The following is a 573,170-nucleotide window of genomic DNA, read 5'->3' on the forward strand; positions in this document are numbered from 1 at the left end:
GTATTAGCTATGGGGAAGTGTCTAGCAGGGGGAAGGATAAACTCCAGTCTTACTTGACCCCACCCTTAATGATCTGGATGTGGGGATTAAACACTACATTCATGCAATTGGCAGATGGAGCTGGAAATTGATACTGGAGAACACACGGACAGGTAACTGCTCAGAGTCAGCATGGGAAAGTCTAACCTAATAAAATCTGGGAATAATGGGAACCAAGAAGGATTCACCAGGAGCCTGTGATATCTTATGGCTGCCCAAAAAGGCCAGTGCCCTTCTAGGCTGCGTGGGCAGAGCTGTCACGTCACAGATCAGGGAGGGGAGAGCTCCGCCCTCCACGGCTCAGATCAGTAACACTCAGTGTAGGGTTCTGGCCTGGCTCACAGGAAGATATGGGAAGATTGGAGGCCGTGCAAAGAGCTGTCTCCATGTGCAGATACATGGAGCTGGAGCTGGAGCTGTCACGGCTCTGGAGGTGCATCGTAACATGCTCCAGCTCTGTGATGGGTGTAATCCCCAAGGCAGGGCAGCGGTTGTTGAGGGTGTGTGGGTAGCACAGGAATCAAACCAACTTCCCACCAGTGGGCTCTGGGAGGCTGTGGAATGGTCTTCTAGGGAGGGGTTTCGGCCCCGTGCTTGGGACATGGAAACGAGAGGGAAAGTGCCCTCGTAGGTGGCCCATAGGGGACAGCAGCCCAATCTCTGGATGAACTAACAGGAATTCTCAATCATTACAGGCCCAATCCTAAGAGGTGCTGAGCCCCCGTGTCTCCCATTGTTTGAGGCTCTGTCCCCTCAGGACTGGGCGGCTACAACAGAGCTGTAAGCGTTTGCTCAGCGAGGATCTCAGTGCAATGGGAGTGAGCAGGAGAGGAGGGGCTGTGGAGTTTTACTCAGACACTGAGGTTAGCAGCACAAAGGGCTCGTTCAGAGAGGGCTGGCAGGAGCAGGCATTTCCTCGGGCCCCATGGCTGTCACTCATGTTAGATAGGGGCCGACTGTACCGCCCGCCGTGGGAGGTAGCGGAGCTCCGCTTGTCTCGGTGCTAGAGCTGCTGTGTGTGGGGAGGAAGGCCTGACACACCGTTAGCCCAAACGACCCACCCCCTGTGCTGGGAGCCTCCTGAAGACACAAACAGCTGTCTGCTCCCCTAGATCAGATCAATAGCAAGAGTGGAAATACAACCTTAATCCATTGATCTCCCCTCCGCGCCCCTAGCGTCCCCCACCACCTGTTCCAGCCTGTGCCCATCGCAGCAAAGGAAGGGGTCAGGCTGGCTCCATGCCCTGAAGGGTGACAGACAACGTGGCTTAGGCCTGGGGTCACAGTGCATTGGGAAGGAGGCCCTGCCAGCCACCATCTCTATTATAGCAACAGGGCTTCAGCTCGAATACCTCTGCTGATGGAGCTGTGTAGTGGATCATAGGGAGAGGGGTCTCTTGGATAGGCAGGTCACAGGCCCCTTAGGACATTGGAGGTCAAAACCAACAGGCAGCCTGGAAACCCGCAGGCAGCTAGTGCTGATTGTAGGGCACAGAGCACAGATTAATGCATTCCTGGAAAGAGACCACTGGGCAAGCAGCCCCCCAAATTCTTCACCAGTTGCAGGTTCTGCTGAGATTCACTGCATAGCCCTGCGGACAGTCTAATCTGAAGGTGATAAAGGCATCAAGGACGGCTGCAAAGTCTGCATTTGAAAGGAGCAGAAACAGCCCCGGTCATCCACAATTGGCTGTGGCTGTTCCCTGATCTCCTAGCACTAATACGGCTTCTGCGAAAGGGCTGGCGAACAACTGGGACAGTGATTGCACTGTATGCATCGCAGAGGAAGGCTGCCTGAGCTTGTTTCAAGACTAATGCTAACCCCCACCCCGAGGGGGGGTCAGTGTTAAACCAGACACTGGGCCTCCTGCACCCTTGCAAAACCTGTTTCAGAGTAGCAGCCGTGTTAGTCTGTATCCGCAAAAAGAACAGGAGTCCTTGTGGCACCTTCGAGACTAACACATTTATTTGAGCATAAGCTTTCGTGGGCTAGAGCCCACTTCATCGGATGCATAGAATGGAACATATAGTGAGGAGATATATATACATAGAGAACATGAAAAGGTGGGAGGTGCCCAACCAACTCTGAGGGCTTGTCTACATCAGAAAGTTGCAGCGCTGGTGAGGGAGTTACAGCGCTGCAACTTAGGAGGTGTACACATCTGCAGGGCACCACCAGCTCTGCAACTCCCTGTTTGCAGCGCTGGCCGTGCTCCCGTTTTGTCTCGGGTGTAGAGGATCCAGCGCTGGTGATCCAGCGCTGGTAATCAAGTATAGACACTTACCAGTGCTTTTCTTGACCTCCGTGGAATAAGCAGGTATCCCAGCATACCTGAGGAAGCCTCTGGTAATCAAGCTGGTCTCCTTCCCCGGCTTGCTCTCGCGTTCCCCGAACCCCGAGCAAGCAGGTCTCCTTCCCTGAGGTTTGCTGGGTGGTTCCGGGAATGCGAGAGCAAACCGCGGTGAAGCTGGTCTCCTTCCCCGGTTTGCTCTCTCGTTCCCCGAACCCCCGAGCAAGCAGGTCTCCTTCCCTGCGGTTTGCAGGGTGGTTCGGGGAACGCGAGAGCAAACCGCAGCGAAGCTGGTCTCCTTCCCCGGTTTGCTCTCGCGTTCCCCAACCCCCCCTTGAAGCCGCCCAACAGCGCTGCAGTGTGGCCACATCTAACACCACTTGCAGCGCTGGTTGCTGTAAGTGTGGCCACTCTGCAGCGCTGGCCCTATACAGCTGTACTAATACAGCTGTAACAACCAGCGCTGCAAAATTTTAGATGTAGACATGGCCTAAGATAAACTGTTGTCAGCAGGAGAAAAAAAACTTTTGTAGTGATAATCAAGATAGCCCATTTAAGACAGTTTGACAAGAAGCTGTGAGGATACTTAACATGGGGAAACAGAGTCAATGTGTGTAATGGCTCAGCCATTTCCAGTCTCTATTTAAGCCTAAATTGATTGTATCTAGTTCACATATCAAGTCAAGTTCAGCAGTTTCTCCTTGGAGTCTGTTTTTGAAGCTTTTCTGTTACAAAATTGCCACCTTTAAATCTGTTACTGAATGGCCAGAGAGGTTGAAATGTTCTCCCACTGGTTTTTGAATGTTATGATTCCTGATGTCAGATTTGTGTCCATTTATTCTTTTGCATAGAGACTGTCCGGTTTGGCCAATGTACATGGCAGAGGGGCATTGCTAACACATGATGGCACATATCACATTGGTAGATGTGCAGGTGAATGAGCCCCTGATGGTGTGACTGATGTGGTTAGGTCCTATGATGGTGTCACTTGAATAGATACGTGGACAGAGTTGGCATCGGGCTTTGTTGCAAGGATAGGTTCCTGGGTTAGTGTTTTTGTTCAGTGATGTGTGGTTGCTGGTGAGTATTTGCTTCAGGCTGGGGGTGCTGTCTGTAAACAAGGGCAGGTCTGTCTCCCAAGATCTGTGAGAGTGAGGGATCATCTTTCAGGATAGGTTGTAGATCTTTGATGATGCGCTGGAGAGGTTTTAGTTGGGGGCTGAAGGTGACGGCTAGTGGCGTTCTGTTATTTTCTTTGCTGGGCCTGTCTTGTAGTAGGTGACTTCTGGGTACTTTTCTGACTCTGTCAATCTGTTTTTTCACTTCATCAGGTGGGTATTGTTTTAAGAATGCTTGATAGAGATCTTGTAGGTGTTTGTCTCTGTCTGGGGGGATTGGAGCAAATGTGGTTGTATCTTAGAACTTGGCTGTAGACCATGGATTGTGTGGTGTTTCCTGGATGAAAGCTGGAGGCATGTAGGTAAGTATAGCGTCAGTAGGTTTCCGGTATAGGGTGGTGTTTATGTGACCATCGCTTATTAGCACAGTAGTGTCAAGGAAATGGACCGCTTGTGTGGATTGGTCTAGGCTGAGGTTGATGGTGGGATGGAAATTGTTGAAATCATGGTGGAATTCCTCAAGGCCTTCTTTTCCATAGGTCCAGATGATGAAGCTGTCATCAGTGTAGCGCAAGTAGAGTAGGGGCGTTAGGGGACGAGAGCTGAGGAAGTGTTGTTCTAAGTCAGCCATAAAAATGTTGGCATACTGTGGGGTCATGTGAGTACCCATAGGAGTGCCGCTGACTTGAAAGTTACATTGTCCTCAAACGTGAAATAGTTGTGGGTGAGGACAAAGTCACAAAGTTCAGCCACCTGGTTTGCCGTGACAGTATCGGAGATACTGTTCCTGACGGCTTGTAATCCATCTTTGTGTGGAATGTTGGTGTACAGGGCTTCTACAGCCATAGTGGCCAAAAAGGTGTTTTCTGGAAGATCACCGATGGATTGTAGTTTCCTCCGGAAGTCAGTGGCATCTCGAAGATAGCTGGGAGTGCTGATAGCGTAGGGCCTGAGGAGAGAGTCCACATAGCCAGACAGTCCTGCCGTTAGGGTGCCAATGCCTGAGATGATGGGGCATCCAGGATTTCCAGGTTTATGGATCTTGGGTAGCAAATAGAAAACCTGTGTCCTCAGAGGTTACCAGCAAAGGGTAACAGTAGGGATCAGGCCAGTCTGGGTGGGTGTTAACTGCTTGCACTCTTTACAGTAGAAATTCAGGCCTTTTCGGCCCTGCATCCCCAGTCTCTCCTGGCTCCAGCTCCATTTGGGGCCTGCCTAACTGATGAGCAAGGTTGCCTCTTTGAGGCTGCTCTTGGTTGGGCATAGCAAGAGGGAGCTCACTCCAACTCTGCCGGTGGCTCAGACCGTTTGCACCTGTGATCCCCAGGGCAGCACTCCTGGTTGTGCTCTGATCTCTCTAGCGGACAGCTGCAGGAGGAGGGGGCCTGAGCCCTCTCCCATCCTCCCTGCTCCTTCCTCTCTCAATGTGGGTGTGAGGAGAAAGCCTCTGTTACTGGAAAGCTCCTCCAGGACGTGTACTGATTTAGATTTACGGACACACCCATTGAAAAAGAGTGACTGGCCCTTGACCTAGGTACTGCTGGATCATTCTTTAATACACACCCATGTAACAGACCACTCCTGTATCCTCACAAGGCTGTGACAGAAATGTCACATTGCTTAGTGTCCTGTGGCCTGGAGAATTTTATCCAGCACTTTTGCGCACACGGCGCATTCAGGCTCCAAACACTAGGGAGCACAAGAATTGCAGCCAGCCTGGGAATGGTGGGGCGAATAGTTAGACTTGTGCAGACGAAATGCATGAGCAGTCGCAGCAGCTGGTACATGCAGATGACATTTCTGCCCATAGGCACAATGGCTGTGAATATGTGTGGGCAAATCACTCATGCTAAATTCTAAAACTCTGGTCCTACATTATCCCAATGGCAATTTTGAACTATCCAGCTTTTAGTGGGTAGACTGAGTGTTCTGGGCTAATGCTTTTAGCCCTGGCAAGCCCATGGTAGGGAAGGAAGCCCGAAGGGGAAATGGCTTGCCCTTTCCAGAGAGCTCACTGGTGAAACTTCACCCTTCTGTGCACTGTCTGGGAGTGAAATTCCCTGGTGATGTTCTCACATTGGTGCTCCTCTCCCAGTTGCATGGATTGGTTAATCTGAGCAGGAGCAGCAGGAAGAGAGGCAGCCATACCGCCTAACTCCATGCAGAGCCTGGGCTGAGGGATTTGCTGCTGTGAGAGCTGCAGATCGGACAGAGGTCACCTCTCCAGTCCATTAGCTCTCTGGGCAGCTCCTGTCACTGAGTGGGATGGGCTGGTAATACCGCATCGCTAGTGCCTGGGCTGGGTGTGCTGAGGTGGCCCTCAGTGGAATACGTTGTTCATGTGTCATTCATGCTTATTAATGTTTCCGAGTCCAGGCCCCACTGCTGGGCAGGTAACTCTCTGCAGATGCCATAATGGCTGTGAATGCCAGTGGGCTCCTGTCCTCATTTGTGGTGGTTTGCCCCAAAGAACAACCATTGGTGGGGAGTGGCGCTCTGGGGGCTGGGAGCAGGATTTTGTGTCTCTGGCTGGCATTAGCTGGGTTCTAGGGCTGGGAGAGGTGTTCCATGTGGCTTTGGGGCCAGCCAGGCTAGCGATGGATGGGCAGCGGTGAACATACAGCGGCAGTAAGAGGCACCGCAGGCACTAGTGACTCTGCTCAGTAACCACTGGTGCTGCTGTCAGTGACACATGCCAGCCCAGAACCCAGCAACCACACCCCAGCTTGGGACCCGCCCCTGGCCCAGTGCCAGCTGCCCTTGCACAAGGCTTACTGGAAACCCTGCAAGAATTGCTGACGTCCTCAGCCAATGGGGACTGAGGAATCGCCGGCTCCTGGCTGCTGGCCTCACTCTCCCATCAGAGGAAGGGTCAGGGCACTCAAGTACATGGATGGCCAGGTTGTTGCCCGGGTGATGAGAACAGCATCCAGCTCATCCTGGGCAGAGCAGGTGATCTGATTATTCCCAAACTTGTGGCTCCCGGCTGGTACGCTGATACTGAGTGTCCCGCACGTCGCCCCCAGCGCTGGCTGCCTGGCAGGGTGATGCTAGAGTCAGTGACCACAATCTGCTTGGCCATCAGTGTGCTGGGTCAAGCTGACCACTGCCTGGGCTTGTTGCCCCAGACTGTGGGTTTGGAACTGGCCTTTCACATGCTGGCGGAGTCCGCACCTTGGCATAGTGAGCACAAACGTGCAGCTGGCAGAGAGAAGTGGCTGCCGACAGCAATGCGGTGCTGTCAACAGCACAGGTAACCGGTACAGATATGTGTAAAGCTAATCACATGCACCTCTGCAGGCTCAGCACCTTACACGTTCCCCCTCCAAGCCTGAACAGATCCCGTTTCCTTTCCTCTCATCCGTGTGACCCCAAATATTCCCATTTCTGGGGATGTTTTGCAAATGCAACAGAAACTGGGTTCTGTCTAGAGATGTTGCCCTGTGAGGTGCAGAGCAGAAACCAGAGAGACACCAGCAGCGCCAGACAATTTGAAACTCCTCTGTCTTGTAATTGACTGCTAGTCTCCTGGCTGCTTGAAAGTGACCAAGGCTGGTGTGGGAGTAACAGACTCTTAAAAAATACAATTCACTGGGTTATTGTGCAGCTGAATTCACGAGTGCCAAGCTCCGACCCTTGAACCCCAATCAAAATTGCTTTGTCTTTTTGATCCAGTTGATGTCACTTTTTAACTTGCTTTAAAAACTGCATTTAAACACACATTAATTAATCTCATTAGCAGATAATGGTGCAAAGCAGGCAGTATGAATGGGACTCTGGAGACCTGGGGTCTGGTCCTGGCTCTGCCGCTGACCTCTGGGTGACCTTGGCCAAGTCCCTTCGCCTCTCCTGGGTATCGTTCTGTAAGAGCTGCTCTAGTTCAACCACACTGTATTGCTCTGTGAGGGACTCTGGGACAGGGGCAGCTTTACGTTTTTTGTCACCCCCAAGCACGGCAGGTGAGTGGCTTTCAGCAGCGCGCCTGCGGAAGGTCCATCGGTGCCGCACCATGTGTCCCCGTCGCTGAATTGCTGCCGAAGCTGCAGGACCGGCAGACCTCCCACAGGCGCGCTGCCGAAAACCGCCTGCCTGCCGCCCTCACAGCGACCGGCAGGCCACCCCCCACGGCTTGCCGCCCCAGGCACATGCTTGCAGCACTGATGCCTGGAGCTTCCCTTGCTCAGGAAGAATTCTCTGGCCTCTCTGGGCAGGCAGACTAGATGCCCAGGTGCTCCAGGAATCCCTGGTCTCCTCCTGGCTCTGGCTGGATGATGTGGGCTGGGTCAATCCACTAGAACCTGGTGCAAGAAATGTGGCCTAGCCCAAGCCTAGCATAGTTGTTTTAACCTTTTATGACCCAGTTCAGCCCCTTCTGCACAGGCCAGATAAACTCTACCACTGAGCTGACACCAGGGGTCCTTAGACAAGGATGACATCCCTGGCCACAGGTCTTGTGAGCATGTTCACTAGAGTTGGGGGTTATGAGGTAACCAGCCCCCTAGGGGGCGGGGGCGATTTTCCTCCCAATCCCAGTGCTTGGCTCATGCCCTGAGTCAGAGAGTCCAGGTCCCTTCCTAGCTCTTCTCTGGGTTTGAGTATTTACTGTTGTAAGTGGATAGGCTTGTTCTCCGTAGAACTCTCCAATCTCTTCTCGAACCCTGCTGTGCTCTTGGCCTCAGTGAGATCTTGTGGCAGTGAGTTCCTCAGGTCAACTGTATCTGAAAAGGGTATTTCCCTGTATCTGTTCTGAATTTGCCACCTTTCAGTGTCAGTGACCGTCCCCTGCCTGTTTTAGGGGGTGCTGTCCCAGCAGCTCTCTGAGGGATGCACACAGCCAGAGTTCTGTATCCTTGCATTGCTGGAGCAAGAGGCAAAGTTCAGGGCAGAGGGTCAGCCCCTAGCAGGATGTGAGGGAAGGAGGCAGGTAGATCTGTTAAGGAGAGTGTATAGACTGGAACAGAGTCCAAGAGCTGGAGCGATTCCTCAGAGCCCAGCCCTGTCCCAGCCAGCCATATGCCAGAGGGATGTGCTCGAGGTCTCTCCAGCTGCCAGATCTAGGGGTTGGAGAGAGGCAACAAGGTATAGGGAGTGCAAGCACTGCAGGGACTGGGGAGTTTGGTCTCTGTGGTGGTCTGCACAGTGGGAATCTGCTTCTCTCTGGGGGACTAGAGTTAAACTGAGCCCTGTGGGGAGGCTTTGGGTTGCTCTGAAAGTGGAGCCTGGTCGGGTGTGATCCTGCATTCATTTCAGTGGAGCTCCGTCCATCCATCCACGCTGCTCCCTGGGGGCCAGGCTAAGCAGCTGCTGCCAGCTGGTGTGCAGCCAAGACCACGGGGAGGGGGAGCCCAGGGAGCACGGCAGTCAGGGAGAACAATCCTGCCCTAGGATCTTAGTCAGCTTTGCCCTCCCCACTGCCTGTGACTTTCTGGGACAGCTCCTTGGTGTGCGGTCGGGGTCCTGGCGGTGAGGGCTGGGCCGAGCTCTGTTCCAAATCCAGCCCCGGTCCAGCTTCACCAGCAATGCTCCAAGAAACATCCTGCACTAAACTGCAGGTGTCCCTTCCCCCAAGCCCCACTACTTCCACTGCATGCAGGCACGAGGCAGGCAAACCCAGGGTGTCCAGGACAGGTGCCCCCAAAAGATCCAGGCTGGGCCAGGCAGGCTGTGTACCTGGGGGGGAGAGGGGGTGGAAGAACCCACAATGCCAGGGAAGGCGAGGTGTGCTGCACCCCTGGAGGTGCCAGCACACCCTGCCAGGCAGGCAGATCACCTGCAAGTGTGGGGCGCACTAGGGTGATGGGGGCTGAGAGCTGGGGCTGGGGTCTACCACAGGCAGTGTCTGCTCCTGGCTGGGTGGGAAGCTGGCATCACAGGCAGCAGGTTAATAGGGAACGGCATTAACAGGAGTGTCGCTCCAGGGGGTTCCTGCCTACGTGAGACGATCCAGCCCTGCAGCCTGCATGCACGTCCAGCCACGCATGGCCAGCTCTGGGAAGCTTATAGATTTTGGCCAGGCACCTCCAGGGGTCAGGAGAAGGCTCAGCCAGGAGCTGCGTGGACTTGGGGTCCTCATAGGGCCCAGCATGCGGGATCCAGGGCAGTAGGGGGCATTCTCTGATGACAAAGCTGCCATGGGGTTGGGCTGCTAGGAACAGGTGTGGATGGGAATGCCCTTTGGCAGAGAGTTGAGAGAAGGGACAGGGCGAGCCTGGCACAGCAGGCTGGGGGCAAAGGAGTGCTAGCTGGACCCTCCTCAGCTCGAGGGATTAGCTGCCCCACCGTGACCCCCCCCATGTGCTCCCTGGCCCCTGTACAGAGCAGCCCTTTCTGAGGCACTGCTATGCTTCCCCATCAGTGCCCTGTGCCCTTGGGGCAGAGCCCCACCCTCCCCCTGGTCTCTTCGCATGGCTGCCCCGGCCCGCCGTGGTCAGAAGCAGCCCCCGCTGCAGCATGGGCTCAGCATCAGATGCACATGTGGGGCGGGGGGCAGGGCAAGATCCCCCTCTTGAGCATTGAATGAAGGGCTGTACTTCTTGGAGCTACGCCGACTAACCGGCATAGTGTGGGCACCAGGCAGCGAAGGTGCTTACTCTAGACCCACCCAGTCCTGCCACACTGGGCCCTCCATTGACCCTAGCACTGCCCCCAGCAACACCCCCTGCCCACATGCAGAAAGTGGACCAGGGTCAAGGCTGGATCTCCAGATGGGCCTACTGGGCCTGGGGCTCCTCACTGGGGAGCGTACGTATTTCATCAGCCATTGGCTAGTTGGCGGGGCCCTCCAAAGGTGCTGTGCTCTGGCCATCACTGCTAGAGCAGGCCACACTGGTCCCAGGTTAGCCCGTGATGGAACACTCCTTGGCCCCTCCCTTAAGTGCGGTTTGACCTGTGTTTAATCAGAGCAGGAAAGCGTACGTACAGGGCCATCCCAAGCCATTTTGGTGCCCTATGCAGCCCCCCTATGGGGGGATGGGGAGGGGCTGTGTGGGGCTAGCCCCAGGCCTCCACCAGGGGGGCAGGAGTAGACTTGGGGAGGCAGGGGGGAACGATCCTCCAGCATGACCCGGTGGAATGGAGTGGGTTGGGGCAGGTCGCTCCACTTCCTGCCACCCAGTGATTGCAGGTGTCACAGAGTCCCCAGGCCATGCTCTGGAACTGCTCCCCACAAAGCCAGTCAGGACTTTGGGGAGCCTCCTCTCCCTTGGAGCAGACTGTCTTTAGGGCAAGAAGCTCACACGGCTTCACCTCCTGGGTCTGACTTTGGAGCATTCAGCATGTGCCCCTCCGTGCGCTTCTCACAGCGAGACCGCCCAGGCGGGGTCCTGGGGAAGCCAGAGGGTCCTGCACCCCACACTTTGCAGTCAGACGTGACTCTCAGCCAGCCAGTAAGACAGAGGTTTATTCAGATGACAGGAACACAGTCCAAAACAGGTCTTGCCAGTACAGATAACAGGACCCCCCCCTTTAGTTAGGTCCATCTGGGGCCCCAGGGAGGCCACCACCCTGCTGGGAGGCCAGAGCCTCCTCGGGGCTCCCCTCCATTTCCCAGCCAGCTTGAAAAAACTCCCAAACCCCCTCCATCCCCTCCTCCTCCGGCTGTGTCTTTTTCCCAGGCCAGGAGGTCTGATCTCTCTGTCTCCAACACCTTTAGCATCCCCTTGCGGGGGGGAAGGGCCTGGCCATTAGTTGCCAGCAGACAGAGGGTCGGCCAGGAACTGAGGCCCCCACGCAGTATTCAGAGGGAACATTAAAACCAGTCCCACTTCCTCACAGCAGGGCAGACCCGACTCACGTGACAGGTCGCGCCCGACCCCTGCGGCAGTCCTGGGGCCAGGGGGAAGAGGCGGAGCAGGGGCTGGAGCAGCCCCCCGCCTGTGGATGATTTTACCAGGGTGGGGGCACTTGGGAGGTTCTGTGGCCAGAGGCCCAAGAGCTCGGAGTCCAGCCCTTCCTGGAGTTACTAGCCCTGACTGGGCCGGGCTCTCTGTGGGCACTAGGATCTGCCACCCTTCCCTCCTCGGCCCTCCTGCCTGCTGCCCCAGCTTAGTGACCCCATCTCCAGGACTTAGGTGCCCGTCCAGCCCGGTTTGGCTGGGGGACGCCCCTTTTTAAGCCCCTCCAGGACATCCCAACTGTTTTGGCAAAACTGACAAATGCAAAGAACATTTTGGGGTAGGAGGGAGCAGCAACAGGCACTGGGTGCCAGGGTTGGCTGGGGGTGTCAACCCCAACCCCAGGCAGCAGGGCTTGGCAGTGACAATCCCAGGCAGCTCAGGCCAGCCAGGCCTGGGGAGAGGGGGAGCCCCACAGATACAATGTCCCCTTTTCACTTTGGGAAATATAGTCACACTACCAGGAGTGCTGCTGCCCTGGGCTGTGTCTGTTGCTGAGATGGGGCTGTTTGGAACCCAGCACACAGGTGCAGTGCCCTGCCTGCTGCAAAGTGTGTGTGTGGGGGGGGGGGCGTTCCCAGGGACTCCTTGCAGTATCGATAAGCCAGCATGCTGCAGCTCCTGTCCCCTGCAGACCCAGTATAGGAGGGGGAGGACATGGAAACTCCCTTCCTCATTCCTCTGGGGTCACAGCAAGGTCACCACATGAGGAACAGTAGCTGTCAGCATAAAGCAAACCCACACTCTACTCCTACCCTGACTGCCCACTCCGTGAAGGGCTGAGCTAGGGGAAATGTGTTGGAACCAGAACAGCCCTTTGCTCTCCAAGTCATCCCATAATAATCCTCTGCCCCTCTACCACATCCTCTGGGAGCTCAAAGCCCCTTCCCAGGAACAACCCTTGGGACACAGGCAGCTAGTGCTAGCTGCATGTTACAGATGGGGAAACTGAGGCACAGAGCCTAAGGCACCCAGCTGTCACACTGTCAGACCCTGAGCTGGGGTCCTGCACTCACCGGCAGCGGTAAGTTGAGCGACCTGGCCCCAGCCTGTTCTGCTCCCCTGGTGAGTGCTGGGGAGTGGATCCCCCTTCCCCCCCAAGCCCCAAGGCTGCGAGCTGGGGGAGTAGACTGGAGCAGGCTGGATCACTCCAATTCCCGCTGGCACATGAGTAGGGCTGGGATTTTCAGAGCTGCGGACCCACCAGCTTGCGCTGATACCAGTGGGGAGGTGTCTCTGCTAAGCACTTCCAGGAGGTGCTGCTGAGTTGGGAAGTGGCCAGGACAGACAGCTGGTGGAGCACAAGCTGGCGCTGCAGTAAGAAACTTGCGGAGTGGCTGGCCCCAGTTCCTCCAGGAGTTCAGCCCCCCCTTGGCTTTCAGCAGGATTCCTGCCAGTGGCAGCATGACAACTGCCACAGTCAAGCCCAGAACTGCCAGCTGGAGAGGCAGAGGGTGGGACACCCCCTTGCTGGATTAGCTCTGGGGCTTTGGGGCTTTGTGGCCATTTTCTCTCCCTCTCCCTCTTCCAATCCCTTCCCAGCGCCTTGTAGCAACAGATGTGTAAGAAGCCCAACTGCCCATGATACGGCCAAGTGCTGGCTGGGTGCCCCAGCCCCACCTCTCAACCTTGCAGCATAACACACGCTCCCCTGAAGTGAGGGGCCATGGGGAACACGGCTCCCCCACAGAGCACTCAAGAGAAAGGAGCACAGCAAGGAAGCCTGCTGCATGACTGAGTAGGACTGAATCCAGGTCTAACGGGTCTTCCCCCCATGCCAGGGTTGCTTGCCCCCTGAACCAGCAGCTAACAGCTCAGCTGCTGGAAGGAACCGAAGCAGGCATCTCCACCTGTTTTACACACAGCAGGCTCCAGCAGGAGGGATAAGGGCTCCGTCTGCAGGACAACTGAGGAACAGCAGTTCTACTCCGAAACCATTTGTGGTTATACCGGATCCGGCGTTGGATCAGCCCGTGCTGTACATAAGGTTGGTATCCCACCTTCTGCAGACTGGACCAGACTTGCACTATGGAACAGGCCTGCCTCGTGCAGTCCCCTGCCTCCTGGCAGAACAATGATGCACATAATCCTACACCTCACTCTTGCCACACTGGATTAGATGATTGGGGCATGTGTGGAAAGAGGTGTCCCGGTTACAGATATAGCTGCGGCCCTGCTCTCGTTGCTGAGAGCATCCCTTCAGGTGACAGGCCCTGCTCCTCCACCTCTTTCAGGTGAGAATCCCGTGATTCTCCCACTCTCAGACAAGGGCCTCAGGGCACAGCTCCCTGTGTGCCAACCTTGATCGCTGGGTTTGCATCCTGCCCGTCTTTCCTTCAAGGAGCTGCAAGCAGTGATGAATGCAAAGCTCCACACCGCTCCTTCTGAACAACATAGTATTTAATCTGAACACCAAAACAAAGCAGAACAAGGGCTGAAAGTTTCAACACACTAACAGTTCTGCACCCATATCTGTGTTACCTACAGGCTTAGACAGGCCTAAGCTTATCCCAGAAATCTCTGCTTCAGAGGGCTGGGGTTCCATCTGCTCCCCGGCAATCCCTGCCTCCCGCTTTCTGTTTTTCAGGGCTGTCCTTTTATTCACCCCAATGTTCTTGGTTCCGGTTTTCCCCACCCGGATACCCCCTGCTGCAATCATGGGCCAGACAAACTCAGCGCAGCTGGAGATGCACCCGCACTGTCCTTCAAATATTGGTGAATGGGGCTGGCTGCGCTATTCTCCACTCTCCTGTGTACGTGCAGTCAGCTCCTGCTGGAATCAACCCCTTGGAATCACAGTGCAAACAAAACACTCAGAGAGAGAGAGAGAGAGAGAGAGAGCGAATTCTCTTCTATCCAGGTTCTTATCCTGCGCTCAGCACCGTCGCACCTCAGCGCCTTCCAGTCTTGCATTAAGTAATGTGACTAACATCTGGCACGTGCTGGTCTCTCATCGCCTCCCCACGTGGAGACGTGAAGTGTCGTGTTTGGTGGGGGGGGGTTAACATACATGTTGCTATATGTTCATGTTAGAGAAAACAAGACAAAGACATGCACCTTGCACTTAGAGTAGAAGGTAGGGGGTCCATAGTTCCTGAGGGAGTTCATGCCATAGAACATGTAGTATCCACAAATTATTACAAGCACCTCCTATGTCCATCAGAGGAAGGCCTTGCAGTTAAAGCCAAAATACAGGACTCAGGAAATCTACATTCTATTCCTGGCTCCATAAGATCTCTGTGTTAGTCCTATCACTTTGCTATGCCTCAGTTTCCCCATATGTATAATGAAGATATTTACCCACCAGTGGTAAGATGTCACAGTAGCATTTTATTTGTCTGGAGACGAGGAGCTGGGCAGGCTGTGGCCATCAAGTAGAAGACGACCCAGAGGAATTCCACACACCTAGATGTTTCCAGTCAATACCAGGTTCTCAGCATGAAAACTGTGGAAGATACCTCTCAAGACCTAGCTGGTCCAAGAGAGTTGTCAAGGTTCCTTCCCCACTCTGAACTTTACGGTACCGACGTGGCGACCTGCATGGACACTTCTACGCTTAATTACTAGCTTAGATCTGGTACACTGCCACCATCCAGAATTCCAGTGTCTGGAGCACTCTCTGTCCCCCCAAAACTTTCCCCTCCCTGGATTGCCTTGAGGGACTTCACCAATTCCCTGGTGAACACAGATCCAAATCCCTTGGATCTTAAAACAAGGAAAAAAATCATCAGGTTCTTAAAAAGAAAGGTTTTAATTAAAGAAAGAAAAGTAAAAATCTCTGTAAAATCAGGATGGAAAATACTTTACAGGGTAATCAGATTCATATAGCCCAGAGGAACTCCCTCTAGCCTTAGGTTCAAAGTTTCAGCAAACAGAGGTAAAATCCTCTCAGCAAAAAAGGAACATTTACAAGTTGAGCAAACAAAAATAAGACTAACACGCCTTGCCTGGCTATTACTTACAAGTCTGAAACATGAGAGACTGATTCAGAAAGATTTGGAGAGCTTGGATTGACATCTGGTCCCTCTTAGTCCCAAGAGTGAACAACCCCCAAAACAAAGAGCACAAACAAAGACTTCCTTCCACCAAGATTTGAAAGTATCTTGTCCTCTTATCGGTCCTCTGGTCAGGTGTCAGCCAGGTTTACTAAGCTTCTTAACCCTTTACAGGTAAGAGAGGCATTAACCCTTAACTATCTGTTTATGACAGGAGTGGAGAGATCCATCGGGTACACCTGAGGATGGCAGCTTTGCCACCCTGTAGGAAAAAGCAAGCTTGCCCACACAGAGTTTTCAAACCATCCAGGAAAGAGAAGACAAAGGTTTCTTGTTGGAGATTCAGTACTCAGAAGAATTAAAAGAAGATTCTGCAAGGAACAGGCAGACAACAGGTGGCGTGCTATCTTTCTGAAGCCAAGATCTGAGACATCACTCTAAGGGTATGTCTACACTAGGAAATTAGGTCAAATTTATAGAAGTTGTTCTTTCAGAAATCGTTTTTGTACAGTCAATTGCGTGTGTCCCCACAAAAAATGCTCTAAGTGCATTAATTCAGCGGACTGCGTGCACAGTACCGAGGCTAGCGTCGACTTCTGGAGCATTGCACTGTGAGTAGCTGTGGATAGCTATCCCACAGTTCCCGCAGTCCCCGCTGCCCATTAGAATTCTGAGTTGAGATCCCACTGCCTGATGGGGCAAAAACAGTGTTGCAGGTGGTTCTGGGTAAATGTCGTCAGGCCCCTGTCTCGCTCACTCCCTCTGTGAAAGCAATGGCAGACAATCATTCCGTGCCTTTTTTCCTGGGTTACCTGTGCAGACGCCGTACCAGGGCAAGCACGGAGCCTGCACAGCTGACCATCACCGTACGTCTCCTAGGTGCTCGCAGACATGGGACTGCATTGCTATACAGCAGCAACTCATTGCCTTTGGATAGCAGATAGTGTGTTACAATGGGTAACCATCATCATTGTACTTTTATAGGTGTTCTTTTAGCTGACCTCAGTGAGGTCAGTCAGGGGCACCTGGGCAGACATGGGAGTGACTCAGCCAGGTCATTCCCCTCTCTGCTAAGCATGCAGGAGATGACAATAGCTAGCAGTCCTACTATGCTGTCTTCTGGTAAACAGCCAGGAAATGATGACAGCTAGCAGTGGTAATGCACCATCTGCTGCTAGCCTAAAGATGTAAAAGTTAGATGAGTGGATCAAAACAAGAAATAGACCTGATTGTTTTGTATTCATTTGCTTCCTTCCTCTGTGAAATCAACAGCTTGCTAAATCCAGGGTTTTGAGTTCAATCCTTGAGGGGGCCATTCTGTGTGACAGTTGTTTGTGTTTCTCCTTGATGCAAAGCCACCCCCTTTGTGGATTTTAATTCCCTGTAAGCCATGTCGTCAGTCGCCCCTTCCTCCATCAGAGCAGATAATCGTTTCGCGCCTTTTTTCAGCCCAGACGACACAGCACTGAGATCATGGAGCCTGCTCAGATCACCGCGGCAAATTATGAGCACTGTGAATACCACGCGCAGTATTCTGGAGTATATGCAGAACCAGAATCTGCCAAAGGAAAACCAGGTGAGGAGGCAATGTCAGCGCAGTGATGAGAACTTTTAAACACGGACAGAGACTTCTCGCAAAGTACGGGCCCCGGCAATGTGCACATCATGGTGTTAATGGGGCAGGTTCATGCTGTGAAACGCTTATTCTGGGCCAAGGAAACAAGCACATGGTGGGACTGCATAGTATTGCAAGTCTGGGACGATTCCCAGTGGCTGCGAAACTGTTGCATGCCTAAGGGCACTTTCATGGAACTTTGTGACTGGCTTTCCCTTGCCCTGAAGCGCAAGAATACCAAGATTCAATACCAAGAATACCAAGAGAAGAGGGAGAAAACACCTAATTTTTCTGTGTTGTGATTCAAGGAGTTTGAATCATGGGGTTCTCCTAGTGTACCCAGGGCGGGAAAGATCTGGGAGAAAGAAAGGAGGGGGAAGGGAAATGGTTTATTCCCCTTTGCTGTAAGACTCAAGGAATTTGGGTTTTGGGGTCCCCAGGGAAAGTTTTGGAGGGGACCAGAGTGCCCCAAAACACTATATTTTTGGGTGGTGGCAGCTTATCAGATCTAAGCTGGTAATTAAGCTTAGAGGAATTCATGCTAGTACCCCATCTTTTGGACTCTAAGGTTCAGATTGGGGAATTATACTATGACAGAGGGGCAAAGATTCCTACACATAAGCAAAAGATCCCCATGGTCAGCCCTAAAAAGCACAGAGATGATTACTACAGAAGCTCATATTACCTTTTTTAATCTACGACTGTAACTCATGTGTGTTTCCTGTTTTAACCTGGTAAATAACGCCATTTCTTTTCTTAGTTAATAAATCTTAATTAATTACAGGATTGGCCACAGGCATGGTCTTTGGTTTGAGACTGGAGTACAGCTGAGCTGGGGTAAGTGACTGATTCTTTGGGACTGGGAGTAACATGAATATTGTTGATATTATTAGTGTAAAATGACCCTCTATCACCTAATCCAGCCTGCCTGGGTGACAAGACAGACTGGAATGCCCATGGGGACAGTCTCTGGCTCCATGGTAAGACTGTAATAGTGCTTTAGGAGTTCAGACTTGTTACTGGGTTGCTGAAATCTAAATATAGAATGTATCACCAGTTCAGGTGTCTGCCCTGCTTTCTGACCGTCTGCCCTGAGTGAGGTTGGCACTCGGTGAGCCACTCTACATGGCATGACAGGGATATCCGATAGATAACAAGGAACTTGGAACCATATTGAAAAAGACTGTTCAAAGAGACCTTCCCTAAGATCATTCCTTCCTACAAGTGGACAAGGATAGAAGGCAGAAAACTTTGGAAGTGAACTGCTGGCTAGGTTAGTGATGTAGGGTGGAAGGCTTTGATTTTGTGGAACACTGGTCCACCTTCTAAGAGGAGAGGAGGCCTTCATTGCTGTAGAAGCTGAACCAGCCTTCTTAGGGACAAGCTGGTTAGCTAGGAGGGCATTAAACTAGGAGCAAAAAGAGGTAAGAAATGGGCAATCATTTAGCACAAAGTTGAGATGTAGAGAAAAAAAACTTAATTAAGGAACCAAAGAACACGCAGAGAAAAAATGAATTGCCTATATGACAATGCTAACAAACAAAGGGAATTCAAAGTGCTCTTTAAAAAGCAACAAAGAGTCCAGTGCACCTTATAGACTAATAGATGTATTGGAGCATGAGCTTTCGTGGGTGAATACCCACTTCGTCAGACACACGTCACGAAAGCTTATGCTCCAATATGTCTGTCAGGCCTGGTCTACACTACGATTTTAGGTCAAATTTAGCAGCGTTACCTCGATTTAAGCTTGGACCCGTCAACATGAGGAAGCCCTTTTTTTCCGACCTAAAGGGCTCTTTAAATCGATTTCTTTACTCCACCTCTCACGAGGGGATTAGTGCTGAAATCGGCCTTTCTGGGTTAAATTTGGGGTAGCGTGGACACAATTTGATGGTATTGGCATCTGGGGGGCTATCCCACAGTGCTCCATTGTGACCGCTCTGGACAGCGCTCTCAACTCAGATGCACTGGCCAGGTAGATAGGAAAAGCCCTGCGAACTTTAGAATTTCATTTCCTGTTTGGCCAGCGTGGTGAGCTGATCAGCACGGGTGACCATGCAGAGCTCATCCGCATGATGTGCACATTGCCAGGGCACATTGCCTGGCCTGTATTTTGTAAGAAGTCTGAGTCCATGTCTATATGTCCTCATCACTCATTACCATGCTGCCGTCGCCTCCTAATCTGGTTTTGCTTTTGCAGCTTCTGGTTCTGCGCTGAAAAAAAGTGTGAAATGATTGTCTGCTGTTGCTCTGACGGAGAGAGGGGCGACTGACGACATGGCTTACAGGGAATTAAAATCAACGAAAGGGATGGCTTTGCATCAAGGAGAAACGCAAACAACGATCACACAGAATGGCCCCCTGAAGGATCAAACTCAAAATCCTGGGTTTAGCAGGCCATTGATTTCCCAGAACAAATCAGGTCAATTTCTTGTTTTTATCCACTCCATCTACCTTTTACATCTTAGACTGGCAGCAGACGGTGTAATAGGACTGCTAGCCATCGTCATCTCCTGGGTGCTCGGCAGAAAATGGGAATGACCTGGCTGAGTCACTCCCATCTCTGCCCAGGCACCCCTGACCGACCTCACCGAAGTCGGCTAAAAGAGCACCCGAGTACCAATTTTAATGCACCACCTTCTGCCAAAAGGCAATGAGCTGCTGCTGTGTAGCAACGCAGTCCCACGTCTGCCAGCACCCAGGGGACGTACTGTGACGGTGAGCTGCGTGGGCTCCATGCTTGCCGGGGTATGGTGTCTGCTCAAGTAACCCAGGAAAAGAGGCGCAAAACCATTGTCTGCCGTTGCTTTAACAGAGGGAGTGAGGGAGAGGAGGGTCTGACTACACGTACCCAGAACCACCCGTGACACTGTTTTCGCCCCATCAGGTATTAGGATCTCAACCCAGAATTCCAATGGGCAGCAGAGACTGCAGGAACTGTGGGATAGCTACCCACAATTCAATGCTCCAGAAGTCAACGCTAGCCTCGGTACTGTGGACGCAATCCACCGACTTAATGCAACTTAAGAGCATTTTGTGTGGGGACACACACAATTGACTGTATAGAAACAATGTCTAAAAAACGACTTCTATAAATTCAACCTAATTTCATGGTATAGACATACCCTTAGTGTATAAAGGGCCACAGATCTCTCTGCTGCTTTTTAGAGATCCAGGCTAACACGGCCACCCCTCTGATACTTGACACAGTGCTCTTTAAGAGCATAAACTCAATCCAATTGGTATTACTAAAGTCTGGTGGGATGGCCTGACTGGAATGTTAAAATCAATTATTATAACCTATGTAGGAAGGATTGAGTGGGCAAAAAGAGTGAGTGGGTGGGGAAGAGGCACTCTGTCCAAAATGGCGTTATCTGTTTAAGAGCCACTGGTAACTCAGAAGGAAGTGATCTTGAATGCTTATGTGTTAGGATTCAAGATTTGTAAAGTACATGAAGAGGTACTAGCTCAGAGGTGGGCAAACTATGGCCCATGGGCCACATCCGGCCCGTGGGACCATCCTGCCCGGAGCCTGAACTCCCAGCCAGAAAGGCTAGCCCCTGGGCCCTCCCCCCCACTGTCCCCCCTCCCCTGCAGCCACGCCACCGTGGCTCTGGGCAGCGCTCTGCATAATGGGGTTGCACATTCCTGCCGAGCTGAGCAGCAGCATGTCTGGCTCCTGCCAGGCAGTGCAGCTGCCGGACACGCTGTTCTGAGCAGCATGGTAAGGGGGCCAGAGGGCAGTCAGGGGACAGAGAGTAGGGGGTAGTTGGATGGGGCAGAGGTTCTGGGGGGTGGTTGGGGGGGTTGGATATGTGTGGCAGTCACAGGGGGGCCTGTCGGGGCGGGGGTGTGGATTGGGTTTAGGGGACGGGGAACAGGCGGGGGTTGGATAGGCATGGGGTCCTGGGGGGCCTGTCAAGAGGTGGGGGTGTGGCTAGAGGTCAGAGCAGTCAGGGGACTAGGAGCAGGGGGGTTGGATAGAGGGTGGGGTCCCAGGGGCGAGGGTTCCCAGGAGGGGGAAGTCGGGGGACAAGGAGCGTGGGGGGGGATGGGTCAGAGTTCTGAGTGGGGCGGTCAGGTGGCAGGAAGTGGAAGGGGGATGGATAGGGACAGGGGGCCAGGCTGTTTGGGGAGGCATGGCCTTCCCCTACCTGGCCCTCCATAGAGTTTTGCAATGTGGCCATCGGACCAAAAAGTTTGTCTGCTACAGACACTAAATCACACGAGAACGGGATTTACACACCTATCTGTAATAGGTAGGGGGAAAAAAGCCATTTGATCCTGAGGGATTTCAAACTGAGTGCTATATACTGGAGGGCTCATGCTGCTAATACTTGGAACACATCCTTGGCATTTCTAAACATTAGAGATGACAATTTCCTAACAAACTGTCGCATCCAACACAAAGGAATTCTATATTAGATCTCGTCCTTCCAGATGCAGAACTGATCACAGCACTAAAAATTAATGGTAGCTTAAGTACAAGTGATCATGACTTGATCACATTTGTAATGTGCAAACAAAAAGAGTCCAGATATGTAATATATATACTTGGTGCTTTAAAACAGGGCTTTGGAGCTGTGCTCCGGCTCCGCTCCAGCTAAAAACCTGCAGCCCCACTGCTCCGGAGCTGCTCTGCTCCAAAGCCCTACTTTAAAAGGGCTGATTTCACAAAGCCAAATCAGCTGGGAGGAGGAAGGTTTTAAAGTATATTAAGAACAAAAAAATCCCAACAATGGTATTGATCCATTACTACATGGAAATAGAATTATCAGCAATGATGCAGAAAAAGCAGAAGCGTTAACTAAATATTTCCATTCAGCATTTGAGAAAGACACAGATGTAGTCTCATTATACGATAAAACTCGACCTTCCACTAGTATCGCAGGAGGATGTTCAACAGCAACTACTAAAGTTAGACATTTCTACATCAGCAGGTCCATCCAAGAGTTTTAAAAGAGCTGATTGAGCAGCGTGCTGTGCTGCTGCTGTTGATTTTCACGTCTTAGAACACTGGGGAAGTTCCAGAAGACTGGAAAAGAGCTAATGTTGTGCCAATATTTCAAAAGGGTAAATTGGAAAACTCAGGTAATTATAAGCCTGTCAGACTCTAATTGATCCCAGGCAAGATAATGGAGCAGCTGATATGGGACTCAATAAAAATTAAAGGAGGGTAATATAATTAATGTCAATCAACATGGGTTATGGAAAATAGATCCTGTCACACAAACTTGATTTTTTTTAATGAGATTACAAGTTTAGCTGAAATGTAATAGTGTTGACGACGTAAGTTTAGACTTCTGTAAGGTATCGGACTCGTAACTGCACATTCTGACTAAGAAACTACAACAGCAAATTAACACCACACACATCAAGCGGATAAAAAGCTGGCTAATGGATAGGTTTCAAAATGGTAAAACGGGCAGTCATCAAACAGGTGTTTTTCTAGTGGGATCCCACAATGGTTAGTTCTTGGGCTGTGCTATTTAACATTTTTATCAATGACCCAGAGGAAAACGAACTTACCACTGAAACTCATCAGATGACACAAACTGGGGGCATGGTAAATAATGACCAGTACAGGTCACCGATTCAGAGCCATCTGGATCATTTGGTAAGCCGGATGCAAGCAAACTACGCATTTTAATACAGCTAAATGTAAACACACATACCTAGGAACAAAGAATATAGGCCAGATTGACATGATGGGGGGCTCTATCCTGGGAAAGAATGACTCTGACCCAAAGGAGTCGTAGGGAGGTTATTTTACCTCTGTATTTGGCACAGGTGCGACCCCCTGCTGGAAAACTGTGTCCAGTTCTGGTAGCCAAAAATCAAAGATGTTGGTAAACTGGAGAAGGTTCAGAGAAGAGCCCAAGACTGATTAAAGGATTAGAAAACCTGCTTGATAGTGATATCCAATGGCTGGACGTGGAAGCATGGCTAATTCAGACTGGATACAAGGTGTACATTTTTAACACGGAGGGTAATTAACTATGGAACAATTTACCCAGGGTCATGGCAGATTCTCCCTCATTGGTGATTTTTAAATCGTGACTGGATGTTTTTCTAAAAGCTCTGATCTAGGAATGATTTGGGGGAAGTTCTCTGGCACAGGAGGTAAGACTAGCACAATGGTCTTTTGGGGCCTCCGAATCTACGAACTGCAAACAGGATGCATCTTTCCCTGGGGACAGTGACGTGAAGCAATGGAGACAAAGCTGCTAGGCCCAGTTTAGTTAGCACAGCCCATGCTGGGGCTCAGATTGACAGCACTGCTACCAGTTCCACCAGCTGGTGACAGCACCAGGACACATACTAGTGGAAGCTTTTAATGGCAGCGAGAACCCAGTGAAGCCCCAAATCTGAGCAGGGGAAATCTCTGTCCCTCTTTCCCCATAACAGAGCATGCTCACTGCAGGCTTTGCTAGGTCCTCTCCTTATAGCATTTACCCTTGTCTTCAAGTCTCTCCACAACTCTGCACTGTCCAACTTGCCATCTCCTATTACACCCCCCTTCCACCAACACCAGCTTGCCAGCTTCTCCCACAATCATCTCCATGCTGCCTTTCTCCATCTTACCCTTACTCAGGAATCTAATCCATGAAAACAATTCTTCAAACCCCTCCTGCAGACCTCTCTCTGCTGGGATACCTATAAGCAATCAGCCAGTTAATGATGGCCAGCTGGGCTAAAAGACTCTTACGTTGTCTGTTCATAACAAATCTGCTTTGCCTGTCCCCACAATTTCCCTTTTCTTGAACTGGGACTCCTCAGGGCAGGGGCTGTCTCACTGTGCCAAAGGAAGAGACACAGGCTTTCATCTGCACACGATATGTCCAACTTTTAATATTCTTGGCAACAGCTGCATTTTCCTTTTACAGGTCCACATTCTAAGGCATATTCTTAGAGCACATGGGTTAATACAGTGATTTGTCTCAGTATATTCCACCTCTGAATCAGACCCAGCCATCAACCAAGAGTATATGCAATTCACAGAGGTGCCTACTTCGGTGGAATAACCTGGCCCCTCTTCCACCCTAAGTGTGCCAGGAGCAGTGCACATGTCTGGCAAAGTTGTGCAGGTTTACTCCTACTCCCAATTGAAGATGGCAACATTAAATGAATCAGGAACAAAAATGTTCTTTGCAGGATCCTCCCAGGCACCAGTGTGGAAGATCCTCACTGCACCGTACCAAGCCATGGCACAGCCCAGCAGCAGAGCTCGCAATAGTGCATGGAGTCTGCGTGCAGGGGAAGACCCAAGATCCCCAGATACTGGGCATTCCGCAGACATAAAAGAAGTGCCAACTCAAAGGGCCCTGAGCAGGACTGCATGAGGAGCCCATAAACCTTTGCACTGGGGATCAGAGGGAGAAGCAGTTTCTCCAACCTACTTCTCCATCACATTTCCAGGTGACTTGGCCTCTTCTAGATACTATGACTGGGAGAGTTGTCAAATTTGAAGACCAAATTCTAATCAGACTTGGCCTGAAATACAACAGTGTCAAGTCCACACTGCAGACCAAATGCAGCTAGAGAACCCTCAGTTGAGAAGGAGCATTAATAGAAGTAGGACTGGAAGTCTCAGCACTCCAAACCTCCCTCACTCCATGGAATCTAATCCAGGCCTCTCTCCCAGACTCCTAGCACCTCCTTATAAGATGGCAATGCTGGGAGTTAGAACTCCCGCCCCCGCAGGCCGGCCAGGGGGATTAGACTCAGTGCCTAATATCAAATGAGAGAGGGACAAGCAAAGTAGTCCTTTCACCTCACAACACTCCTTGTGGCAGAACCCTCACCCACAGGGCAAGTGTTCCTCTGATCAGACAAAGGTCATCTCTGGATTCTGTGGTTGTTTCATGGATCTGTTTTATGCATGTCCCTATTTACAGGGAAAATTTCCTGCAGTGAGAGGCAGAGTGCTGGGATTCAGTGCTCAAGGCTATGAGCCAAGCACAGTGGATCCAATGCAAATGAGAAAGTAGGAAAGTGAAATCCTTGGCACTCCAACAGCTACCTTGTGATGTCCACTTTCAGCTATGGGTTTTGTTCACTCCATACTTCGTGGCAAAGTCCAAGTGAAACACAAGTAAAACCCTCACCTGCAGAGGAAAGAAGGTAGATTCCACTGCAATATTATCTGTCTTAAACCACCTCAACATTTCATTACATATAAATATAATATCCCTATTTGTCTGAACACCTCTTACACACAGGACACAGAGATCAGGACACAATGAAGTTCAGTACTCAGAATGCTTCGCTTCCAAGTTATGAAGCCCTCTGGGAAGATAGGTTGGAGTCATGTACATCAGCCCTAGACAGGGCAGGTTCCCCACAGCTTAAACATTGAGCAGTGTTTATGGAAGACCCTAAAAAGTGGGGAGACAAGAACCCTTCTCTACCTGTAGACCCAGGCAGGTGGCCTCACACTGCAAGACAGAATATTTGCTACCGCCATCCTGAGCTGTTCTAATGAACCCAAAAACCTTTGGTACCAAGTGTACTAGAAGTCAGGCAGGTCTCCAAGAGGTGCAGGGGAGCCAATAACAAAGGCAGCAAGTCCAGCTGAGTGACAGACACTGGTAGCCCTGAAATACAGTACATCAGAGAGGCGGTAAGAGCACCCAGCTATCTATACATTGTGGAGACAGCATCTGTCAGTTCTTGATAACTCAAGACCCACAGCAAACTACTCTTCAGTACCAGTGAGAATACAATCCTCTCATTTATAACGTGCAAAAAATAGGGAGGACCCAGTCTTTGCCTAGTTAGGCTCACCCTACAGTCTGATTTTAGGCCTGCTCTCCACTAAGAATTTACATCAGTAGAGCTACCTCTCAGGGCTGTGAAAACTCCGCAGTCCTGAGACACAGTTCTATCAATTTAACCCCAGCGTAGGCAGCGCTAGGTTGACAAGAATTATTTCATCGGCCTAGCTAACGCCTCTCAGGGAAGCAGATTACCTACACCGATGGGAGAATCCCTCCTGTCGGTGTATATAGTATCCACAATGAAGCGCTAAAATGGCACAGCTCTGTCACTTTAGCATTTTAAGTGTAGACATACCCAAAGTGGGCAGGTCCAGAGGACTCTGTTTGGATGAGACTGCAGGATCTGAGCCTCAAAAGGTGAGCTGAAATGCATTTTATACCCACTAGACCTACAGTTCAGGGAAGAGAATTCTATTAACAGTAAAACCCAGCACACTCTTTCCCCCGCAGTGAGTGGCAGAAACATCTCCAACGCTGGCAGGTGCAGGGCAGCTCCCTGAACTCTGCTCGTAGCAGGCAAGTGTCAGAGGAGCCTTCCGATGTGGAAGGGTGATTGCGTTTGTCCCTAGGCGCAGCGAAGGAATTGGGATCTCAAACCGATCTGTGAAGATATTTTAATGGCATCCCAGCTCCCCTAAGGGGTCCCTGCAAAGCCCAAGGCCCGGTGCGGCCCCGTCCGTAGATCTCTCCGCAGCGACCCTTCCCCACGCGGGCCTGTCCGTCGGCACAGCCAAAGCTCGGGCCGAGTCCGGGGGCGCGGGGCGGGGCGGCCCGTCACTTCGTGCCGACCAGCAGCGCCATGGCGGAGAGCAGGAGCACGGCGACCGAGAGCTCCGCCAGCCTGTCCGGCTGCCACCGCCGGGCCGCCTCCTCGCGCTGCCGCTGCAGCCGCTGGCGCCGCTGGCGGAGGAGCTGCTGCCGCTCCAGCTGCTCGCCGTAGTGGGCGCGGTAGAAGGCGTCGAAGTCGAAGGCGGGCGGGCGGCGGGCGGGCGCCGGGCCCGGGACGGGCGCGCGGGGCGGGGGCCGGGCGGCCGCGCGCAGCTCCTGGCGGCTCAGCAGGCCCCGGTCGTAGCGGCGGCGCAGGGCGGCGCTGCCCAGCACGGCGTAGGCCTGGTGCAGCGCCGTGAAGCGCGCGGCCGCCTCCGGGCTGCCCGCGTTGCGGTCCGGGTGGCAGCGGAAGCTCTGCTCGTAATAGGCCGCCTTGATCTGCGCCTGCGTGGCGCTGGCCGGCACGCCCAGCAGCTCGTACAGCCCCGCGGGGCGCGCGTCGGCGGCGCTGCGGCCGTAGGGCCGGGCGGGCAGCACGCGGCCCAGGAGCGCGCGGGGCCAGCCCCGAGCGGAGCGAGCCGGCGCCATGGGAGCGGGAGCGGGAGCAGGAGCAGGGCCGCCCGACTTCCGGGGCCGCCGGCTCGGCCTGGCCAATGGGAGCGCTCCCCCTGAGGGCCGGGCAGCAAGAGGCCCTGGCCAATGGACTGAACGAAGTCGCGCGGACGGACGGCCGCCTCGACCAATGGGAGCTGCCGGCGCGCCAGCCTCACACAGTGCGCCGCGGCGCGGGGAGATGACGTCAGCGGGTCAGCATGGCGGGGAGCGGCCGGAGGCCTGAGCATCGCGGCCCCCCGGAGCTGGTGAGTCCGGGCCCTGGGCGGGGGGGTCCCGGCCTGTGGAGAGGCTGCCCCGGGGGGGGCGGGGCTCTGTGGGGTTCAGGGGCGCGGCGTGACCCGACCCGCGGGAAGTAGCGGAGGTCTCTGGGCCCGGGCGGGGGGGTCTCGGCCTGTGGAGGGGCTGCCCCGGGGAGTGGGGGCGGGGCGGTCCCGGGGGGGACGGGGCGGGGCGTGACACGCGGGCGGGACGTGACCCGCGGGAAGTAGCGGAGGTCTCTGGGCCCGGGCGGGGGGGGAGCATCAGCCTGTCGTTCTCCGAGCTTCACGCTGTTTGTTTTTCTTGCAGTTCTACGATGAGGCCGAGGCCCGGAAATACTCCCAGAAGTAAGGGCGCTTCCCCGGCTTGCTTGCCCCCTTGCTGCGGTGCACATGGCCAGTCCCCAGTGCAGGTGCTGAGGATGGGTCTTGGCCCATCTCTGCGTTGGTGTCCAGAGCACCTGGAGTGCCGTCTGCTGCTATGCTCTTAGCTCTAAACTCCTGAGGAATGGCAGAGCAGGCAGAGCTGGGTGCCTGACTTCAGTCTTAGTAATTATGTGGAGAGCTGTATTGACTAAAGAGCAGGTGGTTGAAAAACGCCTAAGTCAGTTTATGCAGGGCCCATGGGCCCCCAACGGAATGTGGAAATTTCCACCACAAGGCCAGTTCCCATCTTAGGCCTTACCTTGTGCTTCCAAGTACTCCATTGTCTTCATGAATAAATAGGGTCTGAGCCGGAGGTTACCTTGGCTGTGACTTTGTTTTGGGTAGCAGCAGATGCCACTTAGATCTTTCCTTAGTGCTTTCATGTGAATAAAAGTAATGATCTCAAGTTGCAGTGGGGGAGGTCTAGGTTGGATATTAGGAAAAAACTTTTTCGCTTGGAGGGTGGTGAAGCACTGGAATGGGTTACCTAGGGAGGTGGTGGAATCTCCTTCCTTAGAGGTTTTTAAGGTCAGGCTTGACAAAGCTCTGGCTGGGATGATTTATTTGGGGATTGGTCCTGCTTTGAGCAGGGGGTTGGACTAGATGCCTCCTGAGGTCCCTTCCAACCCTGAGATTCTGTGATTCTAAGGAGGATTCTTTCTTCTCAGCTCTCGAATGATTGCGATCCAGTCGCAGATGTCAGAGCGGGCCGTGGAGCTTTTGGGCTTGCCAGACGATCGGTCATGTTTCCTTCTGGATGTTGGGTAAGACCATGCATATAAGCCGTGTAGAACTGTAAGGATGCTGCTTTTCTCCTCCTACCTAACCTCACTGGCCTTCATGTTGCAGTTAGAGAAGGACAGAACTGAATTGTCAGTGTAAGGGTTTTAAGTTTGTACTACAAGTTATAGTGGATACTATGATGATGACGACCATGGCTCAAATATCTAGAAAGAACGTGTTTGTCTCAGTACTTAATTTCCACAGTTGCTGCTTAGAGAGAGGAGAACGGTTTGCAGACATGTCAGTTTGATGACGTATCCCATAATGTTTTATAGGAGTATGACATAACTGGAGTATGTTTTATGCTACATGTGCCATGTGACTTCTCTGTAAAGGTTATGGTCTATTGAATCTATTCATCCCATTTGTACACATATACCATTTTTGTACTTGAAGTTATGAATATTGGCTGTATACTTGCTTGATTTCTAAGTAAGCTTTGTAAGGCATTTGGTCAGCTTCTTTAGAAAGGAATTTGCAAAGTTAAGTGCCCAATCAAGAAGAACTTAAGGAAAAATGGATCTTGGAATGCTCCAATCCACATAAGAAGTCTATTTGAGGATGTTCAAGGTAGCATGTGAACCATGGCTGTTACCTGTAGTTCTGAGTCATGCATGGACATGTGATCTGCCCATGTGACTCCAAAACTCCATCTTGGAGCTAGACTTTGCATAGAAGTGAGGAGGGGGTCTTCACCCACAAGAGAGAGTCTATTTAAACCCCCGGGAGGTCCCTCCATTTGGTCTTCAGCTGGCTAAAGAGAGAGCCTCTCCACCCCCCCAAGGATACCTGAAAGGAACTGGAACAAAGGACAGTAACTACAGGGGGTGTGAGTGATCGCTGGACCCAGACTAGAAGGAGACTAGTCTGTAAAAGGAAGCTTACTGGGTGAGGTTTTTATCTGTATTCAGTTTCTTAAACATAGACTTGTGTGTTCTATTTTATTTTGCTTGGCGATTCACTTTGTTCTGTCTGTTACTACTTGGAACCACTTAAATCCTACTTTCTGTATTTAATAAAATCACTTTTTACTTATTAATTAACCCAGAGTGTGTATTAATACCTGGGAGTGCAAACAGCTGTGCATCTCACTATCAGTGTTATAGAGGGCAAACAATTTATAAGTTTACCCTGTATAAAATGGATTTATTTGGGGTTTGGACCCCATTGGGAGTTGGGCATCTGAGTGTTAAAGACAGGAACACATCTGTAAGCTGCTTCCAGGTAAGTCTGCAGCTGTTAGGGGATGTGGTTCAGACCCTAGATCTGAGTTTGCAGCAGGCTAGCAGGTCTGGCTCAAACCAGGCAGGGCACTGAAGTCCTAAGCTGCCAGGGCAGGAAAGCAGGGGCAGAAGTAGTCTTGACACATCAGGTGGCAGCTCCCGGGGGGTTTCTGTGATCCAACCTGTCATAGTCAGTAAAAGGGCTGGATATTGGGATAGATCTGCATTTCTAAGACCTGTTCTTTTGCTTTTAGCTGTGGCTCTGGTTTGAGTGGAGATTTTATCTCTGAAGAGGGACATCACTGGGTTGGGATGGACATCAGTTCTGCCATGCTGGGTAAGCAGATTCTCTTCCACTGCATGTCCTAGTGGGCAGACAATACATATGTGCAGTGGGAGAGTTAGAAAGGTATAAAATGCAGCCCTGGATAATGATCTGAAGACTTGTGGCCATCTGCCTGACTTGTCTTTTGTGCTGTGCAGATGTTGCTATGGAGAGAGAGGTGGAAGGAGACCTCATCCTCGCAGACATGGGGCAGGGGATTCCCTTCAGGCCAGGCATGTTTGATGGCTGTGTCAGGTAAGACATTGCTCTTTGCTTTCTTCTCTTAGTTCTCAGAGCTCTGCCTAGCAGGAAGACACAACACAAGCCTGGCCCTGTTAGCTGGCACTCCATAGCAGGTCGTTGAAATTGGGACAGGCTTTGAATTAGGGATGCTTCTTCCCGTATTTGGGAGCAGCTGCTGGAAAATTACCTTTGACTCTCATAATATTGGACTGTGAAAACAGGGAACGACTTATCCCGAAATCGAGGACTTTCTGAGAGTCACTGATAACTAAGGCTAGAAGAAGGTGCTGACTACCTGTGCTGAACATGCCATAAGAAACTAGATCATGGTCATGCTGCTCACTTGAGGAGGGATGGGAAGGGTCAGAACCCTGACACTAACGGGTGGTTTGCCCAAGCATATAACCTGCTCGCTGGTTAATGCTGCTGTTATATTCAGCGTGTCACAGATCCATAGGATCTGTGCTGTGCCCCAGCTTTTAAACAGTCTGTTGGAGGAACCGCTTTGTGTGCCAGATCCCCAAATGGCCCCAATCTTCCTTCAGTGTAGGCCCACAGCCTCACTGCCTCTGATGTGCTCCTGGGTCTAGCATTTGTGATTCACACCATAGGCTCTGTCCTGTGAGTCTGACTGCGCTGGACTCCTGGTCACACTTTCACACTGTTCAGGGGCTACTGCACCTCAGCAGGTATTTGCAGGGACACCAGGCAGCCTTTTCAAAGCAGAATAGGGTGTGTTAGTCATCTGGAAGGCAGCATTGGGAGTCCTTAGGTTAGCACAGAGAAATCAAGGGTAAGATATAGTGCATCTGGCCAGGCCAGAGCAATCCGCCAGCCAAGCTGCTCCAGGTTCCATTTCAGGCTCTTGGTCCCTTTGCCCCTCCGCAGGGAGAGCAGCCCAGCCTCTCTCAAAAGCTACTGTTTGTTCCCTGCCTGGTGCCTCTTAGTCCCTTGTTCTGGAGCTGGCCTCTGCTCAGCTTCCCTGCTGAGAGGTGGGGGGAAATCTTCCTCTTGATGGTTGTTTGCTAGGTGTGAATTGTCTGGTCACTGGGGCTTCCCATCGCCTCTTAGGGGTCAGCTCCCAGACTGCTGCACTGGGCAGCACAGCATGGGGAGGAGGCCAGTCCTCTGTGGAGACCAGTCCTCTGTGAAGAAAGAAATGGTTGGGGACTATTTAGAAAAGCTGGACAAACACAAGTCCATGGGGCCGGATGCGCTGCCTCCGAGGGTGCTAAAGGAGTTGGCGGATGTGATTGCAGAGCCATTGGCCATTATCTTTGAAAACTCATGGCGATCGGGGGAGGTCCCAGATGACTGGAAAAAGGCTAATGTAGTGCCCATCTTTAGAAAAGGGAAGGAGGAGGATCTGGGGAACTACAGGCCGGTCAGCCTCACCTCAGTCCTTGGAAAAATCATGGAGCAGGTCCTCAAGGAATCAATTTTGAAGCACTTACAGGAGAGGAAGGTGATCAGGAACAGTCAGCATGGATTCACCAAGGGCAAGTCATGCCTGACTACCCTAATTGCCTTCTGTGAGAAGATAACTGGCTCTGTGGATGAGGGGAAAGCAGTGGATGTGTTATTCCTTGACTTCAGCAAAGCTTTTGGTATGGTCTCCCACAGTATTCTTGCCAGCAAGTTAAAGAAGTATGGGCTGGATAAATGGACTATACGGTGGATAGAAAGCTGGCTAGATCCTCAGGCTCAACGGATAGTGATCAATGGCTCCATGTCTAGTTGGCAGCCAGTATCAAGGGTCAGTCCTGGGTCTGGTTTTGTTCAATATTTTCATTAATGATCTGGAGGATGGTATGGATTGCACCCTCAGCAAGTTTGCAGCTGACACTAAACTGGGAGGAGTGGTAGATATGCTGGAGGGTAGGGATAGGATACAGAGGGACTTAGACAAATTAGAGGATTAGGCCAAAAGAAATCTTATGAAGTTCAACAAGGACAAGTGCAGAGTCCTGCACTTAAGATGAAAAAATCCCATGCACTGCTACAGACTAGGGGCCGAGTGGCTGGGCAGCAGTTCTGCAGACAAGGACCTAGGGGTTACAGTGGATGAGAAGCTGGATATGAGTCAGCAGTGTGCCCTTGTTGCCAAGAAGGCCAACGGCATATTGGACTGCATTAATAGGAGCATTGCCAGCAGATCGAGGGATGTGATCATTCCTCTCTATTCGACATTGGTGAGGCCTCATCTGAAGTACTGTGTCCAGTTTTGGGCACCACACTACAAGAAGGATGTGAAAAAACTGGAAAGAGTCCAGCAGAGGGCAACAAAAATGATCAGGGGGCTGGAGCACATGACTTGAGGGAGGATTTGATAGCTGCTTTCAGCTACCTGAAAGGGGGTTCCAAAGAGGATAGATCTATTCTAGACTGTTCTCAGTGGTAGCAGATAACAGAACAAGCAGTAATGGTCTCAAGTTGCAATGGGGGAGGTTTAGGTTGGATATTAGGACAAACTTTTTCACAAAGAGAGTGGTGAAGCATTGGAATGGGTTACCTAGGGAAGTGGTGGAATCTCCTTCCTTAGAGGTTTTAAGGTCAGGCTTGACAAAGCCCTGGCTGGGATGATTTAGCTGGGGACTGGTCCTGCTTTGAGCAGGGGGTGGGACTAGATACCTCCTGAGGTCCCTTCCAACCCTGATATTCTATGATTCTTGATTGGTTTGGGTTGGTTCCAGCCAGGTCCTTAAAATTCATTGTGCCCAGGCAGCGAGATAACCCCCCACCCACCCTCCCATCCCATGTCTCCTGCTGCTCCAAGAGCAGACTTAGCCTTTTAGCCCTCGTTGGATAGCAGTGGAGGATATGGGAGGAAACTGAGGCATATATAGGATCCATAATACTACAGGAAATTCCAACTTCCTCTCACAGCATCACTCACAATTATGGACTCTGGTTATTGTCGAATGCCCTTGAGGTGTCATTGCTGGGCTCCAGAGTGACCCCCACCATTTCTATAAATCTCTTTCTCAGCACTTCTGGTCTACGGTTGCACTACATCCACTCAAATCTGGAAGGTTTTGTATCCATAAGGACTAGAAATTCTGTTGTAATGAAAGCTTGTGTTCTGCAGAATCTAGATCTGACAGATAAGTACACCAAATGGGTCAGGCATGACTTGCGAATCAAATACGTGACCTCCTGTGCTAGACAGCATCTCTTTAGAATGGGCTTATACAACACCTTTGCTCCTAAAAAGTAAGAGGCAATGCACTGATGAAGCAAATGCAGTAGTTGTCTTGGGCCCAACAGTATGTCACATGCTATCTTGGACTACAGAATAGGTGTGAGGGACACTGGTAAGAGGACGATGTTAGGGGGACTCGAGTCTTTGTTAAAGAATGTGGCTTTGGTTGCCCACGTGGGAGGCTTGGTGGCCCAGTGTCACTTAGGTCATGCATTCTCTTTCAGTATTTCTGCAGTGCAGTGGCTCTGTAACGCTGATAAGAAGACGCACAGTCCCCCAAAACGCCTGTATCGATTCTTCTCAACCCTTTATTCTGCCTTGGTAAGTGGTGAGTGACAGATATGACCATTTCCTGCAATGTCCTTGAAAAACCTTATTGTATTAAGCGTATTGTGAGTGGGATTGTATGTAACCTCCCTGGGGGGAGATGTGATGTGGGGCCTGGTTGCTCAAGGATTGTAATGAAAATGTGCCAGACACGAGTGGATGTTTGGAACTATAAGGGTGAAGTGGATTTCCTGGGGAATCCCCTGGAAAAGGTTCATGCAAGTTTCCCACCGTCAGCTACACAAGCCCCCAGACTTCTGAAGCTATGCCCTGAGGAGTGGGTCATGGTCTGCTGATTACCCAGGAAGTCCCGGGTTGAGTGAAGAAGCAGCTGAACTGCCCAGTTTCAGTTCTGGTTCTGAATGTGAGACAGTTCTGAACTTGTAACCACAGCGAAACCCCCACTAATGTCTAACTCCTACCAGAGCCCAAGGCTGGAGTTGGGGTCATGTCTGGTAACTTTTTAGCATGTGTGTAGGTTCTTTGATTGTTTTAATATGTTTCCTCTGCAATGTCAGAATAAGTGTGCTTGCTTAGAAAGAGCTGCGTGGTAACTTTTAACTCCTGGTAAATACGCTGTTCAGAGCCTTTGGAGTGAAAGTAAAGCGCAGAGGCTGGCCTGTTTAGGCATCTGACTTGCTGGGAATGTCAGTGTAGGCCAGGGGTCAGCAGCCTTTCAGAAGTGCTGTGCCGAGTCTTCATTTATTCACTCAGCTTTAAGGTTTCCCATGCCAGTAATACATTTTAATGTTTTTAGAAGCTCTCTTTCTATAAGTCTGTAATATATAGCTAAACTATTGTTGTATATAAAGTAAATAAGGTTTTTAAAATGTTTAAGAAGCTTCATTTAAAATTAAATTAAAATGCAGAGCCCTCCGGACTGGTGGCCAGGACCCGGGCAATGTGAGTGCAACTGAAAATCAGCTTGCGTGCTGTCTTTGGTACATGTGCCATAGGTTGCCTACCCCTGGTGTAGGCAGTGAACTGTGCAGCCTGGAAAAACCCTGCTGAGGGAGAGAAATGGGGGTCTCTGCCCAAGAGAGCTAGAAACTTTTGAGTGCCCTTGATGGATCTCAGAGGGGGAAACAGGTGCAGTTACTCTGGAACTTTGAGTTTTCTTAATCCTTTATTCTGTTTTGGTAAGTGGTGCCTTCTCAGCCAGCCAGCTGCCCCTTCCTTCTCCCAGAATGTCAAAGGAAAAGATGTCCTCTTTCAGGTGATGTTCCCCAGCAGGCTGTAGTGGGTAATAATGTCCATGCACCGTTAACAAGAACTCCCAGTTCTGATCATGCCATGTTGGGCTGGGAGACTGTGTGCTGGGGGGAAAGCCTGGTCTGGAACTAGGGGTTTATAACCACCTTTGTTTCCTGTAGGCCCGAGGGTCCCGAGCCATCCTGCAGTTGTACCCTGAAAACTCAGAACAGGTGACTTTGGCTGATGGGGAGAGGGGATGCAGGGAGGGAGGAGGCAGAGAAGCCCTGTTCAAAGTTTGGCTGTTTTTCCAGGGCGCATTGGGAGCTGAGGTGAGTGTGTGAAGATGGGCTGCTTTAAGGACCCAGCAGAACAGCATTGAGCATTTGGTTTGCAAGATTTCCCAGAGGTCTGTTCACTGGCACTGGGAAAAGCTGGGGCCTCGAGGAGCCATGGGCAGGCCGCTGGGCTGAAGGCTATTCAGTGTTATGTAGCACCAGAGCTTTGCAGTGTCAACCCACAGGCCTTTTCCTGAAGACGTACTGTCAGTTAGACTGAGCTAGAGCGTGAAGACAACAGACGAGCGGGGGTGGGGAAAGGAGAGAGGAGTTAAAAAGAATACAACCAAAGAGTGGTTTCTGGAGGGATTGCTGCCTGGGGGGTGGATTTAGGGGTTGCTATGAAAGCGGGGGTGATCTCACCATTGGGGAGCCGTAGCCCGGCTAGACCCTGCAGCGAGCTGCACTCAGGTGCTGTGCTGTACATTGCTGGCCTGGTGATGGCTGAACAGTTCCTGAAAGCATGTTCTCTCTCTCTCTGTCAGCTGGAGCTCATCACTGGGCAGGCCATGAAGGCAGGGTTCACGGGAGGAATGGTGGTGGATTATCCCAACAGCGCCAAAGCCAAGAAGTGAGTTCTGTCTCCCGCTGGGCTGGGGCCATTGACTGATCTGAGCTGGGGTGAGCCCATCCTTGTAGTGTGTTACTTTACTGGAGACTCTGACATGGCTGTCTCCCCCGTATAGAAATACTGCCCCATGACAGAGGCAGGAGTTCCTGTTACAGACCCTACTACTGATCTGTGAGGTAGATGGCCTGTGAAGGACATCTAGCCTCAAGTCAGCTTCTGGAAGCTGTGTGGGAAGCTCTTGACTAGGCCTCTGGATGTTCAGAGTCCCAAACTCTCAATCTGAGGCCCAGGAATTTCATCTCTCTCTCTCTCTCTCTCTTTCAGGTTCTTCCTCTGTCTCTTTGTTGGGACGGCTGGCGCGTTACCAAAGGTAATGAGCTGCGGCTCAGAGACGATGGTGCAGCTGGCAAAGAGGGAGGGAGCAGGGGGGTAGTGCTCAGGATCTCCTGCTGAGGGATGCTCTTTTGGTAGGTGTGGTTGCTAGGTAACCTGAACACAGGGAGCCTTGCCAGAGGCTCCAGTGGGCTATGTGACATCGTCCCACCAGGGGGCCAACCTGGGCTTCAGAATCAAACCTTTGGAAAAGGGATCTGCACAGGGGGGCTGATTGCCATCCCTGATGTGCAGCTCCAGTGGCCTTTGTGCCTGAAGTCTGCTGTGGCCACCTGTTGTGCACTGGTCCCTTCCCAGCAGCACTATGGGAGAGGGGACCTAACCCTGTGTCCTTAGTACCAGGATTGCCTTGCCAGCCTTGGCTCATCCTGTTCCAGACCTTCCATTGAGCCAGCTCGGGGCTGGCCTGGTTTTGCCTCAAACACTGGGAGATCAGTTTGCTCCTTCCCTACGGCACAGCCTGTCCCTGAGGCTTGCTGAGTCGGGCCTCATACCAGTCCTCACTCCTGCAGAGGCCCCCTTCCCCTTCTGTCCAAGGCTGGGGCTGCGCTTTGTGGCACTGAGGCCCATCGCTTTGTGCTTCCAGGCCCTTGGTGCTGAGTGCGCTGATGGAGAGGAGTCCCAGCACGCCAAGTTCACCAACAAAAGGTACCATGTTCACCAAGGTTCTCCCTGGGGGAGAGAGCGCCTCTGGGGGCCTGGCTAGTGGGGAGGGGAGTGTCACTGATGCTGGACTGCGGAGTCAGGGAGCTGGAGGGCCAGGACCCTGTGGTGGGAGGACTCTAGCTCTGGGTGCTCAGTTTCAGGATGGCCTTGGCCTTGGCCTTTCCTGACCCAGACGTTTCCAGTTGTGGTTTAGGCCACTGTGGAGTAGCAGAAGATGTAGCTGCTTCATGGCATATAAGATGGCCCGAAGGGGTCTGTTCTGCTTGTTTATACCTTAGATCATCCAGTCTGATCTTGGCTGGGAGAATTCTGGGGTGGGGCTGAGTTGTGAGTGTTTGGGCATGACGTGCAGTGGGGCTGTTGGATTTTTAAGATGTCCTTTCTCCCCAGTTCAGTGGAGTTCAGTGCGTGGTAGTTGTTCAGGCAGGCTGGCCCAGGGCTTGTCTGCATGGGAACATTCACTGGCATAAGAATGTCCACATGGGCAGTCATACTGGTATAATTGTGCCAGTAAGTTACCTTGTGTAGCCCTAAATTCCCTTCCTTCTCAGCTGTTTGGCCGTGTCTCTTGTGATGCCAGGCTTTCTGGGTACCTGCTGCATTTCTCTGCTGTTGGCATGTCTCCTCCCTAGGTGGTGGTGCAGGGCAAAGCTCCCCTTGCAGCCAGTAGGAGAGACTGAGAGCACCAGCCAGAGGATAGTTGTCGTGGTTGCCAGGAGCTGTTGGCTGCCATGTTTTCCTGCCTCTGACACTGTTCCACTCCTTAACAGTACCCAGCTTATGGCCCCTAATTACCAGGGCAGCATTCTGGCAACTTGCTTACAAAAAACCAGATTGCAGCTGCCTTCCTCTGTAATCTGGGGTTATGTCCCATGGAGACCCATGGTTCCCGCCTGCAATTGGCTGTCAGGCTAGAGTCTGCTCCAGTAAAGTTGGTGCCCTGCATGCTGGGATGTGCAGTCCCCACCCAGGTGCATTCCTCTCTGAGCTGAGATGACAGCTGACTGCTTTTTTTTGTGGAGTATTCTACCCGCCTGTGGTGCTGATGGCCTGCCGGTCTGTGCTCTCGCAGAGCACATGGGGAAAGCACTCGGCCCTGCCCCACTGCTGGAGGCAGGGGTTGCCTTGACTGAGGACTTGTCACCATTTTCCTTGCCTGCATCTTTGTCCTGCTCTGGCCAGTGCTGCTTGCCCATGCCGCTGCTCGCTGCCTTAGCTTCCAGCCTCCCCCACACCTGGGCTGTCATAGTCCTGGCTGGCCTGAGAGGGGCTGGGGAATACTGGCCAGTGCTCACTGCCCTGACACATGGGAACAAGAGCTGTCCTGTGCTAGGAACTGAATCCCAGAGCCCTCGAGAGGCAGCCCACAGCCCTCCAGACTGATCCTCCTTGCGTGGACCCCCATCAGCGCCATCATTTCTGTTTCTCTGTAGAACACGGTTCAGAAATGTCAAGGGCAAGTCTGTAAAGAAAAGCCGGGACTGGGTCTTGGAGAAGAAGGAACGCAGACGGCGGCAGGGCAAGTACGTACCGTGGTGCCTCCCTTTGCCCAGGTTCCCGTGGGTGGGAGGGAGCAAGTAGTGGGCATTGTATGGGTTGTAACCCGGCAGCCTCTGTCTCCCACGCAGACAGTGGCTACCACCATTGTTTCAGGGCACGGTAACAAGGACGTCAGCAATTCACTTTCACTGTAGCCTTACCTGCCTTTGGGCGGCATGGCCACAACCCTTTTGTCCTTAATGCTTCTGCTGACCCCTCTCCTGGCTATCAGTGAAGGCTCCAGCCCTTCTGGCTCTGTGGCCTGATTCGCTTCTAGCCCACCCCTCCCTACAGCGTGATCTGTTCTGTGCCTTGCTCTGCAGGGAAGTGAGGGCAGATACGAGATACACTGGCCGAAAGCGGCGGCCTCGCTTCTGACTGCCCCGCATATTCCAGCTCGATGGTCGCCATGCAACAGCCCCTGTGGAACTTCCCTGCAGCTCTTGTGCCTCCCTGGAAGGACCCACCTGGTCTGAAAGCTGCTTGTATGGAGCGGGTCTGTCTGTGGCCCTTGCAGTGGAAGGCTGGGCCATCTCTGCTGCTGTCCATTTGATGCTTCTGGTCATATTTCATGGGATGATGCCAGTTGGGAACAGACTCTGCATCTATTTTTATGTGCTGGGTGCTGACACTTGCAGACCCCCTTTCTTTGGCCATCTGTTATGAGAGCCAACTGGAGGGGAGTCAGAAACACTGGTGGGCAGCCTGCCCCAGTACTGGGTGCAAAGTGCCCTGGGTGATGGGACCTTTCCTGCTGAGCTTCCAGCCTACTCAGTAAATAGGCCCTTGGTTATGAGTACTGCAGAGCTGTCGTCTTTCCGGGGGTGGTTCTGTGCACAGCAAGGGCTGATGGACCTAGCGCTGGTCTCCACTGCTCCTCCCTGGTTCACTGGAGTATTTGCACAGTGCTGTGCCCTCTGCTTGGCTGCTGCAGGGTTACAGACTCCAGTCGTGTGGCGTGTGCTCAGTGAGCACTGAGAAAACCCAGCAGTCGACCAGACTAAGCACTTCCGCAGCGCTCTTGGGCTGGCAGCTGGAGGTGAGGGGCTGCTGTATGCTACCCACTCTGCAGAGGCCCATTCCTCTTTTAGTTGAGGGCTTCAACGGGCCCTTGGAGGAACACTTCTGTTCCTGGCTGCAGCACGGCCCTGCCCAGCCAGCCAACGGAGGTGCCCTCTCTTCGTCCCTCCCCTCAGCCGCAACAGAGCGAGGAGCCCACTGCTGGGTTTACGGCTACAAATGTTTATTCTGCATAAAAATTCCACCCCGTGGGAAGCTGTTTTGCACCCAAAGCTGGGGCGGCGAGCGAACTGAGGGTGGGACCGGGAGCTGGGTGTAGACAGGAGACAACGTACAATGTTGTTCTAGCCATGGGGGCATAGCAAGTCAGGTTCAAGGTCCACATAGAAAACAAGGACACTTAGCTCACGGTACAGCGATGTTACAACCAAGGGCTTGCTCTGAACTCTTTCAAGTACATTAATTAAAAAACAAATCCCAGTATGAGTGAAAGCTGCATGTGCCCCCCTCCCCTGCAATACTGTGTCAAGCCCCTGGCACTGGGAGGCCTGGGGGCACATAGCACAGGTGCTTCTTGAAAAAAGACATGTTTCCAAAGGAAAAGTAAAACATCTTCCCCACGCCCAGCACAGCCTGGCTAATTGCATCCCCTTGTGCAGTAGGTGGGAGAAGGACAGGCCAGGGCTTCCCGAGGTGCAGAGATTGCACTATTGCACCAACCACCCTTCCCTCCCCTAAGCCTGGCCTGCTGCAGGCTTCTCAGCCCCACTGCTTGGTGCTTATGGCAGCGGTGGGAGCAGCTGCTGGGAGGTGAGCCCTAGCTGGGCAGGATCCTACTTGCTGTATTGCTGTGTCCCCAATTGTACCTGCCCACTTTGTATTGCTGGTTTCCTCACTGCCCCCCTCCCCAGGCCCCTGCATGCTCAGCTGTTCGGCCGCAGGGTTCTGTGCTGAGCGCAGGGGGTCCCTGCAGCGGGGTCTAATGCAGCTCCTGCACCTGAGGATGGGGGCAGGGCTGTCTGGCTCACCCCGGCCGGTGGTCTAGCCCTGCTGCTAAAGGCTGCAACGGTGCTGTGGTGCCTCGCCCCTGCAAGGGGGGGTTAGGAAGAAATAGCTGGTCAGCCTCCACCCCAGCTGCATTTTGAAGGGGTGACCACCAGTCCTGGCTCACCAGGAGCTGTCCAGCCCTCGCCTACGAGCCCTCCCCTGGCGGTCGCGTGGGCCAGGCTTTGCATGAGGCAGAGCAGAGCAGCATAGGATTAAATCTCTGCTGGCGCTGGGCTCTAGAATCCGGGCCCCAGCCTCGCCCAGGAGCTGAATGCACCCAAAGGCAGCGTGTGACCATACGCAGCCCTTCTCCCCTAGCAGGGCTGCCAGCACCAGGGGGAAGTTGCCCCTGCCCGTTACTCAAGCTTGCTGTGAAGTAGCTGCTCGCAGCTCAGGACTACAGCAGGGTTAGGCCCTGAACCCCTGTGGGACTCAAGCTGCGCAGGGCCAGAGGCTGGTTACTTGGAGGGAGCCCAGCCCAGCCCAGTTCTAGCACCATCTTCGGCCTGCCCTGCCACACCTGGAGGCACCAGCAGCAGCCTGGCCAAGCACCAGCCCAGACCGAAGACATGCTGCCTTTCTCTCCCAGTGGCCCCCAGGCTGGGGGGGGCGGGGCTGGAGTTTACGCCTCATGTGGCAGCAGCCAGATGTACCCTGATACCCAGGCTGTGCCTGGCACCTGGGGGGGGGGGGCAGGTGCTTTGCAGGGCCTTCAGTACTGGTGGTGCAAGGTGGGGACGCTCATTTAGGCCCACTCAGCAGGTTGGGGCCGCTGGGGACTAAATAGTGCAGCACAGGTGCTATCACACCAAGGCGGAGGCTGGGTGGCCAGTGTCCCACTGCACCCCAGCAGATGGGGCCCAGCAGGCCTGGGTCAGCCCAGTCTCCATTCAGCCTGCTGGGATGCAGCTCAGCCGGCCACCTCCTGAAAGCCACCTGCTGACCTCAAATCTTGGCATCCTGTGAGCCCTGCTTGCTAGGGCTGGTCACCCTCCAGGTACTGCCCCTCAGCTCCCCTCCCCAGGGTGCTAAGGGCCAGCCCCAGCCAGCAGTGCTGGGGGTGGGGGTATGGGCACAGCCCCTGGCCCCACAGTCCCAGCTGCACAGCTGGGCACGACAGACACTGGCATGGCAGAACCCACCTGGGCAGCCTTCCCCCTGCCACTAGTCGCAGCGCAGCCTCAGGCAGTCACTGGGGATTTGGCTTTCAAGGGGTGTTCTGCTAGTTCACTGGGGTGCTGCCCTCGGGGCCAGGAGGTGCCAGCATAGCCCCTGCCTGGCTGTCTCCCAGGGAGCAGGTGCTCTGGTGACGGCACTGCAGAACTGATGCCAAAGGTGGGGCAGGGAGGGATGGCCCCTCGGAGCCCCACCACTGTGGTGGTGACTCCGTTGCAGGTCAGGCTTTGATGCTGGATGCTGACGGGGGTCTGTGGGGCCTGGCTCCCAGGGCTAGCCCTGGCTGTTCTCCCAGCCCAGGGACAAACCCTCTGGCACTGGCATAGGCACGTGGACTTGCATGACCAACTCCAGTGAAAGCCCTCGCCTGCCATGCACAGGGCAAGCCCCTCCCCACTCGCTGCAGGGATCCAGGCAGAGCAGGCAGGGCCTTGGTGCAGCCCCACTCCAGGCAGGCGAGCCCAGCTGGGCTCTTGCTCCCAGGTGTCTCCAGGCATATAGAGCTGCAGGGCCGTGGGCTGGGAAGGGTCAGGGGGCCAGGCTCTTGCTGTGGGCTCCCTCCAGCAGGTGTGCAGGCTGCCCCCACTCACACATTCACTGCAGCCCTTGGGGGGAGGGAATGCGGTGCCCGAAGTCAGGGGTGGCTTGGTAAAATGGTCCCTTGAGTGAGGGCGCGGCACCCCCAGAGGAAGGCCAGGGGGCTGGCATGGCTCTTGCATTATTGCCAAGGTGAGGGGGGTGCCCCAGCTAGGGGAGGGCCACAGCCAGCCCTGCAACCAGGAGCGGCGCCAGGATTTTTGACGACCTAGGCAGAGGTCCTTCCGCACTCCCAGTTGGTGGCAATTCTGCAGCGTGGGGGTCCTTCCATGCTCCCGGTCTTCGGGGCACTTCAGCAGCAGGTCCCGGAGTGAGTGAAGGACCCGCCGCAGAATTGCTGCCGAAGACCTGGAGCGCAGAAGGACCTGCCGCTGCCGAATTGCTGCTGAAGACATGAAGCGTGGAAGGACCCCCCTGTTACGGAATTGCCGCCGAGGGCCGCAAAATGTCGCCCTCCCAAATCCCGGCGCCCTATGCGACTGCCTAGGTAGCCTAAATGGAAGCGCCGGCCCTGCTTGCAACACTGTCCCGTACGGAGCTGGAAGAGCCGGAGCTTACAACACCCAACGGCAGCTGCCCACGGGCAGCGCAGGAGCCTGGCTGCTCTGTGGGGGCCTCAGGCTGTTGGGGGGGGGCAGCTTCAGGGCTCCCATGTGCAGCCTGTGCCCTTCCCCAACTGGCCAGACACAGCAGGGTTGGGAGACCTAAGAGCCCAAGTCTGTCACAAGGGAGGGTGATGGGGGGCTGGGAAATCCCACCTAGCTCCACCCCAGGTGCACAGTGCCACGCCCAGCGGGGAGGGGGACAGGAAAGAGCAGCCAGTGGGATCCCTCCCCGGGGCAGTGCCAAGCAGTCGGTCACCTCTCCACCCCCATGTGCCAGCCTCAGAGGGCTGAATGCAGCCACAAGGCAGTGCAGGGCCCTGGTGCCCCTTACCACCATGGGTGAGGGGGCTAGGGGCCTGCAGGAGCCCCAGCACTGGAAGGGCTCCCCAGTGACCCACACCCAGGACAGCCTGAGCCTCTGCTCTAGCCTCATCCCTAGATGCTTCCTGCCCAGCCTCAGGTGGCGCCAGGCCCATGCAGTGGCCACCAAGCTCCTTGCCTGATTGGTGCTGTCCATCTCCCCTAGGACAAGCGGGCATGGAGCAGCCCAGGGAGCGCTGATGCCGTGGGCCGATTCTAAAGGGGTGCAGCCCCCCAGGGAACCTGCACCAGCACTTGGGAAGCATCAGCACAGGAGGGTCCTAGTGCTCGCTGGGGGCAGGGGGGGGCAGTGCAGCAGAGCACATGCCATCCTACCCCAACCCCTGCTCCCCTCTCCCCGGAACCGGGCCCAGCCAACCACACCGGAACTCTAGCCTTGCGGAAAACACACTCCAGCCACAGCAGGGCAGCAGCAAAGGGAAATGAGCCCCCTGCAGCCAGCCAGAGGGGAGGGGAAGGGGCAGCACCAGGGACTGGGCCTTGCACCAAACAGCCAGAGAGGGGAGGTCAGAGCCAGCCAGCGGAGGTGGGCACTGCAGCAAGCAGGCAGAGGTGGGTGCAGTGGCAGGTATGGTCAGGGGAGGGAGCACTGTGGGGAACAGGCAGGGTGTGCATGATGCTTTGTTAGCAGTGCCCTGGGGAGGGGGGCACTGTGGAAAGCAACAGAGGGACAGGTGCAGTGCCAGGCATGCCCTGGGGAGGGGTGCACTGCAGGAAGCAGTGGGGTGGATGCAGTGCCAGGTATGGCCGGGGAAGGCATGCACTGTGGGGAGCAGGTAGAGGTGTGTATGGCGCCTTGTCTGCAGGAAGCAGGGTGAGTGCAGTGCCACATATGGCTGGGGGAGGGAAACACTGCAGGGAGCAGCAGAGGGGCAGGTGCAGTGCCAGAGTTGCCCTGGGGACGGGGGCACTGCAGGAAGCAGCAGAGGGGCAGGAGCAATGCCAGGCATGCCCTGCGAAGAGGGGCACTGCGGTAAGCCGCAGAGGGGTAGATGTAGGCCAGGTGTACCCTAGGGCAAAGGGCACCACAGGAAGCAGCAGAGGGGTAGATGTAGGCCAGGTGTACCCTAGGGATGGGGCACTGTGGGAAGCAGCAGAGGGGCAGATGCAGGCCAGCTGTACCGTAGGGAGAGGGGCACTGCGGGAAGCAGCAGAGGGGTAGATGCAGGCCAGCTGTACCCTAGGGAGAGGGGCACTGCGGGAAGCAGCACAGGGGTAGATGCAGGCCAGCTGTACCCTAGGGAGAGGGGCACTGCGGGAAGCAGCACAGGGGCAGATGCAGGCCAGGTGTACCCTAGGGAGAGGGGCACTGCGGGAAGCAGCAGAGGGGTAGATGCAGGCCAGGTGTACCCTAGGGATGGGGCACTGTGGGAAGCAGCAGAGGGGCAGATGCAGGCCAGGTGTACCCTAGGGATGGGGCACTGCGGGAAGTAGCAGAGGGGTAGATGCAGGCCAGCTGTACCATAGGGAGAGGGGCACTGCAGGAAGCAGCAGAGGGGTAGATGCAGGCCAGGTGTACCCTAGGGAGAGGGGCACTGCGGGAAGCAGCAGAGGGGCAGATGCAGGCCAGGTGTACCCTAGGATGGGGCACTGCAGGGAGCAGGCAGAGGGATGTGGCACTTTGTCAGTAATGCCCTCGCATAGCAGATGCAGAAGGCGCTATGATTGCCAGTGAATGCCCACTGGCAGTGCCAGGCTACAAAGCTGGGTGGGGACTGGCTGGCTAGCTCTGCTCAGTGGGGGACACAGCACTGCCCCTTGCTCTCTCTCGCCCAGTGCCGTTGGCACGTCCTGCTGTCCTGCGCCTGGCACCGTGCTAGGAGACTCACTACATGATGGCAGCTTGCCTCCCTCCTCCCCCCACTGCACCAGCTGGCTGCCTTGCTTTAGGCTCAGTATGGCATGCGTGCTCTGCCCTTCATCGGGCCCAGCTCCCCCCATGGCCCAGCCCCCCCCTCGCCACACAGACGCACCGCACCGTACACACAGTGTTACAAAACGATCATGCATTAGAAACTGAAATTCTGCTGGGAAGGCCCCTCCCTGGCAGCTGCAGGGCTTGGCCCCCCCTCAGGCACAGCTGGGCCCTGGCAGCTCGGCAGCTCCATCGCATTGTCTACAGAGAACGTTTCGCCTTGGCAAGGTCTAGCCGAAAATGCCGCCGAAGGTGGAGGCGATGACGATGCCCAGGACCACGCAGCAGATAATGATCATTATCTTCTTCTGCTCAGCCGCCCCACAGCACCGACAGGGGAGAGAGGGGGAGAGGTTACAGTCCAAACCCCGGCACCCAGGATGAGCCCCTTAGCTGCCCAGCGCCCCCTGCAGGGCTGTGCCCGCCTGGAACCCAGGCTCAGCCAGATACAGGATCCTCCAGCACCTCTGTCTCACCAGCTGGGCTGAGCCTGTTCTGCAGCCCGGGGGCAGGGCTCAGACCCCCCTCCGCCCATGCAGCCACCAGGGCAGAACCACTGCGCGTTCTCTCCTGCTTGGAGAGCATGTCACTGCCAGGCCAGCTGGGATGCCTGGGCCAGGGGCTCCCTCCGTGTGAAGCCGGGCACACGGGGCGGCAGAGAGAGGCTCTGTTTGCACCTACATTGTCCTGAGCAAATGCCTGCAGGGCAGCGCTGAGCTGGGCTCAGCCCATGTTTGCTTGGTAGCTCTCAGGGGGGCCTTGCTCGCCCCACGGCCTCGAAGCCAGAGGGCTGGGGGAGAAGGGGAATGCACCCTGTGGCCCCGAGGCTTGGCCAGGCCTAGCCCCAGCCAGCCCATTCTGTCACCGTGGGCATCGTTCCCTGCTCACTAGGCTGCTGCAGACCTGGCCCATCTGTGGCTGCTCGTGCCTGAGGGCTCGGGGCCAGGCGTGGTCACAGAGAGCCCAGGGCCATGAGGCCTGGACCGAGCTGCCCCGAGAGAGATGGACACATTGTCCCAGGGGCTAGAAACGCCCCCACAGCACCTCACCAGAGCATCTCCGGGGTGTTCCTTGTGCTCATGCTTCCGGGCAGGAGGGGTCCTTGTGAGTCACCAAAGACCACCCGCCACTCAGCACTAGGGAACCAGCCAGGCTCTGGAGCAGCAGCCTGTGGCCACCACCGGGGTGGGGACCCTGGCCTAGTCACTGCATGCTCTGACGCCGTGTGACAGATCCCAGCTGGTCTGGGGCGAAGCCCACAGCCCTGGCGGCAGTGGTACCGGAGGGCTGGGGTGTAACTGGGGCAGGGCAATCGCAGACGGCGCAGGCCTGCCTGTACGGGCTGCGAGTCCCGACTCCCTGTCGGCATAGACGACTCGTGCCTCTGGGGGGGCACAATCTAGAGGGTGGGGGCACATAACCACCCCACGTATCTCCTCTGCCCGGTGACCCGTTCTCCATCCCAGGGTACCTGCAGGGGCGAGGGTCTGTCCTCTCCCTGCACCTCCCCCGCACATTTGGCCCTGGTAGCTGAGCGGGGAGCAGGACGGAACCGCTTCTGCCTAAGAGAGCCTCCCCACCCAGCTGCCACGTCCGCCCCTCCCCGCCCAGCTGCCACGTCCGCCCTTCCACGTCTGGGTGGCTGCGCCCTGTGAGCTGCCACATCCCCCTCATCGCCATGCTCACTTGCCACGTCCGCCCCTCCACGCCTGGCCGGCTGCGCCCTGTGAGCTGCCACGTTCCCCCCATCTCCACGCCCAGCTGCCATGTCCGCCCCTCCACGCCTCGCTGGCTGCACCCTGTGAGCTGCCACGTCCCCCCCATCTCCACGCCCAGCTGCCACGTCCGCCCCTCCACGCCTGGCCGGCTGCACCCTGTGAGCTGCCACATTCCCCCCATCTCCACGCCCAGCTGCCACATCGGCCCCTCCACCCCTGGCTGGCTGAACCCTGTGAGCTGCCACGTCCCCCCATCTCCACCCCTGGCCGGCTGTGCCCTGTGAGCTGCCACGTCCCCATCTCCACGCCCAGCTGGCTGCGCTGTGGGTGGGAGCTGCCATGGCCCTCCACTCTCTGACCAGTTGGACAAGCTAGACCCAGGTCTGCTCCGGCCCATTCTGAAGGGAAGAAAATTGTCCCACCCCAGGAGCTGGCATGGCACGGCCAGGCCTTCTCCAGAGCTGAGCCCTGGAGCCCAGTTCCTGGGCCCAGCCTAGTGTGCAGGCACGGCCCTAATGCCTTCTCCCTCGGAGCCCTTCTCCGCTCTCAGCACTGCCTGTGATTTGGGTGACGACCTGCTGGGGTCTGCTCTCCAGCCCACACCATCTGCTCCCCGTGCCTGCCCGCTCCCCAGCCCACATGGCGGCTGGAGCACCCTGTGCCAGACAATGGGGAGCAGGGCCCTGGGGCTGATGGGTCGCTCCCCACAGCAGGAGCCCTGCTGTGTGCTATCCAGCAGTGGGTGGCACATCCCTAGCCCCTGGGGCAGAGCAGAGAGGGACTTTCGCCGCACACGCTACTCACCCGCCTGGCTTTGCTCTGGTACTTAACAGCTTTTTTGGTGTCAGACACAGCCCGCTCCACGTAGTCCACAGAGTGCTCAACGTTGTACTCAATGCGGTCAATCATCTCGCCCTGCGCAGACAGCCAAGCCAGAGAGCACACAGAGGCAGAGACACACGTGAATTCCAGGCACCCGTCCCCCACCTGCTCCCCTTACTTGCCTGCTCTCATGCTGCACTTTCTGCAGTGCACGCCAGGGTCCTTCCTGGCACTTCACACTCCACAGTGTGAACGCAGGGGCTCCCCACTGCATCATGGTCACTGCTCCCCCTGCACAGGAAAGAGACAGCGAGTGTGTGTGAGTCTCTCAGCCTGCCTCCTGCTGAGCCCTGCCCTGCACTCGGGGGCCTGCAGCCGGGCTGGGGGATGAAGAACTTCAGTGCCCAGGCCGTTTGGGAGTCCCCAGACCCAGCTGTCGCATGGAGATGTCTGCACTGCATCTGCCAGCTTGCTTGGACCCCCAGCTCCTTGCCCCACTGGACACTCCAGCTCTCCCCAGTGGCCAGGCAGCTGCAGAACCCTACAGTGGCAAGTGATGTGCTCTGAGGCAGTCCCTTGGCAGACAAGTGGCCAAGCTGTGCCAGGTGCCAGTGCAAAGACTGATCAATTCCTGGCTGCGTGGCTCAGTGGGACAGGCAGATACGCCTGCTTTGGTCTAAGCGACCCAGATGGGTGGGCTGGCAGGGCTGTTTTCCCCGTCCAGGACTGACCCGTCAGCATAGGACTTTGGGACGTCAGGGTATGCTACTAGAGAAACTTTTGGCATTTGTCACCAAGGACTCACAACAAGAAAGCAGGCCCCAGCAGCCACAGCCACCAGCCTGCATACAGCGGACATTGCACAGAGACAGACACAAAAGCCCAGCCATGCATGCACAATCCGCCCCCCCTCCCCGCAGCACTACTCTGCACACCCCCCATGGCCACAAGGAGCCAACCCCTCTGCTGGCGGTGCTCTGCACCATCAGCTGGGACTGTGCAAACCCACAGCCTGGTCCCTGGGATTGGCTCTGGGCACCATTCAATCATGAAATTAGACAAAGGTTTCTAACCATCAGAGGAGTGAAGTTCTGGAATAGCCTTCCAAGGGGAGTAGTGGGGGCAAAAGACATATCTGGCTTTAAGACTAAGCTTGGTAAGTTTATGGAAGGGATGGTATGATGGGATAGCCTAATTTTGGCTATTAATTGATCTTTGATTATTAGCAGGTAAATATGCCCAGTGGTCTGTGATAGGATGTTGGATGGGATGGGATCTGAGTTACTGTAGAGAATTCTTTCCTGGGTGCTGGCTGGTGAGTCTTGCCGATATGCTCAGGGTTTAGCTGATCGCCATATTTGGGGACGAGAAGGAATTATCCTCCAGGGCAGATTGGCAGAGGCCCTGGGGTTTTTTTTGCCTTCCTCTGCAGCATGGGGCACGGGTCACTTGCTGGAGGATTCTCTGCACCTTGAAGTCTTTAAATCACAAGTTGAGGACGTCAACAGCTCAGACATAGGTCAGGGGTTTGTTACAGGAGTGGATGGGTGAGATTCTGTGGCCTGCATTGTGCAGGAGGTCAGACTAGATGATCATAATGTCCCTTCTGACCTTAAAGTCTATGAGGCTGCCAAGTTGCCAAGAGCAGAGCGAGGCCTGCCCTGACGGTGAGAGGTTCTGCCGGCTGCAAAGGCCAGATCTGGGGGGTTGTGGGACGGGGCAGGAGAGAGACATGGCTGAGGTCCATTCCTGTCTGTAACAACAGGGAACCAGCCTGGGGCAGGCTGGTCCCGGCTGGGAATCCTGTGCCCTCCGTCAGAGCGTCAGCAGTTACAGCAGGAGGTGCAGGATGGGGGACGGCAATGGGTGTGCAATGTGGGTCTAGGGGAAGGATTGGCCGTGTACAGTGGGGTGGTACTGCAGTGTCCTGTGTTAGCCCAGGCTGTCTGGTCTCCTGTTCCTTGCCTCTGAACCAGCTGGTCCAGGATTCATTTGGGTCTATGGCGTTTTATATGGGAGAGGGAGCCCCCCCTACACCCGCAGAGCCCCATCACCCTGTCCATGGGCCTTGGCATATGGCTTGCAGTGCCAGCCTCAGCGAACTGATAGGGAGGATGGCTCCTACCCTGCTTTTGGTGCAGGTCCTATTAGAAGTTACCCGTGCACAAGGGAGGAAGGAGCCAGAGACTCGCTCAGGACAGGGCACCTTTGCTGTCCCTGCTGTGCCAGGGGCAGGAGCAGGGTGTCCCAGCCAGCAGGCAGCCCACAGTGCTCCCTGCCCCCGCCCGGAGCCAAGACAGCGAGCGCCTGCCCAAGCTACTCCCTCAGGGCACGGAGGGGCCTTGCTATTGCTCAGCCTGCCCTGCAGCCAGGGCCCTGCCCGTGGGCCCGGAGGATGGCCTGGCCCCGACGCAGCCCCAAGGCAGGGCTAGCAGAAAAGTCCCTGCTCCACGCCCGCGGGAAGGCTCTTGGCAGCCATTTAACGGCTCAGGCTGAAAGGACCAGGGAGAATGACGGCAGCAGGGTCGGCGCCTGTCTGCAGGGCGCGGGTTCAGTACGCTCCTGAGCCACTTCCTCTGAACCGCTCACTCTCCAGATACCCCCCTCCCTGCCCCCCCAGCTCTTCAACCCCCCCAGCACTGGATACCCCCCTCCCTGCCCCCCCAGCTCTTCAACCCCCCCCAGCACTGGATACCCCCCTCCCTGCTCCTCACCACCCCCAGCACTGGATACCCCTCTCCCTGCCCCCCCAGCTCTTCAACCCCCCCCAGCACTGGATACCCCCCTCCCTGCCCCCCCAGCTCTTCAACCCCCCTCCCTGCTCCTCACCACCACCAGCACTGGATACCCCCCTCCCTGCCCCCCCCAGCTCAACCCCCTCCAGCACTGGATACGCCCCTCCCTGCTCCTCACCACCCCCAGCACTGGATACCCCCCTCCCTGCCCCCCCCAGCTCTTCAACCCCCCTCCCTGCTCCTCACCACCCCCAGCACTGGATACTGCCCTCCCTGCCTCCCCAGCTCAACCCCCTCCAGCACTGGATACACCCCTCCCTGCTCCTCACCACTCCCAGCACTGGATACCCCCCTCCCTGCCCCCCCAGCTCTTCAACCCCCCTCCCTGCTCCTCACCACCCCCAGCACTGGATAACACCCTCCCTGCCTCCCCAGCTCAACCCCCTCCAGCACTGGATACGCCCCTCCCTGCTCCTCACCACCCCCAGCACTGGATACCCCCCTCTCTGCCCCCCCCAGCTCTTCAACCCCCCTCCCTGCTCCTCACCACCCCCAGCACTGGATACCCCCCTCCCTGCCCCCCCAGCTCTTCAACCCCCCTCCCTGCTCCTCACCACCCCCAGCACTGGATACCGCCCTCCCTGCCTCCCCAGCTCAACCCCCTCCAGCACTGGATACGCCCCTCCCTGCTCCTCACCACCCCCAGCACTGGATACCCCCCTCCCTGCTCCTCACCACCACCAGCACTGGATACTGCCCTCCCTGCCCCCCCAGCTCAACCCCCTCCAGCACTGGATACGCCCCTCCCTGCTCCTCACCACCCCCGGCACTGGATACCCCCCTCCCTGCCCCCCCAGCTCTTCAACCCCCCTCCCTGCTCCTCACCACCACCAGCACTGGATACTCCCCTCCCTGCCCCCCCAGCTCTTCAACCCCCCCAGCACTGGATACCCCCCTCCCTGCTCCTCACCACCCCCAGCAGTGGATACCCCCCTCCCTGCCCCCCCAGCTCTTCAACCTCCCCCAGCACTGGATACCCCCCTCCCTGCTTCTCACCTCCCCCAGCACTGGATACCCCCTCCCTGCCCCCCAGCTCTTCAACCCCCCCCCAGCACTGGATACCCTCCTCCCTGCTCCTCACCACCCCCAGCACTGCATATCTCCCTCCCTGCCCCCCCAGGTCTTCAACCCCCCCCAGCACTGGATACCCCTCTCCCTGCCCCCTCCAGCTCCTCATGCCCCCCCCAGCACTGGCTACCCCCCTCCCTGCTCCTCACCGCCCCCAGCACTGGATATCCCCCTCCCTTCCCCCCCAGCTCCTCACTCCCCCCAGCCCTGGATACCCCCCTCCCTGCCCCCCCAGCTCTTCAACCCCCCCCCAGAACTGGATACCCCCTCCCTGCTCCTCACCCCCCCAGCACTGGATACCCCCTCCCTGCCCCCCCAGCTCTTCAACCTTCCCCAGCACTGGATACCCCCGTCCCTGCTCCTCACCCCCCCAGCACTGAATACTCCCCTTCCTGCCCCCCCAGCTCCTCACCCCCCCCCGCCCTGGATACCCCCTCCCTGCTCCCCTTCCTTCCCCCCCCAGCCCCTCAACCCCTCCCTCAGCACTGGCTACGCCCTCCCTGCCTCCCCCAAGCCCACCCCATCCCAGCCCCTCAACCCCCCCAGCACTGGATACCCCACTCCCTGCCCCCCCAGCTCCTGATCACCCCAAGCCCTGGATACCCCCTCCCTGCCCCCTCACGCCCTCCCCATCCCCTCAACCCCCCCAGCACTGGATACCCCCCTCTCTGCCCCCCCAGCTCCTCACCCTCCCAGCCTTGGATACCCCCCTCGTTACTCCCTCACGCCCTCCCCATCCCCTCACCCCCCCAGCACTGGATACCCTCCTCCCTTCCCCCCAGCCCCTCAACCCCCCCCAGCACTGGATACCCCCTCCCTGCCCCCCAGCTCCTCACCCCTCCCAGCACTGGTTACCCCCCTCCCTTCCCCCAGCCCCTCAACCCCCCACAGCACTGGATACTCCCCTCCCTGCCCTCCCAGCCCCTCAACTCCCCCCCAGCACTGGATACCTCCCAGTGCCCCCCCATGCCCACCCCATCCCCTCAACCTCCCCCAGCACTGGATACCCCCTCCCTGCCCCCCCAGCTCCTCAACCCCCCCAGCACTGGAAACCCCCTCCCTGCCCCCCAGCCCCTCAACCCCCCCCAGCACTGGATATCCCCTCCCTGCCCCCCCATGGCTGCCTCATCCCAGCCCCTCACCCCCCCCAGCATTGGATACCTCCCTCCTTTCCCCCCCAGCCCCTCCCCCACCCAGCACTTGATACCCCCTCCCTGCCTCCTACGCCTGCCCCATTCCACCCCTCTCAACCCCACCAGCACTTGATAACCCCTCCCTGCCCACGCCCGCCCCATCCCAACCGTTCAGCCCCCCATCACACACTGGAACACCCCATCCCAATGGGCTAACAGCTACCCCTCTGCCTGAGGTCAGGTATCGAGGGGATGGGGGCATCCCACAATGGGACGTGGGGCAGGACTGGTCCCAGTCAAGTGCCTGACATGTCCCATATCCCAAGAGCTGGGAACGCTCCCTGCTCCTCATCCCAGCACAGCCCCGTGCCCCAGCTGCCCTCCCGGTGACCCATGGGGCGATCAGAGAGCAAAGGCAGGCAGCATGGCTAGTGGTCCCAGCAGGACCAGGGAGCCAAGAGCCCGGCATTCCACTCATGACACCTTGGGCAAGCCACTCAGCTCCTCCTTGCCTCAGTTTCCCCAGATGGGAAGAGGGGTAGTAACAGTAGGCATTACCCCAGGGCAGTAACAGTGTATGGAGCATGCTGCAGGTAGCCTCAGCAATGGGCTTGTGTGGCAATGCAGCACCCTCCTGTGCTGGCACCACCATGCTGTGCGGACGACTGGTGTCACAGGGCCAGCAGGCCCCCAGCGTGTGGGAGATCCAGGACAGTTCCACAATGGGGGGTGGGGGGGCTGGAACCTCCCACTGAGACCCCCCCAGCCTTGCTTTGGTGTAAGGGCATGGTGTCACTTGAAGTGCCTGGCTGTGGGCGGCAGTGGTGCTGGGTTAGCAGCAGGCAGCTGGAGTCCTGGCTGCTCTCCCGGACATGTGAAACACTCCCAAGGCAGTGCCAGCTGCGCGGGGTCCTCCTGGGTAGGGGACATGGCTTAGGGCAGCTCTGCCCTCAGATCTGACACCCAATCAAAGCAGTGAGAGCTCAGCACCAGGTGAGGAGTTGGGTCAGCCTGGATCCTGCAAGGCCTGCCAATGCCCGTGGGGGGGCGCAAGGCTGTTGCTCTCCAGGCCCAGTCCTCTGCATGGAGCAGTGTCCCCTCACATGCCATCCCAGGCTGAGCACAGCTAGAGTGACCAGATAGCAAGTGTGAAATATCAGGACGAGGGTGGGGGGTAATAGGAACCTATGTGAAAAAAAGCCCCAAGTATTGGGACTTTCCCTATAAAATCGGGACATCTGGTCACCCTAGGCACAGCCCACACTCTGCAAGGGGCTCCTTGGGGGCCAGCAGGAGACAAACGGAACTACCCTCCCGCGCTGTCAGAGCCCTGAGCCAGCCAGGTGATGAGTGGAGAAGGGAATTGCTGGAACATCTCCAGAGGCAGAGGCAGGCTCCTGGTGCACTGGGGGACTGGCTTGAAGCCTGCGCGGCCATGGGTTGCTAGTTCTGAGATGTCCCGCACAGCTAGGGAGGGCTGAGCAGGCTGCCAAGGGGCCAGTGTCCTGCAGCTTCATGGCCCTGGAGCCAGGCTCCTTCTCTGGGGGGGATTCTTTCTCTGGGAGCTGCCTGGCTGCAATGGCACCTGTCCCCCATGCTGAGGTGCATGGTTCCACCCCCCTAGAGCCCAGCTGCAAAAGCCCAGGAAGGTGGACCGGCCTCATTCTCCACCACCTCAAGGTACCCATGCGATGCAGTCCCAGGGGAGCTGGAGTGAGTGGTGCCCAGCATTCCCGAGATCCTGCCCCTCCTGACTGCTGGTTCCTGGGCTGGGGAGGCATCGCACACACATGCAGAAAGCACAGGCCATGCAGACGAGAGCATGCAGATGTCTGGCCCACACCAGGGTATGCACGTTACCTGCTGGTTGAGACACGCTCATCCAAGGGGTTGGCGGCAGCATGTCAGGCAAGAAGAGGGGTCAGGAAGGGGCCTACGAGAGCAGGCCAGGTTCACAGGCTCTGCCAGGAAGCCCAGGCCTAGTGCTACATGCTCACTGCCCGAGGAAGCTGGCTGGGCTTGTTTGCCTGCTGCTGCAGAGAGCGCAGTGTGAGCCCCTGCAGGAGGACATGCTCTGGGGCCTATCCCCACGGGCACCTCCATCTGGGTTCCCAGGGCCCAGCCTGGGGTCCACAGCCACAGGGTCGGAAACCCATTTACAGAAGCTTCCTGCAGAGGGACTCCAGGAGCAGATAGGCCTCTCTGCGAGGTCACCACCTCCCTGCCCATGTACAGCACCTAGTGCCCCAAGGTCCTTCCGTTCCTCTGTTCTACACCCTCTCCCCTAGGGCCCTGCCTCGCCGCCCCCAGCGCCCCGTCTGCCACAGGGCCCTGCTGGGACCTGCTAGCACATGGCAGGCTCTGAAGCCATGGTGGAACACAGGGATCATTCGGATAATAGGGGAGTGGGTGCCAACATCATCTCCCTTGCCCCCAGAAAATGACCACATGGCCACCTGGAAAAGAAGGGATCAATTTCAGCCGTGGGGCAGCAGCTGAGATTCTGCTGAAGTCAGTGGCAGGTGCCTGCCTGCAGCGAGGCAGGACGTGGGGCACATATTCCCTGCCAGGGTGCATGGGTCAGATCAAAGCCCTCCACCCCCACCCCATGGCCAGCATCTCCTCAGCAGTAGGCAGGGCACGAGAGGAGAGGAGAGTCATGCACATGGCCCAAGTGCCCTCCCTTGGAGCAGACAGGATCTGTCTCTGCTGCTGCACCTGGCAGGGATCCTAAGGCCCAGCAGAAGAAGCAGCGTGGAGCGGGCGTGGCCCCTGCCCCCACCGACCTGGCTCTCCACCAACATGGCCATGTCCATGAACATGTCATGCAGCTCCCGGATGCTGTTCTCCAGCTTGATGATCTCGCTGTGCCGTGTCTCGATCTCATTCAGTGCCTGCTTGGTGATGCTGGAATCCATGATGATCTGCCAGGAGAAGGAGAGACAGGGACCATTCCTGGGGGGTGGCTCCGCCAGCAGGGAGTGCCCTCCTGAGCACGGGCACCATGCACCATTCCCAGGGCACTAGCCCGGGCAGGTTCCTTAGCCATGTTTTCTATAGGCCTGTGCAGAGACACTAGGGTCGGGTACCTAGCCGCATGCAGGTGTCACTGTACTGACTGTGCCCACAGGCTGCCCAGACATCACACGCAGCCTAGGGCACATGGGCAGACAGGGCTGGAGTTGGCTCCCACAACCAGGTGTCGTTCTGGGAGCGGGACCACGTGTGATGCCAGGACTTGGTGACGCTGTCCCACAGCACAAAGCTGGATGTGCTCCCCAGAAGGCTCTCGAGCTGCTCCCACGAGGGACGCTGAAACCCTCTGCATTGAGCTGGGCTTCTGCCTCCTTTCCCTGCGGGGAGCTGAAGGCTTGGAGCCTCCTCTCAGCGGTGCTAGCGGATGGGATGTGGGGCGTGGAACCCTGCCAGCCTGTCTGTGTGAACGCACCTGTCTGAGACTAGCTAGCAGAGCGCTGGGGCCAGCAGGCCTCCCTTGGGCTGGGCAGATCCACTTGTATCCCTGCCTGCCTCATGGGCTGAGTGAGAGGTCTGGGCGTTTCTGCACGCCACACGGAGCAGAGGGCATCCAGGGAAGTGCCCTGCTGAAGGGCAGGGACCTGCCCACTCTAGGGGTGCAGCTCAGCTGGGAAATGGGGGTGTTCTTCCATGCAGCCGTCCTGGCTCTGGTTAGCCAGGGGTCTGCCTGGCTCTGGGATCCAGCGCTGGAGCCTTTCCCCTCCAGGCCAAAGAGAGCCCAGACTAGCCATGGCTGGAAGCGGTCCCCGTCTAACACTGCTCAGTGCCTGTGTGAAATGATGGGGGGTCTCAGGGCAATAGCTCGTGCCCTACAGCCCTGGCTCCAGCCCGGCTTGGAACGGGGGCCCAGGAGAGTGCTGGTCTCTCCAGGGCAGGACCGAGGGAGGGAAGAGTATTGCCACTGCCTGTGCTTCAATCTGATCTGTGGCCAATGGAGGCCAATCCAGTCCCCTTACAGTGCAGACACACTCGGTGCAGCCCATGGTTCATGCCTGTGCCAGGGCAGGGTGTTGGCCCTGATTCCAGCAGGCTGGAGCAGGGTGAACCTCACCTTGGGTGGCACTGCATGTGCAAGGGGCTCTGCTCCCAGGGTGCCCTGTCCTGCCTCTCTCACTGCCATCGCTTTCCTGGACGGGGTCTGGGCTGCTGGCTCACCCTAGGCAGCACTGGCAGGTAAACTGGATTTCGCAGGCTCAGCCTGGGATTAGCCTTCAAAAGGGTGGCTGGGCCATAGAAACAGTGAGAGTTTAAGGTCTCATGAAGCCCTGCCTGACCCAGCCGGGGAGCGTCTGGTGGTGAATTGCCCGTCTCTAGTCTGAGCAGGGAGTGAGACGGTGAACCCTGAAAGCACGTCCTTCCGACCCAACACTTGCCTTTTCCCTCACTGCACTTGTGGCCTGGCAAGAGGCTGGTTCGATTTCCTACCCCCTGAATCCCGCCTTCCAGACCATGCAGAGCAAGGAGCTGCAGCTCTAGCAGCTCAGGGGATGCAGGCTACTCGAGGGACTGAAGTGGGGCAGCAGTAACAATGATGGGACTGTAAGTTGCTATCTAGTGACCCAGCAGGACTGGACAGACTGTGGAGGGAGCAGCTTCCTGGTGCTGATCCTATGCCAGTGACCAGAACAGTCAGTGCTGGCATCAGTCGCTTGCATGTGGAGAGCGTAAATCCAGAGCTCTCGCCAGTGACACTCGCATCCCCGGGCTCCATGTGGGAGCTGCAGAGAAAATCAACAACAGCGTCTTAAACCCTGACTTCTTGGTAGGCATCAAGTGACTCCCAGGGGACTGGCAGCAGAGGCTCGTTGGCACAGATCAAGGGGCGGCTCATGCTATTTACTGGGAGCGTTGGTCAGTCATTGCTTCCAGGATCCCAGCTGCCTGCAGGTCGGCTTTGCTAGCTGCCTTCGCCCAGGCCCTGTGGTGCCAGAGAAATACCCAGCAGCAGGGAGGGACAAAGGAAAAATCAGACTTCCTCCTCATCTCACCTCTGCTGCGCCCAGAGGGGCTGGTCTGTGAAGGGCGCACAAGCCAGGCGGCGCTGGAGCGTATGCCTAAGGAAAGCTTGGCCAGCTGGGGCGGCACTGGCCTGCCGTAACAAGCAGAGCAGCACGTAGGGCCTGCATGGACGCGTCCATGAGTTCAGGCCTGGGGAGATGCTGCTGCAACGAGGCTTGGAGCGGTGTCTGAGCGTGGAGGGGCAGATGGCAGGCATGACGTGCTCTGCACACCTGCTGCAAGCAGGTTAATACTTGGCGGCCATTTGATCACGGCTAGAAGCCTGGGCTAACAGAGGGCTGTCTCCCTGGTTGTAACACTGGTGCTACAGGGCAGAGACGACCTGCCAGCCATGCCTGAGCTAGCCGGTGCCCCTTCCTCCCAGTCTGGAGTAGGTGCGTTGCCCCCATGCTGCTGGGGCCGCTGTGTGGGCGTTCTCTGGCGCCTTGTCCCTGCTGCAGTACTATGGAAGAGATGCCCGGACTTTCCCAGCATGCTCTGACAACACCCAGAGAGTTCGGCAGTGCATTTGGTGCAGACTCAGCAGCTCCCCTGCAACGTGCTCTGAAGAAAGCTGCTGTGGACACAATCCGCCCAGCAACCTGGGTCAGTGAATGGGTCCAGACGGCTGCACAGCACAGGCAGGGCCTGCAGCACACACCCAAGTCAGGCTGGGACTGGGCGTCACTGCACACAGGTGCTGTTGTCAGAACCATCCTCTTGGCGAAGCTGAGGGCTGAGGTTTAAGCGTGGGCTTGAGAGGGCGAAATCACCGGGCACTTACCCCGGAGGAGAAGATGGCCGGATTCCCGCTCTCCAGCATGTCTTCCAGCTCCTCACTGGTTGTGGTCCTGCCAGCTGCAATGCACACAGAGATGGCAATAATCAGGGGGAGGGCAGAAAGTAGCGAGGGATCTCCCAGAAGCCCCTGTCCAGCTCCACATAGCTGTGGGGTATAGATACAAACACCCAGGCCGGATCTGCCTTGCGTTGGCAGAGCAGACAGGACACGCTCCAGCCAGCGAAGCACAGAGCCTGCTGGAAGGCAAAGCAAGCCAAGGCCTCCAATGAGCTCTTGAGAACAGTTCCTCGACCGCTGGCTGGCCTGGCGGCCAAGACCCCTTACCTATGACGGAGCAGGAGCTCCGCCCATTGCATGAGTCACCCCCTTGGCCAGTGGCTAACGCTCTCCCAGTGGCCGTGGGAGCTGGGATCTGCCACTCCGTGCTAGCCAGCTGGTGTTCACGCTCGTGTGGATATAGCAGAGCACAGCAGCTCCCCCTCCCCCTGGGCAACATCAGCCAGAGGAAGGGAAAGTCCTGACCCAGCCATGCCCACTGGCACAGTCCAGAGGCTGAGCCTAGCCAGGGTTTGCTGGATGCTGTGTGTCTCTATGATGCCCCAATCACTATGATATTATGGCACAGGTGGGAGCCAGTCACACATCCAGATAAAAAGAGCAAATCCACCTCCTCCCCTCAGCTTAAAGGTCATCTCTGAGGCACAGTGGTTCCACGCGTCTGGTCCTCACTGGGGTCTCCTGCCCCCATGGTCACCCCACTGTAACTGCTCCCTCTTCTGGCTCCTGGGAGGGCTCTGGTGACACTGCCCAAAGGGGGATTATGCTCATGGACTGTCAGGGCCAGCTCCTGGCCCGGCAAGTGTCCTGAGCAGTGGGTTCATAGGCCCAGGGCTGCTGCTTTGAGCTACACCATGGGGGGACCACCCGATTCCCAGTGTCAGAGGAAAGCGGGATCCTCCTGGCTGCTGCGGGGCGGGGCTGTCGTTGTCCTCTGCCCTGGCAATCGACTAGGGCCGCTGGCAGCTGACACAGGCTCACAGACTTCTCTGGTTTGCAGAGAACTAGGGGCCAGGACACAGGGCAAGCAGCACACGTTGCCCACAGCTTGCTCAATGCACCCCACAGCTCGGGGGAAATACCTGCATGGCCCTCACCTTTTCAAGGAACACAAGGGACAGGCACACATGCTCAGTCTCTTTCTGTCCAGCACATTGGACCAGGCATGGAGTGGTTTCCCTGCAGTGCCTTCATCCCTTTTCCACCTCCCCTCTTCCCACCCTTCTCTTTCTCACCCTGTGCCTCCTCCATCGCCCCTTTTCCTTTCCCAACGTCTCCCATCTCTCCTCCTGGTCCCCCTCACTGGGTCCCCTGCTCACTTCCTCCCTGCACACAGGCCTAGCAGCTGGAGCGCTCACCCTGCTAGCCAAAGCCCAGGAGCAAAGGCTGGGATGGGGTGTCCAAAAGGGCAGGGCTGGGATATCACAGCCCCTCGCCCTGCTCAGGTGTCTGATACACATGGAGCCCTCTGACTGCCTCTGACTGCCGGAAGGGAGATGGACCAGACTCCCCCTCCCTCTCCTTCCCCCTGTGCTTGTCTGGCCAGACAGGGCCCTTCCCACACCTAGGGGTGCTGGCTGCAGTGACAGGCCTTTCCATCAGCCTCTAGGCTGGACCACTGCACCTAGCTACACAAAGCCTGCCACTGGTGCTCAGCTCATACACAATGTGGGTTGGGTGGGCACATCAGACTGAGTGTGCCACAAACTCCACTGGCTTCCCATTCATGTCAGGACTAAATCTGAAGTCCTGGCCCCCATCCCCTGAGCTCTTAGCAGACAGGGAGCTGGTGATGTCACTGACCTCCTCCACCTCAGGGACCCACAGAGACAGCTCACCCCACAGGGAGGATGCCCCTGGAGAGAGTTGCTGAGGATAGAGGATTCTCAGCAACAGTGTAGCACCACCCTGCTCAGAGCCCAAGCCAAGGGGCACTCAGGCAGGCATGGGACAAGCAGGCTTTCCACACTGTGCAGTAACCTTCCATAACGTATCAGCATATCACCCTGTGACAAACTGCTCCATCAGCGTTTTATCAGCATCTTGGGCTTAGTTTCCCTAGTGCCAGTTCCCACTTCCCCCTAGACATTCCTTCCTTCCTGGGGCTCAGCAGTGCCTGGTGCCACAGAGCTGATCACTGGTAGCAATCCACTCCCACATACTCAGGCACTCGGCAGGGGCCGGTTCTCATGCCTTGGGGCAGTCTCAGAATCCTTGCACTTTGCGAGCAGCCCAGTAGTGTAACACAGGGGTCGGCAACCTATGGCACACGTGCCAAAGGTGGCACGCGAGCTGATCTTTCATGGCACGCAGGGTGGGCTGAGCTGCTCAGTCCACCGCCGCTCTGGGGTTCCCGCTGCTGGCCCTTTGCCAGCCGGGGTCCCACTCAGCATCTGCTGCTGGTCTGGGGGAAGGAACTCCAGGCTGGCAGCGGGATGAGACCCCAGCTGGCAGGAGCCGGTGGTGGAAACCCCAGAGCGGCGGTGGGCTGAGCTGCTCAGCCCGCCCCGGCTCTGGGGTTCTCGCTGCTGGCTCCTGCCAGCCGGGGTCCTGCCACCAGTCCCACTCAGCCCAGCTGCTGGCCTGCGGGATGGAACCCCAGGCTGCCAGTGGGCTGAGACCCCAGCTGGCAGGAGCTGGTGGTGGAAACCCCAGTGCGGTGGCAGTCAGCCCCCGGCTGCTCTGGAGTTCTGGCTGCTGGCTCCTTTGCCAGCCGGGGTCCCCTCAGCCCCATTCACCTTGCTTCCAGGTGGAGTTTCAGCGCAGGCCTCCTGCCAGACAGGGTCCAGGCTTCTGGCCCTGCTCAGCCCTACCAGCCGCCAGCTCCACTCACCTCAGTTGCAGATCAGGGGTTCCAGCCACTGACCTTCTGCCAGCTGGTTATCAACTTATAACTCAGAAGCCTGTTTGCAGCTTAAAGTATCTAAATAGGTGCCACCAGACACTGGAAAACTCAGCAAGGAAAAGCAAGGGCAAGGATCACACTAAACTAATAAGATCTGAATTTTAATTTAATTTTAAATAAAACTTCTGAAGCATTTTGATAACCTTGTTTACTTTACATATAACAGTAGTTTGGTTATATATTATAGACTTATAGAGAGACCTTCTAAAAACTGTTCAAATGTATTACCGGCACTCGAAACCTTAAATTAGAGTGTATACATGAAGACTCGGCACACCACTGGTGAAAGGTTGTTGACCCCTGGTGTAACATTTCTCTCGGGCACCCCGGCCTAGGAAAGTGTGGCTGGCACTCTGGGCACTTTGTCATTAGGCGTTAGGAATGTACCTGCCTGTGGGTTTCAGCTTCACTCCGTGTATTGCCATCTCCTGACTCCTTGCAGAGATCAGAGCCTGGGATGGCTGGGCAGTGTCGTGGAGCCACCTAGTGCCAGCACTTTGGCTGGACCCGGGGCCGGAGGCAGGCGGGGGCAGAGGCAAGGCCTGCATTCCCAGCAGCAGGATTGACAAATCTTCTCTCCCAACACGGGAAACTTCCTGAGCCGCTCTGAAAGAGTTTTGCTTAGTTCAGGCCTTGATGCCAGACCCTCATCTAGAGTAAATTCACCAGCCTCTGCTGAAGGCAATGGAGCTTGGTTGATTTACCCCAGCTGAGGACTTGGCTCCTGGAACAAACTGAAAATCTGCTGTCATCAGCTGTTTTTATGCTCCGGCCCTGCCTGGTATTTCTGAGCACTCCGAGCTGGGAGGCACTGACTGCTGGGCCGTGTTAGCTCTCGGGACTGGTTCTGCAGCACAAGAAAGAACAGGAATCTCAGTATCTAAAACATAGTCACCAGCACAACCTTCTCCTCGGAGCTGGTCCACCTGGCAGGGCCAGCTCCAGGCACCGGCTAAAGAAGCAGGTGCTCGGACAGCCAATTCCAAGAGGCGGCACGTTTGGGTCTTCGGCGGCAATTCGGTGGCGGGTCCGTCAGTCCATCTTGGAGCAAAGGATCTGCCACCGAATTGCCGCCGAAGAGTGGAGCGGCATGATCACGCGGCCGCGGCTTTTTTGTTTTTTTGCCGCTTGGGACGGCAGAAAACCTTGAGCCGGCCCTGCCACCTGGGCAGAGCTGCTGTGTCCACTGGGGCTAGCAGAAGCAGGCAGCTCCCAGAGGCCCCACTGTGTTAGGATGTGTACAAACATGGAGCAAAACCAGCTCCTGGCACAAAGAGCTGACAGCATGAACCTGATACTTTCTCTGCTACTATTTTCAGAATTATTGTGGCTCTTTTAACCATAAAGTACTCAGATTCACAGTCAGTGAAATGCAGCTGCTTCTGGGGTGGCGGGCAGCAGCCAGCTCAGACACAGAACATGGTACACCGAGGTGCTCTTCTATTTTGTTAGCAGACCTAGGACTGGTGGCGGGAGGGCGCAGAGTCATCTGTAGCCTGGCACAGATGAATATCCCACAGACAGGAGGTGGACAGAGTCGGATCGACTGTGACAGCAGCACAGGAAGGCTGTGAAATCTGCCCCGCTCAATCAGTGGGGCATGTCAGGGCTGAGACCACAGGAGGCGAAGCAGAGGTCAGAGGACATATCTGCTTTACCGTTAGCATAACCTTGCTGAGCAGGGTGTGGGGAAAGGCAGAAAGGTTCCTCTGCCACACTTGATACCGCCCAGGGCCACCTGCCCCAGTGCAGAGCAGGGAGAACTGGGGCAGGTCCCACCTCAAAGGGTCACATTAAGGTCTGAGAAACATGTAAAGGGCAGTTTAGACCCTGAGCTAGCTCATCACATGCTGCATCCCGGCAATGTGTGGGCAGCTGGGCACATTCTCTCCAAGCTGGGCCCTGCCAGCTCCAGGTGATGCCCAGGCCACCCGGCAGTGGTCCAGGCCTTCAGGGGTGCAGGTGGGGCTGAGCCACGAGCACTGCTGTGAATGTTAGTGGGAGTCCCATGGCAAAATCCCTGCCCATACAGGAAAGCTCTGTTTCCGAATGCCCCTCCTCAGGTCCCTGGTAGCCAGTGCTCGAACAGCCCTGGGGCGGCGCTATTCTGCTGCTACCCAGCCGGGCTCAGAGAGGAGCCAGGTCTAGTGGGGAGGTGCACGCCCCCTACTGGCCTTTCCCAGCTGAGACGACTCTGGGGAGTTCCCCACACTGGGTCTGATGCCCCAAAGGGCCCACTAACCCTGCACAGCTCTGGGCTCAGATGGGAAGGGAAGGGAAGGGAAGGTCAACTGTAACTGGCAGTGCATGCAGCTGGCTGGTGCCCTGGGAGCTGAACAAGCTGGTCAAGGCCACAGCATAGCTCTCTCCAGCCGGCGTGCCGCAACCTGCCTGGAGATGCCCCTGTAGAGCACGTTGGGTTCTTCTAGCAGCTCACGGGTGGCACGTTGTACCTCAAGCCAGGCTGGGACACCTGCGCGCGGGGGGGGCTGTGTCAGCAGCTCAAACTGGCAGCAGGCGTTTGATGGTCCCTGTCTGTGACATCAGGAGTGGGCTTAGGGTAAAGGCAGAGGAGTTCCTCCACACACACACTGATGCCCCAGAGCCTTGCAGGATGGCTCTCCCTATGGGGCAGGATGGCCTGTGTGTCATGTGATCAGAGGAAGGTGTGAAGACCAGAGACTCCCCTACTTCCAGCAGGCTAAGTGGGAACCTGACCCAAGGAAAAAGGGGCTGGTCCCAAACCAACCTGCCCTCCAGCTGGAAAGGGACCCTGGTCCCAACTGATCCTCGGGGGTCCTGGTCCTGAACCATCTACTAACCTCATCCCTCCGCAGGACAGCAGTCGCCTGTCCCACTATGATTCCCCTGCCCCAGCTGGTCAGAGGGGCCTTGTCCCCTCTACTGAGGTTGCCAATTTCTAATCACACAAAACCAAACACCCCTGCCCTGCCCTTTCCCTGAGGCCCCACCCCTGCTCGCTCCATTCCCTCTCCCTCCAACGCTCTCTCTCCCCCACCCTCACTCACTTTCACCGGGACGGGGAAGAGGGTTGAGGTGCAGGAGGGGGATCAGGGTTACTGCGGTTTCCAGGAAGCAGCCGCCAGGTCCTTGCAGACCCATGGCATATTTGCGGCCAGGAAGGCTCCGCGCGCTGCCCTTGTGCCCACCGGCGCCGCCCCTGCAGCTCCCATTGGTTCCTGGCCAACGCGAGCTGTGGAACTGGCACTGGGGCGGGGGCAGTGTGTGGAGCTTCCCTGGCCGCCCTAGCGCGTAGGGCGGGGGGGCCAACGTGTGGCTCCGGAGCCACACACGGCTCTTCAGAAGTTAATATGCGGCTCCTTGTACAGGCACCAACTCCGGGGCTGGAGCTACAGGTGCCAACTTTCCAATGTGCTGGGAGTGCTCACTGCTCAGCCCCTGGCTCTGCCACAGGCCCTGCACCCACTCCACCCCTTTCCGCCCCCTCCCCTGAGCCTGCAATGCCCTCACTCCTCCCCCTCCTCTCCAGAGCCTCCTGCATGCCATGGAACAGCTGATCAGGAGCTGTGGGGAGGGAGCGTGAGGCGTTGATTGGCAGGGGCTGCAAGGAACTGGAGGCCGCTTCCAGGAGCCGTGCAGAGCTAGAGCGCCCACTGCACCGCCAACTGGACTATTAACATCTGGATGTTAAAAGAGCTTGAAAACGTGGCAACCCTACCCTCTACCACCCTCACGCTGGCAGGAGAGCGAGCTCAGCTCCTTCGGCCCTTCCCATGCCCATTTTCCACAGCTAGTCAGTCCTCCTGAGGGAACACAGGCCAGGCCACCAGAAGCACGATGCCTGGCCCACACCTTGCAGCTTCAGTGAGGCCCCGAGTCTCCCGCCCTGGGGGGAGGAAGGGAGGTGCAGTCACAAATATGGGGGAGGTGGAAAGCAGCAGCATGCGCTGGCTTTCAGCTGACTCCTCTCTCCTGTCTGGCTCATTCAAGGTGGCAAGCCGAGCGCCAGCACGGCTGCCTGCAGCCCTACAGAAACTGGGGAGGGAGGGACACACATCAATCACACGCTTCTACTGCTAGATGTCATCCCAGCAGGATGGTCTCCCAGAGCCCAGGGGGCAATGCTGCCAGAAGAGGGCCTAGCACATGCCGGAAAAGTGCCATTTATAGTTAGCTGAGTATCAACCCCACAGCCACCGCCTTGCTAGCCAAGTGCCTATGCCGGCTGGTGTCAGACAGACCCAATTCACACTCTGCCCTAGGGGACTGGGCTGCCGCACCGCTGCACCATACGTACTTCGGAGGCCCACCTTTGGCTAATCAGTTTCCTTCTGACCTGTTGGAGGAATCTCCACGGCTCTGAGGAAGGAGGGAGGCAGCAGCAGCAGCTTGGCATGTAATCAAGGGAGGGCTGCAGTTTCCTGCTGCCATCTGAGCCAAGGGTTTGCGTGCTGATGTCCCTGTTCGGCCGGGCACTGGCAAAGGGCACCCTCTGTGCTCCCGATGGAGATACTGTCCAATATGGCTCCCTGGCGCGTGAGCTTTAACGTTGGAAGCAGCACCAGGAGGATGGGGAGGTCTAGTCTGCAGTTAGCTCTGCTCACTACCCCGCCCCTCCCCGTGAAGAAGCCAGGCTGGATATTGCTGCATCTCCTCAGCTACTGCCCTTGCTGTCGGGAAGTCCTGTGCTGAGCATGCTCGGAAGTGCTGTGCACGTCTAGGCCAAAGCATTCTGCCCACTCAGCTGCACAGTGCTGTGAAATTAACAGATATGCTCCCGCGCCCCACGCGCATCCCTCTGGCTCAGTGTGTACCCTGGCCCCAGGGTTTCTTTGGGGGTAAGTGGTTTGTTTAATTGTGTCCTCCCTGTCCTGCAGGGCAGCCACCATCAGATCCCTTTCATGCAGCTGCAGGAGGGAGATGCAGTAATGGCTCTGCAACTTACTCATAGACACGCCACATCTAATTACACTGGATTCTTCCAGGCCAATGGCTGGACAGGCCCCGCGAAGAGGCTCATGTACAAGCCAGGGTTGCTAGTGCTGGTTAGTGACTCCTGGGAGTCTCCTGATTAATGGACAGGTTCAGGGAAGGTCAGCAGAGAGGGCCCAGGTATCAGGCTGTGTTAACAATGGGGAAAAGAGCACCCAGGGGAGACTCAAGAAGCGACAGCTAAGGAAGTGAGAGAACAGAGCTGAACTAATAGAGTGCTCAAATGAGGTTTGTTTAATGAACGAGAAGTGACAGGAAAGGCCAGTGGCTGCCTGTGGCCATGTCTACACTACAGAGACTGTAGCCATAGCTGTGCCAGCATAACCGTGTAATGTAGACGCAGCCTACAGCGACTAGGGGGTTTCTGTCCTGTAGGAACGCCACCTCCCCAAGCGAGGGTAGCTAGGCTGACAGCAGCATTCTGCCGTTAAACTGGCTGTGTCTAGACAGGGGTTGGGGCGGCACAGGACAGATTTTGCACATCCCTGAGTGCTGTAGCTATGTCATGTTATGTTGAACTTGGCCAGAGTCAGGCTACACAGATGGGATGGGGACACAGAGGAAGAAACTGACCAAAAGGAGCCCACAAGTGCTGGGTTTATGAGGCGGCCTTATTAATGGGGCTTAGGGGTCTGACTGTCAAACCCCCTGGACATCATGAGCTGTAAAACGCCCACCCAAGCCAACGGCCACCTCCCAGGCTTGTTCTATACTTCCAAGTTAGGCCTACAGAACTAGGTTGGTCGGATGTGGAAAATCCACACCTGAGTGCAACAGCTATGCTGACTTACCTGCCCCCTGCAGACACAGCTATGCCAACAGACGAATTCTTTGACTCCATAGTTCCTCATTGGGGGTGGGGGTTTCCTACACCAATGAAAAACCCCTTCCCTCAGGGTAGGCTGTGCCTGCATTACAGGGTCATACCAGCACAGCACTCCGTAGCGTGGACATACACTCTGTGAGCACTGCTGCAGGTCCTTCGAGCATTCCACAGAGGATGGAACTGGAAAGTGGCTGAAGGCCAGCAAAGGATGGGGACAGTGTACCCCATGGGAAATAGGGTGGTGTCTAGCAGGTGCTGCTGCAGTGGGTGTTCCAGTCCCAGTTATTTAGCACCTTTATTAATCACCTGGAAAAAGCCAGATAACATGGTCTCTGCATTTGCAAACTGCACTGAATCAGGAGGCGCTGCAAACGCCAGTCAATGTGGCGAGCTATTTCAATGTACTTTGCACTAAAAGGTATTTCATCAGGGATCCATTTCCTAAACAACTGAGAAACATTAGCTGAGGCTCACAGCGCCCCCTGCGAGTGACTGTAGTATGATCCTAATTTTCCTGATGGGTAAACCGAGGCACAGAGGGGTTCAACAGTTTTCCCCAGGTCACCCAGCCTGTCAGTGCACCATGGAGAGTCAAGGTGCGTTGTACTATACACAACGCTCTTACAGTCCATACCTCTGCTTCCTACCAGTGCTAGGCAGCTTCTAAAATAGCCATGAGTTTGCTCCCAGGTAGGACCCTGCAGAGATTTCTACCATGGATCTGCTCCACTTTTGTGTGCTGGCGCTGGACGTAGGGAGGAGCTTTCCTTGCTGGGCAGGCCACACCTGGACACTGACAATGTAATGGCTGCTCACACACAAGCAAAAGCCCATGTTCCGCTGGGGTTTTTTTCAGTGGCAATTTGAACTAGAACAATGGGGTTGCATAGCAGGCCAGAGCAATTATCCATGCAGAGAAGTATCCCGAGTCCAGCATTGGCCTGCACATCATGCTTAGGTAGGGGCCAGTTTTGTTCAATATCTTTATTAATGATCTGAAGGATGGCCTGGACTGCACCCTCAGCAAGTTTGCAGATGACACGAAACTGGGAGGAGTGGTAGATACGCTGGAGGGTAGGGATAGGATACAGAGGGACCTAGACAAATTAGAGGATTGGGTCAAAAGAAATCTGATGAGGTTCAACAAGGACAAGTGCAGAGTCCTGCACTTAGGACAGAAAGATCCCATTCACTGTTACAGACTAGGGACCGAGTGGTTAGGCAGCAGTTCTGCAGAAAAGGACCTAGGGGTTACAGTGGACGAGAAGCTGGATATGAGTCGACAGCGTGCCCTTGTTGCCAAGAAGGCCAAGGGCATTTTGGACTGTATAAGTAGGGGCATTGCCAGCAGATCAAGGGACGTGATCATTCCCCTCTATTCAGCATTGGTGAGGCCTCATCTGGAGCACTGTGTCCAGTTTTGGGCCCCACATTACAAGAAGGTTGTGGAAAAATTGGAAAGAGTCCAGCAGAGGGCAACAAAAATGATTAGGGGGCTACAGCACATGATTTATGAGGAGAGGCTGAGGGAACTGGGATTGTTAAGTCTGCAGAAGAGAAGAACGAGGCGCGATTTGATAGCTGCTTTCAACTACTTGAAAGGGGGTTCCAAAGAGGATGGATCTAGACTGCTTTCAGTGGTACCAGATGACAGAACAAGGAGTAACGGTCTCAAGTTGCAATGGGGGAGGTTTAGATTGGATATTAGGAAAAACAATTTCATTATGAGGGTGGTGAAGCACTGGACTGGGTTACTTAGGGAGGTGGTGGAATCTCCTCCCTTAGAGGTTTTTAAGGTCAGGCTTGATAATGCCGACTGGGATGATTTAGTTGGGGTTTGGTCCTGCTTTGAGCAGGGGGTTGGACTAGATACCTCCTGAGGTCCCTTCTAACCCTGATATTCTATGATTCTAGGCATCTACTGCAATCTGCTAGCAAGCACGAAGAACCCCAAAAATCCAAATTGTTCCTGAAAGAGCTTTTGTGAAATGGGTCAACAATCAACAAACTGAACTTGCAGCTGAGAAGTAACAGGGTCCAGAAATGGATTGAATGGGAGTGACACTGCATTAACCTTTGGGAGGGTGACATTGAGCTTCCTGGAGTGTCCATGCACAATACCAGCTTTGCTGAGCACAGCGCCACAGTGTCATGCAGGGCTGAACAGACACTCCTGCAGTGCAACAGGCTGCTCTGGCATGGAGCCAGGATCCCAAGCCTACACAAGGATGGACGAGGCAAGGGGAGGGCTAAGGGCAGAATGCCTTTTGCGTATAAGCAGTCACAGTTTTGGATGGAAGCAGAAGTTTAGCTGCACCAGTCCTGAACGTTGCTGTTCTTCTCCAGGCCTTCTCATGTGATATTTGGCCTTGATATCTGTATTGGGTTCTGTCTGGCTCCACCAGCTGGGGCTTCCTGCTAGAAGAATAAACCAGGTCTGTCTGCAGCTCCACAGCAAATCCCCTTGTGAGAGTCATGAATCCCTGACAGGCGGCTGAGTTCGCACTGAAGACTGTCTCCGAAAAGTTCATTTTTCATTGCCTCCTTTATTTCTCTGTAGCCCTAGAGACACTGTAATGAAAAGAGCAGCCCCAGTGCTTTGGAGTGCCTCTCTTCCTGCTCCTTATTCCCCATTTCAAGCCATAATCCCGTGTTTGTGATATCTTAACTTATTGCTCTGGAGAGGATCATGATGTCACAGACACTTTTATGACTTCATCCGGGGACTCAGAAGCAGATTAACCCCAGGCTAACAAAGATTTTATTGTAATGCTGGGACAGTCTTGGAATCTGCCAGTGGGAATTTACGAATTCCAGTTAGATGTTATGCACTCTGCGTTTGCTCATCCCCTTATGGAGATCTCCTATCTGGTGTTAAGGGTAGGGTGATTGGCACCTCGGTGTCTGCCCCTGAATGCCCCATCAGCAACTGAACAGCCTTGCTCTAGCAGGACAATGGAGACTCCCTGGAAGAACTATTGATTTGCTAATGCCTCTTATGGTCCAACCCCTACTCTGAGACAAAAAGGGCTGGGCACGTGAATTCTGCTTGGCTGGGCACGTGAATTCTGCTTGGCTGGGCACGTGAATTCTGCTTGGCTGGGCACGTGAATTCTGCGTGGCTGGGCACGTGAATTCTGCTTGGCTGGGCATGCGCTCTTCTCTCACTCACATGGGATTCAAAGCTATGCTGGTAAGCAGGAGGGACCTGTGCATGCCTGAGCAGAGACCATCACGACTGGGCAGGACGAGACAGGGTGCAGAAGAATCCAGGACTCCCTGGAAGACACTTAGACTCAAAGGACTCTCAGGAGAGGTGAGGAAACTGAGGCAGGAGCTTATTTTTCTGGAAATCTGTCTCTCTCTTGGGCTTTCTCTCTGAGTGAAGTGTGCATGGGTTCAGGAATTCCTTTGCAAAGTGGGTGTTACACTGTCATGTACTCGTGAAGAGAGAAACAGAAAGCCAGAGGGTCCCCACTTGTGGTAGAACTCTTGGAGCATGCAGAAGCTACTGGGGAGGAGGGGAGCAGCCTCTGGAAAGCCTGCACTAATTTCAGGGTCTAGGCAATTGGACTGTGGGGTCGCAGACACAGAATCTGCTCCTGGAGTGTGTGCCTAGGGGCCCAGAACCAGAGAGCTAGTGCCCATCTCTGCCCTGCCCCAGCCAGCCAAGTGCATGTGGGACCCAAGGTTTGGATCAGTACAGCAGCCTGGTAAGTGTCCAGGAGGAGCAGCTCATCAAGGTCAGAACTAATCCAAATGGCTAACATTTTCACAAGTACCTACGTCCCATTCACTGAGGGCCAGATTTGTAAAGGCATGGACGTGCCTAAAGATGCAGATGGGCACTTGGTAAGATTTACAAAACCACATAAGGCACCCACAGGCTTTCAAAAATCCCACGACACATCTGTCTGCACCTTTATTTACGAAGCCGAGCACAAGTGACCAGGGAGCTTTGCGAACAGGGGCTGCCAACAGGGAGTTTCGCAAGGGAGTTCTCCAGGTGAAGGAGGAGCAAATACAGCATCTGTGGGGTAAGTGACTGTCTGTGTTTGGGGGTTACTTGCTGTGTGCTGAGCTCGTGTTTGTCAGTCTGTTTGGTTGGTTGGTTGTTTGAATGACCGTGTGCTGTGGCTGGCAGTTGGAGGCCCTGAGCTTCAAAGGAAGGTTTGAAAGCTAGAAGCCTCTGGTAATTGGCTGAGCCTTAATGAGTGGGCAGGGCATTCACTCAGGCCAGGGCTTTATAAAGCCGCGCACAAGCGAGCAGGGGTTGCTAACAGGGAGTTTTGCAAGGGAGTTTAGAAGGGGAGTGGGAAGGGAGCGGGGGTTCCTTGTCGGTTCTATTTGTGCCCCTTTAGTCCCCTTAAAACCTATAAACCAAGCTACATTCAAAACCTCTTTCTTTAAACCACCCTTTCATTAACTAGGAGACAACACAGGCAGAAGCCCAGCGGCAGAGTGGGGGCTATCCAATTTATTGCGCTGAGTGCAGCATGTACGATTACCTGCCTTGTGGGCGGGTGGCGTATGTGTGCAGTCGGTGTAAGGAGCTCCTGGCCCTCAGAGACCACGTACGGGCTTTGGAGGCCAGGGTGGCGGAACTGGAGGAGCTAAAGGAGGCAGAGAGGTATGTTGATGAGGCTTTCCAGGACACTGGAATTGTCCCACCTCCGGTCAGACAGCCCCTGTGCTGCTGAGGAGGATGAAAGGCCCAGGGAAGCAGAGCAGTCAATGGGAGCAGAGAGAAACCTTCCCATAGTTGGGACCCCCCTTCCAGATGATGCTGGGGTTGCCTCTTGCTAGGAAAGGCAGGTGTTAGTAATGGGAGATTCGATCATTAGAAACGTAGATAGCTGGGTTTGTGATGACCGGGAGAACCGTATGGTGACTTGCCTGCCTGGTGCGAAGGTTGCGGTTCTCTCAAGGCATCTAGACAGACTTATGTGTAGTGCTGGGGAGAAGCTGGTGGTTGTGGTACATGTAGGTACCAATGACATAGGGAAGGGTAGAAGAGACGTCCTGGAAGCCAAATTTAGGCTGCTAAGGAAGAGACTGAAATCCAGGATCTCTATGGTGGCATTCTGAGAAATGCTCCCAGTTCCACACGCAGGGCCAGGTAGGCAGGCAGAGCTTCAGAGTCTCAATGCGTGGATGAGACGATGGTGTAGAGAGGAGGGGTTTACGTTCATTAGGAACTGGGGAAACTTTTGGGATGGGGGGAGCCTGTACAGGAGAGATGGGCTTCACCTAAACCAAAGGGGAACCAGACTGCTGGCACTTAACATTAAAAAGGTTGTAGAGCAGTTTTTAAACTAGGAGATGGGGGAAAGCCGACTGCTGCAGAGGAGCATGTGGATTAGGCACAGACTTCTCTTAGGGGAGAGTCTGATGATAGAGAATCTCCAGGGTATAGTCAGGAGCAGAGGATGGAAGAGGATAATGTAAGGGCACAATCAGATGATAAACAGTCACATAAAAAAGAATCTGGCACATCAGAAAAGGGCAGACAAATAAACAGAGACAAGTTTTTAAAGTGCTTGTACACAAATGCTAGAAGTCTAAGTAATAAGATGGGTGAACTAGAGTGCCTTGTGATAAAGGAGGATATTGATATAATAGGCATCACAGAAACCTGGTAGACTGAGAGCAATCAATGGGACACAATCATTCCGGGGTACAAAATATATCGGAAGGACAGAACAGGTCGTGCAGGGGGAGGGGTTGCACTATATGTGAAAGAAAATGCAGATACAGATGAAGTAAAAATCTAAATCCACATGCTCCATAGAATCTCTATGGATAGAAATTTCATGCTCTAATAAAAATATAATATTAGGGATCTATTATCGACCACCTGACAGGACAGTAATAGTGATGATGAAATGCTAAGGGAAATTAGAGAGGCTATCAAAATTAAGAACCCAATAATAATGGGGGATTTCAATTATCCCCATATTGACTTGGAACATTTCACTTCAGGACAAAATGCAGAGATAAAATTTGTCGATACTTTAAATGACTGCTTCATGGAGCAGCTGGTACGGGAACCCACAAGGGGAGAGGCAACTCTAGATTTAATCCTGAGCGGAGCGCAGGAGCTGGTTCAAGAGGTGACTATAGCAGGACCGCTTGCAAATAGTGACCATAATATAACAACATTTAACATCCCTGTGGTGGGAAGAACATCTCAACAGCCCAACACTGAGGCATTTAATTTCAAAAGGGGGAACTATACAAAAATGAGGGGGTTAGTTAAACAAAAGTTAAAAGGTACAGTGACTAAAGTGAAATCCCTGCAAGCTGCATGGGCGCTTTTTAAAGACACCATAATAGAGGCCCAACTTCAATGTATACCCCAAATTAAGAAACACAGTAAAAGAACTAAAAAAGAGCCACCATGGCTTAACAACCATGTAAAAGAAGCAGTGAGAGATAAAAAGACTTCCTTTAAAAAGTGGAAGTCAAATCCTAGTGAGGCAAATAGAAAGGAGCACAAACACTGCCAGCTTAAGTGCAAGAGTGTAATAAGAAAAGCCAAAGAGGAATTTGAAGAACGGCTAGCCAAAAACTCTAAAGGTAATAACAAAATGTTTTTTAAATACATGAGAAGCAGGAAGCCTGCTAAACAACCAGTGGGGCCTCTTGACGATTGAAAAACAAAAGGAGCGTTTAAAGACAATAAAGTCATTGCGGAGAAACTAAATGGATTCTTTGCTTCAGTCTTCACGGCTGAGGATGTTAGGGAGATTCCCAAACCTGAGCTGGCTTTTGTTGGTGACAAATCTGAGGAACTGTCACAGACTGAAGTGTCACTAGAGGAGGTTTTGGAATTAATTTATAAACTCAATATTAACAAGTCACCGGGACCAGATGGCATTCACCCAAGAGTTCTGAAAGAACTCAAATGTGAAGTTGCGGAACTATTAACTATGGTTTGTAACCTGTCCTTTAAATCGGCTTCGGTACCCAATGACTGGAAGTTACCTAATGTAATGCCAATACTTAAAAAGGGCTCTAGAGGTGATCCTGGCAATTACAGACTGGTAAGTCTAATGTCGGTACCGGGCAAATTAGTCAAAACAATAGTTAAGAATAAAATTGTCAGACACGTAGGAAAACATAAACTGTTGAGCAATAGTCAACATGGTTTCTGTAAAGGGAAATCATGTCTTACTAATCTATTAGAGTTCTTTGAAGGGGTCAACAAACATGTGGACAAGGGGGATCCAGTGGACATAGTGTACTTAGATTTCCAGAAACCCTTTGACAAGATCCCTCACCAAAGGCTCTTATATAAATTAAGCTGTCATGGGATAAAAGGGAAGGTCCTTTCATGGATTGAGAACTGGTTAAAAGACAGGGAACAAAGGGTAGGCATTAATGGTAAATTCTCAGAATGGAGAGGGGTAACTAGTGGTGTTCCCCAAAGGTCAGTCCTAGGACCAATCCTATTCAATTTATTCATAAATGATCTGGAGAAAGGGGTAAACAGTGAGGTGGCAAAGTTCGCAGATGATACTAAACTACTCAAGATAGTTAAGACCAAAGCAGATTGTGAAGAACTTCAAAAAGATCTCACAAAACTAAGTGATTGGGCAACAAAATGACAAATGAAATTTAATGTGGATAAATCTAAAGTAATGCACATTGGAAAAAATAACCCTAACTATACATACAATATGATAGGGGCTAATTTAGCTACAACGAGTCAGGAAAAAGATCTTGGAGTCATCGTGGATAGTTCTCTGAAGATGTCCATGCAGTGTGCAGAGGCGGTCAAAAAAACAAACAGGATGTTAGGAATCATTAAAAAGGGGATAGAGAATAAGACTGAGAATATATTATTGTCCTTATATAAATCCATGGTACGCCCACATCTTGAATACTGTGTATGGATGTGGTCTCCTCACCTCAGAAAAGATATTCTAGCACTAGAAAAGGTTCAGAAAAGGGCAACTAAAATGATTAGGGGGTTGGAGAGGGTCCCATATGAGGAAATATTAAAGAAGCTAGGCCTCTTCAGCTTGGAAAAGAGGAGACGAAGGGGGAATATGATAGAGGTCTATAAAATCATGAGTGATGTGGAGAAAGTGGATAGGGAAAAGTTATTTACTTATTCTCATATTACAAGAACTAGGGGCCACCAAATGAAATTAATGGGCAGCAGGTTTAAAACAAATAAAAGGAAGTTCTTCTTCACACAGCGCACAGTCAACTTGTGGAACTCCTTACCTGAGGAGGTTGTGAAGGCTAGGATTATAACAGTGTTTAAAAGAGAATTGGATAAATTCATAGTGGTGAAGTCCATAAATGGCTATTAGCCAGGAAGGGTAAAGAATGGTGTCCCTAGCCTCTGTTCATCAGAGGATGGAGATGGATGGCAGGAGAAAGATCACTTGATCATTGCCTGTTAGGTTCACTCCCTCTGGGGCACCTGGCATTGGCCACTGTCGGTAGACAAATACTGGGCTAGATGGACCTTTGGTCTGACCCGGTACGGCCGTTCTTATGTTCTTATGTTTAAGAGACTAGGGTACTGGACACAAAGTCAGCTTGATTCCCTTGATGTTTTGGTTTTGCTGGAGTTGGAGGAGCCTATGACTTTTGGACCTTCAATCTAACACACAAGACAATAATTTATAAATACAAGAAACAGAGGAAAACATGGAGAGATCAAAATCCCCCATCACCAAGAATCCCTGATCTGGATACAGGCTGATTCAGTACTCATCCATGCAAGACAGCATGAAGCTAGTCACGATCTTTTAGGGACAGTATCCTCAGTTTAGAAAAACACAAATCTCTCCTATGCTCCCAGGCCTGTGCGCCACACATCGCCTAGTCTGTCCGTTAGTGAGAGCACCAGGGAGATTTGGGCCCTGCATTTAGGTTGTGTATAATCCATGTTTTACAAAGCCTGTGAGCAATACAAATCTTTCCATGGTGTATTTATAATTCAAATGCAGATAGCTTTTGGTTCAGATGTCAACATCCCCTCAATGTTTGCAACCCAAACATACAGCCAGTGTTAGTGCAGCAGAACTGGAAAGGGGAGATCTCCCACCTGGGGAGCTCCACTGGTGGTGGAGCCAATCAGGGCTCAGGCGTTTGTACACTGTTATCATCGATGCAGGGCAAACACAGTGTTAAAAATGCGGGTGGCTTGTCTACACTTGTGCTGCCGCTGGGTTCCCCAAACCTGCCAGTGAAGCTGGGAAGGTCTGTGAGAGTGACGTCTCAGGCATGATTGCCCTCTGCTCTGCAGTTCCAGAGCTCCCCAAGGCCACCGGTGGCTAATGGGCTTGTTTAAATGTATTGTATAGTGGTGGGGGAGACAGAGTTTTACCCCTGCAGAGGAGAACCCCCTCCCTGCTGCCAGAAGTTTACACTGTTGTGAGTGCCCAGTCGTTAAGGGAGCCTTCGTTTGCACCGTCTGTTCTCCACGCCAGACACAGACTTGGGTCACTGAATACCTCTTCAGACCTTCCTGGCAGGGCAGGGCATTGACCACTCAAGGCTTCGTTTTCAGCATACTGCCTCTTTACATGTCTAAGGCGTCTGTCTGCAGCTGCCATTTTGTGAGGCAGAATTAATGCAGGATGTTACTGAGATGTCAGGGGGTGAGTGGCCCAGTCAGAGGCACTGTGACTCAGTCAGCTCTCCTCCCAAGGTGTGGAAAGTCAGTCACCACATGACAGGAGGGTCCCAGCTAAATCAGTGCAGGCTTGGAGTCAAAAGAGAGACCTCCTATGAAGCAAAGGGGAGAGGGCAGAGAGCCTGTAAGGAGAATGCCAGCCAGCCCCCCCAGGGAAAATGCTTGCAGGGCTCTTCAGCGAAGAGATTTGTGATGGAGGGGCCAAGGAGTCTGCACTCTGCAAAGACTTAATAAGACCCCTCCAGCGGGAGGTTACTCTAAGTATTCTGCCCTGGGAGCACGTTATTGCAAGAACCACCAGGGAGCTCTGTGTGTGTGTGTATGTGCGCGTGCGCACGTGCGTGCCTGCAGGGCCATGCCATGCCACAAGGGGGTGCTCTGGGACGCCCCCCTGCTACATGGGTACACGTGCACTGGGCATGCTCTCTGTCGCAGCCAGAGCCCTGTTCCCTCTTACTCTTTTCCTTTTATCCAAACGCTGGTCACTGAAGTCCGAGAGGGCAGGGCTCCAAGGGCCCCTCAGTGCAAGCCATCGTGAAGTGCTAATGAAACACAGAAGTCGAGGCCTTTATCCAGCCCTCATTTAACGTTCTCAGAGAGCAGAAATCAAATTAGATTTCAAACCTCATTGCTCCTACCCGGCAAAGCTGAAGAGGAAATAAGAGCACATCATCCCCTGTCACAAGTAGCATGTAACGCTCAGACTTCACAACACATTAACTTAGGGAAAGCTCCTAACCAAGGCTGACTTAGATTCTCCCAGTGCAATTTCAATAGAACCCAGCTGAGGCAGGAGAATGGCTCTGGAGGAATTTGTCTGGCTGTCATGAATTCCAGCATGTCCATGTATCTAAAACATCTCCATGACATCTGGTGTCTTGGCGATTTTGGAGGCAGAGTGAGTGGGTGGATTGGCGTGTGGAGAAAGAGCAGGTGAAGTTGTTTAAACTGCGTCTAATGCGAATGGCCCAGAAAACTGCTCTGGAAGTGATTAGAGAGTGGGGGACCAGTCTCCACGCTGCAGGGGCTCAAGGATCAGATTGAAGGAGTCTGAAATGACCAAGCACTAGACTAGACCGCCACAATATACAGGACACAGGAGAGCAACAAGAAAAAGGTGCCCACTAAAGTCATTAAGTCAGTGTTTGTGGGACATAAAAATACCAGGAAGACTATATAAGGAGGCAGGAGTTCAGTGGTTCTGATGTGCTTCTCTTTAGAAGCGTGGCTCTGCAAAAGGTAGTTTGATCCTTATAAAACACTCCTTACTGAAAACAGTACCACACTATGAGCCATAATCTCCCAATTTACAAGGGGAATGCTGCAGGGCTACACTTTCATAATTAGGGTAGTCTGTGATTTTCAGGTATTTGCCAGGATTTTCCTGGCTTGTGATGTCACCACCAGCGCCCCACCCTGCGTTTCCCTGCCATTTACCACGACAGATCTACATTGCCAGAAGGGAAAATCTGCCTCTGGGACTGAAGTCCTCCATTCTCATTGTGGCTGAGAGCTATTTCTGTATCTGTCCACCAGCCATCTTCCCTGAGAAGAGTGAAGGGTGGTGTGAGAAACAGGCTGGCGCTGACAGAAAAGGCATCTGTCCCAAAAAACAAAAGCAGAGAGGAGAAGCTTTAACTAAGTGCCCCAGTTTCCAGTGCAGGAAGAAGCTGCAGTCACTATGAAACTCACTCGCTTTGCTGGAAGGAAGCTCAACCAGTGTTTTTGGAAAGGCCAAGAAGTAATTCCCCTTATGTTCTAAAACATGAGCTATTTACAAACTCACCCTCGGTGCTTCCTACCTGGGGATCTGGCAGCTGAAAAATGGAAGGTCAGGAATTGACTCAGCTTTCTGCTTCCTCCACAGCCCAGCAGAAAGGATCAGGTTTAAAGGAGCCTTTTCAAGACCCTCCATACAAGTGGCACATGCTGTAGCTCCTGTTTACAGCCCAGATGAAACTGGAGCCTACCCTTCAGCTCAGCTGTTCCAAGCAGCGCTTCTCACACTGAACTGAATGGGACTGGTGCTTTGTTAAGTTTCTGTTTCTGGAGGGTTTCCACCCCTGCCCTCGAGTGGAGGAGCAGGCCCGCTAACAGCAATGTCGGGCCTTAGGGCCATCCCTAACGGGGTGCGGGGCCCGGGGCGGAAGTGATGAATCCGGGACCGACTGCGCTGGCCAATCACGCCAGCCCGCAGGGCCCTGTACCTATTGGGTTCCGGGAAGTGGGCAGGTTTAAGGATCCCCCCCTCCCGCCTAAGGGAAGGATCCACAGGACCTCAAAACCCAACTGAGTTTGGGGGACAACTACTAAAAGAACAGGGACAGGAGTGTGGTCAGAGGGTAGCAGGGCCCTGTCGTGGGGCAGTCACCCTGCTCCGGCCCTGAAAGGGTTAAAAGCCAGCCCTTAGAGAGGGCTGGGCCTGAGAGCCAATAAGAATAGGCTGATTGGGAAGGCAGCCACAGCTGGGGCCACGCCCAAGTAGGAGACAGCTGGTCCTATAAGGGGTTGTGAGCCAGGAGCTGGGGCAGTCTCTCTCTAGCTCTTGGGAAAGAAGGGCCTGGCTGCCTGGGAGTTCAGAGTACAGGGAACAGAGCAGGCTTGGGGAAAGGCAGGAGGAGCTGGGGAGCTCCAGCTTGATAAATCCCCAGGCTGAAGGCCTTGTGCAAGACCTAAAACAGGTACTGGGGTTGCAGGGGTGCAGCCAGGGTTAGGCAGAGGCAGCTGGTCCAACCTCCTTGCCAATGATGAGTGGCTGCTAGTTCCTGGCTACAGAGGCTTTTCAGAATTCAAACTGTATTTGTCTCGATTCGATTCGAGTTTATCTTTCAACTTTTCTTAGATTTTTTGCTATTTAAATGTTCACTGTTGTGGGATATTATTGGGGGAGGGGCTGTCAGACACTAATTTTTTAATGACAGCAACGTTGATGGGAAAGTACCAGCTTTGTGAGCGCTGGACAGCTCCCTGCAGCTCCAGCTGCGCTAATGCCCCAGTTGGCTGTTTTAGCAGAACTGTCAAGCCGTGGGTCATGCAGCATTCATTGCATCACACTTAAACACGCTGAGGGGGGATGTTAGTCAATTCTCAAGCAGCATTTTTCTTGCGTTGTCTGTCTGTACATTTTTATTATTATTGCTGAAACTATTTCTTGGCGGCTTTGTGTGTGAGTGGAGAAATCGTCATTTACTGACATTTCTCAATAAAAATCTAATCCTTCCAAGCGTAAAGGGAGGAGATGTGAGGAACGGTATAGGAAGTTTTGGTGAGGATGCCAGCTCAATAAGGACATTGGCTAGACACAACTGAGAAGCCTCATCAAGACCCAACAACTTGGCTTTCTAAAAACAGGGCACTAATTAAACAATAACCCAGTCTCTGTGCTGAAAAGGGCTCCCTCCTTGCTAATTTAGCAGCTATTAATTGAAACCTTTGCACACTTCTCTCAAACACTCTTGACTGCCAACATGGAAGCAATTAGAGGGTGTGCCAGGCAGCACACCCCTACACTTGAAAAGGAGAGTAACACTCGGGCAGCTTTTCCAGCTAGCATCACAAAATAAAGGCATATCCCAGTGTTCACCGTGTGCAGGAAAAGTGCTGCCAAAGGGGTGGAGGAAAGTTGAGGGGCTGAGCCAGGAAACAGCTTTATTCCCCCTCCGTGTGCTTCACCATCTCCCTGACCACACTGAAGTGACATTTCCTTATTTCCTGTAATTCCAGCTGCTAGGGGCCGCCACACAGGGACTCCCCAGACTGAGTCTGCTGACTGGACAGTAAACTCCTGTGTGGCGGGGCAGGGAAGAGTGTGGTGAACGCATAGCTGAACACGGGGTCCCCCCACCACACACAACAGGCCTAGATTTCACAGGCTGTTTTATCCCTTAGCCTGCTCCATCTGAAAGCAATTGGCAGCTCTCCTTCATTGACAAAACACAGAAAACAGCCCAAACACTCTGTATCCAAATCCAGGGGTGAAAATATTGCTCAGGCATTCAGGAGTGAAATCAGGAAGGCCAAATAACTCTTGGAGTTGCAGCTGGCAAGGGATGTTAAGAGTAACAAGAAGGGTTTCTTCAGGTATGTTAGCAACAAGAAAGTGTGGGCCCCTTACTGAATGAGGGAGGCAACCTAGTGACAGAGGGTGTGGAAAAAGCTAATGTATTCAATGATTTTTTTGCCTCTGTCTTCACGAACAAGGTCAGCTCCCAGACTGCTGCCCTGGGCAGCACAGCATGGGGAGGAGGTGACCAGCCCTCTGTGGAGAAAGAAGTGGTTCAGGGCTATTTAGAAAAGCTGGACGAGCACAAGTCCATGGGGCCGGATGCGCTGCATCTGAGAGTGCTAAAGGAGTTGGCGGATGTGATTGCAGAGCCATTGGCCATTATCTTTGAAAACTCATGGCAAATGGGGGAGCTCCCAGATGACTGGAAAAGGGTACTGTAGAGCCCATCTTTAAAAAAGGGAAGAAGGAGGATCTGGGGAACTACAGGCCAGTCAGCCTCACCTCAGTCCCTGGAAAAATCATGGAGCAGGTCCTCAAGGAATCAATTCTGAAGCACTTAGAGGAGAGGAAAATGATCAGAAACAGTCAACATGGATTCACCAAGGGCAAGTCATGTCTGATCAACCTAATTGCCTTCTACGAGGAGATAACTGGCTCTGTGGATGAGGGGAAAGCAATGGATGTGTTATTCCTTGACTTTTGCAAAGCTTTTGATATGGTCTCCCACAGTATTCTTGCCAGCAAGTTAAAGAAGTATGGGCTGGATGAATGGACTATAAGGTGGCTAGAAAGCTGGCTAGATCATCGGGCTCAATGGATAGTGATCAATGGCTCCGTGTCTAGTTGGCAGCCGGTTTCAAGAGGAGTGCGCCAAGGATCGATCCTGGGGCCGGTTTTGTTCAATATCTTCATTAATGATCTGGAGGATGGCGTGGACTGCACCCTCAGCAAGTTTGCAGCTGACACTAAACTGGGAGGGGTGGTAGATATGCTGGAGGGTAGGGATAGGATACAGAGGGACCTAGACAAATTAAAGGATTGGGCCAAAAGAAACCTGATGAGGTTCAACAAGGACAAGTGCAGAGTCCTGCACTTAGGACGAAGCATTCCATGAACTGCTACAGACTAGGGACTGAGTGGCTAGGCAGCAGTTCTGCAAAAAGGAACTAGGGGTTACAGTGGATGAGAAGCTGGATGAGTCAGCAGTGTGCCCTTGTTGCCAAGAAAGCTAATGGCATTTTGGGCTGGAAAAGTAGGAGCATTGCCAGCAGATCGAGGGACATGATCGTTACCTTCTATTCAGCATTGGTGAGGCCTCATCTATAGTACTGTGTCCAGTTTGGGGCCCCACACTACAAGAAGGTTGTGGAAAAATTGGAAAGAGTCCAGCGGAGGGCAACAAAAATTATTAGGGGGCTAATGACTTATGAGGAGAGGCTGAGGGAACTGGCATTATTTAGTCTGCAGAAGAGAAGAATGAGGGGAGATTTGATAGCATTTTCAACTACCTGAAAGGGGGTTCCAAAGAGGATGGAGCTAGACTGTTCTCAGTGGTACCAGATGACAGAACAAGGAGTAATGGTCTCAAGTTGCAGTGTTGGAGGTTTAGGTTGGATATTAGGAAAAACTTTTTCACTCAGAGAATGGTGAAGCATTGGAATGGGTTACCTAGGGAGGTGGTGGAATCTCCTTCCTTAGAGGTTTTAAGGTCAGGCTTGACAAAGCCCTGGCTGGGATGATTTAGTTGGGGATTGGTCCTGCATTGAGCAGGGGGTTGGACTAGATGACCTCCTGAGGTCCCTTCCAACCCTGATAGTCTATGATGCTATGACCTGCAGTTGAGAGCAAGGTAACATTGACAGGAAATGAAAATGTGGGTGCACCAGAGTTGGAGGCCCCTGGGATGCCAGTCCATAGAATCTCAGGGTTGGAAGGGACCTCAGGAGGTTTCTAGTCCAACCCCCTGACAGATTTTTACCCCAGTTCCCTAATGGCCCCTTCAAGGACTGAGCTCACAATGCTGGGATTAGCAGGCCAATGCTCAAACCACTGAGGTATCCCTCTCCCCTCATTGGATATGTGACCTCTCACAAAACTACCATCACAGCTGGCACCAGTTGGCCCCTTTGCCATCAGACTCAGCAGAAAAGCCAAGGATGAATTAGGCCTTGGAGACAGGATTCCTTCAAACCCTTGACAGTAAATATCTCCTGGAGCCAGGGCTCAGGCCCACAGGCTCCCTGTACAGGACCCATTTGGTTCAGACATTTCCAGTCTTCTGCGCTGGCAACCCAGCACCTTTCAGCAGTGTGGAGCTGCCTTCAAAAACAGCTTTTCCCTCTACCAGGACTGTCAGCATCTGAATACCCAGGGAGCACACTAGCCCTGAACTCCCCTGCAGCACAAGGTGGCAGGCCCAGTGAGCCTTGCCAGAGCCTGCCACACTGAGAGCTGTGCACTTGGAAGAGGAGGTACTCCTGAAGTGATGCTGTACTAGTGACACACATGCACAGGGGCCTCAGCCAGGATCCCAGCATGCCTCTGCTTCGCAAATCTATGGGACCCTCTTACTCTGAAGGCGAGAAAGAAGGGAAGAAGAGAAAGAAGAGGGCAGAGTGAGGCCATGTCTGCCAAAAACAGCCATTTACTATATCAATCACAAACATATCTGCAGAACTTAGCCCTTCAGCTGAAGAAACACAGACCTTTACCATATGTGTCAAGTCCTTTAGCTGCCAGTATTTTTAGCTGTGACACTCTGAGTTAGTTTTCCAGACCTGAAGTAGAACTTTGTGTCGTCTCTGTCACCAACAGAATTGGTCCAACAGAAGCAATTACCTCACCCTCCTTGTTTCTCTAGTAGCAAATATGTCCCTTACCTTCTCTGTAGGCCAAGCTGCTGGAGGGCAACGTCATCCTCACACACAAGTGGCTGCAGCCGCGGCCCACTCCTGCAGCACACACAGCCAGCAGACACAGGATTTACAGTGAGGGAGCTTTGCATGAAGCACTGAAACCCTGAAGCAGCTTTGATTGCCTGTTAATCAGCCCAGGAATCGACCCGCACTCTGGACACACCAGGCACCGAGCTGCCCAGGGTTGCTGCTGCGGGTGGTTATACTCACTGATTTCCAGCTGTCTTTGAATCCTCCCTTTGCAGCGCTCCCTGTAGTCAGACTGGGTGGCATTGTACTCAGACATCACCTCCACAAACTTGCGCGACAATGTGGAATGCTGGAGAGGGAAGAGTAACAAAGAAAGTCACATTTTACTTAGTCTCATAGGGAGAGGGGCCCTTCTCCATCAAGGCTTTTGTCAGGATGAGAAATTCACAGCTCTGAACCCCACATTACTAAAACTCCCCCACCACACCTGGAATTTCCATTCCAGACACAGTAACTCAGGTGATGACTGCACAGACATTTCACAGCTTCTGCAGAAATATCATCCGATGACATCAGCCAGGTTGGGTTAAGACAGCTTGTCATGAATATTTATCACCCTAAGCACAAACTTGATGATACTTTACCTGCCTGTCAAAGGAAAATATTTGCCTGGGAGCAGAGTTTGGCAAGGCTGACTGAAAGAGAAAACATCGCTGTTCTAATTTAAATCTGAGAGCTACACTCAGACGTTACTCCTGCCTTACTCAGGAAGATGCCCAGAGAAGTCATTCAGATTTGCTGAGCAGAAAGTTAAGCAAGTTTCTCGTGATCAGTGGCACTGGAGTCAGAGGGCCCTGTTCCCTAGAAGGACTGTTATTGAGGGGACACCAAGGCATCAGGGCTGGAAGCAAGGCAGCCACATAGACAGAGAGCCCTGCAGAAGTTCCACTTATTCAATGTAACCTGCATGCAGCCTTGCTCTTTGCTAACACAGCATCTGCAGTGCAGCAGCTGGCTGCGTGAGCCCTGAGACTGGGTCCGGAGCCCCGGGTTTTGCAGACACAAACCTAACCCAGCAACAGACCTGGTGGGAGGAGGAGTTCGAGCTGTGCACAGACCTGGCTATGCAGGATGATGACATCAGCAGGAAAATAAAACAGTTATTTTACCTTATTGGGGAACAAGGGAGAGAGGGCTGCACCCCTGGGGAGCTCAGCACTGCCTCAAGCCTCACAGCAGGCCTACAGCTTCTCAGCGCTGAATTAAACGGTAGAGCGACACAGGTTCTTTACTGGAGAGGGATGCGAGGGGAGAGGATAGAGCCCAGTGTCACTGCCGTATGCACACAGGCTGCTCCATGCAATTTTGGGGACTTGACAGAGTAGCTAATTCAGATCAGCCTGCAGCACTTGGGGTCACCACCTGCAGGAGCAGCTGCTAAGTACATCTCACATTAGACAGATGCTTAGTCCTGGGGCATGCAGCGGCAGCCTCAAGACAAAGGATGGAAGCCTCCCAAGGCCTGACACACCGGAAGTACAGCAGCAAAGGAGGGCAGGCAGCCAGGGTTCCATATCCATAGTGAGATGCATTCCCATCCTGTGGGAGAGCATGAGCGAGTGGAGAAGTACCCCGCCCTAGGACAGCACTGCAAGGAACAGGGCAAATTGGACCTTGGCAGCAGTGTCTGCAAGAGAAGAGGAGGTTGTACAAGTGGGGGAGGGGACATGAGACACCGGTGATGACATTATGACTCTCTCCTTGAGTCCAAGAGCGTATCAGGTTCAGGCCGTCAGGCCAGGAAAGCAACAAGGGACAATACCAACCTCTGTGCATGCAACAATGGTACCAGGAAAACGGGCTTTGCTCTGAACCCTGCAGCGGGGCCTCCTGCGGTGGGATTCCTTGAGGTGAATTGGTCTCAGACACACCCATTACAGACAGCAGGCACAATCTAATAACGTACCAGGAGAGCACAATGCAGCCCGTAGGAAAACATGACCTCGTCGCAACTCACCTGAAAAATAACAGAGGGCAGAGCGGAGGTTTGTGGTAGTGGATGGTGAGCACTGCTGGCCCGTCGGGGGGATCACAGCGAGAAGTAAGGTTAAAGATTTTGTCACGGGTATTTTTAATAAAAGTCACAGACAGGTCACGGGCAATCAACAAAAATTCACAAAAGCTGTGACCTGTCTGTGACTTTTACTAAAAATAATGGGGGGAGCTGACAAAGGGGGAATAACTGCTCTGGTCCCGGTGACTCACAGTTCTGGGCTCCCACCACATGGCTCACAGCTCTGGGGTCCCCGCTGCATGGTTCAGAGCTCCAAGGCCCCCATTGCCAGCGATGGCTTAGAGCTCTGGGGCTGGTGGCTCACAGTTGCAGAGCCCCTGCCACCCACGGTGGCTGACAGCTCCCAGCCTCCAACCCAGCAGCTGACAGCTCCAGCAGAAGCTGAAGAAAATGTTGTGGAGATCTCTGAAAGTCACGGAATCTGTGACCAAATCTTATCCTTAGTGATAAGCCCCGGATCTGTTCAGGGGGCAGTGTCACACGGACATTCCAGTATGATGCGTCAGACAAAGGATGCTGGTCGCTTACGCCAGCAGAGCCCTGTCAGAGACTGGACCCAAACAGGAAAAGAGCTTCTGGCTGTCGTATTTGGAGCAGAGCGATTCCATCAGTGCCCCTGTGGCCACCCAGTAATAGTGCAATCAGCCCACAAACCCCTAGAGACAATCCTGGCAAAGTCCTTTCTTAGGGCTCCAAAGAGATAGCACTGCATGTTGAAGCACTTCCAGTGCTACAGGTAGAGATCAGACATTGTCCAGGACAATTACTGGTGTTAGCTGACACCCTGAGCAGGGGGATACACACCCAGCACCCACAAGACAGGGGAAGGGGATTAGGACATGAATCTGGAATGCCTGGTTGAAAAGGGACCCTAGTGGAGCTATTAAAAGTCTGCTTGGCAGCGCAGCAGGGCTAAGGCAGGCTCCCCGCCTGCCCTGGCTCCACACAGCTCCCAGAAGCGGCTGGCATGTCCCTGCAGGCCCTAAGGCCCAGGGGAGATCAGGGAAGTTCCATGCACTGTCCCTGCCCCAGGCACCAGCTCTGCAGCTCCCACTGGCCGGGAATTGCAGCCAATGGGAGCTGTAGGGGCAGCACACAGAGCCCTCTGGCCCCTGTGCCTAGGAGCTGGACATGCCAGTCACTTCTGGGAGCCACATGGAGCCAGGGCAGGCAGGGGGCCTGCCTTAGGCCCCCTGCACCACTGAGTAGGAGCCGTCTGAGGTAAGCGCCGCTCGGCTGGAGCCTGCACCCTGACCCCCCTGCCTCAGGGCAGAACCTCCTTCTGCACCCTAACTCCCTCCCGGAGCCCACACCCCACCCTGTACCCCAACACCCTGCCCCAAACCTGAGCCCCCTCCTGTACCCCAAACCCCTTGGCTTCAGCCTGGAGCTTCTCCTACACCACAAACCCCTCATCCCTGGTCCCAGAGCCTGCACCGCCATCTGGAGCCCTCACCCCCTCTTACGCCCCAATCCCCTACCCTAGCCTGGAGCCTCCTTCCGCACCCTGAGCCTCTCATTTCTGGCCCCACCCCACAGCTCACACTCCCTTCTGCACCCCAACCCCCTGCTCCAGCCCAGTGAAAATGAATAAGGGTGGGGGAGAGCAAGCAAGAGAGGGAAGGGGGATGGAGTGAGTGGGGGCCGGGCCTCAGAGAAGGGGAGGGACAGGGCAAGGGGGTTCAGTTTTGTGCAATTAGAAAAATGGCAACCCTACGCTGACGGAAATCAACGAGGCTACTGCAGAGGATGTCCAACTACAAACAGTCCAACGAGTGATCCTAGCAGAGAGGCTAGATGACAAAAGCCAAGTACCTGCCGGAACAGAATCATAGAGGTTTTTACAGCCTGGCTTGACAAAGCCAGGGATGGTTTAGTTTGGAACTGGCCCTGCTTTGAGCAGGGGGTTGGACTAGATACCTCCTGAGGTCCCTTCCAACCCTGAGATTCTATGAATCTGATTCTATTCTGTCAAATTAAAGATGAGCTGAGTGTGCAGGGTAGAATTATACAAAGGGACGTGTGACGGGGTATACCTGGCTCTTTGGTGCCCCCTGCTGGAGGCCGTGCAGTCCTACTATGCCCCACCTCAGGAAGGAGCAGCAGAGGTGGGCAATAGAACCATAGACTATCAGGGTTGGAAGAGACCTCAGCAGGTCATCCAGTCCCACCCCCTGCTCAAAGCAGGACGAGCCCCAACTAAATCATCCCAGCCAGGGCTTTGTCAAGCCAGGCCTTAAAAACATCTAAGGATCAAGATTCCACCACCTCCCTAGGGAACCCAGTCCAGTGCTTCACCACCCTCCTAGTGAAACAGTGTGTCCTAATATCCAACCCAAACCTCCCCTGCTGCAACTTGAGACCATTGCTCCTTGTTCTGTCATCCGTCACCACTGAGAACAGCCGAGCTCCATCCTCTTTGGACCCCCCTTCAGGTAGTTTAAGGCTGCTATCAAATCCCCCCTCACTCTGCTCTTCTGCAGACTAAACAAGCCCAGTTCCCTCAGCCTCTCCTTGTAAGTCATGTGCCCCAGCCCCCAATCATTTTTGTTGCCCTCCGCTGGACTCTCTCCAATTTATCCACCTCCTTTCTGTAGTGGGGGCCCCAAAACTGGATGCAGTACTCCAGGTGTGGCCTTACCAGTGCCAAATAGAGGGGAATAATCACTTCCTTCAATCTGCTGGCAAAGCTCCTACTAATGCAGCCCAATATGCCGCTAGCCTCGGCAACAAGGGCACACTGCTGACTCATATCCAGCTTCTCGTCCACTGTAATCCCCAGGTCCCTCTCTGCAGAACTGCTGCTTAGCCAGTCGGTTCCCAGCCTGTAGCATGGGATTCTTCCGTTCTAAGTGCAGGACTCTGCACTTGTCCTTGTTGAATCTCATCAGATTTCTTTTGGCCCAATCCTCCAATTTGTCTAGGTCACTCTGGACCCTATCCCTACCCTCCAGCATATCTACCTCTTCCCTCAGCTTAGTTTAAAAGGTCCTCCAAGCCTGCCTAAACAGACCGCATAAAAGCAGCCAATCAGAGCCCTGCAGGCTCAGATAAAAGGAGCTGCATGGATTGAGCAGGTCAGAGCCTGTCTGGGACCCGAGGCGAGGACGCTGGCTCTGCTCTTGCCAGAGGAAGGAGAGGACCTGACAACTGTAAAGGAACAGGTGAAAGGAGAGGGGCTATGTGGGAAAAGGCTTGGGGAAAGCAGCAGCAAACTGGAGGCAGCGGTACATGGCTGCTGTGTCTAGAGTCTCTGGGCTGGGGCCCAGAGTAATGGGCCGGCCCAGGCCCCCGACCAGCCAGTGCTGGAGTGGCCTAAGCCCTGGAAAGGGCACGAGGCTAGTTTAAAATGCCAGGGAAAGGGGCTAGACTCAAAGGGTCCAGACACCCTGGTGAGGGCAGAGAGTTTTGCTGGACTTTTGCTAACCCAGAAGGGGCTTATATATTTTGACTGTGTGACTTGGCCGGAGGGCTGAGCCGCTGAAGCCCACCTAGCGAGGTTGGCAACTTACAGGCAACACCAGGCGCAGCACTGCACTCAGCCGACAGGGAGCACTCACAAGAGCTGACACTTGCTCGTCATGGGGTGTCACTGCAAAAGATACATGCCTCATCCCTGGGCACTGACAGCTGTCTGAGGCACACTTGTGTGTGCACCTACCGGCCAGGAATGAATACACAACTCCACTCCTTGACAGAAGAGTGTGACACCTGTCCGTCACGTGAGAACCGCCAGCACAAAGTGACTGTTACTAGATGAGCTGCCCACCCAACAATGGAAGAAAGTGGGAGAGGACTGATTTACCTTCAAGGGAAAGCAATACTTGAGGTCAGTGGATTACTACTCACATCTTTGGAAAGTCAATGCCCTGTCTGATACAAGCAAGTCAAGATTGGGAAACTGAGGGCCCACTTTGCGGGGTATGGCACTCCAGACTCTGTATTCACTGACAATGGGCCTCATTTTGCCTCAGAAGTAGTCAAGGAATTTGCAGGCATATGGGAGTTTGACCACACATTTCCTGCCCAGCATGTCCACAGAGCAATGGTGAGGTGGGATCAGCTGTGAAAACGGCTACGAGACTGTTACCCAAGGCTGTTTCTTCTGGTTTGGATCCCTTGTTAACATTGGCACACAGAAATACCCCAGCACAGGGGTGCCAAACAATCCAACCCAGACATTTATGGGACAAAGGACCCTGCTACCAATGCGGGGAGACCTGTGACAGCCAGAAGGGTGGAGATATCACCGAGAGGAGATGGCCAGAGAAACCAAGCAATAGGGTACAACTGATCAGCCCAGGACCTGTGAGTCCTGGATACAGGCACCTCTGTGAGGAGCCAGCCATTAGAGAAACACCAGAAGGAGAGGACTAAAGGAGTAGTGAGGGGTGCAGCGGCACCCAGGTCATATGAGGTGACTAATAAAGAGGGACAAGTGATACAAGGAGACACTTCCAAGTGAGCAGACACAACACTCAGAGAAAACTCATTACAGAGCGGAGAGACAAAGAACCACTGGAGACAAACCCACAGGGAGGGAGGAGACTCCACAGAGAGACAGTATGCAAAACTCGGAGACAGAGATACGTCATCTGTTGAAGAAACCAAAGCCTATGTAACCAGCTGAGTCTGTGGGAAAGACAAGATTCCAACTCGGCTGTGTGCTGCCAGCCGCTGGCTGAAAGGGCACAGGGTGGGGTCTGGGTGTCAGTTATTTGTTTTTAATGTTTAAAATGTTTGTAAAATAGGGAAGATGTAGAGCAGAACAGTAGAACTGGAGTCAGAGGGTCCATCTGCCCTGGAGGGACTGCTATTGAGGGGACACCAAGAAACAAGCACCCTGGGAATGAGGCTGGAAGTAACGAGGCTGGAAGTGCGAGCAGAGCAGTGCACACAGGCTAACAAAGCCGCAGTTGTTCACCTTAACCTGCATTCAGCTTCACTCATTGTTAAGGCTGCGAGTCTGCCACAGAGGTCACGGATTCCGTGACGTTCCGTGACTTCTGCAGCCGCCGGTGCTGGGTCAGGGGCTGCCCGAGCCAGGTAGCTCCTGGGTCAGCAGCAGCAGTTTGGGTGTGTGGGAAGGGGCTAGGGGAAGCGGGTTGGGGTGGACACTTACCTTGGGGTGGGGGGGCTCCCCAGCTCCCATGGCTCTGCAGCTCCTAGACGGCAAAGGGGGGCTCCGCGCCGCAGGGCACCAAGCCCTCTGAGCCCTCCGCAACCTAGGAGCTGCAGGGATGCAGCGCTGTGTAGGGAGCCCCTGCCAGCCCTCCCCTGCTCCCCAGCAACAGCGGGGGTCCTGGGCCGTGCTGTCCACCCCCTCCCCCCAGCAACAGCGGGGTCCCCCAAGCCACCTCCCCCAGCACCTGCAGCACCCCCAGACACACACCCCCGGGAGCACCTGCGTTCCCACCCCCCCAAGTTTTAGTCATGGATATTTTTAGTAAAAGTCATGGATAGGTTGTTTACTGCCCGTGACCCGTCCATGACTTTTACCAAAAAACACCTGTGACTAAAACGCAGCCTTACTTGTGAAACAAGGATCTCCAGAACTGGCCACAACAATGTACACGGAACAATGAATGTTCAAAGTTCATTGCAGCGCTTTGCCAACAGGTGGCACTGCTGGCCCTAGATCTAGACTGGACTCACAAGAACAGTGGTTTTCAAACTTTTTTTCTGGCCACCTAGCTGAAGAAAATTGTTGATGCCCGCTGGGGATGAAGGGTTTGGGGTATGGGAGGGCCTCAGAGCTGGGACAGCGGGTTGGAGTGAGGGCTGTGGCTGGAAAGGAGTGGTTCAGGGTGTGGGAGGGGGTCAGAACTGGGGCAGGAGTGTGGGAGAGGGTCAGGGCTGGGGGTGCAGGCTCTGGGGCAGGGCTGGAGATGAGAGGTTTGGGGTGCAGGAGGGGACTCCGGGTTTGGGGGTGGTTCAGGGCTGGGGCAGGGGATTGGGATGCAGGGGGTGGGTTAAGGGCTCTGGGATGGAGCTGGGGATGAGGGGCTTGGGGTGGAGGAAAGGGTTCTGGGTTGGAGGGGCTCAGGGCTGGGGCAGGGGATTGGGATGCAGGGGGTGGGTTAAGGGCTCTAGGATGGAGCTGGGGATGAGGGGCTTGAGGTGGAGGAAAGGGTTCTGGGTTGGAGGGGCTCAGGGCTGGGGCAGGGGATTGGGATGCAGGGGGTGGGTTAAGGGCTCTGGGATGGAGCTGGGGATGAGGGGCTTGGGGTGGAGGAAAGGATTCTGGGTTGGAAGGGCATAGGGCTGGGGGCAGGGATTGGGGCACAGGGTTGGGGTGTGGGCTTACCTGGGGTGCCTCCCGGTCAGTGGTGCAGTGGGGGTAACAGAGGCAGGCTTCCTGCCTGTCCTGGCACTGTGGATCGCGCTGCACCCCAGAAGCAGCCAGCAGCAGATCCAGCTCCCAGGCGGAAGGGTGCAAGCGGCTCTGCGTGGCTCTCGCCCGCAGGCACCGCCCCCCCAGCTTTCATTGGCCAGAAACCAGCCAATGGGAGTGCAGAGCCAGAGCTTGGGGTGGGGGCAGCGCGTGAGGCCTGTGGCCCCCCCACCTGGTAGCTGGACCTGCTGCTGGCTGCTTCTGGGGCACAATGCAGTGTCAGAACAGATAGGGACTAGCTTGCCTTAGCTGGGCAGCACCACTGACGGGACTTTTAACGGCCCAGTCAGCAGTGCTGACCAGAGCCACCATCACCCAATGCCTTATGTTCTGCGACCCAGTTCTAGGCTGCGACCTGCAGTTTGAAAACCACTGCTCAAGAGGAATGCCTGTGGTCCCCCTGGGCCGCTGTGTTAAGAGGAATGTGCGTATTTGAACAGCCAGTGAAAATGTGTCTTCTGAAGGGCTCCCTGCTTTTTTCAGAGGGGAGTCCTTGAGTCAGCCCTTTGCTGTGGGGAGGTGCTAGGGGGCATTATCTCCTCAAGCCTACAAGTTAATTGTTGGAGCTCCAGATTCCTAGTTCATTTCCTAATGCTGATCACAACGTCATGAGCACCCGTAAGACAGCTGGGCATTACCGGCCCCATGCTCGCTTAGCCTGAGATGCTTGTGATGAAATCAGCTCATCACAGGACCTGGGACTGTGCTGAGGAGAACCCCAGAAAGGCAAGGCAAGGTTTGAAGCAGGGGGACCTGCCCCATCTCACACCCTGAGGGGCTGTTCAGTCAGTGCTCCCTATTAGGAGGAGCAGTCCCAACTTTTCTCTTATGAAATCTCTAATTTTTGCACACCGTCCCTCTCAACTGCACTGTCAGGCCATCTGGCAGGGAGTTCAAGAGCTGCAAAGTCTATGTGTGTAGCTCTCCACTGCGGGTGGATATGGAGTTACAATTGATGCAGAATGTTTGGTTTATGCTGAATCTTTGCGGCTCCCCTGTAACACCAGCTCTAGTTCACAGCACAGCCTGGGGAAAGAACGACTGAACCAATGTTTCCTTTCTAATAGACCCGCCAGCTCTGTTTATCATTGAGGCCTGGGGGACGCTTTGCTGGAGCACACCACAATGACTATGGCCTTAAACATTTTAACTGTTCTCCATTCAGCTGGTGAACAGGGACTGTTCTCCAAGAACTCAGCTGCCTGTCAGATTCACAGGCCCTCAGCAGACAGAACACTATGATCTTGCTGTCTTTCTTTCCATTACCCAGGGAAGTGCTCCAGAAAATCTGTGAATAACAGTTAACAAGACCCAAGTGGAATACAGACACTAACCACAGCTGGGTGTTCACTGCAGAGCTCCCTGACTGTGATTTGTGGTGTGTGCTAAGGGGGGAGCTTGGTCAGGTAGGAATGCAGTCTCCGGGATCCTGCTCAGTACCTGATTTAGATACCTAGCTAATACCAGAGCTGGGAAAATAGCCCCAAATGTATGCTAGGAAGATCAAGTCAAATTGCTAAATGAATCCACATCCAGCATGTTTGTGATCGCCTTCCGCCAACATGTCAGTGACTGAGCTTTCACTGGAAGCAGATTTCAAAGTCTTGTGCACAAGCATCTGTGGAAACCACATTTTACATTGACGTGTTGTGCAGGAACTGCTTGCACACTCATTCAGTCAGGTAACACAAAATACCAGGGGACTTATTTGACCAATCACAATGAACACACCCAGCTTGAGCAGTGACTGGTGACTACTTGCAGAGAACGATTTGCACCCAATCAGAGATTTAAAGTCAATAGTAAACAAACTGGAGGAAACTGTTTGGCTCATGGACATTCCATAAGCACAAAGGGAGGTTCCAGGAGCGCAATACGTCACCTCCTGCAAATGATTCTCTCATCTCTACATGGAGAGAGACTGAAGGAGAAGAGTCAGGGAGCAATGAAGAGGACATGAAGAGAGAGAAACAGGGAAAGGAGAGGGGAGAGAAAGGGGTGCAGAGAAGAGGAGAAGGGAGAAAAAGAGAGAGCACTGAATGTAACTGATTAATGAGATAAATATGACAAACTTGGGTCTCCCACCTGGAGTTCCCCCTGTAATTTACAGGGGTCACCAATGTTACTAGAGCATTAGAAATGGGTCAGAACCAGAACGCCAGGTCTGAACACCCCAAAACTTTTGGGAAGGAGGTTTCAAACTCTGCATTCGGGGAAGCAGTAAATGGCATTACTGAACGAATGACAGGATTAGCACTGTTATTTCCCAGTATTAGCCATTCAGAAAGGTGCTGGATTCACACGTGTCTCACGTGACTGGAGCTGCGGGAGACAGTTGGGAGATGCTCACGTAATCTCCAGTCCCGATTTTAACATTGAGAGGGAAGAAAATCAAATAAGAAAGGATGCAGCAATGCAGAAAGGAACAGCAATGGATAGGAGAATGGGCATTATGAGGAAGGATAGTACTGACACCAGTCAGATAGGTGGTAGTGGCCTCAGAATGACTATACGCAATGGGGTGAAGAATGTTGGCAAAGCCAAGCAGCAACAGGTAGGATGTTTGTAGACCAATGCAAGGAGCCTGGGTAACAAAATGGAGGACCTAGAGCTCCTGGTGCAGGAAATGAAACCAGATATTAGAGGGATAGCAGAAACATGGTGGAACAGTAGTTATTACTGGAGTACAGGTATGGAAGGGTCTGTGCTGTTCAGGAAAGACAGAAATAAAGGCAAAGGTGGTGGAATAGCATTGTATATCAATGATGAGATAGACTGCAAAGGAATTAGAAGTGTTGGAATGGATAAGACAGAGTCTGTGTGAGTCTAAATCACTTTGGGGAAGGAAGCTACTGGATGCCCCCTGAGATAGTGCTTGAGGTGTGCTACAGACCCCCAGGATCCAATTTGGATATAGACAGAGACCTCTTTAATGCTTTTAATGAAATAAATACTACTTGGAATTGGGTGATTATGGGAGACTTTAACTTCCCAGCTATAGACTGGAGGACAAGTGCTACTAATACCAGCAGGGCCAAGATTTTCCTGGAGCTGATAGCTGACAGATTTTGTCACCAAATACTTGTTGAACCAACAAGAAATGATGCCATTTTAGATTTGGTATTGGTGAGTAGTGAGGACCTCACTGAAGAGCTGGCTGTAGGGGACAAGCTTGGTTTGAGGGCTGGTCCACACTACGGGGGGGAAATCGATCTTAGATACGCAACTTCAGCTACGTGAATAACGTAGCTGAAGTCGAATATCTAAGATCGGATTACTCACCCGTCCTCACCGCGCAGGATCGATGTTCGCGGCTCTCCCTGTCGATTCCGGAACTCTGTTGGGGTTGATGGAGTTCCGGAATCGATATAAGCGCGCTCGGGGATCGATATATCACGTCTAGATGAGACACGATATATTGATCCCCGAGCAATTGATTTTAACCCTCCGATACGGCGGGTAGTCTGGACGTAGCCTAAGTGATCACAAGCTAATTCAATTTAAAGTAAATGGAAGGATAAACAAAAACAGATCTGTAACTAGGGGCCTTGATTTCGAAAGGGCAAACTTAAAAAAACTTAAGGGAATTAGTGGGGGAAATGGACTGGACTGAAGAACTCCAGGGTCTGAATGTGGAGGAATCTTGGGATCACTTTAAATCAAAGTTGCAGAAGCTCTCTGAAGCCTGCATTCCAAGCAAGGGGAAAAATTCTCCAGAAGGGTTGCAGAGCAGGTTGGATGAGCAAGTATCTCAAAGAGGTGATTAAGAGAAACCAGAAATCTACAAGGAATGGAAGAAGGGATGGATCAACAAGGAAAGCTACCTTTTGGAGGTCAGAAAGTGTAGGGATAAAGTGAGAACTGCCAAAAGCCAAGCAGAGTTGGACCCTGCAAAGAGAATTCAAACCAATAGTAAAAGGTTCCATAGCCATATAAATAAAAAGAAAACAAGGAAAGAAGATGTGGGACCGCTAAGCACTGAGGATGACCCTCACAGCACCCTGGGAGGTGGGGAAACATCTCCGCTCCCCATGTTACATATGGGAACTGAGGCTGAGCAGATGAATGACCACGCAGCATTTGGGGCTGAGCCAGGAACTGCACCCAGATCTCCTGAGTCCCAGTCCAGTGCCCGAGCCACTGGCCCAGCCCGCCACACAACACATGGCTGTTATGGTAGAGCTCAGCCTCAGGCAGAGCAAGTGGAGCACCGATCACAGGAGTGCTCCCCACGTTGCCTGATACAGAGAAGGGAGCAGAGGGAGTGCTGAGCTCATCGATTTAGGCAGCCAAAATTCCACTCCACCCTTTCAAGCAGACAGGAGCAGGGTGAGAAGCAAAAGTGAGAAACACCTTTCAGCACATCCACCTCTCTGCCTGCTGGGAGTCAGAGAATGTTGTGAGGAAGATAACACAATAATCTTGGCCTGACGGCTGGTTGATCCATTGCCATGTTTGCATCAGGACATTGCCATGTTTGATGTCAGCATGCAAATGCTGCAGTCGAATTTCCACAACTCCCTGCTCTATTGCATTATTGCTCTAGCTCTGCAAGGCCAAGAATCACTGATGCACAAGGCAGTTCAAATGTTTCTTCTTCTGTAGCCCCAACAGTCCAGCTTCTGATTAGTACATCATAAATGAGGCTCTAGGGACCAGCTTAAAGATACATTTCCACTTGCTATGCAGAGTGGCAGAAGTTAAGTGCTTAAGGTGGTGTCTCATTTTCCACTATAAACCCAATTTTGCCCCCTGGCCATTCCCTGACAACTCCTCCCCACCAAAGCCCTTTCAGCTTCAGGGCTGGCACCCATGCTCTGTGGTCAGTAGACAAGTTTTTGAAAGTTACAAATCACAAAACCTGGAAGGTCAGAATGGCCACCAGAATCTGGCAGGCTTCCTAGCTATCACCAGGAGCATAACAGCTTAGCACATTTGATGGGATATTGATTGAATTTCCCCCAACTGCTGGCTAAGCTACAGTGACCCGGTGCCCCCAGTCCCAGAGTAGCCCACAGGAGCAGGGCTTGCCCCTGATTGTCCACAGCACACATTTGCACCAGTTTGCACTAGTTTATTCATAGCTCTCAAGGCCAGAAGGGACCATTGTGACCATCTAATCTGACCTCTGCCAGAGAATGTCTCTGAATGAATTCCTGTTTGAAGCTCTAGAAAAACTTGATTTAAAAATGGTCAGTGATGGAGAATCCCTTTGTGAGCTGTTCCAATAGCTAATCACCCTCACTGTTAAACATTTGCCTGTTATTTCTAGTCTGAATTTGTCTAGCATCAGCTTCCAGCTATTGGATCTTATTATACCTTTGTCTGCTAGGGCCCATTATCAAAGTTCTGTTTGCCATGTGGGTACTTATGGACTTAAGACACTTTTAATTCAAATGGTTTACAAACTGTGTGGACAGATGTTTTTTGGTTTAAGGGTTAGTGAAAGACAACTGAGAACAGAATAAGAGTGTCCACATACGTTTGTACCAGTTTAACTATTGGGTTTTAAAACCCATTGAAGTTAAACCAGTGAAAACATCCCATGTAGACAAGATTTGAAATCAGTTTAAATCTGGCTTCTATCCGATTGGTTTCCTCCTATAAATATAAGCCAGGTTTAAATTCATTTCAGAGCGTCCACACACAAAGTTGCACTTGTTTAACACCGCACCTTTAGTTAAACTGGTGCAACATCTGTGTGTAGCCAAACCCTTAGGCTCAAATGGGAGAGCACTCATTGCTCATCAGTCACCTAAGTGAAGCAGACTGATCCTGCAAGCAGTAGATTTCATGCTTCCCTGGTCTCACGTTGGTGAGCCCAAAATGGTGGGTAGGCACCTATAAGTTTTACTAAGTTCAAGTAATTACTGTACCACTATTTTCATGCTGACAATGCGATGCAGGAATGGAAAGGGCACACATATAGCAATTACAGTCCTCTCTGCAGCAATCCCAGAATTTAGGGCTGCCTTCAAACATGACATCTTCAGAACCATCACACTGTTAAGAGTTTGGTCAGGACCAGTTCTTTCCTTTGCTAATCACTTCTCCCACTCTTCCCCCCCTGCCTGCCCCACTATAAAATGCCGAGTGATTATAATGTTTTATGCTTCGCTCAGGGCTGTGCCAGCAAAGAGGGCTATGAAACGAACAAGCCCTGTTCCTGCAGTTGTACTGAGGGCAGTGGCTATGCTGTACACTGAACACTGCTGTAAGTGGGAATAATGTACACCCGCTGAGGAGCTGTTCCACGGCATTCATTTCAGGCTTCATGGGACACATGCTGAAGGGGGGGAGGGGGAAACGACCCTTTGCCACATGGTGTCACACCCAAGTAACTGAGGATTTTTACACTTCTAACAGGGTATTCCGTCCAAAGAGCTACACATCAAAATAAATGCTACAGCCGTCCCCCTAGGAGAACAGCGGCACCTGGTGCTCAGGGCAGACACAGCAGGCTCTCAGTGTCCTCTGCCTGACACAAGGCCACCATGCTCTTTCCCTGGTTACAGCCTCAGATCACGCTGTCGGAGCTTGCAGCCTGAGAGAGTGCAGCTCTGTCTACCTGTAATGTTCAGTACAGACACAGCAGAGTCTGCAGCCCTGCGGCATCACCTGATGTACAGGACTTTGTTTCTCAGATTCCCCTTCAGACTGATACAGAAGGGGACAACATTGCACCTGCCTCCTCTGAGAAGTTCCAGAGACCTCTCTCAGGAAGAGCCCGCACAAGGTGTATAAATGCTAGCGTACTGGGAGGGCAGAACCAGGAAATGCTCCCAGCTAGCGGCTAGGACAACACCTGGGAGCAACTGACAAAGTGCTGGAGTTCCGGGAAGACTACAATAATTCTAAGCAAGGGTCCTCATGGGAGGAAGGGAATGACCATGTGTGACGAACTGGGAAAGTTCTTAATGTTTTCTCTGAGTACTGTGTTGGTGCCTCAGTGTCCCCATGTCAGTTCTTAAGTCTCTGGCAGAGCCAAGGGCCAGTGCACCTAAATGCCTGACCCTCTGTCTCCTAGCAACTGATGGCCTGGGCCCCTCCCCTGCAAAGGTGCCAGCTGAAGGAGTTGGAGACAAAGGGATCAGGTGACCTCCTGGCCCGGGAAAGGAGCTGAGCAGAGAGGAGGGGCTGGGAGGGGTGGGGAGTCTGAAGCTGGCTGGGGTCGAGGGTGGAGGGCAGACCTGGGGGTCTGGCTCACTGGCCCCAGAATGGACCCAGCCGAGGGGTCCGGTTCGCTGTATCTACAAGCTCTGTTTTAGACCCTGTTCCTGTCATCGAATAAACCTCTGTTTTACTGGCTGGCTGAGAGTCACGTCTGACTGCAAAGTGGGGGTGCAGGACCCGGTGGCTTCCCCAGGACCCCGCTGAGGTGGATTCGCTGTGGGAAGCACACGGAGGGGCAGAGGATGCTGAATGCTCCAAGGAAAGACCCAGGAGGTGAAGCTGTGTGAGCTTCTTGCCCTGAACAAGTCTGCTCCAAGGGAGAGGAGGTTCCCCAAAGTCCTGACTGGCTTGGTGGGGTGCAGTTCCAGAGCATCGCCCGGTGACTCCGTGACACCATGAGGATCCAAAGCAGGAGTTTCTTGAGAGTGAACGTAAAGGGGATTGTCTAGGATCAGACATGGCGCCCTGGAGGATTTCCGTGTACACATATTTTCCTCTGATCTCACTTTGCTCCGCTAGTAAAGGCTGCCTCAGGAACTCTGTGTACTTTGCTCGAAATGTGCGAGACTGACATTGTCTTGGGCCTGGTCTACAAAGTTGCACTGATGTAACGAAATTGCTTTAGAAACTGATTCAGTTAAGTTTCAGAGTAGCAGCCGTGTTAGTCTGTATCCACAAAAAGAACAGGAGTACTTGTGGCACCTTAGAGACTAACAAATTTATTTCAGCATGAGCTTTTGTGAGCTACAGCTCACTTCTTCGGATGCATAGGATGGAACACACAGACAGGAGATATTTATACATACAGAGAACATGAAATATGCATACTTCCACCTTTTCATGTTCTCTGTATGTATAAATATCTCCTGTCTGTGCGTTCCAGTCTATGCATCCGAAGAAGTGAGCTGTAGCTCACAAAATCTCATGCTGAAATAAATTTGTTAGTCTCTAAGATGCCACAAGTACTCCTGTTCTTTTTTATTTAGTTAAGTAGCTGCAGCTCAAATTTCAGATTATGAGTAGAGCTGGGTGGATCTAGCTGGCCAAAGTTAGATTTGGGTTTGGAATCATTTCACTGATTCTTGTAAAATTCACCAAACTGTTTCAGCCAAAACAAAACAATACCCAAATCGATACAAGATGGTTTAAACTGAGACAAGAGCATCTGCACATGGGGTTTGTCCCATTTTAACTAAATTGGTTTATAAAGCTGTACAGTCTAGGAAAGGAGCACAATTTTCTCACATCAACAAGCCTGGATTACCCTTGGCAGCGGCACCACACTGGTTTGTGAAACTTTGGTACTAAAATCACAACCAAATGGCAGGGACAAGCAAACAGGCCCTTGCTGGTTCTGCATGAGACCTGAACTCCCGACCAGACCTCCAGTACTTATACAGACCCCATTATCAGAGCATCTTACCCCCCAGGAGCAGGGCAGTGCCATTATCCCCATTGTACAGATGGAAATTGAGGCCAAGAGAGACTAAGTGACTGGCCCAAGGTCACACAGCTCTGTGGTGGAAGAAGGAATTGATCCCAGGTCTCCCAAGTCTGGTGAGTGCCCTACCCACTGGGCCGTCTTTCATCTCATTAAAAGCAGCAAAGAATCCTGTGGCACCTTATAGACTAACAGACGTTTTGGAGCATGAGCTTTCGTGGGTGAATACTCACTTCTTCAGATGCATCTGAAGAAGTGAGTATTCACCCACGAAAGCTCATGCTCCAAAACGTCTGTTAGTCTATAAGGTGCCACAGGATTCTTTGCTGCTTTTACAGATCCAGACTAACACGGCTACCCCTCTGATACTTTTCATCTCATTAGATGAGTTAAGTTCTGGGGTTACAAATCTGAATCCTCCCAGAATTCAGGAAGGTTGGACCAGGACATTCCCATTTGGAGACATCTCTAGTTTTGTCAGAAGCATTTCATGCCACAAATGGGAACATATATGCTCACAAAACCAGAGCTAGAAAATACTCCATGGGTACAACATGGCCAAGATCACTTGGTGCCTGGAACTGTCACTCCTGCATTTCCCAACTGCATTCATGGGCAGGTCTTTATTAAAGAGAGGATAAAAGAAAGTGCCCGTGCTTCACGTACGGTCCCTGCTAAGATGTGAAGGGGTCGGAGAGCAGAGTGCTCCAGGTAGGCTGATAATTGCTTGCACTTCCCACAAGACTGCTCTAAGGGTATGTCTACACTACCCGCTGGATTGGGAGGTAGTGATCAATCCCCGAACACGCTCCCCGTTGACTCCGGAACTCCACCAGGGCAAGAGGCGGAAGCAGAGTTGATGGGGGAGCGGCGGCCATCGATCCTGCGCCATGAGGACGTGAAGTAAGTCAATCTAAGTCACATCAACGTCAGCTATGCTATTCTTGTAGCTGAAGTTGCGTATCTTAGATCAATCCTCCCCCCCATGTAGACCAGGCCTAACAGGCAGCTCACAGAGTGTGATCTAGTGGGTAGGGCACTAGACTGGAAGTGAGAGATCTTGCTTCTATTCTTGTCCCTATGAACTGCTTTTTGACGAGTCATTGCCCCTCTCTGGGCCTCACAGAATCTCAGGGTTGGAAGGGACCTCAGGAGATCATCTAGTCCAACCCTCTGCTCAAAGCAGGGCCAATCCCCAAATGGCCCCCTCAAAGATTGAGCTTACAATCCTGGGTTTAGCAAGCCAATGCGCAAACCACTGAGCTATCCCTCCTTCGGTTCCCTTCCCTGCCCTTGTCTATGTATTCAAACTCTTCAGGGTAGGGATTGCCTCTCAGGATGTGTGCACACAGTGCCTAGCACAGTGGGGCTCTACCCTAGGCTGGGGTTTGTGGGCGCTATTGCACTCAGATAGTAGCAGCTGTATCTTTTGTGATGGGGCAAGGCCAGATGACTACAGTAAAGTAGTGAGGAACAGGTATGTTAGCCCCAGTCTACACAAATCCCTGGTACCATGGTAACCAAATGGCAGTTGCTCCAGGTTAATCAAGACACCTGGGGCCAATTAAGATCTTTCTAGAAGGCAGTGGAGATAGCTACATTAATTGGGACACCTGAAGCCAATCAAGGGCTGGCTGGAACTAGTTAAAAACCTCCCAGTTAGTCAATGAGATTTGCGTGTGAGGAGCTGGGAGCAAGAGGTGCAAGGAGCCAAGAGTGAGAGGCTGTGCTGCTGGAGGACTGAGGAGTACAAGCATTATCAGACACCAGGAGGAAGGTCCTGTCGTGAGGATAAAGAAGGTGTTTGGAGGAGGCCATGGGGAAGTAGCCCAGGGAGTTGCAGCTGTCATGCAGCTGTTACAGGAGGCACTATAGACAGCAGCAAACCACAGGACCCTGGGCTGGAACCCGGAACAGAGGGCAGACCGGGTTCCCCCCAAACCTCCCAACTCCTGATCAGACACAGGAGGAGTTGACCCAGACTGTGGGTTCCACCAGAGGGGAAGATCACTGAGGTGAGCAAATCTGCCAATAAGCGCAGGACCCACCAAGGTAGAGAAGGAACTTTGTCACACTTTGCAATGGGAAAGGACAGAAACCAATTTTTAAAAAGCAAGCTTAGAATTAGCAGCATGTTGTAGAATGCAGCAAAAATGATGGAGCCCCCTTAAAATCATGGGTTCGGTGTTTTTTTTTTTTTTCCTGCCCTCTGTATTTTCCTCTCCCTGATTTTCAGGCAGTTATTTGTATAATGGGAAGATTTTGCTACAAGATGCTCACTACTGCCCACATGCACACTGTCCCAGGAAGAGCTAGTGAGTAGCTGCTTTTGCCGTCTGCCCAAGACCCCTGGCTGGGTCAGGCAGGAAGTGCTGTGATGTGGCAAAAGTTGGGAGCTTTGTTATGTCCTGCTCCAACGAACATCCCAGTAGGTGGGAGCTGCAGCATGGTCTGGAGGGATTCCTTTCAATCATTTGCTTTAAATCAGTTTTGTGTAGCACTTTTCCCAGACTGAATCAGGGTGGAGCTGACAAGAGCCTACCACAGCTGCGCAGGGCATGGCAGAATCTATTATGTCGAGTGCTGAAGGCCGCTCTACTGACTAGACACCAGCTGCAGAACGGACTATCAGACCTAATGCAGCAGTTTCAAGCAGGAAAATGAGATTAAACCCCAAACGCTGAAACCACTCTCACCTCCCCTGAAAGGGGTTTTCAGACAGGCTGAGCCTGAAGCGAAGTTATCGGCTACACTGATGCACGACATTAAAATATCAATTTGTCCACGCACAGATAAGGCTGCTGTTGCCTACCCTGGGCAAAGCCATGCAGCTACTGAGTTCCTGAACTGGTTGGGGTGACGAAGCTAGGAAGAAGTGACCTAAGCCAATGGTGGTGACAGTGTCGGCATCAGAAAAAGGGTGCACAGCCCAAAATCAGAGCTACTGACTTCACTGCTGAAGGTTTTTTCTAGGTTTTACTCTCATGAAACCGACCTAGCGACAGAAGAAGGAGCTGGATTCTATCCCATTAACCCTGCCTGACCAGCCCAGCAAAGGGAGAGGGAGCTGGTTTCTATCCCATTAACCCTGCCTGACCAGCCCAGCAAAGGGAGAGGGAGCTGGTTTCTATCCCATTAGCCCTGCCTGACCATCCAGCGACAGGAGAGGGAGCTGGTTTCTATCCCATTAGCCCTGCCTGGCCAACCCAGCAAAGGGAGAGGGAGCTGGTTTCTATCCCATTAGCCCTGCCTGACCATCCAGCGACAGGAGAGGGAGCTGGTTTCTATCCCATTAGCCCTGCCTGACCAGCCCTGCAATGGCAGAGGGAGCTGGTTTCTATCCCATTAGCCCTGCCTGACCATCCAGCGACAGGGGAGGGAGCTGGTTTCTATCCCATTAGCCCTGCCTGGCTGACCCAGCCAGAGAGGGAGCTGGATTCGACCCCCATTAGCCCTGCCTGGCCGGCCCAGTGATAGCAGAGGGAGCTGGTTTCTAGCCCATTAGCCCTGCCTGGCTGGCCCAGCGATGGCAGAGGGAGCTGGATTCTACCCCCATGAGCCCTGCCCGGCCAGCCCATCGATGGGAGAGGGAGCTGGATTCTACCCCCATGAGCCCTGCCCGGCCAGCCCAGCGATGGGAGGGGGAGCTGGATTCTACCCCCATGAGCCCTGCCCGGCCAGCCCAGCGATGGGAGAGGGAGCTGGATTCTACCCCATTAGCTGTACCCAGCTGGCTAAGCAAGGAGAGAGGGAGCTGGATTCTATCCCATTAGCACTGACCGGCCAGCCCAGCAATGGGAGAGGGAACTGGATTCTACCCCCATGAGCCCTGCCCGGCCGGCCCAGCAATGGGAGAGGGAGCTGGATTCTACTCCCATGAGCCCTGCCCAGCCAGCCCAGCAATGGGAGAGGGAGCTGGATTCTACTCCCATGAGCCCTGCCCAGCCAGCCCAGCGATGGGAGAGGGAGCTGGATTCTACCCCATTAGCTGTACCCAGCTGGCTAAGCAAGGAGAGAGGGAGCTGGATTCTATCCCATTAGCACTGACCGGCCAGCCCAGCAATGGGAGAGGGAACTGGATTCTACCCCCATGAGCCCTGCCCGGCTGGCCCAGCAATGGGAGAGGGAGCTGGATTCTACTCCCATGAGCCCTGCCCAGCCAGCCCAGCAATGGGAGAGGGAGCTGGATTCTACTCCCATGAGCCCTGCCCAGCCAGCCCAGCGATGGGAGAGGGAGCTGGGGTCATTTCCATGTTGTTTACTCAGGGATTCTCAAAACAAATTTTTTGGTGGCCTCAGAGTGCAGCCACCAACTCTTGCTGGTGGCCACTCTGATAATTTTTCCTAAAATATTTAAATTTAGGAAAAGCAAACAACATACACAGGTCCAAATCATTGTAATTTATTTGTGTAGGGTTTTTTTTGCAGATTCAATAATACAAATAATGTACAGTTGTGACTATTCTTTACTGGACCTAAACAAAAGAGAAACACAAATAAGGTGCTTTACACGTTCTTGTCTTTCGTTGTTGTTTCTTTTGCCTTTTTTTTTTTTTAAGACTTGCTAGCTACTAAGTCTGCTGCTGTGAAAAGTGATGTTTGTATATTCATTAATATCACTCTGCACAACAGCAGACTTGTTAGCTGGCTGGGAGGCAGTGAAAAGTGATATTAACAAATACACAAATATCATTTATCACAGCAGACTTACTCAGGCCTGGCAAGCCAGGGAACAAATTAAACCTTGGATGGGGAGGTGGGTAGGGAGGCAGCAGAGGTCAGGGGTGATAGGGTTGAGGGACTGGGGGATGGAGCCTGCCGAGCCCTGTGCTTGGGGGATGGAGCTCATGGCTGGAATCTGCTGCCATGCGGCCGGAGCCCATGGCCAGAGCCTGCTGCTGTGCGGGCGGAGCCTGCCTCCTGCCACCCCAGTGCTGAAGCTGAAAGCCTGAGCTCCACTGTTGGCTGTCTGCTTCTCCGGCATTTGTGCTTCCAGATGGAGGCAGAACCCAACCCCTCTGGGCGGCCCCAGGGGAGGGGCTGCTGCTTTCCCGCCCACCCCACACACAATCACTGCCCAGAAGGTTGTGGCCACAAGAAAAGCCCCTGGTGGCCACATGCGGCCACAGTAGCCGCATTTGAGGAACGCTGCCATCATCAATACAATCGTTTACTAAGGCTTCACTACAAAAAAGCTGTTTTTTCTAGAGGGAGAGCTAATGCATGTTCGCGATCCAGCGATAAACCTTAGTGGAGAGAGAGCCTGTAGTTTTTACTATGACATAGCAAGGTGAGGTCTACCACAGGTGGGAGTACAGCACTGACCTGCCTAGCTATCTTACGGTAAAAATCAGGTGCCTTGTGTCTGCTGGAACTGCTAACCTGCATTAGTTATCCTGCGATAAACACAGCCCTTCTCTTGGCAGTGAAGACAAAGCCTTAGTGCCAGTCAGTTGCCACTGTACAAACTCTTTGGGGGTGCACAGGTGCCACTGAAGCCTGATATCCTGGGCTGAAAAGGAGGGAGTTTGTGGTGCTGGCTGCTAGGCACAGTGTCTTGTAACGAGAACACATGTGAGCTGGAAATCAGTGAAAGAGAATGCACCTGGGATCCCGCCATGCTGCTCCTCCACTTTCCAAAGCTGTTCCTGGCATACCTGTGGTTTCTGTGGAGCAAGCCCTCTCTGCAAAATCTCTAGGGATTACATAATCAGTTACTAGCCCAGTGAAGACCACAGTCTCTGTGAAATACTCCCTCCTGGATAAGACTAGGGTGCATGAGAACCAGCAGCCCCTTACATGCTACTAAGCTCCAGACCCAAGGATGGGGGACCCTTCACAGTCATTCATCTGGATCCCAGTGCATCAAAATATCCTTATCCCTGAAGAAACAAGTTTGAGCTAACTGGTGCGTGCTGAGGCTCCTCAGGAGGAGACAGGGAGTGAATGCTGCTGAATGTAAAGGACTAAAACATGCTGCTGCTCTTTCCCAAGGCATACCCCCAAACAAGCATGCACCCACCAGAAAAAGGCACCTCGAGTACTGAACAAATGAAGGCCCTTGGGAGCAATGTGACGACCAAGAACTGCACATGGAAATCTGAGCCCTTGGAACCAGCAGGCTTAACAGGCGTGAAGTGATGGGTTCCTAGGACACAGCAGCACAAGGGGATGTGACCCCTCCCATAGCAGTCACATCCAGTGCTGCAATTAGATTTCAAGAAAGCACATTTCGGGGGACTTGGACTGAGCAACGACTTCTTACAAGTCCAAACGAGAGGAAGGCCACTTGTGGAATCTTAGCAGCGATTACGGCTACAGCTGCTCATGAGAGAGAGAATATAAAGAACAAGAAGCAGCTGAAGTGGCTTCATGGGGAGCTGCTCCAAAACTAAAATCTGTGCTGGGAATGGAGAGGCGAGAGCCCAGCAAGAATCAACCAGTCATTTAGGACTTGCAGGGAAAGATAAACCAGCAGAGGTGCCCTCACTTACAACAGCAGTGCTGTTTCCATGGCTTGAACAGAGCTGCACAGCTGTGGCCAAGGTGCCAGGCCAGTCCTGCAAGGTGCCTTGATCTGAGGGTGCTCTGCACAAGAGCTGGGCAAAACGCATGTTTCAGGGCACCAAAACTATTCACGCATTCAAGTCAAATCAGCAAACAGTTTTGGCCAGAAAAAGAAAATGGAAATGCCAAAATGTTACACTTTGGCCAATTCAAAATGAAACGTTTCAATTTGCTTGTTTGTTCTGAATCAACATTTTATTTTGAAAATTAACTGATTTTTTAAGAAGCAAAAACAAAACCAAAAACCCCCAAAACCAAAAACCCCACCAAAAAAAAAAATTGAAAAAAAATTTCTAGTTCAACAAATTTAGTTTAATTTGACCCCTGCCCCTCAAATGATTTATTTTTTCTTTTTTCCTTTTGATGAGAAAAACTGAAAACATTCAGGTCTGGTTTGAACTGAACCAAAGGGGTTTTTGGGATTTTTCAGTTCAGCTCCGAAACCTACAAGTCAATTACTGCTCAGCTGTCCTCTGCATCACAGGCTCAGATCAGCAGGGGTTGGTCCAGAACAGTGTAATGCCGCCAAAGGGACTACAGGTGACCTGCACAGGGGAACGCTGAGGTTGTCTCCCCCACTCAATTTCTTCATAATGCAGAGAGAGGGGCTGGAACAGTTTGTTTTTTAGTGGGAGGAGGGCACTGTTTGCTTTTTTCATTAGAAATTCAATTCTTGCCTATCCTGTTTTAACTCAGAAGACTCTGTATGAGTCTGGAGAACTAGTAGGGTGGTGATACCAAGGAAGATAAAACAGGATTAACTGAGAGGGGAAGGGGTTTTTACTGAGTGAAAAGATTTAAAAAAAATAGTCAACACTGTTTAACACAAACTCTTGAACAGATGGAAGAAAAGTTCTCTCTCCCCCTCAAAGCTCCAGCACCTAAGCTCTCCAGTTAAAAGCTATGAAATCCATCCATAGAAACAGAGAAGACAAGATTTGATATTCCTGCTATTTCTCAGGTAAAATAACAAGCAGGAGAAAAAAAGATTTAGGTCCCTTTAGGATCTCAAAGCAGCAGCAAAGGGCATATAACCAACAAGTTTTCCTTAAAGGTGCCCTTAAAGAACTTTTACAACTTTTTCAGGGAAAAAGTGTCCGGGTATGTCTACATTAGCAGAGTTACATTGCTGGCAGTTACTGTGCCGCTCAGAGAGCGCTGAAGGGAAACCGCTGTTGTGTGTTCACACTGTCGGCTGCCTGCATAATAGCATGTTCACACTTGCGGCACTTGCAGTGGTATTCAGAGTGGTGCACTCTGGGCAGCTATCCCACAAAGCATCTCTTCCTCTTCTGCTGCTAAGAGTTGTGGGAAGGCGGAGGGGGGCATCCTGGGTCCTGTCCCAATGCCGTGTGATGCCCTGCTTTGCATCCCAGCAATCACTGTGCTTCTGTCTGCATCTGGCACCATCTTTCAATGGTTTGTGTACTGCGGGTTATGCTTCTTCCCTCTACAGGAATGGATCCTGCACTGTTGACCAATATGCTGCTCACTCTCACTAACACGTCACGAGTGGCAGTGGAATTATTTCTTAAACTACAAAGGCAAGAGGAGTTCGACATTGATCTCGACACATGCAGTAGCTATGACACGAGATGGCTTGTGGCATTCATGGAGGTGATGACCACAGTGGAACACCACTTTTGGGCTCAGGAAACAAGCACTGAGTGTTGGGATCATATCGTCATGCATGTCTGCGATGATGGGCAGTGGCTGCACAACTTTTGGATGAGGAAAGCCACCTTCATGGGAGTGTGAAGAGCTCGCCTCAGCCCTGCGGCACAAGGACATGAGAATGGGAGCTGCCCTGTCATGGAGAAGCGTGTGGCGATTGCACTGTGGAAGCTGGCTACTCCAGACTGCTACCGATCAGTCACTAACCAGTTCAGAGTGGGAAAGTCAACTGTTGGACTTGAGTTGATGGAAGTGTGCAGGGCCATTAATCACATCCTGTTCCAAAAGACTGTGACTGCTTTCAACTACCTGTAGGGGGGTTCCAAAGACGACGGATCTAGACCGTTCTCAGTGGTACCAGATGACAGAACAAGGAGTAATGGTTTCAAGTTGCAGTGGGGGAGGTTTAGGTTGGATATTAGGAAAAACTTTTTCACTGCGAGGGTGATGAAGCACTGGAATGGGTTACCTAGAGAGGTGGTGGAATCTCCTTCCTTAGAGGTTTTAAGGTCAGGCTTGACAAAGCCCTGGCTGGGATGATTTAGTTGGGGTTGGTCCTGCTTTGAGCAGGGGGTGGGACTAGATGACCTCCTAAGGTCCCTTTCCTAACCTCTGGCTGTGTTACTGAAGTCCTCAAATCACAATTTAAAGCCTTCAAGTTACAGAGAACTCACCAGTTACACTAGTTTAAACCTGCAAGTGACCCATGCCCCATGCTGTAGAGGAAAGTGAAAAACTCCAGGGTCTCTGCCAATCTGACCCAGGAGAAAATTCCTTCCTGACCCCAAATATGGAGATCAGTTAGCCTCTGAGAATGTGGGCGATACCTGGAAAAGAATTCTCTAGTAACGCAGAGATCTCCCCATCTAGTGTCCAGTCCGCAGCCATTTGGGGATTTTTGCTAGTGGCAGTCTTGTCATACCATCCCCTCCATAAACTTACCAAGCTCAGTCTTGAAGCCAGTTAGGTTTTTGCCCCACTGCTCCCCTTGGAAGACTGTTCCAGAACTTCACTCCTCTGATGGTTAGAAACCTTCACCTAATTTTGAGCCTAAACCTGTTGATAGTCAGTTTATATCCACCTCCAATTTGCTCTTCACTGGTACAGGAGATATGCTGACAGATGCCTCGCCCAGGGGCAGTGCCCTCTAGTGCTACGCCTTCCTCTGAACAGCTTATTATGGATCTGTAAAAGACTTGGCTATGGTGCCCACTACTGGAGTATCTAAGCATCGCCTGGATGTCCCTGTAGACCAGCACTGTGTCCACCCTCTGTCTGGCTTTCTTCTGTGACAAACATCCCACATCTCCTCTTCTGTTCTCACAACTCTTAAGTTATCATTACTGTTGCTCACCTCTGGAATCTCTCTGTCCATGTGCCTAAAACTGAACATATAACATGAGCCTTGGGTCTCCCTGGTGCTGAGTAGGGGGAAGTAATCACCCCCTTGTTTCACCTGGTGCTCCCATTAATAGAACCCAGGGCAGCATTAGACTTGCTTTTACAACGATTCTAATATACTTACAGCAATTTCCTCTTATTCCTTTGAAAACCCTTTGCTAATAAAGTAGGACTTACTGCCACATCGCTGTGACAATACAGTAAGAAACCTGCTAACTGAGATGATGCCACTTACCAAAGAACTCCTTTGCAATGGGAGATAGAATTGTTTTAACTATTCAAACGCTGCTATTTCCCTGTCTGCCAGCCAGGGCGGTGCCCCATTAAGGTAGTGAATTTCCAGGAGCAGATTATGGGCCTGCAGAGTGCAATCCAGAAGTTTATACTCTAATCACTTTTAGGGCGTAAACTTCCCGACAGTGTCATTCAGCTTTGACATCACTTATGATCCCGCACATGCTCTTTAAAGCACACTGAAGAGCCAGGTTTAGCACACACTGCAAAAGGGACCTTTCTGTCCCCAAAGTGCGTGTACTATAGTTTATTTCTTGGTTCAATAAAATCCCACTGGGCCAGATATTTCAAAACATGTGCAACACCCCCTCCAAACCCAAGTTACTCACACAGAAGCCCTGATGTGCACACCTATGTGAGGAATTGGATGCACACACCCCTTTCTTACATTACAGACACAGATCACGGGAGTCACATTGGGTCTTCAGGCATACAGGCTGGGGGTGCACAAAGCATGCACACTCTTTTGCAGACACACCTAGCAATCTGCCCCATTACTGCCAAGTGCTTTTCAGGGCTCTGGGCAGAATACCTGTAGCCTTTGTCCTCCATCACCTTCTGGGACATGTTAGTGTGCAAAGCTTGTCTCAACCTCCACCCTCCCAAACCAAGATTCACCAGGACAGAGACTCACCTGTGTTTTCCTTATCCTCAGGTCAGCAGATGATCTATTCAATCCTTCCTCTTGTTCAATACTCTGTTCAATACCTGGTTGTGGACAGAAGAATGCAGCTTATTTTAGACTGTTTAGAAGGGAATAAAGGTTGCTTTGCAAACCAATTCTAAAAGCCAGAATACATGTGGATTAGAGATGCATCTGGATCCCACTGCAATCCTCATGTCCTGAGATACTGGCCCATTTTATCCCAGGCTGAAAGCAGTTTTCCTGAGCACAACCACTAGCTCCAGCTGTCTCTTACCTTTCCAGACAAATACAGACAAGTGCAGTACTGGTTACTAATTTAAACAGCTGAAGACTACATCTAAAAAAAAAAAATGGAGATATACCTATGTCATAGAACTGGAAGGGACCCTGAAAGGTCACTGAGTCCAGCCCCCTGCCTGCACTAACAGCACCAAGTACTGATTTTGCCCCAGATCCCTAAATTGCCCCCTCAAGGACTGAATTCACCACGCTGGGCTAAGCAGGCCAATGCTCAAACCACTGAGCTATCCCTCCTCCCTTTACAAAATATATGGAGATATATCTATCCCATAGAGCTGCAAGGGACCCTGACAGGTCACTGAGTCCAGCCCCCTGCCTTTACTTGCAGGACCAAGTACTGATTTTGCCCCAGATTCCTAAGTGCCCCCCCTCAAAGATTGAGCTCACAACCCTGGGTTTAGCAGGCCAATGCTCAAACCACCTGATTCGGACTATGACCCTTGGTATTGACTCTGGCCTGGACCTGACTACAAACTCCTCTGCAACTCCCCACCTCAGGATTGCCCTTGCTCTGATCCTTGGCCATGACTGTCCTTGTTGGAATCCTCGCAATTATTCTCTTAGTGGTTACAAATTGATTATTTATTCCAGAATCTTTCTGTGGATTGAAGTTAGGCTGACTAGTCTGTAACTCCCCAGGTCCAATTTGTTCCCCTTTTTAAAGACAGGTACTATGTCAGCTCTTCTCCAGCCCTCTGGGACCTCACCCATCCTCCATGAGTTCTCAGAGATTCTAATGGTTCTGAGATTGCTTCTGCTAGTTCCTTAAATACCCTACGGTGAACTTTGTCAGGCTCTGCCAACTTGACTACATCTACTTTATCTACATGTTTTTTAAACTGTTCATTCCCTATTCTGGCTGGGGTTCCTTTAGTCTTTTGTTAATATTAATTGTATTGAACAGCTAGTTACAATTAACCTTCTTAGTGAAGACTGAAGCAAAACAGGCATTAAACACCTGTCTACTTGAGATCTTCAATTATTAGCTCTCCTTCCCTACTAAGTAGCGGGCCTATACTTTGTGTTTCTCTCACTCATAATGTATTTAAAGAACTCGATCTTATTGCCTTTTATGTCCCTTGCTAGTTAGTTGTTTTGTCCCTTAGCCTTTCTGATTTTGTCCCTACATGCTTGTGCTATTCTTTCTGTGATTTGTCGTACGTCCACTTGTTGTGGGATTCCTTTTTGATTTTCAGGTCATTAAGGAGTTCCTAATGGAGCCATATTGGCCTCTTACTATTCTTCCAATCTTTCCTTTGTACTGGTATCGTTTGGTGTTATGCTTTCATATTGTCTCTTCAAGAAACTGCCAACTCTCCAGAACTACATTTTCCCTTTGATTTTCTTCCCATGGGATCCTGTGACAATCAGGGTCCAGACACCCCAATGGGAGAACAGGGAGTTTGAACCCAAAAGAAAAAGTAGTTGAACAAACTGATTGTACACAATGTTAATATACTAGAACCACATGCAAACTAAGGTCTTTTATGAAAACTTCTCATGCTCTAAACTTAATAATCATTATGAGGTATATACGCAGGCCATGCTTGTGATGCTTTCATTTGTGTCTATAGAGAACTGTGCTCATAAAACTTCAGCTCCAGCTTACAGCAAGAATCATAGAATAGCAGAGTTAGAAGGGACCTCAGGAGGTCATTTAGTCCAATCCCCTGCTCAAAGCAGGACCAATCCCCAGACAGATTTTTGGCCTCCTCAAGGATTGAACTCACAACCCAGGGTTTAAGCAGGCTAATGCTCAAACCACTGAGTTATCCCTCCCCGCACTCACACTACAGTGAGTGCTCAGAAAGAAAGAGGCACCTCCCAAGTCATTTGTCTACATAAAACCAACTTCGGGTACCCACCCAGCCCAGCGAAGGACAAAGGAGGATCATTACATTTAATGGAAAGACACAGACATCCTGGCTCTTAAATCAAGAGGGGTTTTCCACATTCTGAATAAACATGAGTCACCATGGACTAAGAGACAAAGAAAAGTGAGGCAGGTGGGGGAAGCCTTTTCAAAACAGGCTTGTGTCTGAGGCTTTTCATCCAGAATTTGGGGGACTGTCTGGAAGGTGGGAGGCTGTCTGTGAATGCTGGATCCAGCCTGTGGCTAGTGGGTAGGTTGGGAAACTGTTCAAAGGAAATTGCGAACTTGTGTTAGAAAGGGGATTTTATCTAATATTATAATGTGAAGCCAGAAGTGTGGTGCCATTTATTTACTGTGTAACTGTGTGCTCTCCCTTCCTCTGTCATCTCCAAGTTTGTGGTTTTTCTGTTAAATACACCTCTTGTTTATTTTTACTCCTCACAGTCCTCTGGTGTGCAGACTGTGCGGAGTGTGAGTGCCAAAGTGAGTTTGCACCTTCAGCAAAGCTGAAGGGAGAGGTAGATATGCTGGAGGGTAGAGATAGGATATAGAACAGGCCTGCACAACTCATAAAGCGGCAAGGGCCACATTACTCCAAAGAAAACAGCTGAGGGCCGAAATCCCCCGGCCCCGCGGAAACCCCCCCCCCACCACGGCTCAGCGGAAACACTCTGCCCCAGCACCGCCCAGCCCTGCAGAAACAAACCCTCCTTTCCCAATGCCGCCCCACCAAAACAGCTGTGGGCCAAAAAGGAAGGTTGGGGGTGGGGAGGTGATCCTTGATTTTAAAGCAACCAGGGGCTCCCAGCTGAAGAGCTGGCTGGGAGCCCTCAGGGTCAAATTAAAGGGCCCCGGGCTCTGGCGGCTGCAGGAACCCGGAGCTTTGTGGGGCTGGGGCAGGGATTTAAAGGGCCCAGGGCTCCTGCTGCTGAGGGGAGCCTGAGCCCTTTAAATCCCAGCCCCAGCGCATCTGCTGGAGCCACCGCTGGGATTCAAAGGCCTCTGGGCTGCTCGTGGCGGCGGGGAGCCCTGAGCCCTTTAAATCTCAGCGGCGGCCGAGAATCTCTGCGGGCAGCTCAGAGCCCTTTGAATCCCGGCCGCAGCTGGGATTCAAAGGGCTCTGAGCAACCCATGGCTGCGGGGAGCCCTGAGCCCTTTGAATCCTGGCCGCGGCTGAGATTTAAAGGGCTCTGGGCTCCCACGGCTGTGGGGAGCCAAGAGCCTTTGAATCCCGTCCGCAGCTGGCAGGGCCGGCTTTAGAAAGTATGGGGCCCAATTCAAACATTTTTGGTGGGGCCCCGGCAGGGATGACTGAAAAAAAAAAACACATGTAAAAAAAAAGCCTTTCATTTCTTAGCAACTGGTTCCCTATAAAAAGTTCTGCCACAGTATGTATTTTTTGTACCAGTAGGGTTACCATACGTCCGTATTTTCCTCCTGGATGGCGATTTAAGATCCAAAAAGCCTGACATGTCTGGGAAAGTACAGATGTATGTTAACCCTACCTAAAGTTCTTTTTTAAAAAGATGGGTCTGAACTAGAAATGAGCTCCGCCACTCCCTGAGGGTGTGCTAGGGTGCACATGTGGGTCCCAGCTCCATCCTGCCCACCTCATTGAAGCAGATGTGCAGGGTTACTTCCCTGGGAACTACAGGGCACCAGTGGACATGGAGCTGGCTGGAGGCAGGCTCTGGCTGCAGGCTGGGCAAGGGGTGTGGGGCAGGCTGGAGACAGCGTGTGGGATGGGCTGGCTGGCTTCAGGCAGGGCCACGGGGGGGGTGCGGCATGGGTTGGCAGGGCTGGAGATAAAGGAGTGCAGGACTGGCTGGCTTCAGGCAGGAGGGTGCGGCAGGGGTTGGCTGGAGACAGGGAAGGGGGTGCAGGGCTGGCTGGAGACAGGCTGGCTGTGGGCAGCAGGTGCAGGGCTGGCTGCAGACAAGAACTGGTGCAGGCAGGACAGGAGGTGCGGCAGGGGTTGGCTGCGGGCAACTGGTGCAGGTACAGGGGGTACAGCCCATCCTGTATGGTGAGTGCCCCCTCCTCCTGCCTCCCCCACCAGGGTAGCAGTAGAAGCCCGTGGCTCAAAAGCTATTTAAAGGGCCTGGGGATCCCCTGCTTCCACTGCCCCAGCCCTGTAAATAGCTGCAGGAGCCCTGGGGAAGTGGTGGGGCTCCGGGGGCTATTTAAAGGACCAGGGCAGGAAAGGCATCTGGAGACGCCCCCCCCCCCCCGCTACCCCAGGGCTCTGGGGACTATTTAAAGAGCCTGCGGCTCCCCTGCTTCTACCTCCCCAGCCCTTTAAATAGCTGAGGGAGCCCTGGGGAAGCGGTGTGGCTTCAACGGCTATTTAAGGACCGGGGCAGCAGAGGCAGCTGGAGCCCCGGCCCTTTAAATAGCCCCCAGAGCCCCCCGCTACCCCAGGGCTCTGGGGTTATTTAAAGGGCCCGGGGCTCCCCTTCTTCTACTGCCCCAGCCCTTTAAATAGCCACGGGAACCCTGGGGAAGTGGTCGGGCTCTGGTGGCTATTTAAAGGGCCGGGGCGGTAGAAGCGACGGGAACCCTGGACTTTTTAAATAGCCCCCAGAGTCCCACAGCCCTACCCCAGGGCTCCAGCAGTGGTGCTCTGGTGGCAATTTAAAGGGCCTGGGAGCCACATGCCTTTTAAATAGCCCCCTGGGGAAGCTTTTGCCGGTACACCGTACTGGGGCTTGGGCATGTGGCCCTCTTAGGGGCGGGCTGATTCAGGGGAATTGGATGAATTGGCCTAAAGTCGGCCCTGGCGGCTGAGATTTAAAGGGCTCTGGGCTCTCTGTGGCTGCGGGCAGCCCAGAGCCCTTTGAATCTGGGCCAGGGCTGAGATTTAAAGAGGTCTGAGCTCCCCACCGCTGGGGGCAGCCCAGAGCGTTTTGAATCCCGGCCACGGCTGGGATTTAAAGAGCTCTGAGCTTCTTACCACTGCGAGCAGCCCAGAGCCCTTTGAATCGCGGCCGGGGTTGGGATTTAAAGGACTCTGGGCTCCCCGCGGCTGTGGGCAGCTCAGCGCCTTTTGAATCCTGGCCGCGGCTGAGATTTAAAGAGGTCTGAGCTCCCCGCCACTGCAGGCAGCTCAGAACCTTTTGAATCCCTGCCGCGGCTGAGATTTAAAGAGGTCTGAGCTCCCCGCCACTGCGAGCAGCCCAGAGCCCTTTGAATTGCAGCTGCGGATGGGATTTAGAGAACTCTGGGCTCCCCGCAGTTTTGGGCAGCTCAGAGCCTTTTGAATCCTGGCCGCGGCTGAGATTTAAATGGCTCTGGGCCCCCCACCGCTGCGGGCAGCCCAGAGCCTTTTGAATCCCGCAGCAGGCTGCACAGTGAGCCTCTGTGGGCCGCATGCGGCCTGCGGGCCGTATGTTGTGCAGGCCTGATATAGAGGGACCTAGACAAATTAGAGGACTGGGCCAAAAGAAACCTGATGAGGTTCAACAAGGACAAGTGCAGAGTCCTGCACTTGGGACAGAAGAATCACATGCACTGCTACCGACTAGGGACCGACTGGCTAAGCAGCAATTCTGCAGCCTAGTTACTCCTTGCAGCGTGACCTCAGCAGCCTTTCTAGTCCTTAGTCTTCCCAAATCCATCCTTCCTCAGTTCTTAACCACCAGACACTCAGACCCTTCCTCTCTGGTTCGTCATCCCCAAAGGTGTGAAACCAGTCCCCACTTATCATAGAATCATAAAAGATTAGGGTTGGAAGAGACCTCAGGAGGTCATCTAGTCCAAACCCCTGCTCAAAGCAGGACCAAAACCAACTAAAACATCCCAGCCAGGGCTTTGTCAAGCCGGGCCTTTAAAACCTCTAAGGATGGAGATTCCACCACCTCCATAGGTAACGCATTCCAGTGCTTCACCACCCTCCTAGTGAAATAGTGTTTCCTAATATCCAACCTAAACCTCCCCCACTGCAACTTGAGACCATTACTCCTTGTTCTGTCACTGCTACCACTGACAACAGCTGAGTTCCATCCTCTTTGGAACCCCCCTTCAGGTAGTTGAAGGCTGATATCAAATCCCACCTCACTCTTCTCTTCTGCAGACTAAATAAGCCCAGTTCCCTCAGCCTCTCCTCATAAGTCATGTGCCCCAGCCCCTTACTCATTTTCGTTGCCCTCTGCTGGACTCTCTCTAATTTGTCCACATCCCCCTTTTGTAGTGGGGGAACCAAAACTGGACAGAATACTCCAGGTGTGGCCTCACCACTGTCAAACAGATGGGAATAATCACTTCCCTCAATCTGCTGGCAATGCTCCTACTAATGCAGCCCAATATGCTGTTAGCCTTCTTGGCAACAAGGGCACACTGCTGACTCATATCCAGCTTCTCATCCACTGTAATCCCCAGATCCTGGACACTGAGTTTTTGCTGTGCTGTTTTTCCAACAGATCTCTGGGTAGTAAAATTACTCTGGGTCCCATCTTTTGGATGTTTTTGTCTGTTCTAGAAATGCCTCATCTAGCTGCTCCTCCTCCTGATTTGGTAGTCTGTACAGAACCCTCATCTGCTTTCTTATTTAGCTCTTCCCCACTTATGCCCCCAACCTCTCACCCTGGTAAGAGATCACGCTGCTCCTCTGAAGCTGGAATGATACCCAGCCATTCTCAAAGTGACTTTGTCTGTATGGGCCAAGGTATAAGCAAGTTGTTAATGGACACTTGGTGGAGTCACTGTGTGCACCTCCCTCTCTGATAGACAATCTCTATAACCGTGCCAGCCATTTTCAGCTTGGGAAGTGAGTTCACTGATATGGCTTCCCCTTCAGAGCTCACCTAGAGTCATCACTGCATTTCTAAAGCATTCACATGGACTCCCCAATGGAACACAACATCATTTTCACATCACTAGATGCAGTGAGAAATTCCAGAGCTGAAAGGCCCCAGCAAATGAGCCACGCTCAAAGTGACATAGACACACTTACAAAATAAAACATGCTAGTGGCTAGTCCCAGTCCACAGGAGGCTATGTATTAGGAAGTGACCCAGTAACACTAAAGGATGGACTTTGGGGCTGTGCTATTCATTTCTGGGGAATGACTCAGACTCCAAGGCCAGAAAGGACCACTGGGACCATCATCTGACCTGTGTAACACAGGCCATGGAACTTCCCCAAAATGATTCCTAGAGGTGTTCTCTCAGACAAACAGCCAATCTAGATTAAAAATGGCCAGTGATGGAGAATCCACCATGACCACTGGTGAGTTGTTCCAGTGGTTAATTACTCTGTTTAAAATTTACACCTTATTTCCACTCTGAATTTGTCTGGCTTCAACTGCCAGCCACTGAATTGTGTTATATCTTGCTCAGCTAGATTGAAGAGCCCATGATCAACTGTCTCTTCCCCCTGTGGTCAAGTCACCCTTTAACCTGCTCTGTGTTAAGATAAATAGATTGAGCTCCTGGAGTTTCTCAATATAAGGCAGGTTTTCTAATCCTTTAATCATTCTTGTGGCTCTTCTCTCAAACCTCTGTAATTTATCAACACCCTTCTTGAACTGTGGACACTAGAACTGGACACAGTATCCGAGCAGTGGTCACGCCAGTGCCGACTACAGAGGTAAAATCACCTTTCTGCTCCTACTTGAGATTCCCCCGTTTATGCATCCCAGGATCGCATTAGCTCTTTTGGCCACATTGTAGCACTGAGAGCTCACGTTCAGCTGATTATCCAGCATGACTCCCAAGTCCTTTTCAGAGTCCCTGCTTCCCAGGATAGAGCTTGGCACCCTGTAAGTGTGGCCCACATTCTTTGTTCCTAGAGGTATACATTACATTTAGCCATATTAAAAGGCACATTGTTTGCTTGTGCACAGTCTACCAAGTGATCCAGGTTGCCTGGCACCTTATAGACTAACAGACGTATTGGAGCATGAGCTTTCGTGGGTGAATACCCACTTCGTCTATAAGGTGCCACAGGATTCTTTTCTGCTTTTACAGATCCAGACTAACACTGCTACCCCTCTGATACCAGATTGCTGTGTATCCAGTCCTGTACTGGCCTGTCCTCTTTGTTATTTACCAACCCCCAATATTTGTGTTATTCAGCAGCAGCAAAAATGAGATTTGCCTTTTTAACTATGCCTGGTACTGCAGCCAAGTGAAATTAATGCTTCACCTGCCCCAAAGGACATGCATTACTGTACAGAGAGGAGCAACTGTATCAGTCCCCATCAAGCAGAGAGCCAGGGAGGGTCTAGCACTGCTTAGCCATGTGGGGGAATGGCTGCTCTGCTTGCTGCACAGGGAAAGAATGAAAAATGTGACTGCGCTCAGATGAAAAACAGGGATGCCCTTTTTTCACTGCCAGATCAAAACATGCTAGTTCCAGATGTTACCGGGCCACAGAGCTGGAGAAGGGCATTCTACAGGCCAGCCATGTTTAATTCCTTCTCTTGAAATCCACAGAATACAGATACAATGGAACTGCCTTCTTAATCCTACAGGACGCAGCCAATTCTTCCATTAAGAACAGCAAGAGGGTTGTGTTCACCCCCAAAGGACAAGCAGTCTGCAACTTTGAGCTGCGCTCACTGACCAAAGCAAGCCCAATCTCATATAAGGCCCTATATCCACTGCAGTTAAACTGTGGCTGGGCTCCAGCCACTGTGGTTGCCCAAATCCTGGCTGGAGAGGCAGTGTAGCCCTAGCTGAACACATCTCATGGGCTCCTGGGGGTTCCATGCTCTTTGGTTCAAATGTTTTCTCTCCTAGTCAGAGCACCCCAGCATGCGGTAATGTAACCCTCAGGTCGATGCTTTCATTGTCCTCACTTCCTAGTTGTTACAAAGACTGATTCTTCTGGTAATGGAAGCTGTCAATCAAGCTCACTCCATTCCCCTTCTGTGTTTCCCTGAGGCAGGAAGATGCTAACAAAACGGAGCACACTGATGAAATAAGTTTACCTTCCTTGACTCTATGTCTGCTCTCTCCCCGCACTCCTGTCCTCCCCTCCAGAGCCCCATGCTTTCTCAACAGGCACCTTATCTCAGTCTGAGAGACACAGGAAGGGAGAAATCTATGTCTGGAAGATTCTGATTATTGCACTGGACACTGGAGACGCAGCCTGTGCAGCTGATGGGGAACCTAGTGAAGATGAGTCCATTTCCATCCGGGTGATGTGAACCCAGGACAAGGTAGAAGAGAAAGTTACTCACCTTGCAGTAACTGAGGTTCTTCGAGATGTGTGTCCCTGTGGGTGCTCTACTCCAGGTGATGGTGCATCCTGGCGCCGTTGATCGGAGATCTTCAGTAGCAGTGTCTGGTCAGGATGTACACGCTCAGCTGCTGTCTTGTGGCATCGTTAGGGTCTGCCTGAGCGCGTGCATCCCACAGCCCTCTCAGTTCCTTCTCTACTGTAGAGTTGTCTGAGAGGGGAGGAGGGTGGGTAGGAGAGCACTCTCAGTTACTGCAAGGTGAGTAACTTTCTCTTCTGCTTTGAGTGCTATCCCTGTGGGTGCTCTGCTCCAGGTGAATGTGAAGCAGTACCCCTATGGTTGGTGGGATTTTGGAGTTGCGTGAGGGACAGTGGTAGACAGTACCATATGGCCGACTATGGCGTCTGCCGTGGTATCCTGTGTGATAGCATAATGTTTGGCAAATGTGTGATTAGATGTCCACGTGGCCGCCCTGCATATGTCTGTAATAGGTATGTTGTGGAGGAAGGCAACAGATGTTGACATCACCCGAGTAGAGTGAGTTCTAACACTCTCTGGTGGTTGAACATTCTGGGTCTGATAGCAGGATCTTATGCAGTCTGAGATCCACTTGGAGATTTTTTGCTTAGAAATAGCATCACTTTTTGATCTCTCGGTAGTAGAAACAAATAGCTTAGGGGAGTTACAAAATAGTTTAGTTCCAGCAAGACAAAATGCAAGGGCCCATCGGACATCAAGGGTATGTAACATCGCATCTTGTGGAGCCGTGTGAGGCTTGGGATGGAATACAGGTAAGTGTATTGGCTGGTTAAGGTGGAAGGGAGACACCACCTTGGGGAGGAATTTGGGGTGGGGTAGCATTGTAACCTTGCCTTTAGAGAAAAAGGTGTAGGAAGGGTAGGCCATCAGGGTGCTTATTTCACCAACCCTTCTTGTTGACGTTATGGCAACTAAGAAAGCCACTTTCATGGACATGTGGAGCAGGGATGAGGTAGCCAGGAGGTTTCGTGAGATCACAGAGAACTAGGTTGAGATTCCAGGAAGCTACTGGTGAATGAATCTCAGGGTAGAGATTTTGCAGGCCCATGAGGAAGCATTTCATGGTAGGGTGGGCAAAAAGTGAATAGCTGTCCAGAGTGTAATGGAAGGTGGTAAGAGCCGTGAGGTCTACTCTGGTAGAACTGAGCAAAAGCCCGTCCTGTTTTAGTTCATAAAGATGGTCTAAGATGTGAGGGAAGGTTGCAGTCTGGGGTGTCAGGCGTCTGGAAGCACCGAGGGAGAAGCGTTTCCACTTTTGCAGGTAAGTCTTATGAGTGGAGTCCCTTCAACTGCACAGGAGGACGTATTGAACCTGTTCCGAGCAGGCTAATTCGTGGGATTGAAACCATGAATGAACCACGCCATCAGATGGAGTTTCCGGAGCTGCAGATGAAGAGGCCAACTGCAGTTCTGGGAGAGGAGATCTGGTCTGTTGGGGAGAGTCCTTGGAGGACGGATGGACATACGTAACAGGTAAGGATACCATGTTTGTCTGGGCCAAGCTGGGGCAGTAAGTATGACCCAGGCCTTGTCCTCTGTGATCTTGCGTAGAACCCTGTGTATCGTGGAATTGGTGGAAAAGCATACCTGAGAGAATCGGTGGAAAAGCATACCTGAGAGAGCTGTTCCAAGGAATGAGGAACACATCCCCTAGAGATGCATTCCTAAGTCCCACTTTGGAGCAAAATAGATGGCATTTGCGGTTCTGAGGAGTGGCAAACATGTCTATCGACGGAGAGCCCCAGTCGCAGTATTGTGAGATGTAATTCCCATTTGTGTTCCTCAGAGAAGTGTCTGCTGAGTGTGTCGGTGTCACGGAGTCCCCTGGCAATGCCCTGGAACTGCTCCCCACCAAGCCAGTCAGGACTTTGGAAAGTCTCCTTTTCCTTGGAGCAGATTCTCTCCAGGGCAAGAAGCACAAACAGCTTCACCTTCTGGGTCTGACCTTGGAGCATTCAGCATCCTCTGCTCCTCCGTGCACTTCCCACAGCGAGCCCGCCCAGGCAGGGTCCCGGGGAAACCAGAGGGTCCTGCACCCCCACTTTGCAGTCAGACGTGACTCTCAGCCAGCCAGTAAAACAGAGGTTTATTCGATGACAGGAACAGGGTCTAAAACAGAGCTTGTAGGTACAGAGAACCGGACCCCTCGGCTGGGTCCATTCTGGGGCCCAGCGAGGCAGACCCTCACATCTGCCCTCACTCCTCGTCCCCAGCCAGCCCCAAACTGACACCCCCTCCAGCCCCTTCTTCTCTGCTGAGTTCCTTTCCCGGGCCAGGAGGTCACCTGATCTCTCTGTCTCCAACACCTTTAGCATCACCTTGCAGGGGGGAAGGGCCTGGCCATTAGTTGCTAGGCGACAGAGGGCCAGCCAGAAACTGAGGCACCAACACAGTATTCAGGAGAAACATTAAGAACAGTCTCACTTCGTCACATCTCTCCCCCCTTCGAGGCCAAACTGAGTGAGGTCACTTTAGCCAGTGACCTGGGGAAGTTCGAACCCACCAATATTCCCATGAATGCCCCATCATCATTACCATTCCTTAGTTTGAGTTACACAAGGACACTCCAGTTTCAGGCCCTCCCATGGGTCTGTTGTGCTTGATGGCGCTTGCAGGCTAAATGTGGGAAGGTTTATGTGGCCTGTGCCCTTTTGCCACCCCAATACCCCTGGGGTTTAAACTGGGATTGGGTTTTTTCCCAGCGCTCCACGCCCCTGAGACTGCTTGCTGCAGTCCTCACGGGGACCCCATTACTCCAATAGTCCTTCTCGCTGGTCACACACTCCCAGAGGTTAATCACCCCCTGAAACTGTCCCTCTCTGAGCCTTCAGAACTCATGGTCGTCATTATCCCCCCTTCGTTTTACTGCTCCCCAGTCACTTACTGCAGGAAGCGCCATTCACGGGGTGCAGTACATCCCGCCACTGCCGCCAGTTGTCACGGAGTCGCCGGGTGATGCTCTGGAACTGCTCCCCACATCTTCCTCGGAGCAGACTGTCTCCAGGGGAAGAAGCTCACACGGCTTCACCTCCTGGGTCTCTCCTTGGAGCATTCAGCATCCTCTGCCCCTCCGTGCACTTCCCACAGCGAGTCCGTCCCGGCAAGGTCTTGGGGAAGCCAGAGGGCCCTGCACCCCCACTTAGCCAGCCAGTAAAACAGAGGTTTATTTGATGACAGGAACAAGGTCTAAAACAGAGCTTGTAGGTACAGAGAACCGGACCCCTCGGCCGGGACCATTCTGGGCAGCAGTGAGGCAGACCCCCACAATTGCCCTCACTCCTCGTCCCCAGCCAGCCCCAAACTGACACCCCCTCCAGCCCCTCCTTCTCTGCTGAGTTCCTTTCCCGAGCCAGGAGGTCACCTGACCTCTTTGTTTTCCCACACCTTTAGCATCACCTTGCAGGGGGAGGGGCCTGGCCATTAGTTGCTAGATAACAGAGGGTCGGCCAGAAACTGAGGCACCCACACAGTATTCAGGGGAAATATTAAGAACAATCTCACTTTGTCACAGTCAGCAATAGTGTTGTGACACCCAGGCAGGTAGAAAGCGGTGATTTCTGTCATGTTGTAGGCACCAATTCCATAGTCAGATGACTTCTGTGCATAGGGGATGAGATTGTGCTCCTCTCTATCTGTTGATGTAAAACATACATGCTATATTGTCCGTCAGAACTTGGATGGACTTGTTCTTTATTGTGAGAAGAAAGTGAAGGCAAGCGTACCTGACGGCTGTGAGCTCTAGAAGATTGATGTGCAGATAGGGATCAGCAGCCCTGTATCTTGTGGTCGCCTACGTGCGCTCCCCAACCTATCAGGGAAGCGTCCGTGGTGAGCATGAGTACTGGGGAGTGTGGATGGAAGGGAACACCCATGCATAGGTTCTCTGGTTTTGTCCACAAACGTAGGGAGGCCAATACATTTGGGGGTGGAGTCAGTGTTATGCAGAAACTCTGTCTGCTGGGTTTGTAGTTGGAGTTGAGCCAACCCTGAAGGCATCTCATGTGCAGCCTGGAATATGTGACCACGAAGGTGGTGGCTGCCACGTGACCAAGAAGTTGTAGGCAGGTCCGTGCCTGTATTCTGGGGCGAACAGAGATCATGCATATGAGATGAGTAATAGTGAGGAATCTGTTGTGTGGAAGCAAGACTCTGGTTCGAATTGAGTCCAAGTGAGCTCCAATGAACTCTATCTGCTGTGTAGGTATCAGGGTGGATTTTTGGAAATTTATTTGCAAGCCTAGACTGTGGAAGAGGGAGATGGTAGAGTTTGTAGCTTTTAACGTCTCGTCATAGGAGCTGGCTTTGATAAGGCAGTCGTCTAAGTAGAGGAGAGGACAGTTATCTGTTCTATAACTGCCGTTCTTTGAGATGTGTTGCTCATGTCTATTCCACAGTAGGTATGCATGCTCGCCACGTGCACTGGTGCCGGAAGCTTTTTCCCTCAGCAGTACCCGTAGGAGGAGCACTGCTGCGTTATAAGGGGAGCTGCACGCTCCCCCTACCCTCAGTTCCTTCTTGCAGGACCAACTCTAACAGTGGGAAAGGAGGGCGGGATGTGGAATAGACATGAGCAACACATCTCGAAGAACACCAGTTACGGAACAGGTAACTGTCCTTTCTTCTTCAAGTGCTTGCTCATGTGTATTCCACAGCAGGTGATTACAAGCTGTGTGTGATGGAGGTGGGTAGGAGTTCACAGATTCCCTGGCTGGAGCACAGCCCTACCAAAGACAGCGTCATCCCTGGTGTGGGAGATGATCACATAGTGCGACGTAAACTTGTGCACAGATGTCCTGGATAGAGACATGGGCCACAAAGGCAGCTGATGAGGCCTGAGCCCTTGTCGAGTGAGCCCTTACGATAGGTGGTGCGGGAATCCCTGCTAGGTTGTAGCATGTCTAGATGCACAACATGATCCACCGAGACAATCTCTGGGTGGATATCGGTTGGCCCCTCATGCACTCGGCCGAAGAAACAAAGAGTTGCGAAGACTTATGGAACGGCTTAGTCAGATCCAGATAAAAGGCCAGAGCCCTGCACATGTCGAGCATATGGAGGTGGAATTCCTCGTTAGAGGTATGTGGCTTAAGACAGAGGACAGGTAAGAAGATGTCCCGGCTCATATGAAAGACGGAGACCATCTTGGGGAGGAATGCAGGGTGTGGGCGGAGCTGAACCTTGTCTTTGTGAAAGACAGTGTACAGGGGGGTCGCAGGTCAGGGCCCTGAGCTCCGAGACCCACCGGGCTGACATGATGGCCATGAGGAAGGTGAGACCACGAGCATGTAGCTAGGGGTTTGAACTGAGGCCCCGTAAGGCGGGATAGCACCAAATTTAGATCCCACTGAGGAACTGGGGTCCTAACATAAGGGAAAGACCGATCTGGCCCCTTGAGGAAATGCCCGGTCATGGCATGGGAGAAAACCGAGCAGCCTTGGACTGGCAGATGGAACTTCAGAATAGCCGCCAGGTGCACCCTGGCAGAGGAAGAGGCCAGGCCTTGAGTTCTAAGGTGAAGCAGGAACTCAAGGATAAGTTGGAGTGGGGCAAATATTGAGGAAACACCCCGCACGCCTTCCCACCTGGAGAATAGGGACCACTTTGCCAGGTAGCTTGGTGTGTGGATGGCCTGCTACTTTCGAGGAGGACATGCCTGACCCTCTCCGAACAAGTTCTCTCCTCCGCATCTAGCCACTGATTAGCCACGCTGTCAGATGGAAGCTGGCCAGATTGGGGTGGAGGAGGCAGCCCTAGTGCTGAGAGAGAGGAGAAGCAGGAGAAGCAGCAATGGCCGGGGAGGGGCCACGAGTAAGTCTAGGAGGGTCCTGTACCAATGCCGTCAGGACCATGCTGGGGCGATCAAAAGGACGCATCTGATTTTACTTTCTCCAGGACCTTGGCAATGAGGGGAAACAGGGGAAAAGCGTAAAGAAGTTGACCTGACCATGACAGGAGGAAGGTGTCCGAGATCACGTTCCTCCCCACACACCCCCTGGAGCAGAACCCCTGGCAGCAGTGGTTCTGTCAGGTCGCAAACAGGTCTACTTGGGGAGTGCCCCACTCTCGGAAGAGAGCTGATGAGTGACCTCCGGGTGAAGCAATCACTCGTGTTGGGAGGAGAAAACCCTGATCCAGCGATCGGCCTGCGTGTTGTTGGTGTCTGGCAGGTGGAAAGCTTTCAGGGAGATGTTGTGGGCTATACAAAACTCTCAGAAGATGAGAGCTTCCTGGCCGAGGGCCCAGGACCTCGCCCTACCTTGCCTGTTGATGTAAAACATAGCGGTAGTGTTGTCCCTGAGTACTCTGACCACCTTGCCGTGTAGCTGCGAGCTGAACGTCACGCAGGCTAAATGTATCACCCTGCATTCCCTGATATTTATGTGAAGGGACAGCTCTCCGGTGGACCAGAAACCTTGGGTCAGTGAGATCCCTATGTGTGTCCCCCAGCCCAAGTCCGAAGCGTCGGACACCAGGTTCAGCAACAGGATAGGGTCCCAGAAGGGAATTCCCTAGAGCATATTGGCTGGGCAGGACCATCATTGTAGCATGGAGATCACCTGCGCCGGTACCGAGAGGACTTTATCCAGTTTGTCCTGGGCATGGGAGAACTCTGAGGCCAATCGGAGCTGGAGGGGCCTCATACGAAGCCTGGCATGGCAGACCACGTACGTGCACACTGCCATGCGGCCCAGGAGCTGTAGGCACGCACTGGCCATGGTAATGGGAAACACCGTGACCGAGGCTATAAGGCCCTTTAAGGTCCGGAACCTGTCCATGAGAAGGGAGTCTGTGGCACTGGAGGCATCCAGGAAAGCGCCTATGAATTCTATGCGCTGCACCGGGACCAGTGTCAACTTGGCCTTGTTTACTAGGAGGCCTAGTTTGGCACATGTGGCCAAGAGCAGGTCCACGTGGTTGCGTACCTGGGATCATGAGCTGCCTTTGAGTAGCCAGTCATCGAGATTGGGGAATATCTGTACCCCTCGGCGTCTGAGGTAGGCCACCACTACTGCCATACATTTCGTGAACACCCAGGCCAAAGAGGAGGACCATAAATTGGTAGTGGTCCTGTCCTACTAAGAAGCAGAGGAAGCCTCTGTGCCCCTCGAATATGTGGATATGGAAGTAAGCGTCCTGAAGGTCCAGGGCCGCATGCCAATCGCCAGAGTCCGGAGAGGGTACGATACATGCCAGAGAGACCATGCGGAACCAGCATTTTGCCATGAATCAATGAGGCCTCGCAGATCCAGGATGGCTCTGAGCCCCCCTTTCGTCTAGGGGATCAGGAAGTAATGAGAGTAGAATCCTTTCCCCCGGAATTCGCATGGAATCTTCTCCACAGCTCCCAGGCTGAGGAGCCAACCCACTTCCCGCTGTAGCAGAGGTAAACGTGACGGGTCCCCCCTGCTGTCCAAGGGAGTAGGGAGGGAGGGTGGGTGTGAGGTAAATTGTAGCGTATAACCCTGGGAAATGGTGCTGAGGACCCATTGGTCCGATGTTATTCAGGACCACTCCACAAGAAATGCAGACAAGCAGTTGCTGAAAACTAACTTTATTGGTGGGAGGATACTTTTGGGGGTCACTGGGGTACCCTCCTGCAGCCAATCAAAACCACCTCTTGCCCTGCTGCTTGCCCCTGGAGGGCCCAGACTGTGGGGCAGAGCGAGACTGCTTCTGAGGTCGTCTCTTCTAACTTTTGGACCTCTTGTAGGTGGGCTCGTATCTAGGCTGAGGCGCAGGGACGGAGGCTTGTGCCTTAGGCTTTTCCTTGGGCGGGACGTAGAGCCCGAGAGTTTGAAGGGTGGCACGTGAGTCCTTCATGCCGTGGAGCCTCACATCTGTTTGTTCCACGAACAGGTCCTTGCCATCAAAGGGAAGATCCTGCATCCCAGACTGCGCCTCCGCGGAGAGCCCGGATAGCAGAAGCCACGATGTCCTCCACATGGACACCGCCGAGGCCATGGATCGAGCAGCTGTGTCAGCTGCATCCGACACCATCTGCAAAGCTGCCTTTGCAGCAGCGGCGCCCTCCTCCACCAGCGACTTGAATTCCTTCCTTTCGTGCTCCGGAAGGGAGGGCTTGAATTTTGGCAGTGACCCCCACAAGTTAAACTCATAATGTCTGAGGAGGGCCTGGTGGTTGGCCACTCAGAGCTGGAAGCTGGCGGACGAATAAAGCTTTCTGCCAAACGAGTCCAGTCTTTTGGAGTCTTTATTCTTGGTTGCGGGTCCTGGTTGGCCTAGTCTTTCCCTGTGGTTCACAGATCCATCACTAAGGAGTTGGGGACCAGGTGAGTATAGAGGTATTCATGCGCCTTCGTGGGCACGAAGTATTTGCACTCTGCCTTTTTCGATATCGGGGCGAAGGAGGCCGGGGTTTGCCAGAGGGCATTGGAGATGTTGGCCACCCGTTAATGGAGCGGGAGGGTCACTCTGCCTGGTGCTGAGGATGAGAGCACGTTAAACAGCGAGTCCGAGGGTCCCTCCATCTCCTCAGCTTGGAGATGGAGACTGGATGCTCCTTGCTTTGGCAGCTCCTGATGAGCCCTGAAGTCCTCCTGCGTTACGGAGGGGGGTGGAGCTGCGATCTTGTCATCCAGTGTGGGAGAGGGGGCCGGTACCAGGTTCTGAATGTCAGCTGGTGCCACGGGGTCCACTCCTTGATCGGACTCATGCAGTGCCGAGGAGCCATGACCCGCTGATCTATCCCTAGGAGGTCTGGATAGCGCGGCTGATGGAGCCTCCGATGCTCCTGCTATCAACTGAGGGCCTTGCTGGGCATGCACAGGAGCCAGGGGGTACACTGGCACCACTCGCTCTGCCATGAGGGTCCCTGCCATTGCCACTGGCGGTACCAGCTGGTTGGGTTGGCCCGGCTGGAGCATAGGGTGCTGCATGTGGGTCAAGCTCTGGGTTACCAATGACCTGTCAGTGCCGTGCAAGCGGTACGTGTGGTGGTACTGAGCATGGTGTCTGCCACGGGACCAGGACTCCGACGTCAAGGAACTGTGCTGCCTCGAGCTGCTACTCCTCGAGACGCTTTGAATCCTGGATCCACGATGACCTCGAGCTGGCGATCCCCGCCAGGAGTCGTGGGCACGGTGCCTAAACCCGCGAAAGCTGGAGCGTGACCAGTGACATCGTCCATGCTGGGAGCGGCTCCGGTAGATCCGCTGAGAGCGGGAGCTTCTACGGCATCAGCACCTGTCCTGTCAATGCTCTGCACTCGGTGTGGAGCAGTGACTAGAACTGCGCTTCGACGACACCCTGCCAGACAACCTGGAAGGCAACAAGAGTGGAGGCTGGCGGCTGTGTCCTGACAGGACACTGGGTGACGAGCGGTCCTGAGAGGAATCTCCTGACCAGCATCTACATCTGGTCAGCGTTGGCTGACGAAATCCCAGCAGCACCTGCAGGGTCATAATATCTTTGGCTGCCTGCAGGGCCTCCAGGTTCGAAGGTATGTGAACTCTAGCTGGAGAGGTCTGAGTCAACACAATAAGGCTGCTCCGCTTGACTTGAGTTGGGGCTCTAGAGCCAGAGGGGGAACCGGGGCTGCCCGACGTGGGTATAGCCTCCCCCCGTGCCATCTCTCTATGCTTCTGAGACAACTAAGCCTTCCTCTGCTTTTTTGACGGAGAGTGGTGCCGGCCACCAGAAGGTGCTGGGGGATCGCCACACACCAAAGCCAGTACCGACTCCATGAGAATGGCCAAAGTCTAATGTCTCTCTCTTTTTTTGTCCTGGGTTTCAAGGACCTGCAGATTTGACAGAAGTCACTATGTGGGATTCACCCAGGCAGCGGAGACAGTTCGTGTGCGGGTCACTCCTGGAAATCGATCACTTGCAAGACTCGTACGATTTAAACCCTGGGGCCTGGGACATGTCCTGGCCTGAAGAATAACTAACTAAACAAGAGCTTTTACAAGCTAACTGATACAGGTACTACTGAACAATGAACAAGATTTGGGATGGGCTGCAGCAAAGCTGGAGCAAGTAGTTCCGATGGCGGCAAGAAGGAACTGAGGGTGGGGGAACGTGCGGCTCCCCTTTTAGCACGCTATAGCAGCGCCACTCCAGGGCTCGCAGCAGTGCTCCCCCTACGGGTACTGCTGAAGGAAAAACTTCTGGCACCGGTGCACGTGGCGAGCACACACACCTACTGTGGAATACACATGAGCAAGCACTCAAAGAAGAAAAGTATAATCCTGTGTGTGCGGAGGTGGGTTATGAATACAGCTAGGGTCTTGGAGAAAACCCTCGGTGCTGTGGAGAGACCGAATAGAAGTGCTCTGATTGAAAATGGTCATGTCCAAGTGTGAATCGAAGGAAGCATCTGTGTGTTGGACGAATGGATATATGGAAATAGGCGTCTGGTAGGTCAAGGGCTGTGAACCAGTCCCCTTGTTCCAGCGCAGGTATTATTCTGCTCAGTGGTTTGAGCATTGGCCTGCTAAACCCAGGGTTGTGAGTTCAATCATTTAGGGAACTGGGATAAAAATCTGTTTGGGGATTTGTCCGGCTTTGAGCAGGGAGTTGGACTAGATACTTCCTGAGGTCCTTTCCAACCCTGGTATTCTATGATTCAGTGTAAACATCTTGAATTTTTGTACACATACAAATTTGTTCAGTCAGTGTAGGTCTAATATAAGTCTCCATCCCCTGCCTTTCTTTTGGGTCAGAAAGTAGTGGGATGCTGTGTCGGTACATGTTCCACTGCACTTAGGTGGAGAAGATGAACAACCTCTGCACAGAGGAGACGCTTGTGAGAGGGGTCTCTGAAGAGGGACGGGGAAAAGTGGGCAGGGAAGATAGGTAAGGAATGGAGTAACCTGACTGAACTATTTCCAGGACTTAGCAGTCCTGCGTGACCTGTTGCCAGACATTGGAAAGCCTGGAGGTGGTGGCCAAATGGACAAATAGGCAGCAGAGTCAAGGGGTGGTCATGCAGACCCCCCGACTAGCACCTCAAAATTGTTGTTTATGTCCCGATGAGTGGGAAGTAGTTGGTTGCGCCTGCACCTAGGAGGTCTGTTGCGGTTTCTCCCAGTGTCATACGGTCTGGACTGGGGATGGTGATATTGTTGTGCGCAGGGCCTCTGATAAGGTTGATGCCACTGTCTCCTAGCGACTGATGGGTATATGCCCAAGGTGTGCAAAAGTGGCCCTGGATTCTTTCAGAGTGTGAAGGACTTCATCATTTTTTTTGGAAAAGAGTTTATCTTTGTCAAAGGGGAAAGCCTCCACTTTGGTCTGCAAATCTTTGGGGATACCAAATGCAGCCAACCAGGAAGACCAGTGCATCGCCACTGCAGTGGCAGTGGTGCGGGCTGCTGTATCTGCCATGTCCATGGACACTTGTAGAGCCATCCTAGACACCAACTGACCTCAATGCGGACTGACTTAAAGTCCACTTTCCTGTCCTCTGGGATATGGGAGGTAAAATCAAAGAGCTTGTTGTAGTTGTCATAGTCATAGCTTGCGAGGAGGGCGGAATAATTTGCAATCCTAAATTGCAGAGTGGAAGACGTAAAAATCTTGAAGCCCAGAAGATCAAGGCGTTTGAGGTCCTTGTCTTGCGGAGTGGGCTGGTAGTGTGGCTGCTTTGTGCTATGTGTCACTGCATCCACCACAAGAGAATTGGGTTGTGAGTGGGAAAATAAGAAATCGACATCCTTTGCGGGCATGTAGTATTTACATTCAGGTTTCTTGCATTTTGGGGTGACAGAGGCAGGGGTCTGCCAGATAGTATCAGCTGGTTCTAAGAGGGCTTCGTTTATGGGTAGTGCAATCTTTGAGGGTCCACAGGGTTGGAGCATTTTGAGGAGTCTATGTTGTGTCTCCTGGACTTCCTCTAAAGGGATGTCCTGGTTGAGTGCCACTCTCTTGAAAAGTTCCTGGTATTGCTTAAAGTCATCCACATTTTGTGGAGGTGGAGGCATGAGGGTGTCCTCTGTGGATGATGGCGAGGCAGGAGCTGGTAAATCTGGGAAGGGTTCACAGCTCACCTCTTTCAAGAGGGGGTTCAGGAGCTCTAGATGCTGATGGAGCTGGGGATATAGGCATAGGACCAGCTTGCAGCCTGGTAGAAGGAGCGCAAAAAAGAGCAGTGGCAGGAGCCAACCACGGGTACCACTGAGGCCAGGGCACCGGGTAGGAAAAGTTGGGTCCCGGCCACTGAGGGACAAACTGAGGCTAGTTCTTATGATGCGCTGTGTCTTGGGATATGTATGGCTCCGGTGGAGGGGGAGACTCAGACGGGGAGAACTCTGCCAGCTACTGTATGTCGTTCTCGCTGTCAGTGAAAATAGCCAGGTCAGGCGGCAAGTGCTGCTGTTCAAACAGTGAGTGCTCTGTGTCTAGGAGCAGAGAATCAGGCTCAGCGGCCACAGAGATATCCTGCTGGTGCAGAAATTGTTGCTGCTCCCCAGGCTGGTGTGCTGCAGAGTGTGGAGTGTGAGCGGCAACCCGGTGTGATTTTTACTTGGCTTTAGTAGGAGCCACGAGACATTTGTAAGAGCCCCACAGGGGGTCTGAATCTGCTCCAGTGGGGGCGGCGGGCAGGCTCGATACCGACGTTCTTGTTGGAAAGGGGCGGAACACGTTGCCAGCACTGGGGCCATTATCCGTGCTGGCGGGACTGGTGCTGAGGAGAGCTTCCCACTGCGGGAAGTCGGGTCCCTGCTTTTGCGTCCTGTGTGATTTGCCGCTGGGGTGCTGGGGTGATCAGAGTTGCCTGTTCTCGCCACTGTTGGCACCAAGGGTAAAGACCTTGCAGGAGATCTTTTTCCCTTTTGAGTGTCTCTGACAGGAGACATTAGGGCTTCCTGACTCTTCTCGTGAGAGGGCGAAGCCGCGCTCCCAGATGGTTCTGACTTGGCAGGGGAGCGTGAGGGAGAGGGTTTACAGCCATTCTCCATAGGCAGCTGCAGAGTTTTCTCCACGAGAAGCATTTTTAGCCACAAGTCTCAGTCATGGTGAGCTCTAGTTTTTAAGTTGGTACAGTGGACACACTTTGCAGGGACGTGTGTCTCGCCAAGGCATTTGATGCAGAGTGAGTGCCCACCGGACCGCAGCATAGACTCCTTGCAGGAGCCACATTTCTTAAAGCCTGGAGACCCCACCATAATGAAAGTATGAGCGGCCGGGGAAGTCTCAACGAGAGACTAAATTGAGGGGGGAAATTTTTTTTTTTTAACTAACAAACTATGCTAATAGAACGGGAGAACTGGGAAATGGCTGACTATTTCTGTTTTTCTCTACCTGTTTCCTACAGTAACCAGGGAAGAGATGAGCACTGCCCTGTGTCCCGTCTTCAGCCGAGGATGGTTGAGACTAAGGGGGGTGCAGGTTGCACACGCTCAGGCAGACTCTAATGCTGCTGCGAGACAGCAGCTGGGCACGTACATCCCGACCAGGCACTGCTACCAAAGATCTCCGATCAGCAGTGCCGGGACACACTGTCACCTGGAGTGGAGCACCCAGAGGACCGCACTTGAAAAAGAACTTCTGTTCAGGACCCTTGCACCCTGCCATTGCACACACAGAGGATGGTGCCTCTTTGCTTCAACACACCAACTTGTTTCCCCTATTACCTCGGCGGGGACGTGCCAGCTCCACCTGCATATTTTAAAGAGGCCTCATGTCATAAAGCAGAGATAATTCCTCTCCACCCTTGGAAAGTTGCATCCACTGCTAGGGCTCCAGGGAAGGCCCCTCCAGCAGGTATGTCCCTCACAGGACCGTTAAGAAATCACAGAATCATAGAATATCAGGGTTGGAAGGGACCTCAGGAGGTCATCTAGTCCAACCCCTGCTCAAAGCAGGACCAATTCCCAACTAAATCATCCCAGCCAGAGCTTTGTCAAGCCTGACTTTAAAAACCTCTAAGGAAGGAGAGTCCACAATCTCCCTAGGTAACCCATACCAGTGGTTTACCACCCTCCTAGTGAAAAAGTTTTTCCTAATATCCAACCTAAACCTCTTCCACTGCAACTTGAGATCGTTACTCCTTGTTCTATCATCTGGTATAACTGATAACAGTCTAGATCCACCCTCTTTGGAACCCCCTTTCAGGTAGTTGAAAGCAGTTATCAAACCCCCCTCATTCTTCTCTTCTGCAGACTAATGAATCCCAGTTCCCTCAGCATCTCCTTGTAAGTCATGTGCTCCAGCCCCCCAATAATTTTTGTTGCTCATTTTTGAGTCTGTACAATGGAGCTATGCTCCAGCCCAGCTGGTTGTCATTCTGCCTCTACCTGGGCCTTTGTTAACGTGGGCCTGTCCTCAGGCTGCAAAAGTGGGTTAGAGGACTAGAGAGAGTATTTACGAGGGCAGATTAAAAGCTAAAGATGGCTAATGGTTGACAGAGGGTTACCTGAGAAAGGTGCAAACACCAAGACCAGCGAGCAAATGTTCAGTGTGATTCAGTGGGGCACAACCAGGCCTCACATACAAGAATCAGCTAAATAGCTCACGAAGCTGTCAGACTGTGGAGCCATCTCTCACCAGGAGGGGAGGGAGATCCATGCTTGGGATATTTCCTATTAGACTGGAGAAGACACTAGTGAAAATACTGTAGGGGCCCAGCTTGCATTTGCTAGGGATGCACTGGGCAACCTACTATGGCTTTTTCTACTCTAATTTCTCTGGCCCTTCCTACATTAGTTCAGTTTGCCAATGCACGGAGGAATAGGGCCAAACCCAGGCAGGGCCCTGTGTACACCACAGCACAATGGGACCAAACTGTGGCAAGCACCCCGAAATTCTACAACCAAGTTAATTAATTGTACATCCATGAAATGCTTTTCATGCCCATCCTCCCACACTCACACCGCTATGGCTCACAGCTGGAAATATTCCTTCTGCTGCAAAATACTGAATTCTGTGGTCCCTGGGAAAATTCCATATTCCACAGACACGTGATCACAGAGTCCAGGGGGCCCAGAGTGAGATGGCTGGAGGAGTTCCCACCTCTCAGGGCCATTGTTCTGGGCTCTTTGCAGACCCAGCCCAGGTCCCATTTTTGAGGTTATCTTCATAACTGAAAGGCTAGACACGTATTTTGTAAAAAGTGAAAGCTGAGATTTTGGACACAACTGTGTGAATCCTGTGGCACACTGTGCACCCGTGGAACCACAGAACACAGAGGGCTCTGACCACAGTTCAGTGAAATTAGTGTCAATAAACCGGAGTCACTGCTCAGGAGACATGGGCCCGGGGTTGCAGTGACTCTGTGTACTGTACCTGGCAACTCTGTGGGAGAGGATCCAAGAGCCCTTGCCATATGGTTCAAGAGTAGAGCTGGCTCTCTGAAACCAAACCAAGCTCTAGAGATGCTAACAATACCTACCTCTGAGTCTTGACCATACAGATGCACAAAGAGGAAAATTCAAATACTCTACATCATGGGCTGGTCTCTGGTTTGTAGAAGACCATTGGGAGCAGCTGGGGCTGTCAGACTGCAGTGCTGAGGGAGGTCAGAGCTAGCAGCACGGAAAGAGAACATGGAACAAACCTCTGGAGCCTCACACCTAATCACCAGAAACCCATCTCCCATGTCTCCTGAAAGCCAGTGAGCAGTGACCCGAGGGGCAACAGCACAGCTAACCAAGTCTGCATGCTCACCCACTCTGTGTGGGGCCTGCGCACAGCTGCAGCAGTGCTGGTGCAGTCCTGGGTGCAGGCGTTGAGTCCAGCAGGGACCCTTCAGGCAGCTGAGGGACAGACGAGCAGCAGCCAGGGGCCACTTCCCTTGTGTCGCTGCAGACTAATACTCACTCTTTAACTTGGAGCGCACTTTGTTTGCCGTCTTTTTGATGTCAGACATTAATTCTTCGAGCTCCTCCTTTGTTTCTAGAAGAAGAAAGGAGAGAAGAAAGATGGATGCATTGGAGACACTTAGTGAATCTGCCCTCAGCCCGCCCCCCTGGTCACTGGACAGGACTCAATCTCCACCTGCCTCCCACTGGGCTTGAGCAGCCAGCCCCTGCAGCAATCCTCCCCTCGCTTAGGGAAGGAGATCAGAGGGTCACACTGCAGAGCAGGCCAGGAGCTCCCTTCTCCAAGGAGCCTCTGCCAGCCTGAAAGCGAGACCCATGGTACCAGAACCGACCCTGAGCTTCCCGCATGCCTGTGCCAAGGCTTCCACCCAGCCACTGAGTGGGCTGAGCTTTGCTGTCAGATGTACTAGGGTTAGTTGCAGCGTGACCAGATATCCCAATTTTATAGGGACAGTCACGATTCTTGGGTCTTTTTCTTATATAGGCTCCTTTTACCCCCTACCCCCACCCGATTTTTCACACTTGCTGTCTAGTCACCGTATCAGCACTAGACTCTCACAGAACTCAATCACTTGGCTTTTGTCACTTCAGTAGGGGCCCGATCAGCAGGCAGGCGTCTCCCCACCTCCTTGTCAACCAGCAGGGAGAAGGGAACCGAGCAGTCCCCTGAGATCCGAACTGCAGCAGGTTAGCCGGGAACACAGCAGGAGAGAGATGCTGTCCAGAGCTCCAGGCCGTGTGAGAGCAGTGGCACTGCCCTAGGCTTCAGCTACACAAACACAGCCAAGTGCCCACATCACCATGCCCAGCACCTTGCAGGATCTGACCTGACTTGGCCAATTCTCCACAGGCCACTATAAAATGGTTCATCCTTCTCAGTCAAAGCCCTAAGGCCTCTCTGCAGCAGCCAGCCTCTTCTCTGCCCCGAAGCCTGCAGCCTTCAAAGACATTGCTCTGCTAATTACCAGACTGCACACCCACCTGCTCCCCAGAACTCACTGCCTATGGCAGAAATACAGGCCCTGAAATGGCACCACATCTCAACACATTCACAGGCCCACTTCTCATGAATGTTTCTGTCAGCAGAATGACAGCTTAACACAACTCTCCTTTTTCAGCACTGGAAGGAACAAAAGACTTACAGTTGCAAACCAAAATATTCATAGGGGAAGGCAAGTCATTTCCCTTCCATCAGCAACCCAGCTCTCCATGTAACGAGCACATATCACTCAGCGTCCCTCCAGGAACCAGCTGCATCAGTTCCAAGGATACGGACAATGCAACTCACCTCAGTCATGCACGCTCCACCAAGAAGAGCAGGCCTTGCTGAGCATTAAGGCACCAATAATAATTCGCTGTATTCCTCTAGAGCCTTCCATCCAAGACTCTCACAGTGCTCCACAGACGTGATTAAACCTCAGCACTTCTGTGAGGCTGGGAATAGTCACCTCCTTTTACAGAATAACAAATTGAGACACTCAGCTCACCAGTGACTTGCTCAAAGACAAGGGAAGTGAATAGATTTCAGGGCTCCCGACTCCTTTATGTTATTACGCACAAGACTATCCTCTCTATCTAACTGGGGAGAACACGGAAACCAGGCTGGGAGGATCAGCCCCACTCACTTAATAATTATTATTATATCTGAATAATTAGAATGTCTCTAGGCACAACCACAATTGTTATTACATTATAGGACTCTATTTGGCACTGGTGAGGCTTCAGCTGGAGTAGTGTGTGGTTCTGGGGCCGAGCAACTAAAATGATAAGAGGTTTAGAAAACCTGACCTGTGAGGAAAGGTTAAAAAACTGGGCATGTTTATACTTGAGAAAAGGAGATGGAGGGGGGCTCTGACAACAACCTTCAAATATATTAAAGGCTGCTATAAAGGACGGTGATCAGTTGTTCTCCATGTCCACTGAAAGTTGGACAAGAAGTAATGGGCTTAATCTGCAGCAAGGGATGTGTAGGTTAGATATTAGGAAAACTTTCAAACTACACAGGGATTTAAATTATGGAATAGGCTTTGAACGGAGAATGCGGAAACCCCACCATTGGCGGTGGCTAAACACCTGTCAGGGATGCTCTAGGTTTACTGCTCAGAGGAGTCGGGAGGGCGCTAAACTAATAGCAAAAGGGGAGAGTAAAAAGAGGGACAACATAAGCACTCAGCACAAAATCGAGATGTTGAGAACAAAATTAATCAAGGAACCAAAGGACATGAAGAAAAGGAATTCTTGATTTGCCTACACACCAGTGCTAGGAGCCTGAGTAACAAACACGAGGAGCTGGAATTGCTCGTTTATGGGCATAAGTTTGTTCTACTTGGTACTACTGAAACCTGATGAGATGAGTCACACAACTGGAATGTTAAAATCAACGGCTGGATCGAGTGGGCAAAAGTGGAGGGCGAGTGGCACTCTGTCAAAAATGGCATTACCCGTTTTTGAGTCACTGATAACTCGGAAGAAAATGATCTGGAATGCTTATGGAGCAACGTCCTAACAGATAAAGCACAATGCAGGGTATTAGTTGGTGTCTGCTACAGACCATCCAATCACACATAGGCACAGAATGACTATCTCCTTACACACCTATGTATAACATGTAGGAAAAATAGCTGCATGATCGGGCAGGACTTCAATCTGAGTGACACATGCTGCCAGCCATGGATAAAAGTAACATTAAGCAGTTACCAACACGGGGGCCGACTAGGGTGGGGCCTCAGGTGGAAGGGGCGGGGCCAGTAGCAGCAGCAGCAGCCAGAGCCCTGAGCCTTTTTAAATCGTGGCCCCGGGGCAGCTGCTCCTTTTGCCCCCTGCCAGTGGCCCGGGGGGAGGGGGTCCAGACAAGACCCATGAGAATGACTGAAGGATTAGAAAACCTGCTTTACAGTGACCAAGTCAAGGAGCTCAAGCTACTTAGTTTAGGAAAGAGAAGGTTAAGAAATGACCTGTTCACAGTCTATCAGTATTCACATGGGGAACAAATATTTAATAACAGGCTCTTCAATCAGAAAAAGTTCTAACATGATCCAATGGCTGGAAGTTGAAGCTAGACAAATTCACACTGGAAATAAGGCGTGTACTTTTAACAGTGAGAGTAATTAACCCTTGGAACAATTTACCAAGTGTCGTGGTAGATTCTCCATCACTGGCAATTTTTAACTCAAGATTGGATGTTTTTCTAAAGCTCTGCTATAGTAATCATGTTGGGGCAGGTGCCATAGAATCAGAGAAGATTACGGTTGGAAGAGATCTTAGGAAGTCATCTAGTTCAACCTCCTGCTCAAAGCAGGACCCCACCTAAATCATCCCAACCAGGGCTTTATCAAGCCGGGCTTTAAAGACCTCTAAGGATGGAGATTCCACCACCTCCCTAGGGAACCCATTCCAGTGCTTCACCACCCTTGTAATGAAATAGTTTTTCCTAATATCCAACCTAGACCTCCCCCACTGCAACTTGAGACCATTGTTCCTTGTTCTGTCACTGCCACAACTGAGAACAGCCGAGCTCCATCCTCTTTGGAACTCCCCTTCAGGTAGTTGAAGGCTGCTATCAAATCCCGCCTCACTCTTCTCTTCCAGTCTGTCCAGACGGTGTGATACAGCGGTTAGACTAGATTGTCACAATGGTCCCTTCTGGCCTTGACATCTGTGAATCGACTTGATCCTGCCTCAGCGGAGGGAGCCGGGCTAGATAACCTCGCAAGGTCCCCTCCAGCCCTGCATTTCTATGACTGTTATTTGTGTGACAGTAATGCCTAGAGCAAGGGTTCTCAAACTTCATTGCACTGCAACCTCCTTTTGACAACAAAAATTACCACATGAACCCAGGAACGGGGACCAAAGCTTGAGCCTGCCTGAGCCCCACTGCTCCGAAGGGGCAGGGGGGGCAAAGCCAAAGCCCAAGGGCTTCAGCCCCAAATGCAAGGCCTGTAATCTGAGCCCCGTCACCCAGGAGAAGCCCTTGGGCTGCGGCTTCGGCTCTGGCTGGTGGGGCTTCAGCTTTGGCCCCAGACCCCAGCAACTCTACGCCAGTCTTGGCAACCCCATTAAAAGAGGGTTGCGACCAGCTTTGGGGTCCCAACCCACAGTTTGAGAACCACTGGCTTAGAGGCACCAATCTGTTCCAGGCACTGTTGTGACTCTCTGTACCTCAGAAAAACACTCTACACCCCCATGTTGATCCTTATAATATGATTGTGTGGTATTTAATGCACAGTTTATCATGTTGGGTGTCTTCGGAACGCTCATAATGCCCCGAGCATTGTTATTACAGTAATGTTATAGGTTGTAATTTCATTTATACGGTTATGAGGCTGAAAATGTGTCCTTATGGCTGAAAAGTTTATGGAAAGTAACTGTGTCTCTTTAAATCAAGATACAGCTCCAAGGCCTGTGATAACAGAGGAGTTGGGAACAGGAAATTGCCAGGTGGTAGTTTGCCAGAATACAAATAACCCAACTGACAGAGAAGGTGGTGTTTTCCCCCAGGCTGGTGAGAGACAGGGAGCAGTTATGGGAAAGTTGCTTGGAAAAGGTGCATCTGATGAACGGGTAAACATACCTAACCCACAGAGCCCAGATCATAGTCCTCTAGGAAACAGGGGCAAGGAAGGGCTCGGTGCTGGGAGGGGGAAACACCTGGTAATCCCAAAAAGGGAGCTGGATTTTCTGTATATATATACAGTCCTGGGGTTCGGAGACCACTCCCCAAAGGGCCAGCCAATGTGCAGGATCCCCCTGGACCCTTACCTTGCCAGACCCTGAGATATCAAAATCCCAGAAACATGATTAAATTCCACACAGAGGGGAACACTGGAGGGAAAGAAAAGCCAGTGACTGATTACATGGGAGAGTCTTGAAGAACACCATGGGTAATGAACAAACTAATCTCAAACTACACTATCTGAACAGAGGGCGTGGTATCATGAAGATACTTGTAAACACCCATCTGTGATAAAAAAACTTTGGTATTAATGTTACATTTTGAGATAAGAATTTTGTTACTGATGTTAAACCTTATGGTAACACTAGTTCTCAGTTAATACCTGTAAACAGATTTTAAAAGCTGATCACAGCAGAGAAACCATAACAAACCTGGTTTGCTGTGTGGGAATGGGGAAACTGAGGCCTGGTCTACACTACGAGGTTAGGTCAAATTTAGCCATGTTAGGTCGATTTTATAATGAATGTGTCTACAAAACCAACCCTGTTCTGCCGACCTAAAGGGGCCTTAAGATTGACCACTATACTCCTCCCCGATGAAGGGAGTAGCGCTAAAATCAGCGTTCCTGGGTTTAATTTGGGATAGCGTAGACGCAACGCTGTGCAATTCGATGGTATTGGCCTTTTGAGAGCATTAGCTCTTTTGGTCACAGCATTGCAGTGGGAGCTCCTGTTCAGCTGATTATCTTTGGTCACATTTCTGGTGAGCCTCCCAACATGCACTTTGGTAGGTCTGGGCGATGGACTCCGTCTCTTCCACTCTCTCTTGGGTGGCTTAGACTTGGAGTGGGATCGTCTCCTGTTGTCATGTCTACATCGAGATGGGCTTGGGGATCCAGAGGAAAAGCACCGGATCCTGAGCTACCACCGTCACCTGGGAACTCTGACCCGTTCAAGCTTCATGGGTTGGGTGAGATCCCCCTCTTCTCTCTCTCTCTGTTTTCCTTTCTACCTTAGGTATTAACCTTTAATAATGTATGTTATGTAGGTCTAGGCTCCTTGTGTAGTTATCACTAGTATTCAATAAATAACTTGTATGATTAAGCTGGTTGTTTCTCTCTCTCTTGCTGAACTTTACTGTTTTGCATTTTTAGCTTCCCTCATTCACTCTACAGCAAAGCTTCTTTTACCTAAGCTAAAGATCCCTGCAGTGCCCAAAATACTGTGGGGTTTGCTCATCAAGTAGATGACTGCCAGTACAATGCTCATGTGAGAGTGGAGATAGGGACACATAAGGGTGGCAGCTTGAAACTGTTGCTTCATCCAGCCCAGTGAGTTCAGAGACATATAAGGGGTCAGCTTGAAAGTGCTGATTGCCCCAGTCTGCTCAGACTTGCTCTGTTAATGTATGTGTGGGTGTGGGTGTGTTCATCCGGTGCTGGGGCTGGAGAAACCCAGCCCTGGGGAACCTAGGTCCCGCAAGATAGCTCCACTGGGAGGGGACTTGTAAAAGGGAGAAGTAGAGCTCCATATGAAAACACATGACACAAGCGGTACATTGACATAATTACAGAACACCCCCTCTCCCCAGAAGGGTAACCCTAATAAATGAGCATACCCCAAAGTAACGGGCAGATCTGGTAACACAGCCCATAGTTGAATTGCTCCTTACTGCTGTCCAGGCTGCCTGTGTCTGGCTTCATGAGCCATGGGAGCAAGGGGCAAGCTGGGTCCCCAAGGATAACTATTGGCATTTCGTATCAGAGGGGTAGCCGTGTTAGCTTGGATCTGTAAAAGCAGCAAAGAGTCTTGAGGCACCTTATAGACTAACAGACGTATTGGAGCATGAGCTTTCGTGGGTGAATATCCACTTCGTCGGATGCATTTCAATATCCCCAACAGTAATTTTCTGGTCTGGGAAGAAAGTTCCTTCCTGCAGCTTTCTGAACAGCCCAGAGTTCCAAAAGATGCAAGTGTCATGCACCTTTCCCAACCATCCCATGTTGATGTTGGCGAAATCACCCTTGTGATCCACCAGTGCTTGCAGCACCATTGAGAAGTACCCCTTGCGGTTTATGTATTCTTTGGCAAGGTAGTTCGGTCCCAAGATAGGGATATGTGTTCCATCTATCGCCCCACCACAGTTAGGGAACACCATTGTAGTAAAGCCATCCCCTATGACCTGCACATTTCCCAGAGTCGCTAACCTTCTTAGCAGAAGGGTATTGGATTGCCCTGGCTACTTGGATTACAGCAGCCCCCCCGGTAGATTTACCCATTCCGAATTGATTCCCAACGGACCGGTAGCAGTCAGGCGTTGCAAGCTTCCACAGGGCTATTGCCACTCACTTCGCAACTGTCAGGGCAGGTCTCATCTTGGTATTCCTGCGCTTCAAGGCAGGAGAAAGCAACTCACAAACTTCCTGGAAAGTGCCTTTACACATGTGAAAGTTTCACAAAGGAATCATCCCATACCCGCAACACTATGTAGTCCCACCAATCTGTGCTTCTTTACCAGGCCCAGAATCGGCGTTCCATTGTATCAACATGCCCCAATGCCACCATGATATCACAATTACCACATCCCATGCTTTCAGGAACATCTGTCCCCACGTCCTCCTCACAATCTTCCTCATGCTGTCAGCTCCTAGCTAGGCTCTGCATATACTGCAGGATAACGCGCAAGGTGTTTACAATGCTCACAAAAGCAGCGTGCAGCTGAGTGGGCTCCATGCTTGCCGTGCTATGGCATCTGCATGGATAACCCAAGAAAAGAGGTGCAAAATGATTGTCTGCCATTGCTTTCAAGGAGGGAGGGAGGCAACTGATGACGTACCCAAAACCACCCGTGACAATGTTTTTGCCCCATCAGGCATTGGGAGCTTAACCCAGAATTCCAATGGGCAGTGGGGACTGTGGGATAGCTACCCACAGTGCACCACTCCGTGAGTTGATGCTAGCCATGGTATTGAGGACGCACTACGCTGACCTAATGTGGCTTAGTGGGGACACGCACAATCGATTGTATAAAATCGGTTACTAAACATCGACTTCTATAAAATCAACCTAATATCGTAGTGTAGACATGCCTATGATGGCTGGTGCTGGATGCCAAGAGAACTATAATACAAACTGCCTTCAAGCTAGTCAGTGACTAACCCTCTTGCAGTAAACTAAGAGGGGAGGTGTGATGCTCTGTACCTTAGGGGAACACCCTACGCCCCAATGTTCATCCTTAATAATATAGAAATGTTATAGATTGTAATTTCATGTATATAGTTGTGAGGCTGAAAATGTGTCCTCATGGCTTAAAACAAGCCCAGGCAAAAACTCTCCAAGAGCAGAGGGGCAGTTCACACCTCCTCAGGGCATGTATGGGACAAACCCAGCCCAGCCTCACAGGAACAAAGGACACTGGCCTAGGCAGCAACAAAGGATCCTTTGGATTCTTGAATGAGTCACTCCCCTTCCTTTTGTCAGTTTGGGATTATGATGAGGTAATGCTCACCTGACTTTGAAGGGGGGGGGGAAGGCAAAGCCAACCGGGAAGAAAGAACATGATAAAAGGGAGAGATGTTTGCCAGGCTCTTCCTCTCTCTTCCACCTCCATCTACAGACACAACCACCAAGTGACCTATGCACTGATCAAAGAGGAGAGCCTGGCTGAAGGGCAACCAGCCGGCCTGTGGTGAGAAGCATCTAAGTTTGTAAGGACACTGAAAGTGTTCAGATCAGCTTAGAATGTGTTTTGCTTTTATTTCATTTGATCAAATCCGACTTGTTGTGCTTTGACTTATAATCACTTAAAATCTATCTTCGTGTAAATGAAATTGTTAGTTTATTCTACCTGAAGCAGTGTGTTTGGTTTGAAGTATGTCAGAGACTCCCCTTGGGATAACAAGCCTGGTACATATCAATATCTTGTTAAATTGACAAACTCATATAAGCTTTCAGCATCCAGTGGGCATAACTGGACCCTGCAAGATGGAGGTTCCTGGGTTGTGTCTGGGGCCAGAGATATTGGCTAGTGTCATTCAGTTTCACAATCCAAGGAGCAGCTTACATGCCAGAGGCTGTGCATGAAAAGCCCAGGAGTGGGGGTTTGCACAGCAAAGTAGGGTAAGGCCAGGACCGGCTCCAGGCAGATTCTAGGGGGCAGCATTCTGCCCAAACCTAGGGCGGCACGGCCGCTTTTTACTGTTGTTGTTCACTGCTCCCATCGCCCTGTAGGGGGTGGCGGGGCGGAGGAGTAGAGCGACCTGCAGCAAACTCGAAAGGGCAGCCCGGGTCCTTCTCTCCCCACTGACCGGAGTGGCACGGAGCCCTCCTGGCAGGCGGTGCAGCGCTCAGGGCCGTGGGGTGAGCTGAAGCGCTGGCCGCCCCCTTCTCACAGGCACAAGGGCTTGGGCTTTTCACTGCAGTCTTAGCAAAAAGTGATTTTTAAAAACCTGCTCTATGAAATAAAGAGCAACCCATAAAGGCCTGTCATGGGGAGGGAGATCCCTGCTTAGAAATAATGGGACTTGGGGCTGCACAGACTAGACATGCTAAATCTAACTAGGACACTAGACATGGGCGAGGGGTACCAAAGGCCAGAGAAGGCTAAACTTTCCCTAACCCAGGCCATGGCCCCACCCACGCTCCACTCTCGTTCCCCCTCTCCCCTGAAGCTGACGGAGACTCAGCTCCAGCTGGTGGCCTGGAACTCAGGCTGGCAGCCACGGGCTGGGACAGCCAGGGAGTCGGGTCAGCAGTCCTGGGTGGTGGCTAGCCGGCATGGCTGGGCTGGGCTGGGCTGGCTGGGGATCCTCTGGCCACAGGAGGGATGGGGCCTCAGGCAGATGGGGTGGAGATGGGGAGCTAGCCTCCCGACAGGGGGCTTCACCTGCCACCCATGACACTAGATACAGGAAGGGGGGGGGGAAAGAGGAGGTGTGATGTGGCCGAGTGCTCCAGTCAGATTTGATTTGATTCCCCCTGAAGCAGGTAGATTTATAAATCTTGTCGTGTATAGGAATTGAGTGAATCACTTTAAATAGTTTGTGAGCCTTCTCATTGCCCTCACTGTCCACTGTGTTCCAGAAGCCTGTACCTAGAGCACGTGTGTTGCATATTGTTAGCAAACATGAGCATCAGGACTCCACCGTGCATGTGCGAGTCCTTCACATTAAGTATGCTGTGCACAGAGCCAGAGACAACACACCTGCATTTGCACAGCTCTCCAGCGAACCCCCTGTGAAAGGGAACGCTCTCCCAGGGACCCAGGAAAGGGGGCAGTTTAACCAGTTCTGCTGACATGGAGCAGAGTGTTTGACAGACCCTATCAGCACTCATGCTGCTGTCTCCAGGGAAGTGCTGCCATAGGCTGTGACCCTGACACAGCTACAGGTTCTCCCAAGGAGGCAGGAAGATGTCAGGATGAAGCAGATGGACAGGACACTGCAGTTTCTTCATGTCCAAGTGTGACTGAAGGAACAAACCGCCCACCCAGCCATGGCTCCTCTTGGTTTTGATGAGATCAAGGCATATTTTGGTTAAATAAAACTGTTTAATAGACACTCACTGCATTAACTGAGGCATTTCAATGGTTGCAGCCGCCCTAAGGCCGCATGCTCTGCTGGCAATCTCTAGCCATAATTAGAAAACTCATCATGATGCTGAGGTGCCGTTAGACAGTCCATCAGCAGCTCACATCTCTGACTCAAGCACAGGCTCCTGTGGGATTCAGGGATGTTCCAGAAGAGTAAAACTCCCCCTTCCTTGTGCAGTGCTTCCATGCAGGCTGTGAGTGCCATGTCCTATTGCTGGGAGATCAGTCTGACTACCCAGTTCACATATGTAAACACAAGCACAGAGAGATTAAAGGGACGCTGTTAGTGCGACTTCTTTTAGAACTAAATTTTTTAAAATCCAGCTCCTGGCAGAGGCTCCTAAGAACAGCATGTAGGAAGTTTTAAGAAAACCCTCTTACTTTTTCACAAAGGGGTTTCTGTTCAGCTGCTGATTTTCTGGAGGGGTCTTTTCAACAAGGAGGCCACAGATCCCATGAGAAGCCCCACTAATGCCAACAGGAGGACTCATGTTAGGAAGTGAGACGGGATTGGGTCTCCCTACCTTCCTATCCCAGGGGAGTGTGAAGCTTCCTTTACCCACCGTGTTGTCAAACGGACAATGCTCACACACTGAAAAGAGAGAACACATTTCTTTTTGGCCAACCTTTGAGTTATAATAATCTTCAGGATAACTTGTAAATTTAGGAGATCCAGGCTTTTCAGTCAGGATTTTGTTTTCAAGTTGACGCTGTCCTTTTACGTGACTCTCCTTCATGCGTGTTTTACTGTTGGTTGCAAGGAATACATAGCAACAGGAAATTACACACAACATTACGAGATCATTATAATTACAGCTACAGTCATTTTCATGACGATAAAACCACTTTAAAGGGACAGTGCGGAGATTTTTATGGCTACTGCTTCCCAGCAGAGAATTCCCCAGGCACAGGATACAGCCCAGCACAGCCGTCTTCTGTGCCAGATGCCCCACCCCATGCACAGGGGAGGGAGTGGGCAAGGCAGAGCAGAGCTCCACTGCTAACCCTCCACTCACATAAGATCATTCAGGGCAACCAGTGGCATATGTTAGAGCTGCTCCTGTGGTGCCATAACTAATACTGCGTTGGGCAGCATTGGATGTAACTGGCTGCCTTGACAGACCCCATCCCCTGTGCCGACTGGAGGGCGGATGCAGGGGAGAATTCAGCCCAATGGTTTGTGCTCCCCATACCGTCCCTCCAGCAGTTCACTAGCCAACAATATTCCCAGAGCCACCCAGATATCAATGATAGTGAAGCAAAGGATTTTTTTTGTCATAACAAGGTGCCATACAGGCCAAAGTGGTGATTAAGAACATGCTTCATTGTTTGCCAAGACAATAGCATGTTAATTTCAAATTTGTATAGTTAACTTTTATTAAGCAGGGAAAAACAATAAAAAGATCATTGCAAACCACATAGCACTGCATTAGACGTCTGAAATTCAGTATCTGCTCTATTGTGCCATTGTAACGTACAGCATGCAAATTCTGCCAAAGTCTTAATATATTTTGAGATGGAATTTAAAAACTTACTTTCCTTTGTCTTGTGAGTTTAAAATAGATCCTACTGTTACAATAAAGATAGCCTCAAAAGGAAAGATAAGGGTTTGTACCATTTTTGCATCTTTATGATATATGTGATACAACTTTTTGGGGGGGAGGGATTATTAATCAGATTAATAGACATTCAGATCTTGTTTACCTGGAAGGCTTTACAGATAATTTCCACAGAGAATTAATAGGATCATGACATAATATCACAAACTGAAACCTGAGTAACTGGCAGGGAAGAGATTTTTAATCAGATTGTTTAAAACTCTGGAGGTTTTTTGTTTGTTGAACATTTTTAACTCAAAATGTCTGATGAAGAGTTGGGAGAAAAGATCTTTTCTTTAATGATTCAGCCCCTCCAGTTAACGGCTGAGAAAGCTCTAATTCTCAAGTTCCCCATGGAGGCCTCCAGAAAACACAGGGAACACAATATTTAATATTATTTATATTTAAAGGTTGAAAAGAACCTTTCAACCCTTCTTTGTTAATCCTAGAGAAGGAAAGGACACAATCTCACTGCTATTCTCCTCTGCAAGTCAGCTCTAATGTAACTATTTATCCTGCTACTTTCTTTGCAAAAAGAACAATATATTGTACAAGAAAAAGCAAAGCAGAAAGCACAGAGGTGTTTAGGGTTTTCCAGCTATACTCAGTAGGGTGCTTCACAGCTGATCTGGCCTCAGAGGCAGGAGAGTGCAAACCCCAAAGATTCCTCCCTGGAGGTTAACAGAGCTAGGTGAACCTTTTTCATAACATTTTATGGCATCAAAGTAATAAAAATGAAAAACAGTGTTAATAAAATTCCAGGCAGAGGAGCTGTTAGAACGGCCATTTCAGCCAGGAGCCTTCCTCACATCATCTGGAGAAAAAAAAATTCCCCTCATGTCTGCCCCAAAGTGCTCGAGGCAAATCCATCACATCATTGTACGGTTTGTCATTTCACATGCATTTCTCCTCTTGCCTATTTGCAGATAACAAGACAACGACGCCAGACTTTGTACCAAGGAACTTAGAGGCTCCTGCCTGGCTCACCTTTCAATTCTCCCTCTCCTACTCCTGGTTCCTGAGAGCAGGGCACTCACTCAAATGTGAGTTTTGCCTTATTACAACTATGCCCATTCTTCAGAGCAGAGAGAGACTATCAAGGCTCTCCTGTTGAGACACAGGAAAACACCTGCTAACCAGTACCCAGGGCGACAGGGATGCGATTGCCTCCCATCCACGTACTAGGAAGAGAAAATACCAATTTATGATTAAATAATAATACTCGGACAGATATTTTCAAAGCTTTCTCGGGGAAACCAAGCACCAGCAGGCTACCAGACTTGCCCCAGGCCATGAAGGGAGGCTCAGAAGGAGGAGGGATTAGAAACTTGCACTCTCCCACTCTCTTCCCCATCATTTCAGCAGAGGACTTGGGACATTTTATTCAGCAGTGAGATCTGAAAGTCACTGCTGTTTGTTGCTACACTGACTGCAGACGTGAAGGGAAAAGGTAATAGTTACAAAACATTGTCAATTCGAAATGTCTATAACACAGCACTTCACAGCGTCCAAAGAACAGTCAGTCCCCTGGGTCTTCTTGCGTATGCTGAACTGCTGCTTGAGCAGTATTTCCATTAAAAGCTCAATGAGCAATAATAAAATGTGCTGTTACACACACGGCTCCCACCACTGAGGCTGTATCATCAGCACAAGTGGCTTAAAGGGAAGATGTGCCAGTGATGGGAAGGGGGATGATGTATTCGCTAAAAGTAACAGTTCAAAAAGCACCTAAAAGATCTCAGAGTCTAAGTTGCCCTTTTCAAAGTGACTTTGGAGACTAAGTCCCAGTGACATTTAATGAGATCCAGGCTCACAACGGACTAATGTCACTTCTGAAAATAGCACTTAGGCTCTCATGTTATTTAGATACTTTTGAAAATTCTACTCTAACTCTACAGTTTCTGAGCTTCACTGATTTCTTTCCTTGTATTTGAAGGTGAACAAATGCTGGAAAAAGCTGTGTGCTCTCCATTTGGGAGGCATCCATCTCTGCAATGATTATTATAATGTGTAGAGCTAATCAAAAACTTTTTGGCAGTTTTTTTGTTGGGTTGGGGGGATGAGAGGCTCTTTGACCAAAATTACATTTTTACAGAAAAAAAATCATTTTAGTAAAATTTGTATTTTTTCCAATGAAAATTTTTGAACCTTTTACAAATTTTAGTTTAGGGTTTTTTTATTTGTTTGGGTGGGGTTTTTTTAAGGTTCCCCCTCCAATTTTCTCTCACTTGCTTCCCTCCCCCTTTTCCAAGAAGAAAGTGGGGGAGTAGGGAATAAAAATGTCTTTTGAAAAAAGTTTCATTTTTAATTTTCCACTGAAAACATTGTTTTCTAAAAAATTAAATTTTCAGAATTGTTAGAAATGTTTTGCAAAAATGGAATTCAATTCTTTACCCAGCTGTAATCATTTTTATTATGGTAGTGCCTGGACCCCAACAAAGCACAGAGCCACGCTCTTCTAGGGCTGAACATACACAGGAGACAGGCCCTACCCGAGAGAGCTGAACAGTTGAGGGGGAGGTGGGAAAGTGGTTTCTCAAATGGGAACTAGGCATCAATTCCCAGGTCTGCCTTTGAAAATTCCCTCCTCAAAGAGAGGAGAGAGAAAAGACAGGATGAAAGGGAGATTCATTACCCTGAATTGAGGCACAAAGAAATTAAGTGATTTGCCTGAGTCGCACAGGCAGATCCAAGGAACTCAGGCATCTGGAGTCCCAGATCTCTTGTCAAGGCTGAAGGTCCAGGTTTTTATCAAAGGGAATTCATGGTCCTGAGTTGTGGTTGCTACTGACTTGGCAAGAAGCAGTCACAGGTTCTTTTTCCAAACATTTTAATCAAATATTCACTTTTTTAAGTACAAAAAAGAAAAAGAAGCAAACAGCTAAGTGAGCTGCACAACTGTCCTCTGGAGACCAAACAAAACTGGTATGGAAACTGGTATGGTTCTTATCTGGGTTTTAGGTGAACAGTGTAACATAGGAGTAAACAGGAGATTACTGAAGAACTGCCTGTTTTGCCACAGAGCTAAAGAAATCTCAGCTAATTACTTATTAGAGCTATTTATACTTTGGCTGTGCTCAAAATCCCAATAAAGACCAGAGCCCCATTGTGCTTGGTGCTGTAGGAGCATTCTAACCTGCATGGTAGTCCAACAAATGTTGTTTTAATACTGAGGTGCACAGAAGTGCCATCTACCAGGCTAATGCTCACAGGTAGCTATCAAGGTGGCTTCGGATGGCCCCCCAGATGACTGATGGTGCCAGGAGGAAAGGCACTTTGTTTATACCACTGACCCAAGCATGCGGCACAGCAAGGCTAAAGACGGTGATGGGCAGGATGGGGGTGTTTAGCAAGAGGAGTTTGCTGCCGATTCTCTCATTCTGTTCCCTCCTTTTTGAACAGATGGGATTTGATTTTCCTCACAGTTATGATGAGCCAAGAATAACAATTCTTTGCTCCACGTCGAGGAGGTGGAGGCAGAAGAGAGGCAGGCACAGTCTGGCCATTAATGTAAACTAGGACCTGACATGCCAAATAAGCACAACTGCCATAGCATGATTTCCTGAGCATACCTGTCCTACAACAGGCCCTCAGCTAGTAGCTGGGTAGCCTGTCAGAGCAGCTGCCGCCTACGGAAGCAGTTCATACAGCGACAACCCCTCGGAGCCACTAAGACTCAAACTTCATATCTGAAGCCTGCACTCACGTGGTATGCAAATTATGCTCAGCAATTATGACTCCATATGACGGGCTAATTTGCATATTATATAAATTCAGTGACATTACAATTTGTGTCACGAAGTTCAAAACATTGCACAAGAGGCATATTCAAATGCAAACACTGACGACCGCACACACTTGCAAGCACATGGAGCAGCGTAGGAGATACAGCAGACATGGAATGGGACAAGCATTTCCAACAGTGGCATGTTTAAATGAAAGAATCATTTAGAAATGAATAGGCAAGAGCCTCTTTAAGTTTCATTTCCCCTCCGGCGAGCAGCGAGGTGAAAGAAGGCAATGGGGTTTATGAGCTGTCCTCGAGGGCGTGAGCTCAAACTAGAGTTTTGCCTTCCAGAGAAAGCGTTGTAGCTGGGGTATCACAGCTTTGTTACACTGTACTGTGACCTCCCAACACTGACACAGTGCCACCTCAGAATGCCTGTGATGTTCCTCAAAGCCAGCTTGTGCAGAATGGCCTGGGAAATGAGAGGTGACTGTCAACTTTAAAGGAACTGCAGCCAATCAGATTGCTGACAGGTCACAGTGTTGGCACGTAAGAACATTTAAATTGTATCAACAGCCCTGGAAGATTTTAATAATTAATCTTAATAATGCTTCTTTATTTTTAGCTATATTGCAAATTAGAGTTTTCTTCTATTTGCATAGCAATATAGTATCACTGGGATGCTGTGTAGAGAAGCTAAGGGATATGCAAATAAGACTTAGGGAAAAACAACAGCATTTCTTTGTGGGGAAATCTGTATCGGGAAGAGCCACAGTGGAAATAAACAACAACATTAGGGAGCAGAGCTGGAACATTTGATGTAGACTGGAGAAATGGAGGCTTCCATGCGCAACCTACTTTCCAGGTATGTTCTTCAGAGCAAGAAACACAGTTTAAACAGGATCTTTTATCAGTAAATGCCTACTGTTCTCTCATTGTTAATGAGCAGACATGAAGCCCTGGAAATAACTGCCCTGTCATACAAGATCTACAAGGAAGGAGGAGAACACTGGAAGAGGTAGCTAGCTACATATTTTCAAGGAGTATAAGGCCAGAAGGGACCATTTGTGATCATCTAATCTGACTGCCTGCATAACACAGGCCAGAGATCTGCACTGAATTAATTCCTGTTTGAACTAGAACACATCTTTTAGAGAAACGTCCAGTCCTGATTTAAAGATTCCCAGCGATGCAGAATCCACCACAACCCTGGGTAAGTTGTTCTAATGACTGAAAACCCTCACTGCTGAAAATTTGTGCCTTATTTCCAGTATGAATTTGTTTAGCTTCCACTTCCAAACATTCAATCTTATTATACCTTTGTCTGCTAGACTGAAGAGACTCTCTATTAACAAATTTGTGTTCCCCTCATAGTGACTTAGAGACTGTGATCAAGTCACCCTTTAACCTTCTCTTAAGCTACAGAGATGGAGCTCCTTGAGACTTCCACTGTAAGACATGCTTTCCAACAGTTTTATCATTATTGTGATTTTTGGCTGAATCCTCTCGAATTTTTCACTGTTCTTCTTGAATTGTGGACACCAAAACATAACCAGTAGCATTCACACAAGTGCCAAATACAAAGATAATATAACCTCTCTGTTCTGACTTGAGACTTCCCTGCTTATACAGCCAAGGGTCGCATTAGCCCAAACTTTGGCCACAGCATCATGCTGGGATCTCATGTATAGCTTATTATTCAACAGGATCCCCAAGTCCATCTCCGAGTCACTGTTTCTCAAGATACAATGCACCCCATCCTGCACGCGTGGTTTGCATTCTTTGTTCCCAGATGCAGGACCTTACATTTGGCCATACTGCTTGCTTGTACCCATCTTACCAAGTGATCCAGGTCACTTTGTATCAGTGACCTGTTCTCTTCATTATTTATCACTCCCCTAATCTTTGCATTAACTGCAGACTTTATCAGTGATGATTTTAAAATTTTCTTTTAGGTCATTGATAAAAATGTTTAAATACTGTTAGGCTAGAACAAATCCCAGTGGGATCCCATTAGAAACACACCCACTCGATGGTGATTCCCCATGTACAATTACATTTTGAAACATCTCAGTGAGCCAGTTTTTAAACCATTTAATATGTATAATGTTGAATTTATATTGTTCTCATAGACTCATAGACTTTAGGGTCAGAAGGGACCAATGTGATCATCTAGTCTGACCCCCTGCACAAAGCAGGCCACAGAACCCTACCCATCCACTTCTATAACAAACCCCTAACCTATGTCCAAGTTATTGAAGTCTTCAAATTGTGGTTTGAAGACCTCAAGCTGCAGAGAATCCTCCAGCAAGTGACCCGTGACCCATGCCCCACGCTGCAGAGGAAGGCGAAAAACCTCCAGGGCCTCTGCCAATCTGCCCCGGAGGAAAATTCCTTCCCGACCCCAAATATGGCGATCAGCTAAACCCTGAGCATGTGGGCAAGACTCACCAGCCAGCACTCAGGAAAGAATTCTCTGCAGTAACTCAGATCCCATCCCCTCCCACATCCCATCACCGACCACAGGGCATACTTATCTGATGGTAATCAAAGATCAATTGCCAAAATTAAGCTATCCCATCATACCATCCCTTCCATAAACTTATCAAGCTTAGTCTTAAAGCCAGATATGTCTTTTGCCCCCACTACTCCCCTTGGAAGGCTGTTCCAGAACTTCACTCCTCTAATGGTTAGAAACCTTCACCTAATTTCAAGTCTAAACTTCCTAGTGTCCCGTTCATACTCATTCGTTCTTGTGTCTACATTGGTACTAAGCTTAAATAATTCCTCTCCCTCCCTAAAATTAATCCCTCTGATATATTTATAAAAAACAAGCATATCCCCCCTCAGCCTTCTTTTGGCTAGACTAAACAAGCCAAGCTCTTTGAGTCTCCTTTCATATGACAGGTTTTCCATTCCTCGGATCATCTTAGTAGCCCATCTCTGAACCTGTTCCAGTTTGAATTCATCCTTCTTAAACATGGGAGACCAGAACTGCACACAGTACTCCAGGTGAGATCTCACCAGCGCCTTATATAACGGTACTAACACCTCCTTATCTTTGCTGGAAATACCTCGCCTGATGCATCCTAAAACTGCATTAGCTTTTTTAACGGCCATATCACATTGGCGGCACATAGTCATCCTGTGATCAACCAATACTCCAAGGTCCTTCTCCTCCTCTGTTGCTTCCAACTGATGTGTCCCCAATGTATATCTAAAATTCTTATTATTAATCCCTAAATGCATGACCTTGAACTTTTCACTATTAAATTCATCCTATTACTATTATTCCAGTTTACAAGGTCATCCAGATCTTCCTGTATGATATCCCGGTCCTTCTCAGTGTTAGCAATACCCCCCAGCTTCATATCATCCGCAAACTTTATTAGCACATTCCCGCTTTTTGTGCCAAGATTAAAAATGTCATGCAGTTATCAAAACCAATTCCTTACTGAAGTTTAAGTATATTACATCAACAGTATTATCTTTATCAATGAAACCGATAATCTCATAAAAAATATAAAGTTCATTTGATAAGATCTATTTTCTATTAATCTGTTTATTGTCATTAATTATATTACCCTTCATTAATTCTTTAGTAATCGAGTCAATTATCAACTGTTCCTTTATTTGCCCAGGATTGATGTCAGGCTGTCAGCTCTATAATTATTCAGGTCAACTCATTTATCCTTTCTACATATTGGCATAATATTAGCTTTCTTCCAGTCCTCTGAAACTTACCTGGTGTTCCAAGATTTATTGAAAATCCATTTTAATGGTCCAAAGCAGGGGTTGGCAACCTTTCAGAAGTGGTGCGCCGAGTCTTCATTTATTCACTCTAATTTAGGGTTTCGAATGCCAGATTACTGGCATTGTAATGTTTTTAGAAGGACTCTTTCTATAAGTCTGTAATATATAACTAAACTATTGTTGTATGTAAAGTAAATAAGGTTTTTAAAATGTTTAAGAAGCTCCATTTAAAATTAAATTAAAATGCAGAGCCCCCGGACTGGTGGCCAGGACCTGGGCAGTGTGAGTGCCGCTGAAAATAAGCTCGGCACGCGTGCCATAGGTTGCCTACCCCAGTCCAGAGAGTTCCTCAGTCAGCTCTTTTAAAACTTTCAGATGCAAGTTATTTGGACCTGCTGATTTAGAAATATAGATGCTCCCATTTAACACGGTAATAGAATTTGCATTAAATGTAATAGTACTGAATGCAAGGTAATGCACTTTTAGCAAGAATCTCTGCTATAAATTGGGGGCTCATCTGTAGGAAATGACAAAGGAAGAGTAAGGACGTGGCTGTATTATGCAGTGAAGTTGTAGCTGTGTTGATCCCAGAATATTAGAGAGACAAGGTGGGACTGACATGGTTGACAACTACACTGCATACAACAATTGAATATATCAAACGCATCACCCACCATGGCTGTATTAGTCGATTGCACTACGGATGACTGTGTGCCATCAATGTGATGTAGTCATGAAAAAGGCAAATGAGAACCTAGGATATAGCCAGCAAGGAATTTCCAGTAGAGATCATAGATTTTAAGACCAGAAGGGACCATTGTGTGTGACAGGTCAGAGACCTGCCCCACAATAATTTCTAGAACAGATCTTAAGAAAAAAAATATCCAGTCATGATTTTAAAATGGCTAGTGACGGAGAATCTACCACCACCCTTGGGAAGTGTTCATGCAAGACACTAGTAAGACCTCATTTGGAATATTGTGTACAATCCTGTTCAATCATGTTCAAGAAAGATTAATTGAAACCAGAACAGGTGCAGAGAAAGACTAGTAGGATGAGCAGAGGAGTGGAGGAACTATTTTTGAGAGGAGACTAAAAGAACTTGGCTTGGTTAGCCTGGTGAAAGGAAGACTGAGGGGATCTGATTGCTCTCTGTAAATATAACAGGTGGATAAACACCAGTGAGGGGAAGAGATATTTAAGTTACAGGACAATATTGGCACAAGAACAAATGGGGATAAACTGGCCAAGAATACATTTAGGCTGGAAATGAAAAGAAGGTTCTAACCATCAGAGGGTGAGGGTCTGGAACAGCCTTCCACTAGGAGTAGTGGGGGAAAGAAACCTAACTAGTTTTAAGATGTATCTTGATAAGTGTATGAATAGGATTATTTGACAGGGTTACCTGTGACCACAGGGGACTGGATCAGTGTCCCAGGTCTCTTCCAGTCCTATGTCCCTAAAAACTTCATGGGTTACTGCCAGAACAGAAAGTGTTCTATCATCATTGTGATGGTGCCCCCCATAAGGCTTTATGGAATATGCTTATAATTGTATATGATTGTACTGGAATATGTTTTAGGCTACATATGCCATGTAACATAGCTACATAAAGGTTATGATCTACTGAATGTATTCATCCTATTTGTATGCATGTCTCATCTTTGTATTTGAAGTTATGAATATTGTCTGTGTACTGGCTTGATTGTGGCCAGTACATCCCTCCCCCACCCTTGATTATAGGGGAGAGGGATAGTTCAGTGGTTTGAGCATTGACCTGCAAAACCCAGGGTTGTGAGCTCAATCCTTGAGGGGACCACTTAGGGATCTGGGGTAAAAAATCTGTCTGGGGATTGGTCCTGCTTTGAGCAGGGGCTTGGACTAGCTGACCTCCTGAGGTCTCTTCTAACTCTGATATTCTCTGATTTTAACTAGCCTAGTAGAGCATTTGGTCAGCTTCTTGAGAAAAGTGCAAATTAAGTGCCAAATCAAAAACCACTTAAGCCAACAATCAACTTGAAGATGCCAATCCACATCCTGAGACTTCCCAGGAATGTGGCTTGGCTGGTAAAAACTGAGTCATGCATGGACATGTGACTCCAAAACTCCATATTGAAGCTGGACTTTGCATAGGAGAAAGGAGGCAGTCTCCACCCTCAAGAGAAAGTCTATTTAAACCCCTGGGAGACCCCTCTATTTTGTCTTGAGCTGACTAAAGAAAGAACCTCTCCACTTCCAAGGGGGTGTTAGTGATTGCTGGACCCAGACTAGAAGGAGACTAGTCTGTAAAAGGAAGCTTACTGGGTGAGGTTTTTATCTGTATTCAGTTTGATTAGACATAGATTTGTGTGTTTTATTTTATTTTGCTTGGTAATTCACTCTGCTCTGTCTGTCACTACTTGGAACCACTTAAATCCTACCTTCTGTATTTAATAAAATCACTTTTTACTTATTAATTAACCCAGAATATGTATTAATAACTGTGGGGACAAACAGCTGTGCATATCTTTCTATCAGTGTTAGAGAGGGTGAACAATTTATGAGTTTATCCCGTATAAGCTTTATACAGGGCAAGATGGATTTATTTGGGGGTTAGACCCCATTGGGAGTTGGACATCTGAGTGTTAAAGACAGGAACGTGTTTGTAAGTTGCTTTCAGTCAAGCCTACAACTGTAGGGGACATGGTTCAGACCCTGGATCTGGGTTTGCAGCAGGCTAGCGAGTCTGGCTCAAACCAGGCCGGGCACTGAAGTCCCAAGCTGCCAGGGCAGGAAAGCAGGGGCTGAAGTAGTCTTGGCACATCATTTGGCAGCCCCAAGGGTGTTTCTGTGATCCAGCTCATCACAATCATATCATATGATTAAATCATCTAGCCTTTTCCCAAATACAGAACAGAAATATTTATTGAACGATTCTGCCTTTTCTGCATTATTACCGATAATTCTACCCCTCTGTTCCTAATATTCATCAATATAAGCACAGTCTGAACTCTCAACCCTATTAGACTGGGCAACATCTAGATGAAGCAGTTTTTCTGACCTCACTGGATATTGCAGTCCTTAATATACAGGTTTGTTCCTGAAACTCGGGCCAATCTCCTGTGTTGGAGCCTTGTCTTCTTCTCAGCGTCTTAATTGCTTTCAGCAAAGGTGGGGGCAGGAGAAGGGCCCAGTGTGTGTCCACTCTCTCTGTTTTATACCCTCAGTCCATGTGCTTGGGGAGCACATGTCCAGGCATGTCTGGGGGCATTGCTGAGTCCCCGGGCAAGGTTGAGCAATTCCCCTGGTGGGGCCTCATGCAGGTGAGCCATTGCATTGTAGCTCCCTTGCTGGACAATGGCTGTTGATGGCTGTTTGACACCCCACCCCGGCGTTGGTACTTTCCTTGCTGTTGCCTCTGGGGAGCTAATATCTGGCTGATTCCCCAACTTACAGCATGCTTTAGTGACAACCAGACAACACAATTCCCATAACTTTAAATGCATGAATGATACACAGCTATGGATAGAGAAATGGCTTTCAGCAGATCGTAACCTTTCCCCTGACAGCTTACAAGCCATGCTTTAGATGCAAGATCACGGTTACATGAAAATGAGGGCTATGGGGTTACCATACGCTCCCCCAAGGTACAGAATGTTACAAATTCCAAGGACAATTTAGTACTGTACTGTCAACATGACACCTCCAGACTATGTCACTCAGACTGAAATCGCCCGTGATAACACTGCTTTTCCCCTACACATTACAGGGATGTGCTCAAGGAGCTGCTTATCTTGTGCCTGTGTGAGATTCAGTTGTCTGTAGCACACATCAGCTACCATCTGATGCTGTGTTTATCTGTGAGGATACTGATCCATCAGCATTCAACATTATTTGTATCGAAGTTGTCAGTAACTCAGAAACAAGGAATGGTATTTGACACTCCCCCTCCTCTTTTGCCCATTCAGTACTTCCTAAATAAGTTATAACCAGTGATTTTAACATTCCCAACCTGTGACACTTTCCACCAGGTTTCAATTATACCAACTAGGTCACATTTATGCTTATAAATGAGCAATTCCAGTTCCTCTTGTTTATTACCCAGGCTCCTAGCACTGGCACATGGGCAACTGAAGAATCTCTTCTCTTCACATCTCTTAGTGCCTTGATTAATTTTGTTCAGAACATTTTGCTGTTGCTCTAAATGAGTGCTCATCGGTTCCCCCTTTTCATCCTTCCCTCTTTCCGTTGGATCTGCCTCTGAGACACCTACCATTTCTGCTTTATCTCATCTCTCCCAGAAGCCAGAGATTCATTGTGGGAAATTTACCAGGTAATCTTGTCATACCCTGGAACAGTTAGTGCAATGCCAGCATTCTACTACTTTGATATTATCCCACTGAGGGGATGTATTCTTATTTGATAGGTTTCTCTATACTCCTATACGATTGCCATTTAATACCAATTCTGTCGAAAAGGAACGGAGTTGGACATGATCTGAATTACATGGGACAGCTGCAACCTGTTTTCTTTGGAGGTGGCTGAAATCTGACCATGGCAGAAGCAGAGAAAGGTGAAGGTCACTGCCTGTGTACCAGAGCACTGGTGTCAAGAGCATCCCTGAGCGATTCAGTTCCGGCCCAGCAGGGGTGCTGGAACAGGCGGGGCCTGGGGGCCATGGCCTGTCACTTTTAAAAGTGACAGAGCTATGCAAGCAATGGGAGGGAGGAGACGGAGAGGAGTGAGCAGAGAGAGGTGCAGGGGTGGGCTTGGGTGAAGGGGCGGAATGGGGGCGGAGCCTTGGGGGAAGGGGTGGTGTAGGGGCCACCGCCACGGTTCCAGCACAAGTGGCCATCCCACTTTTAGGGGCCTTCCACCGCACCTGCTGCCCAGTAAGTCCTACACCATGCCTGTGTTCTGGCATCCGGGTGTGCTGGAGAAAAGGAGCTTTGTCAGAGCACTGCTGCATTCCAATGCTGGCAGGCCAGGGCACTAGCCCCTTTGGGCCACAGCCAGCAGGCAGAACCAGCCCCAGGATCAGGGAGTCACAAGTGAAGGCTTTGCAGTGACTGGGGCACTGGCTCAAACCGCTAATGTGCTACCGTGTGCTTGCTGCTGTGCCATGTGACACGCCCAGGCAGGGGTGGTTTTAAGAACTGGTTTCCTATTAGGGATTTCTAGAAAAGAACTGCCAAGGCATGAGGGAATGCACATCTCTCACCTTCCAGGAACACAGCAGCTGTCTCAGGAGCTGTCATTGGATATGGATTTGCTGTACCTAAGTTACATCTCTGAAATGAACATCAAAGCAAACTGCTGTGAGAAACCAAGGCCTGAGCATAATGATGAGCTCTACAGCAAGCTCTGCAAGCTTGGAGGTTAGAACTGAGCCCTTCTCATGTGAGGAGTGGCTGCGTGACTCTCACACACACATTTGATGCAGGCCTGTGCCATGAGTTATTGATCTGGGACACAATAATAAGCCAGAGGAAGTCAGTGCTATGCTCTGCCAGCTTACTTATTCCAAAAAGAATTCAAAGGGTCACTTACATAGAAATTACATGACACTTCGCAGCACCCACCCAGCCCTGCACCCATGGGAACAGAGAGCAAAACAACAGGGGAGTTTGGGGAGCGGAAACATTACTGAAGCGCTAAGGCATGAAGCCAACCCAGCTGCTAAATCCAGCAGGCCTGTCATAAACACACAGCTAAGGGGAGCACAAAATCCCTCCTTTCCCTGTAAGGGGTTAAGAAGCTCAAATAGCCTGGTTGGCACCTGACCATAAGAACCAATAAGGGAAGAAGATCCTTTCAAATCCGTGGGGGGAGGTTTTTGATTGTGCTCTCTTTGTAGTTCTCTCTCAGACAGAGAGGGACCAGGACAGGAAAAGAAAACATTTCCTAAAGCCCTACCTGAAATAAGCATCTAAGAGTACAAATTGTAAATAATGGCAAGGAATCGTATTGGATTATCTTTTGTTTTAGCTTGTGAATTTCCCCTATGCTAAGAGGTATTGGTAATTTTATTCCCTGTTTTGTAACTGGGAAGCAGAATCAGAGGGGAATCCTCTGGGTTTTAAATCTTTTTATTTACCCTGTAAAGTTATCTTCCATCCTGATTTTGCAGGTGTGATTCTTTTACATTTAAAAAAAAAATCCTCTTTTTAAGAACCTGATTGATCTTCAGTGTCCTAAAAACCAGGGATTTGGTCTGTGCTCACTTTGTTGACCTAATGGTTAGTATATTATTCTCAAGCCTCCCCCCACCCCCAGGAAAGCGGGTGAAGAGTCTTGGGGGATATTTGCGGGGGGGATAGGGCTCCAAGTGGTCCTTTTCCTTGTTCTTTGTCTAACTCAGTTTGTGGTGGCCAAGGAAAAGGAAAGGATTTTTGCCTTGGGGAAGTTTTTAACCTAAGATGGTAGAAATAAGCTCCATGCGGGTCCCCACATCTGTACCCCAAAGTTCTGAGTGGGGAGGGAACTCTGACAAGGCCCCATGCTGATCTAACCATCAGAGGCCAGCAAGGCAGTTCCAGGGGCTGGCAGCCCAGTCCACTGTTTAACTTCCTGCTGCCTGGATCAGATGATATTTAGCTATGTTACTTGGGCCTGGGACCTCTGTGAGATCCTGAAGAAAGCCTACTGGCCAGACTGCTGAAGAGGAGAGTTTAGTGACGAGGCAAGGCTCTGTAGAGAAGCTAGCTATTCTAGGACAGGGGGAAATATCAGTTTGTGGGGCCTTGACAGAGTCACAAAGTTTCATCCAGTTTGACCTCCTGGATAACAGAGGCCTGGAGCAGGCTGCTACTGCAACAGTGCAGGTGTAGGAGGCTGCCTCAGCCTATTGTGTGCCCCAGGAAATGGTTTAGTTCAGCCTCAGCCCGTGGAGGGACAGTTCTCAGCACAGCTGCTGCAGCTAGGGGTGCTGGTGGTGCTGCTGCACTCCCTGGCTCTCAGGTTGCGAGTGTTTGGTTTCTTGCAGGCACCTCTGAGATGGCAAGTGCTGCTAATGTGGGACACATCAATAATCTGCTAGGGCAGTTTATTAATGTCCCTCAGGTCACCTCCTGTCCTGGCTAAACCAGCGCCAGCCTACAGTGCCATCCATCTCTGCACAGCAAGGTGCCATAGCAGGAGAAAAGAGACTGAAAGCAAAGATCCAGCTTTGGAAACAGCACCAAGAAGGGTTTCTTTCACTTGTCAGCACAACATCTTGCAGGTTATTCCTCACCATTGCCTGGGAGCCAGGAACTTATTTTCTAGCCCTGGAAGGAAGTGTGCAAGGACGTAGTTCCCAGGGCATTTCTGTGCCTCTCCCTCTCCCCACCCATTCAAGAAGACAATGGAGGCTTTGTTTTATACCCTAGAGCAGCATTTCTCAAATGCAGCCACAGAGGCTTCTCTTGTGGCCACAGCCATCTGGGCAGTGATTGTGGGGGACCAAGCATTTGCCTCTCCCCTGGATCTGCAAGTATGGGTTGGGCCCTGCCCCTGCTCCCACCCTCACCCCCCGGAGCCACAAACACCGGAGAAGCAGACAGCTGCTGTCAATTTTCCACTTTCCCATGGGCAGTGGGGCTCAGGTTTCCAGCTTCAGCTCTGAGGTGGCAGGCAGCAAGCTTCAGCCCTGTGGCGGCAGGCTCTAGCCACTGGGCTTCAGGATCACCACCCCCCTCATTGTTTCTGGCCCCAGCTGCCTTCCCCGGCCCATCACCCCAGCCTCCAATGCCTCCCTACCCAACTCCCCATCCAAGGCTTAATTTGTCCCCTGGCTTGCCAGGCCTGAGTAAGTCTGCTGTGAAAAGTGATATTTGTATGTTTGCTAATAACACTTTACACTGCCTCCCAGCCAGCAAACAAGTCTATTGCTTTGAAAAGTGATATTAACAAAGATACAAACATCTCGTTTCACAGAAGACTTACTAGACTTGCTAGCTAGCAACAAATACCCACTTCGTCAGATGCATGTATTCACCCACGAAAGCTCATGCTCCAAAACATCTGTTAGTCTATAAGGTGCCACAGGATTCTTTGCTGCTTTTACAGATCCAGACTAACACGGCTACCCCTCTGATACTAGCTAGCAATACTATTAAAAAAAAAAAAAAAAAAAAGGAACAACAAAAAAAGAAAAAAACATGCAAAACACATTATTTGTGTTTCTATTCTGTTTAGGTCCAGTAAAGAATAGAGACAATTGTACGTTGTTGTTATTATTGAGTCTGCAAAAAAAATACCCTACATAAATAAATTACAATTATTTGGACAGGTATATGTGCATATTTGTTTGTTTTTCCTAAAGCTAATTAACTTTTTGGAAAAATTGTCATACCGGCCACCAGCAAGAGTTGGTGGCCGTACTTTGAGGCCACAGCCAGAGTTCCTTCCTGTCTCACCTTCCAGCTCCTTTCCTCTGATAGACTCTCAGCCTTTGATATCCCTGGAATGAAGTTAAAACCTGATTGCGAACCAGTTAGATGGCTCTGCAGAGTCTGCCCCTCCACCCAGAGTCCAAAGGAGCGCATGGTGATTCTGGGCACTGGATGGGACATTACTGAGCAGAACACAAATAGGGCTGGCAGGTGCAATTCCCTTTCTGCATGGGAATTCTACACATCTTTTTTTTGTTGCAATGGAAGTGACTCCATGCCCAGTAAGCAGAGCAGAAGTGACCCCCCCACCACCACCACCATTGGGAGGGGGAGGGATAGCTCAGTGGTTTGAGCATTGGCCTGCTAAACCCAGGGTTGTGAGTTCAATCCTTGAAGGAGCTACTTAGGGAACTGGGGTAAAAATCTGACTGGGGAGTAGTCCTGCTGTGAGCAGGGGGTTGGACTAGATGACCTCCTGAGGTCCCTTCCAACCCTGATATTCTATGATTATTGTTCTCTCCTCTGCTTGATCAGGTCTCTCTGGTGGCTAGTTGACAGCTGTGTAGCTTCCTGCAGAATGCAAAGTAGTGCAAGAGCCACCAGTCTTCTTTTCATATGCTCCAAGCAGGTAACGCTGGCTGAGAGACAGCCCCCTCCCACACATCGGCTCTGGGGTGGACTGCTTTCAATTTACCCCACGGACAGACCTCCACAACTCGTGCACCAGCTAAATGAGAACTATTGATCATGCAAGATCCCATCATCGAAGCTGTCATCCTTGAAGCACTCCTCCTTCCTCCTCCGGCAGGTCAGGGCAGACTCCTACCAGCTAGAAGACAAGAGCACCGGTTGAAGCCCCAAAAGTAGCAGCAGCTTTCTGTGGGGCCCAGAGTCACAGCTTGTGTGGGGACCATGACAGCCATATTCTGTGCAGCTCCCATTCACTCCAAGTCTCCCCACTAAAACATAAGCAAGCTAACTCCTTGCATATTTCTCTCAGCAACCTTCCAAATGATCCCGTCCCTGGCTTCCTTGATCCAGGGCCTCTGCAGTGACGCTCTGATGTTTGAATGCTATATTAATGCAGCTCATTTCCAGAGATAAGCTGATGGGGAGGGTCCATGTGATAGAGTCTGAAGTGAAAAGGACTCCTGAATATTTAGCAATCTGGGAGCAAGCTCCACAAGCAGAAGCAGCGACATGCAGGAAGCAGACTCAGGCCCACAATGAGCATTTGTGGAGGCAGAGGAACACCCTGGTTTAGTTTTCAGTATTGTGGGTTAGCTACCATGAGACACAGGGTATGTCTACACTGCAGTTAGACATCTGCGGCTCGGACTAAGGGGCTGCTTACTTGCTGTGTAGATGCCCACACCTAAACTCTGGGACTTTCTCCCGTTGTGGGGTCCCAGGGCTCGGGCTCCAGCCCAAGCCTGAACATCTACATTGTAATTAAACAGTCCCTTAGCCCACGCCACACGAATCTGAGTCAGCTGACCCAGGCCAGTGGTAGGTGTTTAACTGCAGTGAGGGCAGCCCCAGTTGAACGAACAGAGCAATGAGGCAGTGAAGGAAAGCAGCCAGCCAAGGGAGGGTTATTTTTAGAATCTCATGTCTCTGTGATGAAGAGCAGGTATTATCTGCAGTGAGAAGGAAGATGGTTTTAATAATGGGTGACAAAAGAAACATACCTGGCCCTGGAACAGCTCATGCAATCCAAAGAGCTACTCTACAGTGGCTTTCTCAGCACACTGATGCTGCCACTTCACACCCAGCAGCCACATAGGTGACAGTTGGTGCTCACCAGAGCTCCGTGTTACATCATAATCTCACTGTTCTACTTTTAAAAGAGCTTCAGAGTTCCCCACCTTAGTAATTTATGCAGGATGGCCAGTCCTCAGCTGTCAAGGTTTCTTTCTCCACTCTGAACTTTAGGGTACAAATGTGGTGACCTGCATGGACACTTCTAAGCTTAATTACTAGCTTAGATCTGGTATACACTACCACCACCCAGAATTTCAGTGTCTGGGGCACTCTGTCCCCCCAAAATTCCCCGCCCCCGGGTTGCCTTGAGGGACTTCACCAATTTTCTGGTGAACACAGATCCAAACCCCTTGGATCTTACAACAAGGAGAAATTAACCATCCCGCTCCTTTCCCCCCACCAATCCCTGGTGAGTCCAGATCCAGTCCCCTTGGATCTTAACACAAGGGAAAATCAATCAGGTTCTTAAAAAGAAAGCTTTTAATTAAAGAAAGAAAAGGTAAAAATTCTCTCTGTAAAATCAGGATGGAAAATGCTTTACAGGGTAATCAGATTCCTATAGACCAGAGGGGCCCCTCCTAGCCTTAGGTTCAAAGTTACAGCAAACAGAGGTAAAATCCTTCTAGCACAAAGAAACATTTACAAGTTGAGAAAACAAACATAAGACTAACACACCTTGCCTGGCTAATTACTTACAAGTCTGAAACATGAGACTGATTCAGAAAGATTTGGAGAGTCTGGATTGATGTCCCATCCCTCTCAGTCCCGAGAGCGAACGACAACAACACAAAGAGCACAAACAAAAGACTTCCCTCCACCAAGATTCGAAAGTATCTTGTCCCCCTATTGGTCCTCTGGTCAGGTGTCAGCCAGGTTTACTGAGCTTCTTAACCTTTTACAGGTAAGAGAGACATTAACCCTTAACTATCTGTTTAGGACATCAGCATTCAAAAATCATGACTCTAACCCCCCCCCCTGCAAATCATGAGATTTTACAAATACTACATTCTGGGTAGTATTTCTTTCCCTTTAGGTTTTGAGCCTCTGGGGGTTGTGTTCTCAAGCTTCCTCTGCAATCATGCAAGCTACAAACTGAACGTTCACATAAAGGGAAACAAAAGGGAGTCTCATATAATCACATTACTCCAGGAACTGGGGCTTTAAGAAAATCACTAAGTATTGGGAGAGTTGGTGACACTATGTATGGATAAGGAGAGCTGGCAGAATACTAAAAAACATGTCAAGAATATTTGCTGAGACCAGGTTTGTGTTCTTCACTTATAGCATCCCTACAATACAGCTTTGCTGTTAACCTACTCAGAGCAAGGGACTGAGTCTCATAAACAAGTAGTTGCAGATCCTGAATTTTAAAATTCATACATATGCTGGAGGTATTCATGGCAGAAGTGGCTGTGCACTACTCATCCAACCAGGGAAATCCATACTATGTCACTTATCTAACACGCACTGAAAATGGCTCCAGATCAGTCGAGAGTTGAGATATGCACAAAGATACGCTGGATACTATTGAATCTGGACACTGGATACTACTGAATCTGGACTAAATGAGAGGCAATCATGCTCTGCTCTCAGCTATTTCAGGAGCAGAGGGAGGCTACGTTCCCGGCTTTGCATGGATTTCCTGTGTTATCATGAACAAGCCACGTAGTCGCTCTGTGCCTCAGTTTCCCCATCTGTAAAACAGAAATAATACTCTTCTTCCTCTCAACTTTTGTCTTGCCTGTCTATTGGGGTTGTAAACTGTTCAGGCAGGAATTATCTCTTACTGTGTGGGTATAACAGTGCTTCACCAGTGGGTTTTGGTTGGAATCTCTAGCATAATACAAATCATAGTGATAAATTTGGCAGGTAACTATTCATTGTGCATTACTCACATAGCTTTAATGCTAAGTTATAGCAGATGAGCCTACGCACTCAAGATCCTTCCTCTGCAAACTTTTCTCCCTGTCTTGATTAGAGAGGGTGTCTCCACACCTCTCTCTCTTTCTCTCGGGGCCTTCCTCACTTTTCATTCAACTACAGAGAAACCCCAGTGTGTGACTAATTAAGACACAACATCTTGGAATTACTGAAGAATACTCTGCTTATCATCCTGTGATGTCCGTATTCCAGTGACACTCATAACGTACAGCTACCTATCCCTGGCCCTGGACAGGCCCTGCCAAAAAGGGCTAGTTTTTGTATGGTTAAGGAAGAGCTAACTCGCTGAGTGGGAACATCTTCCAGAGTATGCGAGGTCACGTGGTGCTCGGCAGGTTGATTATTCTAATAGTCATTTAATAGACAATAAATACAATGAGCTTAATCAAAACAGAAAGTGGCCCCCTTGTGATATCTGGAGACTTTGGTGGTGGTTCTTTCGCATCTGCCATCAGGCCAAGTCTAGGTCTCAGCGCAGAACACATAAGGAGTAAGTTATAAAGCACATGGAAGTGAGTTCTGTGTGAAAGTTTCTGCTGAAGAGAAACTACAGCCCCCAGGGTTGGTGACTTGCCATCAAAAGGCAAATGCACGAGTGTATGTTTGTCAGGACAACATTCAGTCCCACAGTTGCTGGACATTTTTGCACAACGAGAGATGATCTTAAACTCCCAGAGCACTGCCAGAGAGATGTAATGAGCACAACGGATTAGCTCTGCAATATATAATCTGTGCAAACACATCTGTTCTGGGACGTAACAGGAGGAACTATTTAGAAAAACTGGACGAGCACAAGTCCATGGGGCTGGATGCGCTGCATCCGAGGGTGCTAAAGGAGTTGATGGATGTGATTGCAGAGCCATTGGCCATTATCTTTGAAAACTCACGGTGATCGGGGGAGCTCCCAGATGACTGGAAAAAGGGTAAAGTAGTCCCCATCTTTAAAAAAGGGAAGGAGGAGGATCCGGGGAACTACAGGCCAGTCAGCCTCACCTCAGTCCCTGGAAAAATCATGGAGCAGGTCCTCAAGGAATCAATTCTGAAGCACTTAGAGGAGAAGAAAGTGATCAGGAACTGTCAGCATGGATTCACCAAGGGCAAGTCATGCCTGACTAACCTAACTGCCTTCTATGAGGAGATAACTGGCTCTGTGGATGAGGGGAAAGCAATGAATGTGTTATTCCTTGACTTTAGCAAAGCTTTTGATATGGTCTCCCACAGTATTCTTGCCAGCAAGTTAAAGAAGTATGGGCTGGATGAATGGACTATAAGGTGGATAGAAAGCTGGCTAGATCGTCGGGCTCAACGGATAGTGATCAATGGCTCCATGTCTAGTTGGCAGCTGGTTTCAAGAGGATTGCCCCAAGGGTCAGTGCTGGGGCCGGTTTTGTTCAATATCTTCATTAATGATCTGAAGGATGGTGTGGATTGCACCCTCAGCAAGTTTGCAGGTGACACTAAACTGAGAGGAGTGGTAGATACGCTGGAGGGTAGGGATAGGATACAGAGGGACCTAGACAAATTAGAGGATTGGGCCAAAAGTAATCTGATGAGGTTCAACAAGGACAGGTGCAGAGTCCTGCACTTAGGATGGAAGAATCCCATTCACCAAATGGCTAGGCAGCAGTTCTGCAGAAAAGGACCTAGGACGAGAAGCTGGATATGAGTCAACAGTGTGCCCTTGTTGCCAAGAAGGCTAACGGCATTTTGGGCTGTATAAGTAGGGGCATTGCCAGCAGATCGAGGGACGTGATTATCCCCCTCTATCTGACATTGGTGAGGCCTCATCTGGAGTACTGTGTCCAGTTGTGGGTCCCACACTACAAGAAGGATGTGGAAAAATTGGAAAGAGTCCAGCGGAGGGCAACAAAAATGATTAGGGGGCTGGAGCACATGACTTATGAGGAGAGGCTGAGGGAACTGGGATTGTTTAGTCTGCAAAAAAGAAGAATGAGGGGGGATTTGATAGCTGCTTTCAACTACCTGAAAGGGGGTTTCAAGAGGATAGATCTAGACTGTTCTCAATGGTATCAGATGACAGAACAAGGAGCAATGGTCTCAAGTTGCAGTGGGGGAGGTTTAGGTTGGATATTAGGAAAAACTTTTTCACTAGGAGGGTGGTGAAGCACTGGAATGTTATACCTCAGGAGGTGGTGGAATCTCCTTCCTTAGAGGTTTTTAAGGTCAGGCTTGACAAAGCCCTGGCTGCGATGATTTAGTTGGGGATTGGTCCTGTTTTGAACAAGGGGTTGGACTAGATGACCTCCTGAGGTCCCTTCCAACCCTGATATTCTATGATTCTATGAACTCGATGTTTCTGAAAGAACACAGCATACCTAAATCATTTTCCTCTGAGTGCTGAGCAGATGCTGGCTGACCAGCGGTTTCCTGCATTCCTCACAGTGCTCTAATCTGCACATAAACGCCATGAGGCCAGATCAGTATAAATCACACACAAGTGTCGCCTTCCATTGCCAAAGCCTCCAGGCAGAGGCACACCGCTCCCAAAAGGCAGACTTGGTATCCTACATGGAAGGAGGCCCCGTCCCTCTCTCAGCATGGCAGGGTCAGTCCCTGTTGCACATTTCCTCTGGCCCGTCTCGCTGTAAGGGCTTGTTTAACTGGGACAGTCAGGAACGTTAACATAGCTCACCTAGAGGTGTGAAGTTAATGCAGGGAATTTAAAGTGTGTCAAACCTCCCTCTCCCCAAAAAACTGCTCTCACTCACCAGTCAAGGGGTCTTAGTTCACTGTAATGTAATCCTCTTTGATCCCTGTGAATGAAGCATCCCCATAGGGTGGAGGGCGGTCACACTCTAGTTGACTTGCCTGATTTTTCCTGAGCATCCTGCATAGAAAAGCTCTCCGTGTCCCACACACTCTTTGCCACTTTCCTTCATGGCAGCTCTGCTCTGCTCTGCTCCTCATGGTAACAGATGAAGGTTCTCTAGACGTGCCCACCAGATTGCTGTTCCCAACAGGGCATGCAGGCCCCCAGTGTCCAAACTCCCCTCCCCGGAGCGGTGGCTTTAGGGGAAACTCAGCCATAGTAAAACATAAATCTTCAACTGAAGCATCATCAGTCAGCTTACAAGAGCTTCTCTCCAGAGCCGTCACTTCCTACCTCCCAAACTGCTCACCCCTACTCCCTTTTACCCCAGCAGAGATAACAAGCTACACCTGCCCCACGTGGCAGGGCTACACTTTAAGCTGCAGGTTTAATTCCTGGTTCTAACTGAGCTAACTGCATGCCACCCCGTGTTCATGCTCAAGGTCTGGGACAGGTACTCATGGCCGGATTAACCTTTAGTGGGCCGGTAAGGGTGCGGACTTAACCCCCGCTGCGCCTCCTGCTGGTCTCTCAGGGAATTAGCTCAATTCCAACCTTCGGAGCACTCTCTGCAGGCTGGTGATCCACTTGTCTCTTGCTGTTGGCCTCCATGTCCCTCTCTTGGACCTGGTGCCCCTTTTACCTGGGGTGCTGCCCACACCCACTATCCCCACCTCACCTCAGTATCAGGCTACTGTCAGTCATCATCTAGCCCCCGCGCCCTGGGGCAGACTGCAGTATCAGCCTCTGATCACTGGCAAGGTTGGGTTTGGACCTGATGCCTTAGCCTACCCCTGGGCTGCCGTCTGCAACCCCCAGTACCTGTTGGCCTTATGCTAGGCCACAGCCTGGGGCTTTCCAGGCTAGAGCTCCCCAGCTCCTCTGCCTTTCCCCAGCCCTGCTCCACTCAAGTACCCTGTCTCTAGCTCCCTGCAGCCAGGCCCTTCTCCCTCTACAAACAGAGAGAGATTGTTTGGGCTCCTGGCTCACAGCCTTTTCATACAGGCCAGCTGGGGTCTTATTGGGGCGTGGCCCAGCTGCGGCTGCTTCCCCAATCAGCTCAGCTTTTAGAGCTGCAGCCCTCTCCAGGGCTGCTTTAACCCCAAAGAACAGGAGTGGATAACCACCCCGCTACAGGGCCATTGTAGTCATTGTGGGCTCCAAGTGTGGGCCTGGTGTAGTAGTGCCATTGGTGATACCTGGTACTGAATCTCGGAGACATTTTTCATTTTGATCACGCACTTCTGCACGACTATATGCATTGCCATACAGAGTTCCCTCAGCTCCCAGTTTACTTCATTGAGCTGTACACCCATGTGTGTTTACCAGTGTCCACAGTGAGCAGAACTTTCATAGTGATCAGGGGAAACGCGCTACAGATTTATTTCCTTCTTCATTCAGACCTTCTATAGTCATGTCTCCAGTACCATCCTATGTCACCAGTCACTGTATGTGGTTCTGGTTTCAGCTCAATAAAGTTCCACAGCCAGCAGATACGTGATCAGTTCTGACAAATGCCTCCCTCAGGCCCCATCCTGCCATTTGAGCAAGCCACCTGCAAACACCATTTCCCCAAAGTGAGGACTTAGCCCCTGGGAAAGTGAAGTCACCAGCCTTTCTCCCTCTGCACCCATCTATATGCTAGTCTACTACCTGGTCACCACTACCTCTCCCCATGCCTGTTTCCTTTCTATCTTGGACACTATTCTCGCCTGTAAGCCTGACCTGCTTCCTCTTTCCCTGCTTCCCTTGACATTCCTTTCCTACAGGTGACCTCTGCTCCCTGAGGTTAACTCCAGTTTCTTTATCTGCTGTAGCTTAATGGCCCTCAGTAGTCACACAGCCACCTGCAGCTGCTCTGGCTACAGCCATGGGGCCAGTTGCCTGAGGCCAGCTTTAGACAGCTGCAGCTACTAGCCACAGGAGGGGAGGCAATGCCAAGGCTGAGCATGCTTGAACCTTGCAACGGCAGCACTAGGGACTCTAAATCCTCAGCACTGGCCTTAGGTAGCTGCGACTCTGCAGTTCAGCACTTCCCTCCTCTAGGCCCTGGCTTTAAGTACCTGAGATGCCCATCACCTGCAGCAGAGGCCACCAATTCCCACGCACCCCTCAGCTAGCACATAGTCGAGCAGAAAGTGCAGCCTGAATGATTTTGGAGGCTGGGGTCCCAGGGGGTTTCCATCCCTGAGCAGCAGCTCTGCAACAAGCTCACATGGCCCCCCCTCCACTGTGGCACCAGGACCCTGTTAAGACAGTGGAGTTACCCTGTGTATAACCAGTTCTGTCCAAAGCCTGTTGAAGTGAGTGAGAGTCTTTTCATTGTCTTTAATGGGATGTGTATAGAAGCAAAGACCCATTCTGGACTCTAAGAGCAAAGTGCATTCTATGCTGCACTGGTTTACTATTGTAACAGGAAGGTCTCACATTACCTAGTGAATAAGCAACACCTCCTACAGCATCTAATGCTTTCTGAGAGGCTTCCCACCCAATTACTAAATGTGAACCTGCTTCGCTTACAAGGGCTGAAAATATCATGTAGTATGGTTACAAAAGCAAGGTACTTCTGAATTCAGCAGGAATTTTGGATGTGCACAGAACACAGACAGGACTGGTTCCTGCATGGTTACAGAGCCTGTAGGAAAGTGGAACAATTTTCAGCTTGTGTGACTGGAGAATATCTGGATCCATATTATAAGACTGTCCTACATAAATGAGGAAAAGATGAGGTGTCTTTATTATTCATTTGTTCCACTCTTTGTTTCTGTGGGGAATTTGCCAATGCAATATTACTGTCTTTTTTTTAAACAAACAAAACTAAAAAAAAAAAAAAATGGTAATGGCTGTTGAAAATAGCAATTCCAGCCCTAGTTAGCACTGGGAAGATGCCAGCATTTATTGCTGAATTTTATCTTGCATCTGAAGAAGTGGGTTTTTTACCCACAAAAGCTTATGCCCAAATAAATCTGTTAGTCTTTAAGGTGCCACCGGACTCCTTGTTGTTTTTGTGGATACAGACTAACACGGCTGCTTCCTGATACTTGAATTTTATCCTACTTTTTCTAAAGCAAATTACAGTGGATCAGCATATTTGATTTGGGAGAAATAAAGTAAAAGCAGCCTAAATTGAGCTTGAGTACTCCTGAATTCTGAAGTTGTTCAAATCTGGAAGGCAGGTGCTAGATTCCCTTTCTGAATATTAGATAAATCTGGAAAGGAAAAGCCAATTTCTGCTTCCATGGCTCAGAAGTGGAAATCCTCCTGTACTGTATCTAAAGCTGCCCAGGTCCTCTAGAAGAGCCTTCCCTCCCTTACTTATTTTAACTTCTGGTGGCATCCACATACCTCCCTTGCTAGGCTTCAGATGGAGGGGTGCACTGTCCATTTAGTCCACCCAATTCCTTCTTTGGAGGCTGCCAGGCAAGGTCACACCAACATCCCTAATCCAGTCTGGGGATTTCTTCTGAGGGTGATATCTGAGCCAAATCCTTCCACTCCTTGGGCATACTTCTTCCCCATTCACAGTGCCACCCCCTTCTAGCAGCCAACTCTCCACCCACAGCAAGCTGCGGTGCATGGGGTCTCACAGCTTCCCCACTCCCTCCCCCTTCCTTTCCTGTTGATAGCTGCCAAAGGAATGCTGGGAAATGTAGTTCCTTCCCTACTCCAGAGCTGGCTCTATAGGCAGGGAGCTGGCCAAGGAACTACAGTTCCCATGGCCCCATAGGTTGTCAGCTCTCATGCTGGATCCCTACTGCTCCAAGGCTCGCTCTCAGAGCCTTCGCTTCTGCAGTGCTGCACGAGAGGGGAGGAAGTCAGTGTTATGGGCCCCCTTCTGAGCTTGGGCCCGGCTATGGAGCCATTGGCATCGTTGTAAATCCAGTGCTGCGGGTACTCACATGGGCGGCCAGCCCCTCCCACCATGCACACTGCTGCAGCTACACTCTGTTTTTAGCATACTGGCTCAGTCAGAGCTAGCAAGGGTATGTCTCCTCAAGCTGGGAGCTACACCTCCAGCTCAAAGTGCAGTGTCCCTAATGAGTCAGCACTTCAGCAGCTTCCTAACCCTGCTGATGGTGTGGGTCCATATAAGAGCCCAGCCACTCTGTACCAGAGGGAAGAACTCCTGGTACTTATCCATAGGAATTCACAGAGAAGCATGACTCTTATGCTAAGTGGTTTGTTTCCTTAGTGATGGGAACAGAAAAAGTCCTCAAAGTATCTGTGAGCTGCAGTAGGGCACATCACTGGAAACGAGGGCTTCTTCCTCACCGTGCACGCATGGCAGCGTTCACTGGTTTGAACTGCAGCTTGAATATGAATGTCGGAGCTTGTACTGCACTGCGCATTTGAAACCAGGTCCTTTCCCTGTAAGCGTCTCAGCAGAAATCAATGCAGTCCCTTGGCCGCCCTCCCAAGCCAAAGGGTTACTGCCTGGTGACCGGGAGTGCCTCACTTTCCCCATCTGTAAAATGGGGTTTTTAACACTTCACTACCTCACTAGGGGCTTGAGAAGTTAACTTCATCAGTGTTTGTAAAACAGCTCTAGGTCCTCAGATGGAAACGATGTGTAACTACCAAGTCATATGATACCACTGGGCCTAAGCCATGCTGGGAGAATGTAGGTTAAATATCAGGGAAATCTTGTAACTGAAAAAAGAACCGATGGCACAAGCTGCCAGTGGAGGTTGTGGAGTTAGCATCGCTGGGTAGACTCAGGGCTAGATGAGTCACACACCTGTCAGCAATGGTTTAGGAGGAAAGGATCTCTGCTGGCACAATGCTGGGGGACGAACTGAGGCCCCTTCCACCCACAGACTTCTCAGAAAGCGCCATGAAGCAGTGCCAGCTGCAACCTGATCTCAGAGAGCCACTTCATCCTCACTCTTCATCGGGAGCAGTCCAAATCCTCATGTAAACTCGGGGCCAAATTCTGCTTCCACGGACTTCACTCTGGAGACACTGCTGTGACCTAAGGACAGTATCTTTTCCTCTGTCTCTCCTTTCACAGTGCTGAGCCTGAGGTCTTGGGTGCAATCAGTCTCCTCCATGTCTGTACAGCAGCACTCTGGGCCATAGGCGCCGACTCGGTAGGTGCATGGGAGCTCAAGCACCCATCAGCCATAGCTATTTGGTTACACCCCCATCAGCTATTCAGCATCTGGCGGAAGGTGCTTGAGGGAGGGTGGAGAGTGGCAGGCCTCAGGGGAGAGGGCAGAGCAGGGACAGGAAGAGGTGGAGCAAGGGCAGGACCTTGGGGGAAGGGGTGGAGTGAGGACAGGAGGAGTGAGAGTGGGGCCTTGGGGCAGGGCAGGGGTGGAGCACCCATGGGGACAAATAAAAGTCAGCACCTATGTGCTAACCAGTTGCTTCATAATACCTTTAGCCTTGATCTGCCCAAAGGAGCCAAAGTACCAGGTTGAAACTGTTCCTCCTCCCATGGAATTGTGTGGCCCTTAATCCTCAGGCGGCTAGCTTAGTGTTTCCATCTGCTCATAAATTACACAAGTAGAAAGGTTTCAGAGTAGCAGCCGTGTTTGTCTGTATCAGCAAAAAGAACAGGAGTACTTGTGGCACCTTAGAGATTAACACATTTATTTGAGCATAAGCTTTCGTGGGCTACAGCTCACTTCATCTGATGCATAGAATGAAACATACAGTAAGAAGAAATTTATACATACAGAGAACATGAAAAGGTGGTGTCACGGAGTCCCCGGGCGATGCTCTGGAACTGCTCCCCACAAAGCCAGGCAGGACTTTGGGGAGCCTCCTCTCCCTTGGAGCAGACTTGTTCAGGGCAAGAAGCTCACATGTCTTCACCTCCTGGGTCTCTCCTTGGAGCATTCAGCATCCTCTGCCCCTCCGTGCGCTTCCCACAGCGAGCCCGCCCCAGCGGGGTCCTGGGGAAGCCACAGGGTCCTGCACCCTCACTTTGCAGTCAGATGTGACTCAGCCAGCCAGTAAAACAGAGGTTTATTCGATGACAGGAACAGGGTCTAAAACAGAGCTTGTAGATACAGCGAACCGGACCCCTCAGCCGGGTCCATTCTGGGGGTCAGTGAGCCAGACCCCCAGGTCTGCCCTCCACTCCTTGACCCCAGCCAGCTCCAGACTAACAACCCCCCCCAGCCCCTCCTCTCTGCTCAGCTCCTTTCCCGGGCCAGGAGGTCACCTGATCCCTTTGTTTCCAACACCTTCAGCTGGCACCTTTGCAGAGGAGGGGCCCAGGCATCAGTTGCTAGGAGACAGAGTGCCAGGCATTTAGGTGCACTGGCCCTTTGCTCTGCAGCAATCACATGCCCTTATCCCACCACCTAGATACTTAAGAACTACTGAGGGGACACTGAGGCACCAACACAGTATTCAGAGGAAACATCAAGAACATTCCCAGTTTGTCACAGGTGGAAGTAGCCATACCAACTGTAAGAGGCTAATTAATTAAGAGAAGCTATTATCAGCAGAGGAGAAAAACTTTTGAAGTGATAATCAAGATGGCCCATTTTGGATAGTTGACACGAAGATGTGAGGATACTTTAACATGGGGAAACAGATTCAATTAGTGTAATGTCCAAGCCATTCCCAGTCTCTGTTCAAACCTAAGTTAAAGGTATCTAGTTTGCATATTAATTCAAGCTGCTGAACCCATGAAAGCTTATGCACAAATGAATTTGTTAGTCTCTAAGGTGCCATAAGCACTCCTGTTCTTTTTACACGTAGAAAGCAAACTACTATTGATCAGGAGGTTCCCCGGAGTCTGGCTTGAGCAAGTGGGACTTACATCCCCAGAACCTCTATAGCAGAGATTCTCAAACTTTTGTACTGGCGACCCCTTTCACATACCAAGCCTGTGAGTGCAACCACCCTTATAAATTAAAAACACTTTTAAATATATTTAACACCATTATAAATGGTGGATGCAAAGGGGGGCTGACAGCTTGCGACCCCCCCCCCATGTAATAACCTCACGACCCCCTGAAGGGTCCCGATCCCCAGTTTGAGTCTTGGACTGCACCTCACAAAATCTCTCTTGCAGATCCAGTAATGTTCTGATTACAGAAAATGACTGGCCAACAAGCACAGCAGCAACACCATACTGCCAGGCTAGAGAACCAGGGTCCCAGACCAACTGCAGGCTAGAGATCGCGGGAGGGCGGGTTTCACTACTTTGCTTTGCAATGTCTCCTGCTAGCTAAACGCAACAAAGAAGCATTTAGGCCTGCCTCAGAGAAGACTGAGGGACTGATGCAGCTAAACAGGAAAAGAAGGGGGTGGGGGGAGAACTGCAATCACATCCATGGGGGAAGGTGGAATTTGCCAGTACTGGGTTGTAATGTGCGCAAAGCTCACACTGACAGCTGTGTGTTACCATTCACCAATGTTCTGCCCATTACACTGGTGTCAGAACAGCACTCTCTGGACTTGCTCTTGGACTCCCTAGCATCTGTCTTTCCAGCTCTTCTGTTTTCCCCTTTCCTGCCCTGCAGTAAAACACAATTCCCACCTCAGTGGGCTTCACTCTCACCTGCCAAACCATCCCATTCTATGTGCCAAGAAAAGCTCACGTAGCTAGGAAGGGCAGGAGGACTGGACTGCTGGGTACTGACTTCCAGGTTCACTCTTCTCATGTGACATTTGCTATTCTCCAACCTTCCCCATGCCACATTAGTCATAAAGCAGAGCAAGTTAACATGCCAACGGTTTTGAATAAGAAGGGCTATGACAAAAAAAATCAGTGAGAAACCAGATCCATTGACATATGAGGAAGGGATGAATTTAATGATTAAGATACTGAACCAGTTTTAAATGTTTTTCTTTAACAAGATGAATAAACAAAGTCTGAACAACTGGAAAGCAAGGGAGCCCCTGACAGACCAACCACTGATAAAGAGACTGAAAGGAAATGAGCATCACCCCTGAATACCAGCGATGGGTGAGGCGAGAGGGCATGCGTTCCAGGACTGTGCAGGAACTGGCTAACAGCCCAGACTTGCTGCTCTTCTCTTTTCCCCTATCAGAATGACTTTGTGGACACTTCCTTGGCTGTTTCATGTGTCTCATTTGACTTTCAGATCCTCTGCCCCAACCCCAACTCTCAGATCTCTGAGCAGCCTCTTATGATGCCCCATTAGACTCTTCCTGGTCCTGCATTATTCCTCTGCTGAGGAATCACAGTCTGTTGCACCTTAATCAAGGTGTGTTTTTTTAGGATTCCCCAGCCACTCCCCACCGACTGATTTTAATGCCCTCTCCCATTGCCCCTTAACTCACTAGATTCCTTAGTTTGCCAAATTTTGCTTTCCTGAATCTAATCCCCATTTGTACTGCTGCCTTCTGCAAACTCATTCTTTGCTAATTATTTAACACTACAGAAGGTTTTGCAGAGCCAGCATTCACACTTTACCACTCACATCTGGTAGTGGCAGCTGGTTAGGCAAAACACTGCTACCTATCTGTCTAATCATCTGAATATAGTTTAAAGAAGTCTATTTAAAATTTAACTACTCTGTAGGCAATGCCATCTGCACCAGGCTAGATAGCTACCACCTCCTCACAGCAGCCAGGCCTGAGCAACCTCCATGCTGGAATGCTGCAACACGTTCTCAGCAGGCTAGCTCTGAAGGCCAGCACAGACTGCAGTGGAGAATCGCAGAGACCCAGCAATGATTCGCTTTTCCTTCTCACTGTATCCCCAGAGGTCAATATGGCTTATGAAAACTGAACTGCATTGTTTCTGCATCACACATCATCCTCAGCTACACCTGCTCCTCATAACTGTTCCAGGATTAACACCAGTGCTTCACAATCCAGGTTTTAAAAACAGTGACATAAACGGAGCATTGTCTGCATTAACCGTTGAAGAGCCATCTATTATCAGAAAGATTTCCCCTGTGTAGGTATTTACAGACTGCGCTCAAGTCACTTCTTAACCTCCTCTTGGGCTCTCTGCACTCTCCTTTGAGCTGTATGATAACTGTGAGGGACACAGCAGAGCACGGCACCTTTATATTTCTAGGAGTTCTGCTGGAGACACTGAAATGTGCGCATTCAGCTCAGCTGCAGCCTATGACAGAGGAGACACACATATCATGCGCTCTCTCACTGAGACTCTAGTTTTGTTCAGTTGTGATCTTCCCCCAATGCCTCCTTAGTCTAAAATAAAGACATTCATACCAAAAGTATCTGACTCTTCTGTGATGACAAACAGCTATTTCAGACCTGGGCTCCAACCTAATGCAAACACTGTACAGTAAAGTGTACTGCTGGAGGGATACATTTCAGTTAAAGGGGACTTCCTACTCATGAGATATAAAACTCAAGTGTATTTGATCCGTCTCTGATAACATTACAGCACGGTGAGTGAAAAATAACTTGGAATTCAATACAGATAGCCGATTTTGAGGACAGACAGTGGGAATAGGACATATAGAGAGACAGAAGACCTATTGCTGATGAATGCCTGGAGATGGAGGTAACATGGGTTCATCAAAAGCAAAATCATGCCTGACCACATTACATTCTTTGACAAAAATAACAAGGTTTGTCAATAAAGGATGTGCAACAGGTAGAGACTCTTTGGGCTTTAATTGGGCATATACCAAAGTGCCACCTGACACCCTCATAGGATAAATAGGGAGCTATGGATGTGGGGGAATGACAATATGATTTATACAGTCGCTGAAGACAGAACACAGAGAACAGTTCATAAGGTGTTAGGCTGGGGGAAGTTTCCAGATGAGGCCTGCTCAGGGGGCAGATTTGGTTCAATTCAATGTGTTCATCAGCAACTAGTAGGTTAGATCAGAGTCTGCTCATCAAATGCACTGAGGATTCCCAACAGGGAGAGCCAGGCATTCTCTGAGTAAATGATTTAAAGCAGCACCAGCTGGATTAATTTCCAAAACGGGCTAAAAATCAATCATGATAGTATTGATAGGAGACAAATCTAAAGGAGCTTGGAAAGGAATAAGCAAATGACTACATACAGCCGGAGGGATGCTGGGTCTTCAACAGAACCACAGAGAAGGGCCTGGGGCTAGAATCAGGGAGAAATCAGATATGCGCCAACAAGGCAGTGCTGCCGCAAAACAGCAAAATACTCCTGTGTAATGGATTACATTAACAGGGAGCATTGCCTGTACCAAGCGTGAGGCCATTAACATGGAGGAGACCGCCCCTGAGCAGCTGCATTTAATAGTTCTGTCATAAACAGATAAGTAAGAGTTAACAGAACAAAACTGCTTCATATCTCTTTTGCCTGGAAAGGGTTAACAAGAACAGTGAGCCTGGCTGTCACCTGACCAGAGGACCAATCAGAGGACAGGATACTTTCAAATCTTGAGGGAGGGAAGTTTTTGTGCTGTGCTGTTAGTTTTGGTTGTTGTTCACTCTGGGGGCTCAGAGGGATCAGACGTGCAATCAGGTTTCTCTCCAATCTCTCCAATACAGGCTCTTATAAGGTTAGAATAGTGAGTACTAGATAGACAAAGCGAGTCAGGCTTATGGTTGTTTTCTTTATTTGCAAATGTGTATTTGGTTGGAAGAAATTCAAATTGGTATTTTGCTGAAAAGATTTTAATTTGTACTTGTATACTTAGGCTGGGAGGGTATTCCCAGTGTCTATAGCTGAAAGACCCTGTAACATATTCCATCTTAAATTTTCAAAGATAATTTTTACTGTTTTTTCTTTCTTTAATTGAAAGCTTTTCTTGTTTAAGAACCTGATTGTTTTTTCATTCTGGTGAGACCACAGGGGACTGGGTCTGGATCCACCAGGGAATTGGTGGGGAGAAAGGAGGGAAGGGGGAGAGAAAGATTATTCTCTCTCTGTGTTAGGATTACTTTCTCTCTCAAGGAGAGTCTGGGAGGGGGAGAGAGAGAAGGAGGGGGGAAGGTGAATTTTCCTCTCTGTTTTAAGATTCAAGGAGTTTGAATCACAGTAATCTTCCAGGGTAACCCAGGGAGGGGAAGCCTGGGAGAGGCAACGGTGAGGGAAAGGGTTTTCTTTCCTTGTGTTGAAATCCAGAGGGTCTGGGTCTTGGGGGTCCCCGGGCAAGGTTTTTGGGGGGACCAGAGTGTACCAGGCACTGGAATTCCTGGTTGGTGGCAGCGCTACAGGTTCTAAGCTGGTAATTGAGCTTAGAGGAATTCATGCTGGTACCCCATCTTTTGGACGCTAAGGTTCAGAGTGAGGAATTGTACCATGACAAGTGCCATTGCCAGCTCCAGGCCCAAACCAACCCATGGTCCAAGGGAGCGTGAAGGGCCTCCCATTCCCATGGAGCAAAGGAACAGAAAGCGACAGGGGACATGGATGATGAATTTAGCTACCAAGAGAAGGTCTTCAATGTTCCTAAGAAAACAAGCAATCACCAACAGCAACTCCATATTAAGTAGAGTGTAGAGAGAATTCAGCAAGGAACGCAAGGACAACGGGATGGCATGCTGCCTTCCTGGAGCAAAGACACAAAATGCAATTGAGAGATTGGATAGGATAGGATTGAGAGACTTGGTGGGATAACTCACATGACTGGAGTACTGTCATGGATGGATATAAACTGTTCAGGAAGGACAGGCAGGGCAGAAAAGGTGGGGGAGTTGCATGGATGTAAGAGAACAGTATGACTGCTCAGAGCTCCGGTATGAAACTGCAGAAAAACCTGAGAGTCTCTGGATTAAGTTTAGAAGTGTGAGCAACAAGGGTGATGTCGTGGTGGGAGTCTGCTATAGACCACCAGACCAGGGGGATGAGGCAGACGAGGCTTTCTTCTGGCAACTAGCAGAAGTTACTAGGTCACAGCCTGGTTCTCATGGGAGACTTTAATCACCCTGATACCTGCTGGGAGAGCAATACAGCGGTGCACAGACAATCCAGGAAGTTTTTGGAGAGTGTAGGAGACAATTTCCTGGTGCAAGTGCTGGAGGAGCCAACTAGGGGCAGAGCTCCTCTTGACCTGCTGCTCACAAACAGAGAAGAGTTAGTAGGGGAAGCAAAAGCGGATGGGAACCTGGGAGGCAGTGACCATGAGATGGTCGAGTTCAAGATCCTGACACAAGGAAGAAAGGAGAGCAGCAGAATACGGGACTCTGGACTTCAGAAAAGCAGACTTTGACTCCCTCAGGGAACTGATGGGCAGGACCCTCTGGGAAGCTAATATGAGGGGGCAAGGAGTCCAGGATAGCTGGCTGTATTTTAAAGAATCCTTATTGAGCTTGCATTGCAGAAAAAAAACATACAGATGTGTAGAAAAAATACTAAATATGGCAGGCAACCAGCTGGGCTTAACAGTGAAATCTTTGCTGATCTTAAACGCAAAAAAGCAGCTTACAAGAAGTGGAAGATTGGACAAATGACCAGGGAGGAGTATAAAAATATTGCTCAGGCATGCAAGAGTGAAATCAGGAAGGCTAAATCACACTTGGAGTTGCAGCTAGCAAGAGATGTCAAGAGTAACAAGAAGGGTTTCTTCAGGTATGTTAGCAACAAGAAGAAAGTCAAGGAAAGTGTGGGCCCCTTACTGAATGAGGGAGGCAACCTAGTGACAGAGGATGTGGAGAAAGCTAATGTACTCAATGATTTTTTTGCCTCTGTCTTCACAAACAAGGTCAGCTCCAAGACTGCTGTACTGGGCAGCATAGTATGGGGTAGAGGTGACCTGCCCTCTGTGGAAAAAGAAGTGGTTCGGGACTATTTAGAAAAGCTGGACAAGCACAAGTCCATGGGGCCGGATGCGCTGCATCCGAGGGTGCTAAAGGAGTTGGCGGATGTGATTGCAGAGCCGTTGGCCATTATCTTTGAAAACTCATGGTGATCGGGGGAGGTCCCAGATGACTGGAAAAAGGCTAATGTAGTGCCCATCTTTAGAAAAGGGAAGAAGGAGGATCTGGGGAACTACAGGCCAGTCAGCCTCACCTCAGTCCCTGGAAAAATCATGGAGCAGGTCCTCAAGGAATCAATTCTGAAGCACTTAGAGGAGAGGAAAGTGATCAGGAACTGTCAGCATGGATTCACCAAGGGCAAGTCATGCCTGACTAACCTAATTGCCTCCTATGAGGAGATAAGTGGCTCTGTGGATGAGGGGAAAGCAGTGGACGTGTTATTCCTTGACTTTAGCAAAGGTTTTGATGTGGTCTCCCACAGTATTCTTGCCGGCAAGTTAAAGAAGTATAGGCTGGATGAATGGACTATAAGGTGTATAGAAAGCTGGCTAGATCCTCGGGCTCAACGAGTAGTGAGCAATGGCTCCACGTCTAGTTGGCAGCTGGTATCAAGCGGAGTGCCCCAAGTGTCGGTCCTGGGGCCGGTTTGTTCAATATCTTTATTAATGATCTGGAGAATGGAGTGGACTGCACTCTCAGCAAGTTTGCAGATGACACTTGTCATGGTATGAACCCCCACTCTGAACCTTAGCGTCCAAAAGATGGGGTACCAGCATGAACCCCCCTAAGTTTAATTACTCACTTAGAAATGATAGAGCTGCCACCACCCAAAAATATAGTGTTTTGGAGCGCTTTCTGGCCCCCAAATCCTTCCCTGAGGACCTCAAGACCCAAAACCCCTTGGGTCTCACAACAAAGGGAAATAAACCATTCCCCCCTCCTTTCTTCCTCCTAGATTCTCCCCTCTCTGGGTAACACTGGGAGATCCCTGTGATTCAACTCCTTGAATCTTAAAACAGAGAGGAAATTCACCTTCCCCGCCTTCTCTCCCCCTCCCAGACTCTCCCTGAGAGAGAGAGAGTAATCTTAACACAGAGAGAAATCAGGCTTTTCCTCCCCACATCTCTCCTTCCTCCCACCAATTCCCTGGTGAGTGCAGACTCCCTCCCCTTGGGTCTTACACAAGATAGCCAAAAAATCAATCAGGTTCTTAAAAAGAAAAGCTTTTAATAAAAGAAAGAAAAAAGTTAAAGTTGTCTCTGTAAAATCAAGATGGCAAATGTTACAGGGTCTTTCAGCTTATAGACGCTAAAGAGAATCCTCCCCCCAGCACAAATACAAGTTTCAGCCTCAGAGATACAATCCTTCCAGCAAATACACATTTGCAAATAAAGAAAACAATCCAAAAGACTAAAACCACCTTTCTAACTGGTACCTACTAAATTGAACAGAATAGGCTGTTTCAGAAGATGGGAGGAATCGGTTACATGTCTGGCTTCTCTTAATCCCAAGAGAGAAAAAAAACCCCGTGAAAAAGCCCAAAACAAAGGCTTCCCTCCACCGAGATTTGCAAGTATCTTGTCTCCTGATTGGTCCTCTCGTTAGGTGTTCCAGGTTCACTGTTTGTTAACCCTTTACAGCTAAAAGAGACATTAACCCTTAACTATCTGTTTATGATAACACTAAACTGGGAGGAGTGGTAGATATGCTGGAGGGTAGGGATAGGATACAGAGGAGCCTAGACAAATTAAAGGTTTGGGCCAAAAGAAATCTGATGAGGTTCAACAAGGACAAGTGCAGAGTCTTGCACTTAGGACAGAAGAATCACATTCACTGTTACAGATTAGAGACCGAATGGCTAGGAAGCAGTTCTGCAGAAAAGGACCTAGGGGTTACAGTGGATGAGAAGCTGGATATGAGTCAACAGTGTGCCCCTGTTGCCAAGAAGGCTAAAGGCATTTTGGGCTGTATAAGTTGGGGCACTGCCAGCAGATCGTGGTACGTGATCATTCCCCTCTATTCGACATTGGAGTACTGGAATACTGTGTCCAGTTTTGGGCCCACACTACAAGAAAGATGTGGAAAAATTGGAAAGAGTCCAGCAGACGGCAACAAAAACGATTAGGGGGCTGGAGCACATGATTTATGAGGAGAGGCTGAGGGAACTGGGATTGTTTAGTCTGCAGAAGAGAAGAATGAGGGGGGATTTGATAGCTGCTTTCAACTATCTCAAAGGGGGTTCCAAAGAGCATGGAGCTAGACTGTTCTCAGTGGTACCTGATGACAGAACAAGGAGCAATGGTCTCAAGTTGCAGTGGATGAGGTTTAGGTTGTATATTAGGAAAAACTTTTTCACTAGGAGAGTGGTGAAGCACTGGAATGGGTTACCTAGGGAGGTGGTGGAATTTCCTTCCTTAGAGGTTTTTAAGGTCAGGCTTGAGAAAGCCCTGGCTGGGATGATTTAGTTGGGAATTGGTCCTGCTTTGAGCAGGGGGTTGGACTAGATGACCTCCTGAGGTCTCTTCCAACCCTGATATTGTATGATTCTATGATTCTGAAGCAGGCTGGCAAGTCTCCACTAGTGATGGCACACATTAGAACCAATGACACTGCACTGCATGGAACTACACAGATTATCAAAGACTGCAGGAAATCTTGAAGAGAGCTGAAGAACTGGAAAATCCAAGTGATCTCTCAGACAGCCTTCCGGTCCCATGAGTGAGCGAAGGCAAAAAATACCAGAGCTGAACCACTGCCTGTGAATTCAAAGGTTTTGGTTTTGCTGAACATTGGGCCACAATCGACTGGGAGATGGGGCTGTATGAACGGGACTGCCTGTATCTCATGGTTATGCGGGCGGGAGCTAATCATCTTGGTTGGAAAACAGCTGCAGCAACCAGGAAAGTGTTTAACTAATAATGCAATGGGAGGGTGCTGTGGGGACAAATATGGTACAAATTCAGAACACATTGAACTGATATGGCAAAGAATGTGAAAAGAAGAAATTTTCCAATTGTTTATATACCAATGCTAGGAGTCTGGGTAAGAAGCAAGAGGAACTGGAAAATTCTCATTGACATAACTGGAGGGATGATTCATACACCTGCAGTGGTAATATCACTAGTTATAATGATCTGTTCAGGAAGAACACAGTGAGTAACAGAGGCGAGGGGTTAGCCCTCTGTATTAAAGACACCATTCGCTGTTTTAGAGTTAATGATTACTCAGAAGTGCAAGGTCTTGAATGCATATGGATCAATGCGCGAACTGCACCCAGGACACGGGGCTCTGTTACAGACCATCAAATCAAACCAGAGAACAGGATGAGTTGCTCCATACACTCCTGTCTGCAGTGAGTGGAAAGACAAAGATGTTGGTATAGGGACTTTAATTTGGGAAACATGCTGGAGGCCTCTTGCAGCCAGTTCTAGACCTAGAACCAGTCCTTTTGGAACCCCATGAGAAAGACCCCAATTCAGTGATGATTCTCCACTGATGACTACTTTTTGAGATACGTCAGGCATCCAGGTCTTCATCCATTTAACATGTGCTCTACTGATGTTGTCTAATTCTAATTTTTAAAATCAGAATGTCACGTTACTAAGAAAAATCTTCTACAAAAGTCTAATTATATTACATCTGCACAGTTACCTATATCAACTGAACATGTAATCTCATCAAAGAATGAAATCAGATTTGTTTGAAAAGACATATTTTCCATAAGACCTTGTTGACTGGCATTAATTATATTCCCATCCTTTCCTTTGTTATTAACTGAATCCTATACCAGCTTTTCCATTACTTTGTCTGGGATTCATATGAGGCTAACCAGCCTACAATTAACCCAGTCATCCAGCTTGAGTTTTTGACTGCTGGCACTACATTAGTAAGGTTATGATTATATCACAGAGGTCATGGAAGTCATGGAATCCATGACTTCCATTGACCTCCATGACATTTTCTGCCCCACCCTGGTGGGGGGACCCCCTGCAACTTCCCAGCTGTGGTGGGCAGCAGGGACTCCCCACAGCTGCCCTGCCGCAGCGGGTGGCAACTAGTGGCTCAGGGACCATGCAGCTCTCAGCTGCCCAGGGGCAGGCGAAGGGACCACACAGCAGCCCAGCCCTGCGGGCAGAGGGACCCTGGAGCTCCCACGCACCGCAGCAGTGGGGGACCCGGGAGCCCCAGCAGAGATGGGTGCTGAACCCACCTACCCCTTTTATCAGGGATCTTTTTGGTGAAAGTCAGGGACAGGTCACGGGCTTCCATGAATTTCTGTTTATTGCCTGTGACCTGTTCCTGACTTTTACTAAAAATATCCATGACAAAACCTTAGCCTTATATGTTAGCACTCTTTCAGTCTTCTGGAATGTCCCCACTATTCCAAGTGTGACAGACCCAAACCAGTGGGGTACAGGAGTCTGATAGAGGGCAAATATATTGGTCACTGGATGAGTAGTTTTCTGTTCCCTGAGTGACCAAAGCAGGGGCTGCACTAGAGTAATCAGGAACCTGCTAGAACCAGTTAAGCCAGACAGGCTGATTAGAACACCTGCAGCCAATCAAGGCAGGCTAATCAGGGCACCTGGGTTTAAAAAGGAGCTCACTCCAGTCAGGGAGAGGGGAGCCAGAGGAGAGGAAGTGCATGTGAGGAGCTGGGAGCAAGAGGCACAAGGAGCTGAGAGTGAGAGGCTGTGCTGCTGGAGGACTAAGGAGGAGAAGTGTTATCAGACACCAGGAGGAAGATCCTGTGGTGAGGATAAAGGTGTTTGGAGGAGGCCATGGGGAAGTAGCCCAGGGAGGTGCAGCTGTCATGCAGCTGTTACAGGAGGTACTATAGACAGCTGCAATTCACAGGGCCCTGGGCTGGAACCCAGAGTAGAGCGTGGGCCCGGGTTCCCCCTAAACCTCCCAACTCCTGATCAGACACAGGAAAAGTTGATCCAGACTGTGGGGAAGATCACTGAGGTGAGCAAATCTGCCAATAAGCGCAGGACCCACCAAGGTAGAGGAGGAACTTTGTCACACAAGATGTATTCAAAATTAACAGGAGTGGTCAGAGATCTCCTCGGCCAACTTTTTTAGGATTCTTGTGTGCAAGGTAACCAGGCCTGCTGATTTAAAAATGTTTTTTAAATACATGCTAACATTTTCCTTAGTCACTAATGGACTAGAAAATACTTCATCATTCTCATGTGATGTGAGTACATCGTCCTGCTTCTTTCCAAACCAGCTACCAGCAACTCAAAGGGACTGCAGGATCTAAAAGCAGCTTTTCTGTGTGTGTGGTCTATTAAGTAGCTCACATACCCGGCAGAGACCAATGTCCGATGTTTTAGGGGAAGATAAAAAAGCTGCAGTGTGCCTATTTATCTGTAAAGCACTATGCATGCCCACAACGCTGTAGAATTAAGAAATAACCTGGCTGTGCAATAAAATGCAATGGTAGGAAAAATTTTCCTTGTTCCAGAAGCACTAGGATTGTCAGCCCTATTTCTGAAGGACTTCGCTTCTAGGACCTATTACTTCACCATATTTCTGAAGCTTTCACACTAAAACATTGTCTAGATTATTAACATAGTCAAAGGCTAGTTCACTATGCCCTTGGTCTTGGATTACAGACATATGTGGCTGATAAGGACTGGAGCAGTTGCCCCTGCACACTTCACACAGCTAGTACCTTATTCAGGTCAAACCCATTTTTTCTGTATGCATTAATTATTTCACATTTTACCAGATACCAAAAAGAGTCTGCAAAATTTTAAGAATTAGTTGCTGAAATTTCTTCTGCAGCTTCCCAGCTGTGAAGGTATCTCCTTTCTGCCGGAGCAAACAGGTAAGATCTCCTGCCCCTAGGCTGAGCACCTTGTGGTTCCTGCTCTTGGCTTGTGTAACAGTGCCCTGGATGTATCACTAGCTGATCTGCAGTGCACAAGCACAGTTGGTATTTTGGGGCCTATGTTCCATGCTGCATGTGGGAAAGTAAGGCACAAAGGGCGTGAAGGCTGGTTCCCCGTGGCTTAGGCTGCATCCTAACATGTTTCCTTAGCAAGCTAACAATATGTAGCTCTTATATCATGCTTTTCCCCAGTAGCTCTCAAAGCATTTTCAAAGGAAGGTAGCATCATTGTTCCCATTTTACAGATGGGGAAACTGAGGCATGGATAGGCAGTGACTTGCCTAAAGTTATCCAGCAGGCCAATGGCAGAGCCAGGAATGCAACCCAGATCTCCTGAGTCCCAGTCCAGTGCTCTATTCACTGGGCCACACAGTGTCAGCAAAGCTGGGGCACTGCCTTTTATGCAATTCATATTGGAAAGTAACAGGACAGGGTGATGACAAGACTTTGAAGAGGGACTTTCCACTAAGGAAAAAAGCCAAAATTTTTCCACTACACACATCAATCCATTTGCCTCCCTGAGAGTTTTGTACTACCTTTTCTCTCCCTTTGCCCCATGCTTTCTGTTTATTATCTGTGTTATGGGACCGCCTAGCGATTCCAGCTGAGATCAGGGTCTGTTGAGCAAGGAGCTCTGTATACACAAACTAAGAAACCCTCTGTGCCCCAGAGAGTTTACTGTCTAACCAGACAAACCCAGGAACTGAGACAGCAGCACAACGAGCGATAGTCTGACAGCCTCAGGTTAGTGCCGCAGGGTTTTTCATTTGGTTGGTTTTCACACTCTGGGGGTGGGTTGCTGTAAAGGGTATTTTTGTTTATTGTAACTGTGTAACACGGAGAGGGGCTGAGGGGAGGGTGTCTAAAAGGGATGGGGGGGCAGCTGGGGTGAGACTGCAGGGAAGAGACAGCAAGGGAGAGAGGAGAGGGAACTGAGGTCACCAGCCAATCAGTAGAGGAGGGAGACAATCACAGGGAAACCTGCCAAAGGATGACATCATTGGTCAGCTGCTGCTGGGTCTGCTCCTGTCACAAACACTCAGCTTCACAGCTCCTACCAGGCTGCTCCAGGCTGGGAACAGACTCTCAGCCCTCATCTGCGGAGCCCAGCCCCGCTTCAAATCCCTCCCTACAGTCTCCCTTTGCCAGGACTACTTCCAGCTTGTTCTCCTCCCCAGCCATCTCTGCTTGTTCTCCTTTCCGGGGCTACAGTTCTGCAGCTCACCACTCCCACCAGGAGCTCTCCAGTCAGGGGCTCCACCTTGCTCTGTATTCATAAAGCACTCTGTAGATTTACAGTGATTTTAACAACCATTATCCTATGGTTACCAACTGCCTAAGGGCTTGGCTACACTTGAGAGTTGCAGCGCTGGTGGTGGCTTTACAGCACTGCAACTCACTTCCCGTCCACACTGGCAAGGCACATAGAGCGCTGTATCTCCCTGGCTACAGCGCTGGTTGTACTCCACTTCTGCAAGAGGAATAAAGACTATAGCGCTGCTCATGCAGCGCTGCCCCGCCACTGTGGCCACCAAAAGCGCTGTTATTGGCCTCCGGCAGTATTCGTCAGTATCCCAGAATGCCTGTTCTAGCCACTCTGCTCGTCAGTTTGAACTCTACTGCCCTGGCCTCAGGTGACCAACCATCAGATCCGCCCTTTAAATTCCCTGGGACTTTTAAAAATCCCCTTTCTGTTTGCTCAGCCAGGTGTGGAGTGCAATCAGTGGATCTTTCCAGGTGACCATGCCTCCACACGGCAAACGAGCCCCAGCATGGAGCAATGGCAAGTTGCTGGACCTCATCAGTGTTTGGGGGGAGGGAAGCTGTGCAGTCCCAGCTGCGCTCCAGCCGTAGGAATTATGATACCTTTGGGCAGGTATCAAGGGCCATGATGGAAAGGGGCCATGACTGGGACACGGTGCAGTGCAGAGTTAAAGTGAGGGAGCTGCGGAGTGCCTACTGCAAAGCCCGCAAGGGAAACTGCCCCCACGACCTGCCCTTTTTACAAAGAGCTGGACGCGATACCTGGGGGTGACCCCACCTCCACTCCGAGGACTACCATGGACACTTCAGAGCGGGGGGAGGAGGAGGAAAGTGAGAGTGAGGGTACTGGGGTGGGGGGAGACACCTTGGAGTCCCTGGAGGCATGCAGCCAGGAGCTCTTCTCAAGCCAGGAGGAAAGTAGCCAGTCACAGCAGCCGGTACTTGGTGGAGGACAAACAGAGAAACGGGTTCCCAGTAAGTGGCTTTTATTTTCATGATAGAAATTTTTTGGGAGAGAAGGGAGGGTCATGCCTAGATGCAGAACAGCGCATTGATGTGGTCTATCACGTCGCGGTAATCGGCCTCGGTAATCTCTTCAAAAGTCTCATCCAGAGCGTGGGCAATGCACTTGCGCAGGTTTATTGGGAGAGCCACTGTGGTCCTTGCCCTAGTCAGGTTAACGCGTCCGTGCCACTGTGCCGCGAGGGATGGGGGGACCATGGCTGCACACAGGCAAGCTGCATAGGGGCCAGGGCGGAATCCGCATTGCAGTAGAAAACCCTCCCGCTCTTCCCAGGTGACCCGCAGCAGCGAGATATCTTCCAGGAGAAACTCCTGTGGAAAATGTTGGGACAGTGTTCAGTGTAGGTGCCCCCTGCAGCTGTTGGCTCTCCCCAATGCACAGAAACCCAGAGGACTGAAACAATCAGTCCCCCTTACTCACCATTTTGGGGCTCCCGTGGGTTATGTGCGCTCTCTTTGGGATGGGAAAATTATGCTATTGTGAAGACTGTATGTGCCCTCCTTAAGTGCGGGGGAATTACTCTGTCTGGTATAAACAATGCTGCCTCTGTTACGTGTTGCATTTTGCATTTACAGATGCAACCTTGAGATCTCGGCTGTCTGTGTTATCACCGGCTGAGAGACTGCAAAACCTCCTGAAGAGACTGCGAAAAAGCGAAGATGAGATGCTGCACGAAGTGATGCACTAATCTCTCACAGAGAATCAAAAAGCGCAGGAGTGGAGGGAGAGGGAAAGCAGGATCCGCAAGGAAAATGCAGCGCACAGGAAGCAAAGCATGGAGCAGCTGACAAGCATCCTGGAGCACCAAGCAGACTCTATCCAGGCGCTCGTAGCCATGCAGGTGGAACACTATTGCCCCCACCTGTGCCCCCATGTCAGCTCCAACCCCGCTTCCCCAACATCCGGGTTCTTACCACCACCAGCTGCCTCCAACACCTGTATGTTCACCAACCAGCCCTGAGAACTACGACCCTTACCCTCTGCACTCAACCCCCATCACCATGCAGTATAGCAGCCTGAAGTGCAGCAGTCATTGCACAGCACTCCAGACAGGGCATATGCAAATCTGTGATTGTACAGTTACCCCCACCCCACCCCCTTGCCCCTTCAGATTCCAAAGAAGTTGTGTTTCTTTCAATAAAATAATTTTCTTTCAAATAAATGAATTTCTGGCTTTGAAAACAGTCTTTATTACTGCATAAAGTTAAAGATACCTTAGCCCAGGAAAGAAACAGGCACTGCAAGTCAGTGTAGCAAGCACAGATTCCTACCAACACTGCACTTCACTCCCATGCAAGGCACCAAACATTACTGGTGACTTTCAGTCTCAAATTCCTCCCTCAAGGCATCCCTGATCCTTGCAGCCCTGTGCTGGGCCTCTCTAGCAGCCCTGCTCTGTGGCTGTGCAAATTCAGCCTCCAGGCGTTGAACCTCGGAGGTCCATGCCTGACTGAATCTTTCACCCTTCCCTTCACAAATATTATGGAAGGTACAGCACGCGGATATAACTGCGGGGACGCTGCTTTCCCCCAAGTCCAGCTTCCCATACAGAGATTGCCAGTGGCCTTTTAAAAGGCCAAAAGCTCACTCCACAGTCACTTGGCATCGGCTAAGCCTGTAGTTGAACCATTCCTTGCTGCTGTCAAGGCTCCCTGTGTAGGGTTTCATGAGCCATGACATTAAGGGGAAAGCAGGGTCTCCAAGGATCACAATGGGAATTTCGACATGCCCTACTGTGATCTAGGCGATCTAACCTGAGACTCTGTGACTGTGTCCATCCATCCATCTGTACTCTGAACTGTTCCCTCCCTGCTCCACATACTGTCGTGCAGGAAGTGTGAATGGATGGTGGAATGAACCACTGCTTATTACACCGATCATAATTGTCTGACCTATTTTGTGCTGCCCCATCTGTTTGTGGTATGTCTCTATTGTCACTTGCATTTTGATTACAAACTCCCTGGGGCCAGGGCCATCTTTTCATTATTTGGGAGGAGCCTGGCTCGCACACTGGGGCCCTAGTCCTGGATTGAGGCCTCTGCACACTGCCTCAGTACAAATAATTAACTCCAGTGTGAGTTACTCGCAGTTAAGGCTACGATTTAGCCACAGGTATTTTTAGTAACAGTCATGGACAGGTCACAGGCAATAAACCAAAAGTCATGGCTCATGACCTGTCCATGACTTATACTAAAAATACCTGTGATTACATCTTGGGGGAGGGTAAATTAAATTAATAAAATAAATTAATGGAGATATACTAAAAATACCTGCGATTACATCTTGGGGGAGGGTAAATTAAATTAATAAAATAAATTAATGGAGATATCCTATCTACTAGAACTGGAAGGGACCTTGACTAGCAGGACCGAGTACTGATTTTGCCCAAGATCCCTAAGTGGCCCCCTCAAGGATTGAACTCAACCCTGGATTGAGCAGGCCAACGCTCAAACCACTGAGCTATCCCTCCCGCTGTGCTGGGGATTTGTGGGGAGGCTGCTGCTGGGAGGGCATCCCAGGGGAGCTTCTTCTGGTGGGGGTACCTACGGCCAGCAGAACCAGATGTCAGGGGTCGCAGACCGCAGGTACTCCAGCCAGCTGCCTGGGGACTGCTGCTGGGGCCAATGGACCGTGGCTTCTCCAGTCACCCTGGGGCTGGAGACTGAGCTGATCTGGCCAGTTGTCTGGGGATCACTGCCTGGGGCCGCCAGGGCAGCAGCTGGTGTGGCTGTCTCCAGAGCCAGCTGCTTGGATGGCCCTGGGATCAACCACACCGGCCCTTGCAGAAGTCACGGAGGTTGCGGAAAGTCACAGAATCCATGACTTCTGCAACCTCCGTGACAAACATGGAGCCCTACTTGTGGTCACTCAGGCTGGATGGAAATCTGCACTGCAGACAGAAGGAAAGTTCAGCATGGCCTCCTAGAGACAGCTGTAGACTAGCCTGTCCCCTTGAATCACCTTTTTGCCAGGTTTATATCACTAGCTCTTTCTTCACGATTCATTTACTCCAAGCCTCAGAAGAGGAGCACACTATATTGCATGTATTATTCCTAATGTAGCCAACCAGGCTTCTGCAAAGAGAAATACATCCTGTCCTCAGCCTGCGATGTTAGAACTGAAGCCAGAAGCGTGGTCTTTTATCTCCATATTACATTAGAAGCACACATTAATTTGCTACCCAATATCCACCCAAGTTGGTCCTGGCAATAACAACCTTGACATTTCCTCCCCCAAAGAATGTACTTTCCCCCATATATGGTGGTGGAGATGTCAAGAGTGCAAGCAGGGATTCCATTCCTCTTCCCATTCACTAGGACAGCCAATTTGGGAAGCCACAAGAGGAGCTACATTTTAATACTAACCCATCAGCTGAGCAAAGGGCAGTCAACTGCTCAAAAGATACCATAGTTCCCCTCAGACTTTTCACAGACTGCACGTGCCTACCCTTTATTCAGTGCGCCCACACACCTGAGCTGGATGGAGTAAATTCAGTCATCAAAAATATTCCCTTCCTAGAATGCACAAAGTGAATAATCCCACCCCATGCACCAGCCTCCGTTTCTAAACCCTTGAACCATAACCCTGGTCCACTGCATTTCTGAACTTGCTGCTTGAACAGAAAAACTGAGTTAGTGTTTGGATATTCCTACCCCTCTCCCTTTGAAAGGAGACTTCTCTCCAAATGTTGGCATCTCTTCTCCCTCTCTAAACCTCCCTGCTGTGCTAGAAACAAAACAAAACAGGGACAGCGTAAACTCTGACTTCTCGCCAGCTGCTTTTTGTTCTAGCACGCCAGTTTTACATCACCCCAGAAGAGTCAGCTGAGCCAATACGACACCCCTCCAACACAAAGCTTTTGCGGAGAAGATGCAGCGGACTTAATCTAGTGCTCTCACTAGAGCCAAGAAGAGCGCTAAGGTACCAGGAGTAATTCCAACACAACATAAACAAAGCCACTAGAAAAGAAGAAAAGCAAAGAGAAAGTTTTAATTAATCCCTGTAGTTCTGGCGAGTTTGCCTCCACTTCACCTTTGACCCAAGAAGTTGTGAGAGGCATTTTCAGTTTTCTGTCCATATTCAGTCCATTTCAGTTAATTAGAGAGACAGCAACTGCACTCTTTCCAGTACTTTACTTTCTCATTCTCTCTAATGATCTCCACACACACTAAGCTGAACCATCATCCCCTTTTCCATGCTGCTAGAGATTTCACAGTGGGCTAGCTCCTTCTTGAACTCAGACGTCTCTTTATGAGGTTTAGGCCCTACTTTCCCAATCCATTTGTCCTGGTATCATTTAAGAAGGCACTTAATTCAAGAGATCAAAGATCAATAATCCTCTGAAGTGGAAATTAAGTCTTGAAGACAAAATCAGTGAACTCTAAATCCTTCAGTGCAACGGCTCCAGCAGTAGGTAACACCCCAGCTGTTTATTATGGGTTTTTTAAAATATTAATGGAACTTTGAACCTTTTAAAATTGCAGTGAAAAGCCAAGTAATATTTAAAGCATCAAATCACAGACATGGAACGAATGATGATTTCATGTTTAAAAGGCATTAGGGAAGGGCTGCAATGGAGGAAAGATTTGAGTCTGCACTTGACAGCCTTTTCCATATTTAACTATTTTCCATCAAAAGTTCCCTCCCAAAGTCGCTTTCTGGGTGGCTCTGATTAGAGAGACTGAGGAAGAAGAGGTTGCAGCACTTTCATCACCACTTGGAAAGCGTCCGAAAGGGAAAGGTTTTAAGTAGGTTCACTCTACTAACACTCCTGTTTCGCAGAGGGCCAGGGGACAACTGTGACAATGCTCTTTAATAAAGCTGCCTTTGATAGTAACAATCTCACTATCACTCATTCACACCTGCCATTTTTGGAGATGGTTAATAAAAAGGAGAGTAAAAACAGCACCAGTCACATCTTGATTTCATGAATGTCGGATCCCTCACAGCCTGGGTGCTGATGTGGGCAGAATACAGAAACTGTCATCTGTGGCTAACGATTCCTTTGTAGCAACGATAAGAGATCCCCAAAGAGAGGTAACAGGCACTTATTCTTCCTCCCCAAGAGCATGCCGTGTAGGATCCCTCAGCGGCCCACCCTGCTGCCCCTCTAACTGAGTGTATAGGGAGAGAGTGAGATGTTTAGGGCTGCACTTGTCACCATTATAAGCAATCTATTTCATTGCCAAATACTATGGTTTCTGTGCTCTACCGATGACGAGGCAGCAGATGGGAGAAATCCAGCTGAGCTGCAATCCAGATAAGACAGAAGGGATAGTGATACAGACCTTAAGGGAAGCACCTCACGGAAAGGCCTGTCTGCACATATCAGTCTTGGAAACATCTTGGATCCATCCCCGCTGCCCCTGGATTAGCAGCTGTGTGAAGTGCATTTTCCTTCTATGGTTCACCACTAGTCAAAGCTTCTGGGCCAGATTGGGGAGGAGGTGCGGTTTCCTATCAAGCTCTGCCAGTGTTGCTGGCTGTATCCAACAAGACAATTATCAGTCACATAAGTAACAATGCTGATATTTACAGCACTGCTGTTGGATTGCAAAATTAATCCTGCACTGAGATGAATGGGGAAAGGTCACCCTTCTCTAGCGATCACATGAATACACTAAAATAATAAATACATCTGCTTGAGTCCTCCCCTGCTAACCTCCCCTGAGCCAAGTTCCTTCAGCAACTCATTTTTTGATACCTATAATTTTGTTTTTTCAATGTATTCATCATTAACTACTCCCTGGCAGTGTGGAGCCTCCTCCCACCACCCACTCACCATAATCACTTACTACTTATCTATGTACTTAGATCACACTTATCACCATAATATCTGTGCAAATATGCAAATAATAAACTGACATGGTTTAATCCAATTCCCTCCTTTCATCCTATGAATTTGCTGTCTGTCTCCTCCTTTTTTTTCCCCTTCTTTGAGTTCTTCGCAAACTTTAAACCAGTTGCTGAAGTCTGGGGAGATGCTGGCATATTAAGAAAAGTAGAAATCACTGATCAAGGTCTACCATACCTTCTTCCACAGTATGAAGACCCATCTTCTCATTTATCATCATTCTGAGTGCTAGCACCTGTTGTGAAAGAATTTCTCCATCGTTGGCACCCCAGCACGTCTCACTCCATCCCTTTCTCCTCTGAGCACTATGAAAAATTTACTACTTTATCATTTGTGAAGATCAAAGATACAAAATGCTATTGCTACCCAGTCCATATTCTCCCTTGAACAACCTGAGCCTGTATCTTCTTTCACCTCTTTCTCACTCTATTAAAAGATTCTGCAATCTTCACTTTACTCATATCTCTCAACTTGCAAACCTGCCAGTATATGACACAAACAATCCAAATGCGCGACAAGTGACGAAAAGGGGAACAGCTGGGTTGTTGCATGTTATGCCATAATTAACAGATTACATTTTTAATTATAGAGAACCTGGTAAGGATCTTTCTCGCTGTGAATGAAATACAAAGGAATCTTGAAAATTAAATTCTGTCTTGTGCAACCACAGGAACTCAAGACATTGTCATCAGCAGGAGTTGAATCTTGGACCTCAGAACAGATCTCTTCCACTTGGGAGGAAGACGTAGCTGCTATCCTCTAGGTGGACTAAGTAGAAGAGAGAGCATGACACACACTTTGCCAGTGGACAACAAAACTATTTGCTAACCAGCAGTAGAATGATGGAGATCAGGAGTCCTGGGATATCATCCTGGCTCTGGGTGAGGAGAGTGGTCACAGACGTGGTTACAGACAAAAAAGTCAAGCCCAGAGGTTTGGCACATTCATATTGAGAGGCTGAGCAGCTCAGACCTAGATCTCACATACCAGTAGTCTGATTCCAATCCCAGCTCTGCTAAGAGGTGCCTTGTGCAACCTCTGTTAACTTATTTGTAAAATGGGAGGCTGAGGCCTGGTCTACACTACGCATTTATACCGATTTTAGCAGCGTTAAACTGATTTAACGCTGTACCCGTCCACACAACGAGGCCCTTTCTATTGATGTAAAGGGCTCTTTAAAACAGTTTCTGTACTCCTCCCCGATGAGAGAAGTAGCGCTGAAATTGGTATTACCATATCGGATTAGGGTTAGTGTGGCCGCAAATCGACGGTATTGGCCTCCGGGCGGTATCCCACAGTGCAGCACTGTGACCGCTCTGGACAGCAATCTGAACTCGGATGCAGTGGCCAGGTAGACAGGAAAAGCCCCACGAACTTTTGAATTTCATTTCCTGTTTGGCCAGCGTGGAGCGCTCACCAGCACAGGTGACCACGCTGAGCTCATCAGCACAGGTAACAATGCAGTCTCCTGAGAATCGAAAAAGAGCTCCAGCATGGACCGCACGGGAGGTACTGGATCTGATCGCTATATGGGGAGAGGATTCTGTGCTAACAGAACTCTGTTCCAAAAGACGAAATGAAAAAAACATTTGAAAAAATTTCCAAGGCTATGATGGAGAAAGGCCACACCAGGGACTGAGTGCTGTGCAGAGTGAAAGTTAAGGAGCTCAGACAAACCTACCAGAAAACCAAAGAAGCAAACGGAAGGTCCGGGGCAGAGCCAAAAACATGCCGCTTCTATGCTGAGCTGCATGCAATTCTAGGGGGGTCTGCCACCACTACCCCACCTCTGTCCGTGGATTCTCAGGTGGGGGTGGTAATCTTAGCCATGGCTGAGGATTCTGTGGATGGGGAAGATGAGGAGAAGGAAGAGGAGGACGAGCTTGCAGAGAGCACACAGCACTCCGTTCTCTCCAACAGCCAGGAGCTTTTTCTCACCCAGACAGGATTACCCTCCCAAGCCAGTAGCCCAGACAATGAAGCCATGGAAGCAACCTCTGGTGAGTGTACCTTTGTAAATATAAAACATGGTTTAAAAGCATGCGTTTTTTAATGATTGATTTGCCCTGAGGACTTGGGAGCATTCGCGGTCAATACAGTTATTGGAAAAGTCTGTTAACATGTCTGGGGATGGAGCGGAAATCCTCCAGGGACATCTCCATGAAGCTCTCCTGGAGGTACTCCAAAAGCCTTTGCAGAAGGTTTCTGGGCAAGGCAGCCTTATTCCATCCACCATGGTAGGACACTTGACCACGCCATGCATGTAGCAAGTAATCTGGTATCATTGCATGACAAAGCCTAACTGCGTATGGTCCTGGTGATTGCTGGCATTCAAGCAACATCCGTTCTTTACCTTGCTGTGTTATCCTCAGGAGGGTGATATCGTTCATGGTAACCTGGTTGAAATTCAGGAATTTAATTAAGGGGACAGAGATGGCCATTCCTAATGGCCTGTTTGCCTGTTGCTTAAAAGAAATCCTTCCTTGCAGGTAGGCAAGCGGGGGGGGGGGGGGGCGGAGAGTAATGGCTCTGAGCTTTTTCACGTTTGGCTAGCAGGGATCTTCCCTGCTACCAGCCACGCGGTGGGGGGGGGGAAGGGGGTGATTAGCAGAGATCTTCCATGATACCAGCCACGCGGTGGGGGGAGGGGTAAAGCGATCATCCCAGAGAATTGGATGGGGGGGTGGTTTCTGCTGCTGCATGTTAACAGGAAAGAAGCAGCACTGAACAGGCTTTGCTTGGTATTTGGGAAAGGAGGGCACTGTGTATATGAAGGCTGCAGAAGCCGAAAGACAATGGCTTACCATGGCCGCATGCAAGCTGAATTCTGCTGCCCGGACCTGCGTCTGTGAGATCTCTAACACCAGAGCCGCAGGCACTCAATATTAAGATGCAAAATGCGACCTTGTAGTGAAATCACATGTGCTATGTAAGGTGAATAGTGTTGTTCACCGTGAAAGAGTATAACCATTGTTCTGTAAAATGTATCTTTTTAAATACTTCTCTCCCTTTTTTCCCTCCCTCATGCAGCTGCAAAATTTTCAAGCCTCCCTACTCCATCCCAAAGGCTATCTCAGATAAGGTGGAGGAAAAAAAAGACGCGAGACGAAATGTTCTCGGAAATCATGGAAGTAACCTGCAGTGAAAGAGCTCATCTGAATGAGTGGAAGGACGTGGTATCAAATTACAGGAAAGATGCCAATGAACATGAGGACAGGAGGGACCAAAATGAGGAGAGGAGAGATGCTCAAGATGAGAGGTGGTGGCAGGAAGATGAGAGGTGGTGGCAGGAAGATCAGCGGTGGCGGGATGCAACGCTGGGGCTGCTGCGTGATCAAACTGACATCCTCCGATGTCTGATGGAGCTTCAGGAACAGCAGCAGGGTCACAGAGTGCCGCTGCAGCCCCTGTGTAACCACCCTCAGTACTCACCATGTTCCATATCTTCCTCACCCAGACGTGTAAGAACGCGTGGGGGAAGGCTTTGTGCACCCGCCCACTCCACCCCCGTGGAAAGCCCAACCAAAAGGCTGTCATTACTTTGAAATATTTTTAGTGGCCTACTCCTTCCCTCCTATCCTCCTTCCAAACCACACTCGGGATACCTTTTCAGTTCTCTCCCTCTTCTTATAATGACTTTTTAATCAAAGGGGGGGGAGTCAATCAAAGGGGGGGGAGTTCATCAAGGGGAAACAAACACAACAGTCACACCGTACCCTGGCCCGTGATGAAACTCATTTTCAAAGCTTCTCTGATGCGCACTGCTTCGTGGTGTGCTCTTCTAATCACCCTGGTGTCTGTCTGCGCGTAATCAGCGGCCAGGTGATTTGCCTCAGCCTCCCACCCCACCATAAAGGTCTCCCCCTTACTCTCACAGAGACTGTGGAGCACACAGCAAGCAGCAATAACAATGGGGACATTGGTTTGGCTGAGGTCTGAGCGAGTCAATAATGTGCACCAGCGCGCCTTTGAACGTCCAGATGCACATTCTACCACCATTCTGCACTTGCTCAGCCTGTAGTTGAACAGCTCCTGACCACTGTCCAGCCTGCCTGTGTATGGCTTCGTGAGTCATGGCATTAAGGGGTAGGCTGGGTCACCCAGGATAATGACAGGCATTTCAACATCCCCAACTGTTATTTTCTGGTCTGGGAAGTAATTCCCTTGCTGCAGCCGTTTAAACAGAGTAGTGTTCCTGAAGACACGAGCATCATGAACCCTTCCTGCCCATCCCACGTGGATATTGGTGAAACGTCCCTTGTGATCCACCAGTGCTTGCAGCACCACTGAAAAGTACCCCTTGCAGTTTACGTACTGGGTGTCCTGGTGCTCCGGTGCCAAGATAGGGATATGGGTTCCATCTACGCCCCCCCCCCCGCACAGTTAGGGAATCTCATTGCAGCAAAGCCATCCACTATGACCTGCACGTTTCCCAGAGTCACAACCTTTCGTAGCAGCAGCTTAATGATTGGTTTGGCTACTTGCATCACAGCCGCCCCCACAGTAGATTTTCCCACTTCAAATTGATTCCCGATTGACCGGTAGCTGTCTGGCATTGCAAGCTTCCAGAGGCCTATTGCCACTCGCTTGTGAACTGTGAGGGCTGCTATCATCTTGGTATTATGGCATTTCAGGGCAGGGGAAAGAAAGTCACAAAGTTCCATGAAAGTGCCCTTACACATGCGAAAGCTTCGCAGCCACTGCGAATCGTCCCAAACCTGCAAAACTATGCAGTCCCACCAGTCTGTGCTTGTTTCCCAGGCCCAAAATTGACGTTCAATGGCTAGAACCTGCCCCATTACCAGCAGGATCTCCAAAGTGCAGGGGCCCGTAGTTTGAGAGAATTCTGTGTCCATGTCCTCATCACTCTCGTTGCCGCTCTGCCATAGCCGCCTCCTCCTCGCCTGCCTTTGCAGGTCCTGGTTCAGCATAGACTGCACGAGAATGTGCGAGGTGTTTACAACGTCCACGATTGCGGTCTTGATCTGAGCAGGGTCCATGCTTGCTGTGCTATGGCATTTGCACAGTTCACCCAGGAAAAAAGGCGCGAAACAGTTGTCTGCTGCTTTCACGGAGGGAGGGGTGAGGCTGTACCCAGAACCACCCGCAACAATGTTTTTTGCCCCATCAGACACTGGGACCTCAACCCAGAATTCCAAGGGGCGGAGGAGACTGTGGGAACTATGGGATAGCTACGGAATAGCTACCCACAGTGCAACGCTCCGGAAATCGACGCTAGCCTCGGTACATGGACGCACACCACCGAATTAATGTGCTTAGTGTAGCCGCGTGCACTTGACTTTATACAACCTGTTTTACAAAACCGGTTTATGTAAAATCAGAATAATCCCGTAGTGTAGACGTACCTGACACTCGATTGTCTTCTAAGATAGAGTACGAGCCTTTGCTCAATTTTAGGGTGTCTAAACTTCCCCTCTTTGAAACCCTATGCAAGCTGAGATGGCATTTCTTTATTCTTTGCCTTTGTCCCTTATTTCACTGCCATTCTCAGCCACTCTTTCCAAACCTGCTGCCCAACATCGCTTCTCTTCTTCCCAGCCCATACGTGATTAATTCTTACTTGCTGCTAAGTGAGTTCTACCACCAAGAGCAGCAAGCTAATGCCAAACACCTACAGAAGCCGCTATTGCAAACAAGAGCTTTATCCGCATGGTCAGTGGATAGGGCTCTGGAGTTGGGATTCGAGGAGAAAGGTATTCAGTTCTAGGCTTGGACACACACAGTGGCCTTGGGCCAGTCACTTCCCGACGCATAAGCTAGGAATAATGATACATTACTTACCTTCCTTTTAAAGTGCTTTGAGATCTACAAATGAAGAGTACTACACGGGTGTCATTATTAGAAATCAGACAATCTAAGCAAGCAGCTAACTGAGAAACACAATAATGGGCCACACTTTATATTAAGGGTATATCTATAAAAGTTTATAACGTGTTAATAAATGATTAATATATATTAAAAGCATGTTACATGAGTAGTATGTGTTCTAGATGGTTAAAAGCACTTCAGCAGAAGTTGTTCTAGATGGTTATAAGCAACCTATTAACCTGTTGGACTCTATAAGAATTGCTTAGGCATTAATAACACTATTAATCAGTTATTAACCCTTTACATATTCTTTACATTAGGGTACATTTATAAAGTGTGAAAGAGTTTCACATCATTAATGAGAAATTCAGGGTCCAGCTCCAGGCAGGAGGCCAACTCATGGCTATCCTAATTAGCTTCTCTCACTCATACAATAATTCTAACCTACTCCAACAACAACTGCATGGGTGAAACCACGCAATCACTGCGCTCTTCAATGAACTCACACAGAAAAATGGTAACAGACAAAAGCACCCTATCACCTCTGGGTAAGCACTTTTCACAAAGCATTACTCCATCTCTGGCCTCTCAGGCCTTGTCTTCAAAGAAAACATTCAAACGACGAGCCTGGGAACTGAAATTCATCACTCAACTGGACACTAAAAGGTATGGAGGTAACAGAGACACTGGTTTTATGGCTCATTCCCACAACATGTAACAACCCCTGCTGCCTGCTAACTCTTAATTGTCCACTTCATTGTAAGTGGCCTCCTTCAGCATATGTGAACCCCTATGCTTAACAATCTGCCCACCCTGGATTTAGCTCAGACACCCTGGTTACCTCCTCCAGTCCTGAGGAAGAGCTCTGGGAAGCTCCAAAGCTTGGTCCAATGAAAGATATTACCTCACCCACCTTGTCTCTCTCCTTTTACTAGACCACCCCCCAATGGGCTTTAAAGTTCTGGCTTTCGGAGTGGAGTGCACCTTGAGAGGGTCACTTTTTGAATTACCACCAAAGCAGTTTTTTACATGCATTTTGCTAATAATCTAATGACTCAGGGAAATAGGCACTGCCCCACTTGAATAGAGACTGGAGACATAGTAATGACTTTCTGAGATTGGAAGAAGCTTAAATTTATTAACTAGGCATTGCTGGTGTTAAAGCAGTACAAGATTTATATTGTCTGTCTTCAGGAAACTTATTTCTCTCTAGTGGACCTGAACACACTGAGACACAATTGGGCTAGGAGAGTCTAAGAGGCCTCAGGGGGCACAGCTACTAAAAGAGTGGCGCATACAAGCTTCGCCTCCATCAGAGATCCTCAGCCTCTAGATACTGGAGCTAGCATCTGATAATTGGGGACCCAAAGGAATCCTTTTGGACGCAACATTAATTTTGCACAAGCAATTTTTTAAAAACAAATGTATTGGTAAATTGATAGCACAACTTCAGACACCATGCATGGATGTTACAGACCCTATGTATGTGACTCTGCACAATGAGTTTATACTTCACTGCAGATCTCCCAACTGCAAAGACTACAGAAAACACGACTGGCACTTGGCCAGGGCAAACTTTGCCCCTGCCGAAGGAGACACGTCCCTAGAATTCCACAACCAACTGCATTAGATCTACACCGTTTTTGTTTTACTTCAGTGGCTCATCATTTTACTTATTCTAGACGTACAGAATGTTAGTTTCAATATTCCCTAGGAGTGTGCATAGATTCCAGCAGTATTATCTGGGTTTATTGGCATTTGTGTTGATATTTTTCCATGGGCTTTATTTAGTTATTTATTTTTATTTGAAGGCTGGACTCCTCAGTTTTCCTGGATGGCAGAAATACCATGAAGAGACGGATCTGATGTTATTCTGAGCCCACAAAGGGCTCCCCTAAGGCAAGAAAAGCCAATAATAAATAAACCATGAGAGACACAAGGCGGGTGAGGTAATACCTCTTATTGGATCAACTTTTGTTGGTGAAAGAGACAAGCTTTTGCGCTACAGAGTTCTTCTTCAGGATACAGACAGTTCCAGGATACTCCGGTCCATTCACATAGCCCCAGTGGTAATATAAGTTAGACAACGCTCACATTTAGTTTTACAATCAGCTGGACTCGCTTAACGTGCCATATGGGCAGATCTATGCAACTTGTCCCTGTGCTTATTTTTTTCTCCATGTCAGTTAGTTCTGGTCACTACTGACTACATAAAATGCTTAGGTGGCTTTTCAGAGAGCATGGGCCCTGCAGAGCCCACTGTAAGTCAACTCCTTCAGGTCCTCAACTCTTAGCACTGCTGAGCCCAGCTGGCTGCAGGGAGTGAGCTGAGCTGGGATTCTGCCAAATGTACCAACAAAGCTACCAGCGTTTCAGTTCCCAGCACACTGATTACAGACGGGGCATCTGAAACAGAAAGAACACAGATGGACTGATCACGTATCAGGCTGAGCCCACAGAGATGGTGATGACAAAAATCAATGAGTGAACCAAGCAACCTGTTAAGGACGTCTCTGAAGGAAAACAAACATGGGACAAGATGCATTAGTTTCTGACTGTGACCACTCTTAGGGGAGACGGAGGTTTGCTAAAATGGCAATAACCCCTGAGTTATTGCTGTAATAGTGTGACATTCTACACCCTTGGAGGAGCGTGCTGTAACATGCATATTCCTCATTTTTGTATAATCATGATCTTACATATAAAGCATGCCTTGTAGGGTACCAGGGTTTTGATCTGCTGAAAGTCATTCTCTATCCATAGATGTGTATCATTAATGCATATGAAGTTATGAGAATTGTGTTGTCTGGTTGTCACTGAAACATGCTGTAAGTTGGGGAATCAGCCAGATATCAGCTCCCCAGAGGCAATAGCAAGGAAAGTAACCAACGCCCGGGCGGGTGTCAAACAACCATCAACAGCCACTGTCCAGCAAGGGAGCTACAATGCAATGACTCACCTGCATGAGGCCCCACCAGGGGAATTGCTCAACCTTGCTGGGAGAGACTCAGTAATGCTCATCTGACTCTGAAGGGCGGAGGGGGGCAAAGCCAAGAAGGAAGAAGGACATGAGAAAAGGGAGAGACATTTGCCATGCACTCTCTCTCTCTTCCACCTCCATCTACAGACACAATCACCACCACCAAGCAACTGAAGCACGGATCAAAGCGGAGAGCCTGGCTGAAGAGCAGCCAGCCTGTGGTGAGAAGCATATAAGTTCTTAAGGACATTGAAAGGATTAAGATCAGCTTAGAATATGTTTTGCTTTTATTTCATTTGACCAAATCTGATTTGTTGTGCTTTGACTTATAATCACATAAAATCTATCTTCATAGTTAATAAATCTGTTTGTTTGTTCTACCTGAAGCAGTGTGTTTGGTTTGAAGCATGTCAGAAACTCCCCTTGGGAGAACAAGCCCGGTACATATCAATTTCTTTATTAAATTGATGAACTCATATAAGCTTGCAGCATCCAGTGGGCATAACTGGACACTGCAAGAGGGAGGTTCCTAGGGTTGTGTCTGGGACCGGAGATATTGGCTAGTGTCATTCACTTGCAAGTAGCTAGGAGCAGCTTACATGCCAGAGGCTGTGTGTGAACAGCCCAGGAGTGGGGTTCTCACAGCAGAGCAGGGTCAGGCTGGCTCCCAGAGTCAAGGACTGGAGCAGCCTAGCAGACCACCAGTCTAGATAACACCAGAGGGGAATGTCACAAATAGCATGTAAACTTTTAGGTGAGATGTTCCTCATTCCTTGGGAGCTTTGCTGAAGCTCAGGTCCTCCAGGAGCAGGTAGTTCTCAGATGCAGAAGCTCAAGCGTATAGTCCTGAACTAACACAGGCACATCTATGGCATTATGCAAGAACGGAATCCAATCCCAAAGGGCTCCTATCTCAGTGAGAGCAGGGAATGCTTGTGGAGCACATTTTTCTCCAGATCAGGCAGAAAGAATGCTGCACAAACAAACCCGATTTTGCATTTACATTCTGTGTGTCCTGGGGCCCCATACAGCCTCCTGATGCCATGCACACTAGCAAGCCGAGCAGAGAGGCTGGGAAGGATGTAAATGCCAACCTAACTCCTCAGCTCTACCATGGTGTGCCCATTCCTCCATGGCCAGAGTCATCATCAAGTCTACAGCGTACAAGGTCAGGGGGTCCTCATGGATGAGGACATAACTGCCGCACATAGAGTTTCACTTGCCTTTTCCTCATTTCTCTTACACATGTTAGAAACAAGAGCCAGAGTTTTGACTATTTACTGGTAGATTTTTTACATGGATCTTCCATGTTTGCTCCATTCCTGCTTAGCTGCCACACACCGTAATATTAATACTATATGCCTTCCATTCCCAGCTTCCCTCTGTAGGGAAGGAGGCAGAAAGGGCTAACACCCTCACAAAGCTATTACAGACCTGAACTACATGGACTTATATGCATTTCCCATGGAGCGGGAAAAATCAGTCAATACCGTGCCAAGGAGTTGCTTTGTCACTCACTCCTCGAGACAGCCTAGGAAGATCTGCAGTAATGTCTGAGCTGCTTGGTAGTGATGCCGTTAGATGCTGAGAAAACATGCAGCGCTGGGATGAGCTAGTTAAATCGTTAAAAGTAAAATTATATTCAGGGTAGCTGCCAAGCTCTCTGTGGATGGCCTCCCTATTAATTCAATAGAAGCATTTGAACTACAATAACACACTCAATCTCACTCAATATGAATGCGAATTACTAGCGAGAACCTGGCCTCACACCATGTGACTGTGGCCAACCATTTTATGTTTACAAATATCAGTGGTGTCTGCAGCATCTGCAAGGCGATGAGCCAAGGGGAGGGGAAGGAGTCACATTTCTTATTGCATTAGGATGCTCCCAGGCTGCAGCAGAATCACAGAGAATTGTCCAGGGGAGAACAGTGACCTATAGGTACCATCCCTCACCCAGCACACAGGCAAGTAGATTTTAGATGCAAAGCCTCCAGTAAACTCAGCTTCTTCCCTTGATGTCTCTGCTTCTCCTCCCTTCTTGTCATTTCATTTTGAATCACCCACACTGCCTACAACTCCTGCCAGGGATCTGCCCCTTGGCATTGCAAGGGGGCCAAGCAGCCCCCAGCCCTCTTGCTCCCTCTGGGCTCTTGTTTGAAGTGTTTGAACCAGATGACAGCGTCTGTGTTCCCAGCTATACCCTCACTCCCTGACACCAGGCCACCATTTGCAGCTGAAATCGCGATTCTGAATGAGTCTAACAAACAAAGTTAAACTCTCCCCACCTCCCCCGATAACAGTGCGTCCTTCGTCCTAGCTGGCCACATGATGCTCTCGTCCTGTGAAGAATGCCAGCAGCATAGCAGTGACCACACTGCACCACAACAGAGAAGATGGGGCTCCCATCCTGAATTGGTGCTTTCACTCACTTTAGAATCGGCCCACTGATTCAATCACATGACACTGGGCAACAGGACACACTGCATGATCCCAAGGTAAGGGGAGACATTCGAAGAGAGCCAAGAGGGGCCCCCGACAGTGACAGCGAGAGCACTGATGGAAAGAGCACAGGGCACTTTGGATTGCAGGCAAGTAGGCTGCTAGCTCAGTTAAGGGCGACCAGACATCCCGATAAAATCAGGACCGTCCCGATAATTAGGTCCTTGTCCCGTGTCCCGACCGATCTTTGGTCGGGACGCAATTTGTCCCAATATTTCGTTCCACCGGCAGCACTCACCTTTATTTATTTATTTATTTATTTTTGCTGCTCTGCTGGCAGCACTCGGCTTTTTTTTTCCCTCCTCTCGCTGCTCTGCCGGCAGCACTTGCCTTTTATTTTTATTTTTTTTCCTCTACTGGCGGACACCCCCGCCATGTGTCCTGATACTTTCTCCCTCTCAACTGATCACCCTAGCTCAGCTGGTTAGTGATCAATCCCCATGCACCAAGACAGACCCTCCGGGAGCTGGGGATCCAGTGATAAGGTGCAGACAGGCTACGGTGAAAGGGGATTCAATCATTAGAAATATCAACCACTGAGCAACTGGCAACTCGTTCAGTGACTTGCCGAGCAGAGGAGCCTGTGGTCATGGCACATACTGGTACCGATTATTTAGGAAGCTGTAAGAGTGAGGTCCTGGAAGCTCAGCTTAGATCGCTAGCAGAGGGCCTACGTTCAGAGCTTCTTCAGTAGCTTACTCTGAAATGCTGCTTGCACCCATGCAATACCACTGAGGTGGGGGAACGTCGGGGTCTGAGTATAGAGAGTAGACGGCAGCAGAAAGGGAAAGGATTTAAGTTTCGTAGGCACTGGGGAACTTTGGGGAGAGGTTGTGGCTGTTCAGGAGAGATGTGCACAGAGAAAGGACAGGTTTCAGAGTAGCAGCCGTGTTAGTCTGTATCCACAAAAAGAACAGGAGTACTTGTGGCACCTTAGAGACTAACACATTTATTTCAGCATGAGCTTTTGTGGGCTACAGCTCACTTCTTGGGATGCATAGAATGGAACACACAGACAGGAGATATTTATACACACAGAGAACATGAAAAGGTGGAAGTAGCCATACCAACAGGAAGAGTCTAATCAACTGAGATGAGCTATCAGCAGCAGGATGATATCATCAGCAGGATGATAGCTCATCTCAATTGATTAGAGTCTTCTTGTTGGTATGGCTACTTCCACCTTTTCATGTTCTCTGTGTGTATAAATATCTCCTGTCTGTGTGTTCCATTCTATGCATCCGAAGAAGTGAGCTGTAGCCCACGAAAGTTTATGCTGAAATAAATGTGTTTGTCTCTAAGGTGCCATAAGTATTCCTGTTCTCTTTTTAGAGAAAGGACAGTTACCTGATCCGTAACTGGCATTCTTTGAGATGTGTTGCTCATGTCTATTCCACAGTAGATGTGTGTGCTTGCCATGTGCACTGGTGCCGGAAGTTTTTCCCTCAGAATATCCGTAGGCGGAGCGCTGCTGCGACCCCTGGAGTGGTGTCACTATAGCGCATTATAAGGGGAGCCACGTACTCCTCCCAGCCTCAGTTCCTTCTTCCCGGACCAACTCTAACAGTGGGAAAGGAGGGCGGGATGCGGAATAGACATGAGCAACACATCTCGAAGAACACCAGTTACGGAACAAGTAACTGTCCTTTCTTCTTCAAGTGCTTGCTCATGTGTATTCCACGGTAGGTGATTACAAGCTGTGTGTGATCGAGGTGGGTAGGAGTTCACAGATTCCCTGGCTGGAGCACAGCCCTACCAAAGACAGCGTCATCCCTGGTGTGGGAGACGATCGCATAGTGCGACGTGAACTTGTGCACTGAGGACCGGGTAGCGGCTCTACAGATGTCCTGGATAGGGACATGGGCCCCAAAGGCAGCTGATGAGGCCTGGGCCCTTGTCGAGTAAGCCCTTATGACAGGTGGTGCGGGAATCCCTGCTAGGTTGTAGCATGTCTGGATGCACAACGTGATCCACCGAGATAATCTCTGGGTGGATATCGGTTGACCCTTCATGCACTCGGCCGAGGAAACAAAAAGTTGCAAAGACCTATGGAACGGCTTAGTCAGATCCAGATAAAAGGCCAGAGCCCTGCACATGTCGAGCATATGGAGGTGGCATTCCTCGTTAGAGGTATGCGGTTTAGCACAGAGGACAGGTAAGAGGATGTCCTGGCTCATGTGAAGGACAGAGACCACCCTGGGGAGGAATGCAGGGTGTGGGCAGAGCTGAAACTTGTCTTTCTGAAAAACATTGTACGAGGGGTCGGTCAGGCTGACATGATGGCCATGAAGAAGGATACCTTCCAGGAAAGGTGAGACCACAAACATGTGACCAGGGGTTCGAACTGGGGCCCCGTAAGGCGGGATAGCACCAAATTTAGATCCTACTGAGGGACAGGGGTCCTAACATAAGGGAAGGACCGATCTGGCCCCTTAAGGAAACATCCGGTCATGGCATGGGAGAAAACCGAGCAGCTCTGAACTGGCGGATGGAAAGCCAAAATAGCCGCCAGGTGCACCCTGGCAGAGGAAGGGGCCAGGCCTTGAGTTCTAAGGTGAAGCAGGTACTAAGGATAAGTTGGAGCGGGGTAGACATTGGGAAAACACCCCGCACACCTTCCCACCTGGAGAATAGGGACCACTTTGTCAGGTAGGCTCGGCGCGTGGCTGGCCTGCTACTTTCAAGAAGGACATGCCCAACCCCCTCCGAACACGTTCTCTCCTCCGCATCTAGCCACTGATCAGCCATGCTGTCAGCTGGAGGCTGGCCAGATTAGGGTGGAGGAGGCGGCCTCGGTCCTGAGAGAGTAGGTCCGGGTGGAGCAGCAACGGCCGGGGAAGGGCCATGAGTAAGTCTATGAGGGTCCTGTACCAATGCCGTCGGGACCATGCTGGGGCGATCAAAAGGATGCGTGCCTTGTCCATTTTTACTTTCTCCAGGACCTTGGCAATGAGGAGAAACAGGGGAAAAGTGTAAAGGAGTTGACCCGACCATGACAGGAGGAAGGCATCTGAGATCATGTTCTTCCCCACACACCCCCTGGAGCAGAACCCCTGGCAACAGCGGTTTTGCCAGGTTGCAAACAGGTCTATTGGGGAGTGCCCCACTCTCGGAAGAGAGCTGATGAGTGATCTCTGAGTGAAGCAACCACTCGTGTTGGGAGGAGAAAACCCTGATCCAGCGATCGGCCTGCATGTTGTTGGCACCTGGCAGGTGGAAAGTCTTCAGGAAGATGTCGTGGGCTATAGAAAACTCCCAGAGGCTCAGGGCTGCCTGACAGAGGGCCGAGGACCTCGCCCCGCCTTGCCTGTTGATGTAGAACATAGCGGTGGTGTTGTCCATGAGTACTCTGACCACCTTGCCGCATAGCTACGAGCTGCACATCACACAGGCTAAACGTATCACCCTGCGTTCCCTGACATTTATTTGAAGGCACAGCTCTCCAGTGGACCAGAAACCTTGGGTCCGTGAGGTCCCTATGTGTATCCCCCAGCCCAAGTCCGACGCATCGGACACTAGGTCTAGCAACGGGGTCGGATCCTGGAAGGAAATTCCCTGGAGCATATTGGCTGGGCAGGACCACCATTTTAGCGTGGTGATCACCTACGCCAGTACTGAGAGGACTTTGTTCAGTTTGTCCCTGGTCTGGGAGAACTCCAAGACCAATCAGAGCTGGAGGGGCCTCATACGAAGCATGGCATGGCGGACCACGTACGTGCACGCTGCCATGTGGCCCAGGAGCTGTAGGCACGCACTGGCCATGGTAACGGGAAACTCCGTGACCGAGGCTATAAGCCCCTTCAGGGTCCGGAACCTGTCCATGGGAAGGGAGGCTGTGGCTTTGGAAGCATCCAGGAGAGCACCTATGAATTCTATGCGCTGCACCAGGACCAATTCGACTTGGAGGCCCAGTTTGGCACACATGGCCAAGAGCAGGCCCACGTGGTTACGTATCTAGGACAGTGAGCTGCCCCTAAGCATCCAGTCATCTAGGTAGGGGAATATCTGTACCCGTTGGTGTCTGAGGTAGGCCGTCACACACTTCATGAACACCCTGGGCATGGTGGACAGGACAAAGCGAAGGACAATAAACTGGTAGTGGTCTTGTCCTACTAGGAAGTGGAGGAAGTGACTATGCCCCTCAAATATATGGATATGGAAGTAAGCGTCCTGAAGGTCCAGGGCTGCATGCCAATCACCAGTGTCCAGAGAAGGTATGATACATGCCAGAGAGACTATGCGGAACCAGCATTTTGCCATGAACCAATGAGGCCTCGCAGATCCAGGATGGGTCTGAGCCCCCCTTTCGCCTTGGGGATCAGGAAGTAATGGGAGTAGAATCCTTTCCCCCGGAATTCCCATGGAATCTTCTCCACAGCTCCCAGGCTGAGGAGCCGACCCACTTCCTGCTGGAGCAGGGGTAAACGTGACAGGTCCCCCCTGCCATCCAAGGGAGGGCGGGCGTGAGGCAAATTGTAGCATATAACCCTGGGAAATGGTGCTGAGGACCCATTGGTCCGATGTTATTCAGGACCATTCCACAAGGAATGCAGACAAGCAGTTGCTGAAAACTAACTTTATTGGTGGGAGGGTCCTTTTGGGGGTCATCAGGGTACCCTCCCGCAGCCAATCAAAACCACCTCTTGCCCTGCTGCTTGCCCCTGGAGGGCCCAGGGCAGAGCAAGACTGCCTCTGAGGTCATCTCTTCTGACTTTTGGACCTTTTGTAGGCGGGCTCGTATCTAGGCTGAGGCGCAGGGACAGAGGCTTTTCCTTGGGCGGGACGTAGAGCCCGAGGTTTGAAGGGTGGCACGTGAGTCCTTCATGCCGTGGAGTCTCACGTCTGTTTGTTCCGCGAACAGGTCCTTGCCATCAAAGGGAAGATCCTGCATCGCAGACTGCACCTCCGCGGAGAGCCCGGATAGCAGAAGCCACGATGTCCTGCACATGGACACCACGGAGGCCATGGATCGAGCAGCCGTGTCAGCTGCATCTGACACCACTTGCGGGATCCACCCCTTGGTCAGACTCTTTATGTGGTGCTGAGGAGCCATGACCCACCGATGTGTCCCTTGGAGGTCTGGATAGCACAACTGATGGAGCCTCTGACGCTCCCGCTATCGACCAAGGGCCTTGCTGGATGTGCATGGGGGGCCAAGGGGTCCACTGGCACCACTGGTTCTGCCATGGGGGTCCCTGCCATTGGCTTTGGTGCGGCACCGGTGGCACCAGCTGGTTGGGTTGGCCCGGCTGGAGCACAGGGCGCTGTGTGTGGGTTGAGGTCTGGGTTACCAATGACCTGTCGGTGTCATGCGAGCGATACGCGTGGTGGTACTGAGCATGGTGTCTGCCTCGGGATCAGGACTCCGACGTCAAGGAACAGTGCTGCCTCGAGCTGCTATTCCTCGAGACGCTTCGACTCCTGGATCCGCGACGACACAGAGCTGGCAATCCCCACCAGGAGTCATGGGCACGGTGCCTCGACGCGCGAGAACTGGAGCGTGCCCGGCGACGGTATCTGTGCCGGAAGCGGTTCCGGTAGCTCTGCCAAGAGCGGGAGCATCTATGGCATCAGCACCTGTCCCACTGATGCTCTGCACTCAGTGTGGAACAGTGCCTAGAACTGCACTCCAGTGGCACCCTATTAGACAACCTGGAGGGTAATGAGAGTGGAGGCTGGGGGCTGTATCCTGACAGGACACTGGGCGACGAGCAGTCCCGAGAGCAGTCTCTTGACCGGCATCTGTGTCTGGTCAGCACTGGCTGACGAGATCCCAGTGGTGGTTTGCCTCTAGAGGCACCTCCAGGGTCATAATACCTTTGGCCACCCGCAGGACCTCCAGTGTTGAAGGCACGAGGACTTCAGCCGGAGAGGTCTGAGTCGATGCAACCAGGCTGCTTCGCTCGACCTGATTTGGAGCCCTGGAGCCCAGGGAGGAATTGGGGCTGCCCGACATGGGTCTGGCCTCCCGCCGTGTCTTCTCTCTACGCTTCTGAGATGACAATGTCTTCCTCTGCTTTTTCGACAGGGAGTGGTGCTGGCCACTGGAAGATGCCGGGGGATCGTCACGCACCAAAGAAAAAATACCTGGTGCCAATTCTGCTCAGTGCACCGGGGTTGGAGCCAGTGCCAACTCCACGAGAAGGGCCCGAAGTCTAATGTCTCTCTCTTTTTTCGTCCTGGGTTTGAAGGACCTGCAGATTTGACAGCGGTCGCTATGTGGGATCCGCCCAGGCAGCAGAGACAGTCCATGTGCGGGTCACTCCTGGGAATCGATTGCCTGCAAGACTTGCATATTTTAAACCCTGGGGCACGGCCCGAAGAATAGCTAACTAAACTAGAACTTTTACGAACTAACTGATACAGGTACTACTAAACGACGAACGAGATTTGGGATGAGCTGCAGCAAAGCTGGAGTGAGTAGTTCCGATGCACCGTCACTGGCGGCAAGAAAGAACTGAGGGTGCAGGGAGCATGCGGCTCCACTCCAGGGGTCACAGCAGAGCTCCCCCTACAAGTACTGCTGAGGGAAAAACTTCCGGCACCGGTGCACGTGCCGAGTGCACACACCTACTGTGGAATAGACATGAGCAAGCACTCGAAGAAGAACTGACTGGATTTGGGGGTTTATTTGAATAAAGAGTAGGCCCTGGTCTACGCTATGAGTTTAGGTCGAATTCTGCAGCGTTAGATCGATTTAACCTTGCACCTGTCCACACGACAAAGCCATTTTTGTCAACTTATAGGGCTCTTAAAATCAGTTTCTGTACTCCTCCCCAATGAGGTGTTTAGCGCTGAAATCAACGTTGCCAGGTTGAATTTGGGGTAGTGTGGATGCAATTCGACAGTATTGGCCTCCAGGAGCTATCCCAGACTGCTCCATTGTGACCACTCTGGACAGCACTCTCAATTCAGATGCACTGGCCAGGTAGACAGGAAAAGTCCTACGAACTTTTGAATTTCATATCCTGTTTGGTCAGCGTGGCGAGCTGATCAGTACAAGTGACCATGCAGAGCTCATCAGCAGAGGTGACCCTGGAGTCCCAGAATCGCAAAAGAGCTCCAGCATGGACCAAACGAGAGGTACTGGATCTGCTCGCTGTATGGGGAGATGAATCCGTGCTATCAGAACTCCCTTCCAAAAGAGGAAATCCCAAAATATTTGAAAAAATCTCCCAGGGCATGAAGGACAGAGGCTATAACAGGGACCCGCAGCAGTGCCACATGAAACTTAAGGAGCTCAGGCAAGCCTACCAAAAAACCAAAGAGGCAAACAGCTGCTCTGGGTCAGTTCCCCAGACATACCGCTTCTATGATGAGCTGCATGCAATTCTAGGGGGTTCCCCCACCACTACCCTACCTCCTGGACTCACGCAACAGGGATGAGGATTTTGGGAATGAGGAAGATGAGGAGGAGGAGGGTAGTGCACAGCAGGCAAGTGGAGAAACTGGTCTCCCTGACAGCCAGGAACTGTTTATCACCCTGGAGCCAATACCCTCCCAATCCTCCCTAGGCGGGCTCCCAGGCCTTGAAGGCAGAGATGGCACCTCTTGTGAGTGTATCTTTGCAAATATAATACATGGTTTAAAAGCAAGTGTATTTAATGATTAATTTGTCCTGAAGACTTGGGATGCATCCGCAGTTAGCACAGCTACTGGAATGCATTCAAGCAACATCCGTTCTTTATCTCTCTGTGTTATCCTCAGGAGAGTGATATCATTCATGGTCACCTGGTTGAAATAGGGGAATTTTATTAAGGGGACATTCAGAGGTAGCCATTTCTGCTGGGTGTGTGCCTGTGGCTGAAAAGAAATCATCTCCGCTGTTAGCCCCGTGGTGGGGGGAAGGGTGAAGCAATCATCCCAGAGAATTGGGTGGATGGGTAGGGGTTTAGTTGGGTTTGTGCTGCACGTTAACCTGAAAACTACAGCCCCTCCGAAAACCAGCAGACCCTCAATATAAGAGGCAAAATGCGACCTAGTCTGGAAAGCATGTGCGCTATGTAATGTTAACAGTTTGGTTCACCGTGGAAGAGTCTACCCATTGTTCTCTAAAATGTGTCTTTTTAAAGAATACTCTCCCTTTTTTTCCTCCCACAGCTGCAAATGTTTCAATGCTCCCCCCTCATCTCTGCCCCAGAGGCTACCGCAGATAAGAAGGCAAAAAAACCACACTCACGATTAAACATTCTCTGAGCTCATGCAGTCCTCCCGCACTGAAAGAGCTCAGCAGAATGCATGGAGGCAGACAACGGCAGAGTCCAGGAAAGCAGAAAATGAACGTGAGGACAAGAGGGACGAGCAAGAGGGAAGGTAGTAGCAGCATGATGAGAGGAGGCAGGATGCAATGCTGAGGCTACTGGAGGATCCAACCAATATTCTCCAGCATATGGTTGAGCTGCAGGAAAGGCAGCAGGAGCATAGACCACCGCTGCAGCCCCTGTGTAACTGGCCGCCCTTCTCCCCAAGTTCCATAGCCTCCTCACCCAGATGCCCAAGAACGCTGGCGGGGGGGGAAGGGGTCTCCAGGCACCCAACCACTCCACCCCAGAGGATTGCCCAAGCAACAGAAGGCTGGAATTGAATACGTTTTGAAGTGCAGTGTGGCCTTGTCCTTCCCTCCTCTCCTCCTCCACCACCCCACCTAGTGCTTCCCTCCTCCCCCACCCCTCCCAGGCTACCTTGGCAGTTATCCCCCCATTTGTGTGATGAATTAATAAAAAATGCATAATTTTGAAACAATGACTTCATTACCTCTGCAAGCAGTGATCGAAGGTTGGGGAGGAGGTTGGCTGGCTTACAGGGAAGTAGAGTGAACCAAGGGGGCGGGTTATCATCAAGGAGAAACAAACAGAACTCTCACACTGCAGCCTGGCCAGTCATGAAACTGGTTTTCAAAGCTTCTCTGATGCGCAGTGCGCCCTCCTGCACTCTTCTAACTGCCCTAGTGTCTGGCTGCCACGTAATCAGTGGCCAGGCGATTTGCCTCAACCTCCCACCCCACCATAAACATCTCCCCCTTACTCTCACAGAGATTGTGGAGCACATAGCAAGCAACAATAACAATGGGAATATTAGTTTCGCTGAGGTCTAACCGAGTCAGTAAACTGCGCCAGCGTGCTTTTAAATGTCCAAATGCACATTCTACCACCATTCTGCACTTGCTCAGCCTATAATTGAACTGCTCCTGACCACTGTCCAGGCTGCCTGTGTATGGCTTCATGAGCCATGGCATTAAGGGGTAGGCTGGGTCCCCAAGGATAACTATAGGCATTTCAACATCCCCAATGGTGATTTTCTCATCTGGGAAGTAGCCCCTTCCTGCAGCTGTTCCAACAGACCAGAGTTCCTGAAGATGCGAGTGTCATGTTCCTTTCCCAGTCATCCCACATTGATGTCGGTGAAACACCCCTTGTGATCCACCAGTGCTTGCAGCACCATTGAAAAGTACCCCTTGCAGTTTATGTACTGGCTGCCAAGGTGGTCCAGTCCCAAGATAGAGATATGCGTTCCGTCTATCGCCCCCCCCCCCCAGTTAGGGAATCCCATTGCAGCAAAGCCATCCACTATGACCTGCACATTTCCCAGAGTCACTACCCTTCTTAGCAGCAGCTCAGTGATTGCGTTGGCTACTTGGATCACAGCAGCCCCCACAGTAGATTTGCCCACTCCAAATTGATTCCCAACTGACTGGCAGCTGTCTGGTGTTGCAAGCTTCCAGAGGGCTATTGACACTTGCTTGTGAACTATGAGGGCTGCTCTCATCTTGGTATTCTGGTGCTTCAGGGCAGGGGAAAGCAAGTCACAAAGTTCCATGAAAGTGTCCTTACGCATGCAACAGTTTCACAGTCACTGGGAATCATCCCAGATGTGCAACACTCTGCAGTCCCACCAGTCTGTGCTTGCTTTCCAGGCCCAGAATCAGCCTGCCCCATTGCCACTAGGTTGTCCAAATTGCTGGGGCCCATACTTAGAGAGAATTCTTTGTCCATGTTCTCATCACTCTTGTCACCGCGCTGCGTCACCTCCTCGCCTGCTTTTGCAGGTTCTGGTTCTGAACATACTGCAGGATAATGTGCAAGGTGTTTACAATGCTCATAACTGCCATGATGATCTGAGCGGGCTCCATGCTTGCCATGGTATGGCGTCTTCAGGACAGCAGGAGAGCAGAGTTGCAGCGGAAGCAGTGGCTGACAACGGATGCCACAAGAATAGATATTTATAGAGGTGCCACGAGAATAGATATTTATAGAGAACAATGAGAGGACCTGCAAGGTGGATTCACAAGAGCAGGACAGCAGAGTTGCAGCAGAAGCAGGAGCCCATGACAGCCAACATGGAGAAATTCACTAACGATTGAGACAAGAGCAGGAGAGTAGAGTGGCAGTGGAAGCGGTGGTTGGAAGACTAGTTTTGCCAACCTATTGCACTGTCTGTGGCCAGAGCAGGAGAGCAGAGTTGCAGCAGAAGTGGTCGTTTGATGACGACGGTTAGCAGTCCTACAGCACTGTCTGCTGAAAAGCAGTATGGCTCCCACACGGAAAAAAAGCACGAAACAATGATCTGCCATTGCTTTCACAGAGGGAGGAGCGACTGACAACATGTACTCAAAACCACCCGTGACAATGTCTTTGCCCCATCAAGTATCAGGGGGTAGCCATGTTAGTCTGTATCCACAAAAACAACAACGAGTCCAGTGGCACCTTAAAGACTAACAGATTTATTTGGGCATAAGCTTTCATGGGTAAAAAACCCACTTCTTCAGATGTATGGAGTGAAAGTTACAGATAGCTACCCTTGGTACTATGGATGCAATTAGCTGACTTAATGCACTTAGTGAGGACACACACAATCGACTGTATAAAATCACTTCCTAAAAAATCGACTTCTATAAATTTGACCTAATTTCGTAGTGTAGACATACCCTAGGAAGAAAAGCTGCCAGGTGCTGCAAGGCATTCAGGTGACACAAAGACAACCTTTACGGAGATAAGTCACACATGGGTCTCTCGGCAGTGAAGGACAGAAGGGAAGTTACTGCGGGACTGGTGGAGAAAAACAAGAGCCCACGGAGCAACAAGCCAGAAAAGTAACTGGATAACAGAATAAAGACAGGCTCATTACCAAGAGTAAAATTGTAAGTGACTAGACACCAGTGTGAGAAGCTTGAAAGCCAAACCAGGTGCAGGAGAACTCCTAGCAACAGAAGAGGAGCTTGCCAGAAACGGCACTACTGAAACAAAGTGAAATGACAACAAGAACAAAAATCGATAAGGTCCTGTAATCCCTGGCTACAAATGATGCAGGAAGGACAGCAGATTAGGTCAGAACAATGGGAAAGTAGCAACATACCTAAAAGACTCCACAACGCCCAATGAGACAACTTGAAAGTCTTAGAGCTGATCTCAGAGTCACCTGCGCTGCGTTACCAGAGTTATCTGCGTATACTGCATACAGAGTATAAGGTGTTTGAGCTTATTTACCGGGCTTTATTACCTTTTATTTCAGCTCTGTCAAGTTCTCTCATCCCTGTTACTTCCTTTCCTTTTTACTACAAAGAATGGGCTTTGGATTAGCTTCCCTCACAGAAGTCCTGGGGTGGCGGTAATGGGACACCACTAGAGGGCATCACAGGGGCTTCATAGGCCTCATTCAAAACTCATTTAGTGAAAAGACGCCCATTGACATCAGAGGGTTTTGGCTCAGACCCCATGATCAGAGGCACAGGGGATGGACACCGAACCTTTGTGCTAGCAGTAGGAGCCAGGCGTTTCTGCTCTGACCATCCTCCCTGACACACAGACCTTTCCTTTTCATTGACTATGGATTTTCAGAAACAGTCCTGTTTAGAAAATGAGTCCACGTTTCATGAGTTAATGAGGATAGAGAAAGGGCAGACACTGTACTCCACCCCACCGCATTTAGCCATGTCAGAGCAGTCCAATCAGGAGAAGAGAGTGTACAATTCACAGCTCCCAGGTCTGGGGTAAAAATAAGAAGCAAAGAAAGTATTCCAATACCAGACACAGACACAATCAAACAATGTGAGGTCCAGACAAAGTGCCTATCAAACCAAGTCACTCTGGAGAAGCAAGAAAAGTTTCTTAAAAAGACCATGCCAGCAAAGAATGTGACATTCCCCTGCCCTTATCTTCATCACAGCAAACTCTAACGGGATGCACCCTCCTTGCAAATCAAGCACCACCCACATCAATCTCTGGCAAGGTGCTTATGGTACAATATTGATTGTACAATTCATATCCATCATTGGGAATCTCGTCATACCACCAAAACATTTAGCACCCATGTGATCATTGGCCATGTAGCAGCATTACTTGGTACACACACTGCAGAATTTGTTGGTCTTCTAGTCTTATAATCTGTCCACACCAAAAAAGCCACTGAAATCAAACTGGTGCTGACTGAGGAAGTTGCTGGGTTTGGCTTTAAATATCATCATTTCTCATCTTGTCCTGACACTTGATATGGAGGAGCTGACAGAGAACTGAAAATGTCAATCCAATGTTCTTCAGCCTCTCTTGCCACCCACGGTTCATTTCCATACAGCAGAGTGGTTATAACTGTGGGTCTATAGTGCCGTTCAAGCTTGATGTCACATTGTCCCCACAGACTCTCAAGGGCCCAAAACGTGGCAGCTGCTGCTGCTACAGAGCATCCACATCTTTTGAGCATCCTCCAGGAATGTTTTTCCTGCTGGCAGTTTAATGCTTCTCAGATAATGACACATTACTACACACGGACTCAAGAATGATCCAGTTCAGTGGTTTGGCTCTGCAGCCAAAGTATTGCTAACTTCTGTCACCAGTGCTTTGATAATGACCCATCAGATGTATCACATCAAAGCTCCCTCTGTGGGCAGAAGTAACATGGGGAGGAGTGGGAGAATGCCGAGCTTTTAAGAAACTACTGAAGACTCAACTCAGTGTGGAAATAATCAGATCTAATGCCACAAGATGAAGCCACTTCGAAATATTCATCCCTGCAGTCATCTGAACATCCCAGTAACGTGAGGAAACAGACCTGAGTGCTCTAATCTTCATTCTGAGAGGAAAGGGCAAAGAGAGACAGTAAACAAAATCTCCCATCCAAGGCCTGGACTATATCTGTCACCAAGAAAACACAGACCAAAATGTGAACCACTCCTGAGGTAGGCTGGAAGGACCCTGACAAAGTAACTATTGCTACAGGGCAGCAGGAGACAACCTGATGAGATTTCAATGATTCAAGTGCCCTTTGGAGTTAGTCTTGAAATCGGACTGGCTGATTCACTGCAAGCCACTGATCACAGAGCAGACACCGAAAGCAGCGACAGCTATCCAGGTCACTGACAGGTCAGTCCAGCGAGTTGTAAAGATTGTGTGAATTTTTCCGGGGAGATGGCCCTGTCAGGCAGAATGTGGAGAAATTAAACACAGCTGCTCCATTACTGGATTTTAGCCTACTAAACTGTCAAATGATGCACCACGGGAGCCAGCACCAACAGCCAGATCCACCCCCAGTGGAGCAGCTCTCAGCTGGCGGTGTAATAATTCCAGTGGGCTGGATTGCTCACTGAGCTAGGGAAAGGGTCTCCAGGAGCCTTTAAAAACAGCTACGTCAATCACACTGAAAATGAAGCTTTAAGGACTGGATCCTGCTCTCAGCTGCATGCAAAGCAGCTGATTATGTATGGCACATAGCAATGAACTCTCACTTATTGAAAGGCAGGATCAAGCCTTTACAATTAAACAACAAATTATATGGGCATATGCTAACTGGTAGGTCAAGAGGGTTTTCCCCTTTCTTTCTGAATAATCTCTAGCTCACAGCCAGCCGCTAGACAGGATCATTGCAGTGTTTTCCCTTAATTTCTCATTAACCCCATTGCCCATAATTGAGTGATTTCAAGACCTCTGTTAAGGACATTTGGTTTGTTTGCTTGATGAATTAACACAGAAATGCCTCTGAGCTGTCTCCCTTCAGTGCCACTTTAGCTAGAACATGGCCACGTGCAGAAACATCCCACCTCAGAAATGAGGGCTGCAGCAGTCTGGAAATCACAGCAAGAAGCATGTCCTGATGTTAGTGCATGTGTGCATGCCACATTGCTCCTCCACTCTCCAGGTGGGCTCAGCAAATTCGGGCCTCAAACAAAGGCAGCCAGCAGCAGGGACAGAAACACACCATCTGCTGATCCATTTATTTGTTTTCTTATCTGTCTGTCTTACGTACTTCTATGGTCCCATCACCATATTATCTGAGTGCCTCACTCTTTCATGTATTTACCTGCACAACTCCCTTGGGAGGTAGATAGGTGCTATTACCCCATTGTACAGATGGGAAACTGAGGTATAGAAAGGCTAGGTGACTTGCCCAAAGTCGCACAGGAAGTCTGTGGCAGAGCAGGAAATTGAACCAAGGTGTCTCAAGTCCTAGGCTAGTACCCTAACCAGGGGATGAACATTCCTCCTATCCTGCACATATCCACAGCCCTAACAAATCATCTCCCCTCCTGGATTTGCTCTGTGCTTAGCTCACTAGCTGGGATTCTTCAGATTATTTAAGCCTGGTAGTTTTTGGTTTTTTTTATACGCCCTAATAGAAGAAAATCCCAGTGTGACTATGGAGTGACAGGTGTTCAGCTTCACAGGGTCTTGGATGCCCTCTCAACACTGGTGATGTCCTCGGGCCTCTGTTATGCAGGTCAGATCATGATCACAGGGGTCCCTCCGGGCCTGCAGACCTATGGAGCCCCATTTCAGCACTACTGGCGTAACCACCCATGTCACCAGCCTAACCAAAAAATAATTACTTGGGGCTGAAATTCATCATACTTGGTCTCCACACAGGAAGTTATATCCAAACTGCTGTTTGATTGATTTCATTTCATGAATGAGACTAATTGAGTTACCAGTCACAGCATGTTGGGGGGAGGGGAAGAAAGGAGACAGAGATCATTACGTTCCCACTATGCTTGTTTCCAGCAAGGATGCAGCACTCCTGGGATGAGTCTGGGTTATGCAGAGATCAGACCAGAGGAAGTGAATAGGCCCTTCTGACCATAGCACTTCTGAAAAGGTACAATACGTAATAAACCAGAACTCAGGGGCACCATATGGTCAGAACTTCTCCAGTTCAAAACGCAGACACATTACGCTGTCTCGACAGCGGAAAGCACAAGGGACAATAATTGCACTGACTGCTGGTGCTGCTTTGTAGCAATACACAAAACTGAGTGTCACTGCAAGGTCTGTGGTGTAGACAGCCTTAATGACAGGTGTACAGGATGAGCTGCCCATCTTCTCCTTCTGCAATCACAGGAAAAGGAGGTGCAATACACACCCTGGTTAGTATTATTTCCCTTTTTACTGATGATCCCTGATTAATGCTTATGAGGAAGGTACAAAATAATGAAATTCAACCACCCAATATAACACTCAGTTGAAACTTGTGCCTGGAGATGTGATAACAAGGTTTAAATATATGTTGCAACAATGAATTCAGTCGATAGTGTTCTGTAAAAGTGAGAGCTCCATGCCACACACAGACCTGGAGGTCTCTAAGACATTGACTGACCTCCAGGTGGCTACAGTTGCTGATGTACAAACAATTAAACATACCTTGAAGGTTCAAACCTGTTACGGAATAGAAATGAGGAATGCATTCCAACACAACTATACTACCACATTAATGGCAACTGACAGCAAAACTCCATCCTCCCCAGATGAAAACTGAGGGTCTTTTGCATGTCCAGTGTACAGAGAAGGGCACCAATGGGAAGGATGTGCGGATAAACACCCACGGGATAATTGACGGATTAAATGGAAGGAAATCAATGGTGAGTCCATAGCACCAACTGAGCCTGATGGAATATGGTGTGGAGGGACCAAGGCCTGAAGCTGACCGGTCCAACCAAACCCTAGAGGGGCATGGATTTATTATTGGCTCTAAACACATGCCGCTTTCATGAAGGTCGCCTCTCTGTGTGAAAATTTCATGCCTACTTGAGTGACAAGCAGGCGCCAGAATTATCAGTCAAAGACAACAGCAGAGAAAACAATTTCTCTCTTGTTCCTACTCCTTTTGGTTTGTCCATTTCACAGCACTTTGCGTCCAATCATTTTCAGTTTCCCTTGCACCAACAAAGGCTCCCTTGCTGAAAAGACTCTAATGAACATAATCAAAGAGCAAAACCCCTTAGGAATACATTTTGCAAAATGATTTCTTGAAAAAAAAAAGTCAGGACACTCTGTAAAGGGGCTCGATCATAATTAGGGCATTTCCAAACAAAATCTCAGCTGACAGCGTCCCTTTTTAAAATCCAGGCCTGGATCTGACTCAATAATCTCCCAGCAGGGAATTCCAGGGTTCCCAGGTCTCAAGATGCTTGGGATAGGGGGAAAGCATTTGCATGCCCCCTCCCTTATGAAAGGCTGCAGTAGGTACCCATGTAACTAAGGCTACATTTTAGTCATGGGCATTTTTAGTAAAAGTCATGGACAGGCAGAAAACAAAAGTTCACAGGCATCTAGGCAGCTCTCAATTATCTACTTGTGTGTGGAGATGGGCCTCTTAGTTCAGCATTAATCTCAAATGCAACAAATAATCATCTCTTAGTGAGTCAAATGGTAACGGCCTTAAATGCTCCTTTGTCTGCTTCTCCCATCCTACTGTTTATGCACAGAATTGATCCAGAAGGCCATTAGCCGTCTGTCTTCAAATCCCTCCTCCAACTCACCTCTGACCTGACCTGACCTGACAGAGATCAGCCACCAAGCAGCAGGTGAGAGAGCTTATTTGAAATCATCAGAAACCAACTAGTTGTGCACACAACTTAAAGTAGATTGCAAGGTCATTGGGGCAGGAACTGTATCCTTCCACATGTCTGTACAGGGTGCAGCACCATGCGGTCCCAGTCCTGACGGGGACCCCTACAGGCTTCCACAATACAAATGACACCATCTGCAACTCCTGAATAGGGAGCTTGCAAAATGACAAAGTCCTGCACTAAAAGGATAAAGAGGCGCTGAATGCTGATTTTCTGCGCACTCAGGCCCAGTGCTTGCCTGCTACCCAGAATTCATTTATATGGCAGAACTCAACTCTTTCCTTTGATAATGGCATAGGTGACTCAAGCGATGCTATTAGCTGGAGGAACACAAGGCTATAATTCATCCTCAATCTCTCTCTGCTGGCTTCTCCTTCCCAAATGTATCAAGAAACAATATTCCTCACCACTCAATGCCACTTTCCTGGGCAAACAGTGCCATTGTCACCAGCAATCTGTGTAGCTCCAGATAAGACTGTTCTAATGGTAGAAAATCTCACCAGTGCTGGGGTGGAGGCTGGGCACAGGCAGAACGGGGAGAGATGTCAGATCCACAGCCTTTGTTATCAGAACAAAGCGGTGCACACAGAATGTATCACACCCCCTGGGGAGCCCCTTCATGTTCAAGAAAAAAGAAAGAAGTGGTTCAGGGCTATTGAGAAAAGCTGGACGAGCACAAGTCCATGCGCTGCCTCCGAGGGTGCTAAAGGAGTTGGCGGATGTGATTGCAGAGCCATTGGCCATTATCTTTGAAAACTCATGGTGATCCGGGGAGCTTCCCAGATGACTGGGAAAATTAATGTAGTGCCCATCTTTAGAAAAGGGAAGGAGGAGGATGCGGGGAACTACAGGCCAGTCAGTCTCACCTCAGTCCCTGGAAAAATCATGGAGCATGTCCTCAAGGAATCAGTTCTGAAGCACTTAGAGGAGAGGAAAGTGATCAGAAACAGTCAGCATGGATTCACCAAGGGCAAGTCATGCCTGACTAACCTAACTGCCTTCTATGAGGAGATAACTGGCTCTGTGGATGAGGGGAAAGCAGTGGATATGTTATTCCTTGACTTTAGCAAAGCTTTTGATAAGGTCTCCCACAGTATTCTTGCCAGCAAGTTAAAGAAGTATGGGCTGGATGAATGGACTATAAGGTGGATAGAAAGCTGGCTAGATCATCGGGCTCAATGGATAGTGAACAATGGCTCCATACCTAGTTGCCAGTTGGTATCAAACAGAGTGCCCCAAGGGTCAGTTCTGGGGCCAGTTTTGTTCAATATCTTCATTAATGATCTGGAGGATGGTGTGGACTGCACTCTCAGCAAGTTTGCAGAAGACACTTAACTGGGAGGAGTGATAGATACGCTGGAGGGTAGGGATAGGATACAGAGGGACTTAGACAAATTAGAGGATTGGGCCAAAAGAAATCTGATGAGGTTCAACAAGGACAAGTGCAGAGTCCTGCACTTAGGACGGAAGAATCCCATTCACTGTTACAGACTAGGGACCGAATGGCTAGGAAGCAGTTCTGCAGAGAAGGACCTGGGTATTACAGTGGACAAGAAGCTGGATATGAGTCAACAGTGTGCCCTTGTTGCCAAGAAGGCTAATGGCATTTTGGGTTGTATAAGTAGGGGCATTGCCAGCAGATCAAGGGACGTGATCATTCCCCTCTGTTCGACATTGGTGAGGCCTCATTTGGAGTACTGTGTCCAGTTTTGGGCCCACACTACAAGAAAGATGTGGAAAAATTGGAAAGAGTCCAGCGGAGGGCAACAAAAATGATTAGGGGGCTGGAGCACATGACTTATGAGGAGAGGCTGAGGGATCTGGGATTGTTTAGTCTGTAGAAGAGAAGAATGAGGGGATTTGATAGCTGCTTTCAACTACCTGAAAGAGGGTTCCAAAGAGGATGGATCTAGACTGTTCCCAGTTGTACCTGATGACAGAACAAGGAGTAATGGTCTCAAGTTGCAGTGGACGAGGTTTAGGTTGGATATAAGGAAAAACTTTTTCACTAGGAGGGTGGTGAAGCACTGGAATGGGTTACCAAGGAAGGTGGTGGAATCACCTCTCTTTGAGGTTTTTAAGGTCAGGCTTGACAAAGCCCTGTCTGGGATGATTTAGTTGGGGATTGGTCCTGCTTCAAGCAGGAGGTTGGAGTAGATGACCTCCTGAGGTCCCTTCCCACTCTGATATTCTATGAACTCCCCTCTCTGCTAAACAGCCACAATTATTCCATGGTAATCAGAGATGGGCCTGGCAGCAGCTGAACTGAGGGGGAGGCACATGTAACGTATACATTAGATCAGGACTGAATCTCCTCTCTCACTGATACTCAGAGATTCCTGCTCCCCAAACAAGCCAGGTGCTGACCCCTGCAGCCAAAGCATGAGTAAACCCACTTTCTTTAGGGGAGATCAGAGGGAGCTGGGCAGCCACCTCACAGTAGCACAAAGGCAGGTTTATTGATGGGAGAGGAGCCCTCAACTACCAATTTCACCAGCTTTGGGAAATTCAGTGTTGCACGTAAGCACGTGGCTTTCTCACAGACATTGCCGCCAGCTTGTCAAAGATGCACGTGCACGGACAAGCCAGCCTGACACCTGGCGTGTGCACACAAACAGCACTTGTGCACAGGAGCTAGGTGTGCACAGTTGCATGCAGGCAAACTCCAGTGCCCACACACGAATGTTCTGGCTCTCTCATCGGGGAAATTCCTAGGATCTGGCACTGCCCACACTAGCCATCCAGCCATCCTTTTCAGGAGGTCACAGCAGCTTCTCCTTGGGCAGCCAGGCTCTAGACATGGTTAGCGACAGTCAGCGCTGCACTTCGCACTCTCTCCACGCTGCACAGACTGCTGGCTCAGTCGGGGAATGTTCTGCACTCACATGGAAGAGCAGCTTGCCAGCATTCTGGCCAACACTCTTATGGTCATTGTAGGTTTCCCAATTAATTGCAAATGGAAAGTAATGTCTCAGCCCTGTGCGGCAAACACTCATCTTTCTGGACTTTTATTTCCAATCAGTATTTGCACCATTACTGAAAAACTAACATTAAAAAGCAAAAAGCAGGCAGGCTGTGCAGGTCAGATGTTAACAGGGGTCCTTGGGCGGGCAAGTTGGCAGGCACCAAAGCAAGGGCAGAGCAATGGAGCAGGTAGGCAGAGAGTCTGCAAACATGCTGGGGGTGTAATGGCAGCAACAAAAACTGGGGAGTGGTAGACGTGCTGGTAAGCAGCAAGAGTGGGCAGCAGACAGACACATGGCCAGCAGCTGATGCCGGTGGGTGTGTCAGAAGACAGCAAGACTGTAGGCAGTGGGTGAGCAAGCAGCCACTGAGATGATGGGTACTAGGAAGGGGTGGACAGGCATGCCTAGACAGCGAGACTGTGGGCAGGGGTACCAGCTGATAGGCAGGGAAACTGTGGGCCCTGGGCCAGCACCAAGAACACACAGGCCCCTGAACGACACATCATTTTAGGTTCTTCCTCTAAATGCTGCAGGAGGGGCTGTGAAAGTGGAGGCGAGAAGTGCATGCCTGGAGCACAGCGAGAGTGGAGAGAACGTTTTCCCATTGCTGGTGTCATATAGTGTAGCTCCAAAGCTAGTGCAGACAGGGCACTGCTAGGTGTAACCCTGTGCTGGCACCTGCTGGTACAGCTGTAAATGTCAGTACAAGGAGGGAGTCAGTGAGTTTCCAGGAACAAACCTGCATGTACTCAACCACAGCCAGGGGACAGATTTCTCCTTTCCTCCCTGGGGTTCTGTGTAGTGAAAAGTTCTCCAGTTCCTCCCCCTCAGAGCATTGAGTTTATTACAGACAAAGGGAAGCTGCTGTATTCACCGATCAGAAGGCCAGCGGGGTCCCTTGTGATCATCGCAGTCTGACTTCCTGTGGTACACAGAACATCGCACTTCTCTGAACTAACACCCACTCCAACTAGAGCACCCAATCTTCATCTTCAAATAGCCAGGGATGGAGAATCCACCACCATCAGAGGCACCGACTTTGTGATTTGCCACAGGGTGCTCGACCCCTGCTCCGGCTCCACTCCACTCCTTTCCCCAAGCCCCACTCCCGCTCCACCTCTTCCCTCCCCCAGCACCTCCTGCACACCACTGAACAGCTGATCGTGGCGGGCGGGAGGTGCTGGGGAGAGGGGGAGGAGCTGATCCGCAGGGCTGCTGGTGGGTGCTGAGCACCTACTATGTTTTTTCCGTGGGTGCGCCAGCTCCCAGGTACCCATTGGTAGAGCCATGCACAAATACAAATATGTGTATTCACATCCATCCACAATCCGCAAAAATTTTCTGCAGATATTCACATCCATGGACCGGATATCCAGTTTGCAGGGCTCTACTTACCCTGGCTAGGCAGAGAGCCTGAGAGGTGGGGATACGGCCAGGAGCTGCTCTCAGCCCTCCCCCCGCCCCCGCACGGCAGGCAGATGTAGGGTCTGCTGTGGCACCTGGCTAGGCTCCACACTGGCCTGGCTGGGGGAGGGGTGACCTGTCAAGCTGCCTGGGGGCTGCTCGGGCCTCCCACTGAGGGCAAATGGAAGGTCCACCGAGGCTCCCCACAGCTGCCCACCCGGCTCTTACTGTGACCGGGCTGTAGTTCTGAGCTGCACCGCCCTGCCCTGCCCCACCCCTCCCAGCTGGAGCTGGTTCAGGGAGAGCAATGCTGGCAGCTGTGGGAAGCCTGGGTCCCTCCACCTGCCCTAGGCTGGGGGCCTGAGGGGCAGGGACACAGACTGGGGGCTGCTTGGGTCCTCCACCCAGGGCAGGTGGAGGGACTCATGTCCCCACAGCGCTGCTCTCCCCTACCTGGCCTATGGCAAGTTGTTCCAGTGGCTAGTAACTCCCACTACTGACATTTTGTGCCTTATTTCCAACCAAATCTGTCTAGTTTCAACTTCCACCCTTTGGATCTTTTTAAATCTTTGTCTACTAGACTGAAGAGCCCTTTGCTACCTAACTTCTGTTCCCCATCTTGGTACTTATAGTCACCCCTTACCCTGCTTTTCTGAAGCTGAAGAGACTAAACTCCATGAGACTTTCATTATATGGAGAGTTTTCTAATCCTTTAGCAGCTGCACCAGTGCCAAACACAAAGGTAATACAACCTCCCTTCTTTATACAACCAAGGACTGCATTAGTCCTTTTGGCCACAGCATCACACTAGGAGCTTATGTTCAGTTGATTATTCACCATGACCCCCAAGTCTTTCATAGTCCTTGCTTCCCAGGGTAGAGTCTCTCATCCTGGAGGTACCGCTCACAGGAAAATACAGCAGACAATTCTCCATACACAGCTCCCACCGGCTGCTTGGAAGGTCCCATTCGGAGAAGGGCTCTGCAGAGCAAGTGGGATGGACAGTTCTCTGACTGGGGTGGCTGTCCTGTAGTTTGTGTCAGATTTACTCCTACAGTTCACGTATGTGAGAGCACCTTCCAAAGCTCCAGCAACCCATCTGGTACTGAGAGGTAGTGCCTGTTAATCACTGGAGCAGGGGTCCCCAGTGCGATGCCTGCAGGTGCCATGGCACCCGTCAGGGCATCTAAGTGCACCCACGTACTGGCAGGCGGACGAGCATCCACCGAAATGCTGCCGACAAGCTGCTTCATCCACAGGCGTTGCCACCAAAATGCTGCCGATTTTCAAAGGCATTTCAGCAGCGACGCCTATTGACATTGCCACTTGTCAGTGGAATTTCGGCAGATGCTCGTCCACTGCCAGAGTCCTCCGTGGCTCGTCGTCTGGCGCCCGCCAGACAAAAAAGGTTGGGGACCACTGCACTGGAGCAAGTCAGTCACTGTGTAATTGGCATCCTCTGCCTCTCCCCCTCACACATCTTTAAGCCACTGGTCGAGAACAGAAACAAACAGCCTCATGCAATATGCTTTCAAACCTCACTCCCTGAATACACGTGGGATCCCAGCTCCCAGGCTTCACCTCCTCTGACCACAGCCTGCTGGATGAAGCTGTGTTTTCAGGATTTTCTGACAGCAGAGAGCCCGCTCTTGGCTTAGCAGCATGCCGCAGCTCCAGAATAACCCCAGTTAACCACAGCAAATGGATTTGGGGCTCACTTTCACCTCAGCCTTCATAACCTAATCTCAGCATATGGATTATCCCCATCTGTCAATGTCAAGACAGTCAAGAATTACCAGGCTAAAGATGAGATCCAACAGCAAAGCATATGCCATGTGATTTACATCTGATTCAATAAACAACACCCTCCCCTGACCTCAGGGGACTCTGCCCTTTGTTATCTGAAAATCTGAGCCATAAACAGCAGGAAAACCTTTGTGATGCACAACAGCAGCAGTACCAGCCCAGGGATGCAGTTTAAGCAGCGTTTGGCAGTTGACCCATCTCTGTACTGCATTACAGGGAGTTATGGGGGTTGCTCACTATCACCCAAAAAGGGGCAGTGAGTTTCAGCTGGCCTGAGCAGCCCAGCATCCCCAGAGCTCTATTGTTCCAATCTGTATCTTAAAGGTGTCATGTGAGATGTCACTGGAAAACTAATACACTTTTACCTCCATATAACGCTGTACTCAGGAGCCAAAAAATCTTACCGCGTATAGATGAATCCGTGTTATATTGAACTTGCTTTGATCCACCAGAGTGCACAGCCCTACCCCCCCGAAGAACTGTTTTACCGCGTTATATCCAAATATCTGTTATATCGGGTCGCGTTATATCGAGGTAGAGGCGTAACACTGATCACTAATATTCTTGCATGATGTTTTTAGGGCAACCCACAAAGGATTATACAGATGTGCTAGAATGATAACTAACATGTTTAAACCAGGCCTGTCAGAGGAAGCGATAAAATGCTTTTTTCCAGGCATAGGAATGTGGTTCCACCTACTTGAATGTTTCTTCCATGCAAATAGAGCAAGGTGTGCCTAAAGACAAAGAAAAGCATATTTGCAGGCCAGACAAACAAAGCTATCATGAGAGCACTTGGGGAAAAAGTGATCACTTGACAATCTCTTAATAGCGGATGGAGATTGCACCCCCAGGACTCCTTTCTGCCTCTTGAAGCAGGTCAGAGAACTTGAGAGAGAGACTTTTCAAAGATTTACTGGCCTATAAAAAGAGGGACAGAGAACCCTGAGGAGACAAGGAAAACCAGTGCCTCGGACTCTGGAGGGATCTGGACAGAGGGCTAGTCAGCCACTGCTGGAAAAAGAAGACTGTCGAGGACACCACCATGAACAAAGACTGTGACTTGTGAAGTTAGGTCGTAGCCATTGGGAAGCGTAGTTTTACTTGTGTGTGTTTGTAACCCTTTCTTTCTTTGTCCTGTATCCTTCAACTCACCGAAAACCTCTCACTTTTTAATTGAGTAAACTTGTTTTACTTTTTCTCTAACCCAGCCCAGTGCTTTGACTGAATTGCAGTGATTGGTAACTCCAGTCAAGATAACAAGCTGCTGTTTCTCTCTCGATAAAGGAGCAGTAAACTGAATAACTTCTAGGAGTGTTCCAGGAGAGGGCTGGACACTGCAGGGAGACAGTTTCGGGGAAATTTGGGATTGGAGGTGTTGGAGTCACGCTGCAAATAGTAACTGGGAATTGGAACCCAGGCAGTGACCTGCATGCGGGTCTGTGGGAGGTTGGTGTCACAGCACTATAGCATTCAAGGAATTCAGAGCTGTGGGACAGGCAGTGACACAATCCCTCACTGGTCTGGGCTGAATCACAAAATGTCACACTCACACAGCCTCTCTTTTGCTTAAGCTAGAGCATGGTATGATTTGGACAGGAGGGTTTCAGTGCTGTGTCAGAACAGCTGGGGGGGAGGGGGGTTGTTCTGCCAGGTTCATCCATTCAGCTAGGCCAGCACTGCGCAGAACATCTGGGACTGTGTCAGGTGCTAGCTCCAGCTGTGAGTGGGCCCCCATTGCATTCACTTTTTGTAAATATTCTCAAGAACAAGCTTCAACAGGGTGAGTTCTAACAAATCCCTCTATTTTTAAGTACCGCGTAGAGGTTCAACTAGGCCAGGGCCCCTTTGCGCTGATGTGTACAGACATAATCCTGTCCATCAAAGAGTGCATAACCTTAGATTAAGACAAGATGTAATTAGTGAGTGAAACAATGCACAGGCTGGAGGGAGAGAGCGAGGTGGGGGTATTAATTACACAATCAGGTGTTTTCACTGACAAGCAGGTATAGACATAGGTTTGGATTTTTCCACATGGAGACAAGCAAATCAATCACAGTTTATCACCTCCAAGCTCCTATCAGCTGCCAGCCTTCTGGCAGAGGTAAATCTAACAGAGGGATTTGGAGGACAGGGTGGTGGGTTTGCAAAAGAAAAAGTTTATCTTGCCCAGTCAAATACCTGCTGAAAGCAAATTGTTCAGTCAACAACAGTGTGATTTTGAAACTGCAAACTGCAATTTAGGCAACAGGCTGCTGGAGCAGAACATTGTGGGTTAATTACATAAATCATCCAATCAGGGAACAGAAACAGCACCATGTGATTCTCTCTCCCGTATGCACACAGCACTAAGGTTGCGTTTCAGGTACTCGCATTGAACAGCCTATGAGTGACTGCCGCACCAAGAATGCAGCACGTAGGTTTGAATTACAGAAGAACTGGCAGTGACTCCATTAACAAGGACTAAAATCCTGCTACCAAAGGCTGCGGAGCTCGGGATCATGGCCTGGCCCAACAACATTTTGGCCAGGCCAAACCTGAGTGACACTGTGACCCCACGCACCAGGTCACAATGCCACTCACTCAGATTTGGAGGGGGTGGGTCTAGGCGATCATAGGCTGCCAGGGGCAGGGGGCAGGGTGCTGGTGGGGAGGCACCTGAGAGAGGAAGAGGAAGGTCAGATGTGTGTGTGGCCCCCCCGGAGAACCAATGACTCCCGCACTTTAAGTGGTGCTCCACAGCCCCAACCTTCTGTGTTATGGTGAGAACCAAACAATAGCAGTGCAGAGGGTCCTGAATTCTTCATGGGATGATTTAAGAAAAATACTGACTAGCCTTGGCAGACAGAACATGTTAAAAATGTGCCCGGTCTGACAGTTTTTTCCTCTCTCTACCTCAGCACCTACCAGCCCCACACATCCCACAGCTCACATTATGCAGTGCAATGCAGTCGTTCCTTAATTCAGGGGTGGCCAACGTGTGGCTCTGGAGCCACATGTGGCTCTTCAGAAGTTAATATGCGGCTCCTTGTACAGGCATCGACACTGGGGCTGGAGCTACAGGCGCCAATTTTCCAATGTGCCGGGGTGCTCACTGCTCAGCCCCTGGCTCTGCCACAGGCCGTGCCCCCACTCCACCCCTTCCCACCCCCTCCCCTGAGCCTGCAGTGCCCTCACTCCTCCCTCTCCCCCCCACAGCCTCCTGCATGCGACGGAACAGCTGATCGGGAGGTGCTGATTGGCGGAGCTGCTGGTGGGCGGGAGGTGCTGGGAGCGGGGGGCTGGGAAGCTGATGTGGGGCTGCTGATGTATTACTGTGGCTCTTTGGCAATGTACATTAGTAAATTCTGGCTCCTTCTCAGGCTTGGGTTGGCCACTCCTGCTCTCATTCCTCATTCCTAGCTTTAACGGCCACAAGGACCATTATGGTCTCCTAACCCAGCCTCCTGCAGCGTCTCAGCCTCCTGGGCTTCCTGGTGACTGTCACAGCAGCAGGGCTCCCTCCTGGCAAACCTAGGGAGTCAGCAGAAGGAACAGCTGCCTCCGCAGTGCAGCTGCTTAATTCGCACATCTGGTAACTGTGGCTTCGTGCCCTGCCTATGCCAGCCCCTATACATTCAAGGGCACAGAGGGGAAGGGAGAGGGGCAGACTTGTGGCCAAGTGCCTCAGCAAGCAGCTTTGGCTCTGGCTAGACTTTCCATGCTTTGCTGGGGAGAGTCCCAGCCTCACAAATCTGAGCAGATGTTGGATGGGAAGGGACCTTCCAGGGAGCACCATGGAAGGGCTGGCTTCCTCCACACTCCCACATCCCCGCTTGTTAGTTGGCCCACTTCCATGCTCACCCCAGTTGCTGCTATATTCTGGCCAAACAAGAGCTGCGTTTAGACAGCCCTGTGCTATGGGGACTGGGGGCACCTGACAAGCTACCTCACCACAGATCCCCATTACAGCCATTAACTGCTGCTGCCCCAGGAGGAGGAAGAATACTCTGGGATAAACGATCCCCTTTATCCATTTTGAACAGGGAATTCCGAAAGCAGAGCCCAGCATAGGAAGGCAAATGAGGTTGAGCAGAAGGGAACAGGGGAATAGATGTTTCAATTAATTTACCAGAGATGAATGTTTAATGTGAGACCAAGCCTGCATTGTAGCAGGCTGGCGACAGGGAAACAAGTCCCTGCCAGACCCCATGTCCCAGCAAACCTGCAGCAATCTCTTCACCCACCCAGAGCCAGGCTAGAGATTAAAATGCTCAGCACCTGCTGGATGTCACTCCGCTCCACGGCCTTTTCCCTCTTCATTCCCCTCTCATTTGTTAACTAAATTACCTACACCCAACTGGAAGCAAGACAGGACAGTGAATCTACAGCCCATGCCACAAGTGCACAGCATGAGCTGCAGCCACACAGCAACGCTGGATACACTAGCTGTGACGCTGTAACAGAAGGGCAACTCAGGGCTCCTGCCAGTGTGCAGAAAAAAAATCAGGACTGGAAACCTCTCTCCTAACTCAAGGTTAAAGAAAATTGAACTATGAAAAATCCCAGAGCCAGGGCCAGTTCCAGGCACCAGCTGAGCAAGCAGGTGCTTGGGGAGGCCAATGGAAAGGTGTGGCATGTCTGGGTCTTCGGCAGCGGGTCCCTCAGTCCCTCTCAGAGCCAGGGCCGGCTCCAGGCATCAACTGAGCAAGCAGGTGCTTGGGGCAGCCAAGGGGAAGGGGGGGCACGTCAGGCTCTTCCGCGGCAATTCTGCGGCGGGTCCCTCGGTCCCTCTCGGAGGGAAGGACCTGCCGCCAAATTGCCGCCGAAGAAGAAAGGGGCGCGGTGGAGCTGCCGCTGATCATGACTTTTTTTTTTCTTTGCTTGGGGCGGCAAAAACCCTGGAGCCGACCCTGCTCAGAGCAAAGGACCCACCGCCGAATTGCCACCAAAGTATGAAGCGGCGTGACTGAGCTGACACCAAAGTGCCACCAACCAGGGCTTCATTTTTTTTTTCTGCTTCGCTGCTTGGGGCGGCAAAAAAGCTGGAGCCAGCCCTGCTCAGAGCCCAGACAGCAAACACTAGCTGTAATTTTGCAAGGAGCAGATCTGTTCACGGCGTGCAATCCATCTCCCCTTACCTAAATCCTCTTGCTATTCACTCCCCCAAAAGGGTCCTATTTTGGCAAGTTTTAAGGTGGAGCCTTTGGTTTGTATCCCTTGTAACAGTGTTCAGCCATTGCTCTGAGACCTTCTGAAGCAAGTCTGTGGGTGACTGTATCTAGAACTGGGATAACCAGGTAGATTTCAGGTCTATGCCACATTAGGGAGACCAGACATCCCGATTTTATTGGGACGGTCCCAATATTTGCTTGTCTGTCCCACGTCCTGACCAATGTTCGATCGGGACACTGGACAAACAAGCAATTTTGCCCTCTGCTCCAGCACAGGCAGAGCCCAGAGGGGCTCTCGCCCCCCCCCAGCCTCATCCTCTCCCTCCCCCATTGGATCCCTCCCCAAATCCCCGCCTCTTCCCCAAGCGTGTTGCATTCCTCCTCCCTCCCAGGCTTGTGCTGATCAGCTATATGGTGACGCAAGCCTGGAGGGAGGGGGTGGTCCCCAGCACTCACCCTGTGAACTGCTCCAGTCCAGCTTCTCCAGAAGGTGAGCACAGCCCGGCAGAGATCCCGCAGCAGCTCCCTCCACCCGAGAAGGCGAGGCAGGCCTGGGCCTCCTGCGCAGCGCCCATGGCTCATGGAGTGGCCCAGCCCGGGCGGGGAGGGCAGCCGGGAAGCAAGCCGGGCTGCCCTAGGGATCTAGCGGTGAGCAGCATGTGGGATTGGCAGCTCCTTGCCAGGGCGCACTCAGCTGTTGTAGCCACCACAGAGTCGGGTGGAGACGGGGCTGTGCCCCCTGGCGGCAGCGGCAGGCAGAGGCACTCTGGTGGGTTGTTTTTTTTTTCCCTCCGCCGCCAGATTTTTTTTTTCCTCCTCCGCCCTCCCCCCCCCATATCCCGATATTTCATCTTTGTCATCTGGTCACCCTAATGACACATTCACCTTTAGTTGCTGTTCTCCTCAGAATCCGGAGACTGCAGTCAGCCCGCGGCCAAAATGCCAGGGTAACAGCACGCACTGGCCTTTTAAGGGTCTAATTGGCTCTAGTCACCTCTACCAAGGAATTCAGAGATTAGTGCAGAAATATTTGGATTGTAAGAGCCTCAGGGCAGAGACCTGTTTGAAAGCTATCAGTAAAGCTCCCTGAAGGCTAAGGGTCCCTGCATACATAACACTACTACATCAGCTAGGCAGGTATTTCGGGAAAGAGAGCGTGCAACTGGGCAACAAGTCTAAGGCAGAGTTGCAGAGACAAAAGCAGGAGAACAGGGACAGAAACTGAGATAGTTCAGTGTTTATTCACCACCACCAAGTCTTTTTACGCAGTGTTAATCCTACATGAGGCACAGCAGCTGCCTCTTATAGTGAAAAAGCAGCCCTACCTCCAGCAGTAACAGACTGAACTCTGGTCAGGAAGACAGCTCCCTGCTGAAAATCTCCCAAGGGCCCAGTGCTGGGGCAATGTTCTGCTGAGAACTGAGATGTAGTCTCTGGGGTGCATACAGTGAAGGGGACACACATCCATTCCTCCAAAACTACCCAGCTCTGCTATGAATAGCTTGCTGCAGTCAGAACATGCCTTACCAAAGCGCTGCTAACTATGTGGGCTAAATTAAGGCAGAAATAATTACAGAGCAGCTTATTTTTTATGTTCACATGAATCAGGCTAAGTTAATTGATATTTACTCTGCATACACTCGGTATTTCAGATAATACAGTATTGTTCAGGCTGACAGCATAGACAATAGGCATCAGTAACAACAGAGCTTAAATATACAGAAAGTTCTATATGGCAATGGCAGCTACCTGGTAAAAGAGAACTCGACCTGGGATAACACAAAGCATGTGAAAGGCTTTGTCAAACAGCAGATGTGAGAACACATGAGCGAGGGCACAATCTGCTAACAGCATAGTGGCCTCCTGGTGCGGCCTCAGTGCTATCTCCATGGCAGAGCACATACTCTTTGCAGTATGTTCATATTATTTGCTTACATGACACCCTTGTGCATTTCAACAACCTGGCTTTGTTCAACCCCTGCAGCTCTCCTGATAGACAGTATCTAGGTTACTCACCAGGAACTGGGGTTATGATTTATCATGTTTATTACAGCAGTGCCTATGGCAGGGGTAGGCAACGTATGGCACGGGTGCCGAAGGCGGCACGTGAGCTGATTTTCAGTGGCACTCACACTGCCTAGGTCCTGGCCACCGGTCCAGGGGGCTCTGCATTTTAATTTAATTTTAAATGAAGCTTCTTAAACATTTTATAAACCTTTTTACTTTATGTACAACAGTTAAATGATATATTATAGACTTATAGAAAGAGACCTTCTAAAAACGTTACAATGTATTACCGGCACGCGAAACCCTAGATCAGAGTAAATAAATGAAGACTCGGCACAGCACTTCTGAAAGGTTGCCAACCCCTGGCCTATGGACACACTGTGAGATGGGTTCTATTGTGCTAGATACTGTACAAACACATAATATGCAATAGTTCCTGTCCGGAAGAGCTTACAGGGTAGGGGAAAGGGGCAGAACACACAGAGAGAAGAAGCTGAGGGCTGCAAACAGCTTGGGAGTGCCGCAATGTTTTGTTTGTTATTTAAATCCCTTCGGTGGGGCTACATAAGGCAGGGGACGGGGGGAGGTAGCTAGATGGAAAGAGAAGTAAAGTGGGGGGGGAGGAGTTGGAGCAGACAGCCAGTTAGCACCAGGGAGAGGATGTCCAGTGAAAAATGCAAACAGCAGTCTGATGACATAATCACCATCCCATGGGCCCTGCTTGAACTGTTCCTGAAGCAGCTACGCCAGCTTGAGCTTGAGTCTCTTGCTCCTCCCTGTAGGCTCTTTCCCAAAGGATACGTCTACACTGCAAAAAAAATCCTGCAGCAGCAAGTCTCAGAGCCCGGGTCGGCTGATTCAGGCTTGTGGGGCTAAAAACATCAGCATAGCTTCCTGCTGGGCTGGCGCCTGGGCTTCAAGATGACCCTCCCACATCATGGGGTTTCAGAGTCCAGATTCCAGCCTGAGCCTGAAACATCTACCCTGCAGTTAAACAGCCCCTTAGCCTGAGCCTCGCGATTCTGAGTCAGCTGGCATGGGCCAGCCACAGGGATCTGATGGCAGTGCAGACAGACCCCATGTGTCTGGAAGACTGAGACTGATCGTTTGCCAGGGACTCTGCTGGTTTCACAAAAATACAGTGTTTTGTCCAAGGTTTGGCAACCCCTGCCAATTGGAGAGCCCTGAAACCATCAACTGGCTGAGCCAGGAAACAGATGGCATGCTGGCTGGCTGCGTGCTCACTCAAGGATGACCCCCAAGCAGCCTGTCATACCGTCATCTACCCTTCGCCTTCCAGCGAGCCCCCAGCTCCTCGTTCACACAGAACGTCCAAACCCTCCCTGACACCTTACCAGAACTACTATCCTCCTCTGCTACAGTTGTTCCCATTTTTCAGTGTGAAACTCGTCACCCTAACAGCCTCCACCAACCCAGACTAAGCAAAAAAGGGCTGCAATTAGTAACAGCCTGGGACACCGTAAGCTACAATCTATGCAGCCATACGCAACTGCCAGCACAGGTGCTCCACAAGAGCTGACTCCAAAGGGTCAATAAAACCCCTGGCATGAGGTTTGCTGCCCAACTCCAGTTTCACCAGTACAGCTTACCGTGCTTTTCTCCAGTACAAACAGAAAGCCACAAGTATTGCAGCTGTACCAGTCCACCCACTACCCTTCTCAACTACCCAGCCCTCTGATTCCAGCTAATAACTCAATGGCTTGCAGAAGGAAATTACCCAAAAGCCCCTGCTCTTCACAACAGTGCTGAAGACTACAGAACAGGTAAGAACGGCTATACTGGGTCAGACCAATGGTCCATCTAGCCCAGTAACCTGTCTTCCAACAGTGGTCAGTGCCAGAGGCTTCAGAGGGGTTGAACAGAACAAGGTAATTTCAGGTGATCCATCCCCTGTCGCCCAGTCCCAACTTCTGGCGGTCAGAGGCAAGGGACCCTTCAGTGCATAGTTTGCATCCCTGCTAATAGCCATTGATGGACCCATCCTCCAGGAACTTAGCTAGCTCTTTTTTGAGGCCTGGAGTTCAGTCCTGGTGCTCCAGCAGTGTTAGAATGCACTGGTATAAGCACTGCCATAAGCTGGGCTGTGCACGCGCATGAGAACTGAGCAAATGGTGTATGTTGTATGAACAGGGCAGACAGGTACCAAGCAGGGATGCAGGCCTGACCTCCTGCATGTAGCAAAAGGGCTGTGGCTTTGATAGCAAAAATGAAAAGGCTCATCCTCTCCAAGGAGGAGGAATGTTCACAAAGAGCTCGGAAGATTAACAGTGCGACATAATGGCAGACAAAGAAGAAAACAAGCAGGGAGCTTCCTCATCCCTCAGGGCTAGACAGGAACTGACACATTATCTAGGTCCTTATGGGGCACCCTCCACCACAGGACCTGGGCACCTCACAGATGTTAATGAATTTGATGCACATTTTACAGATGGGGGATCTGAGGAACAGGCTAAATAAATAATAACAAATATCTAGCTCTTAGGAAGCACTTTTCATCGGGAGATCTGAAAGCCCTTCACAAGATGAGGTGAGGTGTCGCATTTTATAGCACAGAGGAAGTGATTTGCCCGATGTCTAACTGAGCTGAGAATTGTGTCTCTTGAGGCCCAGTCCGGTGCTCGACCTGCTTGTCCATCCTCCTACCCCGTCAAGGCACTTTGGTGGCAATATTTTGTAAGCTCTTCCAGTGGGCATGTGCAGCACCAGGAGAACAGAACCCTCTGTGGCTGGTTACTAGGCACTCCCATAAAACACATAAACAATCACAATAATAAACATTACAGCTCTGGTCAGGCGGCCATGACTCATTTGAGAGGAGGCTTTAAGCGAGACAGAACGTCAGACACTGGGACCCTTGTGAAGCAGCCACACAACTGGAGCATGGCCCCAGCGCTGAGTAACATTTATCTGAGCAGAGAAGGAGTGTTCCTCTGATCCTGGGACTTCTAATAACTGAGCAGCCCTGAGCAGCGACAGTTCCACGCAAACACCTTTCCACAAAGGGTCACTGAACATGCACAGAACAAACTGACTAGCAGTGAGGATGGAATTTTTGTCTACAGAAATATTAGGGGAAGGCATACTGTAAAAGGATCCCATGAACTGGAACGATTTACTTACCCTTGAGACAAATGCAATTGTCCACAGGGTGTGAGTCACCCAGAAAATGATTGCATAAGAATTCACCCCCATGTAATCTTCTTGCTTCATTTATTCTGACATGAAGCTGTGTCCCTAGAAATTACCGTATGGCGGAATTTTCTTGTTTATTTGTTCCAAATCCGAATCTCCCTGCCTGGCAGCAGCAATCTCAGCTCCTTACGCAGTGTTGGGATGTTAGGGTTGTCCTGGACATTAGTGGGAGAGGGGAAGGAGTGAACGGACTGCACAGACCACTTCACCTTCCCTTGAAACACCTCAGCATACCACTGACACAGGAACTGGAAACCAGTCTGGAAACCCTAAAATTCCAATGCCCAGTGCCTTCAAGGGAAAAGAAATGTTTGTAAAACTCCTAATCTGCAATGAGAAATCACTAGAGCTGTTGTGCAATTAAAAAAATTAATCTCGATTAATCGCACAGTTAAACAATAATAGATACTTGGAAAATGTGCTTCCACCTCGACTAGCTGTTACAAGGAAACTCACAATAAAATCCCTTCCTCCTGCAATTGTGCAAAGCAGGAATCTGGAAATAATCCACAGAAAATGAGAAATGAAGCATGAAGCACAGACACACACTCATCCCATACAATTCACCACGGGAACAAACCTGCCCTGTTCTTGTGCACACGCCACAGCGCCAGGAAATCCTAAGCAGGGGATAGGAAGAGAAAGACTTAAACAGCTCAGTCTAACTTTTATCAGCCTACCTACCATCTCCCTCCATACAAACATAACGAAAAATGTCAAAGACATGAAACCAGGGCATCACAAAGCAATAGCGCAACAGACAACACCTCTTCGACTCCACCGCTTGCCAGAGGAGCAATCTGATCCCTCTCTCATGCTCAGTGGTATTGGCACAAATTGCAAAGTAAAGCATGTCTTTGTGATGACACAACTTCCCTTTCTTTTTAGAATCTGTGTGCCTGTTTCGAAGATGTAAAAGGCAGGGTGTTGGACTGGGGCAGTTGCTAAGTCAGCAAGAAGGAAATTTCACCTGGACAGTGTAGGCACTCATGCAGCAAGTAAGAGGCACTTAAAAACAGCTGGTTGGGAATTTTTCAGCAAAATGTTTTTCACTAAAAATGCCAATTTATTGAAATCAAAACTTTTTGCAGAACCTTATCCGTTTCAACAAAAAACTTCCATCAGGATGAGTTCTCAGTCTAGGATGGAATTTCTGATGTCAGGAGGGCGAGGGAGTGAGAAACACCCCTCAGAACAGCCAATAGCCCAGACAAGGATGTGGAGGACCCAGATTCAAATCCTAACTCTGCCTGATTTGGCGTGAGGACTTTAACCTGGGTCCTTCACATCCCAGGCCAATTGGCTATTCTGGGATGGTATGCTCTCAATCTCTCTTTCTCTCTCTTTCGTGAAGAATTTTGAAAGGTCGAGTTTTCATTCCAATGCGGAACAAAACCAAATGGCAAAACCTCAAATTTTTGTATGAAATGGAATTCTTGTTTTCCAGCCAGGCCTCCTTAAAAACTCTGCTATTCCTTGAAATGTCTGCAGTGACCTAGGTGTGTAGAGCACTTGTAAGCTCTGCACTTAAGATTGTAACTTCCTGGCTTTGTTACACATCTGTTCACTACTTAGCACAATGGGGCTGTGACCTCTAGACACTGCCACCAGCCAGGTGGTAACAAAGACATAACACATCCCCTGTGCTGGCAATGAGACTCACACAGATAGCACAGTGGGGTTGTGGCCTCTAGACACTGCCACCAGCCAGGTGGTAACAAAGACATAACACATCCCCTGTGCTGGCAATGCGACTCATGATGGGTAAAGAGAGCAGCAATACGCAAAGCCGACAGCACATAAGGGAGCTGGGATAAGAGCGGAATCTAATGACACAGAAAGGGACTGGCACCAGCTTGTTTTCTGTGCCCTGTACAAAGCTGAACACCCTGTCGAAGCTACAAAATTATTAATCCCTAAGAGCTGGGCAGGCGTGTTGGTCCAGCCAGCTAGCTTTGGCTGTAGCCACTTGATCTGTCCTGCTCCATTCCCTTGTTGCTGTTTTTATTTTAATTGAAGTGAGTTTCATTTTTAGGGAGGGAGAGGTTACGAAGGACAACTTTGAGGGGAGATCCAGGGCAAAAGGCAAGAGAACTGAAGGGAACTTGGAGGAGAACAAATCCATGTCTTTTTCACAGAAATACTCCTTTTAATTTTTACTCATGCACCGATCTTACAAAGGAATGCCACATTAACTACAGGAACGCAGGGGCTTTCCAGTCTGGTCTCAGAGCACATACCAGGCCCAGCTCATCAAAAGCACGTGAGCCAATAGCTCACGAATGGTAGTGCCTCAGTGACACGCAGGGAGTATATGCTCTTAGCCATGAATTACTCCTGCTCTGTTCGACTTTCCCTCGTTTTGGCATAGAGGCATAGTGAGGTCTGCGTTAAGGACTGAACACTGAGGCTCATCTGTCTGGAGACTTAGCGCTCGGCAAACCTAGGGCGTAAGTCTACAGCACTCTAGTCTGCTGTGCACTACGTCATCATGTGGGCCCTGCTCCACACACTAAGGCGATGTCTATACTGTGAGCTAGGGGTGTGATTCCCAGCTCATGAAGATACACTCATACTAGCTCTTACGCAGTATAAATCGCAGCCAGGGCCAGCTTCAGGCACCAGCAAAACAAGCAGGTGCTTGGGGCAGCAGATTTCTAGGGGAGGCATTCTGGCTCCGGCCATCATAGGTGCTGACTCTGGGGCATGGGGGAAAAGTGACCCTGCCGCGCCAGCTCTGCACCCCAGCTCACCTCCGCTCCACCTCCACCTGGCTCCCCTGAGCATGCCGCTGCCACTCCCCTTCTCCCCCCTCCCTCCCAGGCTTGCTGCATGCAAAACAGCTGTTTTGCACAGCAAGGCTGAGAGGGAGGAGAAGCTGAGCGGCAGGGCACTCGGGGGAGGCGGCAGTGGTGGAGCGGAGGTGAGCTGGAGCAGGGAGCGGTTCCTCTACCCTCCATTACTTCCTGTGCCTCCCCACCCTAGCTCACCTCCGCTCCGCCTGCTCCCCTGAATGCACCACTGCTCCGCTTCTCCCCCCTCCCTCCCAGGCTTGCCGCACACGAAACAGCTGTTTTGCACAGCAAGGCTGGGAGGGAGGGAGGAGAAGCCAATCGGCGGGTGCTCGGGGGAGGCGGCGGTGGTGGAGCGGAGATGAGCTGGAGTGAGGAGCGGTTCCTTTACCCCCCGTTACTTCCTGCGCCCCCCCACCCTAGCTCACCTCCACTCTGCCTGCTCCCCCGAACGCGCCGCTGCTTCGCCCTCCCTCGCCTGAGAGGGAGGGGGAAGAAGCGGAGCAGCAGCGCACCCGGGGGAGCAGACGGAGCGGAGGTGAGCTAGGGCGGGAGGTCGCGGGGGGCCCCCAGGAAGCAATGGGGGAGGAAATGCGGCACGCCTGGGGGAGGAGGCAGGGCTTGGGATTTGGGAAAGGGGTTTGGAAGGGGTGGAGTTGGGGCAGGGCTGGGGGCAGGGGGGCACAAAATAAAAGGGGGAGGGATTTTTTATGCTCAGGGCAGCAAAAATCCTAGAGTCGGCCCTGATCATAGCCTAGCTGCAGCAGCACAGGCAGCAGTGGCACAGCTGAGCTATGCTAAGTACGTACCCTGAGGGTTCAGGTGGTTTTGCACTCCACAACGATAAGCCCTGCCGCTGCTGCCCATACTACCGCAGTTGCCCTACTATTTCTAGTTGTGCTCCCTCTCAGTATAGTGGTGGTAGCACAGGGAGTGTGGCTCAGCCATGTCAAGTACAAGCCCACCTGAATCCCATGGGCAGGTTCTTGCCATGGATAAGCCATGCCATTGCTGTCCATGCTACTGCAGCTAGGCTACTATTTAGATTCACACTAGCTCCGTAAGAGCTAGTGCAGGTACGTCTTCATGAGCCAGGAATCACACCCCAAGCTTGTAGCGTTGACCTAGCCTAAAAGTTCTGTAGTTCATTCTGAAGTGAAACAGCAATAGGCCATCATAGCATGTTAGCGAACTCTTAGTGCTCAGAACAGAGTCCACACATGTGTACCAGGCTGCCGCACTGTATATTCATACCCCAGTTTGCCGCACACAAAGTCTCAATAGACTCTAGCCCTGACAGCGAATGCCTGCCACAGAAATACAACTATTATTACACCAGAGAGTGAAGCACAAGTTAGCCACAGAAGCGGGGGCAAAGGCAAGAAGGAAGTGAGATTCTCTGTAGCAAAGAGAAGCAGCTTGTCATTCTGTCTGGTAGTTTGGTGTATTTAAGTGAGTGATCAGTGCCACAAGCAGTATCAAGCACTCTCAGTAGGTTGGAATTCCATCAGTATCAGACGGGTGTGAGTCTGTATCCACAAAAACAACAAGGCATTGTTCCACCAGTGACACCTATTGTATGGGCTGGCTACGGAATCTGTTGAATGCCAGAGGTCACCATCAATGAGGGAATATACAGCAATGAGTTCACCCTTTCTGCTACATAGTATTAAAGGAATCTGTTCAGAAACGTTATCTTCACAGCCCATGCACAGACACGCCTCAGAACTGCTCCTTGCAATTTCAGCACCAGACAGGTTTGCATTAAAAAAAAAGACGATCAAGAACTAGGTGTGTATTTGAAGACCAAGAAGCTTATTCTAATAGAAGCTGCAAGATTATAGACAAAACGATTATGCCCCATGTGCAGTTGTCAAACTTTTTTCCATTAGCAATATATGTTGAGACGACTGACGCGCCATTGCATGCAGGTAGAAAAAAGTGGAGACCTCCCTCAGTTCCTTCCCAGCGGATAGACTCCATTGAAGAGGAGAAGAAGGGCAAGTCATGGAATGGACATGTGAACACATCTTGAAGAACAACAGCTATGGAAAGGTAGGTAACTGTTTCTTCTTCTTCAAGTGCTTGCATGTGTCCATTCTGTTGTAGGTGACTTACAAGCAAATTAACATGGGAGGTGGGCTTGGAGTCTACCTGAACAATTATTGTAGACCAACTCTTCCGAAACTGCCATCATCCCTGGACTGATGGGAAATAGCATACTGAGCAACAAAGGTGTGGGCTGATGACCAAGTCACCGCTTTGCAAATGTCTATGGTAGGTACTTGCACCAGGAAAGCCACTAACGTGCCTGTGCTCTAGCAAAATGGCTGATATCCTAGCAGGTGGAGTTATATTAGCCAATTGGTAGCATAACCAAATACACAAAGAAATCTATGATGAAAGCCTCTGAGAGGAAACTGGTCAACCCTTAACTCTGTCCGCAACTGCACAGAGGACATAGAAGACATAATACAGTCCAGGTAGAAAGTTAAAACTTTTCTCACATCCAGAGAATAAAACTTCTCCTCATTGCCAAGAGCGTGAAACTTTGGAAAGAAAGTCAGCAAATAAACTGCCTGGTTAGCATGAAAATTGGAGGCCACCTTTGTGAGGAACTTAGGGTGAGGGTGGAGATACACTTTATCCATATGGAAAACTGTATACTGAGTCTCTGACACCAGGGCTCTCAACTCACCATGCTTCTTGCTGAGATAATGGCAACTAAAAAGGATACCTTCATAAAGAGATGGACAAGAGAGCAAGTTGTAAGGGATTCAAAGAGTGGTCTCATCCGTTTTGCCAGAACCAAGTTCAGGTCCCAAGGAGGGATAGAATCTTGTACCTATGGGTATAATCTGTCCAAGACCTTTAGGAACCTGTTGACAATGAGGTTGGAGAAAAATGAGCTATTATCCACCGAGAGTGGAAGGCCAAAATAGCTGCCAGATTACAGAGCTAATAGCCAGAGTCTGATGTTTTAGGTAGAGAAGATAGTCCAGTCTGAGATTCAAGGAACCCTGTTCCGGAAATATGCCTCTGTGATGGGAACAGCTGGAAAAACTCTTCAACTTAGCCAGGGAAGTGCCCTAGTCAAAGGCTTTCTACTAAAGTACCTCCTGAAATTCCTTAGAACAAGCTCTTTCTACTGGTGTAATTGTGAAGCAACCGGTGGAAGGCTCACAGGTTGGGATGGAACAGGTACCCATGTGCTGGGAAATCACATCTGAATCCTACAGACACAGCAGTGATTTGATTGACAAGACCAGTACAGACAAGTACCAGAGTTGTTCAGGCCATGCCAGCGCTATAAGGATGAAACAAGATTCTGGGTAACAAAGGAATCAGAGGGAAGGGTACAGGAGGGAGCTCTTCTAGGATAGTACAAAATCATCCATCAGTGAGGCTGGGCTGAGACCTCCATGGGGGTTAAACTGGTGACATTTTCTGTTGGTCTTTGTTGCGAACAGATCCACCTGGGGAGTTCCCCAGAGCTAGAAGTTCGATCTGGCAATATCTGAATGCAATGACCACTCGTGGTGATTGGAGAAGGACTTGCTTAGCTGATCCACCAAAGTATTCTGCCTCTTTGGAAGGTAGGCAGCTGTGAGGTGAATCTAACTGATTATGCTAGCGTCCCAGAGATGAATTATCTCCTGGCACAGCTGTTTTGAATGTGCCCCTCTTTGCCTGTTTATATATAACAGCTGCAGAGGTGACTGTTAGAATTAACAGCTTATTGCCTCCCCTATGCGGAAGGAAGGCTGAACAGGCTAGACCTACAGCTCTCAACTCCCTGACATTTACATGACCCTTTAGATCTTGAGAAGACCAGAGACCTCCAGTCTGCAGGGACTCCATAGTGCCCCACCCCCCACCCAGGGATGGTATGTCTGTGACTAAAATGAGAGTTGGTAGTGGGGGAACAAAAGGGACCCCTTACCAACTTTCAGAGGATCCACCTACCAACCCAGAGATAACAAAACTAACATCAGCACTCAAACCACTCTGTCCAAGTGATGATGACTCAGGACATACACTGAAGCTAGCCATCCTTGTGGCTTTTTGAGATGCAGTTGGCATGCTGAACTTCATAGGTATGCACTGCCATGTGACCCAGGAGCCTGAAGCAACTGCGTGCCATGGTGGTGAAAGCATGTGCTTTCAGCTCCAGCCCTAAGCCCCATAGCGTTCAAATCCTAATTGTGGTAGAACAGCCCTGGCCTTTGTGGAATCTAAGATCTCTCCAATAAACCCAACTCTCTGTACCGCTTTTAGGATTGATTTGTCCCTATTAACTAAGAGTCCTTGTGCACTACTTTACTGTAGCCATCTGGCCTTGCCCCATCACAGTACCAACTGGAATCCTTCCTGTACCGCTGGGGGAACCAGCACCAAGAAGCTAAACAGGTCTGTTGCGGCTGCATATGTCTCCGAATTGGTTGGTAGCAGTAATGATTCCTGGCCAGGATGCAAAGATTTTTCAGGGATAGCCTTGATGGACCTGGCACAAGTTCCAGGGACAGAGAAACCCTCCTTTTAGTTGATGAGTGCTCTAGGAAGTGCCTCTTCTCAGATCCACTTCTCAAGACTCTGCCTCTAGCTGCCTTCAGTATCAGTGAGCTTGACCAGGGTACCAAGCCTGAGGAGGGCCTGTGCCTCTTCTTCAGTGCTGGCGAAAGAGATTAAGGAGCCACAGGCATCTCTGGTGGGGCACTCTACACTGGAGCTGAAGTACCGGGACTGTGTGCCGAATGCGATGGTTCTGACAGAGGACAAAGTGCTGCCTACATAAGCAAACACCTGAGCCCGGCCACTCTAGCTTTCTTCAAGTGAGGCATGAGCCCTTTATAAATGTGACACATGTCACGTGTGGGATTTTCCCAAGCATTTCAGGAAGGCGGGGTGTGGGCTGCTGACCAGTTCTGGCTCACTACAGGACCCCAGAGATCAAGGCAGTGTTCTGGCCTCACTCCCAAGACCAAATCTTAAATTTTGGTCAAAAAGACCTAAAAACTGAAAAATAATTCTAATATCTAACTAAAATATACCTAAGAAAATAATGAATTTTCAAAGAGAATGGTATATACAATGGAGTGAGAGAGGAACTTGCTCCAAGAAGCCTGGAAGCCCTCCAACAACATTACTTGGGAAGAAGGAACTGATGAAGGCTGGTGTGAGGAGGAGGGCTCTGCTCTTCTATACCTGCATGCGGCGGTGTGTGACAGCAGAGGGAACTTGAGACTCCCCAACAGGTACTGCCGAGAGGAAAAAGTTCTCTGACAACTGTGCACGGGACACTCACACGCTTACAGTGAGTGAATACATGCAAGTGCTTAAAGAAGAATCACAGATTCCAAGTCCAGGAGGGACCATTGTGACCATCTAATCTGACCTCCTGCATAGCACAGGCCAGAGACCTGCCCCACAATCATTCCTAGAGCAAAGATTTTAGAAAAACATCCAATCTCAATTTTAAAATAGCCAGTGATGGAAAATCCATCCCGACCTTTGGTAAACTGTTCCAATGGTTAATTCCTCTCTCTCTGAAAATGTATGCCCTATTTCCAGTCTGAATTTGTCCAGCTTCAACTTCCAGCCATTGGATTTTATACTTCTCTCTGCTAGATTGAAGATTAAATATTTGATTGTTATCAAGTCACCCTTTAACCATCTCTTTGTTAAGTAAAATCGATTAAGCTCCTTCAACCTATCACTAGAAGGCAGGTTTTCTAACCCTTTAATTATTCTTGTGGCTCTTCTCTCAAACCTCTCCAACTTATCAACATCCTTCTTGAACTGTGGACACCAGAACTGGACACAGTATTAAGGTAATGGTCACAAAAGTGACAAATACACAGGCGAAACAACCTCTCTGCTCCTACTCAAGATTCCCCTATTTATGCATCCCAGGATCGTATTAGCCCTTTTGGCCACAGCACTAGGAGCTGGCATTCAGTTGATTATCCACGATGACCCCCATGCCTTTTTCAGAGTTACTGCTTCCCAGGATAAAGTCCCCCATTGTGTAAGTAAGGCCTACACTATTTGTTCCTACATTTAATCATATTAAAATACATATTTATTTGCTTGGGCCCAGTTTACCAGTCGATACAGATCTCTCCGTATCAGTGACCTGTCCTCTTCATTATTTACCACTCTCCCAGTTTTTGGGTCATTTGCAAACTTCATCAGTGATTATTTTGTTTTCTTCCAGGTTGTTGATAAAAATGTTAAATAGCATAAGGCCAAGAACTGAACTCTGCACGCCCCTACTGGACATACACCCATTCAATGATGTTTCTCCATTTACAGTTAAATTTTGAGACTTATCACTTAGCCAGCTTTTAATCCTTTTAACGTGTGCCATCTTTATTTTATATCCTTCTAGCTTTTTAATCAAAATGGTCCCTACCAGTCTACTCTGTAAATGAACCATGTCCATGGCCCCAGTACCTTACAGAGCATGATGACGCCCATTTACCTCCCTGGATCAGAAACAGTCTCAGTCAAATCCCATCCTGAAGACGAGGAACCCAAAGAAAAATGTACAAGCAAAGTGCATCCTGATTTCTGGAAGCCACCGTCTCAGTCTCATGTAATTTAGATTTATGAACTGTAGAACTCCAACTTGGATTTAAATTTATGTGTAACTGAAATGTTCCTTGCTGTCTGTTACCCAAAAGCACGTAGAGGTTTTAAATATTTATCAAGCATTCTGAAGTCCAGTGGAGATGGACTGAACCGACAGACTGAAGGAAACTGGCTATGGGATTTGAGGATTTATGCTCCCAGGAGTAATTCATTCACTGAACATAATCCATTATACAACAAGGCAGTAAAGGAGACTCGTTAATGAGGAACCTGTAAGGAAAACTTGTGTATGGAGAAAAGGCATGGCAGAAATCACTCAGCATGCTTATCGATGGCTCCAAAATACAATTAACTCTTCCCCATTAAACATCTAAAAACTCTCTTTGCTGGGAGCATGGACAGAATTGAGTCCTAGAGTCTGAAACAAAATACCTTCTCTTAAGTGACAAAAAGTAACAACAGCTATAACAGTCAGTTGGAACAAATTTAAGGACTGATTTATCAAGGGACTTGGGACTCAAATCACAAACCTTAACAAAAACGAAACTGTCAAGTGAATTATAAATACAATAAAACCTCAGAGTTATGAACACCAGAATTATGAACTGACCAGTCAGCCACACACCTCATTTGGAACTGGAAGTACACAGTCAGGTAGCAACAGAGATGGGGAGAAAAAGCAAATCCAGTACAGTACTGCGTTAAACATAAACTACTAAAATTATAAAGGGAAAGCAGCATTTTTCTTCTGCATAGTAAAGTTTCAAAGCTGTACTAAGTCATTGTTCAACTGTAAACTTTTGAAAGAACAACCAGAATGTTTTGTTCAGAGTTACGAACAACCTCCATTCCCAAGGTGTTCTGAACTCTAAGGTTCTACTGTACATCTCTTTTAAGCTGGGCAAAGGGAATCTCCGTTCATTGAGCAGCCTCTCCCTGGGGTTACCAAACTTTGCAGTCCAACTGCCATCTTGTGGAGCTTGCTGCTGTCCACTCCAGTCCATGCACCACTCACACAGCTAGCTGCCAGATACCCTCTCTTTTCCTATATGCTCTGGAAGTGCACATCGAGAGTCACAGCTGATTGCCATTATTATGATCTAGAGCAGTGGTTCTCAACCTTTCCAGACTACTGTATCCCTTTCAGAAGTCTGATTTGTCTTGTGTACCCCCAAGTTTCACCTCACTTAAAAACTACTAGCTCACAAAATCAAACATAAACATACAAAAGTGGCACAGCACAATAGTACTGAAAAATGGCTGACTTCCTCATTTTTATCATATAATTATAAAACAAAACGACTGGATTATAAATATTGTACTTACATTTCAGTGTATGGTATATAGAGCAGTATTAACAAGTCACTGTATGAAATTTTAGTTTGTACTGACTTTGCTAGTGCTTTTTATGTTGCCTGTTGTAAAACTAGGCAAATATCTAGATGAGTTGATGTACCCTCAAAAGACCTCTGCATACCCCCAGGGGCACATGAACCTTTGATTGAGAACCACCGATCTAGAGTTCTGATCACAAAAGATGCCATACAGTGTAAATTAAACAAATGTCAGTTAATCGAATAAGAATTCACTAGCATGATAGGTAAGTGAGCCAGATGCACACCCACAGGAGGCCAGAATCTAAATGACACTAGCAGTTACAACTCAAACATACCCTGTCCCAGAAGAGAAATCCTTGAGAACTGTAGGAAAAGATTACCCTTTCACAGTGATGAGACCTAACTCAATCTCTATATCCATAGGAGGGCAGAAGTAGCAAACCAAATTCCATTCAGTGCCATGGCACCTAAGCACTTCACCCTTTGCTCCTTGGGCTGCTGTGCATGAAAGTATACAATTCTCTGCTATCACAGGCAACCCAGTCACATGATCCTGTGCGTAAACTTACCAAACTCCATCTTAAAGCCATTCATGTTTCTTGCTCCAACTTCTCTTACTGGCAGCCTGTTCCAGAGCCTCACTCCTGCATCATTAGATACCTTCTTCTCATTTCCAGCCTACATGTATTCCTGGCCAGTTTAGCCCCATGTGTTCTTGTGCCAACATTGTCTTTACCTTAAATAGCTCTTTCCCTCCCTGGTGTTTACCACCCCAGTGTATTTATAGAGAGCAATCAGATCCCCTCTCAGCCTTTGCTGCCCTAGCTTAAACAAGCCCAGCTCTTTCAGACTCCTCTCATAAAATAGGGTCTCCATTCCCCAATCATCCTAGTAGCCCTTCACTACACCTGTGCCAGGGTGAATACATCCTATACATCCCAGGATGGCATTTGCCTTTTTGGTGGCTGTATCACATTGGTAGCTCAAGGCCATATCCTATAGTCATATCAACTAAAACACCCAAGTCTTTCTCCTCCTCTGTGATTTCCAACCGATGAGCCCCCAGTCTATAGCAGTATTTCTTGTTATTAATCTCTAAGTGCATGAACTTGCATTTTGTACTATTCAGTTTTATCCCATTTCTATTATTCCAGTCCTCAAGGTCATCCAATTCTTCCTGTGTGATATTCCAATCCTCCTCTGGGTTGACAGTGCCTACCAACTTTGTGTCATCAGCAAGTACAGTTAACACACTCCTGCTTTTTGTCCCAAGATCATTAATGAAAATATTAAATAAAATTGATCCCAAGACCAACTCTTGAGAAAATCCACTAGGAACCTCCCTCCAGCCTGACAGTTCACCTTTCGGCACAACCTTTGTTCTCTCTCTTGTTCTGTAGCCACATTACAATTTTTGTACTAATCCCCACAATATTCTCAATCTTGACTAATAATTTTGTGGCACTGTATCAAATGCCTTACTTAAATCCAGATAGATGAGATATGCATTTCCCTTGTCTAGAGAATTAGTTATTTTATCCAAGCAGGGCCAGCTCCAAGTTTTTTGCCGCTCCAAGCAAAAAAAACTTTCCCATGCCCCCCAGCCCCACCCCAACTCCACCCCTTCCCCGTCCCATTCCAACCCGTTCCCCAAGTCCACGGCCCCACCTCCTCCCCCGGGCGCGCTGCATTTCCCCTCCTACCTCTCCCTCCCTCCCTCCCAGGCTTGCCTGGGAGGAAGGGGGGAGAAGCGGAGCGGTGGCGTGCTCAGGGGAGGAGGCAGAGGTGAGCTGGAGTCACTTCCTGAGGTCCTCTCTGCACCCCCCACCACCGCAGTTCACCTCCGCTCAGCCTGCTTCCCTGAGTGCGTTGCTGCCGCTCCGCTTCTCCCCCCTCCCTCCCAGGCCTGCGGCAAAACAGCTGATTCATGCGGCAAGCCTGGGAGGGAGGGGGGAGAAGCGGAGCAACAGCGTGCTCAGGGGAGCAGCAGCAGTGGAGCGGAGGTGAGCTGTAGGAGGGAGAGGTTCCTCTGCCCACACCCTGGGTTACTTCCTGCGGCCCTCCCCGCGCTCCCCACTGCCGCAGCTCACCTCTGCTCAGAGCTGGTTCTCGGCTTTTTGCGCCCCAAGCCAAAAAAAAGAAAAAAGAAGCCGGAATGCTGCCCCTTGGAAAGTGCTGCCCCAAGCATGTGCGTGGAGCGCTGATGCCTAGAGCTGGCCCTGTATCCAAGAAAGCTATCACTCTAGACTGGTACGATCTCTCTCTGGTACACCCGTGTTGTAATTTATCCCATTTCCCATATACCTCCAGGTCTTCAGAACAAATTTTGAAGGAAAGAATAATTAAAGCCTTGCATACTTCTGAGGTCAGAATAATGAGTCTCTAGCTGCTCAGATCATTCTTCCCCCCTTCATTATATATAGACCCTACCTTTGCTATTCTCCAGCCATACAATGCCATCCCTGATTTGACAGATTGATTAAAATCCTTGTAGTCTCATGTGCCAGTTCTTTCAGTGCTTTGGGGTGTGGGTTATCCAGTCCCCTCAGCTTGAGCGCATTCATCTCCTTGAGTTTTGCCTCCACCTCAGATTTGTCAATTTCCATTTCCAAACACTCGTTTCCATGAGCCATCCTGCCTTTGCCCCCATGTTCTACATCATCACCCTTATTGAAAACTTAGGCAAAGCATTAATTTAGTTTTTAGGTCATACCTAGATTATATTTAATTTCTTCCTCACTGCCTAATGGCCCCACTTCTTCTTTGCTTGTTCACTTGTTATTTCTATGCCATCTCAGTCCTGGGCCCCCAGGCAGTTCGGTCCATGCACCTTGGTTCCAAGCATTTAAAGAGGACATGTTTTTAAAGTTAGGGCTATAAAGTGCAAGCAAACTATCCTGCACGGTTCATAGCCACATCTCCATGATACCTGAGTCAGGAGTCAGTTACTTTCTTGTAAAAATATGCAGACTGACTTCCCTATAAATTGGCTTTAAAATGCCTCCTCAAACAGGGCGCCTATCAAAAGGAGGTTTCAGAGTAGCAGCCGTGTTAGTCTGTATCTGCAAAAAGAACAGGAGTCCTTGTGGCACCTTAGAGACTAACACATTTATTTGAACATAAGTTTTTGTGGGCTACTTTATACGCTGCTAAAGTGATTAGGTCTGTGTGGAAATAATGACTATAATACTTTCCTTTGCATGGCACTGTCAAAACAATGCACCCAAATCCCCATTGAGTCTGGCCCTGTTCAGACAGTGGTGGCCTCTTACCTTTGCTGTGATCACTACTGCAGCTCAGCTATACTGCCTGGTCAAAAGAAAACACCTAAACACATACAACGCTCTATCCTTTTAATACGGATATTTCTAAATGGCCCCACTGTATATTATTAAAGCAAGAGTACTGATATCAAAGTCAGTTTAAATAAGCGCCACCAGTAGGACGACCAGACAGCAAGTGTGAAAAATCAGGTCAGGGGGTGGGGGGTAATAGGTGCCTGTGTAGAGAAAAGCTCCAAAAATCAGGACTGTCCCTATAAAATTGGAACATCTGGTCACCCTAGCCACCAGACTCCTTGTAGTTTAAATAGAGTGCCTGATATGTATCCAAGCAGAGTTTGGAAGTACCTCTCAGTCCCTGATATCAAGTTACTAGGCCATGATTACAAGAAAGCCCGATGACGCATCTTTAATGGACCACAGAGCACTTGGGGATAGGGCTGGGGAGGGTCAGACAGATCAGTGGTGAAATGCACCAGGCCTTTCACCTCTGGACTCCTGGGTTCAAACTCTGACTCATATGGAAAGTAAAAGGGCATTGTGCTGGTCTCAACTTCACATCACAAGGCAAGTAGGTATGATCAGCCGCTCCAGGCATGAGCTGTTTGGCAGTGGCATGGCATCGCTGCTATTAATCCCTCAGTTTATGAGCACAAAATTCACCCCTAATATACAAGAGGATCAAAAAATCCTCCTCAGTCAGATCAGAATAAAATATCAACCTAGCAGCTTCTGAACTCCCCTATAAATAATTAAACTCTGTCCAAAATAATCCTTTGCTACAGAATCACTTATTGCTCAAGCAAAGCAATTTCTATAATCACTTTCTTTCAAATCCGGCTGTTTGAAGAGTGCAAAGCTGCGTTTCTCATTGCTGATTATTAGCTGGCTCCAGATTCCCTTTTGGAGTCTTCTTCCCACTGACACAAATAATTAGCAAATTTCCTTTTACTTGTCTGATCTGTCCTGCAAACAGCATCTCCCCCCTGTTCCTCCGGTACCTGCTTAGAAAGCTCAGGGTAGGAGCAATCTGCTGAGTGAAAATGCCTGATGCGATGTCAAAAAGCAGAAGACATTAATGAAATGCTGCTCAGCTGATGCCAGCTGCCATGCTTACCACATGGAGACTATCCAGCCCCCTGCTAGCCTTTGGTAATCAGTTACCACAATGGCCTCCTGAAAACACAGCACCTCCAGACTGACTCTGGGTTGTGCTGTATGGCACGTTAGTGATCGCTCTGAACCAGCACACTGCGTGCTCTGTCATCTGGAATGAGAAGCGAGACAAGGGAGTCTCACTTTCCCAACTGTATTTCTTAGCCCCAGTCTGAAGAGGTCTAGATGTTTCTGGGAGCACAAAATCAAGGCAAAGTATCCTGGAAAGCACAAAAGAACAGGCTAGACTTTGGCAGAGTGGATGGAAGCAGCTGAAAGAGGCATCTTCTCCTGACCTCTAACTTGCTACTGGAATGGAAAGGCATTGGTTCTTTGACACTCTCTAACTGAGACACAGATTTGAGCTCAAGGTAAACGTGACACCAGGATTAATCACAAAGAGTAGCCTTTGCACTTCTGCAGCACCTCACAAGAGCAGGTTGGAGAGCTCCTCCCGAGGACAAATGGAAACTGAGAGAATAAGTGGGGGTATGCTCACTTGGTAAGACAACTCCCATCTTTTCCTGTGCTATAATATATATTCGTCTTACTGTATTTTTCACTCCATGCACCTGGTGAAATGGGTTTTAGCCCATGAAAGCTTATGCCCAAATAAATTTATTAATCTCTAAGGTGCCACAAGAATTCCTCATTGTTTTTGCTGATGCAGACTAACACGACTACCACTCTGACATCTATTTCAGCGATCCATTCGTGAATGTCCTGGTCATGCCCCATCCTAAAGCCTGAATGTAGCTAACATCCACAGCTCCTCCAGGTCATAATGATGCAGAGGAGCAGAGTTCATTGGGCCTTGGCCTACTGAGACTGAAGCTGGCACTTACCTTTCTAGGTGAGAGTCTGTTATGGTTCAGCAGGTTTCTACTAACAACTCCCTGTAATTTGCTGCAAGGCTCCTGGCTTCCAGCACCTAATTAAGTCCCACTGCAGCCCTCCTGACAAGATAGCTCATGCTAAATCATTGCACTGATGTGAGAGGAAAAAACACAGGCTCTACTTTTACTGCCCAATGGGCATGTAGGGCAGGAATTACAAAATCACTGAGGGGAGCAGAAGCATATCCCATTGAAAGACAATTGGAGTTGGGCTCGAACTTTTTGGGCACTTTTCAAAATCCTGTCTCCAACTCTGGGATGCTGTAAACCGCACATGAGCTCCTACCTTCTATCAGCTCTCAGTCTGTTAAATAGATTCATGAACTGTAAGGTCAACGGGAGCCAATCTGAGCATCTACTCTGACCTAATGCACATCCCAGGCCAGAAACCACCACCCGAGGAGTCCTGCAGTGAGCCCAACAGTTTGTGGTGGAAACACAGCCGATCCCTCAGAAAGAGGCCCATAAATAATTACTGCAGGACCTCATGGTGCAAACACGGACAAAGAAGCCAAGGTGGCAGGTGAGGGATGAATGTAAAGGCATGGAGGAACTGCATTATCAGGCTGAAGGCTTGGTGAACATTAATTGAGAAGCTGTTCCAGTGTAATTAGGGATTAAGGGCCTGGGTGTCCTAGCACTTGACACTGTAGATAGAAGTGCCAGAAAGGAGGCAAAGAGGAAGATGTGCAGAGGACAGAGCAGAAAGAGAGAGTGTGTGGAGCGAAGGGAAGAGGATGAAAACAAAAGAAGGAAGAAGGGAGGTTGGGGACAGGAAGGACAAGCCAATCGATCAACATCGAACCTTCACATCCTCTCCCTCATCCTTCCCCTCCCCTGTGTCCCCTCTTGAGATGAGCTCTTTGCAGCAAGGAAGCTGTCCTCTTGCACCCACAGCATACGCACAGTATACAAATCAGGAACAATTGCAATCTAGCCTGTAAAGGTTACTCTACTGCCAAAGACAAAGGCTTCCCAGCATTTGAAAAGCAGCCTTCTCCCTCGCGGTCACCCCCACTGCAGCCCTCCTGACAAGGGATCTGATGCTAAACTGCTGTCAAACAGAACCAGTCTCAGTCCTTCAGCACCCCCAGGGCTCTCTTCACAATACTGGAGGGTAGCAGGGGGAAACCTCCAGAGGCAAGTGTTTGGAAACTGAAACTCTTCACTGGTTTACGTTCCTATGATCAGATACCAAAGGAAGGTGGGGGGCAGCACTGTGGGGAGCAACACAGGCTGTAACCGTACAGTTTAAACAGGGTCTTTTTGAAACAGGAGCATTTCTTTCTGTGTTGCCTACTGTACCTTAGTAGCATATGGAACGGCCTGTCGGGAGCACATGGCAGCAGGCCCAGTTGCGTCCCACCAAGCTGTGCTGAATAACTGCCCCACGCATATTAACTCACCCAAACGCTCGCTGTGGGAAGACAAAGTCACAGACTGTTTTTTCCAGTTCAGATTTCCTAAATCTTTTCCCCCATGGGGGCAGGTTCCAGAAATTGGGCCAGGAAAAACTGTCCAGTAAAAGCCTGTCCACTGAGCAACAGCACGAACAGGGATAATCAGTTAGGCATCTGCCAGCTCAGATCCTCTGCATTTAACGCGCTCTCTTATCTAGTGGTTAGCGCTTGGGACTGGGAATCCACTAGCTACTCCTGTGACCTCAGGCAAACCTCAACCTCCCAATGCCTCAATTTCCCCCTCTGTAAAATGGAGATAATAGCTATTAGCTACCTTACAGGGGACTGAGCCTTCATTTATACCAAGGATCAGCATGTGACGGGGGGGAGAAAAGACGTACTTGAATGTTTGCACTCAGAGACCACAGGGATGGGCACCATAGCCAGATAGAAACAGAACTTCAGGCAATCTTTAAGAGGGCTTAGGTTGCAGTTCAGAATAACGTTCAAGTCAATTCTTATTGAAACCTGATTGGTTCACCCACCCTTGGTGAAAACTGTAATCTAGCCAGGAGGAGCAGAAAGGATGGTATAAAGCGGGAGTCCTTCCAACCATACACTCTACACTCCAAAGCAGGCATTTCAGAGACCCAGCTCCAGAGGGTGGTCACACACCCAGGCTGCAAATCTGGAGGCCCAGAAAGGATTGCATCAGTTCTCACGCCGTGCCTACAGTGCTGGGAACTCACTGAGAATCCTGCCTCATTAGTGTATTCTCCTTTAGCAGCCTGTCTGGCCAGGAGCTATTGCCAGGGAGCAAGCAGGCAGCATTTCACCAGTTCTCTCAATCAAACCCTCCTGTTCGTTCTCTTTGCAGAGCCAGAGGACATTACTTTTTCCTAGTGATGACACAGTCTGGAAGTGGCAACAGTGTCTGTAAGTTAGTATATTTGATACCTAAGTGGCAAGAGTACAAGCTCCAGGTCTCAGCAGCAATAACCAGAAAATTACATTTGTTTTCTAGCTGAGTGGAACAGGAAAATGACTCACCTGGATTAAAAGGGCCATATGCTCTTGGCAGCCTCACTGCCTCCACCAGCCTTAGGCACAGAATTATTCTGCACCAGCCTTAAGAAGCCCTCGATGTTCCTCCTCATCTCCTTTCCTACCAGCCAAAAGAGCCCCCAGCAAGTCATCTAGTCTCCCTTCCTGGCTGCCCAGCCCATCTCCAGTCTCCCTCTTCCCCAGATAGTTTCTATCAGCTCCATGGTCATCACACACCTCATCAGCCTCCTACTTTACACCTCCCTCTGGTTACATCACAACCAGCATGACCATTGTCACGCTACACCAGCATCTAATTCTTTGCACACGTCCCACCCATCCATTCAAGAAAGCAGATCAAGCCTCATGTGCCACGGGAGCACACCTGTGTTCCCCACACCCAACAGCCTGCGGGAGCAGAAAGCCAAGAACGCCTCACTCACTCTCATCTGGGTTGGGGGACGCAAGAATAGCACTGTGCTTCCTCTTCACTTCCTCCACATTCTCAGAAATCTTATCGATGAACCCTCGAATTTCTTCCACCTATGGAGACATGGCCCAAAGGAACACAGCTGTTCAGCATATTCATGACAGTCGAATCTATGGGAAGGGGAGAGCCTGCTAGACTCAAGTGCTCCCCAATCTGAAAGCAGTCATAGGAGACCTGGGCCAGCATAGGCTGCTTCCTGCAGGAGCATTTAGCTGACTACCATCTGACTGGCTTCTTAAAGCATGGCTATACCATGAAAAGAGACTCTCTAAAGTGCAGCAGGGAGGTTTGAATGCACAAGTTAAACTGCAGACCAGCTTGCTCCTCCATAACTGCTGGATCCACAGGGTTAACCTTCTAGTCATTAAGGAAAACACACTTGGCCGATACACTGGGAGAGCAGACAGCGAGTGAGAAGATGCACTTCCCCATCATACTGCACTTTAAGGAAGGTTCCTGATGTCTTGGGAAGTGCAGTCAGGGTTTGCATTATGCTGTTTTTCCAGGCTGCCTATCTAGAATAGCTCTACCTTCAATTCACTGAGTGACTTTCCAATGGGGTTTTATATCCTACATTCAACTTGAGATGTCTTCACACACCCCAACTCACTATGATAAAGGTGTTCTAAAAAGCTGCATGCACTGCTCACAGCCACCCACATGCCAGAATAGAACCTCCCATCTGTAAGCTAGATATGTACAGAAAAAGTCAACCAGTCCTATGCAGCGGGACTTTCAGGGTTGTTTTAGTGCCTTTCTGCTTTAATCAAAGTACTGAGGCAAGAAAGGTTGCAGGGTTTGAGGCTTTCTGCTGCCCCAAAGATAGTGGCTTTCCTCCACACCAGCATAGAGGCATCTGTTCTAATTTACCAACACTTGCTAAAGCTGTCCCTGTGGTTTCGATGGACGCACCTAGAGGATCAAATTACATTACATCATAGGCTTTGTAACTGCACATTACAACCCTGGTTCTGCTGTGAAGACTGCAGGATTCTAATTGGTGCCTAAACCTTTATGGGGCATGCTCCAGAGTGTGACCGAGGAGGAGCTAACAAAGGCTGAAGTCTGAGCATTGGCAGACCTTGTGTCAATGGGAAAAAGACTCTGTTCCCACTGACAATTCCTACACATGTGACTGTGAATCCTAACAGTGGCATCAACTAAGGGACAGGGATGAGAACACATGTGGCCATGTATTCTGTGGCTAGAGTCCAGTGGGAGGTCAGGGAGAGAGCACCACTTAGTTCTGACCAGCTCTGAGCTTTGCTGAGAGAACAAACATCTCACCTGTTCAAAGAACTCATCCATGAAGCGATCCCGGTCCACGCTAACGGTGACTTCATCATCATCATCGCTGTCCTTAGCCTGTGCAGACACAAACCCAGACATTAGCAAGCTGCTCTCTACAAACTTCACTGTGCACTTAGCCCAATGGTCCTCTCTCAAGTCAGCAGAATGTGGGTTTCCCCCTGAACTTAGCCTGGGAACAGCTTACTCCTGTGATGCGAGAAGTAAATGCTGACCCTTTAGAAGCTGTGGGGACTAATTAAATTAATGGAACAGGAAAAACCTAGGAAAGAATCAACCCCTGGACACTGTATTTAGTGTGTTACTTAAAGAGTTAAAGAAATATCAAGATCAGGCTCACACACACAGGCATGGTGAAAATCACCACTGCAACTCATGGGCAAGTCACTTAAGCTTTTTGTGCCTAAGTTTACCCTAGTATAAAATAAGAATAATGATATTTACATCTTTCCACAGTGTGCTGAAATGAATCATTTGATGTCCTCATACACACAGCAGAGGACAGCTCAATGAAAACATCTGCTCCATGCACAAAACATGGGATAGAAAATGGATGCAATATTCACTTTTGGTGGTCCTACTGCAGTAAAACTTTAGCAGAAATAGAGGAGGCAGGGTTCACAGACAGGGGACCAAAATTATGGATCTAGAAAGTCTTCAGCATGAGGAGTTGTTATAGCCGTGTTACTCCCAGCATATTAGAAAGACAAGGTCTCGTGAATATTCTGGGATTAACAGGGCTACAGCACTGCACACAACAATGGAAGATATCGAACTCACCCACCTCCTCTTTAGTGTAAGGAGACAGTTAAAAGATTTTATGCAGAGAGGAGACATGAGAGAGAGAGAGAGAGAGAGGAAATAATGAATGGATAGGAAGCTCCTATTTACCTTCGCACTCAATGGAAACAAGGGGAGATGCAATGAAATTGAAAGGGAACAAATTTACAACTAACAAAAAGAAAGATTCTCTTTGACTCAATGCAGAATTAACCCATGAACTCCCTGTCACATGGTATTGGAGCCCAGGAGCTTACCAGGATCCTAAGAAGAGTTTGACATGCATGTGGATAATGAGAATATTCACAAATACTGTAGACAGGAAAAAAATAGAAGGGCTCTAAACCCCAGTGCTTCAGTCTACAAGCCAACCATGAATTGTCTGGAGTTAGGAAGACCAAGTGATTCTAGCATTGTCTGTTATAGGGGTTTTATACACCTTCCTCTACAGCAGCTGGTGCTGGGCACTGTCAAGCCACATCCGCAGTACAAAAGGGTGCGTCATACACTGATATAGCTGACATGGTGAAAATCCAAGACAAGGCAAACTGACATTTTACCTCAGTATAACTGATTGAGGTGAACTCTAATCTCCCCTTGGGGGCACCTCAACCAGCTTTACCATGATAAAACTAAAGCTTGCTCTGTCTTCACCAGGATTCTCACTGTAAAAACACACCTCTTTGGAGTGAAGACATGACCTTCGAGGCCGGATCCTGGAGTAGCCATTCCCCTGATCTGATTCAGACTGGTTGTTCCTAAATCTCTACTACAGGGGCGAGGCTTCATCAAGCTGTATTTGTAAAGCACTTTCAGACCCAACACACAGACAGTGTAAGCACAAACTCTCATTGGCTATTATGGAGGCAAAAGCCTCTCCAGCTGTCGCTGACAGAGCCTGTTTTGTTTCCAAGAGTATTGCTTATGGGCAGGGGGCAGGTGTATCAATATTCAGGACATGCATGTACATCACACGGAGGAGGAAAAGCCCAGCCCCAGAACAGCCTCTCTCAGGCGCAGACTCTGAGGCCCTTCTCCCGCAGAGCTATGCATTCCAGGCTACAACTCCAGAAAGCAGCCTGTGAGGTTAAGTCAGAGAACAATTTAGGCTTAACAGACTCTCACCCTCATCTGCTCAGCTAACAAGATGTGCTGAATCAGCCCCAGACCTACAGGGCTATTAAATTAAAAGGAGATAGTCAAGAGAGCACTATGTGATCATGCAAAGGTACAGTAACTCCTCACTTAAAGTTGTCCCGGTTAACATTGTTTTATGGTTACCTTGCTGACCAATTAGGGAACATGCTCATTTAAAGTTGTGCAACGCTTCCTTCTAACTCGTTTGGCAGCCACCTGCTTTGTCCACTGCTTGCAGGAAGAGCAGCCCCTTGCAGCTAGCTGGTGGGGGCTTGGAACCAGGGTGGACCAGCAGCCCCCCTCTATCAGCTCCCCGCCCCCCTAAGTTGCCTGTGCTGCAGCCACTCAGCAGGCTATCAATCAGCAGTTCAGCTGTCCCTCCCTCCACTGCCATGTGCTGCTCCTGTCCTCTGCCTTGGAGCTGCTCCCAGAGTCTCCTGCTTGCTGTGCAGGGGGGGAAGGAGGGGGCTAATGTCAGGGTGACCCCCTCCCCCCACTCCTGCACCCCACTTACCCATTCTCCATATAGAGCAGGGAGGGGACACAGATGGAGAGAGACAGAGCGAGCCTGGGGCAGCAGCTGCTGTCTCAACTTCCTGACCCACTTAAAAAGACAATGCACTTAAGAGGGGGTCAGCTTACTTAAAGGGGCAGTGTGCATCTCTCTCCCTCTCCCACACACAAGGGGTGTGTCTGTCTCTGCCTGCTATGCTGGCTCCCCTCCCTCGTGTTCGTGCTGCCTTGTGTGAGAGGCTACATTAACAACACCCCCTGACTTCAGCACCTCAACCAAGCTTCACAATCATCAGAGCTGTGAACAGTACTAAACTGTTTGTTTAAAAACGTACAGTGTGTGTATATCTATAACACATATCGTTTTTTGTCTGGTGAAAAACATTTCTCTGGAACCTAACCCCTCCCCATTTACATTAATTCTTATGGGGAAATTGGATTCACTTAACATCGTTTTGATTAAAGTCGCATTTTTCAGGAACAAACTACCATGTTAAGCGAGGAGTTCCCGTACAGTGCACTGCCTAAACACTGCTCACATGCAGCCCAGGGCACTCTGCAGGCACTAGAGCTGCAGATGCACTGAAGCACACACGATCGCTAAAGGATCATATAAATGATTTCATCAAGCAAAGCAAATAACCCTCACACCTGAATGCCTAGGGATGGGAGGGGACGACACCCTCCCTCCTCCCCCGCATGACAATCCTCCACCTCTGTGCAGGCCAATTGTCCCACATATTTCTAAGCCCCCTAAACTTTAAACATTCCTCCTCCCAAATCCAACCCTGCACCCACGGAGCCTGACTCCAAAGACACCCACGGAGCCCATTACCACCGCTCCTTCCTCACCAGAAAGGGATTGCAGTTCAGTTACATAAGGACTCCTCTGCCTCGAACACCTGAGAATGCTGCCTCCACAGAGCCACCAGCCCCGGCAAGCAGGAGACCCAGAAGGCGCAGTGACCCAAGCCAGCGTGCTCACATGGTGCTGCAGAGGACTCCGGCTGTGCTGTCAGGCAGCCCAGCCCCTGGGGTTACATACGTAACAGACTCAGCCCTGTGGGTTTCCTGGAAAGCTGCACTGCAGGACTGGTTAGAAGGATTAGTCCCCTCCCTGGCAAGAGTAGTATCCTCTATACTGTCAACCTCAAGCCTTCAAAAATGACAAGTCAAACTCCAAATAATCATCAGTTTTTAGAAACAAATATTGGGTTCTTTGGTTTTTTTCATTTTCCTTCTGATTTTCGAACCTTGAGAGGTCACATTTAAAGTTTTTCTCAGCAAGTCTGAGGGCTACAAGCTCTTTTTTGTTTGCTTTTTGTAAAAGCAAGTTAAGATTCTGATGTGTTCACCTGACTCCAGGAGCAGGGGCTTTGAGAAAAACACCAAATATGGAAAGATCTGTGATACAACCACAAGCATTGGCAACGCTGTATCAGTCATATCAAGCTAAACAGAAACAGAGCTTCCAGAACATAAGAATGGCTATACTGGGTCACACCAATGGTCCATTTAGCCCAGTATCCTGTCTTCTGACAGTGGCCAATCGCAGGTGCCCCAGAGGGAAGGAACAGAACAGGTAATCATCAAGTGATCCATCTCCTGTCGCCCATTCCTAGCTTCCCCTGCCGCAGGCAATACAGAGGTACAAGCAGGCAACAGAGAACACACGTATGTGAGTCTAACTCCCAGGTGCACAAGCACAAACTCGGAAATTCCTAAGTTTGCTTTTAAAGCAACTTAGGAATTTGGAGCCACGTGCTATTCAATATGGAGCCACGAGCTTATTTGGCCTATTTGAATTGAATCATTTGAATTGAGGGGCACTAGTAAGTCACTTCCCTCCTCCCTCTGCCTCCTGGAAGCCTTGATTTGTTTACCCCAATTGATCACAGGCAGACACACAGACATGAAGTCCAGCCTCGCATCTCACAGACTCTCTTGGCAATTTGTACAGTTCATGTTTCCCCTGATGTTTCATGTACGTTTTCGTGGCCCTAGCATCTCTTCAGGGCATGGAGACATTTTGTGGATGTTTCTACACATACGCCAATATGGCACAATTCTGGCCTGCAATGCCCTTGCTATTCTAGTGCACAGACCATCCCTCAGGCGTGACAAGAAATCTGGGTCCCCAGTACATTATGTTCTCTGGGGTCCCTACCCCTTCCCAATTCACCCTGGTTACAGACATTTTTTTTACCAGGATGCAGGGGGGAGCTGAGCTCAGTGCCTCAGTACAATTGTCCCTGCCTTTCTCCCTCTCTCAGCAGCCTGCCCTTGGCTCTAGCTAATGCAGGGGTCGGCAATCTTTGGCACGTGGCTCACCAGAGTAAGCACCCTGCCGGACAGGCCCGTTTGTTTACCTGCCGTGTCCGCAGCTTCGGCCAATCGCAGCTCCCACTGGCCACTTCACAATCATCATAGCTGTGAACAGTATTAAATTGTTTGTTTAAAATGTACACTGTGTGTATATTGTGAAGTTTGCTGCTCTAGGCGGGCCGCATACCAAAGGTTGCTGACCCCTTATCTAATGTATCTCAGTCGTGGTCTGCAGCTTTCCTCTCCTGGAAATTCTATTACTAGGCTACAATACAACTTCACCTCTACACCTCACTTCCACCCACTGTGCCCCATTAGTCCAGTTCTGACTTCATCCAGAGAGATAGGAAGGTGTCTCCCCTAAGCTCCCCAACTTCAACATAGATTACACTGCTCATATTCCTCAGTAAAACAGGAGTCTTCCAATCCACCCACTTCAGTGGCATGGTCACTGTTATCCATGACCAAGAAGTTCACTCGGGGGACTTTCAGAAACCGGATACATTGTGTTTCCCTCTGTAACACTACCTATCATGCCCTGGTACTCCTCCAAATGCAAGCTGAAGGGCATCCCTTGTCGACAATCCTATATTGCTGCCTCCCTCTTTGTTTCTAAATACCAAAAAAACCAAACCCAAGTCACATTTTCCTTTATAAAATGTCACCTATGTCCAGTTGTATTATTCTGAGTGTGCTTTCACCCACCTGGTGCCCTCCTTCACATGCTTCTCCACGTGGGCACCAATGATACTGCCAAGAATAACCTTGAGCAGATCACTGCAGACTACGTGGCTCTGGGAAGAAGAATAAAGGAGTTTGAGGCGCAAGTGGTGTTCTCGTCCATCCTCCCTGCGCAGGGAAAAGGCCTGGGTAGGGATCGACGAATTGTGGAAGTCAATGAATGGCTACGCAGGTGGTGTCGGAGAGAAGGCTTTGGATTCTTTGACCACGAGATGGTGTTCCAAGAAGGAGGAGTGCTAGGCAGAGACGGGCTCCACCTAACGAAGAGAGAGAAGAGCATCTTCGCAAGCAGGCTAACTAACCTAGTGAGGAGGGCTTTAGACTACGTTCACCGGGGGAAGGAGACCAAAGCCCTGAGGTAAGTGAGGAAATGGGATACTGGGAGAAAGCACGAGCAAGAGAGTGCAAGAGGGGAGGACTCCTGTCTCAGACCGAGAAAGCGGGACAATCAGCGAGTTATCTTAAGTGCCTAGACACAAATGCAAGAAGCCTGTGAAACAAGCAGGGAGAACTGGAAGTCCTGGCACAGTCAAGGAACTATGATGTGACTGGAATAACAGAGACTTGGTGGGATAACTCACATGACTGGAGTACTGTCATGGATGGATATAAACTGTTCAGGAAGGACAGGCAGGGCAGAAAAGGTGGGAGAGTTGCATTGTATGTAAGAGAACAGTATGACTGCTCAGAGCTCCGCTATGAAACTGCAGAAAAACTTGAGAGTCTCTGGATTAAGTTTAGAAGTGTGAGCAACAAGGGTGATGTCGTGGTGGGAGTCTGCTACAGACCACCAGTTCAGGGGGATGAGGTGGATGAGGCTTTCTTCCGGCAACTAGCAGAAGTTACTAGATCGCAGGCCCTGGTTCTCATGGGAGACTTTAATCACCCTGATATCTGCTGGGAGATCAATACAGCGGTGCACAGACAATCCAGGAAGTTTTTGGAAAGTGTAGGGGCCAATTTCCTGGTGCAAGTGCTGGAGGAACCAACTAGGGGCAGAGCTCTTCTTGATCTGCTGCTCACAAACAGAGAAGAGTTAGTAGGGGAAGCAAAAGCGGATGGGAACCTGGGAGGCAGTGACCATGAGATGGTCGAGTTCAGGATCCTGACAAAAGGAAGAAAGGAGAGCAGCAGAATACAGACCTTGGACTTCAGAAAAGCAGACTTCGACTCCCTCAGGGAGCAGGATCCTCTGGGAAAATAACATGAGGGGGAAAGGAGTCCAGGAGAGCTGGCCGTATTTTAAAAAATTCTTATTGAGATTGCATGAAAAAAAATCCCAGTGTGTAGGAAGAATAGTAAATATGGCAGGCGACCAGCTTGGCTTTGCAGTGAAATCCTTGCTGATCCTAAATGCAAAAAAGCAGCTTACAAGAAGTGGAAGATTGGACAAATGACCAGGGAGAAGTATAAAAATATTGCTCAGGCATGCAGGAGTGAAATCAGGAAGGCCAAATCACACTTGGAGTTGCAGCTAGCAAGAGATGTTAAGAGTAACAAGAAGGGTTCCTTCAGGTATGTTAGCAACAAGGAGAAAGTCACGGAAAGTGTGGGTCCCTTACTGAATGAGGGAGGCAACCTAGTGATAGAGGATGTGGAAAAAGCTAATGTATTCAATGCTTTTTTTGACTCTGTCTTCACAAACAAGGTCAGCTCCCAGACTGCTGCACTGGGCAGCACAGCATGGGGAGGAGGTGAGCAGCCCTCTGTGGAGAAAGAAGTGGTTTGGGACTATTTAGAAAAGCTGAACGAGCACAAGTCCATGGGGCCGGATGCGCTGCATCTGAGAGTGCTAAAGGAGTTGGTGGATGTGATTGCAGAGCCATTGGCCATTATCTTTGAAAACTCATGGCAATCGGGGGAGATCCCAGATGACTGGAAAATGGCTAATGTAGAGCCCATCTTTAAAAAAGGGAAGAAGGAGGACTTGGGGAACTACAGGCCAGTCAGCCTCACCTCAGGCCCTGGAAAAATCATGGAGCAGGTCCTCAAGGAATCAGTTCTGAAGCACTTAGAGGAGAGGAAAGTGATCAGGAACAGTCAGCATGGATTCACCAAGGGCAAGTCATGCCTGACTAACCTAATTGCCTTCTATGAGGAGATAACTGGCTCTGTGGATGAGGGGAAAGCAGTGGATGTGTTATTCCTTGACTTTAGCAAAGCTTTTGATATGGTCTTCCACAGTATTCTTGCCAGCAAGTTAAAGAAGTATGGGCTGGATGAATGGATTATAAGGTGGATAGAAAGCCGGCTAGATCATCATGCTCAACGGGGAGTGATCAACGGCTCCATGTCTAGTTGGCAGCCGGTTTCAAGTGGAGTGCCCCAAGGGTCGGTCCTGGGGCCGGTTTTGTTCAGTATCTTCATTAATGATCTGGAGGATGGCGTAGACTGCATCCTCAGCAAGTTTGCAGATGACACTAAACTGGGAGGAGTGGTAGATACACTGGAGGGTAGGGATAGGATACAGAGGGAATTAGACAAATAAGAGGACTGGGCCAAAAGAACTCTGATGCGGTTCAACAAGGACAAGTGCAGAGTCCTGCACTTAGGACAGAAAGATCCCATTCACTGTTACAGACTAGGGACCGAATGTTTAGGCAGCAGTTCTGCAGAAAAGGGCCTAGGGGTTACAGTGGACGAGAGGCTGGATATGAGTCAACAGTGTGCCCTTGTTGCCAAGAAGGCTAACGGCATTTTGGGCTGTATAAGTAGGGGCATTGCCAGTAGATCGAGAGACGTGATCATTCCTCTCTATTCAACATTGGTGAGGTCTCATCTGGAGTACTGTGTCCAGTTTTGGGCCCCACACTACAAGAAGGATGTGGAAAAATTGGAAAGAGTCCAGCGGAGGGCAACAAAAATGATTAGGGGGCTGGAGCACATGACTTACGAGGAGAGGCTGAGGGAACTGGGATTGTTTAGTCTGCAGAAGAGAAGAATGAGGGGGGATATGATAGCTGCTTTCAACTACCTGAAAGGGGGTTCCAAAGAGGATGGAGCTAGACTGTTCTCAGTGGTACCTGATGACAGAACAAGGAGTAATGGTCTCAAGCTGCAGTGGGGGAGGTTTAGGTTGGATATTAGGAAAAACTTTTTCACAAAGAGAGTGGTTAAACACTGGAATGGGTTACCTAGGGAGGTGGTGGAATCTCCTTCCTTAGAGGTTTTTAAGGTCAGGCTTGACAAAGCCCTGGCTGGGATGATTTAGTTGGGAATTGGTCCTGCTTTGAGCAAGAGGTTGGACTAGGTGACCTCCTGAGGTCCCTTCCAACCCTGATATTCTATGATTCTATGTTCTTCCCTTTCCCTTCTCCTGATGGCCCAAGCCAGGTCAGTATGGGGATAAACACAGATCTCCTCCCACTCATTCGCTTATTGATTTGTAGCAGGATATACCCTAGCTACTTTATCCCTATGTTTGCACAGGATCCACAAACAAGCTTTGCACACAAATGAGGCAGTGTCTCATGCACATGCTCCCATAAATAATTATCAATTCCCCTATATATTTATAAATTCATCATCTCCCAGAACTAGTATAATAGCCTGTTTTAGTCATTTGGCTTTGTGCCACCAGATAATCTATTTGTTTTGCACTTTACTTAGGTTTCACTGCAGACTCTCTATGCTGAATTAAAATGGACTGCATTTTCAAACTGCCAAATGGCTAGGAAGAATCTGAGAAAAGTTAGTAAGCCTGTCGCACGGACTCTCAACACCTGTACATGCCAGGGAAGATTTTATCAGAAAATCATCTGCCCAGTGTACGCAACTGAATACATTTTATGCCTTTATTTACAGCTAGTGTTATACAAAGCATAGGTCGACTCTGGAACAAAAGACCCGCGACACACTGCACATCGCTGCCTAGCTCAGCTGATTTCGACTGAGGCTCAGAGGCTAAAAATTGCAGTATAGATATTCGGGCTCAGGCTGGAGCCCCTCCTCCCTGGCTTGGTCCAAGAACTCAGGCTCCAGGCCGAGTGTCTACATAGCGATTTTACAACCCCCTAGGCTGAGCCCCATGAGCCCAAGTCAGCTGACCCCTGCTAGCCACAGGTGTTCATTTGCTGTGTAGACACACCTGAAATGGCACTTAACCCAACCTCGAAGTGTGGGTGCAGCCTTCTCCCTTTTCTACTCTGCGTTCACCTAGGACAACACCTGGTGCCTCTACCAAAGGAAACCCCTCCTAATGCAGAGAACACAAGGGGCTTGTCCCTTGGGAAAATATTAAACACACAATCACTTCAGTTCCAAGGGGCTCATATCCACCTTTCCTATCTCTTTTCTGAGATGACATGAACATTTCTCTTGGGTGGCAACATTTCTAAGGCACACAGCACCAAGGTATCTAGGTCCCATGAGACTGAATCAGAGCAGACTGCTGGGTCTGGGTGCACACCAGCAGGAAGATAATTCACCTAAAATGCCTGTTTCTTTACCACATGTTTCAACCCTCAGTGCTCATTGCTAAAAACATACCCACACAATAGGAAGGCCCCATTATACCAAATGCATATGAATACTGGGTCAGGGGAGGTGGCCTCAACATCGTTCTAACTCTGAAGACATCATCTATAACACCCCTAGGGGTCACGGCACTCCTGTCAAGTGTAATCTACAAAGCCTCATGGGGACAGGCTGCCTTGGGATGTTCCTACAGCGATGGTGACAAACTGGCTGGAGAGGAGAACACATCAGAAATGGGAGTGAGAAAGCACAAGAGACAGGCAGTCTTGTGAATTCCTTTTATTTACCCTTTAGCAATATGACTACATTTTCTGTTAGAACAAATCTTCCAGGCTGCCACACTGCAGTTAGCAAATGCATTTTGTTTCACTAGAAGAAACACGCAACTGCATTTAGGGAGATTCACATCAGCAGCTCCTCCTCTGAGTACCCTGTGGCTTGCTGCAGAATGTTGGGATGTGTGGGTCCCCTAGTCAGCCAAACCCTTGCACATCTGACATGTGTTCTCAAGGACAGGTTCCCAGATTAACCAGCAAACTTCACAAACAGTTTTGGCAAGACCAGGCACGGAAGATGACAAACACCAACGTCTGCCAAAGCCAATCCCCCTGCAACGTCAGGAAGCTGTCTGGATGTGAGGACAATGTGCCCTTTAATCCTGACAAATGATCCTTAATCACAGCTGTAGAGGAAGGTGAAATAAATCCAAGGTCTCTAACCAATATATCCCAGGGAAAGTTACCTCAGGATTAAACAGGCCCTGGACGGCATCCTGCTTCTGTTGAAGTTCATGAGCATCTGGATGGTCCCCTCAAGGGTTGAGCTCACAACCCGGGGTTTAGCAGGCCACTGCTCAAACCACTGAGCTATCCCTCCCCCTCCTTATTATAGAAGCTTCTATTATCTTTTGACACTTAGAAATGTAACTCATTTGTATATGTACATTTACCTGCTTTAACCATGTAAATAATTCTCGTTTCCTTTTCCTGTTAATACAAAAAAGCTAACAGAATGTTGGGAACCATTAAGAAAGGGATTGATGGTGTGAGATCTAAGGTTCAATTGACCTGGGATAAGTGACTGATCCTTTGGGATTGGGAGTAACCTGAATATTTATCACAAAGGTAGGTTCACCTGGGTGGCACGACAGACTGGGGTACCCAAGTGGACTGTCTGTGACTCCATGTTAAGGCTGTTGTAGTGGTAGTGCCTGAGGAGTTTACATCTGATAATTGGTTGGTGAAATCTCAGCCAGTTTGAGGTTTGTGCGCTGGTTTGTAACAGCCTGCCCTAAGGTTGGTGCTACCCCTCTTGACCCACTTCCGGACAGAAACAGGCTGGGAACTCTCAGAATAGAGCCACTCAATCTTCATCCACCCACGTTTTGTAATGAGACCTCGGCCAATTACTACAGGCAAGACACCAGCTCCCTCGTTTTAACTAAAACACATTTTGATGGAGCATTTTTAGAATACAGCGGCCTTGAAAAGGGACATTTAAACCCTGCAGCAAAACCGTTCTTTGTGAGCTAGGTTACGCAATCAAACCAACTTGTCTCATAAGTATAAATGGAACACGGATCGTATTAGTACTTCTGGCAACCTATCCCTCTTTTTAACGAATCCCCTTCCTAACTCCTGGATTCCCCTAGGGTTGTGGCCTTCTCTGGATAAGTTATCTCTGGGCCATGGGTCCCCAATTCTATGTCACTGAAGAATGCCATCTCACAACCCAGAATGATGCAGGAGAATAAAAGCTCACTGGAGAGCTGCATGTGTAGCAGACACACCATGATGAGAAAGGGAGGGTGCTTATCCAAGCCAGGCTCTGACTCAGATGCAGACACTGCCATCATCAGTTCCGAGGTCTGGTTAAAATTATCAGCCAGGCTAGGCTGAAAAGGACCTGTGAGACTTTCCCTACTCGACACTCTTAAGAGAGTTGACTATTATTAGCGTCCCACTCACACTGAAGGAGGGACAGCTCCCTATCTCCATACAAAAGCAGAGCTTTCTAATTGGGCAGGAAGTGAAAAGTAAGGTGATAAACTAATTCAAGCCATTTCACAGAGAAATCCCCACACCCAATGAGACCAAAGATCCACTATTAGTGCCAATTATCTGCAGTGCAGTAGTGCACAGAGGCTCCAATCAGAATCACACTCTGCCAGGCTAGAGACTCTCCAAACACAGAGTGAGATGAGTCCCAGCCCCAAAGAGAGGATAGTATAACCTCATCAACCCAGCCCAGCCCAGCGGGCTTCTCAAACAGTGGCCAGCAACTGATGCTTCATAGGAAAGTGTTAAAAAAAAACAAACCCTTTTGGCCATGTGATTGAATAACTATCCATAGGAAAAGCTCATCCAAACCCAGGCAGTGAGCAGCTGGCTTTTGTCCTGAAGCAGGACGGTTATACCCACTATACATGTTTATCCTCCGAGGATATTTTCATTCAAAGAAGTGTCTAACCCTTTTTGGAATCCTACTAACCCAAATAATACCTTGTAGCACTGAGTTCCATGGCCTGTTATTTGCTCAAAATATTTCCTTTCAGCAGTTTTAAATACATGCCTTTTATAGTTCCTGGTGCCCTCTTGTTCTTGTATTGTAAGAGAGTAAACCGGAGCAGTAGAATTACCCTCCTTGCCATGCATTACTGTAGATCTCTCTTTCTTGTTGCCTCTTACTCCTCTTTTCTCCAGATGGAACAATCTCTCCTCCTCCTGAGGACTTGCCATGCCTCTATCATTTTCATTGCCCTTCCGTGGGCTATTTCCATTTCTGTTATGTCCTTTCTGGGATGGGGTGATCAGAAATGAACACGAGGCTCAAGGAGGGGATTTCTGATATAGCCTCAGCCAGCATTTTAAAGGGTTTTACCATGTTAAACTCAAACCACTATTTTCCAAGCAGCTGGTGTAAAGAATGCAAGGTGTAGATGGCACTATGGTGGTTCTTTAGGCCTGTGACTACACATACTGCTGCCTCCTGAATACACTGCAAGCTGGACGGAAGCCCAGCTAAGGGGAAATTACAAGGATGGAGCGTCATGGTTTTGTGGGCTCCTGCCACTATTGCCAAGTTACTGCAAGTCAGATAAGGGCACTGTGATCCCCAAGAGCCCAGTTATGCCAATGGGTAAAGGGCACACTTGTGTAACAGTAAATCCCAGCAGGTCTGAAACTTACAACACCCAACGTACTGTTCTCAGAATATTTATGCAAATGGTGCCTTGTACAGTATCATATGAAAACTGGTGACACACTGGTCATGAGTATCATTGTGTGATATATGTACAGGGAGTGTCTACAGAATTATGTATGTGTGCTGGAAATATGTTCTTAAAATGTGTTATGGAGGCAGCTGACAAACAAGCCTGCCCTACACAAAGTGATGCGGCTTTAAATGTCTACATGGACCAAGCTAACAGGCGGATGAGAAAACAGCAGGGCTTGATCACAAGTCAAGGACAACAAAAGTACATTTGCATTTAAGATAAACTAAGTCATCAAGCCAACTGAAAAAGCCAATTGATCAGAGGATGAAGAAGGGTCTTGGTGCTTGCACCCCAAAGAAAAAGCAGCCGGGGAGAGGAACTTTGTCTGGGCTTCCTTTCCAAAGCATACATTTCAGAAGGGTTGCTGGACTATTAAAGGGAAGAAAGGGGATGCCTTTGTCATTGTCATTTAAGGGACAAAAGGGGCCAGCCCTTTTGGAATCTGTGAAAGGTGGATCCCCCCAGCCATGTGGGATGAGGATTCTGCGGACTGATTGTAGGTGTGAAATTACCTGAGACCAGGAGTGTCATCTGTTAAATTTTAGATTGTAAAAAGCATTTTTATTTGTAACCATTTTCTGTTTCAGGCATTTCTGTGTGAGATCACTTCAATCTCTGTTCTTTATTAACACATTATTCTTATATTATAAATCATCTCAGTGCTGTTATACTAAAGTCAGGTGGGCATCCTCAGTTGAGCCAACAGGTTGGGTGTATCCTGCCTCTGGATACACCACATGTACAACTCAGCTGGGGCGACAGCTCCAGAGTAACATCCATCACTTAGCATGGGACACAAACTACAGTAACAGTAAAAACATGACGAGAAATGGCCAAGTTAGCTCATTAGCTCAGATCATGTTCCTCCCAACAACCCATGCAAATGTAGTGTGAGGGGGAGAGAAGATTTAACAACATATATTGGTGTGACTGTTTTCCTAAAAGAGCCACTGGGAGCTTTACAACAAGCTGGATGAAAAAATAGCGGCCACTACAGGTCAGTTACCTGTTTTAAATGCCATTAACTTTAATAAGAACAGACCATGGCCCCATGAGACTTAACCTACCGGCTCCCGTCTTCAGCGTTGACAGTTTATTCTCATTTATCAGACACATTTCCACTGATGTATATAGGCTCCCAAAGCTGCACCTTGCCATTCACTGTGAAATCTCAGATTTTCGACATGATTCTCTTTGTAAAATGTCTGTCTTTTTCTTATGAGGAAAGCAACATACTGTTTGGAACAAACTACACAATACAGCCCACTGCTCTCAGCAAAGCAGGAAGGAAGGCCCCTTCCTGCAGGGGGATTTTGCCCAAGCAAAGACTGCAGGATTTGGCCTGGCATGTGTATACACAGAGCAGTGTGTTCACTGGCACGTACAGAGAATCACGCTATACGGAATTGTAATTAGCTCACTAATTTTTCCTTTCAAGCCAAAGGAACCCAAACTAACGTACTCCAATCACAAAGCTCTGGCTGTAATTTTGAGTACACAAATGAAGCCAGTTCTCATGACATGCATGGAGCACAGGTTTGCTACTGCACACGCAGTTTAGCAGCTGCAACAGATGCACAAGGCAAAAATAATTCTGCAGAGAGCCACATGCAGGGCCGGCTTTAGGAAGTGCAGGGCCCAATTCGAATACCTGACGGCAGTCTGGGTCTTCGGCGGCACTTCGGCGGCGGGTCCTTCAGCCGCTCCGGGTCTTCCGCGGCACTGAAATGCTGCCGAAGACCTGAAGCAAGTGAAGGACCCGCCACCAAAGTGCCGAACCGCCACCGGGTGAGTGAAAATTAAAAAGTTAGGTGCTCTTCTTTAGGGAGCAGGGTCCTCTTAGGCACGGGCATGGGGGCCTCTTAGGCGCGGGGCTCAATTCAGGGGAATTGGGGGAATCAGCCTAAAGCCAGCCCTGGTCACATGGAAGCTTCTCCATAGCCCTCAAAATGCTATGAGGCACATATTAAAGAGACTGGATGCCAGACTCCCTGGAAATGCAGTCTGACGGAGCCAGAAGCGAAAGTGGGCTGGTATGGTGTACTGGTAAGAAGTGGCCACTGGTACCAGCCCATACACAGCCGACGTTAAAGCGCTTTAACGTCGCTGCCCCTTTTGCCCCTCCCTCTCCCCTCCAGGCCGCCGACGGGCAAAAGCGGTAGCTATCCTGGGGCCCAGTGATTTAAAAGGGACCAGGGCTCCTGGCCACTGCTGCTGCTACTGGGACAGTAGCTGGAGCCCTGGGCCCTTCAAATCGCTGCCAGAGCTCCGGGCAGTGTGCGCTGGGCAGCTTTGAAGGGCTGGCTGGGGGAGGCTGACCCCCAGCCCTGTCCCTTCCACCCGAGGCCCCCCCCTTCTGGGGGCCCGGGGCCAGGCCCCTGTACCAGTAAGTCTTTTATGGTACTTTCACCCCTGGACCTAGCCTCCCTGCTAGGCAGAAAGATGAGAGAAGTTTACTGCATTTTTGCCATTAGAACTTCATGTAAATTAGATTCAAGAATCCAGAGGCTGCTATTTTACTCTGCTACAAATAAAATAAAACTCACTGTTGCTATGCAGTGTGGCATTTACCACTCACCTTCTGGTTACATTTAGAGACAGGCCCAAGAGGCAAAAGTCAAATCCTTCCTCAAAGTTCGGGGTGTCCTGAGCCAGAAGTTTGCTTCAGGCCCAGCTCCAATTACTTTCTTGTCAGGCAAGTGACAAGAAATTTCTTGAGTCGTTACAAGAAAACACACAGGGCGCGTCAATGCTTAAAACACTGCAGCGGCGTAGTGTGCCACTGTGGCACTTCGGGGAAGACGCTACCTACACCGAGGGGAGGGGTTCTCTGGATGACACAGGGACTCCACCTCCCTGAGAGGAGGTAGCTAGGTCAACGGGAGAATGACCTAGTGCTGTCTACACTGGGGATTAGGTCAGTTTAACCGCGTCGTCCAGGGATGTGGATTTTTCACACCCCTGAGTGACACAGTTATATCAATCTAATTTCCTAGTGTAGCCTATGCCTTACAGTTCCCTAATAATTTGCACATTGGGAGAACCTGCTCTGGAAAGGGACAACAGTACCCGGGTTTGGGAGTGAACGCTCAAGTCAATAGCTATAGGGTCTCAGTCACACATTTTAATGGGCTGTATGTCTAGAACGTATATTCAACATAAAGAGCTGTATATTTTACAGTCTGTACAGTGATTCTAGCTCTGAGACATCTGATCTCACCTTTCAGAGATACCAGCCCAGATTTCAGAGAAGAAATTTCAGTGAATAAAATGTCAGAAACCAGCTACAGTAGCAGCTGAAATCCAGTCGGAGTGAAGATATTTTTCAGCACCTGACAGCAATGGTAATGCAACGGATCATAAGGCTTCCAAATGAATTTCATCCTCAGGCGCTAACTTTTATTACTGTGAAAATACTGTTATCAACCCTTGGCATAAAGCCCACTCATTTTAACAGAACCATGGTCAGTTTCTAAATTCAGTCCCAGAAAGTATGTCAAATCTGGTCAATTTAGCTATTTTATCAGCATGTATTACAACCTACTTGAAAGGCAATTGTGTTGCAATCAGCATTTCACAAAGCTGGGATGGGCGATATTTTGGCAGCTAAGGACAAGATGCACACTCAACCACAGCCTTAGAATAACTTGGGCTCAAAACAGCATCATCAGACCTAGGGAGTCTGAAATTAACCGCCCAAAGCCCAGCTGGTCTATGAAAGGTCTTACTACACACAGCACGATCAAGCTCCATGGGAATAATTTACAAAGTGACAAAACTGAAGCATGGAGCAGCCATGACTCAGCAACCTTGCATCCTAAAGTACCACCAAAAAAGAAGGTGACTGGTAAGAAAGGCTCCAAATGACAGCCTGTCGCTCCCGGAACTTTGGAAGAGATGCTCAGTAATCAGCAGTGACAGGGTGACCACACGTCCTGTTTTGGCCGGGACAGTCCCTTTTTGAAGCTCTGTCCTGGCTGTCCCAACCCTTTTTTTTTTTTTTTTTTTTTTTGCAAAAGTGGACATTTGTCCCATTTTCTCTTGCCGACTTGATCAGTTGGCAAGAGCAAACGGGACAAATGCCCACTTTTATCAAAAAAGAGGGGTGTGGTGTGAAGGAACATGCGGGGAGCGAGTGGAGATGCCAGGCCCAAGCAGGGGGGCAGTGTTCCAGCATGGGGGGGTGGGGAGAGGCAGGGTTCCAGCAACTGGCGACAGCCTTGCACTGAGGGTGGGGGTGGGGGGAGGCTCAGGCAAGCAGCTGAGGGTGTCTCACTGGGAAATACAATCACCCTAGGCAGTGAGGAACACTTAAAGGAAATGGAAAAGCTGCAACCAGAGCTGTGCAGACCCTTAATCCTGGACTGGAATCCAGCCAGAAACTCAGCGCATGCTTAAAGCTGACACCCTTTCCTCATTTTCTTTATCCAAACACTGACCAATTTTCAAAGCGTAATATAGGTGAACAGACTTCAGAGAAAGGAAAACACTGCCTATTGCTTCCTCTCTGTTTAATCTTAGAGGTGCAAGTATTCAGTACCTTTGTGTTTATTTCCTGAGCACCAATTGTGCTCCTGTATCATACACTAGGAAGAGGGAGATCCAGTCCTTGCCCTGGTAACATTTGTGTTTCTTTTCTCCATGTCAGCATCATTCCTGCAATTGCCTTTTTAAACAACAGCAACACCTTTGACAACAGCAGAAAGACAGACTTATAGCAGACTTCAGACAGGGACTTGCATTTCCAATAGCTCTGACCTGCCTGGGCTCCCATGAGACCCAACATTAAACACTGTAACATGATCAGCTGTCTCCCAAGTGCCCCTGGTCGCCAGGGGTGGCTCTGCAGCCTCCTCCCTCAGTCTCTCTTCTTGGACTCCTCAAATACTCATGAGAGACTTTCACAAGTCCCAACAACAGCCCTTCTTGGGGTCTGGTTTATTGAGATGAACTTCAAAATTAACACAAAAGTCTTCTACCCTAGCCTTAGGTTGAGCCCAGCCCTTCCTCCCTGAGGTCCTATCTCTTCCGGCTTCTTTACCTTCCCCCAACAGGGACAAACCTTCCAGCTACAGCTTTCCAGCCTGACTCCCTTCCTCAGGGAGCACTGCGGAAGATACTCTCTTCCCTCAGTGTCACCCTGCAATCCCCTCTTAGCTGCCCACAGGCCTCTGTTTTCCCCTCCCCTCAGAAAAGGACTTGGTTTAGTCACATGACCATCTGTCACATAACTTAATTCACTCCCTCAACCAGGGCAGACAAACCCGCTGTGCCACAGGTGGGCTCAAACCGATCTCCCTTTAAAAGGGCCAGCCACCCTGTAACAACGACAAACATTCTTTTTATTAGGTTTATTTCTCCCACTCTTACTCTGAAGTTCTTGCTCTACATGGGACTATTTACTGTTTGTCAGAGGTGGAGATGGATGGCAGGGGAGAGATCACTTGATCATTGCCTGTTAGGTTCACTCCCTCTGGGGCATCTGGCATTGGCCGCTGTCGGTAGACAGATACTGACCTGGTACGGCTGTTCTTATGTTCTAACCTGCTGCAATGCAGCCACACAGCTCCAGTTAATATTAATGAGAATGTGCAGGGAGCTTACTACACGTCCCATTGAATACATACCCAAACTTTCCCATTCACTGAGTCTTTTAACCATTTGTGCTTCCAGACTTGCCCAGTCTCTGTCCCCTACTGATTGATTTGTTCCATAACCTCCTTTAAACCTCTGTTTTTTCCGCTATCCCCTCAGTTGGTTCTTACCTCTCTATCATTTGGCCTTTTCAGACTCTATTTAATGTGCATCACCTCTTCTACCTTAAAATTTTGCTCCCTGGCCTGATGCCTCTTTATGCTTGGCTTGATATTTGCACATTGTCACTCAGTTTCCGTTTCCTCAGCCATATTTCCCTGCTTTCTTCCCCTCCACTGTGCATTTGCTTTACATATCATTCCTGAAGCAAAGGGACATTCTAACGTCTCTTGCCATTTGTGTTTGCTTAAGGTAAGTTTCTGGCTCCAGCTGGAATCCATACACTATTGCAGATTTCGCCTTTCCTAGCCTCACACACAGTTCTGCTAACTTTCCTCTTTATTAATATCCATACATGTTCTGGAAGTAACAGTTTATCACAGTACTTAGCTTAATAAGCCTTAATGTACATGTTCTGCCTGTAGTGATAATTTTGCATATTTCCTTAGAAACTGTAAGGCCCTTGTTAACTAAGGGGATATGTAGCAACACAAACATTTGTGTAGCATCTGTGTGATTCACACAAAGACAAAGCCATTCTCACAATTAAAGCAATGGGAACTCATGCTAAAACCCCTTTGACTTAAATGTCTTCAGATAATCAACACCTACTCAGCAAATGAGCCATGGTTTGTAACCACAGTGTCTCATCATTCTTCTAAACTCAAATCATATGGGACTCAATTCTGTGAGGTGAAGAGTACCTTCAATTCCCATTGACTTTAATGGAAATACAAGGAACTCAGCTCCCTATCAGATCAGGCTCAGAGTCCCCTAGTAAAAGCAACAGTCTTCAGTAGGAGAGACTCCATCTGTCACCTTAGAGTACATGTACTACCCTTTACAGTCTCAGTCTTCATACAGATTCTTGCTCCTATTTTTAATATTAAGTCTTTACCAAGGATAACAGTATACAACCAAGAGATAGCTACACACTCCTTTCACAGATCAGCCAACCCCTTAAACCCACCCAAAAACCAAAACCTCACCTAACAAAGCAAACCCAATGACCTGTTACTTGAAGGTAGAAAGCACATGTAAAGATGAAACCTTCCTAGTGTAGCAATCCTTCCAGCCACCACGGCATCATACATTTACAAACATTAGTCCTAAACCCATCTGTGTAATCCTCACCTCAATCCAGCAGAGTCCCAATTTGTTGACCTTCAGGACACCATTGAAAGCCCATTTTCCACTGCTTTTTAATGTGGGGGGGCATACTTTAGCATTCACAGCTTGTAGCGTTGTTAGCGGCCTATTTCAGCTCAGATGTGACAGAACGTTTTTATTGTAAATGGTGCATGCACCTACAGCTGTTTTGATAAGTGTGTCATATGAATCGGAATCCATAAATTGGCTGGCTATGTTTACAAATACATCTCCCTGGCTCCATCTGAGTAAGGCTGGCCATCCACTCCCTCTCTCTGGGGTGGAGGTGGAGAGCAGTGTGTTTGCAATGCCTTCAAATTCTTACTGGACACCATTAACCCAGTTTGGCACTAACGATGCCCTCTTTGCTTCAGAAGAATCCTTTAGGACAGTGGTTTTCAACTTGTGGTCCACAGACCGCTGGGGGTCCACAGGTGATGTCTAAGATTTCCAAAGGGATCTGCGCTTCCATTTGAAATTTGTGAGAGGTCGTCAAATGAAATAAGGTTGACAACCACTGCTCTAGGACACAGACACTAGGACTAGCCATCAAGCTCAAGCTCACAATGAAGGTCATTGTGCCTGTCACGCTTTCCCCATGTGCACAGATGAACAGAATCTCAAGGGGATAGATAAGGTCTCCCCCATTGTTCTGACAGTTCTAACCTAAACGTGTAGCTCTCAGACCCAACCTGTAAAGACTGGGTTACATTTTACATTCATGTTCGTTACCATTTTATAACTAAAGAAGAGCTTGTCCCAGCTCATCTCCTATGTCGATTTTAGCTGTGTAGTACAGGTCCATCGCAGAGCCTAATCATTCATGTCTCCATTTCCCCTCTGGTTCTCAGAAGAATTCTCTCGCACGCACACATTTTGAACATAATCTTCCCTGCCAGGGACAGGTTTATTAAGACATGACACAGCAAACACAGGCACAAGCAGTTCCTTCTTTGCGAAACAGGGTTTCATAATTAGTATGTTGCTTCTACCCCTCTAGGCATAGCTCTTTCTGCTCTGTGATGCAGGACTCTCCATCCCGTTCTCTTCCCCTTGGCACAGCATTGTCCATTCACCCCTCCAGGAGGTACAGCCAAAGATGTGAAGGAGCTCACCCCCCCCTTCTATCCTGTGCTCCAGCCCTGAAGCCCTATCTAGGTAGGCTGACCAGACAGCAAGTGTGAAAAATCAGGACAAGGGGTGGGGAGTAATAGGAGCCTGCAGAAGAAAAAGCCCCAAATATCGAGACTGTCCCAATAAAATTGGGACATCTGGTCACCCTATATCTAGGTCACCTGCTTCAGTCTCATTAATCAGCATCACTGTTCCCACAGGGCTACTTCCTTTTCTGGCTGGCTGCCTTTACTCTTAAATCCTTTACCCCAGTCCTTCCTCAGGTTTCTTCCATTCCTCCCTTCTTTGTGCTAAGACCCTGGGGCTCTGTTTCCAGGCATTCTGCCTGGTGGCTGTATAGAATCTTACCCTCAGGTCTTGCCTCAGCCCTGATCTCACCTACTATGAGCAGCTGGCTCTTTTCTAGTACACCTTGTTTCCATCCTGTGGTCATATGACCCCACTGTCATGTGTCCCATCTGCAAATTACCACTCCCAAAAACCCAGCCTTAAAGGAACTACCTCCTCATACAAGGCATTCTGGGCTGCCCCAAAAGATCAGCAGCCGGTTAAACTGTACTAAGGCAGCACTATTAACACACATCAAATTCATGCATATGGGAACTTAGGGATGAATACACCTGTGGGCCCAGATGCTTCAGACATCATCTGGCTTGCATTCCATTTTCACTGGCTCACAGGATGTACATCTTTAACATGAGAAGCAATCCATTTAGAAGCTGGATTCGCTCTCTCAACGCTTGCCTTGACATTCTTAAATGGCAGAGAACTATTCTTTAACTCTGTCATGCATTTCAGATGCCATTTGAATGAGACACTTCAGAGGACCTAACTGTTTCTAATAGGAATTGAAATTCTCCCAATACCAACACAGTTTCCAACCCCGATCATTATGGGGATGCCTGTGCAGCCTTAAACATTACACATATCCTTTTTAAAACCTGCTAATATCCCAAAGATTGCAGGGATCTATGATGGGTTCTGCACAAGGCCTTTTAGCCAAAAACCCCAACATTGCTACCATTGGCTCCAATGGTGGGAGCTCTTGGGTGAACAGGGCTCAAGGTAGTTGCTGCTGTTTTTACACTAATCATGCTCAGACATGGCCTAGGCAATGCAGTGCTTGAAAGACCAGCAGCTTGTCTACACTAGCACTCCCACTGTTGCTAACACAAGCAGAGCTGAACTGGTGATAGCAACTCCAGCTTGTGTTCTACAGCAGGCAGAAGCATCAGTTAAAGCACAAACAGCATAGAGAGCAGCTCGTTTTTCCCTGGACTGGGTGCTAGAGACTTCAGCACTACCAGGGGCAACACCACACTTGAACTCAGGACCAGGCAGTTACACAGCAGAAGAAATGATGTTCCTGATCAGTTTAAAGTCTATTTATTTGATATTTTAAAATCTTCACAAGTGCTGGCTTAATGAATGGGGGACAGTACAATTTATAGTTGTTATAGGGCAGAAGGGTGGTCTGAGTGGACAGAAGACAGGGTCAGGAGACACGGAGCTAGTCACTTACGTTTTCCTCTGCTTCCGTTTGCTCAGCCCTGACACCACACTTGGTGCCCTTCAGGCAGGAACCTGAGCTGCTCACGCTCTCTCCCAGATCACTTATGTTCAGCTTTTAGGGATTTTTGATGTTTTTAATTATCTCTTTGAATGTCGCATATGTAATCCTCCTGCCTGTCACAGGTGGCAGCAACAAGGGCCAGATTCAGTATCTAGGGGTTCCTTTTCAAAAACACAGTGCAAAACTGGCTCGAGCCCCCACCCAGTGACCTGGGACAATTACATACCACTCCCCTGGATGCCTCTACGAGGCATTACTTCCCCTCTCGCAAGCAGAGTCTGAGTGTAGCAAAAGCCTTTTAATAAAGGAGGGAAACAATGTGGCATTATATTGGGGAAACACCACAAACAGGATTCATAACACAAACCATGAGCAAAAGACCCACCCCCAAGTAAGTTTGACAGTGTCCTTTTCCCCTCTGGGTCTTAAGTCCAGCCACCCAACAGTCACCTCACCCACAGTTTCTGACCTTGGTCAGTGCAGCCCCCAGAGTTCAGAAGTTCCTCTGCAGAGTTTATCTCCCAGCCTGAGTAGAAGGGGGGGGAGGTATGGGCGGGGGCATTTTACGTGCTCCGCTGCTTGGGTTGACAGCTGATTGCCACACCTCTCTGGGGGGGTCCGCTACAGTCTTCACTGCCAGTCGTCCTGCTATCCGCTCCTCTCCGCCAGCGGTCCTGCTAGCCACTCCTCTTCACCAGCCACTGTGCTATCTGCTCCGCTCACCATGCCTCTGTGCTATCTGCTCCTCTCCGCTAGCCATCCTGCAAGCTGCTCACCAACTTGTCTTCAGCCCCCACCCTTTAACACAGCTTTCAGCAATCTCAGCTCTTTAGTGACTTCAGCTCTCAATGATTTTAGCTGGTAGTAGGGGAGCCTCAGTGCTCGTACACCACTAGCCCAAAAGAGGTCTAACACTTAGACCTAGGTATCACTGATTTCAGCTCTGCAGCATGTAAGAAGACTCCTAAACAAGTCAAAATTAGCTCTGTTATCATTCACTAGAGAGAGGAGAAATAAAAGTGTTGTTTAGGGCTCTCAAAAGGAGCACATACCTATCCCCAGCACCTCTCAATACACTGGGCTTTGGAACCCATGTCCCTTGCCTAGCGAGTGCTACTTAGTTGAGGGCAAGTCCCTCCATCATAAAATGTCAAGTACAGTTCTACTGTCTTTGATTCACATAACCAGGATAACAACCCTTTATTACTCCTGCCCCAATAACAAAGAGACTGGGGATCCCACAGCAGTCAAAGTGACCATTTGGACAAGCAGTCCCTTCACGCTAGGCAGGGTGGATGTGCCGATGCAAACGATGTCAGTCCCTGAAGTCCTTTTCCACAGCTCACCACCAGATGTCAGGGGAGAGCTCATTCTGACCCTGCCTACACATACTTGAAAGTAAGGAACTAACAACACTGGCATTGTGTGGGCAGCAGTGCAGGCTTCCTCCCCACACAGCGCTGCCAATTCACCTCACCCACAGAACCCTCACAGCCGTCTGAAGGAGCCGCGAGCTTCAGGCTCTGCTCTGCTCACGTGTTACCTCAGGAACGCCAGGGAGCATTTGACACTTAGCTGGCAGTCACAGCCTGCACACGCTGCCAAGGTCTGTCAGGTGAATCCCAAGGGAGGGGCCCTGAGGGGGTCTCACATGCAAGGAAGCAGAACAACCACCTTTGCTCCAAAATATGTACATGTGCTCTTAAAAAAGCAGCAAAACCAAAAAGATAAGGATTCCACAACAATTATCTGAGGGTCTCTTGTTTTCCTGTTTAAAAGATTGAATCTGAGAAGCAGGAGTTCAATCTGCTAAGAATAAGGTCCAAGCACCTCAACCCTGACTTGAAACATCTGCTGTTTAATCCGTCCAGTGCACCTCAACCTTAACCTCCAGCCCTGGGTCTTACCTGATCACGTTACACTCAAGCCAAAATGGGAAGTTTCCCTGTGAAGTGAACCAAATGTCCACTAAAGATTATGAAAACCAGCAACACAGTTGCCCTTGTGATGCAGGACAGCACTTCAGTTCTCTAGAGGGGTAAAGACCTGCTCTTCAGCCCACCATATCCCCAGCACAATAGTTTTAAAATAAAAAATGCCTAGTGAAAGTTTCAGTGTTGCCAATTCTTGTGATTTTATTGTGAGCCTCATGATATTTGGTGTTTTTCTTAAAGCCCCAGCTGCTGGTATCAACAGATGGCATGAGAAACTCAGCTTTCTTGTTTTAAAAAAGCAAGTTTCTAGTGCTCATGGTTGCAGAGAAAAGCTTGGAAGCATGAAGCAAGTGCGCCCTATAAGCTCAGAAAACAAGTAGGCAAAAAAAAAAATCCAAATATCCAAAAATCCAATCCAAATAAAAATCTCATGATTGTTAAGCCAGACTCAGGATTCTGAAGGCTTGGGGTTGGCAATAGTATGTTACTGAAATTCTTGTTACCCAGATGAAGAACAAAGGCGCACTACTCCTGCTAAAAAGAAAAACATGTTTCATGACTGTGCCTGGAACAGAGCAGTCATATCCAGAAGCAACAATGTATTATTAATGACAATAGATGGAGCAAGGGTTGGCTGCAAGTTTTAATTTACAACTTAAACCCCCCTGACATTTCACTGGGGCCGTGGGAGAAGGGAGGCGGTGTAGCTACACAGCTATCCTTGGAGCTGGATTCTGAATGTCACATCTTTTTCAAAAACGCACCCATCCACTCCCAAAGACAAAAAGCAAGACTTGCAAACTGGATGCAAACCAGATAGGCAGAGAGAACATGAGCATTCGTGGCCTGCTGCAGTTGAATTATACAGTGTGGTAGAAACACATGGACAGCTCTAGGGAGGGGTATGTTGAAGTAATGTTAAAGGTTTATCAAAAAATAACTGTTTCACAAGGAAAGGATGATGCACAGCCATTTCTGCTACTGTTCTGAAACAGGGATTGTTAAAAGGAGACTCCTTATTCCACTCCCAATATCCTCCCCTCCCATTAGCGCAAAGAGAAGGTAAATATGCTACACGCCCCTCAACAGTGGGCTGTAGTTCATGCACGTCTCAGTTAAGAACCTCTGAGCTATTGCTGTGGTACTCTCAGACCCTTCCCTCAAAAAATAACAACAACGGGCTCAGTTCTCAGCTCACTAACACCAGTGCAACACAGATGACTTTAGTAAAGTTGTTCCTGATTTACACTGGTTTGAGCTAGATGAGAATTGGACCCAATGAGCAGATGGGATCCACAAGCTACTCTTTAAGTAAGTTCTATAACACTGTCAATGAAAAAGAAATAATACACAACAGTCCGGGCCCTGATCATGTGAGCAGTCCCACTGAGTATATAACATTACCCGGGTGTGAGCATCCGCAGGACTAAAGCCCTGGTCAACCCTAAAAACCCTTTCCTGCTTTAGAGGAAAGTGGCAATTCCTGTTGCAGCTCATTCGCTTCCACACAGTAAGGTAGTCAGATATGCCCATTATGTGGATAACATACTAGCCAGCTAGAGAGCTCAGGGTTGTAAAAGACACCTATCACCATGGTATCAAAGCATAGACAGAATTAAGAGAAGAAAACTCCAACCAAAAAGAGGTGTGTTCCTTTCCCCCTTCCAATAGGTGGGTGACTTGCACGTATTGTCTGGGTGTGAATTGCTTTTCTCCTGTCTCTGGCACCATTCCCAGTGGAAGCCTCCATTAAACTGGAGAGACTTCCATCTAGATCTGAATGCCATCAGACCTGGGCACAATCTGCTCTCTTTCGGCAGCATCTCACAATCCTTGTCTCATTGTTGAAAACACTCTGTCTGCAGCACCTGTCACTATCTGCATTGATCCAGCTGCATTGTCTTGAGGAACACAGTTAACTTGGGGAAAGTGATCAAATAAGAACATAAGAATGGCTATACTGGGTAAGACCAATGATCCATCTAGCCCAGTATCCTGACTCCTGACAGTGGCCAATGCCAGGTGCTTCAGAGGGGATGAACAGAGCAGGGCAATTACCGAACGATACTTTCTTATATTTGTTTTAACCCGCCGCCTATCAATTTCATTGGGTGACTCCTGGCTCTTGAGTTACGTGAAGGGGTAAATAACACTTCCTTATTCACTTTCTCCACAACAGTAATGATTTTATAGACTTATATCATACCCCCTCTTAGTCGTTCCTTTTCTAAGATGAACAGTCCCAGTCTTTTTAATCTCTCCTCAGATGGAAGCTGTTCCATATTCCTAATAATTTTTGTTGCCCTTTTCAGTACTTTTGCCAATTCTAGTATATCTTTTTAAGATGGGGCGACCGGAACTGCATGCAGTATTCAAGGTGTGGGTGTACCATGGATATTTATAGTGGCATTATAATATTTTCTATCTTATCTATCCCTTTCCTAATGGTTCATAACATTGTTAGCTTTTTTGACTGCCGCTGCACATTGTCCAGATGTTTTCAGAGAATTATCCACAATGACTCCACGATCTTTTTCTTGAGTGGTAACAGCAAATTTAGAACCTATCATTTTGTATATATAGTTGGGAGTATGTTTTCCATTTCGCATTACGTCACACTTATCAACATTGAAATTCATCTGCCATTTTCTTGCACAGTCACCCAGTTTTGTGAGATCTCTTTGTAACTCTGTGCTTTCACCTTTGTACTTAACTGTCTTGAATAATTTTGTATTATCTGCAAACTTTGCCACCTCACTGTTTACTCCTTTTTCCAGATCATTTATGAATATGTTAAACAGCACTGGTTCCAGTACAGATCCTTGGGGGACCCCACTATTTACCTCTCTTCGCTGTAAAAACCAACCATTTATTCCTACTCTTTGTTTCCTATCTTTTAACCAGTTACTGATCCACGACAGGACCTTCCCTCTTATCCCATGACTGCTTACTTCACTTAAGAGCCTTTGGTGTGGGACCCTTCCAAAGGCTTTCCGAAAGTCCAAGTACACTATAGCCACTGGATCACCCTGGACCATGTTTGTTGACCATCTCCAAGAATTCTAACAGATTGGTGAAGCATGATCTCCCTTTGAAAAACCATGTTGACTCTTCCCCAGCATATTGGGTTCATCTATGAGTCTGATAATTCTGTTCTTTACTACAGTTTCAAATAATTTGCCTGGCAATGAAGTTAGGCTTACTGGCCTATAATTGCCAGGATCGCCTCTGGAGCCTTCTTAAAAAATTGGTGTCACATTAGCTATCCTCCAGCCATCTGGTACTGAGGCTGATTTAAGGTGAAATACCAGTTAGTACTTCTACAATTTCATATTTGAGTGGTGAATACCATCTGCTGCTGGTGATTTATTACCATTAAATGTATAAATTTGTTCCAAAATCTCCTCTATTGACACCTCAGTCTAGGACAATTCCTCAGATTTGTCACCTAAAAAGAATGGCTTGGGTGTACGAAACTGGCTCACATTCTCCGCAGTGAAAACTGATGCAAAGAATTCATTTAGCTTCTCCAGAATGACCTTGTCTGCCTTGAGTGCTCCTTTAGCTCCTTGACGATTCAGTGGCAGGCTTCCTGCTTCCGATGTACTTAAGTTTTTTTGCTGTTATTTTTTGCGTCTTTTACTAATTGCTCTTCAAATTCGTTTTTTGGCTTGCCTAGTTATATTTTTACACTTGATGTGCCAGAGTTTATACTCCTTTCTATTTTCATCATTAGGTTTTACTTCCAATTTTTAAAGGCTGTCTTTTTGTCTCTAACCACTCCTTTTAATCTGTTGTTGAGCCTGGTAGTATTTTTTCGGTCCTCTTACTGTTTCTTGGGGAGGATGGGGTCGGGTATATATTTAGTTTGAGGCTCTATTATGGTGTTTTTTAAAAGCTTCCATGCAGCTTGCAGGCATTTTACTCTTATGAAAATCCATTTATCTAGCTTCTTCATTTTTGTGTAGTTCCTTTTTTTTTTTTTTTTTAAGTTAAATGATATGGTGGTGGGTTTCTTTAATATTTTCCCCCAGACAAGATGTTAAATTTAATTACATTATAGTCACTATTACCAAGCATTTCAGCTATATTCACCTCTTGGACAACATCCTGCGTTGCCACTTAGGACTATGTCAAGAATAGCCTCTCCCCTTGTGGGTTCCAGGACTAGCTGCTCCAAGAGTCATTAATGGCATCTAGAAATTTTATCTCTGCATCCCATCCTGAGGTAGCAAATACCCAGTCAATACAGAGATAGCGGAAATCCCCAGTTATCACTGAGTTTTTTGTTTTGATAGCCTCTCTAATCTTCCTGAGCATTTCACAGTCACCATCACCATCCTGGTCAGCAGTATATTCCTACTGATGAAATTTCTATCCATAAATATTCCATGGTACCGTTTGAGTCACTGAAGATTTTTACTGTATTTGACTCTATGCTTTTTTTCATATATAGTGCCACTTCCCCAACAGCATGACCTACTCTGTCATTCCTATGTATTTTGTTCCCTGGTATTACTGTGTCTCATTGATTATCATCATTCCACCAAGGTTCTGTGAGGCCTGTTACATTAATATCCTCATTTAATGCCAGGCACTCAAGTTCACGCATCTTAATATTTATCTTCTATCATTTGTGACAAGCACTAATAAAATGTGTGAATATTTAGTTGTCTGCTTTCATGGGATTTTACTGAATGGGCCTCTTTCTTACCTGTACTTTATCAACTTCTATTCTCTCCTTTTTACTAGGATATAGAGAATCCCCTTTAATAAATCCTCCCCTAAGGGATGTCTCTATCAGAATCATGTGCTCCTCTGCAACTGTTGGCTTTCCCCAGCCCTTAGTTTAATAATTCATCTACAAACTTCTTATACACACCAGCAATCTGGTTCCATTTGGTGTCGATGAAGGCCATCTTCCCTTTACAGCTCCTTCCTTTCCCAAAAGGTTTCCTAGTTCCTAATAAACCTAAATCCCTCCTCCCAACACCATTGTCTTATCCACCATTGAAACCCTGCAGGGACAGTCTCAGTGCCAAGAAGACACCATGACATCATCTGGAAGGAGGGTCCCAACTATGGGATCGCTTCCCTCCACTCCAGCTTGATGTTCTCCTTCCCTGAGACTTTCATCCTTCGCAACAGCACAGAGGCTGTCAGACGGGGGGTGGGACCTGCTTCTACTGAAAAGTCTCATGTATGTAACTGTCTCCTTTCGCTCCTCCAGTTCAGCCACTCTTGTCTCAACAGTGCATACTCAGTCTCTGAGGTCCATGAGCTACATGCACTGAATGCACACATATGTAATGTGTCCACAAGGAAGGTAATCACACATACTGCATCCACTGTAATAAACTGGAGAGCCCCACTCTGCTATCCAGGGTCCTGAAACATCAGCGAACGTTACCGAGGGGTGGGGCTTTGCACAGCCACGAACCCACCTTCTCTCTACACCAGCTGCCCTTCTCAGACCCTCCAACCTCTGATCCATGAAGTCTCGTTGGAGTGGCACAGTGGCCTCCAACTCCACAGCTCCAATCCATGTTTTCAGATGGGGAAACTGATGCAGACTGTTTTAAAAAACATATGCATAAAGCCCCAAGTGCCAGAGCTGGGACTGGGAGCCAGGAGTTCCTGCTTCCCTGTCCCATGCCGTAACAGGGCTGGCTGCCTCCTGAGCACTTCCTTGTGGCCAGAGGTCACTCTGTGGTATCCGGCCACCAGTTTCTCCTCTCTTCCAGGCCCCTTAACTCACAGTCCACAGGTAATTGAACTTTTCCCTCTTGGGGTCCCATTTATTGAGTCCTTACATACTGGGATTCCAGGCCCCAAACCCAGTTCACCTGCTTTCTCCCTTTACGTAGTCCCCAGTCCTCCTTCCCAGAGCTAGGTCCCAATTCAAACTCTCTCAGGCTTCACCTGGCTAGAGCTCAGCCCTCCTCAGTCCCCTAGCTTCCAGGCACCATCTTCTCAGTCAGGATCTCTAGCAAGACCTGGGCCCAATACCACCAGACTCAGCCTTCCCTCAGCGCTCTGGGTCTGGCTTCCAGGCCCAAACCTTTCCCTCCATCAGGAACCCTAGCAGGCGCCTCCTGATCACGGCAGCTCCCCTGGGCTTAGGATCTTCCCTGCAGGAGCTTTTCGCACTCTGCAGTCTCTCTACCACTTTCTGAGCTTCTCCCCTTCACTGCAGCTCTTTATAGGCCAAGGTGACGCTCATTCTGTAATCGGGGTTGGCTAGCCCCAGCCCTTCAGCAGCCAGCCACCAGGACACATCCACCCCCTCTTGAATCCATATTAACATGTTTGTGAATTGTCTTATTTTTTTAAACTCTTTTATATCCTGGGTGAGCAAATGTCGCCTGTTCAGAGAGTTCCTATTGTATGGAGCAAAGAAAAATGATTCAAGACTCTTCTGGAATCAATATTCTCCAGGGAAATTTTAGTCCACTCTTGCTCTCTCTGGTCTTGCACAGTTTAAAAGCTACTGGGGCATTTCACACCATCTCCCACTTTGCTTCTGTTGAGATGTGGGAGACTCTTTATAAGGAGCAAAGTATTTGCAGAGATTTCGCCTAGAACCCAGGCTTCCCTACCGCCCGCCCCACCACCACTCAATGAATAGCTTTTATTGTTCACAAAGTGAGTTCAATATACCCTCATGCATATAGCTCTCCTTGAAGTATGGAAAGCACAGCACATTTGACATTCAACTAAGACATTCATAGAATATCAAGGTTGGACAGGATCACAGGAGGTCATCTAGTCCAACCCCCTGCTACAAGCAGGACCAATTCCCAACTAAATCATCCCAGCCAGGGCTTTGTCAAGCCTGACCTTAAAAACCTCTAAGGAAGAAGATTCCACCACCTCCCTAGAGAACCCATTCCAGTGCTTTACCACCCTCCTAGTTAAAAAGATTTTCCTAATATCCAACCTAAACCTCCCCCACTGCAACTTGAGACCATTAATCCTTGTTCTGCATCTGCTACCACTGAGAATAGTCTAGATCCATCCTCTTTGGAACCCCCTTTCAGATAGTTGAAGCAGCTATCAAAGCCCCCCTCATTCTTCTCTTCTGCAGACTAAACAATCCCCTTTCAGATAGTTGAAGCAGCTATCAAAGCCCCCCTCATTCTTCTCTTCTGCAGACTAAACAATCCATGTTCCCTCAGCCTCTCTTCATAAGTCATGTGCTCCAGCTTTCTATCCACCTTATAGTCCATTCATCCAGCCCATACTTCTTTAATTTGCCAGCAAGAATACTGTGGGAGACCATATCAAAAGCTTTGCTAATGTCAAGGAATAACACATCCACTGCTTTCCCCTCATCCACAGAGCCACTTATCTCCTCATAGAAGGCAATTAGGTTAGTCAGGCATGACTTGCCCTTGGTGAATCCATGCTGACTGTTCCTGATCACTTTCCTCTCCTCTAAGTGCTTCAGAATTGATTCCTTGAGGACCTGCTCCATGATTTTTCCAGGGACTGAGGTGAGGCTGATTGGCCTGTAGTTCCCCGGATCCTCCTTCTTCCCTTTTCTAAAGATGGGCACTACATTACCCTTTTTCCAGTCATCTGTGACCTCCGCCAATCGCCATGAATTTTCAAATATAATGGCCAATGGCTCTGCAATCACATCCACCAACTCCTTTAGCACCCTCAGATGCAGTGCATCCGGCCCCATGGACTTGTGCTCGTCCAGCTTTTCTAAATAGTTCTGAACCACTTCTTTCTCCACAGAGGGCTGGTCACCTTCTCCCCATGCTGTGCTGCCCAGTGCAGCAGTCTGGGAGCTGACCTTGTTTGTGAAGACAGAGGCAAAAAAATCATTGAGTACATTAGCTTTTTCCACATCCTCTGTCACTAGGTTGCCTTCCTCATTCAGTAAGGGGCCCACACTTTCCTTGACTTTCTTCTTGTTGCTAACATACCTGAAGAAACCTTTCTTGTTACTCTTAACATCTCTTGCTAGCTGCAACTCCAAGTGTGATTTGGCCTTCTTGATTTCACTCCTGCATGCCTGCGCAATATTTTTATACTCCTTCCTGGTCATCTGTCCAATCTTCCATTTCTTGTAAGCTTTATTATTGAGCTGAAGACCAAAAAAGCATGATGACTCTCTTCCACAAGTGAAATAATTGATTTTTGAACTCACTTCTCTCCCATCTCACCTCAATCTAAAAAAAATAAAGAAATCCTCCTATGGTAGGACACCACATAGGGAGAATTCCACTTGGAAAGGACCTCTTGAGGGAAGTTGAGAGGAGTTGTCAGTAATCAGTCTTATAATGGAACTTATCTTACAACTTTAATTGTGGAGTTCTTATGCTATTAGTTAGGACAAGGCGCTGATTTTTGCTGTTACCTCAAAGGGATTTCCCATCAATTCAGCATCATATCTCCCATATTTATATTGCATTGAGTTCTACTGTTGAATTCCTGCTGTTCACTATTTTACCAGTGCAGAATTTCAGACCCTGTAAAACTGATAGCTTCATACAGCATTTTAAGAGATCACAGTGAATAGCGCTTAAATCGGACCAGGTTTCTAAACTCCACTGTCGTGGCTGTAGTGCGCTGTGCTAGAGACACAGGGACAAATCCATAGATTTCAAGGACAGAAGGGACCAATGATCACCTAGTCTGACCCCCTGTCTAACACAGGCCAGAGAACTTCCCCATGATAATTCCTAGAACATATTCCAACACACCATCTTCCTACTCTCAGAGTCAGAGGAGGGAAAGGTATGAAGGTGTCAATGGCTACTTGGACTCATCTTCAAAGAACACCCATGCTCCAGCCTCAGCAGAGTGTCTCTCAGGGCGAGGGATAGCTCAGTGGTTTGCACATTGGCCTGCTGAACTCAGGGTTATGAGTTCAATCCTTGAGGGGACCATTCAGGGAGCTGAGAACTGGTCTTGCTTTGAGCAGGAGATTAGACTAGATAGCCTCCTGTGGTCCCTTCCAACCCTGGTATTCTATTGAAAGACAGACTTGCTCAGGCCTACAGAGGCTAGGCAGAGATTCTCAGGGCTGGCCTCCAACTACAAAATATTACCATCTTTGAATATAGATGTGAAGAATCAAGTTAGCTGGCATGACACTAAGCATGATTTTGCAATCAACACAGACCAGGTTTAATCAGCATTAGCTGACACGATGCTGGTCTACCCTGACTCCAAACCCATGGTCAACATGTCAGCTAACCTGACACTGCACAGTTCAAATAGTGTGTGTTGTGTAGCGTAGACTAGCACTCATTGCCTTAGGGTCTGGGTATACTGCAGTCACTGGGTGTGACTGCAGACTGAGTAAACATATCTGAGCTAGCTTGAGCACCAGAGCAGTGAAGCTATGGCAGTGTGCACTTTAGCACAGGTTAGCCCACAAGAAAGCGCATGTTGCCCTGCTCCTGTGCCCAAGCTAGCTAGACAGAATCTAGTTCAGGTGTGTCTACACAAGATGCAGTCACACCCTTGGATTGCAGTATAGACAGACTGTGATGGAATACACCCCTGTATTCCCACTCTACACACTATTGCAATAATCTTTGTATGAGGTATGCCTTGTAAGGTATCATTTGAAAACTCATAATTTGCTGGTCAGTATTATCCTGATAAAATATGTGTGGTAACATGTATGTGAAGTTATAAAATTCCCCTGGATGATGTTATTAACCCGTGTTCCAAAACCAACAGCCCCACCCAAGCAGAAGTCAGGAGACTGATCTGTCCTAAACAAAGCAATGTGTGCTTGCTTTAATTTGCATTTAAGCAGTCAACAGAGTCATCAAGCACAAAAGGAAACAAAGGACGGTCAAATAGATGAAAAAATCCAGCAGGGAACATCCTTCCTCATAGACTCTGTGTCTGCTTGTTCTCAACTGGAAACGTTTTTTGAGAGGGTGACTGAAACTATAATAATGAGGGACAAACACCCTAAGAAACCCCTCTTTCTCCCCCTGCACACCTCATTCTCTGCACCTGAGAATACAAAAGGAAACAGCTATTGGACTCGGGGGAAGGGTCCTGACCTGAAAATTGGTCAGTAATCTGCTGGAGCATGTGGTCAGAACGGGTGCTTTGCAACTAAGATAATTCCCTAAGTAGATAATACTAAGAGTTTTATCTTTATTTTTCTTATAATCATTTCTGACTTTTATGCCTCATTATTTGTACCCACTTAAAATCTCTCTCTTTGTAGTTCTTTGTAGTTAATAAACTTGTTTTACTGTTTTATCTAATTCAGAGTGTTTAAAGTGTCTGAGTAACTATTTAAGGTAATAAACTGCCATATTTTTCCCTTACAGGAATAATGGGCTTTATATATTTGTACTGTCCAGGAAAGGGCTGGGCAGTACAGGACACACATTTCTGGGGGAAGATCCAAGGCTGGGGATGGGTTAGGGTCACCCTGCAGTGTAACCCAGGCTGCTGAGAGCCAGGGTACAGCTGGCAGGCTGCAGTTACACACAGTCGTAGCTTGCATGCTGGAAGGCTGTTTGCGAGTGACACAGGTGGGAGCTACTACAGCCTCCATCTAGCCTGGATTGTGCCCAGTACGTCACACAGAGGAATACTAGCTAGTTTCCCCACCACAGGCCTGGGTCTGAATAAAAGCAGCTGCAATGAGGCTAACTTAAAGAAACAACAATGAGAACAAATGGCCTGATATGTTAGCATGACACCTGCAGAAAGTGTTATAGCCTGTGTCTACACTAGTGTGTATCTGAAAATCTCCAATCATCTAAGTGGCCACACCAGCATAGACATTTTCTTACTCTGGCATCTAGCCTCCCTCAGGCCCATCTAGATGACACAATGCCATGAATGCCAGTGGCTGGTCTACACTAGCACTCCCACCAGTGGAGCTGCATTGATGGCAGCACAACTGTGCAATGGTGGGAAATGTTAAGAAAAACGGCAGTTTAAAGAAGATGCAGCTCTTTGAAGAGGAACAGGCCTAGCTGTTCCAAGGGTCGTACTGCCCAAATCAGTCGCTGTGACAGAGGTAAAAGAAGTTACTTGGATGCTGCTCTGAAACAATGAGTCACCCAGTTCAGAGGAGGCTATGCTCCTTTCCTCAGTTATGTCTCCTCGTTGGAGAAATCTCAAAGACGGTGGGATGCAACAGGTAAGAGGCGATATCAGGAGAGCGCAGCAGCTTGTGCCATGGTTTTTAAAGCAACCAATCAAATTCAGCAGGCCTGGGACTTTCTGATCTTGGATTTCTGGCTCCCAAGCAAGCTCAGAACTTGGCAATTGCTCAAATTATAGTTCCCCAAGGATGTCTGCCAGAGGAAGAATCAGACTGTGTCAGCAGCTGCCCCTTTCACTGGGGACGCCCGTGCACATCTGAATTTAACCCTAGATATAAGGGAACAGATGGGGTTGAGAGGCAACACATTACTCTGTAGTCAAAGGGACAAATTCAGCCCTGGTGTAAACAGGCTCACCTCTTACTGATTTCAATAGGATTTGCAATCTGCTTACACCAGGGCTGATGTCAGTACAAAAACCTTTCAAGATCAGGTCTCCAACTGACTCTTTCTTCACATTAGAGTACATTTCTTAGTTCTGAGGGGATACATGAATCTCCCATTCCCTGATTGTTTTGAATGCCCATTCTTCTGTGAGCAGGGCCCTTCCCTTCCCAGGGCATTAGATGGGCTTAAAAGTCACTGTACTCAGAACATTGCAGGGAAGTCCAAGGATTTGCACTTTAAATTTTAAAATTCAAGTGTAATTTTTAGAATCCCATTAAAATGCAATGCTACAGCCTATGGGGCAGCAGAACCCTTGTGCTGTTCTCCTTTTGCTTTGATTGAAGCCATTTTTTCATCTTCTTACTAGCTCAATTTACAAGATCAATGAAAATGAGAAGAAATTGGCCCAGATTATTAATGAGGCTGGCTAGAGAGACCTGCATCTCAAGTACAGGCAAAGCAAAGCCAAGCCTCCTCTTAACTTCAGTTCTTTAGAGGAACCACTAGCAAATGAGTAGATCTCCCCAGATAGAGCCCCCTTTATCATTTCTTTAAATAAACATTACTTTCATGCTTTGCCTTTCTGACGTGCTGTTTGCACCTACTGCAGAAATTTCACCTCTCGCTTCTCTAGCCCTAGGGTTTTCATCTCTAACCATGATACACATTCCCAGCCCACGGGACCTTAATGCTGTCTTCTAGGGACACACAGGTGCTTAAAGACCTGCTCCCATTTGGCTCAGACGTTCACAGGGTGTGAAGCCCTTCCTGCCATTCAGAGAACAGAAAGGATCTGCAGCTGAAGGCTTTAATTAAAAATGTTTTTTCCAAGCATACACCTGGTGGCAGCCATCTTGCTGAAGACACACACAGCATGATACTGGCAGAGAAGAGGTCCCACTGAAACACAGTCCTGCTGGAATGCTGTTGTCAGGACCAGAAGGACATTCATGTTTACAATCTTTAAAAACGTTCACCATTAAGCTATGCTTATTTCATTCAGTTGTTGAACCAATAACACAGCAGGATAGAAACTGAATGGCCCGTTCTCTTTTTTTTTTAATATTTAAAAACAAATATTTTAAATACTCTGCCAGTGTCACTCCTCAGCCAGCTAGAGGCTGCCAACAGGGCACTCATGTGACTTTATTTCTTTATTTAAAACTCTATTTTCAAACCTATTTCACAGTCGGCACTGTACATAGAGGAAGAGTTCCTTGCCTTGGGAGCTTTCCAATTGCTTCTGTTGAACAGAATGGCTGCAATTTTCCTTCATCCATCCCCCTCAAAACACACACACACACACCTTTCTGTTTTAGAATCACCGAAAAGAGAGAGACTTCCCTATTGTATGTTTTATAGTTTTCCATCCATCCCAGTTTTAGGAGTCCAAAGCAGCAGGGCATCTACCCCTTCCTTCGGGAGACAATTGCACAGTCTATAGAGCTCACCATTACTACTTTCCCCTGGCACTCAGCCTACATTTTCCTTTTCTTCATTTTCCTCTATTCATCCTAGGTTTAACCCCATTGTATCATTCCTAAATGATTTCTCTCTCTATCTGGGATTAACACGTTTCAGATAGCATTCACGAAACTGAGGAACAGCACTGCCTGCAGCAGAGACTCCACAGACAGCCACTGAGCGAGTTCATCAATCACAGCTCTGATAGCGGACTTCAACCCTGACACACATCCCACACCCCATCTACTCTAGTCCTTGGACTTCCTAGAGCAGAAACTGCTATTTGCACTAGTTTGCTAATTTCAAAATACGGGTGAGAGGGGAGTAGCAGGAATGTCGCTCTATACTAGTGTCTAACACTGTAAAACTTTGATTAACCTACTTCATTCTTATTTCTGACCTAGCTGCACATTTGCACTCAGGACTCCAGAAGAGGCAGACCTGTGAACAAGGATCACCACTATTTTCGCAGGACAAACAAGAAGAATATTTTTTGGTTCAGCAGCAGCAAATGACCCATTTATACAGCACCCGGTACAATGGGGCTCCAGTCCCGACTGGGACCTTTGGGGGGCTTCCAGGATATAAATGTTCACTACTATGACAGTGGCCCTTGCGTTATTTATTTTGATAGACAAAGTGCATTTACTGTGTCCCCACATGCAGGGCTTTGGAGCGGAGCCCAGAGCTGGAGCGCGGAGCAGCTCCGGAGCAGTGGAGCTGCAGGTTTTTGCCTGGAGCTGGAGCAGAGCCGGAGCACAGTTCCAAAGCCCTGCCCACATGTTCAGTTTTTCATGTGCCACAGTGCAGGGGTTTGGTGACCATGAGTAACTGCATCATAGATGTTATCAAGGGGAATCTAGAGATTTTAGCTGCTGGGCTTGTGGTAACTGGTGAGGAACGGGATGAGGCTGGCAGCTTAACTGAGTGTTTCTTTTAACGTGACCAATAATGCCAAAGCTAACGCCTCCATTTAAAGTAGCATTGTTAGGTTTCTGAGTCAACTCTCCGTTGGACCCGAATGTGCCAGTTCACGTCTCTCAGACCAGACAACCTGACACTGGTTACACTGGTCTCACATTTTCAGTTATCTTCACAACTATGAAGGCAAGGAGCACCATTTCCCCTCTCCCCCCACCTTCAGGAAAAACTGAGATTCTGCAGCACAATTCCATGTTCACAGAATACACGGGATGCTGGCAATAGTGAACAGAAAATCAAAATGTGTGATATGATGGCAATGGACTGTCAGTTGCAACTATCAGGTCAGAAACAAGAAAGCAAAAGTGTCTCAGTGGCACTAATGCGTCTGTGCCTATTACTATGTAGCTCTTGGTTCCTCATTATCTGAGCGATACCTGCAAACCAAAGAGAATGAAAAAATAACAGAAATGAGTAAGGGTCAGAGGGACTGATTCATGAAGAGTTAAACAGCTAAATATATACACCTGGGTTAAATAGCAACTAAAAAGCTACGATATCAAACTACAATTACCTGAAAAGCAAGAATACCAATAGATCTCAAAAAGGACAATTAAACTAGGAGAAATGGTACGAAATTCCACAAAGGAAAACAGTCTGGATATCTGAAATCATTTGCGAGATCTCTTGTATAGACTCCCAATCTCTAATTTCTCTGTCACTGGGGATCTGCTCCAGCTTCTTGGAATAACTTTTCTGCAAGTAGCCCCCAAGCAGCATTATGAAGGCAAAACCTCAGCAACTCTGTTCAGTTTCATTCTGAAGCAGATGCCTTTGCTAGGAAACGTAACTAAGCATAAATACTCTCCAGACTGTAGGCAAAAGATGCCTGCTGAGATGCAAGAGAGTCAGGTAAAATCTGGGTTAATGGTGTTACTATTTATAATGGGATAGTGCCCAGACCCTCCAATGAAGATGTGGGCCACATTATGCTCGGTTCTGCATAAACTCACAGAAAGATACGGTTCCTGACCCAAAGAGCTTACAATCCTACAGCTGGATCCACATGAATGGACCCTTAACTTTAAGGGGATTCTGTGTGGTCACAAGGGTCTGTCTGCATTGATTTAACCGCAGCAGTGTGGGAGTACAAGTTGCAACACATGGGTGTAGCAAAAACCAGAGGGAGGATGACAAGAACAGCTGAATCATAGAATATCAGGGTTGGAAGAGACCTCAGTGGTCATCTAGCCCAACCCCCTGCTCAAAGCAGGACCACTCCCCAGTCAGATTTTTGCCCTGATCCCTAAATGGCCCCCTCAAAGATTGAACTCACAACCCTGGGTTTAGCAGGCCAATGCTCAAATCACTAAGCTATACCCCCCTTCCCCAAAGGTGCTTACATGGCCCAGTGATACATACACTTTGATGGTTCCATGATATTATAAATAAACCTGGCCCAACTGATTCGAACAGTCACACAGCAGCCATGGAAAGCCCTCTGGAAGTCAAGGTGAAGCAGCCTCACAGGTGGGATCAGGGAGGAAGAGACTGTCTGATGCACATTCAGATCCATTCCTACAACCTCCTGTCAATCTGCCACTCATCAGAACAGCCATTCAGCCAGCCTCTCCCACAGCTCCTGGGAAGATTTTTAGACGCACACACACAACCTTCTCACCCCCAGCAAGTGGGTGAAGTCCACTTACACAACCTCCCCCAAGGTCTTTCCCCTCCCTCAACCCCCAACATTCTCACAGAGGTTCACATCTCTTCTCCCCACCCTGAGTATGCTGCACCTACCCTAGAGGGTGTCAAAACCTACACAGCGCTACTGCCCTCCCTTGCCATATGGGATGTGGGGAGACTTTTTATTCTAGACATGACAATCCACTCACACAAGCGCGCCCTCCCTCCGCACCTGCGAATGTGTCAGAGCCACTCACGCAATCGGCCGCCCAGACCCTGCAGCAAGCGTGTCACATTCAATAATACTTCATTGCCATGTCCAGCTCTATATTGTCAGAGCACACAAAACAGAAACTTCAGATCACCTCTGTACGCAGACACAACACATCAAGCTCCCCAGTGCAGGCCCCCTCTTGACCCAACACATCCAGTCCCCCATACACATACACACCAAGCCCCAACCCAGCAATGACAGGGTTTGATGTGACCCCCACACATCCACACCCCAAACCTTGGCCCGGGATGGAGCATCACAATGTATTTAGGGTTTGATCACTTGTTTGTCACATTCACTCACACAGCCTCCCTGGCCATTCCACCTCACTGCGGAAATGCAACTACTTCCCCTCACACCACCTCCATCTTTCCAGAAATGCCAGACCCACCCCATCCAGACACACACAGTCCGTCATCATTCCATGTGCCAGAGCTGTCAAAGTTGGGGTGCTGGGAGTCTGCCACCCCCTGGCTACAGGAGTGCTTGGGGGGTCACCTGCATCCGGGGGTGTCACCTCAACACACACACACCTCCCTAGAGGGGTACGACTCTTGCACTCCTGGATCCAGGGGGTCAGAGAGCCACATACACCTCCCTCCACCTCCCATCCCAAGATAGGCCAGCCCCCATCTCACTCCCAGGAGGGGCCAGCTTCCCTCACACACCCCTCATCTCACCCCAGAAGAGGCCAGGCCCTCTGCCCCACCTCACCCCAGGAGGGACTAGCTCCCACCAAAGCCCCCATCTCATCCCCCGGGGAGGCCATCTCTGCCCCCACACACCCCATCTCCCCCCAGGAGGACCAGCCCACCCACCCCCATCTAGGGTGACCAGATAGCAAGTGTGAAAAATTGGGACTGGGATGGGGGAGTAGTAGGAGCCTATATAAGAAAAAGTAACAATTATCAGGACTGTCCCTATAAAACGGGGACATCTGGTCACCCTACCCCCATCTCACCCTCAGGAGAGGTCAGCCCCCCCCCCACACACACACACCCCATCTCCCCCACACATACCCCATCTCACCCCCAGGAGGACCAGCCCCCCCAACTCATCTCACCCCCAGGAGGACCAGCCCCCCCAACCCATCTCAGCCCCAGGAGAGGCCAACTCCCCCCCACACACACACACCCCATCTCAGCCCCAGGAAAGGCCAGCTCCCCCCCACCCCCCATCTCAACCCCAAGAGGGACCAGCCCCCCGCCCTGGCCCCCGCACCCCGGGCCCGCCCGGCGCTCACCGCGCGGAGCTCCCCCGTTCGGTCCTTCATGCTCGCTCCGCCCGGCACCCGCTCGGCTCGGCGCTGCCTCCCCGGCTCCGGCCGCGATCGGGGGCGGGGGAGGAGGCGCGGCACATGCGCCTCAGCCGGGCCGGGCCGGGCCGGGCAGCTGGGCGCAGCGAGGGAGCTGGGGGCACCGGCTGGGGCTGCGGAGTCTCGGGGGCAGCTGGGAGGTGTGAGTGCGCGTGGGGGTCCCGCGGGGGCGGGGGGCTACACTGGGGGGCGGAGTTACACTTCAGCGGGGCTGGTTACACCGGGGGGGGGGAATTTACCCTTGGGCGGGGGGCTACACTGGGGTGCGGAGTTACACTTCAGCGGGGCTGGTTACACCGGGGGGGGGATTTACCCTTGGGCGGGGGGCTACACTGGGGGGCGGAGTTACACTTCAGCGGGGCTGGTTACACCGGGGGGGGGATTTACCCTTGGGCGGGGGGCTACACTGGGGGGCGGAGTTACACTTCAGCGGGGCTGGTTACACCGGGGGGGGGATTTACCCTTGGGCGGGGGGCTACACTGGGGGGCGGAGTTACACTTCAGCGGGGCTGGTTACACCGGGGGGGGGATTTACCCTTGGGCGGGGGGCTACACTGGGGGGCGGAGTTACACTTCATCGGGGCTGGTTACATCTGGGGGGGGATTTACCCTTGGGTGGGGGGTGCAGGGGTGGGGGGCTACACTGGGGTGCGGAGTTACACTTCAGCGGGGCTGGTTACACCGGGGGGGGATTTACCCTTGGGCGGGGGGCTACACTGGGGGGCGGAGTTACACTTCAGCGGGGCTGGTTACACCTGGGGGGGGATTTACCCTTGGGCGGGGGGCTACACTGGGGGGCGGAGTTACACTTCAGCGGGGCTGGTTACACTGGGGGGGATTTACCCTTGGGTGAGGGATGCAGGGGCAAAGGGGTTGCAGGAAGGGGTGGGGGGGATTTACCCTTGGGTGAGGGATGCAGGAGCAAAGGGATTGCAGGAAGGGGGGGGGATTTACCCTTGGGTGAGGGTATGCCTGTGGGTGGGTTGCACCTAGGGATATGGGGGGAATTTACCCTTGGGTGAGGGTGTGCCCCTATGGGAGGTTACACGGGGTGGGGGGGGGTGAGCCAAATAGGGGTTTACTTCAGGGGCACCAGTCCCAGGGATGGCATGGCTAAGCTGGGAGAGCGAGGGCATGGGCACAGTGCTGCTGGGGCGTGACCCCGGGGGAGAGGGAAGCACCCCTGAGAGCAGTGCATGCGCTAGCAACCCTAGTCAGTGTGGGCTTACAACAGACACAAAGTGCTGGGCAGAGGTAGTAGGGGAAGCAGTGGTGAGGGGCTCCAGCTAGTGAGGCCATCCCAGGGGGAGAGCTGCAGGCTGACCCTTCAGGGAGCATTCCCAGGGTTGCAATGAGGGGAACCATCTCGGGGGCATTTCAAGTGGGAGTCAGCAACTCCATGGGGGTTACAGTGGAGGAGCAATCCCTGGGGTTTTCAATGGATTGAGCAAGCCGTGCCCCTTGCCCAGGTGTGTTACGCTGGGGGTGATTCTGAGGAAGGTAAACTGAGGGGCACTGATTCTGGGGGGTTGTGATGTTATATGGACAGGATGAACCAACCCCAGGGTAGCAGTCTTCCCACAAAGACAAGCAGAGATACAGGGACACACATGGTAAAAGGAAAAGTGCCAGGAAAAGCATCTGTATAGTGCCCTTGTGTCTTTGGTCCCACCCAACTGAGCTCTCCTGTTCACTGGTAAAGCAGCCTTAAGCTGAAGACCTGGAAAGAGAAAAGTCTGCTGACTGTGACCTGACTTCAAGGAACTTATCACATCAAAGAGAGAAGTTATTGCCCAGAGTCTCGGTAATTTGGTGAATGGCTGCTATTGTTCAAGGTGATAAACTGTTCTAGCTGAGAAGGTGGTTTAATTATTACTGAACAGCCACAGATGTCAGGGGCACCAATTTGGATGATGAGCCAAATGAGTTAATGCTTTTCAGAATGACTTTTCCTAGAGCGCTACAAGACTTCTCTGCATGCAGAAATATTAACAGTAAAACTGATTCTACTTTCTTGGTTGTGACATATTCCGTGTCAGGCCTGTACAAACCTGTCATTGGGCTGTCATTGTTAATTGCTGGGATGTTTCACCAGCATGTTTTCCTACACTTAGTTATCTGTTGTGTAAATATATATATTTTCTGAGGTAACTGGCAGTTTATGTTGGAAGCTTTCATGTATTACCAACCTCTGCAGCCTCTCAAGTCCATCTAGCAGCTTAGGTTTACAAAAAGTCCCAACTCTGGAGCATCATTTGAAATCTAAAATGATTTTCTTCAAAACCAAAGTCACAGTCAAGTTGTCCCAATCCAATAAAGGTGTATTTTGTGTGGATCTGTATTGGTGGCTATTATAAGTTGACAGTTTGCTGTGTAAAAATCAGACATTTCTAAGATACTGTGGGCAAGCTGTTAATTCTACTGTGTTTAGGGAGTGGCTACTGAAGTCTGAATGGCTCTGGAAGGGATTGCATTGTGTTTTGGAGCTTGGGAAGGATCCTTAATTATTTAGCAAGCCACTTTTGTTCATATTTGTTTTGCAGTCAGGACATTTGTTGATTAGATGGTGCTCATTCTCACAAAGCTAACCTAGAAAAGTGAAGGCAGGCTATTTATGTGGGAATAGTTTCAGAAACTATGGTCTGTGGCATGACTCTAGTATGCCACCCTGTGGTTAAATTTTTCTTAGACTTTTTTTTTTTTTAAGTTCAGAAAGGACCATTATGGTCATCTAATTTCTAGTCTGACCTCCTGCACAGCACCAGGCCTTAGAATTTCATCCAGTCATTCCTGCATCTAATCCAGCAATCTGTGATTAAATTAAGGCATATCTTTTAGAAAAACAGCCAGACTCATTCACTGGGAGACTCTGAATTCAGAATTCACCACATCCCTTGATAATGTGTTTGAGTAGTTAAATACTCTCACTGTCAGACATGTCTGTCTTATAGCCAGTTTGATTGTTGTTGACTGCACTACATTAAATAGCCCTCTACTATGAGAAACCTTAGAATCATAGAAGATTAGGGTTGGAAGAGACCTCAGGTCATCCCACACCCTGCTCAAAGCAGGACCAACCCCAACTAAATCATCCCAGCCAGGGCTTTGTCAAGCCGGGCCTTAAAAACCTCTAAGGATGGAGATTCCACCACCTGCCTAAGTAACGCATTCCAGTGCTTCACCACCCTCCTAGTGAAATAGTGTTTCATAATATCCAACATAGACCTTCTCCACTGCAACTTGAGACCATTACTCCTTGTTCTGTCACGGCCACCTCTGAGAACAGCCGAGCTCCATCCTCTTTGGAACCCCCCTTCAGGAGTTGAAGGCTGCTATCAAATCACCCCTCACTCTTCTCTTCTGCAGACTAAACAAGCCCAGTTCCCTCAGCCTCTCCTCATAAGTCATGTGACCCAGCCCCTGATCATTTTGTTGCCCTCTGCTGGACTCTCTCTCTCCAATTTGTCCACATCTTTTCTGTAGTGGGGGGCCCAAAACCAGATGCAATATTCCAGATGTGGCCTCACCAGTGCCGAATAGAGGGGAATAATCACTTCTATTGATCTGCTGGCAATGCTCCTACTAATACAGCCCAATGTGCTGTTAGCCTTCTTGGCAACAAGGGCACACTGCTGACTCATATCCAGCTTCTTGTCCACTGTAATCCCTAGGTCCTTTTCTACAGAACTGCCACTTAGCCAGTTGGTCCCCAGCCTGTAGCAGTGCATGGGATTCTTCTGTCCTAAGGGTAGTGTGTAGGCATTTACAGAACATGACCAAGGCAACTCTTAGCTTTCTCTTCCATAATCAAAATAGATTAAGCTCCTTTAGTCTCTCATTGTAAGGCATATTGTCCAGGCCACAAATCATTCCCATAGTTCAGGGGTGGCCAACGTGTGGCTCTGGAGCCACATGCGGCTCTTCAGAAGTTAATATGCGGCTCCTTGTATAGGCACCAACTCGGGGGCTGGAGCTACAGGCGCCAATTTTCCAATGTGCCGGGGGTGCTCACTGCTCAACTCCTGGCTCTGCCACAGGCCCTGCCCCCACTCCACCCCTTCCCACCCCCTCCCCTGAGCCTGCAGTGCCCTCACTCCTCCCCCTCCTCTCCAGAGCCTCCTGCATGCCACGAAACAGCTGATCAGGAGGTGCAGGGAGGGAGGGGGAGGCTCTAATCAGCGGGACTGCTGGTTGGCAGGAGGTGCTGGGAACTGGGATGGCAAGCTGATGGTGGCGGGAGTGCTGATGTGTTACTGCAGCTCTTTGGCAATCTACATTGGTAAATTCTGTCTCCTTCTGAGGCTCAGGTTGGCTACCCCGCCATAGTTCTTCTCTGAAATATATTTACTTTTTCATCATTGTTTTAAAAGTATGGACACCAGAATGGCACACACTAATCCAATAATAGTCTCACCAGTGCTGTATACAGAGGTAACAACAGCTCTCTACTCCTACCTGGTATTCCCATTTGCTTAACCAAGTGTCATATGAACACCACAGCATCACACTGGGAGCCCAGCTCAGTTAATTAACCACTGTGAGCCCTAATCCATGTCAGAGTCTCTGCATTCCAGAAATAGAGTTCCCGTCCTGTAAGTATGGCCTGCTTGTTCCTAAATGTAGAAAACTGCATTTGGCCATATTACAATGCATGTTCGGTGGAGCTGGCTTACCAAGCAATCCAGTTCACTCTGTATCTGTGCCATCCTTGTGTTGTCTGCATATGTTGTCATCAGTGGTTTGATGTCTTAATCCATATCACTGATACAAATATTAAATAATATTGGCAAACTGATCTCCTCAAGGCCCCACTAGAAACAATCCCACTTTTTTACAATTCCCCATAAACAATTAGATTTTCTGATCTGTCAGTGAGTTTTTAATCCCGATAATAAAGGCTATATTGATTTTTACAATGCTAATTTTATAATCTGAATGTGGTGTGGTACTAAGTCAAACACTTACTTCTGCATTTGGCACTGGTGTGACTGCTACTGAAACAGTGTGCTGTTCTGATGGCCACAGTTCCAGAAGAATATTGATACATTGGAGAGGGTTCAGAGAAGAGCTGTGAGAATGATGAAAGGATTGAAAAACGTGCCTTGTAGCGATAGATTCAAGGAACTCAATCTGTTTAGTTTAACAAAGAGAAGGTTAAGGGGCAACTTGATTACAGCCTATATTAAGCACCTACATAGGGATCAAATAGTTAATAATGGGTTCTTCAGTCTAACAGAGAAAGGAGGATGACTTCTTAGGGGCCTTGCCAGCGGACCCCCAGTGTGGACTCCTCAGAGGGGAACAAAACAAGGACCTGGTCCCCAGGTTCAAAGGTCCATGCTCAGGCTCCCTGATTGTAGGTTCAGGCTTGGGCCCCTGTGGGCAGCCTGCAGGTTTTCCTTCGCTGGGTCCCCGGCTTGTGTCAGGTTCTCGTGCACTGTCACATGACGTATTGAAGGAGTCCCTGGGTTAGGGATGGGGTCTGCTCCTAAGTCTCCCATATGAGATCTAGCAGCCCCTGCAGCTGGTACCCGTAAAGCAGCTCAAATGGGGAGAACTGGATGGGGGCTTGCAGTACCTCCCAAATGGCAAGCAGCAAAGGTGGGAGGAGTCAGTCCCGATAGCGCAAGTCCTCCGGGGGGGATTTGCGTAACATCCCCGCGAGGGTCTGAGTGAACCACTCAATGAGGCCATGTGTCTGAGGGTGGTAAACCGAGGTTCATCATTTCTGGATCCCTAGAAGGCCACAAGCTTCACAGAGCAGCTGGGAGGTGAAATTGGTCCCCTGGTCAGTTAGGATGTCACTAGGTAAGCCTACCAGAGCAAAGATTTTTAGAAGCTCAGCAAGTCAGCAGAGATGCTCTGTGCAGCGGAGGGGACACAAAGGGATGGCCTCAACGAAGCGTGTAGCATAGACCTTGACTACCAGGATGTAGCAATAGCCCTCAGCACTCTTCACGAGGGGTCCTAGCAGATCCATGGTGACCTACATTCCTTGTAAGCTGTGTGGCAGCACAGGAGGGGAGAGGAGCCCCTCCCCCAGCCCAGCCCCACCAGAGCTGCTGGGGAAAGGAGCTGTGTGGCCTGGCCCAGGGGAGAGGAGCCCCTCCCTCAGCCCAGGGGACTTCAAGCCCCCTTTTCAAATGCACAGCTCTTTATTGAACAGAATGGGCCAAATTCCCCTCCCCCGGATGTAATTGCACTGACTAAGCCAGAGATGTGTGTGTGCCCCAGTATCTTTAAGAGCTCTCTCATCTAAGATTATATTCTTCTGCAAATGGAGACGAATCATGTGAAGCTCTGAAATGCGGGAAAGGATTCACAATAAGGAAGGCACGGAGGAGGCAAGTCCTTGGCATTTGGAGAACTGAGAGGCGGAGTAAGAGTGGGTTTGATCTGGGGGTACTACTTTAGTCTATATGATCTGGTTATTCAGTTGAGTGGTGCACTGCATGGAGAGTTTTGTGATTGTCATCGAGTTTGAAATATTACTTGTTAGCTTTGTTAAACACCTTGGGATTTATTTTTGTAGCACCTTTATTAAACTCCACCAATACTTCTGCATTCAGAGCTCAGAATGCTTGAACAGAGAATGATATGCATAATTTTACCAGCAGCATTGTGGCTCTATGCAAAGGAGTATTTGAGCAGCCTAATCCTAACCCTAAATCCACACTTCGTCAAGAACGAACAGCAACTGGAGTGAGAAACAAATGGCATTTCCTCACTGTGCAGCCCACCACTGGATGCAGCAGCATTAACAGATAGAGAGATAGAGGGGTGTGTATGAAGATAGATAATTTGTATGGGGATGGATAGATGGATGGATGGGTGTGTATGGGGATAGATGGATGGAGAGGGGTGTGTATGGGAATAGATAGATAGATGGACAGATAGATGATGGGTGTGTATGAGGATACCTAGATAGAAGGACAGTTGGATAGATGGATGGTATGAGGATAGCTAGAGAGATTAGGGTAGGGGTATTAGCTGAGCTACACCAACTGAGATGCAAAGGATACACTTCACTGTGTAACTTATGATCAGACTCTTACAGATGTTATTAGTGACTCACTCTTTTCAGAGCTCCCGTGCCGCATCTGGCTACATTTCTGGACCCCCTCCTCTCATTCATGTGAAAGGTGAAATGTGAATTTGTGGAACTTGCTAGGATGCAGCCCCATGCAGAAGCATGGTTGGGGGCTGAGTCCTCCCTCCTTTGGGACAGACCTTGCCCCTCCCAAAGACAGGGACTGAAGATGCGAGAGACCCACCCTGGTCCAGGAGGAATGGTGATGGGGCCACCCAGATGCCTCTAGGGGAGGGCCCCAGTGGGTGTGGACACATCGCAGGGTTGGGACAAACACGGGCCCCATGTGCGGGGTGCCAAGAGCCATGGCAAGCCTGTTCTGCAACTCTCTGCCTGACAGGAAAACACAAGACAAAAGCCAAGCTGTCAAACAGCTTTGATTTTTGACTGAGCAACTCAGGAAAGGAGCAAAACTCGCCCCATCTTCTCCCAGCAAGATAAAAACCCAGGTCTCCCATGGGGCACAGCAAGGGAAGGGTTAAGCTTCCTGTTGGCCCCCAAATGTAGCCTTGAGGACACCTATCCCATCTTGGAGCCTTTGCCAGGGATCACAGCTGGGAAGGAAGGGGAGAGAAAGAATCATAGAATCATAGAATATCAGGATTGGAAGGGACCTCAGGAGGTATCTAGTCCAACCCCCTGCTCAAAGCGGGACCAATCCTCAACTAAATCATCCCAGCCAGGGCTTTGTCAAGCATAACCTTAAATATCTCTAAGGAAGCCCTAGGTAGCTAGGTTTCACCACCCTCCTAGTGAAAAGATTTTCCTTATATCCAACCTAAACCTCCCCCACTGCAACTTGAGACCATTGCTCCTTGTTCTGTCATCTGATATCACTGAGAACAGTCTAGATCCATCCTCTTTGGACCCCCTTTCAGGTACACCTTTACCCCAATATAACGCAACCCAATATAACATGAATTCAGCTATAACGCAGTGCTCCGGGGGGCGGGGCTACACGCTCTAGTGGATCAAAGCAAGTTCGATATAACATAGTTTCACCTATAACGTGGTAAGATTTTTTTGGCTCCCGAGGACAGCATTATATCGGGGTAGAGGTGTAGTTGAAAGCAGCTATCAAATCCCCCCTCATTCTTCTCTTCTGCAGACTAAACAATCCCAGTTCCCTCAGCATCGCCTCATAGGTCATGTGCTCCAGCCCCCTAATCATTTTTTGTTGCTGTCCGCTGGACTCTCCAATTTTTCCACCTCTTTCTTGTAGTGTGCGGCCCAAAACTGGATACAGTACTCCAGAATGCAGAGATGCATTCCGTATTTGCTTCACCAGAGAGCACCTTAGCCAGAGAAATTTGCTGCTGGTGAGACTCTGAGCAAACTAAACCCTGTGTTATTCCTGCCCTGATGGAGAGAACCACGGCTGGCCACACTGCCATAAGCAGAGGGGCGAGACAGGAACTGGAAATATAAAAGACAGGCCTTCCAGCTCAGTTGGAGAAGAGCTGCCTATGACCAGTTGGCCTATGTCAATGGTGTTGCTACAGACCCATGATGCGCAACTCATTGGCCATGCTTCGGACTTGATGATGAATGCCTCTACCAGGTTTCCCAGGACCCTCACACCCACAAGCCCCAATCCCAGCTGGTTGTACCCTGTTGTCATCGATGGGCGGGGTTGAGGATGGCCCATGATGTCCCAGCCACTGGCCATTTGGGCCAAGAGAAGACCTTAGCCTGAATACTGGCCCAGTTCTTCTGGGGTGCACCAGGATGTTAAGAACTTTTGCGTATCCTGCCCCAAATACCAGTGGGTGGCACCTGTAGGAACCCCGAAGGCCCCCCTGATGCCCTTGCTGATGGTGGGGACATCCTTTGAACAGATCACCATCAGTGTTCTCTCTAATTTTTTACGTCCATGTGCAGAATTTTGTTATGTGCACCAATATGGTGGAGGTGGGAGTGGGAGTGGGAGTGTGTGGGCTCTGGCTGGTGATAAGGGGCTCAGGGTGCGGGCAGGGGCAGAGGGTTGGAGTGCGGGCTCTGGGATGGGGCCAGGGATGAGGGCTTTAGGGTAAAGTCTGCCCCAAGGCTGCGGCAGGGATAGAGGATTCCCCCCCCCCAGCACTCTCTCGCTGCAGCAACTCGGGCTAGGAGAGAAGCGCCTCTTCCCAGCTGTAGCAGTTCTGGCAGGCCTGGGCCGGGGGAGGGGCTCCTCTCCCCGGGGCTGGGCCTGGGCTGCAGGTTGAGAACCACAGCGGGCCCCCCGAATCATCCCCAAAGACCCCAGACCCCCCCCATGCCCAGTGCTTCCCACCCAGAGACCCCTCCACGGTGGGGCCAGGAGCAGAGTCTCAGGCGGGGGGCCAGGCAGCAGTGACCCTGGACCCCACCACATGGGGCTGGGTGGCAGGGTGGCAGCCCCAGACCTGACTCCAGACTTCCGTTGGGCGGAGCCGGCGGCCAGCCCCGACCCTGGACCCCTGTTGGGTGGGACTGGCTGGCCGGTAGGCAGCCCCAGACCCAACCCCGCTGTGTGGCTCAGTGGCACAGCTGTATGCTAATTGGGCCACATGCGGCCCGCAGGTTGAGATCCGCTGGACTAGATGATCCAACTCATGGTGACTGTACAGGAGGGAAAGAGAGAGGTGACTGGTACCTTTACTGGGAGAGGATGTTGGTTCCATTCTGGCCCCAGAGTAAGTCCCAGGGCCTATAACTGAATCCAGGTGATGGTGAAGGTTTTATAGGAAACAAGATTTGGATGGCCAGAATAAGAAGGTATTTAAGAGCCATATTCTGTCCCACACTGGAGCCATCCTCTTTTATCTATAGGCTATGAATGGTACAAGGTGACACTGGCTGGCCTTTCCCCTTTATCCAGAGGATAACGCTTCCTGTTCAATTTCCCTCTGTTGCTGCATGCCGTGAGCAAGAGATGGTGATGCCCTCACAAGAATCCCGTTCAAGTTTCACAGCAGGGTCCCTAGGTGAGCGTGGTGGACATTGTCCAACATGTCCCTGATGCCGGGCCAGCTGCCTCTAATGGGGCCAGGTGGCTAGCTCAATGAGAAGAACTCATGCTCCAACTAGGACCCCAAACCAAAGGCAAAAGCAAATCATGTTTGTAAGAAGCAGGAGGGAATCGGGTGATAGACGAGGCAAGAACTAAATCGTGATCCATACAGCAGTATTATGGACAGCTGTGGTCTCAGCACGGTAAAGAGCCACTGACCTCTTGCAACCCAGTAGCGAGGACATGCTGCCACCTGCAGGGCTTAAACAGTATCGTAGGTCGCCCACCTAAGCTATCAGAAGAGCCAAGACAGCTGAAGCTACAAGAGTATAAAAATCCTGATTTAAAACAAAAAAAATTTTAATACATTTAAATCATGATTGCTAATTTTTATCTAAATCGACTTTTTTACTTGCATGTCGCTAGTTCTTCATTTTCTTCCCAGGCTTATAGTTGAGCTTGGGGGGGGGGGGATTACATTTTTATCAGTAAATGTCAATAAATGTTGATTTCACTGTACACACAGAAACTGATGAAAAAATATTTCCATCAGTAATAATCGAAACTTACAGATAGGCAAGGTAAGGGCAATGCTGCTTGAGAAACGTATGAGAGTTTAAGGATATTTACTTTGTCAGCGTCACATGTCAAAATATACAATTTATGTTTTAACAGTTATTAAAGCTTTAACTTTTTGAATCTGTGTCTTCTTCTAATTACATAATTATTATCTGAGCCCCCACAGTATCTTGCAACTGTGAATATTTAAATAAATGAATAGCTAAAAAATAGCTTTTAAATAAACATTGTCAAAATTATCAAAAACTAAAAATCAAATTCTGCAAAGCCTATTGATAATCTTAAATTGCTACATGGATATTTTGTGCTTGTTTCTTTAATCAATTTCCAGATTGTTAAAAGAATTTCAGAATAAAGACTTTTTCTACTAAGAAATTTCACACTTATAATGTTCATCTCTGCTGGAAAAGGACATTAGGACATTAATAATAAGTGTATCACCAAGGAACTACTGTGCCAGGACCTGTACAGAAAGATGGTCCCTACCCAGAGAGCTTACAATCTAAAACAAGAGACAACAATTGGAGACAGACAGACAGGGGAGCCCAAGGAAACAATGAGGCAATACTGATCAGCATGGCAGCCAGTGGTCTCAGCACACCAGCTGCCTGGCTGTGAAGGTTTTGTTGGCATCACAGCACTGGAGGGATTTGAAGGAGGGAAATCAGGTGGTTTCCTGGATGTTCCAGGCGAGCTCCTCCCCTCCCAAGTGAGGGGTGGAGTGGGAGGAAGCATAAAGATGCTTGTTTGAAAATGTCACAAGTCGGCAGTGAAGATTGACATGGTTGGCAGCAGGGATGAGAGTCAGCATCACAATAGTGTGAATGTCTTTACTGTGAGAACACCACTAACCAAATGCTAAATGAAAAAGAAAATACCCTGTGCTTTATTTACACCCACCACTGCCTTCCCATGCCTCGAGCCGCCACAAGCCGAGAAAGCTGGCACACTTCCATCAAGCTACACTTCTCCATCATGGCTGGAAGGCAATGGGACTTGTGCTCCTAAGCCATCCCAAAACCACCCTTTGGCCTCTCAATATGAGTTCTGGACAGGAGTCTAACTTCAGCTTCTGTTTCTGAAAATGTTCGTGTGGGGCATAAAACAGCTCCCAATGACTTAGTGAATGTACTGAAAATCTCAATCGCTTCCACTGCTACCACTGTTTTGTTCTGAAGGGACCAAGATGTTATGCCACTAAAAGAAACCTTTAATACAAATAAAATTGCAGTCCCTGATGCCACGAATGCTTATGCACATGCCAGGGCCGGCTCTAGCCATTTGGCTGCCCCGTTGTGGTGGATGGACTCAAAACAGGATTTATGCATGAGGGTGAGACACTGCGGCTATCCAACAGGCCCTGCGCTGATGTACTGAAACCCCACGCAGCAGGGAAGAGGCATGGGGGAATCATTGAACCAGAGGGCTAGAGGGGCCCACAAGGGTTATCTGGTCATTCTTTTGAGCACCAAGCAAACGGCAAGGGAACCGTGGGGTAGTCTGGTCTCACGTGTGGCAAAGGGAAAGGGGAATTTTGAACAAACAGAATACTATGAAACACCCTTGGTGCCTTGGACTTAGGTGTTTAACATGCGGCCCCCTGATTGTTTGAAAATGTTGGGCAGTGTTTGCAAGGCCTGAGCAGAGCATGGTCTGGGAAGAGCTGGGCCACTCTGAACCCACAGGCCCTGTTCCTGGCTCTGCCGCTGGCTCCCTGTCTGTCCATGGGCAATCCGGGCACGTTTCAGAAGTCAACAGGAGCTGCAGGTGTTCAAACTAGCTCCTTTCAGTTTCGAGTTCCCTACCTGCAAAGCAGAGAATAACGTGCTCTTTCCAGGAGCTTTAGGAAAATTAGTGACCCTTGTTATTTAGTATCCCTCTGCACTGGTGGTAGCACCTAGAGGCCCTAATCAGGATCCTGTGCTACTCTGCGCTCGGCCTGAATTAATGTTTGCATGTGAAGAGTATCGCAGAAATGCTGATTGTTATTCAAAATAAATCTCATCAAGATATGTAGTAAAGGCACTGCCAAGCCACAGACCCACAACGCGCTCAAGTGGGTTCAGGGCACTCAGCACCTCCCAGGAAGCATTAAGCAGGATCAAACAGGTAGAGTGGCTGAAAATGCAGTTGTGTGTTTAAGGAGCCATCCACCAGGCCTCCTGTGTTCTCTCTTAACGGGCTTGAGGCACAGTCCCTGTTTCATAGAGTAATAGCCATGCAAGTCCAGTTGTGAGTCCATTTCAACCCCCAGCTGCTCTTTGTACATGTGCAACATGCACTGTAGTTAAGCCAGGTAGGATGCTGTATTATACAGTGAAAGGTGCCTAAGTGGCCCCCTTACTAGGCTGCCCCAACTACAGTAGAACTTCAGAGTTATGAACACCAGAGTTATGAACTGACTGATCAACCATACACCTCATTTGGAACCTGTTCATAATCAGGAGCAGCAGAGACCAAAAAAACCAAATCCAGTACAGTAGTGAGTTAAACATAAAGTACTAAAAAAATAAAGGGAAATTAAAAAAAAATGACAAGGAAACTGTTTCTGTGCTTATTTCATTTAAATTAAGATGGTTAAAAGCAGCATTTTTCTTCTGCATAGTAAAGTCTCAAAGCTGTATTCAGTCAATGTTCAGTTGTAAACTTTTGAAAGAACCATAAATTTTTGTTCAGAGTTATGCACAACCTCCATTCCTGAGGTGTTTGTAGCCATGAGGTTCTCCTGTATCCACAATGCACTGGGAATAGGCCTGCTCTTCCATTAGACGAGGCATGTCCTTTCTGCACAGTGACTTCGATGGACACTCAGGTCATCACTTATGGAATAAAAGCTTCTATAGTGTGTCGTGCCAGATATTAGCTGTAACATTCTCTGTGCCAGGCAACCCACTGCACCTGTCAAGAAGCCTGCTAGGCCCAGAAATGCAGCCTCAGTCTCTGAAGAACAAGGCAGATTAGGCAGTTCCAGGACTTATTTTTAGGTCTGATCTTTGTCCAAATCAGCCCCCTGGTGTCATGGTGACGCACCCTACTGCCTCTCTTGGGGTCTGTTTAAGCCAGCTGCCACAGGAACTGAAGTCCTAATGGTAGCTCAAGGGCCCATGCTGTTACCTGACTAGCCTGCAGAATAATAAATGGGGGGATCTGGGGCAAGTTTCTCTTCAGCACTAACACAGTTTAAATCAGCTGCATGACAAGATCATTTTGTGTTTCCAGAGGAGACGCTGCTCCCTTTGTAATCACACCCACGATGCCTCCCACCAAGATGGTTTATGAAGTCCACCTTCTTCCTGTGCTTTTGTGTTTCTCCAGCCTTCTCTGCCTCCCCTCAGCTGTACTCCAGGAAGGGGGTGGAGGAGGGATGAGAAGGCATGCCAAGAGAGGTGCCTTTCCCTCCCCTCTGCTCTGAACTAAGAACAACAGCGCTAATTTGAGCCTTGTGCTGTGGCTTCCTGAGCAAAAGCAAAGGAGGGTGGCTTTGGAGAAAGGAAGAAGACAAACCTGCCAGTATGTACCTGGCTGCTGAGTTTGGGGCTCCAGCAGACTCCCACATAAATAGGACATGGCAGCTGCAGGCTAGCAACAAACTGTTATGTAGCTCCGCCAGTTTGGGGCTTCCTCAGCCCAGCTCACAGAGGCAAAGATTGTAATTACCACTGAGAATGCCAGCTGGTACTAGAGCCCCCCACCTCCAGATTGGAATTGATTGGCATGCCAAGCTGACCACAACCAGGCCTAGAAGAGCCTGCACTGGGCAGGCTCCTATGTAGGGTTGCCAACTTTCGAATCATGCAGAACTGAACACCCCTGCCCCACCCCTGCTGCAAGGCCCTGCCCCTGCTTGCTCCTTCCCTCCATCACTCACTCTCTCTCACCCTCACTCAGTTTCACCGGGCTGGAGCAGGGGGTTGGGGTGTGGGAGGCGGTGAGGGCTCCGGCTGGGGGTGGGGCCTGGGATGAGGGATTTGGGGTGTGGGAGAGGGCTTTGGGATAGGGCAAGGGATTGGGATGCGGGGGATATGAGCTCTGGGCTGTGGTGTGGGCTGTCACGGAGTCACTGGGCGATGCTCTGGAACTACTCCATAGGAAGCCAGTCAGGACTCTGGGGAGCCTCCTCTCTCTGAGCGCACTGTCTCCAGGGCAGGCAGCTTACGCAGCTTCCACCTTCCTAGGTCTGACCTCAGAGCATGCAGCATCCCCTTCCACACTGCGCTTCCCACAGCGAGTCCGCAAAGGCGGGGCTCCTGGGGAAGCCAGTGGGCCTTGCACCCCAACTCTGCAGTCAGACGTGACTCTCAGCCAGCCAGTAAACAGAAGGTTTATTAGTCGACAGGAGCACAACATAGGGCAGATGTTGTTAGTACAGAAATCAGTGACTTTCAACCAAGCCCATCTTGGTGGGAAGGGAGCCAGAGCCAGGGCCTTGGTCCTCCCCCTGACCCCAAGCCAGGCGAGACTCGCATCCAGCTGCCTGGACCCTGCCCTGCCCATTGCACCTCCTCTGGCCTTTGTCTCGCTTCCTGGGCCAGAGTCACCTGGTCACATTCCTCTCCTGGGTCTCAGATTATGAAGGGGCAGCCATAGCATCCATGCAGGCAGCTGGAGCAGCCTCCACAAAAGTCACACACAGCATCCATGCAAAACAGCAGGACCCACACAACATAATAAGGGAAAATCCCCACTTCGTCACATCTCTCCCCCATTTGAGACCGAATGAGTGGGGTCACTTTAACCAGTGACCTGGGGAAGTTCAGGCCTCTCTCTCTGGGACAAAGCATCAGCTATAACCAGTGATGAGCTGCCAAAATCTTAGGAACCGGTTCCCTACCGAGTCTTTGGAGGCACGGCTTTGGCAGGTGAAGGACTCGCCGCCAAATACCCGGTAGGGAACCGCCCTGTGAGTACACCTCTCACCCATGTCCTGCCCCTAACTGCCCCCCTCAGAAACTGCAACTCAGAACCCTCCCACTCCTTGTCCCCTGACCACTCCTTCCCGAGACCCCCAACCCTAGCTGCCCCCCATGACTCCACCCCCTGCCCAACTCGCCCTGCTCCCTGTCCCCTGACTGCCCTGATCCCATCCACCAACACCCCGACAGATCCCTAGAACCCCCATGCAGCGCCTACCCACCCCCCTCTTCCCCATCCCTTGACCACCCCCCAAGAGCGTCTGCCTCATCCAACCCACCCCTGCTCCCTATCCCTGTCCCTGCCTTATCCAATGCCCCCAACCCCGGCCTCTTACCCCGCCGGGGCCGGGCCGGAGCTGCACCGCGCGGCCGGAGTCGGGGCTGGGGACTGGAGTCAGGGCCCGGCCCGAACTGAAGCCGCACGGCTGGAGTCGGGCCCGGGGCCTGGCCCAGAGCCAGAGTCGGGGCCTGGGCTGGGGCCTGGCCCAGAGTTGCGCCGCGCGGCTGGAATGGGGCCCTGCGGCACCTGGAGCTCTCCTCGTGCCCCGCCCCCACCCCAGTTCACCTGCAGGAAGCCCTGCTTCCCGCGCAAACAGCTGATTCGTGGGAAGCAGGAGAGGGGGAGGAGAAGCCGGGGGGAGCTTCAAGGGAGGAGGTGGAGCTAGGTGAGCTGGGGACAGGGGCAGGGCAGGGAGCTGGCACAGATTTTGTTACATTTAAAAGCCTTTTTAGAACTGGGACAACCGGTTCTAAAGGGGCTTCTAAATTTAACAACCAGTTCCTGCGAACCGGTGGGAACCGGCCCCAGCTCACCACTGGCTATAACATTTGCACTCCCCTTAATGTGGACCACCTCCATTTCCTAGTCCTGGAAGGACAGACTCCACCTCAGGAGCTTGGCAGGGCAAGTGGTCAGTGTACACAGTGAAGTGACTCCCAAATAGATCCAGCTGCAGCCTTTTAAGAGCCCACTCCATGCCCAGGCACTCCTTCTCTGTGGCCACATAGCCCTGCTCCTGGGACAGCAGCTTCCGGCTCAGCTACGTGTTGTGGTGTTTCTCCCCCTTTACACTGGCCTGCCTTGGCACTGTGCCCAGTCCTGTGGGGGGGGGGGGTAGGGTGTGAGCTCTGAGTGGGGCCAGAAAAGAGGGGTTCAGGGTGCGGGAGAGGGCTTGGGGCTGGGGCAGGGGTTTGGAGTGCAGGGTATGTGTGTGAGAACTCCAGCTGGAAGTTCAGGCTCTGGGGTGGGGCTGGAGATGAGGGGTTTGAGGTGCAGAAGGGGGCTCTGGGCTGGGGCAGGGGTTGGGGTGTGGGAGGGGACTTGGGGTGTGGGGTCCCGGCAGCACTTACTGTGGCTCCCAGGAAGTGGCTGCCAGGTCCTTTCAGCCCCTAGGTGCATGGGCAGCCAGGGAGGCTCCACACACTGCCCTTGCACCCACAGGTGCTGCCCCTGCAGCTCCCATTGGTCATGGTTCCCAGACAATGGGAGCTGCAGAGCTGGCATTCGTGGCGGGGGCAGTGCACAGAGCCTTCCTGGCTGCCCCAGCACCTAGGGGGACACAGGGACATGCCGGCCGCTTCAGGGAGCCACGGGGAGCCAGGGAATCTGCCTTAGTCCTGGGCTCCTGCTGCGTCGCTGACTGGACTTTTAACAGTTTGGTCGGTGGTGATGACTGGAGCCACCAGAGTCCCTTTTCGACCAAGTGTTCAGGTCAAAACTGGATGCCTGGCAACCCTACTCCTATGAGGCTCAGTCTGAGGGGCTGTGTGATGAGGCAGAAAGCACTGGAGGGGAGACAGACATTTTGACTCTCCCTGTCATGGAACTTGAGGCCAACGCAGAGGTCCCTGCTCCCCAACCCAGAGTTCAAGCCCCAAGATACTGCTACACCCACAGCCTCCTGCACCAGGAACCAGCGACTGGCCAGGGCTTCATCCTGCCTGAGACACCGTCCAGCTGGAGTGAGAGCCGTAGGCTGCCCGAGGGGACCCAGCCCTCCATTTCGAGCTCCAGCCCCACTGCCAGATCAGGTCTACGGGGCTCATTGGGGGTGAGTGGGGTTTTTCTGCATCACATTGATTTCATTGTGGGCTTTCAGTTGTTGCTCTGGGATGGATTGAGACCTTGTATACCTTCTGTTTACCCCTTTCCCCATCTTCTGTTTATCCCTATGCTGACCAGAGAACTCTGACATCATATTCAAAAAGACTGACAAAGGAGGTGCTGTCGTCATCATGAATAAATTGGAATATGGCCAAGAGGCTGCTAGACAGCTCTCTAACACCACATTCTATAGGCCATTACCCTCTGATCCCACTGAGAGTTACCTAAAGAAACGACACTATCTGCTAAAAAAGCTCCCTGACAAAGCACAGGAACAAATCTGTACAGACACATGCCTAGAACCCCCACCAGGGATATTCTATTTGCTACCCAAGATCCATAAACCTGGAAATCCTGGACGTCCCATCATCTCAGGCATTGGCACTCTAACATCTGGATTGTCTGGCTATGTGGACTCTCTCCTCAGGCCCTACGCTACCAGCACTCTCAGCTATCTTCGAGACACCACTGACTTCCTGAGGAAACTACAATCCATTGGTGATCTTCCAGAAAACAGCATCTTGGCCACTATAGCTGTAGAAGCCCTGTACACCAACATTCCACACAAAGATGGATTACAAGCCATCAGGAACAGTATCTCCGATAATGTCACAGCTAACCTGGTGGCTGAACTTTGTGACTTGGTCCTCACCCACAACTGTTTCACATCTGGGGACAATATATACCTTCAAGTCAGCGGCACTCCTATGGGTACCCGCATGGCCCCACAGTGTGCCAACATTTTTATGGCTGATTTAGAACAACGCTTCCTTAGCTCTCGTTCCCTAATCCCCCTACTCTACTTGCGCTACACTGATGACATCTTCATCCTCTGGACCTATGGAAAAGAAGTCCTTGAGAAATTCCACCATGATTTCAACAATTTCCATCCTACCATCAACCTCAGCCAAGACCAATCAACACAAGTGGTCCATTTCCTGGACATTACTGTGCTAATAAGTGATGGTCACATAAATACCATCCTACACCGGAAACCCACTGAACTGCTATACTTACCTACATGCCTCCAGCTTCCATCCAGGACACACCACACGATCCATTGTCTACAGCCAAGCTCTAAGATACAACCACATTTGCTCCAATCCCTTGGACACAGACAAGCACCTGCAAGCGTTCTATCAAGCATTCTTAAACTACAATACCCACCTGCTGAAGTGAAAAAACAGATTGACAGAGCCAGACAAGTACCCAGAAGTCACCTCCTACAAGACAGGCCCAACAAAGAAAATAACAGAACCCCACTAGCCGTCACCATCAGCGCCCAACTAAAACCTCTCCAGTGCATCATCAATGATCTACAACCTATCCTGAAGGATGATCCCTCACTCTCACAGCTCTTGGGGGACAGACCTGTTCTCACTTACAGACAGCCCCCCAACCTGAAGCAAATACTCACCAGCAACCACACATCACTGAACAAAAACACTAACCCAGGAACCTATCCTTGCAACAAAGCCTGATGCCAACTCTGTCCATGTATCTATTCAAGTGACATCATCATAGGACCTAATCACATCAGCCATACCATCAGGGGCTCATTCACCTGCACATCTACCAATGTGATATATGCCATCATGTGCCAGCAATGCCCCTCTGCCATGTACATTGGCCAAACCCAGTCTCTACGCAAAATTGACACAAATCTGACATCAGGAATCATAACACTCAAAAACCAGTAGGAGAACACTTTAACCTGTCTGGTCATTCAATGACAGACCTGCGGGTGACAACTTTGCAACATAAAAGCTTCAAAAACAGACTCCAAGGAGAAACTGTTGAGCTGGAATTGATATGCAAACTAGATACAATCAACTTAGGTTTGAACAGGGACTGGGAATGGCTGAGCCATTACAAACATTGAATCTATCTCCCCTTGTAAGTATTCTCACACTTCTTATCAAACTATCTGTACTGGGCTATCTTGATTATCACTTCAAAAGTTTTTTTCTTACTTAATTGGCCTCTCAGAGTTGGTAAGATAACTCCCACCTTTTCATGCTTTCTGTATGTGTATATATACCTCCTCAATATATGTTCCATTCTATACGTCCGAAGAAGTGGGCTGTAGCCCACGAAAGCTTATGCTCAAATAAATTTGTTAGTCTCTAAGGTGCCCCATGTACTCCTGTTCTTTTTCCTAATAAATGAGCATACCCCAAAGTAATGGGCAAAGCTGGTAACACCCCAACAAAGGGTGACCAATGACCAGGGCTCTAACAAGAAATTTGGAAGCCCTCTGTAAGAGAACCTAGGAGGGCCTCTTCCCAGTAATAATATTGCACTACCGATTTAATCAAAATATACAATTAATAACGTACAGAAATCTACAGCTAGTTATTGGCTGCAAATACCCTCAAAGCTAAACAAATAAATATATAAATTGCCTGTCATATTTTATTCTCGTCAGAGGATATTTTCTGGAAAGCAGGCCCCCTGCAGTGTTCAACTCCCAAGTCCTACCCTGACACATTCCTCCAGGACCACCCTCCTGCTCTTGAGTGTGGCCTCTTGTCATAAACAGATAGTTAAGGGTTAATGTCTCTTTTACCTGTAAAGGGTTAACAAACAGGGAACCAAACACATGACCAGGGGACCAATCAGGAGACAAGATACTTTCAAATCTCGGTGGAGGGAAGCCTTTGTTTGTGTTTTTTGGGTTTTGCTTTGTTCTCTCTGGGCTCTGAGAATGACCACACGTACCTATAGGCTCTCTAATCTTCTATTTCAATGTTGTGAGTACAAAAGTAGAAAGGCGCTATAGTCTTTTTATTTGTTTTCCTTTATTTGCAAATGTGTAGCTTGCTGGAAGTATTTTTAAATTGTATTTTGCTGGGGGGGAGGCTTCTTTCTAGTTTCTATAAGCTGACAGACCCTGTAACTTTTTGCCATCTAAATTGCAGAGATAAACTTTTACCTTTTTTCTTTCTTTTTATTAAAAGATTTGCTTTTAAGACCTGTCTGATTTTTCCCCCTTGTTGAGGCTCAAGGGAATTGAGTCTGTACTTAACAGGGAGGGAGGGGAGAAGGGGAAATCCCTTTGTTTTAGATTCATGGAGCTTGAATCTGTTTTGCCTCTGGATGAGGGAGAAAGGGGAGGAGGGGGAAGGTGAATTTTCCTCCCTTTTTTAAGATTCAAGGAGTTTGAATCACGGTAATCTTCCAGGGTAACCCAGAAATCCTAGAAAAGGCAACAGTGAGGAAAGGGGTTTAGTTTCCTTGTGTTAAGATCCAGGGGGTCTGGGTCTTGGGGGTCCCCAGGGAAGGTTTTGGGGGGACCAGAGTGTATCAGGCACTGAAATTCCTGATTGGTGGCAGCTTATCAAATCTAAGCTGGTAATTAAGCTTAGGGAAATTCATGCTAGTACCCATATTTTGGATGCTAAGGTTCAGAACTGGGAATTATATTATAACACCTCTCCTTAGTTGAGCTGGTTTCTCCCCTCTGCCTGAAGATCCTTCAGCCCAGTGGCGTATCCCAGCTATGTCACAACCCTCTCTGCACCGTCTTGCAGGAGTTCATCAAGGAGCAGTTTTAGGTACAGTAGCAGCAGCTCCTGCAGAGGTTGGTGAGTTCCAGTGAGAGAACTGGAAGTCAGGCAGCCTGGGACTATGTCGGACGGCCCCAGGGACCCTGAAGCCTTTTTGCAAACTTTTGTGTGGGTGGTTACTTGAGCCAGATGATCCAAGGGTGCCTGGGCACTACAACTAGCCCGTTACTCGACCAGTGAGGCTCAGACAACTGAGATAGCCAGGAAAGAGCAGCAAGCTGAAGACTATGATATGCTGATGGTTGCTATTCTGGACAGGGTGGGCCTGTCAGTGGAGAAATACCACCAGCAATTTAGAGCAGTCAGATGGAATGGCAGGATACATCCCTGGACTTCTGTGCAAAAATGATCTGACTGGGCCAATCGATGGGTGAGGCCAGACAGGCAGGACACAGAGGCCATAATGGACTCAGTTGTTCTTGAGCAGTTTACCCAGAGCCTCCCCGAGGCTATGAGAGTTTGGGTCTGAAGGCATCAGTAATAATCACTGGAGTCCACTGTAAAACTAACGGAGGAGTATGTGGAAGAGGGAAAGAAGGTTGAGGCACCTCAGTCTTCAAAGCGCTGGAAGGGAATGCAAGGGGCAAACAAGGGGGGCCCTAGAGCCCACTCAGTGGTTTGTTACCAATGTGGTAGCAAAGGACATGCCTACACATGGATTGTGGGTTTGCAGAGTTCTGTGGGTGGACAGGTTAAAAGGTGAACCAGGGGTAAATCCCTATCAGTGTAGGCTGGAGAACGACAAGGAGTGTGGTGGATTCAGAAGTCATATATTCCTTGTATGAAGAACCTTGGTTAGACTGCAGTGGCAGCAGAAGGGGGTGATTATAACAATCCACTATGTACACGGGGAAAAGAATACTTACCCCGTGGCAGTCATTCCACTGGAAGTGGGGGGAAAGTTTAAATGGCAGAGTGGGTGTTGTAAAGTCATTGTCCTATGCAGTGATGATAGGAATGGACCAGAATCCATTTCCCTTATGTAAAAAGAGCAGGACAGACAGAGAGACCCCAATGGTGGGGTCTGTGTAAAGAAATCTCAATGATAGGCCCTCCAACTAACCCTCCAGGTGCAAGGTTCAAGGACCCTAGATATATCATAACAAGTTCAGAGTCGACGCACTTGAGGTTTTCAGGAGAAGAACTTGAAAAGGAGGCAATGGATCTAGGAGTGAAAAAGCTGGGACACTTGGAGGAAGAGGAGGACAGAATCTTGTTGCAAGACCTGGGATGAAAGATATACCAAGAAGGGGGGAAAGGGTGTAGTCTGGAGCGTGGGGCAAGAGAAGTGGATCCCAATATTGAGTCTCTGGAGGGACAACTTACTAGAGTAGTTACAGAGCATGGACAAAGGAAACTAGAGGAAAGGTCCATGGGATGTGTGGGTGGAAGGCAGGAGACCCTCACTTGTGGCCCTCAGAAGGCCAGTCTGAGAGGGCCTAGGGAGCCCCAATAGAACCCCATAAAGAGGGCAGAGCTCAGAGGGTGAAGAAGGCCTCTTCTGGAGACAAGAAAAGGTCTAAATTGAAATAAAGGGTGTGTGTGTAACAGAGGCCATTTGTAGCATCCAGGTTGGTGCAGAACAGTGAAGGTTGCAGGCTTAGTTGGAATCAACCAACCGACCACTGAGGGAGATCACTGACATTTGGTGGCAATCACTGGGGCTAATGAGATAAATGGCACAGTAACTGGGAAGATATCCATTTGGGAGGAACAGGACATCAGGAAAGGTCAGTGAGTGAGCTTGGAGGAGGAAAGAGAGCTTTGGAAGGCTCCTCCTGCTGTATACCTGGGCTCCCTCCTGCCATGTTTGGACACTGAGGATTAAAGGGGCACGTGGTGAACGATAAACAGACTATGTATGTTTGTGACCAGTAGACCATGAAAACAGGCTAGGCAGCGCTGCTCACTGGGTAGCTGAAGAAGCATCATGTGATGGCTCTGAACAGTCCTTCACCCTCAAAGGGGAGGTCCTCAATATTTGTTGAATATCAGCAGAGAGACTGGCAAAGCACAATCGTGAATACCTCTGCAGAGAGCTGCTGGAGACCACAGCCCTACAGCTGTGTCAGATAAAAATAAATAAAATAATAACTGGAGATAGACCTATCTCCTAAAACTGGAAGGGACTTTGGAAAGTTATTGAGTCCAGCCCTCTGCCTTCACTAGCAGGACCACGTACTGATTTTTGCCCCAAATCCCTAAGTGGCCCCCTCAAGGATTGAGCTCACAAGCCTAGGTCTAGCAGGCTGATGCTCAAACCACTGAGCTATCCCTCCTGCTCTAGATGTGTCCTAAGCTGCTTGCATATTGTGTGCGGAGACCAACTTGCCCACTTGTATCAGCTCCTTAGTTGTCTTCTACTGTGCATCTGGGAACAGATCCAAATATGGAGTGATTTCATCCCAAAAGACAAAAAGATTTCAGAACATAGTGGCTGCATAATTCACTACCCTCATGCACAGAATAGCACATGCGTAGATTTTCTTGACCACAAAGTCTGGTTTCCTGGCTTCTCTGTTAGGAAGGGCAGAGGTGAGTCGGTTCTCTCTTGAACCACCCGATAAAGGCAATCAGCCTGTTTCTCTACTGTAGCTGTAGATACAGGTGAAAGCAAGATGTCCTTGGCAGACTGCAGCAGTCTACCGCAGAGAGGTAACTTCAACTTTCCCCTTTTCATTGGATTGGAGTATAGCAATGATTCCCTATTCCTCCTGCTGGTCAGATAGAAATTGGAGTCCAAGGGTTTCTGCCACTCTCCCCACTAGGGCATGGACTGCTTCAGATCACCAGGTGGAAATGCAGATGACCAGCCCATGTTGTCATCAAGAAGAGTGATGTCTGTGTCCCCTGGGTCATCCTGTGATGAAATATCTCCTTGTGCATCATGTTCATCGTCCTCTGTGTAACAGGGTGGGCTGGCCTTTTGGGGTCCTGGATCCTGTCAGCCCTATTTGATTATTAGACCCAGCTGGGAAAAGGTCAGGTGATCACTTTAAAGGGCTGAGAGAGTTTAGTTAGAAATAGGCTCTTGCAGCAGGCTTGGGAGCAGAGGGATTGAAAGGAAGGTGTGTCCTCTTTTCAGCGTGTGACACTCTCCTCAGGGCTCCCAGAAACATAAGCCATTGTTATCCCTCTGCCTTAGCAAAGGAGAGTTTTGCTGGAGCTTAGACTGTGTGTCAGCTCCCCGCCACGCCAGTCCGCCCACCTCCCCAGCAAACTTCTTGAGACTCTGCCAGTCTTAATCTTGACTTGCAGATGACATTCAGGGAACCCCAGTGCCCAAGATCTCCAGAGATATCTTTCTGCAGAGTCCAACCCCTATCACTGGATACACCCAGAAATTACCACCTTGCCCAAAGTCCCAGTCAGTTAATATGTGTCCCACCATTCCACATACAAAGCACACTTCAGAGTAGTCCTTCCTCCATGACTGGGACCACAACCAATTTTTCATGGTTTAAACATTAATCAATCATCAACAATTTAACTCCATGCTATGAAATTTTATCACAAGACATTGAATCACACTTTGGGTATTTTTCCTGATTCCCTCAGCAGAAATGATAAATCTGAAGAAGACATTTCAAGGCCATCCATAAGAACCACAAGTGACAGCTCTGTTTGCCCCAACAATTATTTACAAACATAATGACCAGAAACTGAGGAGGACCAGCATCAACCCCAGCAAAGTAGAACTAAGTGGACCATGCAAAGAGAGAGCACTAATTCAATGTTTCCCAAGCAGTTGGTCAGGAGCAGGGCCATAACAAGAAATTTGGAAGCCCTCTGTGAGAGAATCTAGAAGGGTCCCTTTCCATTAATAATATTGAATTACCAATTTAATCCAAGTATGCAAATAATAACCTACAGAAATCCACAACTAGTTATTGGCTGCAAATACCTTCAAAGCTAAACAAATAAATATATAAATTACATGTCACATTTTACTCTAGTCAGTGGATATCTATTGGGAAAATAGGTTTTTCTGACCTTATTTATACGGAGAAATGGAGTGCACTATTGACGAATTCATGTCCTTGGAGTCTAGCGTCTTGCAAATGTCACTTTCTGTGGACAATGTAGCCAGTTCTACCAAAGGGACTGGAGACATAGTACAAATAAGCTTCAATTGTGTGTCAGCTTGTGTAATCTGTGAGATTTGTTCAGTGTTGAAGGAGACACAATTGTTAACACCAGTTAGTAAAAGAAGTGAGTCTGGTGCTTGGTGAAGTTCATGTTCCCATAGGTACAAACACCAAAAAGAGGGAGCATGAGGGAACCAGTCAGGCTAGTTGAGCTGAAAGCTGGGTCTTGATTTCTACAGAGGAGCTTCCTTCCCCTCCTCCTCCTGAAAGCCATCCCAGCAGCACCACACCCTAAAGTGTACCATAAGGGTTTCTCTGCCCTGGAAACATGAGTGGTATTTTGAAACTTGTTAACTGAAATGTTAGTTAATATGTTTTTCACCACTTAGTACTTACACAAAGAGGTCTGGACATGTGAGCTTGCTGCAATTAACCCTCAGGTCCCTCGCTGTGTTCTCCCCACATGTTCCTTGATCTCCTGTGCTGTGTCCTGCCAAGGATTCTGTGCCTTCTGCGACATTCTTTGTGCTCTGGGATCCCCATTTCCCCACCGTGGTCTCTGTCTTGTCCTGTGTTCTGCAGGAGTGGATCTATGTGGATCAGAGTCAGAGAGGAGAGCAGATGGTCCCCCTACAGCCTCTCCCACTCTTGGTAAGGTTGAGGACAGAAACATTCTTTGCTGGATGTTCATAGATTCCAGGGCCAGAAGGGACCATTGTGATCATGTAGTCTGAGCTCCAGTATAGCACAGGCCATAGACCTACCCCAAAATAATTCCTAGAGCAGAGCTTTAGAAAAACATCCAATCTTGATTTAAAATTTGTCAGTGATGGAGATTACACCATGACCCCTGGTAAATGGTTCTAATGGTTAATTACTTTCACCATTAAAAATGTACATCTATTTCCAGTCTGAATTTGTCTAACTTCAACTTACAGCCTTGGATCATGTTACATCTTTCTCTGCTAGACTGACATACCGCTTGTTATACATTTGTTCCCCATGTAGGTGCTTACAGATTGTGATCAAGTCACCCCGTCACCTTCTTTTTCTTAATCTAAATAGATTGAACTCCTTGAGATAATCACTGTAAGGCAGGTTTTCTAACCCTTTAATCATTCACATAGCTCTTTTCTGAGCCCTCTCCAGTTTATCGACATCCTTCTTGAACTGTGGACACCAGCACTGGACACAGGATTCCAGCAGCCTTCGCACCAGTGCCACATACAGAGGTAAAATAACCTCTCTGCTGCTACTTGTTATGCATCCCAGGATCGCATTCATTCTTTTGGCCACAGCATTACATCTGGAGCTCACATTCAACTAATTATCCACCATGACTTCCAAAGCTTTTTCAGAGTCACTGCTTTCCTGGATAGCGTCTCTCATCCTGTAAGTCTGGCCGACATTCTTTGTTCCTAGATGTGTACATTTACATTTACATTTAGCTGTATTAAAATTCGTATTGTTTACTTGTGCCCAGTTTACCAAACAATCCAGGTTGCTCTGTATCAGTGACCTAGCCTTGTCATTACTTACTGCACCCCCAGTCTTTGTGTCATCTGCAAACTTTATCAGTGATGATTTTATGTTTTCTTCCAGTTCATTGATAAAAATGTTAAATAGCTTAGTGCCAAGAACTGATTCCTGCAGGACCCCACTGGAAACAAACCCACTCCATGACAGTTCTCCATTTATAGTTACAGCCCCAGCTCCACTGGGATCCCAAGGGCATAAATCAGCATGTGTTACTTACAGCAGGTTTGTTCTCTCGCCATGGCTTACACTTTCTATCCCCCTTTCCTGTCTCTAGCTCTAGCCTGTCCTACACTTAAAAGTTTTGCCAGTAGAGCTATGTTGGTTAGGAATGTGAAAAAAATCACCCATCTAACTGAGAAAATTATGCCAGCAGAAAGCCCTAGTGTAGCTATGGTGACGCAGGCAAAAAAAAGTCCATTTACATTATTTCTTTTGGGGAACTGGTGTAAGCTATACTGGCAAACAGGGGTGGCTCTAGGCATTTTGCCGCCCCAAGCACGGCAGGCAGGCTGCCTTCGGTGGCGTGCCTGCGGAGGGTCCACTGGTCCCATGCCTGCGGGAGGTCAGGCAAAGCCGCAGGACCAGAGGACCCTCTGCAGGCACGCTGCCAAAGGCAGCCTGTCTGCCGCCTTCACCGCGCTGGCAGAGCGCCCCCCGTGGCTTGCTGTCCCAAGGGTGTGCTTGGCGTGCTGGGGCCTGGAGCCGCCCCTGCTAGCAAAAGTCCTCTTTCCCCCTGTATATGCTTCATGTCCACTAGGAGGGTTTGCCAGTACAGCTATAGTGGTATGGCTATGCCAGTAACCCGCCTTCTAATGTAGACAAGATATGTGTCTCTGTCTCTGTCTCTTTGTCTCTCTCTTTCCCTAAGGCTCTATCATATGTCCTCTCCCCTTTTCACTTAGTTATTTCTTCTCAGAAAGGCATGAAAATATCACTAGTCTTTATTCTCCTTGTTATAAACAAATATTTATATTGCCCATCACTGTGGTATCTGGACACTTCTTGTGTAGCAGCAACCACACAAATGGTTCAGGTTCTCCTCCCTTTTCACATCCCTTCCCATCTCAAGCTTGAGGAACCAGTGACCCTGTGTAATGTTGTAAAAATGCATGTCCTGAAGAGAATCAATCTTGCATCAAAGTTCTGGAGGTCTCAAACCTCTGAAGATCAAGAAGAGCAAAGTATAACAAACCAGACATTAGATACTTGTCTCTCCCACACTGTAAAAGTGGGCCGTCTTCCTCAGGGACCGCATCTCCAGAGACTGTGAATTACCCATTGTTCTCCTAGCCCAGATTGCTTGGGCCTGAACTTTGAGGTTTAGATCAATTAGAATGGAGCCAGGAGAAAAATTTCCACTCAGAATGGTCTTCTAATGGAGAGTGGCTTTTCCACTAAGAGAAATTTGTGAAGGAAGAAAAAATCCATTTTCCTCAGCATTTAGGGAGTTTTCATCTGAAAACTGAAAAAAAAATCTACTTTAACCAAAAATGGGAAGTTTTTGATTTTCTGACAAACCTACCCCCCGCCCCAAAATTTGGGGGGAAAAAAAAGAAAAAAATTCACGAACATTTTAATGGGAAGAAAACTCTTTTCCCAATCAGGCTGGTTGGTGCTGAGCACAAATAATTCCAGTGGGAGTCAATGGGAGCTGTAAGTGCTCAGCACTGCCCTAAGAGTGTTGATGAGCTGGGGTCAACTAGATTTGCACCTGGAGAAGTGGGGAGTGAAGGACATTGGGGGAAATGCCTCCTCCAGGAGTTAAAATTGAGCTAACATAGATAAGCCACTAAGGATACATCTACACAGCCCATAGCAATGACTCGCAGAGCCTGAGTTGACAGACATGGGCTCACAATATGGTGCTACAAATAGCAGTGCAGACATTCAGGCCCAGGCTGGAGCTTAGGACGCTTCAGAGCCTGAGTCACAAAATCTACGCTGCTATTTTAACACTGTGCTGTGCTGTGAGCCCTGTGTCCCTTGCCCCAGGTTCTAAGACTCACTGCCTTGGACTGCTGCTCACTGAGTAAACGCTGTGTAGGGCCAGAATGCTGTGCATGATGCCCTTTTCCTGTTCCTCCAGTCACTTGTGCTCAGGCCCTTAGTGGGTTCTGAGCTAGAGGAGAGTATGAGAGTTGTACATGCAGTGCTGTGAAAATATCCATGAGTGTCCTTGAAAAACTTAGTCACATGGCCTGCAATGTGCACAACCCATAGCAATTCTTTACTAGATGCCCTTGTGCCTTGTGCCAGATGAGTCAATCCAGTCTTTCTACCTCCATCTGTCCACTACCATGTTTCTTGCTGTTATAGTCTGTTTCCATGACAGCAGCATCTTTCTCAACGGTTTTCTTACATTTCTGATATATATAGCAATCTGCAGTCCCACTGGGTAAACAGGTAAACAAAAATCCTGTGTTGTGGGACAGAAAAGACATTGGCACACTCACCTCTGTTCTGAACCAACTGGGAACAGCAATTAAGCCAAGACAGAAGCTTTCAGGATTAAGCCAATTCCTTAAAAGGCTAGTGCTCCCAAAATCTTCAGTCCTCTGTCATAGGGTGTACCTGCTCTATAGTGCCCTCCTGCTGGCCAAGTATGGCACTGTAGGTGCTCCCTGCCTCAGTTTCCTCTAATGTCATCAGTAAGTTCAGTGAGGTTGTATATAGGGAATGATGCCCTTCTGAGGGGTGTAGTTTATTAACCAAAACTCAATGAAAATACAAGCAAACCTTCACCCCAGGCTCTTATCTGGGAAATAGAATCAGTCTTAATTTATTGCAGTGGTTCTCAACCTGCAGCCCAGGGGCCACTTGTGGTCCAATCAGCACACAGCTGCGGCCCATGTGACATCCTCAGGGCTATACAGATAGTACTGGATGTGGCCCACAATGGTAATTGGTTGAGAACCACTTGTTATTGGTTCCCTTCTGGGTCTACCACTCCCGTAAAGCAGGGTTCTTTCAGCTTGGGTCCTTTCCTTGGAGAAGTCTGGCCCCTTGCCACTACCTGGGGATAATCCTTCACCAGAGCCAGGGAGCTTCAGAGAGTCTACAGTGAGGGGCTCCTGATAGGCTTGACTAATTGCCACTGTTTGGGAGTTCCCGGTCCTTCAGAACACACCTTCTCTGGTGAGCCTGCCTCCTCAGCTCTCCTGGCAACTCCTCTCCTCAGGAGGTTCCTGTCTCTAGGAGTTCCCCTGGTAACACTTCCATGCTTGTTAGCTAATTAGCTGCCGTCTGAGTTCACTCTTTCTCCTGTCACAGGTAGGCTGGTGCCTGACTCCCTTGAAAGGGCCAGTCCCCTGATACCCTCCTCTAACCTTTAATAATAAATATGATGGACACATACCACTAATTGTGGGCCCTTTAGTTATTTACCACTCCAAAATTAGAATATGTTTGCTAATATAACAGTACACGGGGCAAGCTGTATCTTTGCTTGGATTCAGCCAAAAGCTTAACTACAATGCTCCAGTTGAAAACAGCCCCTGGCAGGGCTGGCTCCAGGGGTTTTGCTGCCCCAAGCAGACAAAAAAAAAAAGCCACGATCATGATCTGTGGCAAGTCAGTGGGAGGTCCTTTGCTCCGAGAGCGAGTGAGGGACCCTCCGCCAAATTGCAGCCGAATACCTGAATGTGCCACCCCGCTCCGGAGTGGCCACCCCAAGCACCTGCTTGCTAAGCTGGTGCCTGGAGCTGGCCCTGGCCCCTGGTCTGGGAGTAACAGACTTTCGCTCTTCATAGCGACTCCAAGTTGGTGCTCAGAGGATGTACATGTTTACAGAACTGCCATTTCAGAAAACAGTATTCTGATGTTGTAAACCCACAAATCTTTGCTTGGAGAATTCAGTGGAGTCTTTCATAAAGATGGATTCTTGGTTTCCAAATGTCTCAGAGCTTTCTCTTTCTAATAAGTGTATGCATGTCCCACAATCCTTTGCCAGTTGCCATGACTAACTCCATTGATATATCCTGGTAGATCACAGGTGTAATGGTCTGAGTCCACCAGAGAGGGAAGTCAGGCTACAAATGGCAGATTCCTAGAAGAGTGAAGAAAGGGGAAGGAAGTGGTTACAACTGCCCTTCTGCTTGGTTCCGTAGTACTGCACAGGGAGGATGTGGGGAAAGCTGGAGAGTAAGAGGCAGCTGCAGGCAGGTCTCCACAGGGCAGGTGAATGGCAAATAAAATGTCAGCTGCTTGACTTTAGCAAATGGACAGATTCCATGATAGAAATGATGAATTCTGGGGGATTTCAAAAACACCAAATTCCATAGCTGCAGCATCCACATGGCCTTGATTTGAGATGAATGGGGCGGTTCACAATCACATCTCTTAAGAGTGATTGTTTCAGGCTGGCTGCAGATCCCGGCAGACATCACTGAATTCCCTGATGTTAAGCTCACATTTTCAAGGTTCTCTTTGCAACCATGAGGGCTAGAAATACATTTTTAAAGGAGAGGAGAGGAAAGGAAAGAGAGGGTGTTGTGACCTCTCACCCCTGAAACTTACATGATCCAACTGCAGGTTGCAAGCCATAGGTTATGGATCGCCCGCTTTAAACCTCTCACACCATCATGGATTCTTCTCTCGCTGCACCCTGCAGCCACCCCTCTGCTGTTTCCATGACAGATCAATAGGAAGATCCTTCTCAAGCATCATAGCAAGCAAGGGGCGAGGCATATTCCTCTTTTGGGTTGAGGAGCTCTATGTGCCCCAAACTCCCACCCATCTAGTGGGCAGTCATTGAACTGAGCATCATTGTTTACAGGGGTTCAGGTCACAGCAACAATTAAATACATTTATAGAGGCACCGTGTGCCCAATAATGGCTCATTTCCCCTTTGCCCCCAGCTATCCTGTTGTGAGACGACCATGCCCCAGCCTCCTGTGAATTAGCTGCTTCTGAATGCAGCCAGCCCACTTCTGTCCATGCTCTGGGGAAAATGGGCTCTGGAATCCAGATTCTTCACCAATTGCTCCCCCAAGTGGCCAGCCTTGCATTCCGGCCTATATTTTGGGCTAGATGTGTGATACCTTGCATTTGTGATACCAGTCAGGCATCACGATTGCTATCCAGGAGATGTGTGCAGCTGTGGTCTCCTGTCTCTGGGAAGTGTCTGGGAGACTTTCAGTGACTGAGTGGGAGCTTGGGTTGAGGTGCTAGGAGCCAGTGCCTGGTCACATGAGGGTCTGCGCCAGCAGCTCCCACTGCAGGAGTAAGGGGTTTGATTGTAGACTCCTGGGGACAGGACAGTCTTTTGTCTTATGGGGTGGAGGGCCACAGGGAAACTGACACCAGAGACATGGAAGGGGTGAACTGCCCTGCTATAAGGCACCCTGGGTGTGTTACCACCCATGCAGAGCAGACTGGAGGTGAGTGTTGATCTGCCATTTGTGCATACAGTGCCATGCACATCACACGATGCTGGGTCCATAATAAAAAAATGGCCCCAAAGTGGGGGGTTTAACCCATTATAATGCTTGTGTATTAGCTGGGTGTGGAATAACACAGATCACGTGAGGTGGGGAATCAGGGTCACCGCCTGTATCCACAGGGTGTTGTTTACAGCTCCCTTCCCCCAATCCAGCCAGGGCTGCTCCGTCCCCCACCCCCACCAATGGCGAGAGGCTGGTCAATAACAAACTACCACTCTGGGCAGGGAGGTACCATGCTCATGCTGAGCGGGGGAAGGGGTGGCTTTCCCCAAACAAAACCCCAGAGTTTTTTTCCAAGCCCCTGATCACTAATTAACCCAACCAAACGATCTGAGGAAAATATTCAGCTTGCTTTGGGAACCAAACGACGGCCGCCTCATTTTATCCCTCCCTCGTGCCCAAAACTGGGGGAAAGGCCCATTGCCTTGGTATGAGGAGGGGCAATGCAAGGTGCAACAGCTAATGGGGAACCACCAATCCCTTCTGTGACCGCTCTTTCCATGGGGTGTGCATAGGCAAAGGAGATGTTTTATCTTTGTTGCAGGTCAGGGCAGTCTCTCTAACCTGCTCCCCTGACCCATGGGAACGGTACCTTCCCAAAGTGTCGGTTATGGCAATTGCTCAGGCTGCCCTGGCAGGCTGGGCTAAGCGTGGATGCCAGTTGCCCTAGGGCAGGGGTGGGCAGTACAACCCACCCCCCAATGGGAATGGGGCTGCAGCAATTGTTTAAAGCACCTAGCACAGTGCTGGTGCCATATAAATACCTACTGGCTGAGAATGTCCTGGCGAGCTGGGGCAGGGGGGAGTGAGTCATTAGGGGACACAAGGGGCCTCTAAAGGGGCACAAAGAGAGACTGAGAGGAGGGGGCAAGGCAAGAAGGAATGTGGTTACATGGGAGGGGGACATAGGGTCACTCCTCAGCGAGAGCTCGGGGGAATCCTTGCATGCACATACACTTAGCAGGATAAGTCACTGAGGAGACGTGATACTTCTGAGAGGCTCCTGAAGTAGGGTAGAAGGAGGCTGGTTCCCTCTTTTAGACTAGTCAAGGCGAACAGGCCAGGTCTTCCCAGTGCTTCTCCAGTAGCTTGCCAAACAACAGACATATGTGTCTTCAAGAGACAGCACTCGAGTCGTTATTAGTGGAAGGTACATGGGATCCAGCAGACAGCCCAGGACTGGGAGCCAATAGTTCCAGTTCTGTCCTGACTTGCTGAGACTCCACTGAAATCAATGGGGCTCTGCTGAGGGGAAAGTGGGTCAGTGAAAGGAGAATTAGGTCCATTGAACTCAGTGAGTGAGCAGGGTCTGGTCCTGGGCTACTGTAACTCAGAGCAGGGGGTGCTGGAAGCCAAGCCCCAGAGCTGCAGGGTCCCCTTTCCCAGGACTGCACAGCCATTACACTCCACGAGAGGCTGCCCGAGTGGGCTAGCCATTTCACGTCAACTGTGAGGCACACACACACACACACACACACCTCACTGCACAGCATCTCCCCCAGGGAGCACTAGGAGGGTTGGGATGGGGGTGCTGGAATTGGGAGCAGGCTCTAATCCTTGGGCCATAACGCTGGCCTGGTCCTGCTCTCACTCACCCTGCTGTAAGTGCTCTAACTCCCAGGCCTGGTCCTGCTTTCACTTAGCCTGGTGTAAATCAGGAGTAACTGTGATGGAGTTGCACAGGAGTGAGGTCAGAATCAGGCTTACTGACTTCAATTGCTCTGAATTTACCCCTGTGTAATTAAGAACAGGATCAGGCCCATGGTCTCCAGTTACACACCTGGCAGCACAGCTGTTGACCGCCTGCGAGGGACATGGGGGCAGGGAGTGTGGGGGACAGAGCGGGAGGGTGGGGAACAATGGGGGAGCAGGCATACAGCAGGCTGTCCCTGCCCTGAGAAAGCAGCAGCAGATCACTCACTTGGCTCATCCCCTTGGCTGAAGCAATGGTTGTTTCTAAAGTGTCCAGGCAAGTTTTCTGGACCATTTACCCCTGTAGCACTCCCAGGGGCAGGCTCTGCATTGGATCCTCCAGGAAGAGACGAGCACAGTGACGTAGCCTGGAGGCCAGGGGGATCCTGAAAGGGTATCTGGGGTATATCCAACAGGAGCATTAGCTAGGGATTTAGGGGAAAGAGTTCTGTGCTGGGAATGAGGTGCCAATTTGCACTGATTTGTCATTCGGGGGCCGGGGGGATGCAAAGGAGTGTGACTCGCATGCCATGGGGAGGGAGGGCAATGGTTGGAACAGCTGCAGCAGGAGGAAGGAGAAATCAGGGAGACAAATCCAGGTCCAAATCCCATGACTCAGCCCTATCTCTGATTGCAAATAGCATCGCGTCACTCAACGGGCCAGATCCTGAGCTCAGGGGCCACAGGCAGCAGAGTAACTCCAGGGTCCATGGTGTGGAGAACTGACCTTGCTCATTACCAGAGTGTTGTCCAACACACCGAGCTACAGGGAGATTAAATTCAGAGGCCTAGGTTAGACAGGGGTACCAGTGGCCTACAGGATGGCTCTCTCGCCTGCAGGACCAGGACGAGACACTGCCACTGGTGATGGTGAGATATAGGGCAAGACAGCTGGCAGCAACACAGGCACCAGTGTGTCCCTGCAGCAGTGCTGGGCACTGTCCCTCCACAGAGCAGCACTAGGCCCCGCTGGACTGGAGAGGGAGATGGGAGACTTCTGAGCCTCTGGGGCCAGACCCTGCCTCGCTGTGCCGCTGGGAGTCCAGAGAGAGTCCCTGCCCCAGGGATCCAGAGCTGAATTTCCCCCTGGAGCCCAACTGAGAGCCTGAGCCACAGCCCACTAGAGTCAATGGGGGCCTTTCCATGGGATCAGGGCCTGAATCTTCTGCCCAGACCCAAGCCCCTCCTGGTCCCTGCAGCACATGGCCAGGGAGCTGCCTTCAGCACCACAGCTCCTCGGCGCCAGCGTCAGTGGGGAATCAGGCACACCAGCCCTGCCTTCGCTCACGGAAACAGTGGGTCAAATTCATGGCCCGGGGCCAGTGGAGTCCCAGCAGGGCCAGGTTTGGCTGTGGAAGGCAGCGGGTGACTCAGTGCAGAGGCCAGGTTCAACAGGGTCTCAACTCGGGGGTCGTGTGGACAAAGAGAAAGCCAAATTTCATATGACCAGAGAATAACCAGCACATATCCCTGCTTGGATCTTGGCCCCCCTCCCTTTGGGTCCCTGTACCTGTGGCCTGCCCCCAGGTTTATAGCCCCACCCTGACTCCTGCATATGGGGAGGGGGCGCTGAGCTGTAGTTAACCCCTCAGTGACTGGACACTAACTTGGTGTCACTAAGGACCCCTAAGAACCCTGCCCTATTCCCGCAGAGCCAGATTCTCTCTCATCCTGGCGAGGATCAAGAGTAACCCACTGAGTCAATGTAGAGATGCAGTGGTCAAGCTGGTGTGATTGTGAAGGGAATGGGGCTTGTGAGGTTTATGCTGGGCCAGAGAATCTCTGCCTGAGCTAATCACTCTCTGCCAGCCTCTCCCACACCCAGCACTGCCCACCTGTCCCGCACCCAGCACTGCCCGCCTCTCCCGCACCCAGCACTACCCGCCTCTCCTGCACCCAGCACTTTCGTTCTCTCACCCTGGGGGGTCCCGTTGGTAAGAACTGATTTCAAAGTTTTCACAAACAGGGATTTCCGGCTAGCCAGTCCAAGAACTGGAAGAGACAAAGGGTATGTCTACACTACGGGATTATTCTGATTTTACATAAACCGGTTTTGTAAAACAGATTGTATAAAGTCGAGTGCATGTGGCCACACTAAGCACATTAATTCGGCGGTGTGCGTCCATGGTCCGAGGCTAGCGTCGATTTCTGGAGCATTGCACTGTGGGTAGCTATTCCGTAGCTATCCCATAGTTCCCGCAGTCTCCCCCGCCCCTTGGAATTCTGGGTTGAGATCCCAGTGCCTGATGGGGCAAAAATCATTGTTGCGGGTGGTTCTGGGTAAATGTCGTCACTCATTCCTTCCTCTGGGAAAGCAACGGCAGACAATCATTTCGCGCCCTTTTCCCCTGGATTGTCCTGGCAGACGCCATAGCACGGCAACCATGGAGCCCGTTCAGCTTTTTTTTTACTCTCACCGTATGTGTACTGGATGCCGCTGACAGAGGCGATACTGCAGTGCTACACAGCAGCATTCATTTGCCTTTGCATGACAGTAGAGATGGTTATCAATTGTTCTGTACTAGCTGCTGTGCCATTGTAAATTAGCAATGAGATGACGGTTATCTGTAGTTCTGTACCGTCTGCTGCTGTCATAGGTGCCCCTGGCTGAAATTGGCCGGGGGCGCAAAGACAAAAATGGGAATGACTCCCTGGGTCATTTCCTTCTTTATGGTATTTAAAAATAGAGTCAGTCCTGCCTAGAATACAGGGTAAGTGTGCTAGAGAACCAGAGAGCACAGCCGCTGTGTGTCAGATCCTGCAGAAATGATGAGCTGCATACCATTCTAGGGGGTGTCCCTGCAGCAACCCCAGCTGTTGCTTCCTTCCTCCCCAAACCTTCCTGGGCTACCGTGGCAGTGTCCCCCCCATTTGTGTGATGAAGTAATAAAGAATGCAGGAATAAGAAACACTGACTTGTTACTGAGATGAAATGGCAGGGAGGCAGCCTCCAGCTGCTATGATAGTCAAGGCACGACATTAAGCGGTGCGGGGGAGAGGAGCCCAGCATCCCACTGCTATGATAGTCCAGGCAGTACAGAATCTTTTCTTTACACATGAAAGGGGGCACTGAAGGAGCTCAGCCCCCAATTGCTATGATGAGGGTTACCAGCCATTCTGTACCATCTACTGGGAATGACCGGGAGTCATTCTTATTTTTACCCAGGCGCCCGCGGCCAACCTCACCTGAGGCCAGCCAGGAGCACTCACGGGCTAGTGATGATGACAGATAGCAGTCATAGTGTACCATCTGATACCAGGGAGGGGAGGGGAGCGGATACTGCTCTTCACTGCCGCAGCATCGCATCTACCAGCAGCATTCAGTAGATATAGGGTGACATTGAAAAAAGTCAAGAAATGATTTTTTCCCCTTTTCTTTCAAGGGGGGGAGGGGGTACATTGATGAGCTATACCCTGAGCCACCCCGGACAATGTGTTTGACCCTACAGGCACTAGGAGCTCAGCCCAGAATGCAAATACTTTTCGGAGACTGCTGGGGACTGTGGGATAGCTGGAGTCCTCAGTACCCCCTCCCTCCCTCCATGAGTGTCCACTTGAGTCTTTGGCTTTCCGTTACACTTGTCACACCGCACTGTGTTGTGAACTCTGTATCATAGCCTGGAGATTTTTTTTCAAATGCTTTGTCATTTCGTCTTCTGTAACGGAGCTCTGATAGAACAGATTTTACCTCCCCATACAGCGATCAGATCCAGTATTGTATGCTATTGGGCTGTTAGGAAGACAATCCTGTCCTGATAGTGCCCATCACCAGCAGAGAAAGAAACAGTGCTTAAGATGGATGAAGAAAACTTAGTTTGAGAGCATCCTGTCTGGCAAGAACTCACTTCTCAATGGCTGTGGTTGTGAAACCCTCATTTTTCTATGTTTTATCTTTATGGCTCCTACTTTTCTATTGTTAATCTGTTTGAGTCTTGAATTGTTTCTGTCTGCTGTATAATTAATGTTGCTAGGTGTAAGTGTCAGGGACTCTAACCCCGACGGCAAAGTTCGTTGTCTGACCGCGAGAGAGACAGGCAACACCAGCAAGGTCCGATCAAAAGCTCTTTATTGACAAGTGCACGCATCAATAGAGAGCAGCTCGTCTCCAGAGAGAACCAGCCCCCTCTTTACATCTTAGTATAAGCCTATATAGACAGTTCCATCACGTCATAAATTATTCACTGGAGCAACCCACCCCCTTCTTCTAACAACTAGAAACTAGACACCTTTAGTATACATGCATGCCTAAAGTTAGAGATGTAGGGGAGTTAAAAACAAACAAAGAACAAAACCAGGGAGTGAAAACAAGGAGGCTGGGAAACTAGGGCTCTTATCAGTTCTTCGAAGGAGCTGCCGAACACAGCACATCTGGTACTATGCCAGGAATGCAGCTTCTCTTTTATCTCACTTTTTCCCAGCGCTTGTGAGACATGCTGCTGCTTCTCAGTGTTTTCCATTCAGGGATTACCCACAAACCTCTGTTAGCCTGACTTTGGTCAGGTTGGCATACCTGGTTTTGTCTGCTATATCTTTATTCAGGCCTAACAATCCCCCCTTTGTCCCTAGAGGACCATAATGGGACTCTTGGGACACATATTTATTTAACAATTGTACGGGGGAGGCTAGTAAACCATGACCCAAGGTCTGAGTGGAGGTCCTTAAAACTAAAAGTGTGATCAAGAGATATAGCATGGAAAACAAAAGCAACATTTTTAATAGCTTCTAAATCCTTGCCAATTAAGCCAGAGTGATTAAGAGAAAAGCAACATTTTTCCCCGATGCGAGCACAAGATTCTCCCTAATTTAGCATTCATGGCATTTAGCACACGTTTATTTTGCAAAGTTACTTTTGCTACTTTATCAGTTTTTTGTTGCAACTTTTGGAAAGCGTCTATTAATGCATTAGCTGTTTTTTTAAGCTCTGCAGAAATATTTACAACTGCTCTTTTGAGCTTAGCCACCCACAATCCAGGAATGAGTGCACGGACAAAAGAGCGGAATTTTGTTTGTCTGACAACTAAGGGATTGGGGCACTGACTATAAATCAGTTAGGTATACCAAGTGGTCTAATTTTCCAGATGTTTCGGTGAATAATTCAGTTTCATGTGCATCCTCCCCATGGACCCATCAGGATTCGGTATGTGGAAGCCCACACCCCCCGGTCCAAATGCTTGGAAGAAGCACTGTAAATGTTTACACTTCCACCCAGAAAGTCTTTAGTATATCTTCATGACCACAGATCAGATGGTACTTCTGATGTTTCTGTAAGGGCAGTGGGCCAAGTCTGGTACTCAAGATCACTCCGAATGGCCATTAGCTGGTTATTCAGGAAATTCTGAATCTCCAAACATACTAGATCCCACTGCAATGCCTTCCCAGCCTCAGTGATATTTAATACCATCTTTCCTTGGTGTAGTACTATATTACATTTGTTATTTAACTATTTTAGGTACTTTTAAAAGGCATTGACATTAATAGCATAGGAGGGGGTTACATTATTAGTCACTGGAATGGTTTCAATACAGGTAAAATTTCCAGTGGCAGAACAAACTCTTCGGGTACTTGTTATTTAAAATCCAATACATGCTGAAGAATTTATCCAGAACACAGAGCACAGCCTGTAGAATAAACCCCAAAATCCAATTAATACCACATTCCCAAGCATGGGTCCCACAAATTTTTTCTGCCAGTGTACAATTCTTTGTTTCTTCACCAGGGTCAGTTCTTAATGTCCTTTCTAGTCAGGAATTCCTGGACTTTGGCAATCTCAGTGGAGTGAGTGTTTCTTCTTCTTTCCCAAAACAGTCGTGGTCCAGCATCATATAGGGCAGAGGTTACTAGCACATAACCCTGTAATGGCTTTGCTTTTTGTAGAAAAATTCAAAGGCACAATAGATCTGTCGGTGGACAAGGGAGAGGTTACTAGCACGTCACTTTGTACTTTTTCCCTACTGTCCAGAAGACACAGTGGAGCTAGAAGGAGAAATAGGCTAATCATCAGTAGGAGAATTCTCCCGAGTTGGAGGGGTCTTTTTGCAGTGAGAATCATGGGTCCAAACAGTCAGTCTTTGGCACTTCACCGTTGTGTTGGTAGTCATCAGGACTTAAGGGCCTTTCCAGCATGGAGCCAAGGCAGTCTTTCGTTGGTGGACCTTTACATCAATCCCGTCTCCTGGTTGTAAGGAGTGGCAGGGCTGCTAGGGTCTTTGGGTAGTGATTCCTTACCTGTGAGAAAAGAAACTTAACACATTTTATTAGTGCCTGGCAGTGTTTTTCAGATCTCATAGCTGCATGGGCAAATTCAAGCTCTCCTTTTCCTGGTTGTTAACCAAGTCTTAACTGTGAGCAGTGTCCTTGAATGGAGTCAGTGTCTTATTTATAGCCTGAGCTTGCTATTTTATTTTATTTTATTTTATTTTTTCAGTTAATTTATTCTGTTCTTTGTTCTTTTTTCCTTCTTGGCTTCTTTTAACCTGCAAAGGAAACTTTCACTTTTTACTTATACACCTTTTTCCCAACAATGAACACCTACACATTGTCATTATACAGTACATTAGTTTTATTATTTAATGTATGCCACATATACCCTTTCACTAAAATAACTTTATTACAGAACTTTGGAGCAACAGGCCAGGACAAGCACACCCACTTTGAGGAGTTCACTTAATACAACCTGTAGTCCAATAGCTTCCCACCATCCCCAGCCCTCTGGCTAGAAATCTGAGGTAGCCAGAAGGATCCCATGTGCAATAGGGGGAGTGGGTTAACTTTTCATGTCTTTGCTTTCAAAGACTGTTGGTATGCAAATTTTAACAACAATTTTTGCAATTAACAATTTGGCCAATGAAGTTTCTTTTTCTTACTTAAGGAAATGCATTAGACTTTAATATATCACATTGTCCTGATTTATTTAAACACTTTGTATTTCAAGTTGAACAAAACAAGTATCTGCATTTTAATTTAACCTTTTTTTGCCTGATTCCAAACCAGACCATCCCATGAAAACACTAAACACAACAATTCCGGCCACAAGACAAACACCACAAGACAGAACATAGAACACAAAACATAAGTCCTATTGTGCCAGTAAATGCATGGTACGTTGAATGCTGTTCAGCTGGCATCAGTTTTCTCTGATTATCTGAAAGACAAAAAAAACAGAGGTCTACCCCTTCTGGGCAGTCAATCATTGCTTAAAATAGACAAATACCCTTGTTGATTTCAGGAAAAACAGAGGATTTATCCCATATTTTATGTGTTTCATAGGCAGCCCAGGTTTCAGTGGCTCCTACCTTATCAGTTAGATAATTTGCATTAATACAGATGCTTTCTGGCTTGCTTTTTACTTTTAACTGTTGCTTTCAAACACTGAAAGAAAACATCACTACTTATAGTGCCCTTACAGCCTAATAAAATTTTAATTACATAGCACTATATACATTTTTCAGATAATTTAACTAAATTCTAAATGATTGCAATTAACAATTTCTTTGCCTCAATTTATTTACAAACATTTCAAAGACACCAAGAACTTTCCTCTTTAGCATTTTTACAAAGTTCAACTGCTGTTTTCTTCAGCAACTACAGAGTTAACTTCTTACTCTCCCTTAAATTACTTGCTTGTCTCCCAACAGCCACTTTTATTAACTCAAATCACCATTTCAAGTAAGTCCTGGGTATTTGAAATCCCCATGCTTACACTTACTTACTCCTTCCTTCCACTACACCCTTAAAGTTTTCCAACCTGTTTTCCAATCTCTCTGTCTGTTGCCTGCCCGCCTGGGCCCGATCTTGCTTTTCTCACTGAACTGTCCCTTCCATAGGCACCAACTTGTTCCACTACCAGTTTAGCTAGGAGGGTGGGCTTCTCAACTAGCCCCCACCCCTCCTGGTCTCTTGCCTTAGACATTCTTACTTACAAAACTACCCGAGTCCTCCTTCATGAGGCTTGCCACCTGGACACATGGCCCATTGGGCAAAGGCCATTTACTTAACATATAAGTTAAAGGACTATTCTTAGAGGGTTTACCCAGAGACTCATTCATCTGTTTGACTCTTAAACAGCAAAGAGAATTACACAGAGAGCAGAGGGAATTACAGTCTAAGCCAGACTTTCCCACTTCTATACACTGACCGCTACAGGGGACGGGACAGAAGGATCTCAATTCCACCTCAGAGCTCTCTCGCACACATGGCTTCCACTCCGAGGAATTACGAACGAGAGGTTCAGTTCCGCCCACACTCCTAACACCCAAATGAACAGAGCAAAAAAAAACCAACAGTAACTGGTTAGATAGAACAGAACCAGAACCAGATAGTGTTTCCTTATCCTATTAGGACTCACTTTTACTCATGCAGTTCTCAGCATATAACACCAACAGTACCAAGCAAAGCAAACATAAAATAACAAGGGTAAAACAAATAGATGGTGTAAATTCTGCAGGGCTCCCCTCTTCTTAATTGCTCACCAAACTGTGACAAATTTCTGTTACCAATCTATCCCTTGTGTCAGGTGATCAGGCTGACACTACAGGATCGTTGGGGGAAGATAAAGAAAACACACCATATAACTGAATTTTAAAGCTTCATTAATAAAATAATAAAACAACAACGGAGAGTGTTGGGAACGCTTCCACATCACTCAGGAAAATATTAATGCCCCAAGCCCGAAGCTCCTTTCATACTCACACACGTACGTTCAGACTGGCCACTTCTGTGTATAATGTTCAGAGGAGGGGGAGAGGTGGAAGGGAGATTATCCTGTTTACAGCTCGTCCAGAATTTCCAACATGCTTCTGCTCTTGGGAGGGCTGTTCTCTTACACCCTGGAATCTCCTGCGGCGTCTCTTTCAGAGATTCCAGTCCAGGTCGGCTGCCTGCGGCTTCTTTGGTGTCACCAAGCCACACCGACTCTAGGGTCACAAAGGCACACTGTTGGATCTTACTGGACAGTTAAGCTTTGCAAATGTAATTTCAGTTCTGTAACTTGTATTTCTTTTGCTTCGCCTCTGTCTATATTTTTTCCTTCACAGCCAGCTGGGGCCGAAAGCAGCCCCTCCCTGCACCAAGCACAGTCCGCGCCGATTCCTGACCCTGAACGCAGAGCAACCCCCTCCTTCCATCCCGGGACCAAGATGATTTTTAAATTAACCCATTCCTTATGTCTTTTTCTTTCTTTTTCTCTTTCCCATTAAACATTCTAGTAGCAATGCTAACTACTTCAGACAAACTTTTCCCTTGCGTACCATCTGGATGCTCTCTAAATCTTTTTGCAATATCCTTTCAACATTGTGACATGAAAACCATTTTAACCATCTCCTTTCCATGATCAGTTTCAGGATTTAAATTTCCATGCTTTTTAACTTCACAAATTAGTCGAGCACAAAAGTTAGAGAGGTGCTTATCTGGATGCTGAACACAAGCAGTCACCTTGCTCCAATTTGGAGTAGCCTCCCCTGCATCTCTAATACCATTCAAAACAGCTTTTAAAAATCCATCCAACTTTGTCTTTTGAGCTGGATTATTGGGATTCCAGTTAGGGTCAGTAATTAGCCAAGGTGCATTCAAATGAGCTGCAGATTTTTCTTTTACTTTTTGTCTTTCATCTTTTGTCATGAGAGTATCTAATAACTGATTTACATTTGCCCAAGTGGGCACATGAGTGAAAAAGATTGTGCAGAACATTCTTTCCACTGCCTCAGGATTGTCTCATAAGTGAGGCATAGTGCACTGCCAGTTAAACAAATTTGAAGTTGCAAACAGGATATGGGTAAAACCATCTCATGTTCCCCAGCAACCAGTAGAACCAGATAAGTTCTCAGCGAGGCTTGTCATATCAGGGGTGTCTCAGAAACATTCTCCCTCATGGAGTTAAGTAACCTAGTGGGGGTCCACAAGGGCAAGGACAAGGGCTGCTGTAATATTGGGGGTGTTTGAAAAGCAGTCCCTGACCAAGTTTGCAAAAGGCTGGCTGGAGGCTGCACAGAGGGGGTGAGGCTGCCTGATTCTTCTGAAGATGAGGAACCATCACTCTGAGCTCCCCCTTGATTCTCCTCTGTCCCTGAACTGTCCCTAACCTGCTTTTGAATCTTTGCACTCCATCAGGCGGGGAAAAACAGGAACAAAATTGTCCTCCTCCCGGTGCGGCTCTGGGGCATATGGTGGGGGATTTTTTTTACAAGAGCTCTCCATACAAACAGCTTCAAAAGCTATCCATCCCTCCATGGGTTCATAATTATACCATTCAAACAAGTAATCCATTTGTCCCGGCCTAAGATCAACCAAAATATCCCTTAAGGAGTTCATCCTATCTGTGGAAAAGGTTTTACCCTCCGGCCAGTCTCTAGTCGGGGACAAATGAAAGGTAAATGATGGCCATTGGATCCAATACAGATTTCTCATTTTAAATTTAATTAGGCCAGCTGTCTTAGAAATCTCTTTCCAATCTCTAAGTATCAGAGACAACGGGGCGTCCCCCGGGCACTTATTGCCAACTTGTCCCATTTTAATGAAGGGACTCTAACCCCTCTTTCCCGGGTCGAGGTAAAGGGACTTTAACCCCCACCTCCCCGCGTTGAGCACTCGCTTACCTCTCCAGGGACTTGAACACCTGGACTGGGACTCAAACCCAGACAACTTGGATCCTGTGCAAACCTGGACTGGGACTCTAACCCAGACCTGGACTGGGACTCTAACCCAGACCTAAGTTGTCAGGGACTCTAACCCCGACAACCTGGACCCTACTCAAAGGGTAGGTGGACGTTGCTGGATTTCTACGAGCTTCAGCTGGTTCACAGAACACGCCTTATCGCCAACGCAGAGATCAGATCACCAGGCAAGGCTCCTCTAAACTGGAGGATGCGCGCTGCGTTGCCTCAGGGTCCGATCCCCCGCCGGAGAGTCAGACGGGTCCCGGCGGAGTCGCCAAAGATGTCAGGGACTCTAACCCCGATGGCAAAGTTCGTTGTCTGACCGCGAGAGAGACAGGCAACACCAGCAAGGTCCGATCAAAAGCTCTTTATTGACTAGTGCACGCATCAATAGAGAGCAGCTCGTCTCCAGAGAGAACCAGCCCCCTCTTTACATCTTAGTATAAGCCTATATAGACAGTTCCATCGCGTCATAAATTATTCACTGGAGCAACCCACCCCCTTCTTCTAACAACTAGAAACTAGACACCTTTAGTATACATGCATGCCTAAAGTTAGAAATGTAGGGGAGTTAAAAACAAACAACGAACAAAACCAGGGAGTGAAAACAAGGAGGCTGGGAAACTAGGGCTCTTATCAGTTCTTCGAAGGAGCTGCCCGAACACAGCACATCTGGTACTATGCCAGGAATGCAGCTTCTCTTTTATCTCACTTTTTCCCAGCGCTTGTGAAACATGCTGCTGCTTCTCAGTGTTTTCCACTCAGGGATTACCCACAAACCTCTGTTAGCCTGACTTTGGTCAGGTTGGCATACCTGGTTTTGTCTGCTATATCTTTATTCAGGCCTAACATAAGTTAATTAGGGTAGTGGGATATAATTGGTTAGAAAATTTTGTTACAATGTTTGGACTGGTTAGTTAAATTTCAGTAAAATGATTGGTTAAGGTATAGCTAAGACTATTACTACATAAACTGGGGGGTGGGAACAGGAACAGGGAACAGGGACATGGGGTAAACGCTCTGCAGTGTCAGAGCTGGGAATGGAACACTGGGGAATGGATTCTATTGGCGTATAGAGATAAGCCCGACTGGCGTGAAGGGCTTCAGAATATGCTTGCTTGGAAACTTAAACCCCAATAAACATCGCATTGTCTGCACTTTGGACTTTACCCAGAGGCCTCCCTGCCCTTGAGGACTCCCCTTCCACTCTCCTGTCTGGCAGAGTCCTCATAACCCCAACAAGGCTGGGCCAGGATTCCTGGGGGGCTCAACCCCCAACCCTGCTGTGGTCACCCAGGACAGGGGCTAGGGTGTCCCCACTCCGGGGTACTCTCTTTGCACTGCGCACCTCCCTGACCCATTGATCACATCATACAATTTAAAGCAAATACAAGTTATTTAATTAACACAATTTCAAAAAAGAATAAGGAAAAATGGGAAAGGTTAAAGGAAAACACATCACGCTGCTCTGTGGCAGGGAACATCACAAACAGTGTCTGGAATGTCAGGGCAGTTCACAGTCTGTTCCTTGTAGGTCCCCGGCCTCCTTCTCAGGCCCTGGCTGTGCTGCAGGGACGCTGTGGGTTGGACATTTGCTCTGGCAGCGGCCACACACTCTCAGGCTCTGGGTGGCAGGACCCTTCTCCCCAGCGTAACCCCCACCCTCTCAGGGTTACAAGTCCCCTCCAAGTCTGGCCTACAGAGCCTCTTGGCTGAGGCATCTCCCTGTGCTGGGCCCACTGCCCAGGGTCCCCCTCGCTCTTCCCAGCTGCTCACCGCACCCAGCTCTGGACTGGTCCAGCTCCACACTGCCTCAGCACGGCTGCTTCTCTGGCCTCTCTGGCTCCAGTTACTACAGCTCTGCTCCCAGGACAGGGCTGCTCTGCAGGCTGCTTCTGTGACTCTGCTCTGAGCTCTCATCTGCTCCCTGGGCTGCTTGTCTGGCCCCTCTGGCTCTGGTTGCTGCAGCTCTGCTCCCAGGGCTGGTCTGCTCTCTCTGGGCTCTGCTCTGGCTTTTTGGGCTGCAGCTCCACTCCCATCAGCTTAGCTTGGGCCCCTGCTCAATCCTTAGCTTGGCCTCACTCCATCTGACTCAGACAATTCCAGCTCACACAGAGAACGGGACCCCCCGGCCTCCTGACTCCTTGATTAGCCTGCCTGCCCTGTCAATCAGGCTGACCTGGAGCATTGGCCTCTCCACATTATTCCTGGAGACTGTCAGTCTCAAGCTCCTGATTTCCCATCGACCCCTCCCGTTTTAGTGCTGGGAGCTAGCAACCAGACACCCCCACTGAATGTTAGTAAGGGGGCAACAGTCCCCTGACACTTGCCATCTGGCCAGCAGTTTTGACTCTGAGGTTGGCAGCAACAACAAAGCCTGTCACTGAGTTTAAATTGTCACATCCTAGCCCATTTATTGTAGGCCCATCCCTGGCTCTCTTTAACCCCTTCCATGCTAGTTTCTCTGCTTCCCCACACTCCTCCTCCAGCTGGAGCAGGTTCTGCAGGTGCAGCGGGGCAGGATCACAGAGGCCCAGGACAGCTCTCTAACCCCTCCTGGCCCAGATGTGGGATTTATACCCCCCCGAAATACAGGCAGCCTGTCAGGCACAGCCCCTGTAGAGCCTCAGGCACCCACGAAGGGATCGGATGGCATGGAGCTGACACATCACCTTGGCCATGATGTCCTCCTGCTGCAAGAGAACAAGAACCTGTCACAGTCTTGCATGCCCCAGGAATCAGGGGGGATTAATGGCAACTGGAACCAGCAGCATTTCCACCAAGCACCTGCCCATGTCTTAGGGACTGATTTACCCTCCTGACCCCTGGGATGGACTCTTTTCTTCCTCTCTAGTGACCTCTGGTGCCAAACACCCCCCACCCCATTGTAGGGTGAGCTCCTGCCTCCATTCCCTCACGCTTCCTCTGACAGCTGTTCCACCTCCAGAGCCATCTGGGGATGCAGAAATGGATGACATGTGACGTGGACACTAGGCCACTGGGAACTGGGCTGAGGCCATGGGCAGAGGTCAGAAGGGGACTCTTCTGCCCTTACCATGCACGATGGCAGCTTCTCCTTCTGATGTAACACATGTAATTAAATAGCCTTGCTAAATAACTGGTTCTGCACTGCTCAGGGACAAGCTGGCTCCATCCTGGTGGTGGAGGTGAATTCATCTCCCCTCCCAATGGCACCTGCTCTGACTCTCATTCCCCTCCAGGCCTGTTGCTCCCCAGCCACCAAAGAGTGGTAGGATGGGAATGACTTTTCCTGGCCTATAGGCAAAAGGCTGCAGGTGCTGCCCCCAAACTCCTGAGTCTAATCCAGCTGCTTACCTCGTCCCCCATCAGAAGGAGTAGGCTAGGACCAGCCCAGCCTGGCTGGTCTGGAACAGGGGGTCATAAAGGGCCAGCATTGCTGTTTGGAGGAACCATCTTTTCTGACCCTCCGAGAATATATCTCCAAAGACCTAAAGCCTTTAGTCTAGTGCCTCCAGCAGAGACACTTCCTGGAAATTGTTGCTAGGGGCATGGGGCTTTTGGAGCCGACAGACCAAAGGTCTATTCCCCTCCCCTCAGTGATTTCTCCAGTGTCTGTAGCTTGTGGGTTTGGTCCAAGGGGAATCCAACCTGCAACCTGACAAAAATAATAGTCTTGGGGAGGAGGGGCAAAGGGGGGATTCTGCTTACTGACTTAGGCGGGCTCTTGGCAAACCCCACCTCCTTCCTCATGGAGCAGGGAATCCCAAAAGGATCTGGCCAGGCAATAGCTGGGTGTGTCCTGCCCACTCACGGACCCAATGGCTCCCTTCTCAGATACTTAGGTGTCAGGTAGGGACAGGAGCCAGCTCCCCAGAGACACAATCCTGCAGTAACTCACCCACCTGGCCATTAGCAAGGCTCCAGCCTTGTTCCTACAACGCCAGTCTCTCCCATGGGGCCTGAATGAGGAATTCAATGAGCTGGAATTAAGTAGCAAGAGATTGTCCAGTCTCCAGCCAGCACTGGGAGCCCCAGCCAACCCCATGCTCTGAGCTGTGTAATGCCCTGGCAGAACATCCTTACCTCCCCCACCCTATCCCAGAAGCCTGTCAATCCCAACACCACAGGTCCTCAGCTTCATGTATGGTGAACCCTGGGAGAGAGAGACATGCATTTGTCAGGTTTGTCATGCTGGTTTTGGTGCCTGTCTCTTGCCATTCCCACTGGTGTCTACACAGTGGGAGGAACCCTTGCTGCATCCCTTGCCAACAGAATAGCAGGGCTGCCTCCAGTGAACGGAGTATCCTGGGTGCGGGTGGGGGGACTGATCCTAAATTGGGGAGGGAGAGAAGGAAAGATAGAGAAAGACTCATCATCCAGCTGGAGTCAATCTCAGAGGAGTTGGCGGGTTTTGGCAGGGGTCCCATTACCCAGCTGGAGTCAATCTCAGATGTCTAGGGGCTCGTTTTTTTAGGGGTCCCATTGCCCAGCTTCTGCAAGTCTTAGTTATCTCTTGGGTCCTGTTTCATAACTAGGTCTCCTTACCCCTCTCGTGTAGCAGCCGTTGGTAGAGGTGGTAAATCCCTTCCCTGGCATGCCTGCTGATCTCAATGGCTGGGAGACACAGCTGAGCCATGAGGCTCCCCATCTTGGGGAACGGTGCTGAGTTTAGAGGAAGGGAGAGGAGAGGGGGCTCCATCAGCATTAAACTGTTAGCTCCCAGTGTCCCCTGGGCCAGGAGTCTCTCTCCCCTGGGTCCCTCTGCAGCAGATGCTGGGGAGAGGAGCTAGAACTAGACCCTTAGTTCTCTCTGCCCCTAAGGGATCCTGGAGCAAAGGGATGTGGGCAGGGCCCTCCATGAGGAGTTGCACCCCCGGCTGCTGCAGGATGACAAGGCCAGGTACGAACCTGGCTGGAGCAGGCGCTGGACCATAGTCCCCTTAAGGACCAGGGTCACCACTGAACCAGGAAAAGAAGAACTTGACTCAAGCCCATCTCATTCCCTGTTCTGACTCCACCTGCCCAAGGGGAACACTCTGAACCCACAGCCCCTGCAGCAGCAAATCCTACAGCCTGTCGGAGCCATCCACCCCCACCTGGAGGCAGGAAGCTGGAGTCAGACATCACATACACCAAATACAGGGAGGGTGATGGTGAATCGGAGCAGGGATGTGCTGCTCCTTATGGCCCTGGTTCTCTCCTGAGACCCTCTGGACCCAATCCAGAAGTTGACATGCTGTGGGGAAGGAAGCAGGTCAGGGTCAATGGGCAGGAGCACATGCTGTGCAAATGAGCCCCTCCCCATGTCCAGGGGGCTGAGACGTGCTCAGGGTGGAATATCTGATTCAGTGAGTGTCAAGCTTTAGAAGGGGATTGTTGCACCCAGCTTGATCCGTGTATACTGCAGGTCACAACTTGCCTTTGTCTCTCTAGACTGGGACAATGTTCAGTGTCGGTCCTCTCTGAACTCCTGATTCATGAACAGTTCATCAGGAAGGAGAAAGACCCCGACTCTTCTCCGACTCTATAATCCTGGTGGGATGAAGGGAGTGATTATGATGACAATCTCCTCAGGAATCTCAGTGCCCATAGGAGAGATGGGCTGATTCCCTGGGGTCCTCTGGTTTCTTTTGTGAGGATCACTGACTGCCCTGACCAAGGAGGGCCCAGTGGGATCCCAACTAGGAGGACAGACTAGAAAATGGATCTTCCAGTCTCTCTTTTCCAGTCCTCTCCAGCCACAAGGGCAGGGGACTGGACTAGAAGACCTCTCTAGGTCCCTTCTAGTCCTATGATTAAGGTAAAACTGCTCCCTACAATTCCTTTTTGGGCTCACCTCCAAGATGTACTGGAGCCTGTCTGTGTCTGGGGACTCTGCCAGCAGGTTCTCCGGCATGGCAGCTAGGAGCTCTGCCAAGCCCTTGTGCAGAGCCTGCAAAGGAAGGGAGAGCCATGGGTCAGCGTTAGGGAAACTGGGTCTACACCTGCCACAGGACAGGAAGAGGGTTCTCTGTGAAGCACTGGTGAACCTCCAAACACATGTCCTGGCCTCTCACATTCATGTCCCACTGCAGGCAATTAGCAAGGACTCATGGCAGGATGACAGCTGGCTCTTTAATGCCCTTAGCAGGTCTCTGAGAGGGCCTCATAGGCAGCAGAGTATGGAACAGCCAAGGTGCTATGTATGGAAGCTGGGCAAAACACAGCACGTGGAAGGAATCCTCCTTGGATGGGTAATGTAATCACCCCAGAGGGAAGGAGCCAACCCTGCAGCCTGTTCCATCTCTGTCCACCCCAATCCTCTCTCTCTGTAGCTCCAGCTAATTAAGAGAGCAGGGGCCAGAGGCCACTCCAGCTCCTGGCAGGGAGGAGTAGAAGAATGACCTTTCTGGATTTGGGTGGTGTCCTTCTCCGTGCCCATGCAGGACACCATGAAGACACCATGCAGGACAGCTCGCAGGAGGTGGGTCTCCAGCTCTGGCTCCAGGGCAAGTTTCATTGTGCTGGGAAGAGAGAAGAGCCGGCTTTAGACTATGCAGTGCAGGGGTGCGACTGGCATCAACACAGATGTGAAACCACAGGGAAATAGGCACAGGCTGTTGCTCCTCCTGTATCTGACCCCGGGAGCGAGCCTCTCCCCAAGGCCATTGTAACATTACTGAAGTGAAAATAACAGCCCAGCCAGGAAAGGGTGAATGTTCCTGCCCCCTCTGGTGGAGGCGCCACACCTGGGGGTGACCTGGGAGGGGGAGGGGCAGTGATTCCCAGGCCTGGGCCTGAGCTGCACCAGGATTAGGGGAGCCAGGTGGGAGGGTCTCAGTAACTGAGTTTGCCCACAGCGATCAGGGAGTGGGCGAGGACAGCGCTGGGTGCAGAGTCACTGGGCAACTCCTGAGTGAGCTCCTGTGAGACCCAAAGGAGCATGTGAGATTCAGGCCCCATTGATGCTTCCCAGTGAGATTACACAGCCAGCGCCCCACACCGCCAGCATGATCCCCCTAACTACATCCCCTGATCTGATTCCTTCCTGCCAATCAAAATTGGCCCCTTGTCCCCTTCCCCTTCCTACCTGTCAAAATTGCCCCCTTCTGACTGCATCCTGACTAGTGAGCTGGAATGAGCTGATTCTTTGTTCTCCACCAGCCTCAGCTGCCACTCCACTCCAGCCCCAATAATGACCATTCTCTTCTCCCCAACTGTCACCCCAGCAATCCCTGCCCTCTGCTGCATCCTCCAGCACCACCCATTGGCCGCGCGGAGGCCCCTGCCCGTCCCATGTCTTGCCTCCCTCCAGCTGCTGGCCGCCGTATCTCATTTACCACAATCCTCTCCACTGCAGCTGTTTTGGAGCAGTGCAGCTCCAGTGTGTCCTGCCCTGACTGCTGTGCAGCGATGCACAAGCGAGGGATGGTGTGCAGGAATCTGAGCTGTTCGGCCTCATTCTGCACCCTGCAGGAGTGGTGCTGGGTGAGAGACAGCCTGTTAGCCAGGGACCGCCCTGCCCCATGCACACCAGCTCCAGGGCACAGGCCTCAAGGGGGGATAGTGAGGATCCCCTCATTCTCAAAATCACCCATGACTCCTGTACAGGCAGAGTCAGGTACTGGGGAGGGGACCCCAGATTGCGTGAGACAAACACCCCCATCTTGGGGGGTCCCAGATCAGATGGGACAAAAATCCTCATTGGGGTGGTGGATCGGCTGACACAAGACCCCCCTGCAGGGGATCAGGATGCTGGCAAGGGGCAGGGCAATTTCGGTTCCAGCCCAGCTGGGGAACATTTGTACCTGTTCTCTGCCCTGGAGCTGCTCCATCAGGACCTGCAGGGCAGTTTCCTCTGTGGCCATGTCCACCCCTTTATCCATCTCCTCTAATGAGTCCCTGGGGGTCCTTGCACCAGGGAGAAGGAGACAGGGTGATGCCTGCTGGCACCCAGGGCAAGGACAGGGTGTGGTGTGGATAGCAGGGTTAATGTCCCCCCCTTCCCACCTCAGAGACTCAGGGCAGACCAGCCCCACACTTCCCACTCTGAGGGATGCCTTTGGCCCCCAGCAGCTTCAGAGAGACCCTCCCACTGTCCTGGTCTCCCTGGGAGGTGCCTGCCCCCATGGGGAATCTGGGACCCAAGTGGCATCAGGTCCTGCTGCTTCCCAACCCCCCAGATCCCCTTCCTGCCGGGGACAGCTGTGTTACTCCTGCTGGTGTCAGTGCAGTTCATGTGGCTCAGGCCAGACACCTGCGCTGGGATACCCCATCCCATATCACTACAGCCCCGACCTTTTCCCTCCCTGAGTTCAGCCGGGCTCCTCACCTGCAACAAAACAGCGGCAGCCATCAGCTTTGCTGTCCCATGGGGAGTGGGCTGAACTGCTGGTGCTGGGACAGGAATCCTCCACCTCCTGCCCTGGGGAGGCTGGAAGGTCCGCAGTGACCAGGGAAATGTCTCCTGCTGCAAATCAGGGCTGGGCTCCTGGGGCCAGTGCTTTCCATACAAGAAGCCCCAGAGCCACCCTGCCTGGCTCCCCTCCTGCGCTGGGTCCCCCCCTGCCCAACTGCATCCTGGGCCAGCTCCATTTGAGCCTGGCCAGTGCCTCTCTCCCTCGGTGCCTGCACTCGGAGCTGGTTTCCTCTTCCAGAAGGCTGGGCACTTCCTCCTCCTGGCCTGACCAGGAGCTGCTACCCCATCAGTGGAGACTGAGGGGCCACTCTGCTCCTGAGGAAGATGGTGGCTGCCTCCCTCAGGCTCTGGGCCACCTGCAGAACCTTCTTCCTGAACATTCGCAGGAGCCTGGCGATCCTGGCGTGCTGGGGCCTGGAGCCGCTGCTGGGTGGCGCCGCCACCCCGGGAGCTCAGCTCCACACTGCCCCAGTGCCCAGGGAGGAAAGGTGAGTGGTGCCAGTGGCGCTGGATTGCCGCTGTCCCCCTCATATAGGGTGACCAGACGTCCCGACCAATGTAAGGTCGGGACGCTGGACAAGTCCCCTAAAATCGGGACTGTCCCGATAATATCGGGACGTCTGGTCACCCTAAGTGTGGACAGGCAGCCCCCTTGTCCCATCCCAGGCCATGCTCCCACCAGATGAGGGAAGGAACAGAACCCAGGAGTTTGGACTTCTTCTGGGAAACTATTCCCCACATCAAATTCACAACCTCCCTAATCATATGAAGCTCAGGCCTCCTGTTTCCTGTTGATTTCCATAGCAGCTCACAGGGCCTGGCTCAGCTCAGAGACTCTCAGCCTGAGGAACAGCCTCCTACAAGGGAAGGGCTGGGATTCCATTGCTGGGACATTTGCAAAGAAACCGTAGATGGCTCTGGTAGTTGTGCATTTGACTTTTCCTTCCGAAATTAAGTACTTTGCACGTCTCTTTACTGAATTCCATTTTGTTGATTTCAAACCAATTCTCCAATTGCTGTCATCTGCAACTTTTATAAGCGTATTCTCCACTCTATTATCCAAATCATTACTGAAATATTTGAATAGTACCAGATCCAGGACTAACCTGTGCGGAACCCCACTAGATACACTCTGGCAGCAAAACATTGATATAAAGTTGTCTTTCAACCAGTTGTGTACCCACATTATACTGATTGCATCTAGGCCACATTCCCCTAGTTTGCTAATGAGAATGTCATGTGGGACTGTGTCAAAAGTCTTGTAACCCTTCTGCTCCTCTGAGTTGGCAGCAACAAGGGCTGGGTTCAGTATCCAGGGGTTCCGTTTCAATAACCCAATGCCAAACCAGCTCGAGCCCCCACCCAGTGACCTGGGAATATCTTACACACACCCCTAGGCGCCTCAAAGAGGCAATGCTTCCCCTCTTGTAAGCACAGAGTCTCAGTGTAGCAGAAAAGATTTAATACATGAGATAAACAACAAACACTAAATTGGGAAAAATACCTCAACTAGAGTTCATAGACCAAACCGTGAGCAAAGACCCACCCCAGGAAATTGGGCTGTGTCCTCTTTCCTGGGCTCTTGAGTCCAGCAACCCCCAAATCACCCACAGTCCCAAAAGTCTCTGTCCTGGGTCAGTGCAGCCCCAAAGTTCGAGAGTCTATCTGCAGAGGCCTCCCCCCCACAGCCTGGTAGAAAGAGGCACCTTACGTGGTCCGGGGCCAACTGCCCTGCCTCTCCGTGGGTTCTGCTCCTGCCTTCTCCACGAACTGCTCCGCTTTACCAGCCGCTGCACTCTGCTCCTCCAGCCGTCCTCAGAAACTGCTCCGCTCCGCCAGCTGCTCTGCTCCACCAGCTGTCCTGTGTGCTGCTCCAGTTGTCCCTGCAAACTGCTCAGCTCTGCTCACTCTGTGGGCTGCTCCACCCGTCTCACAGCTACTCTGCTCTGCCAGCCGCTCTGCTGCCACCAGCTGTCCCGTGATCCGCTCCAGCCATCCCCACAACTGCTCCACTCCGCCAGCAGCTCTGTTCCACAGTATAGCTTTGGGCTCCCCACTAGTTAGCTCAGTGATTTTAGGTTTTTAGTGACTTTCAGCTCTTAGTGATTCCAGCTCATAGTAGGGGAGCCCCAGGGCTAGTGCACCATTAGCCCAAAGTGATTTCAGCTCAGTAACCTGTATTTAAATTCTTAAGGGAATAAAAAAATCAACTCTGACATTCTACAGTGGAGAGAGGAGGGGCTAGAACTGGTGCTTCTGGCTCCACAAGGCACCTGCACCACCAGGCACAGATACCTATCCCCAGCCTCTCTCAATTCACTGGGTTTTGGAACCCATGTCCCTTGTCTAGCAAGTACCACCCAACTGAGGGTGAGTCATTTGTCACCAAGCAGTCCCACAGCTCGGCAGTCTGGGATAGGGTAGGCGTGCCTATGCAAATACACTCTCTGAAATTCTTTCCACCAGATGTCAGTGTAGAGCTTATCCTGACTCTGCTTACAGTCTTATTAACACCAAGATATAGGATATCTACTTCTCCCCCACCACCATCCCAATCCACTAGGCCAGTAATCCTGTCAGAGAAGGAAATAGGCTTGGTTTGGAATGATCTGTTCTTGACAAATCCATGCTTACTGTTCCTTATAACCCTACAAACCTGCAGGTGTTTACAAACTGATTGTTTAATAATTTGTTCCAGTATCTTTCCAGGTATTCAAGTGACCCTGACTAATCTTTAAGGCCCCAAGTACTGTCTTGTTAATGGATGGGAAGATACTTTTTTTCCTAGCAGCTCCGAAGAGAACTGATGTACAGCAGACCAGTCCAAAACCAGTCCAGCAGGGATGGACGGAGGAAAAGGGAAACCAAAAGGACAAATCCCAGTGTCCCCAGTGATTCTAAGAGACAAAGTCCTAGATGGGAAATAAAATCCTGCCACCTTAACCTAGTGTTTTATGTGCCTAGAATTTAGCCTGCAACAGATAGATCAGATTGAACAGGTTCCAAAGCGCTCTGAGGCTCTTCCCTTCTAAACCAGGGATGTCCATTTTCTAGCAAAATCAGTAGTAGGGAAGGAGAAAACTCTGAAGAGGTTCCTCCTTGCGCTCAGGCATGTGAACCTGAATTCTCTCTCAGTCCTCAAGGAGAGATCTCGAGAAGGAGACTTGCTGCAGCAAAGCGACTGGGGTCTCCGAGGTTGCCCCAGCCCTGCAGCCCTGTCCTGCCTGGCTGGAATCATGGGGCTCTCTGTTAGGTCACCGCCTTTGGCTGAGGAAGTGAGGCTGAGGTCCTGAAAAAAGCTCTAGTGATGTCACTGTCACACCCACCCCTCCCATGCAAGGCTTATGTGCTGCCCCTGGCCAGCCTCTTTGGATGTTTGAGCTGCTCCCTGTGGATCATGCTGCTCACTCACTGTTGAGTGTGAGGAGCAAGCCAGCTACTCAGTAAAAGATCATAGGCTGCTCCCCCTGCCACACTCTGTTTTTCATAATTTGTAGACTTTAAGGCCAGAAGAGACCATTAGAGCAGGGGTTCTCAAACTGGGGGTCAGGAGGTTATTACATGGGGGGTCGCAAGCTGTCAGCCTCCATCCCAAACTCTGATTCACCTCCAGCATTTATAATGGTGTTAAATATACTTAAAAGTGTTTTTAATTTATAAGGGAGGTTGCACTCAAAGGCTTGCTATGTGAAAGGGGTTGCCAGTACAAAACTTTGAGAACAACTGAATTAGAGCATCTCATCTTCACCCCTACATATCATAGGCCTCCTGTAGAACACAATAATTGTTTTTTTGACCAAAGTACCTCCCAGAAAGGCATCTAGTCTTCATTAGAAGACATCAAGAGATGGAGAATCCACTACTTCCCTTGGTAGTTTGTTCTAGTGGTGAATCATCCTCGCTGTTAAATATCTGTGCTTTATTTCTAAAACAAATTGGTCTGTTTTCACCTTCCAGCCATTGGGGTTTTTTATGCCTTTCTCAGCTAGATAAAAGGGGCCTTTAATACCTGATATTTTCTGTCTATGAAGGTATTTAAACTCTGAAATCAATTCTCCTCTCAATCTTTTCTATAAGCTAAACAGATTGAGCTCTTTCAATAGCTCACTAGAAGACATTTTTCTCCAACCCTCAAAACATTTGATGACTCTTTGCTGCACCTTCTCCAATTTTTCAACATCTTTTTAAATATGCAGACACCCAAACTGGCTGCAATATTCCAATAGGAGTCTCACCAATGCTGTGTCACCTTCCTATCCAATCAATACTCTATGCATATGTCTACTGGTGGCTTTCACCCCATTCTCCACAGCATTACACTGGGAGCTCATGTTGAGTGGCTTGCTCAGTATGACCCCTAAATCCTTTTCAGAGTCACTGCTTTCCTGGATACAGTTCCCCCATTCGTGTGGCTGCCATGCTTTGTTGCTAGGTGCTTGCAGTTGGCGCTGTTAAAACTTGTTTTGTTTGAATGGGTCCAGCTTACCAAGTGATCCACTTCACTCTGTATGACTGCCCTGTCATGATTATATACCACTCTGCCATCCACTAATGGTACAGCAGGTATTTTATATTTTCTTCCAGTTCTCTGATAAAAATGATTTTAAAAAATTAGTTCTTGAGAGCCTCTTCAGACCCCTAGTACCAAGTGCCTACTCCCCACAGCACAGTGGGAAAAGGCCATCCAGCCCTGCTGTTACATAGGGGCTAAGCACAGAACAAACAGATGCTTAGGAGCTGTCTTACCCACAGCCTCTGAACAACATGTCAGGGTCAGCAGCTTATAAATGCACTACAGAGCTGTAGTGTAGACAGGTCTGTAGACAGGTCCCAACTGTGTGTGTAAAATAGGAAAAATAAAACCTTGATTTTCTCTATTTTATAGTTGGGGAAACTGAGGCACACAGCGGTGAAGAGATCTACTCATGGCCACAGAGTCAGGAATAGAAAATGGCAGGTTTTTTGGTTGCCAGTCCTGGGCCCTAGCTCTGGTTATCCTGGCCTTTCTGCTTGAACTTCAGTCACAGCCCAACTAAATATTTTCTTCTCCATGTCCCTTAACTCCACATCACTGCAGAAGAAAGAGACTCTGTTAGCCAGCTGGCTCTAACGCAATGGAGGAACCTGGTGACATTCTATGACCAGTGTTGTACAGGAGGTCAGACTAGATGGGCGTAATGGTCCTTTCTAACCTTAAAGTCGATGAATCTATAAATTTCGCTCTGCTAGGAAGAGAACTCTGGACATATTTTCTCATTCAATTTTAGTTGGAATAATCTAAATCCAGTCAAAAGCATTTCCTTTTCAATTGTGTCTTCAGCCCCTTTGATAGCAAACAGTTACTGTTAGACTGACGCTTTCCAGCTTCAGCCTGTCCGAGGGTGAGATGGCCATTAAAGGGGTTGAAGCTCAACAGCCCTATCCCAGGTTATGAACTCCCCAGGGGAAGAGAATACAAAATAAAAATAAAGTTATTAGAGATAGACCAATCTCCTAGAACTGGAAGGGACCTTAGAAGGCCATTGAGTCCAGCCCCCTGCCTTTGCTAGCAGGACCAAGTACTGATTTTTGCCCTAGACCCCTAAGTGGCCCCCTCAAGGACTGAGCTCACAAGCCTGGGCTTAGCAGGCCAATGCTCAAACCACTGAGCTATCCCTCCCCCCCATGTGACATGGAGCAAAATGTGACTAGCACCCAGGGCCAGCTCTAGGCACCAGCAGATGAAGCACGTGCCTGGGGCAGCACATGCTAACCGGCGGCATTCCGTCCATTCTTGGGGCGGCACAGTCCAGGCTTTTTTTTTCTTGCTTCGGCAGTTCAGGCAGCTTTTTTGGTAGATGGTAGCGCTGGCCCCTAGGACCCAGGCCTGCTGGAGGTATAAGGGAAGCCTGTGCTCAGCCAGGAGAGAGACCTCAACAGGACCAGTCTTGGGAGGGATTTGGATAGTCCTTTAAAGGTCAGGGGAAAAGCAGGAAGGGGCCAGGCTGAGCACACAGGAAAAGGACCTAAGATGGGACACTTTAGGTGAGGGGGCAGAAAGTCCAATTAGTTTAGGCTCTAAGTGCCAGATGCCCTCAGGTGAAGGTGATTGTTGGGACACATGGCCTTCTTCCCTAGTGTAGATTTTATAGTGGAAAAAACAGATCCACCAAGGGGAAGTGAGTTAACCGCCAAGGTCACCCAGTGAGTTTGTATTACAGTGCATGTTCACAAGGGGGCTGAATTAAGACTTTACAGCCAACTTTAAATCTGGCATTTCCTACCTTCTGAGTCCTCAAACCTGCAACCTTAATGAAGTTCTTTTAATGACGTTTTTGTGTAATTTCCTAGGTTTGCAAAAAACAAAAACAAATAGAAATTCCATCACATGGCATCATATTGCCACACACATGGATCATCAGCAGTGCTGGAGCCTTTTGATCTGTTCCACAGACCACTGTCATTCGACCTAATGGACAAAAGGATAGCAATAGTAGATTGTCATCTCTGTGGACCAGCACTTATGAGCGATGAGACACTTTGCCACTGGGTTTCACAGATACTTGCTGACAGCAGAGGAATGGTGAGACTCAGGGACTTCAGGTCCCATTCCAGTGTCTGGAGGGGAGGGTGCTCCAGTGGGCACAGACACTTCTGCCTGTTTTCCCACAAGCCTGATGCATTCTGCCCTGCCCTAGTCCTGTCTCCTCCCCCTCCCTAGCTCCTTGTCTACCCAGTCCCAGTACCCACTCCCCAGGCTTCTCATCCCACTCCCAGTCTCCTGGCTCACTGTTTGAATCCCAATTTTCTCCCATTCACCATCTTTTTGCCCCATCAGTCTCAGTCGTGCCTCTCCCTGCTCTGCACCCAATCTGTCTCCCTACCCTGATCTCCCTCTATGGGCTCCTCATCCGCTCTCAGTCTTCCTTCCCTGGCTTGTCACTTCTCAGGCTTTTCATCCCAGTCCCCTTGCTCAGCCAGTTCCTCCATCTTTTCTCCTCATACGATTGGTCTCTCTGCCCCATCCTGGCCTCCAATCCCAAACTTCTTCCCCAGTCTCTTTGTCCAATTGGTGTTGTTTCCCCCTTCCTTGTCCTGGGCTCCGCATCCCAGTCTCCACCCCAACTTCCAATCCTAGTTCCCCACCCGCCTCTAGTTCCAGTTTCTGTCCTCCCTGTTCCCACTCAGGCTCCTTGTTCCATTTTACAGCCCCTTGTATCACACCCTCCACAGATCCAGGTCGTCTCCTCTGAGCTCAGATCTGACAGCTTCCTCCTCCCTGCTTCCTGGGCCCAGCAAGGGATAGGCGTCACTGAGCACTCAGGAAAGCCAGTCTCTGCTCTCATTTCCGATGTCTGGACCTGGCATAGCTCGCAGCAGCCCAGAATTGAAATTGCAAGGAGAGTCCAGCTCCTGCCCAGGCTGGGGCATGCTCAGTACAGATGGAATCTTTGGAGACTGTAGTTTCTCAAATCTAAGAAATCTTAACTACGCATGTGCAAAAAATGTTTTTTTCTTCATTGGTTTATGAATGGGCCAAATCTGGGCAGATTTTCACAGGGACATCAAAGGCTGCTCCCTGCCTAATTTCAAGTCCCTGTGCCAAAGCATGGGGGTGCCAGACCTCCTTAAAGAAAAGGTCACCAGAAATTTTTAACATGGGTAAAACCATGGTTTGCCCCTCAGCCTCTCTCTGAAGCAGCTGAACATTTCTGTGCGTAATTTTCCAGAACGACTCAGGTGTGGGAATCTTCCTGACATCTTCTGCAGTGAAGAGGGATGCAAAAAATTCATTTAGCTTCTCTGCAACAGTCTTGCTTTCCTTAAGTGTGTTTAGGACTTCAATTGACCAGTGACCTCGCTGACTCCTTGGCCGGCTTCTGATGTACTTAAATAAAAATGTTGGTAATTTTTGTCTTTTGCTAGTTGCTCTTCAAATTCTTTTTTGGTTTGCCTGATTACACTTGACTTGCCAGAGTTTAAGCTCCATTATATTTTACTCGGTAGGATTTTACTTCCAATTTAAAAAAATATGTTTTTGCCTCTGCCTCTTTTACTCTGTTGTTTAGCCATGGTGGCATTCTTCAGTCTGCTTAATTTTTTTTGGGGGGGGGATACATATATGAGCCTCTATGATGGTGTTTTAAAATAGTTTCTATGCAGCTTGCAGGCATTTCACTCTTAGAATCATTTATCAGGTTGGAAGGGACCCCAGGTCATTTAGCCCAAACCCCTGTTCAAAGCAGGACCAATCCCCAGACAGATTTCTGCCCCAAATGGCCTCTTCCAGGATTAAACTCACAACCCTGAATTTGGCAGGCCAATGCTCAAACCACTGATCTATCCCTCCCCCCAATCTTGGGACTGTTCCTTTTAATTTCCATTTAGCTAGCTTCCTCATTTTTATATAGTTCCCCTTTTTGAAGTTAAATGCTACTGTGGTGGGTTTCTTTGGTATTTTCCTCCCTCTCCCCACCAAAGGTGGTGAGTTTAATTATATTATTGTAATTACTATTACTGAGTGGTTCAGTTACATTCACCTCCTCTGCTCTGCTTAGGACTAAAGCAAGAATCACTTCTCCCCTTGGATTAGCTGCTCCAGGTTTGAGGTTCTCATCTGTAGTGAGATCTATGTTAGTTTATATTTTAAGTATTTTTTACTTTTCCTATTATGAAACAGTATACTTTAATGTGAAAGGAGTAGGCTTTCTGTTTGTAAGGTAACCACAAACGAGAAATAAATTAAAAAGCACCAGTCAGTTAGTATTATAATACTATTATTTTCATTAATAGACCAAATCCTGCTGTCTTTACCCAAACCATAGGCAAAACTTCCACTGAATATCATTAAATATTTAAAGATATTAGCGATAGTTAAGCTCTAATTAGTTCTGAATTACAAGCCAAATTCTGCCTTCAAACGTATAGTCCATTTCTACTGATTTTGTTCACAGCACATATATGTACATGAGAGCAGAAGTTGGCTCCAAGTTTATTTTGAAAGGGAAGTAAAACTAAAATAATACCTAGATTAAACAAATTGAGGTGCTCGTATTTATTTTGGGCATATGGATAGTGATTTCTGAGGACAGGATTGAATCAGAGTGCAGGGTTTTGGTTACTGGAACCACCTGTTTATTGGTGGTCACTACCAGCAATGTGCAAGTAAATAGCCAATCAGACTTCTGAGTTTTACTGAGGCCCAATTTTCAAAGGTATGGACCTTAACAAAATGTCCAAATCCCACATTTGGATGCTGAAATAGGTGCTAAGGTGCATAAAGTGAGCATTATAGTCAGTGAGACAGAAGTAGAGCTGCTGTCTAGCTATTTATTAATACAGTATATTGAGTGGATTATCAGGATGGTTACTATGGACACGTTAGGTCAGTTTAATAGTGGGATGTGACGCTGTATGGAATATGTAGGACACTTCATAATCTAGTTGATACCAATATTATAAAATTGCAAAGAATCTGACCAAATATGCCATGCAAGGTATTTGTGAAATTGTTATAATTTGCCAAATATGCTAATCTTGTGTATATGTTTGTGTCATCTTTGTATTGACTTATAGATGAGTAGGGTATATCTGTATTTCCAAACTTGTGCAGTGTTTTTGGGTGAAAGCCCCAGAAAGATAGGCCCCCGAACAGGCTAGGCAGTGCTGGTGCCAATCAAGGGACATCAACTGTACAATGAACCCACTGAAAGGAACCAGGGAAGACACTTTGAGTCAGCAAGGCATGTAGGTGACAAGCCTGTGGACAGAGAACTCTAAGGCTTCCATGCCATATGTCTGGGACAAAGCTGCATGGCAAGAGACTATAAAAGGCAGCTGCATCATCACCATTTTATCTTCAATCCTGCTTCTTACCTCTGGAATAACTTGTCTACAAACCAAGCTCTGAACAAAGGACTGAATGACCCATCCAAACTGTGGGACTTTCAAGCCAGCAAACTCACCAATACTGCTAAGAAGTTGGTATAAGGACTTTGAAGTCTATGGGTATGTCTACACTACAAGATTATTCCGATTTTACAGAAACAGATTTTTGGAAATAGATTGTATAAAGTCAAGTGCACGCGGCCACTCTAAGCACATTAATTCGCCGGTATGCGTCCATGTACCGAGGCTAGCGTCGATTTCCAGAGTGTTGCACTGTGGGTAGCTATCCAATAGTTCCCTCAGTCTCCCCTGCCCATTGGAATTCTGGGTTGAGATCCCAGTGCCTGATGGGGCAAAACACATTGTCGCTGGTGGTTCTGCGCACATCCTCCAGCTCCCTCCGTGAAAGCAACGGCAGACAACCGTTTTGCGCCTTTTTTCCTGGGTGAACTGTGCAGACACCATACCACAGCAAGCATGGAGCCCACTCAGCTCAAGACAGCAGTCATGAACATTGTAAACACCTCGCGCATTATCACGCGGTTTATGCTGAACCAGGACCTGCAAAACCAGGCGAGGAGGCGGCAGCTACGGCAGCACGGTGACGAGAGTGATGAGGACATGGACATGGACACAGAATTTTCTCAAACCGCTTTGGAGATCATGCTGTTAATGGGGCAGGTTCTAGACATGGAACGCCGATTTGCGGCGCGGGAAACAAACATAGACTGTGGGACCACATAGTGTCGCACGTGTGGGACAATTCCCAGTGGCTGCGAAACTTTCGCATGCGAAAGGGCACTTTCATGGAACTTTGTGACTTGCTTTCTCTTGCCCTGAAGCACCAGAATACCAAGATGAGAGCAGCCCTCACAATTCACAAGCGAGTGGCAATAGCCCTCTGGAAGCTTGCAATGCTAGACAGCTACTGGTCAGTCAGGAATCAATTTGGAGTGAGCAAATCTATTGTGGGGGCTGCTGTGATGCTAGTAGCCAAAGCAATCACTGAGCTGCTGCTACCAAAGGTAGTGACTCTGGGAAGTGTGCAGGTCATAGTGGATGGCTTTGCTGCAATGGGATTCCCTAACTGTGGTGGGGCGATAGATGGAACCCATATCCCTATCTTGGCACCAGGGCAGCCAGTATGTAAACCGCAAGGGGTACTTTTCAATGGTGCTGCAAGCACTGGTGGATCACAAGGGACATTTCACCAACATCAAACTGGGATGGCTGGGAAGGGTTCATGACGCTCGCGTCTTCAGGAACACTGCTCTGTTTAAACGGTTGCAGCAAGGGATTTACTTCCCAAACCAGAAAATAACAGTTGGGGATGTTGAAATGCCTGTAGTTATCCTTGGGGACCCAGCCTACCCCTTAATGCCATGGCTCATGAAGCCGTACACAGGCAGCCTGGACAGTAGTCAGGAGCTGTTCAACTACAGGCTAAGCAAGTGCAGAACGGTGGCAGAATGTGCATTTGGACGTTTAAAGGGATGCTGGTGCATGTTACTAACTCACTCAGACCTCAGCCAAGCCAATATACCCGTTGTTATTGCTGCTTGCTGTGCTCCACAATCTCTGAGAGTAAGGGGGAGACCTTTATGGCGGGGTGGGAGGCTGAAGCAAATCGCCTGGCCACTGATTACGCGCAGCCAGACACCAGGGCGATTAGAAGAGCACACCAGGAAGCACTGCACATGAACTAAGCTTTGAAAACCAGTTTCATGGCTGGCCAGCCTACAGTGTGAAAGTTCTGTTTGTTTCTCCTTGATGAAAACCCGCCCCCTTGATTGACTCATTCCCTGTAAGCTACCCATCCTCCCCCTTCGATCACAGCTTGCTTTCTAAGGAAATAAAGTCACTATCGTTTAAAAATCATGTATTCTTTATTAATTGATTATAAAACGAGGGAAAGAACTGACAAGGTAGCTCAGGTTGGATTTGGGAGGAGGCTAGGAGGAAAGGAAAAGGCCACTAAAAAGTTCAAAGTAATGACCGCCTTTTGCTTGGGCTGTCCACTGGGGTGCAGTGGGTGGGTGCATGGAGCCTCCCCCCCTCATGTTCTTACGTTTCTGGGTGAGGAGGCTATGGAACATAGTGAGGGGGGAGGGTGGTTATACAGGGGCTGTAGAGGCACTCTGTGCTCCTGCTGCCGTTTCTGAACCTCCACCGGACACTGGAGCATGTCAATTTGATCATGCGGCAGCTCCAGCGTTGCATCCCACTGCCTCTCATCTCGAGCGTCTCTCCTCTCCTCACGTTCGTCCCTTATGGCCTCATGTTCACTGGCAGCTTTCCTGTACTGGGATAGGGTGACCTTCCACTCATTCGGATGAGCTCTTTCATTGCAGGTCGATTCCATGATTTCCGAGAATATTTCGTCTCGCGTCCTTTTTTTTCGCCGCCTTATCTGAGATAGCCTCCCTCCTCCGTCCCGAAGGCTTGAAAACTTTGCAGCTGCGGGAGGGAGGGAAAAAAGGGAGAGAAGTATTTAAAAAGATACAATTTACAGAACAATGGTTATACTCTTTCATGGTGAACAACACTATTCACATTACATAGCACATGTGATTTCGCATAAGGTCGTATTTTGCATCTTAATATTGAGTGTCTGTGGCTTTGGTTTCAGAGTAGTAGCTGTGTTAGTCAGTATCCACAAAAAGAACAGGAGTACTTGTGGCACCTTAGAGACTAACAAATTTATTTGAGCATAAGTTTTCATGGGCTACAGCCCACTTCTTCGGATGCATAGAATGGAACATATATTGAGGAGATATATATATACATACAGAGAGCATGAAAAGGTGGGAGTTGTCTTACCAACTCTAAGAGGCCAATTAAGTAAGGAAAAAAAAACTTTTGAAGTGATAATCAAGATAGCCCGGTACAGACAGTTTGATAAGAAGTGTGAGAATACTTATAAGGAGAGATAGATTCAATGTTTGTAATGGCTTTGGTGTTAGAGATCACAGATGCAGGTCCAGGCAACAGAATTTGGCTTGCATGTGGCCAATGGTAAGCCATTCTCTTTCGGCTTCTGCAGCCTTCATATATCCAGCACGCTCCTTTCCCACATACCAAGCAAAGCCCGTTCAGTGCTGCGGTTTTCCTGTTAACGTGGAGCAGCGGAAACAAAACTAACCGCCCCCCCTCCATCCAATTATCTGGGATGATCTCTACCTGTCCCCCCACCACGTGGCTGGTATCAGGGAAGATCCTTCCTAGCCAAACGCAAAAAGCTCAGCACCAATGCCCCTCTCCCTGGCTTGGCTAACTGCAGGGAAGGATTTCTTTTCAGCCACAGGCAAACAGCCCAGTAGGAACGGCCCCTCTGTTCCCTTAATTAGACTCATAGACTTGAAGGTTAGAAGGGACCATTATGATCATCTAGTCTGACCTCCTGCACAAAGCAGGCCACAGAATCTCACCCATCCACGTCTATAACAAACCCCTAACCTATGTCTGAGTTACTGAAGTCCTCAAATTGTGGTTTGAAGACCTCAAGCTGCAGAGAATCCTCCAGCAAGTGACCCATGCCCCATGCTGCAGAGGAAGGCAAGAAACCTCCAGGGCCTCTGCCAATCTGCCCTGGAGAAAAATTCCTTCTTGACCCCAAATATGGCGATCAGTTAAACCTTGAGCATGTGGGCAAGACTCACCAGCCAGCACCCAGGAAAGAATTCTCTGTAGTACCTCAGATCCCACCCCATCTAACATTCCTGTATTTCAACCAGCTTACCATGAATGATATCACTCTCCTGAGGATAACACAGCAAGATAAAGAACGGATGTTGCTTGAATGCCAGCAAACACCAGGACCATACACTGCCAGGCTTTGTCATGCAATGATACCAAATTACTTGCTACATGCATGGCGTGGTCAAGTGTCCTACCATGGAGGACGGAATAAGGCTGCACTGCCCAGAAACCTTCTGCAAAGGCTTTTGGAGTACCTCCAGGAGAGCTTCATGGAGATGTCCCTGGAGGATTTCCGCTCCATCCCCAGACATGTTAACAAACTTTTTTCCAATAACTGTACTGGCCGCGAATGCATCCCAAGTCCCCAGGGCAAATTAATCATTAAAAAACACTTGCTTTTAAACCATGTTTTATATTTACAAAGGTACACTCACCAGATGTCCCTTCCATGGCTTCATGGTCTGGGAAACTGCCTTGGGAGGCTACTTCAGTCAGGCTGAGAAAAAGATCCTGGCCGTTGGGGAGAATGGAGTGCTGTGTCTCTCTGCAAGCTCGTCCTCCTCCTCCTCTTCCTCATCTTCCCCGTCTGCAGAATCCCCAGGCATGGCTGAGATTACCCCCTCCTCGGAATCCATGGTCAGGGATGGGGTAGTGGCGACAGCCTCCCCTAGAATTGCATGCAGCTCAGCGTAGAATCGGCATGTCTGCGGCCCTGCCCCGGACCTTCTGTTTGCTTCTTTGGTTTTCTGGTAGGCTTGTCTGAGCTCCTTAACTTTCATGCAGCACTGTAGTGAGTCCCTATTGTGGCCTCTCTCCATCATGCTGTTGGAGACTTTTTCAAATGTTTTGACATTTTGTGTTTTGGAAGGTTATTCCGTGCTAGCTGAACTATCTCCCCACATAGCGATCAGATCCAGTACCTCCCATACAGTCCATGCTGGTGCTCTTTTTCGATTCTCAGACTGCATGGTTATGGTTACCTGTGCTGATGAGCTCTGCATGGTCACCCGTGCTGATCAGCGCTCCAAGCTGGGCAGACAGGAAATGAAATTCAAAAGTTTGTGGGGCTTTTCCTGTCTACCTGGCCAGTGCATCTGTGTTCAGATTGCTGTCCAGAGCAGTCACAACGGTGCACTGTGGGATAGCTCCCGGAGGCCAATACCATCGAATTGCAGCCACACTAACCCTAATCCGAAATAGTAATAACGATTTCAGCGCTACTCCCCTTGTCAGGGAGGAGTACAGATATCAATATTAAGAGCCCTTTATATTGAAATAAAGGGCTTTGTTGTGTGGATGGGTGCAGGGTTAACTCAGTTTAACGCTGATAAATCTGAAATAAACTCGTAGTGTAGACCAGTATGTATATGAATGCTTTACCATTTAACAACCCTCTTCTTGTTCTTTCTTCTTCTTCTCTTTGTAAAAAACCTTTCATTTTAGACACTAAAGGATTGGCTGGCAGCATGGTATTTAGGTTAAAAGCCAAACTAATATTGACCTGGTAACACAGCTGACCCCCTTTGTGGAGTCAGCAGAACATTTTGTGGAGTGAGTAAAATTTTCAAATAACCTCTCATTGTACTGGACCTAGGTGCTGAGAGGGGGCCAGAGACTGGAATGCAACGAAGGAAATTGTATGATTCCTTTATTTATTTATTTAGCTTCCTGATTACCAGTGTAGGGAATTATTGTTTGTGACTGGTTGAAGAGTTTTAACTACAGTCTTAACCATCAGTTTTGGAAGTGTTTGCTCTCCCTTTTGCAGCCTGCCCTGACTGTGGCATTTCCAGTGAGGGCTGCCCCAGGAACGCTGGGTCACATGGGATATAAGGAAAAACAAGCAGGAAGGGACGAAGAGTGCCTCAAGATAAGATACCCCTGAAACACTTCCAAAACTGGTGGTTAAACACTTGGAGCCACTGGCTCCAAGGAGTCTGTCTCAATCTCCTGAAGGGCCTACCGAACTGGTTTTGAGAAGCAGGGCTGGAGTCTGGGAAATTACAGGAACAAAGAAACTTGCTGGATAAAAAGGGACTCTCTCTAGGAAGCTACTTGGGAAAACCAGACTAATGCAGGCACCTCCTGGGGTGGCTGAAGAAGATTTGCTTGTGTAGGCCTCCATGTCTGAGCAGGGTCTCTCCCAGACCTCCTTGTCTGGAGAGTTTTTTTGTCTTTGTCCTGATGTTTCAAGGTCTTCTCTTAGGTTCTTCTGTCCCCTTTTTAATCAGGGTTCTCCCTCCCAGGCTTCTGCACCTGCAGATAGGGCTGCCGAAAGCAGGTTCAGGCCTCAGTGAAAAATTATTTTGGGCCCCCCAGCAAGGGCAGACCAGCTAAACAGGGCTGACGAAGCCAGGCCCCAGTAATTGGTACCAGCTTCCCCCTCTCTCTTGTTTGCCCTGCCTGCAGAGCTTCTCAGTCCTGTCCCTGCTTGAGCAGGGTTTCTCCCCAGTCTCTTTATCTGCAGAGTTTCATAGCCTTTCAGTCAGTCCTCCTTCATCCTTCTGGTCCTAGTAAGCAACTGACTTGCGTAGGCCCTTCAGCTCCTTTTAACTGAGCCTGCTTGGCTCTGATTGGCTGCTTCCCTGCAACCTTTCTAGGCAGGTCTGGAGGACCCACCTTTACTGCTCTTCTTTTGGGCAGGGTGTAATATAGGGTGGGCAAACTTTTTTGCCCAAGGGCCACATCGGGGTTGCAAAATTGTATTGAGGGCTGGGTAGGGAAGGCTGTGCCTCCCCAAACAGCCTGGCTCCCACCCCCTATCCAACCCCTCCCACTTCCCTCCCCCTGACTGCCCACCTCAGAATCCCCAACCCATCCAACTCCCCCTGCTCCTTGTCCCCTAACCACCCCTGGGACCCCACCCTCTATTCAACCCCCCTGCTCCCAGTCCCCTGATTTCTCTGACCCCTATCCATACTCCTGCCCCCTGACAAGCCCCCCCCAGGACTCCCACTTATCTAACCCCCCCGTCCCTCAACTGTCCCCTAGAACCTCCGCCCCATCCAGCTCCCTGACTGCCCCCTGGGACCTCCCGCCCCTTATCTAGCCCCCCGGCCCCCTTACTATGCCGCTCAGAGCAGCATGTCTGGCAGCCACGCCCTTCACTGGAGCCAGACATGCTGCCGCACTGCTCGGCAGGAGCGCACAACCCCACCACCCAGAGTGCTGCCTGTGCGGTGGTGTAGCTGCAGGAGAGGGGGCACAGCAGGGGAGGGGCCGGGGACTAGCCTCCTCAGCTGGGAACTCAAGGGCCGGGCAGGAGGGTCCTACAGGCTGGATGTGGCCCGCAGGCCAAAGTTTGCCCACCTCTGGTGTAATAGGACTGCAAGCAGGGAGCCTCAATGGGCCCAGTACACCCTGTCATAGTGAGATGGAACAACTAATAAAACAGTGATAACTGAAACGGCCACATTCTACCTTTGCTCTCTGGGCAAACCTCCCAGGCAGAGCTCTGCTGTGAACTGAGGGGAATAGGGAGTTCTGCATTTATAACCCAGTCCAAAGGTCCCTTCTGCAAACAACTTCACAGACTACAGGACACACCCTGGAAACAGCAGCATAATGGGGTCTTGTACCCTTGGGAGCTTCAGAGACAGAGGCCAGAGAATATGGGCCCTGAATCTACTCCTATCATTATTCTGACTCCATGTCATGTTTTTGGCTGGCTTACATGTATAACCCGTAGGCAGCAGCACTACACCGGAGAAATGATCCAGTCATAAGGCTCAGGTGGAGAGAATCAATTTTAGTAGCAGTAGACCTGGTTTCTACAAAAAACTGTATCACTGCCAACAACTAGCATTTCTCAAGGACCTACCTGCTTACTCATTCAGTTAAGCAGAACTTCTACAATGGCACCATCCCGTGATCTCCAACATCATCCCCCTTCTCACGGTAGGAAAGAGAACTTATCAGGTCAGTTACTAATATAGCCCAGAGATTTGCTGCCTGCTCAATCACTATAGAAATAATAAGTGCTCCTACATCCAGTCTCAGATGGTTTTACAGCCTTGTTGACTTCGGTGACAAATCTGTAGCTGTGGCCAGCAATGAGTGCTGCTGGTACAGAGAACTGCCATGTGGTCAGGAAAAAGGATTCCTGAAGCGTGGTCAGAACCATTCGGGCTAGAATTAACTCCTGGCAATCTGATCAAACATCCATTTCTCTTGCACAGCCCCCATTGCACATGTTCAGCAGGCAGGATCGCAGGGTGTGAGACATAATTCTGACAGTGCTGGGATGCCACTGCCCATCAGCATTCTGCATGCATGCTCTCACCTTGCTCCTACTGTAACCACAGCACTCACGGACAAGGGCCTCCAGCTTTTCACCTTATGGGTCTGGGGGGATTGGGTCTATGGGAGGGGATTGCTGGTACCAAACCCTGGGGGTTGCTGGAAAGGAATGGTAGGGGCTTGCTTGTGTCTATCTTTGGTGATATGAGAAACTTCTCTTAGGTACTACCCAGAGGAAACAGGGTGCTACCAAAGCCAGGGCCTGAGTGCTCCTCCCAGGCTTTGGGAGGCTCTCTGAACCCCTCAGTGAGCAAATAAAACCCAGAGCTTTACCTCAGACCAAACATTTATGAAGTGCTCTAAAACATTGCTTGGACATCAGCACCAGGGTCAGCCTAGCAACTCGTTACCCTGTCATGCAGGGACCCAGGCAGTGCTGGGCACACCCAGCTTTTTGGTGGGAAGTGGCTCTGGCTCCAGTTTGGAACACCAGATGGGATCCTGAGGCAGACATCACCTCAAAGGGAAGATGCCCCTTTACTGGGGCCAGGAGGGATGCAAGAGGAGAGTATGGGGGCTGGGCATTCTAGAGAGGCTGATAACTGCAGTGGGAGGCACTTGCAAAGCCTAAAGGGGCTGAAACTGAAACTCTTGCTGCACAAGATACTTTTAGAAGAGAGAGGCTGCTGTGCCCAGCCAGGCCCGGTGCCAGTGGAGCCGCTGGGAGCACAATGCTCATGGCTGCTGCACGGCAGAGGTAGAGGTGCTGATCAGGTCCTGAGGGAGGCTCTCACGTGCTTCCTGCATCCGGCGCCGCGCCCTCTGGAATGCCTCTGCAACAGAGCATCCAAGAATGGGCTCAGGACCCACTGACACTCCTGCTAATGAAGTCTGTCAGGGGAGGGGAGGGATGGGGGCTTGTCTGACTAACACGGTTGTGCTCTCTCTGGCTGGCTATGACAAACTCTCCCATCCACGAAGCATGAGACCCTGGCTGCTCTCTTGAAATTCCTTCCCCTCCACCCATGACTCTACACTGCAGCACCCCACAGCCAGCCTGCACAATATAAATGCCAACTACTTACTTGTAACTGGTGTCCTTTGAAGTGGATTTGACACTCACATTCTTGGAACTTGTGCGGACCAGTGCAGCATGAAGGTAGAACTTTCCGGTAGCAGTGCATGTTAGAGTGCCCATGGGCCCTTCCCTGCTGCAGTGCTCAAGTGCACTCTGAGAAAATAGGTATAAAAGGGCATAGCGCCCGTTGCCACCTCAGTTCCTTCCACTGCTGATTCAGAATACCAAGATACTGAAATTTGGACTCCACAGTAGTGGGGAATGTGAATATGCAGAATTCATCTAGAACAACTCTGGTTTCAAGTAAGTAATCTTCCTTTCTTCTTTGAGTGTCCTCTGCATATTCCCACTCTTGGGATAGTTTGGTAAGCAGTACAGTATATTTGAAGGAGGGATGTGGAGTCTTCATTAAACAGGGACTGAAGCACTACTCTAATGAGCATAAGACCTGGCAGCCAAATTCAATGCATAATGTGTTGTCAAAGTCTTCCATGTAGCAGCTTTGCATATTTCAGTAAGAGAAATATGTTAGGCAAATGCCGTAGTTGCAGCCACAGCTCTAGAAGAATAAACTCTAAGTGGATCAGGCCTAGGAGACAGACCCTCTACAACACTGTTCAATACACTGGCTAACCCATCTAGATAGGGTCTGGGATGAAATGGCCTTACTCTTGCAGTTTATTTTATATGAAATAAACAAACTGGAAGAGGACCTAAAGCTTTTAATTCTATGAAGATCTGATCCTGAAGCAGCAGATGATATGACTGAGGTAGGGATCTGAGATACATAAAGAGGTGATTAATTCTTTCTTAGTAAACTCACTGGGTCTTATTTGCTGGAGATCCTGCGTGCTGAGGATCCTCCTCACTCAATATCCCATTTCAGTTACTTCTTGGGAGAGCAATGCAATATGAATAGCCATCTGTCTTGGATGGCGTAGGCACAACAATCCTGAATCTTGGCAGGGGTTAGACTCATAGAAGCATAGAATATTAGGATTGGAAGAGACCTCAGGAGGTCATCTAGTCCAATTCCCTGCTCAAAGCAGGACCAACACCAACTAAATCATCCCAGCCAAGGCTTTGTCAAGACGGGCCTTAAAAATCTCTAAGGATGGAGATTCCACCACCTCCCTAGGGAACCCATTCCAGTGCTTCACCACCCTCCTAGTGAAATAGTGTTTCCTAATATCCAACCTAGACCTCCCCCTCTGCAACTTGAGACCATTGCTCCTTGTTCTGCCATCTGCCACCACTGAGAACAGCCTAGCTCCATCCTCTTTGGAACCCCCCTTCAGGTAGTTGAAGGCTGCTATTAAATCCCCCCTCACTCTTCTCTTCTGCAGGCTAAATAACCCCAGTTCTCTCAGTCTCTCCTCGTAAGTCATGTGCCCCAGCCTCCTAATCATTTTCGTTGCCCTCCGCTGGACTGTCTCCAATTTGTCCACAACATTTCTGTAGTGGGGGGCTCAAAACTGGATGCAATACTGCAGATGGGGCCTCACCAGTACCAAATAGAGGGGAATAATAACATTCCTCAATCTGCTAATGCTCCTACTAATAAAGCCCAATATGCCACTGGCCTTCTTGGCAACAAGGACACACTGCTGACTCATATCCAGCTTCTTGTCAAATGTGATCAACAAGTCCTTTTCTGCAGAACTGCTTCTTAGCCAGTCGGTCCCCAGCCTGTAGTGGATTATGGGATACTTTCTTCCTAAGTGCAGGACTCTGCACTTGTCCTTGTTGAACCTCATCAGATTTCTTTTGGCCCAACCCTCCAATTTGTTTAGGTCACTCTGGACCCTATCCTTACCCTCCAGAGTATCTACACAGCTGCAAATTTGATGAGGGTGCAATTAATCTCATGATCCAAATCATTAATAAAGACGTTGAACAAAACTGGCCCCAGGACCAACCTCTGAAGCACTCCGCTTGATACCGGTTACCAACTAGACATCGAGCCACTGATCACTACCCGTTGAGCCGGACAATCTGGCCAGCTTTCTATCCACCGTATAGTCCATTCATCCAATGCAAGACACTAAACAAGCCAAACTGAGTGAACAAAGCCTGTACACCGTAGATTTGCTGTTAACCTTGTGTCTTTTGCTAATTCATCTATGGGATAAAACAAAGGAATTCATGCTAGTGGTAAACCCTTTAAAGATGTGGGACAGTTCCTGGAGAAAGGAATATGCAAAGTTAAGGGCCCAATCAAGAAGCATTTAAGGAACAATGCATCTTGGAATGCTCCAATCCATGTAAGAAGTCTACCTGGAGACATTAAAGATACCATGGGGGCAATGGCTTCTGCCTGTAAAAACGGTGAGTCATGCATGGAGATGTGACTTGTCCAGTTGATTCCAGAACTCCATCCTGGAGCTGGACTTTGCATAGGAGAGAGGAGGGGGTCTCCACCCACAAGAGAAAGTCTATTTAAACCCCTGGGAGACCCTTCCATAGGGTCTTCAGCTGGCTAAAGAGAAAGCCTCCCCAAAGATACAGTACCTGAAAGAAACTGGAACGAAGGGCAACAATTATAGGGAGTGTGAATGACTGCTGGACCCAGACTAGGAGGAGATTAGTCTGTAAAAGGAAGCTTATTGGAACTGGGGAGGTTTTTATCTGTATTCAGTTTGATTAGACATAGATTTGTGTGTTTTATTTTATTTTTCTTGGTAATTCACTTCGTTCTGTCTGTTACTACTTGGAACCACTTAAATCTTACTTTCTGTATTTAATAAAATCACTTTTTACTTATTAACCCACAGTATGTATTAATACTTTGGGGAGGGGGGGGCAAACAGCTGTGCATCTCTCTATCGGTGTTATAGAGGGTGAACAATTTATAAGTTTACCATGTATAAAATGGATTTATTTGGGGTTTGGACCTCATTGGGAGTTAGGCATCTGAGTGTTAAAGACAGGAACACATCTGTAAGCTGCTTCCACTTAAGTCTGCAGCTGTTAGGGGACATGGTTCAGACCTAGCAGCAGGCTAGTGGATCTGGCTCAAACCAGGCAGGGCACTGAAGTCCTAAGCTGCCAGGGCAGGAAAGCAGAGGCAGAAGGAGTCTTGGCACATCAGTTGGCAACTTACGGGGTTTTCTGTGATCCAACCCATCACTTTAACTTGCTGGCAAGAATACTGTGGGAGACCATATCAAAAGCTTTGCTAAAGTCAAAATACATCACATCCACCGAGCCAGTTATCTCATCATAGAAGGCAATCAGGTTGGTCAGGCATAACTTGCCCTTGGTGAATCCATGTTGACTGTTCCTGGTCACCTTCCTCTCCTCCAAGTGCTTCAAAATGGATTCCTTGAGGACCTGCTCCATGATTTTGCCAGGGACTGAAGTAAGGCCTCTCTTCCCTTTTTTAAATATGGGCACTGTGTTTGCCTTTTTCCAATCATCTGGGACCTCCCCCAATCACCAGGAATTTTCAAAGGTAATGGCCAATGGCTCTGCAATCCCATCAGTCAACTCCCTCCGCACCCTTGGATGCATTAGATCTGGACCCATTGACTTATGCACATCCAGCTTTTCTAAATAGTCCTTAACCTGTTCTTTCACCACAGAGGGCAGGTCACCTCCTCCCCATACTGTGTTACCCAGTGCAGCAGTCTGGGAGCTGACCTTGTCTGTGAAGACTGAGGCAAAAAAAAATAAAAATAAAAAAAAGCATTGAGTACTTCAGCTCTTTCCACATCCTCTGTCACTAGGTCGCCTCCCTCGTTCAGTAACGGGCCCACACTTTCCCTGACCTTCCTGTTGCTAACATATCTGTAGAAACCCTTTTTGTCACCCTTCACATCCCTTAAAATCCCCCCTCACTCTTCTCTTCTTCAGACTAAATAACACCAGTTCCCTCAGCCTCTCCTTGTAAGTCATGTGCCCCAGCCCCCTAATCATTTTCAATGCCCTCTGCTAGACTCTCTCTAATTTGTCCACATCCCCCTTTTGTAGTGGGGGAACCAAAAATTGGACAGAATACTCCAGGTGTGGCCTCACCACTGTCAAATAGAGGGGAATAACCACTTCCCTCAATCTGCTGGCAATGCTCCCACTAATACAGTCCAATATGCCATTAGCTTTCTTGGCAACAAGGGCACACTGCTGACTCATATCCAGCTTCTCGTCCATTGTAATCCCCAGGTCCTTTTCTGCAGAACTGCTGCTTAGCCAGTTGGTCCCAAGCCTGTAGCGGTGCATGGGATTCTTCCTTCCTAAGTGCAGGACTCTGCACTTGCCCTTGTTATTGGAAAAACAAACTCGTTATTGGAATAACAGAAACTTGGTGGGGCAGTTCACATGACTGGAGCACTGTTATGGATGGGTATAAACTGTTCAGAAAGGACTGTTGGGGTCTGTAGCAGGGTGCTGGTGCAAAGGCACCTAATTAGCCCCTGCTCAGCGAGCCCCAATCAGGGGAAATAGATTGGGGCTGGGGAGAAGCCTGGTGCCTGGCCTTTAGAACTGGCTGCACCTGTGGGCCTGAGGCATCAAGGGCTATAAAGGCTGGCAGTCAGAGGAAGGGGGAATGGCCAGGGGAAGGTCAGTCTCCAGGCTGAGGGCAGACTCTGTTTTGGAGAGGAGATTATCAGGCCTACAAGCTTTGTACACAGCATAATACTGGTGGCGGGGGAAACATTGTGTAAATAAAGCCATAGGTGCTGCATAACTAGAAACTTGTCACAAGGTCCCTTCTAACTCTATTATTCTATGAATATAGCTGGATCTGAGAGAACATACAGGCCCGAGTGATTCTGTGCTGTGATTCTGATCGTACGCTGTTGACCTGCCGTGCTTGGATCTGATGGTCTTTTCTTCAGGTTTGAGTCACTGGAATAATCCAGAGATCTAACATTGGCAGGTCTCAGATCCATGTGTGAATGGTCTGAAGACCTACCTGACACATGCTGAAATTTAGTCTCTTTTCCTGGGGACCGAAATAGTAGGTTCTTGTAAGTCATCTGAATACTTTGGTGGTCTGTCTGGTAGCAGTCCCAAAGGAGGTCTTAGAAGTTTTGGAGCCAGGTCTGAGGACTGGGGTCCAGTAAGGTCAGTCAGCCTGGAACTGAACCTCATCATCAAGGCCAAAGAATTTGTTGTTGCCATTTTCTTAGATCCAGATGTATTCAGTGCTGATTCCAGTCTCCTAGCCTTATTTTCAGATCCTTTAGAACAATCGGATCCAAAAGGTTGACAAGGCCTCTTTGTAACAGAAAAGCCTGAAGTCTATTTTGTTTCTCTTTGCAGGCCCAAAGTGTGAATGAGCCACAGGTAGCACAACATGTTGGGGAATGATTCTTCCCTCAGCGTTTTACACAACGAATGTGTGTATCAGATGCCAGGAGGACCACTGGCAAGACACGCAGCGTTTGAACCCATGTTTCTTCATGCTAGGGTCCACCATATTGAAAATATATAAAGATTTTATCCAACTAACCTAAACTGTAATATAATTTACTCAAACTACTAATGATAAAAACTAACACCATTAGTTTAGATAAACTATATAATTACGAGCACTGTCTATGAACCTAGGAGACCCAAAGAGGTTCACGTCCTTTTGCTGCTGTGGTTGGATGGAGGAGAACAGAGGTGGCAATGAATGTCATTCTCCTTTTATACCCATACTCTCAGAGCATGCTTGAGCAGGGGAGAGGGCACATCGGTGCCCTAATGGGCACTGCTATCAGAAAGTGCTACTTACTGTCTTGCTGCACCCTCGGCAGAAGTTCCAAGATTGGGAATATAGAGGACACTTCAACAGCCACTCAGCACTGGGGGGTTCTATCTGCTCTGACTTCATCAGGGAGCAGCAAACCTCCTCTTGGGAGCTGGTGTCAAAGCAGTTAGTCATGCTGGGTCCCAGGTGCTGGTGGGCACTGGATAGACAATTCATTAGCTTTGCTAGCCCAGACAGAAACTCCATCCTGCCACTTGCTTGACATTTCTTTGCCATTTCCAGCAACTCCCTGTCTCATGGTTTAACCTCTTCCCTGCTGGAGTCAGGCACAAGGAGTCTGCAGGGAGGAGGGAAGACGCATGGGGTGGGGTGTCAGAGGGGCTCTTGGGGAATGACAGCTTCTCCACTCCTTATGCAGGGAGCAAGCTGAGCCAGGGGTTCTCCACATGGCCGAGACTGACAGGAAAGAGCCTTACCCAGGACACTGTAGAGGGAGTTCTGCTGGCTGAAGCCCCCGAGCTGGTCCAGCACACTCTGCATGCGCTTCCTCAGGGCACTGGACTCCAGGAAGGCTCTGCACAGAAGCACAAACATCAGGTCAGGGCTGGGCAGGAGCCGCTGGCACACAAGCTGGAGGTGAGGCAGCACTTACTTGGATTGCTGCAGGCAGTGGAGCCGGAACGTGACGCTCCCTGTTGTCTCTGTGCGGAAACCAAAGCGGCTCAGGCACTTTCCCTGTGGGGAAGGCACAAGTCAGAGCAGCCCTTGTCTGCAGTCAGCAGTGCCAGACTGACCTGCAGGGAGAGTGAGCATGGCCCCTGCAAGAGCAGTAAGCGACAGGGTGGGTGCACGGAGTCTCCTTTCTCTGCAGCAGGTCACAAGCACTGAGGCCAGGCACCCCTGAGTGGTGCTGAGAAGGGCACACAGAGCTCCAGGCCATGCTGGGGCAGGGCTCGCTGCTTAGGGCTTGTCAGGGGGCTGACCATGCAGTGGGGGTGGAAGGCTTCACTCACTGCTCTTCAGGGGCTGTCCTGAATCCAGCTTCGTACTGAGCCCACCTTGTTAGTTCCCCCACAAACTGCTGTAAGTCTCCAGAGCACATGGGCACCCTGCCTGCCTCTCCCCACAATGAGTCCCATCTCCAGGGAGCAAGCTCAGCTACAGCACAGCTCCACTTCTCAAGGGGAATTGCACCTGCTTTTCTACACATGCAAGGGAGTTTAGTGCTAGGGAAAGGAAAGATGCTGGATCAACAGCCACTCTACAGAGAGCAAGCCCAGAACGTGCCAGGGCAGTGCAAGCCTCCTACAGACACCCCACAGTAATGCGCCCAGGGCATGGTTCAATCTCCAGAGCCCATTTGATCCTGTTCAGACAGCCAACAAAGAGGCTAGTTCTCATGATGGTTCTGGCGATGGCCACTGGGCAGCAGGCTGGAATCTGGCCCAAGTCACCCCAAGGGTTTCCTGTGAGAGGAGCAGAATCTGACTTAGAGCAAGTGGCATAAGCCCCGAGGCTGAACTCACCTTGAAGATTCCTGGCACCCTGACGTAGGTCATGTCCTCCAGTTCAGGGGACCCACCAATAAAAAACCTCCTCAGCTCAGAGACCGTCCCTAGCTCAGTGGGTCGCCAGGTGGGGGCTGTCAGGGTGTGGAACCCTGTTCCAGAAGGACAAGGCCAGTTAGAGAGATATGTCCACAAACCCACTGAGAATCACAGGGGAGGAAGGTAGGAAGGACAAATGTCCACTGATTCCCTCCCTCCACAAATGGGCTGGAATGGATATGAGACAGACCTTCCCACTCTGTTCTCGTGCAACTAACAATGGAGATACCACATGCACTCAACACAGGCACCTCAGATCAAGCCAAGCTTTGCATTTTCCTGAGTAGAACAGTTACATTTCCCTGTTCAACACGAGGGGAATGCCCTGTGTTTCTGTAGAGCCTTCTGCCCATAGGCCTCAGAGCTTGTGGCAAACAGCCCCAGGTAGGGTAGGAGTGAGTAACAGAAGTATTTTATCAGGACTGGCTGCCTGATGTTACCAAGGGAATGGCTAGACAAAACAAAGGTCACCACTGCCTCTTGCTCCCCAGCAGCAGCACGGCATGGGACATGCCCACCTGACTCCTTCTCACTGTTTCATAGAAGGCCCACTGTGCCCCCTCACTGCGTAGTGGGGGAAATCCTTTCCCAGTGCCTAATGATCAGCTGAGCTCCAGGCTGAAGAGGAGCTGGCCACCTGGAGAGGTTTTACCTGGAGCTGCTGGCAGCACCACAGAGCCATAACCTTCAACACGATACCTCTGCCAATAATCCAGCGAGAGAACCTCAAAATAGATCACAGGCCACTGTGGGAGAGAGCCTAAAAGGAGGGAGAGCAATGTCATAAACGAGCCAAAGAGAGCTCTGCTGGCCACTCAGGACCTTGTTAGCAGGAATGTCCCATCCCTTCATATTCCCTGGTGTGGAAAGCGACTAATTCGTCAGATGCCCCAGGTCCATGTGGCATGAGGACAATGTTTGCCAGATACAGAATTTTGCTCCTTTGCTCCTCTCTGGGTGAGGGAGAACCTAGGTGCAGGGCTGTTTGCATCAGGCTGTGCAGTGCCTATGGTATAATGCCCCGAGCAGATTCTGGAAAACAAGGCCCAGGCAGCAAGCGACTCACCTTCTGACTCATCCTCTTGGGTGAAAAACATCTCCAGAGTAAAGGGGTAGGAGAAATATGCCACATTGTCCTGGGAAAGAGGAACAAGAAGAAGATGAGAGGGCAGAGATCAGACCCCGGGCAGGGTCACCAGCAGCATGCGGTACATGGCAAGGGCTTGAGAGAACCAGCTGTGTGGGGTGAGGATCCTGCTAGGGAGTGACCGCTGGCCAAGATCAGTCACACAGAGGGCATTCAATGTGCTCCCAACCCTGGAGAATCCACAACATAACACCAGGCCTGAGACCTCTATCCCATTGAGCTGTATGAGGAACCCCTGTAACACCTCCCACTGTAACACTCAACACACGGAGCCAAAGTGGGCACACACAGCTCCTCACAAGCAGTAGGAAGCCCCATCAGCCTTCAAAACCACACCACCAAAAAGTCCCCTATTTTGCCCCTTACTCTGCCCAGGGTCTTGGTGGCACAGGTCTGCGTCACGCCAGAGAGCTGCTGGAATGCTGGGCTCGACCAACCTGGCAGAAGAAGAGGAGGCTGTGAGGGAAATGACTAGTGCTGTAAGAAAAGCAGGGTGGGCTGTCCTGGAGCAGCCAAGAGTGTTAGTCCTCTCTCACTGAGCTCCCCTTAGGCACTTTGCTGCCCTCTTGCCTTTCTAGCTGCGTCTCCTGGGAGAGCCCGTGAACTGGGAAAGCCAAGGGTTTAAAAACAGGGGCAGACAAACTAACCCACTAACACTGATCAAAGCCTGCTGGGCAGGCTGCAGAGTGATGCAGCAGAAAGCTGACAGTATCCTGCAAACACGACTCTAACCCACAGCGACCCTAGGGCCAGTGGCCTGCCTCTCAGTCTCAGGAAAGTAGGACTGATGGCTAAGTGTTAGTGCAGCACATGGAAACTGGACACCACCAAGCAGCGAGATCCGAGAGTGGCCCAGTGCTGATGGGGAAGAGGTGTCAAGTTCTGCTTTCTACAGTATGCTCAGGAGGGGGCTCGGGGAGCCAGAAGGACCACAACACTGCAAAGGGAAGAGTAAGGGTAATCCACTGATCAGCATGTGTTACACATCCTTGTGACCCAGGGACACCTTGGTGCTGACTGGCCAAGAGCATAAGGGGTGCATGGGGTTTTAAAGGGTTCACCTGGGTCTAACATCTGTATAATAGCTAGCTAAAAGGAGGCATGGAAGGTCTTCACTGAGAACCTGTAGCCCGCTGGTCATCAAATCACTGCAAAATCTTTGTAAGGATGTTATTTAAAAAGCCATGTGTCTATGCTGAAAACTATGCTTTAAGATACGCAAGTTAAGCAGGTCAGCCACAAGGTGATAAAACAGTTCTGGTCAGGCAGGGGGTAGTACACACTTATCTCCCTGGTTGTTCATCATGCATCTAACGGCATAAGTCTATTTGTACGCAGAGCCAACTGCTAAGTCAAGAGTGTCATAAACAGATAGCTAAGGGTTAATGTTTTTTTACCTGTACAAGGGTTACACAGGGAACCTGAAACACCTGACCAGAGGACCAATCAGGAAACAAGACTTTTTCAAATCTCAGTGGAGGGAAGTTTTGGGTGTGAGTTCTTTGTCTTGGGTCTGACCCTCTCAGCTCTGAGAATGATTTTTCTATCTACTGGCTTTCTAATCTTCTGTTTCCAAGTTGTAAGTACAAGGATAGTAAGACAATAGGTTTATATCGTTTCCTTTTGTATTTACATGTGTGTAGTTGCTGGAGTGTTTTGAATTGTATTCTTTTTGGATAAGGCTGTTTATTCATTTTTTCCCTTTAAGCAATTGACCCTGTATATTCCCACCTTGATACAGAGACTATATATTATGTCCTTTTTCACTCTTTTTATATAAAGCTTTCTTTTTAAGACCTGTTGGAGTTTTTCTTTAGTGGGGACTCCAGGGAATTGAGTCTGCAGCTCACCAGGGAATTGGTGGGAGGAAGAAGTCAAGGGGAAAATATCTTTGTGTTAGATTTAGTAAGCCTGACTTTGCATACCCTCTGGGTGAGGGGGAGAGATTAGATCTCTCGGTACTTGTGTTTCCAGGACTGGAAGCAGGGAATCTCCTAGGGTCGTCCAGGGAGGGGAGCCTGGGAGGAAGTAACAAGGAAACAAGGGGAGGGGGTTATTTCCCTTTGTTGTAAGACTCAAGGCATCTGAGTCCTGGGGAGACCACAGTGAGCTAGGCACTGTATAATTCCTGGCTGGTGGCAGCATTAGCAGGTCCAAGCTGGTACCTAAGCTTGGAGGTTTTCATGCTAACACCCATATTTTGGACGCTAAGGTCCAGATCTGGGAAGAAATGTTATGACAAAGAGATCACAACCTACAGGCGGAACACACAGCAGCAGGGTGTCCTATTTACAATTAAGATGAAAGAAATAGTCTGGCACATCAGGACAGTGCAGAGGGACACACGGTATCCTTCACTGAGGAGGCAAGCTGAGAGTGTGACTTGTTTCAAGAAAACTGAATCACAGCTTGCCTGGCTGAAAAATGCTGATGAGCAACTCTAAGACATAACAGTACCTAGTTAAGTAAGTCTAGGTTCCAGAATGTGCATTACGATTTTATTTTACTTGTAGCCATTTGTTTCTAATATTTCTACTTGCTATCACTTAAATCTCTATGCTTTGTTAAATAAACTTTTACTTGTTTTCACTATACCCATATTGAAGTGCTGTGCGTTAAACAGAGCAGTGAACTGAAGGGAAACTGCCATGCTAGCATGCATTGCTTCTTTGGGAGCAACAGATCTGTGAATCCTGAGAGTGAGTAGGACTAGGGGCTGGTCACTTCAGGGGAATGCTTGGTGGGGCTGGGGGTTGCTAACCTGGAGAGAGAGAGAGAGAGAGAGAGCAAGACTGGCAGACCTGGAGGAAACTGCTTGCGTTGGTAAACTGTCCCCCAACAGGCACAGATAACGCTTCTTCACACTAAAGGCAGGTGGCAGGGAGCTGGCTCACAACCCTAGGTACCCCCAGATGCATCAAGCTTGGCTCAAGCCATAGAGACTCATGCTCTGAAAGTGTCTGGTTCAATCCCTGGTGCCAGCCAAGATGGTGGCCAACAAATTGCTTGCTTGCTGCTATGCTTGCTTTTGGGAAGGACTGATCTGGTGGATCCTATAGCAGGGTAGAGTTTGTAATTCTGCATTGTGGCAGAGACACTGGCTCAGGAACTAGACCACGGCTACTCACGGCTGGGCAGCTCCAGGAAGAAATGAACATAGAGATGGTCATACCCGTAGCCCTGGGCTGAAACTGACAAGACAAGACAATGACAATGGGATCTCCTAACCACAGCCCAAGCCCTCCAGAATCCCCCATTTGCACAGGCTGGGACAGTCCTATAGAGGGTTCCCAAAGGTCCCAGTAAGGAAAGAAGAATGCAGATGGTGGGGACAAGCCAGGGTCTTCTCAAAGGGGGCTTCTTTGTGTGAAACATAGACTATCAGGGTTAGAAGGGACCTCAGGAGGTCATCTAGTCCAATCCCCTGCTCAAAGCAGGACCAATCCCCAATTAAATCATCCCAGCCAGGGCTTTGTCAAGCCTGACCTTAAAAACCTCTAAGGAAGGAGATTCCACCACCTCTTCAGGTAACCCATTCCAGTGCTTCACCACCCTCCTAGTGAAAAAGTTTTTCCTAATATCCAACCTAAACCTCCCCCACTGCAACTTGAGACCATTACTTCTTGTTCTGTCATCTGGTACCACTGAGAACAGTCTAGATCCATCCTCTTTGGAACCCCATTTCAGGTAGTTGAGAGCAGCTATCAAATCCTGGTGGGGAGAGGTGCTGACTGCAACACCTCTCCCCACCAGCAGCATACTAGTCTTGGAGGTTCTATCCTCAGTTCTGTTCTTTGCTATGGTCTCCATTACTGCTGTCGCACACCTATATGTCTGCCTGGGATGGCTAAAGGCACCTTCCAATGTGCAAACACTTCTCCTGGGATTAGTCAGCAGAGATGTGGGTCACTGGCAGGGAATCAGCTCACCCCCTTCCTAGTGGACAAAGCGCTTCTGACCTAGACTGAACTGTAGACCTTAGTCCCCAGGTCTCTACTGAGTGCAGAGCCTTACATGACAGCAAGCTGGCCCCTTACCAGAGTGAGAGTCTATAACAGGCACTCACCTATCTCTCCATTCACAAACAGCCGAAGGGCACCAGGGAGAGTCTGTGACAGAGAGAACAGAATGGTAAGAAGCAGCTCAGCAATAGCTGACTGATCACTGTGCGTTCACTTCCCTAAAGGGCCCTGCCATAAGCCAGGGCATCACTGCAGGACACTTCATAGTCATTTACACGAAAAGCCCCAGCCAGGGAATTCTCTCTGCTGGTCATAAGACGACAAGACTCCCTGGGGGAATGTCCTGGCTTCCCACAGGATCCAGGCAAGATTTCCAAAAGTGACCAGCCAATCTGAGTGCCCACCTCAACATTCCTTAGAGAGTTCAACCCTTGCTAAAACCAGGCCCGTTACAGCATCTCAAGCTGGTCCCAGTCATAGCACTCAGGAAATCCTGGCTCTTGTCCCTTCCACTCAAGCCTGCCTGTAAAAAAAGCGTTATAAAGTTTTGCTGAAACAGAGAAAACACTTGGTTCCCGCTCAGCTCAAACACTTGCCACCTCCCTGGGGCTGAGACCAAGCAGAAGAGATTCAAAAATCTGAGCAACAAACATGAGACTGAAAATAGGGACTTTGAATAGAACACCCTAAGCTCTAGCTGAGCCTTCCACAGCTCTGAAAAGGCAGTGGCAGCTGATCCCCAGAACAAAGTGGTGCTCCTTTTCTCTCACAGAATCTAATTTCAAGGCCTACAAAGAGTGCAGTCCCACAGAGACTACAACTCTCAGCAAGCAGTGGGGTGTTTGGATCCTGGCAGCTCTGTCTCAGACCAAGGCATGCTGGACTGGTAGTCTCTGCATGCAAAGTAGCCATATTAAAGATAAAAGCTGCTACAATCAACTTCACTTCATGCAAGTCAGCAGGCAGGGATCACAGCGCTGCTAGTTGTCAGCATGCTGCCCAAGCCAGGCAATCTTTGGATGCCATGCTAAGATCAGGAGAAAATTCAGATATAACATTTGTGCCTCTTCAGCCATCACTGTAACCAATGGCATGTCCACACTAGAAATGTAAATCAACCTATGTTAAGTCAACTTACAACCACAGCAGTAATTAATGTGGTGGTTCATGTCCACACTACCCTCCCTCTGTTGGTGGTGCCCGTCCTTACCAGGAGCACTTTTGTCTGACCCAACAGGGGCAGTGTAGGGGGCTGAGAACCTGCGCTCTCAGCTTCCCACTGGGCTCCAAGCTCTCTGCCAGCTGTCCCCTCCCCCCACTCTCAGCTCCCTGCTCCCCCCTGGGAGCCCAGCTGCCCCTCATCTGCTCTGGATTCCCTGCTCCCGGCTGTCTGGACTCTTGCTCTGCACGCCCCGCCGGAAGCCTAGCTGCCAGATGTCTGAGCTCTTGGCTCCACGCTCCCCGCCTGGAGACCAAGTGCATGCCATCCTCCCAGTGGGAAGCCTCAGTACAGCAGCAACCAGGGAGCCGAGACCCAAAGGCAGCCCGGCTCGGAGCAGGGAGCCCAAGCAGCAGCCCAACTGGGAGCACAGAGCCCAGAGGCTGGGAGAGGTCCGGGCTATAGTTGGAGCCCAGATAAGGCTTCTTCACACTAAAGGCAGGTGGTAGTGAGCCCAGCTTTCTTGTCAATTTCACAGCTCCAGCATGACACAAAAATGACAGCCAACAGCCAATGCAAGTAACTCGCAGTGTCTATACCACGGATAAGCAACCTATGGCACGGGTGCCAAAGGTGGCACGCGAGCTGATTTTCAATGGCACTCACCAGTCCAGGGGGTTCTGCATTTTAATTTAATTTTAAATGACGCTTCTTAAACATTTTAAAAACCTTATTTACTTTACATACAACAATAGTTTAGTTATATATTACAGACTTATAGAAAGAGACCTTCTAAAAATGTTAAAATGTATTACTGGCATGTGCAACCTTAAATTAGATAGAATAAATGAAGATTCAGCACATCATGTCTGAAAAGTTGCCGACCCCTGGTCTATACAGACATTGTGTTTCCCTAATGACACCAACAAAAGCCCTACGTGCCTCATGGAGGTAGAGTTATGATGTCAGTGTACTACAGGGCACTTACATCAGTGAGAGCAAGGCTGTAGTGTGGACACTGACAATTAGATCAACGTAAGCTGTCTTACATTGATCTAACTTTGTAGGGTAGACCAGGGACAACATTGCCCCAGGAGACTTGGAGTCACCATTCTCCAAAAGCAATTTATTAACAATTCTGGCCTCAGATCACTGATGAATTCGTATTCTTACTGCATCTGTTACTCACCATCTCAAAGTCTGAGCCAACGAGGCCATTGAGATATTCCTTGTGCCGACTATACAACTAAAGAAAAAGAGGGGATTAGAAAAAGGTCCATCGTGAAGCAGTCATTTCAACTTCCAAACATGTTACAGAGAACAGCCCCAAACTAGGAGATGTATGAGGAACATGGCTCGAGACATCCAGGACACAGATAAAGAAAACCAGTGCCAGTGCTGCAGAAGTGTACGTAAAGATGACAGAGTTCCTTGGCTGGGTGCATCCCACGTGGGAACAAGTGACAGGGTGAAGAAACCTACAACAATCTGGTGTTTTTAGGGACCTGGGAAGTCAGCTAGAGATGGGCTGGATGCATGAACTTCTCCGCTTTCTCGTGCCTGACAATAGGTCATCTGATACAAGTGCTGATGGCGTGGAAAGACATTTCAGATTCTTGGACTACTGGAATCCCTCCTGCAGTGAGACGTGCCTCTTGAATTACAGTCTATGTTAGCAGATGGGGCACCAACCCCTGTGCTCAACCAGCAAGGCTGATTATCAGGCAGGCTACCAATTAGGTTAGGAAAAGAGAAAGGAGCAAGCGAACAGGAGCAGCAAACGGGAGAGTTTTGTGCTCAGACTTTTGGGAAACTGGCAGATTACTACATCTCTGCTACCATTTGGAAACAGAGACTATGACTCACATGTACATAAATTTTTACCTGCTTTAATCTCTCGATAACTCTCATTACTTTTTCTTAGCTAATAAATCTTAAGTTAGTTTACTAAAGAATTGGCTAACAGCGTTGTTTTTGGTGTAGGATGTCAATCGATGTGGGTGAGTGAGTGGTCTCATGGGACTGGAATATTTGTGATTTTTTTGTGTAAGTGACCATTTATCACATAGTCCAGCTTGCCTGGGTGGCAAGATAGACTAGAGGGTCTACGGGGACTGTCTGACTTCATTATAACACTACTGTGGTATTTTGGGAATGCACATTTTGTACTGAGTTGGTGAAACATACCACCTGCTTTTGACAGTTTGCTCTGAGGTAGGCATGCATGGTCACGAGTCTCCAGACAGTGTGACAAGGGGTATGGAACAGCTTCCATACGAGGAGAAACGAAAAAGACTGGGACTGTTCAGCTTGGAAGAGAGACAACGAAGGGGGGAATATGACAAACGCCTATAAAATCAAGAGTGGTGTAGAGAAAGAAAATAAAGAAGTGTTTTGATACAGTCACCCACAGTATTCTTGCAAGCAAGTTAAAAAAGTATGGATTGGATGAATGGACTATAAGGTGGGTAGAAAACTGACTAGATTGTCGGGCTCAACAGGTAGTGATCGATGGCTCGATGTCTAGCTGGCAGCCGGTATCAAATGGAGTGCCCATGGGGTTGGTCCTGGGGCTGGTTTTGTTCAATGTCTTTATTAATTATCTGGATGATGGGATTCATTTCACCCTCAGCAAGTTCGCAGATGACACTAAACTGGGGGGGAGAGGTAGATACACTGGAAGGTAGGGATAGGGTTCAGGGTGACCTAGACAAATTAGAGGACTGGGTCAAAAGAAATCTGATGAGGTTCAACAAGAATAAGTGCAGAGTCCTGCACTTAGGAAGGAAGAATCCTATTCACTGCTACAGGCTTGGGACTGACTGGCTAAGCAGCAGTTCTGCAGAAATAGACCTGGGGATTACATTGGATGAGAAGCTGGATATGAGTCAGCAGTGTCCCCTTGTTGCCAAGAAGGCCAACGGCATATTGGGCTGTATTAGTAGCATTGCCAGCAGATCAAGGGAAGTGATTATTCCCCTCTATTTGGCACTGGTGACTGAGGCCACATCTGGAGTATTGCATCCAGTTTTGGTCTCCCCACTACAGAAGGGATGTGGAGAAACTGAGAGAGTCCAGTGGAGGAAAATGATTAGGGGGCTGGGGCACATGACTTACGAGGAGAAGCTGAGGGAACTGTGATTACTTAGTCTGCAGAAGAAGGGGGGGGGGGATTTGATAGCAGCCTTCAACTATCTGAAGGGGGGGTTCCATACAGGATGGAGCTCGGCTGTTCTCAGTGGTGGCAGATGACAGAACAAGAAACAATGGTCAATGGGGAGATCTAGGTTGGATATTAGGAAACACTATTTCACTAGGAGGGTGGTGAAGCAATGGAATTGTTTACTTAGGGAGGTGGTGAACTCTCCATCCTCACAGGTTTTTAAGGCCCGTCTTGACAAAGCCTTGGCTGGGATGATTTAGTTGGTGTTGGTCCTACTCTAAAGCAGGGGACTGGACTAGATGACCTCCTGAGGTCTCTTCCAACCCTGATATTCTATGAGTCTAAGTGTTATTTACCCCTTCATTTAACACAAGAACCAGGGGTCACTCAATGACTTAGCAATGAGCAGGTTTTAAATAACCTGAAGGAAGTGCTTCTTCACACAACACACAGTCAACCTGTAGCACTCATTGCCAGTGGACGAGGTGAAGGCCAAAAGTATAACTGGTTCAAAAAAGTTCAAGATAAGTTCCTAGTGGACAGGTTCATCAATGGCTATTAGCCAAGATGATCAGGGATGCAACACCTGGCTCCACATATTCCTAAATCTCCCAAAAGCTGGGACTGGACAATAGGGAATGGATCATTCAACACTTCCCTGTTCTGTTCATTTCCTCTGAGGCACCTGGCACTGGCCATTGTCAGAAGACAGGATACTGGGCTAGAAGGACAATTGGTCTGACCCAGTATGGGCATTCTTGTTCTTAATATTTACATGATAATCCAGAGGGGGAAGTTAATCTGAAACTCAAAATTAAGAATAAGAGTTCAAATAAAACATTTATGCACTTAAACATCTACATACACGCAAGGAGCACGAAAACTCCGCAAATGGAAAGAATGACCCAACGCTTATGAGATTGGTGCGCAGAAGAGGGCTAACTTAGCTGGATAAGAGGTTGAGGAAAGCAGCAGGAAGAGCTGGTAAAGGTTGCATCAGCTACCTAGAGTGCACGAACATGTCCACCATTTGTAACTCTAGTCTGCAACCTGGCTGTTTTCTTAGCTCCTCAGCTACTACTGGATCCCAAGACAGCAGCAGTCCTGAGAGGGTTTTCCCCATCTGTGCTCTGCTAGAAAAACACCCTTTCCTTCCAGATACAGGAGTCTACTACGGTCCAGGCCTTACTCCCATCCAGACTGGCCTGAGGCAGTGGGCTCCACAGCAAAACCATTCAGAAAATGAAGCTAGTGCAAAATGCCTGCTTATCAAGCTGCGTCAAAGCACATAAGAGCTGTGCTTCGGGGCCTTCAGTAGGCATCTCAGTGGAACTCGGTGCTGGATTTAGCCTAGCTTAAGATCTGGCTACCTGAGAGACCAGCTCTTACTGTTACAGTGTTACTGTCAGCACAGTCAGTGAGGGGCTTGATCTGGAGCCGCCTCCATTTAAATAGGAGGGAGTTAGTGGCAGGGTGTTTTCTGGGAAGGTCTCTCCACTTCAGAAACAGTTGTGATGGGATCAATCTCTTGAACTGAGTCCCCAAGGGCCTTAGTCAAAGCTGATCCTTACATCTCTAAACATGCGTTGCTCCCGCTCCTCCTCCTCTTGTTGCACCTGGGCTGAGGCATTCTCAACAGTGTACCTCCACAGCTCCCGCTTCTCACCATCCAGTTCAATCCTGCACATCCCCAAAGCACCATAGGCAAGATTCAGAACAGGACAGGCAGTGCCCACAGCAGCTATACTACCCCTAAGGCTGAGGTGGCGGCCTCAGGAGCAGCCATGTCCCACCCGTTCACACTCCTGGGGGTTTGCCCAGCAGCAAGGGATCATTAAGGTAACTCCCAGGATGTCCCTGCTCCTACATTTCCTACATGCCCATGGAGGTGACTGCCTGGTCAAGAGGCTCAGCAGATCCCATGATGTATAAGAGAGGAGCATGCTATGATCCTGCCTGAGTTCTGGAGCCCATGCTTCCCATTCTAGGTGCTAGGCTGCAGGGTCCCCCATTCCACAGTATACAAGGTAACCCTGGGAAAAGTGATTTTAGCCCCTCTGCACCAATCCCACCTGCAGCACTAGCCCCACGCTGCTTTGCTCACCTGTAAGCACCTTTAGTGCTTGTGAAATCGGGTTTCACTGTGATCACCCCATTGCCATCCACCTTGACTGTGCAAAGTACGTGTTCATACTCCCTGTGGCCGAGCCTGAGGGGAGAGACCATAAAACAGACACCCAGTCTGAACAGAGTCCATGCACACCAGCTGCCAGTGGACTTATGGCCCTGCCTGTGCATGTGGGGGAAGGGAAACAAACCCAGCCATACCTCTACTGATCAGAGTAAGATGGTTGAGGTGGGGGGACAAGTACAATGTTTCCCACTGAAATAAAGGATTGGAGCAACAGCAGCTGGAACTGCTGATGATCCTGGAATTCCCCTCCTAGGACTGGTGCCAGTGGGATGTGGTTTCATAAGGGAGGGGGAGAGCAGGGGTTTCCCATCTAGGAGACCAGGTTACTCCAAGTCTTTACTTACATCCCATATGGTCCCAAGTCTCCCATGATATACATGGTCTGAACAGGGGTGTTGATGACGTGGTTATTCTTAATAAATTCTTCTGAGGGCTTCCAGGTGATGATGCGGGACTTCAAAACACTTCCTTCCCTGCCAAGGAAGCCACAGAACAGTATTATCCAGGGTCTACAAAGCTGCCAGGTACAAAACCCCAAAGCCCCAGTGCAATACAGCCCCAACATAGACAATAACATGCATGGTGGGATCCACATGCTGGAGCACCAGAACAAAGAGCCACAATCCCAGGCTCTGGAAGCCAGACCCTTGGGGGCACGCGTGCTGGAATCCACACTGCCAGCTTCCCTGGGCTGGGGTACTCAAACCCCCCAGGCACCAGTGCTGGCAATCTTGCATTAGTGAGTTCTGAGACAGGGCTGAAGTGAGCTCTGAGCTCTTCTCTGCACTCACGCTGGTCTGCGGTCCTGTCTTCTTCTCCTTAAATTGGCCATCCTCTCCACCAGGAAGGATGGCACCTCCTGCTCTGAGCTGGTCACTTTCTGACAGCGCTGGAAAAGAGGGCAGGGAGTGGAACTCTTACAGTTATAGACAGAGCCCCTCCTTCCCCTTGGAAAGGCAGGAGCATTCACACCACAAGCGATTTTTCCTTCCTAGCTGCAGGCAGACCTGACTTCAGTCCTGGAACAGGCACATACATGTGTGCACAGCCACACATGCACAACACGCACCCTTCTCAGCTGATCCAACGTCAAAGTGAATGTGGGAAGGCCTCTAAGGGGAAAGCCCAGTTCCTGAGCTTAGCCTTCAAAGTGCTACTGACCCATCCTACGTTCTCTGAACAGGTCACATTTGAGACTCTACATGTTATGGCAGCTGCCATTATAACAGGGAACAAACTAGAGTTTGGACTCTTGATAGCTCTGTCCAGACTTTCAACATGGACCTTTCTGAAAGGCCCAGAACTCAGCCTGGAATTGAGGCAGAGGCTAGAGGTGTCTTGCATGAAAATATATTCTGCTGCCCTGGAGCTGACCTCTCAGGGTACTCAGTTCAGTTTGTTGAGCCCACCACCTGGTGAATGTATCCCTCTTTCCTAAAGACTGCAGACCTGGCCATGTGGAGAGCTACCACTGCACAGACAGCAGCAGCTTAGGCACAACTAAGGGCAGATACCTCCTCCAGGTTGGTGAATCGGTCATGGTCTGTGTAGGTGAAGATGCGGTCATTCTTCCGGCCTCCTGATTTCTCCAGCTTCAGGATTTCCTGGTGGTACTGCCTGTCCAAGGGGGTCTGACAGGCTGACTCATGTTGGTACAGATCCACCTCAAACTGAGACCAGCACAGAGAAAGCATAAGGGCTGCTCTGGCATAAAACATATCACAAGAGATCAGAGATAGGGAGGGCCTTTAGGCTGGGATTCTTAAAGGATCCTCAGGGAGCTAAGTTCCTTTTAAAATCATACCCTCCAGCCTTACTTCCAACCTAGTCAGAGATTCATAGATCCCAAGACCAGAAGGGTCCACTGGGATCACCTGACCTGACCTCCGGCACAACACAGGCCAGAGATCTTCTCCAAATAATTCCTGTTTGAACTAGAGCATACCTAGTCCATCCCTCAGGGGTTGACAAGACTTTAATAGATTTCTAGATTCCAAGACCAGAAGGGACCATCTAGTCTGATCTCCTGTGTAACATAAACCAGAGACCTACCCCACAATAATGCCTAGAGCAGAGCTTTGAGAAAAACATCCAATTTTGATTTAAAAATTGTCAGCTATAAAGAATCCACCACAACCCTTGGTGAATTGTTCCAGTGGTTAATGACCCTCACTGTTAAATATGAACACCTTGTGTCCAGTCTGAATTTGTCTAGGTTCAACTTCCAGCCATTGGATCATGTTATACCCTTCTCTGCTAGAGTGAAGAGCCCATTATTGTCTGTTCTTCATGAAGGTACGTACAGACTATAAAAAGTCAGCCCTTAGACTTCTCTTTGTTTGACAAAATAAATTGAGCTCCTTGATCTATCACTATAAGGAATGTTTTCTAATCATTTTTTGTGGCTCTTCTCTGATCCCTCTCCAATTTACTAACATTCTTCCTGAATTGTGGACACCAGCACTGGACACAGTACTCCAGTAGCAGTCGCACCAGTGTCAAATACAGAGATAGAAGAACTTCTCTTCTCCTACTCGAGATTCCTGTTTATGCAGCCAAGGATCTCATTATCCCTGTTGGCCAAAACATTGCACCGGGAGCTTAAGTTCAGCTGATTATCTACCTCCACGCCCAAATCTTTTTCAGAGACATTGCTTCCTGGCTAGAGTTCCCTATCCTGCAAGTACAGACTACATTCTTTGTTCTCTAGATGTATCCATTTATGTTTACCTGCACTAAAACATATATTGTTTGTTTGTGCCCAGCTTACCAAGCAGTCCTCTTTACTATTTTAACTCCCCCAATTTGAGTGTCATTTGCAAACTTTGCAGTGATAATTTTGTTTTCTTCCACATCACTGATAAAGGAATTAAACAGTGTGTGCCTGGGGTCACACACAATCAGTGACAGAAATAGGAACAAAACCCACTTAGTATCTCTAGCTCACAGTCTTGACCTTTAGAATCTCAGGGTTGGAAGAGACCTCAGGAGGTCATCTAGTCCAGTCCTCTGCTCAAAGCAGGACCAACCCCAACCAAACCATCCCAGCCAAGGCTTTGTCAAGCCAGGCCTTAAAAACCTCTAAGGATGGAGATTCCACCACCTCCCTAGGGAACCCATCCCAGTGCTTCACCACTGACCTAGTGAAATAGTGTGTCCTAATATCCAACCTAAACCTCCCCCACTGCAACTTGAGACCATTGCTCCTTGTTCTGTCATCTGCCACCACTGAGAACAGCCAAGCTCCATCCCCTTCAGGTAGTTGAAGGCTGCTATCAAATCCCTCCTTACTCTTCTCTTTTGGAGACTAAATAACCTCAGTTCCTCCGCCCCCTTTAACTCCCTATTACATGTCCACTCCCTCCTGGGCTTGATCTGGTTTCATTTTTAGCATGTACCAAAGGACACAGCATCCCCCACTCCCCTGGGGTGCGATTCCTCAGTGTGACACACCTCCCTGCCAGGTAGTGATGCTCTGCATTTAGCCTCCATTTTCCATGTCATGGTTTCATCCTGTCGCTCCTAGTTATATGCCCATGGGGTTTTTTGTTTGCTTTTTTGGGGAGGCGAGGGGGGGTGTTCTTTCAAATATTATATTGGGAGTACTTGAGGCCTGATATATATATGAGTAACCTGACTCATGCAGGGCATCCCATTGACTTCAGTGGGACTACTTGCTTGAGTCAAGCTGCTCATATGTGTTTATGGGATTGTCCCTTAGGTGGGTTTGGTGCTTTACTCTCTGAAATCAGATACAGTGCATAAAATCTCTATAGTATTACACTGGGGACATCCTACAGTTGGAGAATAAAGATTAAGTTGGAGACTGTAGTGGGGTGGTCACCCTAGTCCAGTCAGAAAGGGGGTTAAAAGCAGCCAAGGGAGGCTGTTTGGGTAATCAATTAGTGCACAGCTGACTCTGATAAAAGGGCAGGCTGAGAGAGTGGGAGAGAGATTCTTGGTCCAGCTAGGGAGCAGAGAGGACCAAGCTGCCTGGGAGAGCAATCAGGGTACCTAGGGCAGGCAGAGTTGAGAAGCTGGTGCTCTGCTACAGAGCCCTTTTAATAAAATACAACACCAAACAGGATGAGATCAGTATGGAATGAAAGAGCTACACAGCATTTGGTTAACATTCAAGGGAATTCACTGCAGCTAAATATGTAAAATGAGGGTGGTCACTTCTTGTACTAATTGCAAGGAAACACTAAAGATTTTCTGTACACATTGACATGTTTTCATGGAAATCAAACTACATTTTTATTGTTTTGCTTCTTCAAAAAAAAATCTATTTTGCCTCTAAATTGCTCTGTAAATAATACATAGAATATCAGGGCTGGAAGGGACCTCAGGAGATCATCTAGTACAGCCCCCTTGCTCAAAGTAGGACCAATCCCTGGACAGATTTTTGCCCCAGATCCCTAAGTGGTCCCCTCAAGGATTGAACTCACAACCCTGGGTTTAGCAGACCAATGCTCAAACCACTGAGCTATCCCTCCCCCCACGTGCCAGAGTGATCATGTTTGATGCTTTTAATGTGATATTGGAGCAACTAGTTTGTGGGTTCTCCCTTTTTTTTTTTTTTTTTTTTTAAACACAAGACTTAAGCCCTAAATCTGCAAATACTTATACATATGACATACATACAAAGGACACAGCTCATTGTTTGTTACACACCAGTGGACCACTCAAGTGTGTAAAGCTAGTCACGTGCATAACTGTTTGTTTGTAGGATTAGGATTTAAGATTGCTGTGGTTGTAACTATGGGGCCATAGACTGCTATCCCCGGAGCTAGATCCGGGACAGACAGTAACCATAGTGCTGTTTCTCTCTCGGTTCAGAGTCACTTCCACAGCTTTTACACTCATCCCTTACAGACATGGACGAGATGGCACAGGGAATCAGCTGGGATAATTCTAAATCAGAAACATGCTCCATCTCCTCCTCGTGTTTTGAGGCTGCAGTGGCCACATGAGAGGTTAGAGAACACAGACCCCTCTTGAATTGCAGCAGCGAGTGTCATATCTAACTGGAATAGGCCCTCCATTCCTTTTTGGGACCTGGAGATGAAGCCAGGGCCCCTTGCCCTAGTGCCAATAAGGTACTGTACTACGCAGCTGCAAAATTCTGAGTATTATTTGCCACTCAAGGCAACCTTTGACTTACTCACCTGGCTGAACAGTTTTTCTTGCCAGCCAATTACTGCCTCTTCTTCATCACCAGGACAATAGCCACCTGAAAGATAAGAGGGTGCTGGTCACTTCTTCACACCTGTGCCTCTTCCCCCCCAGCAAAGAGCACTGTGCAGCACAACAGTCCTCCCAGCATCCTCTCTTCTGTTTCAACGGCAGGACCTGTAATCCAGAAGCTAGCTGTACTGCTAGACATGGGATTTCCAAGTCACCTGCACCTAATGAACAAGAAACTTGACACAGCTTCTTGCAGGCCTTTGAGAGGGATGGTGCAACTATTAACATCAATGGCACTAGTAGGGGGCAAAAATAACTTAGATAATATTTTTACTTCCAGGTCCCAGAGACACAGACAAGGTTTTCATCTTGAGGCTAAAAGACCAAAAACATCAAGACACTTGATCATGGCCTTGGATAAACCAAGAGACTACTCACACTTGATCTGAGCTCATAGAGCACCACCAACCCAACCCAGGACTGGGGAATGACTGAGGGGACTAGATCTAAAAGGAAAGAGTAGAAGTGACACAGACAGGTCAGAGTCTTTCTTTAGCTGTGTTACAAACACTAGCTTAGATCATCAGTTCTCAAGCTATAGGTCACTGAGAACTAAGTAGTTACTGGACTGGCTCCTTCTCCTCTTTGCCAGATGCATTAAAGAAGCTACAAATGCAAGTCTTTACAAGTCCTGGCCTAATATTTTTCCAGGTAAGCAATTGCTGTAGCTGCAACAGGGATGTTAAGAGATAGCAGATGGGGGTGGGTAGAAAGCTGGTTGACAGTGGATGATAGGAAAGTGTCCCCATGGTTCATGTTCTTGGAATAACTAAGTTGGGGGTTCCTAAACACTTCAAAGGAATTTACTTTTCCTCATTTATGCTTTGCTTTCTACAGGTCTCTGGGTTGAGAAGTAGAAACCAGTCAGGGCGTTTCACTTCACATTCACTCAATGAGCACTAGCAATCAAAAAAACTAACAATGTTAGGAACCATTAAGAAAGGGATAAGACAGAAAATATCATTGTGCCCCTATATAAATTCATGGTACGCCGACATCTTGAATTCTGTGTGCAGTTCTAGTTGCCTCATCTCAAAAAGATATAGTAGAAGTGGAACAGGTATAGAGACAGGCCACAAAAATGACTAGGGGTATGGAACAGCTGCCATATGACAAGAAATTTAAAAGACTAGGATTTTTCAGCTTGGAAAATAATCGACTAAGGGGAAATATGATGGAGGTCTATAAAATGGTGTGGTGAAAATGAATAAGGAAGTGTTACTTACTCCATCACATATCACAAGGAGTCACCTAATTAACCTAATAGGCAGCAGGTTTAAAATAAACACACACAATGTGTGGAACTTGTTGCCCGGGGAAGTTGCGAAGGCCAAAATTATAATGGATTTCTAAAAAGAATCAGACTTCTCCTCCATGAATTGAGCTAGCAGTGGCTATTAGCCAAGACGGTCAGGGATGCAACCCCATCTCTAGCCTCTGCCTTCCAGGGCTCCTACCCAGTGGCAGAAACCAGAGCTGGCCATTGTGAGGCCCTGCACGTGGGGGGGGGGGGGTCCCCTCGGAGCAGACATTGGCCACCTACTTGCAGCCGGGTGGGAGCTGAAGGTGGCCAGGCTGATGAGCTCCTTGCCCTGCTGGCCGGCGGGCGGCTGCAGCTGCTGCAGAAGGAGGCTGGCGGAAGTGACCCGCTGGATGTGAACCCTGGCAGGGAGAGGAGGCAGGAGTCAGCCGCTTGGCCACGGGAGCGCGGGGGGCAGCTCGTGCCTGCTGCTGGGGGGAAGCGGGGCCGCCCGCCCGCCCCACGGGGGAAGAGCCCGGGGCGCTGCCCAGCGGTGGGCAGGGGCCGCCTGGCCAGGGCTGCTGGGGGGGAGCGGGGCCGCCCGCCCCACGGGGGAAGAGCCCGGGGCGCTGCCCGGCGGTGGGGGGGGGGCCGCCTGGCCCGGGCTGCTGGGGGGGAGCGGGGCCGCCCGCCCCACGGGGGAAGAGCCCGGGGCGCTGCCCGGCGGGGGGGGGGGGGGCCGCCTGGCCAGGGCTGCTGGGGGGGAGCGGGGCCGCCCGCCCCACGGGGGAAGAGCCCGGGGCGCTGCCCGGCGGTGGGGGGGGCCGCCTGGCCAGGGCTGCTGGGGGGGAGCGGGGCCGCCCGCCCCACGGGGGAAGAGCCCGGGGCGCTGCCCGGCGGTGAGCAGGGGCCGCCTGGCCAGGGCTGCTGGGGGGGAGCGGGGCCGCCCGCCCCACGGGGGAAGAGCCCGGGGCGCTGCCCGGCGGTGGGGGGGGCCGCCTGGCCAGGGCTGCTGGGGGGGAGCGGGGCCGCCCGCCCCACGGGGGAAGAGCCCGGGGCGCTGCCCGGCGGTGGGGGGGGGGGGCCGCCTGGCCAGGGCTGCTGGGGGGGAGCGGGGCCGCCCGCCCCACGGGGGAAGAGCCCGGGGCGCGGCCCGGCGGTGGGGGGGGGGGCCGCCTGGCCAGGGCTGCTGGGGGGGAGCGGGGCCGCCCGCCCCACGGGGGAAGAGCCCGGGGCGCTGCCCGGCGGTGGGGGGGGGGGCCGCCTGGCCAGGGCTGCTGGGGGGGAGCGGGGCCGCCCGCCCCACGGGGGAAGAGCCCGGGGCGCTGCCCGGCGGTGGGCGGGGGCCGCCTGGCCAGGGCTGCTGGGGGGGGGCGGCGGCGGGCAGGGGCCGCCTGCTTGGGCCGCCCCTCAGGGACCCCAGCCCGCGGGCCGGGCCGGGCCGGGCCGGGCCGGGCTGGGCTGGGCTCCCACACACCCCCGCACCCCCCGGCGCGCTGGCGGGGCTGAGGGGCGGGCCCCCCGGCCGGGCCCTGACCGGATGCGCAGGTTCCGCACGGGGTCCCGGGAGCGATACACCGCCCCGCCGGCGTCCGAGCTCCAGCCCGGCTCCGCCATGGGCCCGACCGCCAGCAGCTCCCGCCGGAAAGCGCGGCCGAGTCACCATGGAGATGGGCGGGGGCGGGGCTTGCCCGCGTGCTCCCCAATGAGCATGCGCGGCCCGGCAGCGCGCGGCGTCTGTTCCCAGCTGGCCGGGGCGGGGCGCGGCGCGGCGCGGCGCTCGCTGCGGGCAGAGCTGTGTGGTTAGTCCCGTGGGAAGGGCTGTCCCGGGCCGGGCCAGTCCCGCCCCTGCCAGGCGCTGGTAAAGGAGCAGCCACACCCCCATCATCTCACTGCTCGGGAAACTGAGGCAGAGAGCGGGACGTGGCTTCGCCAAAGTCACTCGGCAACCCAGTGGCATAGGGGCTGGAATTAGGGGCGAGGGGGGTGCAGCAGCAATCCTTGGTTTGATGTACAGGGTTTACAGTTTTAATAGCTTTCAGCACCCCCACTAAGCAAATTGTTCCAGCATCTATGCCCGGGGCTGTGCTGGGTGCAGACCCTTGCTTTGAGTTCCAGTCCTGTGCCCTGTCTGCTCCCTCACCCGGCTTCCCCTTAGCCTGCCTCTGATTGCAGCAAGTGCTGTCCCCCATCAGAGGGTCTGGAGGAGCCTGTCCTACGGAGGAAGGCCCCTCATCTGGCACTGGGGGGCACGAGAGCTGAAGCTGGAGGATTTAGAGCCCTCATAAATAGACTTGGCAGAATCACACACACACATCTGTCTATGTGTGTGTATAAAAATGCTAACAGATAATGCTTAAAAATAAACATTTTTATGTATTTAAATTTTCACACTTGTGGGAATTTGAGGGTCAAACAATTATTAACAGTAACTGTTGAGATTTAAAAACTTAATTGTTAAAACACCAATTGTCATCATACGGCTAATAAATTCTCAAACAAGCATTCCTCATTTAGCTGTAAATTTAGTCTATCAATGGAAGTATTTTTTTTTTGTTGGTATGTATGTATATGGTGAAATTATTGTATGCATCTGAAGAAGTGAGATTTTTTTACCCACAAAAGCTTATGCCCAAACAAATCTGTTAGTCTTTAAAGTGCCACCGAACACCTTGTTGTTTTTGTGGATACAGACTAACACGGCTACCTGCTGATACTTGATTGTATGCAGTGTTGGTTTAGTCATGTTGGCTCCAGGATATTAGGGAGGCAAGGTAGGTGTCACCATCTCCTGGGGTGGTTTCTTGAGGCACCTCAGCTTCTCCTAGGGTGACTAGACAGCAAGTGTGAAAAATCGGGATGGGGTAGGGGATAACGGGCGCCTATATAAGACAAGCCCCAAATATCAGGACTGTCCCTAAAAACTTAGGACATCTGGTCACCTAGCTTCTCCTGATACAGAGAGACCTAGACAAATTAGAGGATTGGGCCAAAAGAAATCTGATGAAGTTCAACACGGAGAAGTGCAGAGTCCTGCATTTATGATGGAAGAATCCCATTGACTGCTACAGACTAGGGACCGAGGGACTAGGCAGCAGTTGTGCAGAAAAGGATCTTGGGGTTACAGTGGATGAGAAGCTGGATATGAGTCAGCAGTGTGCCCTTGTTGCCAAGAAGGCTAACGGCATTTTGGGCTGTATATGTAGGAGCATTGCCAGCAGATCGAGGGCCGTGATCATTCCCCTCTGTTCGACATTGATGAGGCTTCATCTGGAGTACTGTTTCCAGTTTTGGGCCCCACACTACAAGAAGGATGTGGAAAAATTGGAAATAGTCCAGCGGAGGGCAACAAAAATGATTTAAGGGTCTGGAGCACATGACTTATGAGGAGAGGCTGAGGGAACTGGGATTCTTTAGTCTGCAGAAGAGAAGAATGAAGGGGGATTTGATAGCTGCTTTCAACTACCTGAAAGGGGGTTCCAAAGAGGATGGATCTAGACCAGGGGCGGCAACCTTTCAGAAGTGGTGTGCCGAGTCTTCATTTATTCACTCTAATTTAAGATTTTGCGTGCCGGTGATACATATTAATGTGTTTTAGAAGGTCTCTCTCTACAAGTCTATATATTATATAACTAAACTAGTGTTGTATTGTAAAATAAAAAAAGGTTTTCAAAATGTTTAAGAAGCTTCATTTAAAATTAAATTAAAATGTTGATCTTACGCCACTGGCCCGCTCAGCCCACTGCCGGTCTGGGGTTCTGTTCACCTAGGCCGGCAGTGGGCTGTGCGGGGCCGGCGGCCGGGACCCCAGAGTGGCAGTGGACTGAGCATCTCAGCCCCCTGCTGCTCAGGGGTTCCATCCGCAGCTCCTGCCAGCCGGGACCCCGGCTGCCGGACCCGCTCAGCCCGCTGCCGGTCTGGGGTCCCGGCCCTGCCCACATACAGTGGGTATCTACCTTCTCCCTGGTTCTGGCCCATTCTCTTCCTCTCTCTGCACTGAGCTGAGGGTGGGAGTGGACCGAGCACAGGGCTGGGGGTGAAGGGTCTGGCCAGGAGCTAGAATGAGGGAGGGGGCTCAGAGTTGGGGCAGGAGGTTTGAGTGTGGGGACACATACCAGGGCAGTTCCCATTTGGTGTGAGGAGTGCAAGTGGGAATGTGAGTGGGGGTGGAGGAGCTCCCGTTTGGTGCTCAGGGTGGGGGTGGAGATATGCGGGGCGCATGGGATGCGGGGGGTGCAAGAGTCAGGACAGAGGGCTGGGGGCATGTAAGGGGGGTGCAGGTGTCAGGGTAGGGAGGCTGGGTATGTGTGGGGGTGCCAGTCAGGGCTGGGGTCATTGGGGCGGGGGTGAACGAGTCAACAGAGGGCTGGGTGGCACAGGACTCAGGGCAGGGGCCTGGCAGTGTGTGGGGATGCAGGGCTCAGGGCAGAGAGCTGGGTGACTGCCCCCCCTGAACCCCCAACCCCCCTACTCCTTGTCCCAACTACCCCCTCCTGGGACCCCACTCCCTATCTAAGCCTCCCTGCACCTTGTCCCCTGACTGCCCTCCTAGGACCCTACCCCCTACCTGTCCCCTGACTGCCCCAACCCTTATCCACACCCCCACACGCAGACAGAATCCCCTGGACTCCCATGCCTATCTAACCACTCCCTGCCCCCTGACAGGACCCCCAGAACTCTGGACCCATACAACTGCCCCTTCTCCATGCCTGCCCCAACCCCTCTCCACACCCCTACCTCCTGACAGCCCCCCCAGAACTCCCAAATCATCCAACCCCCCCAGCTCCTTGTCTCCTGACCACCCCCTCCAGAGACCCCCCCACCCTAACTGCTCCCCCAGGACCCTCCTTGCTCCCTGCCCCTGACTGCCCTGACCCCTATGAACCCCCCATCCCCTAACAGACCCCAGGACTCCCATGCCCCATCCACCCCTCTGCTCCCTGACTGCCCCCTCCAGAGACCCTCGCCCCAACTACCCCATCCAGCCCACCCTGCTCCCTGTCCCTTGACTGCCCCCATCCCTTACCCACCCACCCCCCGGCCCCAGATCCCTTATCATGAGGCTCCTCACTCATCCAGAGCCCTGCCGCTGTGTGCGCAGCCCCGCCCCACCCTGCCCCTCAGAGCATTGCGCGCAAGGCAGCAGAGCTCTGTATGAGCGGGGAGCGTCTTCCCCTCCCAGCGGAGCCAAATGCTGCCCCGCAGGAGCGCGCAGTCCCAGTCCCCAGAGCGCTGCATGCGTGGCAGCAGGGCTCTAGGGGAAGGTGGGGAAGGGGCCAGCAGCTTGCTGCGCTCTGCCGGACACTCTGGCCCCGGAGCGCGGACCCTGCGGCTTGCCGCACTGGCAGGATTTGTAATGGCATGTGGAGTCCCAGCAGGCAGCCAAGTGCTATTAAAAATTGGCTCCTGTGCCTTCTGTGGCACGTGTGCCATAGGTTGCCGACCCCTGACCTAGGCTGTTCTCAGTGGTACCAGATGACAGAACAAGGAGCAATGGTCTCAAGTTGCAGCGGGGGAGGTTTAGGTTGGATATAAGGAAAAACTTTTTCACTAGGAGGGTGGTGAAGCACTGGAATGGGTTCCCTAGGGAGGTGGGGGAATCTCCATCCTTAGAGTTGTTTTAGGTCAGGCTTGACAAAGCCCTGGCTGGGATGATTTAGTTGGGGACTGGTCCTGCTTTGAGCAGGGGCTTGGACTAGATACCTCCTGAGGTCCCTTCCAACTGTGATATTCTATGATTCTATGACTGACCCTCCTTAGATTGCGATCAGCCAGGTCAGTTCCTGGACCCTCACCTTCAATTAAAGCCTGTCAGCCTTTCACTTTTGGGGCTTGCGTTCGCCCTCCTGGCTGTTTTCATAGAAGCAGTCTGGTGCCACCTTGTCATCACCTTGCTATCACAGGCCTTTCTGTAGCTGCATTCTCCCCTTTAGAGCAAGCCTGGTTTCCTCTATTGGCTACAGCTGTGAGTGCCTGCCTGCAGGACTGGTACCTCTGGCTGCTGTGTGATTAAGCTGCTGGCTTGTAAATAGGAGAGACTCTCCTTCCCACTCTGTCTATGGTCAGTATGGGGTTTGCAGCTTGTTGCTTTCACCAGCAGATGTTGATGCAATAAAAAGATATTACCTCACCCACTTTGTCTAGGGTGAAATTGACAATGACTGACATTTCCAAATAAAAATGTAATCCTTATAAGCCTGATTAAAAATGTTTAAATCCTATTTTCAGTAACTGTGAATGTTCTCATCCATAGCATGCTCCAGTCCTTGTAGAACCCTGGTAAAATCTTGTTCTCAATTATATCTTGTGGCAGTAAATTCCATTGGCTCATTTTTGTGTAAAAAAAGCATTTCCTTTTGTCATGTTAAAATCTGCTGCCTTTCAGTTTCTTTGAAGCAGAAACCTGGACAGGACAGTGAAAAAAGAAAATGGATAGGGCCTGAAGGTGCCAACCTATGACTTAAAGCAGGGAATAGAGACTGGCTGAGGATCTTGTGAGTAGAACTAGCCATGGAGCAGGGTAGGAAAACTGAGGAGATGGTAAAATAACATCTGCTATACTTAAAAAACAATCCATGCTTTGTCTAATCCCTCCTTGGCCTCACACATCCCAAGTCTGGGTTCACTCTCATTCCCCAGTATGTAGGTGTCACCTCAAATGCTTAAACAATATAACTAACAAACAAAAAAAACCCTAGGAAATGCATTTATTTTATAAATACGTTGTGAAACAGCTAAGATTGCAACATGCTTAACACATCTCACAAAGAGAAATGAAAGCAAGGAAAGGAAAAGCTAAATAACTGAATAGAATGTATGTGATATATCTTGACTTTAGCAAAGCTTTTGATACAGTCTCCCACAATATTCTTGCCAGTAAGTTAAAGAAGTGTGGATTGGATAAATGGACTATAAGGTGGGTAGAAAGCCGGCTAGATTGTCGGGCTCAATGGGTAGTGATCAACGGGTTGATGTCTAGTTGGCAGCCAGTATCAAGTGGAGTGCCCCAAGGGTTGGTCCTGGGGCCAGTTTTGGTCAACATCTTTATTAATGAGCTGGATGATGGGATGGATTGCACCCTCAGCAAGTTCATAGATGACACTAAACTGGTGGGAGCGGTAGATATGCTGAAGGGTAGGGATAGGGTCCAGAGTCACCTAGACAAATTAGAGGATTGGGCCAAAAGAAATCTCATGAGATTCAACAAGGACAAGTACAGAGTCCTGCACTTAGGATGAAAAAATTTCAGGCACCACTACAGGCTGGGGATGGACTGGCTAAGAAGCAGTTCTGCAGAAAAGGACCTGGGGATTACAGTGGATGAGAAGCTGGATATGAGTCAGCAGTGTGCCCTTGTTGCCAAGAAGGCTAACGGCATATTGGGCTGCATTAGTAGGAGCATTGCCAGCAGATCAATAGAAGTGATTATTCCCCTCTATTCGGCACTGGTGACTGAGGCCACATCTTGAGTATTGCATCCAGTTTTGTTCCCCCCACTACAGAAGGGATATGGACAAATTGGAGAGAGTCCAGCCGAGGAAAACAAAAATGATCAGGGGGCTGGGGCACATGACTTAACGAGGAGAGACTGAGGGAACTGGGGTAATTTAGTTTACAGAAGAGAAGAGTGAAGAGGGGTTCCAAAGAAGATGGGGCTCAGCTGTTCTCAGTGGTGGCAGATGACAGAACAAGGAGTAATGGTCTCAAGTTGCAGTTAGGGGAGGTTTAGGTTGGATATTAGGAAACACTATTTCACTAGGAGGGTGTGAAGCACTGGACTGGGTTACATAGAGAGGTGGTGGAATCTCCTTCCTTAGAGGTTTTTAAGGTCAGGTTTGACAAAGCCCTGTCTGGGATGATTTAGTTGGGGATTGAGCCTGCTTTGAGCAGGGGATTGGACTAGATGACCTCCTGAAGTCTCTTCCAACCCTGATGTTCTATGATTCTATGATACCCTCTTCTGCATCTGCCACAACTATCATAGAACACATTATATCATGCCTTTTAGTCCTCCCACTTAGATGTAAGTAGCATGTACTCATGCGATGCATCCAGCTCAGAAGGGTAGTGATGTTGAGCAGAGCCCGTGTGTAGGTTTTCATGGTTTCTCCGTGTAGCGAGGCGGTGGAATATCCCACAGCCCTGCTGCGGGACGAACCTTTCCCAACCCCGCTGTAGGCGGGGCCACCGGGGCCTGCGCCCGCCCCTCAGAGGTCACGGTGCAGACCCGGAAGTACAAAAGCTGACGTGCAGAACTCAGTGGGCTGCCAGCTCCCGCAGCGGCCAGAGGCCTGTGGCCCCTGCTCACCGACGCTCACGCCCGGCCAGCTGAGCCTGCCCCTTGCTCGCTATCCTGAGGAGGACCAGCTGAGCCTGCCCCGCCCCAGCTACCCCGAGGAGGACTGGCTGGGACCGCCCCACGCCAGCTACCCCGAGGACCCGCTGAGCCCACCCGTGAACACTTACCCCGAGGAGCCGATGGTGGTTGACCCCTCTGCTGACACCACGACGACTCAGGTACTCGATGAGGGGGAGAGTGGAAGTGGCCTGGGGGTAGCCGACCCCAGTCTGGCTGCAACACCGCCAGAACCAATGTCAGTGGGTTGCGGTCAGGATCCCCACTGACAGCAGTGACTCCCCGCCGCTGCTAGGGCCCCGGGCCGGGATGCAGTGGAGTGGGAGGGCCTGCGTCCCTCCCCGCCACCCAACTCTTGGGTGGCAGGCACCCCTTTTCCCCCTGCTCTGAAGAGGCCGAAAGCCACCTAGTGACTTGCTGTGTTTGCTGCCCCACCCTGACCTAAGGGCCGGGCCTAGAACTGTTACTGCTCAGCCCTGCCTAAGGGCCTGAGCATATTGACTTCCTGTGCTTTCTACTCAGCCCTGACTAAGGGCCCGAGCGTAGCGACTCACGTTGGTTGTGGCCCCGCCCTGACCAGGGCCCGGGCTTAAGGCTACTGACAGCGAGGCGGTGGGATATCCCACAGCCCCGCTGCGGGACAAACTGCGGCCGCGCCGCGTCACAATCCGTCACGCTGTGACTTGCGGAATAAAGGTGCTTGCTTAGAAAGGGCTGGCAGGTGACCGCTGGGCTGTTCCGCAGGTCATAGACCTAGGGGAGGAAGCAAGGTCCCCATCCACAGAAACAGGCTGCTCAAAGGAATGACCTTCAGCACTAGGGTGACCAGATATCCCAATTTTATAGGGACAATCCCCATATTTGGGGCTTTTTTTTATATTGGCACCTATTACCTCCCAAGCCTGTCCCGATTTTTCACACTTGCTATCTGGTTGCCCTATTCAGCGCATATGCCTAGGCAAAGTTATGGAGGAGAGAAGGCTGCCACCATAGACTTATCGTCTCACCTTGAGACCACTGAGCCCGAGAGAGGCTAAGGAAGAATACATGATTTCACTCTGTACTGAGGTGGAGTGACCTCCCTCTGACTCTGACGGGGGGGTGGAAACATTCCTTGCCCCGTGGTGGGTGAAGACAGGATGGGCCCATCCCCTGTGCCAGAAGCAGAGAGTTGGAACAGGAAGTATAAGAGTATATGTGCTGTTTCCTGAATCAGGGACTGAGGCCTTGGCTACACTCACACTTTACAGCGCTGCAACTGGGGTGTGAAAAAACAACCCCCTGAGTGCTGCAAGATACAGCGCTGTAAAGCATCAGTGTAATCAGGGCAGCAGCGCTGGGAGCGCGGCTCCCATCGCTGCACGCTACACCCGTAAGGGATGTGGTTTACATGCAGCGCTGGGAGAGCTCTCTCCCAGCGCTGCAGCTCTGACTACACTCACACTTCAAAGCGCTGCCGCGGCAGCGCTCCCGCAGCACTGCCACGGCGGCGCTTTGAAATTCCAAATGTAGCCATACCCTGAGTTGTATCAACTCCTGTCACTGGGTGTGTGACGTTGCACTCTATATGATTTTATGAAAGTATGCTGATGAGCATTAATATAATGTAACTAAAATATGCTTCATGCAAAAGGTCTCTTGTAAGGTACAAAGCTTATAATCTACTGAGTGTGTATAAATGTATCACTCTTGTATCTGAAACTAGAAATATGAAATATAACTCTGAGGGCCTATTGTAATTATGCAAAGTGTGGGCCATTAATGGTGCTTTGGAATCTTGATGGCTCCCATTAACCAGGACAATTGACTGTAGATGGCTCTGTTTTACTTGTAAGTCTTCCTGTATACATGTGCTGGCAAGGGGGTAATGAAGTCTTACAGTGACATGTGATCATGTCACCTGAAATAGAATCCATCTTTAACCTGGTGCATTTCCATTGGGAAGGAGGGGTGGGAACCCAGAGGGACAAAGGATTCCCACCTTATGCAAAAGATATGTAGGAGGATAGAAGAGAACAAAAGAAGAGGCCATCATGAGAAATCCCCTAGCCACCACCTGAGCTGGAACAAGGGCTGTTCCAGGAGTAAGGATTGTACCCAGACTAGGAAGGCATCCAGTGTGTGAAAGAAACTTATGGAAACATCTTTCGGGGTGAGATTTTATCTGTATTCAGTTTTATTACTGTACTAGGCTTAGGCTTGGCTTGTTTTATTTTATTTTACTTGGTAATTCACTTTGTTCTGTCTGTTACTACTTGGAACCACTTAATTCCTACTTTCTGTATTTAATAAAATCACTTTTACTTATTAATTAACCCAGAGTATGTATTAATACCTGGGAGAGAGGGCAAACAGCTGTGCATATTTCTACCAGTGTTATAGAGGGTGAACAATTTATGAGTTTACCGTGTTTAAGCTTTATACAGGATAAAACAGATTTATTTGGGGTTTGGAGCCCACTGAGAGTTGAGCATCTGAGTGTTAAAGACAGGAACACTTCTTAAGTTGCTTTCAGTTAAGTGTGCAGCTTTGGGGCACGTAGTTCAGACCCTGGGTCTGTGTTGGAGCAGACTGGCATGTCTGGCTCAACAGGATAGCGTGCTGGAATCCCAAGATGGCAGGGAAAGCAGGAGCAGAAGTAATCATGGCACATCAATTGGCAGTTCCCAACGGGGGTTCTGTGATCCAACTCATCACAGGGTGACTTCCCCAAGGAGCTGCTTGAATGGCTGGTTGCCAAGTACCCCAAGGAGCCTGAGGGCCTGTGAGTGATAATGCCCCATGAACAGTTAGGAAATACCCAGGGAAACCAGACATTAGTCTGGTCATGTTTGCTGAAACTACAGTCAGTGTGTTTCAGCAGGATCCCAGCTCACTCAGTAGTGGGATTCCCTGCCACTGTTAGGGTCCTTTCCTGGGACCTGATAGAACAGGGTGGGTGGGACCAGGTCTGCCTCTCTCCTGCTACCAACCCCACCCCTGGGGTGGCAGCCTACTCATACCCACCTTAGGCTGGCTGGCCTGTGTTTGTTTGCTGTCTGCCACCCTCTTCCCCAATCCAGAGAGCTGGGCCACAGACTGTTTTTGGTCTGCCCTGCCCAGGGGGCCTGAGCCTGCACATGCTAATTCCCTGTTGATCAGCTTTGCATAATGGGGTGAAGTGACTTCCCTCCGATGATGACAGACGAACCACTCCAAGCCACTACATACCCATGTTAAAAAATTACATCCAGTTCTCGTGTCCATGTTTCAAGGAGAAGGGCATGGCTACATTTGCAGATGTAGAGCATTTGAGTTAAGCCAGTCTTCAGAGAGTGCAGTAGGGAAAGCGCTGCACTCTGTCCACTCTGACAGCTGCAAGCACACTGGCATGGCCACATTTGTGGCACTTGCAGTGGCATTGGGAGGGGTGCATTATAGGCAGCTATTCCACAGAGCACATCTTCCCATTCTGGGGCTGTGGCTTGTGGGAAGGGGGCGGGGCATTCTGGTTCCTTCCCAACGCCCCGTGATGCATTGGTTCGCAGCCCAGCAATCCCTGTGCTTCCATCCACTTTTGGTGCCATCTTTCAAGGTTTTTTGTACTGCTCACTCTGTCTTCCCTTTCGATCTGCGGGGATAGAGCCCAAACTGCTGAGGAATATGCTGACGAGTCTCGCCAGCATGTCACATTTGGCAGTTGAATTACTCCTTAAGATCCAAACTGACAGTGAGGACTCCGATGATGATACTGACTTGAGTAACGCATATGACACGAGATTGCTTGGGGCATTCACAGACATGCTCACCACTGTGGAAAGCCGCTTTTGGGCTTGGGAAACAAGCACTGAGTGGTGGATCACATCATCCTGCAAGTCTGGGATGACGACTTTCATGGGACTGTGTGAGGAGCTCGCCCTCATCCTGCGGCGCAAGGACACGAGAATGAGAGCTGCCCTGATGGTGGAAAAGTGGGTGGCTATTGCAATCTGGAAGCTGGCAACTCCAGACAGCTACCGATTGGTCGCTAACCAGTTTGGAGTGGGACAGTTGACTGTTGGAATTGCGGTGTTGATGCAAGTCTTGTTGATGCAAGTTTGCAGGGCCATTAATCGCATCCTGCTCAGAAGAACCGTGACTCTGGGTCACATACATGACATTGTGGCTGGCTTTGCACAAATGGGTTTCCCTAACTGCGGTGGGGCGATAGATGGGACGCATATTCCAAGTCTGGCAGCAGCCCACCTAGCCTTCAAGTACGTTAATCGGAAGTGATATTTCTCTATGGTTCTCCAGGCACTTGTGGATCACCGTGGGCGTTTCATTGACATTAACGCAGGCTGGCCCCGAAAGGTGCATGATGCACGCATCTTTTGGAACACTGGCCTGTTCAGGAAGCTGCAAGCCAGGACTTTTTTCCCAGACCAGATGATCACCGTAGGGAAAGCTGAAATGCCCATTGTGATCCTTGGAGACCCGGCTTACCCTTAAATGCCATGGCTCATGAAACCCTACACAGGGAGCCCTGACAGCAGCAAGGAGCGGTTCAACTACAGGCAGAGCCATTGCAGAATGACTGTGGAGTGTGCTTTTGGCCGTTTAAAGGGCCGCTGGTGCTCTCTGTTTGGGAAGCTGGACCTGGCCGATGACAGCATTCCCAAGTGTAGAGGTGTGGACTCACCCTGTGGCGCCACCTGCTGGTTTGTTCTGGGAATTAGCTCATTCCAGCTCCGGAGCGCCCTCCGCAGGCTGGTGATCCACCTGTCCTATGGCCCCCGTGTTCCTTCCTGGACCCCAGTGCCCTGTTGGCTGGGGTGCTGCCCCCTGGCAGTAACCCCTCAGTCTTAGGGTCTCCCCTCCCAAGGGAACCCCCACCCACTATCCCCACCTCACCTCAGTGTGTGGTTACTGCCAGTCATTGTCTAGCCCCCACGCCCTGGGGCAGACTGCAGTATCAGCCTCTCCTCACTGGCAAGGTTGGGTTTGGACCTGCTGCCTTGGCTTACCCCTGGGCTCCTCTCTGCAACCCCCAGCACCTTTTAGCCCAATGCTAGGCCACAGCCTGGGGCTTTCCAGGCTGGAGCTCCCCTGCCTTTCCCCAGCCCTACTCCACTCAGGTACTCTGTTCAGGTCCCTGCAGCCAAGCCCTTCTCCCTCTACAAACAGAGAGAGACTGTTGAGCTCCTGGCTCCCAGCCTCTTTATACAGGCCGGCTGGGGTCTGATTGGAGCATGGCCCAGCTGCAGCCCAGCTTAGCAGGTCCCAGCCACAACCTTCCCCCAAAGCTGTTTTAAGCCCTTCAGGGCAGGAGCAGGGTAAGCACCCTGCTACACCATGGTTATATCCACATGCCGTACCTTCCATATTTGTGAAGGGAAGGGGGAAAGATTCACTCAGGCATGGAACTTGGAAGTTCAACACCTAGGAGCTGAGTTTGAGTAGCCAGAGAGCAGGGCTATTAGAAGGGCCCAGCACGGGGCTGCAAGGATCAGGGATGCCTTGAGGGAGCCATTTGAGGCCGAAAGCCACCAGTAATGTTTGCTGTCCTGCACAGGAGTGAAGTGCAGTGGTTCCAATGTTAGTAGGAATTTGTGCTTGCTACACTGACTTGCAGTGCCTGTTGCTTTCCTGGGCTAAGGTATCTTTTACTTTATGAAATAATAAAGAATGTTTTTGAAGCCAAAAAAGACATTTATTGAAAAGAAAATTCATTTATTGAAAAGGAACACAACTGCTTGGGCAACAGAAAGGGCAAGCGGGTGGGGTGGGAACAGATTTGCGTATGTCCTGTTATCATACTCAGCCTTCCTGACTGGAGTGCTGTACAATGAGTGCTACACTTCAGGATGGCTATACTGCATGGTGATGGGGGTTGAGTGCAGTGGGTAGGGGTTGTAGTTTTCAGGGCTAGGTGGTGAAGCTGCAGGTGTTGGAGGCAGCTGATGGCAATAAGAACCTGGATGTTGGGGAAAGTGGTTTGGAGGTGACATGGGGGCACAAGGGAAAGAGTATTGGGACAAGGGCTGCAGGGGGGCAAGCACGGTAGTGCTCTGCCTGCATGGCTACAAGCGCCTGGATTAAGTCTGCTTGGTGCCAGTGGCATAGCCAGGTTTTCAGTGTAGGGGGAGCAAACATAAAAAAGGCCCCCTCCCTTGGCTCCTCCTCTGGCCACACCCCCTTGGCTCCTCCCATTTCCCCCCCTAGATTAACCCTCAGGACTCCTGCAGGCTTCCCGGGAGTGTGGATACCCTCCCGTCCCCCCATGGTCCCGGGAGTCTCTCCTGCCCAGCGCGCTCTGCAGGTATCCCCTGCCAGGCTGTACTGCCGGCCCCACCCACTGGGTTCCCCCCCTCCACACAGACTCCAAGCTCCTGCGCCGCGCCACAGCCCCCCCTCCTGTCCAGGCAGCATGGCCTGCGCCCTGTCCTGCGGGCCCAACCCCGAGGAGCCCCTCACCTGGACCCCCCAGTGCAAGGCACTGGACCCCCCCCCACTCACCTTCCGTCTTGTGCCGCCGCCTGGCCCTGGCCTGCTCCTGGTGCTCGGTGCACTCCATGCAGGGCTCGCCAGCCAGGCGGCCTTAAAGGAGCAGGGGCCCTTTCACCTCCCCCCACCCGCTGCATTAGCAAGGGGAGGTGCGGGGAGCGCTTGGCTGCCGAACTCTGAGCCAAGGAGCCAGCCCCCTCGCTCCTCCAGCCGCGTCTGCCGCCCCCCCATGGCTCCTCGGGCCATGCTACTGGCAGTGTCGGCTCGGCAGGCGCCACTTCCATGCCTGCCGCCCTGAGGGGAAGCGGCAGCTTCCTCTTAACCCCGCTAGCTACGCTACTGCTTCCTCTGCAGCGTGGGGCACGGGTCACTTGATGGAAGATTCTCTGCACCTTGAAGTCTTTAAACCATGATCTGAGGTCAATGGATCAGACATGGGTTTGATACAGGAGTGGGTGGGTGAGATTCTGTGGCCTGCGTTGTGCAGGAGGTCAGACTAGATGATCATAATGGGCCCTTCTGACCTTAAAGTCTATGATTCTATATCTGCCCAAAGGTATTGTAATTCCTAAGGCAGGAGCACAGCTGGAACTGGACAGCTTCCTCCCCCTAAACACTGATGAGGTCCAGCACCTCGCCATTGCTCCATACTGGGGATCGCCTGGTGCGTGGAGGCATGGTCACCTGGAAAGATTCGCTGAGAGCACTCCACACCTGGCTGAGCAAACAGGAAGGGGATTTTCAAAATTCCTAGAGAATTTAAAGGGTAAGTCTGACAGTTGGTCACCTGAGGGCAGGGCAGTTGAGTTCAAAGTGCTGACCAGAGTGGCTAGAACAGGCATTGTGGGACACTTCTGGAGGCCAATCAGAACACATTAATAGACCAGGGCATCCACCCTGGCACTGTGGCGCTCCAGCATGGGCGCATCCAACGTTATTCCACTCGCCGAGGTGGAGTACCAGGAGCGCTCTAGCCGCAGAGTCAGAGCACTCTACATGCCTTGCCAGTGTGGATGCATCGTGAGTACATGGGGCTGCTTTAATGGGCTCTAACATGCCCTTAGGTTAAACTGGAGAGGGTGCAGAAAAGAGCCATATTTGAGGTGCAGGCCGAGGGATGTGCTGGCCACCGCTTCCCGCAGCCCCCATTGGTCTGGAATGGCGAACCGTGACCAGTGTGAGCTGCGATTGGCCGAACTTAAGGACGCTGAAGGTAAACAAACCATCCCGGCCCGCCAGCGGATTTCCCTGATGGGCTGGCTATGTGCCAAAGGTTGCCGACCCCTGATATAGATCATTGTTGCAACCACTGTTATATATTTGCAGCAAATCTTGTCAAATGAGATGTCTTTGAAAAGGTTATGATTTGCTGGTTACGATTATGCTCTCTGTATGCATGTATGATTTTTGTATTTGAAGTTACAAGTATTGGCTCTATACTTCGATTTCAAATGTTACCTTGTGGACGTTACCTCAGGAGCAAACACCCAGCACGTCTTGGAGGGACTATTTGAATTAAGTGGCTCATCAAGAAACACTTGGTTGACAATGGACCATGGGAGACGCCCATCTACACTGAGTGGACTGTCATGTAAACATGTTGTCTGGCGTGTAGGTAATGGCTTCCTGCAATGACTGAGGGAAATTGGGCTTGAACATGTTACTTGCCCATGTGACTCCAAACTCCACCTTGTTGCTGTAATTTTCCACAGTAAGAACAATGGAATGCCCTTCACATGGCAAAAGCTATAAAAGACCCTGGAAACACCTTCATTTGGTCTTCAATCCTGCCTCTTACCTCTGGAGGAACTTTGCTACAAACTGAAGCTCTGAACAATGGACTGAATGACCATCCAAGCTGTGGATGTACTCCAGAGACTTGACTTGCTAGCAGTTTATTCCATCACTGCTACAAGCCTGAACCAAGAACTTTGCCATTACTGTATGTAATTGATTCCTTTAACCAATTTTAACTGTTACCTTTCTTTTTCTTTTTATAAATAAACCTTTAGATTTTAGATACTAGAGGATTGGCATCAGAGTGATTTTGGGGTAAGACCTAAGTTATACATTGACCTGAGTGTGCGGCTGGTCCTTCGGGATCAGACAAACCTATTATTTGATTATACTGGTTGTAAAGAACCACTCCTCTCTGAATCCAATGGTTTTGGTGGTGATATAAGAACTAGAATGCCTGAGGAAACTGTCTTTATGTTTTCTTGTTAGCCAGTGTGGTGAAACAGGAGTTTACTTTTGTGCCTGGTTTGGTATATCTTATACAAGAATAACCACCAGTTTTGGGTTGTGTTTGCCCTATTTCTCAGCAGTTTGTCCTGAATTTGGCATTCTCAATTATGACCCACTAAGGCACAGTTACATCTATTAAAGCCTAAATTTAGGACCTATTTATCTGAGACCCCAGAGCCTCCTGCCATAGCTGAAATGAGCGGGCATGTCTGAGCAAGATTGGAGGGGGGGCTTGCCGACAGGTTGGTCTCTGTGAGGGCCCTTCAGCTTTGCAACTTGCTTCACATCCCAACCCTGGTCAGAAATTGTCACTGTCTCAACGTTCAGGGCACACTGCCAGGCCACTTGTTTTCCCGAGCGAAGAGAGACTCGGAGAACTCTGAAGGGGGACTGCAAAGAGCTGAAACATTGCACTTGGTCACAACTCACATGGCAGTGGGTCAGATTGGCCAAGTCTGTCCCCCAGGGTAAGGCAGAGGGGAGAGGGGGAGCTGAATCCCGCTTGAATGATTTTTCTCAGGGGATCTGGCTGCAGTTGTTACAGTGTGCTGGGATGTGGGTGCAGTGTGGCTCACACTCAGGGAAAGAAATAAAAAGGCCCTCCCCCCAAGCAACAATCTTGCAGCCGCAGGGAGAAGCTTCAGTGTGGGGAGAGGGCTGCTCATTGTCCATCTTTCTCCCCAAAGACCATCCAGACCAAAAGACAATGGGGGAGAACATGGTCCACCCAGTGTCATAGATTCCCAAACAATATGCAGAGCTAAAAAAAGACAGCGGGATCCACCAAAGAGTGGTGGTGATCGCTATTGTGTGGAGACCTCTCTACCTTATGCTCTTCTGATTCCAGTCTCCAGCTGGGCAAGACCTTCCTTCCAAGGTACAGCAGCTGGCATGGAGAGCTGAGACTACTCAACAGTCCTGCTATGCAGGAGCTTCTTGCTAGCACCATTCTCGGGGGGGGGGGGGGCATGCTGGCAGCTGGCTAGAGATGAAATGGTTACTTACTGTAACTGTGGTTCTTCGAGATGTGATGTGGCCATGTACTCCACTTTGGTGTGTGCACCTTTGACACCTTGTACCCTCATATTCACTACTTGTAGATGGTCATGATCTATTTTGTACAAACTATGCCTTGTATCATTTGAAAACTCATAGTCTATTAAACATCATTGTCCTGTTAAAAAGTGTGTATCAACATTGCATAGGGAATTTTGAGATTTCGCTATATGTTTGTTACTGAAATATGCTGTAATTTTGGGAAACGACCACAGCCGAGCTCCTTGGTGTCAACAAAGTTTTCTGACATCTGAGGTCAGTCCTATCAATTACTGAAGCAACTATTCACCGTGGGGGGTGGGGCTGTGAACAAACTATTTATATAGCATCCCTAAGACATCTCAAACATCACGTACATGGAAGGTGTGAACAAGAAATTCACAATTCACCTGAAAGATGCTCTGAATCTCACATACATCGGGGCCTGTTTTGTCTACACCCTGGCAGCAAGAGAACATGCACTTTACCTCGCCTTCCCAATCTCTACTGATGGCTGCATAATCACTCGAAAGACAAAGAACTATCACTGAACTAGTGGAGGGGTGGGGGGAATGGTCCTAGCTGGAAGGCCATCCAGTTAGCATGGACTACTGAAAGCTGGGCGAGAAAAACCTTTTTGCTTTCAAATCTTATTTAGCTTGGAAATGTTTAGGAATTAGATTGTGGTTTTTATCTTTTATTTTCTTTTGTAATCAATTCTGACTTTTATGCCTTTATCCCTGACAATCACTTAAAATCTCTCCTTCTCTAGTTAATAAACTTGTTTTACTATTTTAGCTAGACCAGTGTAATCGCTACTCAGCTTCACAAAGGCTGTGGCATGATCATTTCCTTTAAAAAGAAATGAACTAATTAATAAGCTTGCTCTCTTCAGTAGTGTGCTGGGCAGTGCAAGACACATATTTCTGGGGTGCAAGGCTGGGACTGAGGGATATGTGGGAGTAGGCCTGTCTATCCATGAATCGCTGGGCATAGCATTCATGTATTCAGCTGGGACAGACTTTGCATGGTGGTGGCTATGAGTGAATGGAGCCTGGAGTGGTTTGTTGTTCACTAGCAAAGCACTGGAAAAAACAGCCTAGGCTAGAAAACTAAGGGGACATGGCAGCTCAGTAGTTCAGGTTCACCCTACTCAATCCAGTGCACCAGAGCCGGAGAATTTTGCCTAGCAGTACCCCTAGAGGGCGGTGCTTGCACCTCATGGCCATAGCCCCTCCCGTGGCTATAGGAGGTGGCACTGCCGCAACCCCCTCACTTCCTTCACACCGAACATCCAAAGATGAGACTGATGCAGAGGGGATGGAGGGTGGAATACACATCTGCATTACGTCTCCAAGAATCACAGGTACGGTAAATAACCATTTCTTCTTCTTCGATTAGATGCAGCCATGATTCCACTTAGGTGACTCCGAAGCAGTACCCCTCACAAGGAGGCAGGGCTTGAAGTCCACCTAACCAAGGACGGCAGGACCACCCTTCCGATGCATGCATCTGTTCTGGAAGATGCCGTTATGGCATAATTGTTTGTAAACATATGTTTGGATGACCACGCGGCAGCCCTGCAAATGTCCAGTCTCAAAACATCACTGAGGAATGCTCTTGATGCTGTTTGTGCTCTTCTAGATTGAGCTCACACCCACTAAGGGGGCATAGTCAAATCTATTTCATATGTGGTCTTGATACAGGATGTTATCCATTTAGAGATCGTCTGTGAAGAGACTGCTTGCTCCTTCATATGATCTGAATATGACACAAACAGGTGAGGCAAAGCATGGAACGGTTTAGTCCTGCCCAGATCAAAGGCTAGACATCGCTTGATGTCTAACGTCTGAAGGCACTTCTCCACCAGAGATGAAAGTAGCTTAGAAAAGAACACAGGTAAGTATACCAGCTAGCTAAAATGAAACTGAGAAGTTACTTTAAACCCAACTTTTGGGTGTGGTAATAGAGTCACTTTGGAGAATTGCATATAAGGAGCCGTTGCCATCAGAGCCTGCAACTCACACACTCTCCTTGTGGGTTTTATCACTACCAGGAACACAGTTGTCTGATATAAAAAAGGAAAGAAACAAGATGCCAGGGGCTTGAATAGACGTCCCATCAAAGCCGCTAGCACTTTGTTAAGGACCCACAGAGGAACTGGCTCCTGGACAGGAGGATGTAGACAAACAAGCCCTTTTGAGAACCTTGCTACCATGGCACTGGAGAAAACTGATCTTCCCTGGCTGGGGGGATGAAATGCTGATATCGCTTTCAGATGCACAAGTCCCAAGGACTGAAGGTGCAGCAGGTATGCAAAGATGTCCTGGACAGAAGCCAGCATTGGTTGAATTCCACAGACCAATGAGAACACCGAAAACTGCATCCATTTAGATGACTATCCCATCCTGGCAGAGGGCTCTCTACTGTTGAGTAGAACCTAGTGAACAACTACCGAACACTGGCCTCCCTCCTCATTCAGCCATGCAGCAGCCACACCATGAGATGCAGGGAGCAGAGCATGGGATGCAATATGTGGCTGTGATTCTGAGTGGGTAGGTCAGAATGGAGAGGAAGCTGAATAGTGTGAGAAGGTTGGAGAACCAGCATTGCCTTGGCTATGCCAGGGCAATGAAAATGAGCGTGGCCCCATCTGCCTTCAGCTTGTGGATGATCGGGATTGGAGGAAGGGCACAGAAGAGAGCCAATTCCCAGCTGAGATTGAACGCATCAGACAGGGAGCCTGGCCTGAGACCCCTTCAAGAGCAGAACAGATGATACTTCTTGTTGTCCCTTGTAGCAAACAGTCAATCATCAGGAAACTCAAGCCACAAAAATGGCCCGGAGGATACTTGTCTTCAGGAACCACCTGTGACTCAGAGAAAAATTCCTGTTGAGTCAGTCTGTGAGCTGATTCTGTGCCCCGGGCAAGTGGTCAGCTATCGGAGTGATGCTCTTCTCAATGCAGAACTGCCACAGCCTGATTGCACAGTGGCAGGGAACCCTCTCCCCCTTCCAGTTCACACAGGGGTGGTGAGTTTTATGGGCCTGTGGTGCCCGTGCTCCACCAATATGAGAGAACGAGGGCCTGGCTCCACCAAAGTTCGGAGCTGGGTCTCTCCCTCTACCCGCCTGCTGGCCCCGCGCACCTCCCCTGGAGCATCCCCCTCAGCTACCCCCAGGCAATGTAAAAGGTCCAGGGGACCCAGCCACCACCACCGGCAGTGCAACAGGGCTAAGGTGGCTTCCTGCCCACCTTGCTTTCGGAAGCAGCTCGCACGTCCCTGCAGCCCCGGAGGGAGCGGGGGGAGGAAAGGCTGTGTCTCTGCATGCTGTCCCTGCCCCAAGTGCCGACTCTGGCCAATGGGAGCTGTGTGGGTGATGCCTGCAGGCAGCAGCGCGTGGAGACCCCTCCAGCCCCTCACCTAGGAGCTGCTGCCAGAGGGGGATGCAGGTCAATTTCAGGAGCTGCCCGAGGTAACTACTCCACTCTCACCCTCTCCCACACCCTAACCCCCTTCTGCAGCCCAGACCCCGCACCCAAATTCCATCCCAGAGCCCACCCCGTCCCCCAACCCTGTGCCCCAACCCCATGCCCCAGCCCAGGGCCCACAGCCTAACTCCCTCCCAGAGCCTGCCCCCACACTCCCTCCTGCACCCCAACCCCCTGCCCCAGCCTGTCCCCTGCACCCAAACTCCCTCAGAGCCTGCTCCCTGCACCTCAACCTCCTGCCCCAGCCCAGAGCCCGCACCCAAACTCCCTTCCAGAGCCTGCCCCCTGCACCTCCTTCTGCACCCCAAGCCCTTTCCCCAGCCCAGAGTCCACACCCAAACTCTCTCCCAGAGCCTTAAGCAGGTGTGTGAGTGTGTGGGGGGCCGGACTTGGACCTGTTCGGGGCACCATCAAAAATTATACAAACCTGCCACCCCAATTTCACATACTACATTGCGGTGGTATTGTCGGTAAGTATGTGAACAACTGAGCCCCTGATATGGTCCCAAAAAGCATGACAAGCATTGCTCCAAAGCTCTAGCACATTGATATGCAGAGAGGTCTCCTGCTCCAACCACACACCTTGGACTTTCAGCAACCCCACCTGTGCCCCTCAGCCCATCGGCGGGTTTCAGTGACAACAGACCTGGTTGGCAAGGGCTGGACAAAGGGAATGTCCTGATAAACATTCCTGAGAAGCATCCACCATTGCAAGGAGTCCAGGCCCAGGAGAGGGAGACACACCAATCTGTGTAAGGAGTGAAGAGTCCAGTAAATTGCCCTGAGCCACACTGGAAAGGGGTGAAGACACAGCTTTGCAAACCAGACCACCTGCATGCCTCAGGCACATCCGACCTCTCGAGGAAGGCTGAGGCTGCAGTGAGACAGAGGTGGCAAATCACCTGAAAACAGACAGTTAGCAGAAACACTACCGAACATGCAGAGTCTATTAGTGCTCCAAGGAACTCTATTTTCTGGGCGGGAACCAAGATGGACTTCAGGATAAGACCTAGATGGTCAAGCAAGCGCAGTGTGGTGTCCACATGAGAAAGGATTTCTTCTCTGGATCTGCCCCTCAGCAACCAGTCATCCAGCTATGGGAAACCGTGGATCCCATTCTTCTGGAGCTATGCCGTGATGATGACCACGCATTTGATAAAAACCCAAGGGGCAGAAGAGGGGCTGAAGGGAAACACTGTGGACTGAAAATGCTCTTAACACAACCAAAGAAATTTTCTGTGGCTCGGCAAAATGGCCGTATGAAAGCAGGTGTCCTGACAGTCCAGGGCAGCAAACCAGTTTGATACAACGTGGGGAGGATAGGCACTAGAGAGACCATTTGCAACCTCGTGTACCTGATATATTTGTTGAGGCCGCAGAGGTCAAGAATGGGCCTTACCCCTCCCTTGGATTTGGGCCCCAGAAACTACCAGTAGAAACCCTGACCCTGGTGCTCTGGCGGAGCCTCCTCGACTGCTCCCAATGCCATCAGAGAGCGCACCTGCTCAAGGAGCAGTATCTTGTGAGAGGGGTCCCTGAAGATGGAGAGGAACTGGGTGGCACTGCCCAATCAGATGGTGCGTAGGACCAGCTGTCAGTAGTGATCGAGCCCCAAGCATTGTAAAAGCGAGTCAGCCCATCCACAGAGAGGAGGATGCGGGAGCAGGAGGGGAGGGAGACCAATAGCTGGAACACTTCTCTGGACCAAGGAGTCAAAATGGGTGCTTGGGTGCTGGGGATGGCATGTGAACTGGCTGAATCCTGAACCCAACTGCTTATTCCTGTGGGGCCTAAGCCCTTTCTGGAGCAGTCCTGCCTTGCGGGAGCAAAAAGCTGCCTAAAGATGAGCTGTGGACAGTACTGCTGTTGCTGCCATTGAATGCTGTAATGGCCTCTGCACCACCAGCGCTTACACCCCCAAGGGCCGTAGGGCAGCCTAGAGTCCTTGAAAGAGTGGAGAGTCTCATCCATCTTATCCGAAACAGCTCTTGCCCATCGAAGGGCAAATCCTCAGTGGCCTACTGGACAGCAGGAGCAAAGCCAGAATTCTGCAGCCAAGAACATCGCCTCATGGGCACTGCAGGTGCCTTCACTCTGGCTGAATTATCGCAATGTTCAGTGTGGCCTGCAAAGAAGCATTAGCCCCCAAACAGCCTTCGGTGACCAATGCCTGAAATTCCTCCCTCGAGGCCTTGGGCAGCTGGTCTGCAAATTAAGACACAGCTGTCCAGATAGCAAAGTCGTTCTGGGGCGGCAGCGGCTGCGGGTTAGCAATCTGCATCTGCAGGGAAGAGGAGGTGTAAATCTTCCTGCCTGTTGGAGCAGGTGCTGCTTCAGACGAAGATCCCTTGCCACCTGAGTCTGGGTAGCGAGCGAAGGGAACAGCGCACCTTGATATGGGCTGTGCCTGGACACAAGCAGCACCCTGTGTGGGGATTGTTAGCGGGGATGCCCCTTGCTCCATGGACAATGTTTAAATCTTGATGGGGGCATCCCAGGAAAACACAACCTACAGCTGACAGTAACTTAACACACACTGTACTACAGTCCTAATGAACCGCATACATACAACCTGAAAGGTCACTAAGTAGAGGGAGAGGTAAAACACACAGAGTGCTGCAACTCCAGCCATGAGTGGTAAGAAAAATCTGTATGGAGGGGTCAAGGCAATACTGCCTTATACAGCCAGAGAAGGGGCTATGGCCACACAGCATGAGCCCTGCCCCTCTAGGGGCACTGCTGGGAAAATCCTTCTGCTCCGCCACACAGGGCACACACACTAAGTGGAATACGCAGCTGCATCCACTTGAAGACATGAACACAGCAGCCCCTGACACCCCTTCCCAGGCAAGATGCTGTCCCTGTGTCCTGTTGCTTCTGCCCTCACAGAGGTCCATGGAGAGAATGGTGGGGATCTGGCCCTCTCCAGGCTGCTGCAGAGAAATTCACATACTGTATTTCAAATAGTTTAATTTTAAAAATATTCTATTCAGTGCTAAAATATCTCTCCACTTCCACGCACAGCCGGCGCCTTCGGTTTCAACAGAGGCTCAATCACAGACTCTATTTGACATGCAGATCGCAACGAAGAGGAAACAGGTCCATGGCGTTGGAGAGGTGGGACAGGAGCTCGATGGTAAACAAGCCTGGGGAGCAGCTCTGACTGGGAGCTGGGTGAGCAATGTGCCAGGGTGTGCAGACCCGGCACCAAGGGCAGGCAGTGTAAGGGTGCACTGGGAAATGACGCCACCCTGACAGTGCTGGGAGAGTGAGAACTAAGGCCCCTGGGTTTTCTGCGAGAGACCCTAGCCCCTGCTGTGTCCTTCCCTGTCCCTGAGGTAGACTTGGAGTGGGCCTCACAGCAGGACCTCCCCACCCTCAAGCTAAAGAAACTCTATGCTGCCTCAGCCTCTCCCATGGGCGCTCACATTAGGAACCGTGGGTCCATGTCGGGTGCAGAGCCAGCCAGGGACCTGGTGGCAACCTCTCTGGATCCAATACTAAGGGCTCTGTGTTTACAGCCTGCACCCTTGAATGCTGCCACCCTGCAGGGGCTGGGGTGAAGTGGCAAGACATCCAGAGGCCCCATAGCACATGCCTGGCGGAGTGGCTGTGCCCTGACACACTCATCTGCAGGGGCTCCTGTCTCCTCCAGCACAAATGGCTTAAACCAACAGCTATTGCACAGTGTCCCAGCTCGGGATTCCTGCCCCGCAGGGCAAAGGCCTATGTCAGAGCTCCAGCTCTGGGAGGTCCCATGTCCTGAATGCTCACCTAAACCCTCCCGGCCCATCAGTGAGGCTCGTTTACTGGGGGAAGCTCCAGGACATGGTTACAAGGGGGAAGAGAAACTACTTAGTGGAGTGGGAACGGCTCTTCCATTCCCGGCAACTGGGGACATGGGGCCCTAGACGCCATTGTCCTGCAGGGGAACAAAATCTGCCGGGCTGCAGTTCTCGCCCAGCCCGTCCCTGGGGAGGGCAGGTGGGCTCTGCAGGGAGCTGGTGGGAGGGGCCCATCCCTGGGGAGGGGAGGCGGGCACTGCAGCAGGGGGGCTGGCGGGAGGGGCCCATCCCTGGGGAGAGGGGCTGGTGGGTGGGGCCCGGGCAGAGCAGGAGACCCAGAGGACTCAGCCCCTCACATGAGCAGGCTGCGTGACCAGCTCTGCCCCTGCTGCACCAGCACAGATCAGTGGGAAAAAGTCTGCACGTACTGATGGTGCGAGGTGCCCTGGCCTGTCTCTGAGGGAAGGACAGACTAGTTCCTCTGTGGGGGGCTGGCAGGAGGAGCCCATCCCTCAGGAGGGCAGGCTGGCTCTGCAGGGGGATGGTGGGAGGGGCCCATCCTTAGAGAGGGCAAACCGGCTCTGCGGGGGGCTGGCGGGAGGGGCCCGCCCCTGGGGAGGGCAGACCGGCTCTGCGGGGGGCTGGCGGGAGGGGCCCGTCCCTGGGGAGGGCAGACAGCTCTGCGGGGGGGCTGGAAGGAGGCACCCATCCCTGGGGAGGGCAGACCGGCTCTGTGGGGAGCTGGAGGGAGGAGCCCATCCATGGGGAGGGCAGAATGTCTCTGGGGGGGGCTGGCGGAAGGGGCTCGTCCCTGGGGAGGGCAGGCCGGCTCTGCGGGGGGCTGGCGGGAGGGGCTCGTCCCTGGGGAGGGCAGACCAGCTCTGTGGGGGGGCTGGAAGGAGGCACCCATCCCTGGGGAGGGCAGACCAGCTCTGCGGGGGAGCTGGAAGGAGGCACCCATCCCTGGGGAGGGCAGACCGGCTGTGCGGGGAGCTGGAGGGAGGAGCCCATCCATGGGGAGGGCAGGCTGGCTCTGCGGGGAGCTGGTGGGAGAGGCCCATCCCTGGAGAGGGCAGGTGGGCTCTGTGGGGGGCTGGAGAGAAGAGCCCGTTCCTGGGGAGATCAGGCTGGCTCTGTGGGGGGCTGCTGGGAGGGGACCGTCCCTGAGGAGGGCAGGCTGGCTCTGGGGGGGAAGGAACGGCTGCCCCTGGGGAGGGCAGGCTGGTTCTGCGGGGGGCTGCCGGGAGAGGCCCATTCCTGGGGAGGGCAGGCCGGCTCTGCGGGAAGCTAGTGGGAGGGGCCCATCCCTGGGGAGGGCAGACAGGCTCTGCACAGGGCTGGTGGAAGGGGCCTGTCCCCGGGAAGGGTAGGCAGGCTCAGGGGGGTGAGGAGGGCGGGGAGGGCTGTCCCTGGGGACGGCAGGCTGGCTCTGTGGGGGGCTGCCAGGAGGGACCCATCCCTGGATGGGGTTGGCGGGCACTGTGGCAGGACGGGGGGCTGGTGGAAGGGGCCCATTCCTGGGGAGGGCAGGCCAGCTCTGCACAGGGCTGGCAGGAGGGGCCTGTTCCTGGGGAGGGCAGGCCAGCCATGCGGGGGGCTGGAAGGAGGCACCCATCCCTGGGGAGGGCACACCGGCTCTGCAAGGGGCTGGCGGGAGGGGCCCATCCCTGGGGAGGGCAGACCGGCTCTGCGGGGGGCTGGCGGAAGGAGCCCGTCCCTGGGGAGGGCAGACCGGCTCTGCGGGGGGCTGGCAGGAGGGGCCTATCTCTGGGAAGGGCAGGCTGGCTCTGCAGGCAGGACTGACAGGAGGGGCCTGTCCCAGGAGAGGGCTCTGCAGCGGGGTAGGTGGGGAGGAGCTGGCGAAAGGGGCCCATCCCTGGGGAAGGCAGACTGGCTCTGTGGGGGGCTGGCGGAAGGGGCCCATCCCTTGGGAGGGCAGACCGGCTCTGCGGGGGGGCTGGCAGGAGGGGCCCATCCCTGGGGAGGGCACACCAGCTCTGCAAGGGGCTGGCGGGAGGGACCCATCCCTGGGGAAGGCAGACTGGCTCTGTGGGGGGCTGGCGGAAGGAGCCCATCCCTGGGGAGGGCAGACCGGCTCTGCGGGGGGCTGGCAGGAGGGGCCTATCTCTGGGAAGGGCAGGCCGGCTCTGCAGGCAGGACTGACAGGAGGGGCCTGTCCCAGGAGAGGGCTCTGCAGCGGGGTGGGGTGGGGAGGAGCAGGGCGAAGGGGCCCATCCCTGGGGAAGGCAGACTGGCTCTGTGGGGGGCTGGCGGAAGGAGCCCATCCCTGGGGAGGGCAGACCGGCTCTGCGGGGGGCTGGCACGAGGGGCCTATCTCTGGGAAGGGCAGGCCGGCTCTGCAGGCAGGACTGACAGGAGGGGCCTGTCCCAGGAGAGGGCTCTGCAGCGGGATGGGGTGGGGAGGAGCTGGGCGAAGGGGCCCATCCGTGGGGAAGGCAGACTGGCTCTGTGGGGGGCTGGCGGAAGGGGCCCATCCCTGGGGAGGGCAGACCGGCTCTGCGGGGGGCTGGCAGGAGGGGCCTATCTCTGGGAAGGGCAGGCTGGCTCTGCAGGCAGGACTGACAGGAGGGGCCTGTCCCAGGAGAGGGCTCTGCAGCGGGGTGGGGTGGGGAGGAGCTGGCGGGATGGGCCCATCCCTAGCTCTCCGAGGCTGTGTGGCACACAGAGTTCTGATCAGCACAAAATCTCTTCAGAGGCGGCGCCCCAGAATCCTCCTCTTCAGTTTCCTGGAACAGCAGGAAAGCAGAGGTCACGGGCGATGCGGGATGCAGCTCCCAGCTCTGCGCACAACTCTGCCACGGCCCTGGGGTCTCTGCTCACAGGGAGCCAACAGCACTGAAGAGAAGGGCGGAGACTACTTTCTGACCATGAGGTTCAGCGGCCCATAGCATCCTGCCTGGGCCACAAGTGGCACCAACAGCACAGGCTTGCTCCCAGCAGTGCCATGCCTGGATTCAAGGCCCAGGACACTCCACGGCAAATGCTCGCACTTCTGAGGCCAGGCCTCTGGTTGGGGCAGCTCCAATGACCTGACACAGGGAGGCATTTTAATGAACTACACCTGATAAGAACAGCAGGCTCAGGGCAGTGACCCGGGATATTTATTGTGATTCTTTCAGGCTGTCCCCACATTTTCAGTTTTCCAGGCACTATCGATTTTGGCACTCACAGCTCAAAACTGCAGCACAGAAACAGCTGGAGAAGCTGGGCAGAAGGCAGCCCAAGACTGTGGGGAAAGTATATTAGCTGGATGCTTCTGCTGAAATGAGCAGCAGTGAAACAGTTCATAATGCTGACACATCATGTGCCATCGTTCGATTTCCGAGTCAGTGCACCGGAGGGATGAAGGGTGGAGTTTGAGCCTGTACATACGCAGGGAAGGCTCTGCTTCCCCTTCCCCTTACCTGAGTCTCAAGAGGGACAGGCTCCTCCTTCGTGAGAGTGGGAGGCTCATCTGCAACTTGCGAGGGAGGCAAGCAGGGCTCTGGAAGGGAAGGGAGAGGGTTACGGATGTGCTGGCCCCGTGACGCTGATGTTAGCAGCAAGAACTCTGCCTGGCCTCACCAAGTGAGCCAGCCAGCTATGCCCCTTGGCCTGCAGGCACAACACACTCCCAGGACTCAGTGGGGAGCACCATGCCTACAGGGCATTCAGGTCTCTGCTGCCGTTGCACCACAGAGAGGCCTAGGAAAAGCCAGCACCATGTTGGACACGCAGCAGCATTAACATAGCAGTGCTGCTGCAAACATGCCCAGCCATGCTTCCTGCACAGGAACATGGCAGCAAATGCCCTCCCGGGGCAAGGAGCAGAAACTCACCCAGCCCATCACGCGCAGCTGCACTGTGCTTCTCCCAGGGCTCACCAGGCCCAGAATGGCTGGCTGAACTGCACCTTCCTCAGGGCCCGCCCCCGCCAGCATCTCCTCTCCCAGTGCAGCTGGCCGCATCATACCTTCCAGGATCTCCTGCCCCAGTGTAGGTGGCTGCGAATCGTCCGTGCGGAAGTCGGACGTATGTGCAGGACTCATTGACTCGCTCTGTTGGGGGCTGAGGCTCGAGTTTGGGCTGCTGTCGACCTTGAGCTGGTAAACGTCCGATAAGGAGCTCTGGTTACTGGTCTCATCTGAAAAACCATCAGCATGTTAGGGGGGATGCCTGGCTCACCACTGCAGTAACACAAGAAGCCCAGCGGGGGGGGGTGCGGGGGGGCCGCACTGAAAGATAGCACCCACAGAGAACAGCCCAAGGGAGCAGGGAGGATTCCCATGCCAGCAGAAGAGCTCTGCACCCACCTCTCCCTATGGGGCTCTCAAGCCATGTATGCTAGGCTGCCCTGGATTTCCAGGGTTAGTTATATGGTCAATCCCCAGGATACCACTCCTCCGAGAAAAGAAAAGGCCCAAGCATGGGAAGAGAGAGCAGGCAGAGGAGGGGTCCTGGGGTGTTTGCTGAGCAAAGAGCCCCTGACGTGACAATGGGACACAAAGCTGTTCAGCAGCAGTTCCCAGGCTGTACTGGTTCCTGTTCCACTGTCTGACATCACCGTGAAGTGACTGTCTGGACCCCCAGACTCCCATCCCCATCCGGGACCCCTGCTCTACCAGGTATAGTCACAGAGCACATCAGGGAATACAGTCCAGGTGGCCTCAGGCTGGCCAAGTCTCCTGTACACCTCCCCTCGGCAGGCAGCCAACCCCAGAGTGTGCATGGCTATGAGATGTTGAGGCCTTTCCACTCTGCCTACAGAGACGCAGAGAGGCCAGAGTTCTCAGCAGCTTATGAGCTCCGGAGACCTTGGAATTGCCTTTGATAGAACTGGAGGGGTAGGGAAATGCCAAAGCCCATCTCCTCCCCGAATCCTTTCATCACAGAGTGCTCCTAATCCCTGGGGCTAAGACCTCCATTGCTCCTAAAGCCCTTATGGCTGAATGGAATGGGCCAAGGAACAAGACCGGCCTTAATATTAAAATCCATCCTGGATCCACCACAGACTTGGGGGTAAAATACTGGGCATAGTCCCCCTTCCTGCCTGCAACCCCTGCTGTGAGACACAAACAAAGGCTACCTGGAAGCCCCAGGACTACCTCCCGGTTTCTAGGATTCCTACAGCAGCCTTTCCAAGGAGAGGCCCTGAAGGGGCAGGGGTTGAGAGCAAGCCTGCCCCACATTCACCCTGCAGTGATGGCTCGTGTCCTGTGGGGCTGGGCACAGCTCCATGCTCTGGGTATTGCAACCTGGCTCACGGGGTCACAGCACCACTTGCTCATGTTTGGCCTGGCCACATCTGCAGCTGTGGGGGGTCGGTGTCCCCTTGGCAGGGCGAGGACAGAGAAAGCAGTGGAGGAGGAGGAGGCTGACCTATGATTTTGCGCACACACATCCGCCCATGAATTTGGACTCTGGGCGGATGGCTAAAAAAGACAAAATGCAGCTGGCGGGTCGTTTCGGTAAAACGTTTGTGAGCCACTGTCCTAAAGTGAGACATACCCAGAAGAGCTTCTTCATAAGAGTGGAGGAGATCCCTGTGCCAGTCGCTGCAGGGGGTGGTGTAGGACAGGTGTGCTGGCTGCAGGCCGCTAACAGCCTCTCCCCACAGCACACACTGGAGAGAAGGGAGTCGGAGCAGGATAGGCAGGTATTCAAGCCCATGCTCTGTGTTTCTAGCTTTCAACTGCCAGAAGCTGGGAGTGGATGACAGGATGGATCACTCAATAATTACTTGTTTTGCTCATTTCCTCTGGGGCACCAGGCATTGGACACTGTCAGAAGACAGGATACTAGGCTAGATGAACCATTGGTCTGACGCAATATGTCCGTTCTTACGCATCAGAACAATATCCCTTGTGGAAATCTGCATTGCTCCTGGGGGAATATGCACGACAGAGATACTAATGACACCTCAATATTTACAAAATCCTCTTGGTGTGAATGGTAGCAGTGCCCTCCTCCTGCCAGCCTGCATTCTGGGGGTAGGCAGACTCACCCTGGAACTCCAGGAGGAGGGAGGAGTTGGCAGATGAGTCCACTGGGAAGCCATTGGGTTCTCGGGCAGTGCTGCTACTTGTTTTGGACTTCTCTTTCTTGGAGAGAGAGAACAGGAGATTAACAGAGTCACACTCAGCAAGCAGAGGGGAGAGAGGCAGCAGGCCCTTGTGGAGCACTGCCCTCCCCAGGCAGCAGCAACAGCACAGAGCCAGAGGGGCATTCGCCTATGGACACTGTGCCTGCCCAGGCCACAAGTGCAGCGAATGGGGGGGGCTATGTCACATCACAGATGCTGCGTGGATTGCTGGGCCTACTCCCGAGCCTGAAGTCCATTGCAAAAGGAAGGTTTTGCCTTCCAGATCCTCTCTGGGGATTTCCCAATGAGCACACTGGCCAAAGACCCATCCGCCCCAAAACTCCTGTCCTAGAGACCCCCTTAGAAAAGCAACAATTTGTTCACTGTTCTCTGACTAGTGAGGGGCAGCCAGGGGAAACTACACCCTTTGTTTGTTTTTCTGGGAGCCCCACAGGTTTGTTTGAGCCATGCAGAGGAGATCCCCAAGACCAGACCTTCCTGGTGGGAGCTGAGCTGACATTCTGAAGGGCAGAACTAGAGTCCATTCCCCTCATCAGTGAGGCATGGCCTCCTCCTCTCCAGCCAGCGCATACAATCCTCAAGTGCATTTCTTACAGCAGACCCAGCACTTACCTCCTTACTGTCTGCTACAGGAACCCACTTGAATATCCGAAGGGATGTGTCTCCGACCGTCACCCACTTCTTCTCCCTACCACCAAGCAGGAGACAGGTTTACAACCAGCAGAGCCAACCACCTCTTCCAACCACACAACCGAGGAAGCCCTGGCAGTTACTCAGGACCCAGCCATTAAATTCAGATCAGGATCATGCCTGTGCTGCTGCTTCTGCATATACTTACCTAGGCAGGATGAGAAACAGAGTGAAATGGACACAATCTCACCACAAAACTCTCCAGAAAAGCAACGGCAGCAGAAAAGGTGCTAGGGGACCACTGAGGGCTAGGAATACAAACACTCCTCTGGAATCAGGGGTTGTGGGACCACTATCTCCTTGACCCCCCAGAGTGGTCCTTTTCGAATTATTTCCAGAGCAGGGCTTTCCTAGCCCACTGACTTGGCTGGAAAAGAGAGGGGGTCTCTGCTCACTCAGATGCTCAGCATGGCTCTCTCTCTTTCCTAGTTTTTATACTGGTGCTTCTCACCCTCCCATCACCAGGGCCAAGGTGCAGCGGTGTCGAAATCTGCACTCTGCCTGCAGAACTGGTTTGCAGTGACGGAGTCAATCCCTCCTTGCTGAAACAAGGGTAGGAATGTAGTGGTTGACGGGGATGGGAGAGTTAGACATTCTGCAGAGGATCCACTCAGAGCAGGAGCTGATTTACAGTTGTCTGTGGGCCCTTGGGACTGTAAAGAAAACCATGAAAACTTGGCCACCCTGGTGTTCCACTTCCATGGGCTTTTACGGCAGCCACGGGTTTAATTTTGCTTGATCTCACACTGAAAGGCTAACGCCAGTTCACCCAACTGCAAAATGTGTGCCTGAGCCAGTGGGTCAGGGCAGTCAAAGGCACCTGAATGTTAGGCTGGCCACATTAAACCATTGGCTATGAAACTGATGTGCCTTAAGTGTCAGCCTGCTGAGCTCTTGGCTCAGGGGAACTTTGACCAGGGGCAGCCGCCTCCATCTGTCTGAAAGTTACCCATGACTTCTCTGACAAAATTGTGAGTTCATCAATCAGTACCGTAAGCTCTTTGGGGCAGGAGGTGGTCTTTTGTATTAGAACAGCATTTAACACATTGTGGGTGCTACTGAAATAATAATAATGCAGTAACCTGTGCTATTCATTTGGATATTAAATTCAGTGTATTCCTCTATTTTCAGTATGTTGCAAATTTGTGTGTTGACAATGAATAACTGCTTCCTAAAGTTGTCAAGGTGGAGGACGCTGGAGGTTTTGGCAGGTGTGGATGGGACTTTCAGCACTTTGCAGAGGGTGGGAAGCAGTTTGGGATGGTGGGATAAACAGGAGCCTTGGGTACCATTCCCAAAACGAAGGAGGTGATGTCCCCTCTTACGACATCCAATACCCCAGGGCTACCTGAGATATGGGAGACCTATGTTTGAATCCTTACCATAGGCTCCAAAGCAAAAGGACACTGGGCTATTGAGTGTAAGGGAGGTGACTACCTAGATTCTGTGACATACTTTCCACATACTTTTTTTTTTGTAAACAGTTTAAAATACCCCAAAACTGGAACAAAATGTTTCCTTTCTAACATTTGGAATTGCCAGTGAACTGAAAAACCAGATATTTGCCCAGCTCTAGTCCCTACTCAGGAGCTCTACCTTGTGTAATGACCCCTGCCATTCTCCCCCCGAGTTTAACTGCTGTAAGGACAGCAGACGGGGGATCTCTACTACGCCGCTGCCAGCCTCCCGGGGAGAGACTGCTCCTGTTCTGCACGGCTCTGTTTCGGGACCGCCTTTCCTGAGAATAGCCGCAGCCCCACCATCGCCCGGCGCTGTGGCGAAGCAGGAGGGAATTAGTTCTTCAACCGATTTAGGATCCAAGGTCACGCGACAGGCGTCAGCTGGAGGCAGGGGCCGGACCTGGGACTGACTCAGTCTTGTGAACGGCACTGGGGGGCCCTAGAGCAGGGATCCGGCTCCAGCGCAGCGGCTGCACGGCTCAGCTCTCTGCCGAGCCGGTCCGACCCCAACACGCGGGGACGCCCCCGAGCCGGGCGGCGCGTAACACCGGCCCGCGCACCGGCAGCGTCCCCCGCCCCGCCCCGCCCCGTTCCGTTACACCAGCGGGACCCTGGGGCGGGGCTTGCCAGCTACGCACTCAGCGGCGGGGCCGAGCCCGGCCTGCGACCCTGGGCCGCTCCCACCCGGCCAATAACCCCGCGTTACGCGGGACAGGCTGGGTCCGTGTGGGCGGGCAACCCGGGGCCCTGGTCACAGAAGAGCCCGCCTCCTCAGCCCGCGGGGCCTGATTGACCGCGGAGCATGTCCATCTACAGGCCCCTCAGAGGAGCACGCCTGGAGGGAGTTGTGATTGGGCGTAGCCCCTGCCAATCGGAACTATTCGTGTCCCCGCCCCTCTCAAACCGTAAGGAGAGGTAATTGGATGTTCCCCAGCTGGCCCCGCCGCTGGCTCTGGAGGCGCTTTGATTGGCTAGTCTCCATCGGAGTCCCACCACCGAGGCCGAGGAGGCACGGTGATTGGCTACAAGCTTCGAGGCCCCGCCCCCAGACCCCGCCTCTCACCATTTGCGGACCCGCTCGATGGCCGCCATCACTTTTTTGATGTCATCTTTGGCGCGGCTGCGGGTTTCAGCTCGCACGGAGCGGCCCGACATGGCGTCCGGAGCCCCGGCAACCACGGCTCCGCAGCACCGCCGCCACGGCCCGCCCCCCGCGCATGCGCGCGACCCGCCCCACCCACACCCCGCGCGTAATGCGTCAGCGCGCCCGCTCCGCCCGCCAGGGGGAAGAGCGCTGTTACCCAGTGCACATGCGCAGCTCCGCCCCGCCCCGCCCCCTTGGGTGTACGCGTGTAGGGAGGAGGTGCGAGAGCGGCTGCGGTGCTGGCGTTGTGGGTGGTGGAGACTCGCCCCGGGGAAGTCGGCTCCTCGCGGGCAGGGACGTGCCACCCCCCCGCGCTGCACACGGTAGCGGTACTGCCGAGGGGTGAGAGGTCAGCGGCAGAGCCGGGCGCCAAACATGTTTGTGGGCCCCCATAGGGGCAATGGGGTGGGGCGGGGAGGTCAGTCCCCAGAGCGAAGGGCCAGCCAGGGGCAATGGAGCGTGGTGTGGGGAGGTCAGTCCCCAGAGCGAGGGGCCAGCCGGGGGCAATGGGGTGCGGCGGTCAGGCCCCAGAGCAATGGGTCGGCCAGGGGCAATGGGGGACGGGGTGGGGCGGTCAGTCCCCGGAGCGAGGGGCCGGCCAGGGGCAATGGGGGGGCGGGGCGGTCAGTCCCCGGAGCGAGGGGCCGGCCAGGGGCAGTGGGGTGCAGGGCGGGGCGGTCAGTCCCCGCAGCGAGGGGCCAGCTGGGGGCAATGGGGCGCGGGGCGGGGAGGTCAGTCCCCAGAGCAAGGGGCCAGCCGGGGGCAATGGGGCATGGGGTGGTCAGTCCATGGAGCGAGGGGCCGGCCGGGGGCGGTGGGGCCCGGGGTGGGGTGGTCAGTCCACGGAGCGAGGGGTCAGCTGGGGGCAATGGGGCACAGGGCGGGGCGGTCAGTCCCCGGAGTGAGGGGCCGGCCAGGAGCAGTGGGGCGTGGCGTGGGGTGGTCAGTTCCCGGAGCGAGGGGCCGGGCGGGGCCAGTGGGGCACGGCGTGGTCAGTCCCCGGAGCAAGGGGCTAGCTGGGTGCAATGGGGCATGGCAGGAGTAGCCCCACTCTGCCCAGTTGCGTGTGAGGACACTATTTACAAGCTGGCAGTTGCCAGACACACAGTCACCCACCCAACCCTGTGCTGCCAGCCTGCCCCTTTCTCTCCAGGGTTGGCCTGTGCCGCGCCACACAGCCCCCTCTCCACCCAAAGCCCCATAGGTTCCAGCCCTGGAGCACCCACAGAAAAAAAAAGTGTATGTGCTCAGCACCCACTGGCAGCCCTGCCGATCAGATCCTCCCCCACATCCCCAGTGCCTCCCACCTGCCGCTGATCAGCTGTTCAGCAGTGGGCAGGAAATGCTGTGGGGGAGGGGAGGAGAAGGGGCAGGAAGAGGTGGGGGCACTCTGGGCAGGTGTGGAATGGGGCAGGAAGAGGCAGGGGTGGAGCGGGGGCAGGAAGCCGTTGGTGGCAGGGCCTTGAGGGAAAGGGTGGACTGGGGACAGGGCTTGGGACAGAGCTGAGGTCAAGCACCTGTGGGGAAATCAGAAATTCAGCACCTCAGCAACACCCTCCCCCTGACTCCCTATGTCCAGAGCTCCCCCTAGGATCCCCCTACAAATGCAGACAACCTTGCAGGATGAGACAAGCAAGTGGTGGGCAGGAGGAAGCCAGCAAGCGGAGCAGGTCAGGGCCCCTTCTGAGCATGGGCCCAGCACCATGGTGCCGCTGGCACCATTGAAAACCCAGCACTGATCAGAGGTCATCGCCCCATAGAGCTCCTGCCCCAGTAGGCGGGCAATGGGGCGTTGCCGCCCTGAAGTGACCCAGCCTGGGCTGGGTGGCACCTGCTTCCCCAACGGGCCAGGCCAGCGGCTGCCGCATACCCAGTTCCTCCCCTGCTGTGGGGCACAGAGCCCTGCGCGGCAGCCAGCCTTTCCCTGGCAGGGCAGGCCGTGCCCGTCTCCTAGCGCCCAGGCAGACACTCAACAGTCCTGCAGCCTCCAGCCCAGCATACAGCAGAAAACACAGAGCTGTTTCTCCTGTGCAGGGCACCCTTCTCCAACAGAGGGGCCCCGCAGCCCAGCAAGTGTCAGCTGCAGTCGACTCAGAGCGACCCATTTCCAACAACTTGCTTCCTTCCCCGAGTTGGTTAGCAGGGCAGCCACAGAACAAAATGCCCCTTTCACAGCAGCTTTTCAATGTGTTTGCTCAGGGTACTTTGACCATGTGGTGTCTGGGGACAGCAGCTGTCACACACCTAGGAATACACCAATGGGAATCCATTGCTCCCTATTAATCGGTCCCATCTAGTCCAGGGTCCTGCTAGCCATGTGGTGTTCTCTGATGCTTTTGTCCAGTTTTATACCTCCCCATAATACACTAAAATCACTTGTCAAGTTTTAGGGCTTGTTATGATTATTTACTGAGATCGCATTTCACAGACAGAGCAAGGTTCACGTGATTCAATTCTACAGCAGGTGCTCTTCTCTTACTTCCTAGTTCAGCTCATGAGGAAATTCGTCAGTCTCACTATTACACTGACAACTAGAGTCTTCTGAGCATGGAAGTAGGGAAATTTTTTACCAGGCTGCATCATTTATCTTCTTTGGTCAATAAACACAGTATTGGCACTTCTTTCAAACAGTGTACTCACTCTCTAGCTTCACGTAATATCCCAACTTTGCTGCAAGCAGTGTGGTTCTAAGGGTTGTATATAGCCAGCATTAGGATCTTGTTATTTTTACATAAAACGGAGCAAATTGAAGCCACCCTAATTTTTAATAGGACTCTCCGAAACTATAGTTGCCAACCATTCCTCTGCTATCAGCAAATATCTGTGAAACCCACTGGCAAAGAGTCCCATCCCCCTCTGTCACGGAGTCACCGGGCGATGCTCTGGAACTGCTCCCCACCAAGCCAGGCAGGACTTTGGGGAGCCTCCTCTCCCTTGGAGCAGACTTGTTCAGGGCAAGAAGCTCACACGTCTTCACCTCCTGGGTCTCTCCTTGGAGCATTCAGCATTCTCTGCCCCTCTGTGCGCTTCCCACAGCGAACCCGCCCCAGCGGATTCCTGGGGGGGCCACAGGGTCCTGCACCCCCACTTTGCAGTCAGACATGACTCTCAGCCAGCCAGTAAAACAGAGGTTTATTCGATGACAGGAACAGGGTCTAAAACAGAGCTTGTAGATACAGTGAACCAGACCCCTCGGCCGGGTCCATTCTGGGGCGCAGTGAGCCAGACCCTCCACATCTGCCCTCCACTCCTCGACCCCAGCCAGCTCCAGACTAACAACCCCCCCCAGCCCCTCCTCTCTGCTCAGCTCCTTTCCCGGGCCTGGAGGTCACCTGATCCCTTTGGGCTTGTCTACATCAGAAAGTTGCAGCGCTGGTGAGGGAGTTACAGCGCTGCAACTTAGGAGGTGTACACATCTGCAGGGCATCACCAGCGCTGCAACTCCCTGTTTGCAGCGCTGGCCGTACTCCCGTTTTGTCTCGGGTGTAGAGGATCCAGCGCTGGTGATCCAGCGCTGGTAATCCAATGTAGACACTTACCAGCGCTTTTCTTGACCTCCGTGGAAGGAGGAAGCCTCTGGTAATCAAGCTGGTCTCCTTTCCCGGTTTGCTCTCTCGTTCCCGGAACCCCGAGCAAGCAGGTCTCCTTCCCTGCGGTTTGCTGGGTGGTTCGGGGAACGCGAGAGCAAACCGCGGCGAAGCTGGTCTCCTTTCCCGGTTTGCTCTCTCGTTCCCGGAACCCCGAGCAAGCAGGTCTCCTTCCCTGCGGTTTGCAGGGTGGATCGGGGAACGCGAGAGCAAACCGCGGCGAAGCTGGTCTCCTTTCCCGGTTTGCTCTCTCGTTCCCGGAACCCCGAGCAAGCAGGTCTCCTTCCCTGCGGTTTGCTGGGTGGTTCGGGGAACGCGAGAGCAAACCGCGGCGAAGCTGGTCTCCTTTCCCGGTTTGCTCTCTAGTTCCCGGAACCCCGAGCAAGCAGGTCTCCTTCCCTGAGGTTTGCTGGGTGGTTCCGGGAACGCGAGAGCAAACCGCGGCGAAGCTGGTCTCCTTTCCCGGTTTGCTCTCTCGTTCCCGGAACCCCAAGCAAGCAGGTCTCCTTCCCTGTGGTTTGCAGGGTGGTTCGGGGAACGCGAGAGCAAACCGCGGCGAAGCTGGTCTCCTTTCCCGGTTTGCTCTCTCGTTCCCGGAACCCCAAGCAAGCAGGTCTCCTTCCCTGCGGTTTGCTGGGTGGCTCCGGGAACGCGAGAGCAAACCGCGGCGAAGCTGGTCTCCTTTCCCGGTTTGCTCTCTCGTTCCCGGAACCCCGAGCAAGCAGGTCTCCTTCCCTGCGGTTTGCTGGGTGGCTCCGGGAACGCGAGAGCAAACCGCGGCGAAGCTGGTCTCCTTTCCCGGTTTGCTCTCTCGTTCCCGGAACCCCGAGCAAGCAGGTCTCCTTCCCTGCGGTTTGCTGGGTGGCTCCGGGAACGCGAGAGCAAACCGCGGCAAAGCTGGTCTCCTTTCCCGGTTTGCTCTCTCGTTCCCGGAACCCCGAGCAAGCAGGTCTCCTTCCCTGCGGTTTGCAGGGTGGTTCGGGGAACGCGAGAGCAAACCGCGGCGAAGCTGGTCTCCTTTCCCGGTTTGCTCTCTCGTTCCCGGAACCCCGAGCAAGCAGGTCTCCTTCCCTGCGGTTTGCTGGGTGGCTCCGGGAACGCGAGAGCAAACCGCGGCGAAGCTGGTCTCCTTTCCCGGTTTGCTCTCGTGTTCCCGGAACCCCCCTTGAAGCCGCCCAACAGCGCTGCAGTGTGGCCACATCTAACACCACTTGCAGCGCTGGTTGCTGTAAGTGTGGCCACTCTGCAGTGCTGGCCCTATACAGCTGTACTAATACAGCTGTAACAACCAGCGCTGCAAAATTTTAGATGTAGACATGGCCTCAGTCTCCAACACCTTCAGCTGGCACCTTTGCAGGGGAGGGGCCCAGGCCATTAGTTGCTAGGAGACAGAGTGCCAGGCATTTAGGTGCACTGGCCCTTTGCTCTGCAGCAATCACACACCCTTATTCCACCACCTAGATATTAAGAACTGCATAGGGGACACTGAGGCACCAACACAGTATTCAGAGGAAACATCAAGAACATTCCCAGTTCATCACACCCTCTACTGCTGGTCCACGGAGAATCACAGCCTACCACTATCAGTCATTTACTAGCTTAAGTGGCAGAGATTGGGATGGCAGATGTAAAGGTTTAAATCCTGCTAATTGAGCACATAGGTGTCAGTATGATGCCACATGATGGAATTTGTTTTTTTCACTTTGCTGTTTTAAAAAGCTAGGAAATTACACACAAAGAACGACATTAAAAAAACATTTAGTTTGCAACGTCACAAGTTAGGAAATATCAAAAGTTAAGGTTGCATGCAGGTGCACAAAGCACACTTAACTCTGGCATTTCCTCACTTTTGTGTGCATGACTTTGCAACCTTACTGTTCCCTTAATGTGGTGTGATAGACCCAGGCCAGTTGGGAACAGCAGAGTAGCCCCATTGGTATCCAGGAAGTGGGTGGGCAAAGTGGAGACCCATCCTACAGCCCCGGGTGTTTAATGTTGCAAAGATGATTGGCGCCATGAGGAGGGCTGGGGGGCCCCTCACCGGCAGACACGTCCGGGCCTCCGTCGGGCCACACAGCAATCCGTGACCTACCCCGTAGGTGAGTAAGGAATCACGGAAGAGGCGGACCTGCTGGTAGGCCACGGTGGCCTGCTTCCCAGTCCTCTTAGCCTCCCCCATGAGGGCCCTCACGGCCCAGAGGATCTGATGGAAATCTCCCCACCACTGGAGCGCAAGCTGGACCTTGTTACGGGAGCCCGGACGTCCTCAAACTCCCGCAGCTCATCTCTCAGCGTATGGGGGGGTGGGGTTACCGCTCTATGACTGTCCCCCAGTGGGGCCCCTGTCACAGCCCCATGGCCCACCGAGGTGGGCAGGCAGGGGGCAGACCCCTGATGTGGCTCCAATGGGCTGCCGCCACACTGCCTGCCCCGCTCCCCAATTCAGTGGGGGGAGGGGCGGAGGGAAAACAGCAGCCCCTGGTGGGTTGGGACAGGGAAATACAGAGGCTGCTCCCTGGGGGGTGGGTATCCTGTGGGAAGGAGTCAGCCCCAGGGGTGGCAATGGCAGCATGGGAAGTGGAGGGGACAAGGATGGGGCTGGCATCAGGGACAGGGCAGGGGTCAGGTAGGGGCAGGGCAGGGATCAGGAATAGAATCGGGGAGAGGGGCAGAAGCAGGATCCCGAGCCTCAGTAGCTGGGCCGCTGGAAGGTGGCCCCTCTCGGTCCGGCTCAGGGATCTGAGGAGTAGGAAGAGGACCCTCAATGATGCCGGGCTCAGCCACTATGGCTGGTGTAGCAGCCGTGGCATCTGGAGATGGATGGCCGTCAGTGGGGTCCCTGTCCTGGAAGGAGGTCAGTTGCCCTACACCTAAGAGGGACACCCCACGGGAATCAGGTCCCGGCAGCGTGGCACTGGCTGTCGCCTCAATAGGCTCAGCGGCCGTCAGCAGGGTGCCACTTGTGGCCGGGCAGATGGAAGACTCCAGGGACCCTCAGAGGTGGGAGCAGAAGCAACAGTTAGGGGTAGGGAACCCAGGGAAAGGGGGATCGGGGTGAGATCACTCAGATAGAGGCCCGCTGGCAGAGGGTCATCCTCCCTCAGGTGATCGGAGTCAGACCCAGGGCCTTGATCTCCTCATAGATGGAGGGGAGATCCTCTTCCACCACCCCAGGGTTCTCCCCGCCAGCACCCGAAGTGACGCTCGCCTCAGTGCTAGCAGGGGATTCGGAAGGTAGGGGGGCGAGAGGGGCTCCATCGGGGGCTTCCATAGGAAAGGACTCTGGAAGAGGGGCGAAGTTACCTTCCGGTGCTGCCACGTTGTCCCCAGCTGGCACCAACAAATGGGAGTTGTCAGGGGGCAAAGCGGAAGGCTTGGAATCGGTGCCCCCCTTCCTGCTTTTCCGGGCGGGGGTCTCTGAAGCTGAAAGATGGAAAGGGGCCCGAGCCTTCCACTTGGCCCGCTTCCCCTGCACTAAGGACCACCCCTCCATGGCATCATCCGGGGGCTGGCTAACAGAGGTCGGGTTGGGGGGCAAGGGTGATGGCTCAGGGACTCAGGGAGGCAACGGTGGGGCAGCATGTAGGAGAGAGAGGAGTCTCCCTGGGGCGGGCCCTATCCCGCGCCGGGTGGTATTTCCACCGCACCCTCCTCCACAGGCCCCGCCAGATCGCAGACAGCGGAGGTGGGGCTCTCCCGCTCATCTGGGCGCGCTGGAGGGAGTATCCCTTGGGCCTGAGCGGGAGCAGTGGTGGACTGGGAAGGAGGAGGAGCAGCTCCAGGCACCGGGCAGCCAAAGGCATCGGCGATGACTGGGCCGGTGCCATGCCGGGGGCCCCAGACGCTCCTTCATGCAGGGCCAAGGGGCAGTCCCTCTGGACGTGCCCCATCACCCGGCAGAGGTAGCTCCGGGCCTCCTCCATAGAATAATGCACCCGGTAGCGGGCTCCCTGTTGAAGCTGCACTTGCCGGCGGAACGAGAGGACGTGACAGCGGGCAGGGTCTTTGCAGCCCAAAGGGAGCGAGCTGATGACAGAGCTAGGGCGCCCCAGGGTAGAGGGGGCAGGCAGCAGGACGGCATTGGGCAGGCAGGGAGGAACAGAGGTCAGGATTAAGTGGACCTCCAGGTCTTCCAATGGCTCCAGGGGGACGAACATGCCCCCCACCGCCAGGCCCATCTCCACCGCCTCCTGGGCAGTGGCCTCCAGTACCAGGAAGAAGACCACCCTCCCGTACAGTTTGGAGACTGCAACAATGGCCGTGGGCCCCACCACTCTCGCCAGCGCCCACATCGGTCTCTACGAGGGACTAGGCAGGCACCAGGAGGCAACGGACACCGTGCTTCCTGGTCAGGGTGGGGAAGGGGCCCCGGCCGCTATAGATGGTAGTGGAAGCAGTGGTTGGAGGAGTAACAGCAGGCAGGGGGGCCACCGCCACCTGGGCATATGCCCTGGGGGGCTGGGGGAGGGGCACCCACAGAGCTGGTGGAGGGAGCAGCGGGGAGGGATGCTGCGGCTGGTAGCAGGGCTGCGGCAACAGAGGTGGCCCTTCCATGGAGGGTGTCATAAACAGATAAGAAAAGTTAATAGCACAGAAGTACTTTATATCTCTTTGACTGTAAAGGGTTAACAGGTTCAGTGAGCCTGGCTGTCACCTGACCAGAGGACCAATCAGGGGACAGGATACTTTCAAATCTTGAGGGAGGGAAGTTTTTGTCTGTGCTGTCAGTGTTTGGTTGTTGTTCACTCTGGGGGCTCAGAGGGACCAGATGTGCAACCAGGTTTCTCTCCAATCTCTCCAATACAGGCTCGTATAAGTTCAGACTAGTGAGTACTAGATAGACAAAGCGAGTTAGGCTTATGGTTGTTTTCTTTATTTGCAAATGTGCATTTGGCTGAAAGGAGTTCAAATTGGTATTTTGCTGAAAAGATTTTAATTTGTACTTGTATACTTAGGCTGGAAGGGTGTTCCCAGTGTCTATAGCTGAAAGACCCTGTACCTTTTTTTAAATTTACAAAGATAATTTTTACTGTTTTTTCTTTCTTTAATTAAAAGTTTCTTGTTTAAGAACATGATTGGTTTTTTTTTTATTCTGGTGAGACCCCAGGGGACTGGGTCTGGATCCACCAGGGAATTGGTGGGGAGAAAGGAGGGAAGGGGGAGAGAAAGATTATTCTCTCTCTGTGTTAGGATTACTTTCTCTCTCAAGGAGAATCTGGGAGGGGGAGAGAGAAGGAGGGGGGAAGGTGGATTTTCCTCTCTGTTTTAAGATTCAAGGAGTTTGAATCACAGTGATCTTCCAGGGTAACCCAGGGAGGGGAAGCCTGGGAGAGGCAACGGTGAGGGAAAAGGTTTACTTTCCTTGTGTTAAGATCCAGAGGGTCTGGGTCTTGGGGGTCCCCGGGCAAGGTTTTGGGGGGACCAGAGTGTACCAGGCACTGGAATTCCTGGTTGGTGGCAGCGCTACAGGTTCTAAGCTGGTAATTGAGCTTAGAGGAATTCATGCTGGTACCCCATCTTTTGGACACTAAGGTTCAGAGTGGGGAATTGTACCATGACAGAGGGCCTGGTTTTTTTTAGCAGGGCCCTTACCCTTCTTTCTCCTCTGACCTTTCTCACCGGCTGGGGGGGCTCCCCCCGAATCGGGAGGGACGTGGCAGCAGCAGAGGTCTCCCTGGTACTTGCTGCTGCTGGCGCCCCAGCGAGGGCAGTAGCAGGTGGACTGGCAGCAGCGGTTGATGTAGAGGCTTGGGGAATGGACACAGGGGCAGGTGGAGGAGGGGTGGTGGGAGCATTGCGAGGAGTCTCCCCCACTGTGTCCTCCACCATAATGAGAGCAGGGAAAGGAGGGAGAGGAGGCAACCACTCCTCCCCACTAGGCTGCGGGTAGGGGAGGAGGGCACCAGAAGGGGAGGGCTAAATGGGTGTAGGGGGCTATCAAGAACTTAGAGGGGAGGGTGTCAGTCACCGACTCAGAGGGGAAGTCCAGCTCCTCTAGCTGCATTAGGGGATCAGGGGTGATAACGGGATAGGGGAGTGCAGTGAACAAGAGTAAACTCAAACAAGAGGGGCACAAGCGCATGGGAGGGGGCATGGGCGCATGAAAGGAGGGGCTAATCAGGGCTGGGGGAACCACAGGGTAGAGGAAAAAGAATCGAGTTGGGAATGGGGCGGAGGGACCAAGGGGCTGGCTTCAGGGCGGGGCAGGACAATCAGAACTGCAGCGGGAAACGGGCGGGGCAGGCAAACAACCCAAAGCTGAGCTTGGGGAGGGGCAAAGGCTGCAGGGGCAAATGGGAGAGGTAGCAAGGGATAAAGTCGAGGGGGGGGCCTGTCGCAAAGGAGAGGGAGTCCAGGAGGTGTGCGCTCACGAGCACTTGTGCAAAAAGTCAATGTTTGGCTGCTGCTGCTGCTGCAGGCCCAAACGGTGGAAGTGGGTGTGGCAAGCCAGGCAAGCAGCTCAGTCCCAGAGGCAGAAGGTCAAGGGGGATGGAAAACAGCCAGCAGGGGTGGTGGAGGGGACAACAATGGTGGTGGGGGCGAAGGGGGACATGGATAGACCGGGGGCAGGCTCCATGCCACACCCCCCGTGTCCTCATAAACAGTCCAAACCCCCACCACAAGAGCACAGTTTGAAAAATACTCAGTCCTTAAGTGCCCCCTCCATGGTGGTCTTCAGAACCTCTGTGCATTCCCCAGCAGCAGGCGGTCCTCTTCTTCTCCTCCTCAGGGCTTCAGCAGCTCCCCAGCAACGTACACAGCAGCTCCAGGTGACTGTCTGGTGGCCAGGCAGGAGGGACCCTGCTCAGATGGTGGTGGTATCCTCTATAACAAGGGCTGGAGCTGGGGTCCTGCATTGCCCTCCTCCGGGGAGCAGGCCAGCACCCCCCCAAAGGGTCTGCAGTTGGAGTAACAGCAGCAACCAAGGGTGGGGGGGTTCACTAGCTAGCCAGCAAGCAGGTAGCAGAGAAAGGGGGTGGGCAGTGGTGTCTAGCCCAGCAAAGGCCCTATACCCAGCAGGAGCAGCAGCAGCCCACTTCCTCCTTCCCTCTACAGCAGAGGAGTAGAAGGGAAATACACTACTGGCCACTAGAGACGCAAGCATCTGTTCCCTGAGTGACCAGACTGCTCCAGGCTAATGAAAACACCTGACTCCAATTAACCTGCTAAGAGTCAGGGTGAGGCTGTTAAGCACATGACTCTAATTAAGGCCCCTCTGATGCTATAAAAGGGCTCACTCCAGCCAGGTCAATGGGAGCCAGGCGGTTGGAACTGGAAGCTGAGAGTGAGTAGGCATACTGCTGGAGTATGGAGAAGTACAAGCGTCATCAGACATCAGGAGGAAGGTCTGGTGGTGAGGACAAAGAAGGTGTTGGGAGTAGGCCATGGGGAAGTAGCCCAGGGAGTTGTAGCTGTCACGCAACTGTACCAGGAGGCACTCTAGACAGCTGCAGTCCACAGGACCCTAGGCTGGAACCCAGTGTAGAGGGCAGGCCTGGGTTCCCCCAAATCTCCCAACTCCTGATCAAACACAGGAGGAATTGACCTGAACTGTGGCTTCTACCAGAAAGGAAGGTCTCTGGGCCTTTTCCCGATCCATAGGGTGAATCTGTGAGGCGAGCAAATCTGCCAGTAAGCGTAGGACCCACCAAGGTAGAGGAGGAACTTTGTGTTAGATGTGGGATTTGGTGTGCACAGTGTGGCGGAAGAAGGAGGATGATTTTTAAAAAAAAAGGTTTTTTTTTCTCACCACAATAAATGACTTAGTGTGGGCATTGATGCAAGCTATGGTGGCCCAGCAGGAGGCTACCCGTGTCCAGGCAGCCGCCCAACTGGAGGCAGTGCAGCTGCAGCAAGAGACTAATTTCCTGCTGATAGACCAGGCTGCTCAAGACACAGCTATGTTGTGGGAACTGGTAACCAGGTAAAGACCCTTGCAGAGCTGAACTGTGGCCATGAGGGGACCCAGATCATACGGGTCAGCCATTGGCTGCAGAAAATGACGCAGGAGGATGATGTAGAAGCATGCCTTCTGGCCTTTGAGAGGACAGCCCTATAGGAGGCCTGGCCTCGAGATCAGTGTTCTGGCATCGTAGCCCCAGGCTCAGAAGGCCTACCATGATCTGCCTGAAGAGGCTGCAGCAGACTACCCCAGCTGAAAGCAGAGATCCTGGCCAGTTCTGGGGTAACAACTGCAGTGTGGGCCCAGCAGTATCATGAGCAGAGGTACCAGGAAGACAAAACCCCACGGTCTCAATTGTATGACCTCATCCATCTCACACAAAAGCGGTTGCGAATGGAGTCCTGGAGTCTGCAAGAGATACTAGAGGTTCTGGTCATCGACCGATACATGAGGGGACTACCACCAGACCTTCGTGCCTGGGTAAGCCAGAACGAACCCTCCACCTATGATGAGGTTGTCACGCTGGCAGAGAGGTGAAAAACAGCGAGGGAGCTGACCCGACCAGTTAAGGAAGAGGCACCCCGGGTTAAACTAGCAGCAGAAAGCCCTAAAGCTCGAGTGACTGGGCCACCAGGAGGGCCCAGGTAGAAAGAGAGGGGCTGAAGGCCCACCAGAGGCCACAAAGAGTCAGAGCACTGAGGGGGAAGAAGATCATGATGTTAGAGTGCCCAAACCAAGAGACCGGGGAACACCTAGGGCTCTATACAGATGTTATGCCTGCGGGGAGCGGGGACACATAGCTGCACAGTGTCCCAATGCCGAGGAGCCTATGCAGTGTAACCTGGGGAACTGGGCAGACCTATGCTCCCTAATCCACCTTGTGGGGGGGTCTCACCCCACATATGTACACCAGACCAGTGAAAGTAAAGGGGATAGAGACCACTGCACTGGTTGATTCGGGAAGTGCTATCACGCTTGTCTCGGGGAAGCTCGTGAAGCATAGTCAGCTGCTGCAGGCTATACATATGGGGATAACATACGTCCATGGGACACTTTGTTACTACCCCACCATCCCAGTAAAAATTGAGATCCAAAGGAATACTACTGAGGTAGCAGCAGGTGTAGTCCCTAAACTCCCATACCCGGTGCTCATAGGGAGGGACTTACCAGGGTTTGGAGACTTACTCCCCCGGTAAGGGAATTGGAGAAAAGGGGAAAGCCTGAAATTAGTGAGGCATCCACAGCAGACTGTCAACCCCGAATCTTCTCTGAAATATCCCCAGATTTGTTCTCCACTCACACACAGGGTAGAAAGATGAAAAGGGAAAGAAGGGCAGCTGAGGCCCTGGGAACCTGAATACTGACCCAAAGCCAGAGAGTCGCTCTCTTAGGTAGGTGGACCCGAGCAGCTGAAAAGGAGGCCGCCCAGGAGGGAAAAGCACCCAAGTCTGACCCCCACCCTAACGCCTCTGAACCAGTAGAGGCAACAGAGACTAGGCCCCTAGATCTTGGGCAGATTAGCCCCGGGAGAGGAAATTTTGAACGGGACCAGGCAAAAGACCTAAAGTATGACAACATCACGAAGGAGGTAACCGAAATAGATGAGGTCCCCGTGGAAGGGAAAACTCAGGGGCCAGGACCCTACTTCATAATGAAGAAGGATCTCTTCTATCAAGTTGCACCAGTACAGGGGCAGAAGGTACAGCAGATCCTAGGACCTCAAAAACACCAGAACGCTGTATTAAGTCTTGCCCATAGTCATCTTTTTGGGGAGCATTTGGGGGTAGAGAAGACCCTGGCACAGGTCCTACGACGGTTCTTCTGGCCCGGAGTACATGAAGAAGTGCGGAAGTACTGTGCATCCTGCCCGAAGTGTCAGCTGCACAGTCCCTGTCCCCACCTGAATGCACCTTTAGTACTCCTTCCCATCATGGAGATCCCTTTCAAGCAAATAGCCATGGACCTAGTGGGACCCCTGGAGAAGACAGCTCGGGGCCACCAATATATACTTGTTGTTTTGGACTATGCTACTTGCTGCCCAGAAGCTGTCCCCCTGCGGAACAGGCCTCTAAAATGATAACCAAAGAGCTGGTGGGGATCTTTGCCCGAGTGGGGCTACCGAAGGAGATATTAACAGACCAAGGAACCCCATTTATGTCAAAGCTAATGTAGGACCTCTGTACGCTGCTCCATATACATACCTTGAGAACTTCAGTCTGTCATCCGCAGACTGATGGGTTGGTAGAAAGGTTTAACCGAACCTTCAAAGCTATGATAAGGAAGGTGGTAAGTCGGGACAGGAAGGACTGGGACACCCTACTACCTTACATTATGTTCGCTATCTGGGAGGTATCTCGGGCCTCAACTGGATTCTCCCCCTTTGAACTGTTATATGGGCGCAACCCCCAAGGCATCCTGGACCTAACCAAGGAAATTTGGGAAAAGGAACCCAGTGAGGAGAAGAACAGAATAGAGCATGTGCTACAGATGAGGGACCGGAGAGCCCGGGTCACTCCCATAGTGAGGAAGCACCTAGAGAAGGCCTAAGAGGCCCAGCAAACCTACTACAGCCATCAAGCCAAGGTTCATCAGTTTCAGCCTGGTGATCGAGTAATGGTACTGGTACCCACAGCCAAAAGTAAGCTGTTGGCCCAGTGACAAAGGCCCTATGAAATATTTGAACCCATTGGGGAAGTAAATTACAAGGTGTGACAACAAGGACGTCAAAAACTAGAGCAGATATATCATGTCAACCTTCTGAAACCCTGGCATACCTGAGAGGTGGGCACAGTGGTTTGGGAAGACCTGCACCCAGGGAACAAAAACCCTGAACAGGTGAGGGTGTCTCCCGATCTAACGACAGCCCAGAAGAAAGAGGTAACTGACATGATCGGCCAATATCAAGACGTATTCTCAACAAAGCCGAGTCGGACAACTGGGACATATCACCACATCATCACAAACCCTGGGGCCAGAGTAACAATGAGGCCTCACCGGATGCCAGCAGCCAAAAGAGAGGAAATAAAAGCAGAAGTCAGGAAAATGCTGGAGATGAGGATCATTGAAGAATCTCACAGTCAGTGGTCCAGCCCAATAGTGTTGGTGCCCAAACCTGATGGCACCATGAGGTTCTGCAATGACTTCTGTCGACTAAATGAGATCTCAGTTTGATGCCTACCCAGTGCCCCACATAGACGAATTAGTGGACCGTCTAGGGAATGCCCGGTACTTAATGACCCTAGACTTGACAAAGGGGTACTGGCAGATTCCCCTAGCCAAAGATGCAAAGGAGAAGATGGCGTTCTCTACACCAGAGGTTCTTTTCCAGTATATGGTCCTTCCTTTTGGACTAGATGGGACCCCAGCTACTTTTCAGCACCTCATGGACAAGTTGCTACACCCCCATGCCAGCTATGCTGTGGCCTACTTGGATGACGTGGTGATTCATACCCCAGCCTGGGAAACCCACTTGAAGAAGGTGGGGGCAGTCTTTGATACCTTCAGGTGAGCTGGCTTTACAGCAAACCCTATTAAATGTGCTGTGGGGTTCATGGAGGCCAAATATCTTGGCTTCATGAAGGAAAAGGTCTGGTAAAACCTCAACTGAACAAGTTAGAGGCCATCCAAAATTGGCCACGACCAACTAGTAAAAAGCAAGTCCGAACATTCCTAAGGGTGGTGGGGTATTACCAGTGTTTCATCCCCCATTTTGCCACAAGGGTAAGTCCCCTAATGGACTTATTGAAGGCCTGTGGTCCGAATCCAGTCAGATGGTCCGACGCAGCAGAGAGGGCATTCGCAGACCTACGGACTGCCCTCTGCAGTAACCCCTAATCTTGATAGCACCGGATTTCACCAAGGAATTCATCCTTCAGACAGATGCATCCGAGGTGGGGTTAGGGGCTGTCCTGTCGCAGATGATTGGGGAAGAGGAACATCCAATTCTCTACCTCAGCAGGAAACTCCTTCTGAGGGAACAAAAATACGCAGTGGTAGAGAGAGAGCGCCTCGCCGTAAAATGGGCCATGGAAATATTGCATTACTGCCTGCTGGGGCGCAGATTTGTCCTTGTGACTGACCATGCCCCACTTCAATGGATGCAAAGGAACAAGGAAAAGAACACAAGGGTGACCAGGTGGTTCTTATCCCTCCAATCTTTCCAGTTCCGCATACAGCACAGAGCAGGGAGTCGCCATGGCAACGCCAATGGCTTACCATGTGTACACTATCTGGTGTCCCAAGCTGCCTAACCCCTTGATGTTGAGCAGGAGGGAGGGATATGTGATAGACCCAGGCCAGTTGGGAACAGCAGAGTAGTAGAAGGGAGATATACTAGCCCCTGGATAACCAGTTTTCTGTTCCCTGAGTGACCAGAGCAGGGAAATGAGAACACCTGACTCCAATTAACCTGCTAAGAGTCAGGTGAGGCTGTTAAGCACCTGACTCTAAGGCCCCTCTGATGCTGTACAAGGGCTCACTCCAGTCAGGCCAAAGGAGAGGAAGTGTGCACGAGGAACTGGGAACAAGAGGTGTGCAAGAAGCTGAGAGTGCGTAGGCATACTGCTGGAGCACTGAGAAGTACAAGCATTATCAGACATCAGGAGGACGGTCCAGTGGTGAGGACAAAGAAAGTGTTGGGAGTAGGCCATGGGGAAGTAGCCCAGGAGTTGTAGCTGTTGCGCAGCTGTACCAGAAGGCACTCAAAACAGCTGCGGTCCACAGGGCTCTGGGCTGGAACCCAGAATAGATGGTTCCCCCTAAACCTCCCAACTCCTGATCAAACACAGGAGGAATTGACCTAGACTGTGGCTTCTACCAGAGGGGCAGCTCTCAGGGCCGTTTCCCAACCCACAGGGTGAATCTGTGAGGCGAGCAAATCCGCCAATAAGTGCGGGACCCACCAAGGTAGAAGAGGAACTTTATCACAGTAGTTTGTGTGTGTAATTTCCTAGGTTTTTAAAAAAGCAAACTGGAAAGAAAAAAAGTCCATCACATCACACCATACTGTAATTCATCCTGTTTCCTCATTTTTGCGTGCTTGACTTTGCAACCTTAATGTTCTTTCAGTGCTCTAGAAAACTGTGTGACTATGTGCCTTATCACCAAAGCAGTCTTTGAGCTCAAGCTGCAAAAGGAACAGTACTTAACGTAATAGTTAGCACTGTCTGTAGGGGGGTGTGGGGCCTGGGGCAGAAGTGACGAATGCATCACTTCTGGGACTGATATGTCACTTCTGTGACTGACTGCACTGGCCGGTGGGGCCCAGAGCAGTCACCCAATTTGCCATACCTGAGGAATGACTCTGGTAATAGTGACTACTTAATTTCTCTCTGCTATTCTAGCAGCAGCACTTACAAAGGAAGCTGTGGGAACACTTTCTGAAGCAGTTGAGTGCAAAGCTGCACAACTCAGGACTAGACTGTTTACAAATCCTCAATTCAGACTAGCTGCCATTTCATGTCCAGTCTCCAGGATTATTGTTTGCTGCTATTTCACATATTTAACATGACAACAAGCATTTCTTCTGCAAGCAGGAGCCTTGTGTCATTTAAGAGCTGCAGGAAACAGCTCTCTCAGACACTCTCTTTAGGCACAAGGCAATGCTCTAAAAAGTCATATTTTTGGAGTTTAATGTACCTACCCAAACACCCCTACATCATACATCATTTGAAAGCTTATTTTATGTATGTTTAGATGAGGTGTGATGATTTGGAGTTGTCAAGTGGTGTTGTAAGCCTGTAGGTGAGGTGAAACAATGGTACCCAAAATGAAAGTCTTTTTTTTTTTTCCCAAGATCGAAAAACATTGCAACATGACTACAACTACAGTTTTTACTGTTGAAATTAATTTCAGCACCTTAATGTGGTGTTTGGCAAAGTTACTAAACCACAATGTATTAAAAGCTTTTATTGGCAACCTCATGCTCTGGGTGTCCGTAAGCCTCTAACTGCCTGAAGCTGGGACTGGAAAAATTGCCCTGTTCTGTTCATTCCCTCTGCAGCATCTGGCCCTGGCCACATCAGAGGACAGGATACTGAACTAGATGGACAACTGGTCTGATCAAATATGGCCATTCTTAATAATTTCTGAAAAGAAATTGCTTGTATAGCATGTGTCAAAAATGGCAAATATCAACATTTTGTAATATTCTATTCTTAATTGTCAAAGTATGTCACAAGTGATAATATTTTTCTATATTTTCAATTGAAATTCGCTGACCAGATCAGTCTCACACTGTAGGTAGTGAACCAATAGCAATAGATTGCATGCCTATAGTTTGTACTGCATAGTGGGTAGATATAAATGTATGTTAATTCCTAATGCAGCAATTCTCAAACTTTAGCAACCCGAGGACCCCCATTTTGATTTAAAAATTTTCAGACCCCCAAGCCCCTCGCTCACCCTAGGCCCAGCCCTCACTCCACCCCTCTCCCTCCCTCCTTCCCTCCCTCCCAGCACCTCCTGCATGCCGTTGAACAGCTGTTCCACAGCATGCAGGAGGAAGAGGGAGGAGATGATCAGTGGGATCAGCGGCCCCAGACATGATTCCATCCCCTCCCTCGAGCATGCCCCATCCCTGCTCCTCTCCCTCCCGTCCAGCACCTGTTCCACAGCATGCAGGAGGTACTGGGAGAGGAGTGGATCAGCAGGGCCCGCAGACCCTCTGGAGTATCCTTGTGGACCCCAGTTTGAGAAACGCTGTCCTAATGTAATGCTTCTGTATTTGTAAGCTTTTGTACATACAAAACAGCATCTAGTGTGCCTGACAGAAGGTTTTGATTTGTAATTGCATATGCATGCAGCACTAGCCTTTGAAATATTATAGAAACTTTTTTTTTAATTCAGATATTTAAGCATAGGCACCAACTCCATGGTGCTCTGCGGCTGGAGCACCCAAGAGGAAAAATTGGTGGGTGCTCTGAACCCATCGGCAGCTCCCCACCCCACCCTAGCTAACCTCCACCTCTGCTCTGCCTCCTCCCCTAAGCGCACCGCTTCTCCCCCTAGCTCCCAGAGCTTCCCACCGCAAAACAGCTGTTTTGTGGTGGCAAGTGCTGGGAGGAGGGGGAACATGGTGTGCTCAGGGAAGAGGTGGGTCCGGGACAGAGATTTGGGGAAGGAGTCCAATAGAGGCAGGGAGGAGGCAGGGATTTTGGGGAAGGGGTTGGAGTGGGGCAGGGTGAAGGGGGTGTGAGCACCCACCCGTGCCAGGAAAAGTTGGCGCCTAAGTACTAATGCACAGTTCAGTATTAGTGTTAGAGATGACAATACACAGCTTCATACTGGACTTCAAAGTGCTCACTAAAGAAAATGGCGATTTTGATACATATCGTATCATATATACAGTGATACTAACATATCTAACTTTAGCACAAGACGATATAGTTGTACAAAGAACAGTGACGGTGGAATACTAACAACGTTTGAGAACTTTACCTCTAGAATAGAAGTTATAGTCTGAGATGACAAGCCCTGTCATAAACAGATAGCTAAGGGTTAACGTCTCTTTCACCTGGAAAGAAGTAATCTGAAACACCTGACCAGAGGACCAATCAGGAAACAAGACTTTTTCAAATCTGGGTGGAGGGAACTTTGTGTGTGAGTCCTTTGTTCTGGGGTCTTCTGCCTGTCCCTCTCAGCTATGGGAAGGATTTTTCTATTTCCTGCTTTCTAATCTTCTGTTTCCAAGTTGTGAGTACAAAGATGGTTTGTTGTTTTGTATTTACATGTCTATAGTTGCTAGAGTGCTTTGAATTGTATTCTTTTTGAATAAGGCTGTTTATTCAATATTCTTTTAAGCAAATAACCCTGTATTTGTCACCTTAATACAGAGAGACCATTTTACGTATTTTTCTTTCTTTTTTATATAAAGCTTTCTTTTAAGACCTGTTGGAGTTTTTCTTTAGTGGGGAACTCCAGGGAATTGAGTCTGCAGCTCACCAGGGAACTGGTGGAAGAAGTCAGGGGGAAATCTGTGTGTGTTAGATTTACTAGCCTGACTTTGCATTCCCTCTGGGTGAAGAGGGAAGTGCTTGTGTTTCCAGGACTGGAAATAGAGAGCGTGGACTCCCTCTGTTTAGATTCACGGAGTTTGCTTCTGTGTATCTCTCCAGGAACACCTGGAGGGGGGAAGGGAAAAGGTTTATTTCCCTTTGTTGTGAGACTCAAGGGATTTGGGTCTTGGGGTCCCCAGGGAAGGTTTTTGGGGGGACCAGAGTGCCCCAAAACACTCTAAATTTTTGGGTGGTGGCAGTTTTACCAGGTCCAAGCTGGTAACTAAGCTTGGAGGTTTTCATGCTAACCCCCATATTTTGGACGCTAAGGTCCAAATCTGGGATTAGGTTATGATAAGCCCCTTAAAGCTTACATCAAAAAGAAAAACTCTCCACAAACTTTGAAAAATGTGTTATTTGTCAAGAAAATCAAAAGAATGCAAAACTGTAAAAAGGCCCCACTGGTGGACAGATTTCTGGGATGCTGGCAGCAAAAGCCAGGAGAGATTATATTGGGTATCTACTGGATGAGTTTTCTGGTTCAGATGATGTGCCACCAATACCTTATCACAAGGGTTGCTCTCAGAAATACATAAGCAAGTTGAATTTGGCACGTCAGAGTTGTACTGAATCTAAGAAAGAAAAGACTGTGAATCTAATCAGACAACAACATGTTTACCTGCTTCTACAGCCACCAGAGGAATCACGTCTTCCAGCGACTGGTCCTGTTGCATTCTTTACTTGAGAAAAACAAGACAGACAAAAAACTTCATAAAATAGAAACATTTGAGAGAGCAACCAATCTAAGGGATGTAGCACTTCAGAGATGAGATGACATATTGCACAGACTAGCTGTGGAAGTCTTGATAAGGATCCAATTTATCACTCAACGTGCCTTTCTTGCTGCTTGAGTAAAATAAATCTTAAAGCAAAACCATCTAGTTACACTGTAACAATAATCTCCTTACGCAACTGTATTATCAGCTGATGGAAGATACAGACTATGATCTTGTACAGCAAGGTTTTTCTCCTGCCCCCAAGCTGTTACGAAGATATAAACCCTACTCCCCTCAGATGTAGAAATTGCAAGCTTTTCCAAATTACAGGTAAGATTAGAAAAACCACTATGGTGCTACAATTTCATTCCATGCAGAGCACGGATAAGGCAAGTCTGCCATTGCTTTGTGCAGCAAAACATTAGCTGAGGCTATCCAAGTTGCTAGTAAGCAGAAAGCAGGAACTTAAGTCATCCACGTGTTTTGTGGATGTTCTTCTGGTGCATGAGCCTGATGAATAGCTTTCAAATGAACAAGTGGTTTTGTATAATGCTGCTTCAGTCCTTTGATCTGAAATATCCAAAATCAAAGCCTTAGAATATTATCCAAAGCAGGTGATTATAGCTTCCAGGGATCTGCTTCTTTTGTCCCCTACTGGTACTGGAATTTGTCCTTTGTTCAATAAAGAGGCATATAATTCAGCCAGCGGAGATATCATCTTTCAGAAGACAGTCAAAGAAGCTGACATGGCCACGGTCTATACTACAATGCTGAAATATAAGCAAATGTCAGTGGTGTAGGACAGCAGCATCCCATTCAGAGCATGGATCATCTGCTGTGTGCTGTTGCTCAGCAAGTGAAATGGACTCACCCAAATGTATACACCCTATGCAGTTTTATTGCACATATTGGAAAATTTTGGGGAGGTGCAAGCTTGTTAGACCTTGTTGATTCTGATTGTCCCTCCCTTGCTAAACTTAAATTTGGTGGTTGTGGCCATGTCAGCAAATGTTTTGATGCCAGATTTCCTGATTGGGCTGAAGAAACTACATGTTCCATTAGAATCATAGAATATCAGGGTTGGAAGGGACCTCAGGAGGTCATCTAGTCCACCCTTCTGCTCAAAGCAGGACCAGTCCCAACCTAAATCATCCCAGACAGGGCTTTGTCAAGCCTGACCTTAAAAACCTCTAAGGAAGGAGATTCCACCACCTCCCTAGAGAACCCATTCCGGTGCTTCACCACTCTCCTAGTGAAAAAGGTTTTCTTAATATCCAACCTAAACCTCCCCCACTGCAACTTGAGACCATTACTCCTTGTTCTGTCATCTGCTACCACTGAGAAGAGTCTAGATTCATCCTCTTTGGAACCCCCTTTCAAGTAGTTGAAAGCAGCTATCAAATCCACCCTCACTCTTCTCTTCTGCAGACTAAACAATCCCAGTTCCCTCAGCCTCTCCTCATAAGTCATGTGCTCCAGCCCCCTAATCATTTTTGCTGCCCCCTGCTGGACTTTCCAATTTTTCCACATCCTTCTTGTAGCGTGGGCCCAAAACTGGACAGAGTACTCCAGATGAGACCTCATCAATGCCGAATAGAGGGGAATTATCACATCCCTCGATCTGCTGGCAATGCTCTTACTTATACAGTCCAAAATGCTGTTAGCCTTCTTGGCAACAAGGAGATACCGTTGACTCATGTCCAGCTTCTTGTCCATTGTAACCCCTAGGTCCTTTTCTGCAGAACTGCTGCCTAGCCACTCGATCTCTAATCTGAAGCAATGCATGGGATTCTTCTGTCCTAAGTGCAGGAATCTTGTCCTTGTTGAACCTCATCAGCTTTTGGCCCGATCCTCTAATTTGTCTAGGTCCCTCTGTATCCTATCCCTACCCTCCAGTGTATCTGCCACTCCTCCCAGTTTGTCATCTGTAAACTTGCTGAGAGTGCAGTCCACGCCATCCTCCCGATCATTAATGAAAATACTGAACAAAACCAGCCACAGGACCAACCCTTGGTGCACTCCGCTTGATACCAGCTGCCAACTAGATATTGATCACTACCCGTTGAGCACAATGATCTAGCCAGCTTTCTATTCACCTTATAGTCCATTCTTCCAATCCATATTTCTTTAACTTGCTGGCAAGAATACTGTGGGAGACCGTATCAAAAGCTTTGCTAAAGTCACAGAATAACACATCCACTGCTTTCCCCTCATCCACAGAGCCAGTTATCTCATCATATCAAGTGCACCTCTCACAAATCTCTGCATTTATTCTTTACCAATTCCTGCTATTTTCAGTAAAGACTCTTGTACAGCTGATATTACATGCAGTCCAGTAAACATGCTGGTAAGCGCCTCTGGCTGTGATTCACGATTGAATGGCTTTGTCATATTATTGATGACGTGGTTGGTAAGATCCGTAACATACTGTGGAAGTAGAGAAAGAACTGACAGGGATTTGCAGGGGATTATAATGCATGACAGTCTCTGTTAGCGATAGTTAGGCTAACTGTAACCCTAATAACGCAAGATTTGTAGAAGCGAGGATTGTGTGAGGTAAGTAAAAAAGAACTGTGTGAGAAGTTATTTCGACCTTGTGTAGATAATACAAAATGTAAACTGAAGTCTCTTAGGTCATTCTGATATCTTGTTTGTTTGTTTGTTTTTTTAACTTATGTATAAACAAAATGCAGTTGTTGCATATTATTGTCTGTAACAAAAGTATAAATGCTGCTGTAATTGTTTACCTGTTGAGAGACCTGTCTAGGAAGGGGAGACTATGTCCAAGTGCACACTCTCCCTGCTGTAGCTGCTAAACAGAATAAAGTATCTGACTCTGCTGCACCCAACCAATAAGTGAGAAAAGACGGTTACTCACCTTTGTAACTGTTGTTCTTCAAGATGTGTTGCTCATATCCATTCCAGTTAGGTGTGCGTGCGCTGTGTGCACATTCGTCGGAAGATTTTTACACTAGCAACACTCGGTGGGTTGGCTGGGCGCCCCTTGGAGTTGCGCCGCCATGGCGCCGGATATATACCCCTGCCGACCCAACAGCCCCTCAGTTCCTTCTTGTCGGCTACTCCGACAGTGGGGAAGAAGGGCGGGTTTGGAATGGATAGGATCAACACATCTCGAAGAACAACAGTTACAAAGGTGAGTAACTATCTTTTCTTCTTCGAGTGCTTGCTCATATCCATTCCAGTTAGGTGATTCCCAAGCCTTACCTAGGCGGTGGGGTCGGAGTGAGATGTGGCAGAATGTAAAACTGCTGAGCATAAGGCTGCATCATCGCTTGACTGTTGAACCAGAGCATAATGCGAAGCAGAGGTGTGGACCGAGGACCAGATAGCTGCGCGACATATCTCCTGGATAGGTACACAAGCCAGATGAAGCCTGAGCCCTGGTAGAATGCATGGTAATGTGGCTTGGGGAAATATGAGCCAAATCATAACAAGTGCAGATGCACGCCGTCACCCAAGATGAGATCCTCTGAAAGGAAACAGGTAGGCCTTTCATTCAATCTGCTACTGCGACAAAGAGCAAATGGTTTTGTCCGCTCAATATAAAATGCGAGCACTCTATGGACGTCCAAGGAGTGCAATTGTTGCTCCCGTCGCGTTGAGTGTGGCTTCGGGAAGAAGACCGGGAGAAAGATGTACTGGTTAACATGAAAGGCTGAAACCACCTTAGGGAGGAAAGCCGGGTGCGGTCGCAACTGCACCTTGTCTTTGTGGAACACAGTGTACGGCGGATCCACCGTAAGAACCCTAAGCTCGGAAACTTGTCTGGCCGATGTAATGGCTACAAGGAAAGCTGTCTTCCAAGACAGGTATAGCAGCGAGCAGGTTGCTAACGGCTCGAATGGGGGAGACATAAGTCTGGTTAAAACCAGGTTGAGGTCCCAGGTCAGGGCTGGGCGGCGTACTTGAGGGTATAAGCGCTCCAAGCCCTTGAGGAACCTCGAAACCATAGGGTGTGAGAACACGGAACGACCACCTTCGCCTGGGTGGAAGGTAGAGATGGCTGCCAAGTGTACCCTCAGTGATGATAGTGCTAGGCCCTGCTGTTTGAGAGACCAGAGGTAGTCCAAAATAGAGGGGATCAAGACCTCAGTGGGAGTAAGATTAAGCGTTTCGCACCAGCAGGTACGTTGACTGGGTGGAAGACTTCCTGCTACCCAGGAGAACTGGTCGTACTGATTCAGAGCAATGTAACTGACTGGTTTAGCCACGCCATGAGGTGAAGAGCCTGCAGGTCAGGGTGGCGAAGCGTGCCGGGGTCCTGAGTTATGAGGTCTGGGTGGAGTGGCAGGGGTAATTGGGTTGGCTATCGACAGGTCAAGCAACGTGGTGTACCAGTGCTGCCTGGGCCACGCTGGAGCGATCATGATGATGTGCGCTCTGTCCCTGCGGAGTTTCAGCAGGACCTTGTGAACCAGCGGGAACGGTGGGAAGGCACAAAGGAGCTGGCTCTTCCACGGCATCAGGAAAGCGAGATCAATCCCGGGGAGAGACTTTGGAAGGAGCAGAACATCTGGCATTTCCTGTTCTCGTGGAAGTGAACATGTCTATGTGGGGAAATCCCCACTTCTGGAAAACAGAATGCATAACATCCGGGCGGATCGACCACTCGTGAGACAGGAAAGACCTGCTGAGTCGATCCACCAGGATGTTCTGAACACCTGGGAGAAAGGACGCTACCAGATCTATCAAATGGGCTATGCAAAAGTGCCAGAGTTGGATGGCCTCCTGACAAAGGGGGGAGGACCATGTCCCTCCCTGCTTGTTTATGTAGTACATGGCCATTGTGTTGTCTGTAAACACTGAGACACAACGGCCTCGCAACTGTTGCTGGAATGCCTGGCACGCCAGGCGGACTGCTCTCAGTTCTCAGACATTTTATGTGTAATGCCAGCTCCTGAGAAGAGCAAAGGCCTTGAGTGCGAAGGTGACAGAGGTGAGCACCCCAGCCGAGAGATGACGCGTCCATCGTCAGGGACATTGAGGGCTGGGGAGGATGGAACGGCATCCCTGTACGCACCAGGGAGGGAGTTAGCCACCATTCTATGGAGCCTAGAGTGCTCGAGGGAATGGTGACTATCGTGTCTATCGGGTCCCTGCCCGGGTGGTATACAGAGTTGAGCCAAACTTGGAGAGGACGGAGGCGGAACCTGGCGTGTTTGGTTACAAATGTGCAGGCAGCCATGTGACCCAGGAGACCGAGACAAGTGTGACCCGAGGTCGTCGGGAAATTCTGTAGACCTTGGATGATTGTTGCCATCGCCTGAAACCGCGGCTGTGGTAAGCAGGCTCTGGCTAGATTGGAGTCCAGGATAGCTCCTATGAAGTCTAACCTCTGCGTGGGAACCAGAGTGGATTTTTCTATATTGATCATCAGGCCTAGACACGTGAATAGGTCCTTGACGATGCCCACATGCTGAGTGACTTGTGTCTCGGAGGCCCCTCGGATGAGCCAATCGTCCAGATACGGAAAAACGTGTATCCGACGTCAGCGGAGGTAGGGGACAACTACGGCCATACACATTGTAAATACCCTTGGGGCTGTAGAAAGGCCAAAGGGCAGGACCGTAAACTGGAAGTGCTGACGGTTGGCTACAAAGCGGAGGTATCTCCTGTGTGGAGGAAAGATGACGATGTGAAAGTACGCGTCTTTCATATCGAGGGCGGCATACCAGTCTCCAGGATCCAAGGAAGGGATAATGGTCCCCAGGGATACCATGCGGAACTTCAACTTTATCATAAACTGATTGAGTCCTCGCAGGTCTAGGATAGGTCTGAGACCTCCCTTCGACTTGGGGATTATGAAATAACGGGAGTAAAACTCCTTGCCCCTTTCATCCATCGGTATCTCCTCTATGGCGAGGAGCGTCTGCACCTCTTGTGAGAGGAATTGGTCATGAGAGGGGTCCCTGAAAAGGGACAGGGTTGGAGGGCGGGGTTGAAATAAATTGGAGGTGGTACCCATACTCCACCGTGCGTAGGACCCAGCGATCCGAAGTTAACTGAGATCACGCCGGGAGAAAGTAGGAGAGAGAGTTGGAGAAGGGAGGAGAGGGATCCTGGCCTGTAACTGGTACGCCGCCCTCTGGCGCACCTTCAAAAGTTCGTCTTTGGTCCCAGTGGTGGTTTCGAGGGACCTTGATTTTGGCCCCCTTGGGGTCCTGACGGTTGTCTGCGACCACCTCGGCCGCGCCGCCTGCCAAAGTCCTGCCTTTGTCTAGGCACAGAGTATGGGTGGTGAGGCTGGGGACAGAAAGGCCTGCGTTGGGTCACCGGCATATGCATGCTGAGAGAGCGCGTTATGACCCTGTTGTCCTTAAGGCTTTGCAGCCTGGGGTCAGTCTTTTCTGAGAAGAGGCCTTTACCATCAAATGGTAAGTCCTGAATGGTATACTGCAGCTCCAGTGGGAGGTTTGAAACCTGAAACCATGAGATGCGCCTCATGGCAACACCCGAGGCCAGGTCCTAGCTGCTGAGTCTGCTGCATCCAAAGAAGCCTGGAGGGAAGTTCTGGCCACCTTTTTCCCTTCCTCCAAGAGGGCAGCGAACTCTTGGCGGGACTCTTGAAGGAGAAGCTCTGTAAACTTACCCACCACCACCCAGGTGTTATAATTATAGCAGCTAAGCAAGGCTTGTTGATTTGCCACCTGGAGCTGTAGGGCCCCTGCCGAGTACACCTTGCGGCTGAGTAGGTCCATTCACCTAGCCGCCTTCGATTTCGGGGCTGGTGCCTGCTGGCTATGGCGTTCGCTCTCATTAACAGACTGGATGACTAGTGAGCAGGGAGGAGGATGGACATACAAGTACTCGTACCTTTAGAGGGCACCATATATATTTACACTCGACTCCCCTGGCCGCAGGAGGGATAGAGGCTGGGGACTGCCATATAGTATCGGCATTGGCCTGGATGGTCCGAATAAATGGTAGGGCCACTCTAGTGGGGGCATCCGCCAATAGAATATCCACTACCGGGTCCTCTACCACCAGGACCTCCTCCATCTGGAGGTTCACATTGAGTGCTACCCTCCTTAGGAGGTCCTGATGGGCTCTCAGGTCAATTGGAGGAGGGCCCAAGGAGGATGTTCCTGCCACCGCCTCATCTGAAGAATAGGAAGAGGAGATGCCGGCAACGAGTGGGTCCTGCGTGGCCTGTTGCTCTTGGGCGATCTCCTGCTCCAGAGGAACCTGGGAGTCCGGTGGGTGAACTGGGGCTTCCTCTGCAGCAGTCAGAGGGGGACAGCTAACCGTCGCCTCTGGCACTCGGTGCTCTGATGAGACAGAGCGGGATGGAACTACTGGTACACCTTGGGCCTGGGGGTACGTCCAAGGTGTCCAGAAAGACCACTGATGGGGTCCTTGGTCCGGGTCGTTTGGAAGACTCTGGTGGGCACATCAGAATGGCGGTCCTGAGCATAAGAGCTGTCCGCATGGGACAACACTGATGCGTGTCTGGATGGCCATGGAGGTGCTGAAAAGCCCTGGGCAGAGTCTCTGTCTCTAGTGGACCTTGCCCTACTCGGCACCGGGGACCAGTACCGGGAGGCATACCGGTACCAGGAACGAGATCGGGACTTGCGACCAGAGCGATGCTGGGAGGTTGACCGAGATCTCGAGGCTCGATGTCGGGAGCGGCTACGGGAGTCACAGTGCCTGGAGCGATGCTAGGAGCTGGAACGATGCCGAGAGTAGCGGGCCGGCGAACGGGATATCGACCGGTGCCACGAGTGCGACCGGTACCGAGGAGGAGAACAGTACCGGGACTGCGAGCAGCGTCGGGAGCGGGAGCGCTGACGGGACCTGGAGCGTCTGCGGGACTGTGATCGTGAACGGTGCCGCTCTGCTGTGCCAACAGAGGATGGTCGTATCAAGGCAGGCTTGCCGATAGACTGCATTACCCGCACCGGCGGTGCCGGGGGTTGAGGCAGCGTCGACTCTGTCATGGCAATCAGATCCCTCGCCGTTGAGAATGTCTCTAGCGTGGAGGGAACAGTAAGCTCAGCCACGGCTCGCGCCGGGGAGCTATCAGGCACCGGACTCGACAGCCCTCGTGGGACCGGAATCGATGGTGCAGACGTCATCAGTGCTGCAGCAGGTGGCGGTGCCGGGCGATCCGACTTAGACGAGCTCTCTGGCTGCGGTGCAGGTGGCACGGAAGCAGCAGGAGTCTTAGACTCTCTCGACCTCGGGGAGAGGGACTGGTGCCAAGTCAACTTCAGTGCCAGTGACGGCTGGTGCTGAGAGGCCTTGGCAGTACCAGCGCAGTCCGGTGCTGAGGAGGTTCTTCTGCCCGCCGATTGACCAGCGCTTGGTGCCGAAGGCGGAGGGGTAAGAGCCGCCTCCATGAGGAGCTGCTTTAGCCGAAAGTCCCACTAGTTTTTTGTTCTCGGCTTAAAAGCCTTGCAAATGTGACACTTATCTGTCAGGTGAGATTCCCCGAGGCACTTAAGGCAGGAGTTGTGTGGATCTCCTGTCAGCATCAGCTTATGACAAGCCGAGCACGGTTTGAAACCCGGTGAACCGGGCATGGGCCCCAGCACCGGGTGCACGGAAGGGGCTAATCCCCGAACCCCTCTTTAACTATACACTAACTATGAACAATAAAAATTAACTATAACTATATAACTTTGAACTATATACACAACAAAATAACTAGAGAACTACGAGTAGCTAGGGAGGTGGAGGTCAGTGTAACCGCACTCCACTGTTTCAACGACCGACACAGGCGGTAAGAAGGAACTGAGGGGTAGTTGGGTCGGCTGGGGTATATATCCGGCACCATGGTGGCGCCACTTGAGGGGGCACCCAACTGACCAACCGAGTGTTGCTAAGGTAAAAATCTTCCTACGAACATGCACGCGGTGCGTGCACACCTAACTGGAAAGGATATGAGCAAGCACTCGAAGAACTAAGTTTTTCTCCAACAAGTTGGGGGCTCGTCCGGGATGGCAACGCCTACTGAGACACAGGCAGCTGCTATGGATCGTTCCCCTTCGAACCCCATGGCACCACAAAAAAGGTGTAAGACCTTTTAAAATCTCTATTGGGGTATCGGAGAAGAACTGTCCATGGGGCCGTCTGTCCCTGTTGGGCTTACACCATCTGAACTTATTAACTGTGCAGCAAGATCAGATGCAGAGCAGTACTGAAAAACTGTTTTGCTGCCCCCAACAAGGTTAGTTTAAAGTAGTACTAAGGACTTAGTTTTGCCACCCCCAATAAGGTAGTCATATGCAGTACTGGGGAACTGTTAGTTTGGCCGCCCCCAATAAGGTTAATGCATAAGAGAAATGCATTAGGTGCACCGGTGCTGAGGGGTTCTTACCACCTCATGTGTATTGAGTCCGGACATCAGGTATAGATGCATCGTGGTATTTAGAAATAGAGGCCTTGAGGGGTGTGTGTGTGTGTGTGTGTACGCACCAGTGTAAATAACTGTTACCGGAAGATGCCCAGGGTATTCTGCGAAATTGTTTAACTCGTAACCAGAACTACTCTTAATGCAAGCCCGGTAACTAAAGAATCTGTAGAGGATCCGACCCACGGTGGCTGACTCGGCCTGGCATCGTCCGGCGAGGAAGCTACCTGGGTCTAAAAGCGTGTAAACCCATGTTCCCTCCCTCTTCCTTTCCGTGTGGGCTACTGACAGTCTGATCATCTCATTAAATGCAACAAAAGTGAGAGGTGCTGTCTCCTGAGATTAGCCGATGCTCTTTGCTGAAGGGAGGTGTAAAAAGGTCATGGCCATCCTCGTTAGCCTCTCCTGTGTAAGTACCTGTAAGGAGAGATCCTTAGTTTATATGCTGTTAGCGCGGACAGGGCATCCTCCCTGTGTGTGTAATTAAAAAATGGGTAAAAAACAGTCTAAGCATTCTACCCCACCCCCTAAAAATCATAGAATCACAGAATCAGAAGGGACCTCAGGAGGTCATCTAGTCCAACCCCGTGCTCAAAGCAGGACCAATCCCCAGATTTTTATCCCAGTTCCCCAAATGACCCCTCAAGGATTGAATTCACAACCCTGGGTTTAGCAGGCCAATGCTCAAACCACTGACCATTTCCCCCCACCCCAGCATATTACATGTATGTACATTATAGTCCTAAAACCTGCAGGTATTAAAAAAATTAAAATCTTTACACGCATAAAAATCCATCTAAACAATGCCCACTAGAAGGTACCTTCAATCTAAATAAAATCATACATCTCAGAAAAGCTTTTAATCATCAAAAAAAGCCTCTAACACAGTGTGAGCAATTTGTCTATTAAAAAAAATTGGTTAATTTAAAATTCAGCTTATCCCAAAAATAAAGAGAAAGTTGCTCTGCGTTCAAGGTCAGGAATCAATGCAGACCATGCTAAGTACCAAAAAAACTGCTTTCGGCCCCAGCTGGCTGTAAAAAAATATAAATAAAAGCAAACCAAAGGCAATACAAGTTACAGGACTGAAATTACATTTGCAAAGCTTAACTGTCCAGTGAGATTCAACAGTGTGCCTTTGCAACCCTGGAGCTGGTGTGGCTTGGTGACACTGAAGAAACAGCCCTCCCCAAAGCAAAAGCATGTTAGAAATTCTAAACAAGCTGTATACAAAATAATCTCCCATCCACCTCTCCCGCTTCTCTAAATGTTACACACAGCCGTGGCCAGTCTGGACGTACATGTGTAAGTATAAAAGTGGCTTGGGGCTTGGGGAATTTGATGTTTTTCCTGAATAATGTGGGAGCATTCCCAACACTATTGTTGTTTTTATTATTTTATTAATAAAGCTTTAAAACTCAGTTATATGGTGTGTTTTCTTTATCTTCCCCCAACAATCCTGTAGTGTCAGCCTAATCACCTGACACAAAAAATAAATTGGTAACCAAAATTTGTCACAGTTTGGTAAGCAATTAAGAAGGGAGGAGCCCTGCAAAATTTACACCATCTATTTGTTTTACCCTTGTTATTTTATGTTTGCTTTGCTTAGTACTGTTGGCGTTATATGTTGAGAATTGCATAATTAAAGATGTGCCCACTCTCAGCCACAGTAAGTCTAAAAACAGGTTTAGCATTCCTCTCTCCACCCTGGTTGACCAGAAAGAATGGCAGGTAAATCTACTCCCAGTCATAGTAGGACTGGGAAATAAAAAAATTTAAAAAAAAAAAAAGTGTACTTAACTAAAATTAAGGTTAAAAAATTTTAAGGGCATAATAAAAAAAGTAAATAAGTATAAGCATAAAAATGTCAAATACCCAAAACAATACTTAAAATGGTGATTTAAGATAATAAGTGGCTGTTAAAAAACCAAGCAAGTAATTAAAAAAAATAAAGTTAACTCTGTAGTTGCTAAAAAACAGCAGTTAAACTTTGTAAAAATGCTAAAAAAAAGTTCTTGGTGTCTTTAAAATGTTTATAAATAAATCCAGGCAAAAAAATATTGAATTGAAATTATTTAGCTATAAACAATTTAGTCAAATTAGCTAAAAAAAATTTATACAGTGCTATGTAATTAAAACCCTATTAGCTCTAAAGAGCTACTATAAGTAGTAATGTTTTCTTTCAGTATTTAAAAGCAAAAGTTAAAAGTAATAGGCAATCAAAATTCTAGTAAAAACAATTGTGTCCCTTTTAAGTAAAAATCTTCAAGCTGTAAATAGCTTTAAATCCAAAACCAAACCAAAAAGCATCTCTATTAATACAAATTATCTAACTAATAAGGTAAAAGCCACTAAAACCTGGGCTGCCTATAAAACAAATACAAAAAAATATGGAGTAATTCCTCTGTTTTGCCTAAAATCAACAAGGGTATTTGTATATTTTAAGCAATAACTAACTGCCCAAAAGGAGTAGACCTCTGGTTTTTGTCTTTCAAATAATCAAAAAAAACTGATGCTAACCAGCTGAACAGCATTCAACGTACCATGCATTTACTGGCACAATAGGAATTATGTTCTGTGTTCTATGTCCTGTCTTGTGGTGTTTGTCTCATGGCCAAAACTGTTGTGTTTAATATTTTCATAAAATAGTTTAGTTTAAAATCAAACAAAAAAAATTAAAATGCAAATACTCGTTTTATTCAATTTAAAATACAAAGTGTTTGAATAAATCAAAAAAACATAATATACTAAAGTCTAATACATTTGTTTAAGTAAAAAAAAACTTCATTGGCCAAATTGTTAATTTAAAAAAAATTTTTGTTAAAATTTGCATACCAACACTCTTTAAAAGCAAAAACATAAAAAAATTAACCCAGTCCCCATATTGCACATAAAATCCTCCTGGCTACCCCTCTAATTTCTAGCCAGAGGGCTAAAAAAAATAAAAAGCTATTAAACACCAGAGGTGGTACTATGTGAACTCCTCAAAGTGGGTGTGCTTGTCCTAGCTTGTTGCTCCAAAGCTCTGTAATAAGTTATTTTAGTAAAAGGGTGTGTGTGGCATACATTGAATAATAAAACTAATGTACTATATAATAGCAATGTTTGTGTTCATTATTAAAAAGTATATATATAAATAAAAACATTTTTTATAAATTAAAAAGCCAAAAATTAATTAATTCACTAAAAAAAATAGCTAGCATGCTCAGTCTAAAAATGAAATACTAGCCCCATTCAAGGACACTGCTCACAGTTAAACTTTAACTAACAACCAAAAAAAAGGAAGGGCTTAAATAAGCCCAAGCAGCTATAAAATCTGTAAAACACTGCCGGGCTTTAATAAAATGTGTTAAGTTTCTTTTCTCACAGGTAAAAAAGCGCTACCCAAAAACCCTAGCAGCCCTGCCACTCCTTAAAACCAAAAAACTAAATCTATGTAAAAGTCCATCAGCAAAAAACTGCTCTGGCTCCACACTGGAAGGGCCCTTTCCAAGTCCTGTTAACCACCAACAGTGTCGTAAAGTGCCAAAAACTAACTGCCTAAACCCATACCTCTCACTGCAAAAAGACCCCTCCACCTCGAAAAAATTCTCCAACTAATAATCAGCCTATTTCTCCTAGCTCTGCCATGCCTTCTGGACAGCAGAAAAATAGGACAAGGTAAAGTGCTAATAACCTCTCCCTTGTCCACTAACAAACCTACTGTGCCTTTGAATTTTTCTAAAAGAAGCAAAACCATTACAGGGTAATGTGCTAATAACCTCTCCCCTGTAAAATGCTAAACCACAACTGTTTAAAAAAACAAACAAACAGAACACTCACTCCACTAAAATTGCCAAAGACCAAAAATTCCTAACTAAAAAAACATTAAAAACTAACCCTAATAAAAATACAAAATATTGTACACTGGCAGGAAGAAATTTGTAAAACCCACGCTTGGGAATGTGGTATTAATTATGCTGTTGTGAGGTTTATTCTACAGGCTGCGCCCTGTGTTTTAAATAAATCTTTCAGCATGTATTGCCCTCCCTAATTGGATTTTAAATAACAAATACCAAAGGCAACTTGTTGCCATTGTCTCTGCCATCTCCTCCATTACACTATTACCCCTGTAATACATCCAAATACAGACAATGCCATATATTTAATAAAACCAATGGTCAAAAATCAATTTGGGGGTTTATTTAAAAATTATTTTAAAAATGTTTTAAAGTTCAAAATATCCCAAATAAGAAAACAAGTAAAAAATAAAATCAAAAATAAAAATAAATACCACTACAAATAACCCCCCAAAATCTGTAATTAAAATTAATAAGTTCCATAATAAAATAAATAGCTATTCCTAAAGTTTGCAATATATTACATAAAAAAGCCCATATTGTTATTTAGTCACCCAATTAATAACTAAACAAATATCCAAAAAATGTGTTCTGCCACTAAAAATTTTATTTGTATTAAAATTATTCCAGTAATTAATAATATAACCTATACCTTATTTCAATACACTCCCTCCTATGCTATTAATGTTAATGCCTCTTAAAAATACCTAAACTTAGTTAAATATAATATACGACACCAAAAAAGTATTAAAATATCAATAAACTATAATTAATAGAACATTAAAAACTATCAAATTTACATTGCCCTTATCCAGTTTCCAAATCACCTCTACATACCCAAATTGCTCACAAAAAGCTGCCATTAAATTAGCACAACAAAAAACCTAAGTTATTTCCTCAAAAAAAAAAAAAAATACTTGGCCCTATCCCATAGGGATTTGGTTAATACTGCAGCAGCCATTTAAAATATTCTTAAAAGCCAAAAACATAATAAAAAATTAAAGCAACTAGAAAAGGCCACTAGCCTTATCTCTAAAGCTCAGCTAACCCAAGGACAGGCTAAAGTTGGTAAATTACATGTTATTTCCACCCTTAATTCAATAACCAAAAGTTACTAACAAAAATAGTATTAAATATCACTAAGGCTAAAAAAGCATTGCACTAAAACCTAGCATGTTTAAAAATTCAAAATTTCCTAAATAACCAGCTAATGGTCATTCAAAATCTTAAGCACCAGGCTTGGCCCACTGCCCTTACAAACACATCGAAAGTACCACCTAATCTATGACCATAAAAACATACTTAAACACTTTGTAAGTAAAAATGTGAACATTCACAGTGCTCCTTCCAAGCATTTAGACCAGTTATTGGGGTGTGGGCTCCCACATACCAAATCCTGCCAGGTCCATAAAAAAAAAATACATATAAAACTCAATTATTCACCGTTAACAGCTAAAAAATTAAACCACCTGGTATGCCTAGCCAATTTATAGTCAGTGCCCCTAAAGTAACACCTAACGTTTTAAATAAAAATAAAAAATCAATAAACATTTTGGCTGTTAAAACCCCTACAGCTTCAGTGTAAACTAAAGCCAAAAAAAGTTGTCACTGTTCATAACGTTTATTAAAAAAATAAAAAACAAAACACTACCCTAACAAAACACCTACATTTTCAAGCTAATAATAGCTATGTATGTTAAAACCACCACATTGCAAAATATACATTTTACTCTCATTTACCGCTGCAGGCAATCTCATTGTTTACTGGCCTGCAAGTAAAATTTTGTCAAGAGCCCTTAAGTTCCAAATACCCTTTAATTAAACTAGTTTAGTACCTAAATAGTTTCAAAATTTGCTTTCATTGTTACCAAAAATTCAAAAAATCTCTAAAACAAAAAAGCAAATTCATATACTTCAAAATATATATCAAATTAAAAAAATGCTTTCCATACAGCTTATAAAGTATCTACTTTATGTATTAAGTATAATGTATTGTGCTTTATCACTAAAACTGGACAACAACCCCATCATGTTGTTATAAAAATGTTATTTTTATATTATTGTTATTTAGTTTAAAATTATGTTATTGTAGTAAAAAATACCTTTCATGTCCAAGTTAATAATGCATTGTCATTACATCCAATCAAAACCCCTAAAATTAAAACATCTAATGTAAAATCTGAAATCCATGGCTTAATGCAAATAAAGGTTTAAAAATATTTGTTCTAATAGAAGTGCAAAAGGGGGGAGAGTGGAAGTAGAGAAAGAACTGACAGGGATTTGCAGGGGATCTTAATGCATGACAGTCTCTGTTAGCAAGAGTTAGGCTAACTGTAACCCTAATAATGCAAAATTTGTAAAAACAAATTATGTAAAGCAAATAAAAAAACTATGCAAAAAGTTGTTTCGACCTTATGTAAATAACGTATAAATAATATAAAATATAAACTAAAATCTCTTTAAAAAAAAACAAAATATCAAAATAACTTATGTATAAACAAAATGCCGCTGTTCCTTATTATTGTCTAACAAAAATATAAATGCTTGCTATAATTATTTACCTATTAAAAACCTGTCTAAAAAACCACCCTATGTCCTAGTGCACTCTCTCTCTGTTATAGCTGCTAAACAAAATAAAGTATCTGAGGGCTTGGCTATGCTTGAGAGTTACAGCACTGGCGGTGGCTTTACAGCCCTGTAACTTACTCGCTGTCCACACTGGCAAGGCACGTACAGCGCTGTATCTCCCTGGCTACAGTGCTGGCTGTACTCCACCTTGGCGCAGGGAATAACGACTATAGCGCTGCTCTTGCAGCGTTGGGGTGCCAGTGTAAACAGTGATTAATCTTACTACGCTGTAACTGAACTCCGGAACTTTCCCATAATGCTTTCAAGATAACACTTTGTTTTGTTATGAACTCAGGGCTCCCAGAGCTGCTTATCTAAAAAACAAACACAGCTCCTGTTTGCTCCAGCAGAGGGGGATGAATGTCCACAGCTAGTGTTTGCTTGAGGAGAGCAGCAGCGGGGGTGGAGGGAGGAGAGGGGATCTGTTTTGGAGCGGCTGCTTATCTGCTCTGAAGGCTATTTGCATTTAGTGAACGAGAGATGGGTGGGGGAAGGGGTTGAAACTTTTAAAATGATTGAAGGTTGGTGCTATGTATCTTCAAGTCCTTAGAACTTGCAAGGCAGGGAACTGACACAGTGTCAGCTCCAAAAATCCACTCGCTCTGTCTCCCCCACACTCCCTGTCACACTCCACCCCCCTCTTTTGAAAAGCACCTTGCAGCCACTTGAAACGCTGGGATAGCTGCCCATAATGCAGCACTCCCAACACCGCTGCAAATGTGGCCACACTGCAGTGCTTGTAGCTGTCAGTGTGGCCACACTGCAGCGCTTTCCCTACACAGCTGTACGAAGACAGCTGTAACTCCCAGCGCTGTACTGCTGCAGGTGTAGCCAAACCCTAACTCTGCTGCACACAACCAAAAAGTTAAAACTAAGTTTTTCTTCAACAATACCCTTCATCCCCATTCAGTGCAGAGGCAAGGAATTTTGTTGATTTTGTGTTCACTACTTGTTAGGCCACTTCTTTCTCTGGTAGCTTTTGCTTATTTACTCAGGAGATTTTTGGCTTCTTTCTCATCAGTCCTACAGTCCCAATGCTGACTTCTGAGTCTTTGATGACAGTTTTCTCTGTTCCCATGTGACTCCAAATTCCACTGAAAGAACAAGAAGTTGAACAGACAGTAAATTCCCAGATTCACAGGCACTGTGTTCTTCAGGCAGCTTTAACATATAAAGAATGTAGAGTATTATCCGCCTGGCATAGTTGTGCCTGTTTGGACTAAGAAGTATGGAAACATAGCATGCTGTGTATCTAGGTGAAGTTTCCAATCACACACTCGCTCTGTATGAACATTCTCCTTAGCTTATGAGCAACATGCTTCAGGTGGCATGTGACCGGGACTCAGCACTGAATTTGGGCAGCTGCTTGGATCAAGCTTGCCGGCTACTGACAGCGCAACATGAATGCTGATCCGTGCCCCTCTGCATGGACATTTAGGAGTAATATCTGCATAACTTGACGAAAATAACCCCAAAACTTGAATGCAGGATACTGGGCATACCCGGCATTTGAAATCCCCGCAGTACTGGTAGCATTGCTGAATTACATCATCATCATCAGACTCTTCAAGGACATGTAAGAACTTAATGTCTTCAGACTCAAACACCTTTTGAGTGATAGCTAACCTTTGCCAGACAAATGCTGGAACTACACGAGTGCTGCTCACACCATTTAACAAATGACTAAAGCTTCAGAGCATTCAGAGCCTCAAATGCAGAGTTAAACAACGTAGAGTGACTTGCTTACCAGTAAATATTTGATCTGCACTACATATTGACATGGCCAAGGCCACCAAATTTGTTTGGCAAGGGCGTGACAACCACAGCAGCTATCAGTCCTGTCACAGGTTTCACCCCCACTCTGGACTTTAGAGTACAGATACGAGGACCTGCATGTGAACCCCTAAACTGAATTACCAGCTTAGATCTTGTTTTGCTGCCACCACTCCCAAGTACTAACTCCCTTCCCTGGGTAGTCTTGAGAGACTTCTTCACCAATTTCCTGGTGAACCCCGATCCAACCCCTTGGATCTTAACACAAGGAGAATTTAATCATCCCCTTTCCTTTCCCCCACCAATTCCTGGGGAGTCAAGATTCAATCCCCTTGGATCTTAACACAACGAAAAATCAATCAGGTTCTTAAAAATAAGACACTTAAAAGAAAAGAAAGGTAAAGAAAACCCTCTGGGAGACAGCATACAAGCTGATCTCACAGACAAGAGATTCAAAACACAGAGGATGTTCCCCTGAGCAAAACTTAGTTACACAAAAAATACCTAATTTGATTATTCCCTAATGCCCAAGACAAGTTACAAAGAAAATAAACATAAACCTATTTATTCCCTTCACTAGAACTCACTACTTGATAAGAGGCTGATTTCTGGAGCTTTCCCACTCTGGTCAAAACTGAAACTGACTCTAAACAAAGGAAACTTCCTTCCTTCCTTCTGAAACATCTTGTTCCCCCATTGGTTCCTCTGGTCAGGTGTCAGCTAGGCTAGGTGAACTTCTTAACCCTTTACAGGTAAAAGAGGCATTAACCCTTAACTGTCTGTTTATGACAAGTCCAGAAACTGTTTTCCGCAGAGCCCTGTCCTTAGCAAGACATAAGAGATGTTTCAGTGGCAACTGATCTTAGTCACCCAATAGCACTTGTGTCTATGGTCCTCCTCCATGCTGACAGAACAGTTAGAAGAACAGATAAAGCTGAATTAGGGCATCAGCTGGAAGCTCGAGCTGAAAAGAGTCCATGAGCTAAGAGTGGGGTGACCAGATGTCCTGATTTTATAGGGACAGTCCCGATCTTTGGGTCTTTTTCTTATATAGGCTCCTATTACCCCCACCCCCATCCTGATTTTTCACATTTGCTGTCTGGTCACCCCAGCTGACAACACCTCTCCTGCCCCTCAGGGCATGTTGCCTTCTGCTGGAAAGGAGCTAGGCTCAGCCCCTCCCATACTGGGAAGCACCCTGCTTCCCTGTGTAACAGAGTCACAGGAATCCGCACCCACCTCAGTGGTTTCTGAGATCCCCTGCCCCTTCTCTGGGTTCTCCTCTGGGACATGTTGCTCTATGCTCCCTAGAGCTGGTTTTGCCTCTGGTTTAACTGCAACCTGCTGGCAGCTAACAAGCTGGACAGTTCTCTCCCTGGCCAGCATTACACCCCCATCCCTTCCTGATGTGGCGTTGCCTCCAGCTGCAGTGCAGGAGTTGGTCTCAACCACCCTTCCACCTGGAAGCATGTGGCTTCCCCCTGCTGCAGAAGATTCAAGGAGACTCTCTCCCATTCTCTCAGCAGTTCCTGAGACCTTACCCTTTCCCTCAGGGTCCCAGCATAAAACTCTCTCCTGCTGCAGGCAAATACTTTAACCTGAGCTACATGGAAAAAATCATTACCAAGGAGCAGGTGGACTAGGAGGTGTTCCATTACCCCCACAGTCAAAACACTTTCCAAACCTTCCCTCACCACATGGATTCTAGCTAGTGGTACAAGGAATCGGCTTTCGCCCACCCCTATAATCTCTGCCATTTGGCCAGGTACCATATTGCCCTTTGGAACTACTCTGCTTAACCAGAGAGATCTGGGCACCTGTATCCCTCTGCCCCAAGTATTCCCTGCCATTAGTTTTGACAACCTTAACATTCTCCACATCTGGTTCTGCACAGGCGAATCTCACAAAACCAGTATGACAGATTTCAATTGCTTGGGGGAGGGGGTTTCTGTGTTGAGGACAGCAGAACTAACATGAGCTATTGTTTGCCTGCTTCCTCCTAGTACAGGGCATTTATTCCTCAGGTGATCAATGGAACTTGTCAGGGTTCCCTCCCCACTCTGAACTCTGGGGTACAGATGTGGGGACAGCCCTCTAAGCTTATTTTTACCAGCTCAGGTTAACACTTCTCCAAGGCACAAATCCTTTCCTTGTCCTTGGATGGTATTGCTGCCACCACCAAGTGATTCAGACAAAAATTCAGGAAAAGGGTCACTTGGAGTCCCTTGTTCTCCAGAATATTCCCCCAAGCCTCTTCATCCCCTTTCCTGGGGAGGCTCGAGAATAATGTGAGTACCGACCAGACCCTTTGTCTCTAGGACACTGAAAAATCAAACAGGTTCTTAAAGAAAGAACTTTATTTAAAGGAAAAAAAGTAAACGAATCACACCTGCAAAATCAGGGTGGCAGGTAATTTTACAGGGTAATAAAAAGATTTAAAACACAGGATTCCCCTCTAGGCCCAACTTCAAAGTTACAAAACAGGAATAAACCTCCCTCTTGGCATAGGGAAAATTCACAAGCTAAAACAAGAGAAACACATTTCCTTGCCCTTACTTACAATTTCTGTAATTTTAGATGTATATTTCAGGTATGTTTTAAAGAGATGTTTTACCTGCCTGGTCTCTCTCTCCATCCAGAGAGGGAACAACAAAGAGAGCACAAACACAGCCTCCTCCCCCTCGATTCTTTCCTTATTGGTCCTTTTGGTCAGGTGCCAACTAGGTTATTTGAACTTCTTAACCCCCTCGGTACATCTGGCTAGGAGGGATTCCATGCCACTGCACACACAAAGGCTGTCACCCTTTCCTTTATAACAGCACCTTTTGGGCTCTTCTGCTTTTACAGATTTGGGATGAGGGCTAGAGGAACATTTTTGGGTAAGAGAATGTTCAGGCTCCCAGCCCCTTTCCCAGGGGCAAAATGGGACCCTCCCTTCCCACCAGTTTTAAACCCCTCTTTCTGTGGCCTGCCCTCAACAGACACCTGATTCTGTTAGATGGCTTTTTTAGCTGATGCCTTCTCGTCCACAAACTTTACATCTTTGTCCCATAGACGCTGCTTTACATCAGCCTTACATATACCTAGGAAATGCTCTTGAGCAACAAGATCCAATATTCCCTTAAAAATTACCACCTCTTTACCCCTCACCCACTTTCCCAACAAATCTTTCACTTGTTTACATATTCCCCATTACTCATCCCAATATCCCTCCTAAGATTCCTAAATTTAACTCTATATGTTTCAGGGGGTAATCTGAAAACTTACAGTGTCTTTAAATTTACCTTCAATAGGCATTCCATTGAATACATTTCGAGCTTTACTAGTTAATTTTGCAATCAGGGTAGGAACTCTCTTGTCAGGGATTTCATGTATCACACAGCCTTTCGAAGGTAGTCAGATATTCAGCAATATCATCATCCTCACTGTATGCAGGACATAAGTGTTCCCACTTGCAGATTTTTGGAGTGATGGGAGTCGTTGGGGTCGGGGGTTCTGGTTCTGCTTCTCTAGCAGGTCCAATTGGTATTTTGTTCTCTCTCCAGTTCTTTCAGTTGCAGTAATCTCTGGGGCTCCCATTCCTTTTCTGCAATTTACAGCCTAAAAAGTTCCAACTTCACAATCACTTCGCTGCTTTCATTCATTTTCCTACTTTTCTGTCCCTACGTCACTTTCCTGAAAGAAGCAAACAGAAAATAAGAAAAACTATGACCTCCTCCTCCTGACTGTTCTTAGCCACTGCACTTAAAACTCACTTAAAAATCACAAAGATCAGTGTTTAAAGTGTGAACTTCGCTTTGAGTAACAAGCTGTACGTACACCCTGCTTGCTGCGCCACTGTGACGTTCCCCTCTAGTGTTATCTGGACCGGTGACCTGCTGGGTCACTCCAATCCTTGACTCTGGGAGCCAGCCTGACCCTGTTCTGCTGTGAGAACCCCACTCCTGGGCTGTTCACCCACAGCCTCTGGCATGTAAGCTGCTCCTTGGATTGTGCAACCAAATGACAATATCTGCGGTCCCAGGCACAACCCTAGGAACCTCCAACTTGCAGTGTCCAGTTATGCCCGCTGGACGCTGCAAGCTTATATGAGTTCATCAGTTTAATAAAGAAACTGATATGTACCAGGCTTCTTATCCCAAAGGGAGCCTCTGCCACACTTCAAACCAAACACACTGCTTCAGGTAGAACAAACAAACAGATTTACTAACTATAACGATGGATCTTAAGTGATTGTAAGTCGAAGCATAAGAAGTCAGAGTGGTTACCAAAGGAAAATAAAATATAAGCACAGAGTCTAAACTCTCAGCCCTATTAGACTGGGAAGCAACTAGATGAAGCAGTTTTTCTGACCCCACTGGATATTGCAGTCTTTAATATACAGGTTTGTTCCTGAAACTCGGGCCAATCTCCTGTGTTGGAGTCTTGTCTTTTTTCCTCTGTGTCCTGGTTGCTTGCAGTAGAGGTGGGGGCAGAAGGGCCTTGTCCACTCCGTCTGTTTTATACCCTCAGTCCATGTGCTTGGGGAACACGAGTCCAGGCATGTCTGGGGGCATTGCTGAGTCCCTGGGCAAGGTTGAGCAATTCCCCTGGTGGGGCCTCGTACAGGTGAGTCATTGCATTGTAGCTCCCTTGCTGGACAGTGGCTGTTGATGGCTGTTTGACACCCGCCGGGGCGTTGGTTACTTTCCTTGCTGTTGCCTCTGGGGAAGCTAATATCTGGCTGATTCCCCAACTTACAGCATGTTTCAGTGACAACCAGACAACACAATTCCCATAACTTTAAATGCATGAATAATACACATCTATGGATAGAGAAATGGCTTTCAGCAGATCGTAACCTTTCCCAATACCTTACAAGGCATGTTTTATATGAAAGATCATGATTATATGAAAATGAGGAATATGGGGGTTACAGCATTCTCCCCCCAAGGTACAGAATGTCAGTCACCCAACGCTATTACATTTCAATACCTGTACAAATTTATTATTCAATTTTGTTTGCCCTTCAAATTGTATTTGTGATGCTTAGAGGTCACAAAGAAATCCAACATAGAGTCATTAAACTAAAAGAAACAAATGCAAATGTCTATCAAATGCAGCTCCTCTCCATTCCTTCTCCCCCAGCATGTGCGTGTGTGGGTTAGTTAGTGAGCTGTGCGTTGTTCTTTGAGAAGATGAACTCAAAAAAATGGGTCTTGCATTTGAACTGCATTGGAGTAACAGCTGTACACATTTCTAGGTCTTGTGAGAGCTCAACAGTCTGGGGCAATCCCCTAGGAAGGCCTATCTCCTACATGGAGAAGCTTCACCTCTGCAGACAGTTCCATTGCTCCTGAGGAGTGGCACTGCAGAGCCCCTTCTAACTTCCTCACACAAAACCAATCCTCCATTTGGCACACAATCTCTCACGCTGTGGCCCAAGCTTGAGGTGCAGTTTATTAGTAGTCTTCCTCCTCTCAGTTCTCCTCCCCAGGCAGCTAATTCGCAGCATGGAGCCCCAAACCCCCTTCCCCCCCTCGCCAAGACGAGGTAAAAGGCACCAGCCACTCAGCTCTGTAACTCTCCATTCAACTCTGTACAGAAACAACACAAGGCAACTACAAGAAGAGATCAGGCTGTCAGTAAACTCTTTTATTACAACTCATTCAGTTATTAAAAAACCCACCACACAGCATTAGGCTCTCTGGCCTGGGGGAGTCTGCACATACCCAGTTCCCAGAGAAGTTTAATCCTTCTTGGCATAGATACTGTCCAGCGTATTCTGGGCACCTGTGATCTGCTGCTGCAGTCTCTCTCTAGTAGCCTCAGTAGTCGTTTTTTTCAGCATGCCTTTCATTTCTTCCACAACAGCCCGATAACCCGCCGTGTTATGGAACACCCTGATGGCCCGGTCCCCACACGACACAAGGTAGCGACTGTTAATGTCAAAGACCAAGTCCGTGATGTACTCTCCATGGACGCTGACAAAGTGCTCCTCCTTGTCCCCCCTCCGGGTGTTGTACACAGTGATGCTGGTGCCGCTAGAGATGGCCAGCACACGAGCATCAGGGGACAGGGCAATGCGACAAGGCTCCATCACTTCACATTTCCCTGTCAGGAGCAGATAAGGATCCTGTTGCTTCTTGTATTCTACATCTGTGTCCCACAGCTTCCACGTGCCATCCTTCGAAACGGTCACCATCCTATGGCAAGAGACAGCACACATGTCTCAGCTGCAAAGAGACTAAGCAGCACCATTTCTCTCTCCTCTCTCACAAACCACAGCCCGTTATGGACCAGAAAGAAGGAACAACTCTCTTGAACAGTGGAGACTGCAAGTAGAGAGCAGCTGACCCCATTATCTGGGGAGAGGGGAAGGTTAGTGCTCATAAAAGCAATTCCCTTCAAACACGAGCATATGGGCCTGTCACCTATTGGGTCAAAACTGAAGGAACAGGAAATCTCAAATGTTAATATAAACGAGAGTCTTCATTCTCCATCCAAGTGGGGAAGAATGGCTATGTACCAAGGTTAGTGCAATCTGTCTGGAGTGGGAGAGGAAGAAGTGGGACCCTGCCTGGCGCAGTCTCCATGCTGGCTCAGAGATTTGCTGCTATGGATTCCTTTTCTCAAGCTTCCTGTTGGTCAGGATGGACACTTTTGGGACACACTGCTGGGAAAGGGGAGTCCATACAGGCTTACTGCTGCTATACATTAGAAGGCACCAGCTACCAAGCCACAAAGGCATGGGATACTGATATTTTGCAGGGTAGCTCCTTACCGTCTGGAGTCATTGGAGAAGGAGAAGGAGTACATGCCAGCAGAATGGCCCTTCAGCTCAAAGGCCCTGGTCACCTCCCGGAAGTCTCCTCCCTTGCCAAAGCACACCTCCCATACCTTCACATCAGGGGTGAAACCACACGATGCTACAAATCTGGGGAGGAGGGAGAGAGAGAAAATGTGTGTTCATCAGTTATGCCAGCCCAGTCACTAAGCATCTCCCAGGCCTGTGACAGCACCAGCATGATTCCACTTTTGGATCCCTCCTAAACAAACTGAAGGAATAAAAGCAACCAGCTGGGGGTGTCAAAAAATGAGTGTGTATAAGAAAGCATTCAGGGTGCTGGCTGATCCTGTGTGGAGATGTGAATCACAGTTTGAGTCACACGGAAAACTAGTTTCACCTGCCACCAAGAAGTCACTGCAGTGACAGGTGAATGGCAATCCCAAAGGGTCAGTATGGGACAGGACGATGCAGAGTGACCACTCCAAATAAAGGAAATCCTGGCACTGCATGTTTTTAGCCCAGCGAAAGGGGAGCCCAAACATCTGCCCTCAGGGGTCAGATCCTCTAGCGCCTAAGCTTGGAGCCTGATGAGCTCATGGCCTCAGTGGTGAGAGATCATTACAGAGTGATCTTGGTTAATGGACAATATCCACTACGAAAATCACATTTCCATCAGAAGATTTAGTAAAAGTAACCCCTACAATGTCCTTAAACTTGAAAAAACCAGCAACACTTCTGCATCTCTGACAGCACAAGCCTAGTCAGTCGCAGATCTGATGATGTACGCTCTTTCCCAGACTTCAAGAGTGCGGTTAGCAGTAACAGCAGCAGCAGTGCTGAAGGTGAAAGGGCAGCAAGCAGGTGTAGAAAGGGAAGGAGAGATGAGCCAGAACATGCTTGGTGGTACCACTTTTAGACCTGCCCAAAGGCCCTTCTAAACAAGCAGGCAAACATGACCTTTCATAGCTTCTCAAAGGTTTTTAGGGGTAGCATGTACTGTTTAAAAGTGAATTTACTGAAATTTAAAAATTAATCAGCTGCAAACAATTCAAGTTGATGGTGCCCCTTTGGGGAAGGAGTGAGGCTCTTAGCCTGTTTTATTTCTTGTGTCCCTCACACTCCCCGATCGGAGAAGATAGCATCCTGATCCCCCATCCCATTGACAGCAGTCTTGTGTTCCTCACCGCCCACAAGGAGATATAGCTGCATAGGCATTGTTCATCTGGTTAGTATTGATGTTGGCCAGGATTTCACCTTTCAGGTCCCAGATCAGGATGGTTGTGTCACTGGAAGCTGTCATGATGAACTTCCCTAGGGAATGAAGGACAAAGATTAGTAGTCTCCCAAGTCTAGTGTTAAGTCTAGCCATGCAGAAGAACATGCTAGCAGCCAACCAGTCATATCACTCAAGCTTCCTATGGGCTGTCCCACCCACCACCAGGAGAGGAATGTCTAGTCTAGAAAGTGATCCATTCCCAGACATCAGGGAGGGGAAGGAAAAAGCAAAAGAACTCCCCAATTCTGAGAGCTGTGGGGTAGGGGAGAGATCCACTTTGAGCTCCCCTCTTCCTGGATGCAATGGCAGAGAGAGGTACAAGGCTGGCAAATGCTCATTGACAGCAGTTTCAGCTGCCGTTGGACCCAAACTCTCCCCTCTGAGCAGGATCCTTGCACTTGACTGGCTTAACACTTTTTGGAGTGGGGGGGGGCAGGAGTTGTAAAGAACAGGGCAGGAACTAAAGGTCCCAAATGCTTCTGTCCCTGGGCACGCTCCTTTTCTAACTAAGCAGACCATGGGCTTTCTGCGTTCAGCCAGATAAAGCTTTCCCATAGTGCACAGAATATGCCAACCGGATTCTACAAGCTTCAGTGACATAAGGCTTTAAGTGTGTCCGCAAAGATCACTGGCGAGAAGGCTCAGTACCTGAGTCTGCACGGATGCTGAGTCCCTTTAATTTCCACAGGGTGCACCAGGCTAGGAAGGACTGACTTTGAAATAAGACACTTACCTTTTCCCATTTTGCTGGGTAGGTCTGTCTAATCGAGGGTTTTCTACTCTCCAGGAGGACCTGCTGGATCCCCTCCGAACAGGTCCATTCTTCAGGGTTCAGCCACACAGCATCGATGCAAGCATCAACTTGCCAGCAAGTTAAAGAAGTACGGGCTGGATGAATGGACTATAAGGTGGACAGAAAGCTGGCTAGATCCTCGGGCTCAACTGGTAGTGATCAATAGCTCCATGTCTAGTTGGCAGCCGGTATCAAGCAGAGTGCCCCAAGGTTTGGTCCTGGGGCCTCTTTCGTCCAAAATTTTCATTAATGATCTGAAAGACGAGGTGGACTGCACCCTCAGCAAATTTGCAGATGACACTAAACTGGAAGGAGTGGTAGATAGGCTGGAGGGTAAGGATAGGATATAGAGGTGCCTAGACAAATTAGAGGATTGGGCCAAAAGAAACCTGATGAGGTTCAACAAGGACAAGTGCAGAGTCCTGCACTTAGGACGGAAGAATCCCATGCACTGCTACAAACTAGGGACCGAATGGCTGGGCAGCAGTTCTGCAGAAAAGGACCTAGGGATTATAGTGGATGAGAAGCTGGATATGAGTCAACAGTGTGCCCTTGTTGCCAAGAAGGCTAACGGCATTTGGGGCTGTATAAGTAGAGGCATTGCCAGCAGATCAAGGGATGTGATCATTTCTCTCTATTCGACATTGGTGAGGCCTCATCTGGAGTACTGTGTCCAGTTTTGGGCCGCACACTAGAAGGAGGATGTGGAAAACTTGGAAAGAGTCCAGCGGAGGGCAACAAAAATGATTAGGGGGCTGGAGCACGACTTATGACGAGAGGCTGAGGGAACTGGGATTCTTTAGTCTGCAGAAGAGAAGAATGAGGGAGGATTTGATAGCTGCTTTCAACTACCTGAAAGGGGGTTCCAAAAAGGATGGATCTAGACTGTTCTCAGTGGTACCTGATGACAGAACAAGGAGTAGTGGTCTCAAGTTGCAGTGGGGGAGGTTTAGGTTGAATATTAGGAAAAACTTTTTCACTCAGAGAGTGGTGAAGCACTGGAATGGGTTACCAAGGAAGGTGGTGGAATCTCCTCTCTTTGAGGTTTTTAAGGTCAGGCTTGACAAAGCCCTTGCTGGGATGATTTAGTTGGGGACTGGTCCTGCTTTGAGCAGGGGGTTGGACTAGATGACCTTCTGAGGTCCCTTCCAACCCTAATATTCTATGAGGTTGATCTGGATACCCCAATGTCTGAAGTAAGCTGCCACCACTGGCATGCACTTGGTAAATACCCGCGGTGCTGTCACTAGGCCCAACGGAAGGACCACAAACGGATAGTGGTGAGATCTACCATGAACCGGAGAAAGAGTCTGTGTCCCTCGAAGATGGTGATATGGAAGTATGCATCTTTCAAAATCGAGAGTGGCGTACCAGTCCCCCAGATCCAGGGAGGGGGATGACGGAGGCCAGGGAGACCATGCGGAACTTCAGTTTCGCTAAGTAGCTGTTCAAGTCCCACACGTCTAGTATGGGCCATAGACCACCCTTGGCCTTGGGGATTAAAAGGTATTGGGAATAGAAGTCCTTGTTCCTGTACTCCACAGGAACTACCTCCACCACACCCAGCTGCAGTAGACCCTCTGCCTCCTGCATGAGAAGACTCTCATGAGAAGGGTCCCTGAAGAGGGTCAGAGAAGGAGGGTAACTGATGGGTGCAACCCTGTGCCACTGTACTGAGGACCCATTGGTCCGATGTTATAGACGTCCATGCAGGGAGGAAGGAAGAAAACAGGGGAGGAAGGATCTGGGGAACAGGCCAGTAGGTCGCCCTCAGACATACTCTCAAAATGGGTGCTTGCCCATCTGCTTACTGCAGGTCGAGCCTGACTGTGATTTAGACAGGGGTTGGTGGCCAGGGTGCCTCTTGTAACCCCTGGATTTTTTATGGGGAAGTTTCTGGAGAGAGTGGCTCCCCTGGCTCTGAGGCTGCTGCGGCTTAAACCGCTTGTGGGCAGGGCCAGGGATGTAAAGGCCCAGTGTTTTTAGGGTCATGTGGGAATCTTTCCAGTCATGGAGTTTATTGTCTGACTGTTCTGCGAACAGGTGCGTCCGTCAAAAGGAAGGCCTTGCATTGACTGCTAAGCCTCCGAGGAAAGACCAGAGAGGAGCAGCCAAGAAGCCCTGAACAATGAGATGGCCAATGCCATGGTACAGGTGGCGGTGTCCGTGGTGTCCAATGCTGCTTGGAGAGTTGCTCTGTCCACAGTCGAGCCCTAATCCAGGATCACCCAGAACTTCTTCCTCGAGGCCTCAGGAAGGGCCCTCTTGAACTTGGTCATGGCCTGCCACATATTAAAATCATAGCGGCCTAGAGGGCCTGGTGGTTGGCCACCTGCAACTGTAGACTGGAGGACAAAAACTTTATGCCCAAACGAGTCTAGTCTCCTTGAGTCTTTATTCTTAGGGGTAGCCCCTGGTTGACTCTCTCTCTCCCTGTAGTTGACTGCCTCTGCCACTAAGGAACTGGGAGCAGGGTGGGTATAAAGGTGCTCGTGACTCCTGGTTGGCACAAAAGTACTTGTGCTCTGCCCTCTTTGAGATCAGAGGCAAGGAGGAGAGGGTTTGCCAGAGGGCATTTGTATTTTTTGAGACCCCTGGATGTAGGAGCGAAACTACCCTGGCCAGGGCTATGGAACAGAGAATATCAAAGAGGAAGTCTGTAGGTTCCTCTGACTTCTCTGCCTGGAGGCTCAAGTTGGTGGCGACCCTCTTTAACAGCTCCTGATGCATCTTAGCATCATCCTGGGGAACCACTGGAGCGGGCCCCACTATAGCCTCATCTGGCAACAATGAGGAGGAAGCCAGTACCAAGGGTCCTCCACAACAAGAGGTGGTCCAGAGCTTGCTCACCCACTTCCTCCTGTGCCTTTGGGGTGCCTGGAGCCGAGGCCTTTTGAACTAGAGTGGAACAGAGGAGGGAGGTAGCCGGTCTCTCCAAAACTCTGGATACCAAGCGGGCAGCCGGGGGGGGGGGGCTGAGTGAACCCCCATGAGTTCCATGGATACCACTGTGCTGGCCATGGAGTCGGAGGCCACGGGGCTGGCTGTGGTGCTGTCAACGTAGTCTGCACCGTAAGTATTGGGAGCTTGTCCTGCAGCTAGGGAACTTTGCTCTGAACCTGAGCTAGAGCCTGTGCGGTCGCACCCTGCAACCAAGACGGGGCTGAGAGGTACCAGCCACCCCTCTCAGAGTTGGATCTGGCTTACTTCGACGAGCGCCTGGATCGGAGCTTCGGCAACTGGCAGCACTTGGTGGATCCGCGATGGCCCTGGGCTGGCAATCTATGCCTTACACTTAATGAGCAGTACTGGGAACCAGAGCAGGCTTGACGTCATGAAGATGCAGCTGCATGCTGTGATGCTGCCCTGGAGGATCGGCAACGCTCCAAAGAATGGGGTAAAGAGGTGCCCGAGACAGGGTCTTGATCCACCCCAGACTTGTCCTTTCCCTTGCAGGAAGCTGGAGACCTTCTTCGCCCCGCCTTCTTGGCTGGAGCCACGTAAGGGGATTGGTGCTGGCTCACAGACGGTACTGGTGGGGCACTGCACACTGAGATCACAGTGCTTGGTGCTGAATCAGAGCTCTGCTCCAGCATCAGGGTAATGGCAGACTCCATAAGGAGCTCTTTCAAGCGAATGCCATGCTCCTTCTTCATCCTGGGCTTGAAGGACTTGCAGATTCTGCACTTATCACTAACGTGACCTTTGCCCAAGGACTGTAAACAACTGTTATGTGGATCGCTAATGGGCACGGGCCTTTTACAGCAATCACAGGGCTTAAAGCCTGGGGAACGGGCACACCCCATCCCGAGGCAAAGTCCCGTTCGGGACCTACTAAGTCTCTAACAAATAGGGAAACTAAAACCAGAGGGTAACTACATACAATAATGTACAAGAGGTAAATGCGTTCAAACAAACAAGAAGCAACAGCGCTAGCTGAAGCAGCAACAGTTCTATGCACCATCACTGGCAGCAAGAAGGAACTGAGGGTGGAGGGGGCTGGCGGCACCCTATATGCTGTGGCATATGTGCGCCACTCAAGGGGGCACCACAGCCAGTCCCCTACAGATACAGGCAAGTCTTATCTTACGCGGGGGTTCTGTTAGGGCATAAAGCAAAAACCACGTATACTCAAAATTACATCCCCAAGCCCTTTAAATCTTGCCCGCAGCTCTGGTGGCCAGGCCGGGGCAGCATTTACAGGCCTTCTCTGGAGCTGCGGGCGGGAGCTGGGAGCCCCCTGGGTGATTTAAAGGCCTTGGGACTCCCAGCCACAGCTGGTGCCCCAGGACCTTTAAATCTTGAGGTCACGCCTGCCCCCCCGACTCTAGCCCTACAGCATAAAACTGAAATTGCGCATGTTAAATGCGCGTAAGTTGCAACAGACCTGTACTGCTGAGGGAAAAATTTCCGGCACCTGTGCATGTGGCGACCACACACACACCGAAGTTGAACGGACATGAGCAATCACTCGAAGCAGCAGCCAACATACAGGCTGCCAGTCTGAATTCTGAGCACTGCCTGGGACGTCACAGCGTCTTGGGCCTGGCACCTCTCAGAACCCATTGTCAGAGTTGGAGTCTACAGAGGTGGCAGGATAACGATGCAGTTAAAGGACCTGACTCCCCACAAGAAACTCACCCTGACAGGTGCAAGTAAAAAAATTGAAGGGATGCTGCCCATTTAAAAGTCATGGATAAAGAAACTGATTTGGTTACGACCCACGCTACTAATGCACTGCAGATTGCTGCTGATGCCATTTACTTTGTATATTTCTTTCAGCTTGGACACAATGAATGTTTCCCATTTGTTCAGAGACAAAAGGTGGGTGACGTAATGCTTTTATTGGACCAACTTCTGTTGGTGAGAGAAATAAACGTTTGCGTTTACACATAGCTCTTCTTCAGGTCTGGGAAATTTACCTAGGCCGGGTCTAAACTTAGAACGCTGCATCAGCGCAGTTGCACCACTGTAGCACTTAAGATGCTCCTACACAGAAGAAATGGTTGTAGGGGACAACCTTGGTTCGAGTGATCATGAGCTAATTCAGTTCAAAGTAGATGGAAAGATAAACAAAAATAGATCTGGGATTAGGGTTTTTGATTTCAAAAGGGCTAACTTTAAAGAATTAAGGAAATTAGTTAGGGAAGTGGATTGGACTGAAGAACTTGTGGATCTAAATGCGGAGGAGGCCTGGAATTACTTTAAGTCGCAGCTGCAGAAACTATCACAAGCCTGCATCCCAAGAAAGGGGAAAAAAACCATAGGCAGGAGTTGTAGACCAAGCTGGATGAGCAAGCATCTCAGAGAGGTGATTAAGAAAAAGCAGAAAGCATACAAGGAGTGGAAGAAGGGTGGGATTAGCAAGGAAAGCTACCTTAGTGAGGTCAGAACATGTAGGGATAAAGTGAGAACGGCTAAAAGCCAAGTAGAGTTGAACCTTGCAAAGGGAATTAAAACCAATAGTAAAAGGTTCTATAGCCATATAAAGAAGAAGAAAACGAAGAAAGAAGAAGTGGGACCACTAAACACTGAGGATGGAAAGGAGGTTAAGGATAACCTAGGCATGGCCCAATATCTAAATAAGTACTTTGCCTCAGTCTTTAATAAGGCTAATGAGGAGCTTAGGGATAATGGAAGGATGACAAACGGGAATGAGGATATGGAGGTGGATATTACCACATCTGAGGTAGAAGCCATACTTGAACAGCTTAATGGGACAAAATCGGAGGGCCCAGACAATCTTCATCCAAGAATATTAAAGGAACTGGCGCATGAAATTGCAAGCCCGTTAGCAAGAATTTTTAATGAATCGGTAAACTCAGGGGTTATACTGTACGACTGGAGAATTGCTAACGTAGTTCCTATCTTTAAGAAATGGAGAAAGAGTGATCCGAGTAACTATAGGCCTGTTAGTATCACATCTGTAGTATGTAAGGTCTTGGAAAAAATTTTGAAGGAGAAAGTAGTTAAGGACATTGAGGTCAATGGTAATTGGGACAAAGTACAATATGGTTTTACTAAAGGTAGAGCGTGCCATACCAACCTGATCTCCTTCTTTGAGAAGGTGACAGATTATTTAGACAAAGGAAATGCGGTAGACCTAATTTACCTCGATTTCAGTAAGGCATTTGACACGGTTCCACATGCGGAATTATTAGTCAAATTGGAAAAGATGGGGATCAATATGAAAATTGAAAGGTGGATAAGGAACTGGTTAAAGAGGAGACTACAACGGGTCGTACTGAAGGGTGAACTGTCAGGCTGGAAGGAGGTTACTAGTGGAGTTCCTCAAGGATCGGTTTTGGGACCAATCTTATTTAACCTTTTTATTATTGACCTTGGCACAAAAAGTGGGAATATGCTAATAAAGTGTGCAGATGACACAAAGCTGAGGGGTATTGCTAACACGGAGAAGGACCAGGATATCATACAGGACGATCTGGATGACCTTGTAAACTGGAGTAATAGTAATAGGATGAAATTTAATAGTGAAAAGTGCAAGGTCATGCATTTAGGGATTAATAATAAGAACTTTAGATATATATTGGGGACGCATCAACAGAGGAGGAGAGGGACCTTGGGGTATTGGTAGATCACAGGATGACTATGAGCCGCCAATGTGATATGGCCGTTAAAAAAGCTAATGCGGTTTTAGGATGCATCAGGCGAGGTATTTCCAGCAAAGATAAGGAGGTGTTAGTACTGTTATATAAGGCACTGGTGAGACCCCACCTGGAATACTGTGTGCAGTTCTGGTCTCCCATGTTTAAGAAGGATGAATTCAAACTGGAACAGGTTCAGAGACGGGCTACTAGGATGATCCGAGGAATGGAAAACCTGTCATATGAAAGGAGACTCAAAGAGCTTGGCTTGTTTAGTCTAGCCAAAAGAAGGCTGAGGGGGGATATGCTTGCTCTTCATAAATATATCAGAGGGATTAATATTAGGGAGGGAGAGGAATTATTTAAGCTTAGTACCAATGTAGATATAAGAACAAATGGGTATAAACTGGACACTAGGAAGTTTAGACTTGAAATTAGACGAAGGTTTCTAACCATTAGAGGAGTAAAGTTCTGGAACAGCCTTCCAAGGGGAGTAGTGGGGGCAAAAGACATATCTGGCTTTAAGATTAAGCTTGATAAGTTTATGGAAGGGATGGTATGATGGGATAGCCTAATTTTGGCAATTGATCTTTGATTATCAGCAGATAAGTATGCCCAGTGGTCAGTGATGGGATGTTGGATGGGATGGGATCTGAGTTACTGTAGAGAATTCTTTTCGGAGTGCTGGCTGGTGAATCTTGCCCACATGCTCAGGGTTTAGCTGATCGCCATATTTGGGGTCGGGAAGGAATTTTCCTCCGAGGCAGATTGGCAGAGGCCCTGGAGGTTTTTTGCCTTCCTCTGCAGCGTGGGGCATGGGTCACTTGCTGGTGGATTCTCTGCAGCTTGAGGTCTTCAAACCACAATTTGAAGATTTCAATAACTCAGACATAGGTTAGGGGTTTGTTATAGAAGTGGATGGGTAGGGTTCTGTGGCCTGCCTTGTGCAGGGGGTCGGACTAGATGATCACATTGGTCCCTTCTGAGCCTAGAATCTATGAATCTACACCATAGTTAAACCACCTCCCCGAGAAGAGGTAGCAGCTCTCCCATTGACATAGCACTGTCTACATGGAGGGTTAAGGTCAGTGTAACTACGTCGCTCGGGGAGTGGATTTTTCACCCCCCTGAACAACTTAGTTATACTGACATAGCTCCGTAGTGTAGACCTGGCCTCAGAGTGTCTCGGCTAAATATATGGTGGAACAAATTGTTTAGGGTTAAGTAGGTATTTAACCAAAGGGACCATTCAAGGTGAAGCGGCCCATTAACACCCCTCCAATCACAGGGAGGAAAGGAAGGGTGGGAAGAGCAGTTGGGGGTGGGGGAGGGAGGTTTGTTAGTGGGTTGGTTACAAATTGTTATAAGCAGCCATAAATCCAGTCTCTATTCAGTCCATGATTCCTAGTGTCTGGCAGAGTTATGATTTTAAGCTCACGTTTTGAAAGTGTTGTGTAGGTTTCCTTTGAGGATGAGGACTGACAGGTGAGAGAGTGACGGCTTTGTGAAAAGTGTTCACCCATTGGGGAGAGGGTGTTTTTGTGTGTTACCATTTTCCCATGTGAGTTTATTCGAGAGCACAGTGATTGTCTACTTTCACCCACATGGTTGCTATTGGGGCACTTATGCAAGGGGAGAGGTACACCATGTGTTGTGGTAGGCATGTATAGGACCATGGATCTTGAAAGGTGTGTTGCGGAGGGTTGTTGATTGCTGTAGCAGTGGAGATAGGTCTACAGGTTTTGCATCTATTGTTCTGGCAGGGTCTGGTGCTGCTCTGCATTGGGAATCCCCTGGGCTGTGGGGAGCTTGCGTCTGATGTTGAGCTTGGAGAGGTTATCTGAAAGCTAGAGGAGGGGGTTCAGAAAAGATTTTTTTCAGGATGGGGTCCCCATCGAGTATGGGTTGTAGCTGTTTGACAGTACCCCACATGGATTCCAGTTTGCGGTGGTGGATGACAACTAGGGGTATGTGGTCAGAGGGGGGTTTATTTCTGTATTGAAGCAGGTTCTCTCAGGGTATTTGGGTGGCCTGTTCCATGATGCAATCTATTTCAGTGGTGGAGTGTTCTTGTTTGGTGAAGGCAGTTTTGTCTGTGTTAAGGTGTTGGGAGCATTTTCTGTAGTATCCGAGTACCTGGGTGTAGATAACAGACAACTTCGCCGTGAATGGTCCCTTGAAAGATATGCTAACTACTTATGCTCTCGTATTTAGCTCAGACACACTGGGTCTGGCTACACAGCAATGTAAGCCTAAGCCCCCTTGCACCCGCACACCAATTGTTAATCTACAGCTCAAACCTAGGGTCCCAGGACCCTACAGGGCTAGAGGGTCTCTAAGCCCTATTGCTTTCCTGTGTGTACATGGCCCCAGAGTTCCTTGGAGTAACTTCCTTAGTCCTCTTCATGCCATTGAACTCTATTGCAGCAGAAGCCACACCTGCCTCTGCAACTCAGATCAGTGTTAACCCATTGTCTGCTGAACAAGCACACTATCAGAGGACCTGCAGGGTTTTCAATGCAAAGAAGCTTTCTGCAAAGAGAGCTGTTCCCTGGTCATAAGAACACAGCCAGATTTTGACGCATGCTCCCCAGGCGCCCTGCATACATAGCCCCCACTGCCCCCTCGGGGGGTGGGGGGGGGACGACAGAGAGCGAAGCAGGGACCAAGTAGCTGCCCAGCAGTGACTGGATGCAGCAGAGCTCCCGGCTCAGCGGGGGTGGGGGCAAGAGACCCCAACACCCTGGCCCACTGTGCATGTGGTGAGTAGGAACCAGCCCAAAAACCTCCCTGCTGCCTCCTGTGGCGGTGGCTCCAGCTTCTCCTTGCCGCTGCACAGAGCTTGCTCGGATCAGGGAGCAAAGCTGACCAGCCCTGGGACATGGCTCCCAGCTGCCAAGGTACTGGAGGTCATCCCTCCCCCAGCATGCTCCCCCTTCCTGCAGGGCAGCTGCTTGGTGCCGCCTTGCTACTGGGTCCCCCTACCCTCCCTGGGCCTGTGTCCAAGGGCACCCAGGCAGTGTACCCTGTGAGGGCGGTGAGTGGGAGCCAGTCCCAACACTTCTCCACAGCCCCCCAGGAATCCCTTCTCCCTACCTCCTGGGGTGTGGCAGGGTTAAGGGAACCCCAAGGGGTGCTAGAGCACACTGCACCCCAAACCCTGGAGAAGCTCTTCACTTCTCTGGCAGCAGAGAGGTGAAACCTACATTTTATGTCAAACTTGAAAACAGACAAAAATAAATAAAAACTCAACCAAACAAAAACAATTTCACTAGAGATCCCATTTTAAAAATTAAGAATAGCAACCTTTCATTTTAATAGTTTGACAGCCCTGGAGATTGATGTGCTAATTATCCTCAGACAGGCGCACACGGGCATTTTCCTGCCAATGTGACTCAACCTAGAGCTGGAGAGCCCAGTTCTCAAGTTAGATAGTAGCTCAGTATAAAGCCTTCTCGAACTGCAGTCATTCTACTGAGACAGCCACCAAAGGAGCTAATTATGCAGTTATGTGCTCCTTATGGCACCAGAGTCCCATCAACAGCACCTCACAGTTAGGAAACAGGGTGGACAGTAGAGTTTTCCCACAGTGAAACATTCATAGGGCTAGAGTGACGCTAGCCACTCTGGGATAGGGTTACTTTGACTTGGGTCTGTGCACTGCACAGCCCTCGGTTTGAATATAGGACAGAAAATCCCTAGTTTATGGTTAAAATGCAGTGGAGATGCTCAGTCCCAGAGTTCTCTGATACAGGCCAGCTGACTCACGTCCCACTAACTCTAGGCTTACACTGCTGGGTAGACATACCCTCTAAGCGTCCCAGACTTGAAGTAAAACTCTGTATAAGCTTGAAAGATTGTCTCCCACACCAACCGAAATTGGCCAATGAAAGATATTACCTCACCCACCTTGTTTCTAATATCCTGGGACTGACACAGCTACATCATCCCATTTGTTCAGTCAGGTTTGCCCTCAGGTTCTCTGCTGCAATATTTGGGATTCCAACATCACAGCCAAGTGTTGTGTTAAAAACTAACATTTCTCCACAACTCTAAAAAAATAAATCCAGTGAAAATACTCATTTCACTCTGGAGTCATACACAGGTCAATAGTGTCCCTTGAAATGCTAGGACTCCTACAAACAATGATGTGACCTCTCTTGCAGCCACAACTCTGAGCACGGTCACAGGACATTCAGAGGTAAGTCTTAATTCATGAGGACCTGTGTGTATACAGTACAGCAGCTGAGGTCCCACCGTTGGGAACAATGTTTTGTTACATGGATCCCAGAAGCTCTCGGTGAGCACCCCCTTCCTCATCCTATCAACCTGCACTTGGAGAAATTCTTATCAGTTAAAAACATGTGTGTGTCAGAACACAGCGTGTACAGTGTTAGGGACCAGACTTCTTTGCACTGGGAAGTGAATTTGAATGTTCCCGGCTCTTACAGGAAAAATATAACTACTTAACACATGAGACATGGAGACAAGTGTTAACTGACTTCTCCAAGGTCACTCAGTCAGTTACTGAGTTGGAATTGGATCCAAAGCGTAACCAATGCTCAAACCAGCAGCTGTTGCTCTTCAGAAAGTACAAGGCAGATGGCTCACAAGCCCAGATGAAAGGGGGCAGGCCTGTCTCTGTACCTGTCTCGGCAATTCCAATGTTGATGATGGGGGCTTTATGCTTCTTTGGGAAGTCCTCAGGGGCTGCAGTGAAAGTGAAGCTGCCATCCCCCTTCTTGGTCATTTTAAAGACACGAATGGTCTCTCCATTTGCCAGCCAGGTGATGAAGGCTCTGAATGAAGGAAGGACAGTCATTTCCTGTAGCCAACATAATGAACAAAACCACTGCAGAATGTCACAGACCACATGTAGGCATACTCATCTCACACTAAGCTTATTTTTGTGCACCTAGCTAGATTGCAAGGGATAAAGCTGGGTGACTAGAGGCAACCAATCCAGGAATGTGATTAGAGCTTTCCTAGCCTGTCTCCCATTTGCAATGGTCTGAGTGTAGCTCTTTGTCTGGAATTTAGTGCTGGTGAGAAGTTCCAGATGGCAGCTCTGATGACTGAATCCTCCGTTTGTCCCCAGAGTAGGCAGAACATGGGCAGCTGCAGGGCAAGCTTCCCCATCACCACAGCTCTGACCCAGAGATGCCTCCTCTCAGACACAGTCAAATAAGCTCCATAGCTCCTACTCCCTTTGTGAGAATGCCAAGTGTGACGCCTAGTGCCCATTTTGATGGTGTTTTTTGGTGATGCAGGCACCTGCCCACTGGGTAGAACACCAAGACTCATTGCATACAGGTCAGAGTCAGAGGTAAACTTTTGATCCCTACAATCTGGGCTGGATTTAAACCAATAAGGCAGAGGGTTACAGCTACATGTAATCAGGCACAACCTAGGAGAGATGGCTGGGGTCATTACTGCAGTTAAGGGGTTTGGCCAGTTTTTATATTTAAAGACCACAGCTTATCATGCTGAGCAATATTCTCTTCGTTTCCTTGGGTATAGAGAGATGGGAATACATCTCATGTCTCTTGTCTTGCACTTTGATTGTAAAGCCCTTGAGGCAGAGACTGTCTTTTTGTGGTTTGTACTGTGACCAGCACAATGGGGGCTGGGTCCAGGGCTGGGGCTCCTAGGAGCTACATTAATACAAGTCATAAAACAAAGACTCCAGGATCATTTGCACTTTGCGTGATGTAAACCTGCTGAGAAACAGATGCAGCTCTGCTCACAGCACTGGCCTGAAAGCCTGGAAAGTGCTGCAGCTCGCCGGCCTGCACAGTTGACCTCCCACTCAAATCCATTTTTCTGTTGCCAGACCCAGATAGTGGGGAGAGGGAGAAAGAAGCTCAAGTTAGAGCCTAGCTCCTGGGACATTGGGAGCCTGCAGGAGTAGGAACAGGCCAATTCTGAACTCACTAAACCCTGTGAAAAGGGGAACTAATTTTCAGGTGAGGGAATTTACTTGTTCAGATCAGCAAGGATCTAATAAATCTTCAGGGGCAGAGTGTGCTGGACAAGATCCTGCTCCCCCACTTCGGCCTTTGTAATAAGAAGGGCTATCCTGTCAAGCTAGGAAAAGAAAATCCTTCCTTGTAAGTCTCCTGCTTTGATTTCCCAGCCCTACCCCAGCAGTCACTTCTCACCTGGAATCTGGGCTGAAGCAGACCAGCGTGGCATGGTCCAGTTCCACATTGGCTCGCATGCAGCGGTGCTCATGCTCCAAGAAGTCCTTGGTGCTCCAGATCCGGACAGTGCGGTCATCAGCGCAGGACACCAAGTACTTGCCATTGCTACTGAAGTCGAGGCAGGTTACGCTCCCACTGTGACCCTGCAGAAAACCAACATGATCAGCACCAGCTTTCTGTGTGATGAATGGAACAGGTAATCTGCCTGTTCCATCCCAGGGCTCCAAGGCATGCTGAAGGGACCACTGGCCACAGATGAGACACAGAGAGAGAGAAAAACCACGTACATGAATCCCATCTGCTTCAAGAGCAAAAACTCACAGAACAAAGACTCCCTTCCCATCCAAACACAGCAATAACCATCCCTAGGTCCTCACACCCATTCTCCTTCCCCCTGCTCTTCTGCTGTTCCAGGGCACACCTTTCACAGCTGATTCTCCAGGGCCCTGGGCAAGTAAATCAAAGGGAATGGACACAGGATTGTGTGTGAAGAATGAGGTGGGCTACAATAGGAAGAATTATAATAATTCCTAACACTTACACAACACTAGATCTCAGAGCACTTCCAAAAGGAGTTCGGGATAATTATCCCCATTTTACAGATGGGGAAATTTAGCACAAGGAAGTCAAGGTCACTAAGCAGGCCAGTGTTAGAGCTGGAAACTGAACCCAGGTCTCCTGAGTCCCAATCCAGTGCCCTCTCCACTAGGCTATATTGCCTCCCCAAAATACCACCAATCTATTATATAGCATTTTTTCATATCATGTCATGCTATCCCTTGCCTATGTCACTGCCTACAGCACCTTCCTGCAGCTTGATTTCAGGAGGCAGCTACTGACAAAAGGAGAGACATACCCATCATTAAGGAACTGTCAGCATTTCAGTGGGGACTGAAGTAGCAGAGAAAAGCCCAGCAGAGGAATGCAGAGGCATTGAGCTCTGTGAGGAGCAGCAGCAATCACAGACTGGGATGGGGACAGGGACGTGACAAGAAATGTTTGTTTTCCAAGTTCCCAGAAACAGCTGCTCAGGGGCCGCAAACATTAAAAGAAGCAGTCCCAAAGAGGGCACATCCAGGAACGGGCAGGGAACTTGTGCCTCATGCTTGAATGGCAGATCTCTCAGCAGGTGTGTGCAGATGCATGGAAGTCTGTTGGTACCTGTCCCCATGCATAACAGTAGGTCAGTGTCCGTTGCCAGGCAAAAAAAAACAGGTGCTGATGCTCACCAACTGATATGCCAGTTACCTTGAGAGCAGCAGCTAGGAGTGGATGTGTGAAGTTGTGTTGCTGGGGCTTATGCTTGCGGCTTCGTTGGTGCTGCTTTTGTTTCTTTAGTCCCGTTGTCTGTCTTACTGCTTCCCCATTTACTTTCTGGTCTAGAAAAAAACAGGAGGAGGCATCAAGGTGATTTCCTGACATCTGTCTCTCATTAGAGAAACAAAGAAACAGACAAATTGAGTAAACCAGAGCCACCATGCACAGTGGGACACATGAAAGAGTTATGAAGCACCTCTGATACTAAGGCATTCCCTAGAACAGGGGTCTCCAAACTACGGCCCACAGGCCGGATCTGGCCTTGGGCTTTCATTTGTCCAGCCCTCCAACCAACAGGGGAGAAGTGAACAGCTGAGTAGGCACCCCGCAGGCAGGGGAGGGGCTGTCGGCAGCAGCTCACCCGGTGGCAGCACAGCTGAGCTGTGCAGAGGGTTGAGTGCCTCTGGGAGCCAGTGTCCTCCCAGAAGGGGAGACAACTTAGGGGTGAGTCATTGCTGCAGCCGAGCAGGTACAAGGAGAAGCAAATAGGCAGGCTGCAGCTGAGTAGGCACCCTGAGCAGGCAGGGGGAGGGACTGCCAGCAGCAGCTTGGGGGGGGGGGGGCGGTAGCTCAGCTGAGCTGTGCAGAGGAGTGAGTGCCCCCAGGAGCCAGTGTCCCCTCAGAAGGGGAGCCAACTTAGGGGAGAGTTGCTGCTACAGCCGAGCAGAGACGGACCCCTGCCTTAGAGTAAAAATACAAGCCAGATGCTTAATTACATCTCCAATAAATGGAGTAAAGAAGATGGAAATTAACAATTTCATAATGGTTAAATTTTAACTACAACACTAATAAAACCAAACAGTATTTGTATGATATAAATGTGAGTTTTTAGAAATAAAATAAAAGAAAGTGAAATGATTTTTAATGTATTGACAAATATTGTGTGATTTCACAGTACCTGCATCGATTAACTTTTACATCTGATTTAAAATTTAATGCAACACTGACACAGTATAGTGGGTTTTTTTAAAACAATTTTGCATATATTTGCATATATTTAATTTCTTTCACAGTCGCTTCAGCCCACGAAGCCCCTTCAAAAAACTAATATGGCCCTCGTCTCAAAGTTTGGAGACCCATGCCCTAGAAAGCCTGCTCCCTCCTCTTTGTTAAAAGATTCCCACCTGACAGACAGCCCCTAAAAAGATATTCTCATGGTAAAGCAAAATAAATTCGTTGTTCCTGGGAAGAGTGTGGGAAATTAACTGCCCCCTTAACTTGCCCTGACTTGTCTAGGTATGAAAGCTTGTACATAACATAAGGAGCAATTGCTTGCACCACTTATTGTTAGAAACATAAAACTGAAAATTATTCTCACTAGTTAACATACCATGCTATGATATGCTGGAGTTAGGGTTGAGAGTTTTTACCAGTAATTTACAGGTGCAAAGTTGTAGAAAAACACCATAGTTTAATGACAAAAATCACCACTAGGAACTCAGCCTAGATTCCCCTTCTCATGCTGACAGTATTCCACTAGTCATCTGCACTCATATCCCTGTCCTTCTCCACATGTGGTATGGAAAAAAAAAAAGGCTCTTGGATTTCTACTTGAAGCAAAAATATGACTAAACGAGTCGACTGGTCTCTTTTTATCCTGGACACTAAGGCAGACCAGCTCTTGCCCTAAGCAACAAGAGCAGAGTGTATTTACTGAAGAAAAGAACACAAAACAGGATTATAATGATGTTAGCAAATTAAATACACACCACTATTCCTAAGAGTTCCTATTCCTAAATTCTTAAGAAATGATTTAACTCAGGTTTGCCTGGTACATTATCCTGCTCCACAAGCAGTGACTGAAGCTACATCAAGGTGACATACTGCATTCCCGATTATGAGGACTGACATTAATATTCAATAGCTCCTGGGGCCCAGACCCCAGAAACAGATAGAAGGCTGCTCTCCAGAAGGAAGAAAGCACTCACACCCAGGCCAGCAAATCTGGATCTTCCTACAGGTGAGTCACGTTTACTCTTTTAAGCAAAAGAATTTGGCTAGTGCCAGCAAAACTACAGATTCCCACCAGATCAAGAATGCATTTTTAGAGACCCCAGGAAAGGTACAGTCCTACTAAGAGTGCAACCAGGAGAGGGGAAGAGCTACAGTGTAAGGTGGTGTCTCAGAGGACTAAAACCTCTGCACGTGATGCCCTTTTGCTATGAAGCTTGTTAATTTAGTGGATTTTGGCCTTCTCTACACTTAGAAGTTTCTGTTTTAACTATAGGCAAAGCACCAAACCCCATAATGTGGATGCAGCTACACTGGCAGTTAGTGGTATAACTCATTCAGGTTTGGCAAAGCACAATAGACCAGTATATCGGCATCTACACTAGCACTTTTATCAGCATAACTACATTGGTTAAAAAAACCCACAAAACGGCATGCTTTGGTCTGAATGCTGCTGTAACCAATCAGGTGGACAACAGAAAGTGGATTTTTGAGTTCTGTTCTTCATCAAAATGCGCTGTAGAGCGGTGGTTTTCAAACTGTGGGTCGCAACCCAGTACTAGGTCAGAGAAGCTCTGATCAGCACTGCCGATCAGGCCATTAAAAGCCTTGCGGCAGCGCTGCCTAGCTAAGGCAGGGTAGTCCCTACCTGTTCCGATGCTGTGCTGTGCACAGAAATGGCCAGCAGATCTGGCTCCTAGGTGGAAAGGACACAGGGCTCCGCATACTGCCCCCACCCTGAGCACCAGCTCCACACTCCCACTGGCCGGGAGCTGGGGGCGCAGTGCCTGCGGAACAGAGCCACGAGGGGCCACTTGTATGCCTCTGCTCATGAGCCAGACTTGCTGCTGGCTGCTTACGAAGCATAGTGAGATCCACAGTGCCAGAATAGGCGGGATGCTGCTGACTGGGAGCTCCGGAGGTAAGCCTGTGCCCCAAACCCCTGCCCCAGCCCAGAGCCTCCATCAAACCCAGAGCCCCTCCCTGCACCCCAAGCCCCTCATCCCCGGGCCAAAGCCCACACCCCCAGCCCAGAGCCTGACCTGCTCCCACACCCCAGCCCCCTGCCGCAGCACAGAGCCCCCTCCCACATCCTGAGCCTTCATTCCCAGCCCCACGCCACAGCCCTCAGCTCCTCCCACACCCCAAACCACTCATCCTCAGCTCTGCTGGGTCACAGGCCTCAACAATTTCCTTAACTGGGTCGCCAGAAAAAAAGTTTGAAAAAGGGGTGTTGCAGAGAGCTTTCCCGAGCTGGAGCCCAGGCGGTTCCACGCAGCAGGGGGATTTCGGGGCTACGGGCACACAGGCAGGCAGAACACAGGGAGAAGGACGGCACTGGGGCTCGGAAACTCTAGGGTGCCGCCCCTGGATGAAGCGCGTGTCTCTGGCTCCGGGCCGGGGGATACCCTGGCCGGCCCTGCCGGATGCCCGGGAGGCGCTGGGAGGAGCAGGCGCCAATCCTGCAGCTCCCAGCCGGCTTCGCCTCGCCGTTCCCGCCCCCCCCGGCTCTGCTCCGGAGCCGGGCGCCCCAGTCAGGCTTCCCGGGCCGGGGCCCGCCCCCTGCCCCGCAGCCCCGCGGCGGGAGCCGGCTTGGCTCCCCGGGGGCGCCCGGCCGCGCGCTCTCGCAGGCAGACCGCCGGGCTGGACGGACCCGGCCGGCTGGGCACGGAGCCGCCTCCCCCAGCCCGCCCGCTGCGGGCCGCTTACCGGCCGGCTCCCCGCTGCCCGGCTGCCGCGGCGAGCCCCGCCCCAGCCCCGCCAGCAGCAGCAGGACCAGGGCGCCCAGGAACAGCGAGACCCCGATCACCGCCACCGCCTCCATCTTGCCGCCGCCGCCACCTCAGCGCGCGGGGCCGAGCACGGCGCCGCAGTCACGCGCACGCTGAGACCACGCCGGCGGCATTGCGAGTCAATGACGAGAAGCGATCCGCGCACGCGCACTTCTCGCATAGTCCGGGAAGAGGCGTGTCATCATCAGGAGTCGTCTTTACGCATGCGCGGAGAGGCTTCTCTTGGATGAGCCGCTCATCGTGACAAATCCGTGCAAAGCGACCCCTGCTGAGGGAGAGCTGCGCTGCAGTCAATCCCCTGTGCGCATGCGCCCTGGAGGCAATGAGTAGACGCTTGTGCGGGAGGAAGTTTGGAGACGTGGATTCGGATCGCAGCTCCGCCGCAAACCTCTGTGTGAACCTGGCTGAGCCTGTCCCCTGTCTGCACCGACGGGGAAGGCTGTCGTGTGGTTCTTGGCAGCAGTGCCCTGTGCACAGGGCACTGCTGCACAGCACCCTCCCCAAGAGGCTGGTTCCAGTAGCCTTGTTTAGCAGATGGGGAAACTGAGGCACAAAATGATGACATGACTAGCCCAAGCCAGGAACAGAACCCAGCACCACTATGTGCCACACCAGTGGGCCACCAGAGCCACTCTACTGCCTGCTGTTTTCCAGTTTTATGCCCTTCCCTCTGCACACAGAGACAGTGGTAAAAACTGCAGACCCACTGTGACATTGCACTCCATTGTTTTATGGAAATATGTTTATAAATGTGAATAGCATGTAACTGGAATATGCTTTATGTAAACGGTCTCTTGTAAGGTATCATTACAAAGCTTATAATCTACTGAGTGTGTTCATCCTATTTGTAGGAACGTATCATTCTTGTATCTAAAACTAGAAATATGAAGTATTGCGCTGCAGTCCTATTGTAAGTATGCAAAGTGGGGGCCATTAATGTGGCTTAGGATCTTGATGGCTCCCATTGACTAGGACAATTGGTTGTGAATGGGTCTGTTTACTTGCAAGCCTTCCTGGGTACGTGACATGAATAATGAAGAATGGGGTCTTAGTGCTGTGACCATGTCGCATGATACTGGAATCCATCTTAAACCTGGTGCTTTTCCATTTAGAAAGAGGGGTGGGGACCCAGAGAAACCAAGGATCCCCACCTTGCATAGGTGCTGACTCAGTGGGATGGAGAACCCGTGGAGAAAAATTAGTGGGTGCTCTGCACCCACCGGCAGCCAAGCACCCCACCCCTCCTCGCCTCCTCCTCCGGCTCCTCCCCTGAGCACACCACATCCCTGCTCCTCCACCTCCCTCCCACTGCTTGCCACTGCCAAACAGCTGTAGCAAGCTCTGGGAGGGAGGGGGAGGAGTGGGAACATGGCACACTCAGGGGAGGAGGTGGGCCAGGGCAGGAATTTGAGGGAGTTGGAATAGAGGCAGGGAGGGGGTGGAGTTGGGGCAGAAAGTTTGGGGAAGGGGTTGGAATGGGGGTGGGAGGGGGCAGGGAAGGGGTGGAGTCAGGGTCTATGCCGCCTTATGCCAAAGCTATAAAAGGGGTGGAGCAGGACAAAGCAGTCCCAGTCATGAAAAAGCCCCTGCTTTTCACCTAAGATGCCTGCTGGAACTAGCAAGGAATTACCAAGGGAAAAAATTGGGCCCAGACTAGGAAAGAGTCTAGTCTGTGAGAGAAGCTTATTGGAACATATCTGAGGGTTAGATGTACCTGTATTCAGTGTCTTAATATATTAGGTTTAGTCTTGTATGGATTTACTTTATTTTGCTTGGTGACTTACTTTTTTCTGTCTGTTATCACTTGAAACCACTTAAATCCTACTTTTATACTTAATAAATAACTTTTGTTTATTAATAAACCCAGTGTATTTGATTAACACCTGGGGAAGCAAACAGTTGTGAATTTCTCTCTATCAGTGTTTTAGAGGGCAGACAATTCATGAGTTTACCCTGTATAAGCTTTATACAGAGTAAAACAGATTTGGGCTTTGGATCCCATTGAGAACTGGGTGTCTGGGTGCTGGAGATACGTAACCTGCTGAGTGGTTTTCAATTAAAGCCTTTAGCTTTGGGGGTGTGGTTCAGACCTGGGTCTGTGTGGCAGCAGGCTAGTGTGTCTGGCTCAACAAAGCAGGGTTCTGGAGTCTCAACCCATCAGGAAAACGGGCTGAGAGGTAATTTCAGCATGTCAGGTGACAGTCCCAAGGAGGTCTCTGTGACTGAGCCCGTCACACCCACCTTGGACTGTTCCCAGGAGACAACAACCCTGTAGGCAGCAGTGCCAAGCAAGGGGAGCTCTGGGGGCTCCAGCAGGGGGGTGGTGAGTGTGGGAATGAGGCACAGTCCAGGAGGAAGGGTGCAGGAGTGCGTCACTACTGGCGGAGATGGCTCTGCTCTGGTGAGTGGCTTCCCCATCCAGAGCCAGTGCAAGGAAGTTTCACGCCCTAGGCGAAACTTCCACCTTGCACCCCCCACCCAGTTAACACCCCCCCGGCAGCTAACTCAGCCCCCCACCTGGGGAGCTGCCACCCGCAGCAGCTACCCCCCCACTGCGACAGCTAACCCCTCTCCCCCCTGTCCCCCCACAGCAACTAACCCTGCCCAGGGAGACTCACCCTGTCTCCTCTCCCCCCGCAGCAGCTAACCCTGCCTGGGGAGACTCCCCCCGCGGAGGCTAACCCTGCCTGAGTAGCCCGCCCCAGCTCACCTCGGCTCCGCCTCCTCCACTGAGCACGCCGGCGCTGCTCTAATTCTCCTCCCCGCCCAGGCTTGCGGCGCTGATTGGAGGAGACTTAGAGCTGGGCTGTGTGCTCAGCGGAGGAGGCAGAGTGGAGGTGATCTGGGGTGGGGAGCTGTTCCTCTGTGCACCCCCCCGTTACTGCGGGCAGCCCTCCCCACGCGCCCCCCCACCCAGCTCACCTCCACTTCACCTCCTCGCCTGAGGGGGCTTTTAGGCGCCCCTAACCACTAGGCACCCTAGGCGGCCGCCTAGTTTGCCGAAATGGTTGCACCGGCCCTGTCCCCATCCTACTGCTCCACGTGTGGCCTGCGTCCACGGCTCCTCCCCTCCCAGAACTATTACTATTATTCTTCCCTGTAGTTGGACTGTCTCCTTTTTTTGTGATTCCTTTGCACCTTACAAAATACAGGAGCATTTCCACCGCTTCTTACGCAGACTGTGGCTCCAGCTCTTGGATCAGCAGGTCATATGCAGGCACAGCAGCTGGAGACACCCGCATAGTCATAAGCACCTGAAATCTGCCTGGGGCTGGTACAGGTTACTATGCACTGCTCCTTTGCAAACCATCTATTCACAGTATGTTCTGCTTGGAGTATTACAGAGCCCAGGGAAAGGAGTAATTCTTTGGTGTTGGCTTTTGGCAGCAGGAGCCCCTGTTGCTCAGTTCTGTGTATATTTCCAGAGGCAGCAACAGGGTGAGAAATGCTGAAAAACTTAAGAAATACACTATCAAAATGGGAAGGAACAAAGTCTCTTTATCACAAAGGATCTGCCATTGCTTACAGAGCCAGGGCATGCAGCATGGGATATAGGAACAGGACATTCCTTTGGCAACATGACATCAGACAACATTCATGGGAAAACTTCTGCATTCTAGAACATCCTAAAACTAAAAGACAGAAAATATTTGCTTGGGAAACACCCATAAAGGGGAAATCCAGCAGCTGCCTTTGAGCTACTGTTCCAAACATGAGAGACAAGAGGCTATGTTGCTCACGTTACAGGAAAAGGAGCAAAAGGGCAACAAAATGCAGCAGGAGACAACTGAGCAGCCCAGTTATTCAGCTGAGCACAACAACAATATGAACAGGAGATTTCTGTTGATTTGTACAGTATTCTCCACTCCAGAAGCCAGCTTCTGAGTTCAAATTTGACTGAAAGGGAGGTGGGGATTCCACCAGAGATGTGACCAGAACAACCACTGCTTAGAATTTAACACTCAACAGCCAGAGTAACCACTCAGACATAGTGTGGACATGGGAGCTATTAACAATGGCCTGGAGACTAAAGCAAACACACAAAGAGTCTGGATAGAGTTGGTTATCCAGAGTCTAGGACCTCGCATACTGAACGGAAGCAGCCATATTTGTGAAGATAAGGCTTGGGCAGTAAGAGATGCTGACCTTCTCATGGGGCATCTTCCATGGAACCACAAAGAGCTTCATGCACCAGCCTCATTGTTTGCAACTCTCCAGGGGCACTTCCATCCCTAGGACAGGTGGGGGATGAGGCACTAGCATCTTGTTGCTGAGATGGGCTTTTCTGCAGCTCTTGTGGTCTCCCTGTCCCTTGGTCTCTGGGGATGCAGTACCAGGTTCCATTGCTTGATTCAGAAGATAAGGCTTCAGGGAGACTGAAGGCCCAAATCCTTCTCCTCAGGAGCCAGAGGCAGCTGAGTGATTCCCTCCCCTGGTCAGTGGCTGCTGCCTCTATTGCTGAGCAGTAAGTTGGGGAAGGCAACCTGGACTCCTCTGAGCCCCTACTCTCACTGGTCATCATCATAGCTTGTCACTCCAAAACTGCAGCCAAGACCTGGTGTTCTCACTGATCTCAATTCCTTAGGAGTACAGGATGATTTCCAGGGCACTGCATCAGCCAATGTTCACCTAAGCTCTCCATGTTCACATTTAGGGTCATCTCTCAGCTTCCACTTAGAATAGAATCATAGAATATCAGGGTTGGAAAGGACCTCAGGAGGTCATCTAGTCCCACCTCCTGCTCAAAACAGGACCAATCCCCAGACAGATTTCTGCCTCAGATCCCTAAATTGCCTCCTCAAGGATTGAACTCACAACCTTGGATTTAGCAGGCTAATGCTCAAACCACTGAGCTATCCCTCCCCCTAAAGTCACCAACCTTTGCCACTCTGCCTCTTTTCAAGTTAGAGTATACCAGTGTTTTAATTGGAGGTCAGCACCTGGAGGGAGTCGTTGTGAAGGAACCAGGTTCTCCAAGACTGTCGGCATTTCCCACCAATGTGTTACTCTGTAACCTTGCACGGTGCTATTTTCAGGTAAGGAATTTTCTGAGGAAAAGCTCTTCTGGACATCAGCATCTTGGGTGGTGGAACGTGTCCATGCAGCAGGTGTCCTGGATCATGCACTGATTTTGTCTTTCCTTTTGCTGACGGCCTCCCACCGCATGGATGGGGGAGGCAGTATGGTGACAGCGGGACTGAGACTGCAGTAGGAGACTCTTGCTGGTGAAGGCGAGTGGTTGTTTTGCAGAAATGGAGCATCTTACCAGGTGTGACGGGCCCCTCCCTTGTAACTAGGAGGAGTTGTTGCTGGGGTCTGTCCTCATCACTGCCTGGGTGGCCTGCTCGGGTACACATGCCGGGTCGGTCAGGATAGAGGTGGAAATGCTCAGCTGGCGGAGAGAGCTCAGGACAGCTGGGGAGACAAAACCAAATGAGACGAGTCGGTGTCCTCTGCTGATAGGCTCTGAGCTGCTTCAGGCTGCCTGTCTGCTTGCCATAGGGCCCAGGGCCCAGCCATCTAACCCATACCCCAGCTCTCACACTGGCTGGGCCAGCTGTTGCACAGGAAGATCCCTGTTAATAGGCAGCTATGGCATAACCTTCCCCAGGGGAGGTGTCCTCCTAACCCCTGGCAGGGTTTAAATCCTGTCCCATGTACCCGTGGCTCTTCTCATTATCTGCACCTTTGTCCGATCCCCTATTGAATCCTGCTAAGTTTCGCCTTGGGGAGCTCATGTGGATGGGAATTTCACAGGCTAACTGTGTGATGTGAAAAACACTGCTCCTCCCTCTGGGTTTGCAATGCGCAGCCTTTCCCTTTGCCCACAGTATGAGACTGGGAAACCATCAATGTCTCTTGCTGCAGCTGCAGACCAGGAGACTGTATATCCAACAAGCCAGTCTTCCCATCCCCATCCTTCCAATCCTGACCTTGCTCCCGGAACCACATCTCAGTTTAGTGGGTCCCTGCCCCTGAACCCCATCTAGTACAGCGATTGGACCTCCCTCTGACCAAGCTCAGGAGCGGGAGAACCAGGGCCAAATGGAGCTAGGAAGCGAATCCCTTGCTGACCCCAAGGCAGGGGGGAAGAGCATTGCCAGAGCAGCTTTGGGCAGCCCCAGAGCTGGCCCTGAGAGTGCCACTCCCCCGAGACAGCATCCCTCAATGCGAGCACAGCCCCCTCACATGCCCCCATCATAGTGCAGTTCTCCTGATCACGGCACTGAGATGAATATCCCCCCGCCCCCCCTTTTTTTTTTCACAAATACCCTTGCCGAGTGCAGACATAGCAGAGGAATTGCCCCCATACTTTCCTGTGTTTTTGTTTTACAGGCAGGCCAGCTTTCAATGGCTTCTATATTTTAAGGGTTTAGGGGAAATTATTCTATTGTTTAGTTATTGCATTTATGGGGTGGTGTACCTCAGCAATTAATTTGGCAACTGATCTTTGATTATCAGCAGGTAAGTATGCCCAGTGGTCTGTGTTGGGATGGGATCTGAGTTACTACAGAGAATTCTTTCCTGGGTGCTGGCTGGTGAGTCTTGCCCACATGCTCAGGGTTTAACTGATCACCATATTTATGTTCGGGAAGGAATTTTCCTCCAGGACAGATTGGCAGAGGCCCTGGAGGTTTTTCGCCTTCCTCTGCAGCATGGGGCACGGGTCACTTGCTGGAGGATTCTCTGCAGCTTGAGGTCTTCAAACCACAATTTGAGGACTTCAATTACTCAGACATAGGTTAGGGGTTTGTTATAGAAGTGGATGGGTGAGATTCTGTGGCCTGCATTGTGCAGGTCAGACTAGATGATCATAATGGTCCCTTCTGACCTTAAAGTCTATGAGACCTCCCACCCAGCTCAGGTGCAAACAGCAGGGGCTGCAAGCAAATGGCAGGCAGGGCCAGCCCCTGTCTTCTCCAGGGCAGGCAAGGGCTGAAGTGAGACTACGTACTAGGCCGAAGTGCTGGGAGGGAGCAATACTGGTCCAGCCAGGCTAGTGACGTCTCGCTGAGGCTGTCCATGCTGGCTGTGGAGACCATGCCATTGAAGGATTCAAACAAAGGCCGGATGATGATGCTGAACTAATGCGAACAGAGCAGTTAAGGACTCCCCATCACAAGGCAGAATTGATTGACCAGCCCCCATGTCCCTCCCTCTGCTGCTGCCCCTTTCCTGCTGGCTCCTGGCACTTGGGGAGCGACACAGCAGGCTGCAGAGTTAGTGCCACCCCGCGTGGTGCCAGACCAGGCCATGGCTCATCTGGGTGGCAGGAGCATGAGCTCTAAGCTCACAGTATCTTGCTGGGAACAAGAACAGGTGTCCTGAGGCCAACACCGGGATGGGGGGGGGGGACTACAGGGGATGTGGCTACCAGGAGTGTGCGGGGTATCAGGTGATACCCCGTACCTCATGTTCACCACTTTTGTTCTGATATATTTTGTACAAAGCATGCCTTACGAAGTATCATTTGAAAACTCATGATCTACTGAATACTGCTGTCCTGTTAACTGATGTATCATTATTGTGTAGGGAGCCATGAGATTTTGCTATATGTTTGCTACTGAAACATGATTTTGAGTCTGGGGAATGCCCATAGACTAGGTCCTTAGAAATAACAAAAGGACTGTAAACAAAGGCCTTGCATGTCATCCCTGAAGATGCTTCAAACATCAAGAACACAGATGGTATCAGCAAGAAATTTACAATTCACCTGAAAAGGGCTTTGAATCTCATGTCCACCACAGAGTGATGGTCTGAACCGCAGCCGAGGGTAGGTGTGCCTCACAGAGAGGAGGGTATAAAGAGTATAAGAGACAATGTCTTCCCCATTACCTTTCTTCTCTCACCTCCGTACATGGAAGCAAGATGGTTTGAAAGACCGAGATGTATCATTGAACTGTGGGAGGGGTCATAGGCGCTGACTCCATGGGTCCTCTGGGGACAGGAGCAGCCATGGAAAAAACATGATAGATGCTGAGCACCCACTGGCAGTCCCCCCTACAAGAACCTCCCCACCCCACTACAGATCAGCTGTTTTGTGGTGTCAGACTCAGGAGGTGCTGGGGGGAGGAGTGAGATGCAGCAGGCTCGGGGGGGGGGAAGCCTGGGCAGATTAGAAACTCAGCACCTATGGGAGGGGTTATATATGGAGATAAACCTCTCTCATAGAGCTGGAAAGGACTCTGAAAGATCATTGAGTGCAGCCCCCTGCCTTCACTAGGCAGGACTAAGTACTGATTTTTTACCCAGATCCCTAAGTGTCCGCCTCAAGAATTGAATTTACAACCCTGGGTTTAGCAGGCCAATGCTCAAACCCCTGAGCTAACCCCACTGTCCCAGGCTCAGCAGAAACAGCCTGTGAAATGTATTGCAATTTATGGTGCGACAACAGGTTTTGCTTTTAGAACTATTAGCAAGGCTGGGTTAATGCAGGGGCTTTAGGGGCTGCAGCACAGGGCCGCGGGCTAAGGGGGGCATTGCATGCCTGTAGGCCAGAGGTGTCCTGCTGCTTCTTTTCATCTGGCCAGCGGCAAGTCTCCGCACTGGCTGGAGCCGTGAGTGCCAGCTTGTCAATATATCCCCGTGGCCCCTAGGCAAGGGGCATTCAGGGAATCTCTGCTTTGCGTGCTGCCCCCGCCCCCAGCACCAGCTCCGCAGCTCCCATTGGCCTGGTGCCGCAGCCAATGGGAGCTGCAGGGGCAGCACCTGTGAGCATGGGGGGCAGTGTGCACTGTGCAGAGTGGCCTGGCCCCTCTGTCTAGGGGCTGACCACCTCGGGGAGCAGAGCAGCGCAGAGCCAGGGCAGGCAGGGATCTTGCCTTAGCCCTGCTGCGCCACTGACCAGGAGCCACCCGAGGTAAGCACCTCCTGGCCGGAGCCTGCATCCTACACCCCCTCCTGCAGCACAACTCCCTACCCCAGCCCAGAGCTCCTGCCTGCACCCAAACTCCCTCCCAGAACCTGCACCCTGAACCTCCTGCTGCACCCCAACCCCCTGTCCCATCCCTGGCCCCACTCCAGAGCCCCCCCCTCCACTGGAGATGCACCTCCTCCTGCATCCCAGTCCCCTGCCCCAGGCTTGAGCCCACTCCCCCACTCTAAACCCCCAGGGGCCCCACAAAATGTAATAGCCCCAAGCCCATAGAAGAGTTAATCTGGTCCTGACTACTAGCCTTGGTAAAGGGTAGGAATTAGCTTGCGATTTTATCACTTTATTTCCTTTTGTAATCAATTCTGCTTTTATCACTTACAATCTCTTTCCCTAGTTAATAAACTTATTTTAATATTTTGTCCAAGACAGTGTGTTTTGACTGAAGTGTCTGGGGAATCTCTACTCAGGTTAACAAAGGCTGGGGCATGATCATTTCCTTTGATGAAATGATGAACTAATTAATGAGCTTACCCTAGTCAAGGGGGCCTTAAGCAGTGTGAGATGCACATTTCTGAGGTGCAAGGCTGGGGCTGGGGGATTTGCGGGTGTCACCCTGTAATACAGTTAAGGAGTGGCTGTGGCAGCATTCGTGTAACTTTGCTGGGTGTGCCTTCACATGCTATTGGCTGTGTGAGAGGAGCCTGCAGGGGCTGCTTTTCACTAGCAGAACAGTGTAAGAGACACCCTAGGCTGGAGCAGCAAGGGGACACTGCTGTTCAAAACTCAAGCTTGGACCCTGGTCCCTGGGGGCTGCAGAGGGAATCTGGAGACTAGCCTAGGGGAGCGGGCTTCAAAGTCTTGAAAATGTCCAGCTGGCTCCAGGGAGCAGGCTGATACCTGCGGTCCCCGTGTGTGGGGTGCGTGAGCAGGGCATAGAAACCATGGACTCAGAGTCATTTCCCAGCAGCCAGGCTCTAGCAGGCACGGGTGTCTCCCCTCAAGAGGTGACAGAAGAGGGGAAGGGCTGTGAGGTGTCTACCTGCAGGAGGCTGTCACCATAGTAACATCTTTGACCCTCCTCAGCACCCCAAGAAGCTGCAGGGACCCCGCATGTTTGGGCAAGGGACAATGGGGTGGGGCGCCCGTCTCCAAGGATACAACCCAGAACTTCCAGTTTTGCAGCGTGCAGGAGCGGACGTACTCGTCAAACATATCGCGCATCTGGTCGAAGCGCTGGCGGGTGATGGGCACTCCTGTGGCGGGCAGCTGCTGCTGGCACAGGCTGCAGAGGCACAAGAAGATGGCATCTGCCTCGGTTGACAGGCACACACAGAGAGAGATTGGCACTGGGGAGAACAGTCAATGCCCCACCCTCAGGCCCAGCTCTCCAGCCGCCTTCACCCCCAAGCCATGTCCAGGAGGGATGCTGCAGCAGGGAGTGATGGACTGGCACCATGCCCTAAGCATGGCCGAGCTGCTCACCAGCGATTAGCGATTCCATGGCTGATGGTCACCTGAGGAAAGCCCCACTTCTGAGACAAGTCAGCAAGAGATGGTGGTGGACAGCAACCCCATCCCTGGGGCAGCGGACAGCTCCTGCCCACCTCCCCATGCACTCTCTCCCGCTGAAGGCTGCCCCATACTGATGGCCATGCCAGGCTCTCTAAGAGGTGCCAGGCTCCTGGTGCCACCCTCCACCTCATGGGGGAGAAGACTGCCGGGGGCACTGCTCCCCATCCACCCACTGCTCCCCATCCTGTATCTGCCTGTGCATAGCGTTCTGCTCTCATCCTGCCCCTGGTACTTGGGGCCCACTGGGGTGGGCTGGCAGGCTCCGCAGTTCCCCTCAGGAGGGTGATCCTTCCCAAGACCCCAGGTTCTGCCCCGCTCTGGAGGGGCTGTCTCTCAGGACTGTAGCAGAGGCAGCCCCAGACTTCCAGCATGACTATGTGAGGCGTTTACAATCGAACTAGAGTGACTGAATTGTGGAGAGAGGACCTGGGGCTCTATGAGGAACTGTGCCCAGATGGGCTAATCCTCCCCTCCTCCATTGATACCATGGCAGGTTGGGCACTTCAGGGAAAGGGGCAGTGTGCCTTGGCTCCATTAATAATAACCCTGCATTGCTGGGGCACTCTCCATCTCCGGATCCCAAAATACATTACAAACATAGTGGGAAACCTCCTCCCACATGACTGATGTGCTGCCACTTCTGGGGTGGAACACAGCAGCTGCTGATAGCACACACTGCACAGCAACGCTGCACCACCAGCCTCATGGGAAGGGCCCCCTTTTAGATGTGACGTCTCATTCAGCAGACAGCAGCCCAGTGCCCGTTTGCATCATGCTGGGGGATTAAGTTCAACACTGACAAGGGAAGAGCGCCCCCTACTGAGTGGTCACCCTTTGCAGCACACTCCCTGTCTTCTCCCCTCCCCTCCCTGCTTTTCCCCTCCCCTGGCATGGCCCCTCTCCCCTCTCCCCCCATCCTACTTGATGGTTGCATTGAGCTCCTCGATCTGCTCCCGCAGCCGCTGCGCCTCGTCCTGCAGGGCGGCCCTCTCCTGCTGCAGCTTGCAGATGTACTCTGCTGTCTTCTGCAGTGTGGTGGCCTTGCTGACCTGAGGGGCCAGATGTGGGGGCTGAGTGACACTGATCTCTTGCGGCTGTCCCTCATCTCCCTTCCACCTCTCTGCCTCCCAGGAGGAAAGAGCTCCACAGCAGGGGGCTGGGCCTATCACGGTTTTTGGGAGACACGGCCTCCTCCAGGTGCCCCTACAAGGGGCTCCAAGACCTAGATGGTTGGTCAGCACAGAATGCCCCATTCCACAACAGGAGGCCAAGGGACAGTCTGTAGCTGGGGAAAGGGGCTGAGGGGGGTGGTTGGCTGGGGGCCTAGAGCCGCAGGGGCACCCAGGAGCTGCCTGGCCAGGGCAGAGCTGAATGGCTGATGCAGCCCAAACCTGGCACTCCCTCTCCTAGCTCTGGGGACTCTCTGGGGATGCTGGGCACCATGCATAGGAGAGGTTTGGTACTTTGGGCACTGGGTGTCCCCTGGAGAGCTGCCAGTCCTGCTCTCAGAGCCTGCTTTGGGGTTCACTACCCTCTCACTCACCTTGATGCTGGGCTGGGCACTCAGAGTGCTCACTAGCCCGTGCAGGGTGTCAAAGCCCAGCTTGATGTTGAAGCGTCTCTTCTGCTCAGCGGAGATGTGTGTGATGCGGCGGCTCTCTGTCTGCAGGGCAGGGGCAGAGTCAGGCACTGCAAGGGGTGGGGGGGATACCCCCCAGCACCGCCCACCTGAGCCAAGGCCAGGGCAGAACCATCGATGTTGCAACGGGGGGAGCAGGTGCGATGCAATGGAAACACAAAGGGAGGGAAGTGGGCAGTCTGGAGCCCTGGAGGGGCGGGGAGAAGAGGGCTGTGCCTGTCGGGTGGGCAGAGAGGAGACAGTCTCCCTGGGAGCCCTGGATTGTTCCGTACCTTGCTGGACTCCGGCCTACCCCGGCTAGGGGTGGAGTGATGCAGCGAGATCCCGGCAGTCAGCACTCCAACCGGCACCGGAGAGACCTGTCCAGGCTTCAGCCAGTCACTAGCTGGAAGATAAAACAAGACTCTTTGGGTGGGGCTGAGTGGGCAGCACCTACTGGTTCCAGGACCTGCCCCAGTGCAGGGGCTGGGACTGGGGGCATGACTGCCTAGGCTGGGTCCTGCACGCCTCCTGCACAGGGCAGGCTCAGTCATAATGACTCAGGGTCCTGTGCCACTGCGCCACAGAGACAGAGGGACAGGTGCCCTGGAGCAGACCAAGAGCCCCACTGATGCAGCAGCCCAGAACTGACTGGCCAGTGCCAGGGGCTTCAGGAAAAGGGGTTACCTCACCATAATGCACCACGCTGAGCAAGGCAGATCTGGGGGGGGGGGCATTGCTTCCTGACCACGCAGTGATAGAGCAGCCTATGCCCTGAAGGAAGGGGATGATGGCCCTTGACACTGATCCCAGACACTGTCCCTGTCAATCCTAGCCTCACTCAGGTCACAGTCTAATCACTGCTGAATCTCACTAAGCTATGTACCTCCATAATGTCCTGAAGCAGTGAGTCCCACAGATTATACACTGCATCCAAAGAACGGAGTCACTCTAGCTATTCTATTGTGCCTCCTGGGTTCACCACGAGTCCCTGTGTTCCCATATTGGGTGTGTGTGTGTGAATTAATTCCTCTCTCCATACCTCTGTCAAAGCTCCCTGTGCTCCCTTCTGATCCCAACAGGCCTTGTCTTTGACAAGCTAACAGCATCGTATCCATCAGTAGGACTTTCCATCAGAGGAACCTCAGTGCTTTTACTGACTCTTTTCAATCCCACCAGGAGGCAGGCATGAGCTATTCTCATTAGGCAAGTTAAGTGATTCACCCAAGTTCACAGAGTAGGTCAGTAGCAGAGCCGGGAGAGATCCTACAAGCTGACATTAACTAGTAGTGGTGCCCCTAGTATCTTTCATTGCCCCTTTCTGTTCTCGCTGCAATGAGTGACCTGATGTGGGTACAGAATCCCAGCCGGGGTGAGAAGATCCCCACCAATTTCAGAGCTACTCAAAAAATGCCAGTAATGTTCCCTGAGAAATGTTGAACTTTTTTAGGTGGTTTTTTTTTTTTTTCAAAAACTTTCAGCAAAAAATGTGTCTTTTCAAAGAAAACCTGAAACAACCTGCTCCTGCCCTGAGGGGTTTAAAAGCAGCCCTGCAGAGGGCTGCAGCTCTAAAAGCCTAGGCTGACTGGGGGAAAGTAGGCTCAGCTGGGGCCATGCCCCACTCAGGCCCAGCTGGCCCCTATAAAGGTTGTGAGCCAGAGGCCCAGGCAGTCTTTCTCTGCCTGTTGAGGGAGAATGGCCAGGCCAGAGGGAGTGAGACAGAAGGTACCTGAGTGGAGCAGGGCTGGGGAAAGGCAGAGGAGCTGGGGAGCTCTAGCCTGGAAAGCCCCAGGCTGTGGCCTAGCATAAGGCCAACAGGTACTGGGGGTTGCAGAGGGCAGACCAGGGGTAGGCAAAGGCAGCAGGTCCAAACCCAACCTTGCCAGTGATGAGAGGCTGATACTGCAGTCTGCCCCAGGGCGTGGGGGCTAGATGACGACTGGCAGTAGTCTGATATTGAGGTGGGGATAGTGGGTGGGGGTTTCCCAGGAAGGGGAGATCCTGAGAGAAAGGGGTTACTGCCAGGGGGCAGCACCCCAGCTAACAGGGCACTGGGTCCTGGGAGGGACATGGGGGTCAGAGGACAGGTGGGTCACTGGCCTGCAGAGGGTGCTCTGGAGCTGGAATGAGCTAATTCCCAGAACAGACCAGCAGGAGGTGCTGCAGGGGTGAGTCTGCATGGCTACACAACCCAAAAAGGCTTGTTTAAAAAAAAAAAATTCAGGTAAACACGTTTGGTTTTTGAAAACTAAATAATGAATTACTTTTTCCAAAACCCAAACATTTCAACCCAAGTTGATATTTTTACTGAAAGAATTGAGATTCCTTTTTTTTTCCCACTGTAAAAGCAGAACATTTCAAGCAGAATGAAGAGTTACTGTGAACATTTTCCATCTGGTGAAAGGCACTTTTTTTTTTTTTTTTTTTTCAGAAAAAACATTGAGAGACTCCAACCAGCTGCCTTGGGTTGCCCTGTTGGTGACCAACTCTCCAATATTTGGCACCAGTTCCCCCTGGAACTGCCCACTGTCCCTGCATGCAGCTGCCCACCAGGACCCTGTCAGCAATTCAAGCTGATTCAAGTTATCTGCATCATTCTGCCCACTCTAGGACAGCAGTGCAGCAGCAGGGCTGGCTCTGGTGTTGTGTCCCTGGTGTGGCTCCATGTCCTGGCTTTTCTGGAGCTCTTTTCTCACCTGCCTAGCCTCTGCTAACCCCAATCGCTCTGTATTGTCAGCACCCGCCCATCCATCTCTTCTGTTAACAAACAGAACTGAGGGGTGGGGTGGCTCTTCAAGAGGATCTCGGGGGGAAGCACCAGCAGACTGCTTGGCTCTGGCAATATGGAGCAGGGGAGCCGCCTTCAGGTGGATTTCCCCCACTGAAAGGCTGTTGAGCCTGCATCACCTGCAGGGGTGTTTGTTCTCTCTAGTAATCAAAGAGGAGGTGTCAGAGACGCTGTCCCGCTCACCACAGGCCGATGTGGGGGAAAGCTGCTCCGTCTTGGGGACAAGCAGGGATCCTGGCTGTACCACAGCCAGTGTGATGGGGACAGACTGCGAAGGGCTGGAGGCAGGAGACAGCCCCGGACTCAGCTGGGCCATGCGGGGCAGGAAGCTAGAGGGGACTTCAGCAAGGCCCCCTGCCTGCAAAGAGAGAAGCCGGAGAGAAGGAGTTTGCACTTTGGGCTCCCCAGCTCAAAGTCTCAGCCCCGTGACCCAGGAGGCCAAGGCCGAGAAGGGACCAGGGCCTTTCCCCAGCCAGCACACAGGAGACAGTCACTGAAGTACCTACAGCAGTTTGACTCTAGTAGACGAGGAGAGCTGGTCACTGCCCGCAAGGATCACAGTCAAACTACACCTAAGGGGATGGGGAGAAGGAAGGGCCCCTAATTTCTCACAAGGTTACAGCAACATGGCATGAGCCCTGGGGCTCCCAGAGACTGGACAGACCCTCTCATGTGAGGCAGCCCTCTTGGCAGCCAAGGGACCCCTTGCCAGCCCTGAGCCAGGCATGGGGGGAAAAGGAATTTTCTTTAACCTCAGGAAATGTTCTCCACTTGGAAATACAGGGCATAAAATATCATCCTGACTGTCCCCCGAGCTCTGCCAGTGCCCCTCGCTCCTGTGCTGGTACACCCCTTGTTTGTCTAGTCCCCAGTTCCTCCCCAAGCTCTGCTGATACCCGTTGCTCCTGCCCTGGTACACCCCCTGTTCGTCCAGTCCCTAATGCCCCCTTGCTCCTCTGATGCTCTTTGCTCCCACCCTGACCCATCCCCTGCTCATCCAGCCCCAACTTCCCCCTGCTCCACCGATGCCCCTCGCTCCTGCCCTGATGGTGTCACCAGTCACTTTGGTTTCCTTGACCATGGAATCCTGTTGCGAGAAGAGCTGATGAGCAGAGATGGGGTCCACCTGCCTTGGAAGGGGAAAAGTGTCTTCAGACACAGACTGGCTAAGCTAGTGAGGGGGCTTTAAACTAGGTCCAACAGGGGTAGCAGACAAAAGCCCACAGGTAAGTCTAGAACAGGGGTAGGCAACCTTTCCGAAGTGGTGTGCCGAGTCTTCATTTATTCACTCTAATTTAAGGTTTCGCATGCCAGTAATTCATTTTAACGTTTTTAGAAGGTCTCTTTCTATAAGTCTGTAATATATAACTAAACTATTGTTGTATGTAAAGTAAATAAGGTTTTTAAAATGTTTAAGAAGCTTCATTTAAAATGCAGAGCCCCCCGGACCGATGGCCAGAACCCAGGCACTGTGAGTGCCACTGAAAATCAGCTCATGTGCTGCTTTTGGCACGCGTGCCATAGGTTGCCTCCCCCTGGTCTAGAACATGGAGACTTGGGTGAAGGATCTGAATCTGGGGGGAACATGGAAAATCATAGCATGGACAAAGGAGAAACCAGAGGGAATATAGAGGAGAAACGTAATAAATATCTCCGATGTCTGTACACTAATACAAGAAGTATGGGGAACAAACAGGAAGAACTAGAAATACTAGTGAATAATCATAAATAGAACAGAACTGGCATCACAGACACTTGGTGGGATCGTTCACATGACCGGAATACTGGTACAGAAAGGTACAGCTTGTTCAGGAAGGCCAGGCAGGGGAGGAGGAGTTGCCTTGTATATCAAAGATATCTACACTTGCAGAGACAACAGTGGGAGGCAGACCTATTGAAAGTCTCTGAGAAAGGATAAAGGGTAAAAAACAAGAGTGATGTCATGGTAGGGGGCCTATTATGGAGCACCTCACCAGGAAGAAGAGGTGGATGAGACTGGTTTTTACACAACTAACAAAATCCAAAGCACAGAACTTGGTGATGATGGGGGACTTCAACTACTCAGATATCTGTTGGGGAAAATAACACAGCAGGGCACAGATTATCCAACAAGTTCTTGGGATGCATTGGAGACAACTTTTTATTACAGAAGGTGGAGAAAGCGACTAGGGGAGAGGGTCTTCTGGATTTGATTCTGACAAACCGGGAGGAACTAGCTGAGACTCTGAAGGTGGAAGGCAGCTTGGGTGAAGGTGAGCATGAAATGACAGAGTTTGTGGTTCTAAGGAATGGGAGGAGGGAGGGGAAAACCAGAGAATAAAGACCATGGACTTTGAGATGGCAGAGACTTTACCAGACTCAGAGAATCAGTAGGTTAGATCCCATGGGAAGCCAGTTTAAAGAAAAAAAGAGTTCAGGAGAGTTGGCAGTTTTTCAGGGAGACATCATTAAGGGGCACAAGAGCCAACTATTCCACTGCGTAGGAAAGGTAGGAAATATCAGAGGCCATCCTGGCTTAACCAGGAGATCTTCAATGACCTGAAACTCAAAAGTGTCATACAAGAAGTGGAAGCTAGGTAAAATTACAAAGGATGAATATAAACAAACAACACAAGCATGTGGGGACAAAATTAGAAAGGTAAACGTACAAAATAAGATTAAACTAGCTAGAGACATAAAGGGTAACAGGAAAGTATTTTACAAACACATGAGAAGTAAGAGGAAGACCAGGTGAAGAGGCCCATTATTAAATCAGGAGGGAAAGACAATAACAGAAAGTGCAGCATTGGCTGAAGTGTTAAATGCCTTTTTTATTTCAGTTTTCACCAAAAAAGTTAGCAATGATTGGACAACTAACATAGAGAACATTCGTGTAAATGGGGCAGGATCTGAGGCTAAAACAGGAAAAGAACAAGCTAAGAATTACTTAGACAAGTTAGAGGTCTTCAAACTTGATGAAATACATCCTAGAATACTCAAAGAACTGACTGAAGAGATCTTTGAGCCATTAACAATTATATTTGAGAACTCATGGAGGACGACAGAGATCCCAGAGGACAGGAAAGGGCAAATATAGTATCTGTCTATAAAAAGGCAAATAAGGAAATCCAGGGAAATACAGATCAGTCAGCTTAACTTCTGAACCCGGACAGATAATGGAGTAATAATCAATCAATTTGTTAAGCACCTAGAAGATAAGATGATAAGCAACAGTCAACATGGATTTGTCAAGAACAAATCATGTCAAATCAATATAATATCCTTCTTTGACATGGTAACAAGACTTGTGGATGAAGGAAACGATAGATGTGGTATATCTTGACTTTAGTAAGGCTTCTGATACCATCTTACATGACCTCATAAATAAATAGGGAATTACAACCTAGATGAATCTACTATATCGTGGGTGCACAACTGGCTCCAAAACTGTGCATAGAGAGTGGTTATCAATGGCTCACAATCGAGCTGGAAGGGCATAGCGAGTGGGGTCCTGCAAGGATCTATTCTCGTTCCAATTCTATTCAATATCTTCACAAATGATTTAAATAATGGCATAGAGAGTACACTTACAAAGTTTGCAAATGATACTAAGATGGGAGGGATTGCAAGTGCTTTGGAGGGTAGGATTATAATTCAAAATGATCTGGACAAACTGGAGAAATGGTCTAAAGTAAAGAGGAGAAAATTCAAAAAGGACAAATGCAAAGTGCTCCACTTAGGAAGGAATAAACAACTGCACAAATACAAAATGGGAAATGACTGCCTAGGAAGGAATACTGCAGAAAAGGATCTGGGGGTTATCGTGGATCACAAACTGAACATGGGTCAACAATGTAACACTGTTGTAAAAAAAGCGAACATTCAGTTGTGCTGTATTCGCTGGAGTGTCGTAAGCAAGATACAAGAAATAATTTTTTCACTCTACTCTGCATTGATTAGTCCTCAGCTGAAGTATTGTTCCAGTTCTGAGCACCATACTTTAGAAAAGATGTGGACAAACTGGAGAGAGTCCAGAGAAGAGTAACAAAAATGAATAAAGGTCTAGAAAATATGACCTATGAGGGAAGATTGAAAAAACTGGGTCTGTTTAGTATGGAGAAGAGAAAACTGGGGGGGGATATGATGAAACAAGGCGGGTGAGGTAATATCTGTTATTGGACCAACTTCTGTTGGTGAGAGGGACAAGCTTTCGAGCCACACACAGCTCTTCTTCAGATCTGGGAATGGGAGATGTGATAACAGTCTTCAGGTACATTAAAGGTTGTTATAAGTTGGAGGGTGATAAATTGTTCTCCTTAGCCACTGAAGAAAGGACAAGAAGCAATAGGATTAAATTGCAGCAAGTGAGGTTTAGGTTGGACACTAGGAAGAACTTCCTGATTATCAAGGTGGTTAAGCACGGGAACAAATTACCTAGGGAGGTTGTGGAATCTCCATCGCTGGAACTTTTAAGAGCAGGTTAGACAAACATCTGTCAGGGATGGTCTAGACAACCCCCCTCAGTGCAGGGGACAGACTAGACAATGTCTTGAGGTGCCTTCATGCCCTACATTTCTGTGATCTATGATCTGATGTACCCTGTTAGTCCAGCCCCAATGCCCCCCAGCTCCATCAATGCTCCTCACTCCTGCCCTGACCCACCCCTACTCGTCCAGCCCCAATGCCCCCAAGCTCCACCAATGCTCCTTGCTTGTGCCCTGACGACCCACCCCCTACTCGTCCAGCCCCAATGCCCCCAAGCTCCATCAATGCTCCTTGCTCGTGCCCTGACCCACCCCTACTCATCCAGCCCCAATGCCCCCCAGCTCCACAAGTGCACCTCGCTCCTGCCCTGAGACACCCCCTGCTGGTCCAGCCCTGCCTGTTGTTAGGACTGAGGCACCCACAGAAGCGACTGGTGATCTCACTGCCATCCCCTGCCCATTGCTGCTTGCCAGAGCCCATGTCTGAACCCAGCACGCGGCGGTGAAAGGCCGATGCCCTCGGCTGCCCTGCAGAGGGTGTTGCTGGTAAGCTCTTACCGGGGAGGCTGGCGACGTGGGGATAAGGGTGGTACTGGGAATGGACGGAGGGTCCAGGGCCAGCTCTGGTTTAGCTGCAAGACAGAAGGCAGCAGAAGGTGAGGACGCAGCACGAGAGAGAGCCAGACTGGGGCTCTACGACATCCCCTCCCACCAGAGTGAGTGACCAGCACAAGGAAGCCTTGGAGGGAGATGCGGACTTACTGCTGCCGCCGCCTCCTGGTTCTCAGGGCAGATGGTCCAGGCCCAGCAGCCCCAAGGAGATGCTGCAGGGGCTGGCCAAGCCTGGGGATTAGGGTGGGGCTGGAATGAAGGTTCCAGCCTTTGTTTCTTTGCAAATCAAGCCAAACAGGGACTGGACGGGGGCTGAGTGCTGACACTCCACAGCTGATCTGGACTGTGCTGACCTACTCACAGGGACTCCTGGGACCAGGGTACCTGGTGTTACAGAGACAGAGATACAGGCCAGGAAACCGCAGGGTTTATCAGTGGAATAAGGCACAGCATCCAGGCAGGGCCGGCTTTAGGCCTATTCCACCAATTCCCCCGAATTGGGCCCTGTGCCCAGTGAGAATCCCTTCCCTGGCTAGAGGCGCTTTTAAAATTTATACTCACCTGGCGGCGCTCCGGGTCTTCGGCGGCACTTCGGCGGCAGGTCCTTCAGTGCCGCCGAAGACCTGGGGCGAGTGCAGGACCCGCCGCCAAAGTCTCAAAGCACTGCCTGGTGAGTACAAGCCCCACGTGCTTTTTTACGTGTTGTTTTTTTTTTAAGTCATCCCTGCCAGGGCCCTGTCAAAACTGTTCGAATTGGGCCCCGTACTTCCTAAAGCCGGCCCTGCATCCAGGCAAAGCAGGGCTGGCGAGAGGTTTGACGTGATCACCAAATGTTGCATTGTGTGATCCCTCCCCACGCTGGACAGAGCTTGTCATGTGCTCACATTGACACTGGCTGCAGACCTCAAGGCTCAGCATGGAGCTGGTAGCAGGTTTAAAAAAAACGAAAGGAAGTATTTCTTCACACAGATTACCAGTGCGTGGAACTCTTTGCCAGAGGATGTTGTGAAGGCCAAAACTATAACAGGGTTCAAAAAAGAACTAGATAAATTCATGGAGGAGCAGGACTGCTAACAGGGACTTTCACAAAGGACTTTGGAAGGGGAGTGGGAAGGGGGCAAGGTTCACTTGCCATTCTTTAAAACCTGTAAACTAAACTATATTCAAAACTTCTCGATTTAAACAAAACCCTTTCATTAACTTAGGTAGCTGTAGGAGACAATGCAGGCAGAAGCCCAGCGGCAGAGTGGGGGCTATCCAGTTTATTGTGCTGAGTGCAGCATGTAAGATTACCTGCCCTGTGGGCGGGTGGCGTATGTGTGCTGTCGGTGCAAGGAGCTCCTGGCCCTCACAGACCACGTACGGCTTTGGAGGCCAGGGTGGGGAACTGGAGGAGCTAAGAGAGGCAGAGAGGTATGTTGATGAGGCTTTCCAGGACACTGGAATTGTCCCACCTCCGGTCAGACAGCCCCTGCGCTGTCGAGGAGGATGAAAGGCCCAGGGAAGCAGAGCAATCAATGGGAGCAGAGGGAAACCTTCCCATAGTTGGGACCCTCCTTCCAGATGGTGTTAGGCCAGGGGTCGGCAACCTTTCAGAAGTGCTATGTCGAGTCTTCATTTATTCACTCTAATTTAAGGTTTCAAGTGCTGGTAATACATTTTAACATTTTTAGAAGGTCTCTTTCTAGAAGTCTATATTATATAACTAAACTATTGTAAGTAAAGTAAACAAGATTTTCAGAATGTTAAGAAGTGTCATTTAAAATTAAATTAAAATGCTGATCTTACGCCGCCAGCCTGCTCAGCTCGCTGCCAGCCTGGGGTTCTGTTCACCTAGGCCGGCAGCGGGCTGAGCAGGGCCTGCGGCTGGGACCCCAGACTTAGGGGCAGAGATGGTTTCAGGGGTCAGGGCAGAGGACTGGGGGAGCGGGTTCAGGACAGAAGGCTGGGGTGGTGGGGTTCAGGGATCAGGGCAGAAGGCTGGGTCTGTGTGTGGGTTCAAGGTTCAGGGCAAAGGGCTGGGGGTATGGGGGTGCAGGGCAGAAGACTGAGTGTGGGGGGGGGTCAGGGCAGAGGGCTGGGGGGTGCAGGGCAGAAGGCTGGGTGTGTGTGTGGGTCCAAGGTTCAGGGCAGAGGGCTGGGGGCATGGGGAGCGCAGGGCATAGGGCTGAGTGTAGGGGGGTCAGGGCAGAGGGCTGGGGGGTGCAGGGCAGAAGGCGGTGTGTGTGTGTGTGTGTCCAAGGTTCAGGGCAGAGGGCTGGGGGTATGGGAGGTGCAGGGCATAGGGCTGAGTGTGGGGGGGTTCAGGGCAGAGGGCTGGGGGGTGCAGGGCAGAAGGCTGGGTGTGTGTGTGGGTCCAAGGTTCAGGGCAGAGGGCTGGTGGCATGGGGGTGCAGGGCATAGGGCTGAGTGTGTGGGGGGGTCAGGGCAGAGGGCTGGGGGATGCAGGGCAGAAGACTGGGTGTGTGTGTGGGTCCAAAGTTCAGGGCAGAGGGCTGGAGGCATGGGGGGTGCAGGGCATAGGGCTGAGTGTGTGGGGGGGGTCAGGGCAGAGGGCTGGGGGTGTGGGAGGTGCAGGGCAGAAGGCTGAGTGTGTGTGGGGGGTCAGGGCAGAGGGCTGGAGGTGTGGGAGGTGCAGGGCAGAAGGCTGTGTGTGTGCGGGGGGTTCAGGGCAGAGGGCTGGGGGGTTCAGGGCAGAAGGCTGTTTGTGTGTGTGGGTCCAAGGTTCAGGGCAGAGGGCTGGTGGCATGGGGGTGCAGGGCATAGGGCTGAGTGTGTGGGGGGGTCAGGGCAGAGGGCTAGGGGTGTGGGAGATGCAGGGCAGAAGACTGAGTGTGTGGGGGGTTCAGGGCAGAGGGCTGGGGGGTGCAGGGCAGAAGGCTAGGTGTGTGTGTGGGTCCAAGGTTCAGGGCAGAGGGCTGGGGGCATAGGGCGCGCAGGGCATAGGGCTGAGTGCAGGGGGGTCAGGGCAGAGGGCTGGGGGTATGGGAGGTGCAGGGCATAGGGCTGAGTGTGGGGGGGTTCAGGGCAGAGGGCTGGGTGTGTGTGTAGGTGCAAGGTTCAGGGCAGAGGGCTGGGGGCATGGGGGTGCAGGGCATAGGGCTGAGTGTGCGGGGGGGTCAGGGCAGAGGTCTGGGAGTGTGGGAGGTGCACGGCAGAAGGCTGAGTGTGGGGGGGTTCAGGGCAGAGGGCTGGGGGGTGCAGGGCAGAAGGCTGGGTGTGTGTGTGGGTGCAAGGTTCAGGGCAGAGGGCTGGGAGCATGGGGGGTGCAGGGCAGAGGGCTGAGTGTGGGGGGGTTCAGGGCAGAGGGCTGGGGTTCCTGGCTCATGGGGGTGCTCCCAGCTCCCTGCCCTGAGCAGCTCAGGACAGGGGGCTGGAAGGGATGTGCCCTGTTCCGCCCCCTTCCCCAAGGCCCCGTCCCTACCTCTCTCTGTCTCCTCTACGGAGCTGTGTTCACGCTGCCGCTCTTCCCCTTCCCTCCCCTTCTCGCTAGGGCCATCAGCTGATTGGCGCAGGGAAGAAGGGGGGGCAGGAGAGCACCACGCTGGGGAAAGGGGAAGCTTGGCTGCTGCAGAACCAAGTTTCTGCCTCCTGCCCCCCCAAAGGAGAGCGGTGGGCAGGGGGGCTGAGTGGGGGTGGGGGCCAGGACCACAGCAGACAGCAGCATGCCGCTCAAAATTGGCTCACATGCCCTAGGTTGCCGACCCCTGTGTTAGGGTGTCCTCTCACACTAAGGTTACCTCTCCGGGGGAGGGAACTCCAGTCACTAGGAAAGGCAGGTGTTAGTAATGGGAGATTCGATCATTAGAAACGTAGATAGCTGGGTTTGTGATGACCAGGAGAACCGCATGGTGACTTGCCTGCCTGGTGTGAAGGTTGCGGATCTCTCAAGGCATCTAGACAGACTTGTGTAGTGCTGGGGAGAAGCCAGTGGTCGTGGTACATGTAGGTACCAATGACATAGGGAAGGGTAGGAGAGACGTCCTGGAGGCCAAATTTAGGCTGCTAGGGAAGAGACTGAAATCCAGGATCTCTATGGTGAGAAATGTTCCCAGTTCCACGCGCAGGGCCAGGTAGGCAGGCAGAGCTTCAGAGTCTCAATGCGTGGATGAGACGATGGTGTAGAGGGGAGGGGTTTACGTTCATTAGGAACTGGGGAAACTTTTGGGATGGGGGGAGCCTATATAGGACAGATGGGCTCCACCTAAACCAAAGTGGAACCAGACTGCTGGCACTTAACATTAAAAAGGTCGCAGAGCAGTTTTTAAACTAGGAGATGGGGGAAAGCCGAACGCTGCAGAGGAGCATGTGGATTGGACAGAGGCTTCTCTTAGAGGAGTCTATTGACAGAGATTCTCTAGGTTTTAGTCAGGAGGAGAGGATGGAAGAGGATAATGTAAGGGCCAGATCAGACAAGAAACATTCAAATAAAAAAGAATCGGATACATCAGAAAGGGGCAGACAAATAAACAGAGACAAGTTTTTAAAGTACTTTTACAGAAATGCTAGAAATCTAAATAATAAGATGGGTGAACTAGAGTGCCTCATGTTAAAGGAAGATTTGACATAATAGGCATCACAGAAACCTGGTGGACTGAGGACAATCAGTTGGGACACAATCATTCCATGGTGCAAAATACATCGGAAAGACAGAACAGATCATGTGGGAGGAAGTGGCACTATATGTGAAAAAAAATGTAGAATTAAATGAAGTAAAAATCTTAAGTGAATCCACATGTTCCATAGAATCTCTGTGGATAGTAATTTCATGCTCTAATAAAAATATAACATTAGGGATCTATTATCGACCACCTGACCAGGACAGTAATAGTGATGATGAAATGCTAAGGGAAATTAGAGAGGCTATCAAAATTAAGAACCCAATAATAGTGGGGGATTTCAATTATCCCCATATTGACTGGGAACATGTCACCTCAGGACGAAATGCAGAGACAAAATTTCTCGATACTTTAAAAGACTGCTTCTTGGAGCAGCTGGTACAGGAACTCACAAGCGGAGAGGCAACTCTCAATTTAGTCCTGAGTGGAGCGCAGGATTTGGTCCAAGAGGTAACTATAACAGGACCGCTTGGATATAGTGACCATATTATAATAACATTAACATCCCTGTGGTGGGAAGAACATCTCAACAGCCCAATACTGTGGCATTTAATTTCAGAAAGGGGAACTATGCAAAAATGAGGGGGTTAGTTAAACAGAAATTAAAAGGTACAGTGACTACAGTGAAATCCCTGCATTCCGCATGGGCGCTTTTCAAAGACACCATAATAAAGGCCCAACTTAAATGTATACCCCAAACTAAAAAACACAGTAGAAGAACTAAAAAAGAGCCACTGTGGCTTAACAAACATGTAAAAGAAGCAGTGAGAGATAAAAAGGCATCTTTTAAAAAGTGGAAGTCAGATCCTAGTGAGGTCAATAGAAAGGAGCATAAACACTGCCAATTAAATGTAAAAATGTAATAAGAAAAGCCAAAGAGGAGTCTGAAGAACAGCTAGCCAAAAACTCCAAAGGTAATAACAAAATGTTTTTTAAGTACATCAGAAGCAGGAAGCCTGCTAAACAACCAGTGGAGCCCCTGTACGATCGAGATACAAAAGGAGCACTTAAAGACGATAAAGTCATTGCGCAGAAACTAAATAGATTCTTTGCTTCAGTCTTCATGGCTGAGGATGTCAGGGAGAGTCCCAAACCTGAGCCGGCTTTTGTAGGAGACAAATCTGAGGAATTGTCACAGATTGAGTTGTCACTAGAGGAGGTTTTGGAATTAATTGATAAACTTAACAATAACAAGTCACTGGGACCAGAAGGCATTCACCCAACAGTTCTGAGAGCTCAGATGTGAAGTTGAGGAACTATTAACTATGGTTTGTAACCTGTCCTTTAAATCAGATTCTATACCCAATGATTGGAAGATAGCGAATGTAAAGCCAATATTTAAAAAAGGCTTTAGAGGGGATCCTGGCAATTACAGACCGGTAAATCTAACGTCAGTTACGGACAAATTAGTTGAAACAATAGTAAGGAATAAAATTGTCAGACACATAGAAGAACATAAATTGTTGGGCAAAAGTCAACATGGTTTCTGTGAAGGGAAATCATGCCTTACTAATCTGAGTTATTTGAAAAAGTCAACAAACATGTGGAAAAGGGGAATCCAGTGGACATAGTGACCTTAGATTTTCAGAAAGCTTTTGACAAGGTCCCTCACCAAAGTCTCTTATGTAAATTAAGTTGTCATGGGATAAAAGGGAAGGTCCTTTCATGGACTGAGAGCTGGTTAAAAGACAGGGAACAAAGCGTAGGAATAAATGATAAATTCTCAGGATGGGTAGGGGTAACTAGTGGTGTTCCCCAAGGGTCAGTCCTAGGACCAATCCTATTCAACTTATTCATAAATGATCTGGAGAAAGGGGTAAAATGTGCGGTGGCAAAGTTTGCAGATGATACTAAACTGCTCAAGATAGTTAAGACCAAAGCAGACTGTGAAGAACTTAAAAAAGGTCTCACAAAACTAAGCGATTGGGCAACAAAATAGCAAATGAAATTTAATGTGGATAAATGTAAAGTAATGCACACTGGAAAAAATAACCCCAACTATACATACAATATGATGGGGACTAATTTATCTACAACGAATCAGGAAAAAGATCTTGGAGTCATCATGGATAGTTCTCTGAAGACATCCAAGCAGTGTGCAGCAGCGGTCAAAAAAGCGAACAGGATATTAGGAATCATTAAAAAGGGGATAGAGAATAAGATGGAGAATATCTTATTGCCCTTATATAAATCCATGGTACGCCCAGATCTTGAATACAGATGTGGTCTTCTCATCTCAAAAAAGATATACTGGCATTAGAAAAGGTTCAGAGAAGGGCAACTAAAATGATTAGGGGTTTGGAATGGGTCCCGTATGAGGAGGGATTAAAGAGGCTAGGACTTTTCAGCTTGGAAAAGAGGAGACTAAAGGGGGATATGATAGAGGTATATAAAATCACGAGTGATGTGGAGAAAGTAAATAAGGAAAGGTTATTTACTTGTTCCCATAATACATGAACTAGGGGCCACCAAATGAAATTAATGGGCAGCAGGTTTAAAACAAATAAAAGGAAGTTCTTCTTCACAAAGCGCACAGTCAACTTGTGGAACTCCTTGCCTGAGGGGGTTGTGAAGGCTAGGACTATAACAGTGTTTAAAAGAGAACTGGATAAATTCATGGAGGTTAAGTCTGTTAATGGCTACTAGCCAGGATGGGTAAGGAATGGTGTCCCTAGCCTCTGTTTGTCAGAGGGTGGAGATGGATGGCAGGAGAGAGATCACTTGATCATTGCCTGTTAGGTTCACTCCCTCTGGGGCACCTGGCTTTGGCCACTGTCAGTAGACAGGATACTGGGCTAGACAGACCTTTGTTTTGACCCAGTATATCCATTCTTATGTTCTTACGTCCATCAAGGGCTATTAGCCAGGATGGGCAGGGATGGTGTCTCTAGCCTCTGTTTGCCAGAAGCTGGGAATGGGCGACGCGATGGATCACTTGATGGTGACTTGTTCTGTTCATTCCCTCTGGGGCACCTGGCATTGGCCACTGTTGGAAGACAGGACACTGGGCTAGATGGAGCTTTGGTCGGACCCAGCATGGTCACTCTTATGTTCTTATGAATGTCTGGCCCAGACTGTGCCTGCTGAGGTACTGCAGCCATTGAGTTCCTCCTCTCTTCTAGGTTCCCGGCCTGGGGCAGGGCAGCTCCTCCCATACTGCTCAGCATGCAGGTCCCCTGGCTCTCCCAAGAGGGTGGTCACTATCATGGGCTCTGGGGGCAGGGCACTGCACTGGGAGGTGAACAATCCCAGGGGGTGAAATGGCAGTGCTAATCAATCTCTCAATCTGTGTGACTAGCATTGGCCCCAGGGTTCAGATCCTGCCCCACAGCTGGGCACTCACAGCACCCTGTGGACAACTGCACCCATCCTGCCCTCACCAGGGTCGCCAATGGTCTCCTCCCAGCCGAGGTGGAGTCACCACAGCCCTTTGCCCTTGTGGGGTTCCCTGCAGCCTCAGATACAGGTGCTGTGATCACCCGGCCTCACCTGCCTGCTGAGACACCATTGCCCTGTTAGCACCTTGTGCCCTTGGTCAGCGGTTCAAGGCTCTCACTCCTAGTGCCTCCTGCAGGCAGCGATTCCCAAACTCAAGCTCCAATGTGACTCCTCCTACAGCTCAGCCACCATCTCAGACTCATTTCTCTGCACTCCTCCTCCTCCACCAGGCCTCCTGCTCCCACTCCCCCCCCACCAGCTCTCTCCTGCTCTAGATGCATTTTCCACATCATGGCAGCCTGTGGATCAGCAGGCGAGGGAAGAGAGGAGGCTAGGTGCCTGCAGCAACGCAGTGCCATGGAGCATGGCGTGGCAGGAGAGTGGCATTGAATGAGATGAGTATTGAGCCTAAAGCGGGGGCACTACCAGCCCATGCCTAGATATCAGCCCCCTTTCCCCTCTCTAGAACGCAGAGTCAGCCCATCTGCCAAAATCCTCCGGCCCAACAGCCTAGTACCAGCTTCCCGCTCCAGCTGAATAAAGTCAGCTGGCCAGATGGGGGCAGTCAGATGCCCTCAGCCAGTGGCAAACGGCAACCCCACCAAAGCAATCCCCCACCCTGTTACCTGCAGTCAGGAGCTGGGTCAGGCAGGGGTTAGGCACAGCCACGGAAGAGGGCACAGGGAGTCCCATGGGTCTCTTTGTCTTGGGGCTGGCTGGCTTCACCATTGGGCTGCTGCCCCCAGACGGCAACTGCTCTTTGGGGGTGGCAAACCTGGGGCCGCTCAGCATCACTGGGGGCAGGGGCTGGGCACTGGACAGAGCAGGGTATGCTGTTGGCAGAAGGTCCACGCTGTAGCTCAAGCCTGGTGCGTGCTGGGTAAAGCATGGCGTGGAGAGTGAAGAGCCAGTAATGGAGCTGGAGTAATGGAATTTGGATCTCGGTGCTGAAGCCGGTGGGTACAGGGGGTCCTGGCCCAGCAGGAAGGCTCCTGGGGGGGCTGCTGGGGTGCAGTAGGAAGGGCTGAAGGGCTCCATGCTGAGACTCTTGCTGGGGAGCCCATAATGGAGCGGGGGCTTGTGCTTGAGGTCAGAGCACAGGCCGCTGCGGGGGTCCACGGGCCGCGGGGCTGGCTGGAAATCAGGGCTGAGGAAGGAGCCAGGCAGGCTGAGCCGGGAGGAGCAGTTGCTGCTAGACTGAAAGAGACAGAGGCAGATTACAGAGCGTTTGCCCCTGGACTGCTGGATTGGACCAGGACTGAGAGGGACAGGAATAACAGACAGCAGGGGAGACGGGGACAGAACCCGCTGCGCAGCAGCACAGGGGCCTGGCACCATTGCCTCGGTGAAGCAAACACAGAGGGCAGAGCAATCGCAGGGCCAGAGAGAAGCAGACCAGGATGTGATCCTTGCCTGAAGACCTGCTCACCTGTAAGTGGCCATTGGGCGGGATTGGGGCATCAACATAGCTGGCAGGCAGGGCTCTGGAGGCCATCAGTGGGTCTCCGTGGCTGGCAGGTGGGGTACTGCTGCTGCTGTATAGGGTGTCAGCCATGGACGTGAAGCAGGGCTGCTCTTGATAGCTCAGATGCATTTGTGAAGGCAGTGGGCGGTGGCCGGTGAATAGATCTGCAAGGCAAAGCAGAGACATGGTGACCTCCTACCTCCAGGTGATCAGGACTACCTCCTGAGGCAGCCCAAGCTCATGCTAGCCAGCCCATTGGGCAGGTACAGGGTTTGCCCTCACAGCAGTCTGACAGCCTGCTTGCCGCAGCAGCCCACCCTGGTGCAGAGAAAATGTATCATGAGCCTAGGCAGTTGTGCAAGAATTGATGTGGGGAAAATCATTCCTCTCTGCACCCCAGCAAGGGGCCACAGGAGGGTCCTGCCCTGCTGCAGGCGGTGGCTCCCCTGTGGCGTGGGAGGGACTCTTGTGTCAGAGCCCAGCTCCGTACATTTAAAGCCATGCAGGCCTCCAGCCCACCTTAACCCAGCTACAGTATCATACTCTCCAGGCTCCTGCCTGCCGGGGACCAGCCCCCTTCATGTCTCCTGCCCGGGAGTGGCCCCTGGTGCTGGGAGTGGTCTCAAGGTGAGGGCTGCTTGGCTCACTCTCCCCTTCCCAGCACCATCCCTCCATCAGTCCCACAAAGTGCCTCCCTCCCAGGCTGCATCGGCTGGGGCTTTGCACACTCTCCTGGCCCAGCACAGTGGGATGGGGTGTTACTTTCCCGTGGGGGGGGGTGGCGGTGGGACTCTCTGTGGGGATGCTGGGAACTGGGAAGACACTCCTTAAAGCAAGGGGTGAAGCTGGCATGCTGGGCCAGGTCCTGCCAGATACAACCCAACTTGTGGCAGGGCTCCGTGCCTAGCTCCCAACCACACAGTCCAGGCCAGCCAGAGACAGCTGCTGCCCCACATAACCAGACTGGATGAGCACTGTGCCCACCTGCCCTATGCTCATACAGGCACAGCAGGTTGCTCCTACAGCTGCCTGTGCCCTGCCATTCCAAGCCTCCAATAACCAGGAGCTGTAACACCTGGCCCCAGACACCCTGGGCTTTTCTGTGCTTCTTACTCACCCCACAGAACTTTCTTTCCCAAATTCAGAAGCAGCCTCGCCCTTTCCTCCTCCCTAACCCCCCGGCCCATGTGGACAGGCCCACTGCAGGCGTTTCAGCATCTCCTCAGGGCTGGGGGATGCTGATGATGGCAGAGGTGGGGGCCTTCCAGAATATCTGAGGGAGACAGGGTTTTGCTCTCCAATTTTTCTGCCTCTAGCTGAGATGAAGGGGTATCAGCATCCCCTGGCTCTTCCTTGTGGGTTCTGGGGGCTCAGGGCAGTGGGGTGGGGCTAAGGGAGTTCCTAACTCCCCATGATCTATGTGGCAGCAGCAATCGTGAAATGCTGGCGTTTCTGGTGCAAAGAGGAAAGAGGCAGCTCCGTGCAGCCCTATACCAGGGGCCCAGCTGTGCTGCACACAGGGAGAGGGACACAGGAAAACCCTCCCACGCCACAGGGGAGCCACCGCCTACAGCAGGGCAGGACCCTCCTTCCCTCACCCATCTGTCCAGCCACGGCAAGCATGGTCTTCGGGGCGAGGCCATCCTGCAGCAGCCTGAGCAGAGTGGAAAGCCCCTGGACAACAGAAGGGAGACATCACCCAGCTCTGCAGCCCCAGCTGCAGCCTCCAATTCCACAGGCTGGTGGGGTCAGCATATGCGCTGCTGAGTGGGATGTAACCAGCTCAGCCAGTCTTGAGTCCAATAAGTATAATCTCCCCCAGCCCTGGGTCCCATGTGTGTCTCCTCCCCCAGCCCTGGGTCCCACATGTCATCTCCCCCAGGCCTGGGTCCCATGTGTGTCCCCTCCCCCAGTTCTGGGTCCCACATGTCGTCTCCCCCAGCCCTGGGTCCCATGTGTGTCCCCTCCCCCAGCCCTGGGTCCACGTGTCTCCTTCCCCAGTTTGGCCAGCACTGAGTCCAACATGTATAATCTCCCCCAGGCCTGGGTCCCATGTGTGTCCCCTCCCCCAGCTCTGGGTCCCATGTGTGTCCCTTCCCACAGCTCGGCCAATCCAGGTCCCTCGTGCTCTGGGTGCCATGTTAACTCCTGCAGCCATTCCCCATCACCACGGTGAGCTTTATCCCAATGAGGCTCCTGGCTTAAGAGTGGTGCTGGGGGATCGGGCCCTGCCTAGCATGGTAGTGCCAGGCTGTCATGGAGTGTGGGGGAGTCCGGCCCTGCCCCCCTCTTCCTGCTACTCACAGTGACTCTCAGCCAGCCAGTAAAACAGAAGATTTATTGGACAACAGGAATGCAGGTTACAGCAGAGCTTGGAGGCCCAACCAGGACCCCCTAATCGAGTCCTTCTCAGGGTTTAGGGCGCTTGGATCCCAGCATAGGATCCCCTGAATTCCCCTCATCCCAGCCCAAAACCGAAACTGAACTGCCCCTCCTCCAGCCGGCCGATTCCTTTGTCCAGCTTCCCGGGCCCAGGTGCTAACCCTCTCCCCCCTACCTGGCTCAGGTTACAGGCTTAAAAATCCTGTCCCTCACCTAAAGACATCCCCAGCTCTCCCATCCCCCACACAGGCAGTCCCTACTCCATCACACAGGCTAACACCCCGCTGGCGGTCTGGGTGGAGGTTTATTTTCATTGTAGGCTCTGAGTCCCTCATGCCCGTGCTCTAACCTTGCATGTGGCCTGTGGCTAACCACATCCTGCAGCCTTCCCGAAACCAGGCCCCATGACCCTGATGCGACTCCGCTCTCCCTTCCTTTCCGCATCTCCAACCCCGCTCCTTCCGCAAGCTCAGACAGGCACAGCACAAAGTGCTGGGCGGGCAGTTTTGGGCCTGCCATCTCCATGCGGGGAATGACCTTCGCCCTGTAATTGCCCCCTCTCTTCTGGGGCAGTACCAGGCACATGGGACTCCTGGGCTTCTAATGGACCTGGCTGAGCACCTAGCCCCAGCCACTGATCATGCTAGTGCCTCATGCCCCTTGGGAAGGTGCTCTGTGCCACACACTGCCCTCCGGGGCCCCGTTAGAGGCAGATCAGAGGAAGGAGGGCCAGGGTGGAGTTGGCCTAGGTTGTGCACTGTGCATCCCAGAGTGCTGAGGACATGTGCTCAGGTCTCCAGCAGGAGTCAGGGCCCTGTAAGCCCAACAACAGGTTTGCTGGAAAGGACGCAGCCTTGTGCTCCGTGTGAGGGCAGGCGCGCGAGGGCAGCTGGCTGCCCAAGCGGGGTTGTGCCCAGGCATCTGTACACATGGCACAGGGCCATGTCTGACACAAGCCCCCAGCAGTGGGTCTCACTGAGCTCAGCCTCTCCAGAAAAGGAGGGATTTGGGCTCCACCAGGACTGTACCTTGGTCCTACAGCCTAGTTGCTGTTCCCCTGGGAGCTGCCCATTCAGCCTGGCAAAGACACTCCTCCCCCAGATTTCCTCAGCCCTATCACACGTACGCTTGCAGCTCTCCAGCACCGGTCTCCCCTGGACAGGCTGTTGGGTGTCTGCTGCTTTGCTGCTTCCCCTTCCACTGCCCCAGGGGTGCTGTTTATGGCACAGCACTGACTAGCATGATCCCTTGGCCGTGAGCCCAGCCCCCGACCTCATGTGGGTGCCGGTCCCCAGGAGCCTGTGGCAGGGTGTTCGCCATGTGCTGGAGCCAGGGATGCCATAGGCCCCATCACAACCCACCCCCAGATCTCAGCACTGCCCTGGCTGGGGAGAGCTGATTGGTTCTCTCTAGGGTTCTTCACACTGGAGCTGGAGGTGCAATTCCCAGCTCAGGTAGATGTACATGGGCTAGCTCTGATGGAGCTGGTGCGCTGAGAACAGCAGCACAGCTGCCTGATGACAACTCCATCGCAGGTCCCAGGTCCACGCTCAGGTGGCTAGCCACACCGCTGCTGCTACTCTGCTAGTTGTCTCATGTTAGCTCGGTCAAAGCACCAGTGCATGCATGTCTGTCTGAGATGGGACTTACACTGCTCCCTGAGCGAAGCCGTACCCCAGAGACCAGAGGCATTGTGTCTAGCAGGGAATTCACTAAGGAACGGGGATCCCAGTCGAGCCAAGAGCTTGTTTTGACATGAGCTACCTTGGGGGAGTCCCGGCATTAGCCAGCCACAGGCCAACCCCACCACTAACTGACCCACTCAGCCTCGTGTCCACTGCCAACTCCTGAGTGCAGCAGGGTCCGAGTCTCTAGCGCTCAGCTCCCAGCAGCTGCGCAGATAATTCTGGATGGGATTCCCTGGGCTCTGATGTTTCCTCAGGCTGAGGGGGGGAGAGCTCAGCGGTTTGAGCATTGGCCTGCTAAACCCAGGGTTGTGAGTTCAATCCTTGAGGGACCCACTTACAGATCTTGGGCAGAAATCTGTCTGGGGATTGGCGCTGCTTTGAGCAGGGGGTTGGACTAGATACCTCCTGAGGTCCCTTCCAACCCTGAGATCCTAGGATCTGGGGAGCAAGCCCTGTGCTGGTGCCTTGGAAAACACTTCTCTTCTCTACAGAACTGGTAACTCCAGAGGCCCCACTTTCACCTCTGTAAAGTTGCCTCCTTTAGGGGCCCAGAGAGGAGGGACCCAGCTCTGCTCTGCCCACAGTGGTTGTTCAAGGCAGCCATTCTGCACCCACTTTTCACAGGGGTAAGTAACTCCACTGCAGGGCAAGGCAGGGCAGAGTCAGGAGCCCAGCCCCTACCTGGGCCACTCAGCCATGGACGTGGGGCCACGCGGGAGGTGTTGGGGTGGGCATCTTGGCTTACTCGATGCAGTATCCCAGGAGCTCAGCCATACAAAGCCCCACAATCATCCACAGAGACGGCAAAGCCTGGTCATCCTTGGCAGAGGGGCTGGGCTGTTCCCATGGCCAAGGGAATGAGCTGCTGGCACGGCAGCGGGTTGTGTGTATTTTAGGCATTTCCCTGGTGCTCAATTCAATTCCTCGGGGGATCTCTCCAAGCACACGACAGAGACAGGCGGCAAGCCCTGCCCAATTGCTTCTCAGTGCAGGGACTGTATGTGCCCCTATCCCCACAGGACAGTCCAATGCTCTCCCCAGACCCCTCTGTCCCAGTCACGCCTCCCCTCCTCCCCTAGCACATGGTCCTGGCCACTGGCTGCTGCCTTCCACTGAGCCACCCTGGGCTGGTGACGGTAACCAGGTGGCTGGAGTTCTTGCTTAGAGCAGGCGCTCACGCTGACAGCCCAATACCTGAGCTCCCAAACCCTTTGCCCCAGTGGCAAGAGTATTGGGGCGGTCCTCAGTAGACTCCTGGGGGGCGGTACAGCTCCTTCTTATGTCTTTCCCACCTTCCCCAGCTTCCAAATCAAAGCCCCTTTAGTGCCATCTCTGGGCTTTAAAACCCCCCCGCCCCCAGTCCGTGGAGAAGGGAGGGGCTGTCCTTTGGAAGAGCCGGGGTAGCTCAGCCCCGCAGCAGTCCCAAGAGCAAAGAGCAGGGTCCTACCTGAAGCAGAATGCAGGCAGCTGTCAGACACCAGGCCCAGCTGCTCCCCTGGCTCTGCCATCAGGACTTCTCCATCTGACTCAGACCCCTCTCCCACACACCCTAAGGGCACGGGGTGGTTCCTCATTCCGGACTGGCTTCTGCTCCTTGACTGACAGGCACACGGCACCACGACGGGGCTCAGGCTTAGCCTCAGCTCAGGCTTGTGTCTCCCTCTTGGGCTTTGCTTGTTTTATTCCACTGTGAGGTACTGACCTGCCTGACGCTAGTGATGGGGCCAGCGACCCCCCAGGCCCACCTCCCTCTCCCAGGGCCGGTGCAAGGATGTTTCGCGCCCTAGGCAAAACTTCCACCTTGTACCCCCGCCCTGAGGCACGCCCCCTGCGGCAGCTCCCCCCTTCTGCCCTGAGGCGCCCCCCTTGTGACAGCTCCCCACCCCCCACCCTCCGTCCTGAGGCACCCCAGCTCACCCCTGCTCCACACACAAGCACAAGCACCCCGAGCACGCCGTGGCCGCTTCACTTCTCCCGCCTCCCAAGCTTGCAGCACTTAAGCTGATTGGCGCCGCAAGCCTGGGAGGCAAGAGAAGTGAAGCGGCCATGGCGTGCTCGGGGAGGAGGTGGAGCAGGGGTGAGCTGGGGTGGGGAGTTCCCTGTCGTGCCGCCCCCACCTCCTTACTTGCTACAGGCGGCCCTCCCCGCGCTCCCCTGCCCCAGCTCCCTCCGCCTAAATGCTGGTGGCGACGGGGGCGGCCAAAGACCCAGCCGCCGCAGTCACTGCCAAAGAAAATGGCACCCCCCAAATCCCAGCTCCCTAGGTGACCGCCTAAATGGTTGCACTGGCCCTGCACTCTCCCACACTCTGCGCATTTCTGTCTCCCAGCACTGGGTGAGGCATCTCTCAGGAAACCCAGGGTCAGACTTCCAGAGCAGCTCAGCTCCCACTCAGTCCACTCAGCCAAGGGGCCAGATTGTCAAAAGCAGTGGGCACCCAGCAGCTCCTGTTGAGAACAGCACTGAGCACCTGGAAGTCTGGCTCCAGCAGCCTTCCTGGCAATGGGGGTGTTGCGATGTCCCCTACCCCCAGCACCTCCCCAACACACACATCTACACACACCCCCACACACACACTCACATTTCAGGTTTTTCCACAGGCTGTGATCCTGGATTATAACCTTTTTGGGGAAAGGGATGTGTCATTCCCATGCACTGGGTAGAGTCCTGGATCTGAACAATTCTCTTCCTATTTGCATGCAGCGAGCTCCCGCACTACACCTTTGCCTCTCTCTCCATCCCAGGCCTAGGAGCACTGACCAGGTGGGCACTCGGCCTTTAGTGCCCACTAGAAATATGGCCTAAGCCAGCCAGCCCCTCCCACCAGGAGGTTATTTTCCTCTCTGGTTGTGCTAATCAGAAATGCTACGACTTCCTACAGCCTCCGTGCAAAAGCAGCAGCAGCAGCACAGGCCCAGAGAGAGTAAGCATGAAGGGGCCAAACTGAACTGCTGCTTCAGCTCAGAGCCCTGCTGGGCTGAGTGGTCACTCCACCTGTCCAGCACACCAGGCTGTCCCCAGGAAAGACAAGAAAGGAAACATCTTGGAGAATATCAGAGGGGTAGCTGTGTTAATCTGGATCTGTAAAAAGCAACAAAGAATCCTGTGGCACCTTATAGACTAACAGAGGTATTGGAGCATGAGCTTTCGTGGATGAATACCCACTTCGTCAGACGCATGTAGTGGAAATTTCCAGAGGCAGGTATAAATATGTATAAATATACCTGCATCTGGAAATTTCCACTACATGCGTCTGAGGAAGTGGGTATTCACCCACGAAAGCTCATGCTCCAAAACGTCTGTTAGTCTACGAAGAGCCACAGGACTCTTTGTCGCATCTTGGAGACTGTTCCATAGAGTTGCCTCTTCCCATTCATCACTGCTCCTCAATGACATAACCTGCGCGGGGCAGCTGCAGAGAACAGGAAAGGGAGCTTGTGCTTCCATTCATGCATTTTAGCAGCTGGAAATAAGAACCATCACGTTCCCAATCTGCCCTCCACAGAGCCACAGCCACATGCTCCATGGACCACAGGCTAGGAATGGCTGATGTAGGCCACGGTTCAGGAGTGCCGGTTGTGGGGAGACCCCAGCAGAGTGAGTTGGAAATTAGGGAAGGGGGGTCATGGAAAATTTTGAGTTTTCAGCCAAATATTTTGGCTAAAAACTGAAATATTTTTATTCAAACTAGTGCCATGGTGCCTGATGGGAACTGTGGTTTGGGTGCCTTATGTTAGCCTATTTAGCTACCTCTCCCATGAAGCACCCCTTTCTCCCTCTTGGCAGGGCTGTCAAGGAAAAGGCAGAAGTGCTTAATATATATTGCTGCTCTGTATTTAGGAAAAAACACAACCAGTGTAGTCATGTCAGAGATGCGGATGAAGATGAAGGTGAAATACTTTCCATTCCCATAGAAACATAAGAGTATGTTAAACAGCAACTACTAAAGTCAGATATTTTTGAATCAGCAGGATGGGATAACATAATCCAAGAGTTTTAAAGGAGCAGGCCAAGAAACTTGCTGGACCATTAATGTTGATTTTCAATAACTCTAGGAGCCTTGGAGGAAGTTCTAGAGAACAGGAAGAAAGCTAATGTTGGGCCAATATTTCAAAAGGATAAACGGGATGATCTAGGTAATTACAAGCCTGTCAGCCTGACATTAATTGTGGGCAACATAATAGAATAGCTGATCTGGGACTCGATTAATATACAAGTAAATGAGGGTGATATAATTAATGCCAATCAGCACAGGTTTATGGAAAATAGCTCCCATCAAACTAATGATATATCCATCCTCTTTGGAACCCCCTTTCAGGTAGTTGAAAGCAGCTATCAAATCCCACCTCGTTCTTCTCTTCTGCAGACTAAATAATCCCAGTTCCCTCAGCCTCTCCTCATAAATCATGTGCTCCAGCCCCCTAATCATTTTTGTTGCCCTCTACTGGACTCTTTCCAATTTTTCCACATCCTTCATATAGTGTGAGGCCCCAAATTGGACACAGTACTCCAGATGAGGCCTCACCAATGCTGAATAGAAGGGAATGATCACGTCCCTTGATCTGCTGGCAATGCCCCTACTTATACAGCCCAAAATGCTGTTAGTCTTCTTGGCAACAAGGGCACACTGCTGATTCATATCCAGATTCTCGTCCACTGTAACCCCTAGGTCTTTTTCTGCAGAACTGCTGCCTAGCCATTTGGTCCCTAGTCTGTAGCAGTGCATGGGGATTCTTTTGTCCTAAGTGCAGGACTCTGCACTTGTCCTTGTTAAACCTCATCAGATTTCTTTTGGCCCAATCCTCTAATTTGTCTAGGTCCCTCTGTATCCTATCCCTATCTTCCAGCGTATCTATCACTCCTCCCAATTTAGTGTCATCTGCAAACTTGCTGAGAGTGCAGTCCATGTCATCGTCCAGATCATTAATGCAGATACTGAACAAAATTAACCCCAGTACCAACCCTTGTGGCACTCTGCTTGATGTAATATCCTTAGGCTCCTGTAAGGTGTTTGACTTGGAACTGCAAAGCATTTTGATTAAAAAATCAGAATATACAAAATTAACATGGCACACATTAAATGGATTAAAAACTGGCTAACGGATAGGGCTCAAAATGTAAATGGAAATGGAAAATCACCATCGAACAGGTGTGTTTCCAGTGAGGTCCTTCAGGGACTGGTTCTTGGCCCTACACTATTTAACAGTTTTGTCGTGACATGGAAGAAAACAAAATAATCCCTGATGAAGTTTGCAGACAACATAAAGCTAGAGGGGACGGTAAACAATGAAGAGGACAGGCCACTGATACACAGTGATTTGGATCACTTGGTAAGCTGAATGCAATAAACAATATGCGATTTAACTTGGCCAAATGTAAAGTCATACATCGATCTAGGACCCCAGAATGTAGGCCATACTTTACAGGACAAAAGACTCTGAGAAGCAGGGACTCAGAAAAAGATGTGGGGTCATGGTGGATAATCAACTGAAGATTAGCTCCCAGTGCGCGGTGGCCAAAAGGGCTAATGTGATCCTGGGATGTACAAACAGGGGAATCTCAAGTAGGAGTAGAGAGGTTATTTTACCTCTGCATTTGGCAGTGGTGGAATACTGTGTCCAGTTCTGACATTTACCACTCAAGAAGGATGTTGCTAATTTGGAGACGGTTCAGAGAAGAGCCATGAAAATGATTAAAGGTTTGGAAAACCTGTTTCTAGTGACACAATCAAGGAGTTCAATCTATCCATCATAGTTTTTAGGTACTTCTACAGGGAATAAAACTTTGCTAGTGAGTTCTCCAATCTAGCAGACAAAGATAGAACAAGATAAAATGACTGGAGGTGGAATCTAGACAAATTCAGTCTAGACATAAAGTGCAAATGTTTAATAGTGAGGGTAACTAACCTTTGGAACAATTTACCAGAGGTCATGGTGGATTCTCGAGCATTCACAATTGTTACATCTGGGATGTTTTTCTAAAAGCTCTGCTCTAGTTCAACCAGGATTTAATTCAGGACAGGTCTATGGCTTGTGTTATACAGGTCATATCCCAGGGATCCCTTCTGGCCTTCTAATCTAGGAATCTCAGGTTCCCTGCCCATAGTGCAGCATGAGCAATGAAGTCAGACACCACGGCCCACGGAGGAGAATGGGAGTGTGAGGCATGCACACGACAATTCCCAAGAGGTACCATGGTGCTATACGTAACAGAGGTAGTTCTGTTTCTCAGTGATGTGGGAATTTTCCATGGAAAGCAGACAGTCTTCAGGAGCATTCTGCTGAAAACCCGATTTTTCATCGAAAAACAAGTTCAGCAGAAAATTTCCCACCAGCCCTAGCTCCTGGCTGCAGGAACACTGGCTGTGGAGAGCTTCCAGCTGCTCCAGTCCTGGCCTTTCCCCTCAGGGGGTGCTGTAGGAAACGAATTAGGGGGTGCTGGCCAGAAGTGGGGCATCCCCAGTGTCTCCAACAAGCAGGGCTGCAGGAAGTGGTGTAAGAGTGCAGAATCTGCATTCACTTCCTCCGTGTCTGGCTCATCCACAGGGCGCCCCAGGAATGCACCTGCAGGCTGCGCTACCGTCTGCCGTCCCAGCCTCAGCTTTCTGCCAGCGTCTGGTCTTGCATCAGCCATCAGCCAAATGATGCAAGGTCACTTGTTTCCTCCCAAGGAGGAAAGTGGGAAGTGGATACTGGCAATAGAGCTCCAGGAGGCCCAGGCCAACCAGCCTCCTCAAAGGTCAGCCCTGAGCCCACACGAAGCTGCAGGCACAAGAGCTGTGCCGATGCCCAGGCCATTCCACTAGGACAGCCACCCCTGGCTTGCGAGATATTGTGCAGCCAGTGACTGGCCCTCTACATAGCTTCTTACTGACCTCTGCTGAGCTCAACAGGTTGTGCTGGCTGGGCGCTTTCCACGTTCACACCTAGGGCACTCCCCCTAGCTGAAGCCCAAAGCTGCAGGTTGGTTTGGGGACAGGTTGGGCCCATCAAAGGCAAGGGGCCATGCTGGAGCCTTGAGGTGGGGCTGCCCCACGGCCAAAAAAAGGTGCAGAGGGGCCTGAGCTGTATCTCTCATTTGTGTTCCTCCCCCGGCTCCCTGTCCCCCTCCTCAGTGCTGCTCAGCGTCTCGCTCTAGCCCGGTTTGCAGTGCTGTGAGCAGGAGTCTCTGCTCTCCCTCACCAGTCTCTAGAGCTGCGTTTCCTTTAGTCCAACTTTCACGGTTTGACTCTGTCTCGATTCCCCCTGCAAACTCTTACCTGCATATTCTCACCCCCCATGCTCTCTTAGCCTCCTCCGCGGCCTCTCTCCTCCTAGCCCCGCTCCAGCAGTGGAGGCAGAGGCCCCCAGATGCTCACACTCCTGCCCCTCCATCCGGATGGGGCATCCCATGACTCCTACCCCCTAGAAGCCCTTGCACCCCTGCTCTCAGGTTAGGCTGTTCCCCTTTGCAGAGCTGGTGGCACGAGCATCATGGGGCAAGTCCACCATTAACTATTGCCCCATAGCCCAGTGGCCCAGTCTGGCCTTACTGCCCCTCTCTCTGGGGCAGAGTTGGGGGCTGAGCTGCTGGAGTGCGATGGAGAAGCCCATCACCTAGTGGATGCGCCCCCTCCCCTTCCTTCTCCCTCTCTTGCACAGGTGGCCCATGACCTGCCTGCAAGCCCAACCCCCAGATGCGGAAGCTGGTTCCATGAGCAGCACTGGGAGGATGGCATTGCCCAGGGGATGCAGGAACAGCTCCCTGCAGGGTCAGCCACCATATGCATTAAGTCACTGCCCTCCCCTGGCAGCAAATCACTGCCCAGCTCCATCAGGACCTGATACCCTGGGGACCACCATCAGGATCCTACTTCCTTTCCTCTCAGCTGCAAGGAGCAGCTGTCACAGGGCTGCACCTCTGTCCGGGCCCTGAACCATGCACAGTGACCTAGAGTTCTCTGAGGGTCCTGCTGGGGGGACCCAGCCCCCATGCAGCTAGGCTGTCTCAATGGCCCAGGGGTGCAGGGGCAGACAGGAGAGTTCCAGGGGCAACGAGGGGGCCCCTCCGAAAGCTCCCTCCCATCCCCCCTAGGCGCCTTCCCCCATCCCGCTCCCCAGCCCTGGCAGCACAGCAGAAAGCTGCTCGCCCCCTAGAGATTTCCTCTTTCTTGTGGGGAGAGTTTTCCTTCCTCTGTCTGCAGCCAAACCCCCTTGTGGTTTCACATTCCTGTAAAGAGAGCTACATTTGGAGAAATTCATTTCCCCAGGACCTGGCCTCCTGCCCTCCTACCCCAGCGCAGCTTGGCTCCCCAGGACCAGCTATATACTCTGTCCTTGTTCTGTTTGCAACTCCCCCCACCTTAGTATCCTTGGGTTGTTTCACCGCAGTGCCATTGCTTCCCCTCCTTCGGCTCATTGATGTGAAGTCCCAGGGGCCCCGCAGATTCCCATTCAGCTCTACCCACTGCCATTTGTCAGCCCCCTCTGTTGCTAGGCCAGGGGACAGCACTCAGCTCCAGCCCACTGTGGCTAAACTTTCTGAGGCACTGGGAAAATGGGCCATGCGTCCCCATCCCCGCTGCACAAATCCAGCTTCCACAAACAGACTGTCTTCTGCCAGGGCTGGCTCCTACCTGAGATTTCCATAAAATCATCAAGATTTGGCTGCAGTGGGGTCAGGCCTGGCTGGATCATGTCGGCGTTCCCAGTGTAGGCTGCAAAAGGGCAGAACCAGCCCATCAGTTTCCCTTTCCCTGGTCCCTGATTCCTGCTCCCCATAGTCCTCCACTTGTGCCCCACATTCCCTGGCTCACTCTTGCCAGCTTGTTAGCCCTCAAGGAGCCTCCTACCCTGCCTCTCTGCCCCTGCCCCATTATCGGGCTTTCATGGGAGACCGTTCACCTCATGGCCTCGCAGAGAATGTATCTGTGCCACTAGACTGTAGAAGGGGGGCAGCTGAGAACTCACCTGCTCCATCGCTAATGCTGGGCAGCCCCCCCCTTCCCCATGGCCTGAAGGCCCCCAGAATCCTCTGCTGTTCCCCCCTGGCCTGAAGCCTCCACCCCCCCCAAGAATCCCCTGCTGTTCCCCCCATGGCCTGAAGCCTCCATCATCTGCACAAGGGATGGAAGGCATTTCCCAGCCCTGGGGGCTGGATCCCCTCTTCCTGCTGATTGGGGGAGACAGAAGCCCAGGAGGGGGGCTGCATTCTGGTGGGAGATTCTCCTTCCCTCAGGCAGGAGGGGAGGGTTGAGATGGCAGGGCCCCTGGAGCAGGAGGGAGAGGACCTGCCCTGAACAAGCCAGGGAGGGCTCAGCCAGGCAGAAGGATGTGGCAGGGGACAACTGCCCTGGAAGGGGAGATATTAACAATAAACTCCAGCCCCTATCCTGCACCTTTCAGCCACGGGTCTCGGCACATTTGAAAAGGGGGCCAGTGTCATTACACACATTTTATAGTTGGGGAAACTGAGGCACGAGAAGGGATGTGACTTGCCCAAGGTCACCCAGCAGCAGAGAATAGCACCCAGGGCTCCTGTCATAACTATAAAGGGAAGAGTAACAGCCCTCCTGTGTACAATACTATAAAATCCCTCCTGGCCAGAGGCACCAAAATCCTTTTACCTGTAAAGGGTTAAGAAGCTCAGGTAACCTGGCTCACACCTGACTCAAAGGACCAATGAGGGGACAAGATACTTTCAAATCTTGGTGTGGGGAAGGCTTTTGTTTGTGTGCTCTTTGTTTTGGGGGTTGTTCGCTCTTGGGACTAAGAGGGACCAGACATCAATCCACACTCTCCAAATCTTTCTGAACCAGTCTCTCACATTTCAAACTTTTAAGTAACAGCCAGGCAAGGTGTGTTAGGTTTATCTTTGTTTTCTCAACTTGTAAATGTTCCTTTTGCTAAAGGGTTTACCTCTGTTTGCTGTAACTTTGAACCTAAGGCTAGAGGGGATTCCTCTGGGCTCTTTGAATCTGATTACCCTCTAAAGTTATTTTCCATCCTGATTTTACAGAGATGATTTTTTACCTTTCTTTCTTTAATTAAAAGCCTTCTTTTTAAGAACCTGATTGATTTTTCCTTGTTTTAAGATCCAAGGGGGTTGGATCTGCACTCACGAGGGATTGGTGGGGGTGGAAGGAGGGGGAATAGTTAATTTCTCCTTATTTTAAGATCCGAGGGTTTGGATCAGTGTTCACCAGGAACTTGGTGGAGAAGTCTCTCAAGGCTACTCCGGGAAGGCTTATAGCACTTGGGAGGAAAATATTCTGCAGGGGAGGTAGACAGAGTTTCCCAAATAAATAAATAATTTGGGTGGTGGCAGCAAAACCAGATCTAAGCTGGCAGTTAAGCTTAGAGGTTCTCATGCAGGTCCCTACATCTGTACCCTAGAGTTCAGAGTGGGGAAGGAACCTTGACAGCTCCTGAGTCCCAGCCTAGTGTACCAGCCTGTAGGCCACACTGCCTCCCTGCAGGGCCAGTAGTGACTTTGCTCCCTCCATTGTAAAGCTCTGGCAGCTTGAAGCCCTCCCTGGAACTCTGCCCCATTGGAGCTCTTACAGCAGCTGCTAGGGAACACTCCTGTCTCAGCCCCACCTTTCCTACTGACCTCCTGAGACATGCCCATGGCCCTGGCCACTAGGGGAGAGGGGGCTACCAAAGAGGCTACCAATCAGCATGTTAGCCTGCTCCCGCTGCATGCTTTACACTGCGCCCACTTTCAGCAGGGCATGGCATTCTCTGCCTGCCATTCCAGCTTGCTGTGCAGTGGTACACAATGGCCACATTCCACCCCAGATGGGGCTGCATGTCTGTGGTGGCTGAGTGGAGCTCTGAGGTCCCCTGGCAGGAAGGCACTCTGGAAGTGTATGTTATTATTAGTGCTAGGCCATTGCTCCTGGGACTAGCACCTTGTATCGTTTGCTCTGCTGCATGTATGGGAAGTGCTGCCCCTGCCCGCCTGAATGGCTCGTGGGTTGCTGGGTGGGGGCAGGGCACTGGAGGAAAGGACGCGGGCACTGTCTGTGGCACCTCGTTAACCTGACCTGGCTGCTTTGGAAGGAGCCACGCTGGGGCGATTGCTCCGGAGACCAGGCCTGGCTAGCGCAGGGCAGGACCAGAGTGCCTAGTTTGGGGTGGGGAGGGTGCTGAGAAAATGTGAAGAAGCTAATGTAACTAGGGCAGGACCCCCTGCAGAACCCCTCAGCCACACACCCTGCCCTGTGAGGTTCATGGTTGAGAATGTGGTCTGAGGGACGTACCATTTTCTGGGAGCATCTGGTGGGAGCAGGGGGACTGCGTCATGGTGAAGAGAGTGTCTGAGATGTCCGAGAGGAAGCTGTCCAGGTCAAAAAGCTGTCGCCCTCCAGCCTCCTCATTCTCATCCCCCAGCAGCATGGGCACCACGCTAGAGAACAGCTGGTTGCACCATTTCTCCGATGGCTTCCACACACCCTCATCCTGCACAAGACAGTTCATCAAAGGAGCCCCCCCAGATACCTCTCCCTGGGCACCTCTCCCCAGGCACCCGCCCAACCCCTCTCCCCTGGCAGCCCCCTGGCCCCTCTCCCCCGGCAGCCCCAAGCTTCCCCCAGCCCCTCTCCCCGGGCACCCACCCAACCCCTCTTCCCTGGCAGCCCCCGGCCTCCCCTGGTCCCACTCCACCTGGCTGGTGCTGGTTCCAGGTCCTCTGCCCTCGCAGCCATTGCAGTCCTCAGGGAGCCTTTAATCCGGGGGGTGGGGAGCTGTTAACCTCCCTGCCCTGGCCACACACAAACTCTGGCAAGGACTTTCTGCTGCGCTCCATCCCATCCCCCTGCAGTTTGATCTGACATTGGTCCTTTGCTGCCTGCCTGAGAGTGCTAGGGTGTAGCTATGCAGGGGAACAATTGCCCTCGCTTAGCCCAGAAATGGCTGCATGTTGCGATGGGAAATGACTCCTGTACTAGAGCCTTCCTCAGCAGGCGGGGCTGCTATGCTTCTGTACCCAAGACCCCTCCCTGAAGAAAGTTTTCCTGGTTCACGTCCCCTGTCTAAACCCAGAGAGTCTGGGATAGTCAGAGCAAAATGCATATAGCTGGAATTCTGGGGCATTGGGGGAATCCCACCATTTCCCCTCCCTTGCCTTAGTGGAGCTATCCAATGTGTGGGGCTGGTCAGCCACTGCCCTCCTGGAGGCAGCTGGGCTGCAGGGTGGGACGGGACAATCTGGACCTGCAGAGCTGGCTGCAGTGCCGTCCGGACCCAGAGGAATCAGTGCTGGAATGAGGGTCACTCAACATTCACCTGACTCCAGACACTGAAGGGTCCAAACTCAAACCACAGAGCCAAGTCCAGGAGACCTTGCAGCTCAGGCCCAGCTCTCATCCAACCATGGCAGCAAATGGAACAATATCACACCTCTACCCGCCCTCAGCCTTTTGATTACCCACAAACATATAGTCTGTCCGGCCCCTCCCGACCACATTTAGAGACAAGGAGCAGCCCCCTCTGACCCACAGCCAGCCAGTCTGGGGAGCATAATTAGCCCATGTGTAGGGCTCTACATCTGCATTTACCAACACAAGTCTCCTTTCATCCTCACAGCCCCACTTACAATGGGGATGTGGCAGCCCAGAAAGGACACTTGTCGAATGCCACTGTGTCTCCCAATCACACACTCAGGCCTCGAGCTCTCTCTGACCCTAGCCTGAATCCCCTCTTTTGGGGGACACGATGGGGGTCTGCCATAGTTCTACCACTTCTCTCTCCGGTTCCCAGACCTGGCAGGTTTGTGCAGCCAGCTGAGGCATGTCTCTTCTCTGCTTTTGATGGCAAGGACGCCATGCTCAGAGAGGCAGGGTGGGGCCAGGGGCAGGATAGCTGGAGTCTGGAACTGACTCTTCTCTCCATTTCAGGTCCCATTTCTTAGAGCTGAATTCAGCCCAGGAGGTGAAGAAGTGCTCCAGCTGGGTCCCGGAGGGGCATGCTAGCCCCTGGATGCTGGCCAGGTTTCAAACCATTCCCAAAGGCAGCTCTGAAGCTGCAGAAATGCTTCCCCTTCCAGCGCCCCTGTGCTGTGTAGGGGGCTTAGCCAATCAAGCCAGCTCAGTGGTTTTAACCAAATGAATATTTACCTGCACAGGACTTTATTTAACCCCTCATTGCCAGGACATTGCGCCTGTTAATTTCATACATTCCAACCTTGAAGATGAGGCTCCAGCATTTCCAGCCCATGAACTCCAAAGAGTTGGGTCCCAAAAAGTCATGAGACTGGCTTAAAAGCCAGGAGCACTTTGGAAAAGACCACTGCATTTGGGGAGTGTGGTACCTGCCTTCTGGGATCTGAGCCTTCTGGAGGCACTTTCTGGCATTTTCACAGAGCCATGAGGGCTAGAAACTTACTTTTTAAATGACATCAAAGCTGAGATGCTAGTGTAATCACCAGACTCCAGCCGCTGGGGCTTTAAGAAAACACCAAGTACCACGAGACAAGTGATCAAACCATGGGAGCTGGCAATGCTGGGGATCTGGAGCAAGCGCCACTCCTCCCACCACTTCCTCCTGCGAAGGGCCGCCCCTCACCCCTGTAGGGCACTCACCTGCTTCGGGCTGGAGATCTCACCCTCCCGGCTGGACTTTCGAAGCTGCACAGAAAACATGGCCTGTCAGCCCCTCCTCCTGATGGGGGAGCCAGGCCAGGGCGAGGTTGGCAGTGCACCCCAAGCAGCCAACAAGGGCACCATGGCGCTTCCCTTTGGGTAGGGCTGACGAGACTGCAGTGGTCTCCAGCCCAGATGTGGTGTGCCCTGGCAGAGGGCAGTGCTGTAGGGTGGCATCTGTACCCTGGCACCCCAAAGTAGACACTCTGGCCACCCTCAGTATGGAAAACCCCCATTACTGGCCAGGACCATGACCCCATGCACTGGCCAAGTGACTGGCATATTTATTTTATAAAGGCTCTGATCCTTTCCTTCACCAAACCCCAGGAGAATCAAGCGAGGGCTGCCCAGGGAACAGAGGGGATATCACAGATGCCTGGCAGCATCCTCCCCTTGTCTTGCTGGAACGCTGGCTCCAGTAGATAAGCAGCAGGGAATGAGAGACCCTTCCTCCAGGGGAGCAGCTGCTCTTCCTGGCTTATGCAGCCAGCCACTGCAGCACTTCAAAATGGGAGACTCTGCAGACAGGGCACATACCAGGAACCTAAGACAACCAGTAGGTGGCATTACCGCCCTGCCTGGTGCCGGCAGATTACTGCAGAACTCTGGTTGCTGATTTTCCCTCTTTCACTCTGTCCCAGGTCACCTGCTCCTGGGGTGGCTGATGGGGGCAATGGGGCCCATCAGCGCCCAGCGAAGCGCAGCCCCAGGATCCTGCTGCAGGCAAGCCAGGCCAGGCCAGGCCATGTGGGGTCTGGGGAGTGAGTTCTGCCAGGCTGCTGAAACCTGAGGTCTGCCCTCTATCAGAGACAAGGGGGCATCTGCAATCCGCCCTGCACAGCGACAGGTGCAGCCCTCAGCCTCCCAACAAGCTGCCACCACTGTCTGTCAGGGGCCAGCTCAGGATCTGTGCATGTCAAGCATGCCCAGTGCTGTAGTTTCTGGGCCCCGCCACCCGGGAGTCTCCCGCTCTGGCCTCACAGCCCCAAAGCAATGAGCACCGCAGCGAAGGGAGATGCTGACTCGCTTCTTGTAGTAAATCCTCCACTTGTGATACTCCTTCATCACCACCTCGATCCGTCGCTTCCAGTAGTTCCCCTCCAGCACGACAGCCTAGCAAGGACACAGCCAGCACATAGGTCACGGGCATCCTCAGCCAGCACCTGGGTGTTAGCTCCCGCTACAACCAGAGCTCCTCCCCACAGCGTCCCCTGCTGGGGGAGGCCGGGCTGGCGTAGCCGGGAGCCCCCCCTCAGCCAGCGCTCCTGCCCCCTCCCCACAGCATCCCCTGCTGGGGGAGGCCGGGCTGGCGTAGCCGGGAGCACCCCCCGTCAGCCAGCGCTCCTGCCCCCTCCCCACAGCAACCCCTGCTGGGGGAGACTGAGCTGGCGTAGCCAGGAGCCCCCCCTCAGCCAGCACTCCTGCCCCCTCCCCACAGCAACCCCTGCTGGGGGAGACTGAGCTGGCGTAGCTGGGAGCCCCCCCCTCAGCCAGCACTCCTGCCTCCTCCCCACAGCAACCCCTGCTGGGGGAGGCTGCGCTGGCGTAGCCAGGAGCCCCCCCTCAGCCAGCACTCCTGCCCCCTCCCCACAGCAACCCCTGCTGGGGGAGACTGAGCTGGCGTAGCTGGGAGCCCCCCCCTCAGCCAGCACTCCTGCCTCCTCCCCACAGCAACCCCTGCTGGGGGAGGCTGGGCTGGCGTAGCCGGGAGCGCCCCCCCCCCAGCCAGCGCTCCTGCCTCCTCCCCCCAGTGTCCTCTGATGGGGGAGGCTGGGCTGGCGTAGCCAGGAGCCCTCCCCCCCAGCCAGCGCTCCTGCTCCCTCCCCACAGCGTCCCCTGCTGGGGGAGGCTGGGCTGGCATAGCCGGGAGCGCCCCCCCCCAGCCAGCGCTCCTGCCTCCTCCCCACAGTGACCTCTGATGGGGGAGGCTGGGCTGGCGTAGCCGGGAGCCCCCCCCTCCAGCCAGCGCTCCTGCTCCCTCCCCACAGCAACCCCTGCTGCGGGAGGCCTGACACACACATATCCCCTTCCCCAGCTGCGGGAGTGCAATGTGGCTCCCATCTGGGCGCTTGGCCTCAGGGCTGGTTTACCTCAGCCAAAAGAGAGGCCATTGTATGCTGGACCCTGGGAACTGCAGAAACAGCCCCCACTACCCCATCACTGCCCCCAGCCTGTCAGAGCCAGACCAGTAGAGACCCTCAGCCCAGATGCCAGCAAGTGGCTCTAGATCTATTCCCACTCTACCCCCATGTGGCTGGGAAGAGCCCTTGTGTACATACCTCGGGTTTCCGGTGCTCCTCCGCCTCGGAGCCCTCCAGGGGGGTCACAAACCCACACACGGGACTCTTCCTCCGCTCCACATCTGCCCACAAGAGGCTCGAGTTAGAGTCTAGTCCCCCCCCCCCATGCCATCCAGGGACAGGCCTTGCCCCTTCCCTCACGTCGTCCAGGGAGAGGACTTGCCCTTTTCACTCAGTCACTCACCCCCTCTGAGTCCCTCCTCAGGGTGAATATCTGCCCCGCCTCTACCATAGGAGAGAATTCTCCCACTCTCCAGAGTCATTCCTCCAGGACTCCCGGACGAGGGCCAGGCTCTCAGAGCCATAGGTCCGCCCTCATGGGGAGGATTCAGGGCCCGGCCCCAGGGCAGCTGGGCTGTGTACTCACATTGGATGTACCAGGCTCTCCAGATAGCATTGTTGAGGCGGATTTTATCTCGGCAAAGCAGCCTCAGACCCTTGAAATTCTTCCACTTTGGAGACACCAGCTTCCCACTGAAACATGCACAGGAGAGGGATGGGGTGAGATTGGTTTAGTTGGGGATGGTCCTGTTTTGAGCAGGGGGTTGGACTAGATGCCTCCTGAGGTCCCTTCCAGCCCTGAGATTCTGTGATTCTATTATGGGAGATGGCTGGTCCTAGCTGCACTGTCCATCAGAGGAGTTTCCAGGGCTCTATAAACCAGCAGTAATGGTGCCTCACAAACCCTGGGTTTGTGGGTACATAGCCAAAAGAAACTACAGGGCAGCCGGAGATTGCATACTGCTCTGGGGCTGAACACAGTACTGTGCTGTGTCACATTCAGCACTGCCAAAGTCTGTGCAGCTCCATTGGTGGTGATCTATGGCCATTACTTGAAGATCTGCAGATAGGATTTTTCAAAAGCTCCCCCTCATCTCTGCCTCCCCTGGGTCTAGGCCTGCTCTCTGCCTCCCTTCCCTTCCCCTCCCTGCTTCCAGGGCCTGGCCTGCAACCTCTCTCCTGGTATCCAGGCTCCCAGAGGCAGCCGTGTTTGTTTTACAGCTTGTTGTGGTGGCTGTGTGCCCCTAATGGGCCTGCGGTGCTGGCAGCCTCATTACACTAATCCATGTACCCGGGCTCAGGAGAGCACATTTACTCCAGCCCAGAGAGCAGCTGGGCAGCCGCAACCCTGGGAGACCATGTCTGGTACCAGAGTTCAGAGCTGTCACCCCAAGTGTAACTTCATTCAGGGGTTTCCAGGCTGCTTGTGCACAGCAAGAGTGTGCCAAGGTCCAGGGAGGGGCTGGCTCTGGGGCTGGGGCCTGGGGTATGGGACAGCCAGGTCTGGGGCAGGTCAGGCTTCCGGGCTAGGGGTATGAGACAGCTGAGTTGGGAAGGGCCGCAAGCTGAAGTGAGCATGTGATGCCAGGGATCTGAACTGGAGTTCTTTTAGCTTCTGGATATCATTCAGGATTCTGGGGACAAGTCCAGGAAAGGTCCCTTGCAAGCAGGAGAGGCTATGTTTTGTCTGGCATTGGGGGTGGAGCTCAGTTTCTCCAAAGACTCCTCCCGTGCACAGGATGTAGAAGCAGGAGGTGTGGATCCTCTCTTTATACAGAGCAGTGGGAGCAACACACCCTGCTGTTCCCAGCATCCCACTAGCTTTCTAGAGTTGTCCCCACATGCAGTGTCCTGACCAGGCCTGAGAAGGCACCAACTTGGTGTGTCTCTATGGGAATGTCATGGGAGCAAAGTCTGTCCCGCCAGACACACTAAGATGAGAGCCCTGAGGCAGGCTGCTCCTGCAGCTCTCTCCTTTGTATATTCAAATCTACGAAACACTCCTCCTGCATGTTCTCCCCTGAAATCTATTTCCTGTGACGTAGGCTCCAGGAGCCGAGTTTCAGAAGAGCTCAGCATCCAGCATGCACCCGCCATGCTGTGTCCTTCTGAACACCTGGCCTATGGTGTTTATGATCAGTTCTGCATAGTGTCCCTAGGGCCATCGACTGTGTCATTGACAGAGGGCACAACAGGATCCTGCAAGAACCACATGCATCTAGAACCCCTTCCTGGAGGGAGGTCAGGAGACCCCTGGGATTTCTAAGGCCACGTCCAGACTAGGAATTAAAATCGATTTTAGATACGCAACTTCAGCTACGAGAATAACGTAGCTGAAGTCGAATTTCTAAAATCGAGGTACTCACCAGTCTGGACGGCGCCGCATCGATGTCCGCGGCTCTCCGTGTCGATTCCGGAACTCCGTTCGGATTGATGGAGTTCCGGAATCGATGTAAGCGCGCTCGGGGATCGATACACCGCGTCCAGACTAGACGCGATATATCGATCCCCGAGCAATCGATTTTAACCCGCCGATGCCGCGGGTTAGTCTGGACGAGGGCTAAGGCTCCAGCATATGGAGCTCCTGGCGGTGCACCCTTGCTGGAAGGCTGGGCACACTAGAGCTACTCAGTATCCGCTGGCTGTATGGTGGGGCTGCTTCCTGTGATTCCCCCCTCCTCAGAGGTGCTGCCCAATCCTAGCACAGTGAGGTGTCTGCCTGTGAGCCCTTAGGAGGGTCTCTCACCATCACCCCTGCTAAGGGGAGAGGGAGTTTATAATGTACAGTTAGGACCCCCACACACACACACTCTCTATGAACACACTAGGGAAGGGGTGGTGGGGTCTCTCCATGTTCCATGCTGCTCCTTCCCACACAAGAACAAAAGACAGTGAAAAAGCAAACAGCTTATGGCCACCCCCAGCTCTGCCTGGACCTTTTCTAGCCCAGGGTGTGATAAGCCTGGGTGCTGATTGAGAAAGGGCAGGTGCACTAGAGAGGAGCAAATGTCCAGTGGCAATGCAAAGCCGGAGGGACCCGTGCAGTGGGGTTATACTTCGGGGTAGCTCCTGTGCCGATGGTGTGAGTGCCACCTGCTCACTGGAGTGCCCATCAAGGGCTGTGAAGCTGTGGGTGAGGGGATCAGGCAGTCAGGAGACAAGTGCACAGAGGGGTGCAACTGCTATCACCAGGGAATTTGAACTTTCCCCAGAGCTACAAAGCAAACACCTTGCCAGTGCCAAGCGGGCGAGCCAATTGAGTTGCAGAATTTCCTGGGTGCTTGGCCAGTGCCAGCCGGCCAAGGTTACCCAGGCTCAGTCACTGCCAAAAGTGCTGAACTTTGACTCCTTCAAGAGACAGAAACTCACCCTTACGCAAAAGGCTTTAAAGAATCCCCTGTGCCCACAATGGACATGGTGCCAGCCTCTTTCCCTGTGGCATGACACGGAGCCCCCCCCTTAGAAGCATGGACAGAAGAGGGAGATGGATTTAGGGCTTAATTATCCTTATGTTGTTTCCCAACATTAATTATCATGTAATCATTTGTCAAGTTCATCAGGCTGATCTTTGCTCCCTGATCCACCCTTGAAGACGGCCCTACCCCTTCAGAAACAACTCCTGGAGGAGAGCGCGGCTGAGCTGGGGAGCAGGACTTGAAGAGACAGATGAGCCACTTGACCAGCCACCTGAAACTCAGAAAGGGAAGCCTCAACTCCTGATCACACGCATGTCATGGAGGGCCAGAGGCAGCTTCCCCTTCATGGCCTGGGCCTGAGATGGGAAATGATTGGGATTCTTTTCAAGCCAGACGGTCAGTTCCCCATGGTGTCATTACCCTGCATTGAGAGTCAGTTCATCCAGGCTGGGAAATGTATCTTGATGCATAGGAAGTGCCAGCCCCCAGGGAATAGGCACAACAATAAGGTCATAATGGAAGAGGGAAGGAACTGGAACACAGGACTCCGGGTTTCTATCCCTAGCTTTGCCATTGACTCACTGTGTGATTTAGGGCAAGTCACTTAACTTCTGTGCCTCAGTTTTCCACCTGTAAAATGGGGACCAACGTACTTACAGAAGTGGGGAGCTTTGGGGTGTGGGGGGATCTATGGTCAAAAAGTGCCAAGTCTGAGGATTATTCCTGAGTACAGCTCAGTGAAGGAGGGTCCTGGATGGAGTTTGCAGCAATGTCACTGAGACCTAACACAGCACTAACTTCAGCTGTGCCTGGATCGATGCATGCGCCCCTTCCACCCTCCAAAACACCCCCAACTGCACAAGCACAACAGCCCCCTGCCCACACCACAGCCCTTTCCCAGGCACACTCAGAAAATGTTGGTGCAGACTGCACAGCGTGGGAGGCAGGAGCAACAGAGGGACCAGAAACAGGGCCAGGAAACAGAAAGAGAACCATTGTGACAAACACAAGTGACTCCCCCAGTGCAAGGCTGTAACCAGAGGGAGAGAGACCCTGGCCTGAGACTATAGGGTGAGAGCAGGTAGCGATTAGAGGAAATGTAAGCGTGACCAGCCCAGGGAAAAGCCTGGAGACATCACGTCACAAACCAGGTAGGGGACAGGTTGGTGGTTCTCTGTGGCTCTGGTTCAACTGCCACTGGAATATCGCATTCAAAGCAGGATCTCCCAAAACTAGATAAATACAGACAACTGGGAAGGAGCTCTGAGAAGAAGCAACAAAAATGGAGGGACTGCAGGAAGAGTGAAAAACTAGATTTGCAGAGCTTGGCTAAATGACTTCACATGGGGTGGGGAATGTGATCTGTGCACACGTGATGGGGATGAATACCAGGGGGGCAGGAATTAATCAGGTTAGGGCTCAGGGCTGGACCAAGGAGAAGTGGAATGAAATGAAGAAAGGGAATATTTAGGCTGAATATCAGGAAAATCTTCCTTCCTGTCAGGGAGATCTAGGAGCCTGGGGAACAATCTCCCAAGGGAAGCGGGAACCCCAGGACCTGAGCCATTTAAATGAGACCAGACAAAGCACCCAGCAATGCACTGTAGAGACCATCTTGCTCTTGGGTCTCTGGGAGAATGGATAAGGTGGAGTTGCACAAGAATCCTCTAGGCCCTCCTGACTGCTTGCCTGGGATAAAATGCCACTTCAATTAAACATGATGCCAGCCACACACGCAGCCACCCCAGCCTGGCCTGGCTGTCAGGTCACATGATAAATCCTTGGCCTCAGAATTCAGCCTTCCACAGGCCTGTTCAACTGCTGAGCCTGATCCTCCACCTGAATCCTGTATTTGTTTCTCCTGAAACAAACACCCCGCCAGTGCCTAACAAATGGGCACCCCTTCCATTAGTACCTCATTTCCCCTTGCAGAGAGCTCTCGCCATGTCCAGGGCTCACATCCTGGCACCAGAGCAAACACTCCTCAAGGTGCATTGGGAGACCCAGAATGCTAATGGTTGCCCTCCCCATGCACCCCTGAGAGTGCAGGCTCCATGGTGCATTTAGAACCCTGAAATACCCTGTAACTATGTCAGTAAACTGTTAATGTTCCTCCTTGGGTCTATGCTGGTGGTTCTCTGAGTTGCCTCTGCAGACCTATCCCAGATCCTCGTCTTGTCCTCTTTCCCTGCCATATCCTTCAGCTAAGATAAACACAGCCACAACCCTGCTTTGTATTTTTTCCCCTAAAACTGTCTATTCGCCATTGTCACAGCAGACACCATCCTTGCTGGTTCTCAGGCTCATAACCTTGGATTCATCTTCAAACCTCCCTCCTCACGTACACACATCCCCACTGCATTTCCCATCCCAAAAATCCATCCCTTTCTTCCTGTCCACACAGCTACAACACATGTCCATGCCCTAGTTATCTTCTGTTGTGACTACTGGCCCCTCCTCCTTGGCCTCCTCAATGCTCATATTTAGTATCCTACACAGAAAGGAAGTGTGGGCCAGTGTTAAATTTGCTGCACTGCCACAGACTTCCTGGGTGACTCTGGACAAGTTACTCAGGCCTGGTCTACACTTAGAATTTAGTTTGCTGAAATCCACACTCCAAGTGCTATAACTATGCCAACATAAACTCCAGTGTAGATGCAGCTAGACTGACAGAAAAATTGGTCAAACTAGCTATAGTCACTTGGGGAGGTGAAGCTCCTAAAATGATGGAAAAACCCCTTCCCTGGCTGTAGTCTGTGTCTACACTATGGATTTACAGAGGCATAGCTACAGCAGTGTAGCTATGCTGCTATAGTGCCCCAGTGTGTCATAGAAGATTAGGGCTCAAAGCAGGACCAACCCCAACTAAATCATCCCAGCCAGGGCTTTGTCAAGCCAGGCCTTAAAAATGGAGATTCCACCACCTCCCTAGGGAACCCATTCCTAGTTTTTCACAGAATATCAGTGTTGGAAGGGACCTCAGGAGGTATCTAGTCCAACCTGCTGCTTAAAGCAGGACTAGTCTCCTGGCAGATTTTTGTCCCAGATCCCTAAATGGCCCTCTCAAGGGCTGAACTCACAACCCTAGGTTTAACCAGCTGATGCTCAAACCATTGAACTATCCCTCCCCAAGCAATGTACCAAAGCCTGGGATTGAACCAGGAACTTCTAGATCTGCAGTCTAATGCACACCTGACTCAGCTATTTTGGCAACTAACAGCCAAATATCCTATTCTTAATATCCAACCTAGACCTCCTGCACTGCAGCTTGAGACCGTTGCTCCTTGTTCTGCCATCTGCCACCACTGAGAACAGCCGAGCTCCATCCTCTTTGAAATTCCCCCTTCAGGTAGTTGAAGGCTGCTATCAAATCCCCCCTCACTCTTCTCCTCTGCAGACCAGATAACCTCAGTTCCCTCAGCCTATCCTTGTAAGTCATATGCCCCAGCCCCCTAATCATTTTCATTGCCCTCCGCTGGACTGTCTCCAGTTTGTCCACATCCTTTCTGTAGTGGGGGGCCCAAAACTGGATGCAATACTGCAGATGTGGCCTCACCAGTACCAAATAGAGGGGAATAATCACTTCCCTCGATCTGCTGGCAATGCTCCTACTAATGCAGCCCAAAATGCCGTTAGCCTTCTTGGCAAAAAGGGCACACTGCTGACTCATATCCAGCTTCTCATCCGATGTAATCCCCAGGTCCTTTTCTGCAGAACTGCTGCTTAGCCACTCAGTCTCTAGTCTGAAACAGCGCATGGGATTCTTCTGTCCTAAGTTCAGGACTTTGCACTCGTCCTTGTTAAACCTCATCAGATTTCTTTTGGCCCAGTCCTCCAATTTGTCTAGGTCATTCTGGACCCTATCCATACCCTCCAGTGAATCTACCTCTCCCAACAGCTTAGTGTCATCACAAACTTGCTGAGGGTGTAATCCCTCATCCAGATCATTAATGAATTAATGTAGACATGGCCTTAGTCTCTCTGCCTCCACACCCCATCTGTTCTTCCTACCCCGCTCTGTGTCTGTGTTAAAGATGGAGAGGTGCACAGAAACTACAGTAATGGGGCCCAGATAAGAACCTATGTATGCCGGAGTTTTTCCTCTCCCTCTATGTTGTACACATAGAGCAGTATGTTGTGTAAATATAGTTGGCCAAGCGAAGTGAGGCCTTACTCTCAATTCGATGGCATTTCTCTGTCTGAAATGTGATAACATGTGACCACTGCATCCAATACATTCCAATATTTCAGGGACTGTTCAACACATTTAAGAGCAGAGCCCTAGTGATTGTGGTGAGAATCAGGAAACTAGAAGAGGGAATGGGTGGACACATAGAATCCCTGGTGTCCCAGTTTCAGGATAAGTGCACCTGTACTCCCATATGGTGCGTGGCATAGATGCCAAATTATTTCCTCACTTTAGGAGTGAGATGACATGGGTGTGTTTCTAAATGCTTTTGAAATGGGGTGTGAATAGAACAAGGTGGGGCAGAAGGACATGGTCTGGTATCTGGCTCCACTGCTGTCAGGGACAAAGGTCTTAGACATTTTCATCCTTTTGGATAGAGAGGACTATATAGATTATGAGCAATGTAAACAAACTCTGTTGCAAAAGTTTAAACTGACCCCTGACACATACAGGAAAAGGTTTGGGGAGTTTAGAAAAAAGGGGACATGACCTATGCTGAGGTATCAGCTCAAATTAGGGGTTATGTAAAAAAATGGGGAACTGGATAAGGGGTTAATGAGGCCGGTGAATTAATGGGTTTAGAACAGTTCTATCGATTCTACCCCTCTGGCCTGAAATAATGGTTAATAGACCAAGATACTAGAGATATGACCATAGCTGGGGAATGGAACAACAAATATGCAGATAGCAGGCCTGGATCTAAGAGGAAAATCAAGGGAGATAGCCACAAAGTGGACCCCAATCTGGCCCTCCCAGAGGAGGACATCCCGGGAAGGGAGAATGGGCTAGATCCAGACCTGGATGGGAGGCAAACCCAAAAAGGGAACCCAGGGAGCTAAGGTGTTTTTATTGCCATAAGTCTGGCCATAAGGCGACACACTGCCTGGTGCTAGGGAGACCAGAGGCTAGTGATAACCCACAATGGATCTAGGTAGCAGTGACCTCACCACTGATGGAACCAGCCCCAATGGTCCCAGCAGGAACCTGACCTTGTCAGATCCCGAAGGAGAATCAGCTTCCCTGTGGTGGTGGATGGGGAAAGGCCCAGGGATGGAGGGATGCTGGAGCCCAGGTAACTCTGGCTCATCAAAGGGTGCTGGCCCCTTGAGCATCATCCCGGATAGATTCCTGACCAGTCAGGGACTAGTGGGACCCCCTTTCCTTGGTGGCTCAGATCCATCTGAAATGGGGTGACTGTAAAGGGCCTAAGGATGTTGGTTTACACTCCCAACTGCCGGGAGAAGTCTTGCTGGGAAATGACAAACTGTCCTGGGCCCAGGTCACTTGTATGGTCTCTTGGAGCCAAAACGCCAACAGCTGCAGCCCTAGGCTGTGACCTTGAGCTGCATGCTGGCAGCTGAGGAGAAGCTCTGAGTGGCTGTCTGATAGTGCAAGTGTGTGGCCAAGGCCATGTAGAGTCCTGCTGATATGCTGACCTGAGGGGGACTGGGGATGAGCCTCAGTGACCAGGCTGAGCAGAGAATCCCAGCTCCTGGTTTGGAATGGATTGCAACTGATTGACCCCTAGCTAGAAAAACCGAGGGCTTCAACAGACTCCCTTGGCAGCCCCTGACAAGGGAGCCCTTGGAAACGTTTTCTGGGTCTCAAAGGCTGCTCCATAGAGAGTGACTGCCCCCTGGGAAAGCTGAGTCATGCGGAATACAGAGACAACTGGTGGTACCGCAAAAGTACTATCTTAGGTTTCTCAGCCTGGCCCATGATATACCCTTCTCACGGCACATGCATAGTGCGCCAAGCAGCACTTACTACATGTTTCACACTGGCCTGGGGATTGTGAGGCAGTGAAAAAATAGTGTAAGTCCTGTAACCCCTGCTAGAAGGTGGCGAAGGGCCAGGATATGGGGAAAAGGCTATTCTGGTGGTAGTAGGTTACACCACCCACTATCCACAGGCAGCAGCTCCATCCTCCACAGAGGCAGAAAAGTTGGCTGACGCTTTGCTGGCGCTATTCAGCTGGGTGAAATTTCTGCAGGAGGTTTTAACTGACCAAGAGGCAAACTTTATGTCTGCCCTGCATGTCGGTCTATTGGAGAAACATGGAGTTCAGCACTTACCATCACCTCTCTATCAACCCCAAGATAATGAGCTGCTTGAAAGATTTAATAGGACCCTTAAATGATGCTGAAAATGTTTGTGGACCAACCCCCTGTTGGCTGGGATAAATGTGCCCTTACCAGCTGTTTGCCTATTGGGAGGTTCCCCAGGAATCCATAGGATTCTCCACTTTTGAACTGCTCTATGGGAGGAGAGCATGGGGGCCCCTGAACCTAATGAGGGCAGAGTGGGAAGGTATGGCCTCTCCCAAGGGGAGTCCTTGCTGCAGTACGTGCTGGCCTTCTGGGAGTACTCACTTAACCACTGGATTTTGCCCAGAAGAATCCAGTGAGCACTCAGGAGAAACAGAGAGCTTGGTTTGACCACCACACGTGCCTGGACTGAGTGCTGGTTCTCATTCCACTGTGGTGGAATAAACTCCAGGCTGCCTGGGAAGGGCCCTTTAAAACCATGAAACAGCTCAATGAGGTGACCTGTGTGGTGGAGCCGCTAACCTCTCCCACCTCCACTGAAGGTAGCATGGGAATGTGATGAACCCGTTTTGACCGAGGACTCCAGCGCTGGCCGGGTGCAAGCACTAGGAGGAGGAGGGAGAGGATCCTCTAAGAGATCTGGGGGCAGAAACAGAGGACTGCCTCTCCCCTGACTCCACAGCTCTCTGTGATCACTGAACTCTGCACAACAAGCAGAGATCAGGGGTGTGCTGCAGGGTTAGCACCAGGTATTTTCCAGTAAGCCTGGACATGCATCACTTTGCTGTCCACTGGGTGGAGACCGGCCGCGGTTAAAAGTCCACCCTTTGGGGTTACTGGGAAAACAGAGCAGAGCCTAGAGGAGGAAATCACTGACATTCTGGAATTAGGGGTGATCCAACAGTCAGACACTCCAGGGGCATCCCCCTGTGCGTTGGTGCCAGTCGGATGCTGTGGGATTGTAGACAGGTCGCTACTGTCACTGTGGTGGATGCATACCCCATGCCTAGAATCATCTGGTGTCCTACCAGGCCAGGTGGGAAAGGCCAATTCCTGACCACAAGTGACCTCACCCAGATGCCTTTGGATTCAGGTGCCAGGCTCAAATTGGCATTTGCCACCCCAACACAGCTCTTTAAGTTCCTGGTGCTTCCTTTTGGCTTCAAGGGAGCCCTGATTCCCTTCCAGCAGCTGGAGGATCAGTGACTGGATAGGTTGTGGGAGTTTGGCCTGGCATATATCAAGGATGTTTGTGCTCAAAGCAGGACCAATTCCCAACTAAATCATCCCAGCCAGGGCTTTGTCAAGCCTGACTTAAAAACCTCTAAGGAAGGAGATTCCACCACCTCCCTAGAGAACCCATTCCAGTGCTTCACCACTCTCCTAGTTAAAAAGCTTTTCCTAATATCCAACCTAAACCTGCCCCACTGCAACTTGAGACCATTGCTCCTTGTTCTGTCATTTGCTACCACTGAGAACAGTCTAGATCCATCTTCTTTGGAACCCCCCTTCAGGTAGCTGAAAGCAGCTATCAAATCCCCCCTCGTTCTTCTCTTCTGCAGGTTAAATAATCCCAGTTCCTTCAGCTTCTCCTCATAAACCATGTGCTCCAGCCCCCTAATCATTTTTGTTGCCCTTCGCTAGACTCTTCCCAATTTTTCCACATCCTTCTTGTAGTGTGGGGCCCAAAACTGGACGCAGTACTCCAGATGAGGCCTCACTATAGGGTTGAGGTCCGCTATTTCTCACCTCAATATATTATTTATTTGTTTATTTAAAAACATTTTTGCTGTTAACAAGCATGTTATCTCTAGACACACAAATCCAGTTTGAGAACTGCAAAACTAAGCATCTCTGATGGTATCTTCCAGAGGGAGCACTGAGTCCCATTGGGTAGATAGAAAGATTAACCTAAATGATCTATACAGAAGCCACTGGAACCCCATAAGATTAATGTTCTGGAGGATGGCACAGATTGCACCCTCAGCAAGTTTACAGATGACACTAAACTGGGAGGAGTGGTAGATATGCTGGAAAGTAGGGATAGGATACAGATAGAAGACTGGACCAAAAGAAATCTGATGAGGTTCAACAAGGACAAGTGCAGAGTCCTGCACTTAGGACAGACGAATCCCATGCACTGCTACAGACTAGGGACCGAGTGGCTAGGCAGCAGTTCTGTAGAAAAGGACCTAGGGGTTACAGTGGATGAGAGGCTGGATATTGTATTAAGCGTACATATTATTGTGGGCCGGGATTGTGTGTAACCTTTCTAGGGTGACAAATATACGATCTAAGAGTTCAAAAGGTTATAGTGAAAATGTGCCAGACCAGAATGGAGTTTTGGGACAATAAGTGTGAAGTGGATTTCCTGGGGAATCCTGTGGCAGAGATAATGCAAAAACCGAGCCCTTTGAAGCTATGCTCTGAGGAATGGGTCTTTGTCTGCTGATTACCTGGTACAGAAGAAAAATAGCAAAGGCCCAAGCTGCCTAAAGAAGAAACATTAAAAATTTCTTCATTTCTGGCTTTTCATCCCAAACTTGGAAAGCGTCTACCAAACTGCAGCTTGTTGGTGCAAAGCCTCGTCCTGGGGAACAGAACAGGCTTCTCTTAAAAACTTGTTTTGATGAAAAGTGCCGACTGTGACCCAGTGCTGTGCTGTTTACCGAGTCCTTTCCTGGAAGTTACAGAGCTGAACTCTGGCAGCCTCGTTAGCAGAAGATGCTAAACATGTTTCTAGGTGAGACGTGTGCCTGTGCTGACGGGACGTAAAGGCATTAACGAAATGCATGTGAGAGATTAGGGAAACTCCATGGAAAGGGTTAGACACAAAGGCCTGGCTCTCCAGTGCACAGCATGTTGTGCTGTCCTCACACCACTGCAAAGGAAGTATAAAATGCTACCAAATGAGACTGGGAGCCCTTTACAGCCTGTGCTGGACTTTTTACCTCACACACCCTGTGAAAGAGTTACTATGGACCTGAACAGGGAGACACTTAACCTGTCTTCCTGTGTCTGGAAGATGGGCCAGGCCTCATTAGAAGTACAGCCCAGCTGGGGAGAGATGGCTCCCCACATAAATAGCTGAAGAGCCCAGCAGTAGGGAGGAGACCCAGAAGAGATGAAGTAGATTGTTCCTCCGAGGTTCTCTGGGAGGCAGCCTGAAACACAGCTAAGAAGAGCACACAGGCAGGCTGGCTCCTTCACCGTGAATGAGGAGAGCGGCCCTGTGGAGCTGTAGCTGCCTGAACCCCTGAATGAGGGGAAGGTGTGCCAGCCCCAGGATTGGGCACTGATTGAGGCATAGAAGTCTGTGGTCACACAGGTGGAGAGCCTAGAGCAGCAGAGGTGCGCCCACCATGAGGTGGCTACCAGCCAAGTGGAAGGTTTGGTTTCTATGCATTTCTGTCAGGCTTTGGTAAGAGACACTGAAGCCCCAGCAGGGGCAGGCATCTGTAACGTGGTCTGCTCAGAGTGCCAGGTTATTCCTGCCCTGGAGTAGCAATAGGAAGGTGGGTAAAACGGAGGCAAAACATGCTGCAATGCCACATCCAGCCAGGAGGGGGTGTGGTGGGGGTAAATTTGCCCCCCTCCTGGCTGGATGTGGCATTGCAGCATGTTTTGCCTCCCCCTTGCACATGTGCACATCAGTACTCTAGGTGTAGGGCAACAGTGAATTGGGCCCAATGAGTCCAGGCTGAGTTTGTCCCACGGGGGTGGCTGCCACAGTCACAGTGCGGTGTGCACTGAAGAATGGATTATGCTCTCTTCTCTGGCTGGGGGCTAGCTGAGGAGTGTAGCAGTGAGAGCAAGCTGCTCACGAGGAGGCTTGGTGCCCGGGCCCACGTGAACTAGCCCGTGCAGAGCGTTGTGAACATGAGTGCCATGTGACTCCACGGCACCTAGGAAAAACGTCCAGGGCACTGGCAGAAAAGAGGAGAAGACTCAGTGAGTCCATAGCTGGGCTTTCTGCAAGTTCAATTGCCTGGGTGCAGTTCTGGCCCCCTATGAAGGGAAACAGGATTCGGGGCAGTTGTGTAAACAGAAAATCACACCAGGAATTGCCAAGTCTGCATCACCAGTTTCTCTTTTAATAAGAAACCTACCCACTGCAAAGCCACAGAATCTGCCACCATTCTGCTGGGGGCTATGAGATCAGATTAGTACCAAATGAGCCCGTGATCATGGAGTTTGGGCCCACCCCACAGGGACACAAAAGGGGGACAGTGTTAACATGCAAAGGTTTCTCCCTGCCAATTTCAACCTCAGTATGTTCAGTTGCAGGGCTGTTCTGAAAGAAAAACAAGAAGGCTGCTGGAGCTATTTTCTAACCGGAAAAGTGCAGGGTGAACCGTGGCCAGAAGCACCTGTACTAGTTGTCTATTTTGATCTGTATCCGAAATGCAATAGATGTGCTTGACTCCTAAGATGTAGGCCAGGTTTACACAGATTTTGCACAGGTATAACTATTTTGGTTAGGGGGGTGATTTTTTTTAAATTACCAAAATAGTTATAGCAGTACAACTGCTGGTGTGGCTACAGCTATACCAGTATAAGGGCGCTGTACATTGGTATAGGACGCTGTATATTGGTATAGGTCTTCCTGTAGAGAATAAGCGGAATTAGCTATACTGCTATAAGGGACTCTGACACCTGTATCAGTGTGTCTGCACTAAGGGGTTGTACCACTTTAACTCTAGGGGTGTAAATAAAGCAATGCAGGTTTTGTGTGTAGATGAGGCCTGAGAGATGCACAGACAATTGTGGGGAGAAGAACAAGAGGACATGCTGTGAATGGTCACCCGCCTGGGTTACAGAAGCATCTGGGCTTGATAGGAGAACAGGAGTTGTTTCTAGTCTCCTCCTGTAACCAAAGAGAAAAGCTGATCTCTGGGGTGGGGAAGTGTAGGAGTAAATGTGTGTCACCTGTTTGCTTTTATCATCTTTTTTCTCTAATGCTTTGTTCCAGTTACTAATTAAAAATAATTGAAGAGGGCTGGTGATCAGTATTACTGATTGCAGGTGTCCAAAATGCAGTGGGACCTGCAGGATAGTAATGGTTGGTAGACACAGGGTAGGGTAGTCACATCCCGGTCTAAGAGCGGAAGAATTGCAAGATTCTGCCAAGCTGTAGCAACCCCTGCCATGCAGAATGTGGGCCCTGAGACAGGTAGGGGCAGGAGTCCTAAGATGTGAGGTGCGTGCACTGTGAGGGACAGAGGCACAGCTAGGCCTGGAAAGGTGACAGTACTGGCTTCCCACTCTGCTTCTCAAATGCAGACAACTGGCTCCTCCTCAAATGATCCAATGGGAACAACCCCCCTGGGTCAGAGACCAGGCCTGGAAGTGCAGAAGGACTGTAAAGGGGTTAGAACAGGAGCCGGGCTGCAGCTTGAATAAGGAAAACGCAAAACAAGACCAAATTCTCCTCTGTCCCACTAGCCAGTGTGGGAAAGGGAGTGGGAGGGACTGGGAAAAGGGTAATGCCTGTTTGGTGTGCGTTTGTGGGGTGCCCAGCTGGCTGAGGGCAGAGATGGGGAGAGGGAAAAGACTCAGCAGAAACACCAGGGCTTTCTCTCCCCTGCCCCTCTGCCCCATGCCCAGACTCCGGCTGCACTAGCAGGAGCCCAGTGTGAATGCTGGCTGAATTCAGCACTGTGCCGAGTGCAGGGCTGAAGCTTGCACCACTCTATCCCAGAGCCACCAGGGCTCCGTCCAGCCTCCTGCCCCAGGCACAGCTGAGGGCAGCCCTGAAATCTGCCCTACCCTGTACCTGGCTTTCCAAGGGTCCCTATGGAACTAGTGGCAGCCAGGATGTAGTTGCCACAGCCATATCCCTTTCTGCCTCTGGAACGCTCCTCACTCACCTAGAATGTGCCCTGAGCCAGGGAGCGCTTGGGGGAGGAGAGGGTCCAGAGCTAGCAGATCCAGCTCTGCACTGGGAAGGGGTGACCCTACTGCCCCAGGAGCCTTCCCCAAGGGTTTGTGTGGCTGCTTTGCAGCTCCTTAGCACCAGTGTGTGCCCTGTAAAGGGCTGCAGGGTGACGGAGAATCTGGTCAGCCAAATGGGGCTCCATGGGCCTTTGCTGCTTCCTTTCTTGGTTAAGAGGGAGAAGGTTGGCTGGTTGGTTGGGGAAATTCCTAAGCAGCCTCCCTAGTCTGTCCCCCCTCCTCCTCAGCCCATGAGTCCTGTGCCAGAAGGCTTATCCCGGGGAAGGGGATCACTGATCCCAGGGGAGAGGGAAGCCAAGGGTCCCAGGCAAAAGGATCCTCAGACTCACCTGTAGGCCAGGCTCATGCACTCGAAGAGCCGAGTGAGGGTCAGGTCGATGGTGTGGGGATCAGCTGGCTCTGGCTCAGTACCATGGTGGCGCCGGCGGGGCACCGAGTCGCTGTGCGGCGAGGAGACCATGAAGTGGCCGCTGTGGATGACCTGCGAATGCGGCAGGGAGCCTGAACCTGGTCCAGCACTGCCCGTGCCTAGACCCTCTGAGTCTGAATCAGAATCCGAGTCTGTGCCTGACCTGACCTGCCGGTCCGGGAATGGTCCGTGCAGCCCCACCTGTGTTCCAGCCATTGTGCCCAGCGTTGGTAACAAGTAGCCGCCTGCCAGTAAACCTCTCTGTCTGGGTACCTAAACAGCCCACATCACAGCTGTCCCACACAGGCCCATTAGCATAATGAGTGAGTGTGCACCACGCCCCCTGGGCAGCATGTTGCTTCCACACCCTTTCCCTCCCACAGCCTGTCCCTTGCTTGCTTGCCCTGTCTCCTCTAAGACTCCCTGCTAAGCTTGCAGTTTCCCTGCTGTGTCCCTGTGAGTCCTATTTATAGAGTGTAATCCAGCCCCTGCCTCAGCCCTCAGCCTAGCTTCTTTGCCCCAGCCGTGCCCTTGGGTGGGGCTAGGGGTGGGCACAGGAATCGAGCAGGGCGTTAACTCCTTGTCTGCTGGGTCTGTGGAAAAGGTGGGACCTCTGGGTCACACTAGATTTTATTTCCATAACAAACTGTCTAAATTTAAAGGAGAAGCTGCGCCAGCTTCCTCCTGTTCCCAACCCCCCTAGCTGGGAAGCCAGAGACAGGACTCACAAGCAGCAGGTCCTCACTCTGCTGCTAGAGACCTCAGTCAGCTTTGTTTACCTTGGCTCGGTGGCTGCTCTGCCTGCGTGTGGGAGAAAAATACATGGTATTTACCTAGCGCCTCTGTACTAATGTATCCCCCAACACTTCCCGGGGAACAAATACAGATTAAGGGACAAAAACAGAGGAGATTATAGCAACCAGGATCCAGCTCAGCACAAAGCAGGGAGCGACTCCTGAGCCATGCCCAGGGCCCTGGAAACAGACGGGGTGAGAACCTGCTTTAAACTGGCATCTCCAGGATCTTCCTCTGAGTCAGGGAGAGGACAGAGGCAAAGATACAGTGTCTCCTTGGGGACCTCCGAGGAGGCAAGGACTCAGAGAAAGATCGGCAGACCTAGTCCATTCATGGCCTGAAAAGTTCAAACAAAAGTCTTAGGTCTCATGCTGCCAGCATTAAAACATCCTTGGAATTTCAAACATTAGAAATGACAATTTCCTAACTCAGAAAGTCTTGTAACCAACATGGGGGAATTCTCTATTAGACCTTGTCCTAACAGATAAAGAGAGATCACAGAACTAAAAATTAATGGTAGCCTGCAAAAGAACTGGTGTAGCTGTCCAATTTTTTGGAATATTAACATTTGACAGACATGTCTGATCTGATAAACATACATAAGGGGAGCAGTGGGGGCAAAAGACATATCTGGCTTCAAGACCAAGCTTGATAAGTTTATGGAGGGGATGGTATAATGGGATAGCCTAATTTTGGCTATTAATTGATCTTTGATTATTAGCGGTAAATATGCCCAGTGGCCTGTGATGGGATGTTAGATGGGTGGGATCTGAGTTGCTACAGAGAATTCTTTCCCAGGTGCTGGCTGGTGAGTCTTGCCCACATGCTCAGGGTTTAACTGATCTCCATATTTGGGGTCGGGAAGGAATTTTCCTCCAAGGCAGATTGGCAGAGGCCCTGGGGTTTTTTCTCTCTGCAGCATGGGGCACAGGTCTCTTGCTGGAGGATTCTCTGCACCATGAATTCTTGAAACCATGATTTGAGGACTTCAACAGCTCAGACATAGGTTAGGGGTTTATTACAGGAGTGGATGGGTGAGATTCTGTGGCCTGCGTTGTGCAGGAGGTCCGATTAGATGATCATGATGGTCCTTTCTGACCTTAAAGTCTATGACTCTATGACTCTTCTTCACTCATTTTTTAATAAACTCACTAGAAACAACATAGGTGTTGAAATGGTGCGCACACTGTAATATGGTAACATCCTGTTAAATAGAAAGATCTGAGGACTTTATTCCTGTATAACATCTCTTTAAACAAAAGCTAATTGTTGTAATGATTGTTTGTTTCTGATATTTACATGGCAAGGATTTGTAAACTTGTTAAAACTTCCTAAATAAATAGTTTAAAAAAAATTAATGATAGCTTAAGTACACGTGGTCATGACTTGATTACATTTGTAATGTGCAAGCAGAATCAACTCCAGACCAGTAATATACATACTTGGTACTTTAACAGCACCAGTTTCACAAAGCCAATAACAATTATGAGCCAAATCAGCTAGGAGGAAGAATTTAAGCAGAAAAATATGAACATAATTGGGAATTGTTTAAGAACACCTTCTAGACACACACAAAGCCACAATCCCACAACTGAGGAAGAAAACTGTAGTGGTTAAAAAAAACAACCTGATTTAGAGAGGAAGTAAAAGCAGCTATAAAAAATAAAAACATAGTATTTAACAAATGGAAGAAAAGAGAAACTGATAGTAATGAATATAAATCAGAAGTTATGAACTGTAAAAGATTAATAAGGGACACAAGGAGAAATCTATGGCCAACAAAACAAAGGACAATAGGAAGGAGTTTTTAAAATATATTAGGAACAAAAAGAATCCTGACAATATAAAATGAACATGGCACACATTACATGGACTAAAAACTGGCTTACTGATAGGTCTCAGCAGGTAATTTATATATGGGGAATCATTATCAAGCAGGTGTGTTTCTAGTGGGGTAGTTCTTGGCCCTAGGCTATTTAACTTTTTTATCAATGACCTGGAAGGAAACACAAAATCATCAGTGATAATGTTTGCAGATGACACAAAGATTGGAGGAGTGGTAAATGAATAAGAGGACAAGTCACTGATTCAGAGTGATCTGGATCACTTGGTAAATTGGGCACAAGCAAACAATATGAATTTTAATACAGCTAAATATAAATGTATACATTTAGGAACAAAGAATGTCGGCCACACTTACACAATGAGGGACTTTATCCTGAGAAGCAGTGACTCTGTAAAAGATCTGGGAGTTGTGGTGGATAATCAGCTGAACATGAGCTCCCAGTGTGATACTGTGGGCAAAAACAGATAATGTAATCCTGGGATGTTTAAACCAGAAATCCTGAGTAGGAACAGAGAGGTTATTTTATCTCTGTATTTGGCACTAGTGCGACTGCTGCTGGAATCCTGTGTCCAGTTCGGGTGCCTACAATTCAAGAAGGATGTTGCTAAATTGCAGAGGGATCAGAAGATCCACAAGAGTGATTAAAAGATTAGAAAACCTGCCTGATAGTGATAGACTCAAGGAGATCGGTCTACTTAGCTTACCAAAGAGAAGGTTAAGGGTGACTTTATTACAGCCTATAAGTATATACAGGGGGAACTAATATTTAATAATGAGCTCTTCAGTCTAGCAGAGAAAGGTCTAACACTCCAACGGCTCAAAGATGAAGCTCAACAAATTCAGACTGGAAAAAAGGTATACAATTTAACAGTGAGGGTAATTAACCATTGGAACAATTTACCCAGGGTTGTGATGTATTCTCCATCATTGGCCATTTAAAAATCAATATTGGCTGTTTTTTTATAAGATCTGCTCTAGGAATTATTTAGGGTCAGGTCTCTGGCCTGTGCTATACAGGAGGTCATATGAGATGATCACAGTGGTCCCTGCTGCGCTTGGAATCTATGAATCTATTAATTTTCCTGGTGCCATGCAGACTTGAACGAATATCACCATAGCCTCATAAGAATGGCCATACTAGGTCAGACCAAAGGTCCATCTAGCCCAGTATCCTGTCTTCTGACAGTGGCCAATGCCAGGTGCTTCAGAGGGAATGAACAGAACAGGTAATCACCAAATGATCCATCCTCTGTTGCCCATTCCCAGCTTTTGGCAAACAGAGGCTAAGGACACTCAGAGCATGGTTTTGAATCCCTGCCCATCCTGGCTAATAGTCATTGGTGGACCCATCTTCCATAAACTTATCTAGTTGATTTTTGAACCCTGTTAGTGTCTTGGCCTTCACAACATCCTCTGGCAAAGGGTTCCATAGGTTGACTGTGCATTGTGTGAAGAAATACTTCCTTTTGTTTGCTTTAAACCTGCTGCCTATCAATTTTATTTGGTGACCCCTAGTTCTTGTGTTACAAGAAGGAGTAAATAACACTTCCTTATTTCCTTCTCTACACCATTCATGATTTTATAGACCTCTACCATATCCCCCTTTAGTTGTCTCTTTTCCACACTGAAAAGTCCCAGTCCTATTAATCTCTCCTCATATGGAAGCTGTTCCATACCCCTAATCATTTTTGTTGCCCTTTTCTGAATCTTTTCCAATTCCAATATATCTTTTTATATGGGGCAACCAGATCTGCATGCAATGTTCGAGATGTGGGCATACCATGGATTTATATAGAGGCAACATGATATTTTCTGTCTTATTATCTATTCTTTTCCTAATGATTCCGAACATTCTGTTCCTTTTTTTGACTTCCATTGCACATTGAGTGGATGATTTCAAAGAACTCATAGACTCATAGACTTTAAAGTCAGAAGGGACCATTATGATCATCTAGTCTGACCTCCTACACAACACAGGCCACAGAATCTCACCCATCCACTTCTATAACAAACCCCTAATCTATGTCCGAGTTATTGAAGTCCTCAAATTGTAGTTTGAAGACCTCAAGCTGCAGAGAATCCTCCAGCAAGTGACCCGTGCCCCATGCTGCAGAGGAAGGCAAAAAACCTCCAGGGCCTCTGCCAATCTGCCCTGGAGGAAAATTCCTTCCTGACCCCAAATGTGGCGATCAGTTAAACCCTGAGCATGTGGGCAAGACTCACCAGCCAGCACTCAGGAAAGAATTCTCTGTAGTAACTCAGATCCCATCCCATCTAACATCCCATCACAGACCACTGGGCATACTTACCTGTTGATAATCAAAGATCAGTTGCCAAATTAATTGCCAAAATTAGGCTATCACATCATACCACCCCCTCCATAAACTTATCAAGCTTAGTCTTAAAGCCAGATATGTCTTTTGCCCCCACTACTCCCCTTGGAAGGCTGTTCCAGAACTTCACTCCTCTAATGGTTAGAAACCTTCATCTAATTTCAAGTCTAAACTTCCTAGTGTCCAGTTTATATCCATTTATTCTTGTGTCCACATTGGTACTAAGCTTAAATAATTCCTCTCCCTCTCTAATATTAATCCCTCTGATATATTTATAAAGAGAAATCATATCCCCCCTCATCCTTCTTTTGGTTAGGCTAAACAAGCCAGCTCTAGAGTCTCCTTTCATATGACAGGTTTTTCATTCCTCGGATCATCCTAGTAGCCCGTCTCTGAACCTGTTCCAGTTTGAATTCATCCTTCTTAAATATGGGAGACCAGATCTGCACACAGTATTCCAGATGAGGTCTCACCAGTGCCTTATATAACGGTACTAACATCTCCCTTTATCTTTGCTGGAAATACCTCGCCTGATGCATCCTAAAATCGCATTAGCTTTTTTAACGGCCATATCACATTGGCAGCTCATAGTCATCCTGTGATCTACCAATACCCCAAGGTCCTTCTCCTCCTTCGTTACCTCCAACTGATACCTTCCCAATTTATAACTAAAATTCTTGTTATTAATCCCTAAATGCATGACCTTGCACTTTTCACTATTAAATTTCATCCTATTACTATTACTCCAGTTTACAAGGTCATCCAGATCTTCTTGTATGATATCCTGGTCCTTCTCTGTGTTAGCAATACCCCCCAGCTTTGTGTCATCCGCAAACTTTATTAGCACATTCCCACTTTTTGTGCCAAGGTCAGTAATAAAAAGGTTAAATAAGATTGGTCCCAAAACTGATCCCTGAGGAACTCCACTAGTAACCTCCTTCCAGCCTGACAGTTCACCTTTCAGTATGACCTGTTGGAGTCTCCCCTTTAACCAGATCCTTATCCACCTTTCAATTCTCGTATTGATCCCCATCTTTTCCAATTTAACTAATAATTCCCCAGGTGGAACCATGTCAAATGCCTTACTGAAATCGAGGTAAATTAGATCCACTGCATTTCCTTTGTCTAAAAAATCTGTTACCTTCTCAAAGAAGGAGATCAGGCTGGTTTGGCATGATCTATCTTTTGTGAAACCATGTTGTATTTTGTCCCAATTACCATTGACCTCAATGTCCTTAACTACTTTCTCCTTCAAAATTTTTTCCAAGACCTTACATACTACAGATGTCAAACTAACAGGCCTATAGTTACTTGGATCACTTTTTTTCCCTTTCTTAAAAATAGGAACGATGTTAGCAATTCTCCAGTCGTACGGTATAAACCCTGAGTTTACTGATTAATTAAAAATTATTGCTAATGGGCTTGCAATTTCATGAGCCAGTTCCTTTAATATTCTTGGATGAAGATTATGTGAGTCCTCTGATTTTGTCCCATTAAACTGTTCGAGTTTGGCTTCTATCTCGGATGTGGTAATATCTACCTCCATATCCTCATTCCCATTT

At 50.3% G+C, this 573,170-nt stretch overlaps 8 protein-coding genes and 1 long non-coding RNA gene across 20 annotated transcripts; 2 read left to right on the plus strand and 7 right to left on the minus strand.

Moving 5' to 3' along the window:
* Window positions 1-22,155: 22,155 nt before the first annotated feature.
* On the minus strand, window positions 22,156-27,086 carry DNAJC30 (DnaJ heat shock protein family (Hsp40) member C30). The gene has a single exon (XM_030537034.1). The coding sequence runs from the start codon at window positions 27,084-27,086 to the stop codon at window positions 26,505-26,507; it is 582 nt and encodes a 193-aa protein (XP_030392894.1). The 3' UTR covers window positions 22,156-26,504.
* A 198-nt stretch (window positions 27,087-27,284) lies between these two features.
* On the plus strand, window positions 27,285-39,396 carry BUD23 (BUD23 rRNA methyltransferase and ribosome maturation factor). 2 transcript variants are annotated; one of them, XM_030536354.1, is made up of 12 exons: window positions 27,285-27,358; window positions 27,681-27,718; window positions 28,465-28,560; window positions 30,057-30,139; window positions 30,286-30,382; window positions 33,797-33,893; window positions 35,273-35,323; window positions 35,914-35,999; window positions 36,324-36,369; window positions 36,979-37,040; window positions 38,492-38,581; window positions 38,921-39,396. In XM_030536354.1, exons 1-12 carry the CDS (start codon window positions 27,311-27,313, stop codon window positions 38,973-38,975), a joined length of 849 nt encoding a protein of 282 aa, XP_030392214.1. In that variant the 5' UTR covers window positions 27,285-27,310; the 3' UTR covers window positions 38,976-39,396. The 2 variants fall into 2 exon arrangements, with proteins under 2 accessions (XP_030392214.1, XP_030392215.1); XM_030536355.1 differs by lacking the exons at window positions 27,285-27,358; window positions 27,681-27,718 and adding an exon at window positions 27,749-27,783.
* Window positions 39,397-42,810: 3,414 nt separating this feature from the next.
* STX1A (syntaxin 1A) lies at window positions 42,811-304,728 on the minus strand. 2 transcript variants are annotated; one of them, XM_030536352.1, is made up of 10 exons: window positions 304,649-304,728; window positions 262,752-262,829; window positions 261,418-261,517; window positions 136,861-136,935; window positions 111,674-111,747; window positions 84,262-84,370; window positions 58,693-58,766; window positions 55,661-55,798; window positions 47,861-47,971; window positions 42,811-45,646 (listed from the first exon to the last, which is right to left on the minus strand). In XM_030536352.1, exons 1-10 carry the CDS (start codon window positions 304,676-304,678, stop codon window positions 45,569-45,571), a joined length of 867 nt encoding a protein of 288 aa, XP_030392212.1. In that variant the 5' UTR covers window positions 304,679-304,728; the 3' UTR covers window positions 42,811-45,568. The 2 variants fall into 2 exon arrangements, with proteins under 2 accessions (XP_030392212.1, XP_030392213.1); XM_030536353.1 differs by lacking the exons at window positions 42,811-45,646; window positions 47,861-47,971 and adding an exon at window positions 48,003-48,169.
* Window positions 163,477-178,376, plus strand: LOC115636367. Its single transcript, XR_003996893.1, has 3 exons — window positions 163,477-163,615; window positions 167,441-167,443; window positions 178,356-178,376. It is a non-coding gene; the product is annotated as an uncharacterized LOC115636367 (long non-coding RNA).
* A 70,306-nt stretch (window positions 304,729-375,034) lies between the features above and the next one.
* Window positions 375,035-403,680, minus strand: MKS1 (MKS transition zone complex subunit 1). Of its 6 annotated transcripts, XM_030536598.1 has the most exons (18): window positions 403,573-403,680; window positions 402,339-402,457; window positions 400,717-400,781; window positions 397,063-397,218; window positions 396,340-396,437; window positions 395,893-396,021; window positions 395,459-395,563; window positions 394,926-395,034; window positions 391,381-391,437; window positions 389,137-389,179; window positions 388,199-388,261; window positions 385,437-385,507; window positions 384,990-385,059; window positions 384,576-384,683; window positions 383,843-383,976; window positions 382,969-383,051; window positions 382,793-382,890; window positions 375,035-376,373 (listed from the first exon to the last, which is right to left on the minus strand). In XM_030536598.1, the coding sequence occupies exons 1-18, from the start codon at window positions 403,650-403,652 to the stop codon at window positions 376,276-376,278; spliced, it is 1,686 nt and encodes a 561-aa protein (XP_030392458.1). In that variant the 5' UTR covers window positions 403,653-403,680; the 3' UTR covers window positions 375,035-376,275. The 6 variants fall into 6 exon arrangements, with proteins under 6 accessions (XP_030392458.1, XP_030392460.1, XP_030392459.1 ...); XM_030536600.1 differs by lacking the exon at window positions 397,063-397,218; XM_030536599.1 differs by lacking the exon at window positions 388,199-388,261.
* Window positions 403,681-426,584: 22,904 nt separating this feature from the next.
* On the minus strand, window positions 426,585-429,936 carry LOC115636500 (basic proline-rich protein-like). Of its 2 annotated transcripts, none has more exons than XM_030536649.1 (2): window positions 429,394-429,936; window positions 426,585-429,342 (listed from the first exon to the last, which is right to left on the minus strand). In XM_030536649.1, the coding sequence occupies exons 1-2, from the start codon at window positions 429,909-429,911 to the stop codon at window positions 428,793-428,795; spliced, it is 1,068 nt and encodes a 355-aa protein (XP_030392509.1). In that variant the 5' UTR covers window positions 429,912-429,936; the 3' UTR covers window positions 426,585-428,792. The 2 variants fall into 2 exon arrangements, with proteins under 2 accessions (XP_030392509.1, XP_030392511.1); XM_030536651.1 differs by having other exon boundaries at window positions 426,585-429,083; window positions 429,293-429,936.
* Window positions 426,585-436,874, minus strand: BCL7B (BAF chromatin remodeling complex subunit BCL7B). Of its 3 annotated transcripts, none has more exons than XM_030536652.1 (6): window positions 436,733-436,874; window positions 434,132-434,207; window positions 433,421-433,517; window positions 431,390-431,560; window positions 430,842-430,921; window positions 426,585-430,163 (listed from the first exon to the last, which is right to left on the minus strand). In XM_030536652.1, exons 1-6 carry the CDS (start codon window positions 436,822-436,824, stop codon window positions 430,074-430,076), a joined length of 606 nt encoding a protein of 201 aa, XP_030392512.1. In that variant the 5' UTR covers window positions 436,825-436,874; the 3' UTR covers window positions 426,585-430,073. The 3 variants fall into 3 exon arrangements, with proteins under 3 accessions (XP_030392512.1, XP_030392513.1, XP_030392514.1); XM_030536653.1 differs by lacking the exon at window positions 436,733-436,874 and adding an exon at window positions 435,881-436,150; XM_030536654.1 differs by lacking the exon at window positions 426,585-430,163 and adding an exon at window positions 430,517-430,663.
* Window positions 436,875-480,302: 43,428 nt separating this feature from the next.
* On the minus strand, window positions 480,303-501,442 carry TBL2 (transducin beta like 2). 2 transcript variants are annotated; one of them, XM_030536381.1, is made up of 7 exons: window positions 501,313-501,442; window positions 497,584-497,714; window positions 496,294-496,478; window positions 494,780-494,931; window positions 482,643-482,769; window positions 481,453-481,605; window positions 480,303-480,874 (listed from the first exon to the last, which is right to left on the minus strand). In XM_030536381.1, the coding sequence occupies exons 1-7, from the start codon at window positions 501,425-501,427 to the stop codon at window positions 480,418-480,420; spliced, it is 1,320 nt and encodes a 439-aa protein (XP_030392241.1). In that variant the 5' UTR covers window positions 501,428-501,442; the 3' UTR covers window positions 480,303-480,417. The 2 variants fall into 2 exon arrangements, with proteins under 2 accessions (XP_030392241.1, XP_030392242.1); XM_030536382.1 differs by lacking the exons at window positions 497,584-497,714; window positions 501,313-501,442 and having other exon boundaries at window positions 494,780-494,957; window positions 496,294-496,370.
* A 4,774-nt stretch (window positions 501,443-506,216) lies between these two features.
* On the minus strand, window positions 506,217-566,850 carry MLXIPL (MLX interacting protein like). The gene is made up of 17 exons (XM_030536596.1): window positions 566,555-566,850; window positions 551,204-551,310; window positions 550,816-550,898; window positions 549,560-549,649; window positions 548,477-548,521; window positions 546,158-546,356; window positions 543,530-543,610; window positions 530,810-531,009; window positions 530,007-530,577; window positions 521,270-521,343; window positions 516,432-516,606; window positions 513,754-513,866; window positions 513,386-513,505; window positions 512,764-512,891; window positions 511,429-511,552; window positions 508,351-508,480; window positions 506,217-506,810 (listed from the first exon to the last, which is right to left on the minus strand). The coding sequence occupies exons 1-17, from the start codon at window positions 566,848-566,850 to the stop codon at window positions 506,689-506,691; spliced, it is 2,658 nt and encodes an 885-aa protein (XP_030392456.1). The 3' UTR covers window positions 506,217-506,688.
* Between the last annotated feature and the right edge of the window lie 6,320 nt (window positions 566,851-573,170).

Source organism: Gopherus evgoodei, chromosome 17, assembly GCF_007399415.2.
Source record: "Gopherus evgoodei ecotype Sinaloan lineage chromosome 17, rGopEvg1_v1.p, whole genome shotgun sequence".
Lineage (NCBI taxonomy): Eukaryota > Metazoa > Chordata > Testudines > Testudinidae > Gopherus > Gopherus evgoodei.

Bases quoted from the DNA above. Each gene is read 5' to 3' on its own strand.
- DNAJC30 (XM_030537034.1), bottom strand. From the start codon at position 27,086: ATGGCGCCGGCTCGCTCCGCTCGGGGCTGGCCCCGCGCGCTCCTGGGC.
- BUD23 (XM_030536354.1), top strand. From the start codon at position 27,311: ATGGCGGGGAGCGGCCGGAGGCCTGAGCATCGCGGCCCCCCGGAGCTG. The intron at 27,719-28,464 runs GTAAGGGCGCTT...CTTTCTTCTCAG, and splicing joins GCCCGGAAATACTCCCAGAA to CTCTCGAATGATTGCGATCC. The intron at 33,894-35,272 runs GTAAGTGGTGAG...TGTTTCCTGTAG, and splicing joins CAACCCTTTATTCTGCCTTG to GCCCGAGGGTCCCGAGCCAT.
- STX1A (XM_030536352.1), bottom strand. From the start codon at position 304,678: ATGAAGGACCGAACGGGGGAGCTCCGCGCG. The intron at 261,518-262,751 runs GTGAGATGTTTG...ATGTCTCCATAG, and splicing joins TGGATGAGTTCTTTGAACAG to GTGGAAGAAATTCGAGGGTT. The intron at 136,936-261,417 runs GTGAGTGAGGCG...TTCTTCTTCTAG, and splicing joins GTCCCCCAACCCAGATGAGA to AAACAAAGGAGGAGCTCGAA.
- MKS1 (XM_030536598.1), bottom strand. From the start codon at position 403,652: ATGGCGGAGCCGGGCTGGAGCTCGGACGCCGGCGGGGCGGTGTATCGC. The intron at 395,035-395,458 runs GTGAGCAAAGCA...GGGGATGTGCAG, and splicing joins AGCACTAAAGGTGCTTACAG to GATTGAACTGGATGGTGAGA. The intron at 384,684-384,989 runs GTGAGTCGCTTG...CCCTCCTTTTAG, and splicing joins CCAAGAGGATGAGTCAGAAG to GCTCTCTCCCACAGTGGCCT.
- LOC115636500 (XM_030536649.1), bottom strand. From the start codon at position 429,911: ATGGGCCCCTTCCGCCAGCCCCCCACAGAGCCAGTCTGCCTTCCCCAC. The intron at 429,343-429,393 runs GGATGGGCCCCT...TGCCCTCCCAAG, and splicing joins AGCTGGTGTGCCCTCCCCAG to GGATGGGCCCCTTCCGCCAG.
- BCL7B (XM_030536652.1), bottom strand. From the start codon at position 436,824: ATGTCGGGCCGCTCCGTGCGAGCTGAAACCCGCAGCCGCGCCAAAGAT. The intron at 431,561-433,420 runs GTGAGTCTGCCT...ATGGTTTTTCAG, and splicing joins CCTCCTCCTGGAGTTCCAGG to ATGAGACCAGTAACCAGAGC. The intron at 430,922-431,389 runs GTATGATGCGGC...CTTCCCTTCCAG, and splicing joins GGGGCAGGAGATCCTGGAAG to AGCCCTGCTTGCCTCCCTCG.
- TBL2 (XM_030536381.1), bottom strand. From the start codon at position 501,427: ATGGAGGCGGTGGCGGTGATCGGGGTCTCGCTGTTCCTGGGCGCCCTG. The intron at 494,932-496,293 runs GTGAGAAGTGAC...TCCTTCATTCAG, and splicing joins TGCTTCAGCCCAGATTCCAG to AGCCTTCATCACCTGGCTGG. The intron at 482,770-494,779 runs GTACAGAGACAG...TTCATTCCCTAG, and splicing joins CATTGGAATTGCCGAGACAG to GGAAGTTCATCATGACAGCT.
- MLXIPL (XM_030536596.1), bottom strand. From the start codon at position 566,850: ATGGCTGGAACACAGGTGGGGCTGCACGGACCATTCCCGGACCGGCAG. The intron at 546,357-548,476 runs GTGAGTGCCCTA...TGTCTTGTGCAG, and splicing joins AGATCTCCAGCCCGAAGCAG to GATGAGGGTGTGTGGAAGCC. The intron at 521,344-530,006 runs GTAACAGGGTGG...TCTGTCTTGCAG, and splicing joins GACCCAGCTCCTGACTGCAG to CTAAACCAGAGCTGGCCCTG.